General features: G+C 43.5%; 1 protein-coding gene across 1 annotated transcript; it reads left to right on the forward strand.

Annotated features, from left to right (window-relative positions):
- Positions 1-129,837: 129,837 nt before the first annotated feature.
- Positions 129,838-419,289, forward strand: IL1RAPL2 (interleukin 1 receptor accessory protein like 2). Its single transcript, XM_054995823.1, has 10 exons — positions 129,838-129,853; positions 132,280-132,553; positions 157,741-157,927; positions 172,961-173,114; positions 253,764-253,838; positions 378,385-378,514; positions 382,359-382,504; positions 388,596-388,739; positions 391,490-391,660; positions 418,589-419,289. Exons 1-10 carry the CDS (start codon positions 129,838-129,840, stop codon positions 419,287-419,289), a joined length of 1,998 nt encoding a protein of 665 aa, XP_054851798.1.
- Positions 419,290-458,880: the final 39,591 nt, after the last annotated feature.

Below are 458,880 nucleotides of genomic sequence, written 5' to 3' on the forward strand. Positions count from 1 at the left end.
AATCACGGCTAACAGACCTAGATACGTCTAATTCAAGGGCACAGCTAGATGTGATGAGGTCCCTGGCTTTATCCCAGGGATGCACCTGCATTTTGTACTGCTGGGGAAAGCCATTTAAGAGAGCCTCAGGGGCCCAGTTCTGATTGGTACCACAGCAGCATGGAAGAGGAAGGGACTCTTGCGTTTGCTTCAGCTGCAACAGCCCTTGGAGAAGGCTATATACTGGCATATTCTGTTGAATGTGAAAACTGCAGGAGTACCGGTATTTGCTTTGCTTGCATGTGTCCGAAAGTCATTATGATCTGGGCCTCCAGTGCAGTCAGACTCTGTGGATTTATGTAGTAGGCGGTAATAAAAATTGTTTACTTTCACTGGCATCTTCACATGGTGAAGATGGAGGATCCTTTGGAAGACACCACCGGCCCAGGGCTCAGATAATAAAGGAGGATTAGAGGAGACATTTATCCCTCTTCCATCCCCTCTCTCTTTGTATTATAACCCAACTCTCTTGTGTTTTCAGGGCAAACATTTCTCATTACTATTTTTATTGCTGTTGGTGTTTCACCTTTTGTTTTTTTTATCTGTCTTGACCTCAGGTAAGGTTTTATTTTTTATTTTTTTTTATCTCTCTGGCAGATTAACTGGCATGGATTGTTTGGGCAGCAATTTCCTCATCCACTCTAGCATCCCTATCAGACATTTTCATCAATTTTCTCTAAGACAGGATTTACGGAATCGCTTTGTGAATGTTGTAAGCTGCCTTGCACCTTACTCCCCTGTGCAAATAAGATGTACCTTTTTTCTGCTTGCTTTTACTGACATTTTCCCCTACTGCAGGACTGCTATTTTGGATATTTTTTTCTCAATTCTAATAAAGAATAGCATCCTATTATTATTATTATTCTCAGTTCTAATAAATAATAGCATTCCTCTGGAATTAATATGTTCTGGGCTGGACTGGAGCAATGGTTTCTAAACCTTTTTCTTTTGTGGAATGTTTCCATACTGGCTTCTCTCTTGAGCAACTACTCAAGGATTGCAGAGGATTCAATATCATGTTCTCAGAAGTTTATGACCAGGTCTTTTTGGTCTCATTGTCACTAGAGATGGGCACGAACCTGAATACGAACCAAAAAACCCCATGAACCAGCATGGTTCATGGTTCACAAACCAGTGGTTCATGGAAGCTTGTTTCCATGAACTTCCACAAACTGGTCTACTGGTTCATTTGGTTCGTTTTAAAAAAGCAATGCCCCTTTCCCTGCCACTGCAAAGCAGCTGATCATTTAAACAGCAGGGCTTGGCTGCCCAGCCAGGAGACCCCGGCCGGCTAGCCAAGCCCCACCCACAGTTTAAATGGCCATTTCCCCGCCGCTTGGACAAGCAGCTGATCCGGGGGGTTAAATGCCCCTTTCCCTGCCTCTACTAAGCAGCCGCAAAGGGGCATTTAAACCCAATGAACCACGAACTGGTTCGTGAACTTGCCCCAGTTCATGGGAGTTCGTGGTTCCTGGTTCGTGAAAATGCCACGAACCACAAACTGCACGGTTCGGGTTTTTTGCAGTTCATGCCCATGTCTAATTGTCACCCCTAGTGAAACGGATGTGCACTCTACAACACACCTAACATACCCCTGTGGGAAAGTAGTGGTGGATAAGCTGTGTTATGGTAACAGCAACCAGAATCTGAGACATGCATGCTTAACTAGGAACTGGTCTTTCAAGGTCTTTCAAGGTCTATTGTCTCCTCTTACTGGCAGCAGCCTACTAGAGTCTCAAATTGAGTTCCTTCACATAACCTACTCCTTGAGCCTTTTAACTGCAGATGTTGTGTGTTGAACCTATGACCTGAATGCAAAGCAGATGCTCTACCATTGAGCCAGAGCCCCTCCCTGGAAAAATCCATGGTGAAAATGCTGCAATAAGATAATACATGTTTATCTCTACTGCTCTTTGGGCCATTCTCATCCCCTAGTACCTGAGATGACTGGGTTGGATACAGTCAGCTTTTTCACTTCCATCTCACCTAATTCTTGTCCTTCCTGCAGGCAGTGACCCATCGTAGTTTTTATCTATGCACATCCATGATCCTCAGCATAGCTTTTTTAGTGGTCAAAGGAGACCTCAGCCTCCTTTTTTTTTTTTACCAGTAGAAAAGCTAGTTTGGTCCAATCCACAATTTAGTCGCCATAAAGCACATACTGCTGAAAACAGCTTTTTTGCCATTTTGTCCTCAATTTGCCAAAGTCCTCCTTCTGAGATGGCTCTGGGTTCCTAGAACCTGGTTTCTTAACCATGCTGTCCCTACTGGGAAAGATGATCTTGAAGATATCATAAGTAAGCTAGAAATTTTCCAGGAGAAGGTGGAAAGCTAGAAGGACTGTTCTTATCTTAAAGTGGCTGAAGTTCCAATTCTTCCAAAGAAACAATTTATGGAAAGAGGATTATATATTTGTTTAATGAAATGAATAAACAATACACCCATTTAGGGCCATTCTTGTCCAACAGAGCTTCAGCCCGTTTTAGCTGCACTATCCATCTTTCCCTTTTTAAAAAGTATTTATGCTTATACAACGCAAACAAAAAATCAGGTTGAATATTGTCTTAAAACTTTAGCTGCATCTTTCCCTTTTTAAAAAGAAGTATTTATACTTAATTATTTGTTTAATGAAATGAATAAACAATATACCCATTTAGGGCCATTCCTGTCCAATCGAGCTTCAGCCCCTTTTAGCTGCACTATCCATCTTTCCCTTTTTAAAAAGTATTTATACTTATACAATGCAAACAAAATCAGGTTGAATATTGTCTCAAAACTTACCATTTGGTGGGCCTTAAATTGGACTCAATTTTCTACAAAGTTATAGCAGCATTTATTATCACAATTTCTAGTCGAATCCATTTAATTTTAACTCATTTTTTTGACACACTGAAGGACAGTTAGATAGCAGTCTTCCATTCTACAGCCACTTCTGTGCTAATGAGAGCTTGAAGAGTATTTTCATATATGTATTTTCTAGCATCATAATCCAGCCAGAATTAAGCATTTGCAAATCCCATTGGTGGTTGATTTAAAAAAGAAAAGGAAACAGGTGCTTAACTATCTCCCACTAAAACCAGAGGACTTAAATGTGCTTAACTTTGACTGGATCCATACTTGGTATCCACTGGTGGACGGGGGGAGTATGTGAGTGATTTTTAATTTTTTTATATATATTTCTAACCTTTCTTGAATTGTGTTGTTTCTAATATTCCTTTCCAAAAATTGATGCTCAGTGGGAGAGACCAAAATAAATGAAAGAGATCTACTTGGGAGAACAGCTATAAACTGCTGTCCTTCATTCTTTTCTCATGTTGTTCAATACTTTTTTAAAGAAATACATCTCTTATTACAGCCTTCCTAGCATCTTAAATTTGTTGCCCAGTTTATATATGGAGTTACATTAAATTGAAAGCATTCAAGCAATGCAGATTTCATTGCCTCCTCATTTTGGAGCAATAGTCTCCAATAGTTGAGCAGTGCAGTGGACAAATCATTAATGCGGTTGCACGCTCTACATAAATCACTGTACCAGAGTTTTAATGATTAAGGCAAAATAAGATCTATTTATGAATGAATGTTTACAAGGAAGTGAGAAAAACTATAATCACAAATGCCTGGGCTGAAAAAGCCACAGACACTAACCACATGATGTTTATCTTGTTCTTGCGGAGAGCCCATTACATGCTGTTCTTGATGAGATCTTTGTTGCTAAGGTGTTATATCAGTTTTTGAAGCAATCTTTTTTTTTTTCCTTCAAGGAGACTTGTGGGCCACAGGTAGCATTGCCAACGGTGGGCTGGGAAATTCCTGGAGCCTTGAGGAAGAGAGGGACCTGAGCAGGGCGTCATCCTCTTGTTGAGGGTTCCCCTGATCAACCTACAAGGAACCTTAGTGTTCTCCAGGATACAGTCTGTCAGGTCTTGCCAGGTAAATCCTCAAGCACTCCACTGCATCACTCAGGTGTATGAGTGAAAGTTACTTTATTGAAGAGATATACCAGTATCAAGATAGTCAGATAGGATCATTGGCAGAAGTGACACAGGGTGGCAAAGCAAGGTTACCATTTAAGAATATCTTTATTGGCATAACAACGTGAACATGCACCATCAGCAGGAAGACAAGACCACCATCACCTGAATATTTAAACCAATCTTCTCCTTTTGGATGCACGACAGAGGAATTTAGCCATGGACTCAATGGCCTCATGGTTTTGGGTGAATCATAGGAGGAAAATCTTACTGACATCAGATTGTCCTTCATGATTTTGCAGAAGAGGTTCTAAATACACGGCACGGATATCACAATAAAATAAACAAAAGAGAAGAACGTGTTCAGTACTTTCTACCTCCCTCAGACCACAGGCACAAATCCCAGTGGAGTATGGGATTTTCTTAAACCTCCTGTACAATATGGCAGAAGGGATAAACCGAGCTAACATGAATGCTCTCCGAAGGTAAGGGGAAGTCAGACACGAGAAATACTCTGTCAAGTAACCATTGGGAAAGGGAGCATCTGCCGGAGGCAAGGCTTCTCAGTTCTTGTGTCTCAATATCTATGATTCTTTGTTTGATTGAAGCAAATGCAAGTTTAATTATAGGGTGATGTTCCCACCCTTGAGAAAGGAAGTCCATTAGGATTTTGGTGCGAAGGGTCCAGGATCTTGGAGAGGAGGGGGAGGGGGAGGATGAGCCCATCCCAGTCCTTAGGGAGGATGATACGGCTTCGACTGGAACTTCAAGGCCATGTTCTCAATCTGGCCAGGAAATAGTAACTAAACACCTGCAAGATAAGCAGCTAACAGCCAAGCAAGCAAACATGTTCCCTTTGCATATTCTCAGAGGTTCAGAACACCATGCACCAAGACAAACATGGCAGATATACTGGGGTGTATCAGACACAGTCTAAAACCTTTATTTTATTGCGCTGACTTTGTTGTCATAAATAACCCATTAAAACTTTACCCGTATAGCTGTAAAGTCAAGATGATTTCAGATTTCTCATCCTTGCTGTTTTCAGCCTGAAAAAAAATCCTCTTTTTATTTCACTTCCCCATTATGCAAATAGAACCCACCAATCTTTATCTTTCTTCTGTTTTCAGTGGCCTTGTGCTAAATTTTTCCCATACACAATCTTCAAAGTTATTTGCACATCAGTAATTTGGCAGCATTAAATTTTATGCCTAAATGCCATGTGCAATATATATACTTCGCTTATAAAAGAAATTCAACATACATAAGCAGTATGAATAGACTGAAAAAACCAACAGTAAAAAGGAAAAAAACAAAAGCTATAGACAAAAATATAAACAAATATAAAAATAAATGAAATAGAGGACATTCACTCATCTCCATAGCTAGGAAACAGATGAATATGACTCTCACACCCCCATTTTGGAAGTGATAGAACACAATGATAACTTAGCATGTCTTGAATCTCTTTTAGGTGCTTTAGTGGTGTGGATGAACACAGCTCTTAATATGCCAGGGTTTGTGTGCAAGGGGGGGGGGGCTCCCTCGTCTTTGAAGAGCTAACAGTTTGTTTGAGAATCATGATGAGATCTCAATTTGCTGTAGGTAAGTAGCGAGCTACCCAAGTACTTCATCGTTTCGGGTAGCAAGCAGTGTGGAAATGCATTTCTTGCTTTCTCATCATGGCTGTCAGCAGCTGAAGTGCACTATTACTGTAAAGTGAACTGAACAGTTAGTACTTTGCTTCTACCCCAACTTTAATTAGTGAAATGTAACATCCTGAAATATTTGTTAATGCCAGTTAAAAGCTCCCAGCAGAGATGCTCTCATGTCCACGCTTCAGGGTTGTTACAGGGGCTAGAATTTCTTTTTCCAAAATGTTCTTGTTTAGATACAGCAATTGATTCCTCTTATTCTCTTTCCCTCATTCAAAAGAGGAATTCTCTTTGATTTTTCATTAATTTATTTTCGAGGCTTTTTAAAACCATGTGATAGTATAAATTTCCTCACCTGTGGATTTCTGCCTGTTGTTGGGCTGCTGGAATATGATACAAAGGGTAAAAAGCAGTCTGATGCAACAAGGATATGTTCAGACAAGTCATGGCTTATGTTTAATTGTTTCTTTAACAACTCACCTTGCTCTTAAATTTTCAACAATGCTTGTACTAAGTATTACTACTTACTTAGTACAAGCATTGTTGAAAATTTAAGAGCAAGGTGAGTTGTTAAAGAAGTAAGACCCCTTTCACACTCATGGGTTTACGTGCCATTTCTGAGGAGTCACCACGATTGCAGTAGATTCAGCTTGGCGCCTGTGCATTTCACACTGTCTGAGAAGTTTTGAATTAGCATCCTGCATTTTGTTTCACACTTGCTTCAAAGCCCTGGTTTTGTTGCAGGCTTTGTGGGCTTTGGAATTTTTAAAGTTTGTGCATACGTTGTAACATTGTGACATTACCACTGGAAACCCCACCCCTCCCTATGCACATCAATACTGCATGTCTGTGCGGCCATTTTTGCACCCTAACTTTTCAGTTTGAAAATAGCGCTGAGGGGTGTTGAGAGCTGATTGTCCCTGCCCACCAAATTTTCTGGCCACCATTGGTCTCACATGATCATGTGAACTCTGAATGGGTGGAGTGTGGAGATCTTTTTTCCATATAGACTCCCTAGAGTCTATAGACTCCCTATGCTTGTTCAAACACCACCATTATCATTTATATTGAGCATTAAAAATCAAAAGGGAAACATATCCAATGTTCAAATGAACAGAAGTGATTCTTTGCAGAGCCAGAAAGCATATCTACTGGTGGTGATTTCCCGCGGCACCTTCTTCCCAAACAGCAGTAACGTAAGAGCATTGCTTCTTATCCATTGATTTAAAAAAAAGATGCACAACACTAAAACGTTACTGGGCTTTAGAAATACAAAAAAAAAATTACAGAAAAAGTGGACGGGGTGCTGAGGAAGGTGGGTTTTATGAGATCCGCACAGACTAATGGAAAAGGAGAGGGCAGTGTAGCGAAGCAAACAGCTCAAATGTGATGAGGAAGCTTAAGAGGAAGCCAGGGCAGCAAGATGCAGGAGCTGAGGGGGGGGGGTGCAAGGATGGGAGCCAGAAGAGAGGAGAGGCTGAGCGGAGGCCTTGCAGGAGGGAGAGTCCCCACGTCCCTTGCTCATTCCCAGCCTTCTGCCCTCCTTTACTCTGGGCTGCAGATCATTCCTGGTTCACAAACTCACTGGGATTTGGCAAGGGCAAGAGGCAGCTGAGTGAAGATTAAAGTCAGCTCAGCCCCAGACCTCACACTGAGCGCCTTGCGTGCTGCACAGCCAAAGCCCTCCCCCCTGCCAGAGCTGCCCACTAAGTCAAGCCCAAGTTCTTCAGGGGCGTTGCTTGGATGGAGGCACTGGGGCACAGAGGGTGAGTGCGCACACTTGCACCCTGTGACCCCAGCCCTGCCCTCCTCCCTCCCTCCCACTCTGTGCTCTGCTTTCCCCACTTGGGCCAGGCCAGGCGGGTGCCTGGATCCTTGATGCCAGCCAAGTGGGCTGGGGATGCTTTGCCGCACTTCTACCAAATGCTGAAACATTAAAAAAAGGGGTGGACAAAGCAGTCGGGGAGCTGAGGAGAGTGGGAGTGGTCAGATCCACACAGCCCAATCAGCTCCTGAGGAACAGGAGAAGGGAGGAGAGAAGCAAAAAGGGGACAAAAGTGTTCACACTGGCATTAATCGGGTCAGCCGCGAGTTGGCAGTGGCTTCAAAATTGAAATCGTGGTATGTCCACGGGGGGGGGGGGGGGAATCAGGGATACCACAGAATAAGAGCGGCACTGTGTCCCTTGATTAGCTTGCAAGTGTGAAACCTCTGCAAACATGGGACACAAAACAGATATGGATACACTGTAAAGTACAAAATAGAAAAGAGTCCAGTAGCACCTTTAAGACTAACCAACTTTACTGTAGCATAAGCTTTCGAGAACCACAGTTCTCTTCATCCTGCATCTGATGAAGAGAACTGTGGTTCTCAAAAGCTTATGCTACAGTAAAGTTGGTTAGTCTTAAAGGTGCTACTAGACTCTTTTCTATTTTGCTACTACAGACTAACATGGCTAACTCCTCTGGAACTGTAAAGCACGAGTGTGAAAGGTACCTAAGTAACTTTTTAGAGCTCTAAATCAAATGTTCATGAAAAAGGAATTGATTTGAAACTGATTCATATTCCTAAAAAGAGGAATAGAAATGGATTGTTGAATTTCAGGAAGAATTAAGAGAATTTCACTTAACAACCCTACCACACCCCTGGGGTGTTGCCTAGATAAGCACAATGGAGTAAAGCTGCATCACTGAAAAAGCTATCCTGTGCATATTACAGTTGGACTTTTTCCCTTAAATGTTGCAAGGCAAAAGTCCGGGAAGAAGAAAGGCAAAGTTGAGTCTGCAGGCAGTAATGCCAAGCCTTAGTTGTTCTGATAACCATGTCTCTTACTGTATACATTCTAAAGAGCATCATCTGGCCAGCTTTGGCATATCGTGCAGGAAGACTTCTTTGGACAATGCACTTTTTCTTCTATACCTCCACAGGTAGGTTGTGGTGCATATGCTAAGTTCCTACCTCTTGGGTCAACAGCATACTTTCCAACATTTCATAGGCCAAAATGGCAACATGCTTTTAACACCCTGGACTCCCCTTCCTGGACTGTTACGCATTGCTGTGGGCTGCTTTATGCTGTGTTCATTTACTCTGTGATCATGCTCTTTCCTCTGATCTAAAAGCCAGGAGGGCTTTTGCTAATGGTCCCACAATATGTTATCAAAAAGTCGAAGTGCAGTTGCCAAATATGAAATGGTAAGCAGTGCTCTGTATGATGCCTTAATGTTGCCTGACCTGGATAGGCCAGACTGGCTTGGTCTTGTCAGATCTTGGAAGCGAATCAGGGTCAGCGTTGGATATCAATTGGATGCGAGACTGCAAAAGAAGACCAGGTTACTATGCAGAGGTGGGCAATGGCAAACCACCTCTGTTAGTCTCTTGCCTTGAAAATCCCAGCAGAGGTCACCATAAGTTGGCTACGACTTGACAGGACTTTCCACAACCAGGCAATGCTCTGTACGATGCTCTGTATGCACATTGACACAAAGAGATATAATTTCTGGGGGAGGGAGTTGGACTCTGAAGATCAACAACTCTAGGAACTCACACTATATATCTTGTCCGGCAATGTGGTCCTCCTTTCTGCCCATCCCCAGCCCTGCAGCAGCAGGAACTGTCCCCAGGCCCTGAAGCACCTCCTCCATCAGTGCCTCAGCTGCAAGAGCCTCCACAGAGCCCCAGGCCACCTTCCCCATTGGAACAGCAGCTGCCAATGCCATGCCAGTGCCCAAACCTGAGCAACGACCCCCAGCCATGCAACTTATTCATCATTCTCCTGCAGTAGCACAGGCAGCTCAACCCTCCTGTTCCACAGGAGGTTGTTGGCAGCCTGAGCAGGGAGTGCACAGGCCCCTGATTGCTGAGGGAGCATTTGGAGACGCTTCAGAAGAAGCAGGGGCGAGTCAGGTTAGGTAGTGGGCAGATCAAACACCCTATCCTAGGCTGGGATGGAGTGGGAGAAACTGGGATAGTGCAGAGTCTACCCAGTTTTCCCATTGGATAGGCTGGGAGAGAAGCCACTCAGGGAGGCTGGGTCAGGAGTGGGAGGATCTCCAGCAAGGTGGGAAAAGGGGAATCCTTTAAAAGAAAGTGCCTGTGCCAAGGAGGAAGCAGAGAGAAAGGCAGTAGGGATGTACTGTCAATCCATGGGTAGCATAAAGAAAAGGTAGAACAACCTCCTTATTTATTTTATTTATTTTATTCGATTTGTATTCCGCCTTCCCCGCATCAGCAGGCTCCTTCCCTGCCCAGCTGAGGCCTGAGGATACCTGTCTTGGGAAGGTGGCAGGATGGCAGACGGTTGGATGGAGCACTGGTGAGGGAGGAGCCTGAGAGGCAAAAATAGGGACAGTGATTTGGTACAGGCCAGAAGATAGGGACTGTCCCTGGTATGTGGGTTGTTGTGTTTTATGGCTGCAATGAGGTCAAGTCTTGATGAGTACACATTTTCAAGAACTGCTCCATTGCTTTTTGGGTTTCTCATTTCAAGGAGAGAGCCTGAGCTAGGTTGGAAAATATCACAAAAAGAGACAATGGAATGATTGAAGAGGTTGGAGTAGAAGGTCATTTTCCATTATTGATTTAATATGAAAATTTAGCATTCATGTAGCTTTGTTCACAAGGTTTTTCTTTTATCCTTTATGTGTCATATTAATTCGTACAACAGCCCTGTATCTGAAAGACCCACTTTTCACCCATTACAAACCTCTAGTTGCCAACTTTTGGTTTTCCTTTCACTTAAAGTGGCAGACTGGGCATCTACGAGAGCCTGGTCCTTTCCCATAGTGGCTCTCACCCTGTGGAATGGCTCCCTGAGGCGGTGAGGGATGTGCCATCCTTAGACACTTTTAGGAGGTGTTTTAAGGCCATTTTATTTGCTAGGAATGTAATGGGGTTTGAGCTGCAGACATTTTCTTGGGAGAGGGTGTTAATGGGCTCTTGTTGAGCTATGCATGGTTTTAACTTGGAATTGTAAGCCACCCTGAGCCACTAGGGAAACACAGTTTGTCAATATGTTAATAAATAAATAAGATGGGTTGGCCAATAGGAGGAGGAGTGACTGAGAACAGCCCTAGAGTTGATGTCTGCAGTGAGATTTAAATCAGGGCCTAGAGAGTTCACAAGTTGCTCTCTTCCTTCTAGGGGATGTTTCCACTGAGAGCAGGTAATGTATTTTTCCAGCACTCCAACTGCAATATTTTACCTTTGTGGGGAAAAATGTGATTAGTGGTGTTTGGAATGTGCCTACACAAGCATCACAATTTGATATCCCTAGTGATGAGTGACCCAAAGCTCCCTGTGATCCTGACTATATTATTTAAATTCACAAGTTCTCACGCGCCCTCTTAAAAAAAAAAAACTAGCAGGGCTACATTCTTTTTCTCTCCAGCGGAGCTGTGCTTTTTATGCATAGCTTTTTAAAAAGTTCTTTGTAGTTTGCGCTGTCCCTCTTGCCAGTGCTGAACCACACATCTACTTGGCCATCTTTTGATATTTTTAAGTAGAAAGTACAAGCACAAAGCATTATTTGTCTGTGGCCTTGGGCCATGAGTGGATTATAATTTCACATAAACAGATATGGGCTGCCAGTGTTCCATAATTCTCATGCCTTTCATGAACTGTATTGAACCCTTCAGTTTATAACTCTTGGGTATATTGAAAATTTAAAAGGAAATGATGCCTGTGTCTCAGTTCTTTATGAGCAGCAGATTAAGAGAGACTTTGGAAAACTTTTCACACCAAATGTGTCTGCCTCAGTTCTCACTAAAGGCTTGGAGGGTCATCTCCATTTTTGTCTCTGCAATGGCCTCAGTATAAATTTCAAATAAATAATGAATACTGAACCATGTAACAGGAGGTGTCCTTTTCTGATTATTATATGTAATATTCTACGTTGTTAATTGGTTATTGTTTTTAAAAATTACTGAAAACGTTGAATAAAATATAATTTTGAATAAATAAATAAATTGTGCTGATATTTATTTTTATTCAAAGATTTGGTGGTGGTGGTGGAGAGTGCCGTCAAGACATAGCTGACATGGAGACTTCTGGTGGGGTTTTCATGGCAAGAGATGGAATCAGGCTTGCCTGGTCATCTTGTTACCTACATTCAAAATTAACCTCACCAGGTGCAGTGCGTGAAATGGCAAGACGGGCATTCTGATGAGCTTTTGCTTGCATCGTTGTAATAGAGACCAGAGGTATCAGTTTCCTGCTCAGAAATTTAAGTTAAGATTGGCTCAGTTCACATGGCGCAACTGTGTATGCTGAGAACTTCAAGGCAAACAGAATCGCCAGGCGAACTTACCTTGCCTGGACTGGCTCAATTACATGTGAGGCAAACTCTTTATTGGATCGAACTGTTGTTCCCTTGCAAAGCTTATTTGGAGCATGGTACTATGCTGGGCACCTTTGTGCCTGCATAGGAGCCATTTGTGCTACATGGCCATATCATTGCAGCAGGTTGCAGTGGCATTTGCTCAATCCATGAACTAAATAGCCTCTTTTTCTACAGTGGAAGCACTGTCCCTTGGAGTTTGATAATAAAATTGACCAACTTGTATTATAAAGCATATAATCACTTGCTGGTCATCCTCTTATTGTACCCTGGGCACTCAGACGCATTCTTTAAATGATTGACATTGGATAGATTGCGTCAGCTGCATTTTCACTCTGTGCAGGGAAATAGATACTGTTGCATGTATTCAAGAAGTGATTGCAAGGACTGTGTTGATGGGCAGACACTGAGGTAAACAGAGACGCTAAAGTAATAAATCTCAGCTAAAAAGAACTGATTTTTGTGTGAGCTTTTCCTTCTCTCTTTTAGAAATCGGAGACAGTGGTGTGAACAGATGGGTGGTAGGGATGTGTGTGGTAGCTGTGAGGAAACAGTGCAATCGTGCAAACTGGATACATTGGAATTTCAAAGGACATATGTGAAGGGCTCACTAAAAATTGGTTCCCTCTTCACAACTGGTGAGCAGATTGTGAATGGTTGAACATTACTAGGCAAGACTGTGATGAGTAGCAGACTCATGTACAAATGAGAGGAGCATGAGTGGTGGCAGACTCTGCTCTCAGCCTTTGCATGTTGAGCTGAATGTCTGCATGGAGCCAATGAACGTAGAACTATACATTCATAGGGAATTGTGCAATTGGGAACCCATAAAAAGTGAGGTTCCTAACTCTTTAGAGAGAGCTCTATGTGCATACAGTGATAATTATATAATATCTAGCAGACATTCAGCTGAACATGTATAGGTCCCTATCCCGTTCCCTTTAGGACATTTGCCTGATAGTGTCACCTGAACTGTGCTCTAGAGGCCCAGGTAAAGAGATTGCCAGAACAAGCAGTGGCTGTATCATCTCACAGTAGCAAAATTCTTGAGAAATATCCCACCAAACAGGAATAATAATGGGATAGTGACTTACCAGGCCTGGAAACAGTTAGCAGTGGGAACATATGCAGATCTCTTCTTGCTTAAACCAAATCCTCTTGGCCAACCTGCACAGCAGATTGTCTTTGAGTTGCCATTTGCTGATCAGCTTTTAACTTTTTGATTCCTTGAGTGCTAGCCAGCAGGTTCATTAACAGCAAATGTTCATTTTACTCAGGTAAATAAAGGAATGCCTTCTGAACTACTAATTAAAAGGTTTTGCAGAGTGGGCCAAGGTTTTAACTAGAAACAAGGGAGCTCTTAAATTCTTTTTGTTTATTCCAGCCAACGGAATAGTATTTTAATGGAAGCAAGGGACAGAAGAGACTGGTTGAGAAAGTGAGGCCTGATTTTAAATGCCATACTGGACAGGATAAAATTGTTTAGCAGTGCCATATTCCACACGGCCAGCTTTGTGTTTAAATTGGGCTCTTGGCTGCTGTACATGTATTATTAGCTAGCTAGCTGGCCATCTGCCACAATCACAGATTCCTCAGATGTGAATGTGGCGTGTAGTGGCTGCAGGCCTGGTTTAAACATGGAGCCAGCAACATGGAATGCCACACAAGTAAGAAATTTTAGCTTGCCTGGCATCACATTGACTACATTTAATTAAGTTTCTCCAGAAATCACTGTTAATGTGCAACATTCCTTTTTGTCAATGTGGAGTAGAATTTACGGGATTTTGCTCATTGCTAAACTCCTTTTTGTTTATAAAGGCAATTCAAACATCCATTAAAATGCATTCTGTCACAGAGCTATGTTCCTTTGCCATGAATTCATAATGTTAAATTAATGTTAAAGATCTTTTAAAAGAAAAAGTCAATTATATCCTAAGAAACTGTAAGTTGTTTTCCATGAATCTATGTTGTGTTGTTTAGGAACTAACAGAGCTGGGAGTGGGGGAGAATTTTCTCTTTCTTGGGGAGACAAAATCCTTAGATTTCCATGATCTTTCTTCTGATGAGGTAGGGAGAAAAACATTATTTTTGTTTATGCTAAAGGTGAAAGTATGATTTCTATGGATGGTGATGTCTCAACTTGTCCATTGATTTAAATGAGTCTTTAAAACTCTTGAGTGGATCATGTGTTAGCGGTCAGACTTCACCTCACGATATTAAGATGCTTATGAATATGGCTATGCCATAAGCCCCTTCTCTGCATGTGTTTCAAACACAAAATACTGCCCAAGCAGGCAGAAATATGGAAGCCATATTTCACATTCTTGTGTGAACCTATTTGTGTTCCTAATTATCCTAATTAATGGAAGATGATAGCATACTCCACCCTCCAATAGGTTCACACAAAGTGATTAAGATTACTTGAGCACCAGTTTCACTCAAGAGCTTTTCCTTACATGAAATGTTATCTCATCTGTCTCAAAAACAGCGACCAGCCTTGAACCCAGAATTCTGAACTGCTTGCTGTCTAAATGCAAGATGAATCAATGTGAACCCTGTAGACTTGCTTACTGCTTTAATATGCATGACCTGAATACATGTTTTAACTGTGAACTTAGGCTAATGACGCTTGACCAGAAAGGGGAGGTTCAAGTAGATTAGTCTCTAGCAAACATGTTTTCTTTGCAGAAATACATAATGCATACTATCCTGGCTGCCATCCCTTAATACAGTTGGGCCTTGACCTGGTTTTCTTCCAGACGGAATTGCGGTATAAATGTTTAATATGGTAGCATATGATGACTGGTAACAAAGAAGAATGTAATGGTAAATGAAGCATAGGAATCTACCAGAATGCACAGCTCTGAAACAACACCTCTCCAAGTAAGGATGTATCTGCATACATGATATTTCATCAGAGCTGCATTCACATGAGATGGTTTGTACATTAAGAAAAATGGAGCCTTGGGAAAATATTTGATTTCTGACCCTCTATAAGAAGCACCTTGCACCTTGTATTGAGTCCTGTTAATGGTGCAGAAACAAGGGGAAATGACCACAGCTTCTAGGAGGGAGGGGTTAGTTTCATCCTTCTTCCTCAGAGCAAGTCTATAACATGGTGATCCCCAATCTTTCTAAGCTTGCAGGCACCTTTGGAATTCTTACAGAGGGTGGTGAGCTGGCAACAAAATGGCCACCACAGAGGTGGAGCCAGCTAAAAAATGACTTCCACAAGAGGTAGGAGCCAACCACAAAATGTTCTGCCATGTATAACTCTAATTGTTTAACATTTCAGGCAGAAGTTCTGTTTAACAGGATGTCTGTTGAAATGAACACGTTTGTTCAAAAATATTTTCTTGTATATACACAGTTTACTTTCAGTCATGCAGAGAAGATCTTTTTGCTGTAGTGGCAACTACTGCCGGAGCAACTTTAAAAAAATCTGCACAGCTAATCAGATATTCATTGTCCAATCAGAAGCCCTGCTGGGCAAAAACCCTCCCTGATCCCACTATGGTGCCCACAGGAAAATGTCGGGAACCCTGATCATAGCTGCCTTCAAACTCTCCCAGAATTTTGACTTGTTCTTTTCTCAGGCTCCTCTCACTAGTGACCTCACCAACTTCAGCTGGCCTCCTGTTCAAGTTGCCTTCCTGGAGATTTCTAGAGAAGCTGTCTTGCCACCCTCCTACAATATTTTAAATATAATAGATAGGAAATTAATAAATATAGAAAGATATATGAAGACTAGGAAATCTGCAAGCCTCCTGTTTTGTTCATTGTACTCAAGAAAGGATTCTTGTTATGAGAGAGAGAGAGAGAGAGAGAGAGAGAGAGAGAGAGAGAGAGAGAGAGAGAGGAACCTTCCCATAAGCACTTACATATAAGACACGAACTAGCAGAAGCCAAGTTCTTTGAAGTCCCAGTTATTTCAGTGGGAGAGACTGAAACATGTTTGTCTTGCACCCTTCTACAGAGCGCATGATGGGGTACATTGGGAACTTTACCATTAACTTGATTATCCCCATATTGTGATCTTTGCTGATTTACAATTCAAATAATGGAAAGCCTAGAAAAGTTCCTTATTTCCTTGGTGCAGATAACATTTCTTAAAGTAATTTTTGAAGTTATTTCCAAAAACCTATGTGGAGACTGTTGAAATTGTACCAGGAACCCCATAGTCTGAAGCAGGGACCCAGCCAAATGAATTTCTTGGAACTGTATGCATGGGCTTCTTCAAGGATATAAGAGGAAAGCAATATGCTTCTGTGACTGACCCAGGCACCAGGAAGCATGGTAAAAATACCAGTATCAAGCCCTTTTATCTTTGGAATATTGTCTGGTCAATAGAGCTTGGTGGCTTCGCTCACAGAAGGTTCCAAGCTCAACCCTTGACATCTCTGGTTAAAAGATCTTTGGCAGTAACGTCCTCTGTTTGAGAGAAATGAACTGCCAGTAACTAGATGAACCAATAATCTGACTCAGCATAAAGTAGATTAAAATATTTAGTGATGGGGTAGATGCTTTGTGAACAGAGGGTTCCATGTTCAAGTGCTGACATGCCCAGTTTAAAAGAACTTGGATACTAGGAGGGATCTGTGGAAAATCGCTAGGTAGTTAGTGGACAGTAGTGAGATAGATGCAACAATGGCCTGACTCAGCAGCAGGCAGCATCATATGTTCATCTGCTTACTGCTCCCAGCCTTTGGCTTTGGTTGAAGTCCTCTGTTGTAGCAGAGAACAGCTGGGAGAACAGTGGGGGGCGGAATTCAGGGTCCTAGCCTGACTTGGATAGGTAGAGCTTGGAGAAGTAGGGTTGGCTATTTTTGCTTAAGGGTCAGTTGTCAAAAAATCAAGGTCCAGACTATGTTTTAAGATGTAAACCTTACATGAACAGACAGTTCCTGTACCATGCTGTGCTCCCAACCCACCCCCCAAACCCACTGGGCTTCTGCCCCTGGCTCTGCCTCCTGGTGCCAGAACTTTTGATTTTCACGAACTGGCAGCCCTACTGACAGAGAAATTTAAGCATGTGTTCAGGTCAGCATCTTGATCTTCTGCTGTTCTTCCTTGACTGCTTTCCTCTCTGGATATCTGAAGGTCTTGCAAAGGTTAGACATTTCTTATGTTCAAGTACAAGTTATTTTGAAAGCAGTTATAAAAAAAACCCACTGTGGAGGAGAAATGATTGAGAGAGGCACTATACAAATGCATAACAAACACAGAAACAGAATGTATAACATGGGTTTTGCAAGCCCCTTTGACCTAGGTATCAACACTTATGAAATGCATTCATGTTCTGCCTTTATTTTTCTGGATGCTGCTGAAGCAGTGCTGTTTAATGTTCAATAGCTGATGAATTATGTAATTTGACTTTTTACAAACTCCAAAATGCCTGCAGTGTGTGGTTTTTCATCCTCTGTATCTATAGTTGCTATGGGTGCTATGAAAAGCACTGGGCTGTTCCTCCTGAATGCTTCCCCCCTGCTAGCCATCAATATAATCACACCAAAAACTAGAATATCAGAGAAAAGCGTTAGCCTGGAATTATCTATCTTTTGGTGCTCTGCTCCTCCATTTTATCCTTACAATAACTCTGTCAGGCTGAGAGAGAGGGACTGGCTGCAAGTTAGCAAATGAGCTTCATGGCTGAATTTGAACTCAGATCTCCTTGGTTCTAGGCCAACACTCTAATTTCTACACCTCAGTGGCACATTTTTTTCTGGAAATGCTGTTTTCTGTGCAAGGTGTCTTTTATTTACATAGTTATTGACTTACTTGCTTCATTTGTTCCCTGCCTTTCTTCTAAGTGGGGACCCAAAGTGATATACATCGTTCTCTCCTCCATTTTATCCTCACAACAACCTTGTGAGGCAGGTTAGGCTAAAAGTGTATGACTGGCACAGCAAGCTTCCATGGCAAAGTGAGGATTCGAACCTGGGTGTCCCCAGATCCTAGTCCAGTGCTCTAACCATTACCCAACTGGTTCTGTATACAGGTTATAATTGAAGCATGCACCCCTGAATGTGATGTTTACAACCTTGCAAAAGGTCCACCATGTTGCTTTGTTGATTATTATATCTGCTGTCCATAGTCCATTGGCTAACTTTCTATATTAGGGTTTTTTTTATTTTACATCTTTGTAAATGTTCTGCAGAATAGATAGGAGGCAGACAGAATAGCCCTTTAATGCTGTTTACCATTCCTCACAGTTTGGAAAGGAAAATTATAGACTTGGAGACAAATGATATTGTTTCACACCTAGAATTTACATGACTCTTTCTGAATAATGGAGGGATAGCCACACTCCCCCACCCATACCCTTGCATCCCCATAGCAACAGCTAAATGGTAGCAAGGGAGATGCTAAGGAATTGATCAATGTTATTGCTGAGATGCTCTTATTTTGCATAGATACTTCTCCTCCCCTTTGATCCTCGGAATGGTTGCTCTTTCAAGTGGAAGCCATTGGTAAATGAAAGGGAAGATAAGCAGGTGCTCCATGTGCTTCTGGCCCTTTTACCAAGATTCATGGCATAGCTGAGCCTTTTAGCTTTTTGAAATCTTTGCAGCTTTTTGCATGGGAGGGTCTTCTACCCAAACTATCCCTACCAAGCTAGCACTGGTTATAATATAATATAATATAATATAATATAATATAATATAATATAATATAATATAATATAATATAATATAATATAATATAATATAATATAATATAATATAATATAGTATAGTATAGTATAGTATAGTATTGTATTGTATTGTATTGTATTGTATTGTATTGTATTGTATTGTATTGTATTGTATTGTATTGTATTGTATTGTATTGTATTGTATTGTATTGTATTGTATTGTAATAACTAGTGCAAAGAAAAAGAAGACAACAACAAAAAAGGAAGAACAAGAAATCTGTTCCAAAAGATCCAAGAAATCAAAGGGAAATTCAAGCCACAGCTTGGGATGCTGAAAGATCGACATGGAAATATAGTATGTGATTAGGACAAAATAAAGGAAAGATGGAAACAATACACCAAGGAACTATACAAAAGAGATGGAAAGATGACAGATACTTTTGATGAAGAAACTTTTGGTGAAGAACCAGAAATCCTAGAAAGTGAAGTAAAAGATGCACTCAAAGCAACTGGGAGAAACAAAGCACCTGGAGTAGATGGAATACCAATAGAGCTATTTCAAGCTACAGAAACGGAGTCCATCAGAATCTGTCAACAAATATGGAAAACAAAACAAAGGCCCACGGACTGGAAACACTCAGTTTACATTCCAATTCCAAAAAAGGAGTAGACCAAAGATTACAGCAACTATTGGACTATTGTGTTAATTTCCCATGCAAGCCAAGTGATGCTCAAAATTCTACAGCAAAGACTCTTACTATATATGGAACAAGAAATGCCAGATGTTCAAGCTGGATTCAGAAAAGGAAGAGGTACTAGAGATCACATTGCTTTTGACTGTGTGGATCATGAAAAGCTATGGAGAGCGTTAAAAGAAATGGCGGTGACGCAGCATCTGATTGTTTTGATGCACAACCTGTACTCTGGACAAGAGGCTATTATCAGGACAGAAAATGGAGAAACAAGATGGTTTCCAGTTGGCAAAAGTGTCAGACAAGGATGCATATTATTCCTTATCTGTTCAACATCTATGCAGAGAAAATCATAAGGAAAGCTGGATTTGATCTAGAAGAAGGTAGAATGAAAATTGGTGGAAGGAACATTAACAATTTGAGATATGCAGATGACACCACATTACTGGCAGAAAATAGTGAAGACTTGAAACAGCTACTGATGAAGGTTAAAGGAGAAAGCACCAAAGCAGGATTACAGCTGAACTTAAAGAAGACAAAAGTAATGACTACTGAGGAATGACATAATTTTAAAGTTGACAATGAGGAAATTGAAATTGTATAAGATTTTCTATTCCTTGGCTCAATATCTACCAAAAGGAAGACTGCAATGAAGAAATCAGAAGATTGAGACTTGGAAGAGCTGCTGTAAGGGAGCTAGAAAAGATGCTTAAAGATAAAGATGTCTCTCTGGGAACCAAGTTCAAAGTAATCCAAACTATAGTATTCCCCATTACTATGTGTGGATGTGAAAGTTGGACACTGAAGAAAGCTGACAGGAAGAGAATTGATTCCTTTGAAATGTGGTGCTGGAGGAGAGTTTTGTGGATACCATGGACAGCCAAAAAGACAAATAAGTGTGTGCTAGATCAAATCAAGCCTGAATTTTAGCTTCCCTAGAAGCTAAAATGACAAAACTGAGGGTATCGTACTTTGGTCATATCATGAGAAGACAAGATTTTCTGGAAAAGTCTATAATGCTAGGAAAAGTGAAGGCAGTAGGAAAAGAGGAAGACCCAAAATAAAATAATAAAACAATAAAAGAAGCCATGTCCTCCAGTTTGCAGGATCTGAGTAAGTCTGTTAAAGATAGGACGTTTTGGAGGCCTTTCATTCATAGGATCGCCATAGGTCAGAGGCGACTTCACGACACATAACCCACACATACTAAGTTAGCAAAAGTTCAGACAATATGGCAGCCTGGATGTGGAGGGAAGGCCTGAGTGTTGCCAAGGCCATTGGAGTGGACTTGTCATGTGAGCCTTTGTCTACCTGGTACACCCCTTGAAGTTCCTGTTGATAGAAGACATAAATCTAGAGTTGGTTAAGTTATACCTTCCCCTTTCTCACTATTGCTGTGTCAGCCCCCAAATGTGTTTGCTTTATTTGCTCAAGCAGAAGTGAATGCCCACAATTTTGCTTCCCTAGGAGAAGAGAAATGATCACTGATACAGCCACAACTAGTGCAACCAGTGAGAGGAAGGCTTGGCACCTTCAAGAGATAGAGTAAGGTGAATTGGTAGAATAGCCTCCCTTCCCTTGTTACATTTGGGCTTTAGATGGAAAATGGAACCAGAATGTGAAGGGCTGCTGTAACATTTGCTTTCTCTTCATTTCTCTGTGAGGGACAACTTTTATGAATTTTGACCACTTCAGTGTGAGATGGTCTACTTAACGGGAAAAAAATCTAGAATATCCATGGTAACCAAATCTCATTAGGTAAGGCATAATATATCTGTGTTTGATCCTGAGCATGTACTCTTTCTTGAAAAATGAAGGATGCAATTGTGTAACTACTTACCTGGGAATCTGAGTGAATTTGCATAGGATTGGGCTCTTGAATGCCTCGCTGGATTAGACAAAGGTCTGCTTAGACCTGTAGTCTTTAAAACAGCCCCAGCAAACCGCAGGTTCCTTAGAAATTGGCCAGTGATCCACAAATGGTAGGATTACCAGGTCCCCCAGGAGCCAAACCAGAGAGCAGGGGGCAGTGGGAACTTTAAATTAACTTAGTGTTTGGGGGTGATTTTTAGCTAATCACCCGTAGTGTGACCTGTGGCTTCTATGTTGCACCAGAAAATGACATCATGTGTTTGCCTCCTCCCAGGGGCCTCCCCTCTTACTTGGCCAGGTGAGTGGAGGCAGGAGGGGCAGGATCCGGGTGCAGGGGATTTCCCACCCTTGGTAGAGATTTATTAGCCCTGACTGGTAAACTGCTTTCATCTTTCTTTGCAGTGGTAATCTGCTTGAATAGAAAGGTACAGATAGTTGGATTTGGTACTGTCTGTTTCTCCCTGCTATCTATGAATGCTCCCTTTTAAAAGTATTATGAAACATGCATGCAAGTAAAACAGGGTTCCCAGGTGCCCACTGGTGGCGGGCAAACTCGCGGGGGTTTGCCACCTTGCCCACCAACCTGCCACTGGTTGGCGGGAGGTGGCAAGCTCCTGGAGGTTGCCCGCAATGGGCAGGCACCTCAGGAACATGCACTGCACACATACGCGATCCCAACAGGCACGGCGACATTACTTCCAGAAGTGATGTCATCGTACTGGCCATGGGAGTGCTCCTATGGACAGTGCAATGACATCATTTCTGGAAGTGATGTCAGCACGCACTCATGAAGGAGACCTTGCAACAGGCACAAAGTAAGTGCCAGGTCCCCCACCCCCTCCTGGTGGGACGGTATAGGGACCTGGCAACCCTAACATAAATGATGCTGGCCAAAAGGAGGGGCTGTAGCCCTGCAGCATTGCTATGTAGAGGCCCCAACTTCAGTTCCTGTCACTGCAATTAAAAGATACTAGGTGTTGGGGAAATCTTTTCTCTCTCTGGAACGCTGGAGAGCCACTGCCAAACAGAGCAAACAATAATAAGGAATATGGATCAATGGTCTGACTCCGTATAAGGCAACTTCATATATTCATAACTGAGCATTAAGTTAGGCAGATGGAACTCCTGTTTTCAAACATGGTGGAATAAGTTTTCCTTGGAAAGGCTTTGAGGTGTCACTTGCAATCATGTGTAAGCTGGTGCCAACAGCTTGTGAATATTGTACCAAATGTGAAAGTACAAGCTATTCTGAATAATATATTATTTATTTTGCATTAAGCTATTAATAGAGCTAGGAGTCTTACTTTGCTGAGGATAAAATTTCTGTTGGGGGGGGCAAAGTACCATAGTAAAATAATGTGGTTGCCTGATTAATCTGTTTAATGCTTTTGTCCATTTTTCCCCAAGTGGTCTTTATATGAATGTATGTCTCTTTCTTTTGAAAGACATTTCAGATTTTGCAAGAACTGAGGAGGGGGCAATAAGCAATTTAAATTAGTTGCAGGATTATTTATATTGCTCTTCTGTAATGGATTCTTCATGCAAAAAGGACAAAATTATAGCTCTAATGCTGTGGGAGTCAACATGTTAATTCTTGCGATGGGTAACTAGAAGACCAACTTGTTTAATCTCTATCTGACACCCGTTCCACCCATGGGGAGTGGCCATGGTTCAATGGTGGGATATCTTCTTTGATTGCAGAAGGTCCTTGGTTTAATCTCCAGCATATATGGTTAACAGGATCAGGTCATGGGAAAGACCTCTACCTGAGATTTGGAGACCTGTTGCCAGTCAGAATAGACAATACTGACTAGAGATGGGTATGAACCAGGAAAAAAATGAATGGTGCAGTTCGTGGTTTGTTGCATTTCACAAACCATGAACCACGAACTTTCACAAACCTGTCCTGGTTCACAAACCGGTTCGTTTGGTTCATGAAAATGTCACATCCAGGTCAGCAAATCGTCACTTCCGGGTCAGCAGAAGGTCACTTCTGGGCCAGCAGAAGGCCACTTCTGGGTCAGCAGAAGGTCTGCAGAAAGTTCATCCCCTGTTGCCTAGGAAACTGATCGGCGCCAGGCTGTGTGCAGTAATGAACCAGAAACGAACCAAATGAACTAGCCTAAAGTTCGTGGCGATTTGTCAGAAATGGGCTCTGATGAACCACTGGTTCACAAACCACGAACTAGCATGGTTCGTCACGAACTTTGATTCATATTTCGGTTCATGCCCATCTCTAATACTAACCCTTATAGACCAAAGATGTGACTCAGTAGTACTGTTTATGTGTTACAGTGAATATACATATATCCTGCATGTGCATTAATACAGTGTGTCATTAGCTAGGTAATTAGGCACTGTGGATTCAGAGACCACAACAGCTGACAGTAACAGAAAGTACAACACAACTTTATTAATGGACAGTCTTAACTAACTGCATACACTCTAAGCTTTCCCTCTTGTCTCCTCAGGAAGTGCTTCCTGTCTCTGCTTCCCTTTGACCCCTGAACCAGGAACTATTCTCATATACATCTGTATATAAGAAACAGCCATCTTGTGTTTGCTGACAAATGAAACCAGGAACCCGTACCTGGGTAAACGTGGGATTTAAATCACATGTTCAGCTGTATATATGCTGAATGTAACATGAGAAGTACTCAACGCATGTATGAAGAAAAAATACTGTTCACAAATTACAGTGAACATGCTGTGAACATTGTACTTGATTTTTGTTCATATGCACATTGAGTAAATTATGTGATTTAAATAACCTCTCTCTCTCTCTTTCCAGATACGGCTTCTTGGTTTCATTTTTAAAGTGAATGTGTGTTGACTGTTCCTTACAAACAGGTCTATGCCTGTACATGTAGGTTTTACATGCATTTACTGCAACATGTGAAAAAGGCAAAATATTATGTGTATTTATTGTAACTTGTGGACAGGGCTAGAATAAGGCAGGTAACGGTTCATATGTGTTCATTTGTAACTCAACAAACTGTTGTTATCATCTCTAAGCCTTCGGGATAGGATAGAAATCCAAGTACAGAGCAAAGTGTAAGCAGTGGAGTTGGGAATGTATTTACTTGATTTTCTCTGTAGTTTGAATCATTTGTCATAAACAGGCATGTCAGTGTTTGGAAGCCAACTGCTTGTGGATGTTCCCACTCTTTCCTTTCCCAGTGGTGCAGTTTGGCGAGTAGAGATAAAGAACAGTTTCACAGCATATATACATTTGTGCATGTTAACAAATTAACTTTGGCTTTAAATCTGCTGCTTTGGCAAAATGCCCCAGCCCTCTTGTATAATTATTTGCTTGAATTTCTGCAGGAGTTTTTGCCATAGGTAATAATACAAATGCTGCATATGCATAACCCCTCCAACTAATGATTCACAAGAATTCCTGCTAAATTCATAACCCATGACACTATCTAGAATTGGACAAGAGGGTGCATTATGTCTCCCGAAGCAGTGCTTTGCCCCAGCTGAAACTACCCATAAACTACACACCAAGCTCAAGATCTGGGTTCGGATCCCGAGGGATTAGGGCTTCCAGTCCCTCAATGGGGGTGGGGATACCCCATTCTCAGTGTTTGCCCCCTGCTGCTACTCATCTGGCCAGTGGGAGGAAGGGCCCAGAGAACGGGCACAGGAGGCAAAGACCTCCCAGGCTAGTGTGCAGCAGGTGTGCTCCTGCCAGTCATGATGACATCACTCCTGGAAGTAACCTCATCATGCCTGGTAGCGTGCATGCTCCCACGCCTCACAGAGGCACAAATTAGTCCCTGTGAAGTGTAGCAGCATGCCCACCATCAAGTGCAATGACATCACTTCCAGAAGCCGGCCACCTAGTGCGATGACATCACTTCCAGAACTGATATCATCATGCTGCAAAAGACCTCCAAGTTGAGTGTCAGGTGCCTCCCCCCTGCTGGGAAGGTAAGATAGCCTGGCAACCCTGTGAGTTGCCAGGTGGAGGAGAATATGAATCAGGGCTGCAGTGCTGGGGGAGGAGGAGGGTCAACTCCCTTGCCCCCCCCCAGTGCTGTTTGAAAAGGCTATCCAGGCTGCTTTAAGGTGGATCACAATGCAGCTTCCTTGTCTTTTTTCTTTTATAGGGTCTTCAAAGAGCCCTGGGGGCATTTTCAGTGGGGAAATAGCACAGAGAGAAGAAGTAAGCCCTTCTTCAGCACTGGGGCCCCAATTAATATTTGTTACTGTCTTCAGCTGTTTTATTTCTGCAAGTGTCATGTGTCACACAACTCCAAAGACTTTTTCAAAAACAGACTCATCATTTGCAATAAAGCAATTACCATGTAAGAATAGAATCTTCTTTATATAATTGATTTTTTTTTTAAAAAAAAACTTTCTCCTTCCCATCTTACCTACCATGCATGTTAGTATAGGCAAGATGGTGGGTAAGTTAAGGCAGTGTTTCCCAACTTGTGAGTTGGGACTAGAGATGGGCATGAACCAGGAAAATTCCGAACCGTGCGGTTCCTGGTTCGTCACATTTCACGAACCACGAACTTTTACGAACTTGCCCCGGTTAACGAACTGGTTTGTTCAGTTCATGAAAACGTCACTTCTAGGTCAGCAGAAGGTCTGCAGAGAGCCCATCCCTCCATTGCCTAGGAAATTGATTGATCAGCATCGGGCTGTCTGCAGTGACCAACCAAACGAACCGGGCTAAAATTAATCACAGTTTGAAATGAGCTCCCATGAACTACCAGTTCACAAACCACAAACTGGCCTGGTTCATGATGAACTTTGGTTCTTATTTCGGTTCATGCCTGCCTCTAGTTGGGACCCAGAAGTTGGTCACAAATTCTCTGAAAGTAGGTTGCAGGCCACCCATTCCTAATGGCGGCTCCTGCCCTTTGCCCCCTTCTCTTTCTCTCCTCTTTTTCCTTGCCAGCTTCTCCTATTCTTATCTTGCTCTCTCCCTTTGCAACAATGAAGGGAGAAACGCTGTCTGACAGCTTGTAACTTTACAATAGTAGCTGGAAGAAGTGGGGGAGGAGGCTGGAGAGTAAGTGGAAGCTGTTCAGTGCATGGAAAAGTGTGATAAGGAGAGAAAGTGGCATATGCAAGCATAGGCTTTGTCTTGCAGCTGTTCCTTAGCAGTCCAACCTCTTGCCAACCCCCCTGCAGTACTTCACTGCCCTCTACCTGCTGTGGGAAATGTAGTGCACTGAGCAACTTGCCACCCACCTCTTTGCTGACATCTGCCATCTTCTTGCATCTCCTTATCCCTCCTCCAGAGCCTTCTCAATCTCTTTGATCAGCCCTGGATGGGTCACCATATGAAGTAAATTTCGACTTGAGAGCCAGTTTGGTGTACTGGTTAAGAGTGCGGGATTCTAATCTGGAGAGCTGGGTTTGATTCCCCACTCTTCCAGCTGAAGCCAGCTGGGTGACCTTGGGCTAGTCACAGCTCTTCCAGAGCTCTTTCAGCCCTACCCACCTCACAGTGTTTTGTTGTGGAGATAATAATGACATACTTTGTAAACCGCTCTGGGTGGGCATTAAGTTGTCCTGAAGGGCGGTATATAAATTGAATGTTATTATTATTATTATTACTTGTGGATCACCATACCCAAAAGATTGGGAACCACTGATTTAAGGCGAGTTTTCTAGCTTGGGAGCTTGATCCTCCCCAGCCATAGTGTTTCTAATCATACCTATCTAATGCAAATTGATCGGGGATGGGGGTGGTGGTATCTGACACTGTCTAGAAGAGTTGCAGTAGAAAAGACCAGCTGTGACCCTGGTAGAACCTCATGGGAACGGAGTTTTCCTTCTGAGAATCTGCACCCGGAGTCCTTGCTCTGCGTTTACATCTGGAACTGTGATGCTTAATCCTGCAATTTGGTACATTCTAATTACATTAATAAAGATAGCTCTTCTGTGCTGATTAGTACACTGTTTCCTCATTAAGGAAGGTAATATTACATGGAGCCATCCTGGCTTCTGAAGGCCACTCAAGTTGACTGATCATTAAAAGCTGGGGGGGGGGGTTGCACTGTACTACGTTTTTGTATACCAAGATGTTAGATGTGATGGAGGGGTTTTTCTTAGCAGGGAAGCGTGGTACGTAGGTAAGAAAAGCTGTCAGTAGCAAAATTATCTTGTTGGCTGCTTCCCCCTCTCCCATATTATTGTGTGCTCAGCAACCACTGATGGTTGCTCTTGTACAGATGAATATAAATCAGAACACCAGAGAAATATTGTAGTTAATGCCCATTCAGTAGTGGAATGGGCAGAGGCTACTCATGGCAATGAATTATAGTGTGGTTGATTGATTGGTTGGTTGGTTGGTTGATTGCCCACTTTTCTCCCAGTGGGAGACCCAAAGCAGCTTACAATATCATTCTTCCTTACTCTATTTTATCCTTATAACAATTACCCTGGTTTAGGCTGTGAAAAAGAGAGTGACCAAAGTTTACCCAGTGAGTTTCTATGGCAGAGAGAGGATTCAAACTTGTGTTTTCTAGATCTTATTGCAACACTCTAACCACTACAGCATGTTAACCCATGGAAACAAAAACAGCACAGAGACCTGTGGTTTGTTAAAGGATACCAATTTTATTGTTGTCTATGTTCTGTGCTTCAAGAACACTTTGAGGGTACTGTAAAAAATAAATTTAAACCACTGATATTTCCTAGAATCCCCTATGATACTAGCCATTATATTGCTGCATGGTTTTATTGCTCTGGCTTTGGTTCTTGCCAAGCAGTCACTGTTGGAAGTGACTTGATTGTGTCCTGGGTCTCTACTGGATGTTAATTGTCATCCATGGTTCATAACAATTACCAGGCCTCAGAGGAGACCTGATCAGAACCACAATTCACACAGCAACACAGGCAGGATTCTAGGAAGGCATCTTGCATCCTTTAAGAGTTGTGATCTGCAAATGTATTTAAGACAGTGACTCAGTGCTGTTTTTTTTAAAGAAAATCTATTGTGTGTGGGGGGGGGGGAATTTACAGTGGAACAGTAGTGTGAGGAGAGTATGACCACTTTGTCACCTGTAGCTTCTCTGCTACAGATCATTGTTACATACATCTGTTTTTTTACTTCAGTGGGGTTCAAAATTAGCATTGGGCAAATGGTCCTGAATTTATTTTATTTACTTTATTTATACCCCACCTTTTCTCCCCAATGGGGACCCAGAACAGCTTACGTTATTCTCCTTTCCTCCATTTTATCCTCTCAACAGCCCTGTGAGGATTAAGATGAGAGAGTGTGACTGGCCCATGGTCTCCCAGTGAGCTTACATGGCAGAGTGGAGATTCAAACGTGGGTCCCCCAGATCCTAGTGCAACGCTGGTTGTGATATGTGTGTGTATACTGTGGCTGGAACACATAATGTGGTTCTCTCTCCCCTGATTTTTACCTTCCCAGGCTTGAGAACAATTATCAGGTGGGAAAAGTTGATGTGAGCAGCTTCCCCAGGTCATCTTCAGTATTCACACATATTCTATAGCCTTGGGAATTACACCAAAGAAGAGCATCACTCATGTGGTTATATGGTAAACACTAGTGTAGTGCCATCCAAAGGAAGCACAGGTTTAGTAGTGAAGGGGGGAAATCCTCAAGAGTAAGATTACCTTTTCACCATATGAGATGTTTCTATGTGCTCCTTTTGGTGGATTGAAATATATAGCCCATCTGAAATATTTATAAGCTAGATAAACAAATTTAAAGCAGGGTAGTGTTCTATTTATGCCTTTTGCTTGCTTGTATATCAGTTATGCTAATAAATAGCGCTTCTCTCAGAGGCTGTTTTATTAGCTGCTATAACCATTGTAAGCTTGTGGGGAGGGTTGTCTGCATTAAAAAAACAAAATCTTGTTATCTTGTTATTGCTGACCTTCTTGCCACATCTGATGTGACTGATGACATAATAGGTAACGCGGAAGGATGGCACATTAATATTTAATAGGGACAGATAGGTTTATTACGGAAACATGTAAAACTCTCTCACGGCTGTCGGCTGTAATGACTACGTCTGTTGAAAAGGTAGATGCCCATTTGTGTATTTATGGGATGAAGTTTAGAAAGTCAGGATGATGAAAAGTTAAGCAACTCAATGGAGCAATACATCTGAATAATAACCTCCCTCAATTGCTTTTCGCTCCTAAAAATCAATTAAAGTGGGATGTTTTGTTCTGTTCATTTTAGATTTAGGGCCTACCCCATTTGTGGGAGGGGAGCAGGTAACCAATTACAAAATGCTCCTCAGCCGAACAGGATAAACTTGATAAAAGATTAGGCAGTGTGTATTCAGTTAATCAGTTAGATTAATCAATTTTAAAGAACATTTTGATTAATTGTAAATGTGTCCCTGATGAATTAGGTAATGGATTTTTAAAAAAACCTTACATTATTATTTTTTATTCCAAGAAGGCACAAGATCTGTGGATGGCAGGCACTGCAATGTGTGAGAGAGGAGGGGCATGCCTCTTCTAAGATGATGCAGTTTTTGCATGCATTGTCTTTAAAAAGGTATTATTATTTTCTTTAGACATATTGCTTTTTGTCTGCAAAGTTATGCGTTTTAAAATTTGTATCTCACCTTTCTTCCATGTGGGGACCCATAGTAGTTTATTTCATTGTTCTCTCCTCCTCCACTTTATCTCCACAACAACAACTCTGTGAGGTGGGCTACACAGTGAGATCGGGATGGGTCCAAGGTCATCTCACATTTCGAAGGCAAAATGCAGATTTGAACCCAGTCTTTTAAGGTTGTAGTCTAACACTCTAACTACTATGCCACATCTGTTTTCTGATTCAATAAGATTTGGGTTATTTTAATCCACTAAGACTTCTTTGGCTAGCAGCCCTAACCACTGCAATTTCTCCACCCTTTGCTGACCTGATCCGAAGTATGTTGGGTTTAAACTATTTTAGTTTACAACCAATATGCTGCGTCTGGAAGAGAATACGGAGCCAGATGTTGAAGTTGTGGTTTAATATGCTCCTGATTGCTTACTTCCATTAGAAGATCATTTGATACAATTTGCCCAAAGAGAGGCTTCTAAAGTGTTTTCAAGGGCAGCCCCATGTAGAGCACATAGCAGTAATCTAGTCTTGATGTCTTCATCAGATAAAAGTCTTGTAGCATTTTCTGGAAGATGGATTTAGCATGAGAAGCTCTTGAATGTCTTGTAACCTGGATTTCATCCCACTTATATCAGCAAATATTTTGACAAGTAAGGATTCCCAGAAATGAAATGAAAGAAAGTCCTTCTCTTTGGCCTGGGGTACTAATTATTCCTTGTGGAATAATTTCTCCATAGATTGGTATGGGTGTTAGTTAAGTAACAGGCCCATTTGCTGAACTTTCTGAGCTTGATCAATAACATAATACTAACATAATATTAATAACATAATACTCATAATACTAATAACATTCAATTCAGGACAACTTAATGCCCGCTCAGAGCGGTTTATAAAATGTGTTGTTATTATCCTCATGACAATCTCCCTGTGAGATTGTCTCCACCCACCTCCCTGTGAGGCAGATGGGTCTGGAGAGATTATGTACTTACCTGCTTAAAAGCTAATTCCCAGCATTCCAACCCTCCGTCCCAACATTCTTTCCCACTCTACTGCTGGGGTCCCCAATTATTTTGAGCCTGCAGGCACTTTTGGAATTCTGACAAAGAAAGCAGAACCAAAGACAAAATGGCTTCCACCGAGGGTGGAGCCAACCATAAAATGGCTGCCATAGGAGATGGAGCCGGCCATGAAATGTCAGGGAGTGAGTTTATTTATAACTAATACTAGGTGTTCAACTCTTCAGGTAAAATCTCTTTTTTATTGAAGTGCCTTAAAAACATTTTCTTGATACAAACAGCTGACATTCAGTCACACAGTGAAGGTCCTTGTGCTGTCTTGGCAACTGCTTCTGAAGCATTTTTTAAAAATCTGCACAGCCAATTGGATCTCAAGTGCCCAACAGAAGCCCTGCTTGTCAAAAGCCTCACCAGCCCCTGCTCACCTTTTAACAACACTTGGTGGACAGCAGGAAAGGTGTTGACAGGTACCCACGAGTGTCACATTGGGTCTCTCTGCTCTAGTGTCACCAAAAAACACAGAATCCAGGGCAGAGCTATGCAGATAGTGAGGCATGGATTGCAGACAGACATGATTTTCAGTGGCCTCCATCAAGAAGATGATGATAATAACAACAACAACAACTGTGCTTATATACCGCTCTTCTAGACAGATTAGTGCCTCACTCAGAGCGGTGAACAAGTTAGTGTTATTATTGTCCCCACAATAATAACACTGGGGAGCTGGGGCTGAGAGGAGTGACTTACCCAAGGCCACCTACTGAGCTCATGGCAGTAGTGGGATTTGAGCCAGTAGAGTACTGATTCACAGCCAAACCACTTAACCACTGTGCTACAATTTGGAAACCCTGCAATATTTAGCCCCTTCATGGACACATACCATCCCATAATAACAGCAGGCGATTTGCTGTGAATTAAAAAATAGAAAAAATGTCCATCCTGCTATAAGTAAAAATGATCAGAAACTAGTTGATTGAACATTACAAAAGATTTGAAGATTAAGGGAGCCAATTAATGGATCTGCCAGCTTCATCTAAATATGTCTGCATGAGACCTTTGCCAAACAACAACAACAAGATCTGTGCAAAGCAGTCAGCTTGAATTATGACCATCAAAGAAAAGTAACTTTGATTTTTGCATCTGGGAAACACATCATTGGGGAGAGTTGGGGGTATTTTTTTAAAGTAAATATTTTAACAACATGAAGTGCTTTCATAAATTCAAATTGTTTTGATATCAAATTAACTTTTTAAACCAAACTTAGCTCTGAACTTCCATGTACCTGTAGTTTGAGTCTGATTTTTCAACAGGTTAAAATGACTATGATTTAATAAGACTGAGATTGTGGAAAGATCCATATCGTTGATCACTTCCATCAAATTTGAGGACAAAGTGAATTAGAGCAGAACTTAAGAAAAACTGGTTTAATGGTAGCTGTACATCAGATTACCTAATAAGATTAAGTATTTTGTATGTGTTTTGCACATATAATATTAGAATTTTGAGACTCTGTGGGGATGAACAGATGAAGTGTTAACTGTGTGGGTCAGGCCTTGACCCAAAGTTCATACCAAGGAGATTTGCTGAGAAATATATTATTCAGGAAGTGTTCATTGTGCAGAAAGAATCCCCCCTTTCAGAAAGAGATATATCTTAAGTGTTTGGGCACTCTGGCACATGGGCAAGTTTCCATGACCAAGATTGCTTCCTCCAGTCTCTCCATGACTGTGTATGGGTTGTTTTGTGTGTTATGTCCCATCAAGATGCCTTAGAATTGCTCAGATCCTGCAAACCGGAGGATGTGGCCTCTTTTGTTGAGTCAAGCCATCTCATTTTAGGTCTTCCTCTTTTCCTACTGCCTTCCACTTTTCTTAACATTATTGGCTTTCCCAGAGAATCTTGTCTTCTCATGATGTGACCAAAGTACGATAGCCTCAGTTTTGTCATTTTAGCTTCTAGGGAGAATTCAGGCTTGATTTGATCTGGTACACACGTATTTGTCTTTTTGGCTGTCCATGGTTTCCGCAAAACTCTCCTTCAGCACCACATTTCAAAAGAATCAATTCTCTTCCTGTCAGCTTTCTTCGCCATCTGACTTTCACATCCATACATAATAATGGGGAATACCATAGTTTGGATTATTTTGATCTTGGTTCCCAGAGAGAGATCTTTATCTTTAAGGATCTTTTCTAAATCCCTCCCAGCTGCTCTTCCAAGTCTCAATCTTCTTTCTGATTTCTTCATTGCAGTCTCCCTTTTGGTTGATAATTGAGCCAACGAATAGAAAATCCTGAACAACTTCAATCTCCTCATTGTCAACTTTAAAATTGTGTAATTCCTCAGTAGTCATTACTTTTGTCTTCTTACAACTTTATCTTCTGATAAAGTTCTTCCTTCTTTAACTTTAACCATTTACATACATAAATACATATATTTACATAACTTTAACCATCAACAATTGAATTAAGGTTTTTTTTAGCAATGTGGTTCTTATGAACTATGATTCTTAAATAACGATATTTCACTCAAGATTTGGAAAAAAAATAGGATGAATGGTATTTAGTAGCATGAAACTTGTAAAATAAGGTAAACAGTCAGATACTAATAATGTTATAACAGTAAACTTTAAAAAGAATTACACTTAACCGTGTTTCTTCATTGCTGATAATAATTTTGTTCCCTCCCTCTTCCCCCTTACAGAATAGTTATTTACTCTATCTGATTAACTACTATGTGTGAACAGCACATTCTAACCAGTGGTTTAAAATCCCACACAGGTTACTGGTAAAAACACCAGACTATAGTGCTGTTTTAAAAAAAAAAGGAGAGCAAAGTTTAAGAGGTCCTTTCCCTCTCTCCCCCATTCCCCAGCAATTATTGATGTTTAAATAAAACTTGTTTTAATTACCCTTATTATTATATTCTATTTATATTGCAAGGTAAGCAGTCTACCTTCAGTTATAACGAACAGGAATTTTGCTTCCCTTATATAGGGAAAGTGATTGTAACATCTTCCTCTTCTGCATTGTTTTATCAAAATCCATCGGTGTTTCCATGTTGATGCTTTGGAGCAAGGCTAGCCCAGAGTCTGAGGGCCAAGCTACAAGTGATGAATGACACTTGAATGGCCAGTGGATTGAGTGGAGTACAAGTGGAGGGCAAGTGAACAGGGAGAAATACACTTGCTGTTCAAGTGTCATTTGTCACTTGTAGCTTGGCCCTGAGTCAGTCACATAGTAAGATTTTTTCTGATAATTGATAAAGTTCACCCATTCATATCGTATGTTTGCTTTCCTCAGTGCTTATGTTTTGAGTGACTTTTAGCTCTTTTCTTTTGATGAGTACTTCAGTAGGTAGATCTATGTAGACAGAAATGGGTGTACCTTTGTATAAGATTGAGCCTTTGCTTCTGGCTAGTTAGAGTATCTTTTTGCGAGTTCTCCAATCAGGGAACTCTGCTAGAATGTCTCTTGGTTTGTCTTTCTTTGTTTGTTTTGGCATTCCTATCTGATGAGCCTTCATTATCAGTGGAGCTACTCCTTCTTCCAACTGGAGCGTTTGAGCTAACCATGATGCCAGGAATGTCGGCAGGTCTTTGTTATTTGTTATTTCTTCCTCCAGACCCCTAAACCTAAGATTCTGCTACTGTGCAGTTATTTCTAAATTGAGAACCCTTGCTTGTAGATTAGAGTTTTCTTTTTGAAGATCTCTAACTTCATTCTGCACAATATTACCAAGATCTGTTGCGTAGTCTGCTTTTTGATTTGTTTTGTTTAGCTCTGTTTTTATTTCAGCGAGTTGGTCAACAAGTGGCTGTAGTAAGACTGACATTTGATTTAGAATGTTGCATTCCAACTTAGCTAGTTGGGTTGCCAACATTGGGTCTGGTGAGCTTACTGGAGTTATTTCTTTGGTTCTCTGCTCATCTGCCATTTTATGCTGTGCATCTCCTTTAATTTCCTGCAACTCTGTCTGGTGCGTTGTTGGGAAGTATTCCTGTAGATTTTTCACAGCCTTTTAGTTGTTTTTTCTTCTCGCTGCATCTTGTTTTATCATATTCAAGATTTTGATGAGGATGGTTTGAGATCTTTGCCAGGGTTTGGGTTAGAGAGGGACGACGCACTCTCTTCAGGCATCTGTGCTCAATGGCTCCAATGCCACACCCCATATATCTCAAATTGTTAATGTTCCTTCCACTAATTTTCACTCCACCTTCTTCTAGATCAAATCCAGCTTTCCTTATGATATACTCTGCATAGAGGTTGAACAGGTAAGGAGATAACATGCATCCTTGTTTGACACCTTTGCCAACTGGAAACCATTTTCTTTCTCCATATTCTGTCCTGACAGTAGCCTCTTGTCCAGATTACAGGTTGCACATCAAAACAATCAGACGTTGTGGCACCCCCATTTCTTTTAACTCTCTCCATAGCTTTTCATGATCCACGAGGAATGTGATCTCTAGTGTATCTTCCTTTTCTGAATCCAGCTTGAACATCTGGCATTTCTTGTTCCATATATGGTAAGAGTCTTTGCTGTAGAATTTTGAGCATTGCTTGGCTTGCATGGGAAATTTTTTTTTTGTTAATAATTTTTATTGGATGGGTCAATACAATCAAATTAAAATACATGTACAATTCATTTAATTTCCCACAGCTATATTTCCCCACCCCCTCCCCTCCTGGCTTGCATGGGAAATTAACATGATAGTCCAATAGTCGCTGAACTCTTTGACACCCTCCTTTTTAGAACTGGAATGTAGACTGAGCATTTCCAGCCCGTGGACCATTGTTTTGTGTTTGGGTTAGGACTTGGGAAATGAGGGGGAATGAAAAGAAGCCCAAAGATGTCCACCAGAGACATTCTCAGGTATTCCATCTTTCCAGATTATCCTTGGTGACCAGGCTCTACTGATTTAATCCCTCAGACTATCTCAGTGGTGCTTGCATTGCACCCCCGATGTGCCTTCTCTCTATTTTCACCATGCAGTGTCTTTTGTCTCTTCCCCTGATCCATATTTGTCCGCTCTCTTTTTGATACCATCCTGCTGTCTTTTCTTTAAACCGCCTCCCCCCGATATCTCCTTCCTTATTACCTTTGTTTTTTGCCCCTGTCTGGTCTTCCCTTATGTTGTTAGTGAAGTTCATTCAGCATTGACAGTGCCAGAAATCAAAGTTATGTCACTCCTTGTTGAGACTCTGCTGCTCGCTGTTCTCTCTGTTGAGACCTGAGCTTCCAGGGGGAATGCATCCTCTCATGCTCCAGTAAACAGTAAACAGATTCACTGCACTTGCTACCATTTTTATATATTTTACTCATCAACAAAAGATAGTTGCTTCCCTCCCCTTAGTGATTCAGGAAATAATTGCGTAGAGATGGGATAAAAGCAGAGCAGGATATGGAATGGTCCTTTTTTTTTTTTAATCTAGCAAAATATATTTATGTATGTATAGCAAGGGTTAATCAGTTTTCCACATTTTGGTATATTAAAAATGTTCCCTCTGACCACTAGCCATCTGTTAGGGTGCAGAATTGTTTCCTTCAGGGAAGTGCGTCTTAACAATTTTTTGACATCACTGTCACATCAGCTCAGCATTTCCCTGTCATCTCTCGGTTCTGATTAACTTTTCCTGAATTGACAGCTGCCATCCAAACTGCTGAGGTGGCACCTTAAAGCCTACACTGACAGAGCAAGGTTGAAGCTTTTTGCTGGTTTGCCACATGGCAGAAAAGCAGGGGCAGAGGCAAGGCAGAAGGGATCAGGTTGTGTAAAGAAACAAACATCATTTGCAAGTTGAGTCCTTTCTGTGTTACTATTTGTAAATTATATAGCGATTCCCCACAATTTTCAAGGTTTTAGTGCATGTTTTGAGGGTTTTATCAAGCCTGCTGTTTTTAAATGATTCCAATTTTGCTTTTCCCTTGTACAAATGAAACCTATGATTCTTTAATAATAATACCTGCACTTATATACCAATCTTCTAGACAGATTAGTGCCCCACTCAAAGCAGTGAACAGTATTATCCCCACCATACAGCTGAGGAGCTGGGACTGAGAGGAGTGGCTTACACAAGGCTACCTACTGAACTCATGGCAGAAATGTGATTCAAACCAGCAGAGTGCTGATTTGCAACCCAGTCACTTAACCACTGTGCTACAGCAGCAACTTTATTTTCATGCTATTTTCTGTATGAGGTGTATGCCTTGGCCTAGTTCTCTAGACTTCTGATTTAAATGACATGGAACCTACCAGATGCATTTCAAACTGATACTACCAATATGTGTGATTCATATTAGTTGCACTGGTTTGCTACCTAAATGTGATTCAGGGCTTTTTTTTCTGGGGAAACAGGTGGTGGAACTCAGGATAGCAGTTGCCAGCACCTGGGGCAACTCCCTGCAGGAGGTGGCACCCTGCCACTACATGCACATGAGCTCCCAGGACCACATAATGATGTCACTTCTGGGAAATGACATCATCACTCAAGGCTCCACAGCAAGGGGCTCTTTAAATTTTAAACCCCCGTGTTTCAGCTGCTTGGCAGAGACTTCCCCGCCAGACAGCTGAGGCGAGCTGGCACAGTTTAAATGCCACTTTCTGTGCCGCTGCACAGTGCACAGAAAGGGGCATTTAAACCTTGGTTTCAGCTGCTTGGCGGGGACTTCCCCGCCAGGCAGCTGAGGCGAGCCGGCAGGGTTTCAGCACCCTTTTCTGTGCCATTTCTAAGTGGCACAGAAAGAGACATTTAAACCCCAGCTTTTTTTCTGCTTCAAGTTTCCTGAAGCATGTGATCATTTTGGAGAGGTGCCAGAATGCCATACGTTCTGGCTGGAAAAAGCCCTGGATTTTATGATTTGGTGGGGAAAGAGACTGGTGGGTTGAATTCATCCTATAACTCTTAGACTGCCCAGATTATTTAGAGAGGTTTTCCTGAGTCAAGCATGATGCTCACCAAGGTCTCTGTTTAACAACCCTGTAAAATCAGAAGATAACAATAAAACAACATTCAATTGGCATGGCTTGGTAATGGCATTTGTGACACATTGCTCCCATTATTAGCAGTCATTTTCCTCCTGCAGTTTGCACATTTTTGAAAGCACTTAGCACACAGATTTCTTTTTCAAAACCCCACTCTGTTAAGCAGTTTCAGGAAACTATCAAGGAATTCTAAAGTAAAATAAAACATTTCATATACTTCTCCCTTTCTCTTAAGTACCTGACCTAGTTTGTTAGATAAGTACGATTTCTCACAAAATTTACTAGATAAAGCTGAATTCACACCATTATCCTTAAAGCTGTCTCAGCATATCTTTTATAGACTTTCCCCTTCACCCAGCCCTCCCAAGATTTTTCTTGGGTAGTTCTTTCTGTAATAATCCTCTGATATCCTTAAAGCAGTTTTCGATTAGTGTTTGCCACTTAGAGGCACAAGATGACTTTGTTTACTTTGCATATAGGTTTCAGTTATGGTCTGATTCTGTTGTAGAGAGCATGACAGGAAAGGAATGCGAGGCCATATACTCGTTTGGCAGAGGCCCACAGAAGTGTTTGGGGGTAATGGAGCCAGGTCAGGATCATATAACTAGGAAACAGACGGCATGAATTCAGATAGCAGGATCCACAGGACCTTGGAGAACTCCTAGAGAACACAGCTATCTCACCAAAGCAGGACTCTACTCATTCTCCTAAAATGTAGAAATGGCCTGCTGGCCGTCTAAATTCTGGAGTTTTTAAAGGAGCAATGCCCTGCTACAGCAATTCTTACAGGAGCCGAGGGGGACTGGCCTTGGATGGGATTCAGGAATCAAATATCTCCTACTTGAACTTTCTGTACATATATCAGTATGAACAGAGCTTTTTTTCAGCTGGAACGCAGTGGAACGGAGTTCCAGAACCTCTTGAAAATGGTCACATGGCTGGTAGCCCCGCCCCTGACCTCCAGACAGAGGGGAGTTTAGATTGCCCTCCACGCCGGTCCAGGGGGTGGGGCCACCAGCCATATGACCATTTTCGCCGAAGGCGATTTAAAAACTCTCCCTTGTTCCAGCTGACCCAAAATGACATCATTGGTCCTGGGAGCATGCACACAGTTTGCACGCGCACATGTGGTACCAGGGGCACCACCTCCCGCCAAGAGTTGCCTCCTGTACTGGCAACCCACTGAGTTCCACCACCTCTTTTCCCAGAAAAAAAGCCCTGAGTATGAACAATTTCTTCTGTGCAATCTCTTCCATCCTCTCTGGCTTGCCTGTATGGGGCATCTCTATGCTTTCTGCTTATTTTATTTATTTATTTAATTAATCTACTTTATTCATACACTGACTTTCTCCCAATGGGGACTCAAAGTGGCTCACATTGTTCTTCTCTCCTTCAATTTATCATCACAACAACCCTGTGAGGTAGGTTAGGCTGGGACAGTGTGACTGGCTCAAGATCACCCAGTGAGCCTCCATAAAGATTGTGCCCACAATATATGGAACTCCTTAGTATGGTTGTAGTTAGGTCAGAGATTATTGTAGCCCGAAGGTATTGAACATCAGCAAGGAGATCCTAGTTGATTGCAGATAAAAGTCTAACCAGTTTTTGAAAACTTCACAATATATGAATTTTCTTGACAGAAAACCTTAGGGGTTTTTTTTAATAGCTGGAGATATCAGGGTAAAGGCAAGTACTCATTGGCTGTGGTTCCTTGTGTGTTTTGGAAGAAGATGTGAAGTATTAATAAAGTAGCAGCTGGTAGAAAAGGATTCATGGCAGCTGCAAAAAGTCTAGCATCATGACTTATGTTGGCGATCGTCCGTTGAGACTGGAAGCGTATAAGATACATCTGTTATAGTCATTGATGTCTTCAGCTGATGTGTTGTTTATTATTTTGTATGTATAATTACAATTTGACATTGACTTCCCTAATAACACACTGATTTGATTACATCAGTAATGAAGAAAGCAGTATGCTTCCATTATGGAAAGTTTAGTTTGGGCTCTTTTTGAGAGCAGTTTACTGACTGACTGGTGGGTGTGATTTTTCATGCTTTGTCAGGTTTTGTCTTCCGTGATCTTGTAAGAAGTATTATTTCCCTTTTGCCTGGTGTATCTCTATACGCATTGCTGAATTACTCTGTAGTACAAACATTCCTGCTTGATGAAACTTTAGGCTCTTTTAGGATGTGTGAGATCTTGCTCCGTGTGTAGTTCCAGTTTTGATCCTGTCTTTACATACAGCAGTTCCAAGGTGGTCGACTATGGAGTCTGTGGAGCAATGCCTTATGGAGGGAAAGTAGGAATTTGTAGGCGCAGAGTTTGAAACCTTCTGGCACCATGGAAATTGGATGCAGGACACTAGGGCAGATATTGTTACCCAGTTCCCATTTTCCAGATAATTCAGTGGGGCTCATGTAGGAGAACTTAGTTCTAGAATGAGTGGAAAGAAGGCATAAAGATGAGTGTTTTGAAGAGGTGGTTGCTTTTACAGATTACCTTTTTATCGTTTATATACTCTATTGGTCAGCTCCTTAGTTTGGATAAACTGCCAAGTTGTATATTGGGCACAAAAGAGGTATTACTGGCATAATTAGCTATCACTGTTCCTTCAAGATTCAATCATCACCCCCCCCCCCCAGCTTCAATCCTAAGAACACATTCCTGGAAGAAAAACCCATTGAATAAAATAGGACCTACTTCACAGCAGACTTACTTGCTCTCTGTTTTTACTGATTCCTATGCCTTGGCTGAGTGTTTTTTTTTTCTCTTAGATGCCAAGTGGGACAAAGGGAAACTCGTGTTTTGGTGCCAACCTCGCTTTTAGTCCAAAATACGCAGCCATTGAATGCACAGATGTTTTTAAATCACGTTTCAGCATGTTGTCTAATTTTTACAGCATGTCATTACCGTAACTACCCCAACGAAAATGAAAGAGGAAATTGGTTTGGCTTCTAAAATCAATGAGCCATTAAATAGGGGACAGTAATCTGCAATAGGAATTTGAAATATTTAATTAGCTTGGTGGCCAGTTGCCTATTTCAAGCTCTCTCCAAAATATCAAGTGTGTGCCGCTGTTTTGGCTGAAGTCTGACAAGATACTTTTTTTTTTTTAGAAGGAGCCATCAGTCCTCCCACACCAAGGCCTACTATCCAGTCTGTCAGATTTTGAATGTCTGATGACATTATTGTAACAAATCACAGTAAGTAATCATGTAACATTCCTCGAGCAAATTTACTTTGCAGGCTTAAATTGGCCTTACAGCCTGTCCCACTACCCCTGGAAATTTTATTTTGGGGTGAAGGTGTGTAGGGTGGAGAACCCATCTGTGTTAAACTATGGTCTCCAGGGTTCTAAGGAAGGTAGCCATGGAAAGTTAGAGCAGTTAGAGCCAACAAAAACTTGCAATGTAGATATCTATACTTATATATAGCTTATTTTATTTATTTATTTATTTTTTCAATTTATATACCGCCCATCCCCAGGGGCTCTGGGCGGTGAACAGTTAAAATCGATAAAAACAAAAACTAAAATCAATATACAAATAATAAAACAAATTAACAAGGTGCAGTGGTGGGGAGAACCTTCCCCACCCCAAAGGTGGGAGGCCGACATGGCACTGCCCCCTTCAATCACCAAACGCCTGGCAGAACAGCTCTGTCTTACAGGCCCGGCGGAACAATAATATGTCCCGCTGGGCCCGGGTTTCCATTGACAGAGCATTCCACCAGGCTGGGGCCTAGTATTATGTAACTTAATTGTTGTGATCCACTCTGAGCCGGCTTGCAGGAAAAGCGGACTATAAACTAATGAACGAACAAACGAACAAACGGAGAGTGAGCAAAGAAAGTTTCAAAGGTTGTCTTTCCTGGCTATGATAGCTTTACATGTGTTGAATATTTTTAATGTGCAGGAACATCCAGACAATAAATCTAACACACACCCCTTCTGATTTTCTGAAGTGGTACAGTTTTAGGAGAAGTATAGAATATGTTTTAGCTGAATGTTCCAATTGGTCCCCCAAAGGATTGCATGAGACCATGGTTTTTCTAGCCATTCAGAAATTGCTTGGGGAACATGAATGGCAATGTTTAATGCTTGCCAGCCACTTTCTTCTGTGTGTGAATGTTCATATGATGCCACTGCATTGTTTATTGACTTTAGTCTGATTAGCAGTGGCTCTCCAGGGTCCGAAGCAGAAGTTTCCCCCAAAAACTTCTACCTGAGACACTTTTTAAATTGGGAAGGGCCAGGGATTAAACTTGATGACCTTCTGCTTGCCATAGAGCTGTCTTCATTAGATGTGGTTGCTCTTGCCTGCTCAGGGATGCTGTGGAATTTATTCTTTCCACACTTGGGTATATCTTTTATGAATCTAGGTGGCATTTTTTAAATAATGCAGTTAGATGTTGGTGGCTGCTTGAGCAGAAGAGCAAGAGCCCGGATTGAAGTGCTGGTGTTACGTATGTGCTAAATAAGAAAATTGTCTGCCAAATCCAGACTTTTTCTATTGCAATGGCATTTGTATTTTCCAGTACAGCTTTAGCAGGCTTAGAGTCTCCTGGACTCCCCATGAGATGATGTAGGCATTTCCAACTTTAAGCAATTGCGTTGTCAGTACAGCTTTTGCTGATATTCATGGTAAATTTGTCCTCTGTTAATTTAATCAGGAGCACTGGAAAGGAGGCACTGCCTCAGGCGTGCTCTTACAGCAGCCTCTAATACCAATTTAAGTCACATTAAACTGGTACAAGAAAGCAGCTACTACCACGCAGTTCTTTTTCTTGCATTGATTAAGCTGTTCTCTTAAGCTGCACAAGGGAGGTCAAATCGGCAACTCTGGTTACTTTAACCTGCTGTGTTCCAGTTGTATCAGGTTTGAAACAGATGCTTTTACAACTGAGACACCTGGGTACAAATGCCTTGCTGAATGAAGCCCAGATTCTTCTGTTCCTGCTTTTGGTGCCCAACCAGAAGATGATAATATTTAGCGCATTTCAAGTGCTCAGTGCACTTTGCAAGAGTAATCCTTGCAATATCCATGTAAAGCAGGTCTATGCTAGCAGCAGCAGTATCTACTGCTGGTGGGCTGAGGCTGAAGCAATCGTACCTAACTTGAGAGAGGATGCTTTTGAAAGTCAAACAAGGTTTTTTTCCCTCCCATGATCAATATTGATGTCCACACCAGCTCTTCATTTAAGCCTCATGTGTTATCTTAATTAGTGACTGAGTATATAACAGAACAAGGTGTTTTTAAAAAAAACTTCAGGACCAAGCTAAAAATCAAATTTCCTCACTTGTTGGAAACTTGGGGACTTCAGAGTTAGTGATTGCGGCTTGGATCCAGCCAAGAGGCATTATCGCCTCTGTACTCCTCCTGCAGCCTTAAATGCCCCACAAAGTGCTCCTGCTGTGGGAGAGAGGAAGAGAGAAAGTCACACTTCATGGGCAGAAATCCTTCTTCCCATGTCGATCGTTAAGGTAGGTCTGGAGTAGAATAGCAGGATATGAGTCCAGCGGCACCTTAGAGAACAGCAAGATTTTCAGAGTGTAAGCTTTTGAGAGTCAGGGAGAGCTCATTTCTTCAGACACAGAGCTCCCTGAAGAAGGGAACTCTAACTCTCGGAAGCTTGCACTCTGAAAATCTTGTTGGTTTCGATGATGCCACTGGACTCAAATCCTGCTGGATCCAAGTCAGAATCTCCACCAGCATTCAGTTAACAAAATATATTGATATTAATCTCTGAAGGAGAGTATCTTTTACTTTCATACTGAATTTCAGCCTCTGAATTAAAATTGGAGGTATGCTTCATTCTTACACCTGGAAAATTTACTTTAAGATTATGTATAAATAAGAATTGAGAGGAGCCCTTCCAAAATGTTTTTGTGATTGGTAGAAGCCAGCCAGAACTCATACAGAGACTCAGTGGGCATCATCTTCTAAGGGTGAACACTTCTGTTATGCAGAGATATGACAGGACCACTTACCAGAAGCACACAGACTGATTGGAAATTCATGAATCACCCTGGGGTGCAGTGGGCAGCCTCTTCTGTTGGTAGGTAAATATCTTTAGGCTTGCAGGAATATTTCATTATTTTATATTTTGTGGCATGTTTATGGTTCTCATGACCCATAATTTGGGAATCGCTGCTCTAAATTCTTGGGGTTATTTTGCAATTAGGTCATATTTCTTGAAGATGTTCTGCTTTTTTATTCTTCTGAATCTTCGGCTAGGATGCCAATAAAATAGGTTTTGTTTGTACAGTGAGAAATGTGCATTCCTTGTGGTTGTTTATCCTCTGATTCACCTTTCCTTTAAATAATTTAAAGGAGGCTCTAATATACATTTTTATAGACGGATGGGAATGGACAAACAGCCTCATCTTTTTAAAGGGCTTTTTGCTCATAAATCCAGACAGGTCCAAAGATGCTACAGACACTTTACAAAACAAGATAGTTGACTCCTGCCCCCTACCAAATAAAAGTTTCTCTGTGTTTTCTGCTGCAGCATAACTTCTGCACGCTGCCAATAAGCCTTAGAAGTTACCAACATCCAGTTTTTGCACTCATGGCATCCTCAGAGTCTTGGCACAGATAAAAGCCAAATGATGCCCTCTTCCACAGTGCTACAGTGTCAGAACCAAAATGTCAAAGAATGGATACTGGAAAGGAGGGACGTTTCCAAAATCTAATGTTCCACCTTCTCCGCATCTCCACCCCTCTCCCACCAAATCTGCAGACAAATCCCCAAATCCAACCAAAAGTAGATCTTAGACAGAAATCTCCAGAAACTGGAAAAAGACTTTGAAACTGCACATCTAGGTTGCTGGGAAATAACCTTCCAGAAACTCTGAAGAGCTAGTGTGCTGTCTAGTTAGGAGTGATTGTAGCCAGTAAATTCCAGATTGAGATCTCACAATTTTGTGGGAGAGGCACATGTACATACATATGCAGTAGCATGCAAAACCCATGAGAATGTGTTGTCTGCCCCTTAATTGCATACTTACCACTGAAGCAAATGCAAGAGGGGTAAGCACATGAACACCTTAAGATGCCTTATAATGAATTCAGAGCATTGATCCATCAAAGACAGTAATATCTACTCTGACTGCCAGTGGCTTTCTAGAGTCTCCGACAGAGGTCTTTCACATCACTTTCCACCTGATCTTTTTAGCCAGAGATGTCAGGGATTGAACTAGGGACCTTCTGCATGCCAAGCAGATGCTCCACCACTGAGCCACAGTCCCCTCACTGAGAATGTTGGTGCTTGTAATGTATTAGATACAGAAGGTTTCCTTTCTCCCTTTTGTATTTTTTTCAAAACTCCATCCATATGATAGTTCTGAAAGGAGAAATGGAGCAGATCCATAGCTCAGTGGCTACAGCACGGGCTTTGCATGCAGAAGATCTCTGTAAAGGACGAGCTAGATGGGCCAAGGATCTGATTCAACACAAGGCAGTATCATACATTATGTTCAAGGATTTTGCTGTAACATTCATTCCTTTTTTCCAGAATGACTAGTGTATTCCAAACAATGGCGTTTTCAATCACATAACTGTATTTTAGCCATTTATCTGAATGTTTAACCTGTGCAATTCCAGGTGTTCTGAGTGGGTTAAATAATGTTAAACACACACACCAGACACTTCAATTAAAAATGAAGGCAAGAAAATATAACAGAGTTAAATGTACCACCCGCTCTTTCCCATCTCCTTCCACCTATTCAGTGCTTTATTCTTAAAAGCATTTTTTGTCCTGGACCAAGCCAAGAGTCTCCAGAATAAGACTTCCATCAGTAGCCTCTTTCCCTGTGACTGATTGGACCTTGGGCAGCTGCCAAAAACGATCCACACATGAGGAGCTGCTACATCTGACCTCCAGTTCTGATCTGGATTCCCTTTTATATTCCTTCCAGGCCAGAGGGAGCCAATGATAGGCCTTAGTGAGCAGGGTTACTCTGCAGCTCTGATCTGTGAACTATTTTAATTGATTTAGCTGCATTTCCCAAAAAGATGTGAAGCTGTTTTACAAATAGCAAAATCAGAATATAACCCATAAAAGCAGTGACTAAACCCAATGAAATTGTAACCGACAGAGTGAAAACTGCAGGATAAAAGATGTTGTAACAACAGCCCAAGATAGAAACTTCCTAAACAAAGGCATGCAATTATTCCCAGCAAGATAAAAATATGATAACATGATTCAGCACAGGGCAGTGAATAAACTCTCAAACTGTTCAAAGGAAGGCACAACATCGCAAAGCAATTAAGAGGATGTCTGAGCAAATGGAAGGACATTTTCATTTGGCACCTAAAATTTAGGCGCCAAGTGAACTGCTGCAGGGAAAGTATTCCACAGCCAAGGCATCGCCACTGGAAAGCCTGCATCTCTAGTTGTTACCCACATTCATTCAGGTGGTTGAGGTGCACAAAGCAAAGCATCCCATGCATGCTAGGCAGTTTCACATGGGAGCACATGATTCGTGGTTCATGGCATACCACGAACCACAAACTTCTGACCTTTTCCCAGTTTGGGAATTGGTTCGTGGTTTGTGGATTTCAACCACCCCGCACCAGCTACTGAAGCCGGTGCAGGGCATTTGAAACAGACAGCCCCTTTCTTCTGCTGCCCAGGCAGCAGGAGAAAGGGGCTGTCAGTTTCACAGCCCCCACACTGGATTCAGCTGCGGGGTCTATGAAACTGACAGCCTCTTTCTCCTGCTACCTGGGCTGTCAGTTTCACAGACCCCATGCTGGAACCGATGTGGGGTCTGTAAAACTGACAGCCCGGGCAGCAGGAGAAAGGGGCTGTCAGTTTCACAGCCCCTGTGCTGGAACCGGCGCAGGGCCTGTGAAACTGACAGCCTCTGCCCTGGCTGTCAGTTTCACAGACCCCGGCACCAGTTCCAGCACGGGGTCTGTGAAACTGACAGCCTCTTTCTCCTGCTGCCAGAATAGCATGAGAAAGGGGCTGTCAGTTTCACAGACCCCGCGCTGGGTTCAGCCAATGGGCTGAAACCGGAGCAGGGTCTGTGAAACTCCGAACTAGCCACAGAATGGTTGGAAAAATTCTTTTGTTCTGGAAAAATGCGTTCCCATGGAATGTGTGTTTCACTGCAAACAAACTAGCCATTCCATATGGAATTTTGTTCCGTGGTTTGTTTCGTGCCCATCTCTAGTTCTAACCCATTGCCTTGGTAGTTCACCAGATAGGAGAGCCACCCAAAGATTCATGAATTTCCAGTTTTAAGCTTCTCTCACAAACATTTCAAAATCCATTCTCCCACCTTCACACCTCAGAGACTTCCATGGCCTTAATTCCCCTTTCATCTTGTCCCCAATCCATCATAAAGCCCATAACCCCCAGTCATGTTTGTTGTGATGCATAACAATGGGATGAACACAGAAATGTAGAATAAAATCAGATGCCAATGAAAAATTATTGTGAAAATCACTGTATATATAGCATGTGTAGGTATATAGCCCATTCGGCCTGATACATTGGCTTGTCCCATGATTTTGGATCTGCACATGAATCTTGAACATGGACTGGTGAAGTCAATGCAGAAAACAAAGAAAGGAGAATGGCTTTTTAAGCAAAGCTAAAGGGACAGTTTTTTTCCAGAACAGGTTATCTCTTGTGTCTTACAGTGCAATCCTAAACAGAGTTACTCGAGTCCAGTCTAAGCCTATTGATTCCAGTGGGCTTAGACTGGAGTAACTCTGCTTAGATTGCACGGTTAAGGTGGCTTTTGGTCAAAATGATACATCCAGCACACTTAAAATGAAATACAGTCAATGCATTCAGTATTAATGAGTCTCAGCTTTTGTAAGGAAACCTGTTTTATTGTGCTAGGAGGCAACTTCAGGGGAATGGCTCAGCCTCTGTTCCCTTTTGTTGGCCCTCCAGAGGCTCAAGTTGGCTGCTGTGTAACACAGGATGCTGGACTGTGTGGACCACTGGTCGGATCCAGCAGGGCTCTCCTTATGTTATGAGACTCTTCATCTGTTCTATCAAACAGCCTGGAATGGAATGAAAATCCAAGCTGCTACAATAACAGGCAGAAGGTGTTCTCAAAAGGGCTGTGGTAAAAGTTGGCATTCTGTGGCAGGAGCCTGTTGGCTGAGGTATCCAATGGAAGGGTCTCTTCGTTTTCACAAATTCTGTAGTGCATGGGCCTTGATAATCCAGAAACAGAAGTGCTGGGGCAAAGGTTTTGTTACAGGAAATTGCTAGCAATGGGGTGGTGGTGGTAGTTGAGCAGTCCAGCAGAGCCAGTAGTAGGTGTGAGGCACTGTTCATTCATTCAGTTTTTAAAATTTAGTGGTTAGCCACATTAAAGGACCCACAGGGTGGATTACAAGACCAACTTGAAAAAATTTACAAATAATTTTTATACAAAACCTGCCTGCCCATCTCCAACTGTCTATCATCCTCCAAGGGCAATGTGGGGTTCTTCCCTTCCCTGTTTGATCATTGCAGTAAGACTGTTCATTTAAAAGAGGTTTGGATAAAAGAGAATGATTGACCCAAGGTCACTAATGGAGCTTCAGGGCTGAGTGCAGATTTGAACACAGGCCCTCACAGGCTACCCCTTGGCATCTAAAAATGATGCAGACCCTCATCTTGAAAATTAGGGTAGGACAGTCTATTGTGGAGTTAATGGATACACCAATCACAGTAGAACATTGTTTAATACATAATAACAGCAGGAGTAGACTTGAGCTGTGTTCCTAAGTGTGAGAAGAAGAACTTTATGTGGGTTTCTCTTTTTTCATCAGTGCAATGTTAAAATACCCTAGCATCACCTCAAGAAATGGAACATAGAGCAGGCACATGTAGATTAATAATGCTGTGAGATCGCCCTCGCACCCCAGATTAATAACAATAATTGCTATATTTTTCAGTATATACCATATACATTTTCTTGTTATTCTTAAAATGACTGTGAGGTTAGTATCATCATCTCCATATTGCAGATGGGAAACTGAGGCTAAGAGAGAATGGTTTCCTTAAAACTAATTACTTCATATCAGAGGTTAATTTTGAACCAGGGACCTTGTGACTTACGATTCTGTCTCTTGGCTGCTGTGGTATACCAGATGAGAGACCTATGTATACAGGAACTAACTTGGTTCTCCATGGCTCCCACTTAGTTCTGTAGGATAAAATCCATGTCTTGCAACTGTTAAGTACTTTTGTGTTTGTGTGTAGCATGCACACATATCTTGTATCAGGAACTCTGGCAGTGGGGTTTGACACATTTCTCTCTGGGCCAACCCAGCAGCTTGCAAGCAGAGGGAGCTACTAGCCTGAATTCTACAGCTCTACAGTGCTACCATTGCTGTGGGGAGAAAGGGTGTTCTAAAGCTTTCAGCGCAGAAGGTATCAGGTGACTTAAGAAGCCAATAGGGTCCTCCTTCTGGCCATTTGCTGACTTGGCTCCTTACTCTAAATAACGTCTCAGTGGAGGATGAGCTGTCCACAGGCCACTTGGAGCCCTACTTGAAGTTCATCTGCACTGCCAGCTTAATTTAGTGCCCTGCCTCTGTTAACTACTGACCACAGTCCTGACAGATCCTGACCCTGCAGATGCCAGAGACAGGTTTTCCTTTTATTCCAGTAGTATCTTTAAGTGTACTTCTTTACATTTTCTCACATAAGAGAATGGCTGCTATTAAGTTCCTCTGGGGGATCATTTTTTAAATAAAAAAAGTGCTGTGTTGTAGTGGCAACATTTCCCTCGGGTGTTTTATTCCTTGTCTTTTAGCAGCGAAACAAATGTTAATAGCGATTGAAAGCAGGCATTTAAGTCAAGGCTGACCACCGTTGCCTCGCCCTGCGTTAGCCATCAACAATTTTAAATCATTTAATAGCTGCTTTAATAAATGCTCTTTGGTGCAATTCATTCCCACTTTCGCAATCTCCTCCCTCCCCTTTCGTCTTCTTTTTTAAAAATCTCTAAATGGAATGTAGGAAACTGATTGAAGATAAATGTCAGAAATGATATAATGAGCTCCTAACAAGCAAGCAAGCGGTGCTATTTGTGGTGCACTCAAAAGTCTGTTGGAGCAAAAGTTTTCTTAAAAGCTTTGAGTCCAAATTGGAATCGGCTTCCATTTTTAGAAGGCTCTTAACTTCTAGGAGAGAAGGAGGTAGATGTTAATAGATGATAAGGATTTGATGGAACTGTTCTCGGGGTGCAGGGCGAGCCCATTCCGGGGAAGCTTGGATGTTTTCCAGCACTGCCAAAGATTAAATCATTTTACTGGTCTGACCAGTAAAACTTTATTTTAAAAATTTGTTTATTTTTGCTCCATGTGTCAACCTTAGCTGTAAAACTGAAGAAAAACCACCTAAAAACACCCATAAGGAGTAATATCAGCAAGATTTTGGTTTCTCTGTTTACACTGAAGGTCACTCAAAGTCAGAGCAATGAAAATGGGTTTCACTTGATGCCTGAAAAACTTCTTTCAGTGAGTATTATTTGAACAGACAGAGATGGACTGTGGAACATGGTGTGGATTCACAGGTGCCCATGTGCTGTGCTCTTGTGTGGGAAAGAGCCAGTGTGTGTCTAGGAAGCACAAAACTCCCACTGCCCATTTGATACAAGTTCCTTTTCTCATCTACCAACAGATATGAAGACTTTGTAATATGTAGTGAGGTCCTTAATGTGATTCTTTTGAACTTTGCATCAGTTCAGTTTCAGCCACGTTGGGCATTATTTGTCACCACCATTTGTCATATTACTCTTTGTTGTGGCTTCCATTATGTTTTTCTGCTGTGACATTTAAAAAAAAAACGATTTTGCCAATATATTTACTTGTACTATCTGGTGGGGATTATATAAGATACTTTTACATGGGATGTTGTCTTTTTCATACCGTCTCCAAAATGGGATTGCTTTTGATCTTTCCCAATTGTTACTTGTGTTCAGTGAAGCAAACAGACTGTCTCTACCAAACAGGGGAGTTAAAGGGAAATATTTATATGGGGTAGAGAATGTTGAAAAAGAGCTTGGAAGAAAAGGAGCAGATGGAACAAGCAGCCTTCTTCTGCTGTGCAAATGTGGGCTCTTCACAGACAGCTCTAACACAATTCGAATATGGTCTTTGTATTATTTTACACAAGTCACGATTCCCTAAGCCTGTGTGCTTGTTACAAGTGCAGGAAGTAAAATCCAGAAAAAGAGAGAACAGTTCAGGGGTAGGTAACTTTTGGCCAATGCACCAAACCAAGCCCTGCCCCTCAATCTTATCTGGTTATGCCAGCAGCCCCCTCCCAAATGTTGATGAAGTTGTGAATTTAAAAATTATTCATGGCTTTATTGATAAGGAAGAGAAGCAATAGAACTTCATGTGTGGGCTGTGGAGAACCATCCATGTCATTCTGTACTTCTTGGCTGGGATAGAAACGTGATAGATGTGTGTGTGCGTGTTGTATAAATCTCCTTGTACTGCAGCACTGGACAAATGTTCTGTAATAGTGTTGCATTTTTGTATATTTTTCCACTGTGTAAATTTCTATGAACTTAAATTGTGTGGATGGACAGACGAAGCACACCGATATTTTATACTTGTTTCATATGTATTTGATATGTTGCAGACTGTTCTTCTGTAATGATCAGAAGTATCCAAATATGTACCTCCAACCCAAATACTAAGAAACATCAATAGAAAATGAACAAAAAGAATACACATGCAGTTCCTTTCTGTGACACAGATGCCTTGGCTTGGAATGGTATATTACAGGGGGAATTGCTATCAGGGAGACATTCAGAAGCATCACAGTTTAGTGCATTCTCATATATTTTCTAGAAAGACAAAGGGCTTCTGCTAATCTTCTTTAGGGGACTTTCTGAAAAGTACATTTTGTCTTTACACTTTCCTTCCTCCTTTACAATCAGTGATGGACTACATTTTATTTGTTTATTTCAGACATTTATATACAGCTTTCCCAAACGGGTTGGGTCCCACAATCCATGTGTGGAAGGCCCTGACAGTTGTGGACCCTCTCCCACCCCCCAGCAGTCCTGTCTGATCCAGAGAAAGTTGATTTGTGAGGTCACAGGACTTGTATAGACTAACCACTGGGTTGGGAGGCTGCAGTGGAGAGGGGGAAGGGGAAAAATTGTTCTCTCTGCCCTCTTTGTTCTGTACGGTTATTTGTCCTGCAACCCTGAGGATTAACCACCCACGCCCTCTCCCTGCTATGCTTTTGTTGCTCGATTTGGGATACTCCAGTTTGCTGGACTTCTCTGCAAAAGGTATGTTCTTCCCTTCCATGTATACATACATACACTAGTGCCATCAAAGTCGCAACTTACTTGTGGTACCTCCAGCAAGAAGCTTTCAAGGCAAGTGAGTAGCAGAAGTGGTTTCCCATTTGCCACCCCAGTCGGAATGAAGAGACAGACGCGAGGCTTGGATCTAAGGGCCACTTTATTAATTTATTAAATTAACAACCTTTACAAACAACTGTGGCAAGGGTCTACTAGCGGTGCAGGTCAAGCCACATGGTCACTCCCTGGACCTCCGCCTTGACCTGTCTGGGCGAGCCCCGAAGCCCCAGGTGTGGGCCATCATGTGGATGGCTGCAGCCTGGCCAGCCAGGCAAATTGGATCCCCCCTTTCAAGCTCCTACGCCTCAGCCATACAGCAGTGAGGTAAGGACTTGCACACGGGGTCCCCCAAGGCAATCTGCTCACGCAGCATGGCAGCCGTCACAAGCAGTACCATCCGCTCCTGGCAGACCCCTCTTCCCCAAAAATGGAGAAGCACCAAGGGTGCTCACCGGCCCGCTCCCTATTCCCCAATTCTATCCTGCCCGGGATTTAACTAATCGGCACCACCAGGCCAATCACCTCAATTCCAGCACCGGTGCAAGGTAGGCAAAAAAAAACCCCATACCCCAGCCAATTTGGGTAATAGGAGGAAAAAATTCCTACCTGGCTCTGAATACAGCAACCGGCTAATCCTATACTAATGCTGGGAGAGGAGGGTGGGCCGAGCACTTCAGAGGCAACTGATGCCGAGAGGGAGCGGAGCTGCCTGAACAGGATGCAGGCTCCACCCCAAGCAGTTCCCGGATGCCCAGGAAACGGCGCCTTCTCCTCCTCCTTCCGAGGAGGCAAATTTCGACCCCCAGCTTCACGGCAAGCCGGCAGCTGAAAGGGGTCGTTTTCCTTGCTCTGCAGAGCTTTCCTTGGCGGTCCCCTATCCAAATTCTGGCCCTGCTTATCTTCCGAGATCTGATGAGATCTGATGAGATCTGATGCCACCTTCCCTCCCATATAAATGAGTGGTTGCCATTTATTTCCATGCGCTACTCTTGAGGAGAATATTGATGTGAAGTCAAAACTGCCCTCCCACCCACCTGCAAAGGTTGGTCCGGCCCCTGCTAACCAAGATCTAGCAAAAAAAAATTGTACCTCCTGGGATGTGGGGTCTTTTGCAGCACTGAAGCATTTTCTCTGCATGTATTCCCATCATCTTGTATTTTGCTAGTTTTTATTAGTTTAAATTTTCAGGGAGGGGGTTTACATTAAAAATTATTCGGCTCAAGAAAATGCTAATCTCAGAAATTAAATATTGTACAAAACAAAACAATCCATTTTGCTAGTATTTTAATCAGCAACTGGAACACCCTACTGTTCTGTAGCTGCTTTAAGTCTATGAGTAATATGATTGATTTTGATTACTGGAAATTATTTGAAGAGAGAAACGTATGTTGTCCAAAGCTCTCAGTAAAACATTTTGGAATGAAAGGTATTAAAAAACTGAGGAGACGCTGGGGGACCCTGTTTTCTATCAAGCCTTCATAATGTATTAATTGGAGAGGATCAGCTATTTTTGTCATTATAGTTAATGGTCTGTTGGCACTTGTATAAAACGTCTCTCCTTGTTTTATGAGATTCATGAGAATAGCAATAAAATCTGTAGACAGGACTTTGTGGGAGGGGGAAAGTACAAATATGGTAGTAGTAATATATACTGATTGGGAAGAGTCAAGAAGGAGTGGAAATAACTGATGTATGGCCCAAATATTTGTGAATTTCTGCTACCAGAGCAAATATTGTCTATTCAGCCTTGCAGATAAATGCCTCAAACAGCCAGCATGCAATACAAGCAGATCTACAAAAAAGAAACCAGGGGAAGGGGGCAGTAACTGGATGTGTGAGATTGCACAGAATTAATCCAGTTGCACATGTCAATACACTCAGGGCCGGTGCCACCTTTGAGGTGGTGAGGCGGGCGTTGCGGGTGCTGCAGGGGCTGGAGGGGGTGTCGGAGGGGTGTCAGGGTGGAGGCACACGGCACGGAGCTGGTGTGCCTGGCCCACAGCTGCTACTGCAGCCAGCCAGCCCCACGCCACTGCCGCTGCCACCGCCGCTGCCACTACAGCCACACGCCCCTGGCCAGGCGCAGCAGCCGCCATCCAGGGAGGCATGCAGAGCGTGGGCAGCCTCCTTGCACCGCCTCAGCCACCTGCCAGCCAATGCCCCCAGCATTTCTGTGTGATGACGTCATCACATGATGCCATCATCATGCAGTCTGGGGTGCACACATGTGCTTGCGGGAGAGTGGCCGCAGGCTCCAGAAACCCTGGCGCCGATGGTAAATACACTGTGATTTGGAACAACATCATACTACTTAGAGGGCTGTCTGTGCTTTTTGAGTGGAGGAACTTGATGCACAATTAAACCAATTGTGGATAATAACCAGCATGCAGTAAGCAGCGGTGCTTTGTATCTGTATCGCAAAATTATTATATTCTGTTTAGCAGAGCTGAGGCAAACTCTAGGAAGGTGGAGATATTGGCAGATATAAAGGGAAAATTTTTCTATACCCTAAAATAATTTCAGTTCCCTTAGGGATGACGCCTCCATTTTTACCACTCATCTGCCATTGCCATGACACTGAGATGTAAATAAATGGAACTGCCATCACTGGAATAACCTTCGAAAGTGGAGCAGAGTGGGACTTTGAGCTCTAAGAGCTTGACTTTTTGACCCTTGAGCTTGAAAGGCTAAGGGCTGATTGTCATAAAAGGCATTCCCTAGGATGATGGCACAGAACCATTTGTGTTGCTAATGGTGGCAGGACCTTGAAGTGAGGTCACCTGCCTCCAGGGTCAGCAGAAAGAAAGTGCAAACACAGTTAGAGGTCTTTGCAGAATGAAAACCCACACTTGTTAGGACTGGGTGAAAGAGAATACTTGTGGCAAATCTCCCGGAGCTTGTTCGAGAAAACCCAAGCTGGCTGCTTTCACCCATGCAGGGGGAAGGAAGGGACTAATTTTTTTTAGTTTGGATATATTATGTACGCCAGAAAGTAATTCAGGGAGTGTAATGCTCACATTTGTGTTACATGTCTATATTATGTGCTACCATAGTCCATATTTCCAAATGGAGGGACTGCATATTTGAACAGCACCCCTAAATATCTGTGTGGATGTTTTTGTGATGTTAGGTGATGGTCATACTCGGAACAGATTTTGAATTGGAGCATTATTGCTGGGGCCACTGTACATTCAGTTCATGTTGTTTATTTATATAAAGTGTTTCTACCCCTCCTACTAACCCACAGGGTTTTTCAGACAGCTTGCAGAAATTTAAACATCCAATATTAACAATAATAAACTAATGAAAATGAAAATGGACAGAAGCAGATTGGAAGTTAGGTCTTGGAATGCCGGAAACAGGAGATTCTGCTCTGTTCACGATACAACAGCTTGGACATCACCTAAAATGTCTATGGATTTCCAGCCAAAGAAATGAATCCCCCCAGTTACCACTACCCACTGCTGCTCAAAACACCCCTTGATATGCTGCTCCTGTGGAATTGGGGACTTCCAGGAATAGCTTGGGAGGGATCTCATGTCTGCTGTGGGAGAGGGAAATTGACAAAAATGTGAGTGCAGAAATTTTAGGCATGATCCCACTGAAGGCCTGAAGGAGGTTGACTCCTCCTGGTAGTTATACTGGTGGTGGAGAGTGCCTGCAAGCAAGTCAGAGTTGACTTATGGTGACCCCCACTGGGGTTTTCATGGCAAGAGACTACCAGAGGTGGTTTGCCATTGCCTGCCTCTGCAACCCTGGTCTTTGTTGGAGGTCTCCTGTCCACTTACTAAGCAAGGCTGATCCTGATTTGCTTCTGAGATCTGATAAGATCAGGCTCACCTGGGCTATCCAGGTCAGGGTAGTAGTTATACTGGGTCCAATCAAATCTGGAGGCCTCTTTCTGTGTACGAGGGGCAATGTTACATGTGACTTTTTCTTAATGTGCAGGAGGAAGGTTCTAGGTCTGAGTGCCAGCACGCTTGGCTAGTTCAGTTCTGTAGGCAAGGGCCAAGACTCAAGTCATGATCTTTCAGGCTCAAGACATCAGGTCTCTGACATCTGTTGTCTCTGAGATGTAAAGTCAGGATTCTAAAAATATCTAACATACTGATTGGAGGTTAACATGATATTTTTTTTTTTATAAAAATTTTTATTGGATTAGAAATCAATCAATATTATGCTCATTACAATCAATTTCCTTTAAATGTTCCAATTCTAACCCCCTCCCTTTCCCCCCCATTTGTTGACTTCCAACGGGGTGGAGGTTAACATGATATTGAAGACATGTGATTGGATACAGACTCTTGCAAATGGAAATTGTGGCTCTTCCCTGCCTTCCCTCTGTGTTCCCACCATGCTGCTGTAGAGATCTCTCTTAAACAATATGCCATGCATCGTGGGGACTGCAGCAAGGAACTGTATGGGCCAAAATTACCCCCTCCCTAACACAGTTGCAAGAGTAGACTGGATTTTGTTGTTTGGAATTATTTCTTCCTTTGGGTGTTTTTTCTTTCCTTTTTTTTGTACAGCGCAATCTACTCCTTGCAAAGTGAACTGGAAGTTACTCAACTTTTCTGCTTTATCACGTCAACAACTTTCCCCATCGTATCCTATTAGAATCAGATTGAATTAGTGTTCATTGTCATCATTAGGGTATGAAAGACTGATCCTATTAGAAAGTGTCAGACCACATTAGCTAAAACAAATGCTAAAACAATAAGCTGAAAAAAACCCTGTATCGCTGGTTGAGATGTTGTGTCTCATTAATTCAAGGCGGTAGCATAACGAGACAGGAAGGGAGCAGAGGGGAGATCACACTTTCTGGGGTCCCTTGGAAGAAAAGGAATGATTCAGAGTTAGAATGGGAGCTTGTTTATGAGAAATGGGGGCGGGGTGGAGAGTAAATTTCCAAGGGCAGGATGGGAATGCATGACAAAATATGGGACCAAAGGATATTTTCCTCCCAAATCCCAAAGACCTGGATTCTGCACCTATTCTACATTCATAACTCTAACAGACAGTAGGTTGGATCCGGACTAAATTTCCCAGTAGCAGAATGGAACTTTTTTGCCTCCCTCTCCCACTGCAGACAACGGAACTCCATTAAATGTTGCTCCTGGGGGTTAGGGGGGCATGAGAAATGACATGAGGGGAGGCTGCAATGGGAAGGGGGGTGGGAATCAGTGGAACTTGCCACTTAAGTCTGGATCCAACCCAGTATCCACTTATGAGTGTATCCTGCTTGATTTCTCATTATTTTATTTATTTATATTTAACACTTCTCCCCAACCTTTCTCACCCAAAGGAGCTTACCACATCACTTCCCCTCCTCCATGTCATCCTCACAACAACAAATCTGTGAGATAGGTTAGGCTGAGAAGGAGTGGCTGGCCCAAGGTCATCCCATGAGCTTCCATCACAGAGGGAATTTCATGGGCAATCTTAGCTGCCTAGCGCTCTGGGCTGGTTGGCCTTCAACCCTTCCATGCACCTCCCAATAGAGGGAGGAGAGGAAGTGCAAACAGGTTCCTGATGCTGCACATGCCCCCTCCCCTGGGTCAAATCCACATTCACCCATTACCCGCATGTTTATCGGATATCCTCTGTTTGCCTCCAATCCGCGATTTTTTCCTCTTCATTCACATTCCTGCTTCCAATCCGTCTTTCTTGCGCGTCCCTCCGGTCACACGGCCGCTCGAAAACCGCTTTTTGGGGCGGGACCTTTTTCCCACCCATTTTTTATTTTTATTTTTTTGAGCGCACTTTTCCGTTATTTCGATCTTGCCTTATAAAGAAACATCATTGAAGATAATGATGCCTTTCTTTCCCCCACTGACAGCACTGATGGCTCTCTCCCATTTCTTTTTTGGAAATTTGGAAGCATGTGGGAAGCTTTCATGGGCATTTCCTATGCAGGACAGTTCAGTGCCTGAATTTTACTGAAGTTTCACTTCCTTGGAGTGTCATTATTTCGATATTTCGTAATTTCGATATTACAGTAATATAAAATAAAAAAAATAAAAAACAGTTAAAAAGGAAGTTTCGTGAGTCCGTTCTGAGGGTGGATTCACCCCAAAATGATTTTTCAAACTACCAGATTTGATTCAGAAACAGCATAATCAATAAATCCAATGCTATGAAGTCAAAAACAGTCTTTTGCAGACTACGGAGCACTTGCAAGTTGAATCAGCCAATAGGAACTCTCGGAACGGCCGGAGAGACAGGAAGGGGGGTGGTTTTTTAAAAAACCACATAAATTGTGCATTGGCCCATTCACGGCCACCGTGAAACTCCCGTTGAAAACCTGTGACCACATATTCGAGAGAAATGCGAATGAAATGCGTCTGTTTAATGAGGTAATGTGACCGGCACTCGAGATTGCGTGGGGAATGCGGGGAACATGTGACTTAGAATGAGTAATGTGGATTTGACCCTGGTTCAAGTGGCAGCTGGCATGGCAGCTACCCCTCCTTCTGGAGCTCAGGCAGCAGCCAGCCCAGCAGCTACTGCCATACCTGCCATACCTTTCAGGGCCAGCCCGTGATATTGAAGAATATTGTGTTTGAGGCAATATGAGAATGCTACGTAAGTATTGGCTTGCTTCCTCATGCAAGTCATGACTGGAGCGATGCATTTGTCAAATGATGGACATGAGGATGTAAATACGTTTTTAAAAAGGTCCTCCTATTAGGTAAGCAGAGAATTCTGCAATTTGGAGATTTCATCTCTTGTGGATAGACAGGCCTTTTAAGGGAAGATTTGAAGCTCTGTGCAGGTGGTTTGTGGTGGGGGAAGCATATGAACTCATCATTTTATGTTTGCTATATAAAGTCTGAATAGTTCATTGGATGAATGGAAAATTATAGACAGGAAATAGGGACAAATGAGCTTTTTTGAAAAATTGATGTGGTATGTTATGGGAACTATTGTGAGCCCTAAGATTGGGTATAATGATCTCACCTTTTAGAGGATCAGAATGGAACAGTGACAATTGAACAGTTAATAGCTATTTAATAATGAAAACCTTTTGTTAATCTTCAGTAAATGCAGTACATACACGTGAGAAGATTATAGGGAAAATCTTAATTTTTACCACTAAATCCCACTTTAAAGAGGAAAAGCTTTTAATACGCTGTTTAAAGAGTCTAGTCATGCTAGATTAGTATTGTTATACATGAATAATAAAAATATCTAGGCCTGATTAATGTCACTTAAAGTTTCTTAACATGAGCAATATAACTCTTTGAGTTAAGCAGCTTGAACTGCAGCTAAGCATTCCCGAGAAATGATTTGTATTAAAAAGTTAAGACCTTCGGGTTTTTTTCTAAAGGAAAATCTATCTTTCCCGTAGGAATCACACACCATTCACTTGGTGGCATGGAAGGGAAAAAGCTTCACAGGCCATAAACTATAATAAAAGTAGATCTAAAATTGACTTTCATGTTACACAGATTACTTTTGTTTTTCTTCCAAAGAAGGGGGGGGGAATCTTCCTCAAATTGTCATGCCAATCCTCTGCACCCCTTTCAGTGAGTTGAGCCTGACAGATCAAGATGGATAGCCATGTTAGTCTGTCTGTAGCAGCAGAAAAGAGCAAGAATCCAGTAGCACCTATAAAATGAACAAAATTTGTGGTAGGGTATGAGCTTTAGCAAGTCACAGCTAGAGATGGGCACGAACAGCAATACGAACAAAAAAAAAACATGAACAACCCAATCTGCTGTTCACGAACAATCTGTTTGTGAGGCCCCATTCTAAACCAACAGGGGGTTGTTGTAAGCCTCGTTTGTTGCTGTTCCTTGCTGTTCGTCAAGCCAGACAGCCTGGCACCTGCAATCAATTCCCTTGGCAACTCAGGCAGGGATTGTCTGAACTCTGTCTGAACTCCTGCTGTTGCCCTCGAAACCCCAATCTAAGCCCAATTTAGCTTGATAGGCAGGTCTTCCTTCCAAATGTGGACTGGAGCTCCAAATTTGTTACAACAAAGGAGCAAAGAGCAGGGGGGAGGGGGGCTCCCAGCTCTGGCTTTCAGGGAGAGACAGCTGCTGTTTGAGAGACAGGGTGAGTACATTGGAGCTTGAATTTTCTTTGTATGTGGTGGGAAAGGGATCTACCCCTTCAGGTTCCAGAGCTGCTGCCAGGCTCTGGGGCCAAGCTATTATTTATTATTGGTACCTTTCCTGCTGCCTGCTCAGGTAGGGTTTCTGGAAGTGGTGCAGTAGGGATCTACCCCTTCAAGTTCCAGGGCTGCTGCCAGGCTCTGGGGCCAAGCTATTATTTATTATTGGTACATTTCCTGCTGCCTGCTCAGGTAGGGTTTCTGGGAGTGGTGCAGTAGGGATCTTGATGGCTGGAGGAGAGCCTGCTGCCCCCCCGAACAACAAACAGTGAACATGTTCGTGAACAGGATCATGTTCGTCAATGTTCGTTGTTCGTGGATAGCAATGAACAATGAACACCATGTTCGGGGTTTTTTTTCTGTTCGTGCCCATGTCTAGTCTGAAGAAGTGTGCTGAGCATGACAGAAAAAATGCATCCAAATGTTTCTACTGGTTTTAGACCCCAGAATAAGGTCCATAGTAGTCAGAAGGCTACAAGTGATGTTAAGAGTGAGATGTATAAATGTGAGGCATAGTCACATGGTACAGATAACAGGTCTACCTCTGCTATTTTCAAAAGTTGCATAGTTTAATACATCAACATTTGAAAGATGCATTTTCTATCAGTTAAGAGTGGTTAGCCAAATGTTATGCCTGGGAAAACTTCAGAATCACTCTGAGTTAATGTTCAAGTCCATGGCAAAATCAGCGCATCCATAGTTTACAAACACATCTTTGGACACAGGTCTTGAGATGCTCATCTGTCTGTCTTCACATGTTTATCCTGCCATTTCTCCAAGAAGCTCAGAGCTGCATGCATTATTCTCCTCTCTTCCACTTCATCTTCACCATAATTCTGTGAGGTAAATTAGGCAGAGAGAATTATTGGTTCAAGGTTATTCAGAGAGTTTCATGGCTGTGTAGAGATTAGAACCATGGTCTCTGCAGTTCAGTACTATAATCACTATACTACCTTCACTCCCTATGGAGAGATGTGAATCTCTAAATGGCAGAGTGCTAGAAATGTCTCCTTGTTGCCTTCCAAGAGAGTATTCATGGATAGCTCTTGCATACATTATCCTTCAATAACAGCAACAACAACCACAACATTCTATTTGTATACCATTCTTCAGGACAACTTGACATCCACTCAGAGCAGTTTACAAAGTATGTCATTATTATCCCCACAACAATCACTTTGTGAGGTAGGTGTGGCTGAGAGAGCTCCAAGAGAAGTGTAACTGACCCAAGGTCACCCAGCTGGAGTGAAGAATCAAACCTCGTTCTCCAGATTAGAGTCCTGGCACTCTAACCACTGCACCAAACCAGCTCCCCTACCACTACACCAAACACTAACTGCACGTTTCCTTCTTTTGGCCTTGTACATTGAATGTCCATTAAAAACTGACTTGAATGAGTAATTAAAGTCTTTGATGGGGCAGCAGCTATTGAACATATGTGCTTGCCTTATACAAGTCAGATCATGGATTCATCTAGCTCATATTATCTACTCTATCTGGTATCTACTCTATCTGGAGATCAGGTCTTTCCCTGATCTCCAAGATCTTTCAAATGGAGATGTAAGGGATTGAACTTGAGACCTTTGTCATCCAAAGCACATGTTCTTCCACTGAACCACAGTCTCTTGCTTGTGTGAAAGTTTATTGTATTGGGGAAGAAACATGATAATCAGATCTCACCCATGATGACCCAGATAGCAGCAGCAGCCAAACAAACCCCTAACCGCACAGTTCTGAGTGCTGTTTCTTGTTGATCTAGAATGTGATGGAATGTTGGGAAATGGCTTTTATAGACAGTGATTATAGACTCATTATGCTGGGTGTATTTTTAGGACAGAGACTTTAATCTACCCATTTATTCTCACTCCCACCACTGAAATGTATTAGCTTTATTCTCATAAGAATTTCACAGGCAAACTATTGGTTAAGCTCACGTTGACTGTATTGTGCTCTTGGCTAGGACTTTCAGCAGAAAATAGGAAAATGAAGTAATCCTTCTATGTATTTAAATGCTTGCCAAACCTATTAAGTATTCATAATCTCTTACAGAGAATTTCTTCTTTGTCAATCTACACTTCTTGTTGAAGACTAAGGAGGCCTGGGTAGCCTTAGGCATAAACTGTAGAAGGTGGCAGCTGCAGGGTCAGTTTAGAAAAATTGGCTGAATCAAGTGGTAAAGCTGTACCACCCCAGGATGTAGGTGACAGATCTCATGATTGAACATTCCTGCATATTTAAAAAATGTTCCTTGCAAAAGGGAAATCTGCCAGAATTCAGTTCAGCCTAACCTTCCTCTTTCTCCCTGAAATCCAACAATCCATTTCTTCTCTTCTTTTTAGGCATTTGGAATCTGTTTTTTGGCAATTCTTTTTTGATCATAGAGAAAATTGAAGGGAGGAAGGGCGAGGAGGGAGTTTCCTAAAAATGATAGAACTTCATTCTGTAGATTTTCAGAGACAAGCAGTATCTTCCCAAACCTTCCTGTCCCGCTGCTATAGCACCTCCCTGTAACATCAAAAAGGGATGAATTTACAAAAGGGCACGTGTGGTGTAACAACCTATACAGATATATCAAAGAGAAATTGAAACAAAATCCCTCTTTTGAAAGAGAAAAAGAGAATAACCAGAGTTACTGCAGTCTAAGCCCACTGAAAGAGGATTAAACTGCTATATTCAAAAAAGTGAATTTCAAAAAAAGAAATTGCACTCCCATAACAATGCTAATCTTTTTTGTTTTGTTTGAATTGTCCTGCATGGGAAACGGAATAGAATCCTTCACTCACTGCAATTCAGTTCAAGTAGCACAATGCTCTTATCGTACATATGGAGTACATATGAATTTGCTTCATATAATCTCAGACTATTGACACATTAAGCTCAGTATTGACTATTCTAACTGGCAGCAGCTTTCTAGGGTGTCAGGCAAAGAGAGATCTGCTACCCCAAATAATTTAACTAGGTATGTCAGGGATCCAGCATGCGTAAGACCTTATACATGCAAAGTAGGCACTCTGCCACTGAGCCAGAACTGGCTGATTGTATAATCTGACTCTTGGGTCATACACTCAGGCACTTCTATAGACACAATTTGCTTCTGTGTTCACTCACCAGGAAATCCAAAACTAAATCACCAAATCCTCTCAATGTACACTGAGTAAAGCTTTATACACATTGAATAAAGTAATAGATCCACTAACTGACAGTTTAGGGCAAACCCCATCATGAACTTCAGTGAACTTTCAGGATGTAGCTTCAGGTGGGTAGCCATGTTGGTCTGTTGTAGAAGAGCAAGATTTGAGTCCAGGAGCATCATAAAGACCAACTAGATTTCCAAGGCTTCACAAACAACAACAACATTCAATTTATATACCACCCTTCAAGACACCTTAACGCCCACTCAGAGTGGTTTACAAAGTTTGTCATTATTATCCTCAAAACAATCACCCTGTGAGATGGATGGGCCTGAGAGAGTTCTGAGAGAGCTGTGACTGACCCAGGGTCACCTGGCTTCAAGCAAAGGAATGGGGAATCAAACCCAGCTCTCCAGGTTAGAGTCCTGCTACTCTTAACCACTACACCAAACTGGCTGCAAACATAGGGAGCTCCTACTCTTGAAAGTTCATACCTTGGAAGTCTAGTTGGTCTTTAAGGCACTAGTGACCTGAATCTTACTCTTTTAGAATACAGGGACTTTTAACAGTCCTAGAAATGTCCACAACATCAATGTGAAAAGTGACCAAAATATAAACCAAATTTAATTAGCTAAATCTCCTCAAAATACCTCCGTAAAGGCTGCTATGCCCTACAACAATTTTGCACATAATTTCATAAAATTTAACAGCCAGAACAGCCAGCCCTTCAACATAAAGCAATATATGTTTCAGGTATATTGCTCAGAAGGAATTAACCTGGCATACCCTGACCAACAAGCTCTAGCTAGACATATCACTATGATGTGCCCATCAGTACAAAAATTGCATCTATAAATCTTACTGGCAAATCATATTATTAAAGGATTTTTAAGAGAGATAATGTGTAGAAAAAAAGTGTTTACTGTCATAATAGAAATTGGGGCTATCTAATGAAGTTAATTGACAGTACAAACAACATTATTCATAAAATGTATAATGCTGCTCTTAACAGCGGCATAAAATTTATAAAATGTATAATTGACTTTTTGAACTGACCACCAAAGAAAAAAGACCACAGATTTAGATGGCTTTTAAAAAGGGACTTACTATTACTAACAAAGAATGCAATGATGACTATGGTTTAGATGGGGAGAAGACAAATTCATGGAGGACAGGTCCATCAGTTGCTATTAGCCATAATGGCTAAATGGAATCTCTGTGTTCAAGTATACCTCTGATCTGGTCTAGCCTGGACCATCCAGATCGGGGCTACTGGATCCGGAAAAGGCATCTTTTTTTGGTGCAGTGGCAGCTCTTCTGATGGAATAGCTTTTTCATCTGTGGAGGGTGAGAAGCAGATTTTTGCTGATCCCCCACTCCTTTGCTTCTCACACTGTTCCTTTGGGCCCTCTGGCCCATGGGAGCTCAGTTTGGAGGCCGAAAATACCTGAAGTGAGAGGAAGGAGATGGGGAAGTTGCCATCCTCTTCTGCAATTCTTCTTATGTTCCAAGACAAAATCTGGGGTCATTTACGTTTTAATCAGCGCCCATGGGGTTTTCAAATTGGGCTGAACATCATCTGGATTTCCATTTCTGACATCATTGGATGCAACTGTTTGAACTGGAACTGAATCCAAATGTTGAAATGTAAAATGCTGGAAATCTAAAGGTTTACATGATCCATATAAATTCTTATTTGGTGGGGGTGGAAGCAGAGCAAGATGGCGATGGATTCTTATTTTCGGTATTTTGAGACTTCAGCTTTTGGGTGCCAGATCTGAAATGGGATTAGTGTATTAGTGTTGTATGTTTAAAACTGGGCAAACAAAAAGCTTAATTAGTATATTTGCTTCAGCCAACTTCCTTTCCTTGCAACATCCAAAACCAAGCTACCAGAAGCTTAAATCTTGTTGTTATATTGTACTGTTAGAAACACTGTCAGGTAGTTAGAAAGATAATATTAAAAGCTAACTGAACTTCAGATGTCAAGATTTTATTGTTTGCCTAGTTAAAATCAGCAGTTCCAGGAGAACAAGAAATACTGTTATTTCATATGTCAGCAGCTTCGAGAATAGTCACTTCAAAATACTGGCAAGTATCCTCAAATTAAGGGAGTGATATGTTAAACAATGGGAACTAATAAGGAATAAGATTTTCTATGTGAAAATGAAGGTAGGAGGCCCAAAACCTAATAAATGCAGACAAGCTTGGAAATGGTTTAGGAAGTTTTAAAATGTTAACTTAAATATGCCCTTCAGACATTTTTAGAGTTTTTTGTGTTAGGGGTGTGAGGTCCCTGAGGCCCCAACCGGGGGATGGGGGGGGAATCATGGGGAGGTGAGTGTTGGGGGCTGATTTTTATCAAATCAGCCCCACGCGGGGGCCTTCACTTCCTTGTTGGGCCGGAAATGATGGCATTCTTGGCACGACAAAGAAATCCTCCAGAGCATGCAGGAGTCCACTCCAGAACTCCCCGGCCCTGTTGGCCAGGTAAGCAGAGGCTGGGAGTGGGGGATCCTCTGCCCCATTGAGAAAATAGGGTCCCTAGTGAGTGTAGAGCTTTACATTCCCACAGCTCCATCCACAAGGTAGGAAACTAGGGTAGATCCAGGACTCCTGCATGCATGGAAAGAGCCATAGGTGTTGTAAACTTGCAAACTTTATATACATATTCTAACAAATGTGCAAAATTTGGGAAAGCGTTTGCTGCTGCAGTCTTCTTCCTTCCCCTCCTACCCATTAATTCTGCCAGTGGTATATACCTAACAAGCACTACGTTGTTAATTGTATGTATCCCTTTTCTTTTATAAGTAGGTAATATTTTCCTCATAATAGTCTATTTTTCCCTCTTTTCTTCTGTATTATAATTTTTGTATACTATTTTGTCTCTGAAGTTGTATATTTAATTTTTTATCTATGTGACTAATATGTTGTTTTGATAATAGGTTTTTTAATTATTAGGCAGAAAGAAACCTCATGCTTTAAATAATCTGATGAAGTTGCTAAACTACATATCACATTAATTAGCCAGAGTCAGTTTATAACCTTCCCCTGCTCCAAAAGGCCTCAAGGGAAAACATCGTTCACAGCCTCTTGGGAAACCAAAAGTGAAGTTGTCTAACAGGCTTCCTGTGGGGGAAAGGAATTTAAAGCTTGGGCGCCACCACTGAAAAGACCCTTTCCTGTATGCTCATCAATCTAATCTCCATAAAAATAGGCATGGAAAGCAAGGTACTACTAGCAGATCTCAGGTCCTGGGAAAGTTCATGTGGGCAGAGGAAGTCCTTCAAGTATCCCTAGTCACACAACAAGCCACTGCTGTCTCTATAGATCATTCATAAGCAGCACTTTTAATTGAAAACAACATTGGCATTATATGCTTCTCACAGATGAAGCCTGGAGTACTCCTGGAATCACAATAGATCTCCAGAAGACAGACATCAATTCAGCAGAGAAAATGACTACTTCAGTGGGTAGCCTCCATGGCATTATACCCTGCTGAACTCTTACCCTTCCCCAAACCCTGCTCTCCCTAGGCTCCACCCCTCAAATCTTCAGTTATTTTCTACCAGGAGTTCGCAACCCTAACTCCTTATTTCAGATCCTGTCTAAGACTCTGGCAGCCTCATTCTGAAGAAATGGAAGTTTCTGGATATTTTCAAAGGCAAACACATGCACAGCAAGTTGCTGTGCTTCAGGGGATCCCAGCATGATGTCCATAGGTGCTGTGGTGCCAGCCAAGTCCTTTCTTGTTTTCTGTTTTCGGAATGTGGGTGGGGTGAGGTGGGACTCTTGCCCAGCAGGTATTCTGATTGTCTATGCACATTAAAATAACATTGTTTCAGTGACAGCTGCCACACAGTGCTGGTTTTATTCTCTTTCTCACTCCTATTTTCCAGTGCATTTTTAAAAACTTACCTCTCTTCAACTCTGCACTCGGCCTCCTCTGTGTGTGTAGCTCCGCCTCCCATAGTGTTCATTTTGTGGCAGCCATTTTGTTGCTGCACCCACCACCCTATGTCAGAATTCCTTAGGTGCCTCCAGGCTCAAAAGGGTTGGGGCCCCCTGCAGTAGAGATGGGCACGATCCAAAAAAAAATTAATGATCAAGCTGATAGTGGATCGGTGCCAGCGATGATCCCGATTTAATGACCCACACCGAGCTTCTCCTGTTCCCGATCCATGGGGATCATGGATTGTGGAGGCAAAAGCAGAGGGGTGCCCCGCTGTTCACAGCGATACAGGAATGGTGGGTCATGCCAGCGGCATCTGTGTTTGTGTTTGGCCATCAGAACTGCCTATCAGGGTTTGCAGGGATGAGATTGGAGTGCCCATGGCTACAGAACACCCCCTTCCCCCTCCCTCCCCTGGGTGTCTTCTCCCAAATGGTGACTGCTTTGCTGCTCCGTGGATGGAAGGAAGCCCTGCTGATCAAGGAAAGCTGGGCTTCCATTCGGGTTTCCAGGGCGACAGAAGGAGGGCAAACAGAGCTCAGGCATTCCCCTGGCTCCGTTGCCAGGGGAATAGATTGCTGGCGCCTCTGGATCCCTGAACCAAGCCCAATCGCCCCGATCCAGGCCCCTCCTGATCGCTGGATCATTGGCTGTGGATGATAACAATCCGCTGGGTCACGATCGCGCGATCGCCATTATTGTGGGTCTTTTTCAATCATAATGTGGATCATGCCCATCTCTACCCTGCAGTACCTTAATGACAATCTTGAATGCTAGGGTTAGCAAAAGATAAGTGATTTTTTGATGTTCTCATGTTCTTTTAGGATGTCTCAGAATAGCTATCAGGATCAATGGATTCCATAGTTCTGTCTCCATGAATAGTGGCTCTTTTTTCCTGGTGCAGGGAGCCTCTTGCATCATGAGAAAGCACCACATTTAGTGGAACAGATCCACAGGTTCTGACTGAAGAATTATAATCAGAGGTGCTAAGTTGTGGGTTAATGTGTAAGCCATTTTCCTGGCTGTTGCTTAAGCATCGGCTGAATGCTTGTTTCCTTCTAACAGCTGTACTGATTCAGGTTCTGAGATTATAGTAATACGGAATGAAGTCCATCCAGTAAAGTAAATTCAAGGGTAAGTGTTGGGTAATGCTTGCACTCTTTATGTTTAATTTTCCAGGGGCCTGAACTTTTAAGAAGAAATTACATTTTAAAAAAAATTCCTCTACATAATTACAAATCATTAATGCCATCGTCATGTAGACTTAATATTAGTTCTCTTGTTATAATTAAATATAATTGGAAAATGTCATGCAACGTGTGAGTGATTTTAAAGCAATCACAAGTCTCAGAGACTTTTTTTGCTATTTATCCTGTAGGTCATGCAGGAACTTGTTCTTCACCTTGGGACATTGGCTTAATTTGCTGTATTGGCTGGGAGTCAGCTCACTCGGCTGTTTTTTAAAGCTTTTTTTTTTGTAATGCTTAATATTTGGGTCTGCTACTTTCCAGCTGGCCCAAGGCCCTTGCTGCTTTCCTAACTGTGGGGATAGAAGCTCATCATTTTCTTTCTCCTCTGGAAAACCGAAGGAGTCACTTCTCTTGTTTTTAAGCTGACCTCTGGGTGTGACTTCAGTGTGACATAGGTCGAATCCACATTACTCAATCTAAGTTGCATGTTCCCCGCATTCTCCACGCAATCCCGAGTGCCGATCACATTACCTCACTAAACAGACGCATTTCATTCGCATTTCTCCCAAATATGTGGTCACAGGTTTTCATCGGGAGTTTCACGGTGGACGTGAACGTGCAAATGCTCAATTTACGCGGATATTCCAGTCACTGTGTGACCATAGGAGCACGCGAGAACAACGCATTTGAGGATGGAATGTGAACGGAGGGGAGAAATTTGTGGATTGAAGAGAAACGCAAAAATACCGGGAAAAATGCGGGTGAGAGGTGAATGTGGATTCGGCCATAGTAACAAGAGCACTGGACTAGGCCCTGGGAGACCTGGGTGTGAATCTCATACTCTTCTGTGTAAGTTCATTGGGTGACCTTGGGCCAATCACTCTCTTAGCTCAACCCTACCTCACAGGGTAGTTGTTGTGGGGATAAAATGGAGGCCAGGAGAATGACATTGTAAGCTACTTTTGGCCCCAGTGGGAAGAAAGTGGGGTGTATATATATATAAATAAATAATAAAATAATCATGTAGCTGGAGATGGAGTGTTTTCTTGTATATTCTTGTACATTGTACAAGTGTTTTCTTGTACATTGTACATTCTTGGAAGTTATGGCAAGTTGCTGTAAAACAAGCCTTCTGGAAAGACCTTTGCTTTCCCACAAATCCTGTTCTTTCCTTCATGGCCCCCAAATTAATTAATTAATTACCTCCTGGTTTGTGGCTATCCAAACTATAATTAGCCCTTGCCCTGCAAACTGGGAAAAATCCATAGTTTGCTGCTTTGGATGTAACTTTGTAAATGATGGATGCCACAAACTAGGAAGAAATTAGTTTGTAGCATGCAAATGGGCAGGAAGGAGGGGGTTGTGTTACAGATTCTGAACCAAATGCATAGGGGCACCAAATAGTTCATCATAGCACATTATGCAGAGGCAAACCTGTGTTTTCTACCAGGTATGCACACAATTGAGAACTACATTCAGTCATTCATTGCTCATTGTATTTATATTTTGCATTTTGACTGTATTTTTAAAAGATCCTGTGTGTACCTCTAAATAGACAAAGTGCCTTGTGGAAAAATCACCCAATCGGGTCATTGCAAGCAGGTGCATGGGGTGTGTATGCCCATCCACCTTCTTTAAGCAGAATGACCAGATAGCCAAACCTGTATTTGTTCATTGGGTATTTGCAGTAGCACTCTTTTAAGGGGTTTGCCTAGGGTTGCCAGGCCCCCTCAACCTCCCAGTGGGGGATTGGGGCCTGGCACATACCTGCAAGCGTGATGACATCATTTCTGGGAAGTGACACCATCACACAGCCCCTGGGAGCGTGCCCATGCTCCACAGGGGCCCAGATTGGGGACACTGTGGAGTGCAGAAGCGCTCCTGCCCTCCACAGCAGCCCAAAAATGTGTCCATTTTGGCACAGATCGGGCTTGTTTTGGGCCTCTTTTGGTGCAGATCAGGCCCATTTTGAGCCACTGTGGAGCACGGGAGCGCTGCTGTGCTCTGCAGCGACCCAAATGGGCCTGATCCAGGCAAAACCGGGCCCATTTTGGGCCACTGCACAGCACAGGAGCACTCACTAGCTCCACAGTGGCTCAAAATGGGCCCGATTTGTGACCAAACGAGCCCAAAACGAGCCTGATCTGGGCCGAAATGGACACGTTTTGGGCCACTGTGGAGGGCAGGAGCACTTCTGTGCTCCGCAGCGGCCCCAATCCAGGACAAAATGGGCCCAATCCAGGCGGCTGCAGTGCACAGGAGTACACAGCACCATAGGGGAGCACGCACAGAAGGTGCACTCCCCCCCACTGGCCAAGAAAGCGGAAGTAGGGTGTGAGGAGCGGGGGTGGGGCATCCCCCACCCCTGGCAGGGGTCTGGCATCCCTAGGTTTGCCATATGTCCTTATGGTTATGATTCCTGATTTACCTTTTTTTTTTGGCCTGTTCCTGGAGGAAGGGCCAATACTGAACAGAACTTTCTGGCAGACATTTGTTTACTTACTTACTTATGTTATTTATAGTCCACCATTCTTGCTGAGACTGAGACAGATTATGTAGTGTACGTCAATATAATCAAACATTTAAAAAACACCACAGGGATTTCAGAAATTTGAATACAAGCAGAATCTGATACAGAACTGAAGGCAATGCTGAAACAAAGCACAAGCAATTTAACATGACATATTAAATGATGCAGAAACCGCTTATTAGGTATACAGAAGTATATTTCACAGTCCCTGTCCCTTTATCAGCGTCTCTCTGCATCATCTCCTTATAGTGCAGCCTTCTTAGTTGTGTCAAAAAGACCTCCTGAATAATTCAGTTTTGCATACTTTGTGGAGAATCAGGAGACTGGGGGCCCTCCTAACCTCACCAGGCAGGCCACAACAGAGAGTGCACATGTACAATTGTTGTTTTGCCCATTTGCAGAGTGTTAGCTGCAGAAGGCCCTGTTCAGGTAAGTGAAACAGCTGTGGTAGAGTATAAGGATAAAAACTTTGGTTCATAAATAACACTGTTGCAAATAACCACAGCAAGCCTCTCTGTAATTTAGTATCAACTTTTCACTCAGTTCCTGTACACAGTGTAAGGACATTCAATGAAAAATATGCAGTTGGTCTTTATCCCTCAGCTTTCATTAAGCACCTCTCCTTCTCAACATTCAATTCCTATTGGCTTTCTGGAGCTCCACTCCAATTGGCTCTTGTGTTTTGGGTGATTGCATACTTGTTCTGAGGTAACGGATTGTAAAGCCAGAGGGTGGGATGAAAGGAAGACGATGGAGAGGGAAGCATGGGAAGACAAAATTGGGCAGCTTGTTGGTTTTGTTTGAAGACAAATTGGTTAGCCCAAGGAACTGAATCATGTTCTGGGAGTTACAGAAAAGGAGAGTGTGGTTAGTTTCCCACCAGTTTCTGACCAGAGGGAGACCTAGGACACTGGCTGATTCCGCACACGTTGGATAATGCACTTTCAATGCACTTTATCAATCGTTTGAGGTGGATTTTTTTGTTCCACACAAAAAAATCCATTCCAAATGATCTATAAAGAGGATTGGAAGTGCATTATCTGACGTGTGTGGAATCACTCACTGTCTTGCAAAGCAGTTGTGCAGTACAATTTGAGTTGTCCATCTCTACAGAGTCTCAGAGGATGCTGGGACAGAACTCTTTGTCCACAAAAACATATTAAGCAGCCTTATATTGATTCAGACTCCTGGTCTATCAAGGCCAGAATTGTCTACTCTCTAGAGTTTCAGGCCAAGGTCTTTTATACCACCTATTCTTATACCACCTATTCTACCACCTGATCCTTTTAGCTGGAGATGGTGTGATTGAATCGGGGACTTTCTGCATGCAACACAAATGCTCTACCGGTGAGCTGTGGCCCCAGCCCAATACTATAGCTGTGTGATTCACAAATTGAGCCCTCAGACCTTCAGTGCCTTTGCAAGAGACCTTGGGGTGTCCTCCTAGGATTAGAACCTGACTCTTTGGTACTCTGAAAAATACTGTTGCTCCCAGTGTCTCCAGGAGTTGCTGCCTGGTATTTTTGGGCTGGCCCTGGTAAGAGGTTCTAAGTGACTGAAGTTCTAGTCTTTGCACTGCAGAGTTTAAGCAGTTGGCCTAGACCGCAAGGCTCCTGTGTTGCTGTCTATGGCATCCTATGTTTGAAAGACCTCGTCTAGAGGACAGTCAGTCTATAGTCTTGATGTGTCTCTAAGAGTCCTTCCTTTGTGTTTCTGAGCGCTAAGATACATTCTGATCTGCCAGCCTTTCCTCATTCTGTCAGCACTTTGTATGAAATGAGTAAGCTTCATACAGCATCGGAGCGAATACAAGAAAATCAATAAGCAATCTGTGTGATAATTAATTAGGGTGCCAGAGTGAATTATGGCTCCTTCCCCTCCTGATTTGGGTCAGAGTCCCATTTGATTTAGGAAGTTGTCTGTTTTTCAATTATAGTTTGTTGGGTACTTTTCAGGGGGGGGGGAAATATGATCAGAGCAGAAGACTGGCAGGTGGAAAATCATGTTATACAAAAATGCATGACATGGTAAGCTGACCATCCCAACTAGAATATCCTGGATTAATTTTATGACAAAAGAAATTCACTGTACTGGCACATATCAGAGATTAAAAGGCTGGGGCCGCAATCCGGAGAAACTGGTGTGCATGAAGGGAAAAGATCTACTGTGAATAAAAGTGGATATTTATATAGAAATTATCTATCCGAGAGAAGGTCGTGACAGCACAGGGCTGTCCACAGGCTATAGTGTAATTCCTATAGTGTTTTATCAAGTTTGTACTGTATATTTTATCTGCATCATCACTCATATTTTTGTTACTGTTTTATTGTTTGTAACGGCCTTTGGCCTAATGCAATAAACTTTACCTACATATAGAAATTATCTGCAATTATCTGGGAGTGATCCACTGGGGTGGGGGGGATTATGTTGTTCAATTGCTCAAGCTTCTCTAGGGCAGAGCTGAAATAACTTGTGATATTTTGTCTTTGATACCTGCAATTTACTACATTTGTTGCAAACACGTTCTATCGATGCCATTTGCATTCTTTTGCTGTTCTTAGCAATCAGGAGAACTAACAGATTCTGTTGTGTAGGCTGGTCCAGCTCCTCCTTCAGGAAATTATCCCTGTTTAGCTGTTCCCCTATGCCAGACTTGACCGTCCCATCAAAGAACAAAACTCACCAAGCAATCCCTACCAGTCCTCTAAAGATAACCATCTGCCCTCTTAACCTAAGAACAGAGAAGACAATGGCATTGTATTGTTGGTCTTTTAATGAGAAGAGGCTGTTGATTCTTTCAAAAGTGCATGTTAGCAATGACCTGGAGTTTTAAGTACCTTGGACATTGTGGTCTGTTGCTATTTTAAGGACAGCAGGGTGATAGGCAAAACCTGTTAATTAGAGTCCACAAGGTTTGATGAAAGATTAGATTACTGTTTGAAGTTTTTTGCCCCCTAAAGCATTTTTATTAGGAGGGGTAGTGGAATACAGGATGCTTTTTATTGATTCAAAGATGTTTTGGCAGACTTTCTCCCCTCAAACAAGAATACTGCAGGACCCTTTGCTTTGTGGAGCCTTAAAGAGATAGCATACAAGAAAAATCTAAGGAAAAACAATGCAACTGTAAATTAATTATATGCATTTTAACCGTGATGACATCTTAGAAATTATAGTTTTGTGAAGGTGTTAAAGATCCCTAGAGCTCTTCCAGAACTACAGCTCCCAAAGTCTCCCGGAACAATTTTAAATCTTCATTGTAGCTGCACACTAAGTAAATACTGGCATGAATCCCTCCTAAGCCAATTTTTCCAGCTATTGTCTCTGCTCTTTAAGCCCACTTATATATGGGAAAGGTTTAGAACATAATTTGTATTTAATTCTTGATTACACAACCAGAGGAAAGGACTGGGCACTACTCCTGGGCTTCACAGTAGAGCTGCTGGCTTAATTGCAAGACTGGACTTCCTTTTCTTCCAGTTACTAACTTCTCCTATGGAGAGATAAAGGAATGGGAGGGATTTTAGTCTTTTAGATCCTATTTCCTTGCCGGTCACACCATTTTTTTTCCTTTTTAGAACATTGTATACTTTGTTTTTGAAACATTAACTGTAGGAAATCTAGAATGCCATAAAAGCCAATGATATTCGTATTGTATATCAACAACATGATCTGCAGACAGAGAAGCCCAACAGCCAGCCCAAGGCAACTGAAAGCAAGGCTGTGGCCAACCAGTTATTCTGGAGTGCCAACAACAAGGCATAGAGGTGGAGGCTTTTCTCTGATGTTGCCTCTTATAACTACTATTCAGAGTGTAACTGGTTGGATGGTTCCAGTGCTCATCCATCCACTGTCATGTGAGGTCAGCCCTGAGAATGCCAAGCTTCAAAATGGTGAGAGAAGTGGATTGCACCCCCTGGTTCCTCTCTTTCCCCAGCCATCTCCTCTCATAGACGTAAAGCAGTACCTAGTGCTTTCTCCCTTGTTTCTTGTGGGATCTGCCTATGAGCTGGGTTTGGCCCTGCCTCTTCCCAGCCTTCCCTAGGGTTGCCAGCCTCCAGGTGGTAGCTTGAGATCTGGAATTACAACCAATCTCCAGCCTATAGAGATCAGTTCCCCTGGAAAAAATGGCTGCGTTGGAGCGTGGACTATATGGCATTATACCCTGCGAAGGTCCCTCCCCTCCCCAAACCTCCCTCTCCAGTCTCCCCCCCTCCCCCCCCCAAATCTCCAGGAATTTCCCAACCTGGAGCAGCAATCCTAGGCCGTTCCCCACTTCCTGCCCTCCCCCATGGACTGGCCTAACAGATAAGGGAAGAGCAGCCTCCTTCTTCATGAGAGGCCCTCCCTTTGATCTCCTGCTGGCCTCCAGTTGGCTGCCTCCTCACCAGCCTGCCCTTTTCCTCAGGCTGCTGATGCTGTCGGCTGTCCCTTCTTCCTGTTTGCTGCCTGCTCCTGCTGGTGGTATGGTGCTGTTACAGTTGTTGCAGCACTTCCTACTGCTGGTTTCCTGCCACCCCTCAGCCTCCCGAGGTAAGCATGGGGCTGGAATTCCCATGGCACCTGTCATCTGTTTTCCAGAGGTGGGATGACAAGGAGTCTTAGGATAGGCCTATCTCTGATTGTAGAGGCTCCCTTTAGTCACCATAGCTAGCAGCCATTGATAGACCTATTCTCCATAAATATATTTAGTCCTCTTTGAAAGCCATTCACGCTTGTGGCCATTTACTACAATGTTTGCCATTCCCCTGGTGGGGACGAGGGATCCCCTGCTCCCAGCCTTCCCCCCCCTCCCCACTCACTTGGCGGGTGGTGGAAAAGGCACCGGAGTGGGCCTTCTAGGGGATGCTCCTGGTGTAGCGTGATGATGTCACTCCCAGGAGGGACATCATCGTGCAGGCCCTGCAGTGCTCCCAGGCTTATTGCTGGCTGATTCAGACCATTGGGGGGCCCAAATCAGCCCGGCACGAAGCCTGGGAGCAGTCCCAGGGCCTATATGAAGACATCACTCCTGGAAGTGATGTCATTGTGCAAGGACCAGGAGCTTGTGCGCACTTTGCGTGTGCACAAAGAGAAGACTCCAGGGAGTGCAAGGTAAGTGCCAGGGCCACCCACTCCCACCAGGAGGGTATAGGGATCTGGCACCCCTATTTACTACATCCTCTGGGAGTGAATTCCACATTTTAATCAGTCATTGACCGAACAAGTGTTTCCCCATCCTGAATCTACTGCTCAGTTTACTTCATTGGATGCCTCTACACTATAGTATTTTGGGAGAGGAAGAAAAAGTTTCTTCTGTACATTTTCTCTACTCAGTGCATAGTTTTACAAACCTCTACCATGCCCTGACCCCATGTTGTCCCTTTTCTAAACTGAAAAGTCTCAGATTCTTCAGCCTTTCCTCATAGAAAAAGTGTCCCAACTGTTTAATCATCTTGCAAAATACAATATAATTTTTGAAGTTATTGCAGTGGGCCAAGGCGTCTGTTCCTTTAAGAACCTGTGGGAGTGAGTTCCACAGGTGTCAAATCTTCCTTCATAGTGAGCCCATGCAGATGATAAGGCTACCCCAGCAGGTATTTTCTGATCCTGGGGACACCTGTATTAACCTTCCAAGTAGCAGTAAGGAGAATTTTGCCACATTCCTGGTGCAGCTGTAGAATGAAGTGGTTGTCTGTAACCATCAGGTGTTCCTAGGAGAACATGTATTTCTGATAACAGAATTCCCTTTCCTGGATGGAACCTAAACTGTTGTTAAGGTATGTAAGTCCAGTATCGAGCAGTGTAGAGTCAAAGGCTATGATCCAAGAACTATGCAGCTAGTTTTGCAGTCTTTGGGGCTTATGTTTCTTGTGCTACAATTTGTTCTTGAAACTGAAGGGATTTGAAAAGGCATCTAGTAAATCCTTTGGAGAAACAACACAATGATTCTAAAATGCTAGGTTGGGTGACCTCAGACAGAATGAATTCTGTCATTCTTTTGTGCATATAGATCCCACATATTTTAAAATAATACACAGACATGCTGGCTGTTTATAAAATACTTTTCAAAACCAACATCTCTTGCAATTCACATTATTCAAGTTCAGCAGTTTAGTTTTTTAAAAAAGCAAATCATATCTGGCAGGGGCTAGCTGGAAGGCAGTGCAAACTGAGTTGAATATAACCTGATTTTCTAAAACCATTCAAGAAAATGCTCAAGAGCCTTCAGTGGAGAAAAAAAAAGCAAAGGACCCTTTTGTACAAGACAAAATCCTATTGGAAATAAGAGCCCTCCATGAGACAGAGACTTTCCAAATTAGAAATCCACAAGCACTTGTAGCTGGCAGAAGAAACAATGGCCTAATTACCTTGAAGGTGAATGGCAGTAATTCTGCACTGAGGAAGAGATTTAACTCTTGGGTCTTTGTAATTGACTGGAATGATGAACTGATGCACATCAATAATGTCTTGTAAGTGAACTATTTCGTGATTGGGTTTTTAGGTGAACTATGCAATTATTGGTTTGGTCCTCTCTAGAAAAATCAGTGAATGTTCTACTGTTAAATAGGTGTTACCAACCTCATTCCAGTGAAGCTGAAAGCTACAAGTACGGAACAGAACTTGAGAAGGATTTGCTTTGAGTTAATGTCCCTGGGCAACAGATATGGAGTCCCAGGAAGTTGGAGCCAAGCCCATATCTCAAAGAACTTAGTATACAAAATCAATTACATGGGGAACGTCCTAGATTTCCTAGAATGTGAATCAGATTAGCTTATTTATTAATTGCAGAAGATATTATTACAATTCAGCTTTATAACATGTAGTCTCTGGTGCCTTAAACCTCCAGCAAGCATGCATTGTTATCTCTTGGCAAAACTAGTTTTGTTCACATGATACAATGGACATATATAAAACATACACACATATGCATAAACCTGTTTGTAAGAGTAAGCCAATGCATGTTCACTTTATGCATTAAACTAGGGACCAGCATTTGGATAAATTGGGGTTTCTATCATATGTTCAGCTGTATATGTATTGAATGAAACATGAGAATTAAAGCATGTATAAAGAACAATCAAGAGTACACTGTACATGTATTTCACATGTGTTCATTGTAACTTGTAAACAGCACTTCTTTTAAGATCTTTCCAGTGTACTGTACATACAGGAATGAATGAGAGAGATCCAAAAGTACCCATGTCCCACACTGTCCTGAATAGCATAATAGTGACAGTTCATTGTTTTAAAATTGGTTTCTTGCTAGAGGTTAGGAGATATTTCTCAAAGTTGGTGGTTGGCTGCTCCACCCAAGCTTGGCTGGTGAGTACAATAAAAAAATAACCTTCAAGAAAGTGAGATGGGTCTAACTGTTGCTGCTGGCTACAAAACAGTCTCAGATGGGTTCTGGGGATGCTGCTTGCTTTGGAAAACTGCATAGTCCCTCACTCACTTTTACCCAAACCTTCCTCTGGGGCAAGCATTATTCTCCCCCCACCTCCATCTTATCCTTATAACAGCCCTGCAAAACAGATCAGGCTGTGATAAAATAGGTGGTCCAAGGTCACCCAATGAACATCATGGCTGGCTGAGTGGGAACTTAATCTCCGGAGTCTGGGAATCTAACTACATGGACTGTCTACATGCTAGCCATACTTGAACAGGTACGAAAAGGTAAAGGTAAAGCACCGAATCATTAGTGACCCATGAGGGGACATCGCATCACATTTTCTCGGCAGACTTTTTACGGGGTGGTTTGCCATTGCCTTCCCCAGTCATCTACACTTTACTCCCAGGAAACTGGGTACTCATTTTACCGACCTTGGAAGGATGGAAGGCTGAGTCAACCTTGAGCTGGCTACCAGAACCCAGCTTCCACCAGGATCGAACTCAGGTCGTGAGCAGAGCTTGGACTGCAGTACTGCAGCTTACCTCTCTGAACCACAGGTACTACCTGCTCCCAAATGTGCCATGTGTCTATTCTGTACATAAACAAATATGTACCATATTTGTACAAAAGCACCATAAATCTCCAGTAAACTCTCATCTCGAAACCAAGCCCTTTAGCACTGCCTGTGGAACTTTGCCACTAGAAGAAGGGGAAAACACTAACAATGGCTGATTCCTCACACATTGGATAATGTACTTTCAATGCACTTTATCAATCGTTTGAGGTGGATTTTCTGTTCTGCACACACAAAAATCCGTTCCAAATGATCTATAAAGAGGATTGGAAGTATTATCCAACGTGTGCGGAATCAGCCATTGTTTTCCTCTGTCCTCTTTTTCTCTTCCCCTGCCTATTTAAACCTTTAATGCAAAACTCACCCAGCAGAGACAGGAGTGACAGGAGTGTTGACAAATGCACTTGCAGGAAACCTGCCTTCAACTCCTTTGAGTTTTGGGGTGGGATGGGGGAGAATAATTGGAAAAGGATTTCCAGAACACATCTTTTAAAGATTGCATTTGTCTCTGGAGAGTAATTGTGAACAGTTGTTTTGTCTTGAAGCAGTATTTACAACCTTTTTTTAGAGCTTGCAGTTCAATGAAGGCTTACGTCTGTCACATTTCATTAGTGTGCGGGTGTATGTTTAACACATTTCCCGTATCAAAACATCACTACTCCAAGGCATCCGCTCTTGCAATGCCATTGTATGATGGAAACTGCCTGTTTGTGTATTATGTATAAAACAGCTCTATCATGCCAAGTGTGAGAGTCAGATCTGGTTATTTCCCCTGGTTTTGATGAAGCTGTGATTCCACAGATATTTCAGCAGCACCCCTTTCCTCCTTGATATGGCATAGCAAAACCATACTAAATGTTTAACAGTGCATATTTAAAAAGGCACACCTGTACAACATACTGCTATTTTGAATATGCATGAAAGTCACTTGCATGTGAAAATGGCCCATCAGAGATCTTGAAATGCAGGTACTTATTTTATTTCAATTATATCATCCCAACATAAAACTCAAGGCAAAATACATGAGAAGTTATCCCATCCAGTCACTGATCAGACCCAGGCCTGCTGAACTTTGGCAAGCTTGTTATGTCACCTCCAGGTTGCATTTTGAGCCCCCAAGTGGCAGTGTTACACATACGCATGAAGATGCCTTTAATGTCAGAGAATTGGTCTATTAAGATTGGTATTGTCTACTGGGATTGGTGGCATGGCTCTCCATGGTTCATCCAGGCAGAGGACTTTCACACCTCTTTCTACCTGATCCTTTAATGGGAGATGCTTAGAGTTGAACTTTTGCATATAAACTGGATGCTCCAGCATTAAGCCACAGTCCTGGCTCCCCCCACCCACAGCCTCACCATCATGAAGTGAAAGGAGTTGGTTCACACATTCAGTTGTGAATTATCAAACCGAGTATTCAAATGTGTAAGCAAGCCATAATTATTCCCAGTATGATCAAACAGAGTTTTCCCTGTGGCCCATGGCCCTAAACAAAGTGCTGCGTCTCCACTGGGCTAATATCTGTATCTCTGTTTCAGCTGTCCCCTGTGACTACCTCACATTGCCTGGATGTTATGTCCCAATGTCCTATGAGGGTGCCTATATTTTCCTGATACGTTACAGATCCAAACTGCTTCCTAGCAGCATTAAGGGGGGGGGGGGGGTTAAGCAGGAAAGGAACATGGATAGGAAGGACAAGGCAACAGGAATGCCGATGTTTGCTGGCCACTTTAGTCTGAATTCAGAGCAGATGCAAAGCTGGAGATCTTGCATTTCTGCAGAGATTCTTCAAAGAGAGATGACACAGCAAAATTCTGATGTATCCAAGCTTGACATGCTTCCTCAGACCTGTAGGACTTATGTCCGAAAATAATATCAGCTGGGTGATTTAGGATGAGGTAGTGCATAAGGTGAGTTATTGTGCGAAGTAATTTGCAGGGTTGGAACCTCTCCCCTATTTCTTTTTAAGGGTTTTGTAGGGTTACAGAGGCAGGCAATGGCAAACCACTTCTGTTAGCCTCTTGCCATGGAAACCCCACCAGGGGTTGCCATAAGTCAGCAATGACTTGACAGCACTCTTCACTGCCATCCGAGGCATTAAACCCCATTGGGGGCCTCTTCTCCCCATTCTCAGAAATTTAGTTATTTAAAACATGTTTATGCCAACTTATCACCCAGTTCAGGGTCTCCAAGTTGGCAAACAGTCAAAACTGTTTTCACATGTCTTTAGAAGGCTGGCGGCTTCCTCGTGCAATTTTTGATGCCATTTGTTTACAAATTGGAGTCAGACCACCACGAAAGCACCATCCTCAGGGATGGCATCAAAAATTGTGCGAGGAAGCTGGTAGCCTTTTGTGAGTATCACGCTATTTTAAAGACCTGTGAAAATGCACTTTTGTATGTGTATCTTCGGAAGGTGGAAGTCTCATAAAACAGGGCCCCTGAGGATGATCTTGGCAGGTTTACAGGAGTGGGGGCAGTGATTCTTAAGATGTCCTGTTCCAGACTGTTAGGGCTTTAAAGATAAGAACCATTGCTTTACTTACAGGAGCACTAAAAGATGTGGTTGCCCTACCTGCAGTCCATCCTACTGCCTACTCCCTTGTGCTCCTTGCCTCCGAGTTATACACTGCATGCCAAAGATGCAAATGATGTACAGGTGGGCTTGACTTGAGTGTACCAGAGTTTTAGTAAAGTCAATAACCTTGTGGGATTTTTAAAAAAAATGGATTTAAGGTACTGTTGTATTAATTTTTTTAAATGAAAGCAGTGCTTTGAAAGAAGTTATAATACATGACTTCTTTATCACCACTGATCAAATGCACAATGCCTCCTCTATATTTTGACAAGCTTGAAAGGGAAAAGGAATCCTTACAACTGCAGAGAACGAGCTTTGGTTTTCTTTTTCTTTCTTTTTTTATTCCACACAGTCTTTCAAAACAAAGCATTGTTGCATGGCTAAACCAGCCTGCCTCCGTGCAATCATCTGGCTGCTCCAGGGACTTGGCACAATTACTGCTTAGAACAATGAAGCTGGAAGGACACTGGTGGCTTGGGGCGGGGGGGGGGGACAATTTTCCGCAAAAATAGAAAAACTGATGATGATGTGCCATTCTTGACTCAAATTCAAAAGGGCATTGCAGGGAATTGAGAGGAAAGGTTAGCGTATTAATGATGAGTTTTTAAACTGATTATGAAATCAAAACTGGCATAACCTAGTTGCCAAGGGAATAACCTGTGATTGTGGGGGGGAGGTGAGCCCTGTGCATGAACTCACTAGGTGCCCTTTGGCAGCCTGAACCTCAGCCCTCTGGCATGGGGCAAATCATACTGGCCTACCTTGAAGGATTACAGTAAGACAGTGCGAGAATCACATCTAACACTGAACATGCTACATAAATGCTAAGTGTTATTGTTTATATAGATAAATTTGCATAAAACATAACTATGTCACTTCATTAGCCATATGATCTCTGTATAGTTTTTTGAATTCCAGATTATTAACTTTAGGATTTTGCTACAAGGAAAATAAAACACCATGAATCTAAGGTACTGATGTAGACGTACAAGCTCTCATTTACCCACACGCGCATTTCTCTATATTAATGAAACTTGGATGATAAGGAGATATTAACCATTCAATATTACCTACAGGAAGTTTTGAGATCAATAGAAAAATATACAAGAAAGTTACCTGGAGTTTCCAAGTCCCCATTGGATTGGACATTATGGACCATTCCAAACACAAGTGCTATCTTTATGCCTTCATTTTATAAATAATAATCCTTAACATGATGCCATTTTACATTGCATTAAAATACCTCTTTCTTTAAAAAAACACACCTGAATACTATAGCAATATCCTAAATGTGACTGATATGTGTCTGACAAATGAGAATATATATATATTTGAACCCTTACAAAATTATATTGAGATTGTCCACATTCACATATGAATGTGGAAATTCATTACATTCTAGAAAATCTCTATAACATGAATATTCTGCCCCGGCACTGAAATAAAGCTTCTTTGGAGAAATCCTACTGCATATAACCAATCCATATGTTGTCCTGGTAGTGCTATAATTAAGCCAAGGAGTCATGTCAGACTGGCCTTTTCCATCTGTAGTGTGAACTGCTCTGAGACCAATTCAGAAGGAATGACTGCTGACCTCGAAATTTGTTTAAAAAGACATTGCATTAAACATACATTTTGTCAGCGCTCTTGGGAAGACACACTTGTCCTTCCTTTCAAAATGGATGCAAAGGGCATTCCAGGTAAATCACATCACTGGGTTTTTTTTTCATCAGATGAATACAATTTTAAACCAACTGTTTTGTTGTTCCTGTCTCGGAGACAGCAAAAGCATCAAAGCATTTGTGTGTATGTAAAATATATATTGCCTCATTATATAAATGATAAAAATTATGGCAAAAGTTCAAAATAGCAGACTCTTTGAGATTTTCCTTTTGTGACCAAAATACTCTTGCGGTTCCTTGGAATGTTTGGTCTTAATAATTGGAGTGCAGGATGCCAAAAACTCGGCCTGTGTTTATGATACTAATTGATTTCATTTATTTTGTCTCCCCTGTGAATTTTTCACTGTCAGCCTTGTCATTATCTTAATGTTGTTGTTTCCAATAAACACTCCGAAAAGTCATTTTAAAGGCAGGGGGTCTTTGAGCACAGATGCGTCAGGTGTATCATTGCCTTTCCTCTGAGGCGATGAGATTGGCTGAAGGAAACCCCACAGAATGTTGCCACTGAAAAAGCCTTGATTCGTCCATCTGTTTGAATCAATGCTACCTTGAACAAGTCTGTTGCAAGCTTGGTCCCGTGAGGGCACAACAGAGTCTCTAACAATTGGTTAATGTGAAAGCTGAGAGTGTTTGGAACCAGGGCAATCTTTCGAAGGTTATTATCTTTTAACCGAAAGGTAACCAGGCTTTTTGATGGGATGTTGAAGCCAAGCAAGTGCACCAAATTATTTTTAAACCCATGGAGCTCCAGTACGTGTGTGTGGGGGGGGGGCACTACGGCTACTGTTGAGTTTCACCTGCTTCTTCTGCATGCTGTTGACTGATGTGGGTAGAGAAATGTCTTGAGTAAGCATTAACTGCATATTACAGAGAATCAGTTGAGTGCTTTGATGTGCGTTTTATTTCTGACAACATCCCCATGTCGCTTATAACTTGTAGCATCAGCCCAAGTCTCCAAGAGTGATGGTTTAGCAGGCTGAGGAACCTCATCCTACCTCCTTTGGGTTTCAGTTATTATTGAGATAACAGCCTGTCCCATAATATACCTTCTTCAGCAATCTAGGATGGAGCGTGCATTCTCCTTTGTATTCATGACACCTGCCTTTTTCTGGTGTCAGCATATTTCCTCTCTCTCTAAAGGCAGCCTTTCTTTAGATCATCTAAAACCAAATTGAAAAAGCCACAGTGCCGACTGCAACCCAGAGTATACCTGACCTCTTTCCACCTGTCCCCTCCACACAAACACAGAGCTGTTTTTGCTGACTTGCTGCACAAACTCTTGGCAGTGCTGTGATTTAGTATCTTTCCAATATGCATTGTGTGGCCTGATTTTTCTCCATACGGCAGTGATTGAGAAGAAAATGTAGGCTGTTTTTTTAGTGGTTTTACTTCTTACACGGACACTGCTGTGTTGTGCCATTATACCATTGGCTCATGCTGTTTATGTTGTCCAGGGCAGACATCCCCCCACCCATTAAGACCTTGCTTAATGATCAAAGTCTTTTCAGTCTCTGGCCTTGCCCCAAAGATTAAAAAACAAAACCTTGGTAGCAAGTAGAAGGATACCAGTAGGTGGGTTGTCTGCTGAGCTGCTTGCAACTGAGTGTTTGATATGAAACCAGTATTTTTAGTTGCATGTTTTATACCTTTTGTAAAATAACAAAAGTTATAAAATATGCTATTGGGTTGCATTACTTGGAAGGAAAAGGTGAGTTGTTTCTCAAAGCACTCTACCTGGAGGGAAGCTTTCACAACTCTCTAAGATGACTCGCACTATTACTATTTTATTCTAGGGGTTTTAGTTTCTGATTTCAGGGCACTCTTCCTTAATTTGACTTATCCACTGAAGAGCATTTGTACATTGCAGAGGATTCTGGGGCATGTGGATGTGAGCACAGGCAATTTACAGGCTCCTTAGATCTCATTCTGGGAAAAGTAGGAGTGCTTCTCCACAATGCATTCAATGCTTCCCTGAAATCGAGCAAACCTTCTTTTAGGGAGCTTGATCTGCCTTTATTGATCTTCTCATTCAGGAAGATGTAAAAAAAATTCTGGAGAAATCCCAGTTGTTCCTTGTGCACTGGTTAAGATCTGGCCAGCAGACTCTGTTACGGGTATACCTTTTTTTTGCAACATTATTCCTTTTCAGTGGCCACCCCTGCACTTTGGAACAATTTTTTCTTTTCCCCAAAATTTCAAAATATCTTTTAAATGGGCATTTGGTTAATTATCTGAGGATGTACTATTTGAGGATTGTTATGTGACGACTGACGATTTTTGAAAATTTTCATTGAACTTTTTATGTTACTTGTTTTGAATGGTTTTATGGGCTCTTGTCATCCACTTTGAACATCTGGAAACATTTTATATAAGTAGGAGATAGTAATAAACCGAGTGCAAAATCTTAGAGAGACACTCTTTTAAACAAAATAAATTCTTTCTAATAAAACTTTGACAAGCTTTTAAAACATTCATACAAGGTCTCTAGTTGGGAATCTTTGTTTCACATAAGATACCTGCCTGGGCGTTAGTTCTATCTTTTTGCACCGTCTGAAGCAGAGCCACCAAAGGGAAGGCCTTCTCAGTTCTAGTGCCATGACTCTGGCTTGCCCTCCCTGAAGTTAGTCTCATCTTTGTTACTAGTGGCTAAAGATGACCCTCTTTGAGAAGAGGGCTTGTAGATTGTAACTCTTTTGGATGTTGTCTAGCTACTGAACGGGAAATTGCTTCTCCCAGGTGACTTGTAGTGATCAGTAACGTTTTAATGTTCTGGAAGTGATAATTTTGTTGTTATATTGGTTATATTACATTATGACCCACTATAGGGATCTGTTATGAGGGACATGAAGGCTACTTTTTTAAAATAACAACACTGCTTCAGTGTTCAGATCTGGCTCCCATTTGGCTAAGGCTACTGTCTACGCTGAACCTTTCCACAAAAGCTGAGACTGAGAGTAACTGATCAATAGCATAAAGCCATGTACCTCTTCTCTCGAGGCCTCTAACTTAAGCTGAGCCTTCCTAGAAACAGAGGAATACATCCCTTCCATGCACTCTGCTATGGAGGACCTTTGCCAGGGGTAATATGCAACCACCCGCTACTGCAATGAAGTATGAAACAAAATTGTTTCCACCTCATGAAGCGAGAAGATGACCTGCCAGAAAGCCTTAGTTCAACTTTCAAACAGGTTTTTGAATCCCAAGTCAGTTGACCTTCAGGATGCAATGGAAGATGCTTATGTTCATTATTAAAGACATTTTACCCAGAAAAGTCAGATGGAGCTGAAGGTAGAGGAGGATGAGGCATTTCCAGTATCTCTTTAATGTTGCGCTGAAGTGCTGGGAGACCATCACTGAATGTAGGAATTGGTATATTATGTTGCAATGCTGTCCCCCCCCCCCACCTTTAGTTGCTTTTGTCAGGGAAACCAGTCAGATGTTGAAATGTATTTTTTTAAGTTAAGGGATAGAGTTGGATTTCCTGGTTGTGGCTGAGTGGATCCACATTAGGCATGGGCACGAACAGCATTACGAACAGAAAAAACCCACGAACAGCCTAATCTGCTGTTCTCAAACAAACTGTTCGTGAGGCCCCATCCTAAATGAACAAGTGGTCGTTCAGCCATTGGTCAAGCCAGACAGTCTGGCACCTGCAATCAGTCCCCTTGGCAACCGGAGGCAGGGAGGGACTGAACTCTGTCTGAACTCCTTCTGGCTTTCCTTCTGGCTTGAACCCTTCAAAGTACTTCCAGCAGAGAGTCCCGTTTTTGCCACTGTGAAGAGAAAATGACAGCCAACGGGGAGACCCATGGATCATGCCTTTCCTGGGGTGCAATCTCTCTGAAACTTGGGGGGTCTTCAGAGGTCAGTGAGGACTATGTCCCCTGCAAATTTGGTGGGTATTGAACATTGGGAAGGTCACTTTTATAACCCCTCAAACTAGCTGCCAGTAGATACTGCTGTTTTTGCCAGGACAGGACCCTTTAAACTATCTGCTGGCAGGAGGCAGGGGGGAATCCTCCCTGCCGCCTGCCAGCGGATAGTTTAAAGGCATCTTTAAAAGGACAGGTAAGTGGGTTTGAGGGGAGGGGGGATTAAGTGGGGGGTGGGGTTTGGGGGTGGGGGTAGTTCTGGCCCCCACAAACAACGAACATGTCCAGGAACAGTTCATGTTCATCCATGTTTGTTGTTCGTTGTTCGTGGATGGCAACGTACGATGAACAGGGTGTTCGGGGTTTTTTTTCCATTCGTGCCCATGTCTAATCTACACCACCACTTGCCCATTCACAATAATGCAGGCAGCAGGGTAGAGAAGACGAGACACAAGAAGAGAAAGAAAAGGCATACCCTTAGGTCTAAAAGTAGATTGTCACAACCAGGCTTAAGAGAGGATGGTACAGCATGGGACTAAGAGACTGAGCAGGGATCCAGGAGGACACCAGTTAAAAGCTCATCTCAGCCAGATACTCACTAGGTGGCCTTATGCAAGCCACTCTTCCTCAGCTTTCAGTTTAGGCTCGGTTGCAACTTGCAAGCCTTAATGCTTCACAGTTGAGCAAGGCTTTCATGGCACAACCCACCACATCTGTTCAACTACCATGTTAGCTTTAGAGCCACAAGAAGTGCGCATACCTCCAAAGTATGCAACCATCAGTTCTTCCTGATTTTAACCAGTAATGAGAATTTTGCCTGCCCTGTAGGGGCTAATTCCCTTTTGTGAGAGTACAGATGTTAAAAGCTAAATGGGAATTGCTTCAAAACGCTAGGAATAACAAAGAAGCCCTTATAGGAGTGAGTCCCTTTTATTGGCTTCCAGCAATGCTTAATGGCTATTGCGCAATTTAACTGAGCCAAGGCAAACAGAAGTCAATTAAACTTTAATCAGAGTCACGACCGGTGTCTTATTTTTTCTACGCAATGACATTGAAGCAGCCCTTTGGCAAGCAGCCGACAGTCATGGTTCTTTCAATCTTTTCTCACACTCTCTGTCTCGTTTGCATCAAGTTTGGCTTTAAAAAAAAATTGCTTTCCCCTCCTATGCCCTTCATAACTCTCCAAGCCCATCCTTTCTCTCAAATGAAGGCAACTTGTTGCCCAATTTTTTCCTCTGCAGCTAAGCTGCTTTACAAATCCAGCTTGGAATTTTTTATTTGTACGAGAGAGAATGATTTTTTGCTGGTCATCGTCATAGGGGGAGCACATGTCCACACCACATCCTGTAATCTAGCATGTGGACATGTGAAGCTGCCTTAGACGAACTCAGAGTTTTGGTAATACCAGGGCTTTTTTTCTGGGAAAAGAGGTGGTGGAACTCAGTGGGTTACCCTAGGAGAAAATGGTCACATGGCTGGTGGCCCCGCCCCCTGATCTCCAGACAGAGGGGGTTTAGATTGCCTTCCGCGCCGCTTAGTGGCACGGAGGGCAATCTAAACTCCCCTCTGTCTGGAGATCAGGGGGTGGGGCCACCAGCCATGTGACCATTTTCAAGAGGTTCCAGAACTCCGTTCCACCACGTTCCAGCTGAAAAAAAGCCCTGGGTAATACTGTTGACTCTTACTGGCAGCAGTTCTCTGAGGTCTTGGCAGAGCTTTTTTCCAATATATGTTATCTCCCGTTATCAACAAGCTAGACTGCCTAAGTAAAATTCCCAAGAATACCTTGAGGAAGGGTCCATGGCTCAGTGGTAGAGCATCTGCTTGGCATGCAGAAGGTTCTGTGGTCAATCCGTGGCATCTCCACACTTAAAAAGATTTAAGTTATAGGTGATGTGACAGACCTTGCCCTCAGACCTTGGAGACCCTCTGCCAGTCACTCTAGACAGTATTGACCTTGATAGACTGATTCAATATAAGGCAGCTTCATGCTTTCATACCCAATTCCATATATATCTATGTGAAGCTGTCCTCTACTAAGTTAGACCGTCAGTTCATCTAGTGTCAGGTAGAGAAAGTGTGGATAGTGCACTTGGGAATGTGTGATTGCGAAGCAGGCCAATCACTGCTCTTAGCCTAACCTACTTCACAGGGTGGGTGTTAGGATAAAATGGAATTTGGTAAACTGCTTTGGGTCCCCATTGGGGACAAAAGCAAGGCATACATAAGAAAATAAATGTCGGTATCTCGTGCTGTCTAACTTTGGGGCTATGGTTCCACCTGAGCATCAGAACATTTTTTGAAAAAGAAAACCTGGACCTTTATTTTTAATTGATGATATATGTGAGAATTTAATAAACTGATTGTATAAACATAAGTCTGAGTTCTTGTTAATGCTGTCACCTAAGGGTTTTTTTTTAACACCAGAAACTTAATGGGTTGCTTTGTTCACAGACCTAGTTCTGCCATTGCTGCTGTGACCACATTTTTCTAAAGCCACTGTAAAGTACAAACTCAGGAAGGGCCATCCAAGAGCATTTAACTGCAGAAGGTGAAGAATGCTCTCAATAAAATAAGAATGGAGAGAATTTATTTCTGCCTTTCTTTCGCAAAGTTACAGCAGCTGAGACAAATGACCCCAGAGCTGCCTGATGTGATTATAATAGGATACTAAAACTAGTTTGATGAGGCTTATTAATTCCTTCCTTGCCTCCCAAAATGAAAGTATTTTTTTTAAAAGGTACTCCTTTTTTAGCAGAAATAGACACATAGATTTGGAGCCCCCTGCATCTTTGTGAAAAGGTGAAAATCTGGCTGCCTATTTAAACAAAAAAATCTATAAATTAATTGGGACCAGGTTCAGTGCTAATTGGTGTGCTTTAGATTCTATTGGGCTTTTTTACAATGCTGTGGGTACCAAAAGCAGCTTGCTAGCTCCGTAAAATGTCCCGACCATTATTTCCATTGCCATTAAGAATTTAGGCTACTTCCAAATTGGGCTGCCATCCTTCACGTGCGGCCTGGATTTCTCCTAGAATTACAACTGATCTCCAGACTACGGAGATCAGTTCCCATGGAGGAAGTGGCAGGTTTGGGAATGGCATCACAACATCTCCTTCCCATCCTCCCCAGTCTCCGTGCCCAAATCTCCAGGAATTTCCCAAGCCAGAGTTGGTAATCCTAGTTCTAAACAGCACGGAGGCTTTGTTTCTTTTTTATCAATTTTATTGGGTTAAAATAGTCTTTGAAAGGAAAGCAACATACAAGTCCTAACCATAGTACTACATTTAGTAAAGTATATATAATTTGGTTGTTGTGGGTTTTCCGGCCTGTATTGCCGTGGTCTTGGCATTGTAGTTCCTGACGTTTCGCCAGCAGCTGTGGCTGGCATCTTCAGAGGTGTAGCACCAAAAGACAGAGATCTCTCAGCGTCACAGTGAGAGATCTCTGTCTGAGAGATCTCTGTCTTTTGGTGCTACACCTCTGAAGATGCCAGCCACAGCTGCTGGCGAAACGTCAGGAACTACAATGCCAAGACCACGGCAATACAGCCCGGAAAACCCACAACAACCATCGTTCTCCAGCTGTGAAAGCCTTCGACAATACATATATAATTTGCATGCACAGAGAATGAGTAAGAGTTAATTGAGAGCTAATTCATGTGAACATGTTCACCACTCAGGAATTATCTTTTTAAAAAAATCAGCAACCTGGTCTGTGATGTTACAGGGACGATTGAGGTGGCTAGTATTGTTATGGGAAGTAGAATTTATTTTTTTGAAATTCAATTTTTTAGATATAGCCATTGTTTCTGAATTGTGATAAAGGAAGTTCTAAACATAGGTAAAAAGGGTCATAGAAGAGGCCTAATATTGCACTATAAAGTGGTGACTTGCATGTTACCTCTATAAAGTTACCACTATAACGTGGTAACTTGCAGGTTAATCTCTGTAGACAGAACTTGCATATCCCACATGTCAACTGAAACCTAGTCCTCCTCTTGTGGGAATAGTTCGCATCTTCTGGTGAGGGTCAAGTGCTTGACATTTATGTCCGATTCAGATCATAGTCTCTGTAATTTCCACCATCAATTTACAAATAAAATTGTTATTTCTACTATGTTCTGCCGCTGTTATAACCATTCATTGATCTTAAGGAGATGATATGGATTTTCCCATCTCCTGGATCTTAAATACATCCTATTCTCATAGGAGACCAGAACTAAAGACCTCTCTGTGACAGCTTTCAACCCCCACCAGTGAATGGTAAAGTGGTGAGGGAAAAAAGTGGTGAAAATTGTCACCACTCAGACAGTGACAGGAACTGCATTGTTGTGATGAGGTCACTTCTGGATTTATCCCAGATGTGATGTTATGCCTTTGGAGCAATGGTGCACATCATGTCTATACGCATGCATGCGCGCATGTGCACACACACACACACACGTCTCCTGCTGAGTACCAGCCACTTTCTGTGAACGGATTGTGCAAACTTGGCCGTTTCCAGATGGCTTACCTTCTGCCGCTCCATGCCGCAACGTCGCGGCTCGTGCCTGGGAAAACATGAAATATCACGTTTTCTCGTGCGAGTTTTGTGCAACGTCGCACAAAACTCGCGCGATATTTCACGTTCACCCCAGGACAAGCCGCGACGTTGCGGCATGGAGCGGCAGAAGGTAAGCCATCTTGAAACGGCCCTTTCTTTCCTCCCTGGCAGACATGCTCATGTGCTTTCAGTCACTCACTCGAGCTACCCGGTCTTTTTCTGGCTGAGGAAGTATGGAGAAAGGGAAATAGGAATAAGAAACAACAGTTGCAATGTTCAGTGAGGCGGCAGCCCATTCCTACCTTTGCCTGAAAAGGCTTTAATATGTTAAAAAACAAAACAGCACTTCTCCTGTTTCCTCCATGATAGGAAAAAAATCTCATCTGGCAACATGCCAAAAAGGTGGGAACCAGTTCTGCCAATGGAAAACTGTCTAGTTAGCAGGGCTATCGGAAACCTACAGGCAGTTTCCTGGGAGTTAGTAGGCCCCATTGGATAAAATGGGACTTGCTTCTAAATAGACTTGATTAGTATTGATCCCATGGGGCTCAAGTGTTCTAATATTAAACAAGTCCGTATGTTCTAATAGATAACAAGTGCGGGCAATCTGAGAGAAATTCTGCTCCTCAGGGGTAACTAGAAAAACTGGTTGTGTGTGGGGTGGGGGGATAAAGTGGTGCAAAAATATTATTAAGGAAGAAAATGTCTATAGATTTTGCTATAAACATTCAATACAAATTCCAGAGAAGTGAGGGAAATTAGTTATTTACCTTTTTACTAAAGGCAGATATGGTGCCTATAGTTGTTGTGAGTACCAGCAAATCTGCCAGCAGCGCTATTCACGTGAAGAGACTTTGACAACTTTTTTTTTTAATCAGTTGCTATGACAGCCGAGTCCCTTAACTGGATGTTTGTCATGCAGTTCTTCAGGTAATCTGTCAAAGGCCTGTGAGTGTTCTTTCATATGCAGTTGTTGAAAACGGATATTCTCAACAAGTATAGGCCATTTCTGTAGTTCTGGAGGGCAAGCTTTTTTCCAGTTGCAGAAGTTCTTACCCTGTTCTACGGCAGTGAAAGCTGGAAAAAAAAATCTGCACAGAGAGGAAGAAACGGCATTTGTAGCCTAGCGCTGATGGTAGAGGAGGGAAGAAGGGCACAGTGACAAACACCCACCCACACAAATGACTGGAATGAAAATGGCCACAACTGTATTGAATGCAGTGAAAAGGAACATTGGCGATGCATTGGGGTAGGATCCCAAGCACTGGCCGCCCCGCCTGCCAGCTGATGTACCCCCCACCCCCTCAGACCACTGCTGAAGGGGGGAAACCAAGGAGTGACAGCAAATGAGAGATCACGTGGGTGTACAGCCCTGTATGACTCCCCTGCCACCTGGGAGTGAGTATATTCCAGCAGCCCCTGAGCTGGGCATGCACCCCCATAACTCACTCCCAAGATTTCTTATGGTAATCCCCATAATGGGGAGACTGTACACGCAGGCCCTGCCTCTCACCAAGGGATCTGATCCCAATGTCAAACTGCCAGACAAAGTTGTGACAAGAAGGAAAAGCACAATAGCACCCCCATCACCCCTGCATGCTGAGCAAAATCAAACCCCCAAGTATAAGGAGGGCAGGGTGAGGTTTTGTTCACCGAAAGCAAAGTGAGGGAAGATGGGACAGCTGCTCCTTAAGAGCCCAGCTATCAGACCAGAGGGAAAACTGCACCTCTCCGGTCTCATGCCAGGCCCTGCCTTGCCTGTAAACCTCCCAGCTGGCTCTGATTGGCTGGCCAAGAAGTTTGAATCTGATTGGCCTAGGGCCCATTGGGGAGGCTGCTGGGTGGGCCCAAAGATGGTGGCTGCCATGCCCCACTCTCCTCTGCCGCCTCTCAGGCCACACCCTGGGCTGCCAAGGTGAGTCTGGAGATCATTGTTTGTTGTTTCACTACATTTGACCCCCTACGTTTGGAGGGAATAATCCTGACAAGGCAGAGGCTGCTAAGCAGTGGTCTAGCTGGGCAGTTGTGGCTTCTGCTTGCTGCTGGAGTATTTATTTATTAAATTTATCTCCCCAACCCTTCTGTCCTCATCAGGGCTATCAAGGCAGCTAGCAGATTAAAAACATGCATAATACAAAATGTATCTTAAAAACCATTAGAACCAAACAACATAACATTCAATTAAAACCAAGTTAAAGTGCGTACACAGTACACAGTACACCCTCACCCTCTCTCTGTATATGTATGTGTGTGTGTGTGTGTGTATTAGCAGGGCTTTTTTTCAGGGGGAACGCAGGGGAACGGAGTTCCGGAACCTCTTGAAAACGGTCACATGGCTGGTGGCCCCACCCCCTGATCTCCAGACAGAGGGGAGTTTAGATTGCCCTACGCGCCACTGAGCGGCGCGGAGGGCAATCAAAACTCCCCTCTATCTGGAGATCAGGGAGCAGGGCCACCAGCCATGTGACCATTTTCTCCAAGGGCAACCCACTGAGTTCCACCACCTCTTTTCCCAGAAAAAAAGCCCTGTGTATTAGCCACAAGGGTAATGCAAAGTGAACCCGTTGCTCCAGCACTGAAGTTCTGCCAAGCCTCAGCCTTAATAGACTGAGGAGATGATCTGGCTCAGCTGCTTCTGTCAGCAGCTGTTGATGCTCATGAGACTCGGCTCTGGCCATGGTCCTGCAAGGAAGTATCTCTTTCAGAGTTCTGACCTGACTCTTCAGGGATATGACATGCTGTCAGCCTTTCACTTCGTCTTCTCCATGCTACTTCCACCTGAATCCTTTGCCACAGTTTCTCCCTTGGTGTGGGAGGCAATCTGGAGGACCCTGGTTTGTGTCCTGCCTGACCGGCCCCAGTGGTGGTCTCTGAGGCATGTGACATGGACATGCTTGCAGATGGCATGGATTCGTGTGCAGGCTCTGGTGGGTGCTGCTGGGGAATGGTCGGCTGGGGTCTCGCTTGCAGGCTCTGGCAGTGTGGTCTCTGGCACATGGTCAGCCAGAGCTTCTGCAGCACCTGGTCCTGCTGGTCCTCAGGCTCTTCCTGTCCTCCATGTCTGAGCCGCTGACCTGGTCAGAGGCTTGGTCAGAGGGGTCATGACAGAAGGCAGATGTGTGGGAGAGTCATCTTTTAAAAAATGTTCTGCCATGGGGAAGATTCCTTTCATGCAATCTGGGAGCATATTGGTGAAAAATCATCTAGAGTAGAAATCTGCTTGATACAGGCAATAGCAATAGCAGTCAGATAACTTTTTCGTTGGGGAGTGTTTAAAATATATGACTTCTTCCAATGCCTGCATTTGGAAGTGATTATAGTCTGGCATTCTCCCATGTCTTTGTGTAATGTGTAGAATGGCTTTCATTTGTAACGGGAATGCCCAATGGCTCTTTCTTAGAAACAAGTGTACATGCAGGTTGTACATGCATTCACTTTAACATGTGAACAAGACTACTGACTCAGACCATTAGCCTGTCAAAGTCAGTATTCTTTGCTTTGATTGGAAGCAGCTCTCCAAGGTCTAAGGCTTTTCACATCACCTGCTACTTGTTCCTCTTATCTGGAGATGCCAGGGATTGAACGTGGGATCTTCGGCACGCAAAACTGATGCCATACTACTGCTACAAACCTCCACCCACCTTCCTCTTCTTTCTTTGAGTCTGTAAAAGAAGAGAAGCCTAGAGTTGTTGGCTCAGAATAACCCTCTAGCTGATCCTGTTTCCGAAAGTGGTCAACTAGATACTCCTGAAAAACCAACAAATAAGGCACGAAGAAGGCAGTAATATGATTCTTTTTAAACATAAGTTCTGCTTTTGTTTCGTTTGCCGTTGTTAGCGGTCAGACTTAACCTCACGATATTAAGAAGGCTTATGAATATGGCCATGCCATAAGCCCCTTCTCTGATGTGTTTTAAACACAAAATACTGCCCAAGCAGGTAGAAATATGGAAGCCAGATCCCGGCCGGGAGATGGAACGTTGCTGGCATGTGAGATGTCAGGCGAAGCCAGCTTTCAACCCCCACACCCCAGAGATATGCAAAGCTCCAAGGACAGTAGGGTCTTCCTGGAGTTCCTGAATTAATCACCGTAACACAGCCTACCAACCGTCCCTTATCCACTCTCCTATTCTCAGGTGACTCGGAGCTCTGATAGCCTTACCCACCCATACATCACAGATCATCAGTCATCGCTGATAACTTTAGTTCTGCCCGAGAAGACTTTATCAAACTTTCCCAGTTCATTGTCTCATCTCAGAGACAGCTACCCAGTCCTTTTGTCCCACCTCAGGAACAACCATTAAGTGATTGTTTTGAGGCAGAAGATGCAATCTTGCCCCAGGGTACATTCCACAGTGTAATTGGACTACCCCTCTGTCATAGCTTTGTGCATGCTCTTGGATCCAGCACCCACCCTTGGACCTCTGTCCGAGCTCTTCTGCATTGGTGCGCTGGTTGCTCAATGCTCTCTGTCCTAGACACCCTCTTCTGGATGGTAACTACCACACAATCTCTCAAGCGCTATCCGATTTTCATTCCTGGTTTTTAGTTAGCTCTAAGTGTGTGTTATGTGATCCTTATTATTTAAAAAAAAACCTTTTGATTGAAACATCTGTCTGTTCTTTGAAAGAGATCTCTAGCTGGGACAATCCTCGTATACATAGGTGGAGATCCCAAAGTTACCCACCTCTTGCTGCTTCCCCTTGTAGGCTAATTCCCCCAACTTGCAAGGAGAACCCCTCACTGAGCAGCACCATCAAAAGTGTTGGCAGGTTTCCCTGCTTTCATAGTGTTTTCACTGTTTTCAGAAGGAGAGGATTGGTTTGAGAAAGAACGCAGCAACTGATCAGGGCCAGTACCAAAGAAGTAAGCAGTCAGGGAGATTTGGGGTGCATTTTGTTCCCTGAGAAGCTCCTCCCTGCACCCAAAAATGTTGACCATCAAATAACTGGCCAAATCTATTGATCAGAAAACAGGTCAATTGTTGGCCCCTTTACAAGAAACGACCTAGCAAATTTCTCTTTCAGATCAGGTCTTGGCAATCTTGGAGACCAAAAAGGTGACGTAAAGGGGGATAAAATCAGATATATATTGTCTCCCACTGCAGATTATGGGAGACAATATATATCTGATTTTATCCCCCTTTACGTCACCTATGTTAAAATGATTCAATTTCTTCCGGTTCCTTTTATACAAAATGAATACAGCAGTGCCTTTATAAGGCAATCCTGTTCAAGAAATGGAGTTAACATTCCACTTCAAAGGTCAATAGATCCATATCTAGATGACACTTTCTGGGTAGCTCTCAAAAGTGCAGGTGTGTTCTGATGTTGTGTTAAGGGGCACAGATGCCAAAGCAGCGACACTGACATGACATCAACCTCTACATTAGTCATATGGTCTCTTATGAAGAATTGCTGAGAAGTTGTCAGGGTTCATTGTTAGGTGGCAGGAAAGTGCCACGTTTGGAGGATGGAGAAATGTCATATTAGCATAGCTGTTTTGTCAATGTCAGTGTTAACCACACTCTGCTGACAACACCTTTGGAAGACTTTTTTTTTTAAAACAACAAAAGAAAACCACACTTGAAAATGCATCCGCAATGGCTGTGGAATTTTTAGCATGCTAAGCTGGTTCCTCCAAAGAGTGAACATATTTTGTCTGTATATGATAAAATGTTTTTTCCCCCAACTGGGATGTGTGAACACCTTTTTTAAAAATGAAAAAGGATTTGGCCTAGCAGCAATGGATTGATTTTGTGCACAGATTGTGATGGTTACTGTTACCCATTTTCAGGATATATTGTGCGTGTGTGTATGAGGCCTTATTGCAGCACAGTGCCCTGCAGAAATTTCTGCCCCACCTAGAGATTTAAAGTATGTGAATAAACTGCTGTAGGCTAGCCAATAATTCTCCTGAATGTAGTCTCTGCATCTGAGACAGGGAAAAGGTCCTCATCTATCCTTTTTCTCCTTTAGTTGGTAGAGAACACTTGAATTGCAGGCTCATGAGGGAAATAATCCCGACACTCTCTTGAGATCAAAAAAACAAACAAACCGGGAGGGGGGTATTCCACACCCACACATGCACAAGTTAATACAGCAATCTTAGAGCTGAAGAGAAGAGAATATAGAAGCTAAAAATAAAAGCACAATTTTCTTGCTACTTAAATAGTTAAAGGTTTTTGGACACCTCCCCCAGATCATCTTTCCTACAAACAAGCACCTGGACACGGGTGTAGGAGAACTGCGACAAAAGCTTTCCCCGGAATTTTTTAATGAATCCTAGTGCATTGTGCGGATATAATGAAGTCACCTGCAGGCTTGCCATCAGAGCAATGGCACAGCCTATGCTCCCGAGTCCCTCCCTTCCACTTTCTCACCAGGATCTAGCCTCTAGCTGGCAGCCCTAGCTTTCTGTTTGCTAGTCTGTATTTCAAGGGATCCCTCAGAAGAAGGAATGTAGCATTTTCATTCCAAAGTAAGATACAATGAATTATAGTACAGAGTGCAAAAGAAGTGGGTGAATTGCAGAGTGAATGAATGTCAGAGCAGAGGAAATCCTTCATTGATAAATTTTCAGGGTTTTGTGGCATATAGGCAGGTGTGACATTTGTATGCTGTTTCTATGGGATGAGATGCTTACATGCTTTGCTTATCATAGAGCAGAACTACAAGTGACAAAAGGCACAGATTGGACACTTGTCTGCTTCCCTCAAGTTTTGATGGGAAATGTAGGCATCCTGGTCTCGCAGCTTGGCTCTCCGACTGCTGTCCAATGGACTTTTCAACTGTCACTTGTCCAACATTCCGCCCAGCTGCTTACATTTCCCATCAAAACTTGAGGGAAGCTGACAAGTGTCCATTCTGTGCCTTTTGTCACTTGTGGTTCTGCTCATAGTGTCATGGAGTTTGGGGTTCCAATAAAATGTCACACAGGCCTATTTTCTGTCACCAAAATACTGTACAATCTGCCCCTACCTGGGGCAGAGAATTCCATGAATTAATTATACATTGTCTGTCCTTAACCTTCTGTTGGTTAACATCTTTATGTCCATGGACCATGATCCATTTTTAAGAGAGAAGGTGGAAAAATCCTCTCTCCAGTTTCTCCATCCCTTTTGCAAGTTTGTAAACTTCTGTCACATTCTTCCTTCAGCTGTCTCTTCTCTAAATTAACAAGATTCAAGTCCCATAAAGGCCAACAAAATTTCCAAAGTAAAAGTTTTCAAGAGTCAGGCCTCCCTTTGTCACACATACATCTTGGCTCTTGAAAGGGACACTCTTTTTGGTCTTTAAGGTGCTACTGGACTCAAATCTTGCTCTTCTAAGGTATATCATCATGGCTACCCACCTGAAACTATCTTCTCTAAATTAGACTCAGTGTGGTAGTAGGGTTGCCAGTCCCCAGTGGGGGTGGGGGGACCCCCAGTTCCCAGCTCCCCTCTACTCACCTGGCTGATAGGGGATTATATAAACTAGCTCAGAGATTCAGCAAGATCAGTAGATTATTAGTAGAAAATTAGTAGAAATGTAGGTATTAGGAAACCACATGGGATGTACATTTATAAGACTTGTAGTTTTTGGAGGGGTGGGTGGACTGTCAGCATGTTGGAACTGACCTATTAACTTGCCCTAAATTTTAGTTGACTTGGGTTCAGATTCTGGTTTTAGATCCATGTAATTGCAGAAGTGCCAGGTTTTGGCTAGGCAAGGAATTACACCTGCACTCCATCTTCTCCTTGTGTCTCTGCTTAATGCTGCCCACTAGATATTTATTAAGCAAAGGAGGCTGTCCACATTTATGGATCCCAGTGCCGAAAGCAAAGCAAAGCCTCAGCTTCAAAAAAAGAGTCCAGGCAGTTGTTTTGTGCTTGCTTTTCTGGCCTCCTCTTTCATGTATGCCCAAAATCCAATTAAGAAAATGATTCCTGGGTGATTTGACTTCAAGAATGTGTAGTTAAATGGTACAAAATATGTAAATAATGTCTGCTTATTAATTTTGCTGTGATGCATGTCCTTATTTATAAATGAATCACTCATGCGGCGCATGCAATGTCCAAATGAATCCCATTCTTTTTCATTAAGTTGCTCTTTTTAAAATCAATAATGTTTTCCTTAAAGGAAAGCTTTGGCTGTTGCTAATTTAAATCTCATTAACTTTTGACTTGGTATTCTAGGGTTCAATTTGAGCTACGTTTTTCATTGAGATCAGAAGCTGCAAGCAACATGTAAATTCCATTGAATATGAAGTAGGAATAATGTTGGACAAACATTAGCTCAGAGCTCTGCACAATTAGAATTTTGGAATGACATTTAGTTTAATTTATGAGAGCTGAACCCCATCAACCCCACCCCCATAAAACAGGAGCAATATTGAAGCTGCCTTCTACTGAGTTAGACCATTGGTCTATCATGGTCAGTATTGTCTATTCTGATTAGCAGTGGTTCTCTAGGGTCTCAGCTGTAGGCCCTTCACAGCACCTACTATTCAGTCCTTATAATTGGAGATGCCAGGGACTGAACCTGGAATCTTCTGCATGCCAAGCATGTCGAGGGAATGTTAAAGAAAACTGGGAAATTCAGGTCCTTGTAAAGCACTGCAAGATCATATAGAAATTGATAGCATTTGTTCATTGCTCCAAGCTTTAACCTGTTAGCCTTTTTAGCTAGGCCAACCAGGTGGATCCATGATGGAACCTGTGTAATATATAATAACAATCCCAGCTTCTATCTGCCTCTAGGAGGAACCAGGGGCCTCCTCACTTAATTAAAGTGCTAAAAACTGATGCAAAAAGTGGCAGATAACTCAAAATATCCTGGGGCAATATAAATGTGATTTCTGTTCCGTTTAGCATAAGCCTTAGGTCATATGGAGATCCTATATGGACATCATCAAATGATTAAAAGTTCTTACACATGTGCCAGCTCATATATGAGTCCATCCACAGCATCAGCATCACTACAACATCACCAAAACAAAAGATCACAGGTATGCAAATGGTGTACATATGTGTACCAGTGCATTGGATAAATGCAGGTTTAAATGTGAGTTCAGATGCATGGCTATCTAATGTTCATGTGCAAGAATTCCAAATGTGTAGTAATCTTAGAATGAGACAGAAGTTCCATCAAAGTAAAGTGCATAAGTAGTTAAGTGCATTTCATCAAAGTGCATGCACTATAACTATGTGTGCATGAGCTCTCAAATTTTTATTTTACTTCCTTTTTATCTCCCCAATGTGTACCCAAAGCAGCTTATATAATTCTCCTCTCCTCTATTTTTTCCTCACAACAACCCTGTGAGGTAGGTTATGCTGAGAGTATGTGATAGGCCCAGGATCACCCAGCAAGCTTCCATGACAGGGTGGTGAATTGCACTTGTGTTGCCCAGATCCTTATCTGTTACACTAGCCACTAGTACCACACGACTCTCATTAAAATATTTAAAATACTTTTAAATATTTATCAATATGTATTAAAATAGTGAGAAATTACCCTTTCTCTCTAATTCTAACTTTAGAAATAATAATTCTACCAACTCATCAAGAGTCAAGAATCCAGCCTCATTCTGTAGGCTCTGGTATATTTTAGGAATAATCTTGAGTCTGATTAAGGAGTGAATGAAGTGAGTTTATTCAAGAACTACAACTTTGACAGAACAGAGAGAAAAAGAATAGATACAAACTACCTCAGTAAAAGGAGAGGAGGGACTTCCGGGAAGAGCCAGGAAGTAGGAAGTAGTTTAAGAACACCAATCTGGAGACATGCTGGAAGGACAGAAGGATCCCACTCTGCCATCTGTCTGTCAGACCCGCTGCCCCTTGCAGGTATTCTGTGTCTTCTGCCTTCTCTGCACACAAGACATTGTATTTGCAACACATTCTTCCAAAACCAGCTGCAAAGCGGCTAATCCCAGCTGGCGAAGCCTTGTCACCCAAACCCACCATGCAGTCCAGGGACTTGATTTTTCTTGGCCTTTTAGCCCAAATTCAGTAGAGCCTCAGAACAGGAGTCTGATTTTACTGGATGGCTGCTGTGCAATTGGCATTGTTATTTTTAACTGCGTCTTTAAAGAGAAGTTCTGCTGTTTGAAGCTCACAACGACATTGATCACTTTTGGCAGACTATTCTATCTGAAAGAAAGTAAAAACTTCTGTTTTCATCACCTTTGCTGACATCAGTTTCAATATAACTAGCAAAATGTTAAGTTTGTCTCGGACTATGTGACCTTAGGCAGACTGTCATAGAGACTGAAAATTTAGCACGCCTTTTCCAAATAGTTGGCTGAAAGGTTCTGACACCCTAATATGTTGCCTTGCATAAATATTAAAGTACCACAAGTGCCAGTGATTTTCAAACCCCCCTTTTCCACAAAGAGATTAATATGAGATTTGGGGTAGCATAAGACGATTCTTAAAACTGCCTGCCAGACACAGCTTGATTTCAGATTAAGCAAGATCTGACATAAGTACGTTTGTAAAGGGAATTCTTTTCATTGTAAATGGGGACATCATAATCATGTCTTTAATATGCAAATTGTCATAATTGCATTTATTCCCTGGTCCAGACCAAGCTGAAATATAACTTCTTTTACAAGATGCACAAGGGAAAAAATAAAATGGTGATTGCTTTCATGTCCCTCTTAATTCAGTAAGAAAAATATTGATGATATAATTCTGTGCAAGCAGGAGAGAATTTATTATATATGAAGTTGTTGTTCTTATTCTTTGCCTATGTGGCAGATACACATAATTTTAACAACGCCTAGATCCTAACTAGAGGTGGGCACAGACCAGGAAAACCCCACAGACCACCAGCCTGTGGTCCGTTGATTTTCATGGACCACGGACCACGAACTTTTCACAGACAACCCCATTCGCGGACCAGTTCATTGGTCCATAGTCCATCCCTTCCAGCAGCCCTGGCTCCGCCCCCTGCACACCCAAAGAGTCCAAACACATAGAATCTTCAGCAGCCTCTCCTCCAGCCACCCTCCAAGTTTGGTTAAGATTGCATTTCGGACGTTCGAGTTACAGACCCCCAAAGCAGCTGCCTGCCCCCAGGAAACTTCCAGTAGATACTGGAGTCACAAATGCCAATTGACTTGCATTGGCTAGCAGCACCAAAAAGTTGCAGTGAGGCAAAATCAGACCAAAAAGGGTGGTGGAAGAGCCCCCTCACTCACCACACAGACACCTTCCCAGCCGTTGCCTAGGGAATTAATTCTTGCTCCTTGCTCGCATAGAGAAGAATGGGAGCTCTCTGGTTGGCAGGCAGAGCTGCCTATCAAGGTTTTTCTGGACTGTGCCCACCTCTAATTTTAACCCAGTGTTTCCCAGTTGGCTGATAGTCAAGCTTCACTGGTTTCTGAGTTAAAATTCAAGGAACACATCCAGCTTCTGCCTTTAAAAAGGCAATGTTTAGACTCTCAATGTTTCCATTTTGAAGGTAGAACTTACCATTTTGTGGCTGTTGTGGTGGTTTGGACATTGGGCACTGATTCATTTGGTGGGAAACAGGGCCTGCGAGCTCAGGTTCCCTATTATTGGGATCCCCATAAGGAGTCTGGAGAGTGAGGCATGGCAGGTGCATGCCCAGCTCGAGGGCTGTCAGGTCCGCCTCACTCTCAGGTGGCAGGGGTTCCACATAGGGGTGTACACCCATATGGTATCCCACTAATTGTCATCCCATGGCTCCTCCCCTCAACTGGCCTCTGAGGGGGCATGGGGGTCATTGGCTGGCAGACAGGTCAGCTGACGCTTGGATCTGCGCCCTATGTTGCACCAATGCTCCATGATCTGTAAACCATAAAGTTGTGGCCCCTTTCAACTCCATCAGGGTTGTCTGGTGTGTTTTGTTGCCTTACCTCCTTGACTGTCTCCCCGCCCCCTTCAGTGCTGGCCTGCAATAATCCAGGTTCTGCCTAAAAAAAAAATGATGTTTGGACTCTAAATGTTTCCATTTTGAAGGTAGAACTTTAGTGTAAAAAGACCTAGTTTCCCTATATATGTCCCTAATATGGATTTACCTATTGATGGGAATAAAACAAACATGGAGCAGTAACTCATCGACAGAGATAACAGGCAGCCTTAGCTCAAAGTAGGTAATTCTGCTGTGCTTCTGTATCTGGAGTGATTGAACTAGTAGCACCCATTACAGAGATGCAGCAGAGTTATCGATCACCAGTGACTCATACGAAGATACAAAGTGGGCTCTCCTTTCTGAAATGGTACTTCAGGCCTCCAGGGAGGGACGGTTGCCAGCCCTGCATCGGCAAGTATCAGGAGATTTTGGAGCGCATGCTTGTTTAAGAATCTAAACTCCTGGAAAAGTCACTCAAAGTGGAATGGTCAAGCTGAGACACCAGATTAAAATGTATCCACCTCCTTCAGGAATTGACAGTCATATCCACAGAAGATAATTGAATGTTCCAATAGTGATGGGCAGGGCTTTTTTTCTGGGAAAAGAGGTGGTGGAACTCAGTGGGTTTCCCTCAGAGAAAATGGTCACATGGCTAGTGGCCCCGCCCCCTGATCTTCAGACAGAGGAGAGTTTAGATTGCCCTCCGCGCCAGCGGCGCAGAGGTCAATCTAAACTCCCCTCTGTCTGGAGATCAGGAGGCGGGGCCACCAGCCATGTGACCATTTTCAAGAGGTTCCGGAACTCTGTTCCACCGCGTTCCAGCTGAAAAAAAGCCCTGGTGATGGGAGCAGAGGAATTCTTGAAGAGTAGCTACTGGGCAGAAGCAGTAGTGGAAAGTGATACTGGCAGAGGATCTTTCACAAATAACTACAGTGTTGCTTCAGCTAACCCTCGTCAGTACTGCACACTTCAGCTAATCCTGGTTAGTGCTGCAAAGAAGAAGGCAATGGTAAACCACTTCTGCATGAGAAGACAAGACTCTCTGGAAAAGTCAATAGTACTAGGAAAAGTTGAAGGCAGTAGGAAAAGAGGAAGACCCAAAATGAGATGGCTTCACTCAGTAAAATAAGCCATGTACTCTAGTTTGCAAGTCTTGTGCATATGCTATTCCATGCTTTCTGACCAAATAATCTTTGTACGATTCCATTTTTTAATTACTCGATGAAGGCACGCATTCCTTTTGATTAGGAAGCGAGGTCCTCCCGCCGGTTGTAATAAAATATATGCAATATTCTCTCTCATTGTAGAAACCATTTGCATTCTCCAGCACACATGCAGCTAATGAATTGAAATGAGAGAAGAAATGACAAACTTTAGTCTCTAAGATGGGTCAGCACCTTTTCAAGCAAAGGTCCCCCTGTCATTTGAGTGGAAATGTTAATTGGCTTGCTGCAGTGGAAATGAGCTCTGCCAGATGTTGGGATGGGATGGCAGAAGTAAGAGCAAAAAAAGCAGGGAGAGTTAATGGCCGGCAGTAAAGCGCTGTGCTGTGTATAGTTCAGCAACTTCAGCCCCATTGACTGAAGTGGAATTTCAGTGACAAGGATGCAAAATTTCAGCTCCAAGCTATTTCAAGGAATTCCAAGCTGTCTCTGGTTGGTTACTTCTGCTCGTGTGCATTCTGCATGTTGATGCTTGACCAGCTTGTCCCTTAGGGCAGGGCTGAGCAACCTTTTATAAGATTCAAACAACATCAAAAATTCAGTGCCAGAGGTCAACAAGGAGCTAGTATAAAAAAGCTCATTTGCATAATGGAAAATATACAACTTTACATTACTGATAACTGACATGTTGATTAATAACCCATAATGTTTCATCAACCCTTTCATCAATCTTTTATTTAGGACTGGGGTCTCCAATGTGGCACCAACGAAAACCTTTCCTTGTGCTAAAGTGTCTTTAAAAATTGGGTGGGGGCAGATGGGGCCAACAGAGCTTCTGATTAAGTCTTGGTGATTTGACAGATACTGCCAGATGAGTGTTTCTTAGCTTGCTCAATATGTACACTCATGTGTGCAAGAAAATATATTTAAACAATATGTTCATTTTAAAAAGCATCCTGTTAAACAGCTTCTGCCTGAAATGCCGTAGAGCTAAAAGCAGAATTATGTATAACCTTGTTCCCTGGCATTTTTTGGTTGCACCCACCCCCCTGTATTAGACTTCCAAAGGTGCCTGCAGGATCAAAAAATCTGGTCTCACAATAAGTAATAAATATGGAGAGAAGCACCTTGCCTGATTTAGTGCACTGGCATAAACCTGACACACTTGGATTACTGGTAAAAGTTCACCTCTATAATTTCCATTTTTGTAAAGTATCTCTCAGAAGTCCTTTGGCCAAATAAAAATCTTTTATGGCCATTTCCTTCACAGACTGGTTATTCTAGCATCCACTTACCCCTCCAATATACCTTCGTTTAATAGTTTGAATTTCTTTTTTAAGGAGCCACATTTGCTTCTGTACTGAGCTACATTTGGTTCTAGAGCCATAGGTTGCAAATCCTTATCTTAGGAAACTGCAGAAAATGTATTGGTATCTTAAGTGCATACTAATATGTGGCAATCTAGACTATCATGACTAGCTTTGCAATGTTCCATTGCCGCTGTTACTCCATACTTAGTTACCAATTCGTAGTGTTACAATGGTGCTTGAAGTTATTAGTTGCATATCTCCATCCTTGTGTTGCTGTAGCATTTTTCACTATTGTCTAGTTCATTTACAAATGTAGATAGTTGGTTTGGAAGTATTTTTTTTAAAAGATCTCTATCAATGATATGCACTAGAGATGGGCACAAACCGGGAAAATTTCGAACTGTTCAGTTTGTGGTTCATCGGGTTTCACGAACCACAAACCACGAACTTTCACGAACTTGCCTCGGTTCAAGAACTGGTCTGTTAAAACATCGCTTCTGAGTCAGCAGAAGGTCTGCAGAGAGCCCTCCCCTGTTGCCTAGGAAACTGATTGATCAGCACCAGGCTGTCTGCAGTGATGAACCAAAATACAAACAAAACGGACCAAGCTAAAATTCACCACAGTTTGTAAGAAATGAGCTCCCACAAACTGTCAGTTTGCAAACCACAAACCAGCCCAGTTCGTATTTCCGTTCATGCCTGTCTCTAATCTGTACATATTCTGTACATGTTTTCTCAGCTACCCATATTGTCAATAAATTACTCACTTTTGCCATGCCATATATAGATCTTCACTTGTTGCACTGTGAGAGAGCAAGAGAGAAACACTGATTTCAATAGTCAGAGTAACTGCAAGATTCAAGTCCTGCAATCAATTATTTTTGGAGGAAAAATATCCCAAGGCTTGCATCTCTTCCAGGTAGGGTAAAAAGAAGCTCTTGAGCTGCGTGCGTTCATCTGGGGACAACACGCATCTGGGTCCATCTTCTGGATAAATGTATATATATAGAAAAGCCTGCAAAAAGCCCACCACGCAGCGTATTCTCATCTCAGGCACATTTTTATCTGCCAGTTCCCATTTGTTTTCCTTTCCATCAGCTTAGGCTTCCTGCACATTCCTACAATGAGTTTCCATCTGCAAAGCTGCCATCAGAGCTGTCAGGTTGCCCAGCAGACATGGCAGTTTCTTCTGTCTGACAAGTCTCTGTCCAGCAGCTTTGACTGATGTTTCTTTTTTTCCATTTTCTGTCTGAACTGGAAGAACTCTACATGTGTATTTTCAAGATCCACTGTAGCTCCTAGAGACAAACAGCAATTGCGTCCTCCTCCATTGGCAGAAATTTTGATAATCTTATCAAAGCTTCCCTTGAAAATGCTCCATTTTTTTTTCCTGTCGGCACAAGGTAGAATCTCTAAATGTTCACCAGCAATTTAAGAATATGCCATTCCCTCCCCTGGGAACTTTCTCTAGTCTTTCAAAACTCTTATAAGCTTCCTTAGAAATTCCTCAGATGTTTTGCTTGTAAAAGAGTCTCAAAGTTCAGTACAACATTTTATTTTAGTTGAGAATCAGTGGTAACTATTGGTTTGAGATATCAAGGCTATGCACAGTCAGTAGCTTTCCAGAGCAACCTTGCAGAGCACCTTCAATTTTTATCCTTCCATGGGCTTGGGTAAACCGGATTTTGCAGGGCTCTGTGAGAAAATCCAAAACTACTTCCCATCATTGAACATAAGAAGAATCCTACTGGATTAGATCAGTGGTCCATCTAGTACAGCATCTTTTCCCACCAGTTTCCATGGACGGCCAGCAAACAGGGCATAGAGACTATGGCACTTCTGCTGCTGCAATAGATGTAAATGTATTTTGGCACAAATGTTGTGGGCCAAGATGAGTATTATTATTTATTTAAAACATTTCTATGCCATCTTTACACCCAGCTTAGGGTCTTCCAGGCAGTGAACTATCAAAAACATTAAAAAATGCTTTTGTAATACAAAGTATACAAACGATTCAAAACAAAGGTAAAATAAAACTCACACACTGTTAAATCAGCATACACAAGAAGGAGGGAACAGTGAGGGAGCAGATTAAGCCTTAATCCACTGGTGAAAGACAATGATAGAGAGGGATAGATGGGTCTCCCTGGGGAGAGAATTCCATAATTTTAGTGGCGTGACCAAGAAGGTTCTTTCTCAGGTTGCCACCCATCTAGCCTCAGATAATGAGGGCACCAGAAGAAGGGGCCCGGAAGATGATCTCAGTGGTAGGGCTTTAAAGGTCAATACTGGCACCTTGAATTGGGCCTAGAAACTAACTGGGAACCAGTGTAGGTAAAACAAGACTGGAGTGATGTGGGCCCTGTATTCTGGCTGCAGCATTCTGTACTAATTGTAACTTCTGAACAATCTTCAAGGGCAGCCCCATCTACAGTGCTTTGTAGAAGTCTAATGTAGATGTTACCAGGGCATGTACCACCAAATCTTTTTTGCCCAGGAAAAACTGCAGCTTCCTCACCAGCTGAAGCTGGTGAAAGGCATCTCTGCTACTGCTGCTGCCACATGCTTATCCAACAGGAGGCCTGGATCTACCAACAGAGAGTAGCATCTCTCTTCCTCTTTGGAAATATCTGGTTATAGGATTTAGATGTTGTGTTTATAGGATTTAGATCTTACAGGATTTAGGTTTAGATTCCTATATGATCCAGATGATTATTAATGATTGAAGTAACTGATGACTGTAGAGATATGATTTGGATGATCATGTTGTGATCCACTCAGAGTCCACTTATTACAGGGAGAGCAGAATAGAAATCAAATCAGATAAATAATAAATAAAATATGATGTATGTAGACTCTTTGTGTATATGTCTGAGTTTACAATCTGAAACTATCTAATTAAAAATATGAAAGGATTACTTTTCTATTAATGAAGAGATCATTCAAGATAATTTCTTTCTTTGTTTCCTTAGGAGTGAAATTGACTGTACCAAAGGTTGCAATCCGGTTCAGTCAATTTCAACCAGTCTATTGACTAGGGACACCTGTGGCAGTTAGGAATGAAAGGAAACTGTCTTTTTCTGCTACAACCCTCATCTCTATTACCACATTGACATATATCAAGGTTGTGCCAAGGGAGTAGATGTTGCTCTTTAGAAATATCTGCGTAGACCAGCAACGTTAAACATATATATTAACAGCAATTCAAGAAATACACACACACACAATAAAAAGTACAATAAAATATAAAAATAGGAAATATAATTCACTGAATTAGCACTGTACCTTGGTAGACTCTAGCAGCTGCACAGAATCTTGCAACTATGTCTGAGAGTCCAGACTCAAGGTCAACCAGAAGAAAGGAGATGTACCATTCCTTTGATCTTCCTGGAATTTTTTGGAGTATAGGTTAGATAAATGAATGTCTGAGGTCCTCATAAATGAGGCAGTGCAGCAATACATGTCCAGCTGTTTTGATTTCCTCAGTAGCACAAGGGCATAAACACTAGTGAAATGGGACACCACGATATCGCCCTTCTAATAAAGCAGATGGAAGAACATGGAAATGGGCCAGAGCGAAAGCAACCCTGTGCTTGGAATTCAGTAAATTAGCTAAATAGTTTGATAACACCAATTTCTTGTTCTTAAGGTGATTGTATTTTATAGTAGAACTTAAATGGTGTTGACGTTCGATGTCCCAGATCCTTCTCTTAATTTTTTATTTGGCTGTGGAATAACCCAAGGCCATTAAGCTGCTAGGAGAATATCCAGTGGATTGTAATTTCACTGAATGGGAACTTTTCCATTTTGACTGAAAGGTGTCTATTAATGCCAACAGTGCAAGACCCACGGGAAAGAAAACAAGCTTCAACCTGTGTATCCATGCAGGAGCTTCCAGAGAAACTAAGCCCGATTCTAGGCACAAACGAGCATTAGGAACACAGTTGGCGGACTGCAAGTATGGCTCTCAGAAATTTAATCTGCACAATTTCAAAAGATCTGTAACTAGCATATATGCATAGCTGAGAGCCATATAACAGCTGTGTAATAACCTTGGCCACAAAGAAATATCTGTGGACAGCAGAAGGTGGACCATCCAAGCTGCATGAGAATGAGCTTGTTTGGAATGTGGGTTGAATGGGTTTTGAATAGTTCGGCATCCAGTGTAGCACACTTGCTTTATAATGTGCCTAATGACTCCTAGCATCCAGTGCGGGAGATGGGAAAAAATACCCTTTAGCATTATCTTCCTCACTGGATTAAATTATACCACATCTGTCCAGTGGGATTGGTGCCCTCTCTAGAAGGCAAAAAGTTAAGATGTATGTGCCTATTCTACCACCTTTCTCTTTGCAGCTGCAGAGAGCGTAGGAAAAATGTCCGCTGACAATCATTCCACTACCTGCCAACTTGAAAGCAGTAGTTAAGGTAGCCGAGTGCTGTAAAACCACTGTGGAAGTGTGAGGATTAGATTCCACCACCACCACCCCCGCCACAAGAAAGGACCGACAGCTTACATAACTTTTCCAAAGCACTCTGATCACTAAATCATTTTGCTTGACTGTGATAGAAGACCAGTGTGCTTTAATTTTTCTCCTTGAAGCCATTGTCTGAATCCAAGCAATAGGAACTGACACCTACCTGTGTCTAAATGCAATTTAAAATGAAAACAGCGTTAGAATCATATGCGCTCATTAATTGATCCAAGCTGAAATGCGATTAAAAGGCACCTCATTAAAATGTGTCTGATCAACGAGTATAAGAGAAGACGAGACTATCTTCCTTCTTTCATTTATTGCTTCTGACTCTGTTCCTCGCTAGACTCTTTCCTCTGAAATATGCTATACTCACGTGCAGAGTTACCACCATGGTAACCATTTGTTAAACCCCTGTTTTCTTTCTGCTATCAACTTAGAATTTTACTGCTGTTCCATGTATCTAATGATAATCTAGCTATTGCAGAACTCAAAGTGTCGTTCTCTCTCTTGTGCTCACCACATGAAGCAGAAATTCTGGATTTTTTTTTTCTTCTTTGGAAGAACTGACATCTATGATTCCCCAAATCTCTTTCTCAGATCTGGGTGCAGATACATCTCAGTCTTGCCAAGAGGCACATCTATTGTCAACCAGAACCCAGGTTTTCACTTGGTTTTTCAAATCTTCCTATTTGAAGATGATCTTTTGTTTTCTTTTTCTTTTTTTTAATCACTTCAAAATATGTTTTTTTTGTTAACACAGGCATAGTGAAGATTGTGTGTGTGTATTAAAGATTAAAATAATCTTTTCCAATTAGCGTAATAGTACATGGGGTTCTGACACTCAGATGCAGGCACAAAATGGAATCAGATTCTGTACTTTTAAAAATATCAGATCGTTACAAAGGGGGATAGTTCACTCTGAGCAGAGAGAAGTGTCAAGGGTGAGCGCTTTACAGGGTATGTTGGTTTGTGATTTGAGAGGGAAAGCTCACTAGAAACTTATGACATCTTCGTATTCTTGGTTTATCTATAAATACACTTGTTGCATATGGAGGAGCTGACAAGCATGAGGCTAGGTTAGATTTATGGGTCTGTAAAGGAGGGAAGGCAGCATGCCATACCCCGATCTTGTCAGATCTTGGAAGCTAAGCAGGGTTGGTACATGGATGGGAGACCACCAAGGAAGACTCTGCAGAGGAAGGCAATGACAAACCACTTCTGCTTCTTATTTGCCTTGAGAGCTCCTTGCTGGGGTCGCCATAAGTCGATTGCAATTTGACAGCACGTACGTATATGAAGCAGCATCAGTTCTCCAAAGTAAACAGCATGCCTGGGGAGCTCTCCAAATGCCACCAGTCTTCCTTGCAAGCTGAGTGTCTCATGCTTGCTACATTCCAAATTGGAACACCTGCCTTGCCCCCTCCCCCCTGCAAACCGGTGTGATTATAACCCCCCCACACACCTTATGGCTATTACTATGATTATTAAAGCATTTTGATTCCACTTGTCCTCCATGGAGCTCAAAGCAGTATACATGGTTCCCTCCTCTTCTGATTTATCCCCAGAGCAAGGGTAGGTTAGGATGAAAGGAAGTGCCTCCCCCAGAGACACTCAGTGAGTTTCGTGGCAGGGGATTTGAACTTGGGTTTCCAGAGTCCCAAACCAATGCTGTAGCCATTGCACAGGAAAAAAGCCCTGATTGGTTCTACCACTAATCTTCATGGGTCATCCGCATGTAATCAAGGGCAAAGACATGGTCACATTTCAGCAGTTACTGTTTTTTGTTCTTGAACTCAGAAGGGTACCTTTGTGCTTTGGTATGTAGAACAGTGAGCTATTTTAAAGTTGTTGCCCTGGATACTGTTCTGAAGAGATACAGGATGCTGGGCTTTTTTTTCATGTTATAGGCCTACATGTAGGCTTTACTAGGGATGCTTCTTATCCAGTTCTTTCCTGGATTTTGAAGTTTCAAATTATGAAGTCTGGTTCCCAAAGTTGAAACAGCATATTAGAGTTCTCCATTGTGTCTTTTAATTTCTGTATAGAGGACTGTCTATGCATGGGCTGCATCCACATATTTTGTTGCAATGTAGCAATCATTTACAAATGGATTCGTCCACATGGGAAAATCCAGTTGTGAATCAGTGCTATAGCACAATAATAGCAGCACAATATCTATGATGTGTGGATGCAGCCATGGCTTGTATAATCTTTCAGTTCATTCTTATCTTCCTCTCCTCGTATCATCAATGAGTACATGTACATTGATGAAATACTGCAGGACAGCAATTTTAATGAGATTGTATCGATTACATCAAGATTCTTTTTTGATGCACATATGTGCTCTTGTGCCTTGATAAAACACTGCAAAAAAAAAGAAACTTCAGGCAATCAGATCAAGTTTACTTTTTTATTTTGTTTATGAGTGTCATAGGAGAGAGGAAATGGAAATGAACTGAAAGGTGTAGCAAACTACACTTGCTGCAATTTTTAGAAATTCTCCTAGATAATCCAAAATGAAGGAGGAATGAATGCAGAATAGAATGAATGTCCAGAACAGTGAAAGAAATGGAACTAGACATTACGCAAACTTTATTGTAAAAGTTGTAAAGCATGTTGAAAACTTGCTCGAGAAATGAAAATTGCTTTAGAAACATTTTTTCCCTGGGCAAGGGATAAATTTGGCTTCACTGCAATCATGTACTCAGATGCAGCATTTTACATTTTTCCACTGAAATGAATGGTAACCTTTCACTTACATGGGAGATGGGTGGATTGTATGTGTGTTAGAACACTGTTCAGGTGGATCTAACCCAGCCTTACTGTCAGGAATGATGGTCAAAGTTTGCCTTCTTCCCACTGTATTTCAGATAGATTTGCCCCCCAGAACTTACTGTGATCCTCTGATAACCGGGCTGGCATCTTTCTGTCGAGCACCACCTTTTGGATTCCACTCTGGAGTAGAGATGGGTACAAATCTAATTACGACCCAAAGAAAACATGAACCAGGCCAGTTCGTGGTTCGTGAACCACAGATCGTGGAAGCTCCTTTCTACGAACTTCCACGAACTGGTTACTGGTTCAGGTTTGTTTGGGTCGTATTGGGAAAGGGACAGTTTAAATGGCCATTTCCCCGAGGAAACGGTCATTTAAACTTTTCCTGCAGCTTGCAAGCGGCAGGGCCCTTTAAACTATCAGCTGGCAGATGGCAGGGGGGATCCCCCTTGCCTGCCAGCTGATAGTTTAAAGGGACTTGCCGCTTGCAAGTGGCAGCACCCTTTAAACAACCCACAAACCCCAGCCCCCGCAGCCGCCCCCCTAGGCCCCAGCCCCACACTTACCTTGAGGACTCCTGTGGCCTGTGGCATCCTCCCCCTCCTCCTGTGAGCGGTGGCAAGGCCGTTTTCAGCCTCCTCCACCCCTGCGCAGGCCCGCAGAGTGACGGAGGAGGCTGAAAATGGCCTTTCTGCCCCTTGCTGGAGGAGAGGAAGGATGCCGCGCTGCAGGGAAAGGTAAGTGTGGGGCTGGGGCAGGGGCAGGAGTTGGGGCTGGTGTGGTGGGGGTGGTGGGGGTGCTGGGGGCTGGGGCTGGGGCAGTTTAAAGGGACCTGCTGCTTGCAAGGCAGGAAAGGGCTCTTTAAACTGTTAAATGCCCCTTTCCCTGCCGCTGCTAAGCGGCCGGAAAGGGGTATTTAAACCCCATGAACCACGAACCACAACTGGTTCGTAACTGGGCCCAGTTCCGTGCCAGTTTGTGGGTTTTGGTTCGTCAAAATCCACGAACCACGAACCTCATGGTTCGGGGGTTTTTTTGGTTCGTACCCATGTCTACTCTGGAGCTTTAATTTTGTGTGAACTTGCTTAGCATGGACTCCACTGACTTTGGTAGAGCTTACTTGTAAATAAGCATGTATAGGGATGAACAGTGTTTTTACGTTCAGAGGATGAACATAAATAGTAACTAATAATAGTAGTTTCCAGCAGTTAGTAATAATTACTAGTAATAGTAAATAAGTTGGATTTCAGTCCAGTGGCACCTTAGAGACCAACAAAATTTTAACGGTATAAGTTTTTGCGAGTCAATACTTCCTTCTTCATTAAATAAGTAGTAGTTTACATAAATCATTTCTTATCCTCTTTAAGCACCCTGCCATTATCTGTCAGAATAGTTACAAAGGGGGATGTTTTCCAGCATCGTTAAAGCATCTTAATGGTAATGTTTATAAAAAATTCATCATGAGCCCAGGGGAATCTTGTGTAAGTATAGCTGGGCTGGTCAGATGGGTGGAATTTGGAGTGCTACTACCAGCTACCAGTTAGGGTTTTTTAAAATGAGAAATGTGTTTTTAAACTAATTCTTTATTATTTAAATAGAAACTTATGTTGTCATAAATTAAGAAGCCTTCTGGCAGAATCATGAGTAGTTGCTACAGATAATGTACCTTCTAACCCTATCTTAGTTATGACCTTGTGCCTTCTCACCATTAAATCTATAGATGCCTAGAGCAAAATAACTCTGGAAAATAAGCAATCGTGAAGACATAGGTTACTTTTGCTAAATATTGATCGGAGGTAGTTGTAATGCATTTAAACATACGCCATAGTAAAATAGTGCAAGTCATATAACTGTATTTTTAGTAGCATGAAATTTGAAATTAGGTGTTCTAAAACATCAAGGTAGACTATAGTGTCTAACAACCCCTGCAAATATAAATTGCTCTGGGTGACAGTTGCTTACAAAAATTATTACAGACAGACTGGGAAAGTAAAGATTACTCATACGGCAGCAAGCAGGGAGACAAATGACTTGGAGACTGTGTACATGCTCTCTTATAATTGCTCATAAATTATTATGGTTCATGCTAAAATGCACCCAAAATCCCTTGACTGCTGAATTTATTTTAAATATGAACCACAGCAAATGATTTTAAATAGGATGCAGCGTAATACATGTTGTACAATTCTAGAAGATAGAGAAATGTGGTTTGCAAGTTCTGAGCTCCAGCAGCTGAATTCTAAGGGTTCCTTTCCCTTTCCATACTGGAAGCATTACTATTTGCTTGATGTAAGTGATTTCTGTGAGGGCTTTGTCCCACGTTAAGCTCTTTTAAGTGTGTACCTCTGAGTTTGGGGGGGGGCTGCAATAGAGCACATGCTTTGTCTGCAGAAGGCAGCAGCATCAATTCTTAGCATCTCCAGTTAAAGCATCATGGTAAAACCAACTCACACCCAGTCGAAATCCAGAGAAACTGGAGGGCAAGTGCTTAGATCCTTTTCGCCACTTGGCAGGACCATACAGATGACTGATGGTGACATCCTAAGCAGAGGGACACCACTCTATGTCCGTTGAAGGCAGTGGGTTAAGAAGGGTGCATTTAGGATTGCACTATAATTTACTAAAGAAGTATATGCTCACTTTGCTAACTTACTGTGTGATAAATGGCTGAATTCACTTTGTACAGGTCATGGCGTGCAATGTATACTTCATAACAGGTATTCACCTGGGAGTTGGAGGGGGGACAATAGTGGCAAGTAAGTTGCACCCTTAACTAAAATGGATTGCACCAGTGGCACCATTACTTTTTTTTGGTGGAAAAGATGTGGGGAGGAGGAGACTAAGAAGAAAAATGTGGCCCAAAGATGTAATTAAAAGTAGCTCCCGTATTTAAGGTTAGGGTTAAAAATGGGCTCTGCGGTTGAAAGGGTTGGATAAGATTATGCAGCACCAATTCCTGCTGGTATTATCTTATCACCTTGTGATCAGACAGGCTGCATACTAGGGGAGATTTTGAATTTCTCATGCATGGGCAGATTGGCCATTTAACTTACAGGTTAGTTTTCCTGCTCTAGAAGGCCATTGGCAGAGCCAGGCACCAGCAACTCCACCAGTGCGTCAAGGACTGCTTGGCTCATCCTTCAGGGGCTGTGATCATCAGTATCAGCTCGCCCATTGCTTTTCCCACACAGTTTGCAGGAGGCAGCAATGGATGGGCTGACACTCACCTTGTTTCAGGTCTCTTGAAACAAGTAGTAGCCTTGGTAGTGCTGGCTTGTAGCGCTGCAGGCATCACTCAACATCACTTGCTCCACCCTCCAGGGCAATTTTCACTTCCTGGTCTGCCTGCTGTTTTGATCTGAAAATCCCCCTTTCAATTTTGCCTCTCTGTAGTGAGAAGCAAGCTCTGTGCTTCTCTGTCTTCACACCATTTTTTTCTTTTCTCACACAAATGTTTTCCATAAAATGAACAGATTTTATAACATTATTTGTGCATCAGTAAATGAATATTGTATATTATGTTGGGTTGCATCCATTCCATTAATGGTGGTTGGCACAAGAGCTGGGAGAAGGCTTCTTCCACTGGAAGAAAGCATCCATGTTAGAGATCTAGGGTTGCCAGCTCCAGGTTGGGAAATTGCTGGAGATTTGGGGGGGGGGGGAGCCTGTAGAGGGCAGGGATAGGGGAGGGGGGACCTCAATAGAGTATAATAGCATAGAGTCCACCCTCCAAAGCAGCTATTTTCTCCAGGGGAATTGATCTTTGTGGCCTCAAAAAACAGTTGTAATTCTGAAAGATCCTGAGCAACCACCTGGAGATTGGCAACCCTAGCAGAGAACCAAGCCATTATATATATAAATGCTGTATAAATCATGAATTAAAAACCCATGGCATGTGTACAAGTGTAAACAAAGCTACAAAACTAAGAGCAAAAGGCAGAAAATGGAAACAGTTTTTTTAAAAATGAGCAAATAAAAAAATAAATTAGAGAACATTCACTCATTTCTAGCAGGGACAGACTTAATCTGAGCACACTGACAGGCACACATGGCTCTACCTCTGCATCTCCGATCATGTTTAAAATAATAGCATTGAGAAATTTCCAGATTAAGCTTGCAGTTTATGCGCTCCAGTGACTGACAGTTCAGTGAAAAGAAAAATTCCAACTTTGCAGCATAAGCTTTAGACAACTTGACCTAGATTTCAGCCCAGAAGGCCTCACAAAGAAGGAACATTCTTGATGCTGTTTAAAAAAAAAAAAAAAACAAGAGGAAAATGACTTAGAGGAGGGGGGAAAGGAGTCATCTTCTGTTTGATTAGCCTCTCTTCAATAATTATGATTTAGTCCAAGCACATTTCAAGTTTTTTTCCTCCCCCTAAATGTCATCAAATGTTATGTACCCTGTTATAAATAGTCTTCAGTCAGTTTCTCTGAACGTGTTAGTCTTTGTAATTATCTCCTTGGAGCTTGTTGAAGGCCTAGCTAGGCAACAAATGAAAGAGAACTCCTAGCCAGGCAGAAACAATGGAGGATCATAGCCCATATCTCTCCCTTTAAAGTGACACATCCGGATCCTTTAATTATTTCCCTAATTAACTGCAGAGCTTGGTAGAAAACTGTGATAATATTAGGATGAAAAAGGGAATTGGACCAGAAATTTTACTATGTTGCTTTTTTGTATCTTTATAGTGCCTCTGTTATATAGTCGTATGAGTGGAGGGAGGAAAAGGAGGTAATGGATTTCTAAATCCTCACCATAGTGTGCTAGGAAAAGTTCTGGATCTGGGTTGCCAGCCTCCAGAAGGTGGCTGGAGCTCTTCTGGAATTGCAGCTGATCTCCAGGCCACGGAGATCAGTTCCCCTGAAGAAAATGGCTGCTTTGGAGGGTGCACTCTATGGTATTTTACCCGACTGAGGTCCCCCCTCCCCAAACCCCACCCTCTCCAGGCTCCACCCCCTAAAACTCCAGGAATTTCCCAAGTTTGGCGTAGTGGTTAAGAGCGATGAGACTCAAATCCAGAGAACCAGGTTTGATTCCCCACTCCTCCACTTGAAGCCAGCTGGGTGACCTTGGATCAGTTAGAGTTCTCTCGGAGCTCACTCAGCCCCATCCATCTCACAAGGTGTTGTTGGGATAATAATAACATACTTTGTAAACTGCTCTGAGTGGAGGTTGAGTTGTCCTGAAGGGTGATGTATAAATTGAATATTATTATTATGGTATTAACCCAAACCTGGCAATTCTACATTGGGTATCAATAGGTGAGACAGGTAGATACTGTTGTATACTACTGCATTGTTAGGAATGTGCATTGTGGCAACTTTACAGTAATTTTGAAACAGTGCAAATTGGCAAGATGCATTATCCTTCCGGAGTAGTCAGCTGCTACTTTTTTTCCCTAAAGAACAGCAGGGACTAGGCCACAAAGACAAGCAGCAATAAGAGAAGTATTTCCTTGTTTCATTGCACAGTCTAGGTTTTGCTCTGGATTTTGCAGATAGTGTTTGTGTATAAATAGTATCTTGCTAAGCATGGAGTGGCTCAAATAGTGTGTTCCCTCACCAAGATAGAAACACAGATTAGGGGGGAAGGTGCATTCTTCTATTCCCAACCAGCTGAATGTGCATACGCATCACCTGGAAGAGTGGAGATGAGAGATGGATGCCTCTTGTGGTGTCCCATAGCCCTAATCTCCGCAGCCATCAACAGATACATAAGTCTGCTGCTCAGAGTAGCAACAGAGGAGTAACCTGTCTGCAAAGAATCTGGAGGTATGGACCACTTGATCCTTCAAGGGTGGAGTCATACCCAGCTGCCTTATTCCATTGATTGTCTACTCCAATATTGTGGCTCTCCAGGGTCTTGGGCAGAAAAGGATCTTTTCCAGCACTTGCTCTCTGGGATTCTTTTAACTGGAGGCACCAGAGAATTAATATGGGAACTTTGGCATGTAAAGTAGGTGGTTTGCCACTAAGCTATGGCCCCTCCTCACTCAAATATATGACCCTGGGTTGGTATGTCTGTTCTAGTCAATTGCAGTTAACCTAGTATACGTGCAGTGGCGTGGAAGGGCATGGCTGTGCACTGTTGCTATGGGAACCCTCTCCACATTCTGTCTTCCTCAGATAGATAGTAACAATCATGACTTTTGACCTCCTCCTACCGAAACTTCTGAACTTGATAGTGATTGTATGAGAGAGCATTTATCATAATGTTCCTTCTAGAGCTCAAGTCTATGATGAAATAACATGAAAATGATGAATTGTTCCTGGTCTCTCATTTTGAAAAACAACAACAAGGGTGCTTTCAATATAAGTAATGCCCTAAATGTCAAGCTGAGCAGATTTTGTTGACACAATCCAAGGTCACATGTCCCATTCAACCAAGAACTGAGCTGGGTATAATCTGCTTGTATCTTGCTTTAAAGGTTTAGCTATACTTGATTTCTTGGGGTCTTAAGCGTACTTGCCTGTTCTCCGCCTGAGAACAGGGGGCTGCGGGCGATCAGCACCCCACTAGCCCTCACAAACAGCAACACGGACAGCTCAGCTCCCCGAGCTGCATCAGCCCTCCAAATTCCCCAAGCCGGAAGTCCAGCTATACTTGATTTCTTAATGCAATCTCAAAAAAAGTCTACATTTAATAAGGTTTTCAAATAAGCTATCGAAAATGCTGAAAGGAAGGAATATTCATTTGCTTGTTTTAGTCACTTGGATATCTTCCTATGTTCCAGTTTCTTAAAATCTTATTCCCCTAAATTGTTCTTATTTTTTTTGCTGAAAATGTGGCAATTTCAAGGTTATGAATCCATGACACATTAGATGTTGGGCAGATGGAGGAATGAAGTCCCTATTATGTTTGTAAGTACCAGGGAGAGAATTCTTTCCCCAAGGAAATGGAGAGAGGCTCTATACATAGTGTTTCTTGTATATAGAATTCACCTGCGGCTTCCCTGATACATGTTTTGTTGTCTGTCTTCATTTACCCCCTGAGTAATATCTCCAAGTAATAGTACAAAATTTCAAATGGGAATTATGATACCCAATGAAATGAAACTCAGGCACTTGCTGAGGGATTTTATTGGTAGATACAAGAGTAGTTGGTTGGGCTGAAGAGTGGGAGAAAGTGTGAAAGGAAGTGGTTTAAGGTTGTGCAGCTGGAGCCACAATAAAATTCTGTGAAGCTATGGTTCATGCTTACAGAACGTTTGAACTTACACACAGGCAGGCCCTCAGAGACACAGGGATGTGTTCTGGATATTTCAGAGTTGCAGTATACACACACACAATATTATTTTAATTATTATACATTATTTTTAATTATTTTACATGATTTTTTCAGTTTGGGGAGACAAGATGAACAGTTGGCATCCAGTAGCGTCTACATTTAAAGAGTTTCAGATTTCCAGGGCTGGAGAAAACACTTGCTTCCCACTATGAAGAGATGATAATAATCAGAATAAACTGAGGAAAATGGATCAACGCTCCTAAGAACACTTTTGCTAGTCAGGCTAGTCTAATAGTTTTTGGGCTATCCTCAGAAGCCTATCCCAGTAGGTCCTCAATGATGGACAGGGGTCCCTAAAGAATAAAGTTTGTCCACCGCTACCAATCTTCATAGAATCGTAGAGCTGGAAGGGGTCTTACAGACCATCTAGTCCAACCCCTTGCCCAATGCAGAAACAGCCTAGAGCATCCCTGACTAGTATTCATCCAGCTGCTCCTTGAAGATTGCCAATCAAAGGGAACCCACCACATCCTTAGGCAGCCTATTCCACTGCTGAATTACTCTTAACGTGAAGAAGCTTTTCCTAATGTTCAGCCAGTACTTTCATTCTTGTAGTTTAAACCCATTGATTAAATCCTTTCCTTTGTTGCCAACACGAACACCTCCCTTTCCTCCCCTAAGTGACAGTCTTTTAAATACTTAAAGAGAGCAGTCATGTCTCTCCTCAACCTTCTCTTCTCCAAGCTGAACATTCCAAAGTCCCTCAGTCTTTCATCGTGGGGCCTGGCCTCCAGGCCCCTGATCATCCTGGTTGATTTCCTCTGCACCAGTTCTAATTTGTCCACATCGTTTTTGAAATGAGGCCTCCAGAACTGCCCACAATACTCCAGGTGGTGCTTGACCAATGCAGTATATAGTGGGACAATGGGATTTGAATGTTATGCCTTTGTTCATACACCCCAAGATTGCAGTTACCTTTTTTGCTGCTGCATCACACTGAATGCTCATATTTAGCTCCCTATGCACCCATATCCCAAGACTTTGTTCAAACACTTCTACCCAGAAGCGTATTATTCAAATGCATGCTTTGCATTTTTGTTACCTAGGTGGAGAACCCGGCACTTGTCCATGTTAAATTGCATCTTATTCAAATCTGCTCACTTTTCCAGTGTGTTCAATGAGTGATCCCTTCATGCCCTCTTTCAGATCTTTTATAAAAATATTGAAAAGTTCTGGGCCAAGAACTGAGCTTTATGCCACTCCATTAGACACCTCTCTCTTAGTTGTTGACAACTACTCTTTGGTTGTGGTTATCTAGCCAGTTCTCGATTCATCTAACCATCCTAGAGTCCAATCCACAGTCCTTCAGTTTATCTTTTTCTTGTTGGTTAATATCAAATCCAGTATGGCCAAGCCCCTTGTTACTTCCTCCACCATTGGAGAATGGAAGTTGTCAGTCAGGCAAGTCAGAAAGTTGTGTGACTCTGGACGTGTAGCAGAGGTGGTCTCCCAGCACACATCATGGAGGTTGAAGTCTCCCATTACTACAAGGATGTGTTTCTTGGATACTCTATTAAGCTGCTCATGCAAGGCAGAATCCACCTCATCTCCCTGGTCAGGCGTCTGTAGCAGACCCCAACCACAACACTTCTCATCCTTATCTTCACTCAGACACTTTCCACTGGGTTGTCACTCTCCTCTTCCAGTATTTCCTGACAATCAAGCCCTTTCCTCACATACAGCACCAATCTACCTCCTCTATGATACTTCCTGTTCTTCTTGAATAACTCATAACCATCCATTACTGTATTTCAATCATGGGAATCATCCCACCAAGTCTCTGCAATGCCTACTAAGTTATATCTTTCCATTTGCATTAGTAGATCAAGTCCCTCCCTCTTATTGCCAAGCTTGGGCATTGGTATATAGGCACTGGAAACCTTGCAACATTCTGTCTCTTTGACCTGGCCTTCCCAGGCTGGCCTCTGCTATTTGCTCTACTTCTTCACTGAAATTCCTATGGCAGTTGTCTCCATTCCCCTGTGATGTCAGTTTAAAGCCCTCCCGATGGATCTCCCAAGGTCCCTTCCAAACACATTCTTCCCTGATCTTGACACAGGCAGTCTATTGCATGCAAGCAGGCCATCTTCAAGAAAACGTAGTCCATGGTCCCAGAATCCAAATCATTCCTGCCAGCACCGTAAACACAGCTAGTGGTTCACGTCCATAATCTTCTGTTCCTGGCAGGATCAAAGAGAATGCCAACTGTGCCCCCATTCCTTTCAGTTGCCTCCCGAGGATTTCATAGTCAACTCTAATGTGTGCAATGGTGTTCACGGCTGTGTCATTTGTCCCCACATGGACCATCACAAATGGATAATGGTCTGTTGTTTTAACTAGCTTGGCCACCCAGTCTGTAATGTCCTTGATCCTCTCCCCTGGCAAGCAACATCTTGGGCCATGGGGTTGGCCTGGATACGTAGCATTCCATACCTTTCAGCAGAGAGTCACAATATAACCAAGATTTTCCTTTTCCATCTAATGTTATTTGTTTGTAACTCCACGGCATTGCTGCTTGATCCCCAGGCCCTTTGGCGCTTCCCCTTTGGCTTGCACCAAAGGCTCATGCCTCTGGCGAGGAGGAAGACTTTAAACGATACAGCCTCATGCCCACCGCCTGACAATAGCGGCAGCAGAGTGTGTGACTCCTAAGCAGACAGGCTCAGGTTGCCAGGTCTCCTTACCCTCCTGGTAGGAAGGTGTGCACCTGGCACTCGCCTTGGAGGTCCCAGAAGGGGCACAATAACATCACTTAAAAAAAAAACCTTTTATTGATTAACCAAAACAAAACACACAAAATGTACAATACTCCAATACCCATAATAAAAAATAAAAATTAAAAAACTGATTTTTTAAAAAAAAAATCAAAGGGGAAATAAATTTTTAAGTTCAATTAATTCAAAAACACATCATAATCCTTCCTATTTGAATTAATATTATTACACTTTAGATATTCTAATACCATATTCTACCCACTTCTGGAAGTGAGATAATTGTGCTGGGTGGCAGGCATGCTGCTGTACTTCACAGGAGCCAGTTTGGATCCCTGTGAAGTGTGGGAGCATGCCGGCTGCCAGGCACGATGATGTCACTTCTGGAAGTGATATCATTGCCCTCGGTGGGAGCACACCTCTGTGCACTGGCCTAGGAGGGTTTCGCCTCCTGGGAGATCCTCTGCCCCCACTTGGGGAGTGGAAGCCCTGAGACAGGCTCTCCTCAATTAGCCACACTACATACGTGGAGAAAGGAGGAGAAAACCTCTGCATTTACAAGCTCAGCTCACCACTCACTCTCAGGCCAAAAACACCAGCAGCCTCTCAACCCATGTTCACACATGTGCGCATGCGCGCACATGCAGACACACACACACACACACAGAGCAAATCTCAGGGCCAAACTACAAGTGACGAATGACACTTGAATGGCAAGTGTATTCCTCCCTGTTCACTTGCCCTCCACTTGCTCTCCACTCGATCCACTTGCCGTTCAAGTGTCATTCGTCACTTGTAGCTTGGCCCTTAGTCAATTATTACCCTTAGCGGCTTAGGAAAGGCAAGGAAAAACACTCACCTCTCCAGCAGCCTGCTCCTCTCCAGCAGTCTTCTCCCAGCCCAGCTGACACAGCTCTGCAATGAGAAATTAACAGAGTTTGGGACTGGGGTATGTGTGTTTTGAGGCACATTTTTAGTCAAGAAGTGACAAAAATGGGACTAACATTTCTGGTCACCACCCTGCATGAATGGACTCTATGCACAGTCTACCATTTGTTGGCTTTGAGTGGGCAGCCTCCCAAGGGATGGTCTCTCCCACCTGCCCATGCATGTGGACTAGCAGGAGAGAGGAAATGACATTGCACTGATAACACATCTGGTTGTGAAAACCCAGACTTGATATCAGCACATCAACTGATTCTCTGGAAATTGTATGGCAATATCATAGAATTTCCAGAGCGTCAGCTGATGGACTGACTTTTTTTTACTGGTTTTACTGGTTTTCACATCGATGAACTGCCCCTTGCCTCACTGCCAAACTACTGCAAGGCTTCGGCCCAGAATCCTCTAAAACACTCTGGGGGGCTATGGCAGATTTTCAGGGAATTCTCTGACAATCAGTCAGTGTGCAAAGGGTTCCTGGAAGTTAGAAAACAGAACGCCGATCTTCTAGTAAAAATAGCATTACAATAAATATGCCTCTCATTTCAGGCTTCTCAGCCTACTTTACTATTTTCATTGTTGAAGTGGGAACAAAATCCTGCTGGTAGTTCATTGCCATGAAGAATTTAATTTTTGTATAAATGGCTGTTAATCGGTTTTCAGTTCATGTCTCTTACCTCTTGAACTTAACCTTCTTTGAAATCTTACATGACAAAGTCCACATTAGAAATGGAAACTTAGACATGCTACGGTAAATGCATTTCGAATATGGTTCACTGGCTTGGTTCAAGTGACCACAGTGTAATTAAATTTGATATGCTGTGATTTGGAAATTAGTCTTCTAAGCCAGGATTTGAAGGGATTTGAAAAGAGCTTAATGTAACTAAAGAAAAATAATTAAGAGCTAGAGAAAACATTTAAAGAGAACTGGCTCAGAGATAAACAAAGAATTTTAAGAAATAACTTAATACAGCCACAGTGTGGTCCTGCATGTGTTTACGCAGAAGCAAGTCTTGCTGAATTTAATGGTATTTACTGCATAGGATGGCAAATATCCTACTATCCGAGAGTATGCAGATTTTAAATATTAGGAATGAACAAGGAACAAGCAGCAGTTCTATGTGGTATAAATGTGGGTTGAATGACACTGACAATAGAGCCAGTGTGTTGTATGGAATTTGGACTGGCAAGATGTGAGTTCAAATATCCGCTTAGCCTGAGAGTAAGGCATTTCCTACTGTTGCTCAACATAAAGTTACAGTGAAATGTTAAGCAAAGTTATTCCAGGCTAAGCCCATTGATTTCAAGGGGCTTAGACTGGAGTAACTCTTCTTAGGATTTCACTGTTAGTTCATTTATTAGAATATTTCTACGCTGCCCCTTCAGAGTCTTGCTTGAGGCAACTTACAACTAAAAACCACAGTATAAAAATAAGCCATTTAAAGCTAAGCTGTTAGACCTAAGCAGCTTAAAAATGGTCCATAAAACAGAGCAGACCATTAAAAAGTGATGATAAGATAAACCCTTAATTAAACTAGAGAGTTTAACCATAGTGTTTTGTATGAATCCTGGAGCATCACCCTGGCATGATGATGTCACTTCCAGTTCCCACCAGAAGTGACATTTCACATCAGTGCGATACTGAAGAGCTTGTCCCCACCCCCCACCCCCAATTCTCCTGCTGGCTCAGCTATGACTGGTAATCCACCTCAAACATAAATAAACCAGCTTAGACATAAAACATTGGAAGATCTTGGGTCAGTCCATTTCCTTGTCTAAAGTGTTGGAAGAGGAGGGCTCAGCGCTGTCCCTTTCCTCAGGTTTCAGAGGAGGACAAACCAAAAAGTTAGACAGATAGAGAGGTTATGGCACTCTGCATACAGAATTTCCACATGTTGTTAAAGCAATGGGTTACTTACTCAATGCTGGTGGGTTTTTTTTACAGATGCCTCCGATTTCAAAGCGGAAGCAGGCAGTTTGTCTTTCGTCTGATCAGCGTCCTTGACCTGGCACAGGAAAGAGCGGGAAATCCCAGTCTCAGAAAAAACGCTGATCAGACGAAAGACAAACTGCCTGCTTCCGCATTGAAATCGGAGGCATCTGGAATCTGTAAAAAAAAAAAAACTCCAGCGTTAAGTAACCTGTTGCTTTAACAACATGTGGAAATGGCCACTATTTACTGCTCTGACTATCCTTTGATATGTAGATTGCTATTCTCAGGATTTCCTCCTCCGGACTTCTTCCTTCTCACCTCTCTCTGGCTTTGTTCCAGGCACCATCTATCTCTCCTTCTCCTCCCTCCATCTTGGAGGAATGGATGCAGAACTTGTACTAGCATCCACGTCCATCCTTAGACTAGATAGGTAGTTAGAATCTGTGTCTCCTCCTTTCCTATTAGCGTATGAAGTTCCTACAATAAAGAACTCTCCTTTCTAAATATGAGCAACTTTATGCTTCGTTATTTTATCTCCTGCCCACACACCAGCTAGCAGAACCAGCTCACAACCACCTATAATCACGCTTCCACTGCTAAACAATAAACTTTGATAACAGCCCAAACACGGGCCGATTCAGCACGGCTTACCTGAAGCTGGGATGTTGCAGAACATGCCGGAAAAAATGCAGAAGATCGTGTTTTCTTGCGCGTGTCTTGCACGATGTCGTGCAAAACTCGCGCAAGAAAACACGATCATCCGCGTTTTTTCTGGCATGTACCGCAACATCCCGGCTTCAGGTAAGCCATGTGGAATCGGCCATGGAATCCTTTAATTAGGTTTCTGGGGCCAACATACAATTTATTTCTCATAAGGTGTCTCATGAGGCTGTTAAGAATTTGCTGACTTAAGGCGAGAGTTCATCTGCAGCATTTTCAGCACCATTCATTCAGTTGTCTTGGTGCACGTACAGGGCACTTGAGGGCTTTGCCCTGTTTATCCCCAGCCCTGGTGGGCCGAAACATCCAGCTTTTGTACATGCTATGTTAACCATCGTGGCTAATAAATATCGGTGGGCATGACCTTGATGAATTTGTCTAACCCTTTTATAAAATGATCTAAGCTTATGCTCAGTTTGTAAGCTAATTAAGCATTGTGTAGAAAATGTACATTCTTTTATAAATCTGGAGATTACTGCCAGTCAGTAGACCCATCATTGAGTGATCCCCATGTCCTGGGCTTTTTTTCTGGGAAAAGAGGTGGTGGAACTCAGTGGGTTGCCAGCACAGGGGGCAACTCCTGGTGGGAGGTGGTGCCCCGGTACCACGTGCGCATGTGCAAAGTGCGCGCACATTTCTGGGACTGCGCAATGATGTCACTTTGGGTCAGCTGGAACAAGGGGGGAGTTTTTAAAATTTTAAATCACCCTCAGCAAAAATGGTCACCTGGCCAGTGGCCCCGCCCCCTGATCTCCAGACACAGAGGAGTTTAGATTGCCCTCCGTGGCGCGGAGGGCAATCTAAACTCCCCTCTGTCTGGAGATCAGGGGACGGGGCCACTGGCCACGTGACCATTTTCAAGAGGTGCCAGAACTCCATTCTACCGCATTCCAGCTGAAAAAAAGCCCTACCCATGTCTAATATTATGAGAGAGACAGCGAAAGGTTTCTCTTCTCCAGATGTTTTGTACCTTTACTGTGAATTTGGAATGGCAGATCCCAAGGCTTATCACCTTGACAATCAACTGCCTTTGATGAGGCCACCAAATGGAGGACAGGAAGAGCTTGGCACCTGGGATCTGTCACTCCTATTCTTTATATGTGTGTCCCACTATGTCCCCTCTCTTACATTGCACTAATAATATGGGAGGGGTTGCCATTCAATTACTCTCTATAGCACAGGAAGCTTCAGGCCACAATGACAGCAATCATATAGAAATTCCTCCCCATGCTAACTGCTTCTTCCCTGTATTGGAGCATTGCTGGTGCAGGGAAGGCTGTGACTTGGTCTCCTCCAGGGCTTTTTTTCTGGGAAAAGAGGTGGTGGAACTCAGGGGTGGAACTCAGGACCGCACATTGATGTCACTTTGGGTCAGTTGGAACAGGGGGAGGGAGTTTTTTAAAATTTAAATCGCCCTCAGTGAAAATGGTCACATGACTGGTGGCCCGCCCCCTGATCTCCAGACAGAGGGGTGTTTAAATTGCCCACCATGCTGCTCCAGTGGTGCAGAGGGCAATCTAAACTCCCTTCTGTCTGGAGATCAGCGGGTGGAGCCACCAGCCATGTGACCATTTTCAAGAGGTGCCAGAACTCCGTTCTACCGCGTTCCTGCTGAAAAAAAGCCCTGGTCTCCTCACACATGGTCCATGTGACCGCTAGTGACATGGAAATGGATCATGATACAATGATTCTCTGTGTAACCTAAGGGGAGAGACCCTTAGAGCGAAAGAAAATGAGCTAACATTGACTGAAGTTCAATATGAAACATAGGTGGATTTTGCACTAGGAGTATTCCGCGCCATTTATGGGCAGTTTTCGTGGTCGTGTCTGCTTTGAATTGGCACCAGCGAGTTTCACACCTAATCAAAAGCTCCGAATTTGCGTTGCACAGCCTGGACACCTGCCTGGAAGCCTTTGTTCAGTTTCAGACTTACGGGGCATTGCAGTGCATGTCAGTTTTTTTTTTTTAAACTTTGAGCATGCGTGGTAACGGCCCTGCATTACATCTCTGGACAGACAAGCCTCCCCCGATGCCGCCCCTTCAACCACCCACCCCCACCTCACTCTTCCTGGGGTAAGGCAGGACTTGCCTCCCCAGGGGTTAGGCATGGTGCGGGGGGAGTGTAGACTCATACCCGTCTCTGGCTCTGCTGAAACATGCCAAGCCAGGGCTTGGCGTGCTTTCTGAGGGGCTGCGAAATGTGTGGGGATTGCACACACGTGCACTCCAGAGAGGAGAGGCTGCAGCAGCTCTTGAACCCGCTGGCACAATTTGGCTGAGCTTAGCACGTGGGCTGCATGAAGTGGAGAGCCATTTGAGAGCCTGTGTGTGTGTGTGTATGCCTCTTTCTCCCCCATTCACTCACACCAGTAATGTAACTTTAACATCCACGCCACTCACTCCTCCTCCCCCACCTCATGCTCTCACTCACTGGCATGAAAGGGGGGAGGGGGGAGATGAAAGAGAAGCCATGCCACTCTGACAACATTTTGAGAGATGCTCTTGAGAGAGGGAGAGAAAGTGAAATGGATCCATGCTGAGGAGAAGGGGAGGAAAACAACCCAACCCAGCTTAAAGAGTAAACAGGCAGTGCTCGCATGAAACGCACCGGGGCACAGGGATAGCACATAAAGTGAAGAAAGGGGAATGAAGTTAAAACAACCCCCCCTCCCTTTCAGGTCCCACCCAAAGGAAAAGTATATGTCGGAGACATAAAGTAAAAGAGACTGTATGTGCAGCCAAAAAAATGGAGGAAAAGAGGAGTTCAGAGAGCTGAGTTATGTGGGTGTGGTTAATTTCACACAAACCAATCAGCAACCAGGGAAAAGAAGGGCGGGGAGCGCTGCAAAACGTTCACATTGGCATTAATCGAGTCTGCCTTGATTTAGCAGCTGATTAAAAATTAACATCGGGGTATATGAGCAGGGAGAAAAATCGGGGTAATGGGGGAAAAGAGCGGCATCACGTCCAATGACTAGCTTGCAAATGTGAAACCCCTGCAAACATGGGATGTGGAACAGGTACAGACATGCTTTAAAACCCAAGTGCGAAAAGTACCATAAAGACGTTGCTCTTTCCTCCCTTTTCCGAAGAGCAATGGCCTTCTTGTAAATGTGTTCTGAGGAATAGTCCATGTTTCTGTAAACTTCCGGACATACTTGATTTTAGTTTGACAAGAATGCCTCAGAGGGCTGCACTGAAATCAGAATTAGATGTGGTGTGGATGCTTTCACCAGTAATTATTATTTTATGAGAAACACAGCTAATTAAAGAAATAGGGGTTGATTTGAGATCACATGCTGTCTGGAATGCTCTTCAGACAGAAAACTGCAATCATTCAACTGGTCGATTGGGTCAAGTGGCTGAGGCAAAGGCACTTGAATTATGAATTAAAAAAGGAGCATCTTGGAGGCGGAGATAATGAAAATCTAAAGAGGTTATAGGAATGAATGAAGCTACCTTTGCTCTGTCATAATTGCTTTTAGTATTTGTGTCAAAACTGAGATGGTAAACCATCACTTTAAAATTAATACTGCATCTTAACATGGACCAGAATATAAAATCACTTTAATTATAATTCATTTATAGTGGTGATTAATTTTTATGCATTTCCTTTAATGGTTTTGTGTCAAAATGTGTATTTTCAATAAGTAGGGTTGCCAATTCAGGTGAGAAAAATGGACTTGAACTGCTCATCATCTTTTAGGCTGGTTTCCAGAAAATGTTTCTCCTTCAGTTTTACACCAGTTGTTGCGTAGAGCTTTGATCCTGGGCCAAACAGAAGCCATTGGACTCCATCCATTAAAATTTTCTAAATATATACATAATCTAGGGCTAATTTCTAATTTCTCATACCTGTAGTTTCAACTTGACATTGCGTATTTCAGTTTCTCTCTTGCATGAACTGGGCTTGTGCTTCTTTATTTTCACACCATTTTTGGTTTCATCACCCTAAAGTTTTTTTCATACAATATATGCATTTTCCAGCATTATTTGTGCATCAGAAAATCAGAACGATATGTATATTATACATATCAGTGATGGACATATATATTGCATATATGTTGTATATAAAAACTATATAACGTGTACACAATTCTAAGAAATGTATAAAGTCAACAGCAAATGATGGAGAAGTGAAACTGTCGAGGAGAAATGTCATTGGCTATAAGAAGAAAAATATCTATCTAGTACATTTTTATCCTGCTGGCATACATATTTCTCCCTTCCTCCTTTTATCTTCACAACAACCCTGTGAGGGTAGGTTAGGCTGAGAGAGTGTGATTGGCCCAAGGTTGTCCAGTGAACCTTCATGGCAGAATGATGATTTGAACATTGATCTCCCAGGTCATAACCTAACACAACACCAGCATTCATCTTAAGGTTCGACCTAGGCCCCAGAATGTTTGATTTCATGAGCTGGTAACCCTTTCGATGGGATAATTTTACACCTAACAAATTGCAGTTCCAAATTGCAGTTCCAAACTTTCAGACATGGCAGCCATGCAGTTCCTCAGGGAGGGCTCATACAGACACGGTGCATAGTTTAAGCTTCTCGTCAACTGGTCTGAATCTGATACTGTCTCAAGAACTGCATAGCTCTCTTGTACCTAAAGCTCTTTTGTAAGCTTAGACCTTGTTCAGTTCAGGGATCGAGAGTTCTCTGAACACATTGGTCCATTGGTTCATGTCATGTGGAGACCTGTGGATGCTTCTGATGTTTCATAAACTGTAGCTGAAAAACACAATGGCAAAAGGAAGTGTTTTTGAAAAATAATGGAATTGAGTTGGATGGATTTTTCTTTTTAGTTAAGCCCTAGCTAGAGACTCCACCAACATATTAAGCAGAATGAGATACCACTTCAGACAACAGGCGAGGGACAGTCATATATTTTCATGCTAAGAAATCCATACAGGTGGTAAACTAGCAGAAGACCGGGGAAATTTACATGGCCCAGGAACAAGTCAAGCTGTGAGCCAGCACTGCAGGCCCAGTCAGTAGCAGCGATGATGGGCTCACCAACTGTCTTTGGTGACGGAAGTAACTCTTGATCTGCCACCAATCACGGCTGTTTCCAAAGAGCCTGAGACTCCTGCAGCATTGGTGGAACAATGAAGCTAAGCTTTGCCTCTTCCTGGCTACCAATGGCCCAGCTGCCCAGTGTTAGCTTTCTTGATAAGTTAAATGACCAGTAGACTAAGACATTAGGAAGAGGGCTAGAGCAAAATTTCTCTCTCACTCGGTCAGCTGTGAGCTTGCTACACATTAAGCCCTTGCATTAAATATTACTTCCATCCCACACCTGCGGTCTGAAGTGGAACAATCTGAAATCTGACGGCATTATTCTGTGTCAATCAACGTGTTGGTTATTTTGTTTCACTGTCTTAGAAGATCTCTTTTGTTTTTTATGTCCCCCAATAACTCTTCTTCTTCTTTTACTTTCAGTTGACGGTTGCATCGATTGGTTAGTGGATCTCAAGAAATACATGGCTTTGGCAGGTGAACCAGTCCGAATGAAATGTGCCCTTTTCTACAGCTACATCAGAACTAACTATAGCATGGCTCAAAGCACAGGCCTTCGGCTCATGTGGTATAAAAATAGAGGAGACTTGGAAGAACCTATTATCTTCTCTGAAGTTAGGATGAGCAAAGACGAGGACTCGATATGGTTTCATGCAGCGGAGGTTCAAGATAGTGGGTTCTACACTTGTGTGTTAAGGTGCGTCTCATGCTCTGTTAGAACAACCTTGAGTTTATATGTTCTGAAACAGATCCTAAACCAAAAGTTCAGCAATGCAAGAATAATAACAAGAACAACATTTCTATCCTACCTTTTTTTCTTTAGGGAGTACAAGGTAGTGATCATAGGAGGTCTTCCATCCAGGCACTGACCATACCCAAAATTGCTTGGCTTCTGCAAGACGGCTGCATCATATGCACCTTGTGGATGGTTAAATCTCTAAAGAGCCAAATTATGTTAGTGAGCTCCCATCTGTTAACTTTCTGTAGCATAGTACCAGCCATATGCACGAACTCTTCTGTTCACTGGATAGTCTCTGGCATGGAGTGTGCTTCCTCTTCCACTAGCATTTCCATTTGCACAAGGGCCTGTTGAAGACCATTGGTCTTGCACAAATGTAAGTTTTAGTGGAAGAGGAAGGGCACTCGTCAGCAGAGGCTAGAGTGCACAGAACTTGTTAATAGAATCCAGACCATGGGGATTTAACTGAGAGTGAAGATACCCCATACATGTAGGTTTGTGACTGTTTCTGCCTAATGGTTTTCCTTTCTAGTGCAAAGCAGCTGTTACATGTAGCTTCAAATTTAACCTGGGCAGCAGGGGAAAAGGCAGTTGAACCCTAGATGTTTGTCTGTGCAGATTTAACTCCCGCAGCTGTTCTTGTCCTTGAGGAGTAAATGGTCCTGGGCCCAGCACTTTTCCCCAGTGAGTATGAAAGCAGCATAGGGGTGATTTTGAGCAGACAGTGTGGCAGGCAAAACAGCCATCTCCTTTCCCATTGATCATCTCTAATGTTCCTCTGCTCCATCAAGCCACTCATATCTGCTTGGCATTTGGCAGAGGGGAGAAGATATAATCCTAGAGTTATACTGCACAACACCAGCAAAAAGACAAGTCCCTGCTCCCAAGCCTTAGCAGTCTCAATTTCATCAGTCCTATAAAAGTCTGTAAGAGGCAAGTATATATAAAGTGTGGAGGAATGAGAGAGTCAGAAGGTAATGGGGCAGATGCAAGTTGATGTACTTATAGCGGGTTTACTGATGATTGCCCCTACTATTAAAACTATAGAGCCACATGCAAGCCTGGGGTTAATGACTGCGTTATCTATTAAATAAAATGGATAAATAAAATGAGCAAGCATGACAGAATAGCCAATTCAAGAAAACCAACACCATAGATTCATTTTAGATATATTCAAATATATAACAGTACTTAAGCTTCATTTCGTGCAGGGTTAAGCTATATTCTGTGTCTTATATGTTGTATGCTATTTGCTTTGTCCTCTCAGCAACCTAGCTAGGTATTCTTACTCGCATATGCCATGTTTGTGCTGTGTATCTTATTTTCTGAGTCTGACCTATATGGCGCATTGATCAGTACACATTATACATTATACATTGATCAGTACACATTATAAGGCACTGTTGAACATGCCACCATAAATGATGCATTAGTAGCATCTCATGGTGATGGGTGTGATGTTGTGTACCAGTGTACAGTGTTGGAAGAATCTCCACTTGAATATGCAGTAAAAAGAACTGGCAACGTTTTTGTTTGCTTTTTTTAAAGAGAGAGGGACTGCTGGTACACCTTGTACTTCAACCTAAGGACCCTTAGAATGGCTTCCTCAACACCCACCCACCCCTAGCCGTAGTATAATGTGCCAGCAGAAACCCTGGAGCAAAGGATTATCAGGAGTGCTTCCAGTGCAAGAGTCCCTGAAATTTATCCCTACCTTCCTTACATCCGATACCACTTTTGTTACTGTGACGCATGAATCTTTAGATCATTCTGCAGCAGCTAGGGTGACAAAATAGATTGAGATGACTGTGAAAACTGAGATGCATGGGGAACATTGTTGTAACTGTAAATGACTGGAATTGTTGTGTTCTGCCAGTGAGTGGTTTATCGTGTACATGCACTGTTTTTGTTTTTGTTTTGTTTTTTGCAATATGTATCATCCACAAAATCCGTTATTTCCTGAAGAGATGTGCTATTGCGCTGTTTGACAGCCAGATCTTCTTAGCACAGGGAACATCTGGCCTATTCCATGCCCTGCAACCAACAGATACATGTGCCCCCTGCCAGCTTGCCTGGTAGGGCTGCAAAACTTTTGTACAAGTGCAGAAGATGACCAGCTTTTGCATTAATGCAGATTGTTAGCACACAGTATGTACTAAGCCAGTTTTCCTGCCCCTTCCTGGATGAGCTTAGCCCACTGGCCACAGCTGGTCTTAAATTGGCTCAATGCAGCTGCTTAATTTTAGGTTGATGGATTTGATTTTGTGCTCAGAATGAAGGATGTGTTTTAGAGCTTCGCTGAATGGCGTCCATTTAACTAGCGTAAAAGTACTTCTCTTAAACTCATACGCTGGAGACTGAGAAGGTCATGCAATCTTCTTTTAAAATGAATTGAGTGTGCCTTTAACTGAGCCCAAGAGAACTTTAAAATGCAAAGAGGTCTATAAATGCTGTACATGCTTCCAACCCAAACCACCTCTGCTCCAAGGACAGAGAGACTGACAAGTGAACAAATGAAAGGGTCAAGGTTGTGACTCTGATATGCCACTGCCTGACCTCTGTCCATCATTGCATCTCCTATGGGCTCCTTTATGCCAGAGAATTTTCTGTTGTTATCTCAGCTGTGACCATTTTGTATGTTTCATAAGCTTGCAGCACTCTAAGCAATGGGTTTGATGGTAATTAGCAGGCAATTGATTTCTTCTATAGTTCTCTAAGGTGTTGGGGTGCTGAACCATAGCAGGGACCAGGCAATTTACTTCATGATTACATCAATGTAGCTTACAAGTGAAGGGAAGTGCTGACCTTATTGTGGCCGTATTGCAGCAAAAGCACTGCAGTTGGTTTCAAGGTGGTATTGTGTTCCCAGTGCCGATCAGGTGTCACAAAGGTCCAATCAGGTCCCATCTCACCCCGTGTAGCCGCTGATGCTGGCCTGGTTCTTAGCAACTCTTTACTCAGGGGCAGCCTCTGAGTTGTTCAGAAATGGTCTCTTCCTCCTTGACATCCAGTTAAACTGCCTGTTAGCCTCCAGGTGACCAACCCTGGCATCTCCCTGTGCTGGAAAAGTAATCACGGGCTGATTCCGCACACGTTGGATAATGCACTTTTAATGCACTTTATCAATTGTTTGAGGTGGATTTTTTGTTCTGCACATGAAAAAATCCATTTCAAATGATCTATAAAGAGGATTGGAAGTGCATTATCCAACATGTGTGGAATCAGCACGGTTACATGTAACCATGTCCACATATCCTCCTTGAGGTCCGATCAAGGTGTTTGCTGGCATAATTTTGTACTCGTGGCTTGGGATCAGAATACTCTCTGCCTACTTCCAGTGAACCTATCTGACCAGTATGGTCACCTTCAGGACCCCTCCCCCCATCATCTGAGGCAAGGTGGAGCCTTTTAGTTTTGGCCCCAAAATTGTGGAATTCCCCTCCCCAGGGAGATTCACTTGGCTCTTTTGTCATTCTGCTCATAGATAAAGACTTTTTGTTTTGTTTGACATTCCTGTGCTAATCCTCCTTACTGTTCATGTTTTAGTCACCGTTATATGCAAGTGGAGGACTTGCAGGGGGGAAATCCTATCCTGGCAGTGGCTTATGTTTCCCCTGTCTGTCTGCATGCTTGCAGTGCCACTGTTTCCACCTTCCTGGCTCCTGCTCTTTCTCTCCTTAGTCCTGACACTCCCCCTTAGCCTTGCATCTGAGGACCAAGCTACAAGTGACGAATGACACAGGTTGGACACTTGTCAGCTTCCCTCAAGTTTTGATGGGAAATGTAGGCGTCCTGGTCTGGCAGCTTGGCTCTCCGACTGCTGTCCAATGGACTTTTCAACTGTCACTTGTCCAACATTCCACCAAGCTGCCTATATTTCCCGTCAAAACTTGAGGGAAGCTGACAAATGTCCAACCTGTGTCATTCATCACTTGTAGTTTAGCCCTAAGTCTTCCCTTGGAATTCTGCTTGCCTAAGGCAGCTACAATCCCTTGGTATCCTGCTGCCTAAGGCAGCTACATGTACCCTTGTGTAGTCCAGTTCTGCATTTAGTACTGTGACCTACCAATTACTTTGGTTGATAAAGGTTCACCAAAGATCTTAGGAGATGGGAATCTTAATCTGATCACATTAGTTACTTCAGTTACTTTAGTTTCTGTTGTTCAGTATCCTCCCAGAAAACACTGACACAACAGAATGTAGCTGTCATTGCAATAATGATTTTGTGATTTGCACAGTAGAAAATGCAAAGTAACATCCAGATTTTTTTAAAAAAGAAAGTTGCATAGCAATAAACTTTTGTCTTATTTTTACATTAATGTTTTCTTAGGCCAGACCTTTCATACAAGATCTGGCGTGTTCTTGCCTACTCTTTTTTAATGTCTGAACATTTTGTTTCTTGGCATTGAATCTTATATGTGTAATTATGAGACTACTTTTTTTTTTTGCTTCAGTGCATTTATTTCTTTTTCTCCTCTTTCCGGAAATTTGGCAATGGATCCTTGTTTTCATTGTTTATAAAATTATAGGTGGCTTAAAATAGTGGAGGATTCTGCAATAATAATTCATTTTCCTTTCATTAAAATAGGGTTTAGTTAAATGCTGAAGGAAATTGCCATGCATTGGCCATTGGCTGCCCATGCCACTGCTCTCCTAATTCTGGGCTGATCATGGAGAGAGAGAGAAAGAATGTGCTTGCTTGCTTGCTGGCTTCCTTGCTTCTGGGTAAACAGATCTTTACACTTTTTTAGTGAATAAACTGGAATTGCCAACTTTGGCTAGGATCCAGAGGTATTTGTTATGATTGTCAGGTGCTCAGGGCTGAATGTTGGCAAGGCCCAACCTTCTATGACTAGAGAAGAAGCAAGTTCTTAGAAAGAGGGGACAGTGGCTAATTCTGCACACATTGGATAATGCATTTTCAATGCACTTTAGCAATCGATTGGAAGTGGATTTTTTGTTTCATACATGACAAATTCAGTTCCAAATGATCTTTAAAGAGGATTGGAAGTGCATTATCCAACGTGTGCGGAATCAGCCAGTATGTGAGCAGAGAGCTTTTAGATAAGCTATTCCTCTGCTTCTCTAGACTGTCTCAAAATAAGGGAATCATGCAAAACCTGAAGTTGCATAGCACGTAGTAGGACAGGATTGGTTGTCTGGGACCACCTGATTCTGCATTCTTGAATCCTCATAGCCTTGGATATTATAATCACAGTTTTTTAAAATTTAAATTAAATATTTTATTTAAAGAAAAGAAAGTAAGAAAAAAACAGTAAAGAAAGTGCATAGTATAAAGGTTATGCAAAATCTAATTTAGACAGTACATTGAAAATTATACAATCTTATACAACCAGTAAGTATATAAATAGTACAGATATAAAAGCCTTGGGAATAAAACAAGCAGACAGTTTAAGCTGCCCGCAGTTCCCTTCTCCCACTTTGGTTGGAGCAAGAAAATGGGAATTCGTGCAGAACATACAAGGTTTAAACCTCATCATGTGTGTGATATACCTAGGATTGCCAACTCTGTGTGACACTTATATTTGTCTTCTCCATCACCAGCTAGCTCCTATGTATTCCCTAAATTAGCTGGAAGAGAATTGGGGGGGGTAGGCAAGGGTCTCATTAATATAAAGTTAACCATGTACTGAAATCAATAGGGCTTTGACAGCATGCACACCAGCTCTGAAGAAAGTACAGAGGGGCAGGAAAGACAAAGGTTGCAGTCACCCCACAAATGTGAAGCACACATGTACTTCCATGCTGCACTGGAAAATATCATTTCCTAGGGTGATGGGTTGGTATGCTTTGTGCATGTACTGGGGCGGGTAAGGACCCACTGTCTCTCGCCCCCTGGTTTGCCCCTGGGGAAGCTGGTCCCGCTAGGGAAGGCTGAGGCTGCAAATATAGACCGGGAGTGTTATTTTCCCAGCTTAGGTCAGCTGCTGGAGCTGGAGATACTAGAGCCTGGAGTTCAGCAGGTACTTGTATGCATGCAGAAGGCACACTGAGACCTGCGCCCATGATGACCCATGAAGCACACTGCAAGTCTGGGTCCCACGTTGTGAAGTCCCTAATTCAAATGTCCCTTTTTGCCGTGGCTGTAGAAGGGTGTGTGGTGTTTGTGTCAGCAGAACGTGATTCACAGCCTGGTTCTGATTCCGATCTCCCCACAATCAGTGCGACGTTGTGTCACAACGTGGTCCAAGTTAACAGGCGCAACATGGGCACCCTGACATTTCAGAGAACACTACAGAAAGCAATGTGTTCTGCAGAGCATCGATATGCCATTAATCTTCTGCCGCCTGCTGATGTTACTGTAGTTTAAGGCTGTCAGCATTTTCATTACAAAGCCTCATTTTTCAAGAATTTAACAAATCAGCTGCAAAGATTCATTCTGGATTGAAAAGTTTCATGCAAAGTACCAGGAAAGAAGCTATCTTCTGTAATTGGCTTGGAAAAAAAACATAAATTTGAAATAGCTCACCTTTATTGTAGCACAAGGATATATGTGCACACCCGTATGGTGTAGTCCAGAGACCTTCATGGCCAAAATATATTGGTGCTCTGTTCATTTGCTAAATTTAAATTCTGCCCCATGGAGAGAGAAATGCAGACTTACGTAAATAATGCAGATGAAACAAACTCCATACGTACGGATGCATGTGTGAATCAATCACTGGAGACATAACATCATAGATAGGACTTCCATATCACCTTAGACAAGATCCTTATCTGTGGAGTAAGTTGAGATATTCAAAGCAAGTCTAGACTTTCAGCCTAATGAGTTTTGATGTCCCAAGTGGTGAAAGACATCAACACCCCCTCTTGTACCACGGAGAAGCCATAACTCACCCCTCACCCCACATGGTGAGGCAGGATGCTGCCACCAGCCCTCCCTGCTTCCTTCACGCACCACAGTGAGGTGTAACAAGACAAGACGCCAATACCCACCCTCCTCAGGTGGGGCAGGAAGCCACCACACTCTCCTTACCCCTGCATCATGGGGGAGAGAACACGGAAGAGGGTCTGCACCCCTGATGGAGGCAAGATCCCCATGGTTTCCCTGTGGGCCACTTACTAGGGCTGTTGGGGGCCTTTCAAGGCTGCCACTTTCTGTGGCAGATGTTGTTGCCATAGGTAGGGGTAACAGGCTGGTCAGCACCCCTCCACCTCTGGCACCCTAGGTGATTGCTTAGGTGCACCAAGTGGACAGGCCAGTCCTGTTTGGTCTAAGGTCACTGATTGCCATGACATGTTCCCCACCGGGTTTGATTCCTCACTCCTCCACTTGAAGCCAGCTGGGTGACCTTAGGTCAGTCACACAGCTTCTTGGAGCTCTCTCAGCCTCACCCCCCTCACAGGATGATTGTTCCTTTGTAAACCACTCTGAGTGGGTGTTAAGTTGTCCTGAAGCGTAGTATATAAATTGAATGCTGTTGTTGTTGTAGAGCATGTGGGTGGCAGCCATCATAGAGTTTCTTCTTCTTCAGTCCAGGACAATGATTGCTGTTGGTGGGGTGGGAAAGCTCATGAAAGATGGCCTCAGTTCACAGAATGAATTGTGCTTTACAATACAGCTGGACCTTTGAGGCACCATGTGCAGTGACGTTCTCTGATGTCACTGGAGGCTGCCATTGAAATGGATAGTAGGTGGAAGAATTCGGTGGGTGATGGGTGTGCCATACATGTTCAAGGATATCATTGGGAAAATCGATGTTTGCCTTATAACAGGCAGAAATTTCTCTTGCCAGCCCCAAATGTGTCTGTGTTTTCTATGAATTGTTTATTTTATTTGACTTATATTCCGCCCTCTCCACGAATGGGCTCAGGGTGGCTCACATCATAATTAAAACACAATAAATTAATAGTCAACTTTAAAAACAGATTTAAAAACTTATATTAAAATACTCTGGTGCCATTATATATAGGCTACTTTGGATACTAATAAAAGACCTGCATAGGTCTAGCTGTGGGTAAAACGCATAGCCGAGGGCAGTCATAGAAGAGGTAGCAATCTTAGATAGGATAAGAGTTGTTAGTACCAGAAACATTTAAGTAAGATCAGAACTTTTACCTACATATAACAAACAACTTCAATAAAGAAATACTTAAGTTACATCTTATGTCCTTTAATCTTCTTTCTGTGCTCATGGGTACAGGGGCTCGGATCACTTAAGCATGAAAAGGCATTGGGAAATCCACTTTTTTTTAGAAGAACTGTGAACAGACTGAGCTAGGCAGGTCAGGGAAGTGATGTTTTGGGAGTCACCACTACTAGCCACAATTCTGTCAACTTTTTTTTTAAACTATAGATTTTACTATTCTAAAAACCAAGGTCTCATAAGCTGCAGTACTGCAGCCCAAGCTCTGCTCACGACCTGAGTTCGATCCCGGCGGAAGATGGGTTCAGGTAGCCGGCTCAAGGTTGACTGAGGGCCAAGCTACAAGTGACGAATGACACTTGAACGGCAAGTGTATTTCTCCCTGTTCACTTGCCCGCCACTCAATCCACTTGCCGTTCAAGTGTCATTCGTCACTTGTAGCTTGGCCGTCAGCCTTCCATCCTTCCGAGGTCGGTAAAACGAGTACCCACTTTCCTGGGGGTAAAGTGTAGATGACTGGAGAAGGCAATGGCAAACCACCCCGTAAAAAGTCTGCCAAGAAAACGTCATGATGTGACGTCCCCCCATGGGTCAGTAATGACTTGGTGCTTGCACAGGGGACCTTTACCTAAACCTCTTGGCATTTGAAAAAGCCTGTTTTTAAAATAAACCCTCTTTGATGGAGTGAATCAGTGCTTCATGTGGGGCTGGGTTCCAATTAGCTCATCTCAGCCATAGGTTGGTGAGCTCTCCTTTGCAATATGTGTGAACAAAGATTTCTGTGGCAAAAGTAAAATCTAGCCTGACTTTTGGCTTCAAATATACCTGAATGAACTGCATTTTAAAAAACTGCATGGTGCATACATATGTGTAAACCAGCCCTGAGCTCTGAGTAATTGAACCAAGGTATGCCATATCTGTGGGCCTCATTAGGTTCTGTAAAGAGGCATGGAGCTGATTTCTCAAGTAGTCGGCATTAAATCAAACATCTCTGCTCGAACCTTATTTGAAAGGGTAATATTGGAAAGCGCCAAGTCCTATGGGGCATCCAAAGGGAAGTATGTTTAGATTTGACACAGGTGGCTGACTATCTAGAGTCTCCGCTCTTGCAGTTATGTGGACAAGAACAGGAATCTGCTTAGAGAACAAAAACACAGATGTAAAATTTGTTCTCCTAAATAGCAAGGAAAACCACAGCTTCAGCTAAGAAGGAAACTGATTTGCTGCTAGCCTCAGCCCCGGAGGGATTGCTAGATAGTACTCCTTGCAGTTTGCAAGAACATTACAGTTCATTGCCATTGGACGCAGTCTCTGGAAAGAAGAATAACTACTGCTTTTGTCTTGCCTTGTGATTCTCACACCTGGTTTATAGCAAAGGCTTCTGTATACAGTAGCTGCCTCCTGACACAGTTGCAAATAAGGCTGTCAGGTATTATGCAAGCTTTAGGTAAGAGGTTAGAAATCAGGGCCTGTGCTTAGGCACTGGAGCATATGCTTTGTTTCCAGAAAGGCCCAAGTTCCGTTGGCAGGTGAAGGGATCTGAGGTGGCAGTTGGCAGCAAAGACCAAAGCCAGAGGGCAGGTGGTTTGGTTCAAAAGTAAAAGGCCCCAAACCAAAGACACCTCCCATAATTCCCTTTATTAGAACCTACCCAAGTATGCAGAATAGTGTGCAAGCTTTTGAGAACCTCAGAACTCTTCATCAAAAGGAAATAAGAGGGAGAAAGCAGATACTGATTTTCATAATCTTAAGATCCTCTTATGCCAGGGTATGGTGGAACTTCTGGCAGGCAAAGAAAATACAGGTTTCAGGTTGCTGCTGGGTAAGGGCCGTAAATACAAGAGGCAATAAAACAAGTAAATTCCATAGCTATAAAACAAGGGAATTCTATAGCAATTCTCCTCAATGTTGCTACGCACATCCCCTTATCCAGAGAGACTCAGGCCATTTTCACACTACTAACCTGCTTCCGTGATGTTGCGAAACATCGCGCAAAAACCGCGGAAGATAGCGTCTTCTCGCAAGAGTTTTGTGCGATATCGCACAAAACTCTCGCGAGAAGACGCTATCTTCCGCGTTTTTTGCACGACGTTTCACAACATCATGGAAGCAGGTTAGTAGTGTGAAGACAGCTTCAAGTCCCTTTTTGGAATAGAAATCACTTGGAAGTCATTGTGTTCAGGGTGCTGTGAGGTATATATACAGAAATTATATACATTAGGAGAAGAGCAAGATTAATGTCCAGTAAGACCAACTAGATATCTGATGAAGAGAGCTTACACTTTTGAAAGCTCATATCCTGGATATCTAGTTGGTCTTTAAGGTGCTACTGGACTCTAACCTTGCTCTTCTACTACAGACCAACACGGCTATCCATTGGGCGGGGAGGTCCCCCTCGGGGGCTCCCGGTTGCTGTTCTCCACCTGCACATTCCATTCTCCTCCCAGTCTTCCAGCTCCTTTCCACTTTGTCCGGAGGGACTTTTCATCTGCCCCCGCGGTTTCAGCGGGAATCCTCAGTGTACTGACTGAAGACAGCTCATAAGAGAACTCTTGGGATTCTTCCCTTTTCTGAGGATACACATGCTACTCGGTGTTGTAACACCTTGCTGTGTGTGATTGATTGTGATGATATTATAGTGATTATGATGTTTTAGAATTTCACATGTTGTATTCACTCTTGTATATTACTTTCAAATTCACTAAATTATTTTTGTGAACATTGTGTGAAGAATTTCTCATCCTGTATCTGGCAACCCTACTTTCCATACAGTACAGTCCCCCTACCCATGTAAAATAGCCCTCTTGAATAATTCTATTTTCCACCATTTGAGGAAAGCCAGGAGAGTGGGAGCCAGGAGAGTGGGAGCCATCCTAACCCAGGGCTGGAGCGCCCATAGAGGCCAGGTAGGCGGTGGCCTCAGGCGCGGGGTGCCGGAGGGAGCGCCGGAGGAGGTGCGGGGGGTGGGAGCACGCACCACAAAGCAGCAGCCTCCTATCCCTCCCGCCCCACGCTGTTGCCGCCAGCACAAGCCCCCGGCCGGGTGAAGCCACCGTGGGCAGGCATCTGCAGCGGCTCAGGCAACCGAGTGGGAGAGCTCGGAGGCCGCCCGCTGCAGCGATCGGGCCAGCGGTGGCGCGTATGTGCATGCTCCCGTGATGACATCACATGTGACGTCATCACGCAGGCTGGTGCGCGCACACACAAGCGCTCACGGGAGGGGGGGACCCGGCTGGCCAGCCGGCCGCGAGCACCACAAACCCTTGCGCCACCCCTGTCCTAACCTTATCAGGTGGGCCATTCCAGAAGAAGGGTGAGGGGACAACAGAGAATGTCCATGCACAGGGAGTTGTTGATTTTGCCCATTTGCAAGGTGGCACCTACAGAAGGCCCCGCTCCGATGAGTGAATCTGCCATGGCAGAGCATGGAAAGAGGTGGTCCCATAGATATAAGGGACCAAGGCCCTGAAGGGCTGTTTATATGATAGCCAATACCTTAAGTTGAACCTTGTAACTGATGGGAAGCCAATGGAATAACTGCAGAATGGGAGTAATATGCATGTTTTACCTAGATCCTGATAATAACTGACATGTGGCATACTGCACCAACTGAAGTCTCCAAACTGACTTCAGACCTATGTAGAGTACACTACAGTAGTCTAGTCTTGATTTTACTGTGGGATGGATCCAGGTGGCCAGATTGTCAAAGAAGGGGCCCATCTTCCAGGCTAGACCGAATTGGAAAGTACATTTGTTGCACTGGTATTAAGCTGCTTCTTTAGCAGCAGTGCTAGATCTAGTATAACCTCTAAGCTCTTAACAGGGTCTACAAGGGTCAACTGAACCCCACTGAAAGTGGGGACTGCAATGTCCTTCAAGCTCTCTACCTTCTCAACCAGCAACACTTCTGTCTTGTCTGGATTCAGTTTCAATTTGTTCACCTTCAGCCATTTGACCCCAGCTGTCAGGCAGCAACTCAAAACTTTTGCTGCAAAAGCTGGCCAATCAGGTCAAAATACTGGACCAGGAAGGCCATGGAGATTTAGATCCCCCCTTGCTCCACTTTCTAGCTGCCATTGTCCAGTTTTATTCCTGTGAGCAGTTTGGAAGCCAATTTTGGCTGCAAATCAGGATAAAATATAATAAATAGGTCTGTGCTAAGGTCCTGTTTCGTGCGAAGAACCCAAATGCAGTGTCAAATCAAGCTGAATTCTGTGACCAGCATAAATCATGCGAATCAAGCACACTGTTATGATTTCTCTTAATTTGCATAATTTATTCTGCAATTGCTGCAAATAAGATATGTCTAATGTAATTCAGATGAAAAACATATAAGAAAAGAACGTGATGCATTTAGTGTATAGGTCCACATTAATAACAGGATGCAAATGTTCTCTGTATCTATCGCAATTATTTTAGATTGTGGGCTTTTTTTCCTGTGGCATCATCATGGGAAGAAAACTTGTGTGGATTCCCCCCTCCCTCTTCTGTTGCCTTGGAAGGAATTATATTGCTGATAACTGAACCATGGAGATGTCTCAGGGGGATTTGATGTCAAAACCAACATTCATGCTAAACTTTTGCATTTGCCGGTACTGACATTTCTCTGATTATATTTAACCTGATTGGTCAACGGGACATTTCCTGAGTAGTTTATCAGATACATTCCAGGGAGACTGTTGGTAATTTTCTTCTTTTTTTTCTTATAACAAACTTGAATTCTAACATTGAAAGGTAGTGAGTATGACAGTGCCATATGGTTGTAGTAAATGATTACAAAAATGCTGCAGAATCTGAAGTATTGATAAGGAGTGAGTGAATTTTGTGTGTTTTGGTTTCCTTATTATTCCAGAATATCTTTTTGCATAGTTTATTCTTAGAGAGTACAAACTCTGACCTTCTGAGCACCCAAGAAATAGGTTTGCCAACCTCAAGGTGGGGCCTGGAGATCCCAAGAATTACAACTGAGCTCCAGACTACAGAAATCAGTTCCCCTGGATAAAATGACTGCTTTGGAAGGTGAACTCTATGGCATTATACCCCCCAGTCCCTCCTTTTCCAAAACCCCAACTTCTCCAGGCTCTACCCTGCTAATCTCCAGGAATTTCCCAGTGCAGAGATAGTAACCCTAGCAAGTGAAGTGGTTAAATGGGAAGGGTGTTTTATCTCATCACTAGCCACCCCTGACCCTCTTGAGAAGCTACTGCAGGAGAGACTCTTACTTCCTGCAAAAGTCCCATGCTTGTATCCCCACTTGAGGTCCTTGTTGCTGTGTCTGACTCCTGAGTCCTGGACCTGTTGGAAACCTGGGCAAGAAGAGTCTCTCCTGGGGCTTGGTGTTTCACTTCCAGTAGCACGGGGGCAACTTTGTGCAGAACCCCTGCCCTGCCTTTTCATTGTGCTTGGAAATTTGGTAAGGGGGAGACTGCTTGACTTGCTCCAAGCAAGAAGTCCCCGGTGATATGAATAAACGGAAGTAACTGTGGCAAACTGTTACTACTGTTGTACTGTGTACAATTTGGAAGTATAAAAATGGGGCAACGTACGTAATTCAGCACTCAAGACTAAGACAAGAATTTTAATTAACGGTTGACAGAGAGGAATGCAGCGTGCTGCGACATGAAGCTATAGCTCAGTAAAAGACACATATTTCAGAGAAAAGCTGCATCATATAGGGATGTGTTTGCTGTCGTGGGTTTTTTAACCAGAATGAAACAAGAGTCCCTTTCAGCATGGAACGCAAGTCATATGAGAGCTGCTCCTCTCTGAAGCCAAGAGGAGTTTCTATGAGTTACTGCAGCTATATCAGTAGGGCTGATTGTGTAGATTGCTTTTACCTGATTGGTATTCTTCCTCTTGGCAATGTGCTAATCTGGAGGGAAAGACCCACGTCATCAGTCCAATTCACGTGATTGTGGAATCTGCACATATGCACATTCTGCAGCCATCCGGAATAGCACTATGGAGGAGCAGATGCATGTGTGAACAGGGAATTTGGGCAGCAAGAGATAAGGGCTCCAGCCAGGAATGCACCAACCTTTGAATGCAGCATCTGATGCCTGGTACAACATAAAGCTAAGACGAGTTGAGTGCCCAGAAAGTACTTAGCTGCCAAATCCTGGAGCTTCTCTTCTTCCTTGCTTTTCCTTACATACCTTTAATTATGTGCCTGAATACAGGAAGCGCCTACTCATAGGAAATTCCAGAAAGGTAGCCATGCCAGTCTGCTGTACCCAAAATAACCAAGAGTCTTGTGGCTACTTCAAGACTAATGCAATAAATTCTAATGCAAGAAATGCCACAATACATCAGGTAGTCATTAAGGTGCCACAAAAGTCTCTCAAGGGAAATGAGGCCATGGACCCAGCCATGCCCAACTCTTAGCAATTCATTACACCATTTAGTTAAAATGAATCTGAAATTTCTCTAAATGGTTTGCAGTCATCTGTTGTACAATGATCAGCAGCTTTGTTGAGAAAGAGATGGGGAAAGCAGCACTGTACCCCAGACTGAGAAAGGGCTGTGATTCAGTGTTAGAACATCTGCTTTGCATGCAGAAGGTTGCAAGTTCAATCCCTGGCATCTCCAGTCAAAAAGATCAAGTAGTAGCTGATGTAGGGTTGCCAGCCTCCAGGGGGCGGCTGAAGATCTCCTGGAATTACAACTGATCTCCAGGTGACAGACAACAATTAAGCTAGGAAAATGGCTGCCTTGGAAGGTGGACTCTGTGGCATTATAGCCAACAGAAGTCCCTCTCCTCCCCAAACCCCGCTCACTCCAGGCACCCCCCCCCCAAAAAAAAAACTACAGGAATTCCCCTGGAGCTGGCAACCTGAAGATGATGTGAAAGCCTGCGACCCTGGAGAGCTACTGCCAGTCAGAGTAGACAATACTAATCTTGATAGACCAATGATCTGACATAATATATCTGTCCAGCCTGTTTTGTGGTAGAGGATTCAGTCTACCCCACCAACCTTTCTCAAAGTAGCTCCATGTAAAACTCATTGTATATTAGACTGTTAGGATCTCAGTCTTACTGCCATGTGTGTGTTTTTCACTTCTCTGAGATATTACAATAATCAGGACTTGTAATTAGTTTTAAAACTTAAGACAGTTTCATGGAAACTGCAGATGTTAATAGCTTATCAACACCTACATCAATTCCACAGGCTGGAACTGAAAGCTCTGACCAAGGACATCAGTCTTGTAGTTTGCATGTGTTGTTGGTAAAAAATTTCATCACAGATGCTAAAACATACTGCTGCCAAAATATATCCCAAACAGATTTAGATAAATGATTATAATAATTTAATAATAAATATGTACAAGTGCAAATATAGTGGTATTGCAGTCCTGCAGTTATATGGGTCCAAGATCATTAAGGGCTTTTTAATAATAATAATAACAACAACAACATTTGATTTATATACCACCCTTCAGGATGACTCACCCACTCAGAGCGGTTTACAAAGTATGTCATTATTATCCCCACAACAAAACACCCTGTGAGGTGGGTGGGGCTGAGAGAGCTAGAAGCTGTGACTGACCCAAGGTCACCCAGATGGCTTCAAGTGGAGGAGTGAGGAATCAAACCCAGTTTTGTGCTCTTAACCACTACACCAAACTGACTCTCAGTGATAATCAGTACCTTGAATTGTACCAGGTAACCGATAGATAGCCAGTGGAGAGCCTGCAGAATGGATATGATATGCATGTCCTATCTAGTACCCAGTAGTAATTGGGATGCAGAATTCTGTACCAACTGGAGCTTCTGAGCTGACTTCAATGGACTTAGAAAGGTGCATAGGATGGTACTGAAATTAGCACAGCAGCAGGTTAGATACCCCTTAGAGCTGCTGTAGCATAGTGGTTAAGTGGTTCAGCTGCAAATCAGCACTCTACAGGTTTGAATCCCACTAATGCCATGAGCTCAGTAGGTGGCCTTAGTTAAGCCACTCCTCTCAGCCCCAGCTCCCCAGCTGCATAATAATTAAAACAGGAAAGGTATCAGCCTTCAGCCCGGACGTAGCTGCACATGGCGCTGGTGCTCCTGAACTGCGGCTCTTAGCCGCGGACAGGGACTGCACAGGTTCCTGCTCTGTGGAAGGAGGGGAGGTATACCTCACCCTTGCTCCCTGTCTACCACTCGCAGGCTTGCTCAACTTGTCAGAGTCCCTGCGGCCTCCTCCTACTTCCAGCCTTCCACAGCTTCCACTCTCCTCGCCTCCTCCTTGCTGGCTCTTCCTTCTCTCCTTCTCCTCTCTAGTTCTTCCTCCTTCCATCCTTTCACTCTCCTCACCTCCTCCTCACACCTACACAACCCACCCCTGGCTCCCCAACTGAGATACCTTATATAGGGCTTCTTGTCCTGCTCTCCACCCTTCTCCTTGTGGGCTGATCACTCCTGACTTGGTCCAGCAGGGGCAGGGGTCCAGGTATCTCTTCCTGCTCTGATCTCCACCCTTCCTTCCCTGGGTTGATTGCCCATGACCTGAGTCAGCTGGGGAGGCTTCCAGAAGTTTCTCTATCTACTTGAAGGGTGGGGCTGGCAGGACTTTTCCAGGTAAGACAGCCTGGTAGCCGTTTCCCCCTGAGCCCCCTTGTAGCTAGGCAAGTCCCCAGGCCAGGTGGCACTCCTACGGCTTTGACGTCCAGCTGGTCTGCCCTACCCTGGGGTTGTGTTGGGGCAGGGGCCTCCCCATCTGCTTGCTTTGACCTTTAGTGCCTGGCACCAGGGGAGGGGTCTGTGGCTGGCTGGGGGCCACTTCCAGGTTGCTCAGAGTCTGTGGGCTGTCTTCTTGCACTTTCGGGGCTAGCGTCTCACCCCGCTCTACCCTCTGTGGTGGCGGCACCACTGGCACCAGGGTTTCTGGTGCCCACGGCCACCCCCATGTTGCGTGCACCCCTGGACTGTGTGATGTCGTCACCATGTGATGATGTCATCACACAGCAAAGCCAGGCCCATTGGCCAGAGGGTGGCTGGGGCGGTGCACAGAGGCTGCCCTCGCTCCGCACGCCGCCCCGGCCGCCTGCCGTACCTGGCCTGCGGCTGTTGTGCCCAGCCAGGGGCGTGCAGCAGCTGTGGAGCAGGCTGGCTGGCAACAGCAGCTGCGGGCCAGGCACACCAGCTCTGTAGCATGCACCTCCGCCCCTGGCACCCCCTCCAGCACCCCGGCACTCGTGGGACCCACCTCACTGCCTCAATGGTGGTGCCAGCCCTGGGCGATGGCACGCTTCTGGCAGCCTCCCGATGTGGCCAGTCTGGGGTGTGTGTACAGCTCGTCCCCGGGCAAAAGGCAAGTTGAAATTGCATCTTTTTGAAGTTAATTTTATGTGGGAAAAAATCAGGATAATCCCCCCACAAAAGAGACCATTTTCACACACACACCTTTCTGGCTTGCATATGTCTTTTTCACAGAAATACATGGTGGCCTTTTGTGGGTGTACATCATTAAAAGGTAGGGAGCTTGTAAGCACTTCTTTAGAAGATTCTTGATCAGTCCTAGCAGAGGTTTCCTGATGATTGAGTGCCTCTTTCTTTCCAACAGAGTAGGATGCCCTGTAACACTTTAGGGCCCATGTTTATTTGAGCTGCAGTGTTTCCTTTTTCTTGCTGAACTGCCTTCCAAAGTCACATAGCAACTCTTCTACTTTGGATATAACAGGCATGTGGTTTCTTTTTCATTTTGCCAGCCTCCCACATTCGTGAATGCATTAGCAATTCCTGAGTATCAACCCTTTGTTACTTTTCCTTGTTCTGAGTGGAGACCCTTTCCTTTCCTTGACCCCAAGTGCTCCATATACAATGCAATAAAAGCAGTGACTTTTTAATGAAAAATATACAGCAGCGATGCTTTCTTCCAGACATGCTAATAAAGTAGCCTTTTATTTGAGCATAATGAAGGCTGTAATACTAAAGTGACTGCAGTGAAACCCACAAAAAATCGAAATATATAAGCCATTCATTAATGACCTGGTCAACAGAAATTGTGTAACATTCATCCATTAGGAGGTGTATCTTCATAACCAAAAGGAAATGTTTATAGCAAGATTTGTGTGTCAGTATATAAAATGTGTTTATAAAAACTATCTAAGGAGGTCAGGACAGCATTATTCTACTGCAGCCTTGGGAAAACCCTATACAGGCCATCTAGATTGCTTCCTAAGTACTGGCCTCGACCCACTGCTACACTACATGGGCTGTCTAGTGGTACATTTTTCTAACCATTACATTTTTTATCCAGTCCTTCCTACAAAGAATTCAGAGCAATGTGTGTGGTTCTGCCTTCCCCATAGGGTTGATAGCCCCAAGTTGGGAAATTCCTGGAGATCTGGGGGATGAAACCTGGAGAAACCTGGAGAAAGTGGGGTTTGGGGAGGGAAAGAACCTTGGCATGGCATAATTCCATAGAGTCCACCCCCCAAAGTAGCCATTTTCTCCAGGTGAACTGGAGACCAGTTGTAATTCCAGGAGATCTCCAGCCACTACCTGGAGGCTGGCAACCCTACTTCCCCATTTTATCCTCATAACAAGCCTGTGAGGTAAATGCGGATGAACAAGAAGCCAAGGTCACTCTGCAAGCTCCATGGCAGGATGAGGCTTTGAACCCAGGTCCCTTAGTAGTATGACACTCTAACCACTCTTCATTTCTACATGAAGTATTCCAGTAGTCCTGGTTAATTCAGACATTCCATCTCCTGTTAAAGCAGTGATGCCAACCAATGTGTTTCCTGGGGCCTGCTTGCTTCTTCCCCAAAGTTTCTCTTTCCCAACCCAAAGGGCCATCTGTCATGTCTGCATCCCATTCATCCATGCCATTCATATGTTCTCTGTTCCCTGTATTGAGTTGATCATACTGCATAACTATATGCTCTCTTATTATGCTCATGTACTGTAGGCATAATATTCATGCCATCTTGAGCTTGCCTTAAAACGAAAGTAATAATGTTGAGACTGTTATCTCTGAAACATGCTTCCTGACCTTGTACTAAAGTATAACTCTTTGCAAGAGACAGAGGGAGTCGAATTCCCTGTAATCTTCTGGCTTGCTCTAGCCAGACGAAGCTGTTGTGTTTCTCATGAGAATGGGGACTTTCACGCCTTTTTGCTAACTGCCCCAGGGGAGGAGGGAATCCTAATCCTTATATCAAAGTGCCTTAGCTTGTATTCTCATTCCTGCCAATTCCTATTCATCTTTGAAGAACCTATGAACTTAATGGATCTCTATAATAAAACCTTTTCAACCAAGACCCTGGAGTACTTGCTGTGAGGGATTTGGGGATCTATTTGTCATGGACTGCCATTCCTAGAACTGACATGTCTATCTATCATGGACTGTGGTTTTCCTCCACTTCACTGAAGTAGTAAGTGCTTCAGAAGAGCCATGAAGCCATTTGCTTAGGGAGCACCCATTTGAAAACAGCTGCCTCTATCACAGGAGGAAGTTTGGCTTGGAAACTCCTAATATTTTGTGGAAACTCCCAGTGTTTTGTAATTGATTGAAAACGTCATGGCAGCCATTTTGTTATGGCACATATTGCCTCATCTCGAAATTTGAAAAGTGTCCACAACTTGGGGATCCTTGAGTTAAAGGATCTCGCATAGCAGGTACTGGGAAATACCTTGCTCTGTCAGAGCACTTAGAGAGCTCCTACCTGACAGAGTCAACAATACTGAGCTAATGAACCAATAGTGTAACTTGGTATATGGACTAGGACATGGGTATGCCTAGGAATTTTATCCATGGGAGAGCCTAAGCAAATTTCATCTTTGTTGCTGATATATGGGGAGTGGCCCAGGAGTGCACTTGGCTATTTACTATTTTTGTACTGTGTTCAAATATATACGGTGTCCTACTAATCCCCATATAATATCTTGTCTCCCTTCTGGCAGTGCGTAAAGTATTTTGCTAATCAGACAGTCAGTTTTCTCAACCCTGCCCAAACCTAATTGTAACTAATGAGAGGAACTGTGCAGTTTTAGGTCCTTGTTCCAGCAAGCACTTTAAATAGAATCCGCCATGGGCAGTGTTGGAAAATATAAGCTAAATAATGCAAGACTGTTAGCAGAAAAATATGGCACTATTGAATTACACCAAACACTGATTTTAAAAACCACTCCTGAACAAATTATTATTATCCAGGCTTAGAGGGTCTCTGACCTTTTTTGTAATCAGGAAGATCCATAATCATCCAGGTAAGTTAATTGTTAACAATTGCTTGAGTGTGCTGATTATATAAATAATGAATTAGAAAATACAGGCGACTGGAATGTGGATTTTTGAAGCTCCTCTCCAAGGGTATGGGAGCTTTGTCTTTGGTCTGTTTCATCAGGCCTGTGATCCTGCAAAGGGCCGGGCAAGTTCTGAGAGGAACTGAGTCATGATGGGTGAACCCCCTCCTTGGTGCCCCGATCTATCCCGCCCCCCGCCCCCGCCAAACTGAAAATGACTGCTTTTTTCTGAGCCCAGTTCCAAAATGCAGGCAGCATTTTACTTATGGCTGCAAGCACAGGGGGACACCGGGAGTGTCCCAACTGCCGTCCTTCCTTCATTACTTTCTAGTGTTGTCAAGTCTCAGATTTTAAGGCTGCTTCTCACATGAGCACGCTGAAATCTCAGGACCAACAATGCGCCCACACAGGTTGTCACTTATTTAAGACATTTAGGCACGCCTGCCTAATTGGAGACGGGAGGCAATAATTGAGCACTCACGTCACGACTCAACTGCATTTTGTCTTTGGAGCGCAGTTATTTTCATTTTGTGTGTGTGTGGGCATGTGGTAAACAGCCTATCGCTTTAATGTACCATATAGAGCCATAGATTCACAGATGTCAAATGATATAATTCCTCAATGTTGTTGTTTAAAAAATGTGCCAGTACTCATGTAGAAGGTTGCACCAATTTCCCCCTCCCTCTGCAGATGCCCCCTAGGCTGTTCCTGAGGGTCCACTAGCTCCCAGGAACATTTTGGAGGACTCAAGTTGGCTGCAGAAGAAGAGGGAGATAACCGCAGCTTCCTCTTAAAGAAATGGTGCTTTACTTTTCTCCATGATGTGGTTGGATATAGACCATTATCCGGAAATTCATACAACAACCCTATAAGGCCAGTATTATTATCTCTAGGGTACAAGTAGCAGTCTGAAACTGAGAAGCTGTGGCTTGCATAACCCAAGGCTACCTGTGAGTTCAAACCAGTGGTGAGAGTGGATCCAGGGTATAATAATAACACACTTTGTAAACCTCTCTGAGTGTGGCATTAACTTGTCTTGAAGGGTGGTACATAAATTAAATGTTGTTGTTATTATTATTTATCCTGTGATTTTCATGGTTTGGTATATTGTGGCCCTGACAGCCCTATTTCCTTTCTTCTTTCTGGAGGCCTTCCTCCTTCCTTGGCACTGTGTGTTGCTGTGATGGTGTCTGAGCAGCCTGAATAGCTTAGTTTGGCCCAAGGTCATTGGGGCTTAGTTACAAAGCAGGGTTGACCATGGTCAGTTCTTGGATGAGAGGCCACCAAAGATTGTGGTTACTACGTAGAGAAAGGCAACAGTAAACCACCTCTGCTCATCTCTTTCCTTGAACACCTCATGGTTGGAGTTGCTATAAATCAGTTGCAACTCAATGGCTCCTGTTCCTCCTCCTTAGCATCTATAACAACAACAACAACAACAACAACAATCAATTTATATACCGCCCTTCAAGATGACTTAACACCAACTCAGAGTGGTTTACAAAGTATGTCATTATTATCCCCACAACAATAATCACCCTGTGAGGTGGGTGGGGCTGAGGGCCAAGCTACACATGACGAATGACACTTGAACGGCAAGTGGATTGAGTGGAGAGCAAGTGAACAGGGAGAAATACACTTGCCGTTCAAGTGTCATTCGTCATGTGTAGCTTGGCCCTGAGAGAGCTAGAAGCTGTGACTGACCCAAGGTCACCCAGCTGGCTTCAAGTGGAGGAGTGAGGAATCAAACTGTGGGCCAAGCTACACATGACGAATGACACTTGAACGGCAAGTGGATTGAGTGGAGGGCAAGTGAACAGGGAGAAATACACTTGCCATTCAAGTGTCATTCGCCATGTGTGGCTTGGCCCTCAGTTCTCCAGATTAGAGTCCTGCGCTCTTAGGCACTTTGGGAAATCCCAGGGTACCAGAGAGAAATTGCAAGATATTTAAGAGGGAAGATCTCTGGTGTGGAGTTTGAACTACATTGTCATTGGATGGCCTTAAATTGTGCCTTTTACCTTCTACAGCATGTAACTTCTACAGATCAAATAGCTAGGGAGAGTGTTGCTTTAGAACTCCTGTCCTGCTCCAAATGTCTGAGCTGCCACTATAAGGTATTTGGAGTCTGTTATTTACTTGAGAGGGTTTAAAAATAAAAACAAATGGAGAGAACATTCACAAATGGTATTCTTAATCTGCAACATAAGGTTTTTGAGGACTCTTCATCTCTCTTTTCTGCTTCACATTTGGATTTGGCCCAAGTTCCACTTTACTCAGTGGAATTCTAGCATCTGAATAAACAAAAATCAAATATTTGTGGTGAGCTATCAAACAACTGAAGCTATAATGACTAACTGAGGGCCAAGCTACAAGTGACGAATGACACTTGAACAGCAAGTGGATTGAGTGGAGTGCAAGTGAACAGGGAGAAATATACTTGCCGTTCAAGTGTCATTTGTCACTTGTAGCTTCACCCCGAGGCTATTGTACTTTGGTCACATCATAAGAAACCAAGCCCCAAGGGAAAAGACAATTAAGCTAGGAAAAATTGAGGGCAGTAGGAAAAGAGGAAGACCCAACATGAGACGGATTGACAGAGAGCCAAGCTACAAGTGGCGAATGACACTTGAACGGCAAGTGTATTTCTCCCTGTTCACTTGCCCTCCACTCAAACCACTTGCTGTTCAAGTGTCATTTGTCACTTGTAGCTTGGCCCTCACATGTATTCCTCCCTGTTCACTTGCGCTCCACTTGCCCTCCACTTGATCATTATGTGATCAAGTGGAGCACAAGAGGAGAGCAAGTGAACAGGGAGGAATACCTATGAGGGCCAAGCTACACATGACGAATGACACTTGAACGGCAAGTGGATTGAGTGGAGGGCAAGTGAACAGGGAGAAATACACTTGCCATTCAAGTGTCATTCGTCATGTGTAGCTTGGCCCACAGTCTGTTCACTTGCCGTTCAAGTGTCATTCGTCACTTGTAGCTTGGCCCTTAGTAAAGGAAGCCACGGCCTTCAGTTTGCGAGACCTAAGCAAGGCTGTCAATAATAGGATGTTTTGGAGATTGTTAATTCATAGGGTCTTCATAGGTCAGAAATGGCTTGACGGCACACAACATACATGGACATTGAATCATCTACTCCAAGGCTGTCCTGGAGTGATATCTTGCAGGAAGGGAATCCCCAGTTTGGTCTTCTCTTTTCTGCCGAGCAAATCACTTTGAAAAACAAGACTCTCTGGTATGTGCGTGTGTGTGTGTGCAGAATCACATATAGTTGCTGTGTGGTGCTTCGTTCAGCAGGGAAACATCTTGCACTATGGCAAATTCATCTCAAGAGTTGTCTTTGATAGTTCAAAAATCACCCAAGTTGTCAGTCTTGCCCCAAACCCCTTTGGCTTTGGTGTACCCAATTAAAGTGACAAAAAGAGGCATGATGGGAAAATGCAGTCCTCATTAAGACATCTGTCATCCTTTGTGGGCTTCTCTTAAAGGGCTGTGTTTCCCATCATGCCTAATGAAACTCAGAATTTGACAGATTGGGTTGCAACAGTTCCTGCGCAGGCTGTAAATACTTGATGATAACATTGTGATAAATAGCAGTGTGAGCTGTTTTTAACGGCGTTTTCCTTAGCACTGTGAAAGCTGAGTATTTTAACCCTGTTTTCCACTCTGGGTGCTTAATATTTATTTTGTTTGATGTAAAGGGAAGAAGTTATGGAAAGAGAAAATTTCTACAATTACAATTGACCTGGTCTTTGGACTGAGATGGACATTGCAATTAGGGGTTGTGTTGTTTTATGTAATGTTGTCCTATGTATTGCATAAGTACACTGTACAGATAACCCACCCAATGTTTCAATATACTTGCTATCAATTAGAGCAAATGTTATTAATATCTGAATATCCTTCCCTTGCATTTTTAACCTCAGCCTATGTTTTAATATCCAGTACAGAACTTTCAGTATCCATTGCAGCAGGTTTGGTATGCCTCGTCAACACAAGATTCCAGTGCCTGGGCAAAACAAATTTTGCTATCCAAATATAATATCCCCCCTACTTTCCCAATCATCAATCACAGCTCAAATCTTGTATTTATTATTGAGACTAGTTTGAGAATAATATGACCCCTTCTGGGCCTTTCTAGGGAGGTGCAGTTAAAACTAAACATTTGATCCAAACTACGCCTATTTGCTCATACCATAAATTCCTCAAATGTAAACAAAGCCATTTGCTACATTTGGAAGTAGTCAGTAACTTATTTATCTGACAGTTATTGTGGCCTTCATTGCCAAGTTTCATTTTCATGCGCAGCAAAAATGGCAGGAAAATGAGAGACTCAGCAGATATGTCCCTGATAGGGACATCATCCAGCCATAACAGTTAATTAATCTTCCTGCCAAACAGTATTGCCCAGTTTCTTTGCACAGCATTTCTATTTTTTAACCAATCATTGCACCATGTCAGTGCTTTGGGAGGGATTTCTGATTATATGCAAGCATGGGTCTTATGTTTCCATTAAATAATCCATTATGTGGGGCTGTGCCTGTTAGGCAGAAACTAAGTCTTACTGCTCTAAAGATGTTTTTCATGCTTTTTGATACACTGACAATCTTCAGAATGTTGCTGAAGATTTGTGAAAGTATATGTATATATTTTTAATTATGAGGTTTTTGTTCTTTGTATTTATTTCTCAGATTCTAGTTTTGTACATTGTTCTCAGAGCAGAAATGTCTTACCAAACTTATGTGTTGTTGAATGATTTTTATAAATGTTATCTTTGTGTTATTTTTCTACAGAAATTCAACATACTGCATGAAGGTGTCGATGTCCTTGACAGTTGCTGAAAATGAATCAGGACTTTGCTACAACAGCACAATCCGTTATTTAGAAAAATCAGAAATCACTAGAACAAAGATAATTTCCTGCCCGGATATAGAGGATTACAAAACAGGAAACCGAGAACCAGATGTAATATGGTACAAGGTAATGTGGTTATAAGGATTGCCTTACATCAATATAGACCAAGTCACATACTAGATGTTTATAAAATGGTGAACAGTGTGGAAGAGGAAAATCTCATTCTCTCATAATACTTTAACTTGAGTTACCATGGTATTAAATTATGGTAGCTGCAGAACTGATAAAAGGAATTGCTTCTTTTCACAGGGTGTAGTTAACTCAGCACAATATGGTAATGATTGCTAGCTTTTAAAAAGATAAGATATACTCATGGAAGAGAGAGTTAAACAGGTGCTAACCAGGTTAGCCAAATGGAAAACACCACATATGGAGGTAATATGTTGCCAAACATCAGAGGAGGATGCCACCCTCCGCATCCTCTTGGAGCACAATGCAGAGCTTGAAATGTAGAATATGTACTTTCTTTAAACAGTGTCCAACCAATCAAGCAAAGTGTTATCTTCTCTGACTGGCAAACATTTTCTAAGGCAGTCATCCCCAGTGTGGTACCACTGGGAGCCAGTTTGGTGTAGTGGTTAAGAGTGCAGGATCGAATCTGGAGAACCATGTTTGATTCCCCACTCCTCCACTGGAAGCCAGCTGGGTGACCTTGGATCAGTCACAGCTTCTAGGAGCTCTCTCAGCCCCACCCACCTCACAGGGTGTTTGCTGTTGTGGGGATAATAATGGCATAGTGTGTAAACCGCTCTCAGTGCGTGTTAAGTTGTCCTGAAGGGCAGTGTATAAATCGAACATTGTTATTATTATTGGGCATCCTGGTGCCCACCAGTGTGTTTTCTGGTGCCCACTTGCTTCTTCCTTGAGCTTTCTCAGTCCTGGCTCCTACCTGGTGGAACACTCTGTCTACCGAGACCAGGGCCCGGCAGGATCTACTATCTTTCCACCGGGCCTGTAAGACAGAGTTGTTCCGCCAGGCTTATGGCTGAGGCTGGGCCTCCACTGGCTGGAGGATATAACATCTACTCCCCTCCCTATGAGAGCTGCCCACCACTGTTCTGAAGCTGCTGCCATGTTCAATTGCACTGTTGCACTTTTTGTAATCAACGATATTGCCGCCACCAAGAAAAGAGTGCTGCTATTTTTAATATCTTTCTAATATCTTTATACAATGTTTTTAATGTTTTATGTTTAATGTTTAATGAAATGTTTTAAATGTTTTAATGTTGTTATCCGCCCTGAGCCTGCTTGCGGGGAGGGCGGAATATAAATACAATAAAATAAAATAATAAAAATAAAAGCAAAGCACCAGCCCTGGCTTTCCTCCAGCCAAAATGAGCAAGAAGTGCTTGAAAAGACCCCAGGAGGCATGACTTTTTGGTCTGCAGGGAGTGCTTATTCATAAAAAGCTGCCTCCATCATAGGAAGCAGCTTGGCTTGCAACCTTTGGTAGCAATTTTGTGGTGACACCCTCTCACCCACTCTCAAAATTCCAAAATGGCCCACAGTCCCAACAAGAGACCCTGATAAAGGGTCTCACAGAGAGAAGGGTCTTCCCCAATATCTTTGATCATTCTACTGACAATGCAAGAGACCGAACATTCTGCATGCAAAGCAAGTTCTCTGCCACTAAGCCATAGCCTCTCCTCTTCCTTAGTCAAATCCGGCAATACAGTTTGTATATTCAGATTCTGGCATAGAGTTTGGTACACTTATTTTTTCTTCTAAGACTTCCAGGTCAGAGGTTGTAGCTTCTATTTATGAAGCTACGAAAAACAAACCATGCCATTGGCCCATCTAGCCCAGTATTATCTCATTTGACCGGCAAGGGCTTACTAAAATCTCTAGAGAAAGATCATTCCCAGCACCTGTTTCCTTGAACTAGAAATGCCGGAGATTGAACTTTTCTTGCACTGCAAAGCAAGTGCTTTGCCAATGAAGCATGCGTTGGTTTCTTTATTGTTTGATAAGTTTAGGGCTTTTTTTCAGCTGGAACGTGGTGGAACGGGGTTCCGGAACCTCTTGAAAATGGTCACATGGCCAGTGGCCCCGCTCCCTGATTTCCAGACAAAGGGGAGTTTAGATTGCCCTTCGGGCCACTGAGTGGTACGGAGGGCAATCTAAACTCCCCTCTGTTTGGAGATCAGGGGCGTGGCCACCAGCCATGTGACCATTTCCTCCTAGGGCAACCCACTGAGTTCTACCACCTCTTTTCCCAGAAAAAAAGCCCTGGATAAGTTGTTGTTGTTTATATTGCATGCCTCTTTACTGAAGTTAAAAGCTACAAACATTGCAAATAATTAACAAAACAGAGAGATGTTGGGTAAGAAAATCAGAGAGGTTCCTTGAATAAGCTGGACCCAGCTTGTTTGGGTCCTTCTGCCAATCCAAAGTGAAGCAATTTGAGTTCCCTCCCATCAGCCTCCCTGTGTTCAGTTTGTGCACAAATAATTAATTTGGAACTGGGATGACATAGAGGGAGCTATGATATGTCAGCAAAGAGCAAGACGCTCGGTGATACTCTGTCAGTCTGTTTTTTCTCTTACAAGAACCCTGCCTATTTCAATGCAGGCTGACAAAATGTGTATTCTGAATAGGGGTTGGAGTAAATGAGATTTGGTGTGTATGCATGTATCTTGTCAGCTATTAAAATGGCTTTGCCTCTGAATGTCTAGAGATATTTATACAAGCTGATGCAGCCAAAGAGGAAATGGAACAAAGAACTACGTTTCTCTGTGTGCATATTAGGGGGTGCTGGAATTCTGTATGTACTACTGTGTGCTTAGTCGTAGTGTTGGGTTGCACTGTTGGAATATTAGTGCAGATGAAGGAGCAGAATATGAGGCTCTCTGAAGACAAAGAAGAAAAGTACGACTCTATAAACAATATCAACAGCTCACCCCCCCCCTTAATCCTGGATTGAGAGGGGGGATGAGTTGGATGTCAGCTTTCAGATGTCTGCCTCTTTTGTAATGCTGATTTTTAAAATTCCTTAAAGCCATCTAAAGCCCTGTGGCACAGAGTGGTAAGCTGCGGTACTGCAGCCCAAGCTGTTTTCACAACCTGAGTTCAATCCTGGTGGAAGCTGGTTTCAGGTAGCCAGGCCAGATCAAGGTTGACTCAGCCATCCATCCTTCTGAGGTCGGTAAAATGAATACCCAGTTTCCTGGGGGTAAAGTGTAGATGACTGGGGAAGGCAATGGCAAACCACTCTATAACAAGTCTGCCAAGAAAACGTTGTGATGCGACATCCGCCATAGGTCAGTAATGACTTAGTGCTTGCACAGGGGACTGACTACCTACCTACTACTCTTTTGTAATGCTTATTTTTAAAATTCCTTAAAGCCATCTATAATTGGTTTGCAAATAGATTCAGGAGAACTTGTGTGAGAACCTTCTTTTCCTTAAGCTTGACCATGTATAAACCCACTCTCATCAACCAACCAGCCATTGCCTATGGCACACTGGTAAGTCTCTCAGTCTGACAGATACTCCAGGCAGATCTCAGATTGACTGAGATCCAGCCCGATCTGAAACTTACTCATATTGCTTCAGTTCCTGCCCTGCTCTTCCCTGGAGTATTTTGTGCTGCTGTCCTCCATTTCCTGTAGTTTATTAAAGGTGGAAGAAAATATGGGATCCCCATGAGGACTTGAGACTTTGGACTGTGTTGAACATACTCACCAAGCAGGGCCGTATTATCCTATGGCCAGGCCCCTAGGCTTTCAGGTATTTCGGGCCCCCTCTGGCACTTTAATCTTTCACCCCACTACAGCTGACAGCCTGACCCTGGTAGGTAGGTACTAGCCCACAGTACATAGCCCTATATCCATTGGAGGGTCTCCTGAAGAATTCTATTCACAATTTTTAAAATATTTTTATTGCCCAAGTGGAACTCTTCAGGACAGCACATTTTGGAGATATGATTGTTCAATACTGTAATATTTTGAAGTAAATACAATTTTTATTATTTATTAAAATATATATAATTTAGGGGTAATTGTTTAATTAAATAGAGAGAATCAATTGTAATTTATGTGGGGGTGTGCCTCAGCAAAAAAAAAAAATGGCAGGCCCCTAATCCCTGCATGGCCCCTAGGCTTCGGTCTAGTCAGCCTTATGAATATTATGGCCCTGTCACCAACGCATCTAGGAATGTTGAGAGCCACGGGAACTGCATTTTCATGGTTTCCCACATTCTTTTGACAGCCTTTTAATCTCTGTGTTTTTTCGTTGGTAATGTTTTGTGTCCTTGCAACTTGTTGTTGCTTGCTAGCTACCTTGAAACCAAGGAGATAAGATGGGATCTAAGTATTTTAAATAAAGTTACACATAATTGTAGTTAGAAGGGCAGGAAAGGGCTCCAGGGACCAGGGCTGGATCAACATATTTTTTGAGTGGGAGCAAAAGTAAAAAAATGGTGCCTCCTTATATTTTTCTTTATATATTCTTTATATATTTATATATATATATATATTTCTTATATATATTTCTTTATATATCTATTCCTACCAAACCAAATGGAGGGAAGAGACACGGCTGGAACTTAGGCCAACAGAACCAGTGTCATTCACAGCAGTCAGGCACTGGGTTCAGCCAGTGGGGAAACACTACAGAACAGAACCAAGCAGTATCCAGCCAGAAGCACGGGGCATTCCCTTGCTTCAGTCTGCTTCTGTTGGGTTACGTTGCAGCTGTCTACTTTGCTTCAGTTTGGTTTGGGAGGAAAGTATGTAATTCTTTTATGTGGTGTTGGTCGCCTTCCTTCACTTTGGTGGGGGGGGGGGGTGAGATTCCATTCCTGTGCTTCAGTTAGGTTCTGTTGGGCTTTCTCTAATTTGAGCTCAGCTTGCATTTGGGAATTTTCCCTGACCATGTCAGCCTTGTCCCAATGTGTTTCTGCAATAGGAGTCAGCTTTGACGGTTTACCCCTAGTTTTAGGAGAGCCCACCCTTTACTTTGCTCATTCACAAATGCAGATCCTTGTTGTCCCTCCAAGAGAGGAACAGGCCTATGCAAAGCAGCTTCTGGAAGTTTGCTCAGCTGTGGACTCACAGTATGCCCTTGGGCATATCAACATATCTCAATATGCTGAGAGGAAGTAGAGACCTACCCTGCAGGGTTATTGTGCAAATAAGAACTATTTCAAAAATAAATTGGCCAGAATGCTCCAGCTGGACTTTCTATACCTGGCATTATTCCTCCTCCAAAAAGCTGCTTCGTGATAGGATGTATGTAGGATGGCTGCCCTACAACCCTGGTATTCCTCTCCGCTGGAAGTCTGCCAAAACCCAAGAGTCTTCTAGCTGGGCTGATTGCCAATGATGAGGCAGAATAGCAACCAGACCAAGAAACTTTTTAATCACAATTCAGATGGGGGGGGGGGTTGAGGTCTAGAAACTTTCATAGATTTACTTTCAAGGCTGTTTCCAAAACATTTTTACCATTATTCTGATTTCCCCCATCCCACCTTTGACGCACTGAACATGTATTGCCTCCTCTGAACCTTTCGGACAGCAAAAGATGGAGATTTACACAAAAGTCCAAAAAAGAGACTCCTTAAAGAGAGGCTTGCAAATCCTATATTTTGAGATTGCCAAAGAAACAATCAGGAACCCCTTTCCCAAATGGGGGCTTTGAAGCTGGGGTCTACAAGGAGTTTAGCAATATGACAAAGAAAGCACTCTGCACATGCACAGAGGCATTCATGTGTTAGGGTGTTCCAAAGCCAGTATTGAATAAAGGTTCTGAAAAACAGCCCTGGAGGTTAAAAGAAGTGCAAAACCAGTTAAAGTGTCCCATAGCAGAAAATGGAGCTGCTCTGGACCTAGGCAGTGGGCTCTTATTTGTCTCCAGTACTTAAAAGAGAGGTGCCATGAAACATGTGCCAAGCCCCATCCTTGAATTTCCCAATTCCAGATATAACCAGGCTGGTTGTGTGATTACTGTAGGACTAAATGCACTTTAAGGGCAAACTAAGGTGGGTGTTCGTTGTTTTGAAGGGAAATTGCTTCGGGAGAGGAAGTGAAGAAGAAGCAGAGAGGGAAGAATCTGTGGAAAAGCTTAACTCTTTCCTTGCCTGCCATTCCACTCCAGACAGCCTCTCCTCCAAACCCAGCTAGCGAACAGAGCCTCCCAAAGGCAGGGCTGCTCTCCTCCAGAGAGTGGGGGGTGAGCGCTGCTGCTGGCCTCTTTCCCTCCCTCCCTCCCTGAGAGCCTGACAACTTATGCCAAGGCGGCTGGCCCACGCGAGAGGCCTGGCCCAGTACTTACACTGCCCACCCTGCTCCCACAGCATGTGGTCTGTGTGCATGCGTGCGTGGCAGCAGCCACCTCGTTGCCACTTGCTCTTGGCGTGCGGTCGGGCACTCCGTCAAAGAAGAGGGAAAGGCTGGCAGCCAGGCTTGCTCTGCATGCGTGCGTGTGCCTCTCCCCAAGATCTGGCTCAGCCAGGGACCATTGTGGCAGGACTGAGGTCCAGAATGCAAGACTGAATTTGCCTGTTTTCGATCCAGAGTTGTTGTTGTGTTTTTTTAAAACATCTAGGAAACAAAACTTGTTTTTCTGGATTAATGCTGGAGCAGATTTGGGTGGATCTACCCAATTGCTATCCCAAATCAATGGTTAGTGTAATGGTAGGAAATCAACTCAGATGTCTTTTCTTCTGCATATTCAGACAGTTGTTATAAATGTGCCACACACAGGTTATACGTCGCCTGCTTGATGGGTGACAACTAACTATTAAGCTGTCATATGGGCTAAATTGAGCAGAATTGATATTGCACATCAAAAAGAGCAGCATGGCAGCAAGTCCATCACAATGCATTAATTTTTTGAAAAAAAGAGAAGATTGCTGTGCCGTCGAAGAGAATACATTGGGATGTCCTCTGCCTTCTCTGTTATTCCTTTGCACTGCTGAAGGGCTTAGTGAGGGCACAAGCAACTAATCAACGAGATGGTGGAGATGCCTGAAGATGATCAGTTGAGATGTTAATTGTTTCCTTTAATAACTGGGAAGAATCAGCTTTGTTGGACTTTTGTGTAGAAAATGTGAATCCGGGGCAGGGCTATTGAGCCATGGTTTTGAAGAGGGTGGGGCTGACCTGACCCACTAGCTTTTAATGCTTTTAAATACCAGGGCCGATTCCACACAGCTTACCTGAAGCTGGGACGTTGCGGAACATTGTGGACCATGCTGGAAAAAACGCGGAAGATCACGTTTTCTCATGCGAGTTTTGCATGACGTCGCGCTTCAGGTAAGCCGTGTGGAATCGGCTGGTCTTACCCCTAGAACAAGGCTGTTTTCACATGCTCTTAAAGAGACAGCCCAGTCACTGAACTCTGGCGGGTTTTCTCACTCACTCCATATGTCTCCAATTTCAAAGCAGAAGCAGGCTGTTTGGCTTCCATTTTTCAGTGTCTTTTGGGTGGGGGCACAGGAAAGTATGGGAAATTGCCTTCTCAGAAAAGGCACCGAAAAAACAGAAGCCAAACAGCCTGCTTCTGCTTTGAAATTGGAGACATATGGAGTGAGTGAGAAAACCCGCCAGAGTTTGGTGAGTGGGCCCTCTCTTTAAGAGTGTGTGGAAACAGCCCAAGTGACATCTCAGGGCAAAGCTCCAAGTGACGAATGACACTTGAACGGCAAGTGTATTTCTCCCTGTTCACTTGCCCTCCACTCAATCCACTTGCTGTTCAAGTGTCTTTTGTCATGTGTAGCTTGGCCCTCAGTTGACCTGAGACATTGTGATGCAAGAGCCAGAAAAACATCCGAACACCCACTCCAAGTGTGCAATCTCCTGCCCAACCTTCACTGAAATAAACTTGCCTGAGAATGGAGCAGAGCTCTGCTGAATCAGACCAAAGGTTTATCTAGTCCAGTTTCTCGTTGTAATAGATGGATAGGGTTGCCAACTCTTTCTTTGAAAATCCCTGGCTTTGGAGATGATACCTGGGAAAGGCAGAATTTGGTGATACCTAGGAAGGACAGAGTTTGAGGCAGGTAACCCCTACAGGTGGGACACAGAAATGTATCCCTGCACCACAGGAACCAGCGAGGCAGTGCTCTGAACCAACCAACAGGAACTGCATATTGGGAAAGAGAGGTTTGGTTAGGCTTTGCAAGTTGAGAGTTAGTGGTTGAAAGCTGTGAGTGAGTGTGAAGGTTAGTTTAACAGGCGTGTAAATTAAAACCTAAGGAGATATATCTCTGGCTAAGTTCCTCTGTCTGGGTAATTGAGGTGAGATGCCAGCAGGGTGTTACTTAGGGCCAAGCTACACATGACGAATGACACTTGAACGGCAAGTGGATTTAGTGGAGGGCAAGTGAACAGGGAGAAATACACTTGCTGTTCAAGTGTCATTCGTCATGTGTAGCTTGGCCCTTAGTTGCAGCGGGATGCGGTATTTATATGTTATGAACCTGCCTGAGAGAGTGTTTTCCCTTAGGCATATAGTGTTGGAAACCTAACATCCCACAACTTCTTGTTAGGTGTTAAAATTTATCTCAGTTGTGTGTCTTCATTCTTCTTCCCTTTTAAGAAGCAAACCATCTTGTTCTAGTCAGTTTACCTCATTATTCCTCAGTTATTAATCAAGGCTTGGGTGAGTTTTTACCCAGGCCCTAATTTTGTCACCTCAAACCCATTTTTCAGTTCCCCTTGAAGCCCTACAGTGAGGGAGGCAGAAAACTGTGCCAAGGAAAAATCATATGGAGTGGAGTCTATTCTATCACACCCATGTTCAACTGTCACCTGCTAAGTGGTTTCAGAATGGTCCATAAGCAAGGCATGAAAGTAACCGCTTGCTCATCTACAAGCCCATGTCATCAGGGTATCCCGTCTCTGAACATGGAGGTTCCATTTAGCTCATTGCTAATAGTTGCTGATAGAAAGTTCTCCAGAACGTTCGCTTAACATTCATTTCAGTGAGTGCTTGCAAATCTTTTTGCTGCCTTTAGCCGCACTGAAAAATCTTACTGCTTTTTTATCCTGCCCTTTCTCCAAAAAACATAAGACAGCTTACATAGTTTCCCCCTCCCTATTTTATCCTCACCGCAAGTGTGTGAGGCTGAAAGAGAGAGAACAATTGGCCCAGAGCCACCTAGTGAGCTGTATGGGGATTTGAACCCAGATTTCCCCAATCCTAGTCCAACATGCTAGTTGCTGCACAACACTGGCTTGAGGTAGCCTTTGCCACAGGCAAAACTGTCTGTGAAGCAAAAATAATGAAAAGAGTGCCTTGGATAATTTTTGGAGAGTTTTCATTATTAAACTGAGGCAGATGTACATCTCAATGATTCAAGGACTAAACCTGGGGCCATGCCTATGTAGGTAAAGCTTGTGCTTTACTGCAGACTAGCCACAGCGTCTTCATGGCATCATTGTGCCCAGGGCTTTTTTTCTGGGGAAACAGGTGGTGGAACTCAGTGGGTTGCCCTCAGAGAACATGATCACATGACTGGTGGCCCCGCCCCCTGATCTCCAGACAGAGGGGAGTTTAGATTAGACATGGGCACGATCAGAATCACGATGTGAAAAAACCCCGATAATGGCGTTTGCGCCATCGTGACTCAGCTAATCGGTTCCGTCCACGGTGACCGATCCAGCGTTCGGGGGCAGGGCTTGATCGGGGGGGGCATCGTGATCTAATTGGAGAGCCAGACACTCAGGCGCCAGTAATCTATTCCCCTAGCAACGGAGCCAGGGGAATGCCTGAGCTGAGTTTGCCCTCCTTCTGTCACCCTAGAAAACCGAATGGAAGCCCAGCTTTCCTTGATTAGCAGGCTTCCTTCCAGCCACGGAGCAGCAACCCAGGGGAGGGAGGGGGAAGGGGGTGTTCTGAAGCCATGGGCACAAAGGCAGCACGGGTGGCTGGGAGGCTGCCCGCGCCATTCGCCTTTCCCCAGGACAAGGGGCACGCGGGCAAGCCGGCCGCCCCTTGTCTTGCGGGGCAGGTGAATGGCGCAGGCAGCCTCCGAGCCACTCATGCTGCTGCCAGCTCCGCAGCGTACTGGGACAGCTGGCTTGCTGCGTGGGTGGGGTGGGGGGCGACCGAGGAGTGCGCGCAAGAGCCTGACTACGGTTGCCCTGGGCGCTGGCAACCGTAGATCCGGACCTGGTGTGAATGTCCCCTCCCTGAGGGGAGGCGGCTTGTTGCCGGGTTAAACTCCCCCCCCCTCTGCTCTAAGTGTGTGTGTGTGAATGTTCCCTCCCTCCCTGTGCCTGCTGGGCCTGGCGGCCGCTGCCACCAACCACCATTCCTACATCGCTGGAAACAGCGGGGCGCCTCCTGCTTTGGCCTCCCCGATTCCCGATTCCGGATTGGAAATGGGACTTGATCGGTTAGAATCGGTGACCTGGGTTCGGCGGCGGCCCGGATCCACGAATGGCTTGATCTGTATTTTTTTTTTGGATCGTGCTCACCTCTAGTTTAGATTGCCCTCCACACCACTTGGCGGCGCGGAGGGCAATCTAAACTCCCCTCTGTCTGGAGATCAGAGGGCAGGGCCACCAGCCATGTGACCATTTTCAAGAGGTTCCGGAACTCCGTTCCACCGTGTTCCACCAGCTGAAAAAAACCCCTGATTGTGCCTAAGATACAAGTTAATATCATGAATTTGCCCTAGAGTAGCTAACCTGCTCTTGAATTCTTTGTTGACTGCCCAGTGTGGTGTCTTGATTAGGCTGTAGATTAAGGCCAGGAAGGTCCAGAGAGAGATCTGAGTTCAGGTTTCAAATCTGTTGTGAAGTTCACTAAGCGGTCTTGAACTAGTCGGTTCCTAACAGACATCAGAGGGCTTTATGGGGACAAAACAGTTTTCTTTCCAGGGTCAGGGACTATGTATGTCTGAGCTTCTTGGAGGAATGGCAGGATAAAAATAAATTACTGAGTGCTTTGATTAAAGCCATCAGTCCAGAAGGAGCCCACTTCACAGTGTTAAATCAGGGCTGTGTTTATACATATACATGTCACTCCAAGTACAATACTTTACATCAAAATCCCTCTGTTTAACTATAGAGTAAGTTTCCTTTATGATGGAAATTATACTAATGAAATGCTTCTCAAGGATTTACGCAACCATTGTCTTTGTTACTGTTTCCATAGCACCATTTGGCCTGAAGGATTGTTTTGACAGGGATAGAGTGCATGAGTCAAAGATATAATAGAACAAATAAAACTTTAAAGGGAAAAAACTGTTTGCTGAGGGAGAAATGGGGCAGGAGGAGAAGAGATTTTTAGGACTGAAGAGCTGTTCCACATTTGACTCTTACTTCTTGCTGAGTTAAAACGAGAAGAAAAACAGAAACTCTTAAGCCTAGTGGGTGAAACGGAAGACAAAATTTCCCCATGATATTCAATATTCCCCATTACAAGGCCATGACACTCACCTCCTCATGCAAGACCCCAGCAGTGTCATCCTAAGCCAAGTTACATCCATCTAAGATCATTGAAATCAATAGGTTTAGAAGGTATAACTCTGCTGAGGATAGAACGGTAAGTCTCATTACTTGGAAGCAGGTCCTGTTCAGAGTACATAGCAAGTGTACTTAGGACTGCAGGTGTGATTAGTTGGTTTTGCTGTTTGAAAGCAGCTTGGGCTTCTCCTGGCATATTATGGAAATTGGCACTCGATTTCCTGAATTCATTTGCTCCCAAGCATTGGCATTTGTCCCTTCCTTCCTAGAACAGTTACACAAAACTGGAAGTGAAAATTATTTTCTCTGAAGACACAGTGGGTACAGGAGATGATTTTTCCAGCCCCCCTCCCCAGGGTGCATGTAGTAAACAACCTTCATGAATTTTCCTAAAAAGAGGCTGGAGAGAGAAGGAGGGAAGGATCTAAAGGGGAGGGGGCGAGGACCTACCACTGTTTGGCACCCATTGAGCTACCCAAAAATCCTCTAACATACAACTTTCTCCTTTCCTTAACACTTTGGAGTCAGTTGGCTGTTAGTAGTTTGGGGGCAATGGTTCTGTTGGTGATAGTTGATAGGCAAGTGAAGTCTTGGAGATGAGGTAAATGTGGTCTCCATCCTCTTGGCACAGGCACTTTGTTCTTGTGGAATCAGATTCTTATGCAGTTAACCAGACCTTTGTTTAACTATTCAGTTTTACACAGATGTTGATTTTTTTACTGCCATATTTATTGCTTTTGTGTATATTACAGCGACTCTCTGAAATCTGGGCATTGGCATTATCACATATGAATGTTGGCGTTCCCAATCAAACTTTGTGAATGTCTGAAAGAAACTGGGGAAGTATTAACAATGATTTAAATGGTCAGAATTCACTTGTTTATCTTAGAAAAGAAGCCAGCATGGTGGGGTGGTTAGAATGTCAACCTGTGATCTGGGAAAACCAGGGCCGTCGTCACACGGGCCCTTATTTCATCAGTTTTGCACTAGAAATCGTTTCTTCTGTTATCGTTATTAGAATGGATTCTCCCATCTTTTGATGACTGCTTGCGCTTCCAGTCAGTCACATTAAAAGGGAAAAGCGCAATTCGACGGTCAGTCAAAGTGCCTCCGGAAACGGGGCCCTAAAAATCCCACCCCCTTTAAAAAAAAAATTCCACATATTTGTGTTATATCACTTTTCTATTATAATGTTGTGCTGGGCCAACCCCAAAGCCAACTGTGATAGGTAGCAGAGGTTTCCCACCCATGGCAGAATAGCGTTATAGCGCTATAAGGCTGACTTTTTTAAAAAAAAATTACTTTGTGGCTTAATTGCAGGAGAATCAGTGTTAGGTGAGACAGATGATCAGGGCAAGTTAGCGTTTTGGTGTTGCAAAGCGTTCATAGTCGATCCAGGGCATTCACATGGAAGTGGATAAAGACGACATAAAGAGTCACAAAGTGTGAATTGGGGAGAATGGCGAAATCGCAAGAGAGCCAGAATAAGGTGAGAATTCAGCGGGAGATGGCGCTAGTTTGGCGCTAAAGTTATGGCCGTGTGACGATGGCCCAGGTTCAAGTTCCCTCTTTGGCATGGAAACCTGTTGCAAAAAGGAGAAACCCACTCAAATAGAAGCTCAACAGAAAGGAATACACCTGAGTGGGATGCGTGAACAAATATAAACAAATACAGGCAGTCAAGACAATCTATAGGTATAAATTGTCAACGTTAATCAAAAATCACAAAGTTAAATATCACGGAGTATGTCACACAGACAATCACAGTGCAACAGATATACATGGGAAGACATCCAGCAGGTAAATTCCCAGAAAGTAAAAGTCAATGTAAATCCAAGTCAGAAACGACTCAATATTCTATAATGTTCCAGGTGGAGAAGAAGAAAGTGGTGGGATGCCAATAGCAGAGCCCACAATGCCCAACAGTCAGCGTCAGCTTGAGTCCGCTGTTTTGTGTCTATAATGTCTTCAGGGGCAAAGTACTTCCACCAAACTATGGAAAACATCAATTTACAATGTGCTAGTACATATTCACACATAACTCTATCAAAAAAGTAAACAATGTATTTATAATACAAATCATCTTACCAGTGAATAGTAATCACTATACTCAGTTAATCATCCTAGTCAATTACGGAACAATCACGTCCGGCGTGCTCACGCGCAGCCTTCAACAAGGGGGTGGGATTGTATGCAACACTAATTTACGCCTTGATCTGATTTAGAGGGCCCCCTCAGTTTGGCCCTCTTGGAAAAACAATATAACTATAAATCTTATAAGAAGCAAGAAAGCTCTGTATTGTCGAAGGCTTTCACGGCCGGAGAACGATGGTTGTTGTGGGTTTTCCGGGCTGTATTGCCGTGGTCTTGGCATTGTAGTTCCTGATGTTTCGCCAGCAGCTGTGGCTGGCATCTTCAGAGGTGTAGCACCAAAAGACAGAGATCTCTCAGTGTCACTTTTGGTGCTACGCCTCTGAAGATGCCAGGCACAGCTGCTGGCGAAACGTCAGGAACTACAATGCCAAGACCACAGCAATACAGCCCAGAAAACCCACAACAACCATCGTTCTCCGGCCGTGAAAGCCTTCAGTGACACTGAGAGATCTCTGTCTTTTGGTGCCACACCTCTGAAGATGCCAGCCACAGCTGCTGGCGAAACGTCAGGAACTACAATGCCAAGACCACGGCAATACAACCCGGAAAACCCACAACAACCAAGAAAGCTCTAGTTCACTATTGAGACCCTTAGGTTTCAGGCTATTTAATGTAAAGATCCACTGTGCCTCTCTTCTGAGTAATGTTCTTTGCTGATCACGTGCAGGGATGCTCTGATCGGAAAATAAAACTGTAAATTTAACATCATCCTCTTGATGACCACATCTGACAAAGTGGTCCACGAGTGGGGCTTCAGGAGTTTTAAACATATACGGGACATATGTTCCAATAGCCGAGTTTTTAACTGTCTTGTCGTACTCCCTACGTACAATTTATTGCACTTGTTGGACAACCTCGAGGAGTCACACAGTCTTAATTCAACCTACTTTGCAGGGAGGAGAGGAGAATCCAAAAGGCTTTTTACTCAAATGGGAGGGCTGTATTGTAGGGAAGATGCTTCACTAATGAGTTAGGGACCATAGACTTCATCACTATATTGCCTTACATATTATCTGCTGCTTTAAATATGTACTCCTATGTGCTACCTGTGCTTCATGTTGTCTAATGTTAGTCCTAGAGTTGATTATGTTCTGCTTCAGTATTTTTTCTACTCTGTATTGTATTTTTTCTAATACTATGTCTTTTAAACTTGTATCTGTTTTCCCTATGGTATTGTTTATGAAATGTCCTTGATACTGTATTGAAATGTACTTGATACTGATTGTACTAATCTCATACTGTGTAGTCCGCCTTGAGTCTCAGTGAGAAAGGTGAACTATAAATGACATAAATAAATAGATAAAATAAAAATAAATGATGTAAGCCACTTTGGGTCTCCATTGGGAAGAAAGGCAGGGGTATAGATGAAGTAAAATAAATAAAATTTTAATTATTCACACTAGCATGATATAATTCATTAGACTTTGGGCATTCATTATTTTATATATAATTAATTTAAGATCCAATCTAGTAATCATGCTTTGCTATGTAAGCCAATGAATCTGAACTTTTGATATTTTTTTTACAGGAGTGTAAGCCAAAAATGTGGAGAAGTATAGTTGTTCAGAAAGAAAATTCTCTTCTAATACAAGACGTCCAAGAAGAAGATGGTGGAAATTACACTTGTGAGCTAAAGTTTGAGGGAAAGCTAATAAGACGAACTACAGAGCTCAAAGTTACAGGTAAGAGTCTTTTGAGGTGATCATCATCATCTGATTCATCTGCAGGTATAACACCAGTGAGAAGTGTCAAGAGCTCACTGTGTCTTGCCTATTGCCCTCACTGTCTGGTATAGTGGTTATAGTGGTGCACTAGGATGTGGGAGACCCAGGTTCGAATCCCAGTTCTGCCATGGAAGCTCACTGGGTGACCTTGGGCCAGTCACAGTCTCTCAACCTAACTTACCTCACTGGGTTCCTGTGAAGATAAGGAGGAGAGGGAAATGATGCAAGTTGCTTTAGGTTCCCGTTGGGGAGGAAAGGAAGGGTATAAATAAAGATGATGATGATGATGATAAAACTATCAATCATTTCAAAAACATGCTTAATTATTCCATATTGATTTATTTACAATATATATAAACTCACCTTTCTCCCCAAAATCTAGAACCCAAACTGGGCAACAGCATACAATTTAGAACGTAAAAGCACAATGTAGAACATAGAACCAGCGCAGTTTACCTTTAAAATTACCATATTGCTGCCTGTCTATGACTTCCCAAAAGGCCCTTCTCAAAAGTTCCACTTGACAGCCCCTCCTGAAGGCCATCTGCCAACAGGCATTTCTGACATGTAAATTTAAGCTGTGCTGTGAAGTGGGAATTTCCAGGGAAAGAACCTCCAAGTGCAGCGCAACAGGGGGATGGTAAGAAGCTGCTGTTGATAACCTCACCTGCCACACTGGTTCATATGGGGAAAGGTGGGCCTTCAGGTTAGGTATATGTGGCATGAAGGACCCATAAAAAGTAAGCAACAACAGTACATTAACATAATCAATATAGGAGCTCAGAGAAGAGTACAGAGTTCTCCCCTTGTCCATTTAATCGGCACAGTGACTCTATAAGTTAGTTTAGTCTGAGAAAGAGCAAGTGGTCACCCAGATTTCTGGCTGTTTGGGGGTTTGAACCTAGGGCTTCTCAGTCCTAGGCTGATACTCTAACCAATATGACAAATTGCCAGTTGTGTTCCTGTCCTCTTGGTGCCTTTTGTGTTCCCCCCGGTTACTCTACTGAAATGCATGACTTTTCCCCATCTGTCTTCAAGGAACTGCCAGGTTTCGTAAATGACCAATGATGAACTATAATGACATAAAGAAATTACGGGTTAGGAGAGCAATTTTTTTCCCTGAGATCCTTTCTCATCTCCATCATTGCTTCTCACACCACGCTTTTAAAAAAGGTCCAGTTGTTTCAGAAAGCAGCGTGTGTGCTGCGGTATTTGCTTTGGTCATGACAAATCATTCCGCTCAATTACATGAGTGCAGTCCTTCTGCTTGAACTCTCAGTTCACTTAATTTCTCTTAAATCTCATTAATTTCCTAATTTTCAAATTGTGCGTACCGTTATTGCTATGAATTTTTCTGTTGCTTCTACTATTATATAATGGATCTTATCAAATGGGGCAATCTTTTCAGGTTTCACTTCGCCAAAAGACAAAGTGCACTGAAGTTTCACTTAACTGAATTAGATTACAGACAAATATAGGTGTCTCCCCTTCTGCTCCGGTTATCTTTGTTGTGCGGCGTCAGCCCTTTTGAGAAGTTACAGCCACATATAGCAGGAACTCGCCAGTGAGACTGTATGCTCATCACCATTTCAGGTGGATAGGACAGTGGGTGGATTTTCCATGTACAGTTGTGGTGCCACATACAAAAATTCTTGGACCAAAACTTTACATTAATATAAAATGTGCCCTATTGACACAAAATGGCAACCACTCATATCTGGAGCATTGTGGGTAGTATGAGCTATTGCTGGGGGGCTTCCCAGCACATTTGGTTGTAACTTCCAAAAAGGGCTATAATCAAAGCAAATTCCCACTAGTTTGGAATTAAATAATCAGACTACAGTCAGGAGCAGGAAACATATTTTGAATCTTAGGGCCATATTGCCAGTTTCAAAGTCAGCAAAGCCAACAATTTAGGTTCCAGATTTTGACTTGGAAAAAAAAATCTATTTTGATTTACTTCTTCATTGTACAAACTGAATCCACGATTCTTTATTTTCATGCCATTTTCTCTTTCCTTGCATGGTTTCCCTCCCAAAAGATACATGTTTTCAATGCTACTTGTGCATTGATTTATAAGTAAAGGTAGTCCCCTGTGCAAGCACCGAGTCATTACTGACCAATGGGGGGACGTCACATCCCAATGTTTTCTTGGCAGACTTTTTGTTACGAAGTGGTTTGCCGTTGTCTTCCCCAGTCATCTACACTTTACCCCCAGGAAACTGGGTACTCCTTTTACCGACCTCAGAAGGATGGAAGACCCATCCAATCACTTTGATTAGTGATTGGATGGGAGACCTCCAAAGAGGACCAGGGGCAGGCAATGGAAAACCACCTCTGTAACTCTCTTATCATGAAAACCCCACCAGGGGTTGCCGTAAGTCAACAATAACTTGAGGACAGGATTTTTTTTCAGACTGTGTAAACAAGCCATACAGTATGCATACATAAGACAAAGAAATCTAAAAAATCAGCATGGAAAATAAGAGACTCCAAATGGCTGACTAGACTATAAACGAATATAAAAATAAGCAAAATATTAAAGCGTCTCTCAAACTGCCCAGTCTTTCATCAAGCCCAGATTCTGGCTTTTTGGAAGCTTTATTCACTGTATAAACTAGCCCACTTTCCCTTTTGGACTCAAACTCTTTCTATTTATTTGTTCACTCAGTTTGATAAAACTTAGATTTATCAAACATCTATGCACATTAAACACATTTCTGCATGTGAAGCTTTTGTGATCTGCCTCTGCAAAGTTCCTACTGCTAGACCCCTGACCAACTTAGACTGAAATATTTTGATGCTGCTCTGAAGTTGTGGGCTTAAAAAGTCACCCATCATCAAAAGCATTTCCTGTATGACATTGTTGTAGACATGTATTTATTAAAGATGGCCAAATTTATAAAGGTGCAATTGACTGCTAGAGCTGTCAAAGTGTTTTACAGGTCCATTTGATACAGAAACCCCACATTCATAGACGGTGTGCTGTTTTTGCCTAAACCAGATATCTTAAACAGCTGGGATCCAGACCCAGCCCACCAGATTCCACTCCATGATCGTGGACCACTTTGTGGCTTCACTCTCCAGCCTGTTGTTCTTAAAACGGTGCTGGCTACTCTGTGAGTAGAGAGGCTTTCTGCAGTGTTTCTTTGCTATGTTTTCATTAGGATTGCTAACCTGGAGCTGGGAAATTCCTGGAGATTTGGGGGTGGAGCCTGAAGAGGGTGGGGTTTATGCTGGGGAGGTGCCTCCATAAGACAGAATGCCATACAGTTCATCCTCCAAAGCAGCTATTTTCTCCAGGGGAACTGATCTCTGTAGTCTGCAGATCAGTTGTAATTCTGGGAAATTTCCAGGTCTCACCTGTAGGATGGTAACCTTACTTTTCATGAGACGTAGAATTTCCTAATACTGTTTTGATTGTTTTTATTCCGAAGGAAACCATTCCTTTCCTGACAATAAGAGGAGTGAGAAATAGGTCAAGAGCTGACACAGATGGTAGTAAACTGCCATGGAATAAATGCTGCAGCTGGGTTTTCGCACCATCCCAGAAATGACAGCTTATTTCCAGCACCAGATAGAATGTGCTGTCAACATACCCTCCAACATTTCACAGATGAAAGTAGACGCACTGTAGTGTCTTTGTAATACCCCTGTTCTCACAGTTTACATTTTTTAAAAAATCCTTTAAAATGTTTAATAGAATACTTAATCTCACAGTGGATCCAGTCACAGAGAATGGCTGCAACTCAAACACAGGGAGGGAAAGAAGTTGAGTTGGTAGTTCTGCCCTGGTGTGAGCTTTAGCATGCAAGCATCAAGGAATCTGCCCCACACATGGAGATCAAGCATCCCCTGGAAATGTGTTTTACTGGGAATATTTATTGGACAGCCCCTGATAAATGCAGACAGTTGTAGTGTGTGGTTGTAAGAGCAGCCCCATAAAGTATTTAATGCCTGTCTGGATTTAGATCTGATATGGATTTAGATCTGATAGATTTGATGTTGCCATTCTTTATTGTGGTTTCACTTTAGAACCTTGTTTCTTCACTTGCTATCTATACCATGTTGCTAAGTGATATCAGCTGCGGAGTCAGCCAGCTGGTGCCAGTGGCTTTCTCTGGAGACCAAACAACCTATTACAAGAGATGTGTAACAGTTGCTCTGTGCAGCATTCCCACATCTGCACCATGCACCTCCCTGATAAGGTCTGATGTGATGTTGTCTAGAGCTGCTGTAGCACAGTGGTCGGGTTGAGAATTAGCACTCTGCTGGTTCAAATCCCACTACTGCCATGAAGACAGTTTCAGGTGGGTAACCATGTTGATCTGCAGACAAACAGCAAGATCCAGGTCTAATAGCACCTTAAAGACCAACTAGATTTTCAAGGGATGAGCTTTCAAGAATCAAAGCTGCTGAGTAAGCCACTTCTCTCAGCCCCAGCTCCACAGCTGTTTTTGTGAGGATAATAACAACACTGACTTTGTTCACCACTCTAACTGGAGGAAATGGTGAGTCCTGTAAGGCCCTGCTGCTAGTTGTCTTTTACTAGATGCAGGGAGACTATTTGTAGATGCTGCTGTCAGCAGCAGCCACTTGTCCTAGGATGTTTGGCTCTGAGAAACAAGCTCACTTTCCATGCGGGTTGAATGAGATTCAAGTTGAATGGAAAGTCAAAGTATCACTACATTCAATGAATCCTATATTTCTGATCAAGTGTTAGACCAGCAGAGAGTTCTTTGATTTCATGCTACATTTTATCATCAGTCATGCGGCAAACCTGGATATGATAATGACAGGAGTGACAATAATACTTGGTTTTTATATGGCACTCGTGAAACAATCTGACATAATTCTCCCACATATTGCTGAAGAAGGGATACGTCTGACAGAAATAGTTTACCTGTAGGGATGCTGCAGACTATGTGGTGAAGAGATTCACCAGGTGAGCGTACTGTGTTCATCTGCCAGGCTCACTCTTGAACTGACCCTCAGATCTGTTTGCCTCACTGTCATCTGAACCGAACAGCTATGGAAGTATTTTGCAACTGTGCAGTAGCTTTGGTGGTTTATGGTTGAAGAGTTTCATCTCCTTGCCTTTCAGGTACTTCAAAAAGTATTTATCATCACTGGCTGACTGATTTCCTCACTATTTATGTACACAATTGCCAAGGGGCATGTGGCAACAACAGGTCTGTAGAGGAGGGGATATATAGAACTCTCACCAGGTTCATTGAGAATATGCTTGCATAAAACACTGCTGATTGCATACTACTGTACTGTTTGAAGTAACCTGATGAACAGGCTCAAACTAACTGGGAACTGCCAAATGGACTGGCAAAAGATTGGCTCCCTGCTTGCGAGCCACAAAGAGAAAGTGAACATCCCTTCTTGCCTCTAATGGCCCCTAAGTCATGACTGTGAGCCCATGGCTGATGTGACGCCGTCTAGCTGGTCAATTAGACTCGTCTCAGTCACTGAATTATGCTAGTTCTCAGTTCCAATCTCTCTCTGTTGCCTGGTTTCATGTGGACAAATTTTCTATATTGTTGCTTCCCCCATTTTGTGATCCCTCACAATTCTGGTATATGTGTAACTATCACAACTGCATAAGGCAGGGTGAGTGGCCTGCATCTTTCCCACCATATTCCTTTCACTGGAGCGGTGGTTGGCTGAAAGAGATCCACAAGTTGGTCTTGCCCGTATGTATTTATGTGTGTGTACTGCAGCCATGTGGGGGACAAACAAAGGGGTGTCGCCGGTTGGCAGCAGATGTGTGAAAAGGTGATTCAGCACTATTGAATATGTGAATGTCATTGTTAAACACTGTATGTAAGAGTGCAGTCTTTGAGCAGCAAGCATTGCCATATGGACCAAATCTGAAGCAGATATGGAATCGGCCGATCTCTCCTCAGACAATGTATGAATGGGCATAGTTGCTCATTTTCATCAAAGTATTAAGTACAGGTGATCTTACCAAAACACAACCTCTTCGTATCAGATAATTATTGACAAGAAAAAGTGAGTTTCCCAGATGATTCAATAAAAGCTGCTCTTTTAATGTTTAGAACCCATGCTGATCCAGATAAGAGATTCGACTGTTGGCCAAGGGGGAGCTGTTCATACGCTAATTGATATGAAATTATTCTAGAAGACAAATGGAGGGAGATCGTATGCCAGGCTTCCCTTAGAAGTGCTGTGAGGATGCGATGAGAAATGTAGCAATATGCTGCAGTCTATGAATTATATATCATCTCACTACTCCAAGTGCTTTGCTTTACAGCTTCACAAGCTGCCTGCCTGTCTCGTGAACATGCAAAGTAATTAGAACAGCAAATAATGTTCCCTTTTATCAAAGGGTGATGGGTTCTTCCATCATTTCCTCAAGAGTCAACTCTCTTTCCTTCCTCCAAAATCAGCATGATTTTTCCTGCTCTGTTCGCTAATGGTAACGAAGGAAAAACCCTTTGTGCAATTCAGAACAGGGTTCATTAAAACAATTTATTTTCCAAAAAAATTTAAAACAACTTTTTTTTCTCAGCTCATTCTTTATTGCAATCTCCAATGGAACCTAGAATGCAATTCCATTTCCCCCTTTCCAAGTCTATGCTGGTGATAGTGGGCAATAAGGGCCAGTATTTGTTTGGTGCCTGTGTTTTTCACAGAGACTCAGTATAGCACAACTGTTCCCTTCTACCCACAAAGGAGAGGTCTCAGCATATAAAGGGCCTTTTTAGGCCAGATCTAGCCTTATGCCATGAGAGTCCTGGTTCAGGTGCCTTGACAAAGTCTATATGTACCCACTTTGGCCAGGATCATAGAAACTAATATGAGCGCAATGTGGATGAAATATGGATGGTACCTAATGGCAGCGTTTTAAAAGCATAGTTGTTCTATTAAATTGCTCTACAGATGTTACAGCATGATTTATCTGAGGGGACATGCAAGAGTTATTTTCGTAATCCCAGTAGGATCAGATAGAATCTATAAGAGCATCACACATAATATAAATGTATGAAAGATAACCCAACAAAACAGGTCTGGTTCACAAAATATACCTTTCCTGTAAATGATGGCTTGCATTTCTGTGTAGATAGTTACAGATATAGCGCAGGTACAACTCAAATCTCTCATCACATCACCTCAAATACAATGTTTTTTGATGGAATCGGTTCACACACCCAGCAGTCACCCATCTAGTGTGTAGTAAACAAATTCCACAAATTACATGATATGTAGAAGCATTTGTGTCCCAACCTATAGTGATTGCAAACTTCAGTTTTGCCAACTTCCTAAGGGAAATTGGCCATTCAGGAAATTTAATCATTTGTTGTTCTATCATATTGCAACTGGGGAAGAGAAGGCTTTGGCGTTCCATGTGAAAAGATGAATTCTCGCACTTTAGAACCAAGGAAGAATGTGTCTGCTGGTGATATGATGCTGCTAGCTGTCTTCAAGGACCCAGAGAATTAGGTTGAGGCAGTTATTACTGCAAGACATTTTTGTCATTTCTTCTCACCTAAACTATGGTTTAATCGGTTCCATTGAACCTTCATTGAGCAAGGCCTCATATCTTTCATCTCTCCTGAAAGGGATACACCAGCCCAGAATATTACTAGTGACCTCCTTTATATGAAGATCCTGTCCTGATCACTTTCATGGGTTCCTATAAATGTGTCACCTACGGATTCAAGCAATACAGAAACATGCTTGGTGATTTTGCATATGAACAAATACTTTATAGTGGCAGTTCTCAAATTTTAGCACCCCAGGGAACTTCATTTTGATATCAATTTTTGTGTGTCCCCAAGTTCAACCCTCCTCCCTCACTGGTATCTGCCATGCACCAGAGAGCCCCCTTCGAAAGTGCACATCAAGCTGTCCATGTCCCACATAGTGTTCCATTATTGAGTGTCTGTAAAACCAGTGAGAACTAGTTTGTCTTGTCTGCTATCCCACGAGATCAAGTCTCACATCTCCAAAGTCCCTGACACAAACTCTAATCAATCACACCTTGATTAGAAGGAACTTTGTACTGGAGACAGTTATTGGATCCTAACCACCAATCAGAACATATTCTGGCTAGTATGCTGAAGTGTTAGCTGACTGTGGATGGTTGCAGGAGCTTCTGCCCTTCCAAAAACTGAAAGCTGATTCCATCCCCTTTCCCTGAGATGGACAGTCCCTGCTGCCATTCCTAGAAAACAGAGAAGGCTGAATTATTCAGGTAGGCATAAGAGAGGCTGCTTTCTATACTTGCAAAATAACTTTGGACCCCCTGGAGTACCCTCGCCCAATGGTCCTTTGTCCTTAGTTTGAGAAACAATGCTTTGTAGATCCATAAACTCTGTCTTTTGTTGAATCATTATGGATTCATGTAGTACTTCAAAGTTCTTCAAGACGTTTTCTGTTTCAATATGTAAGTCTTCATTCTCACTGAGGTTCTGTCACGGCTGTACCACTTCACTCTCCATGCAGGGCTTGCATAAAGAATTGTTCCTCCATACAAAAACATTCCCTGTGCATAGAAAACTAGCAGGTGATGCAAAAGTGGCTAGGCAAATACCCTTCTCCTTGATATACTAGTTTTTCTTAATGTAGAGGATTTGGGGGGGGGGGGTGAAACAGTACTGAATTATGTAAACTTCCATCTGCACTCCATAGTGGCAGACACTGGCTTACCTCTGCACAGAGAACTACACCTCACATAACCTGAGCCTTAGAGTTTAGCTTATGAGATGTGACGGGATCAAAGCACAAGGTGGTATTGCTGCAGGCAGCAATTTCCCTATGATGCTCTTCTGCTCACAGATGCTGATAAATTACAGATGCTGGCTTGGTCCTTTGTAATTTTAAAGATGAAAGGACAGGTGGAAGACACAGGAATGAAATTTAATCATCTTAAATATCAGACGTTGCTCGGGTCCTTTGTAAACATGCTTGGGTAACATGTGAATATGCTTTGTTTGTTCTGCAACCATGTGCTGCTCACACAGTCCATCATCTATTTGAACACTGTCTGGATATCCTGTGGAGGAGGGTGTACAATGTGAAAAGACAGGTTCCTGAAGATTGTACCAATCCCACCGAAAAACACATAGACAAGGCATTGTAGCATTAATAAGGGAATTCCCTCCTCCTACAGTACTTCTCTGTGAAGATGGCTTCATTGTTATGTCTACAAAAGCAAATGCTAGTGAAGATCAAGTGGCAGAAAATCAGTGGATCGAAAAATGTAACATATACAATCATGTACAAATGAAAACAGTATTAGATTTTCCTTTCCCATATTGTGCTCTGTGTCTGCCCAGAAGAACTCAATGAACAATAGTTACAGGTATGTACAACCCTGTTTTATTCACCATTTTTAAAATTTATTAATTGCATAATTGGTGTCACTGACTTTCAGCTAAAATAAGTGTGTTTCATCTATCAGATCATACATATTTCATATATCAGCTATGAATCGGGCTACTGGCAGGGCTTTTTTTGAGGGGGAACACCCTGAAACGGTGTTCCGGCAGCTCTGGAATCTGCCCATGTGATTCCTTCCTCCTTTGGCCCTGCGGGCTCTGCGGAGGAGGTTAAGCTGCTTTGAGTTCATTCTGCTTTCTTTTCATTCCTCTGTGAGTGAGAGAGAGAGAGTGCAAGCTGGGGCCAGTGCAGGCTCTGCAGAGGAGGTTAAGCTGCTTTGAGTTCATTCTGTTTTCTTTTCATTCCTCTGTGTGTGTGTGTGTGTGTGTGTGTGAGAGAGAGAGAGAGAGAGAGAGAGAGAGAGAGAGAGAGAGAGAGAGCTGGGGCCCAGTGCGGGCTCTGCAGAGGAGATTAAGCTGCTTTGAGTTCATTCTGCTTTCATTTTATTAGAGGAGTGCGTGGGTGGGGCTGTGTGTGTGTGTGCTGCTTTGAGTTCATTCTGCTTTCTTTTCAGGGGGTGGGGCTGTGTGTGTCCTGCTTTGAGTTAATTCTGCTTTCTCTTCATGGGGATGGGTGGTGCTGTGTGTGTGTGTGTGTGTGTTGTTTTCATTCTTTTGTTGACTGAAGTTGACATTGTTACGGTTCCCACAGCTTTTGAATGCAGATTGGTTCTGTATTAGTTAAATATATCACTTATGGTTATTTGTATTAGTTAATATCAGTTATGGTTATTTCAGTTTTCTGCTAGGAATGGATAGCTGTGTCCAAGTCACAGAAGGCTTTCATCATTATATTCATCATCATATAGGTGTTCTTATGTCTTAATAGCTGTAACTCCACTGCTCAGAGCCAAATAGGCTGCATGAGCAGTATCATTAAAGTAAAATAGCTGTAACTCAAATTCTTCTCCCCACCCTCAGCTGATTATCATCACTGAAATTGCAGTGGACATATGGGTGTTAAGGAAGTTTTTATGAATATTGTTTGTCTGGGACATTGGAATATTTATGAGCATTTCACAATGCCACAACAGCTTAGCCAATGGCAAGGTAGAGTTGGCAGGCAACAAAAAAAAGCCATTTTAAACTAAGTATAATTCTAATGCAGCTAAAGTTGAGTATCTAATTTTGAATTGTTCCAGTAAAGCAAAACCCTCCCTGAAAATCTGAAAATTCAATTTTCATTAGATTAGGAATTTCAGACTGTGGAATTTTGAGAAAGAATTTTGGAAAAAAAATTCTATGCTGGCAGAGGGAATCCGTTAGAATTTAGATTTGTGAGATGGGTTTTGGATTTTTAGAGGCCCCCTCCTTCTTGCATATTTTAAAATATGATTCCAAAGAAATGAAATCTTTGGGAAAGGGAATGGAAGATTTCAGTTTTTGTAGAGGATACAGAAAGGAAAAAAACCCTTTCTCATAATTGTGTTATTTCCCAAGCTTACTAACATCTTGTCATATGCATTGTGATTCCAGGAAGCGGTGTCACTTCCAGGTGTGACATCACTTCCAGAAGTGCCGGCATCATACATTTCTAGGAGCATGCACACGCTTTACGCATGCATATGTGGTGATAGAGAGTTCCACCATTTCTTTTCCCAGAAAAAAAGCCCTGGCTACTGGTATATACAAGCTGGCAGATTGCAAAAGTTTTCTGTCCTCCAAACAGGTCTCCAACAGTGCAGTCCTAAGCAGAAGTAATTTCAGTGGACTTAGAAGGGTGTAACTTTGCTTAGGATTGCTCTGCAGATCCCTTTAGAACAAACCAACTCACCTGTTGCCAGCACCAAGTTTTCTAATCTGCTCCTGAAACACCTCTCATTCCTTTTTGCCCTTCCCAGCTGTGACAGGCTGTTTTTTAAAAAAAACTGGAAGTGCTGTACAAATAGCTTAAGGACTGTTAAGAAAGCTTTGAGTGACAGGCTACTCCAAGGAATCTGATTGGGTAGCATGAGCTGGAAAGAGGGGGGGCGGGTCTGTTTTCAGCCCTAGCTGAGAAGAATCAAGTGTGAACAGTTGGGAGACGGAGTCCTAATTGAAAGCAGTTTAACTCCGACAGGAGAACTGGGGAAAAGTTGGCAAGGAAGTTTGAGTAGTAGGTGCAGACTCCCATTTGGGCCAAAGAAAGGGGATAGATCTTCTAAGGAAAGGAGACTTTCCTTACCCAGTTAAACAGGGAGGTAGCTGTGGAGACTAAAGAGATCCCTGGTCGGATGTGGTTGGAAACTGCCTTTTGGAGATCTTAAGATTCAAAAACTGAAGGAAAGCACTGGTATTTGAAGAGAAGCAATTTGGGGTACTAGAAAGTGGGTAACAACATTCTTAAATCCAAAAGAGACGGAGAATTTTAAAAGAAAGTGTAGTAGAGTGTTTGGAGAAAATACAGGAACAAAAGCCTCTGAACATAAAAATTTAGGTATCAGTGAAGAGGATTAAGAACTAAAGTCTGTGCATGTACTGATTTTGCCTCAGAGGTTTCTATGTTGAATTACCTCAGAAATTTTCAGCCCATGATTTCATCTGACCTTTCCCCTCCAAAATAAATAAAATAGTTCCTTTTAAATTTTAAATATGCTTCTGGTGCCTTTTCTGCTGTTTAAGGACAAAGAAGATGGAAAGAGGAGGAGGGAACGTCATATCAGCAAAGCTGCCTGAAGAAGACTTCCAAAAAATGTGCTAATTTTTCCTTTCTACTACCGCTTCCCATTACCATGGAAGGGAGAAGATGTTACTGTTTGGGCACATTTAAAACATGTGCATAGTTTGTGCGTTTGGCATCAGGGGCAGGAAGGATGATGCACCTCCTTCCATCTGTTGACTCAGTGAATATCTTTCCCCTGCAACTATGGGGAATGTAGAGGTTAGGTAAAAGCAGAAGTGCTTTTTGTAAATATTTTCAGCAATGTTGAAAAATTATTCCACTTTGCAAAAAAAAAAAGTGCCAGTCTTGTGGAAATGCATTGAAAGTGGGTGTCTGTGCTTATTCCCTGAGGGCTAATGGTGATCCAATCAACTGGGATTATCTTTGTAACAGATACAGGAAGCACTGCCCTAGTTCTCATTGGCTCCATGGCCCTCAGTGATATTAACATGCAGCAAGATCTGATTAGCTATACAATGCGGTGTTACCACTTCCATTATGTGATCCCTGACTGGCTGGGCTTGCTGTAGGAAAGAACGAGACACCATAACTAGAGCAGCAGCAGAAAATGGAGCAGCAGCAAACTGATTAGAAAAGGTGAACATTTGGAGTTTAGGGGGAATATTTCAGCCTCTTCTGAGCTGTATTTTTCATTCCAAACTGGAAATGAGTAAATATTTGGCACAGTCTTAGGAGAGAAAATATTTTTTTCGCTGACAAACCTTTGGTCTTCAGCACCATGGGGACCTCCTGACTATTAGCTACCACTGTTTCTGTCTCTGCATCAGCCAAGTAGACCTCTTGATATCTAGGAAGGCTCGACTGGCCTCGACCAGAGCCAGGGCGTTCTCAGTCCTGGCCCCAACCTGGTGGAACTCTCTGTTGGAGGACACCTGGGCCCGCCAAGACCTAGTGTCATTTTGGTGGGCCTGCAAAACAGAGATGTTCTGCCCGGCATATGGTTGAGGCCAATTCCCTAGATCCATCTAGCCTCCCACCCTGTCACCTATCAGCAGGGGGGCAATATGGATTGCTGCCCCCTTGTAGGAATAGTAACAAATCATATGCCAACTCATGTGCCCACCCCTCCCTTCTCCTGATAGATTTTAGGAAGGATGAAAGAAATCCTGTCCTGGGATAATAGGAATTATGAGCAGAGTTTTATGCCGCTGAATTGATTTTATGATCTGTGATTTTATTGTATTTTATTGTAAAAGACACAAGGTATTACTGTGTTTTTAACGGTTGTTGTAATCCGCCCTAAGCCCGTTCGCAGGGAGGGCAGACTATAAATGTAATAAATAAATAAATAAATATAGCTGTGCTACTTTTTCCAACCCTCTAAACAGCTTTATATGCTTTTGCTGCTCTTCCTGTGTCCTAGCCACTACAGATGTTGCTGTCTCATGTCATAAAGAATTTGTAATGTTTAAATATTATACAGCTGTAGTATATTTCTCCCCAACAGTTTTTTTGGGCATAGGAAAAAGGAAGGCTTTGCTTATTAAGATGAGATGTTTCTATTGCTAGGGCCACTGACCCAGAAGTTTAATCTCAAGGAGACAAAGACTCATAATAATTCATCCACTCTGTTTACACCTAATGTCATCAAAACCATAAACCTTGGGATGCTCTATTCTCTGCATGACACAGCAAAGAGGCTGTGGGCACCTTGTTGGCCCATTGGCACATGCTGATCCAGTGGTAGAAAGTCCCAACCTTTGTCCAGGTGTTCTCAGACCAGGTTCAGCAGCTGGAGATTAAAATGCTGCCCATGTGAATAGCCAGGTTATGCCTTCTTATGTTTGTAGCAATCAAAATAATTAGAATCCTTTACTGTTTCATATTGATAACAGTAATTCACTCTGAGACATTTGTGCAGGCTGTAAGGTTGAAAGCACTGGTGTTATGACTTCTTATATTTGTACAGGTAACAATTACTACAGTAATTTTAAAGTAATCAGTTGTACTGATGCTAATTCGCCCTGAACTATTTATGTAGACTGTAGGGTTGAAAGTATTGATGTTGGTGCAATTAAATCCATTCAGTGACCTCAGACTTAATGTTGTGGGCATTTAATAGCAATTAATAGGAAAAAGATTCAATGTCCAGTTTATTGTTGCTATCCAGTATTTGATTTAGGTGCTTGGCTGCTTCACCCGTGCTTGTGCCCGTTTCATTTCTCTGCATCGGATTAGTATACATTGGTGACTGAGTACTGAATATGTGAATTGGTTCTGTTGAAAAGCCACAGGTGGAGGTTAAAGCTTTATCTAAAGTATATTAAGTATCTGTCCATGGAAAGAGATGAGTTATGATATGGGAAGGCATGGCATTTGGGGTGAATCAATAAAGTCTTAAGGGTTTTTTTTTAAGGGTGCACATTTTGTGTCACATTTATTTTCTGCTAACTGCTATAGCTTGCCCTTTTGTTCAAATTCTCTTCAGAGCTGTGGAGAAGAAAAATATAGCCATTTCCGTTTTGTTAAAATTACTGCATTTCAAAAAATATTATCAATCTCACTTTTAGACACCTTGTGGAACATGACCACATTTTAAAATGGAGTATTCTAGGCTCTATATATTCATATTTTCAGTTCACACAGAGATCATGGCAATTGCTGTTTCTTTGTATTCACCTTTGATGATATACTTGGCTAAGACCTGCCTGATAGATTGATATTATGAGATTAAAGGAAATGGATCAAAGATATAATGCTGAGTTTACAGGTGCTAGGAATTTAAGTCCTTGTCAGGAACATTCTGGGATTTGGAGAGAATTACCCCGTATTAGTCTTTCCCCCTGCTTTTTCACGTCTGGGTCAATTTGCCTGGGGGCATGCATACTTTAGGAAGGACCTTTCCCCAGTGACTCATCCCTCCATGTTTTGTCAAGTTAGAGATGATCTGATCCAAGATCCATTCACCCAAGAGATTAAATCCACAATGGTATAGAGCAGGGCAGTTTCAGTGTTGGCACCACAAGAATAGAATTCCTTCCTCCGGAAGGTTCACCAAAGCCTTGCCTTTTTATTTTTAGTAAGTGGACTTCTTAACTGTCTCCTGTTGTGATTTGGTATTTGGATTTTTTGTCAGCTGCTTTTGGTTCCTGGAGAACAAAGGAGGTGCAAAAAGAGTGGGTATTCTCTCACAAGAGATAAAGGTAAAACTACATACTAATCATCGTCAATACCTGGTAATATTCTGGAGCAGGTTATTAAGTGGTCAATCTGTGCACATCCAGAAAAGAATTATTTGTTTACTGGGAGCCAACATGGTTTTATTACAAATAAGTTATACTAGGCCACCCTTATTTTCTTCTTTAATAAAGTGGCTAGTTTGGTGGGTCATGGGAATGCCATGGAATGATGTGTCTTGATATCAACAACATGTTTGACAAAGTCTCCCATGATAATCTTGTGGATGAGGTCGTTAAATCTGGGTGGCTGATACTACTGTTAGATGGAGTCATAGTTTATTGAACATCCATAACCCATGAGTGTTCATTAATGGCTCCTTGTCAACCCAGAGGGCTCTTGTGTACAGTGCCGCAGGGCTCTGTCCTAGGTACTGTTCAACATTTTTATAATTGACTTAGATGAGAGCGTAGAAGGGGAATGCTATTCAAATTTGCAGTTAACATAAAGCTGGAAGGAATAGCTGAAGAAGATAGGATTCCAAATGATTTTGATAGGCTGGAACATTGGGCCAAGATCAAAAACATGAATTTTAACAATCATGAAGAGATGCAAGTCTTAATATTTAGGTATTTAAAAAAACCAAAGGCAAAAGTATAGGATGGGAGAGACCTGTGTTGGTTGCAGTACTTGTGAAAAGAGTTTGGTTGCAATCTTAAGAAGAGTTTCACCCCTTTAAGCCCAGTGGCTTCAACAGACTTAGAACTCTATATAACTCTGCTTAGGATTGCATAGATCCTTAGTTTAATATGAGTCAGTGGTACAGTTTAGCTGAGTTCACAGCTAATACAGCCTTGGGCTGCATTCACAGATGCATAGTGTCCAGATTAAGGGAAGTAATAGTTTCATTTTATTTGGCACTGGTCAGGCCTCATTTAGAGGCCTTTGTCTAGTTCTGAGCACCACCTTTTAAAAAGGATGCTAATAAACTAGAGCATGTTCATGGAAGGGCAAGCAGAATGCTAAGGGCTCCAGAAACCAGGTGTTGTAAAGGAAGGTTGGAAGAACTGGGCGTGTTTAGCTTGCAGTTGGGAAGACTAAGGGGGATACATGATCAGTTTCTTCAAGTACCTGAAGAGCTGCCATGTAGAAGATGGTCATGATGACTAGAACCAAGGGGTGAAAATACCAATAAAGCATATTTGGGCATAATAATATAAGAAACTTCCTAATGTTAGGAGGTGCTCTACAGTGCCTTGCAAGGTGGTGGTCTCTCTTTCACTGGGGATCTTTAAGCAAGGCTAGATGGCCGTCTGTCAGGGATGCTGTAGTTCCACATTCCTGCACTGAACAAGTAGCTGAACTAGATGACCTCCAAGGTGCCTTCCAATTAACACTCCTTGACTCTGACTCTTGTTCTTGGGAGAAACCAAGTCAAAGGTGTTCTAAATAAATTCTGAATAAGAAAATGAGACAGGAGAGCTTTTAAAACACATTAAAACCATGCTGCTGTTTGGCAGAATATTAAAAGGAGAAAGGAGAGAACTTGACATACAGTTGCCATTTTCAGTAACAGCCCTGTGTTGAGCATCCCACGTTGTTCATCTCAGTTGTGAAGCACACTGCTCACTGTACCACTTAGTGTTTGTTTGAAACAGGCTATTGATGCCAGTTTGCAGTATGGTGCAAATTCTGATAAGGTTTTTAGGTTATCTCTGCCTCTTGAGATCAGTACATTGACTCTTGTTCTATGTTCCTTTTTAAACCAAGATAAGACCAAGCAGATCATTTCCACTCTAGGTACTACTCTTAGGAATGTCTCAAAAACAACAACAAAACAGCTAAGAAACTTATTTGTGTAACAGTTTCTGTATATTAAACAGCAATGAATTCTGTACATTTAGAAAAGCAACTAGGCCATGCTAACATTATGATAAATGTCCCCCACCAGCTGGGGAAAGCATTTTAATTTTCCTGTACAGTTTTGAATGCATTTTTAATACATAACATTGACTAATAATAATACAGTGGAGTCTGTTGACAGCTCTGCAACAGCTAATAAGATTTAAAGCTCCCGAGGGAATGTCTTCTTCCATACAGACATCTAAAAATTATGATTTGCTAATGAAACCCTGCTCTGTATATGATTCTTTTGTTACAAATGCAAGCTTATCATCCAATTGGGGCACTCTTTTCTGTAGTAACCCAATACTGTGGAATGATCTCCCTCTGGGAGCACAGAAAAGTGTTTTTGTTTTGGTAGATCTTTGAAAATGATGTTTATCTGCTACAGTTCTGTCATGTTTTGTCCAATTTTATGGAACTGGTTGATTGGGTATTTTAAAAAAGCAGTTTTAAGTGGTATTAATAATTGTCATATCTTTTGATGTGGGCCTGTAAACAGTTTTTCAAATGCCCACTGAAAAATGTTTTATACCCACAAGTACTTGTGGTGTGTGTGTTTCCCCTGTATTCCCTTCACACATTGTTTCTATTTTCCCTTCCCTGGCATTCCCCATAGCCACATCTCTTTCCTGTTTCCTTCTGTTATTCCCATCCACCAGCGAACTTACCTTTATCTGCTTTTCTGTCTTCAGCTTTTTCTCCTTCCTCCCCTGACAGCCTCTCCCCAGGAAAAGTAGAGAAATCCCCCTATCTGTCCCTAGCTCCATTTTGTGGATCTATTGGCCCACACTCTATGGTCTAGTTTGGCATTAGATATATGATTTAAATAAATTAATGTGCAAACAAATTCAAAATCAGATTTTAGGTAGAGCAAAATAAACACAAACAACATTAACATTAGGGTTGCCAAAAAATTTCATTTTGCACATTTGGTGGCTCTTTTTCATGTAAAATATTTGTGGAATCTGTGGAATTTTTGAGGGAAGCAAAAAGAGTTTTGAGAAGGCTGGAGAAATTGTTCAGGGTCCAATGCAGGAGTGATGTTGCATAGCAGTTCAGTGGAAATGGAATAAAGAATTCAGGAATTGTAGGATTACAGCCTTTTTGTGGTGGGGGGGGGATCTTTAAAGCAAAAATCATCCTTGGTTGTTCGCATTCTGTTTAATTCATGAGTGTCCACCTGGTTCATTTATGACCATTGGAAAGCATGTCCACCGGGGTTCTTAGATGATACACTGAGAATGTTTTGTAATATTCAGGTAATGCCTCTTCATATTTATTTATTTACACAGAATCTTAAACCATTGTTCAGCAGATACTTGCAAAACTTTACATGGTAAAACCACATGACAAAAGATACAATTAGTAATATCATTTACATTTTTTAAAAAATCTAAAACACCCCCAAAAATTCTCTAACACAATCAAAAATGAAACAGAACAGCAGCAGATAAATTTGTCCCCATTTTTAAAAAGACCAATTGTGCTTCCATTCTCTGATTGCACACTTCAGTTGCCAAGGTACCAACAGCCCTTTTCAAGATGTATTGTCGAAGGCTTTCACGGCCGGAGAACGATGGTTGTTGGGGGTTTTCCGGGCTGTATTGCCGTGGTCTTGGCATTGTAGTTCCTGACGTTTCGCCAGCAGCTGTGGCTGGCATCTTCAGAGGTGTAGCACCAAAAGACAGAGATCTCTCAGTGAGAGAGATCTCTGTCTTTTGGTGCTACACCTCTGAAGATGCCAGCCACAGCTGCTGGCGAAACGTCAGGAACTACAATGCCAAGACCACGGCAATACAGCCCGGAAAACCCCCAACAACCATAGCCCTTTTCAAGATCTGTGGCCTACCCAAGAGAGAAGCATTTAAAGGGTATCTACTTTTGAACTATGTGTAAAAAAAATAACACTCCTGAAAAATTAAAGAAATGGGGGTGGGGGTGAATGGTCTGAAGAGCAACAGAGACAAGAACAGTAAATGGCACAGTAAAAGTGTTCCAGCCCTGGGATTTTGCTCATGTATCTAGTTTCAAATGGCAAGACTTAGCTAGCTCCTCCAAGAGAAAGATGAATGTTTGCTAGAGCTAACTGCTACCTGCCAATCAGAGCGGCAAGTTTCCAGGGGGTGGGGGGAGGGCTGAGGATGGAGCAAGGTGAGGCCTACCAGGGCCTGGAGCCTGGGTTCAGTAGCTTGCCCCCAGGAAAATGGCAACCCTAATTTAAGCTTATATGTATGCATTCTGTGTTGGTGAATTATTTGTATAACATGTGATCTTTAATGCTGATCTGATGCACAATTAACACTGAAAAAGTTATAAATTTTACAGAAAAAATATTACAAAGGAAGCATAAAAATAAGGAATTATGGGTTGTATTCATACAAGGTTGAAGCAAAATCAAAACAGCATTTTGAGGCTGAAATGACATCAGAAATTTGATATCACCCTTGGAGATCTGACCTGAGAACAGACTTGATCAGAAAGCTCTTATAGGGAGCTTACCACATGACCTGCGTGATCTGAATAGAACACCCACAATTGATCCCACCGCTACCACCAATTAATATGCCACAAACCCATGTCCAACTCAGGCTTAGGCTGACCTTCCCCTACCCTGAGGTAAAACTTCTCCTCTTTAAGCCTATGAAACTGTATACTGGGCTGGGAAGCCTCTGGTAGTGTGGTTGATGTTAAGCTTCAACTTTCCTTCTTGTCCCACCCTTAAGAAATATTAAAATAGTTACCCCGCCAAGTCTTAGTAGGAGACAGATCAGGGGTTTGCGCTTCCCTTTAGCAGAAACTGGCACACAAGGCTTGGGGAGGTTCAAAAAATAACTAAAGATTTATTTACAGTAGGTAATGTCAAAAGGCAGGTAGGCAGACATTTGAACTTAAGTAACAGGAAGGTTTTTGTACAGCAACTTTGCTGGTGCAAGGCACAAAACGCTTGGTTTAACACTAGGTTGCTGGCTTCTTTCAGAGGTTGACACTGCTTCACAAATGTTTCCCTTTTAAAGCACAGACACAGCACAACTTTCCCTCCTCTCCAGACTTAAGGGTGCTCCACTGAGACAAACCCTTACTAGGTACTGGGCAGGCGTTATAGTTATGAGCTATAACCCTTTTCCTGGCACTGAAGGGGAGACTCCTTTCTACCCACTTCCTTGGCCCACTGTAATTCCCAGATCTCTCAAGTCGAAGCAGGGCCGTTTCCAGACGGCTTACCTGCCTCCGGAACGTCACGCCATCTTGCGGGGAAAACATGAAATATCGCGAACACGCGACGTCGCGCAAAACTTGCGCGAGAAAACGCGATATTTCATGTTTTCCCCGCAAGATGGCGCGACGTTCTGGAGGCAGGTAAGCTATCTGGAAACGGCCCAGGAGTTAGTGCTGGTTTTTCCCACTTTAGTCCTAGAACTAAAAGTGTTCCACAAACATTATTTCCCCTCACAGAGGTTTCTCTGGCTGACCCTCTCTGGTCAAAAGCCAGGCTCCAACCTGGCTTTTGTTTCACTCTCTTGTTTTCTCTCCAACTCTAACTGACAGCTTCTCCAACATTCCATCCCCAACTGCCATTTCAGGCTAGCCCCATGCGGGGGGGGGGAGGGGGGAAACATGTCAACCATACTTTCACTTTTGGAAATCTCAGCATCTGAAGCTGAGTCCGTCACACCTATTGCTGTTTTAGGAGGCTCCTTAGGTGGTCAGTCTGGTTACCTTGGAGCTGAGGCAGTGGCAGACCTGAATCCTTGCCTGGCTTCCCTCAGACTCAGGCTCCACATTGAGATCCTGCTGCAGTTCACATACCACATAACTAGTAACTGGATTACGTCCCCATCCAATAGTTGCTTGATTGTAGCTGTTACCTGTAAGTAGTTATAAAAGGGTGCCTGCTGTAGGCGTTAGTGTGGTTTAGTGGTTAGAGGCTGTTGGATGGAGGAGAATGGGATTTAGATATCCACTCTGACAGTACCCCAAGAACTGAGTTTGAGCCAGTCATTCTCACAGAGAATGCTTCAAGGATAAAAAGAGGAGGTTAGAATCGTGTATGCTGCCCAGAACTCCTTACAGGAAGGTGGGGGGAGGGAATGAAAATGTTTGAGACAGATAGTGTGGTACTTCCTTTTATAATGAGTTGCTGGCCTTTTTGAGAATAAGATTAAAACAACATGATTGAAGCCAGATACACTTTTCCAGCATTTTTTTTTTTTTACCTTTTATTGGCAAGGTGCAGGAAATCATCTATAGAGAACAGCAGCAGCTCCTTCCCTTCTCCCACTTGAACATCTAACTCCACTTCACATCTAACTCTGGTAATTCTCCAACAATTGCAGCTGGCAAATACCTGTGCTGAAGAAATTCACACAGTGCACATCTTCACATGAGCCTTCATGATCACCTGAAAGACTGAATGAAGATGTTTGCCTGTGTGAAGTGATGCTAAATTTCCAGAAAAAAAGACTCCCCTCAAGCTTGCTCAAAAGTCATTAATTCTCCCAGGACTGGATCTTCACAGGTCACTGCTACAGAAGAAATGCTTTAGAAATATGTATTTACTTGTATTTTTGCTGCTTTCATTTTGGCTCTGCTGTAGTTCACTACTTTATTTCTACTCTGAACACAAACAACTATCTAGTGTTTTCCCACTTCCATAACAAAATCATAGTTCAGTGTTTTGAATCCCCATCTTATTAACAGTGTAACTTTCAGGTGTAGGATACTCAGGGGGATGACATTCCCAGTGTGAGGAATATGAGCCAAGAAAGAAAAGATATCGGTGACTGATAACTCCAAGATTCTGATTCCTTTTGTTGATAACTCCAAGATTCTGATTCCTTTTGTCACAGCTTGAAGGTGGTTGGCATTGGACTCCCCATTTTTGGGGAGTCTGGGCCTGCGTGCGCAGGCCCCCCCTTGAGGGGATTCCCATAAGGAATCTTGTGAGTGAGTATGGAGGTACATACCCAGCTCAGGAGCTGCCGGGGCATTCTCACTCCTAGATGGCAGGGGAATCACTAAGGGGTGTACAACCATGTGATCTCCCCCTTAATGCCACTCCTTGGTTCCCCCCCCCCTCAGCCTGGGTCGGGGGGGCGGGGGTCCATCGGCTGGCAGGCGGGTCAACCGATGCTTTTGGGATCTGATCCATATGCGGCGCCAATACTCCTTGTTGCTGTTGTTAATAAAGTTGTGGCCAATTTTTTCTCCAGTCTATGTGTGGGTCTCAGTTTGTTACCATGCCCCCGGCTCAATCCCTGCCCTCATACATAGGCGGCAACTCCAAGATTCTGAATGGTCTGACTATAAATCAAATTCATCATCATGCAGAGTAAGCACCCCCCCCCCCAAGTTGTCACAACTTATAGGCATGCAGCTTCTGAAATCACCAAGGGATGCCCCTGGTAACATGTTTTTCTAACTGGCAAGAAGCCTTAGGACATTCTGTGAGAAGGTGGATTTTCTTCTGTTGCTGGAAAAATCCAGAATCTGTACTGATAAGCTTGAGTTGGTTTGCTGAGTTATTGTCAGGAGAGTCTTGAACTTGAGGGAACTCTGTACATAGATTAGAGAATGGGAATTAGGGCACCTGAAGCAAGTTCTGTACAAGGCCAAGGTTTAAAGTGTGGGCCTGTAGAATAAGGGCATAATTTAGGTGAATTACTTTGAATTTTTAAACAAATAAATTAACTAACACAGAATTACCTGGGCATATAACCAACAAAAAAAGCCAGTCATTTGAGATGAGTTTGGTCTGAGGGGAATGTTTTATAATGAGGAGTCTTCTTTACTCAATTTATTTATTATTTTTTCTTATTACTAACTGGCTGCCTTTTCTACCCACAGAGGCACCTGTTAGTGGATTGCTTATGTCAATGGAAAATAGGACATGATTGTGGGTATCATGTTTCTCTGATGTTTCAGAGGAACTGGGACTATCCCTTTTATTAGAGTAGTTTATTTCAAATGGTATGGATGTTTCTACAGTTGGAGCACATGTCGCTTTTAATGAGGATGTAATTATTTTTTTCAGACTTCATTTTTTTTAAAAAAAAGTCATTTACTGACTTCTTTTAACACTAGACACATAATCATCTGTTCAAAACAATTATGCCAGATTCGACTTGATCTGATGAACGTCTTAGAGCTTTTCAACATGTAATTAGCATGTACAATTTATCTGCCTTGCTTTTGTGCGTAGGAAATGAAGGCATTGTCTGCTTTTGGCATTTTTAGCTTTTGTTTGGTTTTGATACAAACAGCAGGAGCAGTTGAGATGGAGCTGATGTAACATGTTGAATAGAGAAGGCATGGAGGGGGGGATAAGGTAAAAGAATGCTTATTTTTTACAAAATTCTGTCATATCATTAGGAAACCTGATTATCTTACATGATAGAGAGAGAGCACACATGATAGAAGAGGCTGCTTATTGAAATTTTTAAAAATCTGATGGAATAGTTTCAGTTTGGGAAGGAGCTAAAGCTTATCTCACTTTTCTGTGTGTGAACCCAAGGTTCAGGAAAAAGATTAGCTTGTCTTTTTATATGTCAAATACTTTTAACTTACAATTATTAATTATTTTTAGGGATTTTATTAGGTAGGATAGCCAAATATAAGAATGTGCATTACTTGGGAGATCAGGAACTTGAATGATACAGCATAAGTGGCCAAATTAGGGGAGATATCCATCCTGTGGTAACCCACACTCAGTCACTTGACCTGGAATTTTTTGAGTTGCCTCGGCTGCTAATTGGAGAAAATAAGAAGAGAGTATTAATATTGGTTGTTGTGGGTTTTCCGGGCTGTATTGCCATGGTCTTGGCATTGTAGTTCCTGATGTTTCGCCAGCAGCTGTGGCTGGCATCTTCAGAGGTGCACATCTGAAGATGCCAGCCACAGCTGCTGGGGAAACGTCAGGAACTACAATGCCAAGACCACAGCAATACAGCCCGGAAAACCCACAACAACCATCGCTCTCCGGCCGTGAAAGCCTTTGACAAAGTATTAATATTTATTAATTCTTTTACTGCCAGTAGATGATTTATACCAAGAAGTATTGTGATATATTATGGTTTTATTTTTGTATCTCTGTTTAATTTGTGTTTGTGTGTGTGTCTGAAGTTGTAAGACACCTTAGGTGTTTTATACAGAAAGCTAAGATAAAAAAATGACATAAGCAGATAAAAATAAAATGTGTGTGCATGCGTTTTAATTTGTGGTGGGGAAGGGGAAGTATGAGTGGAGTTCTCTTTTTCATTCTTTGCCTCTAGATACCACAACACACCTGTAACATAAGTCTCCTTTTATTATGTTCACACACCTTGTCAGACCGACATCATTGTTTTTGCAGAAATATAACTAAATGAGTTTTCACCTGTTTGGCTAATTTGCTGACAAAGCGTCTCAAACAATTTCTCCCATGGCTGTTTTTTTCTTGCTGATTTCAAGAAGAAGGTAAGTACATTTGACTCTTGGGGGAAGGATTCCATGGAATATAGCCACACAATGTTTGTTTCGTTTTTGTTTGTTTGTTCGTTCATCTGTTCATTCATTTGTTCATTCATTTAATACATTTGTATCTTGTGCTTCCTCCAGGGATCTTGGGGTGGGGTACATAATTCTCTATTTTATCCTTACAACAACCCTATAAGGCAATTAAGACTGAGGCAGTGATTGGTTCAAAGTAATTCAGCAAGCTTCATGGCAGAGTGGGGATTAGAACCCACGTCTCCCAGTCTGGCACCCCACACCATGCTAGAATGCATTATTTGCATACAGTATAATGCATACATCATATATGCATATGATGACGTCTTTTAGCTCGCTTTTCTTTTAGGCCATTCCACGTTCCCTATTAGAGACACAGGTACAGTCCAGTATACTTGCAGAATGACTGTCCATTTGCCTTATTGGATCAGACCAAGGGTCAGGATCAATTTCTGGTCCAAGCTACACGGGCCATTTCTTAGTACAGGCCAGAGGGAAGGCACTGGGGTACCACAAGGGCTCTGAACATTCCCAGCGATCAGTGAAAATAGGGGATGGGAATCATTTCCTGGGCCCCCATGTCACTTCTTGCCAGTTCCAAGACACATCCAGCAGCAGTGCAGATCCAAGGGGTGATAGACATACTTTCCTTTGGGTAACAGAATGTCTTGAACTGGCCCCTCCACGTGTCCATCTAACTCAGCCTTCTGTTTCCAGCAGTAGTTAGCCAAATGCCTCTGGGGACCCTACATGCAGGACGAAGCTTGTTGTTTGTATCCCTCATATGGTGTTCAGAGAGATAATTGCTTCTGCACATGGAAAATGCAGTACAATTTACAGAAATTTCATACAGCAGCACAGGGGGAGGGGGAGGATAAAGGGTTCATTTCCCATTGACCTAAAACAGAATCTATCATCACAGCGGCAAATTTCGTCTCTGTGACACACTGGGGTGGGGAGGCAAATTTGTTTCCGGAAAAAACTAGCAAAGAATCTCAAGCAAATGGTCAGTGTGGGTGAATTGCAAGAAGAAGCTTGCTTATGCTGATTTATAGCCCAGTCTTGTGTATCAGCTTTATATCTCAGGCAGAAGAAGCAGATGCTGGACTGTCACTGCTGAAATAGTGCTCTATCCCTTGCAAGCGGGGTGGAATTATACATCTGGTAGGTTTGAGTCCCAGTAGTTCTCTTTTTGAAGATTGAATGTTATGAAGTCCTGCCTTTTTTCCCCATGTAGTTGCAAGTCTGCAGTTGAGGGAGCAGAAAGGGAAGACCCCTAGAGTAGGTTGGCATGTATGTGGAGTGATGATGCGTAAGAGACATCAGAGAACTAGGAACCTGTCTTAAGCAGGCATTGAGCTACCTTTATGCAGTAGTAAAATAGCTGTGCTACAGAGTTATTTCCTGTATCAAAGCACCTGAGCATGAAGTCCTATTTCAGTTTCTTGATGTAATGAATAATGTCAACTGGCAAACTTGACACACTCCTTTACTAAGGGAATTCCTATTATCTGTTTTATTTGATCTCTTTATACTCTGCCTTTATTCCCAGCAGCTTGCATTGTCCTGCTGTCCTCCATTTTATCATTGCAACAGCTGAGTGTGTATGACTGGCCCAAGGTCACCCAGTGAGCTTCCATGGCAGAGCGGGCATTCAAACCTGTGTTTCCCAGATCTTAGTCTGGCACTCGAACCACTACAAAACACTGGCTCTCGTATTATAATGTTTTAGCACTACTGTTACTATTTGGACGTGTGCTTTTCTATTCCAGTCCTGTCAGTGCATCTCAATAAATTGTCCTTAGAGAGGAAGTAATCTTCCCTCCCCTGCAACAAACTTTTGGGTTGCAGGTGATTGGCGCTTTGGTCCAGAGATATCCATCACCCGCATATCCATCCTGTCTGGAAGTGCTCGTATTTTCATAGGTGAAATCAACCACAAACTGCACTGCCCTGCTCTGACTGCTGCGCTTGTTTGAGTAAAGCCTTCTTCAGGTGTCATCCTACAAACGGATAAGATCTGCTGCTGCCTGTACTCAAGCATTCTCTGTTGTGGCTCCCACTTTGTGGAATGGCCTCCCTGAGGAGGTCAGGAAGGCTCTCACATATTTCTGTCATTTTGCAGAATTGTGTAAAACAGAATTGTTTAGAAGGGCACTTTTAGAATGGGAATAGGGTTCTAGTTTACATCACTGCATATTGCATGCATTATCTTGGTTTTATTGTGTTAGGTTCTAATTCTTGTGATCCAGTTGTTTGTTTGTTTATTCATTTATTAAAACATTTTTACCCTGCCTTTCCCCATGGTACGTGGCTTACAACAATAGATTTAAAACATTTACAGTACAGACTATAGCTGGTGCACAGGGACATATGGAAGGAGATGGATGTTCAAATATGTGAGTCCCAAGTTGTGAAGGGCTTTGAAGGTCATAAACAACTCCATGAGTTGAGCTTAGAAACAGACTGGCATCCAATTTAGTTGTTTTAAAACAGGCCACACATGTTCCCTGTACCTAGCCCCTGGGTGGAATGACGACATTACCTTTGGGAGTGACATCTTCACGCGGACCTTCCAAGAGTGCTCCTGCGCTTCCCAGCAGGCCAATTTTGGCCCCAAATAGGCCAAACAACTTTATTCCATCCATGTAGATTTAATCCCTCTAGAATATCAGCCTTTCCAACCAGCATTAGCTTTGTCTTATCTGAATCCAGCTTCAGCTTGTTCTGCCATAGCCAACTGACCACATGTTGCATAGTTAATGGTATGTTTTATACTGTTTTTATTGCATCGCTTTTAATTTTGTAATCTGCCTTGAATCACAGCAAGAAAGGTGGGCTATAAATTTAAATAAGTAAAAAAAAATCTCTTGCAATAAAGGGATGCCCAGTTCTTCTCTGGGTGGCTCTGCTTTGTAATAAAACTGCTACCATTTAGCAATGAAGGCTTCAAAGATACAGCACATGCAATACAATAGCCATGCAATACAAAACCCCCAAAGAGAATGTTTTTCTTAGGAATATCTAGGGCTGCCAATCCCCTGCCCAGGGCGGGGATCCCCTGTTGCCACCTCCTCCCCCCAACCCCACTTACCTGGCCAGTAGGGGGACATGCTCCCCGGGGTGCTCCCGCACCTCGCAATGGTCCCTTTTAGGGCCGAATCAGGCCCATATGGGGGGGGGGGAGTTTAGCCCTTCAGCTAGAACGGGAGCGCACACCGGGCCGCCCTTTGACCCGTGTGATGATGTCACTTCCCAGAAGTGTTGTCATCACACATGCCAGGAAATATCCTCTGTATCTAATTTACATGTTTGCTGTTCCTTACAAGTGAGGCCATACACATGCAGTTTAAATTATGCCATGAATAAATCTTCATAGTGGGATAAAGGGTGGGATGAAGTTGTTGAAGGAGTTTTCAGGATCATATCCACCCTTCCGTTTTAGGTGCAGCCACCATATTTGCAGGCTTCAAAGAAATGAATGAAACGTCAATTGTTTCTCCTATAACCAATATAATATTCTAAAATCATTTTGCCAAGTTCTCCTACACTGACCTATTAGTGTTATAGTGTTAAACGATAAACTTTTATGCACTTTCACTGAACTCCTTTCTTATGTAAATGGTTTCTTTAAATTATCATCCCCCTCTTTATATACTCTTTCCAGGATTTTCAAGCTTGCACGATCAGGATGATACTGATCTTGAAAAGTCTATTAATGGGAATCCTGGATGGAAGAGGGAAGCCGCCACCACAGATTTTTTAAGTAAAATATTTTCCTATTCCCACCCCCATTCTTTAATGGAAGATTTTGTGCCACTTATTGAAAAGTGTATTTTTTAAAAAATGAAAAAGTATGTTTAATTTATATATATACATTATATATATACTCAAATACCTTAGATACCATTTGTAATGGGTACCACCACAGCTGGGATGGTGCATTTATTGGCCCCATCTGGCTATGGCCCTTTGCCCATGTGTAAAATCTACGTATGACTAGGGGTGTGCGATTTGGTATTCAGTTAATGTAGCCAAATTTATGCCGATCTGACATAATCTGGCTAAACCAGACCACATTAGAGCATAAGCCACCTACCTGACATTCTCCTCTGAGGAAGTGGGAAAGTATGGTATAGTTGAGGTAACATAAAATCTTTTCTAGATCTATTATTTTATGGCATCCAGGTATACCTTAACCAGAGGTACAGATAAACTAAGGGTTTGACAAAGTATCCTTTAAGATTTGGTAGTGCTGCATGCTTAATATACATCTCAGTAGAGGCAGCACTTCTTGGACATTTTTAATCTTGGGGTAGTAGTTTTGAAGAATGATCCAGAATGTGAAGCAGCTCCTTAATTAGGGGGAATGTTCCATTTCCTTGTAGCGATGTGATGTCCTCCCCCCCCCCCCATTTTGCTTACAGCAGCTCCTTCCCAGCCCTTCATTGCTATTTTGTTGCCTTTAATACCTCTTGATTGCATCTTGTTATCGTCTTGTCCTGATTTGCTTTGTAGCTTGTTACATAAAACAGGCTCTAATCTTTCGGCAATTAGTTTCTTATTAAAGTCAATTGAGATTCCTACCAGGGAAAGGGAACTTCTGTTTGTGATTAAAGATCATTGGCTGCAGAGGGGTAAGATAATATTGTCTTTCAAGAGAAAATGATAATACTTTAACATTTTTTTGTGCTTGCTTCGTGTGCCACCATGCTTTCCCCCAGCTGCTGTAGTTTCCATTTTTAGGTTGGACATCAGAATAATTTGGTGTGTGTGTGGGGGGGGGGGTAGCTATTCCAACAGGACCTGCAAGCTTCCTGGAGATGCTCCTGGATCCATTTCCATATGTTTCGGTTGGACCAGGAGTAAAGATATAAGTGAACTCCACCAACGTCAACAATTTTTCTAGATTTGGGGAATCTCCCAGTTGTAGGTCAAGTTTTGTACAACTCCAACATGGCCCTCAACTAGTCCAAACTGAACATGGAAATCATAGCATAGGGAACTACAAATGTGGCTAAGCATGAAACCAAGTATGAACCTTTAAAAAGGGAAATCAAGTAAAGTATGGGATGCTAGACTAACCAGTATGTGAAGTGAATGGCAGGCAAAGATTTTAATGGGACTAAAGGAGTTCTAAGGGAAAGGGAAATGACAGAGTGAACATTTGCCAGTAATCCAAAGGCAAACCATGCACAGGTTTATACCAGTGTACTAAAACAATTGTGTATAGTGCTCCTCCAGAGTATATTATAATTTATTGTGAGATTTCATATGTGCTTCTTCCTAATAAAGAACTCACTAGAGTTTGGGTTGCAGAACTTTATGGGTTATAGCAATGCGTCAATTATTAGTAATGTTAAGTTATATATTTTCAGTTACGCAGACAGGCTTTCTTGTACTGGCCCTTTGTTGACTTCTTGTTCTACATTTTGCCATAGTGTGGCTCTCTAATTGGAACAGGTTGCTGACCCCTGCTGTAGAGCTTAGTGTGAGTTAATGCCATCACTTGACAGGAAACACAACTCCAATGCTTTGCATTCACAGTGTCCGAAGTCCAGTTCCTGAGTTGGTCTAGCATAATGGCTTAAAGTTTAAGGGAGGAATCCAAAGTCTTTGGTCTGAATCTTGCATTTGCCACAAACTTGATAGATAGCCTTAGGCAGGTTAGTCTCTCAGTTTCAGGTCTGCATCTGCAATAGAAGAATAATATTACAGCCCTACTTTACAAGGTTTTTGTAAGGATCACAACAAGACAGCGGGTTGTATCCAGTGATCCATAAGCAGAAAGCACTGGCATTCACAACTCTTTTCCATGTTCCCGGTCTTTTCCAGATCCAGTAAAGTTTATTCCCAGCTTCATGGGACCCGTGTGGACTAATAGCCATGTGTGTCAGGAGGCTGCAGTCTCCCACTGCAACCTCCACAGTCCACACCCATGATGTGGCTGTTCTTTCACACGTGACTTCAGGAATAAACTGTCCTAGGAGGACTAGAAAGAACTGCTAAGGAGGGGAGAATACAGGAAAGATCCACATCTATCATTTCCTTCTGTTGACAAATCACTGGATCCATCGTGATGTCAGGGCTGGCAAGATGGTCACTTGGGGTTGACTAGTCACTCTCCAAGCAATTAAAAAGGGTTCTCCGCCCCTTCTCCAGTAGTGCTGTGATCATCCTCCTGTCCTTCTCCTTAGGACGTGCGTACATGCACCCTGTTCTGAATGGGAAAGGAATGTTCTCTTGATTCTTTCCTTTCGCATCAAAGCTGCTATTTGCTTCTTCTATGGAAAACATAGAGGTATAAATGAATATTTTCCCCCTGCAAGGCAAGTAACAATTTGGAATAATGGTTTGCTTTGGGGAAACAGCAGAGGAAAGGTTTCTTCATACAAGCAGGGCTGGATCTAGGGTTCCCAGCGCCCAGGACAACCCAAGTCCAGCTGCCCTTGTGCATACACACAGTGTGTGTGCACTCCCAGCACTGTGTGATGATGTCACAAAGTGATGTCATCACACATGGCGGGTGTGCTGCCAGCGGAGCAGTGGCCGCGCCAGCGGCTGGGAGGCCACCTGCGCCACTCGCCTGCCCCGCTGAGGGGGCGGCCAGCTTGCTCCCTGTCCTGCTGGGCAGGTGAATGGCATGGGCGGCCTCCCAGCCCTCCATGCCACTCGCTTGCCCAGTAGGACAGGGACCACGCGGCAAGCTGGCTGCCCTGTCAGCCGGGCAGGTGAATGGCACGGAGGGCTGGGAAGCCGGCCGCACAATTCGCCTGCCCTGCAGGACAGGGAGCACGCAGCAAGCCAGCCACCCCCTCAGCAGGGCAGGCGAGTGGTGTGGGCGGCCTCCCAGCTCTTCGTGCCATTCACCTGCCTGGCTGAGGGGGAAGCCAGCTTGCCGTGCACTCCCTGTCCTGCTGGGCAGGCGAATGGTGTGAGTGGCCGCTCAGCCGCCGGTGCTGCTGCTGGCATGCTCCCGGCAGCTGGCAGCTGTGCCTGGTGCCCCCTCTTTGGCAGCACCGGGGGCAGACTACCCCCCTGCCCCGCCTCGATCCAGCCCTGCATACAAGCCCTACAGACCTGCTCTGAAATGCTGTAATTTTAAAACAAACCACCATTTTGTGACTGGCTCCACCCACTGAGCTACTAGTCTGCAATTTGTAGCTAGCTCCCATGGTTCTTGAAAAGAATTAAGTAGCTCCCAGAAGCATAAGGTCTGTTGTCCCCTGATGTATATGAAGCACTTGGAATGCTGTAAAACACTAGGTAAGTGCTTTAACAAAATGATGAGAATATTTTCAGTTTAAAAAGATCTCAAATAGCAGGGATTAAAAAATGTATACTAGAGATTCTGGAAGTTGCTGCCAGTCATATAAAGCACCAGGATGGATGAACTGATTCTGTATAAAGCAGCACCATATGTCACCATTTCTATTGCAAAATTGTTTCTTCAGAAAATACTGTTGACCTGAAGCTTTGCCTTCTGCAAAACCTCATACAGAAAATGAGACAACGGCTTCCATGCCTTTTAGACACCAGACAAGACAGTTACTTTCCTGCTCCTAGACTAACATTTTTAAGGATACTTTTAACGAAGAAGATTATCCAGGGAAGCATGGTTTGTATGCAGTTCCCAGAACCTCTCATTTAAAGATCTGAGATGGCAGGGCTGGGAAAGAGGCCCTTCTGCCCGAAACCTTGGAGAGAAGCTGCTGGGTGGAAAGGAGTGAGTTCAATAGAGGAACGGTCTAATTCGGTATCAGACAGCTTCCTATTTTCTTGCACATCCATGGTAAAGTTTCACTTTTTATGTGGTTGTCTTTATTGACCCAGAGTGCCACCAGTGTTCAGTCTCTGAGAATGTAATCACATTCTTCAAGCATGATTTAGCCATTTTGCCTGTACACAATAGCTGTAACATGGGGCTATACTTAAGGGAGTTACAATATTGCCATTATTACCGCCAGCACATACTTGCTTTAAATGGCAAACCATTTGAGCAATCTAGAAAAATTATGCCACTTGGTTTAGGCATGTGTTTGTAGGGAATGGGCATCTATAGAAAGAAACATTCAGCTTCTTTAATCGCAAGGATCAAATTACATTCTCAAAGGCTGCACTGGGTATAATATATAGCATTACGTCCCACTTTATCTAGTTATCCATCCATCCATCCATCTCTTTAATCTGCTCATTGTGTTGTAGATCTAATGGACTGGAACTGTGGCACAGTTGTTGAGCTTTTAAATCAAACTACTTGCAAGCATTAACCATTTCTTTTCAGCAAGTTGCTCAATAACTAAGCCAAGAACTGAATGGACTAAACCACTAGTCATCAGGTTTCTACTGCTGCCACATGAACTGGGCAAAGCAGAGGCATGCATTAACTCATGCAAATATCCTGATTGACCAAGGAATCGCTATAGAAGTATGATTGTGAAATGATATCTGTTTTTTGCATTTATTACATCTGAGGCTCAAAGTAAGACACGATTCAGATTTAAAGAGTTCATAAGGTGTCCTGACAGTGAAATATTTTAAATGGCATGAATTGCATGTTAGTGAGTTATGAGCCCTATCCTCTATAGTTGAGATAATACTTTTATCCCATTAGCAAAACAGCATCCATAAATCAGCACTGGAGGCAAGACATAATATTCTCAGGTGCATATATTTAGATACTTGTGTGTGTCTGTGTGCATATGTGTCTCACTGCTTATTTTCTGGCCATGTCTTAGCAAGTCAGATTTCTCAAACTTACTGGTTTAATTTAAAGACTCTATTTCAATTTTGCTTTTCTAGTGCTAATTGAGCCCACAATTCTTTATTTTTGCAACATTTTCTTTTTCCTTGTACCAGTTTCCCCCCCTGCAAACTGTGCACCTTTTTTCCTGTTATTTGTGTGTCAATAAACTAGCATTATGTAGACATCATATGACATACACAGTATCATATAAATTATCAATACCATATAAATTACATTAATCAAAACATGGATCAAAACTGGTTGCGATGACAACGTACAACAAAAGAAATTAAAAAGGATACACTCATCCATTCTTAGTCATGTTTTTTATTATCGGGGATAAATTTAATACAAAAAACACCATACGGTCAGCACCCCAAAAAGCATAGGGGAACACTCCCCCCCCCAAAATAACTAGCAACAGGAGATGCATTCTTTATTCCCATGCCTGTGCATGTCATTGATCAAGATTCTTTTTAATGTAGTGTTTTTACTAATGCTCAGAAGTGCATATGTGCATCAGTTACTCCACAAAAAAGAATCTGAATGCAGCTATATCAAGGTTACTTTGGGGTAGTGCTTTATCAAAGCACAATTGCACATTGGTAATATGGGGGGAGGGAGATAAATGAAACTGAAAATGATGCACATTCCAATTCCAGAAATGTTGTTGGATAAGTTGGAATTCAGGAAGATTAGAACACTGCATAGAATGCCTTGTAGAAGCAAACTGGAACTGAACTTGGCAAATCCTTTTAGTAGGAATTAGCAATACAGAATTTTTCTTCCCAGAAAAGAATGAGTTTTTTTGTTGTTGTTTTATCTTTTTCAGTCCTGTGTGGTACCATAGTTCTTACATTTTCTGCTTCTTCACACCACCTTTCCTTCCTACCCACTCCCAGCTGCTGGTTCACCCGTTCAGGTGAATCAGATGGTGAATCTACCCAATCATATAGTGAAAAGGATGATGTCACAGATCTAAGTAGTGAATCCAACCTATGGAATGAGTACAATTAAAACTGAGGGGAAATGAGGGCAATATAAATGAGTAAGCTAACAAGGAGCGCTTAAAAACCAGTGCCAAAAAGGGAGAGTTGCTTTCTGGCACTGATGTTCATGTTCATGAAAAACCGTGGGTTGTTGGCTCAGCTCTGTTTAATAATATCACGGTAGTTAAACAGTGAATAACATTCAGCACAAAGGAAATATTTACAGTTGTCTCCAACTAGCCCTCAAGAAATTACTTAGAGCCAGGGCTTTTTTTCTGGGAAAAGAGGTGGTGGAACTCAGTGGGTTGCCCTTGGAGAAAATGGTCACATGGCTGGTGGCCCCGCCCCTTGATTTCCAGACAGAGGGGAGTTTAGATTGCCGGAGGGCAATCTAAGCTCCCCTCTGTCTGGAGATCAGGGGGCGGGGCCACCAGCCATGTGACCATTTTCTCCAAGGGCAACCCACTGAGTTCCACCACCTCTTTTCCCAGAAAAAAAGCCCTGCTTAGAGCTGAGGTGAATGTTACCTATGAACTTTTTCAGGGCATAAAAGTGGGTGTGAAAAATAGGTGCCAAATGCACCTCCCCCAAAAAACCCTCCAGATATATTATCTTTTGCTGTTTCTTTTTTTTTTTGAAAAAATTTTTATTGGGTTAGAATCCGTTATTTTTACATTTACATTCAATTTTCCCCAATTTTTTCATCTCTAACCCCCTCCCTTTCCCCCCCTTTTTATTGACTTCCAACAGCTTTCCAACCCTTTGTCCCCTTCCCCTTACTTTTATTAGCTTCCTCTATCTAAAACAAATATATATTCTCCGTTATTCTAAGCAGTACATCCTTAACTATTTTTAACATTGTACGCCCAAACTGTAGGTCTTTGTTTCCATCTTAGATAAACAATTTATCCCATTTTTCAATTTCAAATATTTCTATATATCATAAACCATATAGATCATACATTCATTTATATCAAACAATTTGACATATTCTCTATATATTACTCATTCTATCTTTTTGTAATAATTCTATATATCACTCATCACGTAATCAATCAATTTGCCTCATCTATATCTTCAGACATTCAGTTTGGTACAAAACTTACCAAAAAGAAAGAAAATATTGTTAGTTAATCAATCCTTATATTTAATCCTTATAATTAATTATTTTCTATCTATGTTCTGTTTGTTAACCTGTATATATCTATATATATATCAATCTATTAATCTGACTGCTTATTAGTTCACATTTATCTCTTCTCCCCCCGGTAAAGTCTCCCCCCTCTACTTCAGTGCTTCAGTAGTTCTCAAACTGCCACAGTTTTCCTCCCACCTCCCATTTCTTCTCCAGGTGTTGTTTCAGCTTCTCCCAGTCTGTGTTGAACTGCCCTGAGTCCAGATCTCTCAGTTTTCTTGTCATCTTGTCCATTTCAGCCATATACAGCAATTTGTAAATCCAATCTTCAATAGTTGGCACTTCTTGTACTTTCCATTTTTGCGCATACAAAAGTCTAGCTGCTGCTGTCATATAAAATTTCAACGTCCTATGTTGGGCTGGAATTCCCTCCATTCCCAAGTTCAGTAGCAGGAGTTCTGGGTTCTTATTAATTTGAAATTGTAAAATTTCACTCATTTCTCTTATTATTTCCCCCCAGTACTGCCTGGCTACCTCACACGACCACCACATGTGATAGAGGGAGCCCTCATGCTTCTTACATTTCCAGCATTTATTAGAAGTATTCAAATTCCCTAGCGCAATCTTCTTTGGTGTCATGTACCAACGATAGATCATTTTGTAAATGTTCTCTTTAATATTAGTACATGTCGTTGTCTTCATTGTAGTTTTCCACAAGTATTCCCATGCCTCCATTGTTATTTCTTTATTAAAGTTTATAGCCCATTTCACCATTTGTGTTTTAACTATCTCATCCTCGGTATACCACTTCAACAGTACTTGGTATACCTTGGATATTCTTTTCTTATCTTCTTTAAGAAGGGTCTGCTCTAGTTCCGAATTCTCTATTCGTATACCTCCCTTTACAGAGTCCGAATTATATAAGTCTCTTATCTGTCTATACTGGAACCAGTCGTAATTAGGTGATAGTTCCTCTTGTGTCTTTATTCTGAGTTTGGATGCTTCAGTTTTAGTTATTTCTTTGTAGGTTAAACATTGTTGTTCATTGTCAACAGCTCTCGGGTCTATCACCTCATATGGAACCACCCACAAAGGAGTTCCTTCTTGTAGATAATCTTTTGCTGTTTCTTTATAGCCCTTTGCAACCATGGTGTTTCCCTTACTTCTTCTGTTACCATTTCATTTTCTCCTCCTGTGCATCCCCACCCGTCAAGAACCCTATAATAAGACCGTTGTCATCACATGACTACAAACAGGTGGACTACGTAGCAACATGAAGAGAGAAAGGGGTTTCTAGTCTTTTGTGGGAACATCTCTTTATTGCTTGTGCAACCTGGTCATGTTTTTTCACTGCTGAGAAGAGTAGATGATGGACCCACTGCAGCAGAATGTCATAAGAAAGGCAGCAAATCTCAGTGTTGCATAGCTAACTCAGCAATGCTGAGGGCACTTAGTAAAACCCCTGCATGATAGCATGGGACTGCGCATGTCACTGTTTGCATAGATAACATTGGAACACATTGTGGTTTTTTCTCCAATGCTACACTATGGCAGATTTATTGCCTGTCTTCACAACACAATGCCAGATATAGATGAGTACTGCCTGGTTCCTATTCAGTGGGGACATCCTCTCTTCCCTCTGGTTGTGAACAAACTGTATCTGCTCACAGACACACACACACCCAACAGGGCTGTGAAGTCAGGGGGCCTGTTCAGCTCAGCCCAACAAATGTTTTAGAATTGTTTTGGAAAACATTTTTTTTTCTGAGTGAGCATCAATATCAACATCCTTGACATTCCCATCATATACTGATTTTCAAATCTGATGGCTAAATATAATTAGTATAATGTATTACAGCTGTAAATAGAGGATATATTGTGACTACAGTGTAGAGGCTTGGTGGTTTCCTTTTCTGCCAAACCTGTTCCAGAGCACATGTCTACCACGCTATTTCCCCTGTAATGCATTTGGAATGTTCTTTTCCAAGAGATTACATTGAGCCATGATAGTGGTTGTGTCTAATATACAGGTTCATAAAGAATATATGATGCTTACTGCTCTCCAGAAAATAAATGGATTCAACAGCATTATCTTCCCACTTTAATTCTTCATTATTGAAGTTATTCAGGGGACTCACTGGGATAAAATTTGTAGCCAAGTACTATTTATGTCCTTGTTTTTGCTATCATTCAGATTTTTTACAAATATCAAGATGTAAATGGAATTCCATTAATAAAAACACATGGAGACGGTGGTTTTTGATGTCTTTTGTGTTGCATATGTAGTAGAGTCCCACTGAGAAACAGATTTCACATCTTGGTGTGAATTTTCACATTTAGTCATAAGGATATTGGGGATGTCCACAATCTCCCACAAGAAATTTGGCACTCTTACCAAAACACATGCAGATTCTCTTGAAATTCTTCAAATGTTTAGGCTGATGGTTACCCCTCCCCAGGGGTCATTTCGTAGAAAAAGAGCAGCAGGAACTCATTAGCATAACTCATTAGCATATGCCACACCCCTTGATCAGGCTGAAATGGCTGGGATTTGGCTGCTGCCAGATGGGGGAGTGTTCCCCCACCTGGCAGTGGCCCGATCAGAGCCCTTTGGGCCCCAATCCAGGCCGAAAACAGGCCCAAAATGGCTCAAAATGGCCATTTTGGGCACGTTTTGGCCTGGATCGGGCCCAAAACGGCCCAGATTGGGTCAGTGCTGGGCAGGGGAGGGGGCCCCCATCTAAACGGCCCTAAAGTCAAGTGGGCGGGGCCACCTGACTTGGGGGAACTGCCGGAACACTGTTCCGGTGCGTTTCCCCTCGAAATGAGCCCTGCCCGTCCCCCCAAATTCATTTTGGTTTTCATGTTACAGAAAAGTTCATTAACACAGATTAGAAGAATAGTATCTGTGTTCTGCTTATTAAGGGGCAGTTGGTTTAACAATACTGTTTTTCCTTCCTTTTCTGAAGCAAGCAAATGACATTTTGAGATACAAAGTTTTGGTATGTATGAAGATATGCCCTCACGAATTCCATTAAAATGAAGAACATTGCTTTATATTAACAACATCTTCATCGTAGATTCAGCTAAACTCTTTTATGAGGTTTGTGATGGTACACTACTGTTACAGACAAACTTGATTTATAGGGAAGTTCATGGAATCCGACAGTGTTTATGCAAAGATTCAGAACAAACACAAAAAAGTAGGATGTGCCCCACTACAAATGACTGATCCATTAATCATCTTTTTTTGTTTTTATTGTTCAATGATTGTGCCTATAGCAGGCTCTGCAGGCATACATTGGGGCTTTTTGAAAAAAGTCAGTAATGAATTTTGCACTTCAGTGGGAAGTGGGAAGTGGGAAGACATTTCTGACATTGGTTGTTCTTTCTGTGGCCTCCTTTGCAAACTAAGGGCAATTCTACATATTATCTGAAATAAGGTAATTGATGTCTAGACTGTACCTGTTCAAATTTCAGGTGCTTTGAATGCTCAGCTGTTTGAAGTAGGGATCTCATTTCCCGGGGGGGGGGATCCCCTGCTCCCAGCCTATGCCCCCCCACTGCTTACCTGATGGGCAGGGAAGGGGAAGATGTGGGGAATGAGCATGGGAGCCCTGAAATGCTCTCTTGCACACTCTGGAGCACTTCCTTGTCCTATCAGGAATGATGTAATTCCTGGCACAATTAGGAAGTGAAGGCCCCTGAGTGGGGCCAGTGTGATAAAAATTGGCCCCAAAGACCAGTTGGGGGGCTGATTTTTATCAAATCAGCCCCACATGCAACCTTCCAATTCCACGTTGCACCAGGAATGACATCATTCCCAGCACAACGCAGAAGTGCTCCGGAGAGCATGAGGTATGTTCTCCCAGCATGTCCCCCCCATGCCCCCCATCCCCTGGTTTGGGCCTCAAGGAACCTGGAAACCCTAGTTTGAAGTGTTTCCTGCATATAGTTTTTGTAGTCTCCCTTGAGTCCCAGGGAGAAAGGTAGACTATAAATGAAGCTAATAGTAGTAGTAGCAGCTGCTGCAGCAGCAGTAAATCAGGGAGACAGCATCCCTAAGCCTTTATCAGTGGTGTCTAATGTGTTGACATGCATAGAAATTTTATTTGAGGGAATGTTCTGAATTGCAACCTCCTACCTGAGTCCCAGAATTGTGCCAGTTCATTCTTCTACCTCATTCTGCATAATTTGTTGATCGGTGGGGGTCACTGATTTAGATGGGGCCTTCTGGTTCACACGTTACATCTCCATCGGTTGATTTCTCAACACTTGGGAATGGTTCACACATTCATTCTTATCCCTGGATGACTTGCATGCATGATCAAGACACCACAGAGAGAACGTTAAGATCACCCAAAGTCTGTTTACATTTTACTGAACCTGTTTACACATCCAGCTGCTGATCATCAAGTGTTGGCTTACCTGTGTGGAACCAAACCATAATGACTTTTCTGGAAACCCTATCTGAAGGTTTCTCAGCGAAGGCTTGCTTGCAGGAGCAACTCACTTCACCAAGTAGTAAACTTGAATCTGTGAAGTGGTAGTGAAGGGAATGGTTTATATGGTTTTTTGCCGGGGGGGGGGAGTTCATTGCCAGGTTCTCTGTTATAGGACTGGTCATTTTCCCTTTCCAGCTTGGATCCTCATGTCCTTCCTTCTGCCCTGTCCTTCCTTCCCTCCTTGTACATTGAATTTGAGCAAATAAACAGAATTCTTACAAAGATGCTCAGTGTGGCACATAGAATTGTTTGCTCAGCACAGAAGTCAGTTATTTGCTTGCAAAGATTTGGGGGACTTCATGGGTTATTGCAAATGCTGTCATGTGACAGGCCCTTGAATTAAAACCTTGTAGTTGCCTGGGCTCTTGTTGGTTTTTTGGAGATTGATGCCTGTATGCCTTCAAGCTGAGAAACTATTTAATATTCGCTAGCGTTAAAAGAGCAGAATTGCCAGGCTAGAACTGATCTCTGTTCCGGTGTATTTCTACCTGGGAATGTGGAAAAACTTTTGGATTTGATATAGCAATCTCTGCATATCAGTTCATAATTTAAATATTTCCCTCATATGCTCGCCAACACTTAAATTGGTTAATATACCAGGTGATATGGGATAACAAAAATAAGAAAATGAGTGTTGGAGAATTATTCATATTGCTATATTTTAAAGTCAACAATTAGGTTAAAGTGTGTGGGGGATGTTAAGCCCAGTAAGCATTTTTTGCTTTTTATTTATTTAGAAAATTTATAAGCTGCCTCTCCAGAGACTTGCTTGTTTTAACTAACATGAATATCTTAGCAGGCCTGCTTAAGCTCACACTATATGCGTTGTCTGTAAAAGGTCCCACATTCAGTCCTCGCTGTCTGCAGGGTAAAGAATCTCAGCTAGCGGGAATGAGCAAGGTTTCTGCCTGAGCCTTTGAAAGATCAGTGGGGCTCTGATGGACTCAATGGCTGAATGACTTCACCCGTATGAGGTTGTTCATGTGGTTTAGAAGGTCTGCTGCTCTTGCAAACATTGGGTTGGATCTAGACTAAATTTTCCACTGATGGAAGTCACTTCTGACAGCAGAACAGAAATTGCATGCCCCCTCCCACTGCAGCCCACTGATCTCCTCCAAAGGCTGCTCCTGGAGGTCAGAAGATCTGTAAAAACGGCTCAAGGGGCAAATCAGGGTCTGCAGCAGGAAAGGGGAATTGGTGGAAATTATACTTCCCTTTCCATTGGTGGAAAATTTAGTTTGGATCCAACTTACTATTACCCTAATTACCAGTTGCATTAAGAAATCCCATCTAGAATTGTACATTTGCTGCTATAGCTTCTGAAAGGTGTGCTTCAACTGCTGCTGAGCCACCAAGTCCAAAATGAATTTGGTAAGAATTTCCATATAAAGAACTGGTTTCCTGGGTATGTCCAAATCTAAGATTCAGCATAGAGTAACTGAGTGTTTCTGAAAGGCAAACTGGCAAGTAATTCCACTCATTATGATTTCTCCTTCTCCTTTCCTCTTAGAAAAGTCTTCCATTTAAGTCATCCTCTTACTAGACCCCAAAAGCACTAGAACTGACAAATAGCACTGTGCTACCTTTGCATGGTAACACTGATAGAAATAGGGTATTGGGTGAGCGTTGCCTACAATACTTACCTGGGAAAAAGATTGTTTTTCTCTACTTATGCCATTAAGAAAAGGCTGTCTAATCCACATCCACGTTACAGTAATTTACAACAATAAAAAACCTTGTATGTGTAATATTTTTATGGGGTCATCTTACATTGAGGTTGTCTGCCATTTGGGCAAATATGGCTCCTTGGAACAGTACCTTACAAGAGGGTACTGATTTCCTTGATAAACTCCTGATGATCACAGACCTTCCCTAGCCAAGAAGGAGATAACTTGCAAACTCTTCTCAGCAGAAGCTAAATGTGTGCTGTTGGCACATATCTGTGTATAATTAAGCATAAAGCAACCAGTCCTGCCTGTCAACTGGAAAGTTCATTTTGCATATCCCCTTAATAGGAAGGAAGGCCTGGTATGTAAATTGGTTGATACCACAAACATGCAACTTGAAAAAGTGTTTTATGACCTGCTGGATGTTAAGGGGAAATGGCCCTCCAATGTGGAAAAAAATAGGAGGCAAATTAAGTATTCACTAAAACTCAGCAGTTCTTTGCTATACATAAAGAGCATGCTGTAGCTCCTGATTGTCATATCAATGGCCTGACTCATATACTACACAGGCCTTACCCAGTCAGTTGTGGGAGGCCATGGGGCCACTAGAAAAGGATTGTGTGAAGGTACTATTTGTGGTGACCAGTTTTATGTATGAGCCTGAATGTGATTTGTTTTCCAAGCTGCTGCCAATGCACAAAAGTGCTGCTGAGATTGTATAAAGAATACCAGCAGCTGCACAAGGCTCCTGTAGTCAGCTCTTTACATTCCGACATGCTGGGTGGCAAGCCTGCCCAAGGCAGAGCACACTCCTGCCCGTGTCTGGCAAGCGTACAAAGCAGGTCTGTGCAGGTGCCCATTTGGTGACTGTTTGTGTGAGCTCACTTTCTAGAATCCCAAGAATTCATCTCAAATGAAGAGGAAATAAATGAGAGGTGAGCCATCTTCAAATATCTGAAGGGGCTTCACATTGAAGATGGAAATGGTCAGAATGGTTCCTCGGCAGAATAGGCTTCCTTGGGAGGTGGTGAACTCTCTTTCTTTGGAGATTTTTAAGCAGAGATGAGATGGCCATCTGTCAGCAATGCGGATTCTGACTCAGGCAAATACTGAGAGGGAGAGCAGGAAGGGATGAGCCAGTGCTCCACTCTTATGGCCCTTTTTATGCATTCGGAGTAATGCCGATTGCCACTTTGAGGTTAGGAAGGAATTTTCCTTTAGATTAGATTGGCCAGTGATCCTGGAGGGATTTTTTTACCTTCCTCTGGGCATCGATCAGGAGTCACTGGCGGAGTGGGGCGGGGGTAGCTGTGAATTTCCTCCATTGTGCAAGGGGTTGGACTAGATTACCCTTACGGTCCCTTCCAGCTCTATGATTCTATGAATCAGAATCAGTCAACTTTACATGTGCCAAGAATGCCCTTGAAGGCTTGGGTCATACATACATATACATTGCCTGCCTTTTCTACCTTTGATACCTGGAAATTTGAATGCCTGACCGAACTCTGCTGAACAGCAGCATCCTGGGTTTGAGATGAAATTTCATTCATCAGTATTAGATCCGTGATGGCCAAATTACACATGTAAAGGCTGAACTAGAGTACAACTGGCAGGTCCATGAATGGATTTGCCAAGCATCTTTTAAAAATAAATTGCAGTTGAGGGGTAGCTTCATTTCAGATCAAGCCTCAGGGGCTTAAAGAGAGGTTTAACCTTTTCCCTTGTACAACTTTGTTGACCAAAACTGACTATTACTATGACTGTTGTTAGTCATAGAAAGAAAAGGGGGTATGCAATTTTTCTTGCCTGTGTTTTTTCAACTTGGTAGGGTTGGAGGTTTTTTTGGCAAAACCGTATGTGTAGAAGGATTTAAATTCCACACTCCTCCTCCAACCCCTTGCACAGACTGCCCCTGCTGCTCCAGCCCCTGCCTTTGCTCAGTGGAGTGGCAGGAACAAACTGGGAGACAGCATTGCACAACGCCATTACATCTCTTCAGAGTGAATGCCTAGAAGTGATGCCATGACGTCATGTGACACTCTAGGAATTCCCTGGATCTCTATGTGTTGCTTGAAACCATGGCATCATTTCTTTCCCAGAAGTGGTGTTATGGCATTGCACAATGTGGTTTCCCCAGTCTCTACTCCCCAAATGCTCCCAGCTGGCAAACCTACCCCAGCTCTATGGTCCTGATCCGATCCACTGTAAAACTTCATAATCACTCAACAAGTAAATTCACTTGGAGAATTCATTGCCACAGGAGTGAAGAAATACTTCCCTAGTGGATCAGTTTTGGGACATCATAGCCATAAAGACATTAGGCAAATCCATGGAGAATAAGTCCACCAGTCAGTATTAGCCAAGACGATTGAACAAAACCGCCATGTTCAGAGGCAGTAACCCCTCAAGGCAGGGAGAGAACAACAGGAAGAGGGTGTGGCTTCCATGCCCTGCTCATAGTAGTTTGAGGGCGTCTGGTTGGCCAGAGAGTAAAACAGGATGCTGGACTTTTGGCCCAACTAGCATGGTTGCTCTTTTTTAGAATCTGGCTGCAATTTGCCATTAAGAATCACTGGTAAGATCTGCTTGATGGTTTAGTGCTCAAGTGATGAACATGAATGTGGAAGATCTGTGCTCATTTCTGAAGCTATGATAGTCTGGAACAAGAAGAAATCTTTTTAAATAAAGGATACTTGGCAGTGATGTGAGAGGGCTGCTTTTTTACGGTGTTGAATCATCTTTCCCAGACATTGAATGCAGCAGAGCTAGTAAAAGGCAGCAGATTTCATCAGTCGGCGAACTAAAGTAGTTTCCAGAAAAGCTGTGGAAACTGATGGTAGCAGCAGAAATGTGCCAAAGATTATATGTTCTCTTATTGGGTAATGACTCTACAAAGTTCCTGTGCTGCACATTCAGCAGCTCTAAAGCAGTAACATCTCCAGTCAAAACAGAAATGTTGGATCAGTAAATGAAATCTTTAAAAAGGAACAAAAACAGACATTTTGAATCATCAGATTAGATTTTCTTCCTGCTCCCTGTTTATAGCTCTGCTTTCAATTGCATCCGGATTAAATGTTTTTGTTACGCGGTATGCCTGTCCAAGAGGATTTGACCAAAAAGGAAATACTTACAAGTAGATGTTTAATTCCGATAATTCGTTTTGTTTGAGATGATATATCAGATCAAGCAAATCAGCTTTTCCTTCATGCCAACCCATTGCAAAAAACTGGTGTATGTTTCGGGGAGACTCCAGGCATGGGTCTGCATTTTCAAAGTGGCTTCTTCTATCATCTCCCTTTTGATATTTCAGATGTAGCATCAGGACTATAAAAAACAGTAAATATACAAAGAATACTGGAGCAATGCAGCACATTTCAAGATTCGTTGGACTATATAGAAGAGTAGCTTTGTACATCTCACACTGTACAATTTGTAGAATTGGTGTATTTTGATGTGGGTGTATGAAGTCTTCCTTGCTTCACAACTAGACTAGAGTCAGGAACTGACATGGCAGGGCTGAGGTCCTTGACCCACCAGAGGGCTCTCTGCCTACTGGAAGCCCTGGGTCTCTCTCCCAGTCCCTGGTGAGAGAAGTGCTTGATAACAAAAGCACATCATAAGCAGAGGGCAAGGAAACAATAACTTGGGTGCTGCCTACCAGCACCCTTTCTGTCATGAAATGGGAGATTGACCCTAGAGTTGTGAAATTCCTGGAGACTTGAGGGTGGAGCCTGAGGAAGGGTGAGGTTTGGGAAAGGCAGAGTCCTCATGGGTTATAATGTCTTAGAGCCTACCCTCCAAATCAGCCATTTTCTCCATGGCAACTGACCCCCATCAACTGGAAATCCACCATAATTCTGAAAGATCCCACTTGGAGATTGGAAACCCTCATTGCCTCAGAGGCTCTTGCACCAGTGCGAGGCTCTTCAGGACAATCTCCCATTTCATAGTAGGAGAGGCAATGGATGGAGTGGAGCCTTGGATCTTTCACCCTTCAGTTAGATACATCAACATGGATGGGGTTATAAAAGTGCATGACTAGAGATAGAGCTTCTTCAGTGGTTGCACATTGCTATTGGAATGCCCTCCCTCTTGAATGCCCTCCCTAGTGCTTATCTTACTATCTTTTAAGCACAAAGCACCTGCTTCTTTTTACCCAGACTTTTTAATTAATGAGTTCTAATCCTCTTGAGTTGTTTTATGATCTACTTCTACCCTGGGGACTATTTTATGGGAGGTTTTTTTAGGCTGCTTGAGCTGTCTTTGTGCCCTGGCTTGTTTTTAATGGCTTTTTAAAATACTGATAATTGATGTTGCTTTTATTATTATTGTTTTTACTTGTGAGCTGCCTCAATCAGGACTCTGGAGGGGGACATCATATACATTCTCTCAACGAATAAATATATATGTTGAGCTACGCTCTCTCCAGCATAGCATAGCTGCACATGTAGGGAAGGAGAGAAACTGGAGCCATGATGAGAGGAAGAAGGTAGCAGGCAGTGAGCTTAGGGTATGAGTTTTATGACCTCATCAGCCCAATGCTCCCCCCACCAGGTGCTCTCTGCTCAGATCAGCAGTGGATGGCTTCATGGAATCATTGCCCTGGTTTTCATCCATCATCAGTATGTCTCACTGTCTCAGAATCTCTCTACATGAGACGAATGTGAAGGGAGACGCAATGTTAGCTGGGAAGGGTAGTTCACCTCTCTAGAACTGGCAGAGATTGCTCCTCAGAGGGTTTGTTTATTTCCTCTTTGCCTCTCTGAAGGGGAGGTGAAATTGACAGAGCCTTCAGGGAGGTGAAGATGAAATAAACCCTCTGCAGAGCGATCGTTGCCAGCTCTAGAGAGGTGAACTACCCTTCCTGGCTAACATTGCATCTCCCTTCAGTTGAGTATACTCATGTAATTCGTGTCATATAGAGAGACTCTCAGAAGCTGCTCTAGAGTAGCCTGCTTCTGCTTTGGTCACCTCAAAGAGCCCCTCCCTCCTGAGTGTTACCTTCCAGACTGTCAGCTCTTGCTGTTCCATGGCAGTGAATTGCACTATCTGCAGTACTGTTCCTTTGCTTCACTCTAATGTTCATTTGTATATCGCTCTTCTGGACAGATTAGTGCCCACTTAGACCAGTGAACAGAGTTGCTATAGTTATTATCCCCACAATATAGCTGGGGAGCTGGGGCTGAGAGGAGTGGCTTATCCAACGCCATCTGTTGAGTTCGCTGCAGCAGTGAGTCTCAAACCAGCGAAGCACTGCATTGCAGCTCAATTACTTAAGCACTATGTTACACCAGCTTCACTCTGAAGGGAAACATCCAGTCATCAGATGTATGTGACCTGATGAGTTCATGGCAGTAGTGAGATTCAAACCAACACAGTGCCGCATCGCAGTTCAATCTCTTAACCACTACGCTAAACAGCTTCACCCTGGAGGAAAACATCCAATACATGATATTTACATGTTTAACTGTAAGTATAGCATGTGGGAAATATGTCTGGTTAGGTCTTCAGTTCAACTTCCTGTTTTCAGCAGCAGTCAGCCAGCTTGCTTCTGGATGCTCACAACCCTTTTCTTATTGCTGGCTCTCAGCAGTGGGATATTACTTCTGCAACTGGAGGGTCTATTTACGCATGATAAACTTACAATTAGCAGAATTGCCTTTTAAAAGAAATTCATAATCTAGGGCAGTGGCATGGAATTCACGTCTCTGTGGCTTCATCTCATGCCCCTCTGATAATGTCTCACTGAGGGCCAAGCTACACATGACGAATGACACTTGAATGGCAAGTGGACTGAGTGGAGGGGCAAGTGAACAGAGAGAAATACACTTGCTGTTCAAGTGTCATTCGTCATGTGTAGCTTGGCCCTGAGAGACCTGAGGCAATCATTCTTGCTCTGCCAGACCTACCTCATAGGGTTGTGAGGATAAAATTGAGATTTTGTGAGGATAAAATGGAGAACAATGTTCTAAGCTACTTTGGGAGCCACTGGTGATAAAAGCAGGGTATTTATCTTACCTTTTCTTAGGTATAAATTCTTTCTGAATTTTCTCTCTCTCAAAAATGGCTAATAACATTAATATTATGTTGATTTATATGCTATCTTTCTGTTCATGGAGTGTCCAAGGCCATTAACAGTTAGTAAAGCCTGAAATAAAATACTAAGTGAAACACTTTGAGTTCATCTATAAATTTTCACTTCACAACCTTGTTTTGGTCATATTTCTTGATGTCTGAATTGACAAGTAATAATATATGGCTAATATGCAGAGAGGAACAGGCAGGACATTTCCTGCTGTCTTCATTTTGAGGATGCCCCCCCCCGCCCCCTTTAGATTTACAATGGTGGCCAAAAAAGGTTAATTTCTTTTCTGTTCTCAGCTCTGATGATGGATTGTAGCAGAGCATATTTGGAACAAGTTTCCTTTCTAAATAATAGGCCCTGATAGTTCACAAGAACGGACAATGTGCTTTTTGTTATCTCGCACGAGGGACTTAAAATTAATGAAGAAGGCAACAGAGAGATGCCATTTTGCACTGCTTCCAGCAAGACACTTTGGAGTCTGTTAGAGTGCAACCTATTTCTGCGTATATTTAGTATAATTCCATCATTTCAAGCTGCATACTCCTGTAATTCTCACAGCTCTGATTTGGCAAATAAGCAAAACCTGGGTAAGGGCTAGAGCTTGGGGAAGGCATCCTCCAATTCAACTTTTGGGTCAAAATTAGCAATTACAGGGGGGTGAAATTTTTTAAAACATAAAATATTTTTCTTCTACCTTCCTGCTGCTGCTGACCCAAATGAAAGTTTATATTCCACATAAAATACAATGATTTTAATACATCCAGAGGAGTTAGCCATGTTAATCTGTAGTAGCAAAACAGCAAAGAGTCTAGTAGCACCTTTAAGACTAACCAACTTGACTGTAGCATAAGCTTTCAAGAGCTTTCAGATGCATGACATGCATCTGACAAAGAGAGCTGCAGTTCTTGAAAGCTTAAGCTACAATCAAGTTGTTTAGTCTTAAAGGTGTACACTGTTCTGAGTTCTTTGGAGGAAGCACAGGGTAGAATTTTTATAAAATAAAAAGAGAACACAATAAAATAGCAGTATCACTTGGGAAGGGGGAGTAAGCTAGTGCTCAGTATGGGTCATATGACCCTCCACCATAAATTCAAAATCCTCCAAAATCTTTGGGTGAATAAAAAGTTGCCCAGTGTAGGAATTTGAAAAATGTGCCTGACAAGGGCGCTACACCATCTGCATCCTAATTTTTTGCCCTGCCTAGTAGCCACCTCACTTCTGAAGATGGGAGCACCCAGACAAAAATATGTACACATGGTCCTAAAATATAGCAGGCTAATAGGGGAAATATTTTTACTTCAAGCATTTGATTGCATGATTATCCACCCTTTCTTGTTCCTACTTGCTGCTATTGCTTTTCACAGTTGCTTTGCTTCAGCGCAATTTCCCCTCCATGCATTGTTCTACTTTTTCCTCTTTGCATCATTCATAGATGTGATCCTAGCCAGTCAGGGATCCCATAATTAATGGGCTGATCCCATGACACTATGGCCAATCACCCTACACAGCCAGTCTTGGAGGACCAAACTAGATGTTTTGGTATGTACAGATTTGACGCATTGATGCGTCCACCATTTTAGAGCTGAACCCAGGCCATTTAAAAATGCCACAAGGGCCCAATCCTTATCCAGAAGCTCTTGTTCCCCTCCCTGAGTGCCTTTTCAAGTGTCAGTGGATGCCCTAATGTCTAGTTTGACCCTGAGAAACGATGACATCTGTTGAGAAAATTATAACTACTTTTGCTTCTGCCCACATTTAAGCACAACTAGTTTGGATTGTAAGAGCACATCACACAAGAAAGAGGCAGTAGCCTCTTGTGATTTCCTTGAATAAGAGTTGATCTACCCCTGCGAACTCATGTTGTACCAAGCTTCTAGAACCATACCATGCTAGCTGAAAGACAAGGAAAGCATGTTTGCCAAAGTATAAAATTTACAATGTGAGAAAACCAGAAAGTTAGAGAGAAGGCTATACTAGATCTTTCTCTATTAGTTTTCTGTGGACGAGGGGGTTTGATGTGGAAGAATATTCAGATATGCAACCCTGTTGTGGAGCCTAAAATGGCCTAGACTGTGGAATTCTGTATCACATGATTTATTTGAATGTATGGACTGGCACTAAGAAACTGGGACTTTTATTACAAGATCAGAATGAGAGGGAGCAATGTCTGTACTGAATTTTGGAGGTTGTGAGACCTCAGGGGTCACCCTTACCGGGCAAAGGCAGAGAGCTCAATCCCAGAGTTTTGTTGCATCATCTTTGACCATTCCAGGTGCACCATGCAAAGTGAACTTTATGGCAGTGGGCTATTTGTTGGTCCTAGAATGAATGGGTTCTCGCTCTGTTCTTGTAATTCATTTACTTCAGTTATAACCCACCTTTCTCCCCAATTAGGACCAAAAGCTGCTTACGTCATTCTCTTCTCCTCCATTTTATCACAACCGTCCTGTGAGGTAGGTTTTACTGAGACCTGGCCCAAGTTCACAAGTGTACAACTGGCCCAAGGTCACCCAGCCAGTTTCCATGACAGAGTGGGGGTTCGAAGCTGGCTCTTCTAGATCCTAGTCTGACACTCTAGCCACTATATCACACTGTCTCTGTAGTCAGCCCTGGTTGGGAATGGGATCTATAATTCAGTATCTAAGCTGTGGAAACAGCCTCCCAAAGAAAGCAGTCTCTTCCCAACCTGTGTCCCTTTCTTGTACTCTCCTTCCCTTCCCATCATTTCAGTCTTTTAAAAAAACTGTTCTACAGCAACCTGCAGTTTTAGGCTCTTTATAAATAAGACAGGGTGATAAGAAGGAAGGGTTGAGTGCAGAGCTTCCTCTTCTCTCATTCCTGGCACAGACCATGGCCAAACTCCTGTTGGGGTTAGGAAATGATGAGGACAGTTTATGGTCTCGAGTTCCATTTGAAATGTGCAAAGGTCAAGAGCCCAGCTCTTCTCATCTGGTGAGGTATTCCTTGGGAAATGTAAAGCATCTTAAACTCTACTGCAAGGGTCTGTGATCTGGGTTATAATTAATTACTTCAATGCCTACCCAAGCAAAGACAATTGTATTTCATGCTTCAAGGCCCAAGCTGGTCGCTTGTGAAACATAAAGAGGGGGAACAACACATCTCCTTCACTGCTTGCTGAGCCAGGTACACACATGTTATGTTAGAAGCAGTTTTGCATTCCTGTGCAGTTCAGAGATTGGCCAATTCTGAGGAGGAGCTGTGATGCTACATGGATCAGTGAGCGTGTTCTTGGCAAATTCGCCATTGCTTAACAAACACTTGGCTTTTCTGCTCCATCCTCGACTTTGCTAAATGAGCTTCTTTTAATCTAGCCACTGGGAGCAGAATAATCCAGCCTCTTCCATTTGAGGTTGAAGTAAACAGAAATCCTTCTGCCAAGAAAGGTATCCCAGCGCTGTACGCATTGTGTCGGTGGAGTTCTGGTTGCAAGCAGAAAGTGTAAAGTTTGGAGAGATAACCCAGTCTGATCAAAGCAAACTTCAAATAATTGGTGAGAGAGGAGGATAGAGAGAGCATGTCAGAAGCTTGTGTATAATTCATGTATTTTTTAAAAAACAGATAGCTGGAGGAAAAAATATATTTAAAAAGCTGCTAATTTAATTACGCTGCAAAAAGGGAAGGATTAGAAAAAAAGTATTGTATTAATAAGCTTCTCTGCAGGAATAGGGCTGTCACCAGGACAAGGACACCTGGAGCAGTGATTTGCCTCATCTAAGACTTTTTAAAAAGCTGCTCTCTTTCCCAGGTTCGAATCCCCACTCTGCCATGGAAGCTTGTTAGGTGACCCTGAGCCAGTCACCCAGTCTCAGCCTAACCTACCTCACAAGGTTGTTGTGAAGGTAAAACAGAAAGGCGAGGAAAGAGTGCATGCCACTTTGGGGCGGGGGGAAGTGCAGTATAAATGAAATAAAATAAATATATGTAATGCGGATTTATTGACACACAAATAAGGTTGAAAAATATGCACATTTTATGGAGATCAGTTCACTGCAGAGAAACAGAAAATGACATAAACATTTGAAAATGCAAGTACAATTCTCACAAAGAGGAAGAGGAGCAGAAAGGAAGTTTCAAGTCTAAACAGCAGGGATGAAATATCTGAAATCTTTCCTGTCAATCCCTGGCCGTTTTCACACCGCTTACTGGCCATGGAACATCACGCCGAACTCCTGGAATGACAGCGTCTTCCTGGTGCAATTTCGCGCGAGAACGGCAGTTCTTGCATGAAATTGCACCAGGAAGATGCTGCCGTTCTGGGAGCTCGGCACGATGTTCTGTGGCCGGTAAGCGGTGTGAAAACAGCCCCTGTTGTAACCTGTTATCCCGATTGTATGCACATGCACATCTGGTTGCACATCGCATTTCCAACGGTATGTAGCCCTTTGTCCCCACAATGCATTCAGCTCTCACTATTTGTTCCTTGGGAAAAGGCCCCAATGGGTCACGTTTTCAGTGTTAAGAACCTTGAAGCTGACCTTTGCCCACATATTTCTTTTTCTTCGCTCACTGCATTCTTGATTCGAAGTACCCGTGTTACCTTATTTCAAGTAGAAATTGAAGCAGGCGCTTGGCCAGATTTCAAAGGGAGCACGTGGGGGGCAGAGAGAGACCTGAAAATGACTAGAGGTGTAATGTCAGTGGGGAGGAGAAGGAATTTGGGTTATGAATCATGCGTATGGCAGACCTTGAAAATCTTGAGTAGTTGCTCCCGTTGACAAATAGAGACATTTGATGCAATGACAGGTGATATACCGTGCTATATTTCTCATTCTATTGCTGTTTAAATTGTATATTTAGTGAATTAACTTTGATTGATGATACCATTGGAAGTACTCACCAGGCAAAAAAGATGGCATATTTAAACTATATTAATGGTTTGAGACTTAAGCCTAGCACCATATATTTTTGTAATCCTTCAGGAGCAAAGCCGCAATTTATACAAATGGATTCTGTCTATCTTTAGCCCAAGCAAGTCTGACAAAGAGATGTCACTGAAAATAATGTTGCTCATCATTCATAGACGTAGAAGCTTAAGGCTACATTGCTTTGATATGGAATCACTTTGGAGTTTCTCTGCTTATAACAAAAAAAACATCACTACAGCATGTGTTGCTAACAATTGTCTAATTGTTTTTAGTAGCAACGGTCCCCTCAACCCTCTCCCATTTAAATAAAAATAGCTAGAGGTGTCAATTTACCAACAGCAGGGGCTGAGTTAATTAGAGGCAGCATAACGGGGTAAGACTTTTGCCCCTAAAACCTTCGGGGGTCCTATGTCTGAACTCTGGAACATATCAGCAACAACGTGACAGCCCTGTCAGATAGGAATTGCTTATGGCTCTTCACCGTATGGTGTGTTAGTTGAGTTCCCTTTATGGTACTTTGGTAATGAGGTGTGAAAACTCTATAGATGAAGTGCTGAGGAGGAAGCTTTGAGTTTTACTTTGTCAGATTCCTGCTTTGCTGAAATGATAACATAAAGTGCTTCTCACTCTGAGATGTTCAGCCCCAAGGGCCACTGGATGAAACAGTACATAAGGATCAGAATCAAGGACATTGACTCATGGATCCTCCTATCCTGTAGCAGCAAGCAGGGGCATGCACGCTGCTGTACATGGAGGTCTTTGTCTACACAACCCTGGCAAACGAACAAGCAGCATTGTCTTGCTTTGTCAGGACCAGTTAATTGGGTATGGAAGAGGGGCTAGATTTTGCTAGGACCTTGTATTGCCCAGGAGAAAGGGACCAGTAGTATGATTCTATTCTACTTTACTCTGTGAGTTGGAGCTCAAAAGGAATCACAGGGGGGATAAGTAACTGGGAAATCTTTACATTCTCTCCCAGAGTCCTCTCAGGCAGCAGCGGGAGTGGTATTTTAAACCGAGCATTTCCAGCCTTGTGAACCAGCGGGCTTTAGGGGTGTGCACTGAGAAAATTTCCATTTCAATTTTGGTTCCAGGGGTTCCGGAATAATTCTGTTCTATTACTGGTTTGTTCTGGTTAGGGTGGTGCCTGCTCAGATCTAATCCATTTTTAAAATTTTCATGAGTTTCAGCCCATTGCGGTCATGTTGGCCACAGATGCAAATGCACACTATTCTTTTCAGGGGGGGGGGGCAAGACTCTGGGGCAGCTGTTTTTGCATGAAAAGGCCTCAAAATCACACAGAACACAGTCCTCCCTGTAAACCATTGACCCACTGAGATTGAGAGCACACAATAATGGAGTTCTGTGTTTATGAACCCAGAGGAATGTTTGGGGAAAGTGCACATCAAGGCGAGTGTTGGGCAGCAGTGCATGCACACACTGTTCTTTTTGGGGAGTGGGGGTGGGGGTGGTGGAACAAGGCTGTATTTACACTTAGCCAGAAACTGCATTGTTCAAAACCCCATTGATCCAATGAGTTTCTCCTCTATTTCTCAGCCCTCAGTGCCCCATTTGGATTGTGAGTTTGGCAGGTGTGCTACTGCTAAAGGGACTTCAGCCTTTCTCCTGTGCCATTTTCCTAACCTGCAGTAGTTCTGAGCATTGACTGTTTGAACTGCTAGGGAAATTCATGTGTATACTTGTTTCCCGAATAGACCAAATTACACTCCTCGAGATTGCTTCAGGTCAGGAAAATGGGGGCAGGGGAGGCTGAAGTTCCTTCTCCACATATGCTAGGATCATAATCCAACCTGGGCATTGCATGCAGGGGAACTGAGAAGAATCTGCAACACATTGTGTGTTTGTTACACAGGACACAGGGCGGGGACCCCACACCCAACTTGTGTTTCAAGTCACCCAGCAAGTTTCATGGCTGAGTGGGAATTTGAATCCCAACTCCAGAGGGTAAAGATCTCAGAGTATCTTAACACCCTACTAAACTACAATTTCCAAGATTTGTGTGTGTGTGTGTGTGTGTGTGTGTGTGTGTAAAGATGGCAAGAATGAAACTAGCATAAACCTGATACAAACATACACCACAGTTAAATCCCTAAGTAACTAAAATTCCATTTACCGCCCAAGACATAGAAAAGTTTAAGCTGTGTCTTCCACATCTTGACATTTCAATTGAGTTTGTTTAATTCTAGTAAGGGGGGGGGGGTTGTGAGATGGAATTATAAGTCTGCTTTGATGTATAGAATGTAATTTTTTTTCTCCTTGCATAAGAAAAAAACCCTCAAATTCCAACGGCGGGCGGGGGGGGGGGGAGTCTTTGTCTTGCTTCAGAGAGCAAAGTTGCCTGATGCCTATTGAGATGCAGATTAGAGAGCAGCTTGCACACACAGCACACAGCCAATCTTGAAGAAACTAACAAAGCTTGCAAGCAGGTCTGTTGGAACAGAGAGCAGGGTGCTCTTTGATTAAAATTACTCTGACTGACACACCAAGGAATAGAGGGGCTGGCACACTTAAAAGTGTGTGGGCTCCCAGCATCCCTGTAGCCTTTCCACAAGCTGAAAAGATAAGTGGCAGTCCATGTGGTCCTTTGGATACAGTCAGGTTTCTTGGAGTCCAGGAAAATCCTATTTAGGAAGAGGACAGCAGTTGCTAGGGATGGCAGCGCTGTTGGCAGGCTGTTGCTATCCCTAGGAAGGCCAGAACCTCCCTCCGTGGGGAATCACCACCATCATTGATTATTTATAAAAGTTCAGGCAGTGGTTAGAAAGATGAGAGTGCTTACTCTGCACCATATGAGATGCTAACAATTGCAAGGGCAGGCAAGAGAGCCGCAACAGACCAGGCCACCAAAGGACACACAAATTTCCATACAGTTTTTGTGCCACATAATTGATACTAATGCAGGAGATAATTCCAAAGAGAAATCAAATGCAGATTTAATGTAGGTTTAACATTCACATTTGAAGCTCATTTATTTATTTATAATTTATAATAATTTTATTTATAATTATATCTATTTCATTGATACCCTGTGTTTCTCTCAAGTGGGGAACCAGAGCAGCTTACATCATTCTCCTCTCCTCCATTTTATCCTTCTAACAACCTTGTGATGTAGGTTAGACTGAGAGTATGTGATGGGCCCAACGTCACTCAGCATGCTTCCATGGCAGCGTAGGGATTTGAACTTAGATCTCACAGATTCCAGTGCAACTCACAAAACACTACACCAGACTGACTCTCTTTTAAAACAAATCCAATATAAGTTTGCCCTTTGAACACCTTCTGGGGCTGTACCAATTTTCTGTTACAAACTTCCTTGTGCAATACTCCATATGAGGACTTTTCATACCTCTCCTTGTAGTAATCCTCCCCCAAGAGACCTTGTATAAGGGACCAACTGGACCAGATCTACCATATACTTGTGTACATCTTGGGTGGGCCATGATGAGGAATCAAATGTTAGTGTCATGGGCTAGGACAGCCCAAGCAGAGTTGACCAAGTCTGGTCTGAGGTCAGAACACAAGTCCAAAGCCAAGAGTGAGTCCAAAGTCCAGAATCCAAAAGCCAAGTCAGGAGGTCCATAGGTCAGTTACCAGTCAGAGCAAGGGCAATCCAGAAGCAAGGTCAAATCACGGTCCAGGGGTCACACAGCAAGGCAAGATTCAGCAGCACCAATCAGAGCAGGATTCTGCCGTGTTACTTCCACAGTTTCTGGTCTTCTGTGGCTGGGTTTTATAGACAGGCTGGGTTTGCAGCCATCTGCTTGGGAGCTATCCTGTGCTCACTCCTCATCGCTCTCAACAAACAGCTGGCATTTGGCCAGGAGGTGTGCACTTTGCAGCCTCTCCTGCAGCTCCACCCGCTGCTTTTGTCTGTGGTGCTCTTTGGGTGAGGCTGGAGGTTTGGGCATCCTTGGCTGTGCTTCACCAGTGGTGTTGGAGCTGGAGGGCATTGGTGCCTCTGACTCAGCTGCTGACTGAGGACTTTGGGCAACTGGTGGCTGGGCTTTACTGGTGGTGTTGGAGCTGACTCAGCTGCTGGCTGTGGACTCTTAGCCAGCAGCTGTTCTTTCTGATCACTGGCTTCTGCTGAGTCAGGGCTGACTACACGGAGCTCCTCTTCTCCTGAGGAGTCAGGGCTGGCTACACAAGGCTCCTCTGCTTCTGAGGAGTCCTCACTTTCAGTGAGCCCAGACTGGCCCATGACAATTGGCATAAATGTATGAATCATGTTCTGTGCTTCTTTTCGCTAGGTGGGGGTGCTGAAGCCAACTGAGTAACTCCTCTCTTTTGCATGATAGGGGTGTGTGTTGCATTTTGGGGAAACAAGAAGGAACTGTAGGCTCACACTGTTGCTTGATTGCTGGTACAATTCTACAATTTCAAATGTATTTTATTTATATATTGTAGAAGGAATGAAGCTTCCCTTTAAAAAGTAGAGTAAAGGCTATTTTAGCAGTCCTAATAGCCCAGACCCGCATGATTTCATCAGAGCTCAGTAACTATGCAGGGTCAAAACTTGGATGGGAGTCCTCCAAGGTGGGCTGCTCTGCAGAGCCAAGCAATGGCAGACCACCTTTGAACATCTCTTGCCTTGAAAGCCCTATGATGTTGAACTTTATGGGGTTGCCGTGAGCCAATTGATGCTTTACCTTTTAAAAAACTTAGAAATCAGCAGTCAGTGAGAGAATGTAGAAATTAAGCAGCAACAGGGAATAAAAACACCCAAATGTCTCGTGGAATAAAATTGCTTCCAGAAAGCAAGAGGCCTGGGACAGGAGAGTCTGGGGCCACAGCTGCAAAGGCCCTGTCTTGAATAACTGCCAATCTAGTCTCTCTTAATATAGGCATGCAGAGCAGGGCAGCTGAAGACCCCAGGCATGTTCATATGGAAGGAGCGGTCTCTCAATGTCCTGATCCTCACTTAAGATTTTAAAGTCAAAAGCAGAATTTTCTGTTACTCCCATAAAGCAATTGGCAGCCAACACAATTGCCTGAGGCTATAGAGGACCTGTCCAGCTAGATTATATTCTGCTGCATTTTGAGCCAGTTGACGTTTCTGAGCATTTTTCAAAGGCAGTGCATAGCAGTCACTTAATCTGGTTATTATCTGGGCATGATTGGTTGTGGCCAGATCAAGTACCACTAAATTCCCTCCCTGTCCCCTGGATACTCTTGAGTTTGACCAATTCACAATCAAAGCATACTTCTTTGATTTCTGGAAAGAAGTTCCTTTTCATTCTGGTCTATAGAATGGGGAGTTAGTTTGCTTTTTCAGAAGTGATGTGCCAGTTTAGATGCGATTGTTGAAGATTTTCTTGCTTTGCTTGAGGTTTCTTTCCCCTCCAAAGAAATAGCTTCATCTGGATCGAAGAGTAAAGAATTACTCTGAAGAATTAAGCCCTGATGAGGAGTCTGTTAAAATGCCTATGGGAGTCTTTTAATCTTAACTTTGTTGGGGATTTGGTCTTCCTGCTGCTTTAGCTGAGCTGATCGTAAATGCTCAAAAAGATTGATATAACTTATCAAGCACCTGAGACCCAACATTATTTCTCTGCTCCAGCAAAACACATCTGCAGAATATAGAGGGGATGGCAACAGCTTCAGAGGCTTCACAGAATCAGAACTTGAGAGATCTGCATGCATCTAAGGATGCTTTCAGGCCATACAAAACTTCCAGCTAACCAGAAGCAGGGATAAATAGGCATTCTGCCTACACAGAACTGGCCGAATGCAGAGAAAGAGGTGCAGAAATCCTGTGCGGAGTGCAATGGATTGTTTACTCTGTCCATAGAGGCACACTGCTCCTTGTTTGGGTCTGTATCATTACAGGCAAAACTGCTTATTGGCAGGCAGTGCTGTGTAGTAGTTAGAGTGTTCCATTCTGTCGTGGGAGTCCTTAAATCCCTACTCCGCCATCAAATCCACTTGGTGTGACCTGTTGTGAAGATAAAAGGAGTCAGGGAGGATCATATACACCATCCCTTGGCCCATTGGACATGGGATAAAAATATTGATAGCTTTTAAGGCTGCTGCAATAGATTCACCAACACTACCATGTCACCTAATTCACAGCCACAGGGCTAATCCTGCCTCTGCAGGATTCCCATCATTTGGATATGGGTACAGATTTTGTGCCCCCAATAGCCTTTCTGATTGGGCCCTGTTTCTTGGATATAAGTCAACAAGATCTATTGATGTGCATCAGAGGAAGTTATTATGCAATACATGGAGACACAGTTATTGGGATCCTGTCGCCTCAGCCTGGTAACCCTAATGCCTGAGGCAGGCTTTGCCCTCCTCGGATGGATCCCAGATCACAGCCTGTTTTTATTTTTCCATAACTCGCTGAGAATCCAGATTACCTCCATTCTATATAGCTCTGCTCTCAGTTCTGTTTCTTGGTTAAGCTACAGACAACAGAGACACAGAACATATAACTGTTTTTATAGCCCATATTGTTATGGTTAAGAAGGAGGGAAAGTTCCTGTGAACTCCCTTAGTCCAAGTTTTTCCTGGAAAGCACTCTGATAGCCACCTGCCACCACTCAGGTATTTCCTGAGACCATCATGAACATAGTTTCCCAATCTTCTTTTTCCATAGAGGAACCCCTAAATTAAATTTTTCCCAGATCTTACATAGGCTGATGTGCCATGAACTTCAGAGGCTGCAGCTTGCTTATCTCATGAGGATGTTTGGACTCTGAATACCTATCTAATTGCCACTGGTTACCATTATGTAGGCCCTTAGGACTTATTGGGATACATCCAGGGCTTTTTTCAGCAGGAACATGGTGGAACGGAGTTCTGGCACCTCTTGAAAATGGTCACATGGCCGGTGGCCCCGCCGCCAATCTCCAGACAGAGGGGAGTTTAGATTGCCCTCTGCGCAGCGGTGCGGAGGGCAATCTAAACTCCCCTCTGTCTGGAGATCAGGAGGCGGGGCCACCAGCCATGTGACCATTTTCGCCGAGGGCGATTTAAACTTTAAAAAACTCCCCCCTTGTTCCAGCTGACCCAAAGTGACATCATTGTGCATTCCTGAGTTCCACCACTGAGTTCCACCACCTTTTTTCCCAGAAAAAAGCACTGGATACATCCACACATCATTGCTTATTTCACTATTGTTACACAATAGCAGTCATTTGCAGTTGGATGATTCTGTATGGACAAGACAATCCAGTTGCAATAGGGCAATGAGATCCCAGTTTCCAATGATGTGTGGATGCAATGCCGTTTCCAGCGCTGAGTCAGAATTCCTTCCTGGTGATGAATGGGAAAGCTTTTGTCATCTAAAATGCAATTGGCTCCTCCCTTTCCCCCCTTCAGACTGTCCAAATATAGGTAGGCAAGTACACATTTCTGTGGCAAGTAACTGTGCGCTTATTTGAAAATCTGGTCTACCAGACGGGTCATAGCATCGTGGTGTAGCACTCTTTTACATGCAAAAGGACCCAGATTTGGTCTCTGACATCTCCAGTTAAATGATCCCAGATAACAACTTTTGGTAAAATCATGTCTCTGCCAAAGTCCCTGGAAATCCATTGTCAGGCAGAGGAGACGGTACTAAACTTGACAGAACAGTGATAAAACTTCATATTCAGCCTCTTTCCTTCTGTTCATATAAAGTCAGCATTTCCAGTATGCTGGCAAGTCTCAGGCAGAAATGTACTTTCGCTACATCTGCTGCTCAAGATTCTTTAACTAAAGAATCCGGGATTAGAATTTGAGACTATCTTCTGCGCATGGAGCAGTGTCACTGGTAGTGTGGGGAGGGGAGGTGGTTGTGAATTTCCTGCATTGTGCCGGGGATTGGACTAACTGACCCTAGAGGTACCTTCCAACCCTATGATTCTATGATTTTATGTCAGTGCAATCCTATTCAGAGTTACTCAAGTAGCAGAGTTACTTGATTTCAGTGGGCTTAGACTAGAATAACTCTTCATAGGATTGTATCCAAATCCATGTGCTCTACCATATGACCTCATATAACGCTATCTTATAATGAGATACATTATTGGTTCATCTACCCAGGTATTGTCTTATCTCAGCAGTCCTCTGGCTTGATTAATTTGTTTAGAAAGCTACACATCAAAGAACATCAAACATAGACAAACTAGAAACTCTATGAAGAGTTCCACTTACCCACAGACTTCTGTACTAAGATCTTTTGACTTTTCCAAACCTAACCACAAGTCCCTTTCTTCGTTAGACTGGGTGAAATTTAGATATGTAGAAGATCATGAGCTTGTAAAGCCCTGACCTGGATAGCCGAGGCATGCCAGATCTCATCAGATCTTTGAATCTAAGCAGGGCTGGCCTTGATTAGTAATTAGATGGGAGACCTCCAAGAAAGACTAGGGTGGCAGAGGCAAGCAATGGCAAACCACTATGTTAGTCTCTGAAAACCCCGTTAGGGGTTGCCATAAGTCAGCTATGACTTGATGGCACTCTCCACCAGCGTATGAGCTTGTAGAAGCTACTCAAAAATCCTCTTGAATCAGAAGAGATTATAATTCATCCCTCCACTAATGCATGTGTTGCTAGAAGACAGCATATTCATCATCTTCATAAACAAAATGCTAATATTGTCTTACTGCAATAAATGCATGATCAATCTGGTAAATCCCATGTTTTAAATTATATAATATGTTTACTCCACAATATACCATAAGAAAAATAGAGGTGTTGCTATCTGACTGAAAAAATGTACAGAATACAGTTGAGAATATTTTACAAGATTCAGAATGAAGATTTCTTCATTTAATTAAAGAACATTTAATGAGAGGGAAACGGCTATGGGATCTATTTATGCACCAAATAGAAAACAATGTGACTTAATTTTTTTTTTAAAAAAAACCATAAATAAGAAACAGATAGGTTTTTGGAAACAAAATAATGATACTAGGAGTGATTTTAATGCTATATGTAATAATAAAGAATATAGGTCTGGTAAAAGTCAATGCAGAAGTAAACCCTTCCCTTATGGGTGAATATGAATATGAATGAAAATCTCTACAGACTATTTCAAATTAAAAGACATCTGGAGATAACAGCACTCTATGGTAAAATATTATACTTATTTTTCTGCAGTATGTAAAAGCTACCCTAGACTAGATCTTTTTTTAGTGGCAACTGGCAAGACAATTCAGACTATATTGCACCGTATGAAGCTGCCTTATACTGAGATAAACTGTTCGTTAATCTACCCAAGTATTTTCTTCTCCCAGAGAAAGGTACTCTAGCACTAAAGCCATAGTTTCTCTCCATGCAAAACTAGTAAATCCTTTGACAGCATTTTGTAAACAGGTTAGCAAGACTTGTTTGAACAGTAGGTGAGATAGATCAAATTAGAACCCTGTTGAGCTCCATTTATTAGCATTGCAGAAGAGGGAAGTAGGAAGGGAGAGATTGCATCCAATAATGATTACACAATCATTTTATGGAAGCGTTTCTTTGCCAATTCAAATACTTCTCATCATTTTGGTAAATCTGCTTAGACACAATGTTTAATCTAAAGCAGGCATCGAAATTAATAGGTTTGGGTAGAGAAGTTCCTTTCATTACACCCCCGTGGCAAGAAACCAATTGGCAGGAAAATGATTATTTCAGACTATTCCTCTTCCATGTTTTGCAAATATCAATCATATTCGTAATTTACAAATGATGAGTCATTTGATCATTTCAATAAGTTTGGAATGATGTGGCCACCATCCAAAGCCTTGTGCATATGGTGCCAGTTCTTTATCTTCTACGTGAGGAGGAATCCTCTATATGGAGACCTGCATTTTCTATTGAGTACCATCACCAGGCAGCGGTTAGACATCTCCTATATGGACACTACTGGAGCCACCGGAGCATTACATGAAAGTCTGCCTCCTCCACCAAGAAATTTGCAATTTAAGTTTGGAGATTGGGAGAGGCAGCAAAGACTAGGAGAGAGGAGAGAGGCAACAGAGGGAGATTACTATACTGACCAAATGATATTCTGTTTTAGTTATTTTAAAAGATTTTTACTCCAAAGGGCTAAAAATGGCCAACACCATAATTAAACAACATAAAAATCAACAAGTGCAGTGATTTTTTTTAATTGGAGATTTTTAGATGTTAGGAACATGTATAATTCATTGAAAACTTTTGGACTCAGATGACTTAAGTTTGGCTGTATCATGGCCAAAGAAATTACAATTGGCTAGGGAAGTATTCAGAACTCTCCCCACCTGAATTTCTTCCTAGATTTTGCAGTTCTTAATTAACGGCTTTCAAAATGGAATCAAAGCATGGATATGAGGCGGGGTCTGTGTAATGTACAGTGATGTTTGCTGTGGCTTGCATTTTCTTTCGTTTCTGTGCATTTTTTCCCCTCTTCATGTTACTAATGTGCACTTGAATAAAACATTTCAAAAAAGCAATCAGGATACGCTTGTGCATTCATTTCTAAAGATTCTTTTAGTGTGTTCTTTTAGAATTGTGCAGGAGGAAGAAAAAACTGGGCAAATAAAGGAAAGTTCCAGCCACTGTGTATGATCCTTTCTGGAACTGCTTTTAGAAATTCTCCTATTTGGCCAGAATTAAGGGGAAATGGAGAGAGAGAAATTCTGGACCAGAAAAAGACTGTAATAGGGGACATATACTCATCCTTACAACTGCTATTTTAGGTCTCTTTTTAATATGCCACTTATTATCTATCCATGGTAATTCAATTATAAATTATGTTTTAATTAAGTTCGACGACCCAAGTTCATACGAAATAATGCATGAATTCCCCACCAAATCCAATCACTGCTAATATTGGTTGTAGTGGTGTACTAGACATATAGTGGTGTACTAGACATCTGTGCTCGAGTGGTCTTATTGGCCGTGGAATATTAATTGGTTGTAGGCTGCAGATTTTTGGTGTTCTGGCTGTCAAATTGACAAGAAAGATAGCTTTCATTTGCATGCAAAGTCTCTTTCTGTCCCTTCAGAATGGATGATGGACCTTTGCTTCATCTGTCACTACTTTGTTACTTTTTTGTGAGATGAAAGGGATGTAAAGGATTAAGAAAGCTGAAAGATTTTTTAAAAATCATAAAATGTGCTTTGCAGATCTCCTTGAAACGAAGGGTAACTTCAAACCTTTTTGCTCGACTCAAAAGTCCAAAGGCAAGTATTTAGAGTTTTAGATGAAATGGTGCGTCTGCTGTGTAAAACATCTTTTTAGTTCATTAACTAAAGTGAAATTTTGATTCAGACAGTAATGAACCATTTTTATGGTGAAAAAGTAGAATCTTGCTGGCATTTAAAAAGTAACGTTTTTAGTAGCAATTAGTATCTTAATCTTCTTCCAAGGAACCTTTTCCTATCTTTTTCCTGAGATGACCAACACAAAAATAGCTACAACCTACCATCCACAGGTACAGTACAGTTAAAGTTTAAGAACTTTTGATTTCCGTTGGTTTTAGGGGGAGAGAGAGTCTTAGTGCATGCCCGTGCAAATAAATGGTGCTTTAACGTCTCAGAGGCATCTGTTACTGTGTTGCCTGTTCACACACAACTTGACTGTGTTTGGGGTTGTCTGAGTACATGGAAATAGGAACAAGTCTTGATTTATACATCTTTCTCTCCGCACATAGAAGAAGCTGGGCTTATAAGGACTGGCCCCTTTATCATTGCAGTGATTGGAGGGTGGTACAAAGCAGACAGGTGTAAGCTCCTAGCTCATTCCTGCAACTCACCATGTGCTTAGCCTTTTGTACCCACACTATGTGTGGGCCTGCCCCAAAGTGTCTGTTACTAGTGGCAGCAAACTCTGTTTGCACTATGGATCTCAGGGGTGTGCAGAGAGCAAGGTCTTATCTGTAAACCATTTTTGCTAGCAGAAGCGAGCTCCCAAAATCAGCAGAAGAGAATTCTAGGCAGCCTACAAGACCCTCAGTAACAGAATTTATTTATCTGTTTAGCCACTGAAAGAGAGAGTGTTTTAGCTCCCTCTGTCCCAAGACAAGAGAAAAGATGGAAAGTTTAATGCAAAGTTAGCAAGATGCTGTAGAACAGGGAATCTAATGCCGCGAGTCATTATGCTCTCCAATTTCTGCAGACAAGTGATGTATTTCCAACTTGAGCAAATAATTCCAAAAAGAACAGAACTTTGTCACAGGATAATGATGTCTCTCTCACTCCCAGCTGAATGCTGAGACGTTTTATGGAAAATAAGTGTGAGATGTTTATTTTCAAAGCCAGAGACATTTATCCACTGACAGCACTGTGTTACAGTGACTTTATTTCGGCTATATCAAATGACGGATGCAGGCGTAATCGTTTTGTCAGGTTGATATTGCTGTGTGAGGAGAGGAAAGGCAGCTCAATCTTGAATGCCAAATTGCTACCAAATCAGTCAGAATATGCAACAATGCAAGGGTTTTTTTGTCTGAATCAGCCACTTAAGCTGACTCTCACCTTTTCAGTATTAATTTTACAGCTAAGTTTAAAAATGCCATTCTGATTTGAAAAATACTTTCGGGTACATCCTGCCAAAGGTGTACATTGCCAGATGACGTTAAATATGTGGAGACTAAGGAATGGCATGCAAGGACACAACGACTGTTCACTATTTTATGTGTGTGTGTGGTGGGGTAATTAAAATCCCTTTTTTATTTTAATTTTTTAAAAACTTTTTTAAACACCTAAAGTTCCTTCTTCCATGAATGTAATATATTTTGTTTCAATGTGCTGGTTTTTAACCTTTCTGCAACTAGGGTTGCCAGGTCCCCTTACCCTCCCAGCAGGACGGGGGGGACCTGGCACTCACCTTTTCGGAGTCCTCATGGGCATGCTCTACTGCACAAGCTCCCATGTAGGCACAATGACATCACTCCTGGAAGTGACATCATCATGTCTGTGGGGGATGCACCCACTGTGTGATGACCTGTTTTTTGCCTCCCGGGCCCATTTCTCAGGGCCTCCCCCCCCATCAACCATGTGAGTGGTGGCAGGGGGCAGAGGCTGGGAGTGGGGGATCCCCTGCCCCCACTGTGGGACTGGCAGCCCCTCTGCAATATTTATTTATTATTTATTTATTTGATTTGATTTATACCCTGCCCTCCCCACAGATGGGCTCAGGGCGGCTAACAACATTAAAAAATACATTAAAAGTAAAAAAAAAAACACAAAATCAATAATAATTTTTTAAAAGTCATTAAAATAGTCCAGGAGCAGGCTATTTAAACAAATAAACAGTGTTCCAAAATGAGGCGCAGGGGGAATTAAATACTTAAAATGTAATGAATAAACAGTTCTCCTTTATAATATATAACATGTGGAGGATCCTTGGATCACTATTTGAAAACACTACTCTAATGTAAGGAGTAAAGATGGGCACGAACAGAAAAAAAATTAACATGATGTTCCTTGTTCATTGCCATCCATGAACAGGGAATTATGAACAACCACGAACATGGCCCTGTTCATGAACATGTTCGTGGTTGCCTGTTTGTGGGGGCCAGCAGTCTCTCCTCCAGCCATCATCCAAGTCAAGATCCCAACTGCACCACTCCCAGAAACCTGACCTGAGCAGGCAGCAGGAAAGGTACCAATAATAAATAAGAGCTTGGCCCAGAGCCTGGCAGCAGCCCTAGAACTTGAAAGGGTAGATCCCTATCCCACCACACACAAAGAAAATTCAAGCTCCAATGCACTCTATCAAAATGCCAACAGCAGCTCTCTCTCCCTCTCCAAAGCCAGAGCTGGGAGCCCCCCTCCCCCTTGGTCTTTGTTCCCTTGTAACAAATTTGGAGCTCCACACTTGAAAGGAAGACCTGCCTATCAAGCTAAATTGGGCTGAGATTGGGGTTTCCAGGGCAACAGCAGGAGTTCAGACAGAGTTCAGACAATCCCTGCCTAAGTTGCCAAGGGAATTGATTGCAGGTGCCAGACTGTTTGGCTTGACAAACAGCAACGAACAGCAACGAATAAGGCTTGCAATGACCACCTGTTCATTTAGAATGGGGCCTTACGAACAGCTTGTTCGCGAACAGCAGATTGGGCTGTTTGTGGCTTTTTTTTGTTTGTATTGCTGTTCGTGCCCATCTCTAGTAAGGAGTCCTCAAAGGAACTTTAAAATATCAAACTGTATTATGATAGGCAGAAGAGTATCAGCAACATTCTCGGGATGCTTGGAAAGCAGTAGTGAAGCTGTTTTCAGAGCATCTATTTTTGAGCTGGAAGTAAACATAGAGTTGACTTTGGAGATGAATTAATTTCAACAAAACATTTTGGCATGCCATGATTTTGCCCTAGTGGATACTATTCAAATATACAAGATCTGCTGTCAAAGTCAATGCCAGGCCCTTGAATAACTGGTAGGAGATGCCTTCTGTTGATTAACGGGGAGCTCGTGCCAGGAGCTGGTGTTTCTTTGTACCATGGAAGGAAATAAAACATTTTATCCTGCTGCATCCCCTCCTACCCCTCAGTTTTGTTGTCAGTCCTCATAATTTAGCTGTCCTTCATTCTGGATTCCTTCTGTAAGGCCCAGCTTGATTTTCAACAGCAAAACCCTAACCCTACCCGCAGTACCTACAGCAATCTATTATTCATTACACCTTGTGTTGTCAGTTATTAACACAATACATAGAATAATAGAAATCAAGGTTTCCTCCCCTCTTTTGGAAAGCAAGTGCATTTTTTTGTCATGCGTTCAAAGTTGTACACTGTTCCAATTACCATGCTTCTACCATGGGTAGAATCCTCCTGACTCAGGCAGATTAAGCATGTGAGAAACTACCTTCTTTGGAGTCAAACCACTGATCTCTCTAGTTTGGCATTATCTATTCTGACTGGCAGTAGATTTCAGACAGAGAAAGGTCTTTCTCAATATGTGTTACCTGAGAGCCATTAACGAGTCACCAGGGCAGGAACAGGATTGCCAGCCTCCAGTTAGTGGCTGGAGGTCTCCCAGAATTACAAGTGATCTCTAAACCATAAAGATCAGTTCCCCTGGAGAAAATGGCTGCTTCAGAGGGTGAACTCTATGTCTTTATACCCTGTTGAAGTTCTTTCCCTCCTCAAACCCTGCTTTCTCCAGGCTCCCCCCCCCTTCTCCAAGAATTTTCCAACCTGGATCTGGCAACTCTAATCCAAACTTGCCATTCAAATAAGGCTGTTTTATATTAAATGTATTTTCTTTGGGGCTGCGTAGCTTGGTAGTGTCAACTCTGAATGGCAGTAGCTGCTGACAAAGGTATTTCCAAATGCCTACTATCCAAAATTCTTTAATTGGAGATGGCAGAGGTTGAACTTGGGGCCTTGTGCATGTATAGCCAGTGCTCTGTCTCTGAGTTGCTGTCCCTCCTCATCATGAGAGGAGTTGTATGACCTGATATAAATATGCAGTGGTTATTCAGTGTTTCTACTCTTAGATTCCATATTTCTGTGCAAGGTGAAGCCAATGTATGACCACAACAGTATTTGAGGTAGTAGCAATCAGTAGACCTAGATTGTGACAGCTTCATCTCTTTTCGCAGATATCCTTTACTAGAGTTCTGGTTAATACAGTTAAAATGGATTTAGAGTAGTGGCTTTCAAACTTCAGGGAGTATCTTCTGAAGACACTTCCTATACAACCCATGAGTGTTGCAGAGGGTTTGGGAAAAGGTTTGGCTACATGTTCGGTTTGTGTATGCTACTGACCAAGTCCGCTTGGTATTACTGCTACTTCATGTGACTTAAGACTAGAGGTGGGCACAGACTGGGAAAAAACCTGATTTTCATGGACCACAAACCACAGACCAGTCACAGACCTGCCCCAGTTCACGGACCAGTTCGTCGGTCCATGGTCCGTCATTTCTGGGGGACCTGGGACTGCCCCCTTCGCACTCACAGATGCCAAACTTGCCGTGAGTCTTTAGCAGGCTCTCCTCCAGCCACCCTCCAAGTTTGGCCAAGATTGCATTTCAGAGGTCCAAGTTACAGACCCCCCAAAGCGGCTGCCCCATAAAACATTCAGTAGATAGAATAGGAGCCGCAAACACCAATTGATTTGCATTGGCTTGCAGCACCCAAAAGTTGCAATAAAAAACGTTGGATTGAGTTGGAGAATCTTCCTCTGAGAACAGAATGATGGCCCCCAGAGTGGAATGACAGTCCCTGGGAGCAGAAAACCTGCTCTGGGGCTGAAATGGGGAGGGAGAGAAGTACTGCTATTGCTGGGCACCAATGGACAACCAGGACAACCTTGGCTCTTCTTTCCCCCAACAACCACCCTTCCTCTTCATTCCAACCCTCATGGTGCTATAAGAAAAGCCCTCAGCCGAAGAACCCCCTGAGCTTGATCCCTGAACCTTGCTGCAGCCCTGAGACTGGGCTGGGGCAGAGCCCTAGCCCACCACCACAAATAAGAATTGAAAAGGGGGGGGATGAGACAGAGGAGTGAGCCCTCAAGGAGCCTTACTGCAGCTCTGAGACTGGGGTGGGGCAGAGCCCTAGGCTAGTCCACCACCCCACAAGCAAATAAGAATTGAAATTAAAAAATATTAAACAGAAGAGTGAGCCCTCAACCAAGGAAACCCAATAAGCTTGCTCCCACCCAGAGCCTTGCTGCAGCACAAGCCCCAAGCCTCCCTCTCGTGACACCCAATGCAAAAAAAACCCACCCTGCAGCAAGCAGTTCCTCGCTCGCTAACTGTGGGCTGTAAAATTAAACTGTGGCTCCTTGCTGTGTCTTATATACTAAATGCTCACATAGAGAGTAATGGGAGCTCCCTGGTTGGCAGCCAGAGCTGCCAATCAAGGTTTTCATGGCTAAGATTGGTGTGTTTTGAGGGCAGCAGAAGGTCTGCAGGCAGCTCCTACATTGCCTAGGGAATTGATTGCTCAGCGCCAGAATGTCTGGTTTCATGGACCAACAGACTGGCAGACTGGCCAAAGTGCATCATGTCCATGGAAAAAGGTGCATCCTGTGACCCGACGGCTTGCGAATGCCAAACTGTCCCAGTCTGTGTAAAATTTTGGTCTGTTTTCCAGTCCATGCCCATCCCCACTTAAGACTATAACTTCTATAACACTTCTCTGGGGCTGTGCATTTTAGGAAAGAATCAAGAGTGGGCCAGTGATGATTCCATTGCCCAAAATGCAGTGGAATTACATATTACAGGGTATAGGGGTATGTTTTATAGCACACTCAGGGCACAGTCTAAACCAGGGCTTTTTTTCCGTTGGAACGCGGTGGAATGGCGTTCCGGAACCTCTTGAAAATGGTCACATGGCTGGTGGCCCCGCCCCCTGATCTCCAGACAGAGGGGAGTTTAGAATGCCCTCTGCGCCACCGAGTGGCACGGAGGGCAATCTAAACTTCCCTTTGTCTGGAGATCAGGGGTCAGGGCCACCAGCCATGTGACCATTTTCTCCAAGGGCAACCCACTGAGTCCCACTACCTCTTCCCCCCCCCCAAAAAGCCCTGGTCTAGACTATTTTTCCTCACCATCTCCTTTACGTGTGTGCTCCCTATACCTATTCAATCAGCACTACACTGCATCAAAAAGATTGGTGGCAAACTTTCTGTCTAGGAATCTGGTCTAACATTAATAATCTTTCCACTGAGAAACCCCTGACAGCCTTCTGAGCGCTGCTCCAGAACAAAGCCGTCCATCTCTTCATATTATTTGTTCTTTCTACAAAAGTGTCTCTGCATTCACTTCAGCTTCAGATTAGTTATTTCAGCCATCTTTGTGGTTCACTTGCTCCATGAAAGCGTTTCAGGCCACGTAAGAAAGCTGTAATTCAAGCAGGCAATGAATTGCAGAGAAGTTCCTCTGGTCCCGAGCCAAGTGTGCCTGCAGGGCTAGGCTTCCTCTCTGCCTAATATTTTTTGTGTACCTTTCTGGCTCAATCCTATCGTTGTCTGGCCAGCTGAGATTCTGCCATTTTTTGGCAAACATCCATCACCAGCTCACCGAAGAGCCAGAAATTCCGTTGGGTTTCCAAACACCTATTTTTTAAATATTGCTGCTGGAAAAACGGTGCTTCCCCACTTTTTCTTCTTAGCCCCCAAGAAAATACCTGAAAGAAAAATAAAGATAATGAGAAGTTTGTTTTAAAAAGCAAGTTTGCTAAAAAGCAAGAGTTGGAGACTTTACCTATATATAGTGGGAGAGATGAGTGCAGCCACCCAAAGAAGAGTCCTAGGCCATACATTGTTGAAATAAATGTTTTTGATACTCTTTCCAGTTTTCCAAATTGTAGTTATGCTTGAAGGTTGGTTCACACAGCCTTCAAGTGTTCGTCATCTGATAACTACAACCAGGGCTTTTTTTCTGGGAAAAGAGGTGGTGGAACTCAGTGGGTTGCCCTTGGAGAAAATGGTCAAATGGCCGGTTGCCCCGCCCCCTGATCTCCAGACAGAGGGGAGTTTAGATTGCCCTCCGTGCTGGTGAGCGGCGCGGAGGGCAATCTAAACTCCCCTCTGTCTGGAGATCAGGGGGTGGGGCCACCGGCCATTTGACCATTTTCAAGAGGTTCCGGAACTCCGCGGAGGGCAATCTAAACTCCCCTCTGTCTGGAGATCAGGGGGTGGGGCCACCGGCCATTTGACCATTTTCAAGAGGTTCCGGAACTCCGCGGAGGGCAATCTAAACTCCCCTCTATCTGGAGATCAGGGGGCGGGGCCACCGGCCATGTGACCATTTTCAAGAGGTTCCGGAACTCCGTTCCCCCGCGTTCCCCCTGAAAAAAAGCCCTGACTACAACACCAAATGATGACTTGTGTGAATGTATGGACTCTCGTGGACTGAACATCACAAACAGAATCTTCAAACAAGCAAAAGTGTGAAGCAAACCTGTGGGCTCTCCCCTAGGGTGCCTATTCCGACTTGGGAAATTCCTGGAGATTTGAGGGTGGTGCTTGTGGAGAGCAAAATTTGGGGAGAGGAAGGTGTTCAGCAAAGGTTTGATTCCATAAAATTCGCTCTCCAAAGCCACCAGTTCATCTGTAGTCTGGAGATCAGATGTAATTCCAGGCAAACCTAAGCACCACTTGGAGACTGGCAGCTGTATTATCCCTGCCTCTGCCTCCTTCTCACCCACCTGCACCTTGGATGCTATTTTGGGAGCGCTGAAGGCATTTGGTACACTTTGGAAAATGTAGGGCCCAGCACTCTGACGTATGATTATTGAGTGACTGGCTGGTCAGCCGACTAGATGCTGCCTCCACCCGCATTATTCTGGCCCAGCCACTTACTCCTGCAGAGGGTTCACCGGTTTCTAAACCATTCCAAGATTCAGAGCTGGGTCTGGATGAAAAAGAGCTATTTGCTTCTCTTTCAGCAAAATAACTTGGCTAACGAAGCCCAATTTCAGTTTGAACCTGGAGTGGGAGATGAGCATCTCTCCTCTGAGAACCTTAGGCCTCACAAGTGCACGCATGCATGGGGTTTGGAGGCAGGCTATGCGGAAGCCAGAGTAATACCAGTCAGCCTGTATTCTGCAAATGTAATTACCTTTAGCTTAATATTGGAATATACTAGAGATTTTCCATTTCAGGTCAAGGAATGGGGGATAACCTGTCCTCCTCTGGGGCAGTAGTGTAGTTCATATCATTCTCATATACAGTGGTGTTAAAAAGCCAATAACTTGAATTGATCTCCAGTTTTCTTTTAAAAACCAAATCCATCTACTACTTTCCAGATTGCATCTTCTACAAGAGTTCCCCACAGAAGGCAAACGTCACAAGAAATTGAGAAAAATAATCGTATCAGACAGCACCTCTAGTTACCCCTCTCCCCACCACCAGCCACTAGCATTAAGGAAAAGAAAATAACCCCATGCCCAATCTTTGCAGTCAACCTAGACAAAGCAACAGAAGAGTTCTCTAAAGAGTTACTTTAAATAAAATGATTGATATTAGGTTATACTTCAATTTATGTACTTCTGGTCCAGTGGTTCTTGACTTTTTTTCTAGCTTATTATTTATTGACAAAGTTTTCATGAGGAGAATAAGCATGTAAGGGAAAGCAAAATTTGAACAAATGTCAAATGGAAAATATATATACACAACGACCGCCCTTGGCAGCTCTTGTCTATCACTCCTGTGGCAGTGCAGTGACCTGCTGTTATACCCATTCCCTCAGCATCTGCTGTTTTTTATCTGTTCATCTCAGTTTACTGTAGACTTTTGGAACACATAACTTGAGGATGTAAAGTCCTAGTTACAGCTGTCTTGGATAGTGAGGCTGGTGCCATCGGCAATAAAGGAACATACACATATGACTGGGAGAAAATTGGCTACAACTTTATTGATTATAGCTATTGGAGCATTGGCCCTGCAAAAAGCACAGATCCACAACATTGAACAACCCATCTGACATTTGATGGCACATTCCCCTAGTCGGCCGGCTGAGCACCAAACACGAGATGGCAACCCATATTGGGGTGTGGCCTTGGCAGTTCCCTGTCCCCCCAGGTAAAGCCTTACAGTGGCCTGGTCTCCAAACTGGGTACATCCCCTTTGGCTCCCCCCCCCAAAGGGGGCAAGCCAACCAGCCAGTGTGACCTCACCCCAGTGGATCTGGCCCAATGTCCGAAAACCAATAACAACTGTGTCCCATGATGATGGTCACCACAGACGAGCAACTGGCCCTCCAACCAGCCTTGCCTTCAGCTGCAACAAGGCCCATCAGGTAAGTCAGGATGAGCCCCCTTCAGGGTTGTCCAGCATAGGCCTCAAACCCCTGGGAGGTTTGGAAGGGTGGGGAATGGGGGAAAGGACGGTGTCACCACTTTACCATAGAAATTGGCAAAATCCTAGTGCATCAGTGACATCTGGGTTTTAGCCAGAAGTCATGCCAGTGCATTAATGATGCATTAATAATGTCCTTTCCTCCTCTGATCTAGAGGAGTTAGCCAAGTTACTCTGTAGTTGCAAAATAGTAAAGAGTCCAGTTGCATCTTTAAGACTAAGCAACTTTATTGTAGCATAAGCTTTTGAGAACCACAGCTCTCTTTGTCACATGCATCTGATGAAGAGAGCTCTGGTTCTTGAAAGCTTATGCTACCATAAAGTTGATTAGTCTGAAAAGTGCTACTGAATTCTTTGCTACTTTCCTTCTCTGACTCTCTTCTGCTGGTCATTTGAGCATCCATGGGGAATGGGTGTGCTTCAGCAGAGGGTTGTCTGCCAAAAGCAGGTAAATGGTACCCCGAGACCTAGCAGAGTTGTTTAAAGTGTTGAAATTTACATTGGCCAGATGGAGTGAACAATTGGAAAGATCCCATTGGGCTTCAGGTTCAAGTTGCACTTGGGGCAGAACTAAACCTTCTAAGAAACACAGGACTGCCACTGAATAATTTCAGCTCTGTGTCAACCTTCCTTTTGATATCATTAGGCCTTCATTCCACATCACTGGCTGCCGCTAGCAGCGTCAGCAAACACATTCTAGTAATGTCAGCAAATGTGGTAGTCTGTTCTAGATGTTATAATGGAAGTAGGGGAACTCAACAAAGTGTTGCTGTTTTTGACAGCACCCCCTTGTACTTCTGACATTTAACTTAGCCCTTTTTATTACCACATTAAGTTGAGGGATATTTAACTTAAACCTTTTATTCCCCCAAAGCTAACATAAGGTATAATCAAGTTTGCATCTTGATATGTTGGTATGTGGTGTTCCAATCATTCAGAAACTCTGGCAAATGTGCAGCAGGTGTGCTCCTGGCAAGGTGCGATGATATCACTTCCTCAAGTGATGTCATCATGCCAGCAGTAGGCAAGCTCCCACGCTTCGCAGGGGCTAATTTTTGCCCCAAATGGCCTGCGTTGGGCAAAACATGGGAGCATACCTGCTGCCAACACGATGACATCACTTCCCAGAAGTGACATCTTCACGTCGGTGCCAGGAGCACACATGCTCAAGGATGCAACTACCAGTAAGTGCCAGCTCCTCCCTTTCCTGCTGGTAGCCAGTTTGGTGTAGTGGTTAAGAGTGCAGGACTCTAATCTGGAGAACCAGGTTTGATTCCCCACTCCTCCACTTGAAGCCAGCTAGGTGACCTTGGCTCAGTCACAGCTTCTAGGAGCTCTCTCAGCCCTACCCACATCACAGGGTGATTATTGTTGTGGGGATAATAATGACATACTTTGTAAACTGCTCTGAATGAGCATTGAGTTGTCCTGAAGGGTGGTATATAAATCAAATGTTGTTGTTGTTAGGGTATAGGGAACAGGCATCCCTGAAAGTGAAAAACAGATCTATGCAACAAAAAGGGTTAGAAACCTTTTTTTTTTTTAAAGGAAAGCTGTGAGTTCAGAGAACCTGATACACAGATTATTTCAGCGTTATAACTATATTCAATTGTTGACTGAAAAAAACAAAAATCCCCCTGGAGGGAGAGGGGAAATGGACACCATGGGGACAGGGAAAGGGAAATTAGCTGCCATGTGGGTGAGACGGGGGAAATCCAAACTTTTCCATCCACATGGTAGCCACCCAGTCTTGGTGGTGATCTTTCCCAAAACTTGATAGCAAAGCAGATTTGAGAAAGATCAGAGGAAACTTGGGAGACACACAAATGTGCCATGATGCTGTGAAGAAGTGGAGGGAAATCCTGCTTCCCAACAGCACTGAGTCAGGGGCAAATACCCTCTGTAGAAAGGGTAAAGTCTTCATGGCAAGAACTTGTTCGTAATTCTGTACAGTGCCATCATGCCATGGACACCACTGGTGCCACTGAGAGAAGTATTGTCTCAAGATATGGCTGGGAAGTTCATGTTACGGTGACCTTTTTGAAACTAAGCAGGTATGAGTGTGGTCAGTGCTTGGATGGGAAACCTCCTAGGAACCTACTAAATGCCACCTTGAGTTTCGTGATGGAAGAAAAGCGGAATGTAATGTGGTAAAGGGTGGAAGAAACATGGTATATAAATATAATCAATATACATAACTAAAGAAAGACATAATAATAAGTGATATAGTGGGGTGGGGAAATCAAAAATCATTGAATGCTCTATAGAAAATAGGACAAAACAGGTGCAACTAGACAATACCAGCCAAAATTGCTGGGTGTACAAATATATAACTTGCAATGAAAAAAACCCCTCCTAGTTTTTTGCTCTGATTCTGTAATTCATTGACATATACCTATTGAATTCATATATGCTGATGCACGACACTCTACGAAGATGTGACTCATCTGCTTTCCACCAATATCTGAGTGTCATACAGCATCTTCTTAGATCCCCAAAATAGCTTCAGCTCCATAATGAATTAAATGTGTGTGTTAGTTGTCTACCGGGCATTGTGCCCTGATCTGGATAGTTCAGGTGAGCCTGATCTTGTCAGATCTCAGAAGCCAAGCAGGGTCAGCCTTGGTTAGTAACTGGATGGGAGACCAAGGCAAGGTCACCCTTGGTAGTAATTGGATACCTCTCTCCAGCAGAGGCAGGCAATGGCAAACCACCTCTGTTAGTCTCTTGCCATGAAAACCCCACCAGGGGTTGCCATAAGTCAGCTGGGCTTGATGGCACTCTCCACCACCACCACCTGGCATTGTGGTCAACTGACCAGTACAACAGCCAGCTATTCTAACCATTAGACTTGCCCACAAGAATTAGCATCTCTAGGACAAGTTTCTCAGCTCTTTGGGCATAATAATCATAACTCCACGTGAGTTGGGTCACTACATTATGCGTTTCCCAACCAGCAATCCACATCTATGGCATTTGCTGGAGGGTGGGGCCTGAAGAATCTCAAAAGATGATGGTCCCAGCATGAGTAGTGAATTGTAAATAAGGCAGCCAGGGTAGAAAATAACTCACCACGAGGATGCTGCTCTGTTGTGGCAGGTGTGTTGTCTCTATATTGTTCTTTTTTCAGTTACTATGTGGACATCTCGCTCTGAAAAACTGTTCTGAGCATGTAATGGATCAGTCAGATGACAACTTTGTTGGGTGGCCATTTGTTACACGCATCAAGTTTACTATGTGGTCAGGATTGGGTTACGCAAATTGGTCCTTAAAGACTGGCATCTAACAGAAGTGAATTAGGCTCTGACAATTGTGCTACTATCTGTCCTGCTGCTTTTGAAAATTCTCCATAGAGATGGCATTGTATATGATTAGGTAGCATTGACAGCTCTTCCTTCTTTCTCTAATGGCATTCAGAGGTCTCAGTGCATTAGGAAAAAGAAAATTGATTTTTTTTTCCTGCCAGAAACTTTCTGGGCTAATCTAGACGTAATTTAATTGCATTGTAGCTGTGATCTTTCCTTAAGGTCAATTGTTGCATTTGAGCTTGGGAATGAGCTGTTTTGAACTGCAAATAAAATTTTCCATTTAGCTTACATTCAGATATCTAGTAAAATTCTGTGTATATGCAGTATATGTCTTTGGAGATCCTTTAAATACATATAGGTTTGCCAGTTCCCTGGTGGGGCTGGGGAATCCCCTGCCTCCAGCCTCCTCCTCTTCTCCCTCTCACCTGGGTCGAATCCACATTCACCCATTACCCGCATGTTTATCGGATATCTTCCGTTTGCCTCCAATCCGCGATTTTTTCCTCTTCGTTCACATTCCTGCTTCCAAGCCGTCTTTCTCGCGCGTCCCTCTGGTCACACGGCCGCTCAAAAACCGCTTTTTTGGGCGGGACCTTTTTTTCCTGCCCATTTTTTAAAAAAAATTTTGAGCGCACTTTTCCGTTATTTCGATCTTGCCTTATAAAGAAACATCATTGAAGATAATGATGCCTCTCTTTCCCCCACTGACAGCACTGATGGCTCTCTCCCGTTTCTTTTTTGGAAATTTGGAAGCATGTGGGAAGCTTTCGTGGGCATTTCCTACGCAGGACAGTTCAGTGCCTGAATTTTACTGAAGTTTCACTTCCTTGGAGTGTCATTATTTCAATATTTCATAATTTCGATATTACAGTAATATAAAATTTAAAAAAAAACAGTTAAAAAGGAAGTTTCGTGAGTCCGTTCTGAGGATGGATTCACCCCAAAATGGTTTTTCAAACTACCAGATTTGATTCAGAAACAGCATAATCAATAAATCCAATGCTATGAAGTCAAAAACAGTCTTCTGCAGACTACGGAGCACTTGCAAGTTGAATCAGCCAATAGGAACTCTCGGAACGGCCGGAGAGACAGGAAGGGGGGTGGTTTTTTAAAAAACCACATAAATTGCGCATTGGCCCGTTCACGGCCACCGTGAAACTCCCGTTGAAAACCTGTGACCACACATTCGGGAGAAATGCGAATGAAATGCGTCTGTTTAATGAGGTAATGTGACCGGCACTCGGGATTGCGTGGGGAATGCGGGGAACATGCGACTTAGAATGAGTAATGTGGATTTGACCCTGGTCAGCGAGGGGGGGGCGGTGTGGGAAGGGGGAGGGGAGGCAAAGGGCACTTTCATGTACTCCAGAGAACACGTGCCCATCATGCCAGGAATGACATCATTCCCAGCATGATGTGGAAGCAATGAGTTGCACTGGGGGTCGACTGGGTAAAAATTAGCCCCCAATTTAGTGTTTGGAGTCAATTTTTACTCAATTTTTCCGGGAGAGAACTGTTACTTCCATGTCGCACCAGGAATTAAGTCATTCTTGGTATGATGTGGGATCACACAGGAGTGCCCTTCACTTCTCCGCCCCATTACCACCCCCTCCCCACTGGCCAGGTGAGAGGTGGAAGGAGGCACTCTTCCAAAGCTCCACCCCCAAATCTCCAGGAATTTCCAAACTCAGAGTTAGCAACCCTAACTAGCAGTTCCAGAGGTCAGTACTTGGAACATTCTAACTTTGGGAAAATTTCCTCTCAGTCGAGCTTATATGGCAAAAAGAGAATGTTTACCTGGAGATTTGCTGTCTCTTTTTGAAACGCGAACTATATTGATGATTGTTAGTGATGAAGTTGATAAATATCAGTAGCACACTTTTATTATTATGTACAATATTTTATGCCATCTTTCAACCCAAACAGGGTCCCCAAGGCAGTGACATAGAACATATGTTACTGAAGATAAGAATGTACTAATCACATTTCGGAAATGAATATAGGGTGGCGAATGTCATATTCTGATTTTTATAACAAGGAACCCTGCTTGAGTGCCATGTTCCTCATTTCTACATATCATAGAGGGTTGTCCCCCACTATCTGTACACTATGTTCTTTGCGCTTCACTGATTTAAAAGACAGAAGGCTGTATGGTTATTCTTTTGCTCCAACAGCTAATTGTCCCAGATCTATCACACAACAGCTAATTGTCCCAGAATGGAGTATCAGCACAGTTCAAAATATGGCTCAGCAGTTGCAGACTGTGTGTGGCACCATTAATGAGAGCCAGAGTGGCAGACTAGAATCTGGGCAACCCAGGTTCATTCCCTGCTACGCCATGGAAACTCGCTGGGTGATCTTGGGGCCATCACACACTCTCAGCCCAACTTTCTTCACAAAGTTGTTGTAAGGAAAAAAACAGAGGCGAGTAGAATGATGTAAGATGCTTTGGGTTCCCGTTCGAGAGAAAGCTGTTGTATAAATGAAGTAAAATACAGTAAATAAATAAAAATAGTGTTACTGTGCAGGCATTGATATACTTGTACATTCAAGACAAGATACACTTACTCCTCATTCATATATGGAAGTTAGCTCTGGGAGATATCTAAGGGATGACAGCTTAGCAACTCTTCCTAAAATATATAACAAGATAGTCCTAGAAGATCTATATGGCATGTATTGAACCATTGGTGGACTTTGCAGAGCAGAACTTTCTGGTGTCCCCCTCTTCCTGCATCTGCCAGGCATATAGTTGAGGACGGTCTCACATCCATCTGATAAGCCTCCCTACCAGTCTCCTGTTAAGGAGTTGATATAGTTATCTGACCACCACCACCCACCACGAGGAGTCACTGTATGACCAGAACAACTGAGGCCCCCTCTCCTGTGTGCTTCTGGCAGGGGTGAACAGAATGAGCCGCAATCTTGGGAAACTAATTTATGTAGGATGATGATGTGGTTTTTATTGTTTTAAATGCACTTACTGTTTTATGTATGTTGAGACCCTCCCTGAGTCCACTTGTGGGGAGGGAGGGCTAAAAATCAAATCAATCAATTAATTAAATTTAATCCCTCCCCTCCAAATATTGTCCTGGGGTGGTGGTCATCAGACCCTCAAGAACAGCATAGAGGTCAAAGTAGGGGTCTCATGTGGGGTGTGAAAACCAGCAGCCCCTCTTCTGCAAATGGGCATGATTTTTCGTTGGAGGAAATGAGTAGGTGAATACTGAATACATACGAACAAAACAGGGACAATGATAACACTACTGGATGCAGAAAACTGAGACTGTGCCTAGAATACAGGGACAATTGGGGAGTGTATGATTATGATTTTATTCCTTTAGCATGAATAAACAAATTTTGGCTTTATATTGTAAAGGATGCAAAGGATCCAAAAGTGTTTCTAAAATGCCAGCAAAAGTCCTCTCCCTTCATTTACAGTGCAATCCTATGGAGAGTTACTCCAGTCTAAGGCCATTGACTTCAATGGGCTTAGACCGGTGTAACTCTGCATAGGATTGCACTGTTAATCCCAATTTAAAATATAACTACAGGATTGGCCTAGCTTAGTCTGTAGAGACAGCCAGCTTCGCTAGACCACATTAGACAGAAGGCCAAGACCCAGAAATATGCCTGTTTCTCTCACAACTTGGAAACATGTCTCTTTTCCCTTACCGCAGTGAAACTGTGGGCAGACGTGTTTAACACACCTTTGGATTGGATGCCAGGGGCCAGTCAAAATTACTTTGAGAGCCAAACTTAGTTCCTAGACAGCCAGTTGCCCACCATGAGGGCAGAAGCTGCCTGAAGACTTGATACTGCGGCTACTTCCAGAATTGTAATCATTGATGTTTGTGCACCACGGTGTCTACAAACATTCAGTCACTTGCCTGACGGGCGCTTTCCTTATTCTGCAATTTGTCTCAGGTTTTTTTTTTTAACTCATTCTTCTTTTTGTCTCATTTTTCTTTTCTAGCTTTAGTCACGAAAAGACCTCCACAGCCTTTGTACCCGACAGAGAACCAGACAAGTGTTATAGATGTCCAGCTGGGTAAGTTCCTTTCTGGGAATATTAAATCCTCCTAAACTTTCTCTCTGTTGAACAGATGGGGGGAATTGAATGAAGCAAGGAAGGTTTATTGTCAGTGATACTACATGCAAATCAATTTGCTGTTTCTAGTTTTGTAGCTGCAGAATTTATTGCAACAGCCTTTAACGGAGAGTTTGTGTAGCCTTGTCGAGGAATAGTGCTAATTGCTTGCTTTGGCCATGTGGTAGGAAAGGGCTGTGGTGTGTTGCAGATGAAGGATGGATTCATAGACGCCAGAAACAAACCATTTTCTTTCATGCAATGATATAGTGAAAGACAGAGTCTGACTTCCTTTGACAAAGTCCTTTGATGAATTAAATCATGCACACACAATTTGGGCCAAGACAATGTGGCCAGTCATGTATGGTGACATATGATGAGTTTGGCTTCCTGCCTGGGATTACAAAAATAGGAAAGGGAGAGCACTTGGCAGGTCATTCTGCATGGCTGTTGTGTGTGTGTGTGAGGGGATGGAAATCAGAAGCATGGGCAGACTGGCCATTTAACTTACAGGAATGTTTCCTGATGGGCCTCTGGAGACCAGGAGCAAGCAAAGCCAAGCCCCAGCAACTTTGCTAATGCTTTTGGCAGCTTGGCTTGAATCCTTCAGCAGCAATGATGACCAGTGTCAGCTCACCAACTGGTTCTTCCCACACTGCCACCAGTTTGTAGGAGGAAACAATGGGTGAGCTAATGCCCATTGCTGATGTTCCTGAGTTGAGTGGCCCCGAAGCCCTAGTTTATAGAGCCACAAGGCTTGCTCAAGTTGGCTTGCTCCAAGCCCATTTTCTCTTCCCATGCTGCCCTGGTCAGAAGTTGTGCAGGTCTAAGCTGGGTACTAACTGGGACTGTGTCTGAATATTCTCTGCTTTAGGTATTTATTTCCAAGAGATCTTGGGCTGCCAGTCTCCAAGTCGAGCCTGGAGGTCTCCCAGAATTAAAACTGATCTCCAGCCAACAGAGATCAGTTCATCTGGAGAAAATGGCTTTCTGGAGGGTGATCTATATGGCATTATATCATACTGAGATGTATCCCTGCCCCCAAACCCCACCCTTCCTAGACTCCATCCCCCAAATCTCTAGGAATTCCCTAACCCAGAATTAGCAGCCCTAAAGGGATCACATTTGATGCAGCCAAAGAAAATGATGAAAAAAACCTCTGACTGTGATGTTTTGCTGCTGTTCTGTGCTCTATTATTGAACCAGATGCTTTGCATCAGTTTCATTGTCAGTTCATGTCACTGGCCAGGGAATTGGAGTGGCTGAAGTAACTCTCCTTGTTTTATCTACGAGCATCCATGATATCGTCAGGTCAAATGTTGCACTGTGATTTAGCTGACTGTGGATAGCCTCTATCAATAGGCTTAATGTGGGAAAATGAGGCCTGGGACTTTAACAGCAAGGGAAAAGAAAAACAGTGCTGATAATAACAAAATCTGAACAATGTATATTAGCAACATGTGCTGAAAAAACACCCCAAATGTGAAAGATGCTTTCTGATTCACACCCAAAATAGTAGTGAATAGTTTTAGCTCAGCTCTGTTATGGTGTCACACTCTTAGTCATTCTACTACACCTGCTATCATTGATATGGAAATTCAGATATAACTGCAATCACACAAGACATAAATACATGCATATACACAAGCTATTATCTCTTTTTGTCCTTCAACTATCTTTTAAACTTTTCATGGCCAAACCCATTTTTAAGGAAATAGGCATCTGGGGTTTTTTGCTCTGAAAAATAGCCACTCTTAGTTTTCTGTGTTATGAATTAGATCAATGCGCAAAGCAGTATTTATGGAGAATTTAAGGTGCAACCAAACTCTTCAATAAATCCAACAATTTTTAATGTGACCTAATTGCAGGCAGCCTTTGTTTTTCTTAAAAAGCCTTTTTCTCTCATTCTTGTATAAAATGACAAAGGTCAAAAACAGACCCATCAAACTGAGACAGAAACTGAATGCAGGAGCTGCTATACTCTTGTTTTCATTCTTGCTCTGTTTTTTGCGACCTCCTAATGCTAGAAATGTAGAATGAGATTGCCAAGAGAATAAGATTGGTGGGGGGGGGGAACTGTGAATACTCCAAATTACATTAATTTCATCGTTGTTTTGCTTTGACAACCAATGATTTAATCTCAAGAAGAGAGAGACTGATGATTATTTAATGGATCTCTTATTCAGAAATTCTGACCTATAGCATTTATTTTATTTTGGGGCTATTGCGTAGTCCTTGAACAATAAACACATTACTGTAAATTCATTTTTCTTTGTTTGAGTGATGGAATAGCAGAAGTCAGGAGGATTCTTCCCAGGGCCTTAGTGGGTGGAACAATATGGAAAATGCTTCCAGATGCAGACCAGAACAACTCACTGCTTCTCTATCTGTTGTTGCAACATCCCTGTACAAATTAAACCTACATTTCCTGGTCCCTCAAGCCTGAACTAAGCTTATAACTTGGAAGTTAAATGTCTGCTGATATTTTTATCTTCTGCTGGTATTTACTGTGTTGTTGCTTTTATAATTGTTATTGTTTTTCTGGCTAGGATTTAGTTTCCACTACTGCCATATTTGTTTTTTTTTATTATTTAATATTTGTTTTTATTTTCAATTCATAAGGGGTTACAGAAGGGGGGAAAGGGGAAGGAAAATTAAACCAAATATATAACTTTGTACTACAAAGAATATAAAAATACAAAGTTTATAACCATAAGTTTTCCCAATATTAGAACAGGAATTAATTATTAACCTTAGCTATCATATATTTTCCAGTTGTGCTACACAAGCATAGTTTAAGCATATTCCTGCTTATTTTTAATAATACTAGTAATTGGGAAAAAGAAAGACCTCCTTATTCCATTGTTGCTCCTTGCTATTACTTTTTAGTTATTACACTACTGCCATATTTGATGAGTCTTGTAATTTGGAAAGTTTCACCTGGCTGTATCCTCATGTCTTCCCCATCCAGAAAAGTTGTACTTAAATCATCTGCCCTCCCCCTCAAATATCCTGACTTGGATAGCCCAGGAGAGCCTGATCTCTTCAGATCTCAGAAGCTAAGCAGGGTTGGCCTTGGTTAGTAATTGGATGGGAGATCTCCGACAAAGGCTAGGGTTGCAGAGGCAGGCAATGGCAAACCACCTCTGTTAGTCTCTTGCCATGAAAACCCCACCAGAAGTTGCCATAAGTCAACTATGACTTGAGAGCAGGATTTCATTTCATTTCCCCCTTGAATATTGGCCTGCATCTAATAGCACCTGCTTACATTGCTATAACAGGATGAGAGGGGATTGTTACTCTTCCTTATACCCCTCTTGCTGCTTCTTGGCCCTCTTTTTATCTGAGTGATTCCCAAATTATTGTTGGCTGTTCCCAAACCATCTTCCTGTGGAACTTTCCCTGTCATCTTAACTTGCCTGTGGGTGATCTCAGGTCCTGGATCACACTCTTTCATGATGTTAGGCATCTTCTGTGAGGGAATTTGACATTATAAAATTCTACAATGATGTCTGCAGTTGCAGAATCCTTGAGATACCAATTCATACTTCCACATCTCTCCAATGCAATTTGCAAGTCATTGTGTTTTCAATCTCTGCCAACACATTTTACAACTTTGTCCCTATACTGAACATCTTCTTTTAATAATGTGCTGTTGCTCCCCTATTAAATTTTATTTGGACTGCCTGATAGTTATTAGGTGGATAGCTAAGGAATCCTTAAAGAGTTTGAAATCTAAGCATTGGTCTTTCACTACTTTGCTTTAAAGCTTTTAGTGCTAAAGATCTGGTTCCATTTCAGGCAGAATATTTAAAAAAGAGGCAGGAGAAAGTCTGCAAGACTTCAGAAGCAGCAAGATTTTTTAGGAACCAGACTTCCCAGAGAGAGGAGGACCTGAATACAGCCTTTAGAGGAGAGATCCTGTTCCATTCCTCCTCCCCCTTCCTTCCTTCCAGACGGAGAGTATTTGACATGTGCCAAGATACCTGGAAATCATTGCCTCTGACTAGAGCACCCTTACTGTATTGTGCTGCGATGCAGCTGAGGGCACTGAGCTGGGAAAGGAAAAAAGTAGAGCTTAATGGAATGAGAGCTGACAGTGGTCAGATCCCACATAGCAGCACATATGGGCAGAGGGGAACCCGGCTTCCTGCCCTCTCCAGCAGCCCAATGGGCAATAGCCAAACTAGATTCCATGCGTATTAATGGCTACTGGATGCTTGGATTTCTGAACACCTGGCTGAAGTTGATAAAAAGGAAGCATTCTTTATCTATGCAAGCCTTGATATATTAGTAACTTCCTAAATGAGTGGCTGTGAAGATTATGCTAAGTGAAATGTGCTTAGCTATAAGATCCTAGGAGAAATTGGTGGTTCATTACATTACTGATTATGGCCATCATAACAGAGACAGGTTTAACTTGACTTAGATTAGATGTTTGGTGTCCCTCTTCATGTATAATGCAGTTGGATTTCTAATATAGTTTCTGATGAAAGTGAAAGCTGAAACATCTAATTAATGCATCACTGGTTAGTGCCCCCCCCCCCCCGCCCTTCATTGATCTATGCACACACACACTTCAAGGTTCCATCAACTCATTGATAATATTTTTTTAAAAACTCATCTCTATGTCAAGTCTAATCCTCCAAATAAATGATGATGGGAACTTCCCTGTCCTTACAGCTTTTTATTGCTTACATGGGCCAGATGTTAAATATCTTTAGCCAGGAGTGAAATCTGCAAGGAAAGTGGATTATTTCAGATTCCATGCATTATTCTGCACTGCCCATATTTATATGTACACTGTAGACTGAATCAACATATGCTGCCCAATAGGGTGAAAAGTGGAAAATTCACAAGGACTTGAAGGGGGCATCTCATTTTCTCACCACCATGAGATGGTGCCCCCCATAGCCTCTTTACCTGCTCCCCATCTTCACCTATGTTTTAAAAATTTATTTCAATTATATACTGTCTTTCTCGAGAATGGCAACTCAAAGCATCATTCTTCTTGCTGCCTCACAACATCCCTGAGAGGTAGGATAGGCTGAAAGTGTGTGACTGGATCAAAGTTACTCAGGGATGTTCCACAGCAGAATGGTCATTTAAACCTGGGTTTCCCAGATCCTACTCTGAAATTCTAACCACTACACTACACTGACTTTGGAGGCAGCTCTTGTTGAACAGTAGCAAGCAGCCAGGCCTGGGCAAGTCATGTGGCATCAAGTTGCCCAGTGGTTGCTTCTGGGCCTGGCCTCAATGAGTCCTCCCTCAAAGGCCAAAACATGCCTGGAAAGGTTCCTGCCCCTCCCATTGCCTTTTCCAAACAGAAACCAAGCCTGGAATACTGGCTAAACTGTTACAGGTGCATAGCAACAGACACTGAGGGACTCTGGTTGAAGCTACAGGTGCTCTTTTTAACATTTAGGTTTTTTTAAACCCCAAATGTAATTTTTTTTAAAAAAAATCTCAGATTTTTCTGCAAATGGGGGCATTTTTCAAGTACGTAGTAAGGTCTGGCTTGTCCATTCATGGCCCCAGTCTCCAGATTTTAGTATCCACAGCTCAGGGCAACTTGGCTATTATTATATAAGATCCTCAACAACTTCAGAGATGCCCTGCTCAGAAAAAAAATCTGTAAAATTTTAAGGACAATCAGCAAGATTAGTATATTTCGCAAGATACTCTGTGCATGCCACTGAATTTAATCCAAAATAAAACTTGAGGTGCTTCTGAGTTTCCTTTTCAAGTGAAAGATCTATATGAATTGTCTGGAATATGAGAATCACAGCCCTCACTGGACGGCATCCTTGCATCATCAGTAATTAGCAACACAACTCTTTCTCCTCCTCCCCCTTTTTGTTTGAGGGCAGCATGGATCAGTCCCAGTAGATGCTAACAGACTGACCTGATTTTTGAGGTGGAGAAATGGAGTACAGTGAATGAAAAGCTTCCTCAGTATTGGTGAATGATTTTTCTATTACTCAGTAATAAATGCATTTGAACTATTTGCAATTCAACTTATTTCCACAAAAGCAGCAAAAATGGAAATAATATTTGTTATGAAAGCCTTACTTTATTTTGATTGTGTTTTGAAAACTTTCCAGCCGTTTTAAAGCTATGTGTTACACACACACACACCAGTTCCAGAAATGGATTCACACTGTGACTTTTATGTTCATTTCACTAGGCATGTCATGAGAATGAGTTATTAGAATGTGAATGGCTCATATACTCCGTAAATTACAGGATAGTAACATTCTGCTGTGATATTTTGACCTTTTCAACATTCTGCAATTTGCAGGGTATGCCATTCAGCATTTACCCTTGTTTACAGCTTTGCTAAATGGGTGAGAACAAGTGGAAGAATGAGGCAGCCAATCAAAATATACAGTATTGATAAAGGTCAGGACTGTGCATCATGCTATTTTCTCTCACTGTTGACTATCAGAGATTAACATAGCCAGCCTAAGAACACTTTCCTGGGAGTAAGCCCTGTTGCATAGGCCCAAAGAGCATTCTAAGAAGACCTGCTTATAAGGTTGCCAGGTCCCCCTGTATTCCCAGTGGGAAGTGGGGCCCCCAGCACCCACCTTTTGGTTTTCTCCTTCCAGGAAGTGCCGTCATCGCACAGGCTGTGGCTGCCCCGGGTGCACTCCCACGCTCCATGGGGGGGGCCCAATTTGGGCCTGATTTGGACTGGATCAGGCCCAAATTAGCCTGGAACGGGCTGCTATAGTGTGGGGGAGCACTCCCCCGCCCAACAGCGGCCCTATCCGGGCCATTTTGGACCAGGATCATGCTGAATTGGAGCTGGATTGGGCCCAAATCAGCCTGGAACAGGCTGCTTCCGGGTGAGGGAGCACTCCCCCACATGGCAGCGGCCCAATCCGGGCCGTTTTGGGTCCAAATTGGGCCGAATCATTCGGTTTCGTTTTCTCAGCCATGTCGGACGCTCCTCTTCGCTGGCTCGAGAGGAAGCGGCCGAGCACCCTGTCCGGGCGGCTGATCTGTGAAGATTAGCCCCCAAAACTCCCAGTGAGGGAGGCTGGGTCCGGGACGCTGCGGGAAGAGCCCCCCGGAATCAATGCGGGGGGTTAATTACCCGTTTGTCCCTACGGAGGCCGGCGGACATGCGCGGCGCCTCGAGTGCTGCCGGGCCATGAGAAACGGCAAAGAGCAGAACTAGGCGAGAGCCTACAAGTAAGCGATTTCCTTCTGTTATTACAAGCGTACATGAAGGAGAGGTGAGATCTGAAGCTAAGAAGGCTCACTCTTCCCCTTTGCTGAGTTTCAAAATTTGGGTGGCGGGCCCCCCCCCAAAAATGGCAACAAAAAAACAAAGTCCTGCCCTTGGCAAGTCAGTTTCGGCTGCCTTAAAGGGAGAATCGCTGGAGGAAATAGTACGGAGGGCGGTTGGTGAAGCTATAAAACCCTTTGTTGACAAGCTGAATGAAACAGATCAAAGGGTGGGCTTAATTGAGAGCGAAGTGAAAACCATCAAGGAAGCAGCGGGGGGGGCAGAGAAGTCTGCTCGGGAAAGTGCGTCACTCGTGAAGGCTACAAATAAAGAGCTTAAACTGGTGGAGAATCAGTTGATCGGGCTACAAGTGGAACGAACACAGACAATCTTGCGCCTCCAGAATGTGAAAGAGGAGGAAAACGAGGATTTACGGGGTCTTGTCTCGGAACTATTGGCGACACCCGCGAGGGCAACTAAAGAAGAAGTAAAAAGCGCCATTTTGGAAGCCCATCGGGCTACTTCAAAATATGCAATGAAGTGTCAGTTGCCGCGCGAGATCATCATAGATTTTTCATCTAAGAGGATCCGGGACACTATCCTATACAATTCATACAATGCGGATTTGGACTTCTTGGGCAACAAAATTAAGATATTGAAAGACGTCCCATTTCTAGTTCGGAAAAGACGTTTTAAGTATAAAAAGTTCGCAGCTCTTCTGAGAGAACGTGGAATAAAGTACAAATGGTTATTCCCGGAAGGAATCTGGTTCAGCCATTAAGATCAAGCCTTTAAGATATTATCAGAAGATCAACTAAGGGATTTTGAGGACAGGAACCCAGAATTCCAGTGCACCAAGCAAGACGAAAAGGAGAAGTCTGAGGGGGAGGGGGAGGAAACGAGCACTGCGGTTGCAGTTGCTCAGAGAGAACTGCGTCCGGGACCCAGGAGGGGAAGAAAAATTAACTTGAAATTAAATTGTAATTTGCATTTAGTAAGGTCAACCACTCCATCAATATAATATAAAGCTTTAACTTTTGAATAATGACAGTATGAAGGGAAAACAGAAATGTAGTGTTTAGTGTTTGTAGGGCACCTTCCCCTTTTTTCCGCCCTTCCCTCTCTCTCTCTTTTTTCTCTCTTTTTTCCCATCCCTTGTGTTATTGTAGTCTTTTGTAGTTACTGTTTTGTAGGGTATGTATGTATGTAGTAGTTGTATGTTAGATATTGAAAAATAAAAAATTTTTAAAAAAAACAAATTGGGCCGAATCAGGCCCAAAACAGCCCAGATCAGGCCCAAATCATCTGGGAACAGGCTGCTTCAGCATGGGGGAAGCACTCCTCTGCACTGCAGCAGCCCAATCCGGGCTAATCTGCTCCCAATCTAGGCTGTTTCTGGCTCGCGGGAGCATGCCACACTGCCCAGAAGCGCACCCATGAGGCCTATGCCTCCCCCGCCAGTTAGGTAAGCAGGAGTGGAGGGTGGGAGTGGGGGATCCCCCACCCCAAGTGGGGGAATGGCAACCCTACCTGCTTAGGATCACTCTCTAAACCCCAAGATTATTATAATAAGTTTGGGGAGGGGAGTTATAAGAGACAAAAAAGGGAATTCCTAATTGTTTAATGGGGATAACTATGGAGAGGTGGAAGTATTCATCATGGCTAATGTAAGGCTGTTTCCACACAGCCACTCTTTCCCACTCTGATTTCAGTTATTGTGTGTGTTTTGCTGAGTTGCTCTGAAAACTCAGCATCCATGTACACTCCCCTAAATTACCTTGTGCTTTATGGTCGCAAGCAGCCTCAGCTGCTCCTAGAAAAAGCAGTTTTGTTGCGTCATGGGCTAGGTGGGATGCAGGCACCAGGTGGGTGCTGGGGCCACCAGGTGTTAGGCAGTCCACAGTCAGATACAGGTTCATCAGTCCAGAACACGGTGGTCAGGAGGCAAGCCAAGGTCAGCAGCCAGGAGTCCAGTTCACAAGGGAGCAGGCAAAGAGAAGGTCCAGAAACGTAGCCAAGGTCAGAATCCAAACCAGCCAGCAGATGCACAGGCAGGGGAAGAGCAAGGACTTAGGGCCAAGCTACAAGTGACGAATGACACTTGAACAGCAAGTGTATTTCTCCCTGTTCACTTGCCCTCCACTCAATCCACTTGCCGTTCAAGTGTCATTCGTCATGTGTAGCTTGGCCCTAAGGCAAGAACAGAAGCTTCCAGGCACGAGGCTCAGGTCAGTCACAGGGCGTGGCGAGCGAAGTCTGCCTTTATTGTTGCTCTAACGAGGTGCAAGTATTGCTTCTCCCTCATTCTCTGAGAGCCTCACCCTGTGTTGTGCTAACAGATGAGTACTTCTCCTTCTCTGCTTCCTTTTCTCAGCTGGCCCAGACGTTCAGGTTTCTCCCTTACTCTGTGGGAGTCTTCATCTCCAACAGCCTCCACAGAGGTTCCTGGCTGCTCCTCCCGGGTTTACTCTGGAGTTATAGCTGTCATGGCTGGCTCTAGAGTCAACCCTGTGGGTGCTTCCAGCTCCTCATCCTCTGAGGAGGACTACGGGGCAAGAGGTAAGGTGGCAGGTCGAGGCTGACAAATGACAGGTTTGGAGGGTAGGTTGGGCACTTTCATCAGCATCGCCCACTTCCCTTTCAAATGTTTTTAAGCTCTGCATATGCATGATTGCATGCTGAGAGCTTGGGGGAGAAGCCAGGTGATGATAGGAGGTTTCCTTGGAACGCTTTTAGCATTCACATGCCCAGGAATGAAGAAAAAGGCACTCTGTCAAGCCACACCAAAAGGAAAGATTAGATAAAGTGTGTTATCAGAAGAAACACCTAAAAATGGTAGGTAAATGCCCTGCACCCGTTTTGCTAATGAAGACATGTGAAGGGGAAAAGCTGCCAGTGTTCTGTGAGTATGCCATCCCTTTAAGGACGCGTGGAAGCAGCTTAAATTAAAATCTCAAAGCTATTGTTATTTTTTGGTTACTTTAAGAATAAAAGTCACCACCAGAATCTCAGGATGCTTTTAAAATTGTGATCCCATACATACATACAACGCCAGACCACCACCCCAGCCTCCACTCAGCTGACCTGGGGGAAATAAATGGAGAACTTACCCAGTTGTTGTGGGCCCTTTCAGGCAATGCCATTACGTCACCTTCAATGTGATGATACTCCTGTACTCCTAGAAGTGACATCATCATGTCACCAGATGAAGCCCTGGAAAACTGTAGAATTTTTGCCCAAATACCAGAGTGGTTCTGGTGTGGCTGTGATATGATGACGTCACTACTGGAAGCAGTCTCTCCCTCATCACCCACCGTCTCCCACCACCACCCAACAGTTGCCAGAGGCAACCAGGCAATCCTGTACAGGTGGTGAAACTAACAGGTTGAGCTGTCACATCCTGGAGGTTGCCAAACTTCAGGTGAGGCCTGGAGTTCTCCAAGAATTACAGCTGATCTCCAGACTTTCCCTGCTGGAAATGGCAGTTTCAGAGGGTAGACTCTGTGGCATGACATCCCCACTGAATTCCCTCCCCTTCCCAATCTCTGTGCTCCCCTAGCACCACCCTCAAATCTCCAGAGATTCCCCAAGCTGTAGTCATCTGGGGATAATTTGATTGTCTGTATCAGCGTGCCAAGCGCTCGGGATTTTTTATTTTTACCATGGATCAACTGCAGATGTCTAACCGTGTGTGATAAAATGGGAATCTTGATGGAATTATGAAGTCAATGCAATAAATGTCTATATCTTGTTTAGTTTTTTTGGGGGGGGAGGTTTACGAATCATCCAGGGCTGCTGAGATGGGGAGATTAGGGGGACACAATTCCTGTGGCGGGGGGCTGATTTTCTGAGCGCCTGGGAAAGGTGCCACTAGTATGTAGCTATAAATTCAGTAGATCCTTTGAGGAGAAGAGAAAGGAGAAATGTGACCTTCGAACAGTAGCTGTAGCTCAGCCTTCTGTATCTCATAGGGTGGTTGAGAGGATCAGGCACTCTGAGCACCTTGGAAGAGGAATGCAATAAATGGAGGAAATGTATGTTCCATACTGCCCTTAAATGCACTCAAGTTTTTCAGGGAAAGGGTCCGTGATTTCCACTAATTCCTCCTCCTGCTGCTGCCCAATAAGTCCCTGATTTTTTCCCCTGGAACATCACAAGGGGAAAACTAGGGGTTTGCACTGTTTGGGTTGTAATGGAAAGAGGAAGCTCACACATCACATGTCTGTCCATAAAATGCAAAATACAGGGTCCTGCAGCCTCAGTGTGCCTTGGAGGCATACAAGAAAGGGAGGTTTCACCCTTCAAACTCCTCTTAGCTTTGCTTTTTGAAACAAGCTCCCTGCCTTATTATTAGCGTTGTAACAGAGAAAAGATGGGTCGTAAGATATGTTATCTTCTACTGCCTAAATTTGTCTGTTTCCCTGTTCCCTTTCAGTCCCTGTTTCCATTGGGGTGGTAGCTGCAGACTGTCTTGAACACAGTGTCAGAAAGGCAGAATATGAACGAATCCACTCAATAACTAACCTCCCACCCCTGCACAGTCTGCAATTTACATTTCACGAATCAACAAGAAGGCAAGATGTTCCTCTTCTCTGAGCTCTTTGTCATACTCTGCGGTTATGCATGGGTGACCAAGAAATGTAATCTGTAGTGGGGCAATGAAAACAGGGAAAAGCTTTGATTCTCAATGGATCACTTTCAATGTTACAGGAGGAAGTAACAAGTTGTAATCTGGAATGCTGTTAAGGGGGGAGAGCAAAAGTTTCCCAGACTCTCAGGTCTCTAGGGAGTAGGGATCCCAGGTCCACCGGTGGGGGCAGGGGAAACTCTGCTCCCACCCTTCACCCCCTGCACCACTCACCTGGCCGATGGGAGGGAAGGGCAGGGGAACAGGCCCCCAGGCATGCTCCCAGGGCAGTGCAATGATATAGCTCCCGGGAGTGACATCATTACTCCACCCTGAGAGCATTCCTGCACTTTGCAGCAAGCTGATTTGGGCCCCAAATGGGCTCAGTCAAGGAAGCAAAGCAAAGGTGAATGCCAGTCCCCCCACCCCACCCCCGCGCACACACACACACCAGGAGGGTAAGGGAAGCTGGCAACCCTACTAGGGAGCAAGGTTAGCCCCAACCAAACTGGTATCCCTAAGTGTATCCCTTTACATTTTTCTGTGTAAGTTGCTGTTCACTTCTGGGGGGAAAATTTAAGCACTGTATGTGGTGGTCCACTGTTCCATTGGGCACAAATCTGTACTTCCCCTTATCCCTTGAGAAGTCCATGGAAGACCGTAATGCACCTGTGTGTGAGTTCTTAGAAACTGTAGTTCTCAATGAATCCCTGCAACATATAGGCTCCTCTGTTTTGCTTCTCCCCTCTCCCTATTGCAGTGGCAGGCATTTAACTGCATGTAAATAAATATCAGTTTGACTTTAGCAGAGCTCCCGTCTAATAGTGGAATGTGAGAGACTCCAATTATGTGGCTTGCAAATGGTGCTACATGCTTTACTGCTCAAGCTTCACCCGATTTGCTGCTAACTCAACGCATTTGCCATCCTTCACTGCCCAAGCTGAATAGTTTATGGGTACAAAATTTACATACATTACAGCCATCCATGATTAAGCTACAAATTATAGTTCACTGATCCAGAGACAATGACTAGGGCTGGGTGAATAATTAATTAACAACAGGTAATTTATTTAGTGCATTTCATTCTCTCTCTTTATGTTCACAAACTGGACGTAGGCAAAGCGAGATTTCCTGTACTGAATTTCAATAATTTTGAAAAGTAACTCCATGCCTCTCTGTCATCCCTTGACTGTTCCTTCCAAATATTCAGTATGCATAATCTAGAAATGTGATGGTTTGATGAGAACTTTTAGCCGACACTCGGCTCCATCTCTCTTTCTTGATTGATGGGTGTGAGCTTGTAAAAAAAAAGATGTACATTTAAATTAGGTGTTTTTGTGAACTTCTAAATCAGTCTTGGACTTTGTCAGTACCAGATGGAAGACCCCCTTGGCAGGCCTTGTGCCTGAGTTTGAACAGAAGCAAGAATATAATGTTTTTTAGAATTTATAAACGGCTTTTCCCAAGTTCCTTAATACATAACTAGTTAAGTCAAATAGCCCCATAGTATGCTTGTGGATGTGGATGTGAGGTAGAGAATACCTAAGGCACTCGGGTCAGATTTGAGTCAGTCATATAGTGGCTCACTGTTCATTCTTTTAACCCTTAACTGAATCTACTGACGAATCAAGACATTACTAATGGCAGCAATGGTAAAGGGCAGCAGCAACAGCTCTATAGACAAAGTAGCAGGATGTGGCCAGGGCAATGTTCCTCTCCCCTGTCTTCTGTAGTACATGTCTGTACTTTAGTTCATACTCACTATGGAGGCATTTAAACATTATTCCTAATACAAAGATCTGCTTACAAAATATACATCCAGGAAACGTCAAAATGATATATACTGAGGTTTTTGTTCCCTACTAAGGCCGCTTCCACGTGTTCCAATTTTTTCAGATTTTCCCTGACCCAAAGCTGTTTCTTCCGGATCTGCTTCAAGAACTCTTTTGCATGCATCATCCTCATGTGTGTTTTGTAGATGTTTGTCACACAAAAAAGGCCCCAAAACAGAAAACACGTTCTTTATCTGCTCCTCGTCACAAATGACGGTGCATTCCTGCCCAGCTTTTCTTCTTCTTTTTTTAGTGCATTGCGCTATGCCATTGTCCTGTCTTTCAGCTTCTGTAGAAATTGCACATGCATAGAGTACTTCATTCTCTACCGTTGGTTTCCTGCTCAACGTCTTAAATGGAAAAGTGTTTCATAAATATGTGAACAGTAGAATACTGCAATCGCGTGATTCCATATACTATATAAAAGGCAAACCGTGTTCCCTACCCCTCACTTCTTATCCCCATGCAAGCACAATATGCAGGGATAAGAAAGGAGTTGGGGGCAAAATGGTTTGCCTTCCCCGCTGTCTCCTCTAGACTACCAGAGGCCTGGAAGGACTCAGCACAGCAGTGAGGCCCTCCCAAGGTCCTGCAGTGGTGAGGGGCAAGGCTCCCTGCCGTATCCGCAGGGCCGTGGAGGGCTGCACACAAGCCAAGTGGTGGCCAAGGGGCCAGAGGAGGAGGGAGCCCTTGATCTCTTCCCTGTTCCCCCCCCCCCTCGACTGATGCTGCAAGGGGAGGCGTGGAGGGGAAGCACTGCTAGGGCCTGTTGTATTTTCCCGAACAGTGGGCCTTATTGCTAGTTTAAAATAAAAGCAGAAATGGCATTCCGTTCTCAGTGTTGTTCCCATGTTGTTCCAATGTTGTGTGATGTGTAAAAGAGGGGTAATGGTGAGAGGAGGGGTTGGAGATTTATGGAAGGGCTCTTCTGAAGTGCACAAAAGACTGCATGCATTGATTCAGTAGGAAAATCGTGTGGAAAACCTGCATCAAAAATAAAAACAGACCAAAACAGGTCTCACAAAAAATGCTTAAAAACCAGGATCATCATGACCCACCCGTGCATGGGAAATGATGACGTGTGTAATGAGTGACAGCGGAACTACAAGTGACAAAAGGCACAGGTTGGATACTTGTCAGCTTACCTCAAGTTTTGATGGGAAATGTAGGCAGCTTGGTGGAATGTTGGACTAGTGACAGTCTATTGGACAGCAGTCGGAGAGCCAAGCTGCAAGACTAGGATGCCTACATTTCCCATCAAAACTTGAGGGAAGCTGACAAGTGTCCAACCTGTGCCTTTTGTCACTTGTAGTTCTGCTCTGAGATAACCCGCCAGAGTTCTGTTGGCAGACCATTCCATTAAGGATGTGTGGAAGTGGCCTAAGTTTAAATCCCTACTAAGGCATTACATAGGGAATTGCCCCTGCCTTCAAAGGTGAGGCAGGTGGCAACTAGAGACAGAGTATATTCTGTGGTAGCATCTCACCTTTGCAACACCCTCCTCCTTGAAGCTCACCTGGCACCCACTTTACTGTCTTTTAAATGCCAGGCCAAAATATATCTTTTATACTCAAGCTTTTAATTAGAGGGGTTATTGTTCAAGTTTGTTTAATGGCCTCCTAGTCTGAGGTCTGTTTTATGTTTTATGGTATTTATGTCCCTGGGCTTGTTTTAATGCTTTGTTGTTTTTATACTGATAACATATTAGTTTAATTATAAGTTACTTCGAGCAGGACTCTGATGAAACGGCATAGAAATCTCACATACAACTAAATTAATTAAAAGTCATAGCTTCACTAAGGTTATAAGGGGGTGCTTGGAACTCCAGGTAGACTTGGGGGGGATGGGGCGTGGAAAAATTACGTAATCGATGCATCATTTCTTCTGGCTAAAACCAGGAAGTGACATCATCAATGCTCTAGGATTTCACCGATCTCTATGATAAAACCTAGAGCATTGGAGATGTCACTTCTGGGTTTTAACCGGAAGTGCTGTTGACACATCAGTGATGTCCTTCTCTCCTTCCCCTTTTCTCTACCCCCCTTTTCATTAGAGCCCTGGAGGGGAATAGGTGCTTTGGTGGGGAGCAAATGACACTCCTAAAATTTATTCTTCCTGCTGTTGCAGTAGGAGCCCTATTCATGCTGAAAATTAGATATCTGTACATTCCTCTTTAGTACGGGCTGGCTTGTGACCTGCCTTGAGCTGCCAGGCATGTATTCCACCTTCTTTGGGGCCTCAGGGGAGACTGTGCCAGTTCTGAAGGTGGGTGGGTTCACTCAAGGGACTCCTGCTTTACTATTTCCACTGGATCTCTAATGCTGTTGTAGAAAGGACATGGAGACTTCCTCTGGATATCCTGAAGTGCTTAGATCCTCTGGTGTAGTGAGGACAGTGAGGGACTTTTCTCCTTCCCAGGAGTCTTCTTTCCATGATGAGGCTGGGCCAGGTCAGATCCTGGCACCACGTGGCCTTACTTGGCACAGGACTATATGGAGATTGACCAGAGCACCTTCCCAGGCATGCTGTTTTCTTGGGCACAGGAAGGCAAGGAAGAAAAATGTCCTAGCCAAGCTGAATCCACATAATGAATACAGCAGATGCTTGAGAGGGAAAATACCAGATTTTGACCAGATTTGGGGGGCTTGGCTTATCCTCAGTTTCCACCTTGGCTCTTGAGGGTGAGTAATTGTTTGATGCAATAATAAAAGAAAATGATCTGTAACTGTTTCTCCTTTGGTAAGGTGCGTAAAGTATCACTTTCAGGTTATCAAGTGATAACCGCAGATACCATGGATGTATGAACTTCCCTTTGTGGTTCCCAGAATTACCTCCCTCTCCCAAATTACTCCATTTGGCTGCCATTAACTCTTTGTCTAGTGCAACAACTAGAATTAAGCTACGGTATTGTTAATATATAATGGCTATCCCTCTTCTCTCACCCTTTTAAGGAACCTGTTTGTTCTTTTTGATGTCAGAGAGGCATTTGATCAGCCACCTTTTTTTATATTTTCGATTAAATGCTTCCACTTGTCCTTTTTCCCAGAAGACCAAGGAAGAAATCTGATAACCAGCTTCAATCAGCACTACTTTATCTATTCAAATATGTTCGTCATTCTATATGTGATGCAAACAAGAGGTTATATCCCACAGAGGGTTCCTGCAAATGGAAGAGATAGGAGTGATTTTTTTCATCTCTCCTACTGGAGACCTCTGAATTCTCGCTAATACCAGGGCTGTGGATCCTCTGTTTCCCAGGAAAAGCATTTCAGGGGGCTTTGGGGGCTGCAGCAGGAGAAAAAGGGTGGGCCCACTTCATTGACAAATGGTACACTTCATTGACAAAAATGTTTCATGGTGGGATAAAAGATGTTAGAACTTAAGATCAGGGTGTGAAGCATTTGCATTTCTCTCCTCCACTCTTTTTAGTTTTGTTAACATTCAATCGGATGAAGTCTTTTGGAGTACTCAAAACTTGCACACTGTTTTGTGTTACTTTAGTTGGCCTTAATAAAAGCTATTACATGGCTTTGGTTTCGGATTTTCCCCAAGGAACCCTTTTTTTATTGCAGAACATCACATCTTCATTGGCTCGGTGAATGCCTCTTATTTCACGGCAGTGCAGCCCACACAACACCCTAAAATATTCCCCAAACATGATAGTACCTTTTGTTATGAAATGTCGATCTATCATCTTTGGCTTACGCTTAGTCCAAATGTTTGGGAATCTTTAAAAAAACCTGCAAAATCAGAGACATCTGACTTTTTAAGCAGACAATAATGTATGATTATGAGATTAACAAGGGAGCAATATAACAGCTGGCTAAGTCTATCAATTTTTATTTCTTGCCGCTATATTGTTGATTGAAATCACTAGTTTTCAACACGAAAGCTGATTGTGTTGAACTGAATTTAGATCCTGAATCAGATTAGAATGATATATAAGGATAACTGGAAATGGATCTCTCCTTGTAACTTAAACAGCTCAGCAGAAATCTGCTGCTAGTATCAGAAATATTCTAAATCTGCACAACACACCTGTTTCGAGTGAGTGAGTACACCATTTGCTAACTGTTGGTTGACATCTAAGAATCATTGGGCCGGATTCATTGGAACATAATGGAATCCTATTGAAGCAGCAAGCCTTTCTTCCCATCTCCTTTCCACTTCAACCCATGCACCTTCTGAAAAGCCACTCTTCAGAAATCACTCTAGAGGGTCAGGTGGGTCTGCAGGAGAACAGCAAGATTTGAGTTCAGTGGTTCCTTAGAGACCAACAAGATTTTCAGGGTATAAAATTGTGAGAGTCAATGCCCTTTCTTCAGATACGAAGAAGTATATGACAAAGGGAGTTTTGACTATCCAAAGATTATACCCAGCAGCGGCGCCAGGGTTGTTGGCGCCTGCGGCCAGCCAGTGGCCAAGCGCCCATGCACGCACACACACTGGCCCACGTGATGACATCATACACGCGCACATGACTGCACTCGCCCTGCCAGCCCAATTGCTGTGGCGGGTGGCTGGGAAGGCGCGTGGGTGGCCTCCGAGCTCTCCTGCTCAGTTTCCCTGCGCCATTGCAGGCGCCTGCCCGTGGCTGCTGAGACCGGCCAGGGGCGTGTGTGGGCGGTGGCGGCAGCTCGGGGCAGGAGAGCTAGGAGGCTGCAGGTCGGTGGCGTGTGCTCCCGCCCCCCGCGCCTCCTCCAGCACCCCCTCCAGCACCCCGCGCCCTGAGGCCACCGCCTACCTGGCCTCAATGGGCGCCCCAGCCCTGATTATACCCTGAAAATCGTGTTGATCTTTGAGGTGCCACTAAACTCAAATCTTGCTGTTCTAGAGGGTCAGAGGATCCTCTAGGATAGCTAGGGTTGTGGTATGGAGGAGTAAAATTGGAGTGGACATCAGCAAACATTTGGGACGGCCATTTCCACACACGTTGAATAATACACTTTCAGTGCACTTTCACAATCCTTTTGAAATGGATTTTTTGTTCCACACATGGAAAATCAGTTTCAAATGTTCACTAAAGAGTATTGAAAGTGGATTATCCAACGTGTGTGGAAGCAGCCCTCCTCTACATCCATGGAATGGATCCTCCACATGCTTCCTTCTACATACACAAGGGCACAGGCATTGGATGATTTTCTACATGTAAAAGGTAAAGGTAGTCCCCTGTGCAAGCACCATGTCATTACTGACCTATGGGGGGGTACGTCGCATCCCAACGTTTTCTTGGCAGACTTTTTACGGGGTGGTTTGCCATTGCCTTCCCCAGTCATCTACACTTTACCCCCAGAAAACTGGGTACTCATTTTACCGACCTCGGAAGGATGGAAGGCTGAGTCAACCTTGAGCTGGATATCTGAACCTGGCTTCCTCCAGGATCGAACTCAGGTCATGAGCAGAGCTTGGACTGCAGTACTGCAGCTTACCATTCTGCGCCACAGGGCTCTTTCTACATATACAATTGTCTAAATGTCCTATAGTCCCTGTAGCTCATCTTCGGTAGCCCCATCACACATTGCTCATCCTGACTGGATATTATGTCTGTCTGTCTGTCTGTCTGTCTGTCTGTCTGTCTGTCTGTCTGTCTGTCTGTCTGTCTGTCTTATTAGATTTTTAGTCCACCCTCCCCATCAGGTGAGCTCAGGGTGGAGTACAACATTTCAATTTACATAAATAACAGTTAAAAACAGATAAAACATTATACAAATAACATTAAAACAACTTTATACAATAAATACAATACAGCTTCTCTTCAGATGGCGACAATAAAATACTCCATTTCAGGGCCTAGCTCATATATAGGCTGGAGTTGCCAGTCTCCAGGTAGTGGCTGGAGATCTCCTGGAATTACAACTGGTCTCCAGGCCACAGAGATTAGTTCACCTAGAGAAAGTGGCTACTTTGGGGGGTGGACTCTATGGAATTATGCCAAGCCAAGGTCCTTTCCCTCCCCAAACCCCACTTTCTCCAGGTTTCTCCAGGTTTCACCTCCCAGATCTCCAGGAATTTCCCAAGTTAGAGCTGGCAACCCTAATATAGGCTCATATATAGGGTGGTGGACAGATCTTTAGTGTGGCCGGTGGAGACCCAACCTAGCCTCCACCATATGCCTGGCGGAACATCTCTGTCTTACAGGCCCGGCGGAAAGATAAGAAATCCCACCAGGCCCTGATTTCCTCAGGTAGTGAGCTCCACCAGGTCAGTACCAGGACCGAAAAGGCCCTGGCTCTCGTTGAGGCCAGGCAGGCCTCCTTTGGGCCAGGGACCACCAACAGTTGTTTATTTGTTGAATGAAGCATCCTCTGGGGTACATATGAAGAGAGGCGGTCCTGCAGATATGCTGGGCCCAGGCCACATAGGGCTTTATAGGTCAACACCAAAACCTTGACCTGGACCCGGTACTCAACCAGCAACCAATGCAGCTGGCGCAGTATAGGTGTTATATGTTCCCTAATATTAGTTAACACATCTATGTCCATATTGCTTATTCAGTGTTTGACAACTTATGGCCAAGTTCAACTATCTCCATTGAAAAATACTGTGTTCTGGACATCGGGGCTTTTGCACCGGCAGTGAACCAACTATATAGCTTATTCAGTCATGCAGGTTTGTGTGGTGCTCTCTTGGCTATAGATGTTGGAATGATTTGTCAGTATTGTTTACCAGTGCAAATACTGAAGTTTCTTTGTGCTTTGGACAGTTTCCTCTGTTACGCAGGGGAACTATCAGTGACTAGCTGTGCAAACTCTTGAACAAGTTAGCTGGGGATTTAAGAATGGGGATGTACAGCCAGATCCACATTCCACAGAAAACACAGGATATCTTGGTATTTGGATGTGCATCATGATGTCATTAAAATAATAGCATCCATATTTTGATGTAAATCCAGGTGCACATGCAGTTTATAACCACAGTACATAAATGATATCTGAGATGCTCTGTGGAGTTTTGGTCCGTATGAGACCTTGGGCATGTAAAAGTGCAAGTAATGAACTGCATTCACATATTTCTCACCTTTATTTTTTTTTTATAGTAGTCACTGCAGAAAATACCTCCTTCTGTTGATCTGTTGTGTATGAAGTGGTATGAGAATCCATAAAAGCCTCCTGTCTCATTTGTGACTATTATTCTCTCTAAGAACCCCCTTCCACTTTCAGGGCCATTTGCCACAAACATTTTGGCTTTGCATTCATAGTGCACTAGTGGCAAGGAAGGTCATGATGAGCAAGAGATGCAGAACAATGTGAAAAGCACATTCATAAGCACTGTAGCTGAACTGGGGGGAAATTATTGGAATTTTTTTTATTATTATTTTTGAAAAGGCAGGACACTCTGGGGTTTGGGGGGGATGTGTCTCGCACCAAGACACATACATATCAAGCGCCCAGATAGTAAGTGACACGGCACAGGAGGGATTTGGCAAGTGTCATCTCCATTCTCCATGCACTGAGAAAGGATTTTTCATTTCATCCATCATTCACAGCTCGCTGCAGTGCTTCCAAAAGTCACTTAAACTTATCCTGCCTAGGAAACTACAGGATGGAAGGAGGCCAAGAAATCTGTACCGTGTACCCTCTTATCACACTAAGTCTGTTCTGAATGATACAAGCTGGCTTGGAGTCATGATTTTTAGCAGGCTTGATATGCATTGAAGAATACTGTGTTCCAAGTCCAGGCATTTCCCACAGTTCTGTTGCAAATGATGTCTGTTTTTTCTTACAAAAGCCAGCTGCAGCCTTCCATTAAAATAGACTTTTGAAGAACTGACAAGTTGAGGATAAAAATCAATCAATGGATTGATTGGCGGTGGAGGTGAGGAATTGTCTTTGTGAACTCTTGGCATGATCTTGGGTCCTATGCACACAGAACTGATTTTCCCACATCTGTTTGGGCAGGGCCAGATAACTGATTGACAGAGACACCTCGGGACATGCTCATCAAATATAGGGAGATGCAATGTTAGCCAGGAAGCACAGTTTGAAAAAACAGAGCTGGTGGAGATTGCTCCTCAGAGGCTTTGCTAATTTCATCTTCACCTCCCCAAAGGCTCTGTCAATTTTACCTGTCCACTCTAAAACTGTGTGGGATCTCAGTGAGAGGGCAGCAAGGAATGGAAATGGGCTAGAGTTGCCTTCCATAGCTGGGCTTGGATCTGGAGAGGTTATAAGGGCTGAAGTTTCCCTTCTGGCATTTCATAGCCCCTTCATATAGCCCCAGTGTATAGCAAAGCCTTTGCCCTGTCACCAGCTCTGTCTTTTTAAACTACCCTTCCTGGCTACCATTGTATCTTTCGATGTGTGTATCAAGTGTCAGATGTTTCGTGTAGAAAGATTCAGAACCTGGGCCTTTAAAAAAAAACCAGATGTTGTACATAGGAACATTTGCATGCACACATTTATCTCATTAAAACATTTGTATGCTACAAGGCAGTTTCAAACAAGAATAAAATACAATAAATAACACATGACACAGGGATAAGATGGTATCCTTGGAGTAAGTCCCCTTGCAAGATGCCTTTCTGCACGTTATGTCAACAGTGGAGCTTGTTCAGTGGCAACTAATGGCTATAAATACAGAAATGCCATGGTCCATGTGGAATGCATATAACGTTCCTGAAGGTTGTGGGTTGGCATCTTATTTATTTATTTAGAACATTTTTGTTTGTTTAAAACATTTATTTGCCGCCTTTCTACCTTGCAGGAACTCAAGGTGGTTTACAATATAAATAAAATAACAATAATAAAAGAAACAATCATAAAACAATCATATTCAGCATGGCTTCAGAGGCTTGTTTCCAAAAGGTGGCCGCACCATTCCTTTATGGGACAAAACCAGAGGTGGTTTTGTGACATATTCTCTGCACAATGTCTTCAAAGAGATGTGATTCACAGATGTTGTAGTCAAGATACTACAGCTGATTGGAGAGAGCTCATAGGAGAAAAGTGCCATGTTTTCATTTGCAGTCACTAGATCTGGTCTGCAATCCAGTTCTAATTTATTTTATTTGTTGCTTTTAAATATTTTGATCCTTTTTGTTCAAAATATCCAAAGCAGCTAACAGGTGAAAATGCTGCTAATGGCATCCCCTATAACATCAATAACAATGAAAACCAATTTAGCAAAAACAGCTGCTAAAACTTAACCATAACTCTGAACATAAAATAGAACAGCAGCAGTAACATAAATCACTCATTAACCACTCAAAAGATTTTTAAAAGGTCTCAACCAGCTGCCTAAAAGACAAAAGGTAAGTGCCAGATGCAGGGGTCATTTCGTAGAAAAAGAGCTGGAGGAACTCATTAGCACAACTCATTAGCATATGCCACACCTCTTGACATCACTGGAAATGTGTAATTAACATAACTCATTTGCATGTTCCACACCCCCTGACATCACCTATCCTGGCTGTTTTGGACCCAATCCTGGCCATTCAGGGCTGAAATTGGGCCCAAAATGGCAAAAAGGGGCTGAAAATGGCCGAAAAGGGACCCAAAATGGTCAGGATCAGGCCGCTGCTAAACAGGAGAGTGATCCACCACCCGTCAGAGGCCCAATTCAGGACAAAATGGGCCCAAAATGGCCGAGAGTCAGGTGGGCAGGGCCACCTGACATGTGACCTCTTTGGGGAACTGCCAGAACTGCATTCCTGCATGTTCCCCCTCGAAATGAGCCCTGGCCAGATGAATGTCTCTGGGATGATGAGTCCATAGCCAAGGTGCTATCACAGATAAGGCCATACCTGTGGCCATGTCCTGACTCTCACCTGTCTGAAGGTAGAAGTGCCTGGAGAGTGGTTTCATCTGAAGATTTCCATTAAGACTTATTTATGGCCCACTAATTGCACAAAATAATTAATACTGCAAGTAGAGAGGTGCATCTTAATTTAAATTGGAAGATGGAACTGGCCAGCCAAGATGCTTGGATGTGATGATGCCATTCTAGATATGCATTTATACCTGCACCAGGTGTGTAGAAGATTGTTTCTGCACATACTTTTGCATCTCAGAAGACATTCGCAGTTATATGATGTTAACCTCGTTGCAATGATATGATCACCACTGTTATCCTTTATATCTTCTTTTTGACTGCTATATCATACACTCCCACTGTCATTGTTGTTAAATCAGGAAAATTCCCTATTGTCTGTTACCAGACCCTGGTAAGTCACTGTTTCTTTTTTTTGCCATTTGGAGAGGTTTTGGGATGCCATTAAATATTTTCTTTGTACAAGTTGCTAGAATTGCCACTCTTTGGGTTTCAGTCCCTTCCTGGGTTGCTAGAAATTAAACCTCTGAGCAAAAGGAAGATACATCTTGATTCTAGCACACATGTATGTGAATGCATGTGCATGAACATCAAATGCCAGTGTACTTTAGTCCCCTCATAACTACCTATCTGAAAATTTATAGATATTTGCTATTTCGCCATTCTGTTACATAGATCCCTGATTCAGAATTCAGTGCAGAATAGGATATTGCTAAATAAATGAATAGCAGGGGAAAGTGACAGGATATGCTTTTTAATTTTTACAACTTGAGATTCCCCACCAAGTCCTTTTGTAAACACATGGTGTAAACATACTCTGGGGTGGGAACTCCCTCCAGAGCAGGACAGGAGCCCTCACAAAAGCAGGAGCAGCCGATATGCGTCCTCAAGTTCAGTGATTGTATTTCAAATAATTGCTGTGTTGAGTCTGATGAATCCTGTTGCAGTATGAAAGGTTACTCCTTAGAGGATTCGTTCTTTTTGATAGGGACCAGATGTCTGGAACGAATCCTCCAGTTTTGCTATTTCATCGTCCTGTAACATGGATCAATCCTTATTGAATTATCTAAGGATCAGTACCGTTGAAGGAGCCAAGGTCACCGGAATGGATATAAACAGAAATAAGGGCCACCTAACCATTTTGCCCCTTTCTTTTTCTATTCCAGCCTTATGATGATCACTCCTCTGATTCTACTGTTCTCAGCTGCCCCAAAGTCTTCTGTTCTTTAAAAAGTCTACCTAACTTCCACTCATTGCTCCCAAGGCCTAGCATCTTCTACCTCACTCTCTTTCTTCAAATCCCTCCACAAAACCAACCTTTATAATGAAGCCTGTCACTTGAACCTGAGTCCCGTTTTCAGCCAGAATGATATGCATGCTGACATGTAGCCCTTATTACAATCACCTTTCCTTCCTTTTAAGAATGTAAGAAGAACATAAGAAGAGCCTTGCTAGATCAGACCAGTAGATTCATCTAGTCCAGCATCCTGAATCACACAGTGGTCCATGATTTATTTTGAAGAGCTAGGACTTCCCTTGATGTTGCCTCCTGGCACTGGGTTTTCAGAGGTCTACTGCCTCTCAATGTGAAAGTTTTCTTCAGTCACAATAGACGAACCTGCCATGAATCTGTCTAATCCCCTTTAAAAGCATTATTTGCCTCTGGCCATCACTATATCCTCTGGTAGTGAATTCCATATTTTAATCACTTGCTGAATAAAGAAGTACTGCCTTTTCTCTGTCCTGAAACTACTGCCCATTAGCTTCATTGGATGCCCTCGAGTTCTAGTATTTTGGGAGAGCGAGAAAAAGATCTCTCCATCGAACCTCTCTGCCCATGTATAATTTTATAGATTGCTATCATGTCCCCTCTTAGTCATCTCTTTTCTAAACTGAAAAATCCTAGACCTTTCAGCCTTTCCTTGTAGGAAAGGTGCTCCAAAATTCTAATTATCTTGGTTGCCCTCTTTTGTACTTTTCCCAGTTCTGCTATGTCCTTTCTGAGATATGGTTACCAGAACTGCATCCAGTATTCCACATGAGGCCACACCATAGATCTATACAAGGGCATTATAATATTGGCCACTTTATTTTCAATCTCTTTCCTAATACTCCCCAACATAGAGTTTGCCTTTTTCACTGCTGTGGCACACTGGGTTGACACTTTCATTGAGCTATCCACTATGACTCCAAGTCTCTTTCCCACTCATTCTCAGCAAGTTCAGAACCTATTAGCATATAGCTGAAGCTGGGACTTTTTGTTCCAGTGTGCATCTCCTTACACTTACCTACACTGTACTTCATTTGCCAAATTGTTGCCCACTCACGCAATTTATAGAGATCCTCCTGGAGCTCTTCACGGTCAGCCTTGGTTGTCACCATTCTGAATAGTTTTGTGTCATCTGTAGAGGGGGGCACTAACCAAAATACGAATTGAAGTTCATCATGAACCGGGCCAATTCATGGTTTGCAAACCAGCGGTTTGTGGGAGCTCATTTTTCATGAACTGTAACGAATTTTAGCCCGGTTCGTTTGGTTTGTATTTCAGTTAGTCACTGCAGATGGCCTGGCTCCAATCAATCAGTTTCCTAGGCAACAGGGGGATGGGCTCTTTGCAGACCTTCTGCTGTCCTGGAAGTGTCGTTTTCACTAATCAAACGAACTGGTTCGTGAACCGGGGCAAGTTTATGAAAGTTCGTGGTTCATGAAACACAATGAACCATGAACCGCACGCTTCAGAATTTTCCCAGTTCATGCAAGCTTGGCCACTCACTGTTTTCCTCAAGTTCCAGTTTCTTTCTGAACAAATTAAATAGCACTGTCCTCAATACCAATCCTTCTGTAACTCCATTGTAACCTCTTACATCTCTCCATTGAGAGAATTGTCCATGTATTTGTACTCTGCTTGCTGTCATTTAACTAATGTTTCATCTGTAAGAAGACCCATCTTCTTATCCCATGACTGATAAGTTTACCCAGGAGTTTTTAGTGAGGAATCTTGTCAAAAGACTTTTGAAAACCCAAGTCTACATAATGATTATTGGGTTATCTACATGCTCATTCACTTTCTCAAAGACCTCCCAAAAAATTGGTGAGACAGGACTTCCTTTTGAGGGATTTTCCCTCACCAGGCTTTGTTCCTCTATGTGCCTTTGATTACAGTTTCAACTAATTTTCCGGTGACAGACGTTAAGTTAACCATCCTGTAATTTCTTGGTTCCTTTCTGGACTCCGTTTTAAATATTGATGTAATGTTCGCCTCTCTCCAATCTTTTGGACAGTGACTAATTTTAGTGATAAGTTACATACAGGGGTTAGTAGATCAACAATCTCACATTTGAGTTCCCTAAATTCTCAGGGGTATGCCATCAAGACCTGGAGACTATTAATTTCCCCAATGGGTCTAAAACTTCATCTCTCAGCACCTCAGTATGACTTAGTGCTTCAGCCGCCCTTTCTGAAAATCATGGCTATGGCATAGGTATGTGCCTCACACTTTTCACAGTGAACAAAGATGCAAAGAATTCATTGAGCCTCTCTGCCATCTCCCCATCTTCCTTTAGCAGTCCTTTTAGAGCCAAGCTAGATGTGTAGGTTTTTAAAGAGTTGGGTCTGGGTTCCCCAGATCCAACTCAGGTTTCCGCAGCCATGCAGCAGTTAAAAAGTAAATGACTGTTAAAAAATAAAGGAAAGTCCAAATGGCCTCAGAATGCCTCCATGGGGGGGGGCCTCCTCCTTTCCCCCTCAAGCTATTTCTCTGTGTCACAATAGCATGGGAGGAGTTTTTCTCCCCTGTTATGCCCCAGGGAAAAAAACTCCCTCCCCTGCTTCCTCCCCCCCGGAGGCATTCTGAGGTCATTTAAGATCTCCTTTATTTTTAACAGCTACTCCCCAAAGCCGCTGTATTGCTGCAGGAAATTTGTGTTGGGTCTGGGGAACAACCATCCCCAAAATTACATATGATTTGTTCTAAGGGTTTTACAATGAGGTGAGAGATGGGGCAAACTGGGTTCTTTGGCCTCAGCCAGATGAAAGAGGGTTACTTGCACCCAGTTTTTCAGACCTGCCACAAACTTTGATACAAATACAATCTCCAGAAGAACATACCTTGCTAAAACTTCCTTGTTTACACCATGAGATGAATTCTTGACCAGAACACCTCTATATTTTCTGATGAGGTTCACAGCGAGCACAGTCATATGCTGAGCAGCTTTGCAGCTGCACAGTAGCTGCTTGGTTGTTGCCATTTATGGTTGCTTTTGCCTCGTTCAATAATGAATTAATCTCATTTTTTAGAGAAAAGGCGTAATCTCTTGGTGTTGACCAACTTCTGTGAAGCCCAGAATTCCTTGCATTTTGTCTGGTCTTTGCTCCTGCATAGTCAGAAGATGCATCTTTTAAATGATCAACTTTTTACAGCTGCACAGTCAGTGATATCTGTTCAGCAAGTAATTGTAATAACCATAGAGGAACCGTAGAGGTTCTGGTGATTCCTAGAGCGGACTGATGTCACTTCTAGGTTTTCCTGGAAGTGATGCCACACAATCATCACCTGATGGCGATTTTTTTAACATTATTTTTTCTGTTGCCATACACAAGAATGGCAGCAGGAAACTGGCAAGCCTAGAAAGAAGACCTCTTGAACCTCCACAATAAACACTAATCTTTAAAAGCTGGGAGTTTTCAGATCCCCTCATAATTCACTTATTTGATTTGATTGGGCAACATGTACAGTTAAATGAATGTAACCCTGTCTGAATGTATCATACAAGTCAATATTGCAAAGTACAACTTCTATTCTAATGTAGCAAAAGACGCTCTTAGTGGTAGGTAAAAGGTAGGTGAAGGTTCCTTATTGACAAAGTGAGCTAAATTTTAGCATTTTGCCTAGCTGCAGTGGGATTTCCTGAGGCAGGACTGCAGGAGTATTCTTCTAGTAAGAGTAGCAGGTATTAAAAAGTGTATTAATCACTATCAGTGAAGCTCAGCATGCCACTTACTCAGCACTGGCCTCAGGTGTGGATTATATAATCATAAACAGTTTTCACAGGGAAAAAAACTCCTGCAAGTATACAAAACAGATAATATTACCTGCCCTTGCCTCTCTTGCATGACTTTGTTTTTCCCTCATCCTTGCTGAATGAAAGGATGTCACTTGGGAGCTAGTTTGGTCTAATGGTTAGTGTCGGGCTAAGATTAGGCTGGTCTGGTCCAAATCCCTCTTTAGACATGAAAACTCACTTGATGACCTTGAACCAGTCACTCTCAGCCTAATCTACCTCACTAGGTTATTGGGAGGGGAAAGTGAGGGGAAAGGAATCACGTGTACGCTGCTCTGAGCTCCTTGGAGGAAGGGCAGAATAAAGCTGTCATAGATAAATGACCTCCTTTGGTGTTGGTTCATATCCCATGTAATGGCCTGGTAGTTTTCTCAAGTTATTTGCTTAAGAAGCTTGGCAGGTCTCTGATAAAGGTTCATAAAAGATTCACAGCTGCATATGAGGGTAAACAAACCGTAAAGTTCTGTTTTATGGTAGGAACTGAATAGATATGATATTAATTTCTGTCGCAACACGCTGTTTTCATTCTATATCCCTTTTCTGGTTAGCCAGTTAACCAAAGCTGCTGCTTAGTTTCTGAAGTGAAGTCCATGGTTGCCCAGACAACCCCCAAATCTCTGGGACCACGTGCACCAACACTCTCAAACAGTACACATTTAGCCATGTCTCCAAGCCTCCAAGCCAAAGTGGGTTGCAGAGCTATGAAAGCAGGTCTAATGCCTTTCTGGTTTTATTGATTTGTGCATACTTCGCTTTTTTAAAAGTGAGTTGCCACCCATACCAAGTAAATTTGAATTTGTGGGTCACCATACCAAAAAGGTTGGAAACCAACGTTGGTTTGAACATTTTAAATGACTTACGTGGTTTGCTTTTTCATTTCGGGTCTCATGTTGTCTCTTCATTGTACCACAAGGGCCCCCCCCACCCCCAGATATATGGCCTGAAAACAGCCTAGGCATAAGGGTTGGCATGGTTGCTTTTGCCAAGGTCCACAACCTAGCATAGGGCCTCTCCTGAACTGGAGGTCCTGGGTTGTTCTCCCACTTCCTGTGTAGGAAGCAGGCTTCCTTTCCAAAGAGACAAAAGGCCGTGTGGCATTTTAGGGGCTTCTGGAGCATTCTCTTATTTCCTAGTGAGAGGAGTACGAGGGTGGAGCAGAGCAGTAATTTTTCTATGCTCTTGTTTAGATTTGCCAGCATTAATGGAACTAACAAGAGTGCCAGAGCCTCTGCTTCCTTCAGCGCAGCCACTATGAGGGTGGAAAAGAGGAAGCTGCAGTTAGGGACAGTGGCTGTAATGTGGGAAGAATGGAGCCATGTTTGGAGTAAAAAAAATCCTGCACATAGAAAAATTAGCACATTAAGGAGCAAGCTAGGCTAGAACCCTTCCCCCCACCCCAAGATCTCATTTTCTGTTTTTAAAAAAGGTTTTATTTTCATATTGGTTTAGATATTTACTCCAGTGATCATACAAAAAATGTATTTTATGTTGCTATTACCCACCTGGGATTGTGACTCAGCTCCTGAGGAGAGACGTGGTTATATAAATATTTTAAATACATTAATAAAATGTGGCGGAGCATTCAGTTATGTGAGCCCCTGCAAGCATGTTGAAGGTGTACAGTCCCAAAGCAGGTTCTAATCCCTTGCTGAGAACTTGGCTGAGAACTTGGTTCTACAACTTCTCCAAGAAGGTGACTGGCAAACTAGTACCTCAGCAGTGGTGAAATACACAGGATGGGCTAGAATAGACACAGAAGGGAGACCTGGCATTCTGCCAAAGCCCTGTCTGAAACAGCAGGAAGCCCTGTTTCTCATTTAGACCCAGGATATCCATTGCCTACAGGTTACTGTATAATCCACCTTGGGTCTCAGTGAGAAAGGCGGACTATAAAACAAGCAAGCAAGCAAATACCTCTGCAAAGTATTTCTTGCTCCCCTCCTACAAATCCATAATCCACAGGCTCTTAGGACAGTTGGCTTAACCTTTAAAGAAAGCTTTTTCCTAAAGAAAACTAAGCAGACAAGGATCTTGCAGTTCTACACTGTGTGATTTTAGCAGTCAGACCTTGGACAAGAGCAGCATTGTATTCCCATGACAGCTGAGAAAGTGGCTTTATCAGTTGTCAGATTTTTCCCCCCTCCTGTGGTGGCGAATGAAACAGCTTGGTTCTGATTTAAAGGCAGGGCTGGTTGTTCTTTGATATCTTAGATAAATGCTTGGATAGTTACTTTTTAATTGCTTTATTGCCAGAAGTTTTCAATGAAGCCATAAAAAGAAGGAGGGGGGTAGGGAGATGAGCCTAATTGCCTCAAGATGGATATGTAACGCATAAATTTCTTGTTTAATGGGTCTGGTAATAGACCACCTGTTTCAGTTGCCTTTTTCCATTCAGCCCATGAATTAATAGTTCTCATATGTGCACCAAGTGAAATTGCAAGCGCACACTTGAAAATTCATTGGGGGTTTTATTTTTTGTTTAAATTTAGGCTTCATTTAGGGGCATTGAATTTTATTTCATGGATAGTTCAGATGCATTACATTTGCCTTTTTTAAAAACCAATCTGTGCACGGTGTTTATTTCATTTCCGTGGTCGGTCATCTTGCATACTCCAAGTCTTGTTTTTGCACCATGTTTTTGCTCCATGAAAATGTTAACTTACTCAGTAGATAATTGGCAGAGCAAGTGGAGAGACAGATAGTTGCCAAGACCAATTGTGGTGGTTCCTGGCAATTGGTGTTGGCTAATACTGTGGGCTGAAGCTTCTAAGGTTTGTATTTTGAAAATTTCAGTGGCAGGGCCAGGTGGATCAGCTAGCTGGGTACTGGAAATTTTGGGGTCAAGACCTAGGCTAGTGAGCTACCTGGGCTGGGCCTATGGGTGCTCGGGCCTCGTGGCATTCATCAGGCACCATCTGCCTCTGTGATTGGGCAACTGTATGAAGTTAAGGTTCCAAACCCCAGGTGGGGCCTGGAGTTCTGCCGGAATTACAGCTGGCCTCCAGATGACAGTGGTTGGCTTCCCTGGAGCAAATGGCTGCTGTGGAGGGTGGAGTGTATGGAGCTTTAACTTGCTGAGGCCCCTCCCCACTCTACTCCTAAATCTCCAGGAATTTCCAAACTGGGAACTCAAATAATTTGCCAATTTATGTCCCAGGAAAATCTCCAGAGTACTTTTACAGATGAAGCTGCCTTATACTGAGTCAGACCACTGGTCTGTCAAGAATTGTCTACTCTGACTGGCAGCAGCAGCAGCATTCTAGATTCTCAAGTGGAGGCTCCTCACATAAGCTACTAACTGAACTGTTTAAGTAGATATGCCTGGGACTGGACTTGAGACTTTTGGCATGCTGTGCTATTGAGCCATAGTCCTCTACAAAAATCTGTGTAAAAGGCAATGGATTTAACATAAGATTGAATGAGACATCTAAGCCATCCCTTCTGATGCTATCGTTTCATCCAAACCCTCCAGCAATTAGGCCTTCCATTAAAGCTGAGTAGAACATCCATGAACATGTGGCATGCCTCCTATGCCAAAGAGAGGAAGTAGGCTCCTTAAGGCTCCATTTGTGACTTTCCAGAGGCTGTTCAAAACAGTGCTGTACTAGATGGACCTTGGCCTTACAATTCACCAAGGCAACTCTTAGATTCTTAAATCTACATTGAGTTACATGACCTTGGTAGGTCACGAGTAGGGCAGTTGTAAAATAAGTCATGGAAAGCAAATTAGTGGCTTGTAAAACAGTTGAAATTTCCTGGTGCAACATCCCATTGCCATGATATCCCTGGAGAAGGAGACTTTGAAAAAAGTAAAGTAAAACCAGGCAAGGGCCTCCCAAGCCAGCAGCATGATCTCTGCAAATGGAAGAGAGTCTGTAGTTGAAAAATAACTATTGTTATAAACAATTAAATGAGCCTTTGATAAAACATCAAAGGCTCATTCATAGCAACAGCTGTTTCCCCACATTTGCAGAGATCGTGCTGCTGGCTTGGGTGGCCCTTGCCTGGTTTTGTTTGGAGAAAGTGTGCTACATGATAACATGGCTGTGCTTGTTGTGAAGAACCAAGAATTAACTGCCACAAATGTTCTTAATATATATTGCTTTTTTTGCTTTTTAATTTTGCATATAGCTGAGAGTAGGGCCGTGAACATTAAATCATAGAATCATAGAGTTGGAAGGGACCTCCAGGGTCATCCAGTCCAACCTCCTGCACAATGCAGGAAATTCACAACTGCCTCCCCGCCCTGCCCCATAATGGCAGCGACCCCTGCTTCATGTCCGGAATATGGCAAAACATCTCCAGGATCCCTGGTCAAACTGGCCTGGTGAAATTGCTTCCTGACCCCAAAGTGGCGATCGGCGTTACCCTGGTCATGTAAGAAGGGGCCGCAAGAACTAAGCACTGATTTAACCCTTCCTGCCCTCCCTCTCATGATCTGCCTAGGTCATAACTGAACATTACTGAGACTTCTGCTCCACACTCCACTGTTGCAGCATATTTTCCAAAGATCCCCACCTAGGAACATGTGAGTTCCTTATTCTGTTTGTTTTTATGTGTTTATATTTTTCTTGATTATTTTACATTTCTACTTTTTACTTTACTGTAATGATTTGTATTGTGTCATACATTTTTTGTATGCAGTGTATGTACATGTATGCATGTGTACATTAATTATATGTATGATTTATTATACTGGTTTATTAATGAATAATAATATTGCAAATTGGTGCAAAGGAATACAAGAAACCATCAGAATAAAGAATCACTGGTTTGGTTGTTGTGGGTTTTCCGGGCTGTATTGCCGTGGTCTTGGCATTGTAGTTCCTGACGTTTCGCCAGCAGTGAAACTACAATGCCAAGGAACTACAATGCCAAGACCATGGCAATACAGCCCGGAAAACCCACAACAACCATTGTTCTCCGGCCGTGAAAGCCTTCGACAATACAATCACTGGATTAATTTGCACAAGAGAACAGCTAAATTGGAATGAAATTTTTTGCACTGAAGGAACAAAGATGATATGTTTTGAGCAATCTCTACTTCACTGCAATCTGAAATGCTGCTCTTCTCATTAATTATTTTGCTAAGAGAAGTTATGTGAGGTTTGCATGAATCCACGTTGGATGTGCATAAAGGACCCTCTCTGTGTGCATGTGTTTGTACATAGGCACATATGCCCGCCATAAATGGTGCAATAAAAGCCTTTGGTATGATTTGATTATATAACTACCTTTATAATGAGCGCCAATAATCTCTTCATCCTTTAGCTTTGTCGTGCGCAGCATTATAGTTGATGATCGTCTGCAAAGTTGAGCATATGGTCCTAAAAGAGTTCTAAATGATTTTTACGTTTTTGGTTTTATGATGATCCATCTGATACTTAGAAGCCGGCAGCATAAGGCACTTAATTCTCTTCCCCACTCCCTTGTGCGCAATATTAAAACAATTCAAAGCAGTGCATATTTCAGCTGTCTCTTAAGGATGAGTTATCACTGGGGTTGCCTCGTAGGGAAGAAGCTTTCAAACAGATTTTCTGCATTAAATAATTTGTTGCATTTGTGAGCAGGGATTTTGGAAAAAAAACATGTATAGTTAAGATGATGTGAATTTTAGATATAACTCACATACCATTTGTTTAATCCTGAAATACATCTTTAATTATGAGATCGGTATAATGAATCAGTGGGGAGGGAGCTCTTGAAGCTGCTGGGAGGGAAGGAACTCCTTTCACCAGACATGCAAAAGTGGATGGGACATCTGTCCATTAATCGTTGTGTAGGAGAAGGGGCTTTTGACAGGGGCAATACCTCTCACTCGTGTATGACAAGCTGCCCCTCTCTACATACCCATTTTCTATACATCTATCCAAGGGGCAAGAACTGTGTCTTCCTTTGCAAATTTCGTGACACTAATGAGTTTCAGGGGAAATTGCAAATTCCTCAGAGCAAAACATGTTTTGTGAAACACCTTCTGCATTGGAGTTGATGTGTCGCTTGGAAGTAGTGTGTAAACAACAGCATTTTAGCTCTTCCGCTCTAGAAAGTAGTTTACTCATGCAAGAACCTCTGTCTGTGGTCTGTCCCACAGCACCCTTTGTTGTGAAGGATAATGTGTCAATTTTAGATGAGAAAGTAGACCAGGTTTCCAGATAGCGGGTGCATTTTCACGCTCTCTCTGCTTGACCAGGGTGGGGGTATTTTCCATCAGTTTGTTGTCTTCCTGGATGGGGTGCTGCCATGGCTCAGCAACAGAACATCTGTTTTGCATGCAGAAAGTCCAGCTAAAACAATCAGGAAAAGACCTCTACATGAGTCTCTAGAGAGCTGGTGCTAGTAAGGTAGATGATACTGACCTCATTGGGCCAATGGTCTGACTTAGCATTGCAGCTTCATTTGGGCAGTCACTGAAGCCGTTGCTTGAGCATTCTGCTATGGTTCAGTACAATTGCGTCCAGCTTTTTTGCATGTTAACATATGAAAATTTCTGACTTCCAAATAGCTCCATAAATTTCTTTTAACATTGTTTGACTCAATAAAGAGGCATAAAATTGGAACTCTAAGGCTGCATCCTATTGTCTTATCCTGGAATACAGAGTGCTCTGAAAAACCTTGAAATAAATCATTGTTCTCCCACCAAGTGATGGGATGGCTCTGATATTTACTGCCCTGTCCATGTAATCCTCCCAGCTTCTTATAGAAAAGTAATTGGAGTGTTTTCTCTGTTCTCTTTCTCTGAGTTTACAAGGTGATGGACTAATTCATGGGAGACATATGAGCAGAAATTCAGGCTAAAGTTTGGTAGAGTGATTTTAAAACGAGGGGGTTGACTTCTTTGGGATTCTTCTTTTCTTCTTTTATGTGTATGTGTGCGTGAATTACAATATATGTTCATGTACAGTACAATTTCTATTTGAAACATTCCAGAAATCATCCAAGAGATCTCTGTACATCTCCTCAAAAGTAGGATTATGTTTTTACAGTTTCAAAGACTGAAACAAGGATGGTCAGGTTCTGGGGGAAAAGTCATGCAAGGGAAAGTCCAATGAACTAGTTATGTTTAGCCTAGAAAAAAGATGTACTAGACCTACTTAAAAGGAGACATGACTGTGGTCTTCAATTGCTGAAGAGCTGCCATGTGGAAGAGGGCAAAGACTTGTTCTCTGCTGCAGCTGGATTTATGCACAAACTAAGAAAATTACAATTTAAGGCCTCAGATTTAAGTGCCTAAAAATTACTAAAAATCACTAAATTACCATCCTTTTATTGTAATGTTATGAGGCCCCAGGGGATGTGGATCTTGTAAGATCTCATAAGCTAAGCGGGATGAATACTTGGATGGAGGACTACCAAGGAAGACTCAGCAACCCCCCTCTGCTTCTCACTTACCTTGAAAGCCCCTAGCTGGGGGGGGGGGTCACCTAAGTCCATTGCAACTTGACTGCACTTTACACACACACACATACCTTACTCAAATGCTGTTCTGAGGGCAAGATTATATATAACGGTTTTAAATTCCAGGAAGGTAGGATTCATTTGAATTTCCTAATGGTAAGAACAGTTTAATAATGGAACCAATTGTCCCCCCGCTGAAAGTAGGCTCATTCTCAGTGGAGGCCTACAAGCAGGGGCTGGATAACCATTTGCTAGGAATACTTCTGTTCTAGATTTCCTGTACTGGGCTGGGGGTCAGAGCCCTTCCCAGTCAAGGATTATGACATGAATAGAAAACATCATTGTAGACACGTAATTATCAAACCTGGTTCCAGGTGATGAAATTGTGGTTGGGAACTTCACAGAACATCAAGTCTGTGACCCCCCCCCCCATGGAACTCTTTGCAGTCAGTCATGAGATTGCTGACCTTGCAGTTTATTTTTACTTCAGCTGTCAAAGCATTCCTTTCCTACCTTCAGGTCTCTGATTTGTGTATCAGTGGGTTTCTGCTCCGCTGACTGGACTTGGCACAGACCTCCACGCATTGCTATGTAAAACCCTTTGAACAAATAATCTGTAATTTTGGGGATGGTTGTCATCAATATGCTGATGATACCCAACTCTATATATCCTTATCCAAATCTCCTGGTGATGCAGTAGAGGTCCTGAATCGCTGCCTGATTGCTGTGGTTAATTAGCTAAGAGTGGACGCATTGGAACTAAAGCCTGAAAAGATAAAGGTAATGCTGGTTGGGAAGGTGGAAATCTTGAAGAACGTTGCCCTCCCCACTTTGTGGGGTTCAACTGACCTTTGCTTACTTGGTTAGGAGCTGGAGACTAGGTCATATTGGATCCAACATTACTACTGGAGAAGCAAATAAATGTAGCTGCAAAAAACACTTTCTTCCAACTCAACCCAGAAGATGGACCCCTACTTCAAAACAGCTGATCTGGCCACCTGGATCCACTGCACACTGATGCTGAGACTAGAGTATTGTGATGCACTTTACATTGGTTTTCCCTCAAAATCCACTTGGAGACTGCAGTTGGTGCAGAATGCTGTGGCTTGGCTATTATTGGGATGAAGTGTACATATTACTCCCATTTTGCAGTCACTCCATTGGCTGCCCATCAGTTACCGGGGTCAATTTAAGGTATGAGCTATCACATACAAAGCCCCGCATGGCCTTGATCCCTTATACCTGTGGGATCACCTGTCCTCCATGTTCTTCTAACACAACAGCTTTGCTCATCTGAGCAAGGCCTTCTGCAGTTGCCAACCTGCAAATGGGTGAAATCAACAACTGCCCGTAAACATGCTTCCTCCATTGTGGCTCCCATCTTATGGAATGGCCAACCAGGGTCGAATCCACATTCACCCATTACCCGCATGTTTATTGGATATCTTCCGTTTGCCTCCAATCCGCGATTTTTTCCTCTTCGTTCACATTCCTGCTTCCAATCCGTCTTTCTCGCGCGTCCCTCCGGTCACACGGCCGCTCGAAAACCGCTTTTTGGGGCGGGACCTTTTTTTCCCGCCCATTTTTTAAAAATTTTTTGAGCACACTTTTCCGTTATTTCGATCTTGCCTTATAAAGAAACATCATTGAAGATAATGATGTCTCTCTTTCCTCCACTGACAGCACTGATGGCTCTCTCCCATTTCTTTTTTGGAAATTTGGAAGCATGTGGGAAGCTTTCGTGGGCATTTCCTATGCAGGACAGTTCAGTGCCTGAATTTTACTGAAGTTTCACTTCCTTGGAGTGTCATTATTTTGATATTTCATAATTTCGATATTACAGTAATATAAAATAAAAAAAATAAAAAAGTTAAAAAGGAAGTTTCACAAGTCCGTTCTGAGGATGGATTCACCCCCAAATGATTTTTCAAACGACCAGATTTGTTTCAGAAACAGCATAATCAATAAATCCAATGCTATGAAGTCAAAAACCGTCTTTTGCAGACTACGGAGCACTTGCAAGTTGAATCAGCCAATAGGAACTCTCGGAACGGCCAGAGAGACAGGAAGGGGGGTGGTTTTTAAAAAAACTGTGTAAATTGCGCATTGTCCCGTTCACGGCCACTGTGAAACTCCCATTGAAAACCTGTGACCACATATTCGGGAGAAATGCGAATGAAATGCGTCTGTTTAATGAGGTAATGTGACCGGAACTCGGGATTGCGTGGGGAATGCGGGGAACATGCGACTTAGAATGAGTAATGTGGATTTGACCCAGATGAGCTAAGGAAAGCTCCCACTCTCCTGGCTCTCCCCAATCTATGCAAAGCTGAATTATTCCACAGTGCTTTTCTGCACAAGTAATAGGATTGCACTGTACAGAATGGTTTTGAAAGCTACTTAGGCAAAAGTTTAGAGACTGTGGTCTGTACTACTGTGTACAGCTTGTGCTCCCTGTTGCTTTAAGTAGGATCCTACTATGTAATTTTTACATCATTTAACGTGTCATGTTAATATTTAGGCTTTGATTTATACTGTAGAAATACTACTGAATTGTTTATTGGAATTCCAAGCCTGTTGATTTATTGACTTATTCTGTGTAATCCACCTTAAGTCCAAGTGAGAAAGGCGGACTATAAATAAGGTAAATAAATTAAATACATACATGCACCATGCCAATGCCAGCACTTGTGACTCTTCCCCCTGAAGCATTGTGTAGTTGTCCTCCATGTTTCTGGCACAAGGCCACAGAATGGTCCAACAGTCATACTGTTCTTACAACCACACTCAGCTCAAACTTAATGCTCTTCACCACATCTTATATGTTTATTTGTTAAAAAAATTATATCCCACCTTTCTCCAGATACTGAAGGCAGCTAATGAAATGCCAACAAGACGAAAAAGGCCTCCAACAAAGCATAAATCTACAATATACTAGAACATTAGCTTGACTAACGTCTATTCTGCTTTATTGATGTCCTCAGCATATCAGAAAAAGCACCTGCTTCAGTGTGGAAACTGTCTAGTAAAGAATAGTTTTAAATGTCTTCCTAAAAATAACCAGTAGTGATTCCCTGTATTCCAGACATGATCCAGTAAACTTTCCCACGAATGATACACTGCATGTTTTTAGGGGAAAGTCTGGTCTGCAACCTGTTTGCTTTCCCAGTGTTTAGATGCAGAGAGCAAAGAACCACCTGGTGCAGGTAATAATCTTCTGCCAAATTAATTCCAGATCTTCCTTGGAGCAAAAATTAAAATGGAGATGCAAATCCTCTAGTCTGATTTGTGTATTCCAGATTGTACCAAGGTAGATAGGCCAGTTCAATAATGACAGCAAATATGAAAACAATAAGGTTTGATATGCATTAGGAATTAACTTAGTAATAGATCATTTCAGCTATAAATTATTTCATGGTGGGGTTACTTGCGGCCGTCTGTATCTTTTTATTTTCCTGGTGGTGCAGTGCTGCCTTCTTCCTTTTGTCATCCTCCAGCTTTTATCCAATAACACTTTTGCTGCCGTTAATAGGTTCCAAGCCAGTGTTTGATGCTCTTTGACAACTGAAGCTTTAAAGAAACCAAGCAAAAATATATCTGGCTCAAACAGAATACTCTATCCCAAAGACTCCCCCTCCCCCCGCTGCAAATCAAAAATATGAGAGTGGATGATTTTGCATATAGTTGGAATCCCAGCCTCTCACAGAAAGCTCTCATCTGTACTATTTGGTTGGGGACAGGCAGTGATCCAAGAATATAAGATCTCTATGACATCAGCACAGGTGAGTTTCTGCCTTGGTGGGGATATTTTAACACAATGGCAGGGGAGGATCAAAAGCAGGAGTTTCACACATCTACCCTGTTGCATATTATCCTTTGTGTTATGATGCACCACAATTCAAAGAGCTGCAGTGAGCAAGAAGACGCAAACCAGAGATTCCTGCAGGCAAGAAACAGTTTATGAAAACAATCCATAAGACTTCAAGAAGCTAGCTAAGGCCTGTGCACACTTGTCTGGGGAATAAGCCCCATTGAACAAATAGGATTTACTACTAAGTAAACATGCATGGGACAGTATTGTAAGTCGAAGGGGTGTGGAATGGAAATACAGCGTGTAACAATTTGGCTCAAAACAAAGGCCCCTCTATTCCTTTATCTTCTTTCCAAAAGCAGCAATTCACAAATCAGAAGGCACAAGGCAACTGCTGTCTCTTACTGTCTGTTCCTGGTATCTGACACTCAGAAGAAATATAGGCTACACTCATACATCATGACAAACCTCTGTTTGTTTGTGATGGGCATGCATGCAGCTTTGTTTTCCACTTCCGTGCCTATGTGCTTCCTCTTCTCCTTTAAGAGCATGACTGAAATTTCCTCTTTTGGAAAGCCTTCAATCAAAATTTATTTGGGCTCTGACATCCGAATGCAAATTGGTGTTACCAAGGAATTTAAGATTAAGGGCAACGTCTTTATCACCCAAGAGAGAACAACACTAGAGAATCTGGCCAATAGTGCATGTGATGGAGATTTGTGATTGGAACCTCAGATGTTAAGAAACATCTTGAGGGAGCCCCAACTGAATTAGAGCCACAGTGCTGGGTGGGGAAGCGGAAGGGAGCATTTTGTTGTCTGCAGAAGTGAGATCAAATAGGCTTTAGGAATCAGCAGAAACACTATGGTTTTACCGTAGTTTCTGGAGATTCTTAAAGAAAAACCATAGTGTTTCTGGTTAATCCTAGAACCTACCTGATGTCATTTCCAGGTTTTTCCAGGAAGTGAGGTTACAGCACAGACGTTGCTTTAAGTCCCAATAGAGGGTGAGAGAATAGCATAATACAATATCTTTTTCCAGCTAGGGATTTAAAGTAGCCTGGAGGGATTTCTGATCAGGGAAACAGCACAGACGGGATGAGGCAAGCTCCCCCCCCCCTTTTCCAGTGCTGCAGCATCTGATCCATATTGGCCTTCTCTGTAGCTGTCTTTTAGGGCCAAAATCCACATCTGGTGTTCCAGTCACAGAACTCCATCATTGCACATTGTTCGTGTGAGTGACATGTCAGTATTATAAAGAGGGGGACCTCACAGAAGAAAACCGACAGGGAGCTTTATTGTAACCACAAAAGTAGGCAGGAGGATACCTTGAAGTGAACCGGCTGCTAAGAAAAGGCTGAATTGAACTGAAACCGGAAACCGGAAAAACCGGCTTACCGCTTCGGGTTTTGAGTATTTCCGATTGTTGGGTATTTCCGAATATTTTTGGGGTTCACACCCCTAGTATTAATGCAGCCCAAAAGGCTTTGCTGCTGTTGCAAAAGAAGCTGCCTTGGCTTCAGGGCTCATTTCGAGGGGGAACGCACAGGAACGCAGTTCCGGCAGTTCCCCAAAGAGGTCACATGTCAGGTGGCCCCGCCCACCTGACTCTCGGCCATTTGGGCCCGTTTCGGCCTGAATTGGGGCCGAAACAGCCTGGATTTGGCCTCTGACGGGTGGTGGATCACTCTCCTGCTCATCAGCGGCCCAATCCTGACCATTTTGGGCCTCTTTTCAGCCATTTTCAGCCCCTTTTTGCCATTTTGGGCCCAATTTCGGCCCTGAATGGCCAGGATTGGGTCCAAAACAGCCAGAATAGGTGATGTCAGGAGGCGTGGAATATGCAAATCAGTTATACTAATGACACACTTCTGGCAATGGCAAGAGGCGTGGCATATGCTAATGAGTTATGCTAATGAGTTTTGCTAATGAGTTCCTCCAGCTCTTTTTCTACGAAATGACCCCTGCTTGGCTTCATCAGCATGTCAGGGATTCCCACTGTTAGCAGCACCTTGCAAAGAAATGGGTCCATGATCTTGAGAACTCCAGGAAGGCAAGATAAAGAAAAAGTGAGAAAAAGCAGAACATTACTTCACTGTAGACTGGGTCCACATGTTACTTTCACCCCAGGTTTCAGAGAAACCAAGAATGTTTGAGTTCTTTCCTTTATCTATATGGCATGTGAAATGGAAGCACACAAGATTCAGGCTCAAATTGTCTCCTCAGTTTTCCAGGAGAGTTTCTGGCTGCTCTGGAGGATTGCCAGTGGCTCGGAGTAAGCTACAAAATGCCTCAGAAGCTAGTAGAACTACAGGGCTATTATTTATCATTCATTTAATTCATTTATACTCTGCCTTTCTTCTCAGTGGGGAACCAGAGCAGCTGACATCATTCTCCTCTCCTACGTTTTATCCTCAGAACAGCTCTGTGAAGTTGGTTAGGCTGAGAATATGTGACCGGCTTAAGGTCATGCAGCAAGCTTCTATGGCTTCGCTGTTACTCTGACCACTATACCACACTGTCTCTCCATTGTTGGAATAGAGGCAACTCAACATGCCTGGACAGTGGGAGTTACTATTTTCCCCTCTTCTCTAGAAACACAGTGTCTATGTATAAAGCCTCTCTATGTATAAAGCCTCTCTTTGTCTGAGCTGAAATCTTCTCCCTGAGTCGTTCTCCTCTTTCTGTGCCTTCGTTCTCTCTCTCCTCTTGGTCTTGGAAAGAAGCAAGATGCTGCTGCAAAGCTCTGTTGTACCCACCCATGGAATCATATTCCTACTCACATGCAGCTGGATTAGCTAGCCACTTGTAATAGGGAATAGTATTATTTATATCAGGTTTATATTTCGTGTCAGCTTCTACAAAAATGCAAATTGATTTGAATCTGCTTCAATAAAAGAAAGTTTTATCTGTGCAAACCTCCCTAGCAAAGCCCATGAGCCTGCGGGAGTTGCTGCATTGTGGAGCCAACTTATCCATGTGAGGTGAGGCAACAACGGCCACAGAGCCAGGGAAGGGATGATGACAATGCCGAGGACCCAGGGAGAGGCAAAGCCCAGTGATGAGACCCTGCCGTCCCAGGAGGAGGTTGTGACATCTGCCCCCAGGCAAGGTGGTGGCAGAGGAAAGCCAAGGCAGCAGGGATGCAATGCAAGGAGATGCTGAAGAGTGCAGTGAACAAGGGGCAGGAGGCGCAGGTGGAGTGCAGGGCCCAGTCACCCCAGCCTTCCCTAGACGACTCGGGGAAGTCTCCCCTGTGGTTCACTGGGCCTGCAGCGGCTGGGAAGTGGCTGCATCCACTGCTGCCAGGCAGGTCACACCCAGGATGAAGGGCAGCCAGGAATGAGATGGAAAGGGGCAGAGCCCAGCAGCTTCATCCTGACATGGCCACAATGGACAGAGGCAGGTATGAGGGGCAGGAGAAGCAGGCGCGACTGGCAGCTGGCCTTGATTTTATGGGGTTTCATGTTTTCAGTAACTTTTATTTTGTAAACTGCCCCAAGAAGTCACTGGAGAGGCAGTTTAAAAAGCTTCTAAATGAAATAATAAGCAGTTTTATATGTCCAGAAGTACATCCGAAAAAGGGTTAGCTAAACTCAAGGCAAGTTACAAATACTAACTGCGTTGTTCAGGACAATGCAGCCTTCCACCACTCACCATGTGAGTGAACAGCAGTCACCCTAAACCAGCAGCTCTAGCGCATGGGAGGGAACGTTGATCCTAGGCAGGACATAGGACCCCAGTCATGTCTGAATGAATGACTCCAAGAAGTTGCAAGTTGCCATTGCTGGCACAGCCAAGCCATAGAGGCTGGAAACCTAATTTTTGTGATATTAATATAAAGTGGAAATATATATTTAAGCAGCCACCTGCAGCACATCCTTTTGTACAGACTGCCCTAGTTAGAGTTTTGTCTGAAATTCTGCATTGCCACTTACGCTGCACATCTGTCACATTTCCTAATTGGATACGGTGCCTTGTCATCTGACCCTGTTATACTGCATAAAAGGAGCGGGAGCTTCTCAGCATAACCCTTAACACCAGCATCCATATTCTGAAGCCTTTAGAAGTAAAAGGAGCATTATTGGATGTGAATAGTGAGTTTTGACAAATTATGATGGAGGGTGGGGGGAAAGATCAGCTCACTGGGAGGTAAATTATTATCATACATCCATTATGTTGCACTGTAAAATAGGAGCAAGGGTTTGGGTGTGGTTCTTTCTTTCCTAGGCCATAAGAAGCCAAGCAGGTAGAGGACTAAAATTGCATGTCTTGGGAAGATCAGAAGGGGCCAGAGACAAGACAGATAACTAGGGCATATCCACAGCACAGTAAGTTTGATGGCAGAATAATTTATGAACCAAAGTCCAAGCTTGCGACCCCAGGACCCTCAGTGGTGGCAGAGGATCCCTCGCTCCTACCCTCCACCCCCACCACCACTCATCTGGCTGGTAGAGGGGGGAAGCAGGGGAACAGGCCTCCCGGTTGTGCTCCCAGGACAGTGCAATGACATCACTTACGGGAGTGATGTCATTGCGCAGGGCCCAGGAGTGCTCCTGCGCTTCACACAGCAGGCCGGCCCCAATTGGCCTGCTGTGAAGCGTGGGAGCACTCCCAGGCCCTGTGTGATGATGTCACTTCCCGGAAGTGACTTCATCGTGATGACTCAAGAGTGTACAAGTGCAAAGCATGCACGCAAAAACAACAACAAAGGTAAGTGCCTGGTTATGACGTTCCCATGTCCTTAAACAACAGGTAAGACACCTGAGGCATTTTTAAAATTCAAAACACACGAACTAATTTATTTATTTTTAAAGGGAGAAGTCTGATGAAATCGGGAGTTAAATCAGAACATGCACAGTATTCAATTCTTATGCTCTCCACAGAGTCATAGAATGGTTTTGTTTTGAGACTTTTCTACCCATATTTTCCCCCCAAGCACTCTCTCTTTCTCTTCTGGGGTTAGGAAGGCTGGTATCCACTTTCCAGTGAAGACCCTTTTCACACACTGGTGCTTTCCTTCAGTCATTAACTGAATCTGAAAGTCTCCACAGGCTGTTTTCAACCACACCCGACTAGGGATCTCTTCACTCTTCAGAGCTAACTCCCTATTTAACAGAGTAGAGAAAATTTCCTCTCCTTAGGAGATCTAGCCTCTTTCTTTGGCCCATTTGGGAGTCTGCACCTACTTCACAAACCTCCTTGCCAATTTTCCCAGTTCTCCTACCAGTGTTGAAAGTGCTCTTCTTGAGGTCTCCTTCACACTGGACTTTCTCTACTTGGACTGAAAAAAGACCCTCCTCTTTCCAGTCCTGATTACTCAATCTGAATCCTTGGAGTATCCTGCCACTCAGAGTTCTCTGATTCTGAGAGGGATTTAACTCTTAACAGTCCTCTGGCTGTGTGTGTACAGCAGTTCCAGGTTTGTAAAATGTCCCAGACCCCAGTGGGGGACTGGGAACCTGGCACTCACCCTCTGTGCTCTTTGGCGTCTCTGGTAGCGTGCATGTGCATGTGCTCCTGGCATGCATGATGATGTCACTTCTGGGAAGTGACATCATCATGCAGGTCAAAGGGCGGCCCGGCATGCACTCCCACGCTCGCCAAAGGGCTGAATCCCCCCACGGGCCCAATTCAGCCCAAAATGGGCCCATTGAGGGGTGTGGGAGTGCACCGTGGCGGGTCGCAGAGGCGTACTGAGCCACCCGGGGGTGCTCCAGGAGGTGCGGCCTCCCCGCTGGCCAGGTAAGTGGGGTTGGGGGGAGGTGGGAACAAGGGATCCCCCAGTCTGGGTGGGGATTGGCAGCCCTAGTCCAAGCTGTCCAGTCAAAGGGTAATCAGAGGTGTTCACAACGTTTTAAAACAGAAATAGCATCTGTACGGGCTTCATTTTGGATTGAGGCTGCCCGGAGAAAGGGAAAGATGGTTTAAGTCTTCCACCCAGCCATGTGAATCCTTTGGGCTGTTGTTAGCCTTGAATGGGAAGAGCCACTCAAAGACCATCTAGTTTTATGAATTCAGTGTGCATCTTTATAATGCCTCCCAGAATTCTCTGCACTATGATTAGAGGAATCAGTCATGCAATCACACTTATTCTTTCATCAATTAATTCATAATTCTTTCATAATGACTCAATTAGACAAATTTTCATTCCTTTCAGCAGTGCTTTTTTAAAAAATCATTTTTCCTAAGTAATATAGGGGGTTGTCTCCTTGGAGATGTGTCTTTTAAGAAACAAGAACTGAATAGAGGTTTGGGATTAATCTGAATCTGTTTTGAGCAGTCTGTGACACTGGTATAAATAGTTGTTAAACTTTCAGAGGAAATTGCTGCACCATATCATACAAGCCTTAGATTTCTAATCATTTGTGCCAAAAAATAATAATAGACATCTTGAGGGAGGAAAAAGTAGATCAGTTGTCAACTTTGTTCTCTGCATTACAGAATACAGCTATGATTAAGGTTGCCACTAGAGCTGTCAGTCCCCTGCTGGCAATCGTTTCAGGCTGAATTGGGCCACTGTAGAGCACAGGAGCACTCTAGGGCCTGTCATGCTGCCCCAGGGAGTGCTCCTGCGCTCTGCAGTGGACCGATTCAGGCCGAATCGGGCCCATTTCGAGCCAAATTGGGTCACTGTGGAGTACAGGAGGGCTCCGTGCAGCGTCATGTGGCTTGCCCAGTGACATCACTTCTCGGAAGTGACATTATTGAGAGCAGGATGACCCAAAGGTGAGTGCCAGGTTGCCACCTCTGGGTTGGGAAATTCCTGGAGATTTGGGGGATGGAGCTTGAAGAAGGCAGGTTTTGAAATAGGGAGGGACCTCAGCAGGGTATAATGCCATAGAGTCCACATTCCAAAGTAACTATTTTCTCCAGAGGAACTTACCTCTGTTGCCTGGAGATAAGTTGTAATTCCAGATCTCCAGCCACCACCTAGAGGTTGGCAACCTTAGTTGTAATCTATCCAGTGGAGTATTAGAATGTTGAGTGGATGTTGAGCCTGGATCCCTACTCTTAGTAATCTAGTTTTACAGCTGTGTCCTGAACCCTGGAAACTCTGATGCTGACAGCTATGTTAAACTTGCATAAGACCGTGTCAGGTATGTTTAGAAATTAGGATATCTAGCTCTTTGTTTTATCTTTTCTTTCTGCACACTCTCTAACATTAGTTTCTTATTTGGTATTTTATTCACCTTATTAATAAATATAATATATTTTACATCTGTGAGGTGTTTCATTGGTTTGTGGCTTTAATCTGAAAATAGCACCTAGACCAATTTGGCCCTCTGCTACTTTTGTAAGTTTTTGGTTGGGACTTAGAGCCAAGCTACAAGTGACACCTGACACAGGTTGGACACTTGTCAGCTTCCCTCAAGTTTTGATGGGAAATGTAGGCGTCCTGGTCTTACAGCTTGGCTCTCTATTTAATTAAAGTTTACAGAACCCCCCCCCCCACACACACACACACCCAGCGGAGGGGAAGGGGAAGGGGGGCACCCGGTGAGAGCCCGACGCCTGCACTCCCCTCCCGACTGCATGTTCTCCCTCCCATAGACTGCCGCTCTGTAAACTTCAATGAAATGGAGAGCCAAGCTGCAAGACCAGGACACCTACATTTCCCATCAAAACTTGAGGGAAGCTGACAAATGTCCAACCTGAGTCAGGCATCACTTGTAGCTTGGCTTTGAGTACAGCTGAAGCCTTCAAGTAAGGCTTGAAACTTTGTTCCTCAGGAGACAGCTGCCGAATTTGTGGATAGGTGACCCTTGCAAAGGCCCCTCAGCCCTGTGAACCCTTTGAGTTCTTGACACTACTGACCATAGCTAACCCTACTTAGCTCCTACATTCCGACAACCTTGGGCCAAGCTGGGGTATTCAGACTTCTGTAGCCCCTAGCAGACCCAGGAAAGGCTCATGAGAGAGAATGCTTTTGCATGACTCAGGGATCTGCTGTGACTTTCTATGTGAAAGGAATTGGAACCAGCCCCGCCTGGAGCTGGCAATGGAGGGGAAGCAAATTTAACATATTAACATGGGATTTATAGCTAGATATAGATAATATGTTTCAGCAGCTCAGAATATTTTTCATTACTCTGAATTTTTTTTTATTTTTTATTTATGTTGTTAATAGTCTGCCTCTCTCTTCAACTCAAGGCGGATTACACAGTGTAATCCAATATGGTCAGAAATATCACTTCCAGATCTTCACCTGAAAGTGGCAGCACCATGTCATGTTACACTCCCCTCTCCCCATGTCGTGTTCCCAAAGCTTCCAGGATTGCTAGGCAGAGGTTTGGCAGCCCTCATACCACCTGCTATGTAATAATGCTTTATAAAGGAGTCAAGTTCACACGTTCAGCTGTCAGTCAGCAACTGTACTATCATTAAGGTTGCCAGGGGTCCCAGGAGCCATTAGGCCATTCTCTTAAGTGATTTAGAACTATGTTGTGAAACACTCCCCATTTCTCTACCTTGTTTCCAAACTGGGGGATAATTGGAGAAGGGTTTTGGTTTTATTTCTTTTGAAAAATTAATAGCTTGTTTCTCAGCGTTAATGCTCATAAGATGGTTTCTGATATCAACACAAAGCATTAGACAATACAATTTTTTAAAAAAGCAATATGAAAGAAGCATCCCAAACAATAAAATTAACGAATTGTGAAATAAAACCCAGCAGTAAAAATAACTGATTGGTTATTATTCGTCCCATGCAAAACTTACCACAATACTCAAAATGTTAAGAGGAGACAAGAGGAGAAAGCCAACAAGGAACCCAGCAAAAGTTTACAAAAAGCCTTGATCCAAATTCCAGTGGGATAGTCAGTTGGAGCAGAAAAGCCAGTAAGAGCTCTATAGCGCTTTCACTGCCACCCTGGGCAGAGCTACACCGTTCTGTGCTTATTGACACCAGTGGGTTTAGGATGCTTAGGATGGCAATGGTAGAAGAAAAGAGTCCAGTAGCACCTTTAAGACTAACCAACTTTACTGTAGCACAAGCTTTCGAGAATCACAGTTCTCTTCGTCAGATGCGTGGAGGGTAAAAAGAAACTGGTCAGATATATAGGTGGAGAAGGGAGGGGAGAGTAGATGCAATCAGTAGCTTCTGATAATGAGATAACCATTCATAGTCTCTATTCCTCTGAATGTTAGAAGAGTATCAAGCCTTTGTAGAGCCCATTTTAGGACGCCATGTGACTGCTCTTTGCCTTTGTCAGAAATTTTATCTTTTTCCTTCCACCAAGGAGCTCACCTTGATATACATGAAAGTGAAACAATCCCATTTTTTTCCTCACAACTATTCATTGAGCATCACAACCAAACAGGAATCTAAACACAGGCCTCCCTCTCTTCTTCTGTACATGAGTCACACTGGGAGCCAAGCTACAAGTGATGTCTGACACAGGTTGGACACTTGTCAGCTTCCCTCAAGTTTTGATGAGAAATGTAGGCATCCTGGTCTTGCAGCTTAGCTCTCCATTTAATTGACGTTTACAGAGCGGCAGTCTATGGGAGGGAGAACATGCGGTCAGGAGGGGAGTGCAGGCGTCGGGCTCTCACCGGGTGCCCCCCTTCCCCTCCGCTGGGTGTGTGGAGGGGTTTTTGTAAACTTCAATTAAATTGAGAGCCAAGCTGTAAAACCAGGATGCCTACATTTCCCATCAAACTTGAGGGAAGCTGACAAGTGTCCAACCTGTGTCAGGTGTCACTTTTAGCTTGGCTCTGGGACACAGTGTCAGGCTGGCTCTTAAAGACTGAAGATGTATTTTCAAAATGAGGCCTGTGGCTTGGAATGCCCCTCATGAGGCTCGATTCTGTTCCTTTTCTTTAGCTGAGGTGTAGTTGCACAGGCTTGTTGCTGTCTGCCTCAGGTTGGGAGAAAGGAGGAGTTAGGGCCTTCCAGTGTTGAGCAGCAAGAGGATGCTGCTGTGAATCACTTCCAAGGGATATGCTGTTGTGAATGAGCATACCAGAAACAAGTTTCTCAGAGCCCTCGTAAGTCTTTAAGAATGAGTCAACACTAAATGTATTACACATGGCTGAGTATTCATAGTTTGATGGTCTGTCTGTAGCTAGTTACTCCTGTCTGCAGCTGTTAGTCTTTACTATGTAACCACGGAGCTCTGGGGCTTTAAGAGGTCCTTTCATGTCTTCATTGCAGCCTATGGTCCTCCTTGTGTGAATCATTTTCAAGATCACAAAGCAAGCCATTACGCCTTGTTTCATGATCCTGAAGCATGCTGTTCCAATTATCCCTGTGTATTTGTGTCAAGCGTGTAGCAAATCACAGCTTCTTGTATTACCAAGATGAAGCTCAAGAAGATGCTGGATTCTCTTTCAAAGCCTAATTTCTCCACTGTCTGTGTAGTATTTCCCTGCCTGGGACAGAATGAAATGCTTGCAATGGGTCATACATCTCAGGGATAAGAGTTAAGAGAACTGAAGGGGCAATTGCCTTGGGGGGAGGGATGAAAAGTGATGAGTACATCTGAGTAACTGCTAACTAGAGAAGCTGGGTTTTTTATAAGAGATCTCCCAGAATTACAACTTATCTCCAAACTACAGAGATCAGTTTGCCAGAAGACTATGGCTACTTTGGAGGGTGGATAGCATCAGGGTGGATTCTATGGCATTACACCCTAATGAGGTCCCCACCCTTCCCAGGTTACATCCCCAAATCTCCAGGATTTTCCCAGTCCAGAATTGGCAACCCCGCTGCTGCATGAGACCATGTTGTTGTTTTTTAGTTGGTTGCCAAGTCCCTCCTGGAGGTCTATAACAAGATGTGAAGGCATCAGCTTTCTTCCATTGCTTGTTCACAACACCTGATATTCAAACATATACTGGCTCTGAACATGGAGGCTCCATTTAGCTATTGTGGTTGACAGCAGCTAATATTGGCTGCAATAGCTGAATGGGCATCCTAGTGAATTAAAAGAGAATGAGAGTTAAATAAGAGTGGTTTTCAACCCTATTAAGTACTCAAGATAAAACCAGGCATTTTTTTTTAAAGTTTAGAGAATCATTTGCCAGGACTGTTTAATCAGCCTGATTAGTCCTGCTCAAAGAAACCCTGCATGACATTTTAAGGTAACTTCACGTCTTAAAATTCTGCGATTGAATTAATTATCTCTTAAATGCATTTGTTTAATTTTTTTTTAAATTGCTAGCTAACAGCCCAAGGCAAAATATTCTGACATTCTGAAAAGTATAGAATAGTAGGTAGGATACGACAGCTTTGGAATAATGAGCAGTATTATGCTAAGTGCTTTAATGATATGCTGAGCAGTTATTCAAACACAGTGCAATGAGAGCTGGCATTCTCTCTCCCCAGGATTGGCTCCTATAATAGTATTTGCTTAAACATATGATCAGGGCCAAAGCTACAAATTCATAGCCACGGAATACCAAAATAATCAAAGGAGTCGTAAAACTATCCACCTGGCCTGCAAAATGCCCCCTCATTGTCATTGCAAGTACTTTACAGCAAAACTAAACATTACGGGTGACAAGAGTTGAAACATGAGTGCTTGACCCAACTCCCTGTCTCTCATATGAACAGTGAAACTTGCCTTGAAAGCACTCAGTTACTGCATTTGGCTCTGGAATGCTACAAAGGAGGGAGTAAAGGCTTCTGGGTTCCTCTGGTGAAAATGGCCACGGGAGGAAAACTGAAAACTTCTCCTCTCCCCTTACAGTGTTCTTGAACTGAATGAAGCAATGGAGCACTTTCAAGGCAAGATCCGCCATTCATATGTGTGACAGGGAGTTGGGTCAGGCACCTATACCCCGAGTCATGTCACCCAGTTTGGTTCTTAGTCTTGCAGTAATCTCCTGTTAAGAGGACAAAAATTGAAACAGAAGTAAGGGCAGCACACCAGCAATGCTGCTCAACTGCCAGGTACAGAGACCTTCAGAAACTTAGCAGTCCAGTGGAAGACAGGCACTAAAATCTAGGAGCCATGAGGAAATGCCCAACCGAGACCATTTCCCACTATAAGACCCCAGAAACAGGTACTATGTACTGTTTCACACATACACGTATATGCCAATTACTTAAAACTAGGGATGCTTCACAGTGAGCCATACCATTTTTGACAGCTGCAATCACTCTCAAGCCAAGCCTCAGCTTGCCTCACCCTTGCCCAGCTCAAGCAACATATTGAAACAGCTTTGCAGCTGTGCACTCACTGTGGTGGTAAAGGAGTTTCATTTTGTTCGACCTTGCGTCTGGTTTTGCTTCCACACAGTAGGTGAAATCGATTCACTTCTAGGTTCATGGATAGTTGGGTCAGGTAATTAAAAAATATAAGAGGGGATTATGATTCATGTAAGGCTGTGCAAAAATGTGCGTGCATGAAATAATATATGAATCAAATTTAACACAGTGTTTGTACATATCTGACAGGTATAACAACAACAGAGCTGGAGGGGAATTAAGATTCTCATTAGCTTGTGAGAGAATGTGCACGTGTGAAATGCTGCCAACTGCACTGCAGTGTACTTTCTGAAAGCACAGAAAGTAACCCACCAAACAGGTTCAAGCTGTTCACAAACATTTGAACTGCTGTGGCAGCAATGAGGAGGAAAAGAGAGAGAGAAAGGAGACTTCTGACTCCTGACCAAATCCCACTATCTGGCTTTTCCTTTTATTTGTTTAATAAAACATCTGCCTACAATCAATCAAAAACAGAGACACAAGCTTTATCTAACAGGACGGCAGCAATTGTTTGTGTGCCCTAAACAATTCTTCTTATTCGTAACTTGGAAAGGGAGGGGACCTGGTTGGTCTTGCAGCATCTCCCAGCAACTGTAGGGTTGCCAGGTCCTCTTACTGTTCCGACAGGAGACTGGGGACTTGGCGCTTACCTGTCTTGTGGCCCCAGCATGCTTCTTGTGGCCTGCACGATGATGTCACTTCTGGGTGATGCCCAAATTGACCCATTGCAAAGCATGCACACACTTTCGGGGTGGCGCAAGGATGTCAGTCCCAGGAGTGACGCCATTGTGCTACACCCGGGAAGCCTGATCCCTTGTCCTTCTCTTCTGCTGTCCAGGTGAGTGGTGGCGGGGAGTGGAAGGTGAGAGCGAGGGATCCCCTGCCCCGACCAGTGGGATGGGATCCCTAAGCAAGGGTGATAACTTCACTTCTAGAAGTAACATCATCATACCTGTAAGTTGGCATGCTCCTGCACTTCATAGGGGCCAATTTAATTCTATGAAGCATGGGAACATGCCTGCCAATGGGAGAGATGATGTTACTTAAGGAAGTGATGTCATCATGGCTGGCAGGAGCACAACTGCTGTGTGCTAGTCTGGGAAGTTTTTTGCCTCCTGGGCTCATTCCCCAGCCTTCCCCCCAACTAGCCAGGGGAGGGGTGGCAGGGGGCAAAAGTTGGGAGCAGGGGATCCCCCGCCCCCACTAGGGGACCTAGCAGCCCTATCGTGACCAACAAGCAGCTTATGAACTGAAACAGTACACAGTGGGTGCACAAGCAGGGCTTTTTTTGATCCAGAATGCCCCGGAACGACGTTCTGGCAGCTCTTTAAAATACTGACATGACTGGTATTTTTTAAAAGGCCTATTTTGGCCATTTGGGGCCCATATTGTGCCAAAACAGCTTGGATTGGGCCGCTTGCAGGTGGGGGAGGATTCCCCCACCTGGCACCAGCCAGATCCTGGCCATTTCGGCCCCGATCCAGGCCATTTTGGGCCCCAAATGGCACAAAAACAGCCTGGATCAGGACTGAAATGGCCAGGATTGGGCCGGTGTCAGGCAGGCCTACCCAGCAGTGACCCAATCCAGGCTGTTTCAGCCCCGATCTGGGCCATTTCAGCCATTTTGGGCCCATTTAGGGCCCAAAATGGCCCAGATCGGGGCCAAAATGGCCAGGATTGGGCTGGTCCTGGGCAGGGGAGGGTTCCCCCGCCTGGCAGTGGCCCATTCCAGGCTGCTTTGGCCCTGATCGGGGCGGTTTCGACCATTTTGGGCCCATTTAGGATCCAAAACTGCCTGGATTGGGGCCAAAATGGCCAGGATAGGACCAGTGCCGGGTTGGGAAGGGTTCCCCCGCCCAGCAGCAGCCCGTTCCAGGCTGGTTCAGCCCTGATATGGGCCATTTGGGACCCAAATGGGACCCACATGTATTGAGAGGTGCACTATCTCCTCCTGGAAGTTGCCCCAGGTTAGAGTCCCCCCACCTCTTTCTCCGGAAAAAAAGCCCTGTGCACAAGTATTCCAATTTTAAACTTGATGGCTGTTGACTGAATAACACATTGAAAAGCATTCTGTTTTGAGCTACTGTGAAAGCTTCATTTGTGGCTCACACGTTCATGATGTTGCAGTCATCAAGTTGTGAGCACACATGTGTGAACCAGACCTGGAGCCAGGTTACAAGGATGGTGAATCAGGCCAAACCTAACTTTTTATGCCCAGAAATCTCCATGATTCTGAAGTTGTTTAAAGGGTTGAGAAATCAGAAGTGTTTATTCTTAGGCTTGTTTGCACAGGAGAAAGAGTTCCAGAGTGTCCTGGCCTATTGCCTGGGGTCACCACCTGCCTCTTTGTGTTTGCCATGAATTGCCAATTATAAGCCCAGTTTACATGTCTTTGCCTCATAGTTAAGTCAGAAAGCAAATCTTCAGGAGAACTCCAACAAGGACAAAAGCCAGAATAGCACAAAAGCAGGATTGAGGGCAAGCCATTTCATATTCATTTAAACAAACACCGCTGCTATTTGGTGGAGTTAATCCTGTGCTGGATTTATCATCCTTTACAAAAGCATTACTTTTGCGCATAGAGCAGCAACACTATTTCTCTGGTCTGATGAATCAAATCTGCCTCTGCCTTTGGTATCATTGTGATCCAGACTACATTAGGGCCTTTTTGGAATAAGGTAAACTGACCTTTGTATGCCAGAGATAAGCTCTCTATGAGGGGTGCTTTAAGATTGGTAAGATGGTAAAGAAAATAAATAGACCAGAAGAATGGCAGTTGCACTTTTACTGCTGTTTTGTTTGATATACATGGAATATATAGTATTTTATATTATTTGACATACGCAGGCCATGATATAGTTCTAACTGCACACTAATATGGTATTAATGAGTATACTTAGTTATGAAAGGACATAGCTAAGACTGCAGAGGAGTTAGCCGTGTTAGTCTGTAGTAGCAAAATCAAAAAGAGTTCAGTAGCACCTTTAAGACTAACCAACTTTATTGTAGCATAAGCTTTCGAGAATCACAGTTCTCTTCATCAGATGCATGCATGCATCTGATGAAGAGAACTGTGATTCTCAAAAGCTTATGCTACAATAAAGTTGTTTAGTCTTAAAGGTGCTACTGGACTCTTTTTGATATAGCTAAGACTGTGCATTTAAAAGCACGTTGAAGTGTGTTTCCCACTGAAAACTCTACAGTGCTGGTAAAACTTATTCTTTGATGTGCTGTAGAGTGCATAGTGGGGACTGGTTCATTGCTCAGTGGTAGAGCACATGATGTACATGCAATGGGTCCCAGCTTCAATGCCTAGCATCTCCATCTTAAAAAGATCTTTGTTACCAGGACCAGAATAGGGCTGTGTGATTTGGTATATCTGGTCCAAAAATATACCTGAAAAATACCTTATTGGGGAATCTGCAAAAGGAGAAAAACAAGCTGCTGTGACCTTTAAAATGGTGGCACAAGTTATTCCTGAATATTTCCAGGATTATTTGAGACTGCCAATACAGTATGTCCAATAATTCCAAATAGGATCAGGATTCTCAAATATACCCAAAAATATTTGTTTTTCTCCTTTTGCAGGTTTCCTAGACAAAAGGAGGGAGGGGGGAGGGAGGGGAATCTCGAAGGTGAATGGCAGTACATGTTAGGAGGAGATCAATTGTCTGTCCAGTCACAGCAGTTCTTTCATAGCTCACAAGCTTCAGGGTTATGTGTTTTGTAGCGTGTGCTTAGGCTGATCTGCTCTGGTCTGTTCTACTGCCTGCTGCCAGGTGGATTCTGTTGGAATTCTCTGGTTCAGCTGGGATTCTCTGGTCCAGCATAGGTTCTGTTGGGTTTTGTTATTTCTTTATGCATTGGGAGGCTTTTGGTCAATGGTCGCTCTTGTGCGTTTGACTAAGGTTTCTCTGCCCTTGAGAAAGCATTGGATTTTTCCCCCATAGGAAATGATGGAGAGTAGTGGGGGCATCTTGTTCAGAGGTCTGTGGAACTGGACTCCTTAACCCAATCTCGTCAAAGCTTGTAGAATCTTTAGAGGACAGGAGCCCTTGCTCTGCTGCAATTTGTGTGTGATTTGCCTGGAAAACAGTGCCTCCAGCCCCTTGGAAAGAATCTTCCATAGGTAATAATGGAGCCAAATACTTTCAGAATCCATGCCCGCCCCCCAAAAAACTGGATCCAAATACAAAACTGATATTGGAGGACCTGAATGTTGGGACTACTGATATTTATGGTGTTCCTGATACCTGAATCCAAAAAATGCTGGTATAGCACAGTGGCAGTAAGTGTGAGCCAGTAACAAGACTTCCAGTGTCAGATGGAATTCCATGTTTACATGTTTGAATTATCTACATGACTCTGTTTTTGATAGTCATCTCAAAAAAGGCAAATTTTAGCAGACCACTGCAAATATTTTACTATGTTATTGGTTTGCATTTTGCTCGGTGCATGCATGTTAAGGTTTTATATATTGTGACAGCATCTATTGATGTTAATTTAATTTTCCCCCCAAAATTAAGGAAAACCATCTCATGAAGATGGATTTTGGAAGCTTGTGCTTGTCCAGATCTGGTGAATGGGCCCCGCAGAAAGTCAGGGGTTGACAGTGAGACAAATCCCTAATCAGTCAAAAAACTGTGTCGGGTCATGAACAGGGAATAAGTAATACCACAGGGGAAAGCTCAGTTGAAATTCAGCACCCTGGACAGGTTTTAGAGGTGGCTTGGCCTTTACAAACTTTTCCTGCCCTAAGAGTGGAAATATACATTGGGAATTACCTGGGGACACTCAAGTGCAGGATTTTATGTGTGGTCCTCAATTCATGCGCAGACTGTGTGTTACACGGCTGCTTTCATGGGAGCTCCCTTTGTGTAATTGCATTTGCAAGTGAGTACGAAAGTGGAGTTGCAAGGGCAGAGCTCTAGTTCAGCTCTGTTTTCTCAGCAAGAACTCTCAGGAATGGACACTGTAGAGCAAGTACTTTAGGCTCCGCTGACTTGCCAATTTGCATTTCTTTAAGGTGAGAGAAAATGTCAAGAGCTGCATTTCAATGAATGGATGTGGAAGGTGGGGGAAACTGGGAATTGGGCAGTTGTAAACAGCCTGGGATACTTTTTGCAATTGAGGAGGAACTGATATGAACACGTGAATGTGCTCACACGGAGCAAATTGAAGTGTGACAGTGCAAGTGAGTGCATGGGAAGTTGCGGGGGGACACGTGAAATGATGTTCACTAGAGCATCCCTAAGTACTTCATAATGTATATTTCTACCGCGAGTACCTCTTCGATTCCATCCCCGTTTTGGAGCCTAGAGCCTGACTGTTGCCCTCTTGCTGGCTGCCTGCTTTCCTCTGGTGAGTAGGGATGGACATTGTGAAGCCCTTGTCAGTGTGGGCGAAGGCTCCTTAGGGGGTCCTCAGCATGTAGCTCCCCAGCTTGTGGGGCTCCATTGTGCTTCTGCAGTTGGCACCACTGACCACCTTGGATCCTGTTGCCCCTATTCCTTTGTGTCAATTCATCTTGGACTTTGGCTCATAACACTACTCGAATCTGTTAAACGGTTCTAGAGTTTTTAGCTTTCTGCACTTTATCCGATTTTAAACGAGAATTGAATTCTTGCCCACAGCAAGACTACATCCAGTATATTTCAATTAACCCAGGTCACTGACTTGTTAAACCCTTTTATTGTACTCGTAATAATGTTATCATGGAAATAAAGGTTGAAGAATATAGACAAAGACAAGTCGTAATGAGCCGAGGTACTGCGTAGATGTATGTGGATTTGGGAAGGCAGGGTCAGGTCCTCCAAGGACAAAAAAAAATGAGTTAAAAAAAGCCACACCCCAAACCTGTTCATTCTTTAACTCATCTCTCCTGAAGCTCATCTCCTTCATCTAGTGGCCACCTCTGGAGTCCATTTCTAATGGGTAATTTGTTAAATTTTAATGTGACCAATAAAAGGCTTGTCTAGTGTATTAATCTGTCTATGTAAGTATGACAGCTTCACTGAAGTTTCATTTTATTGTTTTAATACATTAAATAATGAAATTAAATTAGCAAGAACTGTGTCCTGATGAATTCCACACATGATTACATCCCCTGAAGGATGTCTGAGTTGTGAATGGTGTTACCCAGTGCTGGATCTAGGGGTGTGGGCGCCCGGTGCAAACCTTGCTCGGGCGCTCCACATGCGTATGCTCCTGGCACTGCAAGATGACATCACTTTTGTGACATCATCACGCAGGGCAGGAGGCATGCCCGCCTGCATGGCAAGCAGGCCACCCCAGCGCCCGGTGAGCCGTGGAGCTGGCGGCAGTGTGGGCGTGCGCTGGGGTGCTGGCTGGCTTGCCGCGTGCGCAGGACCTCCCAGCCCTGCGCTCAGCCACCCGCGCAGCAAGCCAGCTGCCCCAGCGCACACCCTCGCCGCCGCCAGCTCCGTGGCTCACGACATGCTGGGGCAGCCAGCTTGCTGCGCGGGTGGCTGAGCGCAGGGCTGGGAGGCCCTCCATGCGGTTTGCATGCCCTGCTGCCCTGTGCTGCCCGCACGCTAAGCCAGCTGCCCCAGCGCCCGGTGAGCTGCAGAGCTGGCAGCAGCAAGGGCGTGCGCTGGGGCAGCTGGCTTGCCACACTGGTGGCTGAGTGCAGGGCTGGGAGGTCCTGCGCACACGGCAAGCCAGCCACCCCATCGGCAGGGCTGGCGAGGGTCTCCCAACCCTGCACTCAGCCTCTCCCGTGCGGCAAGCTGCGGCGTGCTCCTGGGCGGCTGGCAGCTGCACCTGCCTTTGGCAGCCCCAGGGGCAGGCTACATCCCTTGCCCCCCCCCCCCTCAATCCAGCCCTGGTGTTACCCAAATGAACTATCTATCTAAATATCAAAAAGAGTCCAGTAGCACCTTTAAGACTAACCAATTTTATTTTAGCATAAGCTTTCGAGAATCAAGTTCTCTTCGTCAGATGCCTCTGTATCAGGCATCTGACGAAGAGAACTTGATTCTCGAAAGCTTATGCTAAAATAAAATTGGTTAGTCTTAAAGGTGCTACTGGACTCTTTTTGATTTTGCTACCACAGACTAACACGGCTAACTTCTCTGCATCTATCTAAATATGTTAATGAACAGGGGATGGCAAAGAGGATCAAGTGTATGCTGCCCCTAAACCTCTGGTGTTGTATGTTAAAAGCTCCAAAACTACAGCCCAATGGGATCATTGGCTTTGGAAATAGCTGGACTTCTTGAGTACTCAGTTGCTGTTTACACCTATTTTACAACATGTTGCTAAAACAAATTGCTCTCCTGAGATCCTCACTTGTTCAGTGTCTTTAGAAGCTTCAGGACAGAAGACACCCTGTTATCTCAGGTTTTGCTTAGATTTGCTTCTCTTTATGCTCTTTTACACAACTGCTTTTAGTAGGTGCACGGGAGAACTGAGCAAGGCAGTAGGATCAGAGATGCTGTTCTTATTCGTGCATTCTGTTTCTCCCCACCTAAAACCTATCTTCCCTTCCAGACCAGACTAGATGAAATTCATGATCTCACAAGCATTTCTTTATCAGCAAATGCCTGTGATGGGATCTCTGGTTTGGATTGGGACTGTGATGATGGGGAAAGGGGTTTAAAGTCCTCCCTGCCCCATGTTTTTTCTTCAGCCTCAGCATACATACAGACAACTTGTACTCCCCCCGCTCACAGCAAGAATATAGCAACTCAGAAGAGGTGGGTGGAATCTAAGGTCAGGAAAATGGTACAGAGGTAGAGTTAAACCTCTTCTTGCTGGCCCGGTCCACTTCAAGTTATCCTTCCCAGCTTCTGCAGCTGTACTGATAGAAAAACCACTTCGGAGAATATTAATGGTTCTTCCAGCATCCCATGTAGCTTGGCCTTCAGTCAATGCTTAATTAAACAGGACCAGAGTTCAAAATTTCCTGGGAGCCATGGCCTTCAGCAAGTCATATGCCAGTTGCCAGGCCCAATTTGTTATGCACTGGCTTTCACTGGACACCTGGATTTTTACACCTGATAATCATCTGTATAGGATCATGTCTCTCATTGCAATCTGCTGTGAAAAAAGGAAATGTGTGAGTGATTTGCACTCAGATTCCACAAGCTGGAAATAGAAATGAAGATTCTCCTCCATACACACCCCAGTCCTAGTTTACTGCTTTAACCAAGGCCGTCGTCACACGGGCTTTTATTCCGTTAAATATGCAGCATGTAGCGTTACAATCGCTGTCGTTACATGACGCATTTTTCTGTCAGATTTCGTCCTCCTTGCGCTTCCAGCTGTTCACACCGTGGTGCTCTGTGCCGGCATATCGAGCAGGCACAGATAAAACTCCTCCTTTTTTTAAAAAAAATTTTTCCGTTTAATTGCGTTATAGCGTTATAGCGAAATAACAATGAAAAACCTTGATGATAGCCCAACCTCTAACGAGCTTGATAGGCGGGCCAAGTTTTCCCGCTCATTGACCAGCCACATCATTGGATGAAAATGTTTATCTGGCGAATTTTGACTTCCATAAAGATCCCATCGTCCAGAGAAAAATCCCTGTCTGACGTGATCCCCCAATGAATCTGTATTTTACCACGTCGCAATAGCGACATAAGGTCAATTTTTTTTAAAAAAAATTACACCGCTGTATGGGAGGGGCAAAATGCCGTGCGTGGCGAGATAACCCGTTATGAGGCGGTATGAATCGCTGCTGGGTGATCGCACGGATACTGATTACAGCGCGAAAAATGAGTGAGAAATAGAAATCAGACACTCGCAACAGTGACGGAATAAGGTGGGTTTTTGCAGGGAAAGAGCGCCATTTTAGCGCTAAATAAAAGCCCGTGTGACGACGGCCCAACTCTGTTCCTTATCCTTGTGACATAAAAAGAGGGAAGTTTTATGAATAGTGTGGTAAAACTAGTAGCGTTATTACTGTTATTATCATCATTATTTATAGAATGCCCACATTTCTGATGATATGCACCAGGGAGACAACAGGAGGAGGGATAAAATATCTATTAATACCCTGGATTGTAAATTTAGTGCACACACAGATAAAAGCCTGACATCCCATCATGGACGTGTTTCTCTCTTTTTTTGCTGAAAAGCCAAAATGTCTGAATTACTTATTCCTACCATACAAAGGGGGTAAAGGAAATGCTGTAGATTTTTAAAATTCAAAGACTCTCCCTCCCAAAACCTTTACATTTATTTATGATGAGAGCTTTTCAGTGATTGGACAAGTCACATGACCACCTGGTGAGTCAGTGTGGCCCAGGTGTTCTGTGAGTATATTTTCCCTAGTCCTCAAATAGGTCACTGTCTTGCTATTTTAAAATTAAATATGATTCAGGCCATTAGGGTGAGGTGAGAAATAAAAAGCAGATAACGGACCACACGTATATTTGCTTTGTGTTAAGGTCTTGATTGCCTCACCATAAGGAGCCCTTGTCTGTGGATATAATATTGGTCAGACTGTCTTCAGACACATGATTATTACAATTTGAAAAAATGCCTAATGCTCTGTTTTTTGTAGGAATTAAATGAAAAATGGAGCAGAATCCTAGCCACCTCTTAATAAATCACAGAGGTCTTCCGGACAGCGTTTTTGTTCATTTATTTATTTAGAGATTTATCCCTTGCATTTCTCCCTGATGGGGACCCAGAGTGGCTTACAGCACTGTTCTCTTCCCCTCCATTTTATTCTTATGACAGCCACCCTGCGACGTAAGTTAGGCTAAGAGAGTGAGGTCACTATAAGTCTTGGAGTGCACTTGCATGTTGTGACAAACACCACATTCTCATTAATGGTTATCTATTATGTGATCATTTGTAGGGGACAAGGTGGATCTGATAAAATAAAAATGGTGGGCTATAAATTAAAAAATGAATGCATAACGAATATATGTGGAGCAGTTGTGAGTATGGTTAATATTTAAATCCAGACGCAGAAAAAACTGCTCTCCCACACTGCTCTAGGAACATATGAACCAGCCCACTGGTACAGCAAGACTGACCTGTCACAACACTGCTTATTCCCCTGGATTTTCCTAATACTCTGAAGATGTACATCCTTTTAGGGAAGACATTGGTAGGCTAGATATACCAATAGTCTTGGACTTGGTAGCCCTCTTCACAAGCTACATGCCCTCGTCACATGTTATGTTGAACACATGTACAATCTGCGTACCATGTACACTTAATTTTTCTTTAGAGCTGTGCAGAGTAAATCTCATGTTACATTCAGCACATGTATAACTGAACACGTGACTTAAACCCCATATATATCCAGGCACTGGTCTTTTGTTTCATTTGCATTGGCTCTTTCTTAAAAACTGATATATGTGCAGTATTCGCTGTAATCTGTGAACAGGGCTGGTGTGAGGCAACTTCATACATCGACTCCATCCACAATGCTTCTGTGGAGTGCATTCCAAGCATTTCATAGGCATTGTCTTAGTAATCCTTATGACAACCTGTAAAAGAGAAAGTATTATTATCCCTGTTTGGAAGATGGGGTAACAGGAAGGAGCGCTGATAGGCTTGCCTAACAGCCAAATTGGATATGACAGATGGAGAGAGATCCATAAACAGATCTCGCGTGCTACTTTTTAAGTGTTAACAGTACCCAACAAGGGGGTTAATTTAGATTGGGGGGGGGGACAAAACATATGCATAAGAATGCTTAATCTTCTCCACACACACACACACCATGTAATTTCCCCACCATCAGGAATAATTTATATTTGGTGTATATTTTTCCTACAGTGCAAATAGCATCTCAGGAAAATGGCAGGGAGGGAAATTGTTAACTGCCCCACCCGCCTACGCAGTTGCCCTGATCTGAATCCAAGATTGTCAAAGCTTTTAAAAATCCACAAGAGATTTTTTTTCATGTGTTTCCTGTCATTGCATCCTTGAGGCCAGGGCTTTTTTTCAGGGGGAACGCGGGGGACCGGCGTCCCGGAACCTCTTGAAAATGGTCACATGGCTGGTGGCCCCGCCCCCTGATCTCCAAACAGAGGGGAGTTTAGATTGCCCTACATGCCGCTGAGCGGCACGAAGGGCAATCTAAACTCCCCTCTGTCTGGAGATCAGGGGGTGGGGCCACCAGCCATGTGACCATTTTCTCTGAGGGCAACCCACTGAGTTCCACCACCTCTTTTCCCAGAAAAAAGCCTTGCTTAAGGCTATCTAATGAACTCGTATGAACAAATGGAAACTGCATTTGTAAGTAGACCTAATATAACTGCTTTAACTGGCCTTGAGCAGACGATGTACCTGCCTCTGCTCCCCATGATCTCCCCGCTTTGAACTAGAAGTACTGGAGGCTGGGCCTGAGACCTTATCCGTGCAAAATGGAAGACTTCCCCAGGTGAAAGTCACTGTTGGCAGGAGCAAAATCAGAACACAGAAACTCCTGGTTCACAGCTCTCTTATTCTGTGCTGTATTAGCTCATCAAAGGTGAAGAAATCCACAAAGAATGTTCACAGTGCTCTGGCTAGTGGCAAATGTCCATCTAAGTGTTTGAAGCTCAATTTGATCTGGGTTGGAAATTTAATCCATATCTGCTTTTGTCCTTTAACAAATCTGAGCCATGTTCTAAGCGGTTTTGGAAAACTGTCATTTTACCTGAGACGGTTTGCAGCCTTCTGAATTCCTAAGCTTGAGATTACACGCTGACCCTGAAGGACAAGATAACACATCAAAGAACAACTGATCTTTATAGTTATCTGGCAGCAACCCGCAGCTTGAGTGGCACATAAGCTCTCTTTGAACGGGCTGTCAGATGACAGGCCAGGAAGGTAGGCGATGGCTGCTTATAGACAAAGGGGCACATGCAGCTTATTTGATTACTAAGATGTACTAATCCACAAAATGTCTTTCCTTTCTTTAAAAAAAAAAGATACCAGGAATGAAGAAGCATGTCAGTTTGAAAGGCTGAATGTCATGTTTTGTAACCTGTTCCTTTCTAATAGTGGCAGTGTTCCATGGAGATAGGGAAAAAAGAACACAGAAACATAGAGCTGGAAGGGACTTCAAAGGTCATCTAGTCCAGCTAGATGCACCATGCAGGAAATTCTCAGCTATCCTCCCCCATCACTTCCCTCAGTGACCCCTGTTGCCCAGAAGAAGGCAAAAAGCCTCCAGGATCCCTGGCCAATCTGGTCTGGAGGAAAATTCCTGCCTGACCCCAAAGTGGTGATCGGCATTACCCTGGGCATATAAGAAGAGACCAAGCACTGGCTCATCCCTTCATGCACTTCCTCTCTTGATCTGTGTACATTCATATTAAGTTACAGAATCATCATAGCTGTCAGATGAACATCTAGCCTGTTCTAGGAGAGCCCACCGCCTTCCGAGGAAGCCTGTTCCACTGAGGAACCGCTCTGTCAGGAAGTTCTCCCTAATGTTTAGCCAAAAACTCTTTTGCATTAATTTTAACCCGTTGTTTCTGGTCCAACCCACTGGGGCAACAGAAAACAGCTCTGCTCCATTCTCTATGTGACAGCCCTTCAAATACTTGAAGAGGGCTATCATATCACCACTCAGTCGCTCTCTCTCTTGGCTAAACACACCCAGCTCTTTCCTTATAAGACTTGGTCTCCAGACCACTCACCATCTTCATTGCCCTCTTTTGGACATGTTCCAGCTTGTCAACATCCTTCTTAAACTGTGGTGCCCAAAACTGTACATGGTACTCCAAAATGAGGTCTAACCAGAACAGAATAAAGCAATACCATCATCTCATGTGATCTGGACACTAGACTTCTGTTGATACAGCCTAAATTGGATTTGCCTTTTTAGCTACAGCATCACATTGCTGACTCATGTTCAGTGTATGATCTACTATGACTCCTAGAACCTTTTCATATGTAATACTGCCTAGACAGGTCTCCCCCTTCCTATAAGTGTGCCTTTGATTTTTCCTATCTAAATGCAGAACTTTACAGTTATCTCTGTTGAAATTTATTTTGTTAGTTTTAGCCCAGTTTTCCAGCCTGTCAAGATCAACTTGAATCTTGCTACTATTTTCTACTGTGTTTGCAACCCCTCCCAAATTAGTATCATCTGCAAATTTAATGAGAATCCCCTCTATTCTTTCATTCATTTATAAAGACGTTGAACAATACAGGGTTCAGGGCAGATCCCTGCAACACTCCACTTGTCACTCCTCTCCAAGAAGATGAAGAATCATTTACAAGCACTCGTTGGGTATGATCTGTCAACCAGTTACAAATCTAACAGTAATAGGATCCAAACCACATATTACCAACTTGTCAACCAGAATATCATGCGAAACCTTATCAAAAGCCTTACTGAAATCAAGATAAACTATGTCCACAGCATTCCCCTGATCCACCAAAGTATCAACTCTCTCAAAAAAGGAGATAAGTTTAGTCTGACATACTGGATCTTAGTAACCACAGCTGTCTTTTCTAAATGCTCAAATGTTTGATTATTTGTTCCAGGATCTTTCCAGGTATGGACATTAAGCTGACAAGTTGATAATTCCCTTGCCCCTCCTTTCCCCCCATTCTTGAAGATGGGGACAACATTTGTCCACCTCCAGCCTTCTGGCACCTCACCTGTACTCACTGCCGGCTCCAGGGTTTCTGGCACCTGCGGCAACCCACGGACTGCATGACGATGTCATCACGCGATGACGTCATCATGCAGCACAAGCCGGGGGCATTTGCCGGCGGATGGCTGGGGTGGCGGGCAGAGGCTGCTCTGCGCTCCAAACACCGCCCCGGCAGCGGCTTGTGGCTGCTGCGCCCAGCTGGGGGCATGTGGCGGCAGCAGCACAGGGCTGGCTGGCTGCAGCAGCTGTGGGCCAGCCACGCCAGCTCCGCGGCATGCGTCTCCACCCCCGACACCCCCTCTGGTGCCTCTCCGGTGCCCTCACACCCTGAGGCCACAGCCTACCTGGCCTCAATGGGCATGCTGGCCCTGCCTGTACTCCAAGAATTCTCAGAGATGATAGACAGAGGCTCCACAATTTCATCAGCAAGTTCCTTTAGTACTCCAGGGTGTAATTCATCTGGTTCTGAGGACTTGATTGTCCAGAGGTTTGATGGTTCAAGGGAGCCAGTTTAATGTAGTTGTTAAGAGTGACAGGACTCTAATCTGAAGAACCAGGTTTGATTCCTCACTCCTCCACTTGAAGCCAGCTGGGTGACCTTGGGTCAGTCACACAGCCTCTCAGAGCTCTCTCAGCCCCACCCACCTCACAGCGTGATTGTTGTGAGGATAATAATAACACACTTTGTAAACTGAGTGGACGTTAGTTGTCCTGAAGGATGGTATATAAATCAATTGTTGCTGTTGTTGTTATTTAAAGGAGCTAGGTGTTTACGTACCACCCCAATGTCTATCCTAGGCTGCAATTCCATTTCTTACTCATGGGTTACTTTTTTGCCAGGGAGAGGACAGTTCCCCTTGCAAGTGAAGACCAAGGGAAAGGAAGGAATTGAGCAGTTCTGCCCTCTCTTTATCACCTGTTAAAATCTCACTTTCCTCTCCTGGCCTAACACTTCCTTATCCTTTCTCCTGCTTCAAATATAGCCAAAGAACCCTTTTTTGTTGTGTTTAGCATCTCTTGCTAGCCTAAGCTCATATTGAGCTTTAGCCTTTCTAACACTCTCTCTATAAGAACAGGCAAGTTGTTTATATTCATTCTTGGTTATACAGCTTTCCTTCCATTTCTTAAATGTGTCTTTTTAAATTTTCAGATCTTTAGAAAGCTGTTTATAAAACCACCCTGGCTTCTCTAGACACCTCCTATTTTTCTTTCTCATTGGAATAGTTTGTGATTGTGCCTTCAATATCTCACTTTTAAGAAACTCCCACCGATCTTGAACTCCTTTCTCCCTGAGTTTTTCTGGCCATTGGATTCTCCCCAGCATGACTTTCAGCTTGTTAAAATTAGCTTTTCGAAAATCCAACCTATACGTCTGACTATGTACAGCTTTTCCCTTACCCAAGATCTTAAACTCCAAAATTACATGGTCACTAGTACCTAGAGTGCCTGCCACGTTCACCTCATCATCTAGTTCTTTCCTGTTGGTGAGAATCAAATCCAAAATAGCAGACCCCCATGTTTCCGTCTCTACATTCTGGAAGATGAAGTTGTCAGCAAGACAAGTCAGGAATTTATTAGACCTCATGTTTTTTAGCAGAGTTTGACTTCCAGCAGATATCAAGGTAATTGAAATCTCCCATGATGACTATGTTCTGTCTCTTTGAAAATTTTGTTATCTGGTCTAGGAGTATATCATCCAAGGCTTGGTGGTCTGTAGCAAACCCCTACCATAATATCACTATTATTTTTTCTCCTTTTATTTTACCTAGAGGCTCTCAGCTGACCTTCCAGGCTCAAATTCAGGTCTTTCCTCACAAGTATATAAATCCTTGATATATAATGCTACTCCTCTAACCTCTCTTATTGGTCTATTCTTTTTAAATAAGTTGTACTCCTCAATTCTAATATTCCAGTTGTGTGACTCATCCCACCAAGTTTCAGTAATGCCTGTTTGGTTATAGTTCCTTTCTATATTAAGTCTTCAAGTTTCTTTTGTTTGTTTCCCATACTTTGCACATTAGTGTAGAGACATCAGAATCCATGGTTTAGAGTGCTTCATATTTGTCCTTACCCCTGATCATGAATGCTCTTATCACCAGTAATCGGTATCATACTAGTTTTGAGGGTTTTTCTCTCTCCTTCACAAGATTTAGTTTAAAGGCCTCCTTATCAGATTTGCTAGGGTACTGCCAAACACATTTTTTCCTACCCTGGTGAGGTGAAAATTATCTCCTGATAGAAGCACTTCATCCCAAAAGTGTAGTCCATGGGCCAGGAAACCAAACCTTTTCTGATGACAACATCTGCATAGCCAGTCATTTATTTCTAATATCTTGCTCTTTCTTCCTAAACCATGGCCCTCAACAGGAAGAAGTGACAAAATCACAGCCTGTGCTCCCAAGTCCTCCAGCTTTCTACCCAGATAAACCCAGTCTCTTTTAATACATTCTGAACTGTGCCAGGCAGTATCATTTGTTCCCACATGGATGAGCAAGAAGGGATAATAATCTGTGGGGGTTTGCTGAGCCTTTCCAGCCTTTCTGTCATGTCTTGGAGGCATGAACCTGGAAAACAACATACCTCTCAAGATAACAGGTCTGGTTGGCACACTTTAGCCTCTATCCTTCAGTAGGGAATCCCCAGTCATGACCACACAGTTACCCAAATAGGAAGGCTCCTTAATTAGTTGAGGGAATTAGCATTAAGGAGGCAGCGAGAGGAGGTAACTGGGATTCTCCACCTATTTCTACCGGGATTATTCCCTTAGAGAACACTCAAATAAACCAGGCAGATGTTCAACAGGAAAGAAAAATAAAAGGCAAACATGCAGGAAATCACACACAGCACGCATACAAGACTAGCTGGGAAAATCAGGGGGGGAAGTGGGAGAAGCAGTTAGGGAGGGTGATAATAACCAGTCTTGAAGATAGGAGGGGTCCATGGAGGCAGCAGTGAAAAAGACTAGCATTTCATGGTGAGGAGAAGAGTCTCAGGAGAACTTGAGGGTGGGTGTATGAATCCAGAACGCACACACAGAGCACATGGCCAGGGAAGTGCAGTAATAGGGCAAAACATAACCTGGGGCAAAACCGGCATCTTTGCCTCCAGACAATAACTTAATAGTTTGTCCAGAGGTTTGATGGTTCCTATCTGGAATAGACTATAGGTGAAAATCTTGCTTTATGACTGGGTAGCTACCGGATGGGAAGGGCTATCAGGTGTGCTGAATAGCTTTGAGTATGGTAAATTGATGAGGGGAAGTAAAGGAAGGCACTGATGACGTTAGGCAGGGAGTTTTCTCAGAAAGCCTTGTTACCTCTGTGTCTTTCTGGGGCATGGGGGGACAGTCAGTCAGTCACCCACCCCGGACTCATGTCCTGGTAACTTTCCAGTCCTGTTGCCCAGCTGGCATCCACTCTGGGCTAAGCAATGCCTTGGACTTAACGGCATATGAGGAAGGGTTTTTGGATATTTCATCCATAAACTGCCCTTTCAGCATGACTGCTGATAAAATGTCTGCTAATTTGGGGGGGGGGGGCAGAAGTACAAGCTCTCTCATCTGCAGGGGCCTGAGAAACCTCCCTTTTATTCTCTGAAGCCTTAGATAGTGATTCTTGTTCCAGTAGTCCAGAGTTGTTCTCTTTGGGGATGACCTGGAATCTATTGCTCAGTAATAAAGGATCAGATGTTCCCTCGTTTTCCTTGCCCCCTTCCTGTATTTGGTGCTCTTCCTTTTCCTGAGATACCTTCTCTTCCTCCTCCTGTTGTCCTCCCCAAAGTGCATCCTGTGTTTTTTCCAAGAACTCTTCACCCTCCCTGATAAGTCGGAGTGCGGACAAGCATACCTCAAGCCCTTGTATCTTCTCCTCCAGCAGAGCTACCAGCTTACAGTTGCTACAAGTGTAATTACCATTACCCCCTGGTAAGAAGACAAACATGGCACAGACTTTCCAGGTCACTACTTCAGCTCCCTCACCTGCCACGTTGCTTGGATCCATATAAGAAGTTGACCAGATTTTCCCACACTCCCCTCAAACTCCCCTCCCAAACAGTAGAACCAAAAAAAAGTGTGCTAGCCATTGCTCCTGCAGTCTACTTGGGAGATGAGAAATGCGAACCTGCTCCAGGCTGTTATCACAATCTGCCCTAAGATTTGTAGGACTAATTTCATATAATTGCAGTGCCGAGTATAGAGAGAGCCGTGGACTGGAAAGCCATTTGTTTACAGTCAACCTTGCAACTGCCATGAGTAGATGAAGCAGGGAGTAGACCAGCCAGTGCCCACTCCCATCTTTAAAATGGAGGCTAATAATTCTTGCTGCTGTTTTAAGGGTTTTCCCCCCCATTTTATGTAGGTACTTATATCCCACTTTGCTCCTCAACAGAGACACAAAGCAGCTGATAACATTGCTTTCCCTTCCTCGATTTTATCCTCACAGCAACAACTGTGAGGCATGTTTGGCTGACAGTGATGGGTCCAAGGTCCCCCAGTGAATTTCCATGGCAGAGTGGAAATCTAAGCCCGGTTCTCCAAGATCCTAGGGTAGCACTCTAACCACTACACCATGATCGCTGCATTGTATGGGACAATGTGTTCAGAATTCTGTGGTCCGGCATGTGCATTCACCACCAGAAGACTGCAACCTCAAGTTATGAACTGCTGGTGTGAATGGGCGATCACAGATCTAATTGCACATGAAGAACTTCCATAATTCATTGCCTCACACATAAGTCTCTTTGGCAGAGTCAGCTAACACCTACCACTTCTTTTCATCAAGGTGAGTTTTGAACAGCTTGTTTGCTACATGACAACAACATCAAGTGAGGGCTTGAATGTGTGAATGGATTGTCACAGATACAGACATCATTAATATAATTTCCCCAAAACATTTCACAGAATGCTTTTCACTGGAGCCCACATTTTGCTGTTAAACATTGTGTAGGGAAATGAAAGGATGTACATGCATGTGTAAGCTAGCCCCAACTGTTAAGTATTCAGGTTAATTAGAAATCAAGGGCATTTTCTTGTTGATTTTTATTATAATTGGATGTTTTCAATTTGCGTGGCAGCTGCCTTGGTAGCCTGAAAGGGCAAAAAGGCCATGTGGAAATGTTTTAAATAAGTTTAAATAATAAACTGATTGCTAATGTAATGTAGTGATTAAAACAATGTGCTGTGATCTGGGAGGCAGTCAGGTTAAATCTGCTAGGAACACACACACACACCCAAAGCCTTAGCATGAGTGGTAAAAATACTGTCCTGCCTTAAGGATTGTTGTGAATGTTACAACACAATATATGAATATCGATGTGCTATATACTTGCTGTGAGGTGTAAACCAGCTTCCCAAGAGTGGCGATCAAGTGATATATCCATGCGTGCACCAGCCTAGGTGTGCTTAAAATCAATTAAATTTTATGAAAAGCATTAAATTTTATTAAAATCAAAAGCAGCATGCAGGTTTACAGCCATAGGCCTCCCTTAGGCATTTCTTAAAATGTTTATGGCATGCTGCACGTGTGTCAGCCTTCCTAATGCTCATTATCTTCTTAGAGTCATAGTCCTTTCTGCTAGTTGTAAAGAAGTATCCCTCCTGCACTGTAATGATGGTTTCCATAAAGACATTCTGGAAATGCAGTGAAGCTGCTGTTCCGACCAATATGGCAAGAGTTTGATCTTCCTGTTCCTTTGGAAGGAGTTGCAAGGTTATCAGCCAATTTTGGTCCCACATCACAACCGGCCTGTGGCTTTCTTGACCCAGAGTATTGCAGAGAACTGCCAACAGCATGTATAATTCATGGCACTAGGACTTGGACAATGGCGCCCTTCCCACTTGCGCACTCAGACAGATGGAAGCTGTGCATGATGCAGAGAAATCACCATTACCGTGAGCCAAGGCTGAGGTGCAGTTGCCAAGGAGAGGAAGCGTAGCAGTAGAGAAAAAAGGGAATGGAATTCTCAGGTGCCAATGGTGTTACATTTGTCCGCAACAGAGGCTGCTGAGAAGTGAAACAGCCCAAGGTAAAATGAAACTTTCTGAAACATATTCATCTATGTTGTTGTTCAGTGTTTCCTGCAGACATGTTTCTTTACTCTCCTTGCTCCTTGCAACAACCTGCTGCCCTGGTTCAGGCATACTACCAAAGCATGGTTTGACACTGTGTAAAGGATCCTGTGCTCACTTGCACGTGTCTGTCAGGATTCAGCCTGATTTTAGCTGGGGATGAAGTGAAGAACAGAATCTCCCCAGTACACCAGACCACACCCATAGTCTAGGCCAAGTCCCAGAGGGAAGCTATAACCCTACCCTCCAGGAGGAAGTCCCATTCAAGCAACCAGCAGAACTGTGATAGTGGAAGCCCCCCCCCCCCGTCCCTGGACCTGTACACTTCTAGAACCACCACACGTCTTAGCCTCAGGGCCAAGCTACACATGACGAATGACACTTGAACAGCAAGTGTATTTCTCCCTGTTCACTTGCCCTCCACTCAATCCACTTGCCGTTCAAGTGTCATTCGTCATGTGTATCTTGGCCCTCAGACAATGCAGAAGGAAAAATGGGTGCAGCGTCCAAGTCCAGAGTCCTAGGGACCATCTTGCTAGCTTTGCAGTGTCTCAGCTGCATTCCTGTCTTCTTTGTGTGTTTGCAGGTATAAAAGACTGCGAGAGGCTGAGTCAGAGGGAGATATTGACCCTTTGCTCTTATAACAACCGCAACAACAACATTGGATTTATATACCGCCTTTCAGGACAACTTAACGCCCACTCAGAGCATTTTACAAAGTGTGCTATTATTATCCTCCCCACAATCACCCTGTGAGGTGGGTGGGGCTGAGAGAGCTCCTAGAAGCCGTGACTGACCCAAGGTCACCCAGCTGGCTTCAGTGAAGGAATGAGGAATCAAACCCTGTCCTGTCGCTCTTAGCCACTACCAAACTGGCTCTGATTTTTAGCTCAATCTATACATGTTCAGTAAGCTGGCCATTGGATTCAGAACCTGCCCAGGATGTGTTTTTGTTTGATTTTAAAAATGTCTTTATTAATTTATTTTGCTTGCTTAAATTATTGTTTATTTAAATTAAATACTCTTGCAAGCCACTTCATGTCTCTACCATTGAAAAAAATGGTGATAAATTGGACGGATGGACAGGCGGGCGGACGGACGGACTGGAGGAGAGTTAATGGTTTGTTGTTGAGTGAGTCTTTGAACTCAGGTCTCCCAAGTCCAAAGTTCTGTCCATGCTCCACACTGGTATTCTCACAAAGGGTAGCATCATAAACAGAAACTTTATGGCTTAAGGAAAGTTGCCATTGTTCTCCAGTTCTGTATCTCCTGTGTTACTGTCTGTGTTATAGTCTGTTTTTTTAGTGCAACGTTCTATAATTTTGTGTCCAATTATTATTGAGTCTTTGTTGGTTGTACACATGATGCTGTTCTTACTGCGTTGTTTTTAGTTGTCACCTGCCTTGGGTCTCAGTGGGAGAGGTAGACTATTAAGTAAGTCAGAAAATAAACCATCCCCTTCCACACTTGGTGTGTGAGGAAGAGCCTTGTGTTGTGAGCCGTACTCCAGAGGCATGCGTTTTTATAATGTGACCACATGGGTGGGAAGAAGATGAGATGCTCCTTCGCCCCATTTGGCATCCTGCTGGCAAGGAGTGCACTGGTTTGGTGGGAAAGAAGAGATGGTGTGTGTGTCCCAGTTGTGGTTTCATTCTTCACACGCGCGCTCCTGCAGTGCTCAATTGAACCACGTCAAAGTGCTTGCTCCTCAGAGCAGGTGTGAAGGGAGCCTCATTGTTCATTGAATCTGCTTTGAAAACTGGATTGCTTTGTATAAAGAGGGCATGAAGTTCAATAGGGTAACAAGGCAAATTGAAAATACACAGATCTTAGCTTACTTCCATGCTATTGTCCAATGGTGAATGGTACCCTTTGATGTGTATAATTTAACAGTCCTGTGTGTTGCAGCAAGGCAATTGTTGTTGGAAACGACTGGCTTTTAATCATACAATTTTCTCAGTCGCTTTTCCTAGCTCGGTCGTAATTCATTGCAATTTGCGCTTGGCACAGGGCTCCCGAGCTGCTTTTCTAAATTGGAAAGAGCTTTGAAATTCGCCCTCAGCCTATTTGTCTATTTGATTTGCATCATTAGATTTGTTTGTGTTAACATTTGGGCTAAATTCTCCCCTCTGATCAATGAGTGCATGTCTCAGATAAGGAGAAGAAATGAAGGATTCTCTTGGCGACACTGTATGTAAACCCTGCTTGCTCCAGGTAGCAAGTTCTGTCCTGATGAAATACATCAGATTGGGAAGAGCCAGGCAGAAGTATGTGCTCTTTGCATTATGTACCATAGAACTTCAGTAGGTGGAGGCATGTGCAGCACTCATCCTGAGGTTTCAGTATCTGATACACTGATAGTGGAGATGGAGATTCTCCTTCAAGTATCCTGGACCCAAACTGCTCAGGACTTTAAATTGGATCCTATGCATAAACAATGCGAAAGTTTACCATCTAATCAAACTTTACAGTCTAATTAATCAAGGACACAGATGAGAAGAGAAAGGGCAGAAAATTATAAGGTTGCAGCCACAGTTAAGAAAGAGAGAGCAAAGAGGTGAATTGTTATTGGGATTTTGGAAATGCACCGACTCAAAGAACCAGAGGGCGCCCAGGAGGCAAAAAGTTTAAGAACAGCAGGTGAACAAGGATGCAGGTGAGGGATGAAGAAGGCATATTTGAATGCAGGAAAGGGATTCATGGAGCAGAAAGGGAGACGGGCTGTCAGGGCTTGCCGCAGCTGCCGCTGGGCGTGGCACTGGGCAGTCTGCTCCTGACATCACAGGGAGGCCAGGGATTTTGCAGGACCCTGCTCTGTGGAAGGAGGAGTGGTATACCTCACCCTGACTCCCTCTCAATCCACTCGCTGGCCTGCTTAACCTGGCCTGCTTACCCCCTGCATCTTCCACCATCTCTTCCTCCCAAGACTCTCCTTCAAGCCTCCACTCTTCTTCTTGCCTTTTCCTTGGCTTCTCTCCACTCCAACTCTGCTCCACCACTCCTACTCAAACCCACCACCTCAGGGCTCTTCCTAGCCAGCTTTTATAGGGCTTCCTTCTACTGTCCCACCCCTCTTCCAGCCTGGTCTTGGGCTGCACCAAGCAGTTGCAGCTGGGGTAGCTGATCTGGCCCCACTGACCAGCACCAGCTGTGCCTTGTTCCCTGGCTGCCCAGCCTCCCTGCCTTGGCTGATTGCTGAAGGCCTGTCCAGCTGCAGTCCCCTGGCTAGCAGCCCGGCCTCCCTGGCTAAGCTGATGGCTGAAGGTGGGTCCAGCTGCGGATCCTTGGCTGGTTGCCCAGGGCTTCCTGCAGAGTGCCTCCAATAGCCCCACCTGGAGTGGCTTGGCTTTTGGCAACTCCTGGGCCAGGCTACTATTTTCTAGCTGGGGTGTGGCTTTGGGTTGTTGAGGCTGCTGCTGCTGCTTCTCCTCCTCAGGTAAGGTCTTTGGGTGGGTGACTGCTGGGCCCCCAATCCCTCTGCCCTTGCCCCCTTCTGCCTTGCTTAGTCCCCTTTCCTTCCCCAGGGGAGTGGGACTCGCTGGCCTCTCTCTGTCTCCCCCTGCCTCCTGAGGCCCTGGCCCTTTGCCCCTTGCCCCTGGCACAGGCAGGTTCTGGCTCCATTTGCCTGTGGGAGGGGTTGACCTGCTGTCCCCTGGCTGCCCCCTCTGCTTGCCAGTCAGACCGGTTGACCTGCTGTCAGCTGGCTGACCAGTTGACCTGCTGGCTGCTGGCTGACCAGTTGACCTGCTGGCTGACCAGTTAACCTGCTGGCTGCCCCCTCTGTTTGCCCGTCAGCCCGTTTGACCTGCTGTTCCCTCTTGTCAAGTCTGGGGGCTGGGGCTCAGACCCCGGACACGGGCCATGCAGGAAACTGTTGACCCTTGCATAATGGCATCTGGCTGTTGCAATCCCTTCCCTTGCAGCTTCTCTCTCTGCTTTCATGCAGTAGCTGCCAACAAACACAGAGACCTGCTTTCCTCCATGGTCATTGCTCGTCTGCTAAGCGATGTGCTTCCATCCCCTGATGTTCTCTGATCATTCACAGATGAAAATAGGATCATGGTTAGATTAGCTGCCATTCAAACTCATTCTGCAACTTTTACAATCTGAAGAGGCAGATGTCACAAGGGGTGCAAGAACAGCAATTGCACTGGCCTCTGGGATCCATGCGTGTACATGTACCAGGCTCAAGATGAAGCCATTTCCCACTCAGAGACTGAGGAAATCTGGGAGAAGTGATCTGTGGCAAGAGGACTGAAACTTGTCACATTAAAAAAAAATATTTTTGAGGAATCCTGAACATCTCCTCAGTTGGAAAAATAATGACAGGCTGTCAAGGGCCAAATAAAGAGGAGTAGCTTGAGCATATGACTGGGGTTGGATGGTTTTGTTTCCAGATGTAGTCATTGTGAACCATGACCAGCCCACCCGTGTTCTTTTGCTGGCATTGATGGTTCATTTCTTTCCTTTTATGCAATTTACATATACAATATTGATTCACTAATATTATTGGGAAATGCATGTTTTATAGGGTGGGGGGGATGTAGTGTAAAGAAACAAAGCAGTGCCAAAATAAAGATGCATGGATTCCGTTTGCTCAAAGGAGCAGCAAAATTGAAACAGGCGTTTTAGGGTCAAACTACCAGAGATGAGACATTTGATAACACCCATTCAAACCGAGGAGAGGATAATTATGTAAGCCAGTTTGGGTCCCCATTGGAGATAAAGGTGAGGTAGAAAGGGGATAAAATCAACAAACAAATTCAACTCCCATCCCTTCTTCTGCATACACTGCTGCTGGAGTAAAAGAGATGCAGCAGGGAGCAACACTCCTGAACCTGAAAACTGCCAAACTCAAACCCTCTTCTTCATGAAGTTTCCCATCAGTTAAAAGAAGCATCTGTACGGCCCTTGTTTTGAGCTTCACCTTTGGAATTGAGGCAGGCACTTACTGTAGAGAGGTCCTCATTGGGAGTGGTGCTGAAGCTTTAGAACTCTCTACCTAGCCACTTTTATCTGGTATCACCATTAGGTAGCAGGTAAAGTCCATCCTGTTTTCTCTTGCCTTTGGTGGTTTCTAGGAGCGGAACTACAAGTGACAAAAGGCACAGGTTGGACACTTGTCAGCTTCCCTCAAGTTTTGATGGGAAATGTAGGCATCCTAGTCTTGCAGCTTGGCTCTCCGACTGCTGTCCAGTGGACTTTTCAACTGTCACTTGTCCAACATTCCGCCAAGCTGCCTACATTTCCCATCAAAACTTGAGGGAAGCTGACAAGTGTCCAACCTGTGCCTTTTGTCACTTGTAGTTCCGCTCTAGATCCTTTGGAATTCTCCTTGGGTTGGATCCAATTATCTACTCACACAAGTACTGCGGGTCTTCCCTACTTCCCCAGCCCCCCCAGCAGTCCCTTCCAACCCATGGAAAACTGAATCCAAAGACACCCATGTAGCATAATACCTACTTGTAGCATAATACCTACCTGAGGTCAGTGGGTTGCAGCGAAGAGGTGGAAGGAGGCCAGTTTGCTCTGTGTGACGTCTCTGCAGCTCTGCTGATGGAATAGACTCAAGGGGAGGTTTTACCTCTTCCCCCTCCTTACTGTATTCACTGCTTTAAGAGTCCGTCTTCCAGGTTTGCGCACAACTTGTTACTTTTGTGTGCCAAGGTTCTCCGATGTGAATGTATTGATATGAGAGGTGCACTGTGATTGGTGGAATTGTGGAGGACCCCTGATGAAACTTTAAGAAATAAGTTTAAAATCAGCCAGCCCCCTGTTGGGTCCATGAAGGGATTTTTCTCCCATATGATTTGGGTCCACCTAAAGAATAAGCAGAACAAGAATTTTTTATGAGCATTGAATGTGTTATACCTACCCACTCATCCTTTTTGGAGCCTCTGGAGCATCTCCTTCCATGCACCTACAAGAGATGAGAAGGTTATTATTTATTTGAGAGCTATATTGCTTATTTGGGTGCTAGTGGATTCTGGAGTGTGATATTTATTGATATTTATAGATTGGCCATCGCTTTATGATATATGAGAGAATCTGAAATTTTGTATAATGCTTATTTATTGTGAATGATGGACATCTATTAATGTATTTATTGACTTATAGCATTTGAACACTTTGCACTTTAATCATTTATAAACCACCCCGTAACAAAAAGTCGGCCAAGAAAATGTCATGATGCAACGTCCCCCCATGGGTCCGTAATGACTCGGTGCTTGCACAGGGGACTACCTTTACCTTTAAATGTATATATAATCTCCTCACATTAGTATTGTTGCATTAGTTTCTTTCTTGTATAATTCCCCAGGTGTGGTTTTCCACTCTTGTTTCCAGCCTCCAGGTAGGGGCTAGAGATCTCTTGGGATTACAATTGATCTCTAGTTGATAGAGAGCAATTCCCCTGGAGACAATGGCTGCTTTGAGGGTGGACTGTACCCTGCTGAGGTCCTTCCCCTCCTCAAATCCCACCCTCTCCAGGCTCCACCCACAAATCTCCAGGTATTTCCCAAGAGTGAGTTTGCAGCCCTATCAGCATCTTCAGGTGGATTGAGTCTCACAGAGGTCTTTGTCAAGCAGGAAAGTGTGGCAAACAGAACATTATGGCATCGCTGCCCTTCCTGTAACTTCCTTGGTCAGAAATGAGGGGAGCCCTCATTTTCTGTCTTCCATTTGAGTAACAGAGTAAAAGAGCTGTCCTTATTAACTTCATTTCTCCATAAATTTTCAAATGATATTGCTTCCATGACCTTGTTATAATTAGCTTGTTAATGAGCTATTGCCTGCTAATCCATATAATTCTTCTGACAGTCTGACAGCCCAAGAGATTAACCAAGTTCAACCAATATCTCAAATTCACCAGCCATGCTTTTTCAGCTTCTGACAGTAAAATGAAGATCTCCGTCTTTGATTAATGTAATTCTGAATGAATATCAAATATAGAGCTGAAATTCATTCACGTTTTTAGAACAAAGAGGGAATTGGCACCTTCTTTCTCATGAGCTTGATTTTACTTGTTAATTCAGCCTGCATTCTGCAATCACAGGTGCATCTTCTGGCAGCCATTGGAAATCCTCCTTGGTTGATTTATGTATGTAAAGGGAGAATGGAATTCCCACAACCCAACATCCTAATCCATATTGGCACTTCTTATTGTGGTGAGGCCATGGCTTAGTGGTAGAGCATCTGTTCTGCATGCATATCCAGTTAAAAAGGATCAGCTAGTAAGCAATGTAAAGACCTTCTTTGGAGAGTCACTGCCAGTCAGAGTAGATGATAGACTTCTATAGACCAATGGTCTTGACTCACTGGACCCATACAGGTGACAGCCTCATGCGTTCACTGAACACTCAGGAAGGGCAATTATTTCATGTGGGTAGACATGTTGGTTTGCAGTAGAACAGCAAGATTCAGGTCCAATGGCACCCTAGCAAGATTTTCAGGCTGTCTGACAAAATGGGCTTTGGTTCTCAAAAGCTTAATCTTGTTGGCTTTTAAGGTGCCATCTTGGGGAGAGAGAGTGGGTCACCTGGTTTTCTGCTGGATGTGATTATGCAGAGGCAGTTGCCATGTGCATCCTGTGATCAGTGTACATGAGAGCACCTGCAGGAGTGAATGCACTAACCCTGCCCTTGAGCTCTCCATGACTGCATGAACTCTTCCCCCCTGTGAGCAGTGACATTCCCAGAACCTAGATTCAGGTCCAGTAATGCCTTAAAGACAGCTAGATTTGCAGGGTATGAACTTTCAAGATTCAAAGTTCTCTTTTCCAAAACCAGTGTCACTGACCACAGGGAGGGAGAGTGGCCACTTCCTCCATGTAGTCACCCCTGCAGATGATCAGGTGATCATGCAGAGACATTGTGGGAAGGACCCACTTGCACCTGAGTGCCTTCCCTGGGCATTCAGTGAATGTGTGGGGCTGTCATCTGCACTGAGCTAGTATATGGCAGCTTGAGAATCAATCAGTGCCAAACAGCTGCTGACTTTATTCTTACTATGAGAATTCATTTGTGCAGCTATTAGGAAAAGGCTGTAACTAATGAGAGTTACATGTTGAGAGAACAATTTACATATGTCTCAACTGGAGGGGTTTTTTCCTCCCTAGAGATCAGGCTGTCTTGGACTAACTATCTACCAAGCATCAGCTTTCTAGCTAGTGCAAAAGTAGCTTAACCAGTTGACCATGCAATTTGACCTTCCTGTTATGATTAATAGATACAGCCTGTTTTCAGAATTTTTTCTAGTTAACATGGGGTCTTATTAAGTGCTATTGTGGCTTTGTATCTGGCCTGGAAGTACCATCACTTTGCTACCTCCATGAATCTCTTAGCCAGTCTAACTACCCATCCCTCCATTTTGTCCTTTCCCCCCATCAGTAAGTATATTTAAAATGGATGTCATTAACAGGATGTCATGAAGATAGTTTCAGATGGGTAGCCATGTTGGTCAGCAGTAGAACAGCAAATTTTGACTCCTGTAGCACTTTAGAAACCAAGAATTTCAGTATATAAATTTTCGAGACTCAAAGCTCCCTTCATCAGCTCTCTTTGTATCTGATAAATGGAGTTTTGAGCCTTGAATGGTTATACGCTGAACATCTTGTTGATCTTTGTGGTGCCGCTAGACTCAAATCAGGATGTCATGAGTGGCTTGGTGAGCCTGGTAGCCCAGATGCTTCTAGGAAGAAGCAGCTCATTCTGTATCCGAGTGACACAAGGAGCTGATATGATTTCCTCTAGCTTGTTTCCTCAGCATATCCAGTACTGACAAGTTGCTTACCTTGAAGAGCTGGTCCAATAGTTCCATAGAACCAGCTGGATGCATATTGTCTCCTCATGTGTTGCCTAAGCCTTCTCAACTGGAGCTGCAATACAATTCTTTGGCCGTTCGTAGCAATTGCCTTATGGATGCATTTGTAGATGCCCCCCCAATTGAAATGGTTCTTAGATCATAATGTAGCTAGAATATGAAGATAAAGTGCATGTGGCGGTGGGGGCAGGGGGAACGAACCACCTGATACGCCAGTACGTGTGAAATGGCTCACAGCACACATGCTTCCAAGAGGATGCTGTGTCACATGAAACAGCCGTAAGAGGGAGCACCCAGGAAAAGGTTTCTCCATGGAGCACTTGAAGGCAACAGAGCGGCTGGTTTGAGGAAGCAAAGCTAAGTACATAGCAGCTGTCAGATGGCAGACAGAGCAGCGGGAGTGTGTATTCCTGCTGGAAGTAGTTTGTCTTTGCCCATTTAGATCCTGAATATTTTAAACATCATGCAGATTTCCTGGAAATACTAGATAACGGCGTTTTGTTGCCAGATAGAGGTAAGGGCAACAAACGTGAATTCACTAATGGCATCCAGTAGGTAAACTGCATTTTCCTAATGCAATTACGCTATCAGACACTAGCATGGGATAAATGAACTTCCCTCTCTCCCTGGTGAGGACAGCTTGATGAATGAGAGGTTCACTACAGATGGCCGCTAGAATTCAAAGTGCACCTCTTGGATAAATATGCCATTAATCTTTCCCCAAACTACTTCTCCGCTGGAATTCGCCGTACCAAAAAAACCTGCAAAATCCAGACTGACAGAAGTCTAGGAGAGAATTGCACTCCACCTCAAAGCATTGTTTTCCCCCTTTGCCATTTCTTCTTTACTCAGTTATTGTGATTATTTGTTACAATATCAGGCAATTTGCATGGGGCCAGTGAGTACTTCTGAGTGTGCAGTTCTCAGAAAGATCTGATGAGCCTGATTCTGAAAGCTGTGTTGATTTGGGAACTTGAATTGGGGTTTGCCATTGGGACCTGGCCTAGTACGCAAGCTAGGACTGTGTATCTTCAGGTCTTAGAGCCTCTTCCAGGCAGAAAAAGGCCCCTGGATGGGTAGCATTAGCCCTGTCCTCGGCAGTCAGTGTAGGGCCACATCCTAATGGGAGGATGTAAGGAGACATGGCAGTAATACTCAACACTCTTTCTGTTTTTTTTAATTAATTAGCTTTTCAAATAAAGAGCAAATAGAAAAGAAAGAAGGAATATAAAGAAGCAAGAAAAGAATGAGAAGTTTAGAAAAAAGAAAAAAAATGTAGTCTGCTTACAATACTCAGTGTATCATTAAACATTCTTGGTAAATAAGTTATACTATTAATAGGGTAACATTTAAGTCCTTTCACATTCTTGGCAAGTTCAAATCTTTGTACTTATTTTTAATCCAATTATAAAATGGTATCCAAGGTCCGGCAAACTCCTCTTCGTTTCCCCTTTTAATATCATTGTCAATTTATCCATTTCCGCTGTTTCCATAATCTTTTCCACTAATTCTTCTTGAGTTGGTGTTATTTGCTGTTTCCAACGAAATGCTAATAAAATTCTAGCTGCTGTCACTGCATGTATTATAAAAAATTTTTAATCTTTGTTGAATTCATCTGGGATGCAGTTCAATAGAACAATTCCGGTTTAAAAGGTATTGGTATCTGTAAAATTGTATGGAGCAATGCATGTGTCATTATCCAAAATCTAAATGGAGCTCAGACCCAGATTCAGCCATCACATTTTTATCTGCCATTCCTACAAGAAACTCAGGGCAGCATATCTCATTCTCCATCCTCCCTTCTTCCATAACATGCATCCCGTCTCCTCCTCTACTGTAACCACTGCACGAGACTGCTTGCTTTTAAAAAAGCTATTCTCAGGTGTCATGTACACAGCTATTTTTGAATATTTGCTATAACACATGCACAGTACCACCCATACCACAACAAAGTGCTAAGGAACTATTAGCAGTAGTTATAACTATCTTGGTGTGTATAACAGTGCTATACCAAGTGAGAAAAAGCAAAGCCCTCTAGGGACAGGCCTGGCTTTGAATTGCTCATCCCTGCCATTTCAGCCTGTTTCAATTTTAATTCTCCCTTGTGGATATTCTTTATTTTCACACCATTGTTGCTGAGCTCACGCCAAATTTTTCTCATAAACGATACACATTTTTTGATACTATTTGTGCTTCAATAAATTAGAATCAGAAATATCAGTTATACACACTGTGTAAATATTGTTTAAATTGCATCTAAAAAACCATCCAGTGTGCATATAAAGGGGCAAACCAGTAGAGAACTGAAATCATTGATAAAAATATAGACAGATATAAAAAATTTTAAAAGGGAATATTTGCTCATCCCTGTGCAACACCACTTTTGTGACTCAGACCCATGGATTCTTAATTGCTGATCTCTTTTCATGATGGCCTGAAGCCAGGGTCATCTGTTTACTGATCTTAGAAAATTTTTAGTGTGTTTTAATCCACCAAAAATAATGGTGGAGAGTGATTTTTTTTAAAACCTCTTCGAGAGAGAAGAGCAGGATGAACTATAAGACCCAGGACTAGCAGCTCAGGTTTTATATGAGTGGGAGTTTGTATATTATCCCAACTACTACGCAAAGCTGTTTGCCTTCCTATGGATCTCCTTTGAAGAAGTCTGGGGTATTCAGTGGTTCTTGTTGGGATTTAGCAAGTGCTTTCATTTCAGTCATGAAAGAGTTAAACTGTGTTACTTAGTAAATTTATTTGCATGTAACCACTTAGGCCCGGAGTAGGGATTCCCCCCAAGGAAAGGAGAGTCACAAGTCTTAAAGAAGTAGAATTAGGATTTTCTATTGGGCAACCTGTTTATTTGGGGGCTGGGAGGCAATTAAGTGATGCTATATACTGAGACTCTTTATCTCACTCAGTCTCAGTCTTGTGCTCTAAGTCTTAGGACTACCTTTTACTAGCAAGATGTAGTCAGTCCAGCAATTTCTTATTTTCATCCAATGTAACCCTATTTTTATTCTTTATGTAGTAAAGTATTTTTACAGAGCTATACTGGAGTGTGTGTGTTCTCATTAATTTCAATGCACAATATTTGCATTAAACTGCTAATTAAGTATCAATTTCCTTCAGTTAAGGTGTGGGGTTCTGCCTGTCCTCAGACCCTGCTTGAAAATCTATGGAGCTATTTAGGTTTCAGACATTGCTGGAGCAACTTCTGCTGCCCCAGGTTGTACATTGCTAGAATCTAAACACCAAGCAGTAACTAGCTCTGCTATTTGACACTGGACCCTTGCTCTTTACTGTTGCGTCATGCTTCTTGCTACTGGGTGCCCTCTGATCCAAGTCACTTCCCCTCATGGTGCTCCAAGGGCTTGACATAGCCAGAACGAGACATACACAATCTTTGATGGCTCTATGTTTTTTTATTAAAAATGTACAGGTAATTTAAAATGAAATGTTGATAGGATGAATTTGAAAGTGAGCAGTCCTGAAATCCCCTTGAACTTCATCTCATTCAACTGGGAATTATTAATAATGATAATAGTTTTAAGTCACAGTCGTGGTTGAGGGGGTCATTTTTTTTAATATGGTTTCTCAAGAGTGAAGGGGCTCACCGGCACTGTGGCTTGTTAGCACGGTGTGATGCAAGTTGGCAAGTGTGTTTTCTAAAGATCTTGATGTAGAAGTGAGAGAAGGCTTTTAAAAGGATTTAATGAGTTGGAAGTAGGTCAGCAGTGCATTTCTGTCTCGTTAAAGGCTCTCGCCTGGTCAGGAATAATTGCCGATGCAACTTGCGGTGACGGTCTCATCATACTTTCATGAACTGGGGAATTGCAGATGAGTCGGGAAGTTGTAGTGAAAGAAGAAGGGAAAACGTCCCATCCCGTCCCGACCCCCCTTTCTGGCAATTATTTATGAAGATTAAAAGACTATTTCTGTTTATAACACTGTTCACTAATGTTGTAAGACATTCTTTTGCAAGTATCATTCCCTTTTGTCTCTCCATCACTCTTGGTCAGGCCATGCTGCAGCCTCAAAGTTGTTTAAGCATCATAAGTTGACCCTTTCACTTGAATCCAAAATGCCCTGTGAGAGATGGGCATGGACAGATTACCATTTTCTGCTGATTTGCCCCTTCCTCAAACTCACCTTCATGCCACTTTGCAGGGGTTTCCTGGTTCTCAGGAACAGCTTTGCTGGGGACATAAGCAGCTGCAGTGGGAAGAGTGTGGGAAATTTCTGGTACTATGGGGAATATTGCATATGGGTCCCTGAATCCATGTGTCATGGATATTGGGGAACAGTTGCTGGATGTGACCAAGAAAGTCATTCAAGATACCTTTGTATACAGAAACAGGGCTGGCCCAGCCCCATAATTAGACAGGCCATAAAGGAAGTCTAAAATCCTAGAATCTAACAACCTTGGAGAGGGGCATGAAACAATACAGTTACACAGGTGTATTGCCATGTGTAGATTAGAAGAGCAATCTAACTCAAAAGCAACGCATGTTGGAATATAGGCTGCAAGGTCTGTCATTCAGTCATTATGGGGTTAATGTGTTTACCCAGTGTACTCCCTGTTTGTATTGGTAAGGTTTGTATTCTGGAAGGAAACCTGGCAGAGAGCCAATAGCCTTATCTATCTATTGGAAAGCCCAGGAAATTGAGAAACTACTATTGGTTAATAGGTCAGGTGACTTCCTCTCTAAGGGTCAAGAAGAAGCAGAATCTCCATTTTACTTGTGTGGTCTTTGTAGAGTCAAGATGTAGGAAATAGAATTCTTTGTTTTTATAGGAATCCCTTTTTCCTTTAGAGTAAATGTTTTCTTAAAAACAAGCAAGCGTCTGACTCTCTTGATCAAGATCCATTGCAATTATTAATTTAATTATTTTAACCCACTTTTTCCCAACAATGTATACAATGTACTAAGGCCCATTCTTGAGAATGGCAGAAATGTCTAACTTCATAGAGGTTGGCAACATTATTTAAAGATAGTTGCATTAGTGGAGGGCCAAATATATACAGATGACTGAGAAACTTGTAATCACCGATTCTATATAGACTTTGTTAAGACAAGAAGCAGCAAGAATGAACTAACTATTGTTATATATTTCAAGGTTTCAAGCATGGATAACCTTGTTTGGTATATGAAGTCATAAGATAGATAGCCAAGAATTTGAATCTTTGAAGCACGATAGACAGATCTGGGCCGAATCTACACGTCTCAATTTTGCAGCTATTTTCTCACCATTTATGCGCTTCTCAGTAGGCTGTTCCCATACTATCACCTCAATCCCACCATTCTTTCGCATCTGTTGCGCTGTGCCTCAGACGAGTTTGTCATGCTTTCCAACGCTTCTCTTGCACAGTTCTCACCATGGATGTGAACAAATAGAAGCGGTTCACAAAGAGACCGCCCCCTCTTAACCACCCCCACTTCCTTGTTTCTTGCCTTTCCAGAACACCATCCTTCTTTGCCAATCAATTCTTATGGTCCCAACTCTGTCCGAGGCATGCCTGCACCCCCGTCCAGTTTATTTTTTCTTTTAAAAAGAGTGTTTTCCTAGCGCTATTGCGCAATCCCATTTCAATTCCCAAGCAGTTTGGGAAGTGGTGTTGTAAAAAGCCCGTGGAGGCATCGGGGCGGGAGGGTTATTTTTATTACAGTGAATAATGTTTTACTGCCGAAGAACAGCCTAGGTAATTTCCCATAAGCGGACTGTGGCTGCAAAGGTTGACTGTTTCCAGTTTTTTAAAAAAAATTTAAAATTATCGGTATAGCGAAAACTCGCTAGCCTATAAATATAGTTGAGCAGTAGTCTGTGATAATTGGCCATGTGAACACCTGTGTCACACCAATGTCTGCAATCTTTTTCAGTGACCCATTGTGCTCTCCTGGGGCTCTCTGACCAACAGAAAATGCTACTTTGGTCTCAGTTGTCTATGAATCAAACGTATTTGCAATACAGTGGAAAATCGATATAGCGGAAATCTCTCATTAAATTAAAAAAACCCATCATGTCATCACCGGCGACGGTGGATCTAGACCCACCCTGTATCGCGCGATTCTCCCAGGGATGTGATCGGAGTATAGCATGACGCTGACTCAGTAAGAAAGGGAATGTGAACACAGCCTGGGACGTTGTGGGATAGAATCCAGCGCAATAAATGCACAGGAAAACCAGAAGGCAGGGAAGTGGGGATTCGGCCATTGTTAAGAGAAAGTTCTGAAACCTTATAAATATAACAGGCTAAATTGATCGAGAACTTCTTGGAAGGAGCTCCTTGATTGTGACCTTCATATGTCTGGGTAAGATACTTTTTGGGACTTGTGTAATTGCTCTCCTTTAATGATCTATGCAGTTATAATGGATGGTATCGTTTTTGTTAAGTTGTTATTAAGAATACCAAATTATTATTTTATAATAATAAAAGCTTAAAATGGAAGCAGAAACATCATAATTGTATTACTTGTATACAACACCCAGTAACAAACCTAACATGTTATCTGTGGTGTACCTCTTGCCAGGAGTTAAATGGTTTGATATAGGAAAGCTAACTAGATGCTCTTAAGTGCACGCCTATATCTGAATCAGGCCTGACCAGAGTCATCCAGAACACATGTTATTGTATTCTGTTTCTATTGGATAACATTCCAGTGCAATTTTAGGTTAGCACAAGTGTCGCTTAACCCTATCAGTTGAGCAGATAGGCCAGTTTTTTTTTTTAAAGCAATGCCGTACTAGCCACATGCAGGGCCGACCCGCCCAATGAGGACAGCCCGGCAGCCACCTCAGGGCGCTAAGGCGCCAGAGGGGCGCTGGCCCAGGGGCAGGGGCGCGCACCATGGACCTGCCACTGCCGCCACCAGCCAGGAGTGTGTGCTGGCAGCGGCAGCGTGGGGCAGCTGAGCCGGCAGCCTCCCTTAAGCTGCCTCAGGTGCCGGCGACGCTGGAGCCGGCCCTGGCCACATGGCAAGCAACTTCTCTTTTTCATGTAGTCTCCTGAACATTAACAATTGGCTGAATAAATGCATAGCACCCACAAATAGTTTTTTTTTTAAAAAGAAGAGTTTTCTGAGTTTTACCCACAAATGGACAAAGATTAACTTATACAAACATTTTGGAAAGCTCTGCAGTACCACTAAATTCACTGAGAGCTTTGCCCTGAAAACCTGTGGCTTCTAGATCAGCTGCTTTGCGCAGAACAAAAGAAAATCTGCATGACAAGCCATTGTCAAGGAAGAGAGGATTCTGAGTATCTCAGTCCACTTTCCTGTAGTCAGCTGCTCCATGCTTGGCACCAAAAGAAATGTGCACACAACTTTCAGAAAGGTAATCACTGAGTCACATCATTGAGTACTTAATCTCTAGGAAAGCTAACTTACCCAGTGCAGGCTGGATCAGATCAGTGGGATTTTTGCTTGGTTTCCTGGGCCCCCCCCCCCCACTTCTTGTGCTTATTATGCCTTCTGCTCCTGTTCAAGCAGGCTCAAGGAGGAAGCTCTCCACTGGGAGCCCTTTTGATGTCATACGATGTTGCTCTCTCCAAACAGATCAGAAATGCAACTGCACAGCTTGCTTGCTGCCGCTCAACAAAGGCACCAGTGGGCTTCAATCAAAGCACTTGCCAATACCAACACAGAGATGCATGGACTATATTATTAGGCAGGTCTTTCTGGCCTTCAAAATACAACTGGAACAAAAGAGCCCCACCAGTCAGTGCAAAAAAAACATAGAAGGAAGGAAGGAAGAAAGGAAGAAAGAAAGGAAGAAAGAAAGGAAGAAAGAAAGAAAGGAAGAAAGAAAGAAAGAATGAATGTTGGCTATACAATTTATTCCAAAGTTGATCAAATGATTTCTCAGTGCCTGTATGGAATTAGGAAATGCCTATGAATGAATTAGCAAATATGTTATCTTCGAGAAGTATGAGCAAGAGGAAGTAACCTGGGGCCTTGATTGTTTGTTCATGAATTTATCACCTGGCTCCAAAAGGGGGAAAAAAACCTTGTCCAAGGTGATGTCCAATAAAATACATAAAATCCATATGACATAATACAGTGTGATAAAACCAGAGAAAGAATCTTGATCAGCAAAATATATCGAGGAACAAACAGAGACCAGAACTTTGCCTAAAAGCAGACAGAGCCTTGCTTAGGTGGCTTCAAAGAGAAGGAAGGCATCATGCTGGAGATGGCTTTAGCCCATGTCTCAAAAAATTGTGTCTCAAACAGAGACAAACTTGATCGAATTATTTTTTTCAAGGAACTCCATATGAGAATGTTGGGAGTGATAAGGAGGGATAGATGCAGCAGGCAGCTCCTGCTGCACAATCTGTAAACAAACAAAGGCAGTGAAACTCTCCTACAAGGCTAAGGAATTGTACATTATCTAATTTCTGGGAATCTTTCCAAAAAACCTTGTGGTAGCAGGCAGATGTCTCTATGTGCTGTCAAAAGTCAGCACTACAGATTCCGATTGAAAGAGTAATCAAAATAAAGATGGAAGGAAAGTCTCATAAAATTCAGGATTGCCCTTCAGCCACAGACAGATTTGCAGGAGTTTATCAGCTCTTCGGAGTTGGCCATTGGTATAGTAATTCTGTGACTTATTTTTTCCCATACATTACTTTCCAAGCATGTCTTCTAGTAATGCTGAGACTGTCCAGCAGTTACAGAGGGGTAAAAATGAGATAAAACAGAGTGCCTGGATTTGAAAGTTTGTTTCCAAACTTCCAGGGGATTTTCCTTTGGGGAGGCTTGATACGTAGGCTGTACTTTTCCATCTAGAGCTAATCAGTTGCCACATTTGTGGCCATGGGCTGGCAAAACAGATCCAGGAACTATATATCCTTCCCTCACTGCCTTTCTCTGCTTAGTACAGCCACCTGAGCTGGGCTGAAATCTCTGCTAACTGCCATGATAAATGTATTTGCCGCTGTGCTGGTTTTACACTGTTATGAGTTTTTAATTATAGCACTTGTTTTAGTGTAACATTGTCATACATTGAGATTTTATTATAACATTCTTTTCTGCAAGCCATTTAAAATTCAGGAGAGTAATATGAGGGATTGCAAACTTCTGTAGTCCTGTGTGTGGAGGGGTTGCTTTGTTTGTCAGACAGTCAGCTGGATTCAGTCCATGAGGTTCAATACAGAGCTGTTAATCTGCAAATGGAAAGACCCTTTTTGCTTGCAGAAACCATATACCAGGTTCACTTCTCCAGGCAACTTCTGCTCTCTGTGCCATACCCTAGAGAGGGCTGATCTACAGCAGCGCATTTTAGGGTACTGGGTTGCTAATGGAAGTGAGAATAGGCCTTCTTTACCTATGTTTATGGAATAATGGGGAAACTTTTGAGGAGGGCTTTCTCTTGATTTTATTGCCCATTTTTGTTGGTAATTTTTGTTGAAATGGGTTGCTGGGCAAGGGGTTAGCAGCTGGCATGGTAGCAATTTTGGTTTTATGGTTTTACAAGCAAGTATCCTTCAGGGCCTCATATGGGCCAAAAGTCCCATCCTTCCCACTATCCCCTTTCTACATACTGTCTTCTTTTTGCTTGCTCCTGCTTTCCTCACCTTTCTTACTGCTTTCCCCCAGTTTGCTCTGGCTCCCACTCTTCTCCTCCTTTCCACTCTCCATTTTCCACTCGCATTCCTCTCCCCCACCCATGACCTTTCCCTATCTCTCTTGCAGCCCCAAACAATACCGTTTTAAAATTCTGAGATCTCACAAGATCATGAAATATTAGCAGCCATTTGGGGTCGTGGAGGCAACATTGTCTGAGGTTGTCGGTAACTGACAATGCCAGCCAAGATCTTGCAAAGTAGTATTGCAATATTTCGACACTTTTATTTTAACTAATTTGATTAGTTTTTATTTAATCCCACTTCTAAGTTTTTCTGTAAACTCAGAGGTGTATCCATGTGGTCAGAACCATCTCCCCCAAATCTCGATGAGCCAATTGTGCTAAATTTTTATGTGCCACACAGTGAGTCAACCCATAGCTATCAGATATGTGATTTTTGTTGTTGTTTATATATGCTTGTGTAACTTCTCTTTTCATGGGTTCTATAGGGCTTAGGAAGCAACTTACACAAAATTTTAAGAAAGAACTTTTTTTTCTTTTAAACTTTTTAACAATTAATAAAATACAACTTTTTTAAAAAAAATCAACTCTTAAGTGCAACCATACAAAAAAACCCCTCCAAATCAACAATGTCCTTGAAAGGGCAAACAGTTCAACATCCAAGAAGTGATGAGTCCTCTCTCATCCATTTGAAGCAGCTGTACCCCATGCTTCCGTCTTCTTGTTGGGAATTATAGCCCTGCAAAAATAATACAATCCCAGTAACACCAACTAAACCCAATACACAAACACCACTTTAAATCATATTTTACATAAAACATTTGATTACCTTATTCAAGGTGATAAGAGCTTATAATTTATTAAGCTCCCCGCAAACAGCCTCCTCCTCAGCAGCCTGCCTCTAGCTTCTGACTCCACCCCACCTCTAGCTTCTGACTCCACCCCACTGGGCTAAACCAATTAACCTCACAGGGGTTACACTTGGAATATAGGGTTCCCAACTTCCACGTGTTGGCTGAAGATCTCCCAGAATTACAACTAATCTCCAGGCAACAGAGATAAGTTCCCCTGGAGAAAATGGCAGCCTTGGAAGAGGGACTGTATGCCATTATGCCATGTTGATGTCCCTCCCTTCCCCAAACCCTGCCTTCCCCAGGCTTCACCCTCAAAAAATCTCCAGGAATTTCTCAACCTGGAGCTGGCAACCCTATTGCAATATACACGGTTTTGGACCTACTATACAGGGAAATGTGGGTTGTTAGTTAACAAACCTCACTAGAAAGATAAGAGCAAGTGTGGTTTCTAAGACAGCATCTTATCAGTCTGAACAGTAACTCCCGGTCTTGTGTTTTGCTTCCTTGTGTTCTGAATAATTTTAATGTTGTTGAGTGATTCCACACGTTGGATAATGCACTTCCAAGCCTCTTTATAGATCATTTGGAACAGATTTTTTCGTGTGCGGAACAAAAAATCCACCTCAAACGACTGATAAAGTGCATTGAAAGTGCATTATCCAACATGCGTGGAATCAGCTGTTGTCTGGTATTTTAGAATTCTTTTAAATCTTAGGGTTGTAATTTGTATATATGTTTTGCTTCGTAAAGGCCAATGGCCATATACAATAAATTTATCTGCTAGGAGTAGTAGTAGTTAATAAACCCTATGTTTTTTGTTCAAAACATTGTTGTAGGTCAACATCATAACTGACTTGGGCCATCTTATTATTTTAATGGCTTTCTGTTAAAATTATATATAGTACAGATCAAAAGCTTCATATTCAGAATTACTGTGTACCAAATTTCATAACAAAGTAATGAGAAATGTTTAAGTAAAATAGATAATGTTGAATTAGATTAGGAAATGGTTTCTAACAAATTCTCTATGAAGGAAATTCATAACACAGAACAAAGGCAACTAATAAAATTCAGAACATAACTTATACTGGTCAAGCTGTCTTTGTTTCATGCAGTATGTTAATTTAATTATTTTTGCCACTTCCCATACTTTCCTGAGCTATTCATCTATTTAGAAAATCAATGGACCTCACCAGTGTTGGGCCATAATGAATTTTGCAGCAGTCATTAAATATATTACTAGTACCATCTAGCAATAAAGGCTTCCTAGTTGCAGTGTGCATATGCTCAGGGACATTACACATATAAATAAGGTACAGCTACCTACACCTAAATCCATAAGGGAAATGTAACATTTGGAGATTAATTGTAAGCAAGTCTTCTGGAAATAAATCTCATGTTATTCAGTGGACTTGCTTCCTGGAAAATGTCATGGGGTTTGCTGCCTTCAGGTATGCAGCCTGTATTGCTTACACTGGAGAACATTTTTGGTAGGGCTGCCAGGGGTTAGAAAAATTATTTCTCGGGCTACATCCACTTTGCAGGTTGCCATCTGGCCATCTGTGTGCTATCCTGAAGGGTGCAACTCTCTGAAATCCATTGAGATGATCCAGTTAAGATATGCAGCCCACACATCCGCCCAGCTCCCTTGCATTGCTTTATAATCCCTCCATATAGGCATTGATTAAAACCACCTTGAATAAACTTATCCAAAGTCACACAGGAAGCTTGCAGAGAACTGTGCGTAGCAGAAACCAGACAGACCCACCTGACTCTTGTTTTCAGCCACAAAGCCGTTTCCTTTTTTCAGCAGAGCTCTGCTATCTGAATTGTTCTCATCTTGATTTTTGAGAATGACATCCATTACTCTTACAAAAGCAGTGTTGTTCTGTGAATAGATGATAGGCCACATTATTTCTGTCTTTACAGCTACAGGTATACATACTTAGGCATAAGTCTCAAACTTGAAGAAAATGTGCATGGAACCAAGCTATATACAGCTAATCTCTAGCATAGGTCATAGAGCTTGATTCACTGTCAATCTGGTCCTAGTCATGTCTGCTTGTGGGTAAGATCTCCCCCACCTCATCTACAATGTTAATTCAAATAGTCACATTTGAAATCTAAAATATCAGCAGCGGAGATCCGGAGAACCATATTCATTTATGAAAGTTTATACGTCTACCTTATCTAAAGGTGAAGCCTTTTCAGTTTTTCTCACGTTTGTCAACACTTTTTTTAAAAAAAGCTATGATCCTCTGGATTTAATGATAGCTACTAATTTAGATGGTTTTAAAAGGAAATTTGACAAATTCATAGAAGGCTGGATCTACCTATGCCTATTATCCACAATGGCTAAAATGAAACCCCCATTTTCAAAGGCAGAGTATGTCTGAATACCTCTTATGGGTGTTAATGATGAGTAGTATGCAGAATTGCCTGTCATCTAGCATGCATTTGAATTCATTTCCCATTACAACTTGCAAGTCATGTAAACCATGCTTGGCCCTTTCCATCATTTATATCTGCTCAAATGCTTAACAGATTCATAGAAAATGGCACCAAATCCAATTCCGTATCTGTCACCTTTTGTATCTGGATGAAAAACGCAAGCATTGCTTTTATTAGGTTTTGTGAAATCTCTGTTCTTTTAGAGAGACAGCGTGATAGCTGGCTCTTACCCAAATGTAGAGCTGATTTGTGAAAGTTTCCAATTCATCATCTAGCTTCTCTGTGTGCCAAGATTTCCCATGAGTGCAGAAAGAGCAAATAATGCCCTATGAGTCTCAGAGAACCTCAAGACTCTCCATATATATTTTTAAAAATACTATGAGTCTTTATGATTGCAAAGGTTAGCTTGAAACGTGGACCAATATCTGCTGAAACTTCAGTGGGATACTTTAGATTTCTGATGGTTGGACTGACATTTTAACATCTTTCTTTTGTTCTCCCTGTGGCCAACATAATTAGGAATAATTATGTAAAATAGTGAAAGCTGAAAAATAATTTGTGCGGCCTCTTAATTTATATATCCTCTTGCTTAATTGAAGGCCAACATTGTGTAGTGGTTAGTATGTTGGAGTAGGATCTGGGAAACTTGGATTCAAATCTCCACTTTGCCATGAAGCTTGCCAAATGATCTTGGGCCAGACGCTCTCAGCCTAACTTACCTTGCTGGGTTGTTGTAAGGATAAAATGGAGAGTAGAATAATGTAAGCCACTTTGGGTCCCCATTAGGAGAAAGGTGGGGTATAAATGGGGTAAATAAAAATTCATGTTCATAATATATAGTAGGTAAAGGCAGTATTTCTTGCCAAATATCTCTGATCTATTTATTGAGCCCAGGTTTTTACACACAGCTCTGTACTCTGTGAGCTGCAGTCTAAATCAGTACACATTCTTTAGGTCATGGTAGCTGAAGAAGCAAGTGTTTATGCTACCACTTCACATGATCCAAGATTCAACCACACGTATATTGCAAATAATCACCGTAACCTAGGGGAAATGGTGGCCATAATCACTCTTATCCAATGAGTTTGCACTGATTTAAATTAGAGGAGCAGCTCCTCTCATTGTGTTACTATCTTTTCAATACTCTCACAATATTACGCCTTACACATTACGCAGTACACAGGTTGGTCCAGGATCTCCATTCTGTGTGCTGGGTAATAGTCAGACATTCTCAATTCCCATACATGTGGTACGCAATTCCGATGTGCTTATGGAGAATAGGTGTAAGTTTTTCCTCCTGTGCCATTCCCACAACATGAAAGAGTCCAGGAGGGGTGCTATGTAGCCCACTGGCAAAACCCATGAGTGTACATGTGGGTTTCCCCAACGGGCCAAAGAATGTCCCCCAGGGTGTAACTTCTTTGAGCTTACTTGAGACTGCATTCCTTGTGTTTCATAAACATCTTTACAGTTTCTAAGATCCACATCTTAAGATGCCTTTGATATGCCTAGTTTATCTGGAGAGAAGGTATTATTATTATTATTATTATTATTATTATTGATGATGATGATGATGATGATGCTTACATTTCTAACCTGCCCTTCCTGCAAGCGGGCTCAGGGCGAGGTACAGCAGTTATAAAAATATAATACAAATATTAAAACAATTCATAAAACAACAGTTCATCATGAAATCAACAAACAGATAATAACTGTCCCAAGATGGGGTCAATGCCAGATTCCTGCCCATCAGCATACAGGGGTGGGGGGGGGGGGGAAGCAGACAGATAATGTACTGCAACCCATACATGGGTCAGCAAACGAATGGGCACTACATAGCCCCGTGCTGTACCCATATGTTGGGCAGCCGGCCGGTGGACACTGTATAACCCCACACTTAGTGGGAGGCTGGTGGGAGGCTCAGTGAGGATCTCATGCTGGCCTCAACCATACGCCTGGTGGAACATCTCCGTCTTACAGGCCCACCAAAATGATAGAAGATCCTGACGGGCCCAGGTGTCCTCAGACAGAGAGTTCCACCAGGTTGGGGCCAGGACCGAAAAGGCCCTGGCCCTGGTTGAGGCCAGCCGAGCCTCTCTGGGGCCAGGGACCACCAGCAGATGTTTTCCAGCTGATCGGAGTGTTCTCCAGGGCACATACGGGGGGAGGTGGTCCCTTAAGTATGCTGGTCCCAGTCTGTTTGTGGTAGACAACGATGTTTCTCGTTGTGCTGGAACTCTTTCTCCAGAGGTTCAAGAAAGCCTCAGGTCTCAGTATCTTCCACAGGCAAGCTAAGCCTAAAAACAGGAAAAAACATTCTGAAGTTGTGGTAAAATCAAAAAGAGTCTAGTAGCACCTTTAAGACTAACCAATTTTATTGTAGCATAAGCTTTCGAGAATCACATGCATCTGACGAAGAGAACTGTGGTTCTCGAAAGCGTATGCTACAAAAAAATTGGTTAGTCTTAAAGGTGCTACTGGACTCTTTTTGATCTTGCTACTACAGACTAACACGGCTAACTCCTCTGGATCTATGAAGTTGTGGTGGAAATAATTTGTCCGTACATATTTGCTGTATTCTGAATCTGAAGCATTTTTTTAGGGCACAGAAAAACCTCCTCCATGTCTGTCTGTCTTCTCTTGAAGGCATTTTCAGTGGCCTGGGATGAACTGCAAGTTTTTATTGCCTAGTTATTGCCTCGTTTTTATTGCTGGCTTTCTTTTTGCATAGCTTTACTTACCTGTAGCTATAAAGAATCAAAACGTGTGTATGAAAAAGGCTCATCGTGTCACTCACCTTCTCATGAGGTGCCTGAAATGTCAAAATACACGATCCTTTGGTGGCAGACTGAACGCTAAAATTTGATACAATTTTATTGGAGAATTTATTTCTCTTTACATCTCTTTCCAGCTATGAGATATTAGATCTGTTGCATAATATTTATTATATTTATGCTGCACTTTTCAGATGGATTAATTCCTGGAGAATAAGATCATCTGGAGCTTTGCAGCTGGGTTTTGTCAATATGCAGTTAACAGAGAACTCCATACTTCATTATCAGAGGCTCCATATGCAGCCATGTTGTCATTGACCCAGTTCTTTGAGGTCATTGTCAGATGGCTGAAGTAGAACAGGATGAAGATGAAGCCAGACAAGGTAGAGGTGATGATGCTGGTTAAGAAGACTGATGTTTTAGAGGGATTGGAACCATCTGTAGCAGATGGAATGGAGTAGGTATTTACAGACCAGGTTAAGAGCGTGGGTGTGCTCATGGACTCTGCCTTACTCTTTGAAAAACAGGTTGGTGTAGGGGCTAGGAGTGCTTTCTATCTGCTGCAACTCTCTCAGCCAATGTGAATGTGCAGATCCATTCCTTCATAACTTCATGCTTACATTGCTATAATCGATTATTTTTCAGTCAGATTAACACCCAAAGTAGCTTTCAGTTCAAACAAAGGCAATGTTACCCTTGAAGCAACTTGCAGGAGTTCTGGCTGGCTGAAAGAGAATACGCCAAGCCACAGGCACAGTAGAATGATGCCTTCCTAGATTTTTGTATTTTTAAATTTTATTGACTCTATAGCCTGTCTTGCTGAGACTCAAGGCTGGGCCCTCCTGGAGCTGCCATGAATGGAACCTGGGACTTCCTGCGTGGAGACCCGATGCTCCAACAGTAAGCCACAGCCCCTCTCCAACTCATCATGATACGTGGATGACTTGGCTGCTGGAAGAGTTCATTTGGGGAAATAAGGCTTTCCAGGGACGGCCAGGAATGCATCTACTGTTGCAGAAAGCAAGCTGTGTGGATTAGTCAATAGAGGTGGCAGGAGGAACCACTAAGGATTCTGCATGCCCAGCGGACCATTTAATAATACAGAGATCTATGTCTCGCATATGAAGTGTCTATCTAAGCAACCCCAAATACTATTTGCCTTCTGAGCATCAGAAAACATGGAGAGAAAAACATACAAAATAGAACATATAGGCTTAAGTACTTAGTAAAGCAGCAAAGATTCAGCAGCAGTGAAAATGGCTCAATTTTCTGTTGGAATCATCTTAGCTTCCAGGGGGGCATGTCCTATGGTGTAACCACCTGCAGTTTTACACGTATCCAAGACTCCCCCACCCCCCTCAAATTGGCTCTCAAATGGCTTCAGCATGTGGTTTATTCTCTTCTGCATTATACCATTTTGACAACCAGTGTGACTTCGCGGAGCTTTGCTAGCATCATTCCTGTTGTGCTCCTTGGAGTCCATGTGAGAGAGAGAATGATCAAGCCCAGTGACTGCTGAAGGGAGCGCCTGTTTCTGCATCTCCACTAACACGAATGCCTCCTCGTTCTTATTTAAGAGCCCAGCATCACCCAGATTGCCTCTAGAATACAAAAACGAAATGCAGTCTTGGACATTCCCCTTCCCTGTGTAGGAAAAATAGACCTCAAGACAAAAATACTATTTTTTTAAAAAAATGCTATGAGGTCCAACTTACATGACATTATTGAATATTCTGAAAATAAATTAACCCTGTACGTTGCAGAGCGTCTTAAAACCGATTTATACATTCTCCCCAGTTATTTATAATGGTGGCATTTTATTTTGGGTTGCTTGTCCAAATCTACTGTCCTCTGTTTCCTATCCATGTGTTTGTTGACCAGACAATAAAATAATTGAAGATGGAATGATAGAGCCATAATTTCCAGTAAGGTGATTTTGGTTGGTCCTTCTATTGTCTCTAATTTAAAAAGATTTTCTAATGTGTTATAGAAAGATCCCTGTGTGTGAGAAGGTCTGCCCCTGTGGAGAGGGCATGGTGGAGGCAAATGAGCATGTTTTGCTCTATTGTTGATTCTATGTGGATATTCAAGCAAAGTTTATTTTTCCTTTGTTAGGTAGGTTTTTGGATTGTTCTGACTCAGAACTTACCAGGAAATCGCTTTTAGGTGCCAGTCCATTGATTACTGCTCCCTGTGCTAGATTCCTTTCTGCAGCATGTAAAATTCGTAAGGAAATAGTACAAAGTATAATTGATTTCTAACAAATATTATTTATTTCCATAGAATTTTATGCAGGGCTTTTTTTCTGTAGAAAGAGGTGGGGGAACTCTCACCTAGGGCAACTACTGGCAGGAGGAGGCATCCCTGTCACCACACATGTGCGTGTGCAAAGCGTGCGTGTGCGAGTCCCGGGACCGCGCGATGCCATCACTTCCATGCACAGCATGGCTGCCCTGCCCCCGCTGGAGCACTTGGCCCGAATCGCGGGAGCGCTTCTCATTCTGTACTGGAATCTTACCAGGCTGCTTCCACTGGGAGGTTTTTCTTTGCCTTTGCTTCCAAACTGGGGCACTTTTGGGGAGTACGTGTACAACAAATTGCCCTCTTCCCAAGTTTTCCCCATCCTCAGGGACACTCTTTCTCAAATTGAATTGGGCCTGCCCACTCCTTACCTGGCAGCCCTCCCCCACCAATGCAGTGCCTGGCCGTGAGGACCATGGAGCTGTCAAGCGCAGCCCCTGCCATGCCTGGGTGGCTTCCCACCACTCGCTTCCCAGGGAGGCTGCAGGGAGGGCGCACAGGCTCAGCTGATCCAGCCAGCTCGGCTGATCCACAGCCTGTAAACCCGAGGCCGACCGGCTCTCCACCCACACTGTCCGGCCCTTCACACGCACCGCCCAGGAAGTGTCTGGTCTCCCTTCACTAAAGACTCCTTTCACGGCTCACTAAACAGGACAATAGCTCAGTTTTAAAATAAAATACTTTCTTCCGCATGTACTTGTAAGAACTGGAGCTGGCAGGTGCCTTCTTAGAAGAGGTCACACTCCCCCCCCCCTTCTGCACTGAGCAGGGAAGGAAGGTATCTTCTGAGTCACCCCGCAGGGAAGAACGCGCAACAGAGCCAAGGCATACTTTGACTTCATAGTCTCGCTTTGCCCTTTACATGGCGCTGGGTGAGGCAGGGGGAAGGAAGGCCCAGAAAGAAAGTCCAGGGCTGCTTTCCTGGCAAGCAGGGTGCCGGCAGCAATGGGGCAAGTTGCAAGAGTCCTGCAGGGGCACCTTCAAGGCCAGCCAGGTCTCCCTCCAGGCCAGAGATGAGGTCTCCAGAGTCCAGCCTCGGCGGTTTTCAGGCACCACCAGCCACGACTCTCACACTTCTGCTGCAGGCCAGCCTGGTCCCCACTCCTCACCTGGGACTCTCTTCCCAAAGGACCCTCCCGTCGACCAAGCATGCCTTCGAAGGCACAGCTCCGCCCCTTCCCTTGGGCTCCAAAGCCCCCATTGGTGCACACCTACCCAAGCAGCAGCGCTTCAGCTTCTGTTTCTCTCCTTCATTCAAAGTTGCAATATTGGGGGGAACTTGAGCCAAGTGGGCCCAGGGAAGCCCCCCGGCTTGCACAGGCTGCCACTGAGCAAGCGAACCAGATGGCGGTGCAGAGCTCTTGGCATACTTCTGCACTGTGCCCGCCAAAGTGGGACGGGGTGGGGAGGCTGTTGGAGGTTTCCGTTGGTGCCTTTGGTGGTGCACAGGAGTCACACACTAAAAGATCCCGACTGTGAACCCACAGACAGCTGCGCCTGAGGCTAGTTTGAAAGCGGGCTGAGAAAGCACCTCTTGCCCCTTTCCCCAAACACATGCTAAGGTCCAGGTCCAGGGGAAGAGTTCTTGCTCACTGGGAAATTCCTGGAGATTGGGGGGGGGGGGGTGGAACACAGAAAGGGTGGGGTTTGGGGAGGGGATGGACCTCAGGAGGATATACAGCCATAGAATCCACCCCCCCCCCCAGCAGCCATTTTCTCCAGGGAAACTGATCTCTGTTCAGAGATCAGGGGGTGGGAACACGGGACTGTTTTCAGGAGCTGCTGGAATGCCATTCCACCGGGTTCCAGCTGAAAAAAAGCCCTGGTGTAAAGTATGTATAAATTATGTTTTATGTGTTGCAATTTCATGTGCTGTATTCAAAAGAACATTTTTGGACATTCTGTGCTGGTCCTTGACTGTATTAATAAACTGGTTGGTTGGTTGGTTGGTTGGTTGGTTGGTTGGTTGGTTGGTTGGTTGGTTGGTTGGTTGGTTGGTTGGTTGGTTGGTTGGTTGGTTGGTTGGTTGGTTGGTTGGTATCACCCATACCAGCAAATCTTCTATGACTAACGAGTAAGAAATGTATGTCCTACCATGAAAAATGGCGGTTATTTTCTACAGCTTTCTGCTTTTGAGCATAGAATTATCTGTCTTAGGGTCAAATTAGTCAAGATGCCAATATTGTATTTCCTGTCTTTTCTGCTGTCTTTGAAAAGCAGCTGTGGAAGACTCCTCTCCCCCCTAAAAATGGATCAGATTCATGGTGCAGGTGAGTGGGTGATTTAATCCTCTTGTCCCATGTAAGTTTCCTGGTTTAAATCATCCCTCTCCTCCATCACCAAAGCTGCTCTGTGTCTTGGTCAGGCAAACAGATGAGTTTCTAGAGATTTTCATTTGGGGACAAATAGATTGGAGGGGCAATTTAACACCAGTATGTTGTCATGGTTAGTGTGTTGGACTAGAATCTAGGAGACCCTGATTCAAATCCCCACTGTGCCGTGGAAGCTCTCTGAGAGATGTTGGGTCCATCACACCTATCATCTTAACCTGCTTCACAGGGTTGTTGTGAGGATAAATGGAGAGAAGAATGATGTACGCTGCTTTGGGTCCCAACTGGGGAGAATAGTAGGATATAAATGAACAAATCTGGGAAATGGCAGAGGAGAATGGGTTTAAAGTACTTCCTCCAGTACCATATTCCTCGACCATATGCCAGAATCCTGCAATACTTTCAAACCACTAACATTCTCTCTAATGGGGAATATAACCCCCACCCCAGGAAGTAAGGAGAAAATCACATCATCTTTGTTACTATTCCTCCCTTTTCACCAAGCACAAGAAAGACTGTGGCTTCTTTAGGTTCACCCAGAAGTAGGAATAAGCAGCCCCTGGACCCAGGATAGATGATGGAAAATATGCCAAGTGATCATCGAAAACAGAGTAGTTTAGACTGACATCTGAGCCAGGTTTTGAACCACTTCCTTATTTAAATGAGGATGCCTGTTGAGCTCAGCATTTCCTCTTAAGGAATATTATATCCATGTACTGCAGTATCAAGTAATTATAAGACTTACATTTAAAATGGCGGCCGTTTGGTAATTCAGTAAATCAGAGTACTGTTACAGAGCTTTAAAACTATTACATGTTTCAGACCATGACAAAAATGTTTAATTGGAGGAGCAGAATTTAACTGTTACTCATTGTGTAAAGTTATACCCCAGGTTGCTCCCATTCACCCCTTTTCAGTTTCTTGATAACATTCATAATTGGATGAAGGAATCCAAACAGAGTTAAAATAAGCTAGATCACAAATAGAATCCTATTTGTGCTCTAGCTTATTTTTCCTCCCTTTGAATTCCCGCCCCCCTAATTATAAATCTTTAAAGAAAAGTTCTATCCAGTGTTCAAGCTTAGAATCTTTGAGCGGGGGAGGGTCTAACATTCAGTTCTCACAGGAATGCTGGGTAGAATTTGCACAGGACTAACAATAGAGTTGTGCTGTTGTGAAGGAGCGATGAGTACAAAACAATTGTGTCTTTAGTCAACACACATTTGCAACACACATCCTTCCTTCCTTCCTTCCTTCCTTCCTTCCTTCCTTCCTTCCTCTTTCTTTCTTTCTTTCTTTCTTTCTTTCTTTCTTTCTTTCTTTCTTTCTGTACCAGTAGCTTCCAAAATGACTCGGTCTTCATCTTGGACTTGCTGTCCTCATCCTTGTAGGTGTCAAGTTCATCTTCTGAAGACTGCCATTTAGAATTCACCTCAGGAAAGACACTGTGGAAATAAGTTGCTCCTTGACTTCTGATTGTTTGATAAGATTGTTTGTTGATCCAGAACTGTACCTCTGGCCTTTGATAAAGACGGATGAGGTAGTGTGAGGTAAAGACTTCTCATGGCTAATTGGATATTTGACCTGTTTAAAGACTTAAAGAGTGTACTAGATGCTGATCCAGGCACTCCACCTTCCCAAGTATGTTTTGGCCATAAGGATGCAATCTAGACTGGTGTTCGCAGTTGTGTAGTGTTCTCATCAAGCAGGAACGATAGCAATAACCCACTGAGAGGAGAGGTGTGTCCAAAAGCATATGTGATACACACAAGGAAAATGTACCGGTGTGCTGTAGTGCACAAACTAGGCACATAATTAACGTGCATGAGTCCAATCAACTCCACCCTTGTGCAGTTTTTGATAAGAAACAGCTTGTGCAGGATTAATGCCATGCATGTATCTTTTCCCAAGTAGGCTTTATAGAGACTCAAACCATGGGAATTTGGTAAGTGCTTGGTGAGGGGAGGGAGCAGTAATCAAAAATGCAAAAACTTTTTACAGTGTAATCCTCACTGAGGAATGGCATGCATGAAGGTAGTAGGATAATAATATTTGCTTTTGCTGTGGGAAGAAGAAGAATTAAAACATGGTGTTGCATTTTTCACTGAGGCATGATGTTCTTTGCTGTTTTGTTTTTCCATCCTATGAAATGATATCTTGCCCTTCACCTTGCTGGCAGCTGCTGTAAGATCAGGGTTGCCAGCCTCCAGGTAGTGGCTGGAGATCACCTGGAATTAAAACTGGTCTCCAGGCCACAGAGATCAGTTCACCTGGAGAAAATGGCTACTTTGGGGGGTGGACTCTTTGGAATTATGCCATGCCAAGGTCCTTTCCCTCCACAAACCCCACTTTCTTCAGGTTTCACCCCCTAGATCTCCAGGAATTTCCCAATTTGGAGCTGGCAACCCTATGTAAGATCACTCACTCCCCCACCCACCTTTGACTTCCATGAAAACTAACAACTAGTAATTCAGAACTGAATGAGAAGATATTAAGTGTGGTGAGTGAGGAATCCTGAAAGACAGTCTGAGCCTAATAGAATTATTAGGCTTTAAATAGTCTGTCCATTAGTCAACTACTAAATCAATTAAACGTAAACAAATGTACCTTGCCTAGGTGCCTTTTTTCTGGTCAGGTGTTAAGTTACTGGTAATGCAGAGGCTGAGCAGAGATGCAGCTTGCCATGTTGCAGTGAGCAAAGCTGTCAGAATCCTTTCTTATGCCCAACAGTTCAGTTTCAGGAGTTTTGCATCTGGGCTACCATTGCAGTTCTTAAACTACCACGGCACTGACATCTGTCTCTGGGCTTGTTGTGTGTGTGCTGGTGCCAGAACATCTCAAACAGATTTTTCCTACTTCCCCCACGTTCATGGGTGCTCTTCACTGGCATTGTGCTTCTCTCCTTCCTCCCTTCATCTCTTGCCATGTCCAAGGAACATCAAAAATACCCTATTTACTTGCTGCCAGGGCACAAATTCCATACCTGCCTACGGTCTCCTGCCTGACATAATCTGTCCCATTTTATCATAAACTATGTATGAGTATTTTGGCTCATGGGATGCATGTCAACATCTCTCTCTCTTCTATAAAAGAAAAGGTTCTGTTATTTGCAAAGGACCCGTCTCCCTCCATGCCTTAGACATAAGGCAGCAAGTGATCTATGTTTGCAGGATGCAGACATATCTTTTTAGACAAACCCATCAGGCAGTAGCTTTCTATTAATGGATCAAATGGCTTTCCATAATGGAACCGAGAGTTCACGCAGAGTTCTCCACAATGGGAGAAAATACTGTTCTCCTATCTGCTGTGCTTCGGGTTCTTTCTTACTTTTAGATTCTCATCCATTTTAGGTTCCAATACTCAGCCTGCACCAAGAAAAATGTACTCCCAAAAGTTCAGCTCTGTAATGCAGCATGACTTGTCAGTCTGTGTCAACTAATTCTGATGGTTAATAGTTACTACACAGTGCTGGGAACTTTTCCAGCAGAGAGACCGTTGCCAAAAAGGCAGGGTGCATGCCACCCCAGAGAAGCAGCCATGACTTTTTTTTACCAGCTCTGGCCCGCTCCCTTATAGATCTGCAGATATTAGCAAGTGCTCATGTTTCTCTCCAAATCATGAAATGCATCAGCTGATGTTTGCTGGAGGCCAAGTGGCTGTTAAAAGGCACTGGAGCAGACAGGACCCTTTTCTTTCTGGTCATTTGGTAACTGTACTGCGGAGGCAAAGATGACCACCCCCAACCCAGGTGGAGAAGGCAGAACTGTAGGATGCGCTGATGAATGTACAGGGACAAAAAGGCTGCCGATTAAGAGACTGGATGAGTTCAGAATTGCAAAGCAGGTCTTGGGGGCTTAGCTCCATTCAGTCACCTGCCATAGCTGGAGAGAGGGGAATGTTGTGTGTCACATCAAGGCAAACATTATTAAAGTTTCTTGGGGTTGCTGTTTGGTTCTTTTTCTACCCTGTACATGCCCCCCCACACAAGATTCCTGCCACTCTTCATGCTGCTGCATTGATTTTAGCCAATTCAAACACAAACCTCCTCTCTGCTGTGACCTTCTGGACCTGCTGAGACACAGGGCTGCTTTGACAACTTAATTGAGGCAAGCGGCTGTCTTGCACACAAGGGACTTAGATGTGTTGGGGTGGGGGGGTTGGCCTGGGGTTACGCTTGGAATTGTTCCATCCACAGCTTTGCCAGACCGAAATATTCTACAAGAACAGTTCTTCTCATGGTTAGTATGGCTGCAACTGGGAAGGGGTAGCTGTTTTAGTCCATTATAGCAAAATAAAGCAGAAGCCAAGTAGCACCTTAAAGACTAACAGCATTTATCCCAGCACCAGGTTTTGTGAATCAATGCTCTCTCAAAGCTTTGAAGAAGTGAGCTCTCCGACTGTCAAAAGCTCATGCCGGAATGAATGTTGTTAGTCTTTAAGGTCCCTCTGGGCTTCTGCGTTATTTTTTAACTGGAGGACCCTGCCTTCAACAGAGAGGTGTTTTGGAAGAACTCAGAAGAGAACCCAAAACTAGACAAGAAGGTTACATTAACAGAAATCAGGATGAGAGTAAGTGCTTAGCCGACAGCCCCCCCCCCCCCGCCCCCAAGCTAGTAACAGAAGCACTATTCTTGCATACGAGGTGATTAATGAAAGCAACCCCGGCTTCAGTTCAACCGTAGATTGTCAGAAATGAGATCGGAAATTTGTATCCCTGTAATTGCCTGTCAGCTGTGAGAGAGAGCAAATGGCTGCCTTAACAGGGTGACGTAATTATCTGATTGGCTGGGACGTGTTGGGACACGAGGACGAATTGCTTCATTTGCAGGTGTCAGTGAGAGAAACTTGTTCCTACTTAGAGAGTCAGTGTTCCCTTCCATTCGGCAACGGGCAGTTGGGCAAAGATGGCTTATACCCAATTTGTTCTTGTTAATCGGGTTTGCCCGAGCACTAAATGTTTGCTGTATACTGTTTGAGGACAGCCAATTCCACCTCCAATGTTTGGTGCATGAAAATGGGCTTTGGCAGCTGACAAATAGCAGGGGAAGTGACCAGGATATGCCAACCTGCCAGCTGTGCATCTGCATCTTTCCAGTGGTGTGTGGGTGCCCTTAGTCCCACACACTCAACACATATTGGCCGGGTCTGTCGGAACAGTCAAGTCTGTTAAGTCAAAGGCAAGAAAAGCACAGGCAGAATGAAAGGCTTTTTTCTGTTGTTTGTCAAGCAACAGATTCACTCCAGAGTCTTCTAAGGCAGTCAGTGGTCGGCTAGCAAGGAGCAAGGCAGGCTAAGTGGTCCCTGTGGCCCTACAAACCAGCACTAGAGGGGTCGGTAAGTTCAATGATGGGTGTTGGCTCACCCATTTTTGTACCCCCATTTTTAGCATCACTGGTCTGGTATGAGCTGAATGGCCCTTGCAGTGCTCACCAGAAAATTTTCATGCAAGTTAAATGGCCAGTCTGCCCTTGAATGTGGTCCTCATCAAAGGAAGAGCATTTTGATGATCAAATCTCACCCTAAAAGGGTTTGAGCCAGTGGCAGAGAACTTGCTTTGCATGGGGAAGGTCTCAGATTTGTTATCTGGCGTCTCCAGGGAAAGGAGTTCGGGTAATGGGATGGAAACAACTTTTCCGTGCCTGAGATGCTAGAAAGCCACTTCCAGTCACAGTGAACAAGACTGAGCTAGATGATCCAATTCAACATAAGGCAGCTTGATGTGGCCAAATGACAGTCACCACACATACTGGTGTAAACCTCCTAGAGAACTTTGGTACTGGAAGATCACTTAACTCCTTAAACTTTCAGATGAGTGCCAGAAACTGTAAAATGTGAATGTAACAAGTTTATCTTATTATCTTTGCAAAGGCAGGCACATAATACGTACACTCACCCAGGTACTCAAGTTGTACCCTTGAGCCAGGCTATCCCAGAGCATTTCCTCAAGAATCTTTAATTTATTCAGTTTTATTTTACTTCATTTATATCCCGCCTTTCTCTCCAGTGGGGACCCAAAGCAGCTTACATAGTTCTCCTTTCCTACAGTTAATCCTCACAACAACCCTGTGAGGTAGATAGGCCAAGAGTTTGTAACTGGCTCAAGGTCACACAACAAGCCTCCATGGCAGAGTGGGGATTTGAAGCTGGGTCTCCTAAGTCCTTGCCCAACATTCTAGCCACTACACCATGCTGGTTCTCAGCGTAACATAAGAATGTAAGACAGCCATTTCTGATCCGTCATTGCAAAAGAACTGAGAAGCCTCAGTGGACAATCAAAAAGGTCAGGAAAGTTTCCACTCTCCTGGCTTTCTGCAAACTATGCAAAACTGGACTATTCAGGAGGGCTTTTTTTACAACGGTCATAGAGGCTGTGCTGTGAGGAAGTGGCTCAAAGAGATGTTTGTGATAAAGGAATTGTAGACACTACTGCTGGGTACTGTCTGTTGATGTAGGTATGCTCCTACTGGTTAGTTTCCACGTAATTTAACATCATGCCAAATTGTCTGTGTTTTGTTTCTGTTCTGCATTTGGATTTCTGCTATCCATACCCTTTTGCAGGGCTTTTTTTCTGGGAAAAGAGGTTGTGGCACTCAGTGAGTTGCCCTTGGAGAAAATGGTCACATGGCTGGTGGCCCCGCCCCCTGATCTCCAGACAGAGGGGAGTTTAGATCGCCCTCCGCGCCACTTGGCGTGGAGGGCAATCGAAAATCCCCTCTGTCTGGAGATCAGGGGGTGGGGCCACCAGCCATGTGACCATTTTCCGTTCCCCCGCGTTCCCCCTGAAAAAAAGCCCTGCCCTTTTGTATTGTTTATTGAGTGTCCCAGCCATTAATCATATTAATCCTATACTGTGTGAGAAAGGTGGACTATAAATAACATTAATAAAATGAAAAGTTGACATTAGAACACAATCCTCATGAGCATGCTGGACCATTTCCTGGTGTTCTTTGTCTAAATAAACAAAATTTTGAGGAAAGAAACTCAGGGTGCCATAAATTGAATCTTGAAGCTTCATGTCCTGCTTTGCAAACGGTTGCCAAGAAGAAGGAAAGAATGTTTCTGTTTGGAAGCCCCTCCTTTCGCCCTTAACTTCTGCGGATCTCTCAGTTAGGGATAAGCAAATGTTCCCTAGTGTGTGTGTGTTTGTGTCTGCAACCATAAGAACGCTTTCCTAAGAGTAATCCTCATTGAATAAAATGGGGGTTACTTCTGAGTAGACCTGCTTAGGCTTGCTCCTCTGCCTAAGCAGCTCTGTTTTTTTACTGTTGGTTTTGTAGCTTTGTTTGCATTGTGTAAACATATTGTATGATGTATGCAAATTACACAATAGTTATGTTTATACCAATAATATTTGTATAATGCTGATTTATTTTTATGCATATATAACATTAAAAATGCATAAATTTATGAGAAAAAATTATTATGAGGAATGAGAATAGGACTCCAATGCAAAGTTGGAATGAACACAAAGACAGGAATTGAGGAGAATAAATTTTTAAAGTTTATTGAGAGAAATCATTATATAAGCACATATAAGCTGTCTGGCAGTATCAGTACTAAAGATATACTGTATGCTCTCGATTTGTTTACTGGTACTTTGCAATGCATGTCTCAAAGATCCAGGCCCTGCAGGACCTGTTACAGTTCCGCAGGGCCTGTAAAACGGAAATGGTCCGCTAGGCCTTTGGCTGAGGGCTAGCAGGTGTCGCCCTTCTTCCACGTAAGACCACCACTTTTTCTGGGACTGCCCTCAGCCATGTGCTGTGCCCATATATATGCCCATATACAGACTCCCAACTGTTTATTTAAGTAGCCCATGCCTAGACTGTTTTAATTATTGTCTTAAGATTATTATAGATTTTATTGTTTTACGATTAACTCATTGTATTTAATTCATCTTGTGAGCTGCCCTGAGCCCATTTGTGGGGAGGATGGGGTATAAATCAAATCAATCAATCAATCGATCGATCAATCAATCAATAAAGGGAAATGGGTTAAGGCTGAAATCCTAAAGACACTTTTCTGAGAGTAAGCCCTGTTGAATTACACAGTAGGCCTATCAAAGAGGAGGAGAAAAGGAAAGGAACTTCAAAGATATTGAGGGTGATATTAACTATCCCTTTTGATTTTGGGATGTCACCTAAAGTGGCATATGGTGTTCTGGAGTTCTAAAATCAAGGTAGACCTTGGACCCAAACCAGCCTGAAGATGAGGCGTTGAGGCAGAGTTCTAAACAGAAAATCCATGCAACGGTTGAAGGGTAGAGTATATGAAGTATGATTGAGAGTTAGTTTTAAGTGAGCCCAGGGTACACAGACAGGTTTCCAAAGCTGGGCATGAGATGGAATGATGAAGGCAGCTCCTGTTAAAGGCATCAGGAATAGTAAAACTTTAATTTTTATGGGGTTGGAGAGGGGGGGGGATTGACTGAGAAGGCTCGAAGCAGAGAGGTGGTATATTCTGGGAGAGTTTGCAAAGCAGAACACTTTGCAAAGAAGGAGAACCAGAACAAGAGACAGATACGGCATTATTGCAGTAGCCTCCTTTAGTTGCAGGTTTTAAGATTTTGGAAAGTCTGTTGACTAAACAGAGATGTTTGTGCTAAGGCTTCACCTTTCCGTGGTGGAGCTAGCTGGCCATTTTATTCCATGACTAGCTTGATACCCGTGCTTCACTATGGTATTTAACTACTTTATAATACTTATGGGTATGTAACATTTTTTGGTTTGTAGGGGGTGTTTTTTGTGTTGGTTTTGTAGTATAATAGGATAGTAGCCGAGCTTCACAAAGGTGTTTGAATAAAGCGAAGTGTGTGGATGCCGAAAACTGATGAAGTAAATTTAGAAATGTAACATTTATAAAAGAGATTTTAGAAGGAAAAGATTGTAGTGCAAGAAATAAAATGAAAAATACATACAGCCGGGTTTTTTTCTACTGAAGGGCCTCTTTGTAGACCACATTGGTGGTTTCCCCCTCAGGTGCTAGGATCACCAGGTTGCTGGGTGAGCTGTGTGTGACATCATCATGCAGCATGCTGCTGAGAGCTGGCCCCATTGGTGCAGCAGACAGCTGGGATGGTGCACGGGTGGCCTCCCAGCCCTCCCACTCAGTTGCCCCACGCTGCCCTGGCCGCCTGCTGCACCTGGCCCGCAGCTGCATGCAGGCGGCAGCGGTGGCAGCACGGGGCAACTGAGCAGAAGGGCTGGGAGGCTGCCCACTCAGACTGTCCTGCACTGCCGCCTCCAGCACATGCTCCCGTCCGGGTGGAGCAGCTGCAGGCCAGGCGCAGCAGGCGGCCGGGGTGGTGCACAGGCGGTTTCCCAGCCCTTCAGCTCAGTCACCAGTGCTGCCACCGCCAGGTCCACAGCGCATGCCCCCACCCCCAGCGCCCCCTCTGGCACCTCAGCACTCGAGGCGGCAGCCGGACTCACCTCCATGGATGAGCCAGCCCTGCTCAGCCAGCCACACAGGGAAGCTGTATCCCTATGGGAAAACACATTTGACCCCTTTTCCCCCCTAAAGGTGCAAATTTCTTAAAATCCCTTTTAGTGAGCCTCTACATCACAAAAGGAACGTTCTCCCCAAATTTCACATTTCTAGGTCCAGGGCTTTTGGCTGGGCATTGATGAGTCAGTCAGGACACTTGTCTTTATCTATATAAGCAGCCAATCATGCAAATGCCATCCAGGGCTTCCTTTCTTCCTTCCATTCTCACCATTTTTCCCACCTGCCCTCTTTAGTTAAGATGACAGGGCAGGCAGGCTGGACACAGACCAATAAGAGTAGAACCTGGGTCTACAAAATGGAGGCAGAATATTGATGGCAACACTGTATGGAGATTATAAGGAATAGGGACTGAAGACAATGATAAGTGAGGAGTTCAGGGTGTGATATTTTAACGTAAGGTAAACACAGTGACTATCCACTATTTCAATAACTGGCTACCTCTTAGTCTTTCTAGTTTTTCTAAGCTGTTTAGCACGTGTAGTGGGTGAGAAATGTCTGGTCTGTATTCAGGTCTTGAGAAATTCAATTTCTTTAAGCATTCTAATTCAACACTTTCTTTCTGAAGTTTCCCTCTGAAATTATTTTGTTAAAGAATGGAGACTTTCAGGTCAGCAGCAGAGTCAGTGAGTTAAGCCTTAAGTGGGGGAAAGAGCATTCCCACACGGCTGCAGATCCAGCACCCCTCAGCAGATCCTCAGAGGTGACACTTCCACCCCAGGGTACTTTCCCATGGTGGGCAGGCTGCTGAAACTCCATGCAATGTCGATTCTAGATGGCCGAGCATAATCCATTTTCCCTTGATTGTCAGCTGTGGTTTCCCTTTCACACCCAATGTGCATTGATCCTCCCTCCCCCCCCACACACACACACACTGGTCACACTTGTGACCATCTAGATTCTCAGTCCACCGTGTTTTAATATTTTTAAAATTTCGATCTCGTCCTCCTGTCCAAATGGCTGGCTCAGATGTGGGAGATTCTTTTCTGCTTTTTTTTAAAGAGACTCCTTGAGCATGCCTAACACTGCAAAGGAATAACGCAATACCTTTAAGAAATTTCCTTTTAAAAACTTCCACTTATGTACAGAGGCACATCTGGACATCCAATCCCCCATCCCCGCTGGTTTTTTTTTTTTTTACAGTTTTAAAATACAGCAGATTTTGGAATGTGCTGTAAATGGTCTGTGCACAAATACATAACAATGTCATATGGACGCCTGAAAAAACCACACCACTCAGGTGGCTGAAATGTGAGAAATCCTTGGTGTGAAAGCAGCCAGAGAGACTTTGCACCCCAAGATGGTTCACTTGAAGCCTATTCACAGCTCTGCCTGCTTGTTTCTCTCTCTCTTCTTCCAAACAGTGCAAACTGGTGTCTTTTCACCCCCTGCACACACACCTGTCCTCACTTTGTGAAAGAAGAGACATTGCCCCAGCCCTGACTGGTAGGATCTCATCCAAGAGAGAAAGCTAACAATGAGCTCCCATTCAAGAAACTTCTACAGCTACTAAAGAACTTTTACATTTATTTTGCCAAAGATGCTGGCTCTCATCAGGTGCAACATTAGACTGAAGCATAGCAATAGATCTATTTGCAATTACCAGACAATCAAATAGCCAAGTACTAGACCCAATTTAAATAGACAAATCTGCACAGTGGAACCAACCAGAGCTACAATTTAGAGCTGGCAGGTTTTCAGAACAATCTTATTTTTAAAAACTAATGTTTTGAAAAAAAAATTATTAATGTCTGTACGGGCAGAGATGTTGCAAAAAAAAAGCCAACTAGAGTTCAGGCACATTCTGGATTCATATTGCAAAAAAGGCATTATAGGGGGCATCTCCAGGAGGTGGTGGCAAGTAAGCCAGAGCCAGTAGTGGAACCGGAGAAGCTGGAGCTGGTGGAAGTGAGGTGGCAGATCAGGAGGTGAGTCAGTTAGCAGGGGGGGAACCAGCAGCACAGGGGAAAGGAAAATGGGGAAAGGCCCCCAAAAGATAGCTTAGTCCAGTGGTCTGTGGCTTCAGATTCATTCAGCTTGTTCCTCATCACGTATATATATATATATGTCCAGCTTCTAAAATAAAGCAGGAAGCTAATTCCCCTTTCCACAGGAATAGCTTGTCGATTATATAGATCACAGTTGATTATATAGATCACAGTCCTTCTGTCCATTTTCCCTGAAGTACAAGAATAGAAGGGGAGGCGGGGTCCAGCTCAGGACAGCCTGGGCTGTGTCTGCCTTCGGGGGTCAGAAATTGCTCGGTTCAGGGTTAAATAAAGATAACATAACAAGCTATTTGATTCTTGGAAGCAACTAGGGCTACACACACACACACACACAGAGAGAGAGAGAGAGAGAGAGAGAGAGAGCTTTAAATGGCCTTTCCCCCTTTCCCTGTCAGTCTGCACTAGCTTGGTAGGGAAAGGAAGGGGAAAGGGGGCAGCTCAGGGCCATGTACTGGGAGGCAGAAGGAACAGGTGTGTTGACACTGTTCCTGCCTTACCTGCCGTTCCTGCCTTGGTGGGAGCTCCATTTTCATGCCTTCGTGTGGATGAGTCTTAGAGCCAGACTTCACAAGATACCAGACACACATTCTTCACATGTCAGGTCCCACAAGGTTCCCTGGGTAGTGTAGTCTTACAAAGAACAGCTGCTCAATGTAATTCTCCTCCGGGAGAAGAGCAATGGGAGGGATTCTCTCTCTCTCTGCCTTTCAAAAAGTCTGGGCTCTGGTTTTCCTCTGGGAACTAGCGGGGGACGTAACAGGAGGCAGGAAATCCAGGTCAGCTTTTTGCAAGAAAGAGAGAATCCCGACCACCACTCTTCTCCTCGGCGGAGAACCGCATCACAGATTCTCTCTCTCTCTTGCAAAAATCTGCCCTGGATTTCCTACCTCCTGTTACTCCCTCCCCACCCCAAACTCCTAGAGGAAAACCCGAGCCAAGGCTTTTCGAAAGAGAAAGAATCCTTCCCATCATTCTTCCCCCAGCAGAGGGGAAGTCTCGTGCAGTTTCCCTCTTAGTTGTCTGTTTAGTAAGCAACCAGTTCTGCTGTGTCACGTATGGCACAATGCTATTAAACAGACTCTCACATTGATAGGAACTGCTAATTGCTTCCAGACAAACTTCTGGAACCACTAACTTATTTCTCCCATAGAGACTGTTGTGCGCAAGTTTCCTTCTTTAAAAAGGGGGGGAAGCTTGTTCTGAAGCTTCTTCTCGCTTTCCAGAAGGCCCGTGGTTTGAGATCCCCTGAGCTGAAGGCTGTAGTAAACCAGAATTATGGCACCTCACCATAAACAAGTTCCTGCTGTTTAGAATGTGCTGAGGTTGCCAACTCTGGGTTGGGAAATTGCTGGAAATTTGGGAGGAAGAGCCTGGGGAGGGCAGGGTTTGTGGAGGGGAGGTACCTCAGTAAGGAATACCATGGAGTCCACCCTCCAAAACAGCCATTTTCTCCAGGGGAACTGCTTTCTATCATCTCAGTTATAATTCCAGGAGATCTCCAGACCCTACTTGGAGGTTGGCAGTCCTACATGCTGAGGAGCAGACGGTAGGGCATGACTTACTGCGGCCATCCTAATCGGCCACTGTTGGAGACAGAATTCTAGGGAAGATGGACCCCTTGGTCCCAGCATAGGATTAGCATCGGCTGTTCTCACATGGACCTAACATCGAGCTAAGCTTCCTTTTTCCATGTGCTTCAAATGAATTAGCGTTGCTATGCCACTGAACAGAACAGGTCAAAGCAGGACAAAACTACAAGCTGCTTTGCATTTTCCCTCTTGCAAAATCCTTCTGTGCTTGCATTCTGCTTAGTGCCGAAGAATTGCTTCAGAGGTGCGGGAAATGTACAGGTTCTTAGGTGAATCCCTGTCGTAAACTGACAGCTAGTTTTTCCCATACATTAGCACAGCTGCAACAATACTATTTGCATGCTGCTAACTCATAGGTTGTTTGAAATACAGGCTAATATTTGGCGGCTGCCTTTATAAGACTGCTTGGCTGAACTTGGAGTCGGGGGACAAATGCAGAGATATTGAGCGTCGTACAGAAATATTCTTAAGTGTTGTTAAACTGACTTTAACAAGGCTGGAAGGCAGAGGGATGAGTCGCTTTCATTCTGAAAGGGCTTTATTAGCACAATCGGCACTGCTGAGTGGAACCGGTCTCTTCCATTTTATCAATTTGCATGAAAATCCTGTTGGCTGAATAATCTCTTCTGCTTTCTTAGAGCAGAGAAAAGGGATATGTTGCTTGTCCCAGTTAAAATCTCACCTCAAACATGATTATTACATTGTGCAGACATGCAGAAGTCACTTCTTGGTGTGGAACTCAGAAGTCAAGGGGCATATGAGTTCAAGTGCAAGCAAGAAATATACATCTTCCCCCCTGTGCCCCCCCCCCATGTTTGCTGTTGCCAGAGAAAGGTGGAATAAACTGGGAGAGCATCTTGTAGAACATCTGAGGTTCTGAAAAAAAAACAGGAAATAAAAGTTTATCCTCGCCTCGAGCTTTTATCATTTGGCTTAGTTCTTGTATGCATTTTAGAAAGAAATCTGTTCCCAGTTTTTAAAGGCTTAGAATGAGCCTGGTTTTATGCCAAGGGGGTAGGGGGGGATCTCTCTTTCATGAGGCCCAGGGTAGTAGTTTTGTGACTAGGCAAAGTACAGCTTATTTTTAATTGCAGCATGAAATGTGCATGGAAGAAGAGGCACAAATGCATTTGTATGATAGTTAAAGTTCAGCTCTGTATAAGCAACTGAAGACAGTAAGAAAAGACCAGTGATGCCTCTGAGCTCTGACACAGGAGATGAGGTGGCTCTGTGAACTGCATGATTTCAAATGAACTTGTAAGTTGATATTATTGAATACTCCTTTATTTTTTAAAAGTCCAGCTGCCGTTTTTGACTCTGGGTTGGAAAGTTCCTGGAGATTTGAAGTTGGATTGGATTGAGTTGAATTGTGTTAGTTTGTTGCAACAAATCTGAACAGAAGTCCTGCGGCATCTTAAAGTTCAGTTTATTTCAGTTCCAGTCCAATTACTTTACTATGCAAATCAAACATCATAGATCTTAAGGACTGCAAAGGGAGTAGCTGTGTTTCTCTGTTATAGCAAAAAAAAAAAGTCCAGTGACACGTTAAAGACAAACAGCGTTAATTTCAATATGAGCTTCGTGAGACTCACCAAATCTCATATGGAAATAATTTTGTTTTGTTAGTCTAGAGTAGCTCTGGACTTCTGTTTTAAAAGTGCTGAGCACTTTATGCAGCAGGTCAAGCTTTTTAGTTTCATTGCTGCCTGGCAATTAGTATTGTTCTCCTAGTCTCCCAAAATAATAAATAAAAGCCAGGAGCCAAACTTTGTTTGCTTACTATCCAGCCTGCCCATTAAGATCTACCTCTCAAGCCCTGCTCTCTGTACTCCTGCCTTCAGAGGTGAGGTGTCTTCTAGAGACGGGGCCTTTTCTGCGATGGCTCCTTGCCATTGGAATGCCCTCCCCCTTGAGGTTCACCTGGCATGTGCCTAGCCAAAACACACATTTGGTGCCTGGCCAAAACACACATTTTTACTGAAGCTTTTCATTAGATGTTTGTTATTATCCGCTTTCTAAAAAGTCTGCTTCTGTTTTATAGTTTTTATGCTGTTCATGTCCAATAGCTTGTTTTCAATTGCTTTTTAAATATATTGTTAGGTTATTTTTATTGTAAGGCACCTCAACCAGGAGTCTGAAGAGGCAGCATAGAAATAGCCTGAAAAAATATATAGCAAAATCAGAAGTTGCCATTGGAGGGTGCGATTTTTGACTCCTTGAAACAAGTCCCTTGGCCTTCACTTGTGTCAACCAGAAAATATGGAGCTGTTCTAATCATAAACAAAGTTGCAGTGTTTGGATTAGTAATCCATTAATCAATTCTAAACTTTTTTATTGACTAAGAAATGTCTTCCTGACTTATTGGGTAGCAGATTTATTTCCAATTGGGAATAGTTTTTGAGTAAAAGTGCTTACAAACTTCGTGAATGAGCTCCGTCTCAGAAAGGACTTTCCTTCCTCTTTCCCATAGACCAGAGAGTGGCCATTTCCACATAGCTAGTTGTTCCCACCCTTTGCCCACTTTTTTGTGTGTATTTTGCTGAGTCACTTCGAAAGTTCAGCCTCCACCACACTCCCCCAAAGCATTCACCTTGCACTTTGGGAGGGGAGATAGGGCACCTTCGTCATAATTGCCCACCTCCCTTTCAAATGTTATTTTTTGCTCTGCTCATGTGTGATTGCATGCTGAGAGCTTTGGGGAGCAGCTGGGCTGTGATTGGATGGTTCCACAGAGCTTTTTAACCATTCGCATGCCCAAGAATGCAGAAGAAACGTTCTGTCATCCCATGGCAAAAGAAAAGACCAGGGAAAGTGCGGTCCCAGAAAAAGTGCTGAAAAAACAGAAACCAAGCAGCCTGCAAGTGTTTTGCAAATGGAGATGTCTGGAATCATGGGGGAAAGCTGCCATCATTCTGTGGGTGGTCCATCCCTCTAGGGACATGTGGAAACGGCCAGTGCCTCTTCTCAAATAGCGCTTGCTGTATCCCATGTTTATATCATCTACAAACAGAAAACTATGCAATTACATTACACTTCCAAGGTGTTATTCTATTCAAATGCAAATTGAATTGATCAGTAAATGGGCTAAAAGTAATAAAAGGAATTGACTAAGATTCCTTTCATTGTGAGATGTCCTTGCCAGCAAAATCATCATTAATAATTATTATTTCCCCATGGTTACAAACATGCACAAGTTCTTCTTCATTTAGAGTCTTGGTAGGGGAGTGGGGGGGCGTGGCTTATGCCAAGCAGAGCACATCATCTGCCTCAGTCTTTGAATAACAGATAGGTCCTCCAAACTCTGTTCAGCCAAGAGGCAAACCCCATTTAAACAAACCTTGCTCTGCATAAGATTGTTCTCAGATTGCAAGAGCTCCCTCTAGTGTTACACATGGGCTATATTTTTACCATGATAAACGCAGAGGCTCTTATTCAGCAGAAAATCAGTACAGTTATAATTCTTTTATGTGCCCATGCAGGACGGAGATGGGCACTGAGGCCAGCCAAAGTTAAAACCACCACCACGCCATAAGATCATTTATGGTCTTTCAACTCCCTCCTTTGTCACCTTTTGGATTGTGACATGTAGGAAGGGCTTCTGCTTGTTTCCTGAGTTGATGATCATCACGATTCTTTTTTTTAAAAAATCCTGTCTAATTTGTAAACATAAAGCAACTTTTGGCTGAATTATTTGAAGCATGTAATTTATTTGGCTCCTTTAAAGGAGTCACATCAGAGATGCTACGGAGCACAGAATGTCATTTTTTACCCAGAGATGCATGTGACCTCCTTGGCTGCAACTCTGGCGTTATAAGCAAGCCTCCTGTAAGAAACTAAATTGGGGGGGGGTAACTATTATGGGTCAGGGATTGTACCCTTAGAGCAGGGAAGATATATATTTCTTGCTTGCTCACAAACCTAGCACAAGCCCACCCTGTTTTCCATGGAAGCCAGAACAGAGGAGAAATATTAAAAACTGTAGCTAATCCCCCTTCTCTTTAAAGATCATGATAAAAAAGCAAAATTGCAGCAGTCATAAAATGAGCATTGAAAAGATTTTATAATATATATATTGTATATACAGCCAATATGCCCTGACCTGGGTAGCTCAAGCTAGCCCAGTCTCATCACATCTTGAAAGTCAAGCAAGGCCTGCCCTGATAAGTACTTGGATGGGAGACCAGCAAGGAAGTCTAGGATAGCTATCCGGAGGCAGGCAGTGGCAAACCATCTCTGTACATTGCTTGCCTTGAAAACCCTACAGGGTTGCCATAAGTTGCCTGTGACTTGATGGCAAAAAAGGGGCAATATACAACTGAGTTTTTTAAAAGTGACAATAGAATATGGAATTCTTCATATGTTTTTTGTCTCTCTTTAAAATAGGTTATGCCAGTCTACAAAAAAATGATATATATAATGTAATTCTTATATGATAACACAGATCCATCCTGAAATCAATAAAAGTTTTGTTGCTTTTAAGACCCCTGCTAGAGTTTTTCATATGTGGATCAATACTGCCATAATTCTGTTCTTTCAGGTTCCAGAAGGATAGCCATGTTAATGAGCTTCATCTCAGAGTGGGGATTTGAACCCGAGTCTCTCCAACTCTCCAACCCCTACATCACACAACTCTCTGTTAGGATCAAAATCCAATGCAATGAAATCATTTCAGTTGCACAAAAGGCATGAGTTTCCTGTGAAATATGTGGCATGGTCTGCAGAAGTCACACACATTTGCTGCGCAAATGCCCCTCCTGAAAATGTACAAGACAATCTGGCTATCAGAAGTCATTCCAGCCATTCGGTAGGCAAGTTGCGATCTTATCAGCAGGGAGTTTACAACAAACAGGTCTGGCTGACAGAACAGAAGAAGAAAGCTCAGGAAGACGCTTTCAGCTCCGAACCTAGGGCTTTAAAGTGCCAAGGTGACCCCTGGTTTCAAGAGGAGAATTAATGATGCTCTAACATCCTGTTCTGCCCTCTTCCCTTTTGCCACTTACAATATCCTATCAAATGTTAATTCTTCAGGAATACAGCAACACCTTTCTCATTTCCCTCATGATGCTTTAAAAAAACCAAAAAACCTACAGACTGGGCTGAACTCAGCCGCAATGGCCAAAAGGGACGTTTATCGGAAGCAAAGATGCCATCACATTCTGTAGCCCTTTGATGCTTAATTAGATAAACTGAGGGCGACACTGAAAGAAAAAGTAATTAAAAGGAGAGTGGGTCTGAGTGCTTTATCTAATCCTCAGTGCAATTAAAATTGCGTGTGAAACCTTGGACAAAGCCAGGGCAGAGAGTCTCTGAGAACGTGGAAGGTGTCTTGCCAGTTTTAAAACTGCCCGCTGGGATATGCCCAAAGGATTGTTGGTATGTACTCTCCCTTCTTCCTTGAATTCAAACTACTTCACAAAGGGAAGTCATATTCCGAGGGCTTTTTTTCAGCTGGAACGCGGTGGAACGGAGTTCCGGAACCTCTTGAAAATGGTCACATGGCCGGTGGCCCCGCCCCCTGATCTCCAGACAGAGGGGAGTTTAGATTGCCCTCCATGCCACTGAGCGGTGCAGAGGGCAATCTAAACTCCCCTCTGTCTGGAGATCAGGGGGTGGGGCCACCAGCCATGTGACCATTTTCTCTGAGGGCAACCCACTGAGTTCCACCACCTCTTTTCCCAGAAAAAAAGCCCTGCATATTCCCAAGCTAACGTAAGAACAGTGGAAAGCGGTCTCTGCTCTTTCCACCCCATCTCTTGTGGCAGCAGCTACTTCTTCTTTGAAGCAAATGGATTTGAAAATAGGGTTTAGGTCATAAATGGCCCACCCAGCCATACTGAAATTTGAATCATTCGCTTGTTTTATCCCACTAATCATAGAGCTTTTCCAAGATAAGCCTACTTCCATTTGCTTCCATAGAAATCCTGCCTAGTGTGGTGCATTCCACACAGATGGGGACTGGACCGGGGTACAGCTCTGCAGAACTTGTCCACATTGTGGAAGTTCAGGTGTGGTCTAAACTGACCTGTCAATCTCAAACCTTGATTTGGAGGAGGCAGGCCAGTAATGAACAACCATGAATGATCAGAGACGCTCTAGAATCCTGCACCTGTTGAACTACTTTCTTCAGAGTCCTCCACTTTTAGTTCAGTGTTTCTTAAACTGGAGCTCCAAGGAATCTTCAGAAACTTATCCAGAGTTCCTGAACAGAGACAGAACAACATGCTAGTAGATCTGTAATCGGATCTTCTCAAGGTCTGTTTTTTTCTGTGCAATCAGAGCTGCAGGCATGCCTGATTTGAGTCCGAGCCACATGGAGAAGGACAAGAGGGTTTAACTCTCATTCTTGCATAATTTTACAAATCAAGACTGCCTCTCCATGATGTTATACAATAAATGCCATCCTTTTTCCTATAAAGGGTTAATCATCAGGTTTACCTGGTCTCTTGCCATGGCACTATGACGAGAGACCTCCAGCCAGTGGGAGAAAAATAAGAAAAAATCACTGGCATCATGTGTGATATGACATCAGTTCCAGGGGAAACCTGGAAGTGATGTCACATTGCTCTAGGGATCACCAGAAATTCTATGGTAAAGCTATGGTAAAATTGTATGGTAAAACTGTGGTTTTATCATAGTTTTCATTAATTCCTAGAACGATGTGACATAATGTCCAGGAAAAAACAGATGTGATAGCATGCTGGTGGTGCATCCCCATCTTCCATCAGGTATTTGCTGAGGCTCCACATGTCCTGGGATGGGGAAGACAGTGGGGGAGGGAAGCCTGAAACCCCTCCTCTTCCCTTGCAGCACTCTGAGAAAAACAAAATAATGTAATGGTTTGAAGGGGAATTCTTCTGATCAGACATGTTAGATTGGCTATGTGTGACCTACCTCCTGTCACATGCATTGTGTATTTTGACCCTCTGTCACGTCTAATTTGACCCTGAGAAGATGGCAACTGTGGACAAGCTTCCCTGCGAACCAGCCTTTTCTCACCACTGCCGATTGTGCTCTGAAATGCCACAGGGAACATCAGTTGTGCTTTAGCATAAATTCCCAAGTCATGATGAGGCCGATGAAGCTTGGTTAGGACTAGAGATGGGCACAAACAGCAATATGAACTAAACCCCCCCCCCCATGAATAGCCCAATCTGCTGTTTGTGAACAAGCTGTCCGTGAGGCCCCATTCTAAACGAACAGGTGGTCATTGCAAGCCTCATTCATTGCTGTTCGTCAAGCCAGACAGTCTGGCACCTGCAATCAATTCCCATGGCAACTCAGGCAGGGATTGTCTGAACTCTGTCTGAACTCCTGCTGTTGCCCTGGAAACCCCAGTCTAAGCCCAATTTAGCTTGATAGGCAGGTCTTCCTTCCAAGTGTGGACTGGAGCTCCAAATTTATTACAAGAGGAAAAGACCAGGGGGGAGGGGGGCTCCCAGCTCCGGCTTTCAGGGAGAGACAGCTGCTGTTAGAGAGACAGGGTGAGTGCACTGGAGCTTGAATTTTATTTGTGTGTGGTGGGATAGGGATCTGCCCCTTCAGGTTCCAGAGCTGCTGCCAGGCTCTGGGGCCAAGCTATTATTTATTATTGGTACCTTTCCTGCTGCCTGCTCAGGTAGGGTTTCTAGGAGTGGTGCAGTAGGGATCTTGATGGCTGGAGGAGAACCTGCTGGCCCCCATGAACAACAAACAATGAACATGTTCATGACAGGATCATGTTTGAGTGTTCATTGTTCATTGTTCATGGATGGCAACGAACAATGAACACCATGTTCGGGGTTTTTTTCTGTTCGTGCCGATGTCTAGTTAGGAGGACTCCATGTAAACTGAACTATGTGACCCCATATACTTTCTGGAATCCACAAGGATTCCACTGTAGGAGTGTTGATAATAAACAGTTTTAGCCTTCAGATAATATTTTCAGTACACAAAGGGCTCCATATATATATTCTCACAGTAATCCTTACAAAAACCCTATAAGGTAGGCCTCTGTTATTGTTTCCATACTGTAGATTGGGGAAGGGCTGAGGCAGAGAGTGAGTGTCTTGTTTCAGGCCACCTAGGGATTTTGTGGTAAAGGCCAGATTTAAACTGGGGATCTCCCTAATGCCCTCATTCTCTCAGGCCCTAGACATGATTTCGTGGTATAAAATTTGCAACCTCTGGCAACCTCCTTTCTTTAATCTAGCAATAATAATAACAACAACAACAACAACAACATTAGATTTATATACCACCCTTCAAGATGACTTAACACTCACTCAGAGAGGTTTACCAAGTATGTTACTATTATCCCCACAACAAAACACCCTGTGAGGTAGGTGGGGCTGAGGGAGCTCCAGAGAGCCGTGACTAGCCCAAGGTCACCCAGCTGGCTTCAAGTGGAGGAGTGGGGAATCAAACCCGGTTCCAGATTAGAGTCCCATGCTCTTAGCCACTACACCAAACTGGCAAGGTGAGTATAGATAACTCTGTTAGCAGGAGTATTTTAGTCAAACCTGCTTTAACATGGAAATAACCTTATGGAAATCAGGAATATGGAGACAGTTGGACTGCTAGTTTTTTTCTATAATACATTTGTCTCTTTTAACACAGAGAAATAACTAATCTCACAATGGTTTGATTTAACTTTCATTATTTTATGGATATAAATGTTGCCGGGGATTTTTTTTCTAACTGTACAGATCCCTTCAGGAAATTTATGCAGCATTTGTTGAAATTAGATGGCTCTCTGGAATCTTTTCATTTCTTCTGTTTTATTTTTTAAAAGAAATCTTGCTGGGTTGGTGAATAGGAAACATCTATCCCAAGCAGTGCCTTGTACTTTAAAGCCCAGTGTGGTGTGCCACATAAAGGGCAGATGCTGTCAATTTTGATTGACTGCATCTTGATTTTTCCGTTCTCTTGTTGCTACAAGTGTCTTTTCCCATTAAAGTCAAATATGAGCTGTGCACACACCAAAAGTTGCTAAAAAAGATATTTAAATAGATGTTTTCTGTTTCTAGAAGGATAGTGGCCCATGGACGTGGACAGGAATGGCATTTTTTCCCCCTGAGAGATCCATGTTGTCACCTGTTCAGGACACACCTGAATGTTCAGGGCACATATTCCTAAAAAATGAAGGTCCAGTAGGTTGAGATGCATTGGGTTTATAAGAAGCAATGTGAAACTGATTGGGCTTAAGGCAGCTGATCCTAATAACCACTGTACGCATCAATTCAATACATAAATGATTGCCAGTGTACGAATCACCAAGAAGAAAATGATTGTTGACGGAAACGTGGAAAACTAGATTTAACCCATCTTGCAATTGCTGGTGATTGTAAGTGCTGTGTCAGGGACAGCTGTGATGGCTACCGGAAGGCTTGATTGGAATCCTCCCTTTCTTCTGATAACAGAGGGTCATCTTTGTGAAGCTTTTGTTCATATGTATACATGTTCCTTAGAAATCAATAGGATATAATATCTGTGCAATATAACATCTCTGGAAAAGAGTCTCTCAATGGGCATAACCTTTTGAGACACATTATATTTATCATAGGATTCATAGTGAGCTTTAGAGTCTCCTCCTCTCTGGACATCACAGCATATTCAAGGTGACTTCCACACAGAGGTTTTTTTCCACTAGCGCCCTTTTTTGGAACAACCACTCAATGTCATGCTCTAACCATGTTCCAGTTGTCCTTTTCCCATCCCCAATGTGGTCTTTCCCAAACCTGCTTTGCCACACACAGGCACACACACACTGGCTGTTTCAGCACTTGAAAAGATGCTTGGGTGGGAAACGAGAGCACTGCACTGCAGGCCTAATCAGGATTGCACCCTTGCAACATTTGTAAATGCCACATCTAATTTGGCCCTGGGAGGAGCATAGTCCAAGTGCATCATCATGCCCCCCAAATCCACCGTTTTCCTTCCACAAACCCCTCATAGCTATCATTTTCCCCATTGCACCACTGAAAGAGGTCTTGGCGGGGGGCTTTTAAAAAATAAAATCAGTCAGTGCTGTAACACAATACCTTTTACCCCTTTTTCAGCCCTCTGGTGGCATGGCAGGGAAAAACACAGGGCAGATGGTGGATGATGGTGGAAAGTACTCCATTGCCAGGGCCCATGCCTCTGCATTCCCAGTGGCAATGAGCGCAAAAGAGGGACGCAGCCAAAGAGTTATGTGCTGCCTCCCACTGCAAGCTCATGGGAAGACTAGGGGAGGATTTTGAGTCTCTCCCTAGCAACTTCTTGCACTCACCAAGGGTTGCCCCCTTCATTGTTTTGCTGTCCCCTGGCATGATACCATTTAGATCCCAAAGCAAAAAAATATCTACACTTGGGAAAGGGCCCACAGCTCAGAGGGCTAGCACAGGCTGTGGATTCATAAAGGTTTGATCCCCGTTCCTAGAAGTTCCCATTAGAAATCTCTCATGTAACCAGGTTGGGAGTCTTCCCCAGACTACGGAGCCACTGCCAGTCAGAGAAAACGAAGCTAGACACAGTGGTTTGACTTATTGTACAGTATGCTGGTAAGCTCTGGGGAAAACAGCTACCCAAAGGAAAGTGCTTTTTCCACTGGATCCATTTGAGACAACCGTTCAGCACCAAGGACTCTGTATGATAATCAGAAAAAGTATAAATGTTCACATCTTATCCTGACAATTATCTGTCTAATTTGCCTTCTTTGTATTTCTTCTCAGGTCAACCTTTAAATGTTGCCTGCAAAGCATTTTTTGGGTTTAGTGGAGAGTCAGGTCCCATGATCTACTGGACGCGAGGAGAGAGATTTATTGAAGAACTTGAAAATCACATTAAAGAAGGTGAAATCAGGTACTATGAGGAGTCTTTTTTTTTCTTTCCGTCTTAAAAAAAACCCTTCAAACTTTTATATCCCAATAAGATGAACAAGACAACTTGTTTATGTTGAGTAGACAATTATCTCCCTGTCTATACGTTGATAGATGGTGTGCTGTCAGCACTGGATGGGATTGTATTTCCTCTGTGTTTCTGAAGCAGCTGTGAAGATATAACTGCTGGTCATGCTCTGATGTCTCGAGAGTCCTTCAGCTACTACCTCTCCAAATGGGCACAGGGACTTGTTTAGCATTTAGACTTAAAGATAATGCAGGCTCCCATTGCCTTTTGCCCAGTCGCTTGGGGAACTGTCTTGATTTTCCACTATCGATGCAATCCAAAAGATGGATGGCCCTTTGCAAGAGAGATGTACATTCAGTCATCCCTGTTACTCAACCGTCATATTTGCCAACCATGTACCCAGTGCACAACAACTTGTTTTGCCCGTCTATTAATTCTATTTGGCTTGCTGTTTAAGTAGTATCTAACGGGACCTTGTGGGGCAAGTGATGAATGTGTCTTGTTTTTCTGAGACAATTACGGTCTCCTTGCTATCTCAGCATAGTCCTCTCCGATTCTTCTCACCCATGGCAGAGGTGCAGGTTTTTTTGCAAAGGCAGCTTAAAAGGAGGCAGAGGCAAGTATGAGGGTGCCAGTGAATAGAAAGACATTATTTCTTCTGTATTTTGGTCTCCCTCCCTTTCTAGTTTCTTTCAGGTCATGCTTAATCGAGAGTTCAAGCCTGCCTGGGTATCAAGCCTGGGTTCAAGCCTACCCGGTTTCACAAGCCTCTAATGCTGCCCTATTTTTAACCAAGTTGTTGCAGGTTGCAGTCAAGTAGATGTCAGATTCCCCATTTGGGAGAGGAGATGCTTGCTCCTTTTCCTTTCTAGTAGGAGTCAGGATCAGTTTATTTGTTTATATTTTTGGACTCACATCCTGTAAGATGACAATTTACCAACTTTTAAGAAACTGCATGGAGAAATAGGAAGGTGTAATTTTAACACATCCCCACAACTGTCCCAGCCCAACTCATCATATTTCCACAGTCTGCACGCTAACCTAGGAGCCAGCAACACCCTCTAAAGAATGGCATCCCACTCCAATCCTACCACCTCTATGATGGGCAAGCAGGAATGGCCACAGTGAGAAAGGCATGGGAGCCTGAAGAGGAAGAGAGCAGAACCAGCAGGAGAGGGGAAGGTCAAAGAGGTCCATGGGGACAAACCAGATGCCTTAGAAAAGTGACTTTCTCATCTCCAGTAGCAAGTTATGGAAGAAGGAAGTGAAGGCCTTCCAGGAAGGTAGAGAGAGCTCATGAAGCTCTGGCTTCTTCCCCCGAGCTGCATCAAAAGCTCATGAGAGGCTGGTGTAGCTGGGGACCTTGATGGGGCTTCTCTCTTCTGGCTACAAGCTCTGCTGTCAGAGAGGAGTCCCAGAAGTGATGCTCAGTCTGGATGTTACTATTTCTTTTCATAAGGCACCTGGGTGGGTTGCTCTTTATTTGTTCTTCCTTCTGTTCAAGTAACAGGAATGCAAACTCCTGCCTTGGTAGTAGGGCCGAAGCAATGGCCCAACCTTTACTGGAGCACAAAAAATCCCCACCTGAATTTCCATCTTCCAGTAAGGTGTCAAATAAATTTGACAGGCCTTTCCAATAGGGTGGAGTCAAGCTGATCTGCTACCAAAGAGAAAGAGACTGGGAGAAGGGGGAGGCAAGAGTGAAAAATTCCTTGCCAGGTGGGTTTTAAGAGCTGTAATAAAAACATTGTGTAAATCGAATGGGTCCTCTTAAACAAGAAATAATAGCCTTTAAGTCTGCCTGGAGGGCTGTGAATTGTGTCTGATTGGGAAAGAAACCTGCAATGAATTTCAATGCCTTTGCTCTGCCACAGAGGAGGAAAATTTTCAAATTTTAATTTTGCTATATATAAATCATATCAATTGTTATTTTCCCCTTTCTTGGTTGAGCCTGTAAAACAGGGTACAAATCTCTCCTGTCTAGAAAACTCTATTAAATTGTCTGTCTCCCTGCAGCACATACATGTTATATTTCCTGTTTCGTATTTTTAAGATAAGAAAAATGAGATTAGTTGCATGAAGGATGTAAGTGGAGACACTTTAATTTAAACCCCTATTTTCCCCCTCCCTAGTCAATTTACTTCTCTGTACGCTCATCCACATGAGTTAATTAGGGGGTGCTGAAATTGTTGACAGCATAAAGAAGATTTTATGAGGGAAAGCAAAGCAAGAAAGCAAAACCCACTATACAGGCCTGTAAGCCACTCAGAAACAGCAAAGCTTCCATTAAAAACGTTTTGATGAAAGTAAAGTTCTGCATCGTGAAAACTGATTTTCTGCAATGGGAATAAATTGTGCAATCGGGAGGGATCTAATGACCCTCCCGAGGCAAATTCAAGAGTAGCAAATTGTAAATTATTTGGTTTACCTGGAGTGGGGTGTCTGTGTGTTATGTACTGTCAAGTCGCTTCCAACTTATGGTGACCCTATGAATGAAAGACCTCCAAAACATCCTGTCCTTAACAGACTTGATCAGATCTTGCAAACTAGAGGACGTGGCTTCCTTTATTGAGTCAAGCCATCTCATTTTGGATCTTCCACTTTTCCTACTGCCTTCCATTTTTCCTGCTGCCTTTTCCTAGTGTTATTGACTTTACCAGAGAGTCTTTTCTTCTCATGATGTGACCAAAGCACAGTAGCTTCAGTTTTGTCATTTTAGCTTCTAGGGAGAATTCAGACTTGATTTGATCTAGAACCCACTTCAGCACCACATTTCAAATGAATCAATTTTCTTCCTGTCAGTTTTTTTGTCACTGTCCAACTGGAGTGGCAGGGAGGTGGGGTGGGGGGAGATGCTATTTAAGATTTTCTACGTTATACACCATCTTGGGCCATCTCTGTTCACAAGCAGTTTAGGGCAAGTGGGAAGGAGATCTGCTGTTCCAAGAAAACATTTAATATCACAGTGAGTGCATCCAAATTCTAGAGCATGCCTGAAAACAGCTATTTGGATGTAAGTCCATGTCTACTTGCAACCAAGAGATTCCTATATGGGCTTCCACCATTTTAAGTTATTTGTCTGAAAATACCCTGAAAACCTGCCTGGACAGGTTTAATTTACAGCTGCATTTTCTGGGATACCATTTTAAGAGTCTTGTGTCAGGCTCCTCTGGGGTTCTACTCTTTAGGCCAGCTGTAAAAAACATGGTGGCTTTGTGCAAAGAATTCTGTTAAAATTGGATTTATCACTTGGTTCATTTTTACCTTTCAACACCACAGAATTTGATCTTCTGAAGAGTTCCACCATGTGTTTGGGCCCATATCCAACACATGTTCAGCAACCTTTAAAAGAGCAGGGATGGGGTGGTCCAACACATTTTGTGGATTAAGCTGGATATTTGTTCCTTACAGTTGGAAGGAACAGTCCTAAGCAGATCAACTCTGAAATAAGTGTCATGTTCTTCAATTATGCTTTCTCTCAGAAAGTACCCTTAAGATTGCAGCCGGTCTACTTTTCTTCCATTATGGAGCTGGCCTACTCTAGAGGTTTCTAGAAGATCTCCCATCTAGACACTGTGATCAGACTCATCCCTCAGCATGGTTGCAGCATTTTGTACCCCCCAATCGTTTCAATGTATGTTAAGGCGGGGTGCACACGTTTTCCTCCTCCATGAGATTGTTTTTGCCGTCACTTCATACAGAAATCCATATGGCTCTCTGAACAGGTCCAAGCATATGTTTCATGATTTCTCTTCTACTCTTTGCCTGACAAACCTCCCAAAGTTATTCTTTCTTTCAGGCTTCTCAAAGAACATCTAGGAGAAAAAATAGTGGAGTTAACTTTGATCTTTGATGTTGTGAAGGAGCCAGACCTGGCCAATTATACATGCCATGTAGAAAACAGAAACGGGCGGAAACACGCAAGCGTAATTCTGCGTAAAAAAGGTACTCTTTTTTCACTTGCCTGTCTGTCTGTGATTGCACTTTAGGTTTTGAAACAATGATGCTGTTATTCATTTTCCAGCATATAAACAAATATCTTGAATGATTGTTTCTTGAACAGTATTAATAGAGAAAAACCAGTATGTTCCTTTCTATTCCCTCATCCCTTTGGCACAGACACAACTGACTTGTTCCTTTTCTCCCAGTCTCAGCTGCCCGTTTTCCAGGGGAAATACAACTGACCCTTAATCCATTCTCTCCCTAATCTCTTCCCTCTATTAAATGCCTGTTATATTTTCACCTCCGTCATTCTTTTTTTCAAATACAGTGGACCAGTGGGGGGTTGGGGTTGGGGACATGTACTTGTTTCCTGAACAATTTGGGAGTACCAGCCAAGCCACAGAATTTAAACAACCCTGAAATATATTTGAAGGGGTGGAATCACGAGCCTATTCGAAGTGGTGGAGTCACAAGCAAACTGATTAGGCTACATAGAATGGATCCGGCATTCTTCCATGGATACATAAGCATGATGATAAGAGGTTCTCCACCATTAGTGACCTTCTTATTGAGGAATTCCACAATTTAAAAAAAACAAAACACTGTTATAATAGAACCTTTTACGTCTCCGATACCAAGGGGGATAATGGTAATACTTTGCATTTATTTAGCACTTTCATTGTTCAAAGCATTTCATGTAATTATCTATGTAAACCTTACCACAGCTTCATAGAGTGGCCAGCATTTTCATCTCCATAATATAGAAGGGAGACTTTGAGTCTTTCTACATGAGACATCTTACGTGGGTCCCCATGTAAGCTCACGTGTAGGGAGATGCCATGTTAGCCAGGAAACTTGGTTTAAAAAGAGCCAAAGGCTCTGTCGATTTCACCTCTCTACATGAGGGTAGTTTGAAAAGACAGAGCCAGTGGAGGTCACTCCTCAGAGGGTTTGTTAATTTCATCTTTGCCAATTTCACCTCCCCTTATGGTGGCGGAGATGAAATTAACAAACCCTCTGAGGAGCAATCTCCACCAGCTTTGTCTTTTAAAACTACATTTCCCAGCTAACATTGCGTCTCCCTACACTTGAGCACCCCTGTGTAAGATGTCTCGTGTAGAGAGACTCTGATAGATGATGGTTGGTCTGCAGCTACCTAGTGAGTTTGTGGCAGAGGAGAGGCTTGGATCTTAGAGCTTTCAGATTATGCCTCATTCTCTTAACCTGTGTGATAGCCTCACCATATGATTCATTATCAATGAATATATAAAAGGAAGAAGTAAAACAGAGGTGGAGGCTACTACTTTTTCAAGCTTACTTGTTCCAGAAATCATTTTTAGTTTTGTAACTTTGGAACCATAGAGCTGATTTCCTCAGAAATTTGCAGGGCCATGTTAAAACAACAACAATAACAACAACAACATTCAATTTATATACTGCCCTTCAGGGCAATTTAATGCCCACTCAGAGCGGTTTGCAAAGTATGTCATTATTATCCCCACAACAAAACACCTTGTGAAGTGGGTGGAGCTGAGAGAGCGCCTAGAAGCTATGACTGACCCAAAGTCACCCAGCTGGCTTCAAGTGGAGGAGTGGGGAATCAAACCCAGTTATCCATATTACAGTCCCGTGCTCTTAACCACTACACCAAACTTGTGCATAAGAATGTGTTGTATATAAATATATTATCACTCATCACAAGATCTGTAGTCCAGATAGAAACTCTAAATTGCAGCTGTCCATGCATATTTGATTGAGGCTGCACTGCAGCATGGGCTTTGTGATGTTTCTAATGTAGGCCCACTGAATTCAATATGGCATCTTTGAATATCCATGTGTTTTTAAAATATAATGAGAAATGTCTGTGATGACAGTGTTAGTTGAACTCCCTCATGCATCTTAAAAGGCTGACAATCTGAGGTCATGTAAAATTCTGTTGGCATCTGTCTGCCTACAGTACCTTTCTGCAGACTGAGGATTTTAGAATTCCTCCTAGCCTTTTCAGTCAGTTGTTGGTAATTCATTGTGTTTGGTATTAAGTAAACACACAAACACAGTCCTTGTTCCCCAAAGCTTTCAGTCATAACAGGACAAGCAATTGGATCATGGTGTTCAAATTCCGCACTCTGTGGGCTTTCTTCTCAGCATCTTTCACTAGCATTTGTTTTCTTTAAAAACCTATAGTCTGATCAATTTCTAAAAATGATTTTTGATGCAGTCTCCACTTCAGTGCTGCCTGAACATGCTTCTACGTTGGGATCATGCTGAGCTGCTACTTCTCCTCTTGCCATCTGCTCACAGCAGTTTCCTTCAATAAATAATACAAGAATTGCAGTCTCCATTAGAAGAATTTAGAAATAGTCTTAGGGGCTAACTACACGTGACATTCAGGTGCATGAAATGGAGAGACAGCACCATTTTTTATAATGAAGAGCAGCTTTGGGGAAGAGGAATTTAGAGTGGAGAAACAAAAAGAAGGGGGCATTTAATCCTTTCCCCACCCACCTTTCCTCTCTTCAAAATCAGCCCCCAGCCTTGCTTTCATAGCAGCACTTTTCCCTAACAAATATGAAGCTGGCTTCATAAGAAACTTTTCCCCTCTCTAATAAAAAAAAAACCCTCCTAAGTATTCTATAAACAGAACATCTTTGAGGGAGAACTTGTCTTTCAGCTCAAGAGTACAGACTGATTTGCTTCTGTGGTTCCTGACAAGTTACGCTTTGCAGATTAAAAGGAAATAAGACATCAGTGTCAGCTCGGCTCTTGTGTTTGAGAATGTCTGCTTCATGCAAGACAGGAATGAAACGTATTTGGGGACTTGATATTCCAAGCAGGGATGTATCTCTTGTGTTCTAATCATTTGATGTTTGGTTTGGTGCTTATCATGTACTCTGAAATGCTGAAACCGTCTCCGAGTTTCGAATAAGACATTTCTGGTGGAAAGCACGCATCAGTTCATTGAAACCTGTGTACGCAAGGCAGCCCTCTTCCCTCCACAGGTTTGTGGCCCCCTTTCCAAAAATGTCCCAGTGATATGTAGAAGCCACAACCAACATAATTTGTGTTTCAGAGTTTAGGCTGGAGAGAGAGCAATCCCTTCCTTTCACTTCCCTGTTTCTTGGCTAGTTAGCAGTCCTAATGCCTCCTGACCCAGTCTTAACCAATGGGCAAGGGCAGCTGCCCTGGGCCCCGCACTTCAGGAGCTCCAACTGCACATTCCGTCCTCTGCAAAAGAGGGGGGGAGGTCCCTGCTGCAGCTTGCACCTGCCCTGTCTGGGGCTTGGGCAGCTAGCCTCCACCAGCAACTGTGGCTGTCTCCATGCTTGGCCCTAGTAAGCGGGACTGAAGTGGAGTAGCAGCGATTCAGTGGCTAGGTTCATGCATGAACTGAGCCTGGATCTGGAAAGATCTGGGGAGTCAGAGAAGTGCTGCAGAAGGAAAATCCATATAAGGGAAGACTCGGGACCTGTGGCCTTCAGATTATACCTCCACCTGTGCTTTACATGTTAGTGGGCAGATCTGTGTTTGACAATGTGGATCTGCAGCCATCAGTTGCAGTCTGGGCCTGAGATTTGGTGATCCAAATATACCAATAGAGTCTTCTCACCTTCATGGCACCAGGATTATCTCAGCAGGCCTTGATGCTTGGTTTAAATCAGCTACAGATACCCCCCAGAAACCCGTAGATATATACACTGGACTACAGAGATGACTATGCTCCAAGAAAACCATCATTTATTGACCTGAATCTGTTAATATAAACAGCCTATACATCTTTTTGTTCTGTTATTCTCATGATATCTTGGTAGGCAAGAAGTAAGTGTATTCTGATTATAAATAACAACACCCTAAAGACCAACATCCACAAGATGAAAAAGTGACTCCTGAGCTTAGACGGCTGCCTTTCTGTATAAACTCCAAGGCAATGCTGATGATATATCAACTCATTGCATCTTCCAACTTTCTGGAAGCTTTGTGCTTCCTCTGTCCATTCTTTTATATCACTAGAGTTTTTATGCCTCTCCTAATGCTTATTTATCGTGGCAATAAATATCGGCAGTGACATAGGGTGTAAATTAACACATCTTCTCCGAAGTATCTCTCATTGGAGTAGATTGGCTTCTTGTGATTTTTAATGGGTGGGTGAGCCAGAAAGCAAAGCTAAGAGATTCAGTTTCTTGTGCTTGTATTTGAAATGGCAGTTCAGTCTGTTAATGCGTGCTTCCCAGTGTTACTGAGTTATGGTTATAATGAATCATATTGACTTTAGGCATTTGAAACTAGAGCAGAGCTTGATGGGGAAGGCTCTGATTCACAAACATTTTCACTGCCCAGAAAAAATTGCCCCTCCCCAATTTTCAACAAATGGGGGTGGGGGGTGGAAAATGGTAAGAAAGTGTTTGTAAAGGGAAAGAACAAATACAGACAATTGTCCCTATTTTATCTTACTGAGCTAATGAAAATCCTGCTGTGCAGTGGAGCATCGGTCTAGGTGCATATTGGAATATGCATCCAAATGCAGACTTACTTGCCTATTGGGACATGCCTTTGGATGCATTCTGCCACTTGGCTCATTGTGCTCAGAGGGCTGTGTGCTCAGACGGGCATTCCTGTGTGTGTTCCGCTCAACAAGTGCTCAAGTGGGACTTCAGGGGGAAGGCGCTGTAACTTTGCCCTTATTGACATCACCATGTAGCCCAGTCTTATCCATGCTTCACTATATGACCCACAATTGCCTGGGATCACATTGTGAAGGACAAAGAACCCTTGTTAAATTTTTCTGGTCAAAAATGGTGCTAAAGAAATAGCAGAAGGGAGGGGATAAGATGGTGATGAAGAAGTCTGGAGACCAGCAGAACACCAGTCAGGAAACGTATAATTTCTGTGGCTTGAATTTCAACATAAACAGATAAGATCATCAGATCATAGAGCCTGCCCTCATAGCATCCTATTACAATTTCTAAGGTGTTCCAAGAGCAGACCTTAATATCGAGTGATTCCGCACATGTTGGATAATGCACTTCCAATCCTCTTTATAGATCATTTGGAACGGATTTTTTTGTGTGCGCAACAAAAAATCCACCTCAAATGATTGATAAAGTGCATTGAAAGTGCATTGAAAGTGCATTATCCAACGTGTGCGGAATCAGCCATCATTTAATACCATCAGTTTGTCAGATTAAGGGAGCAGAGAAGATGTTTTTGGTGGATGTCCTCCAATTAATAGAACTCACCTGACTCTTCAAAGTCCATGCGTGAACACCTTGTGAAAGTCTTGGAAGGCAACCCTGTAGGACTTAGGAAAGGCGTGGGGAAATTTCAGTTTGATTTTATACATTTCTGCTCTCCAATTGATTATCCTTAGCAAAGAGATGGGCTTAGTAATTAATAATTAAATAAAGATTGTGTCTAGATGGCAAAACTCTTCTGTCTCTCTTGGATTTGAACAATAATGGGAGGGGTGAACCCACAAGTGTGCAAGAGAATAGACAAGAGCTTTTGCGTAACCCCCACTCCAAACTAGCACAGAAATTTTTGACTCTCTGGAGCCAGCGTGGTGCAGCACTAGGGCATTGACTTAGACCAGAGAACCTCAAATTAAAAACAGCACTCAACCATAAAGCTCATTTGAGGGACCTTTTATGTCTTCTTCAGCTCCTTTTTGGAAGGATGGGATAAAACAATCATAACTAAACAGGACAAGTTTATATTACAGATTTCAGTTGCTTTAACGCTTATTCCCTCTGTCCTTTCTGTGCGTAGGGCCGAGGTATCTGTAACAGAAACTTGCCTACTCCCTCACAGTGCTACAAGATAAGGACATTAAATTGAATTTTTAAAAATCTGAGATAAATTGGTAGTGCAGCTATTCCTTTACAAACTGTGTCATTGTTCACAGTCAGGATGAAGAAAGTAGGACATACTAGAATTTTATGGGGTCTCCCTTCCCCCTGGTCTTCTTTTCAAACCCTGTTGACACTAGACTTTACTTCTAAGCAGACGCTTAGACCCACTGTTAGAGCAGCAACAGCTGTGTGTTCCGTGGTGACACTTGTAATTTCCGTCCCATCTCTGTTTTCTTCTTTTATTTCAGATCTGATCTCCAGAATTGAACTTGCTGGTGGTCTGGGGGCTATCCTTCTCTTGCTGGCATTACTTGTGACTATCTATAAATGCTACAACATAGAACTGATGCTATGTTACAGACAGACGTTTGGAGGCGACGAAGCAGTGGACGGTAAGCAGGGGTGTCTTTGTATCCCTGTTCTTTATCTAATCCAGAAAACAGCCCGGTGCCCTGTAAGCTGAATATACTGTTATCTTACTGGAGATGCATCATGTTAGAGTTGTTAAGCTCAGCAGAAAAAACGGGAATCTATTCTGGTATACCTTCCATTTTTTAAAATGAGGAACTGAATAGAAACAAACTCTCCCATTACAAGCTGAGCCAAACTACTGTCCCAAAAATGCCTCTACTCATAAATTCTTTACCTCTGAAAACAAAAGTATGGGATGCTTTTGAAGAACCTCTTTTCTTCACCTGTCCTTCTCTGAATGTACAAACATATGAAGTTCTCACAGACCAAGTCAGACTACTGGTCTGCCTAGGTTCAGGAATAGGAAAGGCTTTTTCAAAACTTGCTGCTTGGGCCCCTTTCGTTGGAGACATCAGAGACTGAACCTGAGACCTCCTATATGCAAAGCATGGGCTCTTCTGATCTTGCCTGGTATATCCAAGAGGGCTCTAAATGGATGTGGTAAACCAAAGTTGGATACAAATGTTATTTGCTTACAGATAAACCATAGGTGAAGCAGAGCTTAAGGTCTCACTGCCTTGTCCAAAGTGGGGAGAACTCTTGAACATGAAGAGTTATGTGGACGTGTGAGTGATGATGCTCTATTTGAGTGTCATTGTTTGCATTTTGCTGGTTATTACTTCACCTCGGAAATGTGGTCCCCGTTAGGTGACAAGAAAGGATGACTCTGCTTATAATCTTCCATGGCTGGTGTCTGTAAGCAATTGCCTTCATCCAGTTGCTGTGCAGCACTCGGTTGCTCTCGGGAAGGATCAAGAACCACATGCTCCTTGGGGGTTAAGAAGCTGATTTCCTTCTGCTAGCTGAACTGTGCTGTGATCCGGCTTTGTACCATCCATCATATCTCCTTGCTCTCATATTGAAATATGCCATTGTCTCCCGGAGCCAGTAACAGCTCCCTGGAACACCTTGTTTTCTTCAACAAGAAGAAAATCAATTCTCTAGCTGAGAAAATAAATGCCCACACCTTCACGGAGTCTCTCCTATAAGTCAAAACTAGATCTATTTGATGAAAATTAGGAAAATTACCATAATTTGAAGAACATAAATGAACAAGTCAGGTTCTGATCGGCTATTTAGCCTCCTTTGGGGCAAAGGATTGATTATTTTAAACTCGCTTTCAACGATTTCTCTCTCCCAGTTGTTGTTGCTCATTGAAAAGCGGTGCTTCATAAGCATTCTATACTTTTGTCCTCACTACATTAACCATTTGATTTTTCATTTTCTGTAAATAATGGAAGCTTGCAAATACCAGGAGAGCAACCTATCACAGGCTTATTTTTCCCCCGATAAATTCACATTCTAGGGAACTGCATAAAAGTTGATGCCAATGCATTGAAATGTGCTATAAATGCATTAAAATATATATCTTAAAAATTCAATTACATATACCATGTAATAACACATTAATATGGGCAATGAAATCATTCGTTTATGTCATTTAATATGTTTTATGAGTTGGTTGCCTTATTTGCAAAGACTGCAATCCTGAACACGTGTTGAGTGGATGATTTTTTAATTATTATTTTACTGGGCTAATGGCCAGAGCCAAGATGAATAGAGGGGGAGAGAAGATTCTCAGAGTCTCTTGCTTTGAATTTGTTTGCAAACATTTTGATGTAATGAATCCTCCTAATTCAATCCCTCTGCCCTTTTTAAATCATCAACGCTGTTGGATTTGGGGTTCTTAGGAAACAACAGTAATAGCAAAGTCTGTAAATTCTGAAATTTGCAAGCATATTGAGGATTAAGATTTAGGTAACAATCCTTAACAGGTCTCCTCAAAAGTAAGTGCAATGTGAGTGGAGCTCACTCCCAGGAAAATGCAACCTCCTCCACATACAGAGCTGGGGTTGATTAGCTTTGCACATGCGCAGAAAGTGGTTCCCACAGATGTTCTGTGGAGTCCTCCCCAACCATGTCAACCCTCAGTTAAGCTGTGATGGACACAGCACCATGAACCCACCAGGGCCAAAGCACTGGGGTGAGAGAGAAATGGAAATGCTTTACTTGGGCAGGGTGTGAGCTGCAGTCCCATTACTATGGTATAGTGATAAATATAATTTCAGAAATAAAACACACTTTTCTTTCATGGATCGTGAAATCATACGTATGAGATGGGATAAAGTTTTGGGTGGGGGCATTCATAAATTTGTAGAAAGCCCAGGGAAATGATGCTTCGACCCTACATCCCACCATTATAGGTAAATGCAGACTCTTGCAACAGCACAAAAAGTGAGATGTAAATTCTTGAAAGAAGCAAGAGGGAGACTTGTGAACTGCTTTGGAGACTATGTTAAAGTTATAATGCAGGATATAAGTCCAGTAAAAAAAGATTTAATTCATCTTCTATAGAAAATGTACCAAAGCTCTCTGCAGAACCAAACAATGCACAGAAGTAGGCTGTGAAGCCTCCCAATGTCTGTATATTGATCAGGTGTTCCCGCAATACCTGCAGAGATTGCTGTGCAGAAAATAAGATCACCACCTGGATTCGAAAGCAGGGCCCACAATTCTGCTTACTCTTCCACATTGTTGTTTTTCACCACATTTTGGTCCTCTGCGTAGGATTGTTGTTCTGTTGCAGCAGATCAACATAACTGCTCTTCTGGAAAATATCAAAACAAAGTTTAGCAAGGTTTTTTTTTAATGCTTGTGGCCTCATTTGCAGACAACAAAGAATATGATGCTTATCTTTCATACACCAAAGTGGATCCAGATGCATTAGACTGTGACAACCGTGAAGAGGACCAGTTTGCACTTGAAATCTTGCCGGATATTCTGGAGAAACATTATGGATACAAACTCTTCATTCCAGACAGGGACCTGATCCCTACTGGAAGTAAGTATCAGTCAACTCAGGGCACGATCCCACTCATCTTGTGCTTCTAAGAAGGTACATCCTGCATCTGAAGTTTTCGTTTTCCTTCTGACTACAGCAAAGAGTGACCAACCAGCTCTCCAGAAGGGGATTGAACAGAGGTGTAAACAAGAACTTAGAATACTGAATTTTGTGAGAGGTTGTTAGGGAGGGGAAACTCAGAGAAGGCAATCTTCTTGTCATTAGCCCTTTTCAGATATTTGTCCATGCATACTAGGAGCCTAGCAACCGTGCATAGATCCTCCTAATGTCCCCAGTCTCCATGTTGTTTAAACCTGAGTAGCATGTGTATTTTGCATGAAGCTTTGGTTGACCACTGGATTTTCCAAAGTTCTGGTTTACACATCCTGACGCTTTATGCTAATGGAAATGACACATGTTGGCCCTGATCCGACAAAATTATTATTAATTTATTATTTACCTCATTTATACTGCCCCTTTCTCCCCCTGACATATGGTGACCTCACATACTGGGAGCATTGTGGATAGCATATTCTCCCAATATGCATGACTGCCAGGTAAGACAATGTCTGAAAAGAGCTAATTTTAAAAAAGCAGTGTTTCCCGTTATAACATCTTTGTTTGGTTTATTACACTGAAATATCCTTCTGTTGGGTTGGACTCATGTTGACTCCTTTGTAACAAGTCTTAGCAGACAACTTAACAGAAGTAAGTCACAGGATCCACCGATTATATTTTCCATAGTCATATTACATAGAGAGACAATGCAATAAATAAGGTATGGTGTATGGTTGAGATCAAGCTAGCATACCACAGGCTCATGTGTTCTCTTCCACGCAGACCGCCCCCCCCCCATCCTTTACTTATGGGGTAGAACTGAGTTTGTTTCAACATGAGCAGATTTTCCTCTTAACTAGAGCTTGAAGCCAGGGTTTGAAGTGGTTTCACTAAATTCTGATTGTAAATGAAGGCGGTTGGCGCTAATGTGGGCATAATGCTACCTGATGGGCGGGGTAGGCAGTAGAAAGGCGGGAGGACTGCATCAGAAGGGGGAATGAGGGGCACAAGCTCTCAGCTGTCTTGATCTCCCTAGGAGGAGACTGAGACCGTTACATCTGCACCCAGCTTAAGAGAAAAGTTATAATATGATAAAGACTTGATAATAGATATCCCTGATACATGTTTGTTAGCATTTCAGAGTAATTGAACAACTTAGTAGTCCACAATTTTCTGTGCCACTCTTCTTTGATTTTTACTGGATTAATTTATTTCCATGATGTTTGCAATGTCCCAGAATTGAATTAACCCCTGATTACCAGGGAAGACGTTCTTTTGCCTCCAGACCATTGCAATTAATTGACCAAAAGTGCAGAAAACAGTATCTTTATCCCTTTTTTTCCAATTCAAATAAGCCAGTTCCAGAAATGAAGGGAAGAGAAATATGACATTATTTCATGGCTCAAATCCACACTATTATATCCGTGATTACCAAAGACTAGAGCACAAGCGACTTCAAAAATGCTACAGACTCATTTTTGTTAAAATAGGAGCGGACGTGGTCCAGGTTGTGGTCTGCAAAATGACTTTATCTAGGTCTAGGCACGGTGTCGAAGTTTCACCCACTGTTTCATGAAAGGCAATCGGACACCATCTGTATGCCATACTTATTTTAGCATGTTAGGCCTAAACAACATATGGCACTGAGTTCCTGTGCTTGGCACTCCAGACATTAAATTTGGTCTTTCAAAGCCACATTTGGGGAGCTTAATCGTTTCCCTCCCTTACTCTTTCCACAGTTGAAAATCTCCCCCAGCTGCTAACCAAAAAAAGGGGGGAAAAGGCAACCAGTGAAAAAATTCTATCATAGAGAGAAGAATTAATTGTCCCCTTCTTTCAGAGCCCCTCTAAAATCACGCCTCTCATGCTGCCATTTTTAAGAGACAGATCACACATGTAGAGTTCCATTCATAGAACTCCTGCAACTTATATACAATAGCCAAGTGGCCCTGATCTGTGGATACTTAAATCCGGAGATTGGAGCCATGAACAGACAAAACAGATGTTCCTACACACCTGAAAAATGCCCCAGGTTTCCAGAAAAATCTGGAAATATATATATATTTAAAAACCCCAAGTGAAAAAGGAGCACCTATAGCTTTAACCAGATGACTTCAATAGCTGTTGCTAGGCAACCATAACAGTTTAGCCAGAATTCCAAGCATGGTTTCTGTTGGTAAAAGGGAGAGGGGGCCCTTTCCAGGGCTGTTTGGACCTTTGAGGGACGATTAATTGGGACCAGACCCAGAAACAACCACTGGACAACTTGATACCATATGACTTGCATGACTCACACAGGCCCATCTGCTGGCTACTGCTCAACAGCGTCCCTCTCCTCATAAAAGCCAATGTAGTGTAGTGGTTAGAGTTTCAGAGTAGGATGTGGGAGACCCAGGTTTGAATCACTACTCTAGTGTGGAAGTTCACTGGGTGATTTTGATCCAGTTACACGTGCTCAGCCTAACCTACATCTCAGGGATGTAGTGAGGATAATATGGAGGCAAGAAGGATGACGTAAGCTGATTTGGGTCCCACTGTGGAGAAAGGCAGTATATAAATGAAATGAAATATAGGTGAAGATGGGGGGCAGATAAAAGTTAAGGTGTTTAGTGGGTTAGAAGGAAAGAAGGACATAGGGAAAGGTGAGCATATGGAGGCTTCCAGGAGGAGGGAAAGAGGAAATAGTGTGCGAAAGTGAATACTGGGAAAAGTGAGCTACCTCCCACAAATCTTTGCATGTTACCCACTATACAACTGGACCCAGCTCATCTGGCACTACATAAATGGGCCATAGGAGAGAGGCTGCCGTGGCAGGGGGAGGTAAAGACAGGGGTCAGAGAAAGATAAGTAGAGAGAAGGAAGCAGGAAAGGGGGAGAGACTATGGAAAGGGAAAAGGACATGGTCGGGTAGGAGGAAATGAGATTTCCCCATGCAAGTATTTGCGACCCACCCCTGTCTCTTGCCTATTTTGGGAAGGCAAAAGACTTGCCATTGTGCCTCTGGGGGGGATCTTCTGAATTTCATTTGTTCCTCACCACACCTTTTCCCCTACAGAAATCAATGATCTGAATTCAAGAATGTGGGCATCACAACAGTGAAGTTTTTATGGCGAGTCGATGTCAGCCTTTATTATAGACCCCTGAGAGGGTTGTTGTATTCCTCCTGCCTCATGACTCGTGCCTGGAGAATAGAGTAGGAATTGTTAGGAAGGTTATCAAGAATTACATTTATACAGAACCACATTTTTGGCTTGTTCATTCATTTTTAGGTATTTAGAAATCTTTTATCCTTCCTTTCTCCCTGTTGGGGACTCTCAAGTAGGCCAAAGATGGCCAATCCTGTCATGGATGTTCGAGCTGATATAGCAGAATGCTGAAAATACAGAAAATGGCTCTCCCCTGTTGTTAAAGATGGTCTTAAATTTTACACGAGAACGCAAATCCTGGAATTAGTCAGCAAGCTTGCCTTTAATCTTCATACTTGATGTTTTACTCGACTATTACAGACACTTAACGCATTTAAGGTATAACTATGTGCCAGAAGAAGCTGTGAGGAGAACAAATTTTGCATTTCATGTACAGCTGCTGTTCTCTGGGCTTAGTTTAAAGTCTTAAAAGGAGGGAGCGGAATCAAAGTCTTTAAGTTACAAAAAAATATTGATGAGGAGAACAAATGGTTTAAATGAAACGGCTTCTTACCAGGTGCCTTAGTAGACAGGATAGCATTTTCATTTTTTTTTTGTCCACCTGTCATCCGGACTCTCTAGCAAGCACTCATCACTGTCATTTCAGAGAGTCATTAACCATCGTCAGAAATGTACGCACTACCTGAAGTTGTCAATTCTCATTGCTGAGCATTCACTGCAATACTTTCTTTCCTCCCTTGTCATTAAAAAAAAAAATCAGTATTTTGAAAAGGGTCTGATTCTTTTGCCCAGAATGGAAGGAAATGCTTAATCACCACCTGATTATGACAATGCAAAATATGCATTTGAAATGAGATGGAGTCATTTTTTTTATCATTACTCCTTGGGTTTGCAGTTAAAAAGTTGCTGAGAATCGTGCAGGAAACCCAAACTTCCTTGCATAATGGATGCCCCTGAAGAATGAGCACATGACTATGTGTGTAATTAGTATGAGATTAAACAAGTGGAGAGCAGGTCTATCAATGGCTCTTGTCAGCTACAGCTAGAACCTCCGTGTTCATAGGTACTGTATCTCTGGACAAGTCACGCTGAAAAAAAACCTTGTGTGCTTCCTGGAGGTTGGCCAACATCAAACAGGATGCTCGACTAGATGGATTTTTAGTCTGATCCAGCAAAACAGCTCTGACATTCTTAACGATATGAACAGTGGAAGGTTGGGGCAATGTTTGGAGAAGAATCCATGAACCTCTCAATAGTGTGGATGCACTTTCTTTCCACCACGCACTTTGCTGCTCTAAGGTTCCCACCTGAGCAGACTAGAAGCAAACCATCATCAGGCACCGGAGAAAAGCTAAAATCCATATTGCAAATTGGCTTCTTAAGAAGGCTTAGAAGTTGAATTTGCTTTGACTGCTTGTTTCTTTTGAATGTTTTATGGTGTTGTTACTACTGATGGTGCAAATCAGAATGGGGCAGGGGCTCATGATGGTAAATTTAAGATTACCTCCCTCTCAGACTTATGGTGAGATGAGCCCACACTGCTCAAGTTCAAGCCTTCCTTTAATGAGCTCCCATGGGTGTCATCGCAGCCAGCCCTTCCTTCCCTTCCCATGTAGCCACACTGATGGGGAAGCGTCTCAGGATACCATTCTGCTGAGCCTTGATAACAAGCGTCACTGCTGCTTGAAGCAGCAGTGTCCCAGGAACTACTTAGCACTGGAAACTGCAGTCCTAGCGCTGCTTTCTTAGTTGTGGTCAGAGTCTTTCTACATGAGACACCTTGGCGCATGTTCGTCAAGTGTAGGGAGACTCAGTGTTAGCCAGGAAACATAGTTTTAAAAAACAGAGCAGAAGGAGAGAGTTTGTTAATTTCATCTTCACCTCCCTGAAAGCTTTGTCAGTTTCACCTCTCCAGCATAAAACTGTGTGGGATCTCAACCAGAGGGAAGCAAGGAATGGAGATGGGCTGGAGCTGCCTTCCAGGGCCAGGTTATAATGGGCTGAATTTTCCCTTCTGGCATTTCACAGCCCCTTCACACAACTCGAGTGTACAGCAAAGCCTTTGCCCTGCCGCCAGCTGCCCTTCCCAGCTAACATTGCATCTCCCAACACATGTTCTTCACATGTCAGGTGTCTCATGTAGAGAGAGACACGGATACAAAGATCAAGATGTGTGTTTGAGGCTTATCTGAGCCCGACTGGATGGGCTGCATGCATCTTTTTCATGAGAATGGTGGCCCGCAGCTTCACCTGGGATTTCTAGCTGTGGCTAGAAATATGTCAGCTTCAGGGAATTTGATATGTTATCTCATTTTTTTAAAAAAACTGGGATTTTTGTTGGAAAGATTTGCCCATTTGGGTGATGATTTAGAAAAGGCAGCTGCAACAGCATTTTCTTCAGCTGCCCCTTTTTAAAGTGCCACAGCACTTGCTGCGTTCAAAAAGACATTACCCTCTTGCTTACCTGTGACTTGATTCTTTCTCAGAAAAGAAAGGTCAGGCTTGTCAGATTGTGGCTTTAGGTCTGGCCTCATAAGCCAGCAAAGGCTTCCTCCTGCTGCTTTCTTATTGCTTGTGGGTCTGGCCTGGGTGACAAGATACCAGGTGTCCCTTCCACCTGCCCCCCTTGGGTATGGAAGTGTGGCATTAAGAAGAGCAGCAATGTGGATAAGCTGTCAGTTTCAACTGCAGTACAAAAGGATTACACAGCCTTAGGAAACACACGCTGGGTGAAACCTCCAACACCTAGGCTGTCTCGGTCTCTGGTCATATCTTCTCGGCTTGTAAGCAGTAGTCCATTGGGGGAAAGCTCGGGTGTCTAGCCTGACAGTACAGCTGCAGCCACCGTGCACAAAATCTTGCCATGTTAGATCATAATATGATAGCCTTAATGCAGGAGATGGGCAGCTGGCAGCCTGCGAGCAGAAGCTGACCTGCAAAGCAATTATATACAGCCCTGGGTGGCCTTACCAAATTTAAACTGAAACATCATCAAAAGTTTGCCAACAGTTTTATTAAGGGGACAAAGGAAATGTGTTCGGGGCCAGTTGCATTTGATTACAGGCCTGCCCCGTTCAAGTATAAAGTGATTGGGATGAGGATTTTTATTCTTCTATTGGAAAGAGAATGCCGGTGAGGGAAATTGAACTCCACTCTTCTCTTGCCACCCACAGGTGGACGGGGATACTAAAGTAGCTTGGATCAAGCTGAGTTTGACCCTCTTGTCATTGTTGCTGTGGCCCAAAGTGAACAGTAACACAGGGGCCGCTTGACTCAGCTTGTTCCTTGACACAAGTAGTGGCCCTCCAGGGCAGTAGCCCTACTGGGAACTTTCCTAGTCAGTTAAAGGGCCAGTCCATGCTTGATACTAGCCCACCCTCTGCCTCCTGTAGTGATTCTTTGCCACTCTCACCAGTATTGGAATTTGGGGCTTGGAGAAAAGTGCCTGGAACAGCAGAATGCAGCCAGTTAAGGCAGATTCAGCTGTATTTGTGGCTGAATTATAAGACCCACATACAGGGTCAGGGGAGCTGCTGGAAGATCCATGAGTACATCTGCCGCCCATTTTGTATTGCGAAACAGCCGCCGTGGGGATGAGAGAGATCAGGGCCACAGCAGAGCACAGAGGGCGAGGATTTAATTTCCCCCCCCCTGCATCATTTCTTTGTCCTCAAATAGGCCCCCCCCCCTATGGGGGGAACAGGTAATACAAGACAATCTGCAGGTCTTCCTCAGCATGGCAAATATCAGCCATTTAAGGCTGAGAAAATGACAGCAAGGGGAAGAGTGAACCACTCTGCTTACACACTACAGACCCAGTCCAAACTGGGTATATATATAAGCACGTTTTTATAGATATATGATTTAATTAATGACAATATGATTTAAATGATATAATGTTTATTCATTATATTTTAATAGGATTTAGATGTTGCGTTTAGGTTCCTATATGACCTAGGTGATTATTGATTACTGAAGTAATGGATGTCTGTAGAGATATGAATTAGATGATTATATGATGTAGTTCATGAATTATATGTTTATGTTTGAGCTTATTATTTAAAATAAATTAAAAACTATTACAAATAAAAAAATAAACTGGGTGTAACCTATGGCTGCAGGAGCCCTGTGGTGCAGAGTGGTAAGCTGCAGCACTGCAGCCCAAGCTCTGCTCATGACCTGAGTTCGATCCTGGCGGAAGCCGGGTTCAGGTAGCCGGCTCAAGGTTGACTCAGCCTTCCATCCTTCCAAGGTCGGTAAAATGAGTACCCAGTTTCCTGGGGGTAAAGTGTAGATGACTGGGGAAGGCAATGGCAAACCACCCCATAACAAAGGTCTGCCAAGAAAACGTCGTGATGCGACATCCCCCCATGGGTCAGTAATGACTCGGTGCTTGCACAGGGGACTACCTTTACCCTTTAACCTATGGGTGCTATATAGCACTTAAAATATATGGATATTCCAGTATCTTGTCTAGTTAGGGGGCAGTTTATTTGAGAATAGAACAATACATTGGAATTGAAAAATGTGGCAGCCTTTTTCACATTTCATAAGGAGAAGAAATTTGTTTTCAAAAGATCTGGTTTCAAAAGATGCAAGAGTTATTCTGCCCTTCAACTTGGGAACATCTTTTATTGGAGTTTTGTATAATTGTCATATCCCAATGATGCCCAAGCACTTGGTAATTGCAAAACCCTTCCTGATAGATGGTACCAAATTTCTTACTGTTCTTCTCACCCAGCAGTGTATACAATATACATTTAAACCCCTTAAACTGGTTTTGTCCAAGAATACAGAATATGACTATGTCTCATTTTGTAGCATGCCTCTGAATTATGGCTTACTTGTTTGAATATTCCCCTTTTTAAAAAAAAAAAATTGAAATAATACCCAGTGTTTTCCCCACTGTGGACTGAGCCACTCTTGGGAACAGCTCCACACAGTGTCCAGCTTGCCACATTACATGCTTTGGAAGGGAAAACAAAAAGACTTTGAAAAGTTTGTTGAATGTGAGATCATTTAGAAGACTTGTTCTGCAGAGGCAAATCTACCCACCCACCCCTCCACTGCCAACTTATATTGCATTCAGACATTTGACTTAGCAATGCTGGTACACCACATCAGCCTGGCGGCTGTGGTTGTTTGATGCCAGCCTTGGGGGCAGGGGGGGGGGGATATACATTCCAAGAAATGTACAGCTGCTGCCATAAATTATATTCCCTTTTCAACTTTTGCTTCTCTGCAATATCTAGCAAAATGTATTGTGTCTTGTGTCCAGGACATTGTGTATTTCTGCCCCCTGCCCCAACACCAGCTGCTTCTCATGCCATGCTTTTAGCCGGTAATAATAATGATTCTGATAATTTTATTACTGTATAATAATTATTAAACCTAACGGGCTGAATCCCACTAATTTTCTCTGAACAGAGATTGACCTTTCCCTGCCTTTCCCTCCCCCCCAGCAGTGAGCAACCTTTTTTAATTAAAAGAGCCAAACTTTATTAAATTCAGAGCAAGAGATCAATAAAGAACTGGTATAAGAAAGCCTATCTGCATACGTGACTTAACATTACTAATAATTGTCATGTGGATTAATAATTCAAAATGTTTCCACAGCTGGGTGTTTCTTTAGTCATTTATTAGAAAGTGGCACACACAAGGTCTCACAATAGGTAATAACAATACACAGGAGCCCCCTACGCAACAGTTTTAGTGCACTCTCATAAATCCGTACATTGTTCGCACTTGGATTACTGGCAGCTGTTCACTTCTCTATTATCTCCGTGTCTGCAAAGCATCTCAAAGAAGCCCTTTAGACCAATCTTTGTTGGACTTCCCTTCCCACAATAATGATAAAAACAACAACATTCGATTTATATACTGCCCTTCAGGATGACTTAACACTCACTCAGAGCAGTTTACAAAGTATGCCATTATTATCCCCACAACAGAACACCCTGTAAGGTGGGTGGGGCTGAAAGAGCTAGAAGCAGTGACTGACCCAAGGTCACCCAGATGGCTTCAAGGGGAGGAGCGGGGAATCAAACCTGGTTCTCCAGATTAGAGTCCCACACTCTTAACCACTACACCAAACTGGCAGAATTATTCTGATTTCACATCTATCTCTACAATAGAACTTGTTTGGGGTTTTTTTATTTACGTTTTTATATGCCACTTTCCCCACCATGAGGACCCAAAATGGCTTACAATATTCTCCCCTTCTACATTTTATACTCACAATGATCCTGTGAGGTAAGCTGGGCTGAGTCTGTGTGACTATTCCACCCAGCAAGCATCCATGGCAGAGGAGGGAATCCAATCGGGGTGTCCTGGATCCTAGTCTGACACTCTAACCACTGCTCCATTCTGGCTTTTAGCTTAAAGGTTTTGTTTTTTTAAAAAAAGAGGTACATTTTGTTCCATGCTGAGAGCCACATTTGGTTCTAGGGGTCTCGTTGTCCCAGAAGCTCCTGCACTCACTGCTAGTTACCCACCCTATCTGAAGCAACTCCCCCCATTCCCAGAGCCGTTCTTTTGCAAGGAACATTGCAGCTAATTCTTCATTTTTCACTTTGCATTTAAGGTCATAGGATCCTGTGGAATAAATGGAATTTGTCAAAATCTTGAAAGGGGGAAATGAATGCTAGACTAGACTAAACAAGAAAGAAGCATGATCGCTGTTCGTTGTTTTACTGTATCTTACAAATCCACCATCTAACAATGAAGTTTCCCACCTAAGTTCTTTCTTTTGGGGTGCAGAAAGGAAGGAAGGAAATGAAGAGTCAGAACTGTTGAGATATTGGGATAATCTTTCTCCATTACCCTGAACTTTTGCCCTTTTCTTTATGCATGTTTCACCTGTTTATACTTTACAAGTTGTAGCTATCTTTCTGATGCACCCCAGAAGTAAGTTTTAGATGGATGGTAAAAGTGTTTCCAACTGTTGCATGAGGAAATGAGAAATATGTAAAATCAGGATGGCTATTGTCTGTGCATGTCGTAAAATTTCCACTTGTCTACAGTTTTTTTGGAAAGACTGAAATGAATGGATGCTCCATGTGTGCATTGGAGCATAAGAATGTAAGAAAAGCCCTGCTGGATCAGACCAGTAGTCCATCTAGTCCAGCATCCTGTCTCATACAATGGCCAAGCAGTTACCATGAAGGGCCAACCAACAAGGCACAGATGCCAAGGCCTTCGCCTGGTGGTGTTGCCCAGCACTGATACTCAAAGATTTCTGGAGTATGGAGGTTCCTTAATACTCACCATGGCTAGTAGCTATTAATGGACCTATCCTCCATTGACAAGAACCCACTGGATCATGGTGCAGTAACATCTTTCCTCACACATCCCTTGAAGTCCTGAACTGAACCTACTTCTAATTCAGCAAAAGCAAACTGAACGCCGTAGACAGCTTCAAATATCAGAAGTTTAGAAGTAATGAACATATATCAGCAACAATTAAGACCCGTTAACCTCTACCAGCATCACAAAGAAAGAAAATGGGAGTCTTGGCTGGGGTTTTCTTGGATTTCAACAAGCTGACTAATTAAAATTCATGTATGTGATTAGAGTTGACGCTCTACTGGCCCTGAGCAGCTGCAGCTGACACTGGGGATAACCTATAGCTAAGCTGTGAGTGTAGAAGAGTTTTCAACATATGTGACTGATACGTGTTTCCCTACCTAAATTGTTTTTGCAACTATGTTTATATTAAATGCTGCTTCTGCACTGTTGGCCAACCATTCCAAAAAAGGGACACAAGGAAGGGAAGAACATGTGCATATTATCTTGCTGTGAATCTTTTATATTGTTGGACATTAAATGTGGTTTTCTATCCAAGCTCTGGGGAGGAAATGAAATAAAGTTGCTTATAAATCTGCACAGGCAGTTTGCGTGCATGGTGGCACACAGTGGTTTGTACTGTAACCATTAGCCTTCTGGTATCTAGAATGCAAAGCAAAAAGAATGATAGATTCATGCCCACCTATTTATAATTCAGGGGCAGCAGGAACCTGAATTTGCTTCAGAAACAATCCCCAAATTCAGTGGAATCATTTATTAAGAATTTCACCCAATGTCTCTCCAGTTCACGATTTCCCTTACTTTGTGATAACTTCAAAATGTAATGTAAATTTGTTTTATCATATAGTGGCCTTTCAAAGAGGATGGTGTACCAATTAATAGTCTTCTATACCAATAATTTACAGAATAATCACACAGACACACACTGGCTGTGTAAAGATGGCCATAATTCCACTTTTGTCAATCTGCACAACAAAGCTGCATGTGGGATGAGTTCCACCTGGAACACCCCTACAATGTGCTCTTTCTTCTGCAGGCTCTTCTTCCAACTGGTGTCCCTATCTTCCAATGGAAGGAGAGTTGAAAGAAGTAAGTAGAGCAGGACTTCTCTTAGTCCTCCTCTCAGCCAGGGGGTTCGGGTGAAGGGGGAGGAGACTGTCTAGCCAGTTTGTCTTGTATGCTGATCTCTAGCCAATCAGTTTCCTGATCTCTAGCCAATCAGTTTTCTGTGAGAAGTGTTTAGAAGTAAAATTTCATTTCCACTTGGAAGTACTTTTTTAAAAAGAATCACAAAAGTGGTCCAGTAAGGTTACGCTTCGGTCTCATTTTTTGACAAATGAAAACAGTCAGATAGAAGGCAACCATGTGATTGAGTGATTGCTGACTGGTCATATTCACACCAGAAAAATCACCCAGCTCAATTGCATCCCTTTTATGAAATCCTAATTGGATCCCAGGAGAGCCCAGCCGGCCCAATTTTGAGTAAATGCACTTGGGACACTTTTGCACTGCAGATTTAAGCTAGTTTTAATAGTCATGTCTCTTACTTGGGTGCTACAGTGTGGGAAGGGAGGTCCTGTATCTAATGGAATCCTCAGCGCCCTCGCCAAATGATACCTCTCAGAAATCTTAGCGGGGGAGTTGAACTGGTATAAAACCAATAGAAATTTGAAGGGCAGGCAGGCACAAAGACAATATGTTTCGGTCCCAAAACTCTGTTCTGGATGGGATAGATTGTTTGAGAGTAACTGGAAAAGTAAATTACATTTTTCATTGTGTATATATATTGAATGGGTTGAGGATATCCCAGTGACTTCTTGTCCTTCAGTCTACTTTATGTAGGAAAAGGTATATATCATTGGGTCCCTACGAATAGTGGCTCCCCTCATTTTGGTCCAACCGGGACAAGAAGTCGAGATCAGCTCATAAAAGTATCTTTCCATGATACAGCCTGTGTTTGGGTTGCCGTCTGATTCCTCCTTGAGCACTTCATCACTGTGGACTTGTATACCTTGAAACATCTTTGTCATCTTATGTGTCAGTCCTAGAAGCATCAGAGCACATTGCTTGAGCTAGTTTGTATTGCCCTATAATCAGGGCTATATATAGTCTGTACTAAGAAATGTCAATTCAAAATTATGAAACAAACCAGCAAACAGAAGGCTTAATTCTGGTACCTGCATAAATTAAGAAAAATTCCCATGATTTATTCTGCATCTCCTGATCTCGACATGCTCTGCCGGTGAGCCCCAACGTAGCACTCTGTGGTATATTTTCTGGTGCCCACTTCCTACTTCCACCAAACCACCTCTTCCCCAAAACAAAGCTAGGCAGCCCTGCTCCACGCAATGAAAGAGTCACAGCTTTTAAATCACAGGAAAGTCCTTTATAAACCAAGGACAAACACGTATGTAGCTACCTAAAACCAAGTCAGGTCATCCATCTACCCAGCTCAGGATTGCTTATTCTGGCTGACAACAGCTCCTCAGGGTCAAAAGAGAAAGGCCCTTTTAAGCCCTGAGGCATGACAGGTATTTAAACTTCTACATGCTGCAGTAAATGCCATACCACTGAACTACCCCTCCTTCCCATGGGTGTGTTGTGATGCAGCCAGCGGGACAGGGAATAGAAGAAAGGCTCAAAGTCGATGCCCCTCCTCAGAACTCAGGAGATATAGAAAGAAGAAAACTAGGCCCATGGGTGGGGGTGGGGGAGCTTTGAAATTGCCTTAAAGGCTGTTTTGTGGATGAGACAAAGGAGGAGAGCTAAAGGTCCTCCAAGCGAAAGGTCCTGCTGCAGGGGGCGGCTTCAAGCTTTGAACAGGTAGGGTGAAGCAATCTTCGCTCATACCCTGTGAGAGGACTCTCTCTGCTTGCCTTCTTGGGAAACCAGTCAAGCTGGAGAGCTGGAGTGAACTAAATGTGTACAGTACCCATGATGCCATGTAGAAGGCGAGTCAGTTTTTAATGAGCTGGCTAGCTATCCAGTAACCACCAACACCTGTTTAATATGACCAAGTTTTCTCAAAAGAAAAGCAGATGAAGCACTAAACTTGATGTACCTCCACCAAACAGAAGAGTAGGTGTCAGGAAGAAGGACACGCTAGTTTTCTTTGTTTTGGGGTATGCAGAATCATTAAATCATGGATGGCCTCCCCTTTCCTTTTGAAGAGGCAGAATCCAAAAACAGGGTTACAACCTGTTATGCTGTTTGTGAGGGACTTGCTCTGCACGGGCTTCTGCAGAACATTAAGGGAAGACGGAGAACTATGATGGATCTAACTGTGGATCAGGTACAGGTCAAATGGCTGAGAAGTTGCCCACTCCTGCCCTAAGCATTGTTGCCAAGTAGGCCCCCTCCCCTGCTTTAAAGCCTGCCATGAACTGTGTTAAAGTTTCCTGCATTACTGTTTCACTGCTGCTACACAAAGACTGCTTTGCACGTGTGTGCTCTGATACACGTGTCAGTTTCCTGCCTGCGTGTCAATTACCCTGCTGCTGTAATAGACTGTGTAGTTTACTGACTCCATGTTTGGATAACTGCACAAAGGACTCTCTTTCTGGGCAACCCTGCCCTGACCTGTATCTGGACTTACCAGTGTGCGTTTGGACTGTGTGCCCCGTGCCTGCAGTGCCATCTACCACGGACCGTGCCTGTTCTTTGCCTTGGACTGTGTTTTAAAGTGTTGTTCCCCCTGCCTCCATGGAAGCCTGCCTCATATGGGCCCAAGCCGCTGCTAGCAGCCGGGCGCCTGCCGGGGAAACCTCCAGCGAGCCTGGCTAGGCGCTCCCTGGTCAGTTCCTGCCTGGAGCCTCCCGCGAGCCGGTCGCCGAGCTTGCCCTCGCTACCGGGCAGCCTGCTATCCAGCCCCAGCCATGCCCAGCCGGCATCCATGTTCTCAGGCAGCCAGAAGACCCTGGGAAGAAGACTGCTTTGGGAAGCCATTTCGGCGAAGCGGGCACACCACGTCCGCAGCGAGAGCCCCTCGCCCCGCTCTGCATATCTTAGGAGCCGCCCCGGAGAAGGAACTAAGTGCCGACCATCCCAAGCACTTAGAGAATGCATCTCAAAGAAACCTCCGCATTCCAGAAGCTGATGACATCAGGACAAGCCCTGTCCGCTGGAACATCCTTTCAGCCCACTTGGATTTCCCCCTCCCTCTTTTGTCCCCTCTTCCTGAGGTGTCACTTATCACAATCTGATTACCAAAGTGGCCCATCTAAGCCATTCAGTAGCCCATTAGACCCTTTGTTTTAATCTGTGAGAACCACCAAGTACAGCACCAGCCCCAGGGTACGTTTTGGGGTATTTAAGCTGGTCTCCCAGACCACTCGGTGCCTCGGCCATTCCCTATCCAGACCTCCTTGCTGTCCGTCTGTGGTTCCAGTGCTGGCATTGGGCCACCCTCGCTGCCGTGTCTCTGCTTCGCTCCAGGATTGTGAGTATTTCCCTTACCATCGTTGGGAACCAGCTAATGCGAACGTCTCTGTATTTCATACCCTGTATTTCTTAGGTCTTGTGTGTTCTCTGTATGATTGTGCAAGCTAGGCTTACGCTACACTCAATACACGTGTTTGGAATTTATTCGTTGTCTGCCTCTTTTTCACTAGAGTGTCTGGGATCGGGACCTCCGTAAACATAGGTTATGATCCGCGCTTAATTTTATAGTTACAGACTGCTACAGCTAATTCCCCATTATAATAAAAGAGCAGTTCTGGTAACAGTTTACTGGTGGAGGATGCGGGCATAACCCAGTTCGTGTGAATACACGTGAGTCGACATGCGTGTCTTCAGCGAACTGACTTAGAGGAAAATTTTCCAGACCTCTGTGTAAAGAGCGCAATTTAGCTCAGGGAATTAAAAGTGTGAGTGTGTGTGGCTCTAGCGAGCATTTCTATCTTGTGGGTTGGCTTTTCCCCCATTTCCTCCTTCAGCCAGCTTTGGACTACTTGCCTTTTGTGGTGCACCGCGAGGCCCTCCAGCCGTTATAACCGGTGTACTGTGGGTGAGGACCTCTGAACTGGTGAAGTTCCTGGCCACTTTCCGGGCCGCCTAAACGCGTCTATGTGGGTGGGATCCCAGAAGTAGGCTCTATAGATATATACATCCTGAAGCAGCACATATAAAATTCTCTTCCGCCCTCCCCCGTCTCTCCTAAGCCCGTCCAAACCCCGTTCCTGCCAGCACTTAGGCTTCAATCCCCGCTCCGGAGGAAACGTGAAGGGATCGATAGTCCGTTTGTTTAGTTAGTTTAGCTTTGGGAATCTAAAGCCAGGTTCCTGAAGCCCCGCGGCAGCCGGCCGCACCGTGCTTAAGAGTTTTAAGGTAGACTCTTGGGCGCCTTTCCGCTTGCGAGTTTTAAGTCAGACTCGTGGGCACACCTCGCTTGGGAGTCAGTGGGACTCTTGGGCACACTTTTGCTTGGGAGTTGTTAGAACTCTTGAGCGCACCTCGCTTGGGAGTACAGTAAGCTTTACTCCTGAGCACTTTTGCTTGGGGACTTGCAGAGGCAGTCCTTGAGCGCATTTGGTCTTTTGGTCTTGGCTTGGAGACAGTTTAACTGTTTGTCTCTGAGCACGAGGCCTGGGGACACTTTGAGTTTAGTTCTTGGGCAGAGAGCTTGAGAGCATTTTGGCTTCTAAGCAGAGGCTTGGGAGCATCTCTGGTTGCCTGAGCAGAGGCTTGGGAGACCCCCTTAGTAGCAGTTCCTGAGCAGAGGCTTGGGAACACTTTCTGGTTTCCGAGTAGAGGCTTGGGAGACCCCTGAGCTTTGGCTTCTGAGCAGAGGCTTGGAAGCACTGAGCGCTTTGGTTCTTGGGCTTAGAGAGCTTGAGAGCACCTTCTGAGCCAGTAAACTTTTCCTGGTCCCGTGGCTTGTAGGCAAGCTTGAAACGGGAATAGGAATTTTCCTTCTCCCCCGGTGGAGAAGAGCCAAGTGTAGAACCCTTAAAAATCCCCTTGTGAACCTAAAAGTAGAACCTTAAAACCCCCTGGTACAAACCCTTGAGGACCTGAGGGAAGCATAAACCTCCCAAAAGGAACATAGAGAGGAAGAAGTTGTTAAAACCCTTGAGCAGCTTTAATCGTCCCACCCCGGGTGTCGCTGATCCACTCTTTAACCTCCCCCGAGATCAGCCTTAAACTAAAAAGTAAAATGTACCGGGCAGCCCCCACCGTGCCCCGCCTGGAGAAGTGGCTAGTGAAGAAGGGAGATTGCCCCTGGGAAGCCGGTTCCTTCAAGGGACCCGACCCGCTCCAGATAGTCAGAAGCGCCTTCCAAGATTTTTGTGAGAAGGAGAAACCTAGGTCAAGTAAGAAGGACAGATACGGGGCCTGGGCACTTTTCACTGCCTTACAGGACAGCGTGTCCCTGATAAATAAATTACAGATAGCGCAGGAAGATAGTGAGCAGGAAATAGAGAGGCTCAGACTAGCCCAAGACAAAGAGAGGAAGGAGCTAGAGGAAAAAGCAAAGAGAGAACAGGACGCCCTGCATCTAGAAATCCAGAGTCTCAGGGCCAAACTAGTCGAACAGGAGAGAGACCATGAGGAAAAGGCAGTTGAGTGGCGCGCTGAACGTGTCAATTTCATACTAGAAAAGCAAGGACTAACTACCGCCCTCCAGGACGCTCAGCACAAGGCTGAAGCGGCCACCGCTCGTGCCGACATGGCCGAGCACGCATTAACCGAGGGACAAGAGGAGATTACTAAGCTCACCCATGCCGCCCGGTTCATGGCGGACCACAACCAGTCTAAAACCGCAGCCGCGGACCATTCAGCTTGTAAGAGGGAGCTAGAGGCCCTGAAGCGACACTTGGGGATGCAACAGGCCGTAATTTCCGCCGTGCACCCCTCAGCCCTCTTGGCCCTCCCAGAAGATAGTAAGGATAGCTGGACATCTCAGTCGCCCCAGCCCGAGGAAGCTCCACAGCCCCTCCATCCGATAGCTACCAAGGAAATTGTCTCCACAGACGAGGATGGCAGGAAGACAGACCGGGTCATTAAAGAAACCCGCAATTGGAGGCCCGATGAGCTCCAAGCCATAGCGGACCGCATGGGACCCTTGAACCGAGACTCAGCTATACAATGGTTTGCTCACGTAACCATGTCCCAGCCCTCCGCCAGTGGCTCCGATGTAGCTCAGCTGGCCCGCCATTGTGCCAGCCCCGAAATAGTCACCTCTCTTAACGCATATATTTCTAACCGGAGACTAGCCACTCGCAGTCAGTATGGTGCCATGAAGGAGTTGTGCGCCTTCCTCTGGCCCACCAAAAGCTTAAAAGCCCTATACATTGCAGAATCTCAAAAACCCGGAGAGGACCCAGAGGCATATTTGGCCAGAAAGCAGCTCCTAGCCGAACTGGCAGACGAGGTAGACTTAGACTTGAGCGACATGCCCGACTTCGATGACTTAGAGTTTAGGAGGGCAGTTATAGATGGGCTCAACAGCACCACTCGCCTGGCCCTGGCAGGAGTCGAACCCGGGAGCATTACATGGGGAGAGCTGGAATCCCGCATCAGGAGCATTGCTGGCCTGCTGCGGGAGACCGGAGTGATCCACCATGTGAAGTCCCCGGCCCCCCATAGGAAAGAGAGTGAGCCCATCAACACAGTCACGTATGCCAACCATGGTCCCCACTCCCAATATCGGCCCCAAGGGCATAGCTCGTACTCGGAGCCTAGAGGTGGAATCTTGCGTGGGAGAAGCGGTAGCTTCACTCAGGGCCGCAGCCAAAGGAACTCTCATCCAGGAGTAACCTTTGCGCCCACCCCCAGTCGCTACCCTTCCTCCCCACAGGGACCCTCTGAGCCCTGGAGACCTGCGCTGCCCTCAGCACCCCCGCCCCCTCGGGCACCTCACCCCTACAATCACCAGGTCTACCCTCCCCCAAGTCAGGCTGACTCCTGGAGACCGCAGCCAAAGGACCGTGAGGAGCCCTCTGACCTAGGAGAGCCGCCACCAGCTGGGAACCCCTTTTTCCAATAGGGATGCCCGGGGGTCACACATTATTCTCCCCACTTAACTGCCCGTGGGAGAAAACCAAAGGTTGAGGCTAGCCTTCGACCTCCGGGAACTAAAAATAGCTTGGAACTTAAAAGAGAGAAGGAAAGATTCCAAAGGGTGATTCGCACCCAGAACCCAGCACCAACTTTGCCAGACACCTCTGAAAGAAATCTGGCAGAGCTGCAAAATAAAATTCAGGAGCTCATAAGTGTAAATAGGGAACAGAATTTAAAAATAAATGATCTTAATAAAGAGAATGAGGAATTAAAAGAAAAATTAAATGCTTGCACAATAGAGAAAGAGCAGCTCCACAATAAATTCCTTAACATGCAGACTTTGCTGGAGAACCAGAATAATGAAACTGCCACTTTAAAAACCCTGATGCAAAATCTCCTGGAATCCCAGAGACTCACTGAGGCCAGATTAAAGACTTTAGAGGAACAATCAGTGATTGAATCAGCACCCCGCCCCGCCAAAGGCAGTGAAACATGTAGCCAGTCACCTTTGCCTCCAATTTCTGCCTCAGCCCCCATGCCCAAGAAGCCAGAATTCACTTTAGCCTCTGAGCATGTGCAGAGTTTAAAAGTAATTCCCCAGGAAATTGTCTTGGCTCCCATAGACTGCCCCCAGCCAAGCTATACACAGCCCACCGTGACTGTGCCCTCTTGCAATGATCCTGAAGAACAGGTAAACAAAAGTAAAAATGCAGTTCCCTTAAAAGATTCAAATTGCTTTAAAAATCCAGTGCTTGCAACTTCACACCAAATAGCTTTCTCTCAGCCTTCCCTGACTAACACCCCTGAAGAAAACCTTATGTTGTGCCTGTGTGGTTTAGTAGTGCTTGAGCTAATTCAGAGACATGTGTGCAGCTGTTTCCTCATTTTAAAAGGCTCAAGCCCAAAACTTAATGAAAAGGTAGAGCTTCCAGTAGTAAGTGCAGTCAGGAATGTAATAAGGCAAGTGAGCAAACTCCAGAAAGAATCCCAGTTGCTAGCAGCGTCTGAAACAAACTGTTCCCACTCAGCGCTATACCCCCACCCCTCATTGAAATGGAAAAACTGGCCAGACCGGGATTCTGACCTCCTCCCAGTTCTTCCTTTTGTCCTCTCCCAGGCGGAAGTAAGCCCAAATAAATGTAATCACTGGTTCCCTGTCAGAATTTGGAAGGGATTGGAACCAGGAGTGGAAAAGCCACCTTAAGGAGACTTGAGTTCAAGTCCCTGCAGCCCCCGTCCCTTTTCGTTGTGCAGTCTTAACTTTATGTGTGTGTGAACCTGAAGCCCAATTCCCTTTTGAATTTAGATGTAAAAGGCCAACGTAGCTTCCTATAATCATGTAAAAGGCCAACTTAGCTTCCTATAATTATTTAGTGTTTTTGTTATTTCTTGTCAGTTCTATTCTTTAACTCTCTTAGGCGGGCCCCACAGTTGGGACCCTAGGGGGAAGACACGGCAACCAAAGCCAAATAGGACCACCACCGAGAGTGATTCTTAATTGGATTGTAAGCCGCATGTTCGGAAAAAAAATTGCACAGGCAAAAGAGATTTGCTGTGTGTGAAAGTGTTTGGAGAGGCTTTAGCCCAAAAGTGAATGCAGTCTTCCAACGTTGAAACCACCAAAAAAGGTGATTTCTTTGTTTGAAAACATTTCACCCGCCGTGCTGGTGAAGATCCCGCATCTACGTAGATTCGGGGTCTCACCTGCCAGACCCACGCTTTCACATGATGGTCGGCTTTGGCTTTGAGGGCCGTGCCTCCCCTGGAAAAGGACCCCCAGATAGCCCAACATCCCTCTTTTACTAATGTTCATATTCGTCATGGTGAGTTGCTATACGGCGCCACCATCCAGTACGCTTTAGTGCAAAGGTAAAAGACCCGCCAGTATTTTGTAAATATGTGCCCTCTGGAATGTATTATTGAGGTGCGTTCGCTACGCACAAGGGGCAGCGTGCCTCATTTACATAGCCAGAATCCCCCGCGCCAAGATGACCCCCGATTCACCCAGACCCAGTGGCGCCGGCAGATCTCGGCCGCCTCCGCCGCTTTTCGATAAACGCTGCCGAGCACCTTCGGCTCCACTTCGGCCCTTTCCGCCAGCAGCCGCCCGCCCCACGTAATCTTTTCCCTTGCCCGTACCGTATAAGGGAAAAGAAGGGGGGGGAGACATATTGAAGATATAATGAAACCCTGCCAGGCCTTCCAAGTGAGGGCAACCTGAAAATAACCCACGCCCGTGTGCTTTCGCTTTGTGTGTTTCTTTCTTTTAACATGAAATTGGGGCCTCCCGAGGGAGTCCCTCCAAAAATTGCTTGTCCTGCAAACATATGACGAAGGCCTATTTTTGAAAATTAAAGCGAGGGCCCCCGTCTGCAGCAACCCTTATAGTTAATGGAAACCGCTCTCTAGTTTTTTTTCCTTTTAAAACGGCAAGGCCAGGCTGAGCCGGACCGATAGCTCTCAGCCCGCAAAATAAAAATAGCCCGCCGCCAAGCAAGGGGCACCTGAAGGCCACATAGCCTGGGCACCCAGGGACCCCTGGGGCGAGTTTGCATAATCCCGCCTAATGTTCAGCCGACCCTTGCCCGACGTAAAGACGTTCCCCTCTGAAATATACATGCTTTAGGAAGAAGCCCCCGCACAGGAGTTCCCCAGAGCAACAAGCTGGAAGGCTCGCTTAGTGCCCCTGGGACTTCTCGTTCGAACCCCACTTAACATACAGTGCTGGCAGAAATACGCCCTCCCTTTTTCCCTGCTTCACTTCATTTATTTTGCTGCAACAAACTCAGGGAACCTGTACTTATATCCGCAGGTCTCCCCAGGATATTTTCACCACAAAAGGAAAAGGAAGGCCAGGAGATGAGGCACCTGGCTACTCTGTGTTTGCTCGTACTGGCAGGCACCCTAACAGAGGGACGCCCGTCCAAACTAATGCCCTACCCCCACTGGAGATGTATTAATACACTGGCAGGAAATGAAATGATGGTCTGCAAAATTGTGCAGCAGAGCAATATGACCACCCCCACGGATCGCACAAACTTCCGCAGTTGCGAAGAGCAGTGGATCCGACCCCCAGAGCTTGTTATTTTATGTGTGGGAGTGAAAACCATGTCCCAAGAATTAGTATGTTATTCGCCTACTGATACAGTTTCACCACTTGCTCCGATTCCTTGTATGTTTCTTCCCCGTATCAGGCCAGCCCCCACCGCAGTCCCGGTGGTAGACAAATATACCACCCCTGCCAACTTCGAAACCTCGCCATTTGTCACTGAGGCTTTCGGACCATACTGTGAAGTTATTTTAGTGTCGGCCGCAGTATGGAAGGCAGGAGACCCCTTTAGAATGACCATCCTACTAGGCACCACTGCCACTGAAACTGCATCAGTCACTATCACGCCCCCTTCAGGCGCAGCTCTCTCCTTTGCTATAGAGCGCTGGGAGAACCTGACCTGGATTGTAAAAGAGGAAGACCTAGCCAAACACGGCCCACCCGATTGGATACTGGTTCAACAGACGCCCGAATGCCAAACCAAGCCCCTAGTGGAGAAATTTCACCGGCTTGGGCTGCTCTTTGTAAATTTGACTCACGAACCAGGCAATTATTCCCTGCTGATCCGGACCCAGGAGACCCACACCATCCAAATTGACCCTTTGATTGCTAGCAACGAACAATTAAGCCAAGGCGGCACGCATATAGTGGGCTCCCATGTTTTGAAAACTGACATTCGAGAGAGAGTTCTAGTCCGCCCGCAAATGTCTTTAAAAGAGATCCGCATAGACTTAGCTGAGCTAAATATAACCCAGAGGCTGCCGCAGTGCGCTCCCTATCTAGAGGCCGGTAGCAAGGGTTGGAATGCATGGCTACAACTGTGGATCGATCCCTCCCCCTCTCTCTCACGTGCCAGACGAAGCATTGCCGACTGGACTGCTCCTGCAGCTGGAGGCTTAGCAATCATGGATTCGGTCAACATTGAGACTCTCGCTAATAAGTTTGCCCATGTCACGACTAGCATCTCCGACTTAGGTAAACCAGTGGTGCAGTCCCTAAATTCCATTTCGAATGGGCAACACGAGATCAGCTCCATTCTAGTTAACTGGGAGAGTCAAATTGAAAGAGATTTTTCTCTGCTGCTCAAAGGAACACAGTCTTTTGAACGCAACATGTCAATAGCCATGGCATGTACGCAAGCCCAACAATTAAACCAGGCTGTGGCCATGGGGCTAATTCGGCAAGCCACGGACGGGCACTTGCCCCTGGAAATTAAAAGATTGATTATGCCCAAATTGTCACCCATAGAACTGGAGCTTGAATCCTGGTGGTCTCTTGTAAATTCCTCATTCTCACCGACCACCCAGGAGCTTAAATTATTTTTATTAACGGCCAGTGCGCACGAGTCATTCCACGTGTATCCAGTCGTGCCTCTGGGACTCCAAGTCAGCGACACCGAAGTCCTCTACGCCCGCCACCCCAACCATTGGGCCCGCTTCACCCCGACCGGATGGCAGCTCGTCAGCCTCCAAGGGTGCCAGCATCGAGACCAGACCGGCTTCATTTGCCAAGACCAAGCCTTTGCACCTCATCACCCCTGTGTAGCCCCGCAAGTCGACGCCCTCAATGAGTGCCCTTTCGAGGTCGTCCAGGAGAACAGCTCCGCTGTGGTCTACCTTGGGAAAGGATGTGCCTGCGTGCGAACGGCCTGCGACTTTGTGATCCTGAATTCGTTCCAGATCAAGCCCGTGATCCCGGGAGTCAACCGCTGCTTCTGCAACCTGTCTTCGGTGGCAGCCTGCGACTTCACCTACACGGTACCGGTCTGGACCCAAGAAGAGATCCTGGTGGCACCCTCCATCTATCGCCATGTGAAGCCCATTCCCCTTGGCATCGGTCTGGAGCTAATCCACGAGCTCCTGACCCACCCCCAGCTCCACCGCACCCTCCAGAGCATCCAGAGGGACGGGGACACCACTGCTTTGGTTGTGTCCCACAACGGCAAGGAAATTTTGGACCTTGCCCAGCGGATTAAGACCACCGGTGAGCACTCGTGGTGGGAAACCCTCTTTGGCTGGAGCCCCACTGCCACTGGAATTTACAATTTGGCTTTGCACCCGATCATCGTTATTTTGGCCTTTCAAGTTTTGTTGTGTGCCTCACTGCTTTATTTGGGCTGCTGGAGCCGCCGACAGCTCCAGCAACTCCAGCTGTCTTACCGCTTGGATCACTATAACCCCGACCTTCTTCTGCCTTAAGGGTTGTTCTTGGCGCCCTCCTTTAACCCTTGTTTATTTGCTTATGTTATTATGAACTATGATTATGTTTATTACTATGTGTACGGATCCTGCACCGGCCCCATGGACGCTCTGCTGCCGGACACCGCTCCGAGGCCCTCTTGTGGACTAGGGGGGGACGTATTTTCCCGCCTCCCAGCCCACGGCCCGCCTGCGAACGACCGCCAGCGGAACCACCTCCATGAGGACTAGAACTGTGTGCCTGAAGCCCTTCTCGCCGCTCACCGACCCTGCTCTGCGGATTGTCGCAGACAGCAAGGGGGGGTGGAAGTGTGTTTTGGAACACATGGACTAAGTTTGCTTGTTTCTGTAAATATGCAACCCAGTATAGCAGCTGTACTGCGGACTGAGCCATCTGTGATCTTTGTTGCCCTGTTGGTTTATGAAGTTCTTGCCATTGCTTCTTATGAATTTTACTCCCATGAATTTAGCCCCGAACTAGTCCCTCCCTCTATCCACTGCAAGTGCGCCCATGAACTTTATCCCGATGAATTTGATTTTAACCTTTTGAATTGCCTTCTTAACCCAACTCCCTCCGCCGAGGCAGTTCTAGTCTATGAATTTGATTTTAATCCAGCCATATTGATTTGGGTTTTAATTGCGAAGTCTATTTTTCTGCCCCCATGAGCCCTTCCGCCGCTCACCCTCATGAATTATTTCCTCGCACTTGCTTTTATCGTTGCTGCTTTATCTATTGGTTTTAACTTCCCGGTTTATTGCTTTTAATCATATATATATCTATGTATTTATGATTTTAACCATCTATGAATTGCTCTACCCTTTATGAATTGATCTATGCCTGACTTGCACTTTCTTATATGAATTATTCTCTCACCTATGAGCTTTGTTTTAACTTCCTATGAAGTAGCCTGCTTTTATTCTTACATTCATGAATTGTATCCATGAATTGCCTTTGCTTTTAATCTTATGTCTATGAATTAATCCATGTATATGAATTGCTCCTGGTTTTTAATGCTTTTAACCCATCATGAATTCCGTATGAATTACCTTCATCCATGAATTAATCAATGTACACAATTATGAATTATTGCTATTTATATGCATGAATTGCTCATTGCTGCCTATGAATTGCTATCTATGTTGACTGTAGCACTTAGCACACCCCCTGGTGTGAACCCAGAGACCTGCAGCCCATTGGCTGATCTAAATTGCACTTATTCGGTTAGGTGGTTCTCCAAACTAAAATTTTGAGTGACGCCTCCCCCTCCTTCCCTTCCCACTCCTTCTTCGCTCGAAGCTCGACCACCGGACATTGCCGACCACCTCGCCTTTGAAGTCAAGTTCGGAGACCCGCGTGCCTGACGTCCCGGGGTCTCCGAGGGGGGGAATTGTTGCCAAGTAGGCCCCCTCCCCTGCTTTAAAGCCTGCCATGAACTGTGTTAAAGTTTCCTGCATTACTGTTTCACTGCTGCTACACAAAGACTGCTTTGCACGTGTGTGCTCTGATACACGTGTCAGTTTCCTGCCTGCGTGTCAATTACCCTGCTGCTGTAATAGACTGTGTAGTTTACTGACTCCATGTTTGGATAACTGCACAAAGGACTCTCTTTCTGGGCAACCCTGCCCTGACCTGTATCTGGACTTACCAGTGTGCGTTTGGACTGTGTGCCCCGTGCCTGCAGTGCCATCTACCACGGACCGTGCCTGTTCTTTGCCTTGGACTGTGTTTTAAAGTGTTGTTCCCCCTGCCTCCATGGAAGCCTGCCTCATATGGGCCCAAGCCGCTGCTAGCAGCCGGGCGCCTGCCGGGGAAACCTCCAGCGAGCCTGGCTAGGCGCTCCCTGGTCAGTTCCTGCCTGGAGCCTCCCGCGAGCCGGTCGCCGAGCTTGCCCTCGCTACCGGGCAGCCTGCTATCCAGCCCCAGCCATGCCCAGCCGGCATCCATGTTCTCAGGCAGCCAGAAGACCCTGGGAAGAAGACTGCTTTGGGAAGCCATTTCGGCGAAGCGGGCACACCACGTCCGCAGCGAGAGCCCCTCGCCCCGCTCTGCATATCTTAGGAGCCGCCCCGGAGAAGGAACTAAGTGCCGACCATCCCAAGCACTTAGAGAATGCATCTCAAAGAAACCTCCGCATTCCAGAAGCTGATGACATCAGGACAAGCCCTGTCCGCTGGAACATCCTTTCAGCCCACTTGGATTTCCCCCTCCCTCTTTTGTCCCCTCTTCCTGAGGTGTCACTTATCACAATCTGATTACCAAAGTGGCCCATCTAAGCCATTCAGTAGCCCATTAGACCCTTTGTTTTAATCTGTGAGAACCACCAAGTACAGCACCAGCCCCAGGGTACGTTTTGGGGTATTTAAGCTGGTCTCCCAGACCACTCGGTGCCTCGGCCATTCCCTATCCAGACCTCCTTGCTGTCCGTCTGTGGTTCCAGTGCTGGCATTGGGCCACCCTCGCTGCCGTGTCTCTGCTTCGCTCCAGGATTGTGAGTATTTCCCTTACCATCGTTGGGAACCAGCTAATGCGAACGTCTCTGTATTTCATACCCTGTATTTCTTAGGTCTTGTGTGTTCTCTGTATGATTGTGCAAGCTAGGCTTACGCTACACTCAATACACGTGTTTGGAATTTATTCGTTGTCTGCCTCTTTTTCACTAGAGTGTCTGGGATCGGGACCTCCGTAAACATAGGTTATGATCCGCGCTTAATTTTATAGTTACAGACTGCTACAGCTAATTCCCCATTATAATAAAAGAGCAGTTCTGGTAACAGCATGAAGTCAAACATTTTTTGTAGTTACCTCATGATTGACAGGGATAGAAGAATGTTTGACCAGGGCTGTTTCCACACGTCCTGGCATAGCGCTAAACTTATGGAATGAGAGCGTCTTCCTGGCCCGATTTCTGATGATATCGCGCCATGTGGCACTATGCCGGGATGTGTGGAAACGGCCCAGGATTTTTTTAATAATAACATTTGTATAGCAGTTGAGAATCAAGAGTTAATCCTCTGTCTCGCAGAGATGTAGAATCAAGTCCAAAAAGTATGTAGAGTTCTATGATAAACTAATAAAAGGCAGGGATTCCTTCTCCTACTCTAATTGTGAGGCTAATTTATTTTGTACAGTGTCTCTCTCTTTTACTGTCTTTTCTCTTTTTATGATTTACAGCTTACCTTGAAGATCTCACAAGATGCGTAGAGCAAAGTCGAAGACTCATTATTGTGCTAACTCCAGATTACGTCCTCAGAAGGGGCTGGAGTATTTTTGAGATGGAAAACAGACTCCATAATATGCTAGTCAGCGGAGAAATCAAAGTGATTTTCATAGAGTGTCCTGAATTAAAAGGGAAAGTGAATTACCAGGAAGTGGAGTCTTTAAAGCACATCATCAAACTTTTCTCAGTAATTAAGTGGAATGGTCCAAAAAGCAGTAAACTGAATTCTAAGTTTTGGAAGCGCTTGCTTTACGAAATGCCAGTGAAGAAAAAAGAGGTTTTATCTCGGCGTCAGGTCCTGGATTCGGCTGAACAGGGTCTTTTTGGGGATCTCCAAACAATACCTTCCATTGCAGTGACAGATACTTCTGCCTCTTTGACTGCATCACAAGCAGACTTGGGCAGTTATCAACAAGTGGATTCTGCACAAACAAGACATTACTGCAGAGGATATGAGTACGACATGCAATCTGCAACCTTGCCGTTAGCTGCCATAAGCAGTAATCACCACACCTACTGTAACATACCCCTGACGCTACTCAATGGACAGCTACCTCTTAACAGCAGCATTAAAGATGCTCAAGAATTTCATAGGAATAACTCGTTGCTACCATTATCAACGAGGGAGCTTAGCTTCACCAGCGATATATGGTAGCAAAAATTTGAGCACTGCAGCTCTTGATTATTGATTATCGGTGAGGCAGATTCTTAAAGGATCTTGAACCCTAACATCAGGTGCCAAAATATTTTGCCAGATCACAAGCAACTAACTTTTATACTTGAACCTCTTTGTTTACATTTCAGAATTATTAGCGGTGGCGGGGGGGGGACCTACTTTTGTAGTTCACTATTAAGTTCATATCTTTTAATGTACAGTTTTAATGCTTCTTTATAACAGAACTATAAGGGGACATGGGAGAGTATTTTAAAGAAGAGTTTGCAGCCTGATGATGGATTGACATTCAGTGATATATATTATAAAGTAAGACTCCATATTTATATATTAGTACTTCAGAAATTTAAATTCATTTTTTTAGAGAGCACACTAGATAGAAAAGACAACACGATTTGCAGATTTGAAACAGAACAAGCGACAAAGGGGAGTGCTGCCATTTCCAGCCACACCTGAAGGACCCATGAATGATCAAAAGTGGAATATTTCAAGAGATCTTTCCTGTAAGATTGTCACCAATACATTTTAGAAGATGGGCAGGTGAACCTCATAGATGACTGACAGCATTTGGTTTTCGCTTGGCAGGACCTGTGGTTGGGGAAAAAAATACATCATTCACTTTCACGTCATTCGTCATTTAGTTATCAGGATATTTCTTATTTCTACGCGATGGTTACCGTTATCTTTTTCTTAAGCAAGTTCCTAGGAAGTTTGACAGCATTTAAGGTTCTGCAGTTTTTTGTTTTTTTTTTTAAAAAAAAGCTTGTTTCAGCTTGTTATACAGGTTTCTAAGGACTTTCTTCCTTTTACATTTTACGTACCAACCAGATTGTCTTGTTGTTAACCAACTGCTGATTTGAACATTTTTAAACTTCTTGACCTTGTAAGATTTGTACTAATGGGTAACGTAACATATTTTGTTTTTGCACAGGGTTATTTCTTTTCCAGATTTAGTGGTGTTATTTACAAACTGACATTTTTACAGAGAATGTCGGCAATAGGAAAAAAAATACAGCAATACTCACACACACAAGTGCTGAATTACCAGTGGTGTGACTTCCATTGCATTGATAATCACCTAACACAGAAAGGGGAGGGCGAGTTACTCTCTGTGGGCATAATTCAGAAAAAGGTGAATAGCAAGTCCCATTCAATGGGATCTTTGACAGCAGATCTTACATTCCCTGAACGCCTTGGTTGCTGTTTCTTGGTGGCTCCATCCTGCAAATTTTGGAAAGAGACTTCCATATGGCTGCACTTTCTCTGTGAGTAATCTGCAAAAATAATCCTGCTTTGCATCATTGTTCACTGGAACGGTGGTCTGAATACTGAAAGTGCTGGTTATCATCACCATATCATGCTGGTCTGAGAAATCAGCCAGCTGGTGGCCTTTCCCATGAGATTTCTCTCATTCCTATAAAATATGAGGATGGTAAGGCCAGGCAGGGCTCATTTGAGGGGGGACGCGCCAGAACAAAGTTCCGGCAGTTCCTCAAAGAGGTCACATGTCAGGTGGCCCCACCCACCTGACTCTCGGCAATTTTGGGACCATTTCAGCCTGGATTGGGGCCGAAACGGCCCGGATCGGGCCTCTGACGTGTGGTAGAGCACTCTCCGCTCTCAGCAGCGGCCCGATCCTGACAATTTTGGGCCCCTTTTCGGCCATTTTCAGCCCCTTTTTTCCATTTTGGGCCCAATTTCGGCCCTGAATGGCCAGGATTGGGTCCAAAACAGCCAAGATAGGTGATGTCAGGGGGTGTGGCATATGCAAATCAGTTATGCCAGTGACACACTTCCGGTGATGGCAAGGGGTGTGGCATATGCTAATGAGTCATGCTAATGAGTTATGCTAATGAGTCCCTCCAGCTCTTTTTCTATGAAATAATCCGAGGCCAGGCATTTGGTACAGTCCCAACATGGGAAAAGAGCCCTCTGCCCCCAAAGCACCACAGTTTTTACTTTGCACAGGGCACTCAAAAAGGCCAGATGCAACACTAGACTTTTTCAGTTGGCAGGACCTACGTCTTCAAGGTTTGCATCTAATCAAACCTCAGATTTCTGGAGCCAACCCTGCAGTACTAAAGTGACATTGGACGGAGCCACAGAGAAACAATAAAAACACTGCTCCTTCAGCAGAAGGACTGGCCCTTCCCAGACACAAACTTTTACAATATTGTGCCCAGAATCAAGTTGTATGCCTTCTTCAAATGGCAAAAACAATCTTTTATGTTCTTGGTTGTATAGTGTACACTTATAAGACATTCCACCTACACCACGCATGCTTTGAAAAAAGAACAACTGCCATCAGAATAAGGCCTCGTTTACAATTGCTTTGAGAGGCATGGTTACTACTGCTGGTTGGTTACTACTGCCATGCCACTGTGATAGTACAAATATCTTCCACCCATGGAGTTAGACTAGTCAGCCAACATGGGTAGCACCTGATGTGTTGCCAACATAAGATATAACCATGCAATCCACTCATACCAGAGATGTAAAAGAAATGTTCATTACCAAAGCAGCTCCAGAAGAAGCAGAAGTTGCTGCTCAAGTAATATACAAACAGGCGCTGGAATTTTCCAGTGACCAAGAGCATATGCATGTTCAAATTCCCATAACGGGGTGCTGGAGACTGCAACCATTTCCATATGATGTGTCCTAAGTAAACATAGGATTCACTTTCCACATTTGCTCTTGATGTTCAGTACAGAAAACTAACCAGATAGTCTGTGCATCCTTTACTGATCCTGGTGCCGATTCTTCATATAAGAAAATCTAATTAGTGATAACATACAGTGGGAAGAAAGAAGTCCAAAACGTATGAGGGCAGATGCACAAGAAAACTTTAGGCTTAGTACTTAATGATATATTTTTGATGTGGTGTGAGCTACTACTCATACGGCATGTCCTTCCCATACTACAATGTTAAGAGTTGCCATGCATTTACGAGTTTTTGGAAATCTTATTTTTCACTTGTGTGTTTTGCCTGTAATCCTGGTGTATTGTACCTCAAGCCAAATATGTAAAGGGGGTCTCAACCATTGTGGCAATTGGTCCTCCCCACAATCAAGTTCTTGTTGCAGAGTGGCTTCATTCCACAGCCTTCTTTATGGTTATCTGCCCATCGTTGACAGGTGTGTTGCTTTGCAGAGGCCACACAGTAATTTGCATGATGGGATATTTCCAAATCACTCCCACATTCCACAAATAGTTGACACGGAAGTAGAACAGTGTAGTTTTGTATAGTGGTTAAGAGAACCGGATTTGATTCCCCACTCCTCTGCTTGAAGCCAGCTGGGTGACCTTGGGTCAGTCACAGCTCTCTCAGAGCTCTCTCAGCCCCATCCACCTCACAGGGTGATTGTCATGAGGATAATAATAACACACTTTGTAAACCACTCTGAGTTAGTATTAAGTTGCCCTGAAGGGCAGTATATAAACTGAATGTTGTTGTTGTTGTTGTTTAACAGAGTTACTCTAGTCTAAGCCCACTGATTTCAGTGGGCTTAGACTCGAGTAACTCTTCTTAGGATTGGAAATCAGTCAAATCCACGCTGAAGGAACTGATTACCAGATCAACAGGCCACATAAAAACAGAACATCAATACCATTCACACACATATAACGTGGGGGCATTTATACATCTCCAAAATTGCTTTAAATTGTGTGGTCTGATGCTACAAATTACCTTCTCTCTAAGAAGTTCTAGCTGATACAATTTATCTTTCTGTCTAAAGACCTTTGAACCTTTCTGACTCACTGGAGAGGTTATAAAATGGATTAGATATTTTTAGTACACAGGAAGCTGAAGTTGATTACACAATTACAAAATTCTGAAAAAAAGACATTTTTACCTCTCTTCCTTGAAATGTGGAATATGAAACCTCTCTCTCATTCACTGACTGACTGACTGACTCTCTCTCTCTCTCACACACACACACACACACACACACACACACACACAGAGAGAGAGAGAGAGAGAGAGAGAGAGAGAGAGAGCAGAATGGGAGAGGGGATTTCCAGAGGCAGCTAGGAACATGAATCCAAAAAAAGGAATATGTATGGAGCTTTACTGTAGTGGAGGAAGGATTTCCATTGCCAACCAGAAGCATTTTGCAAACCCTAAAGTTGTTCAATTGGAAATAGCTACCTGAATTCACTCAATTTTTGCAAGTAGCTCTTTAATCATACTGCTGTTAAAATGGAAATGAATGCCAGTGTCAAGTGGAAAAATTAATATAGCAATACATTGCCCCTGGATCATCAACACAATCCCAGATGTGTAATAATCCACAGATGTTCTGTGCTCCTCTATTGCTACTTTAATGGAATCCTTTCTGTCTCTTTCATGTGCTTGTTTCTTCTTTATTGCTAGGATAAGTTTATTCCTCCCACTCCTAAACATTTTACATTCCTTTTACACCAACACAAGCTATGGCCATCTAAAAATACTATTTAATTTATTACACAGTGTAGGACTCTAAATTAATGCCTAAATTAAATTCTCAAACATGTCAGTTGTTTGATATATTTTTCTATGGAGATGATTTTACCTCCCTATATATAACACATGTATTTCAAAAAAAGAAATGACATTTACAGAAACTGCACTGCTTTTTTAAAACTGTTCCAAGAATTGTGTTTACACTGGCTATCTTCTTTAATAGGGGGAAATGTAGTTTATAAAACAAAATAAGACAAAAACAAAATTTGCATGAAGAGATCTGCATATGTTTAAATGAAATGCAGTACTATTCATTCATTTTTAATTTTCACAACATTCTAAAATCTGGTCCATTCACATCAAACATTGTGTAGAGTTCTATAATGAGCCTGGAAACAGATGCCAGACACTGCCGTTTTTAATTGGACCATGGGTAGAAGCACCACGTGGCATGGCCACGTTCTGTCTTGTAGATCCTTCATGATGACTCTTTCAGGATCATTTGAAAAGAACAATCCACTCTTCCTCCAAGGATTTCTACCTTTTTTGTTTGTTTCTGCCTCTCTGTATCACTATAATTTAGTTCTAGCTAACAAGTCACAACCTGCTTTTGATCAGAGACTTCAAAGTTGTGAATCATGTACTTCTACAATATATACATAACTTGGAACCATGCTGTGCTCTGCTCTGCTTTCAAAGGTGGGGATGATGGAGTGGGAAAATTTTGCAAAATGGCTCCCAAACTTTTCCTCCCAACTAACAAGAGGGTCGTCAGTATTGTGGAGTAGTAGTCATTTAACGGTATTGCAATCACAATTCTCCTGGCATAGACTTTTCTGGATTTTTTTTTTTGCAAAACGTTCTAGGGAACAGTTTGCTCATTCACATCCTTGACCCATCAATATGTTGACGTGCTGGCATTTGGGGGGTCCTTAACCAGGGGTGTCAAGTGGCATGGCCCATTTCTGTCTTTGGAGCCAGTTTCCCAAAAAGATGCAGGGCCATTTTCCTACTTCATACCCTATTCGTCCTATTGGTTTTGTTTTCATTAGCCATCTATGCAGGGCCAAAACACCATTTCTGTTTCATTCTTGCAACATGAACCCCAACCCAAATATATAATCCCATGATTTTTAGAAATCAAATCTATTTTATTTCTGAGATTAAGTAAGTAGACCCTCATAATGCATTTGCAGCTGGTCTAGACCTTTCCCTGGTACAGTGTACTTGTTTCCCTACATGCTTTTGCCCGGAGTACACCTTAGCTGCGTACTTTTTTACTCAGCTATACTGCCAGGCTTGCTGAACTCACCAATCTGTCAGAAGCTGCAGAGCTCTACCCCCATCCCAGGGTTCTATGTCCTGAAGGCTCCATCCTCCAGGGGGCAACCAGTGCTATTTATACCAACCTTTCTTAACCCTTCTCGCATTAAGTCCACCCCAAAGACTGGAAATTAACCCAGTTCCCTAGGCTTGGGGCAGTAGGTATTTGGGGGGTGGGGGTGGCAAGTGGGAAGGTGTTAAGCACACAGATACCCATTTCTCCATACAAATGCTCATCACCCCACTTTAATATTATCTCATCAAACATGATTTGGGGCTGCTCCCAGCAGGATGCAGAAGAAGGCCTATTTTTAACATTATGGATAAATGTTGGCATCATTTTTTTTAAATAACTCAATTCCAGTTAAATATTCACATATATACATTTGTTTCCCTGCAACTTGGAGCATTAGATTCCTTATTCATGAATGTGGATAACTTGGGTAAATAGATAACTACGTAAAGAGGAAACCCACAAGGGAGATTTCTCTCTCTCAGATGGGAACACCAAACACCAACCCCAGAAGGTCGGACCAGGACCAACAGGTTGAAATTAAATCAAGAGAGTTTTCAGCTAAACATTAGGAAGAACTTCCTGACCGAGCAGTCCCTCAGTGGAACAGGCCTCTTCGAGGGGTGGTGGGCTCTCCTGCTTTGGAAGTTTTTAAAAGAGGCTAGATGGCCATCTGACAGCAATGCTGATTCTGTGAATCTGGGCAGATCATGAGAGACGGGGCAGGAAGGGTTACATCAGTGCTTGCTTCTCGTTGCCCTTTCTTGCGTGCCCAGGGTAATGCCAATCGCCACTTTGGGATCAGAAAGCAATTTTCCCCAGGCCAGTTTGGCTCGGGAGCCTGACAGTGTTTTGCCATCTTCTGAGCATGGAGCAGGGATCAGTGGGGGTGTGGGGTAGGGTTGCCAGCTCCAAGTTGGGAAATTCCTGGAGATCTGGGGAGTGAAACCTGGAGAAAGTGGGATCTGGGGAGGGAAAGGACCTTGGCATGATGGCATAATTCCATAGAGTCCACCCGCCAAAGTAGCCATTTTCTCCAGGTGAATTGATCTCTGTGGCCTGGAGACAAGTTGTAATTCTGGGAGATCTCCAGCCACTACCTGGAGGATGGCAACCCTAGTGTGGGGAGGTAGTTGTGAATTCCCTGCATCGTGCAAGAGGTTGGACTTGATGACCTTGGAGGTCCCTTGCAACCCTGTGATTCTATGATTCTATATATACTGTGCGCGCAATTGTCTCCACTAGCTCCTTGGAAAGCCTAGCTTGAACAAATAATCAACTATCTCATTGCCAAACAAGAGCATGAATTTTCTCCACTGGTCACTGGAATGACTATTGAAAAAATATATATTATGTGATAGAAAAAATATAAAGTTACAGAGGAAACTATAATAAAGAGGGGAAGGAGCAGCAATCTATTGTGTTTCTACAAATAAATGAAGAAGGTTGATTTAATTTTCCTTGCTATTGAGAAATACTTAACCTTCCTGCTCTCCAGCATAGGGCTGAAGTACCCATTCAACTGAAATGCAAATTTGCATCTTCCCCTCCACACACATATCGTTAGAAGATTGGGGCCATTTAATCTTCTCAATGATTGCAAAATGCATACTAATTTGACCCATCAGATGACAATTAATGCAGACTTTAGAGGATCACTTGGAAGGCAAAATATGAAAAATAGAGGAACCAAAGCAAAAGCTACCTCTCTGAACCAGTTATGCATTTAAATAGTAAAGCAGGAAGCCTGCCAAGAGACGCAGATGACAAGCTGTCAGCGTTTTTTTCATTGCATTGCAATATAAGCACAAAGCTATAGACCAAGGCTGGAATATAAATAAGTGTTTTACTCAGGCAGCAGGGTCAGCAAATAAAATGGGTTACAGGGATTTTCTAAGTGAGAGAGTTGTTCTTGTCCTTATAGCAGCAGCCTAAGAACACAAATAGAGCCAGTAAGAAGAGCAAGGTTTGGGTCCAGTAGCACCTTAAAGACCAACAAGAATTCCAGATTATATGAGCTTTCAAGAGTCAGAGCTCCCTTTATCAGATACACATAGTGGAAAGAGGAAGGGGTCCTTATAAAAGCCAGTAAGCTTTTTCCTTGCACAATCTGATTGTGAAGCATTTCTTACTAAGTTTGTATAAGACAACTGTTACAACTATAAGAGGCCACTTTATACTGGGTCAGACCATTGCTTCATCTAGTCCACTGGCAGCGGCCAACACCAACTAAGATCTTTTTCAAACCTGGGACTAAGTGCATGCAGAGCATAGGCTCGACCACTGAGCTTTGGTATATTCCCAAAGGGGCAAAGGTAGAAGGGGGGGGGGAGGATTCCACTAAGTGATTTTTAAAATACGCTGGGTTTTTTTCTCTTAGGGGGTGCTTTCAATTTAACCTTGAACACATCCAAATATGGGTCCATGATACAGCAAGAACATCTGCTAAGATCCTGAGCTCATGCCATTCTCATGTTACAAGAACACCTATCATAAGACACAGTAACTCAGTGAAATTGAAAAGAGTCCAGTAGCACCTTTAAGACTAACCAACTTTACTGTAGCATAAGCTTTCGAGAATCACAGTTCTCTTCGTCAGATGCGTTTTCAAGAACTGTGATTCTCGAAAGCTTATGCTACAGTAAAGTTGGTTAGTCTTAAAGGTGCTACTGGACTCTTTTTGATTTTGCTACTACAGACTAACACGGCTAACTCCTCTGGATCAGTAACTCAGTGGTAGAGTATCTGCTTTGCACACAGGGAGTCCCCCAGTTGTCCCTAGAATCACCATTAACAGGTATCAGGTAGTGGGAAGGATTTTTCTCTGCCTGCAAATGGAGAATTCTCTCAACTTAATTCTATCTTTGGTGAACAGATTTAAAATGGAACATGGGTTCTTTCTTTCATTAACCCTTTTCAGACATTATATTGTCCCTGGCATCACTTCCAAGGGCGCTTTCTGCACATGGGGTATACTGTGTGAATAAGTCACTGGGAGAACAGTGTGTCTTTTATCATGTTTACTGTCATAATCCACAAGATTATCTCCTACCCTAAAAAATGTGGGCTACAGGTGGCAACTGCAGCTTCTTTAGTTTAGATACTGACTGTATGTATCAGGGAACAGGCAATGCCCACTCCACCGGTAGTCCAATCTTCCTCCAACTATTGGAAGGGACTAAACAAAGTTGGCTCCCCCCTGAAAAGACACTGTCAAAAGAGAATACAATACAGGAGGGACAAAATATAGTAGTTTCAAAGAACAAAATTTTTAACCTCTTATATCCATTTAGCTATACATTACACTCTAAAGCCAAATGTTCTCATATCAACTTGTGAGCAGTTATATCACATGAAATTGTAACAAAATTTTCTCTGTGAATCCAGTTGACGTCCCCAAATGGAGGACATAGGGGTGTGAAGCTGCAGCAAAATGCCCCAAAATATGAAGTGGGGCAGTCATGCTGAGGGGCCCTCTGTGCTTGCATACATCACTGCCAAATTGCATGCACAGCTGTGCTACATGCGCCCACTCTGCAAGCTGCATGTGCACCTCTGTGTGGGACAGAAGACTGCTGCAACAATTATCATGAGGCAGTCAAAAAACTCAGTTATGTTGTCTTCCAATTCACATTCCAATGCTTTTTCTTTTAAATAGTTGTTTTACAGTATCAGTTTGTTATTGCCTGCATTTGCAAAGGTTTGTACATTTCAATGTTCTTCCTCTGTTAAATTTTTCCCCTTGTTTTATTGTGTCATCCATACACAACTTTAATGCAAATCCAGTGTAACATCAGCACAGGTCTAAACAGATGTATGCATGTATATGTAGGGTGTCACTAGCAAATATGGTTACTGTTCATTTTAAATTGCAAACGAATCAGCCACATGATCTAGAGAGATGCTCAGCTGAAGAGAAAATTGACAGGTAAGGGTGTTTCCCCCCATTCAATCAATTTATTCAGTCAAAGACCAGCACAAATTCGAACAATACAGAAAATGTCAACCAAACCCATGCTTTACAAATATTAGAACTTCCCTGACTGATCCCAGTTTTCTACACAAAGCATATGCTCTACTACTTAAGGCTTGGCCCTTCCCTGAATTCTGAAAGAGTTAAAGGAAATAACCTGTTCCCAACGGTATGCACACAGCAAGCAGCGATTCTCCTTGCAAACTGCCTTCAGTTCTCTGTAACTCTTCCTCCCCCACACTCCAAACAATCAACTGGCTCCAGCCAAACTGTGATCCTTACAAAATGTTATGGCATCATTACTAATTATTTAAATATTATTCAAAATTTAATGACGATCCAGGACAGCAAACATATTCTGCCACTGTATGCGTACTATCACTGCAGGAGACTTCGTCAAGGCACTGGCAGCAGCTACTATCCACCCCGCACCCCCCGAAATACTGAACAGGGTCATTTCTAAGCAAAGGACACATGTATTTAAAGCTACCTAGAGGATTTGGTTGTCTATTATTAGTGCACATGCCCAGATGGCTGTGAAATACATTCAGCCATGAACTAATGGCCAGGGAAGATTGCAAGGGAAAGCAAGCAATACAAGATTGTTGCAACAGATCTCCTGACATACAATGTTGGCACAGACCAAAGTCAGATGGTATAACTGGGTGAGGGAACATTATCAAAAATTTGCAGAAATCAGCAAAATAAGTGGTAACCCATCTCCATCGCAAAAGCCAGCTGACATAACCTTTGGGCCTGCTAATAATTTCCCCACTGGGCAGTCAAAGTATGTGTTACCAAAAGAGTAATATTCTGCATCCTGTGTCCCACAAGAGCTAAGCAAAGTCTATAGATCAGATTCAGAGATATTGCTGGCAAAGTCAGTTTCTGCCGCCAAACAGACCAGTGAATTATAGGCACTTGCAAGAGCCTTGGAGTTATCATTCTTGGAGGAACAAGGTAACAGGAATCGGCCGAGTGCCTCCAGAGTCATTATAACACAGAAGACAGAGCAAACTTTATGATACCGGGAGCTAGGATCTAGGTAGATATAAGGCATTGTAAAATCAGCTGCATGGTTTCATATCTGAAGTTATCCATCAGACTTACGGACTTGTTCACAATTTTGTCCATAAGAACACACACATGCCATTAGCTCACATAGACACATCTGTACATAGCCATGTACCCATGCCCATGATCATATGGGGAAAGAGCTAGGTCCTAGAGCCAGTGTCGGGCATCAGCATGGTAGGGCATCTTCCGTGGTTTGGCAGAGAGCCACAGCCAACCAAAGATGTGAGGTCCATTTACTTCAGTCCTATAGAGATGCTGGACCCTGTGTTGTCCCAGAGGCCTCTAAGGAAATCTCCCATCTCATGTTGGGAGAGGAATCTGGAAGAACCATGTGCTTAATAGAGGGGGGAACCTGGTAGACAATGTGCCCAGTGCCTCTGCAAAACCTGGATCTGGCCATGAAAAGACCGCCCCACAAGTAAACAGAATCAATGTTATATCACTGCTGTTGAGCCAGAAGTTTAAAAAAAACCTTCAATGCATTATTTTTGACAGCCTTGAATGATTTGTTACAGTTTATGGTCCCTCTGTTCAGAAAGCTCAGTCTGGGTAACTTGCATAGATATACACTACAGTTTTAAAAATTCATTGTGAGATACTAGAAGACACCTTTCCACATGACAGTTGCCAAACAAGGGTGGGGGCATCACATCAACATACCAGCTTAAGCTGAGCAGACCCCACATCCCACATATCAGGACAAATGTAATGTTTACACAGTCCTCCTTCATGTCACATACAGAATCCCTGCCAGATTGGAAACGTGCCCTGGAAAAACACGTATGCATTTATTTCTGGGGACTATTCACAATGCCTCCCTCTCTCTCTAACAAAGTTATTCCTCTCTGCACCAACCCATTTGTCAATTGCAAAGAGTTACAGTTTCACTGGCAGATTTATCTCTCTGGTTTTTGCTGTTTCTAACCAATTTTGACTTATATTTTCCATCCTGTTTTTATAACATGGTATAAAACTAAACAAAAAGCAATAAAATAGGATGATTCAGTGATCTTCCTCCCACCCCTTATTCTAACTTAATCTTAAACCCAGAACCGGAAGGGGGGAGTTCAGCATCTTGGGGCAGCTGCCAAGAACCCACTACCACCAACTCCATCCTGACCTGCTGTCATTCAGCAACAAACTGCAGAAACTTCCATCTACCCCCATTCTCTAGGAGACTTCTACCCCCCTCTGTCTGGGAGAAATTATCTTCCATTTAACGTGGAAGGAGTAACCGGGAAGCAGCTAAGCAAGGTATATCATATGAAGAGTTGGGGGACATAGATGTTTATACCCTCTCCTCAATTTTGTCCTCACAACTACCTCATGAAGTAACAATAACCATGTGCTTATATACCACTCTTCCAGACAGATTAGTGCCCACTCAGAGCAGTACACAAAGTAAGTGTTGCTATTATCTCCACAATATAGCTGGGGCTGAGAGAAGTGGCTTACCCAAGGCTACCTGCAGAACTCATGGTAATAGTCGGTTTAGTAAGTTAGGCTGAAAGATGATATCTGGGAGAATGTGTCCCAATTGCAGACTCACACTGGCAGCAGGCAAGGGACAACTCCCAAGGGCAAAGCACAGTTCCAAAGTTCAGGCACCAGTTGGGCAACACTCACAGCTTCAAGTCCAACGGGGCATTCCAGAAACAAGTCCACATGAACAGGCCAAGGTCAGAGACAAGCACATCAGTTCCAAACACAGCAGCAAGGTCAGTAGTAAGCAGACATGTTGCTTCCATGCAGCCACTCCCTTTTCAGCTGCTTTTAACCCTCACAGTGCTCAGCTGCTTGTGCTATAGCACGCACCTGCCAGCTGTCTCAGTCCTGCTCCTGCAAGCACTCAGCAACACTAATGATGCTGGGCCAGTGCTGTGCTGCTAGCCTGGCACTGCGCCTTCTGGCTTGGAGGGCTCTTCTAGCCCTCCTCTGGCAGCGCTCCCGAGGCTCTGGTGAGGAAGGGGGAGAGCTAGCCTGCCCCTGGCTTTCTGTTGCCAGCCCAGGGCTGGGAAGCTGAGGGGAGAGCTGGCTGGTGCCTGGCTCTCTGCTGCTGGCCCAGGGCTGGGAAGCTGAGGAACCGATGTGCTGGGACCTGGCTGTGGATCAGTATCTGAGCCTTCAGGGCCTGCCTCCTCCTGCAGTGTGCCTCTGCCACTGGCTGTGGATCTGGGTCAGGTTCGCCAGCTGCCTCTTCCTCAGAAGAGTCCTGTGAGTCTATCTGCTCTGCTGGGCCAGGTTGGTCCATAACGAAAGATCACTTATTGGCAAAGTGGGGATTTCAGCCCACAGGTTTCCCTGGTTCTAGTTCAACACTCTCAGCACTCTTACCGCACAATACTCTACTTGTTTTTTTTTCCAGTGTGTATTTTGTAAACAGGTGGCTAGATGTATGCCCACTGACACACTTCTGGCAAGTCTTCTGTGATATAAACATTCTACTTATGGTAGACCACATCTATGAAAATTGCTTACTACACGCAAATCATCAAACAATGAGGCCACTTGTGTATCCAAAATGGCAATAGGCACTGCTCATCTATTGACCCAAACTATAAAAAGTTGAGGGGCATATCAGGCCCAAATTCAGCCCGCAAAGTCTTCACAACTGACCCACAATATAGCCCCCGATCCTAATTAGGCCACATACACACACAGAGTTATGCATTTCAGTCGGAGTCGGCTCTGTTGGGAAGCTATTGGGTCTTGAGAACTTCCTCTTGTTGCCCCCACCACCCTACCACTGTACCCTTGCTCTCTGATTACCCATCTCTCTCAGGGCGCAGGTGGCTGTTGCCAGTCCTTTTGGGGATGCACTTCCACTGCAACTGCAGTCCAAAGGGAGAAACACAGGCAAGCACTGCAGTTCTTCACATAGTAACAACCCCCGAGCAGCCACTCTCTTTGTGCAGTGGGGGGAAAGGAGGAAGCCAGTAGGAGCTTCTTAAAAGAGCCCTCCAAACACTGGAACTATGACTTCTGTCACTTTCTCTTGAGAAAGGTAGGCAAAGGACAGTCTTTTCAAGTAGTTGGGATTTTAAAAAATGAATTTGTGAAGTCTCTACATGCAATTAGTAAATTAAGGCTGTCCTTGTGTCCAAACACACATTACAGACATTTTTGACTTTTGTATCAAATAACCTGAGATTCACAGACGATTTTGCGATTTTTTCTTCTTCTTCTCCAGAAGGAATGTGCTGGCTTCGGTTCTGCAAGCAGAAGTGATTTGTACTGAATTGTAATAGGAGCCATCAAGCGGACCTCACAGAATGAGGTCGGAGAGGATTTGAGCTACAGGACTTCCCAGGAGTCAAGTAACAATTGGCGAAATCCATTTCATTAAGTCCATCCAGTAGGGACTTGGCTCAAGCTGGTCCTAACAGGATAAAAAAAAAATACAGGTCTCTTGCCTCCAGCGCAGAAGTTTCAATCCTGCCAAGTTGAGCAATGGGCGGAGAGCCCAATGTAATTACCATCTAATGGGTTTGTAAAGGAGCAGTTGATCTCACTCAGCTCCTTGGTGGCAAGAGTTGCATTTGATGGTTGTTGGGGGTTTTCCGGGCTGTATTGCCGTGGTCTTGGCATTGTAGTTCCTGACGTTTCACCAGCAGCTGTGGCTGGCATCTTCAGAGGTGTAGCACCAAAAAAAAAATCGTCTGTGAATCTCAGGTTATTTGATACAAAAGTCAAAAATGTCTGTAATGTGTGTTTGGACACAAGGACAGCCTTAATTTACTAATTTTTTGGTGCTACACCTCTGAAGATGCCAGCCACAGCTGCTGGTGAAACGTCAGGAACTACAATGCCAAGACCACGGCAATACAGCCCGGAAAACCCCCAACAACCATCGTTCTCCGGCCGTGAAAGCCTTCGACAATACATAGTTGCATTTGACTTCGCTTGCCAAAGACAGCGGCTACCCTGGGCACCACAATCGCTTGACCATCACCCACCATTCCAAAGGCCTTTTCTTCTTGTCCCCTGACTTGGATGAGTGAAGTGTGATGCTGAGAAAGCAGCAAACTCTTCTTGACAAAGAGACATCTCTTAGCATCAATGAAGGTGAAGGTTTTCACGCTACAAACTTGCTAATGGCTTTATACCAGTTTAATCCTTTGTCAGGATGCAGTGATAGCCGCAAGTTGTTCTGGTTTTTATAGAGTCTTTCTTAGGCAAATTTGGGGAAGAGAGGTCTGTGAATAGCTATTGCCCATGGGGACTAAAGAGAACCTCCATGTTAAGGGGCAGTACAACTTTTAATAGAGGTTGCTGGAGAACAACAACAAGGTGCTTATGGAAGGAGGAAAATCTGGTCGCCCATTGTGAGAAACAAGGGCAGTTTCCACACTACTCACCTTCATCCGGAATGCTGCAGAATGTCACGGAAAAAAACGCAGAAGATAGCGTCTTCTTGCACGAGTTTTGCGAGACATTGTGCAAAACTCGCGCGAGAAGACGCTATCTTCCGTGGGGGGTTTGCGACGTTCCGCAGTGTTCCAGATGAAGGTGAGTAGTGTGGAAACGGCCAAGATGTTTGGCTAGATTAACCTTTGGTTGGCTCAAGCGGGACTTTTTGGTTTTTGGTCCTTTTCTATTACAGATTCCCACCCCCTCAAAGAATGTTGGGAAGCATAACAATGAGCATGCTGGGAATTCTCTATTTCCCTTTATCTGTTTCCCTTCAAGGAACTAAAATTCCCAGAATCCTTGTAGAAAGGAATAACAAACTATTTTACCTGTTTCATGTGGTAGCGATGTTGGTCCACAGTAGAAGAGCATGATTTACGTCCCAAAGCACCTTAAAGACCAACAAGATTTCCAGAGTACAAGCTTTTGAGAATCACGCATCCTTTGTCAGAAACTATATCTGATGAAGGGACCTTGACTCTCAAAACCTTATACCCTGAAAATCTTGTTGGTCTTTAAGGTGCTACAGGACTCGAATCTTGCTCCTCAAGTCTCCAGGAATTTCTCAAGTCAGAGTTAGCAACCCTACTTGACCTCCCAGAGTCTAGCTCAGAAGGCCAAACCTTAAAAGAGGAGGCAGAATCATGAAGTCCCTCACAAGGATCCTGTGCAGGCCCCACAATCTGTGGGGGATAAAAGGAGTAAATGTGTCATATATATGCCATCCTGCATATCTGCCATGTATGTATTCTGTGTTATGGGCTGATCCTCCGAGGGCATAGGAAGTTTCTTACTGATGCTAAGCCAGTCGGTTATCTTGCAAGTATTTCCTTTCTCTTTCCCTGCCACTTCCAGCAAGTGTCCTTGAATGCTGGCTGCGGCCATCTCAAGATGTATCCTTCTTGGGAACTGAGATGATTTCATTCTTTGCTCTGTCTAGCCTAAACCCATTTTCTCCCCTTCAACACCCCTGGCTCCTTCCTGCCAGAATGGGCACTGTCCTGAAGGCGGGAATCTTCCCTATTACTAACACTACCAACCCCATTTACGTCACTTCTGCCGATCCCGTTATGTGAGCACCTTGAACTTGATGGATCTCTAATAAAGTTACTTCAACCAATACACCTGTGTGGTTGCCTGTGGAGAACTTGGGGGATCTACCTGCCAGGGACTGACAAAATGCTCCCTGAAAAGGACTCTGGGAAGTACTACCAATGGATCCTTCCTGTCAAATCCCGGAACCCCAGATACAGCCCCCGCAGCTCAAGACTCTTATATCCCAAGGAAGCAGCAAACTTAATCTAAAGCTCACCCCAGAATGGGAAGAAATTGCTTGGCACTGTGAAGCTTCCCTTCTCATGAGGAAGAATCCCTGGCTTAAATATGACCAGGATCAGCTCCATTTAAGCACAGGAAGGATAGAGCTGTCAGGCCAGGTATAAAGCCCTGGACTGCAGGGCAGCTCTCTGTTTTATATCTTAGCTCTAGTTAGGTGGTTGGACAATTCCTCTAACATCCTGGATGGGCAACTCTGCTGCTTCCTCAGTAGCTCTGCTGGAGCTGTCTCACAGAGAATTTGAGCTGATTGGAAACCAGACAGGTAAGTACAATGGTTCCAAATGTATTTTGGGATGTCTGATTCTGAAAGAAGTCATATGATATGGAGCAGATTCACGGATACCTGTGGGCACCATAGTGCTTACCAGCCCCTTTCTTGTTGCCCGCCAAGTGTTTTTTTAGAAAGTGGGTGTGGACTTGTGTGCTTTTGCCCAGCAGGGCTTCTGATTGGCCACTGGATATCTGATTGGCTGTGCAGGCTTTTTAAAAGGCACTTTGGCAGCAGCTGCAATCACAGCACAAGGATCTTCACTGAGTGAAAGTATGCACGGAAATGTTTTCAAACAAATATGTTCATTTTAAAGAGACATCCTGTTAAACAGAAATTCCGTTTAATTGAAATGTTGACAAGTTACTATTAGAGTTATGTATGACCTCACTCCCTGACATTTTGCACTTGGGTCAGCCTCCTGTGGCAGCCATTTTGTGGTTGCTGCCACTGCCCTGGGTTAGAACAGGTTCAAAAAGGTTGGGGTCTTCTGGCTTACAGTGTCAGACTAGGATCAGGGAGGCCCAAGTCTGAATCCCCAGTGTGCCATGTAAGCTCACTGAGTGACTTTGGGCCAGTCACATGCACTCAGCCTAACCTCCATCACAGGATTGTTGTGTGGTAACAGGGCCAGCTCCAGCGTCACCGGCACCTGAGGCAGCTTAATGCTGCACCTGTGCGCATGCACGCATGCGCACCAGACTGCGTGATGTCACTGCATGTGACATCACGCAGGGGCTGGCACGCGCATGAGGGGCCTTCCAGCCCTCCCGTTCAGTTGCTCTGCGGGCCAGGCACAGCTGGCCGCCCTGGCCGCTGGCTGCACCTGGCCTGCAGAGCAACTGAATGGGAGGCTGCCTGCTCAGCTACCCCACGCTGCCACTGCCAGCATGCACTCCTGGCCGCCACTGGCGGCAGCTCCGTGGCGCGCGCCCCTACCCCCGGGCCGGCGCCCTCTGGCGCCTTAGCACCCTGAGGCGGCAGCCTCACTGTCCTCAATGGGCGGGCCGGCCCTGGGTGGTAAAATGGAGGAGGGAAGAACAATATCACAAGCTGTTTTCTTAGCTGTGGTTAGCTGTAGCATAGTGGTTGGGCTGCAAATCAGCACTCTGCTGATTTATATCCCATTGCTGCCAAGAGCTCTGCAAGCAGCCTTGGGTACCCACTCCTCTCAGCACCAGCTCTCCAGCTATATTGTGGGGATAATAATAACACTGACTTTGTTCACTGCTCTGAGTGGGGCACTAATCTGTATAGAAGAGTGGTATATGTGCAGTTATTATTGTTGTTGCTGTTTTTATTGTATCCATTAGAATGCGGCCAGATGTACTGGCTGTTGGTGGCTATTGAAAACAGCAGAGATGGTAGCTTTAGAGAGGGATTAAGTTGGAACAAAAAAAGCTTGACAATACAAGGAACAGATGAACCATCACAGAAAGCCAAAAACAAGAAGGGGGAAGGATTGACAAATGAAAGCTGAAAACATTAGATCTTTCCTGAATTCTTTACAAAAGAGTCTTGAGAAAACACAGCCATGCACTGTACAAAAGTGAAGCAAACCATTATGTGGTGGAACATACAACCTGTGGCAAAGCAATTATCAAGATCTATAAGGTATACATCAATTCAGAAAAAAAAACCTTTACAGAGTTCGCCAAAGCAGTGGCGAATGCCTCTCCTTCCACTTCCTGTTTCCTTCTTCAAAGGGGTTACACAGACTCACCACAGAACGGGAAGTCTCAAGATGGTGCAAAAGGAATACTGTGTAGAGGTGAGAAAGGACCAGCATGTGTCATTAGTAAAATGGAACACCTCTCTTCTTAAGAAGAGAAGCCAGCAGAGGCTTGTTTACAAAATGAAGGTGAAACACCTTCAGAAAAATGGTCAGTCATAATACATCATATTTATTTAGCATCTTCGTGTGTTCCAAGTGCTGCAAATGCATTGTTAACTTTACAGCAACTGTGTAAGGTAGGCATGTATTATTATCCTTATGTTGCAGACAGGGGCTGAAATTAAAAAGGAATAGTTTGTTTCAGGCCATGTAGTGGCAGAGGTGACATTTGAACCCTGTAGGCTTCATGATTCAAAGATCAGTCTCTTGCAGTCTCTAAACAGAAGTTACATTCTAAGCCCACTGATTTCAATGGTTTTAGAATGTACCTCTGCTTAGGATTGCATTGTTAGTTACTATTTTGCAACTGACTTTCATACTGGAGTGTGGAACACACACACACACCCCTCAGTCCTGGTTGCAACAAAAATATAGGAAATGAGTAACAGAAAAGCTCCACCTAATTCCTGAATGAAAGCAGTGGGATGCACTCCAAGCCTCTCCAATTTACTCACAAGTAAAACCCAAAGAACTCAGTCTTCCCATTCAACGGGCAGATGTAAAGCAGAATTAGCCATTTAAAGAGAAATATAGAGTTGCTTTTAGAATTCTTTTGACTTAAAAAAACCCCCTTCCATTTATTTACGTACTTCTTGCAATTCTCTCATGGGCCGTTCCCACACGGCTTACCTGAACCCGGAACGCTGCACAGCATGCCGGAAAATACGCAGAAGGTCGCGTTTTCTCTTGCGAGTTTTGCGCGATGTTGCGCAACATTGCGCAAAACTCGCGAGAGAAAACGTGATCTTCCGAATTTTTTTCAGCATGCTGAGCAGCGTTCCGGGTTCAGGTAAGCCGTGTGGGAACGGCCTTGGGGAGGAAACTGATTCAATTTCAATTCAAATTAAATTCCTGACTAGTATGATAAGCTACCAACACAAAATAGGTCATACGCGCAACATTAGCAGTAGATGATGTTTGGAAGTGGCCTCTTAGATTGACTTCTTTGGGCAGGAGAGGTTTACAATGGGTCTCTCTGCTACAATTCCTTCTCTTACCACTCACCTCCCTGTGACTTGGGTTATAAAAGCCTGTAAAATAATTATCCACTCTATGCATCTGAAGAAGTGAGGGCTAGCACATGAAACTTTTGCTGGCATCAGCTTTGTTAGTCTTAAAGGTGATATTTCATTTCTGTTTTACTTAGGAGGAAAAGCAAATGTGGCGAGTGACTTAATTAGGATCATTCTTTCCACTCTGTTTAACCATTCAGGAACTGGTTAGAGAGGAAATTGCTCACCAATCATCACTTCCTGGATATCTTGTGAAGCCTTACTTACTAGGATCTGGAGAAAAGAAAAAATAAGGGAAAGAGAAGGTTCAGGTGATAATTCTTTGTATAGGAGAATTTCAAGTGTGTTCTCATTTGTGAAACAGTGGAAGATACAACCATGAGAATTACTAGAATCCAGTATAGAAATGTACTTCCAATTCAAGCAAGACTGCCTGTGTACAGTAGCAGGCATGAAAATGTTCAAGAGCTCAGAAAATAGTTCAGTAGCATAAATTCATAGTCTGTATACCAAGACAGACTACCAGACATGAACTACCTGTAGCATCACGTGAGAACCACCAGTACAAAGAACTATTTTGTTACGGATCAGCAAACACAGTCTCAAAAACCTCTGTGTTTAAGAGCTACTTATTTTAAGATTTATTTACAATAGCCATTAGAAAGATCCAAGGCAAAACTCAGACCGACTGGTGCAATTAAACAACACACACGTGATTCCAGGTTGTTTTCTAGGTCTAACTCTTCCTTTTGCTGACAATAGCATCTATTGCAGACTAAATCATAAACCAAGAGTCCAGCGGCACCCTAGATTAACACTTATTCTAGAAGAAGCTCTTTGTTAGTCTTTAAGGCATCGTTGGACTCTTGTTTTATTTTGTTGCTGCAGATTAAATCGGTACATATTTTGATGAATCCCCAATGTATCCCCACTTTCTTATCCACCATTGTCCCACCACAGAAAAGGCCCTGTCTGGAGGTCACATGGCTAGCTTTTTGAGGTACAGAATCTTTGAGATGGGTCTAAGATATAATGTTCTATAACTGTCATGTTCATATAGGTAATTTTGAATTGCACCTGAAAGCACACTGGATGCCAGAGCAGCTCTTCTAATACTGGAAAACCATGTTCCCTATGAAAAGTCCCAGTTAATAATCTGCCTGTCATACTCTGGAGAGTTTAAACTTTTTCAAACAGTCTTCAAAGGAAGCTCTGTGTACAATGCTCTGCAGTAAGCAAGCCTGTAGTCTACTACCAGAGCATCAGAATGATGGTGATCTGTCTAAGAGGGGCAACAATTAGCACAGCAGCTGTATCTGATGGAAGGTAGGTGTGGAAGGAAAGTCAGCATTTGACTGTTCCTGCTCCTGTACTTGGAAAGTCTGCCTTGTGGAAGTATAGCTAGTAAACCGGACATACAGTACATGGAATGTCAGACTTAATTTCTGTGTTTGAGACTACTGTTAATGGCACAAGAGTGGGGCTAATGTAAAAAAGCTGGCAAAACTTCATGGACTTAAGAGCAGTCGCAGCATCAGCAGGAACTGGGGTTGTCTGCTGTGGCTTCTCTAACTTCTGCATAGTTCTACTGGGGAAAAAGTTATGAGTATTATACCCACAGGTTTTATTTCTTCACAGTGAAGGGGAAAGGTTACACGGTTCCTTTAAACTTTTCTATGTAGAGCACCAAAAAAAAATTCCTGTAAGAAGTTGAAGTGTTTTCAGTCACAAAGTTCTCATTCAGTGTTGCTCTTGCCCAAATTTAGCCATGGTTTGAGTGCTGGGCTAGGATCCCCACTCGTCTGTGGAAGTTTCATAGGTACCAGTCAGATATTCTCAGCCTAACCTACCTCACAGGGTTGTCGTGAGGATTAAATGCAGAAGGGAATAATGTTGTAATCCATTTTGGAGGAGAAAATGGTGTATAAATCAAGTAAATAATATTTTTCCTCCAAGTCGCAATCATATGTGCACTACCCTGAGCGGCTATGCAGTTATGACAAAGCATAGACTCCAGTGGTCCCTGTTTGCTAAGGTCAGGCCTGACTTTCTCATTCTCATCCTTGGTAAAGCACTGTCCCTATTCTGTCTCTTTTTGCTTTTTAGGAGGGCTGTCATGCCTCAGGTGGGGTGAGCCACCTTACACTGCCACCACTCTGGGATTTAGGGTCCCTTGGGAAGGCCCAGAGTACCCTTCCAACCTTTCTGACCTCCGTAGCTTGGCCAATAAACAGGCATGAGGACCCAGCAGAGTAACATCAAACAAAAGGATTTATTTACAAGGAGGTCAGTTAATATCAAACAAACAAGAAAGGTGCCTTAGCAACAATAGATGAGTGAAAGTAAAATAAACAAAAGGCCCTAACATGACTGAACTCTGTCTGCCAGGCCTGCTTTCTCACCCTACCTGGATGAGGCCCTCTCTCCCTAGCAGAAACCTCCTCTGACCTGCTCCCTGGGAGAAAGAACACAGGCTTTTCCCCTCACAGACTTATATAGCACTAGCCCCCTGTGTTCTGATTGGCCAAAAAGGGCACCAAAACATCCCAGGGGCTTCTGGGATTTGTATGCAGGCCTACTCCCACTGCTAACAGGCTACTGAGGCCTTGCTAAGCCTTCCTGGCACAGCCAGATCATGACATCCCCCACCAGACCAAATCACGGGGTCCAGCCATCCAGATCCCCATTGATGCAGTCTGCAACTAGGGATCTGGGCTGTGCTCTGCCAGCTCTGGGATAAGATGGCAAGCAATAACTTCCCGAGAATGATAGGGCTTCAAGGAGTTAGCATGATAAACCCAGGGAGGAAGGTCTGTGTCTGGTGACTGGACTACATGTTTCACCTCCCCCATGCAGTCCTTGATCTGGCAAGGCCCCTCCCAGGAAGCATCCAATTTATTGCTCTTTATAGGCTTCAGCCTCATAACTAAATCACCAGCTTGGTAAACCCGCTCCCTGGCCTTTTTATCATACCAGGTTTTCTGTCTACATTGGGTTTCTTGCAGCTGATTATGGGCTAGTGTAAAAGCTTACTTTAGGTAGTTCTGAAGCTTGTCCACAAAGTCCAAAACATTAGTCTCTGGGGAAGGTAGGGAACCCTCCCAGTGGTGTTTCACCAATTCCAAAGGTCCGTGGACTTCCCTTCCATAGACCAGTTCAAACGGGGAGAATCCCAAGCTGGGGCGTGGAAGTGCCCAGTAGGCAAAAAGGAGCTGAGGCCAAGCCAAGTCCCAGTTGTTGGAATGGGCGGTTACAAACTTCTTAATCATCTCCCAGAGGGTCCCATTGAACCTTTCCACCAACCCATTTGATTGGTGATGCTAAGGGAGAGTCACCAAGTGCTGAACCTCATGGCTGCGCCACAGCTTCTCCACCACCCCCAAAAGAAAATTGGTCCCAGCATCTGTGAGAACCTCTAGGGGCCAACCCACCCTTGCAAATATATCTGCCAAGGCTTGGCAAATAGGGTTGGCATCGATACAGCTAAGAGCCACAGCTTCTGGCCAGCAAGTTATAAAGTCTACAATAGTCAATATATATTGTTTCCCCCTTGGGTTTTTATTCGGCAAGGGTCCCACCACATCAACAGCTGCTCTCTCAAAAGGGGTGCCAATCACAGGTAGAGGCTGAAGTGGGGCTTTACCCTTATCCAGGGCCCTGCCCACAGTCTGGCATACCTCGCAGGACTGGACAAACCTGGCAATGTCCTTACCTATCCCCTCCCAATAAAACTGCTGTCTCAGCTTGTCATTGGTTCTTTTTACTCCTGAATGGCTGCCGGGGTGATCATGGGCGAGGCTCATGAGTCAGAGGCGATGTTGGACCGGTACCACCAACTGACGATGTGGCTTCCAGCCACTCTGGTCACCTGGTCGAAGGGACTTGTGGTACAGCAGGCCTCTGTCCATCATGAACCGGGATCGGGTGACTGCACTGAGGGGAAGATCCTTCCTTGCCTGTTCACGGGCTTCCTCGAGACTTGTGTCTTCCTCTTGCTCCTTCTGGAAAGCAGCTGAGGTCACTGGAGGAGACTTTACCTCTTTAGGTGTTGCCACAACATCTGGAGGAGTCACTGGTACAGATTCAGCTGGTTGCAGCTTCTTAGTCTGACTGCGGGTTAACACCCCTATGTAGTCTCCAGCATATATGCCAACTTCCTGCAAAATCTTTCAGAAACTGCATGTACACATCTCCCTCTTGGTCGGCCTCAGGTTCTGCAGACAGTAGTTTGTGTTCGTTTGTTTCCTGGAGCACATGCTCTGCTAAGTCTTCTCCCACAAACATGGCCACTGGGTTATAATCGTGCACAGCAACTTTCCAAAGTCCATTCCAACCTTCATAGGTAATCGGTACCTGGGCAATGGGCAGCACGATACCTTCTACTTTCTGCAGACACTTTACCCTCCTTTCTTCTCCCGGGAGGAGGTACTTGGGATCGATAAGAGAGCGATGCACAGTAGTCAGGAGAGAAGCAGTATCTCGCCAAGCAGCAACTTCACAGCCATCCACTATGACCTTCTGGTGGTGCTGGGGAATATACTCTAGATCAAATGCAGGCAAAGCAATCTGAGGCCTCTCTGGGATCAAGTGGTGCATGTCAGTCCTGGCCTTGGGGCACTTATTCCGAAAGTGGCCCAACTGGTTGTCCGTAAAGCACCGTGGCACCTTCTTCTCCACCTGTTCTTGGGAGAACAGGTTGCTGTTGCTGGGATGGCTGTCCTTTTTCTTCTGGCTGCTTTCTGGACCGGGGTGAGGACTTAGGAGACTCCCTCTTATGTCAGTCCCAATGAATGCTGTACCTCTGCTCTCTGTAGGCTTCAGCCAGTCGCTCCACCCACTGGCCTGCTTCTTGAAGGGTAGAAGGACTCTTGTCCACAAGCGGGCACTGAATGTGCTCAGGAAGAAGATTCAGGAACTGGTCAATGCACATCAGGGCCTTGACATCAGCCAGGGTCTTGGCTTCTGCAACTTCCACCCACAAGTCATAGGCTTTTCCTAGTCTGTGTATTAACTGTGGGTAGGACTCTTTACCTTCAAGCCTGATCTCTCGGAAGCGCTTTCGGGCCCCTTCTTTGGTGAATACCACTCTCTCTCTCACTCTTTGCTTGAACAGCTTGTAATCTGTTTTCTCTTTGCCTTCCATCTGGCCGGACACTGAAGCCAGGACACCACTCAAGTGCGGTCTCAGCTTTTCCATGTACTGCTCTGTAGTCAATGCAGACTTGTTCAAAATTCAGCAGGAAGGCCTCGATGTCCTCTCCTTCCTTGTACAAGGGGTACTTCCGACAGTCCTCTTTCACCAGGGCATCTGGAGGAGGCAGACCCTTTGTGAGCTTAGCCATCTCAAGCTCATGCCTCATTCTCTCTGTTTCCAGCTTCACTTTCTCTTTTTCGAGCTCCAAGCGAGCTTGGTTCTCTTTCCTTTTCTCTAGCTCAAGTTGCAGCTGAAGACGCAAAACCTCTTCACTGGGGAGCTCCATTGTTCTGGCTGTCTCTTCCTTCTCAGACATGGGCCCAGCAGCCCTTGTTTGGGTCTTGCTTCTAGGAACAGGCATGTCCTCTGATTTTGTCTTCCCAGTTCGGAGGAGCATGCACTACCTGTTCTAGCCTCACTATTTGGTTGACCCGACAGCTAAAACACAAACAAACCCCCCTTTCACCGCACCTTTATCAGACCTTTACTTGGTCTTGCAAGGGCCTTCAGCAAATGTGGCTTCCTTAAGCCAAAAGCAAAAAAAAAAGTTTTTTTGTGTCAAAGCCAAATGTCACTCTGCCTTACCAGGGTCCAAAATTAGTCCATCCCACTGCTACAGCCACCATGTCATGCCTCAGGTGGGGTGAGCCACCTTACGCTGCCACCACTCTGGGATTTAGGGTCCCTTGGGAAGGCCCAGAGTACCCGCCCAACCCTTCTGACCTCCGTAGCTTGACCAATAAACAGGCATGAGGACCCAGCAGAGTAACAACAAACAAAATGATTTATTTACAAGGAGGTCAGTTAATATCAAACAAAAAAACAAGAAAGGTGCCTTAGCAACAATATGGGTGAAAGTAAAATAAACAAAAGGCCCTAGCACGACTGAACTCACTGTCCCTCTGGCAGACAGGGCCTCTCCCCCTAGGGCCTCTCCCCCTAGCAGAAACCTCCTCCAGCCTGCTCCCTGAGAGAAAAAACACAGGCTTTCCCCCCCTCCCAGACTTATATAGCACTAGCCCCCTGTATTCTGATTGGCCAAAACAGCCCAAGGGCTTCTGTGAATTGTATGCAGGCCTACTCCCACTGCTAACAGGCTTCTGGGGCCTTGCTAGGCCTTCCTGATGCAGCCAGATCATGACAGGGGCTATCAGGGACGCTTTTTAAATTTTGGTTTATTATGATAGATTGCAGTCCTTTCGCCCAAAGTCTGTTTTTCAAATTTTCTCATTGTGCTGTGTTTCCTCGGGATATAAATCAAGAATAGGCCTTTGCAACCATGACTAGAAGAATGTTTGAAGGCACGCCAGTATGAATAACCTCTTTGCTGGATGGAAAATGAAGTGACAAAATGGATTTTATCACTTCAGACTGCACATGGAAGATTGAACAGTCCCCTACGTTAACAACCCCTTGAAAACAGAAAACCAGTCCAGCGAGCAAGGATTGTAAATAGAACTTTCCTCCCTGCTGTGCTAGCTTTCTATTGTCAGGGAGTTTTGATGAGAAGGAACATTCCTAGTTGAAATCCACCTGCAGTGGTGTAGCTCATTCTACCCTTTAGGACTCTGCCTCTCCATTTGCCTGCCAACATATTTAAATAAAGCTGGCCTGACTCTGGTATGTTTCATCTATCCCAATAACAAATGCAGTTAGTTTAATGAGGTAGGTAAAGCAGAGAAGTTTGCTGCCACCGAGGGGATGGGTTCAAGTCTTTAACTGCCAATTCAGCAACAGTTTGCATTGGCAACATTAAATGGGAGAGCCTCCATTTTGTTTCTCTGTGTGCCCCGAGTTCTTTTGAAGAAAGACAAATTAGCAGGAGGCTCTTCTTGAGGCTGTGCATGCAAGCCTTAACACCTTGCCCTTTCTCTGAATCTCTTGCTTCTGTTTAATATCACACCTGAGGAAGACTGCCAGGTAACCAGAGCCCATTGTGGGGGAGGACTCAGGGCCATTGGATTGCTGGTAGAGTTGCCAACCTCCAGATGGGGCCTTGAGCTCTCCTGAAATTACAACTGATTTCCAGACTACAGAGATCAGTTCCCCTGGAGAAAAAGGCAGCTTTGGCAGGCAAGGCTCTATGGTATATCACAGATTCTAGGTGAAATCCCACCTCAAATCTCCCCTCAACAAATACTGCCCCCAAATCCCCAGGAATTTCCCAGACTGGAGTTGAAAACCCTAGTTGCTGGGTCCCAAGCTCAAAGGGGGGCTCAGATTTAGACAGTTGTTAATTTTTTGGCATTTGATTTGTTTCACAGCTTGTTTTTATACACATCAAGAGTCATCTTAATTTTATTTTTATTACAACTGAGGAGAGAATCTCAGCTTGGACGTAGCCTGGACCTTTGAGAGGGCTTGTGCATGACTTCAAAATGTATAAACCACATTGTGACTATGAGTTACTATGCCCCCCTTACAAAAAAATCTTTTTCTTCCAGAGGAGCCAATGTAGATATCACTTGCACAGTTGCCAGGTTCCCTCCAGCAAATCATGGCAGGTGTGGGGGGACTTACTGGTGATACAATTACCTCACTTCCTGTGTTCCCAAAAATAACATCAGGACATCACTGGGGATGCTGTAGTATTTGGGCAAAATTCTGTGGTTTAACCATAGACTTTTGCACAAATACCAGAGCGCCCACAGCTACTCCTGGCAATGCACTGATGTCACTTTGGGGCAGATGGGGAGTGATGTCAGTGCATCACAATACTGCCCATGCCCCCCCCCCTCACTGGCCAGCTGAGCAGCATCAGGAAGTCCTGGCTAGCAGCAGGAGAATTCCCTCACTAGTACCAAGGGAATGGCAAGCCTAGATATCGGGGGGCAGGGAGAGACACTCTTGGATATATTCAAGGTTAAAAGCACACACACAATCTGTGTATTTGATGAGCTTTTATTTTAGAGATTGATTTTTAAATACTAATGTATATAGCAATGTTACCAAAAGATATCAGTTGCTCCTCTTTTTTAGTTCAGTTGTAAAGGTAAATTATTATACATTTGTGTGTGTGTTAAAAGAGCAGTACCATGTATAAAAAATAAATGTGGTAGATGCTTCATTCAGTGCTATTAGTTCCTTTAGATTCAGAACTGACATGTAGAAATCTAATAATATTTAATTTTCACAGTATGCATATAAAAATGTATTGGGTAGTAATAATTTCTCTCCAGAAGAACTCTTGAGAATTGTAAGGTCTTGTAATTATTAGGCAACTATTTACACACAAAATAAAGGAATACCAGGCTGATTCCAGGGAGGTGTGCATAGTTGAAAAGGCATCGAGACAGCTACAGGAATGGCATGTCCTGTTTCCCATGCCACTTGCTCTGGGGCCTCCCTCCTCTGCTATACTCCATGCTTTCTCCTCTGCACTTAGTGCAAGGACTGTCCACTGAGTACCCTTTCAGGTCCTTTCTTTTTCCCAGCCACATTGTAGTGCTGCAGCGTGGCTTGGTACATAAACAAAAAAACAAAAAATCCCTTTAAGGATGGAAAGGGTAGTACTGGAGTACTGGAGTGTAGCTCTGCAGTTTTTGAGATGGAGCTGAGCTACACACATGTACCCACACTCTGTGGCTAGAAGGGAGCATTTACATGAATGCTGCACCTGTGGACACCTCACAGTTTCCCCTTTACTTTGGAGGAAATGAGGGTTATTTTTTCTGGAGTAAAGTCATGCCTAGGTTGTACAAAGTGCTGGGATGCCCTTTAATCACGATTGTTTGCTGTGATTGGGCAGCCTCTGGTAGCGTGTTTCTGGGTATAATCATAAATTCCTTTTGTCCCACACTTGAAACATATATTTTTGGCTATATCCCAGCCAAAATATTTGGTAGGGGAAAAGCAAGAGCCCACGTCTTCTTTAAATAAAATGGCACTAGAGGCTGAGTAAAGTTCAAAAGGAAACAGCAGGTTTATTAAACAGGCAGGGTTGGTAAATAGGTAGGCAGGGAAAGAAAAGCAGAGATAAATTTTGATTGTAGAATAGAATACTTCACAAGCATTAGACACAATAATCTTCTTAACCTTAGTTTCAGTAGTTACAGGTCTTAAAAGGGAAAGATTGGTAGTTTCAGATTTAGGTTACTTTAACAAGGTTCCTTCATAGATTTCACTTTATAGCTTAGGAGTTCTCACTTCAGTACAGTACTCCTTTCCCTTTAAACCAGACCTAGGGTCCTCCTCAGAGCCAAAGCCCCCTTTTAGACACTGGGCAGGAATTATTCAACTCCAAAAGACATAACTCTGATCACTTAGCTGAAGGGGAGTCTCCTTTTACTGCCTGCTTTCTCTGCCAACAACACCCCCCCACCCAGTTCTAATTTGTCTGTGTAAATCAGTGCTGGCTTTCACACTTAAGTACTTTAACTAAAGTCTTCTTTAAACCTAAAGCTGTCCCAGTTAGGGCACACTTTTTCTTCTTCCTCACACAGAGGGTTACTAGACTAACCCTTCTTGTCATATAAAAGCCCATTCCGTCACAGCCTCCTGCTGTCCACGCTGAGAAGATTCTGTGTGGCAGCAGCTCCAAAAGTGCCCATAGGCTCAACAAGGTTGGGGGCCCCATTATAGAACAACTTCCATGTCTCTGTTTATTGAACCAGAGAGAGAAAAAATGTAGCCGAATTTTGTCTGAAAGAAACAGAGGCTGCTGCCTTGCCCAAGTAATGCCCTGTGAAAGAAGCTGGGCTTTGTTCTGCTTCCTGAACGTATGTGTAACATATTGTGAGGTTAAATTAAATCTGATGGTGAAGCCTTGGAGCACAGACTTCAAAAGCATTGCTTAATATATACACACAGATGGTCAGAGACCGCTTCCTCCGTTGATTCCCGCAGTACAAAAAGACGACCCCACCAAAAGAGAACCCACACTAGAATAATTAGAAACTGAAAGGGGGAAGGTTTGAAATTGAATGGATGTTTTAAAGAGGGCACAATAGTGAAATTGAGACAAGTAGCAATTACCTCCTGCAGCTGATTTTCATAATAACTCTTAGAAGAATAATTGTATAAAGTAGCTATGACAGAAGACCCCTGTGACTGATGACAAATTACAATATTGCTCTGTTCTCCTGCAGACTTATTGTTCTACATTTCATTTTTTAACATACTAAATTTTTAGGCTCTGAACTTTTTCTTTCATTCAAGTCTCAAACTTGACCCAACTAAACTTGGCAAATTTCCCTTCACCCCTGTCTTTGTGCCTTCTTTGCCCACACAATCACACACACGTTGAACAAGTAAAGCTTTATTCACCTTCTGTCTACAAGCTCGGAAAAGCCTTAGCCTGCTCAGTTTTTGAATTGCAGCCTGCTGTTGAATGCCCTGGAACTAAGAATACCATCACATTTTTTTAAAGCCACTTACACTGCAATCCTAAGAAGAGTTACTCTAGTCTAAGCCCATTGAAATCAATGGGTTTACACTGGTGTAATTCTGTTTAGGATTACACAGTCCCCTAAATTAGCACAGGAGCAATTTTTATAGGCTTGGCCCCAAGAAGCTTCAATATTAGTAGACAATAATGGACCAATTCCCAAGGGTAAGGAAATTGACAGCCTACAGCCAGTTTTTTGGTAAAAATGGCTGAACTCAGGTTCAGAGTTGTAAATGGTGTTAAGCTCTGGTCTACGCAAATGCAGTGGCTATGTTGATTAGTAACACCTGCAGAGCCGTCTCTGAGTTCCCCAGTGAGTCGACCTTGGGAGGCTGTTCTCAAAGAGGTTCTACATTCACTCCCTAGATTTTCACACCACTGAAACACTATCAGCTCAGCCCTGACTGGCTCTTGAGTTGCCAGGTGATGTGCGAGTCCTAAAAAAGATGGCTTCTCAGCTTGCCCAACTTCATTATATTCTATTCCTTTCCTTTCTTCGACCAAGTTCAGACCATCATGTAAGTACGCCAGAGAGAAGCTGAAAGCTGTAGGCTATTCATTGCCTCAGCATGTCCTTATGCTGGACCAGCTCAGCGTAAATGGATGGTTGAGATAAGCAACAAATGGATGCCAAGCAGTGGCGCTTAGGTAGCCTGCTCCTAAGTTTTTAGATAGGTAGATTTTATGTAACAACAGTGAGATTTAGAGGCAGGCACGAACCAAAATACAAACCAAAGTTCATCACAAATTGGGCTGGTTTGTCGTTCGCGAACTGGTGATTCATGGGAGCTCATTTCTCACGAACCATGACAAATTTTAGCTGAGTTCATTTGGATATTTTGGGGTATAATGCTATAAAGTCTATCCTCCAAAGAAGCCATTTTCTCCAGAGGAACTGATCTCTGTAGGCTGCAGTTCAGTTGTAATGCTGGGAGATCTCCAGGTCCCACCTGGAAGTTGGTAACTCTAAGGAACCACACAGAAGAACCCACAAGTTGCCTCTGACCATAATATGTGAATCAGACAGACTCGCACTGCTAACTTCTTTTCTGACAGAATTTTTGTTTTGCCATTAAGAACTTCAGCTGTGCCTGAGACTAATTTAACTGGTGCCGCTCTGTGACAAAAGACATAGAAGCTTGTGCCAGTAAATGACCAGACAATCAGATTTTTTAAAAAATAATAATAAATAAACCAGAGAAATGTCAATGCTTTCATTTTAAGCAGCAGCAGTTTTGAAACATTTTAAGATTTACCAAATATATAGAAATGTTTGTCATCTTGGAGCCTAGTTGAGTAGAGAAAGAGTCACACATTAAAAGCTCCAGGATTAAGCATGCCCCAATCATCTTGTGGTAAAGTGCCATTTCCTTTGCTGAAAGCAAAGAAGTTCCTCTTTCCCACAACCCCTTCCACACTCATATACTAACACTTCCCTTTTTCATACCAAACACCCTTTTGCATTAATTTTGGCTTTTAAATCAGGGCAGGCTCTGCTATGCTATGGGGGGATGGGGAGGTTTATTTTCAGAATTCTGCATTTCTTAGTGTGTGATTTCTGAAGTCATTCAACATAGTATGGCTGCCAAATTGTCTTGACTGGGCTTGCTTCTGTGCTTTTAAAGGCTGCTTGACAAAAATTAAGCTTGCAACAGGTTTTCCCGCCTCTTTATTACTGTGGTAGGGGTGGGGGAGAATCCCCTGGGTGGAATGTTGTTAAAAGTACAGGAGCCAAGCTGGTAAAAGTTTGCAACCCTAAGGCTCGCTTTGACCCAATATGTACAAAATTCTTACCATGTTAATTTTTATACTTGGAAAATTGGACGTAGAAGAATTTGTCAAACCCTCTGTTGCAATTTGATTTCAACATATTTTCAAATATGCAACAAAATGGAAGGTGGAACTTTGTCCAGACATGACAGAACGGATGAATAAATTGTATGTTTATGTAACAATGGCTAAACTAACTTCTTATATGCATAATAGGCCAATTTCTGGAAAAACTGAAAGTCTTTTTTGATTATGTGGCTGAAAGATACGTTTTTTCTTAATATGCTGAATATAAAATGGCGAGTACAATTTATTTTAACATAAATAAGTGAGGAGATAGAAAGAAGAAATATTATGTAGTTTTAATAATCTGCTATACATTCTATTTTTGATATTGTCTATTCTTTAATGTTACTTTTTTATATTATATTTTAATACTTTGTTACATATTGTTTTCAATGTGATGTTTACTGTCTAATGTTACTTTCTGTTATATAGTTTGCTTTTGATGTTTTTTCTACAGTCCAATGCTATCTTCTGTTTTAATAAAATAATTTTTAAAATATATTATCAAATAACAGCATATTTGATAATAAGCTTTGTAAACCCAAAGCAGCTTACAACAGCATTCCCTCCTTCTCCACGACAACTCTAGGTTGGGCTGAGAGAAAATGACTGCTCCAGGATCACCCAACACGTTTCCATGGCAGAGTGGGAATTCAGACCTGGTTTTCCCAGATCCTAACCCAACCTCTCTAACCACAGTTCTATTTCTGTCCCCAAACCAGAAAAGAAATAGAACTGTGTTACGACTGTGGTTGTAAAGTTGTTGGACTAGGTTCAAATCCTTATTCTGCCATAGAAGCTTGCAGGCATGTATTCTGTTTGACTCCCACATATAAATTATGTCCTCTCCTGGGATTTTGCCTTCAAGTTGCTTTAAATTAAGGGTCATCATTTAGACCAAATCTGGCCTACTGTGTGGCATCACTTGACCTTCCAGTAGTGGCATCAAGATTGCTGCAAATGGGTGAGCCCAGTTTGGGAGGTGGGAGTTTGCTAATCTCTGGAAACTTAGCTGAGGACCAGGACTTCAGGGTTGGATCTAGGGTTGCTGGCGCCCAGGGCAACCCTTGCCTGGCTTTTCCCGCATATGCTCACAGCGCATGCACATTCCTGGAGCTGCGTGATGATGTCACTTTCGTGCTCTGGCGTGCTCCTGGTGGCTGGCAGCCACACCTGGTGCCCCCTCTTTGGCAGCGCCGGGGGCAGGCTACTCCCTCTGCCCCCCCTCAATCTGGCCCTGCAGGACTTTAAGGCCTAAGCACATTCTGCATGGTCTTTCCTTTCCTTTCCTTTCCTTTCCTTTCCTTTCCTTTCCTTTCCTTTCCTTGCAAGCTCCTTTGATCCAATGATCTTGAGCAGCAGATAAGTAGTCTTTCTTTCTTTAACTAAAATATTGTGGAGAGATACTTGGCCACAGCCAGCATAGTCCTTGGGTCTCTATTCACCAAAAGATAAGGAACTATATTGTCTTTGGATACAATGGAAGATAATTTAGTTAAAATAGAGGCATTCCATAATTCGTGGTAAAAGTTATAATGAGGGTGTTCAAATATCATATGGGACAGGGAGTCAACCATTTTCAAATCACATTGGCAGAGTCTGTCCAAATAAGGCAAATTACAGTATCTCCCATATAGCACTGCTGAGGGGGGAGCATTCAGGCATGTGAGCATGAATGCATGGTCATTCAATACACCCGATCTTCACAGGCCAGGGCACAGAGTTTATTCTCATGTGCTGTCGAATATATTTCATGCATTAGTGAAAAATTCATTGGGTAAATGAAATCTCTGTGCAGACTTGGTTTGATAAGGAGCGATGATGTTTCTTAAAAATAGATGAGAAGAAGAGGTAACAAGAAAAAAAGAAAGACAGGATTTTGTTTCATTGTCTCACAGTTATCTTTCCTTCCTTCTGGTTAGTAAACCTAGGGTGGGGGATTCACTGGCTGCTTGTTGCATTTGTGGTGGGGGGGGAGCTTTGGACAAACTGAAACAAGATACTCAATGCCTGTCCACAGGCATTGAACTTTACATCAGGCTTTCTGCATATTCAACCCTGAGGATCGCATCTGATTTATTCCTCGGTTCTGGCCTGTACCTGCTTCAATTCTTTAATTCTGCACTTTGAGGGAGTCAAACTGAAGTGGTGTCTGTTTTTTATTTCTGCACTAGAAAAATGCTGGGTTTTGCTGTGGGTTTTGACGACATGTCAGTTTTGTTAGCTGATCCCCTGAGGACTGGTCAGTTTCCTCAGTAATCTACTGAGGAATCGACTGGTAAGTTTCCTCTGTAGATTGCAGAGGAAACTTACAAAGTTTTTTTTAAAATGGCACCAATTTTGCAAGGTTGCCACATTGCAAGGTCTAAAAAATGTTTTTAAAAAACACTGGGAAAATGGACTAAAAAGTACAGGAAGCAGAGATGAATATTTTAAAGTATTAAGTTGGATGCCAAGGTACAGGGCTCTCTGCAGAGTTTTTGTGTCAGCCATATTGCAGCAGTTGCAAGGTTTGGGGTTTTTTTCTTTAATGCACCAAGGTTGTGACATTGCCATTTAATTTTTTAAAAATCAGGGGGGGAAATGGATTGGTTGCTGTTCAACCAATCAGGATGCAGGGGAATAAAGGGGGGCATGAAAGGGCAGGGCCAGGGCCAGGCTTCACACTGAAGAAAGCATTCTGCACTTTTAAAAAAAGCCCCAGTTTGACTTTGCTGGAGAAAAAACCCATTGGAGTATGTGTGCAAGGAGAAAAACTGGGGAAAGATCAATTCTGCAGCAGATGCACCCTTTCTTCGTGTGAAACACAAAATATCTGGGAAGCCATTTCGAGAGTGAATTAGGGTATTTTAACCGTGCATGCTGAACTCTGGAGAAAAAATTGATGCAGTATGGGGCCAGAACTAATGAAAAGGCCCTGTACGGTTTACAGGTTCTTCAGACATCTGTGCAGCAAGTGGGGGAGTCAGAACCTCCTACCTATGCACCATTCAGTTATAAAGGTCACTGGCCATGCAATCCTAAGCACAGTTATACCCTTCTAAGTGCATGGATTTAGTAACTCTGTGGGTGACTCTGGGCCACCATGCAGTCTTTCTCCCCTTACCTACCTCACAATGTTGTGGGGGTAAAACCGGGCATGGGCCATGTGAGTTTATCTAATTCTCTAGTTACCTAATTCTCAACATGGTTCCATCTATGGAGCCTTAAATCTGGAAACTGAAGCCATGGGCAGAGAAGATAGATCTTTCTACAAGCCTGAGAAAAGCCTCAGGTTTGCAGAAAAATCTGAAATCTATAAAAATCTAATAATAATAACAACATTTGATTTATATACTACCCTTCAGGACAACTTAACACCCACTCAGAGTGGTTTACAAGGTATGTTATTATTATCCCCACAACAATCACCCTGTGAAGTACATGGGGCTGAGAGAGCTGTGGCTGAACTAAAGTTACCCAGCTGCCTTCAAGTGGAGGCGTGAGGAATCAAATATGGTTCTCCAGGGCCGATTCCAGACGACTAACCCGAAGGCGCTGCATGCCACCATGTTCCGGATCACGATGGGGAAAATGCGAAATATCACGTTTTCTCTCGCAAGTTTGGCACGATGTTGCATCAAACTCGTGCGAGAAAATGCGATATTTCGCATTTTCCCCATCGTGATCCGGAACATGGCAGCATGCAGCGCCTTCGGGTTAGTCGTCTGGAATCGGCCCAGATTAGAGTCCCGCCACTTTTATCCACTACACCAAACTGGCTGTCTGGAGGGGTTAAATCCCCCCCCCCATATACTAGAAGTAGCTCCTGTGCCTTTAAGAAATAAATGCTCCCACTAGCTATTGCTAGGCAACCACAACACTACTGCCCACCTTGTTCTCTGTCAGTAAATGGCAGAGGGAGAGGTCAGGCCCTTTTCCAGGGGCTGTTTTGACTTTTGAGAGAGGACTCAAGGCCTGACAGCAAATACCGGGTGACTTGCTACTACATGAATTGCATGACACATCCATGCCCCGCTGTTTCCTGCTGTTCAACAGCAGCTACCCCATGAAAGCCACTGTGGTGTAGTAATTAGAGTTTTGGACTAAGATCTGGGAGACCCAGGTTCAAATCCCCTTCTGCCATGGAAGCTCAATGGGTGACCTTGGGGCAGTTATATATTCTCAGACTAGACTGTGAGGAGAAAAAGATACTGTAAGCTGTTTCGTGTCCCCATTGTAGAGAAAGGTGAGGTATAAATCAAGTAAATAAACAAGAAATATAGCTGAAATTGGGGGGGGGCAGAAAAAAGGTAAGCAGGTGAGTGGGAAGGACAAAGGAACTATAGAAAGGTAAGCATACGGGGGTTGCCAGGAGGAGGAAAAGAGGAAATAGTGTGGGAGGGGAATACAGGTGAAAGCAAGGAGCCACCCTGCAAGTCCTTGTGGGTTTCCCACCATTCAACTAAGAAGCCCAGTCCAGGAGTTGGAACTGCACAGAGTTTTCCCAGGCTGCTGGGGTCGGGGGCTGAAGTTAGGGGGACAGAAAAAGGTAGGGTGGCTGGTGGATGGGAAAGAGAGAAGGAAGTGGAAATAGGAGCTTATAGGGAAGGGAAAGAGAAATAGTGGGAGAGGGGAAATTAGATTTCCCCCCCACACACACACACACACAAGTCCTTGCAGGTCTCCTTGTAAACAACAACAACAACAACATTCAATTTATATACCGCCCTTCAGGACAACTTAATGCCCACTCAGAGTGGTTTACAAAGTATGCTATAATTATCCCCACAACAAAACATCCTGTGAGGTGGGTGGGGCTGAGAGAGCTCTAGAGAGCTGTGACTAGCCCAAGGTCACCCAGCTGACTTCAAGTGGAGGAGTGGGGAATCAAACCTGGTTCTCCAGATTAGAGTCCTGCTGCTCTTAACCACTACACCAATATCTAATCTACTAAGTAGTGGAGCCAGGCAGAGGCTTTGTGCTTTTACCAACCATGCACATTTGTGCTTTGGATCTGGTTCTTTATTTCTACACACACTAGTCCCAATGAAACAATCTCTTCCATTTATAAATTTTATTATTGATACGATGTACAGGGCTTTTTTTCTGGGAAAAGAGGTGGTAGAACTCAGTGGTGGAACTCAGGACTAAACAATGATGTCACTTTGGGTCAGCTGCAACAAGGGGGGGGGGGTTAAAGCTTAAATCGCCCTTGGTGAAAATGGTCACATGGCCAGTGGCCCCGCCCTCTGATCTCCAGACAGAGGGGAGTTTAGATTGCCCTCCACGCAGCAGCGCAGTGGGCAATCTCAACTCCCCTCTGTCTGGAGATCAGGGGGCGGGGCCACCAGCCATGTGACCATTTTCAAGAGGTTCCGGAACTCTGTTCCCCCCGCGTTCCCCCTGAAAAAAAGCCCTGATGATGCATGTTCTTTCTTGCTGTCCCAGCAGTCAGATGCTTGCAATACTGAAATGGGCTATTGCTTAGGGCTTCTATGCAAACCTTCAGTCTTCACAGCACAATATTTTAGCTCAAAGAAAAGGACAAAGAAGGACAGTAGTTGATCCAAGAGTCTCCTGGTGGGAGAGAGAAGGATTGGCTTTGAATTCCCCCTCAAGCCCTTTGGCAGGTTTTGGACCAGTTGAACCTGTAGGGTTGCCAAGTGGCTTGGAGAAATTTAACAGCAGTTTAAAGTGTATGAAAATAGGTAATAGAGTTTTTTAATGGTATAATGGAGATACACAACATCGCCTGGTAAACAGCATCTGTTACAGGGCACAACATTCTCCAACCTCTGATAACCTGCCTCAAAGAGTTTCTGGTAAATGCAAAATAGAGGGGATCTTTGTATGCCCTGTGAAGTTCTTTGGAGGAAGAATGGGAATGCACAGGACTGCAACTTTGTATGTCTACTCTGATGTAGTGTTATTCTTGTCAGCATGGTAAGATTCATCATTTGTACTGTTTGGCAGGCGGTTTTGACCTCCATTCTTGTGCAGAAAATTAGCAGAGAGGTGTGGAAATAAGATAAAAATATTGCGAGCTGCTACTTTTGCTTTTTCAGTTGTGGCTTGCTTGCGGTCTGTAGTTGCTGCAGCAAGGAAGGGTGGTGCAAAAACCAATCCTCTTCAGGGAACCAATGTGGTGTAGTGGTTAGAGTACTGGACCAGGATATGGAAGACCTGTGTTCGGGTTTGCTTACTTTGAAACTCACTTTGGAAACCCTACTTCATAGGGCTGTCGTGAGGGTAAAATGGGAAAGGAAGAGCAGTGCACATCTTGCCTTCAGAAAAGGCAGGATATAGGAAAACTACTAGACAGTCAGACAGCATTACCCAGTTCCTTGCTGGGCTGCTAGGATAACGTTCTGTAATGCTTTGAAGTCTTTAAAGTCTTTGGAATCTCTTTAAGGAAATTGCTAAATGGCTTATTTCAACATTCTCTGCTGGAACTCCAGCCACAATCATGTGCTAATAGACAGATGACATATTATCTATGGTTGATGCCTATGCTTTGGACAAGTAATTCCATAAAACCAACTCAAGAGCACTTTCTTAAAGTGTGCTTCCCCCCAGCCTTGTGACTTCACTTTCCTTCTACTCCAGTTCAAAAGTGCAAGATATAGTTGCAGCCATCCAGGATCAGTTGTGTGGAGTCTGTTTCATGAGCACACCCCATGAGCAGAGGTGTCTCCACAAGCAACATCTAGGGGTGTGCAATATTGATCTGGGATTTGGGAAAGAAGTCAGATTTTTTGCCAGACCTGGATCCAGACCCCAGATAAATCTGGGAAATGAGGCTTCAGTCTCTGGCTGGCTCCTTCCTGGGCTTCCAGCTTTTTTTCTGAGGGGAGAGGGGGGAGGAGGGGAAGTGAGGTGGGCAGGGCGGAGTAAGCAGCCAATCCATGCAGGAGCTCTCCTTGTCTGCCTGGCTTCTGTGAATGACACTGATTGAACAGTGTCCCTTGTTTCAGTCTGCTTAGGGTGGAATTCTCTGCTTTAACATGATTCTCCGGTTTGATCCCGGTCCCCTTGATTGACTTTGGTTCTCTTGGGCTTCCCCTTGCATTTGGGAGTGTGCCTTTGGTCACTGGCAGGCTTGCCTCTGTGTGTTTCCCCTGTAGGACTCAATAGAGATTGGCTTGTCCAGGGGGTTGCTTAAGTTTTTTGGGGGAGGAGGCCTTCAGCTTGGTTCTACTGAACTTTCTCTGGCCTGGGAGTGTGCCTTTGGGCATGTACAGTCTTGCCCCTGTATGTTTCTACCCAAGAGCCAACTTGGAAATGTTTCCCCAACAGGAAACAATGGAGAGTGGCTGTGGGCACCTTCTTCAGGTACCCATCGAATTGAACCCTGGGGTCCAATCTTTCTGAAACTTGGTGGGTCTTTAAAGGACACACATGGGTTTTTTTCTGCGAAAAGAG

The sequence above is a fragment of the Eublepharis macularius genome, chromosome 13, assembly GCF_028583425.1.
Source record: "Eublepharis macularius isolate TG4126 chromosome 13, MPM_Emac_v1.0, whole genome shotgun sequence".
In the NCBI taxonomy this organism is placed as follows: Eukaryota; Metazoa; Chordata; class Lepidosauria; order Squamata; family Eublepharidae; genus Eublepharis; species Eublepharis macularius.

Excerpts from the sequence above, each read along its gene's own strand:
- IL1RAPL2 (XM_054995823.1), top strand. Across the intron at positions 132,554-157,740 it reads TTCTACACTTGTGTGTTAAG|AAATTCAACATACTGCATGA; the intron begins GTGCGTCTCATG and ends ATTTTTCTACAG. Across the intron at positions 173,115-253,763 it reads TACAGAGCTCAAAGTTACAG|CTTTAGTCACGAAAAGACCT; the intron begins GTAAGAGTCTTT and ends TTTCTTTTCTAG.